Here is a 576716-nt window from a genome sequence, read left to right as displayed (position 1 = left end):
TACGGTTCAACCCAACAACATCTTTGTATATGCCTGCAGAGTTGCCTGGGAGCACCAAGAAGGAATAGGCTGCATCATCCTAAAATATGGGCTGGCTTGCCGACACCATTGCACATTGGGGATGTTGGGTTGGGATTGGGCCATCTTGAAGCCCTTAGAAGGGTGTGTCTCTGCACTCCTCTCCACACAGAGCATTGTGAGGCACAATCCAGCCTATCATAATAGATCAGAGTAGATATCTAACTGATCTGAATGAAGTATTTACATGTCCCCTGTTACCTTACTATCTGAATGCTTTATTCATGCTTTTATCCTTGCAACACTCTGTGAAGTAGAGAAATGCTATTATCCACATTTTCCAGGTGGGGAACTGAGGCACAGAGAGACTAAGGGGCAGGGCCGGCTCCAGGGTTTTTGCCACCCCAAGCGACGGGGGAGAGTGAAAAAATAGCCTGCGCTGGTGCCGGCCCTGCTAAGGGGCTGACCAAATGTCACGTAGGAAATCTGTAGAAGAACAGGGAACTGAACCTAGGTCTGCCAAATACCAGGCTAGCACCCAAACCAGGGAACTTTACTTCCTTTTATGAGTGGGAGCAAATTACTATAGATAGGAATAGATTTAATTTAGCTTGTATGTTAGTACTGCTACCTCTATAGGAAATTCAGATAGTATTTAGCTGGCAGGTATTTCTCCCTGTTGAGCTCTGTGCAAAAAGCAGCAGCCATTCTGCTCAAGAGGGTACTATTTGGGGTCAGGTCAGCATCTGGTGTAAATCAACTTTGTACTATTAAATGCAAGGTGCTGTGCCACTTTAACACCAGCTAAGGGTCAAGCCTGTGGTTTCCAGTGTCAAAGTAGCAAATACCTCATAATTGTGACATTTAGCACTGATACCGCACTATACTTCTTTCTCCATTTTTCACTGACTCCATTGACATCCCACCTCAACCGGGTTTGCTATGAACTCAAAACAGAGAAGTTCCAACAGACTTCTAGTTGAATACTAATGTGATAACTACGGCTCCCAGTGTATCTATTAATTTCTTTTCATGTTCAAAGTTACTAACCTTTTAGATTGTAATAATTCCTCCAGGCCAGAGACTGCATCCTCATCTATGTTTGTACATTATCCAGTACAGCAGGGCCCTAATCCTGCTCTCACCACATGTGGATCTATAGCCCCAAAATTAATTAATTTGATCTCCACACATCTGCCATGCAACAATTTTGCTGGTCGCTCTGTAAGAAGTCAGTGACAAATTATTCCTAGGATTTTCCTTCTGGTTCAGCAGTTTTCAAGCAGTCTTTTAAAACTTGTTTAAAACACACCATTTCCCCACTGGGCTGAGGATAACAAATGGGGCAACATCAATACTTAACATTCACTTATTGAGTAATTCTTCATATTCTACATGCATGAAGCTGAACTCCAGTTTTAGACACTCTTCTTGGATCTTCTATGTGGCTCAAAAGTGTTAACAAGCATATGTTCATTGTAGTGGAAGCAACCTGGGCAGAAGAGGTTTGTTCAGTGTGCCCTTTGCTGAAGTATTCAGCTGGAGTAGCAGTATTCTGAGTCTCTTTCAAAAAGTTCTACTGTGTCAAGAGCCATTTTTCTCTTATAGATTAAAGTAAGGGTGCTAAGGTTACACATCACAGTTGTTTTGTCGTGCATGGACTATTAGATTTTAAGGGTAGAAGGAACCATTAGATCATCTAGTTTGGTCATCCTGTAATAACACAAGCCAAAAGAATTTTACCCAGGTAATCTTACGTTGAGCCCAGTAACTTGAATTGGGCTAATACATATTTTCCAGAAAGACATGGGAGTCATGATCTGACGACATCAAAATATGGAGAATTCACCATTTCCCTGGATAGTTTGCTCCAATGGTTAATCACTCTCATTGTTTAAAAATTGTGCCTTATTTCTATGCATCTGACAAATAAATCTCCAAAATGTTATTTGGAGCAGACAGCTTCCAGATAGTTTTATGAGTAGGGACCCAGAATCCCTGATTGCTGCCTTCTCTAGTAAACAAGATTTGCCTCTAGGTCTTCTTCCATGAATTATGTAACAAGTGATAATTGTCAGGCATAATATTTTTAAAAATTGATTTTATAGTCAAACATTTTAGAGCTTTTCTATTTTAAAACTACTGATTTAAACTGAGAACGTACTAAATTTTGTTTTTATCTTGCAATATGACTAATGTTACTTAGAGGAATGTACCTCAAAGGATGTGTCAGTTGAGGAAACGAAAAACAGATGTGGTTTAAGGGGGAAAAAAACTTATTATTCTTATTGCTTGGTTAATATCCAGCTTCACTCTGCCTCTAAACCTTCATGACCTAAATCTGTAGATGGCAAAATTTGCCAGGTTAAGGGAATATCTTTATAGCCCAAAGACTGGCAATACCTCAACTCTATAGGTGTGAGATACCCAAAGGTTTGCCAAAGAACGCATATAAAAGGTATTTTGTATTCCGTTTCCTTTTTTTCATATTGTATAGCATGCCAGGCCTCTCTGATATTTTTTCCAACGTATGTTGCAATTCTGTATTGAGGAAGCACTTTTTTCTTTTTTGCTTTACATAAATTCACTTAATGCATTTGCTGCTAAACTAAATGAAACTCAATCCTACATATGTATAATGAGTTGGGTGTCAGAATTACCCCGTGCATCCAGTGAAATGTGTCAGGATTTCTCTGACACTGAGTTTGCTAATAAAAAGACTGCTACAAAACACCACAGTTATTTAGCATGACGGCTCAGGAAAGAAGATATTAAAAAAGCCTCATTAAAAACAGCACAAAAGTAGAAGAATACAAATCCTGAGCATAGAAATAAGGAATGTCCCATAATGCCCAAAATGTGTTCTTTCTGGCATACAGCAGACTCATGCTTAGTTTGCTTAGGGCTGTAAAAGGCTGTAGAACTTTGAATCCCATTGCCAGTGGGAAGGAAGAGAGGGATTTGTAATTCAAGTGCCTTTTCCAAGAACACTTACAGCAAATAGCAACCATATGGATTTTTTTAAGCCCTATTCCCTTATACTACACATGGGCACAAATAATGTGTGTGTGCACATGCATGAACACAGCATATATGGAAGGACATATAGTAGGTCAAAATTATATAAAATGGGGGCCTAAAGCTAAGTTCCTAAATGCATATTTAGGCAACTAAATAAGTGCCTGAATTTCAAAAGTGCTGAGCACCTGGGCCTTATTCAAATGCCTAAATACAGGCTAACTTTAGGCCCTCATTTTTTAAAACACTTCAGGCATAGCATGTGTGTGTGTATATATATGTGCAGTGCTTGCCACCAATCTCCCAAAGGAAGGGTTTGTGTAGAAAAGAATTGTCTCTCTTTGCATAAAAAGACTTAACTAGTTGAGAAAGTGAAGAAAAGGGAGGCCATTTTAGGTTGTGATTCAACAAAGAGCTTAGTACCAATAAAGTCAATGTGACTTAATCACATACTTACGTGCATGCCAAACAGAGATGAATTTAAACATGTGCTTCAGTGCTGTGCTGTACAAGGACCTTAAAAATATGGGGTGAGGAAAACTTTTAAAAGAAATATGGGAAGCTTAAAGGCAATCTGTTCTCTTTTCTTTTTGATCTTAAGATTTCAGGATTTGCTGGACTTTTAGTATGGCTTTCTGACAAAGGTGACTGACCGCAGTAATGTGATTCTGTACAATTCCAAAAATGTTGGGAAACATGCTGGCTACAGTACACAAAGTCAGGGGTCATTCCAGCGATTTCTTTCACAGTCCATCCCACCCTTCAAGAGCTATCAATAAAATACCGTTCCCAGTGGTTGGCCTTCTCTTTGTCTCTCTACTGGTAAGTCAGAGGCTGCTAACTAAACAGGTGTTTGAATGTTTCCTTAAATAATCTCAGTGATAACTGATGGCAGAGTGTGTCTGAACACATGCTTTTTCTTTAGGTTGAAGGCTGATTGCCTGGGAAAATGTGTGGCTTAACTGCAAACACATGAATTATTGTGCTTATGAAACTGCTATTTTAATTCATTTGGTTGTCTCATTTTGACTTATGAAAGATATCCATAGAGATACACAACATAAAAAAGTGTCAGCCAATTGTATTGCTCCTTAAATCCAAGTCATCTTATGAACTGCCCTTCAGCCCAGCAGATAAGTGATGAGGGAAGGCAATCTGTCTCTAGCACTGACAATGCAAATTCTTGTGGAAAGTTTATTTACCAGCCTAAAAACTTTTTAAATGCTGTGGAGCAGGTTAAATCTACTTTGGTTCAGACAGATGATCCATTGCAGCTGATTGCTGGAAACAACATTTACTACATCCAGCAAATGTTTGCAACTGCACTGCGATGCGAGTGATAATAATAACATAGGAGCACATTTTAATGGTGATGAAAGAAACTCTTATAAAAGGGCCTTTTTTAGGTCAGCCTTAAGTGAGTCTCCATGTCCGTAGGGCTGATCTTATGACCTGAACTTGGGCCACTTAGACAGCCAAGTTCCAAATTTGTTGTTACTCATGCTTGTCATTTTATCAAAAGTGTCAGAACACTTACGCTCCCAGTTCCTGGTGATAAGTGATTGTATGAAATCTCAGCTTTCATTTTAAAAGAAAGTTTCTAGCCCTATGGTGCAGAGAAAATATGACCTGAGTGCTCTCTAAACGGTCAGAAAATGAAAAGCAAAGAAAAAAAAACTGCACATCTATTATTTTTGTAAAATGTCTTGATTTTTCAGCCAATCTCATGATTTTGGGGGTTGACAATACTGCTGCTTGCACCCACATTGTAAGAAATTTGCCAGCTAAGGGGCTTATACCATAGAGCACAAATAACAATAGACACAAAAGTATGTCCGCAGTTACTTACACTTTCAAAAATGGAGACTGTTGTTTGAAAATCTGGCCCCAACTGATCAGAGGGGCACATTCTCATTAGCAGAAACTGAAAACCATTTGCACATTGCTAGTCTGGAAACAAGAACCCTGAGACGATCTTGTTACTGCTGTTTGTGTTGTGAAAAGCCCCAGTTGTGATCATTGCCCCCATTGAATTAGTTCCTGAGAATATCACACTGGGAGACATAGTTCCTTTAGTAGTGCCTCAAGAGATGAGTTGACAATAATTATTTTTGAGAACCTTTTGGCAGTATTCCAAGTGTATATATCGGCTTGAGTGTCTCTCAGTGCCATGACCTTAGTGGATTGAACATTGGACTAGCAGCCAGGAGCCAGCCTTGTTGGGGGGTCTTGGGCAAGTCATTGAATCCTGTTGTCTATGTTACCCAGTCTGTCATGTGAGGGACAGTAGCATTTACTCACCGAGCTGAGAGGAGTGTTGTGGGGATGAATATTTAATGTTTGTACAGAGGCTGGAGGACATAAAGCAATATGCAAGTGCTATGGCTACATATTATTATAGACCTAATGTAGCTGACATAATGTCAGATCCCTGATTCAGAGGCATTACTTCTACTTTTCTCCCAGTACAGGAGGCAGAGCAGTTCTAACAGCTGACTAGTGAGACAGAACAGAGATGATGGAAAATGTAGGGGAAAATGCAAAAACAAACCTGCAAAACAGCACACAGAGAGGCTGATTCCCAAATCCGCCAGTGTATTCATCACACTGTTCTGGCACTTGCTCCCTACATTTTAATCTGACAACACAGCCCAGTGCCAAAGCAAATCTGTCTGTTTTGTGTCTCAAAAATCCATTGGTTACCTGCAGGAACCAATAACGAATCTCCCACGCAACAAGATTAGCCCCTGCTGCAATGTTTTCATGCATTTAATAATAATATATGCCTATCTCATAGAACTGGAAGGGACCCTGAAAGGTCATTGAGTCCAGCCCCCTGCCTTCACTAGCAGGACCAACTACTCATTTTGCCCCAGATCCCTCTAAGTGGCTCCCTCAAGGATTGAACTCACAACCCAGTTATTACTTGTGTTTCTGTCTTCCGTCCCATAAGGTGGATGATAGGTAGCTAATGTCAGCTGCTTACAGCAAAGCAAGACAGAGACAGAGACTAGCTTTGTTCAGGTGTGCAAGAGCAGGAGCAAGCAGCCTTCACCCAGCCTTGTGCCACAGGAGAGGGCTAGTTACAGTCACACTCCCAGGATGCAAGGACTGCTTGAGGCTGGATTAGCCAGTGGTGCTGGGGCAAGGACAGGAATATTGTCGCACATCCCGTTATACCAGGCAGTGAGGTGAGACCAGTACACAGAAAGCTTTCAACGGCCATAGTGGTGACTACTGTAACCAGTGCTGCCCCAGGATGCCAAGGGCTTTGGGTAAAATCCTGGCCTTACTGAAGTCAGTAGAAGTTTTGCCACTGAATTTTGTGGGGCCAGGATCTGACTTATTGTGTGCAACGTGCATTATTCAGATTTCACCTGGGTTTAACATTTCCTTCAGTGGAGTTAGCCCTGGTTTACACTAACGTTAGATCAGAATCTAGCACAAAGCCTCAAATACCAACCTCTGGTGCAGGGTGCTTCTGTACCCCTATCCTGGAAAGTGGCTGAAAGGACCCAAAGACCATATAAATACTTTGCAGCATAAAATAATCTAATAAATCTACAAGGGAAATTACACCAGGAAAGAAAGCAAGGAACTTTCAAAGAAGTAAGTCAACAGGTTAGCAGCTGTTGAGAACCCCATTATGTAAAGAAAATAGAGTTCTTTTTCAATCCTGCAAATAATGTATCACATTGATATATGCATGTTGTCCTACAAGTTAGATAATTTGTAGATCCTTATAATAAATACAGTGGGCCAAATCCTGGCTCATTGACTTCAACAGAATTTCTTGCCTCAAAAAGGACTTAAGATTTGGTCCTTTATGTCTGAATAAAGAGTGAATAGCTGGAGTGACATTTAATTTGCCCTTTAAGTATTTTTGTGCCAAATCATTCTGAGATGTACATTTTGTAGAGATCTACAAGGAATAATTAGAGTAACCTTTCAGACACATTCATGAATATTGTATTATGCGACTGTATTGTTCTTGATGGGCTATTGTCACTGATGGAAAGACTTATTTATTTACCAGCTATTGTCAAAGCATTAATAAAATTGAACATCTCTCTGTAGATTAAGATTTGGAAGAATGTCTAGGAATTAAATTGCAAATTGTCAAATACAAATCACGTATTCCTCAAAAATATCCAGTTATTCACGAGCATATACAGGATCCATGTAACATGGTGGTTTTCAAGCACTAAAATTCCTTGTTGTTGTTGTTTGGGGCTTTACCCCCCTTTACAGACTTTTAAAGACTAATTTATCATGGAAGATTAGTTGTGAAAATGCGGTTGCTTATTTTAACAAAGCATTTTCCCCCTAAACTGAGAAATGTTTGTATTCAATTTGCTATCTTTTTATACAAAAACCACATAAGCTCCCAAGAGTGAAGGTTTTTCCATAACTGAATTTCATGAAAGAACAGCTTAGAAAGCTGTTTGCAAGAAGTAGTGAAAGGAGGCATGTGAAAAGCCTGCCAGGCAGAACACTAGGCAATACAGTAGTTGGATTGCTTTGATAAAGGAATACAGCATAACGGTGCTAATTTGCACTATTGACTGGGAGACCCATTGTGAATTATTGAATTTCTCAAACTAGCAAGAAAGTGGAAATGGAACTGGGGGGCAGAATGACAAACAAGAAAGTTGCCTTTTACAGAGGGCCCGAGTCAATGGAAATGTGCCTTTGACTCCATTAGGCTTTGGAGCAGTGTCAAAAACAATTATTTTTTTAACCTTGACATGGTTAGTTTGGGTTTAATTACTCAAAAAAACTACTCACTGCCTAGTACATTAGTAAATGTGTTGTAGTCTGTTTGATATTAGAGGGAGATGGTCAGAGACTGCAAATGTTTGTCCATGAATATACATGCAAATCTTTTAATGACTTCAGTTTTGTTGTGTTTGCTGCCATTTTGTGTTTGCTTTCCATGAATATTCATGAGACTTGAGTTTTACTAGCATAGAAGCTTGCAGGAAGCAAATTTTAGCAGCCATACAGCTTTGCACAATTGTCATGGAGAGGTTCTAGGCCAGACACAAGAAATACTTATCCACCCTTTACCATAATGTTCGATGATAGTGGGGAAAAATGCATATATTTTACTTGCTCTACAATAAAAATGACTCCCTCCAGGCAAATCAAATCTTTCAAACATGTATGCAGTCTTGCATAGTGGCAAAAATCAAATTACAACATTAAATATTATATTGGAAAGGAGGTGAATTAGATCAGGCTACAAAAAAAATAAGATAACCGTCTCCTCTGTAGTTTTCAGTGCAGTCTCCTGTCTATCGTCTTTTAGGCCCTAAATATGCAAATACTAACACAGGGCCCTAACTTTAACATGAGTAGTGTCATTTGCTGAAATCCTCCCTCTCCCCCCAAGCAAAACTTCCATTGACTTCAACAGATCCCTGATTTCACTCATTGAATTTAATAGAGCTATTCACATGTGCAAAGTTAAGCACATGCATAGTATATATGGGACTGGGGCCTTAGACTGCAGGTTTTGGGGCAAAGGGCTGTCTTCACAAGCTGTAGCAAGCACATGGTCAGGACTTGGTACTGTAAATGATTGTGCTTACGAGAGTTACTTATCCAAATGGGGAATAGAAATAATATCATGTCCTTATGTGACCAATCACAAATAGCATCCCCACGCATACAGCAGGGAGCCAAAGAGCAAACCAAATTCAGACCATATTTTATTGACTAAATTAGAATGCTTTAAAATGTGAGCGAATCACCTGTGTGCAGGCATGCCACAAGCAGAAAAAAGTGGAAGCGTTTTTTCAGATAAATTGTTCCGTACCAAATTTTCATTCTGCTTTAATATTTAGTAAACGTAATGAAATCCTGGCAATATGAGCTCTAGCTAACACGCTCTGCTGTTAAACCGCTGCCAAAGAAGTGCGGTGAGGCTGTCAGCATTTGAGTGTGAATTATGGAGTGTGTGGATTAGCAAAATGCAGATCAGCAGTGTTCTTCTGTGACCAAGTTTTAGTCTATTCCTGGTAACTTCACCCTTTACAGTTTTTATTTCTGATGAGCCCTTTCATATGGAGATATCTGCTGTAAGGAACAGTCAGTAGGGAAGATCAAACTGGAAAGCAGATTAATACACATTATTGAAATTTCTGTAAGGATTTATTCCAATTACACTGAGAGTTGGGGGAACAGTCAATTTACTCAAAATCTGGATCACTTCATGATTCCCTGTCTGTTCATTCCCTCAGAAGCTCCTGGCATTGGCCACTGTCAGAAGACAGGATACTGGGCTAGATGGCCCATTGGCCTGACCCAGTTTGGCCGTTCTTATGTTCTGAAACAGGTTTGATTCCATTAGGATTGCCAACTTTCTACTTGCATAAAACCAAACACTCTTGCCCCACCCCTTTCCCCACCTCTCCTCTGAGACCTCACCCATTCCCCGAGGCACTACCCCACGCTCACTCCATCCCCCCTCCCTCTGTCGCTTGCTCTCCCCACCCTCACTCACTCGCTCATATTCACCAGGCTGGCTGAGGGGATTGGGGCGCGGACAATGAGGGCTCTAGCTGGGGGTGCAGGTGCTACAGTGGGGCTGGGCACGAAGAATTTGGGGTGCAGGTGGGTGCTCTGAGATGGGACAGGGAGATCAGGGCTGGGGAAGGGCGAAGGGGCATGAGAGGGGGGCAGGCCCCAGGCAGCACTTACCTCAAGCAGCTCCCAGAAGCAGCAGCATGTTCCCACTCTGGATCCTATGTGGAGTCATGGCCAGGTGGCTCTGCACACTGCCCCACCCACAGGTATCACCCCCACAGCTCCCATTGGCTGTGATTCCTGGCTAATGGGACTGTGGACCTGGCGCTTGGGGCAGGGGCAACACATGGAGGCCCTTGGCTGCCCCTATGCCTAGGAGCCGAAAGTGGGGACATGCCACTGTTTCTGGGAGCTGCACAGAGCCATGGCAGGCAAGGATCCTGCCTTAACCCTGCTGCACCGCTGACGAGACTTTTAACGGCCCAGTCAGCAGTGCTGACTGGAGCCTGGCAACCCTAGCTTCCACTGAGAAAATCCAAAACTCGTTTTAAGGATTAGATTAAGTTGCTCACTGAAGCATTATTCTGACCCTGACTTTGCCCAACCCCTGCAAAAGATATAACGTATTTTCTTTTGGCAATAAGCAAGCCTGGTAGTGTATCATTTGCTTTGTTCTGATGATTATTTGCCACATAGGTTTAAAAGTATTTAAGGACAGTCAGGTAGAATAGCACATTCATTCACACATGCACGCTGCTGTTAAAGAAAACTCTGACACACAAGTTGAGCATTCCTCACAGTGCCACATGTTATATCAGTCAGTCAGAGTGGGTGCATCCCACACATCCTTCTCAGTTAAAGGATGTTTCACCAGAACTAATTATTTAGCAACAGTGACAGTTTGTATTTCCAACTATCACCTCAAATCCTTTTTCTCCAAATGATAATACCCTTGCTTCTTGGTCGTACCAGAAAACAGCAGGACAATGCATTGGAATTATGCAGTCTGCAGCTGCTAAGTTCTGGCTAATATAGAAATAGAAAAAAAGAACACTTCATGCTAAGGAACAAAGATTAAAATGTAAAATTCAACATCTACCTGTATGAGCTGCTTTGTAACAGTTTACTTCTCAAACAGACAAAAAAGACCACATTGGCAGGGGCTAGGATTGTCATATCTGCCATCATCATCATCTGGCCTGATACCATTTAATTTTGCTAATGCATCTCCCAGGATTTTGTGCTAACAGGTTGGTGAACATTTCTCTGATGCTTCTGCAAGATGGAAATCTCATGTGACCTTCATTGCTGATGGCTGTAATGTAACTGAAGGGGCTAATCTTTCAAAATTCTTTATTTTCCTCTTTGTCAGGCATAGGAGTAATAGGTCAAGTCCTGCTCTCAGTTTATATCATGTAAATCCAAAGCATTCCATAGTCACTCTAGAGTTACTTTGTATTAGCACTGAGATAATTCAAGCAAACTTTGACCCAGGGTAGCCATATTCTCATTACTTTCCCTTTCAAATTGAAAAGAGAAAGGAAGCATGCCATGAATTAAACTTTCTTTAATAAAAACAATTGGAAAAATATGACTGGGATTGGAACCTCAGTGAGAGTTGGTGCTTAACTCCCTTAGATCCCCTTGATACTTTTAGGTATGTGCTTAAAGAAGTAGCTGTGTGCCTACTTCATATAAGAGCATTAAGCCAGGCTGCGAGTAAGTCACTGGCACTACATGTTATTCAGAAGATAAAGGGGATATGATTTTTCACTATGTGATTCTGCCCTTCTTATTCCTTACCATTTTGTGTTTTACATGTAACTCACCCTCGTTTAGTGTGAAGTTCCAGAGTGCCAGGCAAGAATAACAAGTAGCCGTACAGAAAGTAGATTGGGAAAAGTTATCTTTGTCCATCCCGTGCCAATGCAGGATTGCTTCCTCGATGCAGTTCTTTACCCAGCCCCAACTGTTATTAATTCAGTCTTCCACCACCTCATTTGGGACATTCTTCCATGACCTAATAAATCTCACCCAACGGTTTAAAGTTTCTTTATTCATTTATATCCTAGCTTTCCCCCTGACAAATTCCTCCCTGTATATAGTGCACTCTTGAAATACGTGTAGTGAGCAGATTGGTGGAGAATGATGATAATCTCCTTAGTCATTGCTTGGAGCCAGGATACACATTTCAAAAGTAGTCTAACTGGCCCACATCAATAAGTCATATATTTACAGGACTTTTCCGAATGCCCCTCAGTTCACTGGCATCTTTCTATTACTGAACGGTAGTTTTATCAATGCCTTATATGAAGAAAGTTCCATCTCTCTGATCCGTGATGTAAGGCTTCTACATACATCTTAGGTATCTATATGGCCCCCCCCATTACTATAATATCTCAGCACCTCTCAGACTTTAACATATTTATTCTTATAATGCCCTTCTAAGGTAGGGAAGGGCTGTGATCCTCGTTTTACCAAGGGGGAACTGAGGCACAGAGGCACTAAGGCTTGTCTATACAGTGGGCTAATGCACTCTACGGAACTGCAAGTTCTAAAGCACACTCAGGAGGTGTGCATTAGTTGGCCTACCCCGACTTGGCTGGTGGTCTTTAACATAGTATTGTTACTGAAAAAACACACCAGAGAACCTTTAGTACATGTCAGGGCTGGGCCATGGGTAGCCTATGTTCACTGGTCAGCTGTTAAGTTTGCTGTCATGAGTCGAGTAGCAGGATCGGGAACAAGCTGGATCTGAATGCCAGGAAGTCAGGGTCTGGCACCAAGTTGTGGGTAGCAAGCAGATTGTAGAGTCAGGGTCGAGCTGGGTGGAAGGTCATGGTCAGGCACCAAGTGGCAGGTGGACAGCAGAGTTGGGGTGAGCCAGGTTGGGGTTAGAGAGTCAGGATCAGATGCTGGGTTATAGACAGCAACAAATGCAGAGCAGGACAAATTAGGGTCAGAGCAAGGGTCTAGGGTCTACAGCAAGCAGAATCTGGAGGAGAGCAAGCAGGCAGTCTGCATTGTTGTTCAGGCAGCTCCCCATGCTGGCTTCCTGATTTAAATACTAGTATCATCTGGTGAGTGGGCTATGCAGGGTCACCATTCAGCCTCCCTGGGCAGTAATCCTGCAGAGCCTAGCTCCACAAGGTCCTCAAGTGGAAACCCCAGCCTAAGCTTCCAATGGTGATATGGATGCATCAGCAGCCTAGAATCTCCAAGGTTTGGTCCCACAGGTTCTTACATCATGCACCACCAACTGAACATTAATATGCACTACATTAGCGTGCTTTAGAAATTATTCCCCACACTAAGCCCATACCTTACCATGGTATACAAGCCTGTAATCAGTTAGGCTCCAAAACTCCATTATTAAAAGTGATTTAGGGCACTTATGGGACTTAAGTTCCTAAATCATTTTTGCAAATTGAACATAGGAAGTATATAGTGAGCATGGATTGGACCTTGGCCTCCTAAGTCCCAGGTTAGCACCTTAACCAGAGGGCCATCCTTCCTCCTTCGGCCTAAAATTGCACTGCCTTTCTTTTCATTTCCTTTTCATTGCCAAAATGAACAGTCACGGTCACTCTTAGTGCTGGATTGTCAAACTGTGGCCTTTCTGACCCTTGACACTTTCCCTTTACCAACATATGCTAATATTTTACAATGTACAGTAGAACATAGTTATGCCTGTTCTAATCGCATTGTGCGCCTTTTCATTGGGAGCAAGTCAGCAGTATTATCCCAGTCAGAATGATTTGGCCACAACTTTTGTCATTATGACTAAAATACATGTTTTTTTCAGCAAATAAGCTTCTTAGTCAGTCTGTGGTCCTCATGATATTAATCTCTTTCTTCATATGACTCTCGCATGTTGGAAAGAGAAAATGCCCTCTGTAGGACCTGAAAACACATGGAATACATTCTTATTGTAAAAAAGCCATTTCAATTTGCGTTCACAACTGTGGTCTTCCTAGAGCCTCTGCTCACAGCCATGTAGTATCATTCCCTTTCACTTGCCATGCAGAAAACAAGGAGGCTGACATGTCATTCAGTCAATATTGTGCCACATTGGACAAATCTGATTGCATATAAAGTAATGTTCTCTTCCCCTCCTTTTCCTCTGTACTTCCATTGTGTTTCTTTCCCTTTTGTGTTCCCATTTTGGTTTTTTTTCCTTTTTCTTCTTCCATCTGTTCTTTCTCCCTCCACTTTTCAACCACTCCTCTGTCCTATCATCTGTCCTTGGACTTATCCTGCAAACTTCCCTGTAGTCTCCCAGTGCTGCCGGACAAGAGTCCTGACCAGCAACGAGTTGATTCAGGCTTCTGTATGTCAGCTCTGTAAGGCAGGTTCAGTCAGATTCTGGCTGTTCGGGTGTTACTTAGGGCTAGATCCTCAGCTCATGGATATCAGCATCACTCCATTGACTGCCATGAATCTGGCACTTAATTTATAACTTTGTACTCCGCAGTCTTCAGAGTGAGCCCAGATGAGTAGACCATGGTTGGGATGATAGGTGTTTCATTTTATCAGGCAATACTGCATTGAACACAGTGTCTGTGCTAAATATACAGGCCAAGTTCTTGACAAACCCATGTTGGTTATTACTTATGTCATAAACAGATAGTTAAGGGTTAATGTCTCTTTCACCTGTAAAGGGTTAACAAACAGTGAACCTGGAACACCTGACCAGAGGACCAATCAGGAGACAAGATACTTTCAAATCACGGTGCAGGGAAGTTTTGTTTGTGTGTTTTTCTTTGTTTGTTGTTCTCTCTGGGGTCTGAGAGGGTAACCAGACGTACCTACAGGCTCTCTAATTTTCTATTCAAATAGTAAGTAACAGTAGAAGTCGTTTAGTCTTTTGATTGTTTTTTTTATTTGCAAATGTGTATTTTGCTGGAAATGATTTTAATATGTATTTGTGCTGGGGGAAGGCTTTTCTTTAGTGTCTATAAGTTAAAAGACCCTGTAACAGTTACCATTTAAATTACAGAGACAACTTTACTTTTTTTCTTCTTTTTATTAAAAGTTTTTTCTTTTAAGACCTGATTACTTTTTCCCCTTGTTGAGGCTCAAGGGAATTGATCTGTACTCACCAGGGAATTGATGGGAGACAAGGAGAGAGAAGGGAGGGGGAAAGGTGGAATTTCTTTGTTTTAGATTCCCGGAGCTTGAATCTGTATTACTTCTTGGGGAGCGGAAAGAGGAGGGGGCAAGGTGCACGCCTCTTTGTTTTTAGATTCAGGAGTCTGAATCACAGTGATCTCCCAGGGTAATCCAGGGAGGGAAAGCTTGGGAGAGGCAACGGTGGGGGAAAGGGTTTACTTTCATTGTGTAAGATCCAGGGGTCTGGGTCTTGGGGTCCTCTGAAAAGGTTTGGGGGGACCAGAGCATACCAGGCACTGCAAGTCCTGGTTGGTTGGCAGCACTACAAGATCTAAGCTGGTAATTAAGCTAAGGGGGATTCATGCTGGTACACCATCTTTGGACGCTAAGGTTCAGAGTGGGGATTTACACCATGACAACTTATGAGCTGTTAACCTCTAGGTGCTTACAAAGTGATTGTTTAATAATTTATTCCTGTATCTTAACCAGGTACTGAAGTTAGGCTGACTGAGATGTAATGCCTCCCAACAGTGATGTAGCTTGCCACACCCTAATATGGGGCAGTGCGTAAAGGCGCAATCCTGCATTAACTGATAAATCTCAAGCACGGTCTTATGTTTTGAGTGTATCAGACTCTCTTGTTTTGATTTATTGAGACCCCTCATCTCAGTTCTTCTCTTTCTGGCATTGACCTGTGCTGAACCTCCTGGGAAACTTGTTTCTTTCTTTCCAACCTGAATCACAATATTTTTCAAGGACAATGTTTCTTGGAATTATAGGCATGCATCAGCTGCAGAACTATCCCCTTTTAAAGCACATTCGACAGGCTTGTGATAGATCTTTTTTCTCTAACCATGAAGCAAATAGCTAAGTAATTTCCAAAAATAAGGATTATTCATTCACACGCATAAAACTAACACCACAGTTGCACTAGCTAGCATACATTTTAAAAGCCTATCAAGCTTTGTGCTTCATGGCATGACCAGGTCACCAACTGAGCACAAGAAGAAATTTCCCCCTGTGCTATAGTACTGCACATTATAGGTATTATGGGTTTCTTCTGTGCCTCTAAAGCATCTGGCATTGGCCACTGTATAAGATATATAAGGCAGGATGCTGGAAATAGATGGACTATTAGTCTGTTCCATTAGAACAGTTCTTATTTTCTTATGAGCCTTACATGGACTTTTAATCTTCATGTTTTTATGGTGCAGAACAGACCTGTGCAGTAAAGTCATACATTTCCTGAATTTATCTTCATTGGTTTGCCTTTGCATCTAGGTCCATAAAATTGCCTATCCACTGAATGTATGTCATATGTCTTGAGGTACTGGAGGGTTAATGTAATGTGTAGCCAACATAAGATACATTAATGATTTCTGAAATTGCTTCAGTGAAACAGCCACATAACTGCCACAACTCAGTTTATTACAGATCCTTCAAATAACAAATGTATTACTTTGGGAATCAACATAATATTGGATCAGACTGACTCACATTCCCCCAGTTTTGCTCAGAACTTAATCTAAATCTGAACCAACTGTCGTCTGCAATCACATCCACTTGGTGCATTTTCGTACATGATATCAAACAAGAGTCTCTTGGAAACCATTTCAAAGTCACAAAATGATGATACTAATTTTAACCTACAAGGTGGCATTGGCCTTTTAAGGGGGAAGAACCCAGAGCACCTGGGACTCATCAGTTACCTCCAAATTGGGTTTTAAAGGAAGACACTTGGTCTATATAAAAGGGGAATGAGATCAGATGAGTCAGACATCTGGAGAGCTGCCTGAAAGCACTAACTGAAAGATTCAAGGAGGGGCAGGTGAGAACTGCCAGAGCCAAGAGGGTTCATGGGGGAAGGCTGATGGGCAGGAGAGCATCAAGAAGGGTGTGCTGGCTGACTTCTCTAAGCCATCAAAGCAAGGCCAGAGGGCTGAAGGCCAGAGAGCATCAGAGGAGTTGCCTGCTGATGTATAAGCTGGAGAGCCAAAACCAAAGCTTGAGAGGGCTATAGGCAGGGGAGCAGCAGAGAGGCTTGCCTGTACTCCCCCCTGGACCCAGGAGAACAATGAATGGGCCAGGGGGAGTAAGGGTGTTCCCCTGGTGAGGATACTCCCAGAAGAGAGGTTGTGTGTGTTCCTGCTGGGAAGAGAGGCTTTGCACTCCTGCTGGAAGGGCTGGAGTTCTGTCCTGCAGAGAGTCAGAGAAGGACTGATAAGAAGCCTAGGTGTGGCAGAAGATGCTGAAGTGGGTAGGTAGGGTTCGCATAATGGGATTTTAAAGACTATGTATGCATTAGGATGTGAGAAGGCCTATGTTTCAGAGTTTTTGTGGATTGTTTAAACTATGTTTTGGTCAATAGTGAGGTCTATATTAGCTGTTACCACTCAAGAGAGAGATCTTGGAGTCATTGTGGATAGTTCTCGAAAAACATTGCTCAATGTGCACCAGTAGTCAAAAAAGATAACAGAATGTTAGACTATTAGGAAGGAATAGATTATAAGACAGAAAATATTGTAATATACCCACGCTTTGAATACTGCATGCAGTTCTGGTCAGCCCATCTCAAATAATATAAATTAGAAATAGAAAAGGTGCAAAGAAGGGCAACAAAAATGATTAAGAGTATAGAACAGATTCCATATGAGGAGAAATTAAAAAGACTGGGACTGTTCTACTTAAAAAAAGAGACTACTAAGGGGGATATGACAGAGGCCATAAAATCATGACTGGTATGGAGAAAGTGAATAAGGAAGTGTTATTTACTCCTTCACAAAACACATGAACCAGAGGTCAATGAAATTAATAGGCAATAGGTTTAAAACAAACAAAAGGAAGTACTTCTTCACACAACACACAGTCCACCTAGGGAATTTGTTGCCAGGGGATGCCATGAAGGCCAAAAGTATAATGGGATTCAAAAATAATTAAATAAATTAATGGAGGATAAGTCCATCAATGGCTATTAGCCAATATGATCAGGGATGTAAGCTCATATTCTGGATGTCCCTAGCCACTGGCTGCCAGAAGTTGGGAGTGGATGATAGGGGATAGATCACATGGTATTTGCTTGTTCTGTTCATTCCCTCTGAAGCATCTGGCATTGGCCACTGTCAGAAGACAGGATACTGGGCTAGATGGACCATTGGTCTGACCCAGTATGGCTATTCTTATGTGTTAATGAGCCATGTTGATAGATTAGAGGATAAGTTTTCATATAGTTACTGGGGACTTCGAAGGAGGGAAACAGAGGCAGATGCACAGGTTGTGCTGCAGTCTGCCACGGGATGGCATTCCGGGAGTGCCTTATCACATATGGTGGAGACTGTGAGTGAGTGATCAGCCCCTGGGAAGAGGGGATTTGCAAGTGACTGGAATAGGGAAAATGAGGCTAGTGTCTGCTTTCAGGGCCACCTTGAGACCACAAGGGTACACCCTGGAGGCAGCCACCATTTGACACTCACTACATACCAATGAGATTTAACATTTGCATTATAGTGTTCTGACTTGGGCTGATAATACCGATGTTTTCACATTAGTCTTCAGTAGAACAGTCTACCTCAAACTTCATCCTGATCCAACTTCATCATAAAGTTTTATACCCCATGTTTGAAAGGGCAGTCAGATTAATGATTTTTGCATGGACCAATGCTAGTGTCTCTGACAGCATCTCATTTTGACCTGCACTGCAGTACAATGTGCTACACATATTCTGTAAAAACTTACAAGGTTTTTTCATTGTTTTGACTTCCATTTAATTAAACCTAGGTTTGACTTATGAGCTATCATTCCAGCTGTGGATCATCACAGATTCTCACTTTGAGGCAAGCCAACCTATTCAGCAGAGAGGTCAGCTTGTTACAGAAACTTGTTAAAAATATATTATGCAGCACAAACTTGTGAGAAGTTGCAATCAACTCAGGTGAAGGGGAGGGAAAAGGGGATCTCATCTCTCCCTACTGGTTTCTTCAGTCAGTTTGAAAGATCTTAATGTTTTTCCAGTCAAAAGCTGACGTGCCTCTTCTGGTAACTGTGGATTGGCTCTAGCCACCCATTTCTGAAGGAAAATTATGAAACCACAAAGAATTTCTGACAGCAAAACTTTGGGGAAGGGGTCCACCCATACATGGAGAGCTTGAACAGCAGATGGATATGGGAGGTCTCTACTGGATAATCATAGAATCATAGAATATCAGGGTTGGAAGGGACCTCAGTAGGTCATCTAGTCCAACCCCCTGCTCAAAACAGGATCAGTCCCCAACTAAATCATCCCAGTCAGGGCTTTGTCAAGCCTGACCTTATAAACCTCTAAGGAAGAAGATTCCACCACCTCCTTAGGTAACCCATTCCAGTGCTTCACACACCCTCCTAGTGAAAAAGATTTTCCAAATATCCAACCTAAATCTTCCCCACTGCAACTTGAGATCATTACTCTTTGTTCTGTCATCTGCTACTACTGAGAACAGTCTAGATCCATCCTCTTTGGAACCCCCTTTCAGGTAGTTGAAAGCAGCTATCAAATCCCCTCTCACTCTTCTCTTCTGCAGACTAAAAAATCCCAGTTCCCTCAGACTATCCTCATAAGTCATGTGCTCCAGCCCCGTAATAATTTTTATTGCCCTCTGCTGGACTCTCTCCAATTTTTCCACATCCCTCTTGTAGTGTGGGGCCCAAAACTGGACACAGTACTCCAGATGAGCCTCACTAGTGCTGAATTCAGGGGAATGATCACGTCCCTCGATCTGCTGATAATGCCCTACTTATACATCCCAAAATGCACTACCTTCTTGGCAGCAAGAGCACACTGTTGACTCATATCTAGCTCTCATCCACTGTAACCCCTAGGTTCTTTTCTGCAGAACTGCTGCCTAGCCATTCAGTCCCTAGTCTGTAGCAGTTCCTGGGATTCTTCCATCCTAAGTGCAGGACTCTGCACTTGTCCTTGTTGAACCTCATCAGGTTTCTTTTGGCCCAATTCTCTAATTTGTCTAGGTCCCTCTGTATCCTATCCCTACCCTCCAGCATATCTACCACTCCTCCCAGTTTACTGTCATCTGCAAACTCCCTGAGTGTGCAGTCCACGCCACCCTATAGATCATTAATGAAGATATTGAACAAAGCTGGCCCCAGAACCGACCCTTGGGGCACGCCGCTTGATACCGGTTGCCAACTAGACATGGAGTCATTGATCACTACCCATTGAGCCTGACTATCTAGCCAGCTTCCTATCCACCTTATAGTCCATTCATCCAGCCCATACTTCTTTAACTTGCTGGCAAGAATACTGTGGAGACTTTATCAAAAGCTTTGCTAAAGTCAAGGAATAACACGTCCTCTGCTTTCCCCTCATCCACAGAGTCATTTATCTCATCATAGAAGGCAATTAGGTTAGTAGGCATGACTTGCCCTTGGTGAATCCATGCTGATTGTTCCTGATCACTTTCCTCTCCTCTAAGTGCTTCAGAAATGATTCCTTGAGGACCTGCTCCTTGATTTTTCCAGGTACTGAGGTGAGGCTGACTGGCCTGTAGTTCCCTGGTCCTCCTTCTTCCCTTTTTTAAAGATGGGTACTACATTAGCCTTTTCCCAGGCATCCAGATGAAGATATTTCTCTCCTCAGCAATCTCTCCTTTCACCATGATTTGGTAATAAATCTTCAAATCGGACAGGGTATTTTTCCTGGCTCGACTAGCTTGCAAGTCTCTGAGGTGCTTCTTTTTAAAGGTTATGAAGGAAAAATACATTTTAAATGTTTAGTTAGAGAAAGTGAGGCCTATTCCCCTGCTTGCTGAACTTCCTAATAAATCAGATATGTTTCTAGTACACTTTCAGGTCCTTTAATCTGAACAGCACAAAAACTTCTGCATGATTAATTAATCATTCAACTCACATGAAAACAAATATAGGAAAACATGAGTTGCCTTTTCCAATTACTGCTTTTGAATTAAACAAAAATATTTCTGAAAAAGGCACAATGTGCTTTTGGTAATTAAAAATGAGTTTAAGACTAAAAATATAATCCTAGAATATTTGCTGAAATTTTTGCAGCTGGCATGAAAAACCTATAATCTAGAGATGTTTAGAAAGCATTTAATATTGTAACTCATACTATAGCACAAATAGAGCATCCTATCTGCAAAAGCTGCCCATGTAAAACCTAAACAGAGAGATCTATACACAGAGTGTATAGTTTACTGTTGTCTGAATATGGACTGCATCTTACCTATTAAAGCAGGATTAGATCTTCATATCGACTAGAGTCCTGAATCAGACATAGGAAGAGAGATTTTCTAGTTGTAAGAAGGAGGTTTTTTGTTGATCATATTCACTGATATCCTTTTTTGGCAGATCATTCACCATGTGCAGTATAGTTCAGATCAAAACAAGAAACATACCTTTCATTCAGTCTCACTCCCTAAATAGAGGCCTAAATCCTCTCATGTGGCATGGCAGAAAGGAAGGATCTATACCACGTTTCCAAGCTCTACACATCCCCACTGGGACAGATACATTTCCAAAAGGGGAGAGTGGCTTGGTCCCAAAGAGACATTTACCATAAATTTGGCTTCTAAAGATCTGACTGTTGTGGAAATGATTTGGGAGGCAAAAGTTATTGCAGGAACAGGGCTAAATCTTGAACACAAGTGCTATGGAGCTCCACAGTAGCTGAGAATCATGCAATTTTTGTTTCCCTCCCTGGGGGTTCTCTGCAGCCTCCTTGGTGAAGAAGAAATGGTGCATAAGCAGGTCCACCTACTCTGCCTCTAGTCTTCCCCTACTTTCTGGAGCACAAGCATATAATAGATGTATCCAAATCCACACCTTTCTGAACCACACCGGTCCCCTGGGTCAGTGACCACAGACGATGGGGTTTGATTTGGCCCTAGATAAACAGAATAAGCAATGCACAGTCATTGCCAAGCAGATGAATGGAAACAGGAAATGTTTTGAGATAGTGCAGGAAAGCTCACACAAGAGCTTTCTCTTGTGATTTCCAAGCCAAAGAGATGTGTATAAATTTTGTAAGTTCAGCTATTATTCACTTTTGGATGCTTACTCATAATGAACCTCTGAACTTCTTAAGATTCACCTGGGGCAGAATTCTTTGCTTTTTACATCAGAGACTTGTGGTGACTTCACAAGTGGATTATGGAGCCTTTCATCTCTGACACCAATTCAAATCCTGCCAAGGGTTGACCAAAAGTCATTGTAAACATGGCATGTATGAAATGAATTGGTGGCTTCAGTCCATTTCCTGATGTATAATTCTCTGCTACATAAAACTCCATGAAAACTGTGAAGAAGAATACCAGTTAGTGGCACCTTGAGCAGAGAGACCAAGGAATGACAAGGAATGGAGACTGAGCTATCCTCTCACCCTAATGGTGGTCCCTCCACATCAGGGTTCAGGCACATTTGGAAGGGTAGTATGGGAAAACCAGCACTTCCTCTGCCTGCACTGTACTGGTTCTAAGTGGACCAATATTGAGGAATAAGAAAAAGCTGCAAATCAAATTGAATTCAGCCAGATTTCAGTGGATTTGTCTGTGGACAAACAAAGGACTTGAGTCACTATCCATAGACTTTCATGAGTACTAAATTCACTCTTTTGAAATGAAAGGATGATGTGCCCCCATATTCCTTTTTTCTTTGGTCCCCCTTGCAGCACAGTTCCTCAAAATCTGAAGCTCGGATTGTTTCTCTTTCAGGCTGCATGCCAAAGTCTGCTCTTACAGAAGGATTAGTTTGATCACACTAAGGTAAACTATTTAATATTCTAACCCGAAGAGCTGCTAAGGTAATAACAATACAAAAAATGGATGGTTTGCCATCTCTTTTTCATCATGCGTCATAAATGTCATGAAATTTTTTGCTGGTGCACATATTATTTTGTGCTGACAGGTAAGCCATTATATATGCAACCTCTAGTCCTGAAGCCCTTATTAATGACATCAAAATATTCCAAACGCTATGTTCTCATTATAGAGCTAAAAATGTTATTAGCTTTCCTTTCTGCTCTATAACTAACTTACCAAATATTTGCAAGTGCCTGTAGTCATTACAGCACAGCGTTTCCTTTCATAATATAATTATGATTCCCAAATGTGCTAGCTATTATTTATTCAACAGCTTAAAATAATTTAACCAGATATTAAAAAGCTATCCTATGAAAGATTTGCTGCCTTTACTAGATATCAAAGGCACAGGCTTAGGTGTAATCTACTTCAGCTAAATGCGCTTTTCACAATAATCCAGTAACTATATGTCAAAAAAGTAGTTATCAGTGAAAGCCAAATGCCTGTTTTTCTCCTGTTTATCACCAGATTACATTAACCTAAACCCTAAAAGATTTCAGAGGACCAGAATCTCGTATACCAAAAGATTGGGTCAGGGGTAAAGGGACATCATTTTTATGTCATATTGAGGATTTAAAAGGCAGATCTAATGTCAGATTTCTCAACACAAATAGAAGGATGCAGTGGCATCATAACGTAAAAAGCATTAAGCTGTCAAATGAAGCTCCTGTCTTCAATCATGCAAAGTCCCTTAAGACCATATGTTAAATAATGCATCAAGAAACTTCCTGTGAAACAAAGAAAGAAAGAAAGAAAGAAGAAAGAAAGAAGAAAAAAAAAAGAAAGAAAGAAAAAGAAAAGAAAGAAGAAAGAAGAAAAGTTATCTTTGGAAAAGAGAGAAAATGTAATTGATTATTAACATATGAGCTACTGAAAAAGATGTCAGATGAAATAAATAAGCCTTTCACTTTTGTATACTAGCTGTTTGCAGTTGTTCGTTACAGTATCTACAGAGGTGTCAACCTTTCCATTAACAAAACAATATCACTTTATTTAAAATTTGAACTATTTGGACTCAGATTATTCACAATTGGCACCAAACACACAGGGAATGTAGGTCTCTGGATAAAAGGAGAAAAATAGAAAAAGTCCTGAAATAACTGGAGGAGCAGCTGAAGCAACAGCAAACTCATACTTTTGTCCTACAGCTAAAGCAACTAGTAAAGGCTAATGTCCAACAGCCAGCTGCCCAACCTGCAACCCAGCAGGCCTTGTTACAATTTGTGAGGAAGCACCAGACCTAAGATACAGTGCAACAGAATGGCAGCAAGTTCAGCTTACCATTCCCCAGCCACACCAGTGACAATTCCAGAAATGTGAACAAGTTTGGCTTGCAGCACATCAGAGAGAGACCCAGGAGCAGCAGCTTCAGAGCTTCATTAACCTGGCTGCACCTGCCAGGCTGCTAGTAAGTCCCAGCATTTCCTTGTCCAAAAGGTGACCAAAATCTTTCCCGGTGAGTTTGAGCAGGAAGATGCTGCAGGTCAATTTGAGTAGATATTCTGGGTTTCCTGTTTGGCCCCTTCTCTGACAGGGGAGACAGAGGCTGCATACAAAGTCCTTGGTGAGGACACTGCTACAGGCTAAGAAGTCATGAAAACCACTCTTGGACCAGCTGAGGGTCTTGGAGGAAAAACACTGGCAGCAGTTTTAATTAGAAGCTTTTTTTTTTTTTAATCCTCACTAGGTTTGAGGCCATGCCCTTAGTTTGGTGCAAGACCCAAATAATAGGGAACTAAAGGACTTTACACTATTTGAGCTCTACGTATAAAGCCTATTGGGGAGGTTGCAAACACAAGTATGCTGGTCCCAGATATCCAGGCTGTGTGGCAGCCAGAAGACTACCTGGGCTGTCAGAGCGAGCAATGACCATGGCCAAAGCTAAATCCTAAATTTGAAGGACAATCCATTAAAAAGCAGAGAATGAATATGGAAAATAATGAAAGGAATTGGATACGTCACAAGGGAAGCCATAAAGACACTCTCCTAGACTAGGAGCAGCACCACCACTCCTGTTTTTCATAGGGGGCAATTTGGGCATATGAAGAAATTTTGTTCCTGTATAAAGTGTGACTATGGGAGATTTGTGGGTGAGGACAGTGAGTCCACAGTGCACAAATCATGTACTGTACCCATTGCATTAGGAGGGAAAATAATGTCTGAGCTAAAGCACTAGGGGTCTGTCCACATTTTAGTAGGAGAGAGCTTATTCAGAGCTCTACTACTAGAGACAGCAGAATCTGTTCAGGCTCCCTTTGTCCCTGGAGGCATATCCCTCAGCTATAATCCTCCTGTGAGCAAGGGGTCATGTGAGCTTATTCTGAGGATGAGTCCTACTCATTACCGACGATTGTATGTTATAAGGTGCCACAGATGCCTTGGGAAAAGACTAGTAGCACTTTCCTGTCTTCCTGGGCTCTACAGAATGCCAAGGGGTCATGGACCAGTAAGGAGACATTCTTCTATGCAACTTTTGGAACTGGGCTCCATCTGGACTGCACTGAGGAACAGACAGGTGAGCATGTTTTTCAGTGTTGCTCTGGAGAAGGAAGGAATGTAACATGATGGTGAGGCTCAACCCAACCTGTAATCAAGTGTTTGCATAACTGTAGCATAAAGCTGTTAAACTCATTATTAATGTCAATTGAGATACAAGTGTGGAGGGGGAGTAGAATAAACAAGGGAGCTAAGGGTACGTCTACACTATGGGATAATTCCGATTTTACATAAACTGGTTTTATAAAACAGATTGTATAAAGTCGAGTGCACGCGGCCCCACTAAGCACATTCATTCGGTGGTGTGCGTCCATGGTCCGAGGCTAGCATCGATTTCCGGAGCGTTGCACTGTGGGTAGCTATTCCGTAGCTATCCCATAGTTCCCGTAGTCTCCTCCGCCCCTTAGAATTCTGGGTTGAGAGCCAGTGGCTGATGGGGCAAAAATCATTGTCGCGGGTGGTTCTGGGTAAATGTCATCAGTCATTCCTTCCTCCGGGAAAGCAACAGCAGACAATCATTTTGCAACCTTTTTCCCTGGATTGTCCTGGCAGACGCCATAGCATGGCAACCATGGAGCCCGTTCAGCTTTTTTTTTTTACAGTCACCGTATGTGTACTGGATGCCGCGGACAGAGGCGATACTCCAGCGCTACACAGCAGCATTCATTTGCTTTTGCATGATAGCAGAGATGGTTACCAGTTGTTCTGTACTGTCTGCTGTGAGGGTAATTTGGCAATGAGTTGACGGTTATCTGTCCTTCTGTGCTGTTTGCTACTATCATGGGTGCCCCTGGCTGAGGTCGGCCGGGGGCGCAAAAGCAAAACTGGGAATGACTCCCCAAGTCAATCCCTCCTTTATGGTTTCTAAAAATAGAGTCAGTCCTGCCTAGAATTTGGAGTAAGTGTACTAGAGAAGCAGTGTATCAAAGAGTACAGCTGCTCCATGTCAGATCCCGCAGAAATGATGAGCTACATGCCATTCACTGCAACAACCCCACCCGTTGCTTCCCTCCTCCCCCAACCTTCCTGGGCTACCGTGGCAGTGTCCCCTCCATTTGTGTCATGAAGTTATAAAGAATGCAGGAATAAGAAACAGTGACTTGTTAGTGAGATAAAATGAGGGGGAGGCAGCCTCCCAGTGCTATGACAGTCCGGGCAGGACATTAAGCAGTGCGGAGGAGAGGAGCCCAGCATCCCGCTGCTATGATAGTCCAGGCAGTACAGAATCTTTTCTTTACACAGGAAAGGGAGGGGGCTGATGGAGCTCAGCCCCCAGTTGCTATGATGAGGACGGTTATCAGACGTTCTGTCCCATTTACTGGGAATGACCAGGAATCATTCCTATTTTTACCCAGGCGCCCCCAGCCGACCTCACCTGAGGCAAGCCAGGAGCACTCAAGGGCTGATGGTGACAACAGATATCAGTCATATTGTACCATCTGCCACCAGGGAGGGGAGAGGAGCAGATACTGCTCTTCACTGCTGCAGCATCGTGTCTACCAGCAGCATTCAGTAGACATAGGGTGACATTGAAAAAAGTCAACCAACGATTTCTTTCCCTTTTCTTTCAGATGGGGGGGGGAGGGAGTAAATTGACGAGCTATTCCCTGAACCACGCCGGACAATGTGTTTGACCCTAGAGGCATTGGAGCTCAGCCAAGAATGCAAATACTTTTCGGAGACTGCTGGGGACTGTGAGATAGCTGGAGTCCTCAGTACCCCCCTCCCTCCCTCCATGACCCATCCTTTGAGTCTCTGGCTTCCAGTTACGCTTGTCACGCAGCACTGTGTAGCCTGTAGATTTTTTTTCAAATGCTTTGGCATTTCGTCTTCTTGTAATGGAGCTCTGATAGAATAGATTAGTTCCCCATACAACGATCAGATTCAGTATCTCCCGTACGGTCCATGCTGGAGCGCTTTTTTGGATTTGGGACTGCATTGCCACCCGTGCTGATCAGAGCTCCACACTGGGCAAACAGGAAATGAAATCAACATTTCGTGGGACTTTTCCTGTTTACCTGGCCACTGCATCCGAGCTGAGATTGCTGTCCAGAGTGGTCACAGTGGTGCACTGTGGGATACCACCCGGAGGCCAATACTGTTGATTTGCGGCCACACTAACCCTAATCCGATATGGTAATACCGATTTTAGCGCTACTCCTCTCGTTGGAGAGGAGTACAGAAACCGATATAAAGAGCCCTTTATATCGATATAAAGGCCTCATAGTGTGGACGGGTGCAGGGATAAATCGGTTTAACGCTGCTAAATTCGGTTTAAACGCATAGTGTAGAACAGGCCTAAGACAGAAAGTGCTAGAAGGAAACCCTAGAGACAGCCAAGGTCAGAGGAGGCAGCTTAGGTAAGCTTTATGTTGCATTATTATTTGAATTACCAGTGAAGCCAAACCCCAGAAAAGTGAGAGTCTGGATACTAATGATCTGTGTGTTCTATTGAGGAGAGGCATTTATTTAGCTACAAGATTCCATTCAAGATCAGTGAGAAATATGCAGCTAACTTCACCTGCAACCACTTTCAAAATGTATCTCTCGATAGAGAGGGAGAAAAGGGAAAGGTCTGTCTATTATCGAGAGGTGCTCCAACGAAAAACGTTCCATTCTGCTACTGACAATAGATTTGTATTTGCTGTGTTTGCACTTTTGAATATACAGTTTCTAGTCTAATATTTGTGAGAATAACAGCCTGAAACTCTACAAGTGAATCCAGTTAGATAAAGGGATGAAGGTTTATTTGATGAAACAGCAATTATTATGTTGGTTAGGGTGACCAGACATCCCACTTTTAAAGGGACAGTTCCCTATTTAAGCTCTCCTGCAGGTGTCCTAACTTTTTCTTTAAAATGGGCAAATTGTCCCATTTTTCTGTTTTCCCGCTCTCCACCTCTTCCCTCCCATCAGCACTGGTCAGTCCTGCTGCTGGCCAGATCCCTGCTTGCCAGCTGCCTGCCCACCAGCGGTGAGTGGGAGGGGCAGTTCGGTGGCCAGCAAGAGGGGTGGGTGTGCAAGGCTGATGGTGGGGCAAAGCTTCAGTGTACAGGGCCGGCCGCCTCCGCCGCTGATCTGTCAGTGCAACTCCAGCTGCATGCCGGCTGTCAGCCAGCAGGGCCCCATCCCCAGTCATATTTCTGGCCAGCACTGGCTGCAAGCTACAGTGGCTGGTGAGTGTAGGCAGACACCTAGCAGCAGCTGGTTATATGTCACCTCTGCTGCCCACCCATTGGCCCTTTACATGCTCCTGTCATAAACAGATAGCTAAGGGTTAATGTCTCTTTCACCTGGAACACCTGACCAGAGAACCAATCAGGAAACCGGATTTTTTCAACTTTGGGTGGAGGGAATTGTGTGTCTAAGTCTTTTGTCTGTCTGCCTGCTGTCTCTGAGCTTTGGAAAAGTAGTTCTATTTTCTAATCTTCTGTTTCTAAGTGTAAGGACAAAGAGATCAGATAGTAAGTTATATGGTTTCTTTTCTTTGGTATTTGTATGAATATAAGTGCTGGAGTGCTTTGATTTGTATTCTTTTTGAATAAGGCTGTTTATTCACTATTCTTTTAAGCAATTAGCCCTGTGTTGTATCATCTTATACAGAGAGAACATTTGTATGTATTTTTCTTTCTTTTTTATATAAAGCTTTCTTTTAAGACCTGTTGGAGTTTTCTTTACTTCAGGGAAATTAAGTCTGTACTCACCAGGGAATTGTGGGAGGAAGAAATCAAGGGGAGATCTGTGTGTTGGATTGCTAGCCTGATTTTGCATTTCCTCTGGGTGAAGAGGAAAGTGCTTTTTGTTTCCAGGACTGGGAACGGAGAGGGGGAATCACTCTGTTTGGATTCACAGAGCTTGTGTCTGTGTATCTCTCCAGGAGCACCTGGAGGGGGGAAGGGAAAAAGGATTATTTCCCTTTGTTGTGAGACTCAAGGGATTTGGGTCTTGGGGTCCCCAGGGAAGGTTTTTCAGGGGGACCAGAGTGCCCCAAAACACTCTAATTTTTTGGGTGGTGGCAGCAAGTACCAGATCCAAGCTGGTAACTAAGCTTGGAGGTTTTCATGCTAACCCCCATATTTTGGACGCTAAGGTCCAAATCTGGGACTAAGGTTATGACAGCTCCCTCTCTCACTGTCCTCTCCCTGCTTTGCCCCTTCACCTCCCCAGCTCCACTGCTCCTCCATATCCCCCCGGCAGGGCATGTCCCACTCCCAGTACTATGTGGACAACCAGCCCTTGGTCAGAGCACTCAGCTCACCAACAGCCTGGCCTGGAAGAGCCGAGCCCAGCATGTGCCAAAGCCCTACACAGTGCTGGCATGGAGAAGCCTCTCTGCCCCTCAGCTAAGGTCTGGAGTGGCAGGGAAGGGGCGGGGGAGAAAGTGATTTCCAGCCTGTTCTCACCCCAACAATGCAGGCTCCACAGCAACTGCCGGGCAGGGCCTTAACACCCTCTTCACCACCACCTGCCCAGGGTCCTGCCCCCAGGAAGTGCGAGGCTTTTCCATCCCCTAAGCACCTTCCCCTGCTGAGCCACCTCTCTGGCTGGTTTACGGAAGCCCCTGCAGCCAGGTTCCCTGGGTCTTGATGCACAATGCATCCTTAGGGCTTAACCCCTTCCTGCCCACACTATAGCTGGGGACAGGAGGTGGCTGGGTTATGTCAGTGGCCAGCAGCAGCCTGGAGGTGTTAGCTGCCTTTCAACACTGTGCAGATAGGAAGGGACAAGCTGCTTCCAGACACAGGGGAACGGGACGAGGGGAGGAGATGAGCTCTGCAAAGACACGGGCCCATGGCTGGAAGCATCTCCCATCCCTTCTCTCCTGTACAGTGCCGAAAGGCTGCTGCTCGACATGTCGTGGTGTGAATCCTGATAGAAATCTGCTGGGGGGGTGGGGATGTGACCCTGCGAGCCCTGCCTCGGGAAGATGTGGTGCCAGGTACCAGGAGACGGGGGTGGGGGTCCAATCCTGGAGGCCCAGCCAGGCATGGAAGGCGGAGAGTGCTGGGCAGGGAGGGTCAGGTTGGTCGATCACCCCTGTGTGACAGAGGTGTATGGGAATGTGTATGTGAATCCTAGATCCTTAAAGATAAGAAGATAAATAAAAAGAATCCTACTACACAGTATTTATTTTTAACGGGTTCAGTCAACTTTATGTGAATTTGAATGTTTGTACTGCATAGTTCTGATTGATTGTCTTTGAAACTCGCTTGAATACGAGTAATTTTACCAGGTATCCCATATTCAGCATAGGGAAATATGGTCCCTCTCATGTGATGAAAACAAGGCTCGAATTGTGACTGAGCGTTTTTGTTCTGAACCATAAAACTTCAGCTGAATCGGTTTATCAAAACTTAAGCTTATGAAAATGAATGGTTGGTGCTCTGAATACTTGTTATTTAGAGTCATAAGAATATGTGCCCATTGCCTGAGCACAGTCTGCTTAATCAGTTGTCCATTCAGCCATTTACATAGTCCAGTCTTTACATCTGACTATTCACAGAATCATGTGTAGAAATGTGCACACAGAATGTTGAGGTCTAAATTAGCTGTAACCAATCAAGATAGAGATTCTGGAGTCATTGTGGATACTTCTCTGAAAAATATCTGCTCAGTGGCAGTGGCAGTCTGAAAAGCTAACAGAATGTTAGGAACCATTAGGAAGGGATAGCTAATAAGACGTTAAATATCATAATGCCACTGTATAAATCCATGGTACACCCACACCTTGAATGCTGCATGCAGTTCTGGTTGCCCCATTTAAAAAAAAATTAGAAATGGAAAAGGTGAAGAAAATTAATAAGGCTACAGAGCAGCTTCCATGTGAGGGCAAGATTAAAAAGAGTAGGACTGTTGAGCTTGGAAAAGAAACAAGTAAGGGTGGATATATTAGAGAGCTATAAAATTATGAATGGTGTGGAGGAAGTAAATAAAGAAGTTTTGTTTACCCCTTAATATAAGACAAGAATCAGGGATCACCCAATGAAATTAATAGGCAGCAGGTTTTAAACAAACAATAAAAAGGAAGTGCTTATTCACACAATGTACAGTCAACCTGTGGAACTCATTGCCAGGAGATGCTGCGAAGGCCAGGGACTATACAGAGTTCAAAAATAATTATCAGAGGGGTAGCCGTGTTAGTCTGGATCTGTAAAAGCAGCAAAGAATCCTGTGGCACCTTATAGACTAACAGACGTTTTGGAGCATGAGCTTTTGTGGGTGAATACCCACTTCGTCGAATGCAGAGATTTCAACAAAATACATCTGCGAAGTGGGTATTCACCCACAAAAGCTCATGCTCCAAAACGTCTGTTAGCTATAAGGTGCTAAAAAGACTTTTTGCTGCTTTTACAAAATAATTAGATAAGTTCATGGAGAATAGGCCCATCAATGGCTATTAGCCAAGATGGTCAGGGATGCAACCCATGCTCTGATTGCCAGATGCTGGGACTGGATGACCATGATGGATCACTCATTAAATTGCCCTGTTCTGTTCACTCTCTTTGAAGCATCTGCATTGACAGAATATGCATTAGATGGACCATTGGTCTGACCGAGTATGCCATTCTTGTGTTCTTCTAGGAAACCAATTACTAATTCCACCCTCCAGTATTCAATAGGCCAATCAGTGCAGTATTTTCTTTCTCCTTTCTTTCTAAATGTAATATCTATGAGCAGTGTCAGTTGGTCAGTACCTCCGATCTTAAATTCTCTATTTTTAAGAGATCAGATATAGCACAGCCTGGCCTTGTCAAGCTTCTCCATGCTACTGTGCAATGTTCTTCAACCCTAACCAGAAAGGGTCAACTCTACAGTTCTCTATGCTCATTCAATCCCTAACTTCTTCACCAAAATGTTCAAGCAGACAGCGACACTACTGCTAGGGGGCACAGGAGGCACTGTCCCACTAAGAAAACAAAGAAAATAAACTCAAAGTGAGAATTTATCTTCACCCCAGTGAGCTACGTTGTGTTGCCCATAGGAGAGTCCAAAGCGGAAGCATCAGAACTTCAAAGGGTCACCTACACCCCATTGAACAGCTTCAGCAGCCAACCAAAGGGCCCTTTCAAATGTATCCTGAACTGATGAGTGCACAGGCAATGAAGAAGCAAGTAGTAAGGGAAAGGGCTTGTTTACAGAGCCAGCTCAAAGGGTGCACATATACACAGATTTGACTGTGAGCTGCCACTGCAACAAAAATCTCAATTATTACTAGTCTTGAAAAGATTTTTTCAGTAGACTCCTCTCCATAAAGAACTAGACTGAGCCCCCTGAGCCATTTCATACAAGCCATAGAACACTGGGTGATGATGTCTTCTGGTCTCCTCCATACTGATTTTTTTCTTAAAACTTCAACCAGTGCAAATCCAGTGATTGGAGCAATGGTGGGACAACTTGTGCAGACAGGGCCACACAGATGCCCATTAGCATTTTAACCATGAGCCTTGGACTGAGCAGGATAAAGTGATATAGTGATCATAATGCTGACAGCTGGTCTATAGAAGTGCTCCCACCTTCGCTACCACTGGTGGAGTTGCATTGGCAGTAGCAACACTGGGAATTTAAAGGAAAAATATCTACTGTAGACACTGCCCTAAACAATATCCACCAGGGCTGAGCTCAGGCCACTGAGCTGGGGGCATGAAATGCTCTACATTTCATAACCATCCTCACAGCCCTTTGCCTGTTACACTTTTGAAACACGATGGGAGCGTTTGCTTGGTGGCATAGCAAAGCTGACAAATCTGCAGGGAATGAACCAGCAGGGTTCCAAGCCCATTAATGAAACATTAAACTGTCTATTGCTATAGATTTCCTGGTATGGCTGAAATGATCTCATGATGGTATGCAGTGTAAAGGCAAAAACAGACATAACAGAAATCATTTTAACAGGCAACCATTGCATGCTAAATACATATTAAGCTTGCCAGTTTTCCATATGCACTATAACCTCATTTAGCTTACGGCCCATATCTGAGCTAAAATGATAACGTAGAGGAAAACGATAAATCTTATTTTTTAATCAAATTGAAACTGCATAGCATGAATAACTGAACCATCACTTTTTTTTATTTTACAGCTTCCTTCACAGAAAAAAGCAGTAAGTTCTGCTCAAGAGGCAATTTGAGATTATGTATTTCAAACCTCTATTATCCTCTTAGTAGCTAACTATGAGCTGAAATTAAATTATGCTACTTGGTCAGCTGGACATCATAAAGCCTAAAATCTGTGCATGTATTTCATTTACTTGCTTACCAAATCATATAGCAATATGTGACCACATTAGCATTTTTCTCATATAGTTTTGAATTACATTTATATAAAGTTTGTGGTGAGTGATGAATTACATATTGTCAAAGCAGATCTGATATCCTATAATATACATTGGGGTTCGTTTGTGCCTATAAGGCTCTGGCCTGTGTTGGGAGCAGAGAGAGATTCATTTGCTCAGCAGGTGAATTGGAGGCATTGTTCTGCAGCAAGGCTCAAGACCTCCTAGAGTTACCTAAGGCATAGCAGGAGAACACACACTGTTACACTTCCTAGCTGATCAATGCAAAAATCTATGGTCAATAAGTCCTTCACTCTCCACTATCATATCGCTGATGAGTTGCGTGATCAGTTCTGGGCCACAGAAACCTCACAGTGAGACATCAGATCATTAGCTCTCATCATCACCTGTGAAGGACACAAAGGGAGCCTCCTTATCCTCTGCCACAGAGGATGTGAAGTCATGTCCACATTTTCTTGGCCCACAAATAACTTCATAAACCCAGGATGCTTTCATTCAATCCAAAACATGCAGCTCCCACTGCAAACAAGTATTCTCTTATTTTCCAGAGAAGATCATTCCATGGCTGAAACGGTCTCATAGGACACAAGAAGAGGAGGATCTGAAACCTAACACCCTCCATTCCATTTGGTAGCATTTTACTCCTGCGTGCTACACGTATAAATGACCACATAAGATTTACGGCAGTGGAGAATCAGGCCCACGGAGTCTGGTGATTTGTACACTGAAAATCTCCTGGGTGTCAGAGGGCAATGGTAAGCTCAGCGCTACTGCTCTGGAGAGTACGGCCAGCAGTAGGAAGAGCAAACCTTCAAAGGCTGTTTTAAGGCAAAAGGAGGTGGCCTTAAAATGTTCAGATGAATTTTGGCTAAGAACCTGGACTTCAAGCTTCTGGAGGTTTTTCTGATCTCTGGGATCTACCTGGAAAGAATATAAAGCAACTACTCTTCATACCGGACAAATATGTATGTCACAGCCATATCGATCAGTTTTAACTTGTGTAACATTGAGAGATAATTATCAAGAAATAGAAGCATAGCAGTTTCAGACTTCAGCTTATTTCAAGGTCAGGCTCCTATTGATCAATAATGTTTGTGAATCAAGACAGGTTTTAAAGGGCCAGTGTCAGTTCTGTCAGCAACATTAACTCTTTGTGTAGTTTTTTTCCAAAGAAAATCATTCTTTGTGCCATATTATTTGTCTTTTTGTCAGGTAGTTAACTATACTGGTGCTAGTTAATTATGATCTGAACTTTATACTAACAGATCTGGCAACAGACTGATATTCCGTAAGTCAGATTTGCCTGCCCATTCTGAAAGAAATATGATTTGTCTTGAGTTGACAGCTGTCTTCATCAAGGTGCCAACCACTGACAGGAAAAATAAGGACTTAAAAAAAAAAATACTTGAATATGCTTTCCAGGCAGCAGTAAAGAATTTAGAGTCCCCGTTCCTCAAGGCCACAATTTAATGTGGCAACAAAAGCTGGAAGAAAGACAGATGCATCTTACAAATCCTAACCATCAACCATTTGTTCTTTCTTAATACAATATTTGTATGAACTTATAAACCCATGATTATGGTAACCAGTAGCTATCATGCTGCCGTAGATACTTCACAAAACAAGTAGCACAAAAACACTGTGAAAAGCAATTATAGAAAAATGTCCATGCAGCGGAGATTAGCAATAGAATTTTTGAGCAGTATTACCTGCTTGTCATTGGGGTTATTTTTTTAAATGAAAGCTAGAGCCATATAGATTAGAGAATAATGTCACAGAAGGGGCTGATAAATTGAAAGATCCATCAGATTAATCACAGGGCTTAAAGGACCATGTCCATTTATAAGAAACAAAAGCTTTGAGCCACAAGGTATTGAAACTATGACATCTTGCTTTTTTCATTTTTTACTGTCGACCTTGTAAATGAAATTCATTGGAAATTTCATAAAGCCTAATAGGACTTTGCATCAAAACATTTTTAATGACACCTAATTGAAAAATGGTCAGCCATTCATGCAAGCAACATGATCCAGGCCCAGTGTTCCAACATATTCATTAACATCAATATTCCTCCTCACCCTTTGTAGCATGTGTATCACTTTTTGATTAAAGTACGTGTACAGGAAAAGGCTAGTCCTAGGAGAAAAGTTGCGCTATTTGAAAATACTGCATCAATATTTATTGCAGTTTTTGAAGAAGGATTTTTTAAATCTTAACCCACCTATCTTTGTGAGATAAGATTAAATACATATATAAATAAAAGATTTAAGGGGACTGAACTTTGTGTACTCCCAATTCCCATTTATTCAATGAGAGTGAATGGGAAAGACCTGAGGGATTGGGCCCATAATACCTTAATTCAGCGATATTCAATTAAATGCATTCCCATAACCTTGTGCTGTTCACTGATTACTCAGTTTTTAAGGTGCTTTCAAGAGAACTGCTTTATTCCATACCTGGTTCCAATTGCCTGTATATAACAACAAGAGCTTCAAAGCACAAGGCCCAGACTCTCTGCCTGGGAAGCTCAGCCTTTACAGGCACAATCCTCATACCAATGTCTCTTTGCTTCCAAGAAAACTTATTCATACTGATACAGTTATTAAGGTTGGGATTGTCAAAGCGGCTGAAGTAAGGTAAGTCTCCAATTCTTAATGGTTTTCACTGATATTTGGGTGCCTTTGAAAACCCAAAGACACTTGAGCTGCTAAAGAAGGAAAGGAACTCCTATGTTCTCTACATTTTTGTGCCAGTGGAATTTGGCAATAAATTTGTGCTTAAAAAATTCTAATACTTCTCTTGTGTCTCATAAAGGGTATGACTGTGTAGATTGGGAGGTAGATACGGTGATGCTGCTATCCCAAAATCACCCACACTGAAACTTGCGTTATCAAATGAAATACTATTCTAACAGATTGTGTAGTTATTCACTGGTCATCATGCCTCTCCTTTCTTATGCAAAAGGGTTGTAATGTGCATTATCATCATTAGGCTTCAGAATCAATATCCAATAAATTGAGTGGGGCAATTGACACCACTGTCAGAGCTATTGTTCCAGATTGTCTTCAGACAGCTTTGCATTAGTGCACATTTCAGGTCATACTCTGAAAGGATTCTTTACAACCAGAAGATCTAGACACTTAGGGCTTGTCTACATGAACAATTAGACCATGGCAAGCTGTGTGTGTGACTCTGCCCAGCTCTAGTCTGCTGTGATCCAACTGCCCATGTGGACCCTGCTGATACATGTTAACTGTTCATTTGAGCAAGTCACATTTCAAAGAGGATGAGATCAAAGTGTTCCAGCAAGCTAACACCAGTGAGCAGGTTCACAGGGACAGTTAGACACAGCAGTGCAAGGTAGATTCAGCCTTGGCTTGCTATGATCTAATTGTTCATGCAGACAAGCCCTTAGACCAGAGCTACACTACAGACTTTTGTCAGGAGAGCAATGTCAGTCAGGGGTAAGAGGAGGTGTGATCCCAGAGTGACATACTGTGCCAGCAAAAGCCCCTGGAATAAATGCAATTATACCAGCAGAGCTGCACTCTTTCGGGTATAGCGTATTTCATTCTGGGGTGCTGGATAGATATATGGAAAAGGCAGTTTTGCCAGTACAAGCTGTGGCCATACTAGGAGCACTTTGCTAGTGTAGTATACCAGTGCAACCATACCGTCAAAGCACTCCTTGTACAGATGTGGTCTTAACTTTTTGCCCTAAAACCAGTCTGAGCCCAAAACCTCACACTTCCCCTAACCTAGGGGTACAAGTTGGCCACACTCTTTACCTTAATCAACTATCATTAGCTGGCACCACCCCTGATACTCACTCCAGTGGGAAAAAAAGGTATGGTTCTTTTTCAAATTTCTCCCACAACTGACGCTTTGCTTTCTCTTTTCCCAAGGTCAGACGGCACTCGCAGTAGATTGTGCAGTTTTTATAATGCATATCCCACTGATACATTTCTTCTGTTTGCACACTGATCAGCAGAGAAATAGTTAACAATGTGCCCTCTGTCGGTTGTCATTATTAGGTCTCAGAGTTAACAACTGAGGTGAATGGGAAACAGTTCAGAGCTATTGTTTCAGGCATTCTGCAGATTAATGGATACATCAGTGCACCAAGTTACATTGCATTCTATCTTGAAGGATATTTTCACAACCATAGCAATTAGAGATTTAATTGGTTTAAATTAAGTTTAGGTCCAAGGGCACAAGATGACAGCCACACCAGAAAAGTAGCAGCTCACCAATGCACCACAAATCACATAACCAACCCCTGGTCCCAAATTTCCATCATGCCCACCCCTTGTCTGACCAAGGAGCAAGAGGAAAAAGATTGTGAATCAGTTCAGGCCGGTCTGTTCCCATGCAAGGAACATAACACTTATATTGGAGAACCTCACCACCATTATAATAGTCTGTATATTTCAGTTCATCTGCCATCAGTAACACACTGAATAAAGTGAGCACTTTGAATCTAACACCATTCAGCAATCCAGCAATCAATTTAGGGAAAGTCTAAGACTATGCAAATAAACAGGCAAAATTTTCTGTCCCTGGAAAGAGAAAAACATGGAGACCCCTTCCCCTGAAGGCAAAGAGAAAGGTTATTAACAGCACAGTCCAGTGTGGAAAAGTTCACACTGAATCTAGCAGCTGCAAACATTAACACAAATACTCATAATAACCCTCCAGTGAAAATTACGTGATCTAATGAAGACTGACAGCTTTGACATCTGAGGCTAACTTGAGCTTCTAGGGTACCCTTACAGACAAGCCATAACAAAATTCTTCATTGCAGCAAACCTTAGAAGGAGGTAGTGGAGCATGTCAAGAGGCAGATACTGTGTTATTCAGGCTATGAAAGCCAACTGCATGCACCATCAAGACAGTCTTTTTTTCTAAGGGAAAAACATCTACACTAAAAAGAGTGATAGAAGTGGGCTCACACTATGAGGTCAGAAGAGTGGATGTTTACACAGAGATTATAGCTTCTGTAAGTGCTATTGTTGCTTTAGTCTCATCTTCCATCTCTGCATAATAACTCCAGCCTGCAAACCTGAAATCATATGCCCAATATTCTCTGTGCTGATTATACTGTGCCCAAGATTTCCAAAAATAGGAAGATGACTTTAAAAGTCATGTAGGTGCCTAATATGGATTTAGGCTACAATTTTCTGCCTTGAATTTATCAGTGGGATATGGGCATCTAACTCCTTGAGGTCTTATGAAAATCCTAGCTTTAGGCTCCTAATTTTAGGCTTCTATTTTTGAAAATATTCATCTGTATTTTTAGTATTATTCTGATTCAGTGCCAGTCTCTTTTTTTCAAAGACAATCCTCCAAGCACACATAAGTGATAAAAGGCTTAAGTCACAGTGTAAACATTTTCAGTCATTCCACATTGATTCTCTTTAGCGATATATCAGTTCAAGGTGAGCCTGCCTGTGACAAGTTCCAGTGATTTTGCTAGAGGACATATGCCAGTGATGAGAAACTGAGATGAAAAAATGTGTTTTGTGAATGTTAGAGCCTTGTTCGGATCTCCCCTTGGATCATAGATAAAATGTGAATCCTTTGTGCCTCCACACAATCTGCCTCCCTGGAAAGTGTGGTCATTTAAAGAAAAGATAAAATTCCTTCAGAATAACAAGTGCTTTGAAATAGAGAAAAGGAAACTGGTGTGGTCAAGCATCTGGTTTGGGATTCAATTCAGAAGCAGTTTGCTAGAGAGAAGGTGCACACTGTGTTCCTTCTCACAGAGGCTTCAGTTCTCTCTTGTTTGGGATCCTGTGAATAGAGGTCACAGAATAAATGCATAGCAAAGGGGGTGGAGTGAAGGTGAGAGCGAGGAAGGGAACAAAATGGCGGGAAATGTGGGAAGAAGCAGGCAAAAAGGAAAAAAATACAAAAGCATAGGGAAAGCTGAGGGCGAGTAATGTTTGGGAAATTGGCACTCAACATGCACAGATAATCTGTCTCCATCCCATCTTCCAACTCCATGACTCTTATAGGACCGATGTAGTCTCTGTAAACCCAGACAAGCCAGACTGGGTTTTATTCCGGGGCCAGAGGGATTCTCATAAAATGCATATCCTGGAAATTCCCATAGATTAAGGGGACATGATATTCCCCTCTGACCTCAGAGCCTAATTCCTGTGGTACGGCTGCAAGAAGGTTAGCGTCCCAGAGTTTAGCTGCAGGATTGTGGAGGAGTTGCTGCAAAAATGTCCCACTCCCCTGGTGTCTCAGTAGCATATTCAGGTAGTGTGGGATCTTAAGATACAGCTCCCTTTTAAAGGGATGTGGTCAAGTAAAACATCCATACATACAGAGTAACTGATTTCAATATCTTCATTAATGATCTGGAGGATGGCATGGACTGCACCCTCAGCAAGTTTGCAGATGACACTAACTGGGAGGAGTGGTAGATATACTGGAGGGTAGGGATAGGATACAGAGGGACCTACACAAATTAGAAGACTGGGCCAAAAGAAACTTGATGAGGTTCAACAAGGACAAGTGCAGCGTCCTGCACTTAGGATGGAAGAATCCCAGGAACTGCTACAAACTAGGGACCGAATGGCTAGGCAGCACTTCTGCAGAAAAGGACCTAGGGGTTACAGTGGATGAGAAGCTGGATAGAAGTCAAGAGTGGTGCCCTTGTTGCCAAGAAGGCTAATGGTATTTTGGGCTGTATAAGTAGGGGCATTGCCAGCAGATTGAGGGACGTGATCATTCCCTCTATTCAGCACTGGTGAGGCCTCATCTGGAGTATTATGTCCAGTTTTAGGCCCCACACTACAAGAAGAATGTGGAAAAATTGGAAAGAGTCCAGCGGAGGGCAACAAAAATGATTAGGGGGCTGGAGCCCATGATTTATGAGGAGAGGCTGAAGGAACTGGGATTGTTTAGTTTGCAGAAGAGGTGGGATTTAATAGCTGCTTTCAACTACCTGAAAGGGGGTTCCAACTAGGATGACTCTAGCCTGTTCTCAGTGGTACCTGGTGACAGAACAAGGAATAATGGTCTCAAGTTGCAGTGGGGGAGGTTTAGGTTGGATATTAGGAAAAACTATTTCACTAGGAAGGTGGTGAAGCACTGGAATGGGTTACCTAGGGAGATGGTGGAATCTCCTTCCTTAGAAGTTTTTAAGGTCAGGCTTGACAAAGCCCTGACTGGGATGATTTAGTTGGGAATTGGTCCTGCTTTGAGCAGGGGTTGGACTAGATGACCTCCTGAAATCCCTTCCAACCCAGACATTCTATGATTTTAAGGCTAGGCAGGACAATTATGATATTAAATCTGACCTGCATGTCACAGGCCAGAGAATTTCACCTAGCAATTCCTATGCCATATCAAGCCCATAACTTATGGATGAGCTAAAGCACATCTCTTAAAAAGACATCCAATCTCAATTTATACATATACTTAAACCCACACAATTTTTTCCACTGAATAATACCCAAGATGATTAAAAATTTTTGCCCAGTACAGACATTACTCTGAGATTTTCTGTTCTGGATGAAAATATTTTGTCCTCCTAAATTAATTTAGACAAATGAAGACATGGAGTTGGAAAAGAATTCCAAAAAAAAACAGAAAGTAGATGATCCTTTCTTAACTAATCATTAACATCAAATTTATATTTCATTATTAATGATGATAGTTTCCTTTTTGCATTTCACTCATCTTAGAAAAAATAACTAGTTAGTTTCACCTGCTGGTGAAAAGCTAATAGAATACAAGGCTTGCAAACTTTGCCGGGGACCATTTAAATCCAACCAAGACACTGGTTTATTGGATTTTTCAAAAAATATTCATAGAATAATTTTTATTGCTCTTGGCTCTTTCAGTAACCCTGAGTTTGGAGCTGAAATTGACCAGACAGTGTCCCTTTAGTATAAACTGTATGAGAGATATAAAGAAGGAGATTGATAAAACTATTGAAAAGATGCATTGGCCTGCTCTGCAATAGCAACAATTCACCAGAGTGAATGTGCTTTTTCAGACCCATCCCTGACAATGCAATTTTCTCACAATAATGTCAGCCTGACTATTTAACTCTCTCACTGACATTTAGCCAATCCAGTAAGGATGTTGCCAACAGCTAAATGAACAGGCTTCTCTTGTTCACTGTACATTAATCAGTCAATCAATTAAAGTTTATAGGACAGACTGTTAAACCAGGCAAACTAAGTCCATTTTTATCATTATATGATATCCCTGGCCTTATTACAACACAGTTATTGTTTAAGCAACATTAAGAGAATGTCAGATGATGATTTTTTTTAAATAATTGATTATAAAACAGTGCCAAAATGACCATGGCTGTATGATTTCTTTTTTAATTTTCCGGTAAATCTGATGTTCCCACTCTGCAGTTAAGAAATTGAAAGTGCATCCCATAACCACAAGCATTCCCCAATAATTTAATCACACACAAAAAACCTTTTGTATCTGAATCAAAAACAGACACATACACTTGAAATTCCTGAAACATTACAGCTTTCTCCACTGCATATCCATGTGATCCCTTATTTCTGGCTGTTTGCTTTCCATTAAGCAGGTTCTACAATTGAAACAAAGTTATTTTATTATAAAGAAAATATTTCTTCTTGCAAATAGTAGAAGAAGAGTGAAAAGTATGATTCAGGCCGTTCATGATTTTTTCAGCATGTGTTACCTGCATAAGATTTCACCATAGACCAATTATTGGTTTTATAATTACTTTGGTTTGCATGCCTCAATACATTGATATACAAAACATACTGCAGTAATTGGATTGGAGTGGTGTTTTTCCCACAGTGGTGTTGTAATTTATTATAGTGCTGCTGTTTTGGTTAACACTTTGTTCTTTGTAGAGTGAACATCACCCCCAAGCTGTTATCTATGCTTAGCAACAGCATCATCTGCTATTCTTCTTTGCAGTGTGTTGAGGGCTTCTCACTGCTTTCCAGGATCATAGGAATATGAAATTACACACTATACCTAAATATAAAGTAATAACAGTAAATAACGACATAAAATGATCACTGACGTACCAGACTTACAATGTAACTAACCTGTGACCATGTAGCATCTTCACTGCTGTCATACTGTGGCAATGGCAGGAATAGAATTGACACCTTCCACCTCCAAAAGTACAGGCCCTGTCCCCACTAGAGGTAAAGCAGAAACTCCCTTATTTCTAGTATACCCTAAATAATGCATCTGAGCAATGTGGAGCCCTTCCAGTACTGGGCCATGCTAAAAACACACTAATCAATTCATCACATTGAATTCAGTTAGATTCATGAGTTCTGATGGCAGATAGATACTATTATTAATTTTAAAGAATGCAGTCGAGATAATATTTTCTTAAATATTTCCTTACATGTGTTATTAATACCACCTCAGATTATTAAAATTAAAATATTTTACAAACTAAATTCACTGTTCACTGTTTATTATGTTTATTTCTTTTTGCAGTTAATTTAGTTTGATTAACAAAAAGATTGCTCAGTTTCAGTTCCTGATTCTCATGCATTCAAACAGTGATAGTGTCTCTGGGTCTCCCATACTACAGGGATATGTTTAAATTAACAACTGTATTCACTGACAATTTCTAATATCATGATAACTTTTAGTAGTGGTCCATGGCTTATTTCAAAATGTTGACATCCTCAATGTGGTTAGTGCCATTACAGGGCTACATCTTCAGCTGGTGAAATTCTGCATAGCTCCAGTGAAGAAAATTAAGACAATGGCGTTATGCTGGTTTACATCAGCTGAAGATGTAGCCTTTCAATTGCATTAACCATATAGAGGAACTCAAAATTTAGTAATAATTCCAATTTCTAAAGTGTTATCATGATTTAAAAATCAGCTGAGGATTTGGTTTCCATAAAATAAAATCTGTGTCACTGTGCATGGAAGATAGGGTTTTTCTGTTCAACAGTGATAAATAAAGACTGGCAATCACTGAGTCTACACAGTTCCTGGCACTCAGCTAGAAGACATTTCCCACACCTGAGATTGACTGGAAAATTGCTAGCACCCAATAGATGGCCAATTTTGGATTACTAGTTAGACAAAATAAGGAACAATGTCCTTTAGTCCTATATGAAAGGAAGACACTTTCAAATTTCTGTTGAATAGAGTCCACAATAATTAAAATCTAGGCAATAGAATAACAGGATATGGAAATTAACAAAAAGAATCATCTGTGTCAGTCCATTGTGGAGTTCTCAAAGAGAATTGACATTCAAAGATTTTTTTTTATTTAATATTTATGCATTTTTAGGACTCATAGTCAATTAAATTCTATTTGTCTTAAATCTAGAAATGAATAACTTCATTTAATTAGAAAGGATTGTCTACTTGCAGTTTTTTTGAATTATTTTCCAACTCCATGTCTTCATTTGTCTAAATTAATTTAGGAGGACAAAATATTTTCATCCAGAACAGAAAAACTCAGAATAAATGTCTGTACAGGGCAAACCTTCCCCTAACACCAGGTAAGAAAATAAAAACAAATGTTTAATTTCACCAGAGCAAGAACAATAGGCATTCTGATCTCCTTGTGAAGCTTTGAGGCTGAAGAAAATGTTACTAACAGTAACAAAGGTGTTCCTGACTCTTCCATGAATGTCAAATAATGTCTAATTTGTAGGTAAGAACTAAAGGTTAGATTCCTCCATATTTACTCATATTGAGTAATAACTTACTATGCAAATGCTACCAATGATTGACATAGGACTACTTAAGGAGAAGGGTACTTCTCAGCGTAAGAAAGGATTGCAGAATTGGGACCTAAACAATATGGCAAATTTCAAGAACCTCTGAACTCATCATGGCTCAAAGATTTAACAGAAATAACCAAAGCTCCTATAAGTGAGTCCCCCAGCATTTCAGTACTATGGCCCTGATTCAGCAAGGTATGTGCAAAGATTTAAACACACGAGTAGTTCCATTTGTTGAGTGGGACTAGTCAGATACTTAAAAGTTAGGAACATGCTTAAGTATCTTCCTGAACTGGGACCTAATTTCTATTTTAAAAGTTATTAAACTTGTGTAATTTCAAGATGATCTTCCAAACTTATTTATCTTCCTACCCCTTCCTACACAAACTGGAGATTTACTGAACAAAATTGCACTTACCCTGGAATGGAGCTGTGGAACATCAGCATGATCTCCACAGTGACTCCATTACTTATAGCTGTGGAGTGGCCATTTCATTTTTATTTAATAAAAGTGCTGTATGAATAGGTCAGTTTCCTGCAGAAGATTCTGGAACCTTTTGGTATTTCAAGGGCCGTAAAACCTTATTGATACTTTCAGCTGATCACTAAACTTTTCATATGATACTTCAAGACAAGTTGTGCTTGATTTTTTCCAGCCATCTCATCTGCTTCTGCATGTTCCTCCGAACAGCAACCCACCAGGCCACAAAATACTTTCCATCAACTTAAACTCACTTTTCTTTTTCTGATAATGGGAGACGAATCATCTATTTTATTTATTTATTTATTTATTGTTCTCTTTGCAAAACCATACAGACGTCCACTGTCTAAAAGGCATTATCTCTGGCACACAATCTCAGATACACAGCAAAAGTATTGTATCACTAATGATAAACAACATCAATGTTCTCGAGACTATTCATGTTCTACACTTAAGCAGGTAGTAATCATATTTTACGTTTCCACTAAAGAAGCAAAGCCATGTAATTTGCTAAATTTATACTAAACACAATAGTATCTAAGTATGGAAGTCAGTGTTTTAATATAATTGGCCATTTAGATTAAAAGGCTCTTATAAAAATCTTTTTCTGTGAAAGCTGAAAAACAGTCATAATTACAGAGTAGTAACACATGACAGATAATGTTCCAATTTTAGAAAATTAGCTCTTTCTTGGGTTTCCATTGAAACTCTCTTTGTCTGACTATAGTATCAGACTTAGGGTATTGTTTGTCTATTCAGGACAGAGAGAGGCACTGTGCTCAAGTAGAATTGTTGTATTAGTTAGCATTTGCTATTCAAACTGCAATGCAGACCAACAAAACAGCCTTCTTTGTTCAACTAGGCCGGTCTGCTCCAAGCCGATTGAGCTCCATGGCCGTCTACTGGGCTTTGGATCAGGCCTCTGATGATTCATATTCAGCCTGATACTGTTACAAAAGTCAATAGCAAAGCTTTCACTGAGATAAACAGGAGAAAAATCAGGCTCATTAAGATCATGTCCCACTATCATAAGGCAAAGTGCTGTTTTTGTAGCATAGTTTTACAGACACTTGGACATAATCACCCTAGAGCTAGCATCATACACTGTATTGTTTCAAAGTTATTTCTTCAAATTGCTTACTTTTTGCATTCAACGCAATACCAAAAATTAACATTCATGTGTTTCCCTCACACAAATAATTTCCACTGTAGTCCAAAAAAAAAGTATTATATATTTTGTTTTGCTTAAAGTCTAAGATATACAGGTGTGTTGGTGCTTTTTAATGCATACGGACATACAAATCATATTATATAGCCTTTCAAGAAAAAATCATAGTTGTATACCAGGAACTTAAAAGATTTAATTCCTGGTATCATCAAAAAGTTTCTTTGGTACAATTAGAAAAATCCTTCCTTTGAACACAATCTAGTTCAATGAATAATTAAATGAGCAGTAAGTAATAACGTTACAAAAACAATAACACATATAGCAAAACAGTTTTAAAGTCAAGCAGAGATTTCTTACAAAATTACATCTCAGTGAAAATAGCCACATAATAAGCCAACAATAGCTTTGAGTGCAGCAATATCTATAGAAGGTTTGGTAATTTTTTTTGCAATATTATATGTTACAAGTCATTTCACCTATCTTCTAATTTTATGGATCTATTGCTAATTGAAAATGACAGTTTTGATTGATGGAATGACTGTTCTGATGCTAAGGAGAAAAGACCTAAAGAATAGAAACCTGGATGTCTCAGAGTATTAGTGATAGAATCTGGAGTCTTTCATCTCTTTGTTGCCAGTTCAGATTTGATCCAGTTCAGTAATGAATAGTGACCAGAAGCTGTTACTATCTGTTCAGTAGCCTACTGAAATAAGATGGTGTCCTCAGTTTGGTTCCATAGGACGTGCCTATATCACAATTGCTGACAGTCTTGTTAGGGAAGCTAAGGATGGAGGGGCTCAATTCTGCAAGGTTCTGAGTACTCCTATGAGGTGCCAAGCAGCTTTGTCTCCCACTCAGTGGGAGATGAGGGCCCTTAGCAACTCACAGGAAGACACTCTAGGAGCAAGTCCTCAATGGGCCTGGAACCTAGCTGGCCTCTTGCTCCTCGACGTGTCCCTCCAGTTCAGAGCTGAAGCACGTTGACAGCATAGTGGGGGATGTGACACTGCGCCTGCTCGTGCTGTAGCTGTTCCGTAGCTGGAAAGAGGTTATCATTCTCCAGGGCTCCCACACTGTCCCAATGAAATAAATAAAAGGTTGCACATGGGTCGGGGGTTTTGCTTCTAGGTGGATTATTAATTGTTCTTATTACACTTTTATTCCTAAAATCTTACAAACCAGCAGCCAGACTTATGGTGTCTCATTCCTAAAATCCCTCTGGACTTAATTTTGTAAACATAAATGGGGGCAGGGGAGAATAAATGAATTAAGAAAAATACAGCTTGTCCTCTTGAATCTCACTAATAATTAACTTTAACATGCATCTTCCTTTAAAAATATTGTTTCATTGTTATCCCCGTCACAAGCCAAAAAAGGTGATACTTCTCCAAGGATCTAAGCCTTCTAAACTGCATAAGTAACCATGGAGTGAAGTATATAATCATAAATCAGAGAGCTGGATAGCCAGGGAACAGAGAAAAAGGGTGGGCCAGTGGTTAGGGAACTAATGAGATCTGGATTGAGTTCCCTGCTCCACCAAAGACATTCAGTGTGAGCTTGGGCAAGTCCCGTTATCGTTCTGTGTCTAAGTTCCCCATCTGTAAATTGGGGATAATAACACTTCCCTATCTTGCAGGAACAGTGTGACGATAAATTGAAGATTGTGAGGCACTCAGATACTTCAGTAATGAAGCAAGTATAAGCACCTTAGACTGGTAGTGTATAGGCATGCTGTTTTCACCAGTTTGACTGCTAAGCTGTGACAGCAGCATTCATCAAAAATGCACATTCCCTACATAAGTTCAGATTGTGCCGTGGCAAAACATTATTCTTTTTCCCCTGTAAACTAATATAATTTACATTTCCCAGGCTTAATATCAATCAGAAGTATCTCTTTGTCCCATCTCAGCTCTGGTTTGTCTCAGCCCTTACCTTCATATTTTTCTTGTTATCAAAAATATTGCTGTAAACCAACATGTGCTCCCCTCTGTAGCTGTTTAGAGAGGGGGTACATAATAAAGCTGTCAAGTACACTGGTCTAGTTTAATGTATTTCCCTGGGGTCTTGCTGGGCTAGATAGGTTTCTGACCCAGAAATTCTGCTGTCAGATTCTTAAGTGACATTTCATGATTGGCTACAACTGCACCCCACAATACAGATCTGCTGCCAGAAATGTAGGCAATTGCCTTCCTAGCTGACTCAACAACAGAGTGGAAAGGTACATGAGAGCTAACAGGAAATGCCTGATACAGCTTAGGCTGACAGATGGAGATAGCTGTGACTTATTAGGGAAGCTCTGGTTCCATATTTGCCACAGCAACCTTAGGAGATACATATCTAGCACAAGTACTAACATGCTGACACTGCTATTTTCCACCTTAAAAGAACAGCATGCAGAGACAAGATTCTGCTATTGCCACTGAACGGTTAACTGATACGAGGTTTTGCTTTAGCCAGTTTAAACTGCAACAGATAAAACCAGAGAACATGTTCACTGATGTCTAAACATCCTGTTCTGACAAAAGAAACCCAATTTATGCTATCAGGACCACCGGCTAATACTGATAAGGATCTAATGACATTTAACAACTAATTCAATTTGCTATTTGGCTTTTGACCATTGTTTTAGTTTTTTTAGTTGCTTTTTAAATGACTGCTGAGTGATCAAAACCCTTTTTACATCTCACCAAGAATTCTGCTCTTCTTGTCTAGTTTGCCCATCAGATATGAAAATAAAAAGTTGCTGAAGTTCCAACAATTCCTATAGGCATGACACATAATTTAAACTACAGCACAGGAGCTGGGTGAGATAAAAACTGCAAAGAAGTCCCATTGCCATGCTATTCAAGTGCATGCTGGTGTTCTGGTTTAGTTACCACTGTAATTCCTGACCCGTGAGACACACTGGATAAAATTCTCAGCTGGTGCATTATCAGCAGAATCCAATTAGCTGTAATGGAACTACACTATTTAAACTAGCTAAGGATCTAGCCCAGTATCTACCAGCAACTGGGACGGTGCAGGTCTGTTTGCAAAATGTGCACCATGCCCAAAGAAATTTATTTTGGAATGAAGAACCTTGAATTGTAAAATGACAGAGAATAAGAGATCAAGCATGTCAAAGTTATGTCAGTCATTTCTGAAACATGCAATGTCTGTGCCTTCAGTGTTCATATCTATTCATCTGCATCCTGTCCTAACATCTTCGTGTATGTGCTGTAGGAAACATTTAAGCTGTTATTTTTAATAGGCTTATTCCTAGAGTTAGAACTCTGCAGTGGTTTAACATAGAAGCAATTTATAAAGCACAGAAAGCCATCAATGCTAATAGTTATGAAATTTTCCAAATCAACAGTGGAGAAACAAAGTCAAATACATGTAAATATTATGTCAAACAATGACAGATCCTCACACAGATACCGATTACTTTCAAAATATACCATATCAGGACTAAAATGATCCAAGAAGGATTCAAAAAAAATTGAAAGTGCTTCACTCTATAATATAATCAGATTAAGGTACTAAAGTGTGATTCCTTAAAACTTAGTCCATATTGGACATTTCTTTCATTGCACAGAACCTGCCATAGCAGATCACACTGTAGGTCCATCTGTTCTAATATCCAGCCAGGCCCATATGTGATACTTCTCTGGGATGCTTCTGACATGTCTTTCTTAATGCACATAACCAATTTTACAATGCGATACATTGTGTGAATGGGTACAAATTCCTTCCTGACTCCACTTCAGGCAATAAGCTTATGAAGTATGGAATTTAATTACTGACAGACAATATTATCCCTTCTGATTCAAAGGAACCAAGCCGAAGTATGGGGAATAAGGAGCTCTGGCTTCATGAAACACTTCCCACTGTATTGGGATCTAGCCAGACTGTCTTGCTGGAGCTCCATGGGTTTGAGTCTCTTCTGCTTTTGGAGACCATTGGGACAAAGTAAGGGGACAAGGTAGTGGGAGTCAGTAGATATTTTTGTAGTATGTGCCTCTGCTACAGCTATCGATATCTGACTTGACATCTGATTGGCTGCTTCAATAAACACTACTTTTTTATTTTATTTTACTTGATTGTGGTAGCACCTGGGAGCCCCAGTCATGGACCAGGGCCTTTTCATGCTAGGCACTGCACAAACACAAAACAAAAGTACCTGCCCCCCAAAAGCTTATAATCACTCTCCTCCCTTTTCTTAATCTATTTAAACAATGAACAACACATTTCTCTTCCACTCTGTTTTTCCTTCCCACTTTTTCCAGAATTCTATAGAGAGGAAAGGGAAGTTAAGTCCATCTCGGGGCAGTGTCTCTTTAAGAGCAGGGCATGCTGAGAACCTTTTCCAGGGTATAAATCAGAATGTATGAGTAGGAGCTCAGTCTGGTAGAGGGGAGTGTGTGGAATAGCTGTCAATGTTGTGTTAGGAAATGCATGTGGCTGAAAGTACAGCCTCCATTTTGGAAGGTGTGGATCTGGACTGTAGGGAGCAGAACAGGCTGTAGCTGGTGGAAGCTTACAGCAGGCTCTCACTGCTGTGTTGTGTAATGTTTTACAAACTCTCTGTGCCTTAATAAGAACACAAGAAGAATTGACAAGCCTTAATTAGGGGAACCAATCTCTGTTGATGTACCCTGTAGGCTTGATTTATTTTTCACTTTACAGCATTTTTTTTAATTTCATTGAAGAGCCCTTTCCATGCCGAGGTTCCCCTTCAAAGAAACTGCATAGTGAAAGAGCCAATGCATAGGCACAGGGCTTCCATCAGATGGGCCTTCTGAGTCCTGTGGGGTCTGAACTCCTGCTACTTCCACAGGGGAGAGGAGCAGAAAACTCTGCCACATACCCTCAGAAAAAAGTTGAAGGAAACAGCATGATTATAACGTGGCATGTTTTTCTTTCTCCTTACCCAACTTTCACAAGTTTTCTCTTGGGATGTTATGACTGCACATGAAAGAGGATTTCATGATTTGGCCCCAGGCGCACAGAAAAAGTTTTGTACAGACCCAAAAGCTAGGATGTAGTTCATACCAAAGCCAGACTTATAATTAGTTCTAACAGAAATAAAGTCCAGGGACTTAATAAGTCAATGTAAGTTAAACTGATTTATCTTCTTAAAATATACTAAATGATCATCTGATGATTACTTACCTCCAAAATACAGATGTGCATGTGGCATATTTTTAACTGAGTAGATTCTTTTTTTACTCTGTCCTGAAAATCAATAGTTCTCAATTACCTGGTCTTCTGTGAGATTAAGTAGAACATAAACCTGACCTGGTTGCGCGCTCATTCATTTTTAATATCCTATTTTAATGCATATATTATAAGTGGCAGTAATCACAGCATTCTAATGTTCCCCTGTCTTGGCTTAGGCTTTAAATGCAAATGTCAACTTTTCAAGTGTTTATATCTTAGACACTATAAAAATGAGGCATCTGGAAACAGATTTTCTCAGAAAGCTTGTGTCTGCATCTGGACTGTATAGAATGTCATGAAAATCCACTCCGCTGTTTATATTTAATACATAAAAGTAAGGAAATATGCTTGCTGTCTGGGATTTCTTTTTTATGTTGTCCAAGCAACTCCCTTGGCGATCACTGAATTTAAAACATTGCTTGATAATATAAAGAATGATACATATGGCAAAGCATAATCCTGAATACCTTATGTTTTAAAAAATACAGTATATTTCAAAGAGTGTTAAATAGTACAGTAACACTATTGAAAAGTGTAATGTTTTGTGTCAGTATTGTAGAACACTATAGTGTTTGTAATACATCTGTGTGTTTGCAGTTCTAAGGAGTCATAATGGAGCAGGATAGTTTTTTAGTAAAATTTAAAGTTACTCTGGATGAAGTCAAACTGTGTTGGGAAATCTAGTGTTTATTTAGGTGACATCATTATTATTCTGGTTGTTTGACCGTCAACATTATTTTAAATAGAGATGGGTCCCAAATCAAAACCATGGATGCAAAGAATCTTAAACTCTGGAATAGTGCAGAGCTGAATCTAAATCCAAATTTTCTCTCTAGTTTTAAATAATTAAAGCTTTCTTTAGCCATCTGGATTGCTTAACATAGAATAGGGTGGAGGATGATATTACTGAAAGGTAGATGAATTATCTGTCCAATCTATTGGTAACTATAGTGCTTATACAGTATAATATCTAAGCAAATTATCTTGACAGATACACTTAGTTACCAGTAGACACAAAATAATGGACAAACATAGACCAAATATTTCTGACTTTTTGGACAAAGAAAATGGATAAAGTTTTTACCTTCATAAAGCAAATGGATCTGAAAGTGCTTTGCAATCTTTACAACCTTTGTAAAATATCAGAGAAAAGGTAGCACAATATATTTTCACTGATACAATGGGGAGGGAAAATGAGAAATGAGATGACAGAGGAGAGGATCTTAACACCAGATAAAAGGGAGGTTCGGCACTTAGATACCAAGGTGATAGGCACTGTAGAAAGACTTAAGGTAGATGGGGATACTCTCTTGAATGGGGCAGGAGAGAGGAAGCATGAGATGCAGTTTTAAAGGGTATATATATAAAGATAAAGAAGACTGTTATGCACGTGGTATGAACTAAATTTAAGGTCAAAGGGAAGGTGGCTGGAGATCAGAGTGTCTGAGTGAGGAAACAATTAGATTATGCAAGGAGCACACTGTGTAATCATGCAACTTGTTAAATCCTCACACTCAGGGCAAGTCTTCCCAGAGACAAACTCCTTCCATAAAGATTCAAAATACTTCTCTAGCAAGCACTGTTATCTCATAGCATTGCTGAGGTATATCAATTGGATTCTGTCAGCATTCTCATTACTAAGCCCTATTTTTCCAAAGATGTGTAACTCCAGTGTAAGAACTCCAAGTGCGTTGGTACTTGGCAACTTAGTAGTTCTCAAACTGGGAGGGCATATTTTATGCAGTTATTACCATTATTTAGTTCCCTTGTCAACTCGTAAATGTGAGTTTATTTTTTTTTTAAATGTAGGTTCAAAATCTACACCAGGAACTATTTGGAAACTTGTTTTTTACCAGTCAGTCTAAAACTTTAACCAATTTAACAACCAGCATTTTTATCATTTTGTGTTAGAGACTATGGTTTTGCTTTTAAGGATTTATGGAGCGAATAAGGGAAGAAGGTTTGGAGTCCTGTGGTAACTGCAAACAAGTTAGGTGGCTTGGAGGAACAATATGGAAGGAGTTTCCAAGAACAATTTAGGTATTTTCTGTATAGAAAATAACTACCTTAAAATAAATTATTATTGCAAATGTGAACCCAGAGAAATATGGAAAAAATACAAGTAAGGCACAAATCTCTCATATCTGGGCAAAACTAAGCCCAATTAGATGACATTGAGGGGCTTTTTGAAATGAGGATTTTTAACCTAATGGAAGGTGACAGATCCTGCCATAACTGCAGAATGGGTTTCAAATCATCCTTGCACAGGGCCGGTGCAAGGATGTTTCATGCCCTAGGCGAAACTTCCACTTTCCGCCTCCCCCATGCCCACACCCTGAGGTGTCCCCCCCCATGGCAGCTCCCTACACCCCACCCTCAGGCACCCCCTGCCCCAGCTCACCCCTGCTCCATGCATGAGCACAAGCACCCCAAGCACACCGTGGCTGCTTCACTTCTCCCGCCTCCCAGGCTTGCAGAGCCAATCAGCTTAGGCGCCACGAGCCTGGGAGGTGGGAGAAGTGAAGCAGCCATGGCGTTCTCGGGGAGGAGGCGGGGCAGCGGTGAGCTGGGCTGGGGAGTTCCCCTGCTTGCTGCCCCCCGCTTCCTTGCTGCAAGCGGCCCTCTCTATGCTCCCCTCCCCAGCTCCCTCCACCTAAATGCTGGTGGCATCTGGGGTGGCCAAAGATCCAGCCGCCGCAGTCACTGCCAAAGAAAATGGCGCCCCCCAAATCCCAGCACCCTAGGCGACCGCCTAGGTTGCCTAAATGGTTGCACCAGCCCTGTCCTTGCACCAGTCCATCTCCATGTTACAATGTAATGTTTACAACAAACAATCCCTGTAAGATGCTTTCTGGCCATTATGTATGCATAAGCCGCTTTCTTAGTCTTTTGGTAAGCCAGTCTCCTTTACAACCTATTTTACTGCCTTTTTCCAGAACTGACATAAGAGCGGATGTATAACTCTTCAATTCTGCAGTGCCCAGCATTGGATGTGTTTTAAAGGAAGTCTTATGCCTTTTAGAGGAAGTCTAGGCTCTTATGCCTATGTGTGTCACAGTCTTCAGTCCTTCTTTCTTTTGTCTCATTGCTCAGTCTCCTTCCCATGAGACTCCTATTTCTCTTTCCTCTTTTTTTATTTGAAAAAGAAAATAATTATTGCCATAACTCCTAGCCCCATTATTGCAGCTGCAGAGGGCGTATCCTAAGCAAAGATGTCCAGATGTGACTTCATATGGTTTCCATGTCCCTACAACAGACTCTGGCAATGATTTATGCTTATCAGTCTCTTAATTGTTCTAGAAGGAGGTTACATACAATAACTATACATATGCTAAACAAATAGAAGGTGCCAAATAAAGTCCTTAACAGTCCTGTAAAAACTAATTCATAGTATCTGGGTCCATACGTAACTATGGAAGTATCTTAGAAACCCTGTGTGGTATTTTCACTTAGCATATAATTATATGGAATTTCTATAAAAGAAATCATAGGTCAAATTTTCAGAAGTTCATGCTTCCACATGGCACAACATACAACAGCTTATGCACAGCATATCAGGATATTTGGCTGCCAGCACTGCGCACACACAAATGCATGTGTTAATTTCATATATGCATCTGAAAATGTGACCCTTTTAGCTAGCTTCTTCTACAAGAGACCAGCAGGTATATCTAACCCATTATTCTCTTGCCTGCCTATTCACTGGCCATCTGACACACAAGTATTTTGTTTAAGAATTGAATCTCATTCATTATGCTAGTAAATATACTGTAAAAAGCCTTATAAAATGTTAGAGGGCAAACGTATTCCTAGTTATATTTCCCTTTGTTTTGTCGTATTGCAGTGAAAGAAAAACAAATTGTCTCTGTATAATAGTTCTAATGTCCTGAATGGAGACAAACACATTTGTTAGCACTTAAAGAAAGATCAGGAATAGAAAGCACAAAGGATGACAAAATATCTATATTCTGTTTTTAATTATCTCCATAAAATGTTGCATGCCCTAGTCAAACCATACAAAAACAAACCAGAGACTATGGGCTGAGGAGGTGCTGACATTTTAGTCAGTAATTACTATGCATCTTGAAAGCTCGATACACCAGAGCCATACAGAATAAATCTTATGGATCAATAACTGAGAGTTCAAAATCAGGTTTCTGGTTCTTGGAGGGGAAAAAAACTGGTTTAAAGAAATGTTCACTGCATTTATTCTAAAATTCCTAACTTCTTTGGAGTGCAAATAGCTATGCTTCAAAGAGCATGAAAAAAGCTTGGTATACCTCATGGGAAACCAAATATTGCTAGATCCCATGTAAACAGGAGTTACACTGAAAAGGATATCTTGCCTATGGTAGCTGCTTCATAGCATAAGATGGTTAATGCACCACAGGTAAAGATAACAATCCTTAATGAGCTAGTCAATTTCCACCCAACAGCACTCAGAGAGCCCATCACTCCATGGACAGAAAGAGTCTTGTACAGAGTTGAAGAGTGGCATGGGGTGAACTCTCTCTCTCCCCTATTACATATTCTGAATAAGCTAAAGCCACAGTATCACCATCAAATGAACCACTTCCTTTATTCCAGAATTCCGGTGCTAAGTGTAGAAGTGCTGGGCAAGATGTGTGGTTAATATTATATGGCAGTAGTAATGCATTAAATCAGATCCAGTTATTCAAATGTAAATCTCAGATGCAGAATCTTGTTTTTAGTGCAAACTATACATGCATACAGAGAGGAGAATAGTGCTGGCAAGATGAAGGGCTTGTAGGGTTTCTGCACTCTTCAGACTCATACCCCTAGATCTGTCACCTGACTCCCAACATTAGCTAAAATATGAAGATATTGACTTCCTCTACTCAAGAAAATTAGCTGTGTCAGTTTACAAGACGCAATATTGCAAATGTTTTATGGTATTGGTCAGTGCCAACCAATTTGAATAGGATAATGTTTTTAAAACAGTTTCTGCAAAACATTTTTGAGACCAAGCACAAGAAATGCTCTCTCCATTCATACTCCTGGCACAGACTTGCCAGATCAGTTGTTAAAAACTGTTTCAGAAATAGAGAGATTTCCTTAAAGATTGAGGCCAAGATTTTCAGAAGTAACTATGGCCACATCTACACTAGGAGCACTTTGCCAGTACAGGAATCCCAGTATACCATACTGGCAAAGCATTCCCAGTGTGGAAGTAGCTGTACTGGCTATGCACAGGTATAATAAAACCACCTCTATGAATGAAACAAGCTATCCCGGTGAAAGTGCAGAATTACTGGTATAGGGGGATGCACACTGGGGCCTTTTGCTGGCACAGCTTTGTCAGTCAGGGGTCACACCTCATCACACTCTGACCAACGTAGCTATAACAGCTGAGGTCTGCAGCACATATTTGACCTATGTCTCAATTCTTGCTAGTCTTTCACTTCATTAATACAATCAGGAATGAACATAAGGTTCTCTGAAATAGTAACAATAAAATTCTACTTTTAACATTTCCACAGTCCCTAAATCATTCATTTTAGAGAATTAACACAGTGTGCCTTTATATAGGCCCCAGTGAAATCCTAACCATCTCACAGCAGTTCCTGCTTCATTGTGTGCAGGGGCAGCTCCAGGCACCAGCACGCCAAGTGCGTGCCTAGGGCGGCAAGCGACGGGGAGGTGCTCTACCAGTCGCTGCAAGGGCAGCAGGCAGGTTGCCTTCTGCAGCATGCCTGCGGAGGGTCCGCTGGTCCTGCGGCTTTGGGGGACCTCCCGCAGGCGTGCTGCTGAATCCGCGGGACCGGGGACCTCCCACAGGCAAGCTGCCAAAGGCAGCCTGCCTGCCGTACTTGGGGTGGCAAAATACCTAGAGCCGCCCCTGATTGTGTGAATGTAAATGAATAACAATCTGCCTTCCATAACTGTATATTGGTGTAAGGGCATATAGCACTGTAAGCTACATAAATACATCTATGCCAGATATGCTAAATAAGTGATCCTTTTGAAATGAATCGTAGATGTACGATCTGCAACAATATGACGCCCTTCAAAAATGCTGCTTCTTGTAACTTGTTTTTCATGTTCAAAGACCAGTCAGTCCCTGACCCACAAATTTCAATCCCCATAATTTTAGTTCCAGTGGTGAATGGCACGTTAGCTGTCTGGTAAAGTGTTTGCTCAAAATGGGATTAATTATGAATTGACTCTTCTTTTATTATTGGGTTTCTTACTTATTTTTTCCATTAATCAAATTTAATTTTGACTGGCCAAAGCCTCAGTATCTGCCATTCTTTTTACAACATTACAGTTTAATGGCCAAATGTTCAGACTTCACTGTCTAAAGTAAAGCACCTAAAGCCAAATTTAGCCACCCACATATAAGGGCTAAGTGGGTCTCTTTTTTTTCTTTGACTTGATTTCTTTATATCCACCCAAGCTGCTGTTGCCTCCAGTATTAATTAACGCCATTTATAGTCTAAGTTAATGGAGTTACTTGAAATCAACATAAGGTGCTCTCTACAAAGTAGATGAGTACCTAAATTCTGATCCAGAAGCAGTAGCATTAGACCATAGAGCCTGTCTTCATTACTGCCTCTCTGACAGGGTGTGTTCCTAGAGTCTTTCAAAAGAAATCCTCCACTCTTGACATTTATTCTATCTTACAAGACATTCTTTCACTAGCCCTGGGCAAGCTGTTTGACATTGGTCTGAACTAAGTAAGGGCTGCAAAAGCAATTACAGTGGAATTTGCTTTTAATTATCCTCTCTTTCTCATAGTGATCAGTTAGCTACAGTAAAATGGTTAGTATCTTATTTCCAAACCTGGCATTCGTTGTTCTGCTATTTGGTTATTAGCATCAATGGTTTCATCCATTCCGCCACCAAGAACTTGAGTACTAATTGCCTTGCCATGCAGACTTTCTGGCCAATGTATAAGAATTGGGACCCAGGACTCTCATTAATGTTAACAGATCTCTAAGTAAAATTTTGGCCAATATGTCAAACAATGAAATGCAGATGATCACTTTGCTGTCTAATTGGTCACTTATGTCATAGCAGTTTTATAACTGTAGTCATATCAGCTTCCATCTCCTTTCTCCAGGTTCTGTGAGAGCAGATAAATACACTTCTGGCCATCAAGAGTGGTATTTGCATAAAATTCAAATATGGGTAACCATTTTTTTTTAATCAGTTCCTCTTAGTATATAGATGTAAGTCAGTCCACCATAGGGCAGTTAGATATGCAATTTAATATACAACTATATTCACGCACAATGAACCAAAAGGCTAATATCACTTCATTACAATATCACTTTTGTAGTTAGCAAGAGTATGAATGCATTTTGAATAACCATTTTCCTTCCCTTTCCCTTAACTTCTTTTTATATTGGTTTCGGCATGAAAGGAGGAACTAGTAAATCAGACAATCATTTCAGTCTATGAAAGGTCCAGTAAATCATGCAACTTTTATATCCCTGTATTTTTGAACATATGCTTAAGAGCCTAAAGACTGAGTGCATGTGCTATTAATTTGAAAATAGGCAGTTCACATATCTATTTCAGGCTCTCAAAAGCAGACTCAGACATGCAGACCCAGGTGCACTGCATGAAAGAACTACAGACATTACCGCTATGTTCAAAACACAAGGAGATAACGTGCAAAAACAAAAGTCAAGATTTTGAACTAATGTAGCCTGTTACTAGAATTGTAAGCATTTGGTTTAAATTAAGTCCATTTTAAGGCAAGATTATATATCTAGAGAAGACAAAAACAAAGGCACAGAATTAATGTGCTTATGTTACATTTTACATAATATGAAATGGAAAATCATATTTTAATGTACACTGTAGTTATCAGCATTGCTGGCACCTTGAGTGTGGCTCAAATGTACTCTCTGCATATGGAACATTTTTAAAATAGCTGCCTGCTTGATGGTTGCATTGTAAACTGGAGCTTCGGTGTGGCCTAAAACAGTTTTAACACCGCAGGGCAAAGTCATGTCTGTTGTAAGCCGCGTAATTCCATTGACTTCAATGGAGCTGTGACCAAGTAACTCATTTCTGATTTGGCCTTTTGTCTCATTACTTATTGCTCAGAATAGGAAAGAAAACTTAATAAAGAAAGGACATCAAGAAAAGTGATTTCTATGGTCTCTTATTGATCTGTAATAATAAGGTTCTTATTTCCACAGCTGATTGCTCTGATATGCTGTCCTTTCTGGCTAACAGCCAGTTCCTGGTTATAAGGATCAGCCAGGAACTAGCATGGCAGTTTGTTAAATGCACTGTGAACAAGTTCTTCTATGCAAGGTCCATTTTGTTTGATGATCTTAGTCATTTTAAAGAAGGTTGAGCAGTTTTTGTTCTGTTCTTAATTGGCACAGCAAAGTGGAGATTTTGCAGAGCAAAATGTCATTAACTAGAGATATCTGGCCAGACCTTTAAAAACCACACAGTCAATACTGTCTAGCCTGTTTAAGGAAAGGGATAAAATCCTGAGTTATTGGCACAGCAACCAGAACACGAACAGCAAACATGATGATATCTGTGAGCGAAATGTGCTTATGCATGGGACAAAGCACAGCCTTGCATGTTAGCTCACTGGCTTGCTCCTACTAAAACAAAAAAATAAATAAACCATTTTTGTAAAGGGTTAAGCTGAAATTCAAAGCCCCTTGAAAATCTCCCAAACACATTCTATTCAGGCAACTTCATGGGGAGACAGCTGATGCCCCTAGAAGACATCTTCAGTAAAACCACCAATGAAATGTAATCAAGAGAACATTTACAAATGAGGATGTTTTGGAAAGCAGATGGAAGTGGAATGCTAACATTTGAAAGACATTCCTCTCCTGGAGGGTTTAGGGGACTAAGTGAATGAGTCACAGTGCTGTTTTGTAGCAACACGTCATGCATACATAAGCATGTGCTGTTGTCACTAGAAAATACAAGCTGTCTTGTGCTTTCAGGTTTTCAGTCAAAGATTTCACAAAGCTCCAGCAGCCACATAGTGATCAGAGATGGAAGGCTCCACACTGCATAGAAGAATATCAACTTCCTAAACAATATCAACTTGCTAAAGACAATTTGGATGCTGAAGGATGAGAATGTTAGGACCCAGCTACTGGAATTTCTAGCTAAAGGCTTATGCCCCTCACACTAGGACCTAAAGCTGCAAATGTGTGGTGGGAACAGAAGCTTGGGTAGAATCTCATTGAAATCCTGAAGACATATTATGTTACAAACAATAAAAGGAAGAGATTTTTAAAAATAGAATGACACTGCATATGCTAGCAACTACCAAAGCCCAGAAGGGATGATGGGTTAGAGAAAGAAAACTAGAAATAATTTGGGAACTTGTCCAGAGGGAATGAGGAGGGAGTTGCGTAGAAGCCTGGTCAAAGGTATCAATAAGCATCACATCTAGATGCAGCATGGTTTGGAAATCTTAAGAATCAACCATATGTCATATGTTGTATCAGTGCCATCTGAAGGAGGTAGCCCTGAAGAATTTTTATGATCGTTTTCTACTGGTAAAATTCAGTTCATATGTATAAGGGATATCAAATCTCTTGTTCTACAACACAATGGACTAGATCATTAGCTGCTGTTAATTGGTAGAGCTGTGCTGAAGTCCCTGGAACTATGCCAATTCTCACTGGTGATCTGGCCCACTTTACTTGAGAGACTAACAAATTTTACCCAAATCATAAGGATAAATATTTCTCTCTCTCCATGTCACTGTATGAGTTTTTAATTCCCTGTATGATCCTAATATCTTCCATTGTTGTATGCAGTATTGTTTTATCCATGTTGGTCCCAGTATATTAGACAGAAAAGGTGGGTGAGATAATATCTTCAGGGCCTAAAGAAGAGCTTTGTGAAGCCTGAAAGTTTGTCTCTCTCATCAACAGAAGCTGGTCCAACAAGATACCCCACCCACCTTTTCTCTCAGTTTGAATCTAAGTCAAATGATTGCTTTTTATATTTTGTTCTAAAGACTGTGAGTTCTTTCTGGACATATGTCAACCACTAATTGCCTGAAGTTAGGAAGAAACTTCTTTATATGCATTCTTCTACATTATTGTCCATTTTATGTTTCTTGCATCATCTAGTATTGGCTAGTTTGAGAAACAAGATGCTGAGCTAGATGGACCATTGATCTTATCTAGTATGAAAATGTCTGTTTCTATGTTCTTGTGGAACATATTTTTTAAAGCCACTATCACATCACCTGCTCTAGACCCAATTTAGGGAAACATTTTGCTCTCCATTTCCTTGCTGTAAATCTGGAGTACTGAATTCACTAAAGTTACCTTAGCTTTACAGTTGTAACTGAGATCATAATCTGACCCTAAACTGATACTATAGCTAATGATGTTACTCCAACTTTACAACTTTGTATCTAAGATCAGAATCAAGCAGAAATAAGTGGCAAGTATTTTAAACCAGCTATGAGGCAAGTAATATTTTCAGCAAATATATTTAGAGATATAGGATATGTCTACACAACAACTAGACACCCGCAGCTGGCCCATGCCAGCTGACTTGGGCTTGCAGGGCTCAGGTTGTGGAGCTGTTTCATTGCTGTTTAGACTTCCAGGCTTGGTCTGCAGCCTGAGCTCCGGGACCCTCCCACCTCATAGGGTCCTTAAGCCCAGGCTCCAGCTTGAGCCCAGATGTCTATACAGCAGTGAAACTACCCTGCAGCCTGAGTCAGCTGGGCCAGGCCAGCCACACGGGTCTAGTTGCTGTGGACATACCCTTAGATCTGTATGCTGCTTGAAAAAGAAAAGTTTGGCTAATAAAAATCATAAGATCTTTTCATTTCCAGGAATGTAACCAAAGCTAGATTGTTCTTTCAGGCCTCAATTCAAATAACCACTGGAATAGATGCCTAACTTTAAGCATGTGAGTAGCTCCATTGGCTTTAATGGGACTACTTACGTGCTTACAGTTAAGAATATATTTTAAGAACCCTGGTGAATCTGAGCCTCAGTTATAGTGGCTGGTTTTTTTAATGTGATGTTTGTTTTTTACATTTTCCTGGTTTATTTGTTGTCTTTGAAACTGTTAAAATGGAGGTAAATGGTCCACTATATAGAATCCTCACTTTGGCGTTCATTTCAAAACATCCAAATATATATATCTGACTTTGTTGGACAAGTTAAATACAAGTCTCCAAGCTGAGATTATTGCCAACTTTCAAGGAAAACACATTAGGGAAAACTCACAAGTACAGATCTGTGTGGGAAAGATGTATAGAGATCATCCGGGTAGACAGACATTGGACACCTGGTATTCCAGACACACTGGATATTTGACCTTGTTCACAAACTCTTAACATTTGCTCTTCCTTTTTTGTCTGTTCAGTTTTATTTCTTTAAAGCATAAAAGTTAAATTTATCTAGGAAAGCCCTCTAGGATTTGTTAATGGAAATTTTATTCTTTTTCTATTAAGAGCTAGGTAATATATCAAAGCCTTTCTCTCCTCTTGGCTATGTTATTAAGGATTTTTCCACATTGTTTTCTCTTGTAAACAAAATACTTTCTTGTCAACTGAGAATGTGGTTATAAAAACATAATTAAAAAGATTTTGGGACATTATATTTAGAGAACTTTCACACTGCGCTAAACTTGGAGAAGGAAACAAAAAGAAGTTACTTAGCCAGTAGTTTTCTACACATCCTTTGATTGTATGGGAAATACCTGGGGTTTTGTAATATGGTGTCAGCAGCTGACTCAGCACTCTGTCACTCCAATTCCCACCAGTTTATATTAACTGAGCTCTGACTGAAAGACAGGCAGTTGGCAGGGAAGGCCAATTAACTGAGTAGAGGTTACACCTGAGGGGCTAATGCATGGAAGCATCCCCAGCAGCTAGGACTATACAAGCAAACAGGAAGGAAATGCTGGGGGAGAGTTGGGAGCCGGGAAGAAAGCAGAAGTATGCAGGCCTGGCTGCTACTGGCTATGGTTTCCCTTCCTCTTCCCCAAAAGCAAGTGGGGAAGCTGGCTACTGATTGTGAATATAACATATAATAAAGCACAGTGGTAGTTAAGAAGACCTGGACTGGTTGTGGTCAGTGACTGAGATTGGAGAGGACTCTGAGGGGACCACCACATGACAGGTTTAGACACACATCAGGGTCTTCAGAAGTAAACTCTCAGATTATCTTCTGCTAGCAGCCACAGTGCAATCATGATCCTTTGATTATACAACCTACTCTACTCTTATGAAAATGATAACGTCAGATGCTCAGATTTACCACTTCCCTGCAGGATAGTATAGGAAAGGAAGAGGGGTTTTTGAGGCAGTCTTTCTTCATATCAGCAGAATGTAATTTGAAAATATTCTAAGAAAAAAATCTGAAGTATATACCAAAAGCTACATGGATTTCCATATTTGGACCGATACATTTGAATGTCCTCCCAGAATTAAAGTCTCTTTTTAGGTATGTTATTGTACTGAGCACTTTGATACAAGAACCAAAATCATCAGTGAAAGACTTTGTTATTCATTTTTAAAACAATCTTTGCTTGCATCTTAGGAAGAATATTTGGGGTTCAGATATGTACCAGTCCACAGCTGGGAGCTATTTTTTCACATTTTGCTGACAGGCCTGCTGCGCAACTGTATAAAACTTGAATTACAATCAGACAAGCTAAGGCCTCAGGAGATGTCAGATGAATTCCTACTTGAAAATTGAATTTGGCAGGAGAGCTAAAATTGGAGCAGCTGCAGACATTAAGAACACCTAGCTTTTTGGTAACCAAAGTCAGTCTCATAGTCAGCATAGCAATACAGGACTCTGATGACTAGAAAGTGAAGGGTACAATAAATTACCTCCATCACAACATCTTCTATTGCCAATAAGGGTTAAATTATTGAATGACAGGATAGAATGGAAAGCAAAAAATAGAAACCCAGGAGACTTCATTAGTCTTAGGCAGAGAAGTGTCTATTAGAATCCCAAGGGCATGTACAGTTAGTCCCACTAGTGTCTACGCACTGTCTGGTGGGATGTTATATGAAGTCTACAGGTTATAATTTGCAGCATGGAACATGAAGACTAAGTGAGGGTTGAAAATAACATTTACCAGATAGGAAACTTCACCTTGTTAATCTAAATTACTAGATGAGAGGGGATATCAATACTGTTAGCAGGATACATTCCATTGCAACACCAGTTCCTTATACATTGGAGGTAGCATATACAGAGAGAGTCACTGAGAATCTTATTCAAATTATTTCAGTTTTCCTCCTGATAGGCCCTTTCAGTGGGATGATATGATCAGCTCTTCAGTCCTCACACAGGGAAAACTTCCATGATGATAGAGAGACAAGGTGGGTGAGGTAATATATTTTATTGGACCAACTTCTGCTGGTGACAGAGATAAAGCTTTCAAGCCACTCAGAGTTCTTCTCAGGTCTGGATAGCTTGAAAGCTTGTCTCTCTCTCATTAACAAAATTTGTCCAATAAAAGATATTGCCTCAACCACTTTGTCGCTCTGATATCCTGGACTGACAGGGCTACAACTACACTGCATCCATGACAGATAAGATGAAATTGACCCCATTTTATTTTAGATGTTCTTGGAGCTCTGGATAGAAGTTGGAGGTTAGAATTTGGCCCACACGTTGAGAAAAACCCCAAGAAGAGAAAACTTGATTTATTCTCACTCAGTCATTACCCTGTTACCCGTTACAGGGATCTTGAGATAACACTTTGGCTGCCTTTTTGGGTGCTTGGTATGGGACTCTTGAAAGGGTAGAGACCTATACATAAGTATAGGGCTCTGGCCTAAGGCTAATTCTGTTGAGGCCGGATCTAGTGCCAACAGAAATCAGTGAGGCCTGGATCCACAAGGAGACTTGGACATCGTGATGCTGAGCATGACAAGGTCTAACTCTCAGGAGCCCAAAAAAATCACAAGAACAGCAGTGAGATCCACAAAGCCTGAGTTAGGTGTCTAGCCTCACTATACGACTCCCTATACCAACCACAAAAACCAGCATGTTAGGCAGGGAACTGCCTACACTAGCCAATAGGGAATGCGGAGAATAGAGCTATACCATAAGCACTGCCCCTGTTACAGAGTTAGGCACCTAAGTCCAGGCTGCAGGGCTAATTCTGTATGCCCTCCACATCCAGGAACCTCTCCTGGAATCAGGCAGCTAAGTCATTTTTGTGAGATTAAGTGCCTGCCTCAATCCACACTAACCCACCAGAGGAGGGGGAATGTACCACCTTTTATCTATTATCCCTGTGAGTAGAGCATTTCCCTGGGAGGTGGGCAAGCCAGGTTAAATTCCTTCCCCCGGGAAAGTGAAATAACCACTGAGTTATGGGATAGACACATGTGGGGCTTCCTCAGTCTCACCTGTTGAAGTTGTTCCACTTTGGATAATTAAAGAGTCAGAGGAACAGGGATCCTGGGTCTTCCGCCTCCCAGAGGGATGCCCTAACCACCAGGCTATAGAGTCATTATCTTAAACCAGATCATTATTTAGCCAAAGTGGAACAGCTTTAACAGGCATGAGGGAATCCCATATCAGAATATCCCATAGCTCAGTCTTTAGAGCATTCTCTTAGGAGGTGACATGCTTAGTCCCCATCCCCTGCCCATGTCCCAGCTGACTGTTCTAACCACTTGAGTTCAAAGTTATAAGGTGGGTGGTGACACCTCCACCTCTGACTGGATTTTGAATGGGGCCCAGTCTGGTTGGCAGCTTCTAAGCAAACCCACTGCATTAGGCCCAGCAGGAAAGATAGGTGGGCTACCGTCTACCTTTCCCCAGTTGTGGATTGCTCTGAGGCTTAGGTAGGAGATCAACATCTAGCAGGAAGAGTGAGGCAGCAGGGCACATACCCAGAGGTAGAAACATAGGTGCCTATGGAACTTTTACTCTGAAAACTTAGATGCTGAATTAATTTAGGCACCTACAGGGTTAGGGAGTAGCTGAGTGGAAGTTTTGTGGATAGTAGTGGAGCATAAAACAGGTGGATCTGGACCTAGGTTTCTTGCCATAAACTTCACTAAGCACAGGATCAGGCTCTTGGTGAATGAAGTCAGACACAATAATAAAAATAAACATTGGAGAAGGCTTAGGATGAATCTTGTGTTCTTACTATGCAAAGTATTTTAATAGATTCTCTCCTGTGCTGATCCAATTGTCTGTGTCACTGTATCATTTTTTTGCTAGACATGTTTGGTGGTAGTTTTCCATAATAGCAATACCTCTAACAGATGCACATTTCATGTTCTTTTGTAAAAACAAAAATTTCAAAGACTCCCCCCTTTGGATTCAGTGGGCTTTTGCACCAGCTTCTGAGCAAAGTTTACAAGAGTTTTATACAGTAGTTTACAGAGGTTGCTGCAGCTGCTCTGTGATTTTTTTGCACATTCCTTTCCTAGTGCTTAGACAAAACTGTAGTCTTTGTATTTTTGGTATGTGTTTTTGAAAGATATTTTGTTGTTTGAGCAGCCTTTGTATTATAAATTCAAAAAAAAAAATTATGCTTCATACCCCAAAGTATCCTGTCTTATGGTATTGTACATTGATTTATCGGGTCTGAATACAAAACAGAATTGAATAAAATGTCTAGTTTTAAAACAGTGAAAGATTTGCTATTGATATATTTCCTAGTTTCTTAAAGTCAAACAAATCTTAAAGATTATTATACTTAATGCCCTAAAACCATTAATATAAATATTTTGATTGCTTTCCTAGTTTGTATTTGATCTGAGCCCTGGTAGAAAATACAGAACTTAGGATAAAGAGATAATGGTCTGATTTTATAAAAATTGCAACAGTTTTCATACTTTTCCATAGTTTCCTAGTCAGACCATAAATAGGTTTTCAGATATGTGTACTGGGAGATTTCCTGAAGAGGAAAGAGTAAATTATTTAAACCTAAAGATTTACTACAGCACATTCACAATGTTGCCCTAGTAGAGTTTGGGTCATTAGATAAGTGGCCTAGTCTCTGTGACCCCAAAACAAATTGTAAGACTACAAAGGTATAGGCCTAATTTGTTAGCACACAGCTAAACAGGAAATCCATTTTTTTTCAGCCTGCCACATCAACTTAAAAAAACCAAGCAGGATTAAAAGAAAATAATTGAAGTATTATGAACTAATAACCTATAATAGATTTTACCAAACACACAATGCCATGCAAAAGTTTTCACTGGAACTGTGCCCTGTTTACTGAGTCTCCCCACATGAATTATTGAATTACAGGAGTGTGTTATGTAACAAAGCACATCAGTTAAAAATGTATATCATAGGAACGGCTGGATTTAAGCTCTGTGGCAGAATTTTGGAAAGTTCTCATACAATATAGACTGTGGAACAAAATCTAGTAGTGGGAAATTTGTAGCTTTAGCTCTCCTGAATATTGGATAAATGATACCCTGATAATTAGAATCAGGTGGGATTCTCTTGGTAGCTGCTGTGTCAGATTAATAAAGAAGAGTTTATGTTAAAATATAAGCCAATGAAAAGGGTTTGGGGCTGCATTCAGCAGTTTAATTTCAGCAGCTGGAAGCAGGTTATCTGAGGATTATATCTAATTATGCTGCTGTGACAGGAAGCAGTCATTCATTTCAAAAAGTGTGATTTATAATCTAAGGAACAGATACAGCTTCCAAAACAAGGTGATGGGAGCAAATTCACTACAAAGGCTCAGTTTATGGCTTGATAAGGACTTGTTGGAGATGTTAGATCCTGATATAATCTAGGTAGGGGAGGTGAGAATGTTCAAACACCTGCAGGTTGGTGAGACAATTTGCTTACTTCTCCTGCCTCAGAACCAGTGGGCAGTGTTAATGTGGATGCTACTATACCTGGAAATGTTGCCTCGCCCACCCGCCCCTGCAAAGTATCACATTGAACAATGCCAGTTTAAGTAATTTCCAGGAAGTATCCTGTGGAAAGCCATACTGTGGGAATGATATTAAAAATTAGTTCCTTCTCCCTCCATCCAAAACCAAAACACCTGTTTGCAAGTAGTATATTTAGGAGTAGCCAAAGCTAGCTAGCTGGCTCAAGTGTTTTCAGTTCAAACCACGTTACATCTTAGTTTAGAAAATCAAACTGCCATTCTCATTTTTATACAGTCAAAATTGTTCATTTTGTACAGATTCAAGAAATGGGCTAAGACCAAAAACCTGGATCTAAACTGCTGATGCAGACATATTGGACCTGATTTTCCTCTCTCACTGCTTTTACATCAGCGTAATGCTCTTGACTGATTTACATTGGTGTAAATGAGATAATCAGGCCAATAATTTCCAAGGGTGTCAGAACCAAAATACAGATATCCAAACTTAGAGATTTAAATTCCAGTTGACATCTAAACTTCCCAATTGTGTTCAGGTTGGTGCTCAGCTTCTGACCATTAGGGAGTTTTAAACTGTGATGCAATGTTGTCATTAAAGTCCCACGCTGTTTTCATGCACAAACCCTCAGAGTAAATGTATTCTTGTTCAAAAGAGGTACCAAGTGTAATGTGGAGTAAAATGTTACATGATATCAAACTTCTCCAGTGGCTTTAGTTTGCTCATCTGTAATTTCTTGGCGGATGTCCATAATACTGACAGTAAGTTGGGAATAGCACATGAAAGGGTGTCCATCTTAACTTCTCTTTCAAATCTGCAGAGACTTGCAAAGGAAAAGTATGTGGCCAAAGTATTAACAGAAGCAAGAGGCTGCTCTTCCTTGGAAATAAGGTTTATTACTGAATATACAAACTATATTCAATTGTAAAAATGCTCACCAGATGCTAGTATCTGATATACACGTAAGTTCTTGCACATCATTAACACTAAGATATATCCAGTAAACCAGACTCTGTCCTCAGATACATACACAAAACTGCCACTGATGTCAATGGAAGTTGTGTACTGTAATAACTAGGTTGGTCAAAAAATTCATTTGAAACTTCTTTATATGAAAATGGTTATTGACTACCAGGAAATTTTCATGGAAAAATTTCTGTTTTTATCAAAAAAAAAGAAAACATACAAATCAGTTCTAGTAATAATCCTGTAGGGGGAGCTAGAGGGCAATTGTTACCAGGAGGATTTGTGGTAATAGTTTCTGGACTTTCAGAACAGCTATGCTAGCACTGTGAGCAGCAAATCCTCTGAGGCCACAAATTTCCCACCCCTCACTCATGGACCTAAGTTTTGGCATTATCGCTGTTAATGTTTCTAAGTAGAATAAAGTTATTCCTCTATTTCACCTTAAATCTCTGATTCACTCTGTGCCAGATTCTGCAACCCTCACTTAGTGATTAGTGGTTTCTTATGTGAGTGGTCCCACTGACTCCATGAGTTAGCACCATTCAACAAGTGTAAGGGTCGTTAAATCCTCTTCCACCCACTACCCCCACTCTAAGGCTTATGTGTCAGATCTTCACAGCTTTATCTGAGAGCAGAAACTGGACCACTGTGTATAGTTGTTGTTTTTTATAGTGATACACAAAAAGTGTCATCTTTCAAATCAAGCTTTGCACCAATAGATGTTGGTACTGTTTGGCTAACTACAGCTCAGGCAAGAGGCTTACATTTGTTAGCTGATTGACTGAGGTACATCTACACAGCAAAAGCTGTGTATAGGCAAGCCCTATCTGAGCTATCTGCTCAGCTTTTGCTATGTAGACCTACTATTAGCCTTATAATGATAATATATTCATCTGGAAACACCTTCTAAAAGGCATCAAGAAAACAATGTGTATATTAGATAACTCTATAAATCAGCAAGAGGATATGTTATGCTAATTAAAAATGAAGAGCTAGTTTCTATCACCTTTTTAAATTACCTTAAATTGAATATGAGCAAGGGGAGCAACACAGCTACAACAACACTGCAAACTTTAAATAGAATAGACAATTAAAAATCCATGAGATGAAGAATATCAAAGTTTATTGATGTGTGATATCAACTTGTCAAGAAATTAACAGTTCATCTCCATGATTATTCTGCTGATGGAAAAATGAATTGTCCTGACTCTTGGGCAATGAGAACACTATATATTTTAAAACAACAACAACAAAAACACGTTAAATCAATGCAGGATATTCCAGACTGATTTAGGAAGGTAATTTTACAGAAAATGACTACTAATGACTCCGTTAGTTCTATACTGGAATAGAACTCATTATATTTGTAGGGTGATTTACTTCTTACTACTTGGTAAGCTTAATTGAAGTCAGTCATGTGTCATTGGTTGCAGCAAAATACATTGTCATCCCATAGGCAAGATTTTTCTTTGGAAACTGGAGAACATCAATCTGTCCTCAGACATGATAATGAAGTTTAGATACCTCTTAGAATGCAGAGTGCTTTACCTCTGGTGAAACATATTCATATCATTGTTGGCCACCTCACAGCCTTGTTTTAATAAACTGTATGGAGGTGCATTCTTACCTCACAAAAAAAATGAAACTTCCATTGACTGCAAAGGGAGTTGCATGCATATATGTGATGGCAGAATCTTACCTGTAATTTTAGGCATGTACCTGTTAAAATATCTCTAGAATACTGGTAAATAAAATACTGAAGTATATAGTCAAACAAGTACAGATTCTGTAAATCAATCATGTAAACACTTGACATACTAGCATTGCGCAACTTAAGTAAGCTTTTCTGTTAATGTTTAAATCACTTTTGGCTGCTCCTATAATTATGTTCTTAGCCTTTTTTAACCTAATTTCAATATGGTAGTGAAAATGTAGATATACAGACTATACCAGACAACATAAGAAAAACTCTATACTATGTCCTGTATGAGTTTTTGTACATTTCTAATGTATATTACAGCTCAGGATACCAAAATTAAACCACTGTACCACACAGCAAGTGGGATTTCATATCCCAGAACAGATGAGTTTTCCCTAATGTATTATCTTCACTCAAAGGCAGCTGTGTAATAAATGGTCCAATGCAAAAATCTCCAGGGTGTTCAAAAGCCCTCAGAATTCTTGCTTCTTATCTCTGTTAGGATGCTCTATAATCTAGGTATGGCACTTTCAGATATCCTATAAATAACTGACGTACTATGCTGAAGATCTCTTGTGGGTTGTTTTTTTTTTTAAATATATTGCCTGGACAGTACATTCAGATTTCTTTAAATACAATTTTAACACATTGCACTATAGCAGAGATACCCTCCTGATTTCCCCTAAGAATCCAAAGCTGCAGCCAGAAATACCAGAGTCAAAGCGTGTCTCTAATTCAGATGTGGAAATATATGCTTCTTATTAGGAATGCAAATCCAGTAATTCTACAGTGTGTTCTTGAGAAGAGATGGGAAAATACGCAATGCTTCTAAACCGTTCTCCAGTGCTATGAGACTAATCATATTTTTTCATCAGGAGCTACTAGCGCATTAAGTATCTCCCTCTTGCTACGCCCTCGAAGCACAAACTATGGTTGTGATCCAAAGCTTGCTGAAGTAAAGAAAAGAATTCTCATTAACCTCAGTGGGCTCTGTGTCATATCCCGCATGATTTTTGGCAGCATGAAGCAAAAAGCAGCCACCGCCTTGTTTGGACACTACAGGCCCTAAAGCACACAAAGTTGATCCAAATAGTTTGGTCCATTTTTAGCTGTCCCTTTCATAAAATTTAGATCATGTAAAACGCTCAAAACAAGATAATTTAAGGGCATGAGTCAGACGGATGGATCAGATACAGCAGCTATAGCAACAGGCACATTACGCAAGTGTTTGCATTAGATCCAAGGCCAAACATTTTGTGCTATAATAGACACACTGGGGGGGAAATCCTTTAGAAACCTGTACCTGAACATTCAATAGCAACTGAAATTCTATCTACAAGCACATAAGGCATTATTGAAAAGACTCTATAGCACAATAATTCTATTGCTGCTATTGTGCCGACAGGACATAGTTTACCTCAGTGCAGAGGCAGCAATTCTCATTAAGTTCCACTTAAGCCCTTAGTGCAAAGCTGAAGTGGTGCATGGGGCCTTGTGTGGGCACTAGACACATTTTTTAATTTTACCCAGAGAGAACATGAAGAGGAAGTCACCTTCCATTCACTTTGGTAGATGTCATTTATATAGCTATTCTACAGCACTCTGACACCTCTGGAAACGAAAAATATGCTCATGCAAACACTTGTGAGAGGTTTGAGGAGCATAAAATAGATCAGCTTAGAAACTGAAAATATGTACTTATTTACTTAGATTTAATCAATAGTGTAAAAAAAGAAAGAAAAAAAAGCCCACCTAGATGAAAAGTACTTGGCATTCTGACAGTCAAGGCTGGAAGTTTTAAAGGAACATATGGAGTTCAGTGTCCAAACGCCACTGAAATGCAATGAGATTTTGGGTGCCTAACTCCCTTAGCTTAAATATTCTTACAATAGCATAATAATGACCATTCAACGCCATTTAAAAATTCAGCCCAGCAGCCACTTTTCATGGTCATAAATGGTAACAAATTACCTTAGCCAGACAGTAAATCAAAGCAATAAAAAAACCCTTTTTCACATACATCTCCCCTCTCACCTTTGGGAACATACCCTAAAACTTTCCCCAAAATCATGTCATATACTTATATTGCTTCATATGACACCATAAAATTATACTTATCCATCTAGATTCTTATATTGGTGCCCAATACCATAGTGTCTGAGGCTCCATTCCAGCAAAGCAATGGCACTAAAGGAAATAAAGGAAAGACTTCAATGGGATTATTCACATGCTTAAAATTAAGCATGTTCTTAAATATTTTGCTGGTTAAACCTGAGTGCCTAGGTTTAGAGTAGTTGCATTGTATATGAGTACAAATTATTTCAAATATCCTGAGTACAGTTCTGTTAACAATTATTATGAACATGTTTATGGCAAATTTAGTCCTTTTTCCCTGTTTGCATCAGCATTACTATTATTATTACTATTTACTATTTGTGTTGTGGTACACTCCAAGGCCCTAGTCAGGATCCAGGATCCATTCTTGCAGCCTGGATCCTGCAAGCAGCATAACTATTTACACCTCTTTTATATTGGTGTTATCATTATCCACAAACAACCCAGTTGAGAAATTGGGTACTTCAAACACAACTACCTGACTCTCGCTTGTGACTTGTTTTGTTGTAACTCCCATATCTGAAGTTTCTCTGAATTTCTAAGTTCAAATCCAGGTCTCTCAGAACTCGTCTGCTCCTTAAAGTATGAATTTATAGATCTTGACAGCGTTGGCTTTTCTCACTGCAAAGGAAGGAAGTTACTTTAAACTTATAAAAGCAAAACAATCTGGCAGTGCACAGCTGTGGAAATATTATGCATCTTATTATTTAAAGAGATACCTGTATGGAGAATTATTCTGTGCTCGAGCATTCTAAAAAGAAGCTATATATATATATATATATATATATGCATTCTGCCATTCTTAATTCCCTATGGTGGAGTAAGGGTTTTATTCTTCTCACAGGTGGCGTGGGGAGGGGAATGTGTTTAAATCTCTGGGGTTTTTTGTTTCAATCTGAAGCAGCGGTGAGTTTTATTTTGGCTATTAGTCTATATATTGGGGGCAGGCCTTCAACTAACCTCTAGCATCCCCAAACCATTCCAGTCATACAACCATGACAGCTAAAGCTAGAGGCTAACAGACAGTGGGCCAAAGCCTGTTTCTAGTGAAATCAATAGCAAAACACTATTATGGGGGCTAAGTTTTATCCATGTAGTCCTCAGTATAATAAGATGACTGAAAGGGCAATAGCCCAGCTTTCAGCATGAAAAAAAAAATCACTCTAGATTTTAAGAACAGGTCATTTTATTTACATGTCTGATCTATCTTTTATTGAAATCAAGAGAAAAGCCCCATTGCCTTCAGTGAGATTTGGATTATGCCCTGTCTGAGAGTAATTGTGGTAATATAGCTATTCACCACTGTCTTTTAGAGTTATAAGTTGAGGGCCAAAGGATCCCACATGCCAAAAGTTTGAATTCCCCTATCATTAAATAAATGATGTTAAAGAATTTGTACTAGACTGACATGCAAAACAAATCCCAAGTGCCCTCTAAAACACAATGGACCTGACCCGTGACTGATGTAACTACCATAGTTAACATGATAAAGTAAAATTAAACTTCAAAACCTACATTCAAATTTGAATTGCAAATAGGTCCATGGATAAAAATCTCTGTACCCTACAAGAAAAATAAGTACATCTTATCTTCCTAAGAATCCATCCTAGTGCCACAACTCTCTGACTGTTTGCTCAAGGAAGTAACGATTGCTGGATGCTGACTTACACAATCTTGTTGCTTATGTACATGTTACTGGATAAATCTGAGTGGAATGGTGAAAATTATTAAACATTATCAGAATTTTTCCTACACAAAATTTCAACTTTTCGTTGAAAAAAAATGAAAGCTACATTTTTTGGTTTTCAACAACCAAAAATGAAAATTTTCAGATGAAAACTATCAAAATTTTTAAAACGTTCAGCCAGCAAACAAAAATGTTTAGTTTTCTGATGAAAAATCAAAAAATTGAGGAAAACAAACACTTTCCATAAACATTTTTGTTTGATTGAAACCCAGTTTTCCATCAAAAACAAGTTTTGAAGGAAAAATAGTCTGTGAGTCTTAAGAATGATGCTTTTGAATAATTAGCCTAGACAGTAATTCAAAGTCAATCTGTTTTTATACATAATGAGAGAAAGACGTTATTTTGCTACATTATGGTAGCTAAGATCCTTTCATTTCTGAGCTTAGCATTTGAACATTTTCACTTTGCTGTAGACTCTAAGTTACAGAGATCTTTAATTAAGATTCTATCCCTGGATCAATGGGCTGCAAATAATACTGTGGAGATATTACATCCCCACTCCTTGCTGCTGCAGCTACCCTTTCCTTCTAATTGTTTGTCCCCATATATAAGACACTTTTATTCATGCATTTGCCCTTTGGTACTTAAACCAAGCTCATATTATACTGTATACAACAGGTTTGTATGGAACTGCAGATGTAACAAAGAGGTTATCAGTACCAGCCCATCTAGTTGCAGATCACTCAATATATTTCTGAAGACAGGAGGAAAGTCAGACTCCTGTACCTTACTTGTCTGCTGAAAACACCAAATGGAGTTATAGTTCTTTTTAGATTTTCTCTTCATCCAGTATTAGTTGGTTCTCAAAACAGCCAATTCCAGCACTTTGGCAGAACAATACAACAGTAACAGACATTGTAGTTCACCAGATAAATCAATGATCCTGCAAGAAGAATTGTTAGTGAAGGCTAAATGAGTTAGCATGATATCCCAATAGGAGTTATCTTTGCTTTAAAAGGTTTGGCTAGCATGCCAAATTTCTTTGTAGTATAAAAAATATGAACCAGCATACAAGGAGATTTTTTAACAGTGGTAGTAAATTTACTAATTGATACTTACTGCCCTTATAACCTAATATTAGCAATTTAACTCCTAAAAGAAGTTTCTGAATCAGATTTTGCCATTAAGTGCCTGCCTGTGCCTCTGTTTCCCATTGTAAAATTAAGACAATAATCCTAGTTCTCCACCAGAAAGCATTTTGATACTTGCTGATAAAAAAAAATATTAGTTAGTTAAACATTAGTAGAGGTATTTTATTATTTATTAGTAACTTTGTATTTATTATGAAGTCTTTTTTAAAAGTAGCCTTTGTTAGGCCCAAATAAATTATAGTCTCCTGTACAATAAAGATTCTGGTGTCTCTTAGATCAAATCTGAAAATGCTAACTTCCAATATCCAAGTCTGTAAAAACACATTAATGCAATGAAAACAACAGGTTTTATTTAATTACTTCATCCCAATAAGAACAAAAAATTGCGAATTTCACTGACTTGAAAAAGAGGCACAGTAAGGCTTCTCTCTGCTAGGAAGCTCTCAGCTTAAGTTTTTAATAGCACATATCTGTGAGCATAAGTGGTGGGAATGAAAATTCCTTCATCTAGCTAAAATAAAATTTAAATGATACTTAAAGCAAAGGTGAAGTCATCTGCCAATGAAGATTGTGTCATGTTGCTAAGTATGAGCAAGCAGTCCTGAAATAGAGCCATTCATAGCAAAAACCCAGTGAATTCAAAATGACGTTAGCAAATTGTTTTGGTTTAGCTAAGAACTCAGTTTCTTTCATAACACTGGAGATAGCATTAACTGATATAGAAATGTCCCCTTGCATTAAAATAGCTTGAAAAGGAAAAATGCACTTAGGCTTTTTAGTTTCTTTATGATGTGTAAATTTGGGGCAGGAAGGGGAGGGACCTAAACAACAACCAAGGCTTTCTCCTTGATTTTACATTAGAAATTCAGATCTATCTACCCTGGAAGACTGAAGCAACTGGAGAACTAGTGAAATTATGACATCACAGCTGAGACTGCTAAAAGAGGAAGGGATTTTAGTCAGATGGTTTAAAACTCTGTTTAATTAAACTCCAATGCCTATTAAACACTTGAGAGAAAGAACGTATTAGTAAAAATTTTGTAAAAGCAGCAAAGAATCCTGTGGCACCTTATAGACTAACAGACGTTTTGGAGCATGAGCTTTCGTGGGTGAATACCCACTTCCTCAGATGCATCTGAGGAAGTGGGTATTCACCCACGAAAGCTCATGCTCCAAAACGTCTGTTAGTCTATAAGGTGCCACAGGATTCTTTGCTGCTTTTACAGATCCAGACTAACACGGCTACCCTCTGATAGTAAAAATTTTGACACTCCAGTCCCTTCAGTTAATGTGTTACAGCTGACAATACACATCTGAGAGAACGCCAAGGGATCTTTTAGAGAAAATTGGGCAAGATTAGACATAACATGCTTGATACATTTAGCTTAAAAAACAGGCAGAATAACCCCCCACACCTCCTGGTCTCTTCATACCAAACTTCATGATGCCCACTAAAGCAAAACTTATCTCATTCACAAAGCGGTCCCTTTATTGCTATGCAACTCAGGTCTTTGCACTTTGAGGGCCTGATCCAATTCTCTTTATAGTCAATGGAAATATTGCCTTTGACTCCAGTGGGCAAAGAATGAGACCCTACTCCCATGAAAGTATACAGAAAAATACATTAATTTCATGCCTTGGCTATTGCATCTGTGTTGACATCATTTTACCATGCTAAGTATCATTGTAGCAGCCAGATGGAACTTTCTGCTCTGACGCTACATAATACCTGTCACCAATCCAATAGTTTAAAGGAATTAAATTACTCCATCTGCTCTTCCAGCTTGCAATATGACTGTGCTTTATACAGTAACTTGGAATTGTATCTTTTTTTTTTTAATAAATGAATGAAGTTTCTTGATAACTTTAAATCCAGAGATGACTCAGAATCTCCGCTGACAAATTTCTGTCAATATTTACTGACATATCTAGAGATCTACAGTGTTTAAAGTATCTGCTTTTATGGGGAAGCTGCTTTCAGTGAGCATCTGGAAGAGTGTAACACATTTTATCACAGTCTCCAATACATTTCTACACTATCTACACAATGCATATGCGAGCAACACTGGAAAACTAAAACACTAACATCAGAAATTGGAAAATTATGGAGATTGGTCTGGATTTTAGTTCTGCAAAATCTTGTAAATGGAATATTGACATTTCAGAATAAAAATGGGAATGGTTCATATGAGGTTCATGGGGGCCCATTTTACCCAAACCCTAAAGTTCTGATGAATACTGCTATGACCCATTTCCATTTCAGATGCAGACAGGGCCACCCAGAGGATTCAGGGGGCCTGGGGCAAAGCAATTTCAGGGGCCCCTTCCATAAAAAAAGTAGCAATACTCTAGAATACATATTCTTGTGGGGGCCCCTGCAGGGCCTGGGCAAATTGCCCCCCTTCCCCCCCACCCCGGCAGCCCTGGATGCAGATGAGCTAAAATGGGGGTTGTTTTTTCCTTTTGCAAAAGCTTTTGGGGCAAATTGTAGGAACTGCCTCTATTCACTTTGTGTTTTTCTTGAAAAGCACATAAAAAGGGACATTTTCAGTCAAGCCTCCATCAGTTCATCAGCAAAATTGCACATGCACATAAACTTGCAGTTTGTTAGCAGGTATTTGCATATGCAAAGTGCAATATTACTAATGCCCACATGTGCTCTTTAAATAATCAACCCCTGTGCATGTATTAATGCCCCAAAGTTTTTTGTGGGTGCAAACTCTTTCGCTAACATATGCACAGAGGTTAGATTATTTAAAGTGTGCATGAAGCCACTCTCGTTCAGCCCACCCAGAAATGGTTGTATCTGCAAAGTGAAGTGTTAATAGTGTGCATCTTTTGGTTTATGAGCTCCTCCAAAAATTAAAACTGATGTGGCCACAAGAACAGCGAGCACTCTCTAGTAACCCTCTGAACAGCATCTTATTGGAAAATTTAGGAATTTACACATCTACTCATAGTTATTTATTCTTAAAGTAAAATGACTATGTTTAAGGGGCTCGCTTCCCTTTAAGAATGAAGGGGAGATTTATCAATGAAAGCAAAACCAGGCCCAAGTGTAAAGAATCTGGGAGTTGTTTCTTCCAAGATGTTTGCCCTTACCGTAGTTACCTTTTAAAAAGTTACAGAACGACTAAGTGTTTCACATCCAGCATCCCATTTCAGGTTGCTGGCATTAAATGAGGATTGGTTCATGTAATCCTAGAGGGATGATTTTTTTTATTTTATTTTCTGTTAAGTGCTAGTATCTCATTATGTTAAATTAGTGCTCCCATCAATGAAGGGTTTATAAAAAGGGCATTTACAAATTGACATCTTTCTGAACAGGTGGAAGTCAGTAGCGAAGGAACACAGTTTTTATCTGCCATATGAGCAGTAGCTGTGCAGAATGGCTGTTGCAGGATACAGGGGCATGCGCAAGGGGGGGACAAGCAGAGCATACACCCCCTCCCTCCCCAGTAATCGTTAGGGGATGCAGAACTCCTCCGGCCCAGGGGCCCCAGCAAGGGGTGCAGAATTCCTCCTGCTCCTTGGCTGTGGTGGGGAGAGCAAACTTCTCCAGCCTCGTGGCTGTGGCAGGGACAACTAACTTCTCCAGCCCCGGCCAGCCACAGGGGAGAGAAGAGCTCTCTCTCTCTCTCCCCACCACAGCCCAGAAGCAGGAGGAGTTCTGCGCCCATCGTTGGGCCCCAGGGCTGGAGGAGTGTGCTCTTCCCCACTGGTGCCCTCCCAAAAGTAGTACAATTTAAACTTCTACGCTTGCTTCTGAAGGATCAGAAGATAAAAAAAGCTCTCCCCTATGCAAAATGGGAAAGCTGACATTCATACTGACGCAGAGGGATCAGAGTTACAAATTACTCTACATACTGTCAGAACCAAATTTATGGTCCAGAGTCCGAATAGGATAAAAGAACCCGCCTCTCTTGGAATGCACCACAACAAAGAGGAGGAGGAATAACTTCCGCAACTCAAAGATTTCCAGGTGTTACAGATTTGTGACATAAAAAGACATCAATTTATCTAATAAAACATTCTAATAAGCAGGAAGGAAGCCTGCAGTGAATGTGAAGGACACAAAGGAGAGAGGGGATTAAAAGTGATTTATTTATCTTTGAATCTGGAATGCACTGGCAGTATTGATTTAGGAATTGGATTGACATGGGAAAATCATGACCAAAAAAGGGTTACAGCTAAAGTCTGTCAGTTAGCTAAGCACTACCCAGGGCCCACTAAATTTGGGTACCGTCATTTCTGGAAATCATTAGAAGTGTTTTTTTCATAATATTGTGCTTGAATAAAATCATGGCCTCTTCACACAACGCACAGTCAACCTGTGGAACTCTTTGCCAGAGGATGTTGTAAAGGCCAAAACTATAACAGCATTCAAAAAAGAACTAGATACATTCATAGAGGATAGGTCCATCAATGGCTATTAGCCGGGATGGGTAGGGATAATGTCCCTAGCCTCTGTTTGCCAGAAGCTGGGAATGGGCGACAGGTGATGGATCACCTGATAATTACCTGTTCTGTTCATTCCCTCAGAAGCACCTGGCATTGATCACTGTTGGAAGACAGGAATCTGGGCTAGATGGACCTTAGGTCTGACCCAGTATGAGTGTTCTTATTTTCTCCACATTGTGTAAGAATGAAGTTGGGAGTGATAGGTGCAGGTTGGTGGGGTTGGAAGCATTGTGTTGTCAAAGGAAGCAGCCTCTCTTAAACTAGAAATTCTCACATAAAAAACCTTTTGACTCAGATTTGCAGAAAAGGCTTCCATTTTGCACCCACACATAATTACAGAGCAAACATTAGTCCTAGACAGACATCTGTCTGTCTGTGCTCACATATCAGTCAACTGAACATCTAGGCCTAGGTCTTCAGCCATAAAACAGTGTGTTTAAGTTGCTCCAAATCAGACAACTGGGAATTTCCCAGTCTAGGGAAATCTTCAGGTGGCCAGAAAGCTAGGGTAGCTGTGCCTAACTACTCCAGGCAGCTCCAAGGACTGGAAGGGTGTAAAGGTAGCATATACTCACCTTCCCACCCAGCCAGGCCTTTTACCATTGCAGCTCAGCCAGACGTGAAGATCAGGGCCTTGATTATTAATATTTTGTACCAGTAATTGGTTGTGGGCCTAGAAAAATAGGTGCAGTTATTTATGAATGTAAAAAAGTAGCAGCCAGATTGGCCCTAGTTTAGAATCAAGTCTTTTATATGTCACACAGTCATAATCCCAGATCTGTTTAGCACTGAAAAGATAAGATTTTTATTTATGGATATCCTTAAATGCCTGGGTTTTCTCAGATTCATTTCCATCAACTACATTAGTATTTAACATACATTAATCAAACAGGTTTTAAATTAAAGCAACATTTCTTAATGCATTATTTATAATGCATCAATTATAATAAAAATAACTTTCCCCCTAATAAATTATTATAACTTGTGGTATAATATGCTCTAGCAACATGTACAATATAAATATATTATACATTTCAGTTTACAAGGGCTTTGAAACAGCTACTAAACATTGTCCATTAGGTATTTAAAAATATTATATCCACTTTCAGCATGGGCTGTCAAATCACCATTATAGGTGTTTATTTGGGCAGGGAAGATATTTCTATAAACCATTTAATAACTGTTAATTAATGCTATTTGGTTTGAATGTAATTTAAATTACTTCTGCATTGCTGAGAAGAGGAAATTTGCTCTAAAACCGCATAAAAAATTGTGCTCTTAGTTAGTGTTCTAATTTATACAGAGATAAGAAACATTAAATCTATCTTTGGGTTTTATAATGCCTCCAATCACCATAGTATGTGAGCCTTTTCCTGTAAAGTCTATTGCACTAGTGGATTTCATGGAGTCTCTGGTGCTTCTCCTTTTTGGGTAAAAAATATGCCTGAGGGTGTGGGTAATAGAATTTGCTTTTGGGGGTGGGTAATATAATTTATTTTCTTTATTTTAAAAAAAAAAAGCACAACTATTTATTTAGCTGATTTTAACCATTATAAACAATAGGCCAGATTCTTCTTTCATTTAACTGATGCAACATGTGATCGTTCATCATGTTCAATTATCCTGTGTGGAGAGATGCAGAGCTATTCTGCTCACTCACCCTGGTGTGTGGTGTTAGGAGGAGCCTGCAATAAGGATATATAACTACTCTGGTGACTCAAGCTGGTAGCCAGTAGTTTCAACCCAGGTGTACAGAAGGTTGAAAGTCTCCCTGAGGCAAGAATAGCAGGTTCTTAAAGGGAGAAATCCGAAGATGAAGCAGATCAAGAGGAAGCTCTGGCTGAGGTTTATTGGTCCTTCATTATGAGTCAACTATGAAGGAGAGGGGATACATTTGGACAATACCCAATGTGTGTGTACTGTGTTAGAGCACTGTGAAACCCACTTGCTATACACTCCTGGCAATGCGATAACAAGGCCTGATCTGGCTGTGACTGAAATCAATAGCAAAACACCTAGAGGGAAGATTGGACTCCAGGATAGACATACCGATATAGTCAATGCACACGGTAGAGACTGTGACCTAAATGCACAAATAAACAGCAGATTAGGTTGGCAAGGTTCACAAAATCATGGTAACCTCTCCTCACCTGTAATTACTACATTTAATTAAAATTCTGTTGAATGAAAAGAAAGGTAGGTCTACTAGGAAAGGAAAATCTATGTATAAGAGAACTATCCCAAGTCTCTGTGAATAAGCAAAGATACTCCTTTTTAGATGTGCTTCCACTTCAGATGTAGAGAATGTATTGATTTATTTTTATCAAGTGTACATTTCTGTAATTACTTAAATCCCTCTCCACTTGCCTCTTCTGCAGATTAAACCCTTCATATACACACAAACCAGGGGTCACCCAATTACATTAATAGGCAGCAGATTTAAAACAAACAAAGGAAGTACTTCTTCACACAACACATAGTTAACCTGTGGAACTTGTTGCCAGGAGATGTTGTGAAGACCAAAAGTATAATTCGGTTCAAAATAGAATTAGATATGTTAATGGAGGATAGGTCCATCAATGTCTATTAGCCAAGATAGTCAGGGATGCAACCCCATGCTCTGGGTGTCCCTAAACCTCTGACTGCTAGAAGCTTGGACTGAACGATGGGATAGATCCCTAGGTAAATTGCCTGTTCTGTTCACTGCCTCTGAAGCATCTGTCTCTGGCCACTCTCAGAAGACAAGGTACTGGACTAGAGGGACCATTGGTCTGATCAAGTATGGACGTTCTAAGGTTATGTTCAAACTAAATGTTCATCTCCAGCCTTTCAGCAATCTCTGCTCTTAGCTCTACCCACTTCCAAGAACCCAGTATGCACCTATCTCTCTCAGGTCACCATTGACATATAATCCTACAGAAGAGGCCACTGATACAGAACATGTATGGGTTTTGATCTTTATGTCTGTGGGTCCACCACAACAGTCTTCACTTCCTGCTGGTTGGTAGAGATAGGTAATTACACTCCCTCTTTACCAGCATGGCCCCAAGGGATTCACCACATGGGAGAAAATACTGCTGCCACTGCACACTCTCAAGTTATATGCTTGCTGGGGAGAGGCCAGCATCATTAATTTATAGATGATTCTCTGTAGGAGCCCATTCATGAGACTCTGAGGTGGATGAATGAAACTCTTTTTCTCGAATGTCCAGGTCCACCTTCTTTCCTCTTCAGTGCATCCCAGTTTTTTTAGGCTAAAGCTGTCTTCCTCCAGTCACATCTGCCAGAAGAAAGATGACACCCCCATTTCTGTCACATCAACCTCCTCCTTCTGTGGACGGTCAGTCTGTCTCAGGGATCCTATATGTGGGGAAGCCAGAATATTAATCTGGACTGAATTACACCCACTTTCTCCCTGTCTGAGTAGATTTCAGTCCAATAAGCCACTATCATAAGGTTTAGATTATTGCAGTCAGTCTCTAGCTAAATATTAGCAACTATCTCAGTATTCCATTAAAATTTCCTTTTTTTTCTATGATTTGAAGATTCATGTCAAACAGAATCATTGATTTACTGTCAAGAAATCCCAACAGATCATATTAATGCACCACATAACCCCCCTCTCCAGTCATTCTCTTATACACCTCTCAGCCAAGGCATAGGGCTCTCATACCTGTTTCAGAGGGCAGAGCTCTGCAGGCTGCCAGGTAAATGTGAGAGCCCCATTTTGTCTTTTTTCTTTCTCTGTAGATTCCTGCTGAAGACTGAGCTTTCTCTCAAGGGTCAGTAGCTCAATTATTGCTCCTCTGTTCGTGGTACAGCTGTGTCTGCTGAACTTGATGATCCTCTACGCTGCTGAATTGATAGTTTTTCAACATGGGTGTAATTACCATTCCCATTGTGCTCTCTCCTTTGCAGCTCTTGCCATCTGGAATAGCGTCTTTGTAACTATCTGCCTCACCATCTCCTTTTGTCCCTTGCTTATGACTTTTAATTTCTTTCTCCTCTGTTATTAGCCTACTGACTTAATGCTTTAATTTATTCACCATAAAATGAGCCAGCTCCTGGCCTAAGGCATGTGAGCGTGTGTGTGTCTGTGTATAGTAGAGATGGGTCCTACTTGTGACAATCAATCAGAAATACTCCAGATTCTGGAGTGTTCAAATCTGAAGCTGCCATTCAGTCCATTGTCGAGATGGGCCCAAGTTGTGATGTTAGGATACAAATTTAAATATAAAATTCCAGAAAGGTAGTAACAGTTCAGATCCAGGGTTATGATTCACAACCATCTCAACTGCAGTGATTGAGAGCAGCATTTAGCCCAATGTGTTTGTTAACATATTTATAGAAAACAATGGTGAAATCTTGCCTGTTCTACATTGTTTGGGTACATAGAGAATCTTGGGGTGTGGTTTGCATGACAGATGACTGACACGTATTGTACTTGTTTTGTGTTCTCTTTCTAGGCTCCTTTGCCAGCAGACATTGAACAACATCTTTCTTTCCTTGTTTTGCTTGGGACTATAAAACTATTATTTCTTGCCAAAATCTGGCACTTAGGGGCCAATATTTAGACACTTTAGAGACCCAGGGCCTGATTTTCAGTGGTGGGAGTCTAAAATCTGGCACCTAAAATGGAGGGAACCAAAATTAGAGTTGTATTTTAAAATTTTGTTCTTAAATTCTCTGTGCCTCAGTTTTTCCACCACAAGGTAAGGATAATTACCTACTTAAAAGGGCTTCATAAAGTGAAGTTGTAAAGTGCTTTAATATACCTGGATTGAAAGATAGTGGTTTAGGTCCCGACAACCAAAATTGATCCCAAAATATAAATGGATTATTATGCTGACTAGTGTCTGCTGCGTTCACATTTAGAGCAAAATTCTGCACATGACCCTCTCAGCCACGTATGGGATAGAGGAGCAACAATGCAGCAACCAAGTGCAAGATTCTAGAGCCATTCTGCCAGTTCTCAGGAGTGCATGAGTGCAGCACACTCAGCAGGCACTGGGGATTTGGCAGGGCACAAAAGTTGACAAACACCCTCCACTCCCAGCATGAAATGCTGTAGGGCTATTAACCATTCTACCAGTCAAGTGCTCCACGATGCACTAGGGCCATATCCTTTCCTGTTCCTGTCGTCTCAGTGCATGCGGAATGTGCCTCAGATACATAATTATCAGTGTGGTCTGATGATTGGATCATCAGCTTCCCTGGCTTGGGCTGGGTACTGACGGAGAGAGTGATGTGACCGCTGTCCATGCCCCAATCCTGTTCCTTTGTAGAGGCACTAATAGAAAGAGTTTCCTGTACTCTCTTTCCTCCACCTATCCCCTCATACACATACATAGAGTTCACTAATGCAATACAAGGCAGAATTTGCCCTAAGGGCCCAATCCTTCAAGGTGTTGACCCATGCCAAGAACTGCTGTGCACCAATAGGTCAATAGGAAATAAGGTGCTCAGGACCTCTCAGAAGTATTTGACACCTCACAGTATCAGGCCTGTAGACTATGTAGCATCTTTGCAAAATAGTTCTATAGACGAGCATGCTCATAATACCCTTCAGTCACACATGAACATTTAGTACTTAGAAATTCAATGCCAAGTATTATTTGACCCTAAGTAAGGCTATAAATATGCATCGGTGACATTGTCCAGAATGTGAACTTGCCAGCCATTAAAAGCATTCTAAGAGAATGAAATGAAATATCACTGGTTAACAAGTCACAATAGTACTTCTAAGTAATGATTAGGCACTGTACAAAGATTAAATACATATTAATGGCAATTATTTATGTAGAAAAGCTAGTTTAGGCTGACCTACCTGGGTGCTAATACAAAGCTACAGTAAAGGCAAAAATACTTTGCAAAGTGACATTTGCTGCTATTCATCATCACATTTTCTATTTTCTGTATGATCCCATCTTGAGTCAGCTGTGACACTTACCTTTGCAAACATTGTAAATGACACAAATGTAAACTAAGGGCCAGGTCCTCAGCTGGTGTCCATCAGTGAAGCTGATTTACACAAGCTGAGGATCTAGCCCTAAGGCTTAGAAATCCAAAATGTTTAGCTGTCAGTGTAATCTAAATTCATTTTGTATCATAATATTAATAATTTAAAAAAACATTTTGAGTGATAATCTGCTTCATATTAATATGACTTCCCTTGTTTTTGAGTTATTTTTGTTTGTAATAATGCCATCTGCAGCTGAAATTGCAAGTGACTTTACAGCTTTCAAATGTTCTCTCAAATGAACTCAAGCAAATCTGTGTAATGTTCCTAGCACAATATACATTATATGCTTCTTTGGAGAACTGTAATTACAGAGTCTCTATGACAACACTGCACAAACCTGCAATTGTATAACATTATATTGCTGCCATGCACAATGAAGCCTGCACATCAGGTCACATAGATCATAAGCCTTTGCAATGGGAAGATGCTGATTTTGAAATTAGTTGAGGGAAATATTCTGAGATCTATTATTTTCACAAATATAACAAAATTTGGAGAAAACCTTCATCTTTTATTAGTAATAAGAATTCCATCTCTACTGCAGGTTTGGAAATAAGTTGACTGTTGAAAATCATTTACAGTTGGCATTGTCTGCATTGCTGAAAGCTAACTCTGAAGTTATGTTCTACTGAAAAATTGTATGAACTGAAAAACCCATCTATTGGTTGTTGTTACACAGGTTGTACATACATACTGATTACTGTTGGAGGGACATATTTCAAAGCTATGTTTTACTTGATGAGCTATTTGAATTACATTTTCTCCTAAAGAACTGCCAGCAGTGAATGTCTCCCTCTACATCTGCTTTCCAAGGAAACCATACCAAAATCAAATATCAAACTTAGACAAAGAAACCAAACCAAGTTCAATAAAATAAATGGCTTTGAAAATCAGTGGTCAAAATAGTTGTTCCCAGTAGTGGAAATGATATCTGCTATCTGCCCAGTAAGCCATGGAAACATGGAACCATTTGAGATGGCTATGACCTCTTGTGGTCATTAACTGTCTCATTGAATTGTAATAGGGCTGCTTCACCCTAATAGAGGTATGTCAAATCTTGTTTTGCACCTAGATTTCATCTTTGCTTGACTCCCTGCCTAATACCAAACTATTATTTTACCCTTTCCTGTATTTCTTGCTCTTTCTCACTGCCTAATAAGGACAATTTGTCCTTGTCCTCATTATATCATCCATTTTACCTATTTCTATCAGAGAGGGATTTGAATTCCAAAATTTGGATGTAGATCTGAATAAGGATCTGAGGTGAAATCCTAGTCCCACTGAAGTCAATGTAAGCTTTGTTTTCAGTAGGGCCTGGATTTTATCCTGGAATTCTTCCTAAGGTCAAGGACATTTGGATGCAGGATTTTGGTTCTGCTCATTATAAAAACAGGGATCAGCTATGACGTTTGTATCTGGATCGGAAGCTTACCAAAGTTTGGGAGTGTTCAGATCTAGTGTTTCGATTCAGGCCCAGAAATAATTTGTGACAATAGTATAATCTCTCTTTTCAGCCTTATTTTCAGCAGACTGAACATTCCCATTCAGCAGACTGAACATTCTAAACCTTTCCTCACATGGCTTATCTCCCAAGCTTCTTATCATACCTTATACGCTCTTCTAAACTCTGATATTTTTCTAACTCTTCCATAAATTATAGTTTAAAGAACTGAAAGCATTACTCCAAGTGAGGCCTAACCATTACTGAGAAGAGTAGAACAATTAGCTTATTTGTTTTACAAATTTGCTTGTATGAGCACAACACAATATAGTACCTGTGGGTTTTACAATGCCACACTAACTTCCTATTTAATTTATCACCCCACTCAAATTCAATCCTTCTGTGCAGCCACTATTACCCTGATCTCTACCTGTGGCACTTGATTATTCCTTCTTTTGTACATTTTGCCTTGACTTTACATTTGTCTTTAATGTTACTACTTACCAACACACTGTACTTTTTTTTTAGTACAATAATTTGTGTGCTTTTAGCAAGTTTCGTAGGCAAATTTCAAAATTGGTTGATTTGTCCTTATCTTTCAGCACCTAGAACAGTGGTCCCCAAACTGTGGGGCACACCCCCTAGGGGCATGCAGAGAAACAGGGGGGCACAGGAGGACCCAGGCCAGCCCCCACAGGGGGCAGGGAGGGTGCACCACCCAGCCCCACCCTGCCCCCAGCTCCACTCTGGTCCCATCCCCAGCTGCAGCTCTGGCCCCTACTGCAACCCCCAGCTCCGGCCCCGACTCTGCTCCTGGTCACAGTCCCAGCTGCAGACCCTGGCTCCACTCTGCCCTGGTGCCCAGCTGCAGCTCTGGCCCCAACTCTGGCCCCAGCTTCCAACTTCGGCTCCCAAGTAGGGGGTGAACAGACAGATTCCATTATGAGTAAGAGGAGGGCGTGACATAAAAAGTTTGACTGATAAAGAAGGTTATTAGTGGGCCCTAGTTTCTGAGTCATAAAATGTCTGCTTGGTTCATTGCACTTTCCTTCAATAGAACTTGGCAATTTGTAATCATTTTGAATCTAGTGTCTTGCAGATGTCACTCATGAGATCTGTTAAAAAGGATCTTTGCCCATGACAGCCTTTGAATCATCTGCAAAATGTTAAAGCTGTCCAGTGTAAACACATACAAACTATGTATCTTCACAGGTCACACAACAGCCACAGGGACTGACTTTCAGTCTTTTCTACATAAGAACATAAAAACGGCCATAAAGGGTCAGACCAAAAGTCCATCTAGCCCAGTATCCAAGAGTGGCCAATGCCAGGTGCCCCAGAGGGAATGAACAGAACAGGTAATCATCATGTGATCCAAACCCTGTTGCCCATTCCCAGCTTCTGGCTAACAGAGGCTAGGGACACCATCCCTGCCCATCCTGACTAATAGCCATTGATGGACTTATCCTCCATGAATTTATCTAGTTCTTTTTTGAACCCTGTTATAGTCTCGGCCTACAGAACATCCTCTGGCAAGAAATTCCACAGGTTGACTGTGCGTTGTGTTTGTTTTAAACCTGCTGCCTACTAATTTCATTTGGTGGCCCCTAATTCTTGTGTAATGAGAAGGAGTAAATAACACTTCCTTATTTACTTTCTCCACACCAGTCATGATTTTATAGACTTCTATCATATCCCCCCTTAGCTGTCTCTTTTTCCAAGCTGAAAAGTCCCAGTCTTTTTAATCTCCCCTCATATGGCAGCCATTTCATACCCCTAATCATTTTGGTTGCCCTTTACTGAACCTTTTCCAAGTCAAATATATCTTTTTTGAGATGAGGCGACCACATCTGCACGCAGTATTCAAGATGTGGGCATACTATGGATTTACATAGAGGCAATATGATATTTTCTGTCTTATTATCTGTCCCTTTCTTAATGATTCCCAACATTCTTTTCATTTTTTTGACTTCCGCTGCACATTGAGTGGATGTTTTCAGAGAACTATCCACAATGACTCCAAGATCTCTTTCCTGAGTAGTAACAGCTAATGTAGACCCCATTATTTTACATGTATAGTTGGGATTATGTTTTCCAATGTGCATTACTTGGCATTTAACATTGAATTTCATCTGCCATTTTGTTGCCCAATCACCCAGTTTTGAGAGATCCTTTTGTAGCTCTTTGCAGTCTGCCAACCTATCTTGAGCAGTTTTGTATCATCTGCAAATTTTTCCACCTCACTTTTTAATCCTTTTTCCAGGTCACTTATGAATACTTTAAATAGGACTGAGCCCAGCACAGACGTCTAGGGGACACCACCATTTACCTCTCTCCATTCTGAAAACTGGCTATTCATTCTGTTGTACCAATTATATTGTATATATATATATTCTGTTGTACCAATTATATTGTATATATTGTACCAGTAAAAACCAGCAGGATCTTATTAAAGGGGACAAGGCAAAGATGCCACATTTATTATGATAACAATTTATGACTAATAACTAATATCTTAATTCTTATACACACACATTATACCTATTACCTATACACACACACACACTCACATTATACCTAATACCTATACACACACACATACACACACACATTCATCAGGTGTTCTGCAGCTGCTGCATAGTTACCAGTCCTGAAGATAGCTTAAGTTCATGGCTTGATTTTGCAGCTTGGGTTCGTAGCTTGTGGTGGCTAACTGGCCAGAAAAGCCGGGCACAAGGACAAGCTGGATCTCTGTTGGGCAGGCACCGATGTTCTCCCATGTTGGCAGCAGAATGTTACCCAGAGTCTCTCATCTCACCCTTCTTTTTTATAGGCTTTTAGTTTGGATTCAAACTCTATAGGTCTTGCTGTGTCACGCTGCCTGTGGGTTTAGATTGTTCACCCATCAATTGCAGGCGTGACTTTCAGCCTTGGACCTGGCTTTGATCTTCCTTCTGTTGTTCTGTTGTCCTTTTCTTTTTAGAGTGGATGCTTCTTACTTTGTTTAAGGCTGTTGTCTAGGTCTTCAGCCGTTGGTATTTGAACTTTATCTCATCAGGACAGGCTGGGGCTGGAGGTGGATTCCGTCATTCATACATACCTCATTCACACATCTAAACTAAACTAATAAGATTACAGCAGGGTTTGCAAAAATGAAGGTTGGAGGAAGCTTTTACAAAATGGAGTGAGTGTTTTAAAATGGGGTTTGAATAACAATATGGAACAGAAGTTACAGTGTAGGCAAGTGTAGTGTGGATGGTGAACAGAAGTTACATTAATAAATTAAAAACAATTTCATTTATCAGTTCTACAATTCCTACACTTTGTTTCCTATCTTTTAACCAGTTACTGATCCAGGAAAGGACTTTCCCTCTTATCCCATGATTGTTTACTTTGCTTAAGAGCCTTTGGGGAGGGATCTTGTCAAAGGCTTTCTGAAAATCTAAATACACTATATCCTGTGGATCGCCCTTGTCCACGTGCTTGTTGACTCCCTCAAAGAATTCTAGTAGATTGGTGAGGCGTGATAAGCTTTTACAAAAACCATGTTGATTATTCCCCAACAAATTATGTTTACCTATGTATCTGACAATTTTGTAGTTTCAACCAGCTTGCCCTGTACTGAAATCAGGCTTACTGGCCTGTAATTTCTGGGATCTCCTCTGGAGCCCTTTTTAAAAATTAGCATGACGCTAGCTATCCTCCAATCATTTGGTACAGAAGCTGATTTAAATGATAGGTTACAGACTACAGTTAGTAGTGCTGCAATTTCACATTTGAGTTCCTTCAGAACTCTTGGGTGAATACCATCTGGTCCTGGTGACTTATTACTGTTTAGTTTATCAATTTGTTCCAAAACCTCCTGTAATGACACCTCAACCTGGGACAGTTCCTCAGATTTGTCACCTAAAAAGAATGGCTCAGGTTTGGGAATCTCCCTCACATCCTCAACCGTGAAGACGGAGGCAAAGAATTAATTTTGTTTCTCTGCAATGGCCTTATCATCGTTGAGTGCTCCTTTATCATCTCAGTCATCCAATGGCCCCACTGGTTGTTTAGCAGACTTCCTGCTTCTGGTGTACATAAATATTTTTATGCCATAACAAAAGTTGCCAGGATGACACAAAAAAAAGTCTTTCAGCAAGAAATTTTCTATTTTATTATATCCAGCGAGATTGCTCTGAATTACGTTGTCTATAATTCATCTTAGTCTTTCTTAGTAAACTTCAGATCATGGCAAACTGTTTCAGCTCTTTAACTCTCTATACAACAATAAATAGAACAGGACTGGGGTTTGGTTTGATTTTTTAATTTTACTGAATGTTCATTTTTTATTTCTGACTAAAATTATGTCACGGAGGTCATGGAATCCATGACTTGCAGTGACCTCCATGACATTGGGGGCCCTCCAGCAGCCCAGCCACTGCGGGCAGCAGGGGACTGTCCTGCAGCTGAGGGTGGCAGGACGCTCCGCAACTGACCAGCTGCCACCACCAGCAGCAACCCTGAGATGCCAAGCCACTGCTGCTAGCAGGGGTCCCCCCTGCAGCTGCTCAGCCACTGCAATCAGCCAGGGCCCCACTGCAGCTCCCATTTGTCAGCAGTGGTGGCAGAGGGACCCCGGAGCTGCTGAGTAGACATGTGGGGGGGGGGCCTGCAGCTCCCAGATGCTGGAGCAGTTCTCCAGACACCATGGGCAGCAGGGGACACACACACCCCACAGCTCTCAGCCCTGCAGGGCAGTTAGGGAACCCTCCAGCTCCAGTCCCACAGGGTGGCAGGGGGACCACTTCCAGCCACTGGGCAATCGGGTCCCTGCAGCTCCCAGCCACTGGGGAGGTGCAGAATGCTGAATCTGCCTCTCTCTCAATTTTGTCAGGAATGTTTTCAGTAAAAACCAGGAAGAGGTCATGGCTTCTGTGATTTTTTTTTTTTTTTTTTTTTTTTTTGCCCATGACCTGTCCATTACTTTTACTAAAAATATCCATGACAAAATCGTAGCCTTACCTATGGGACCTTTTCAGTTCTTGCAAAAATCAACTGATTTTACTTGAAATTATCATTTTGAACCAAGTCACTTCTGAGGCTGATCACCAGAAAACGTGTGAGCTAGTATGCATAGATGTCAGCAATTTTTGTTTTCCAACCTACAGAGGTAATGACATTTGTCTCAAAACAATGATGCAGCCTTCAGTCACTTATCTTTTACCTATTCATTATTTTTGGAGCATATGCACATACCTAGGGCACCATCTTCCTGTACATTCTTCCAATTCTTCTGCTATGTGTGACCTTGAAGCACAGTATGCAGTGTGAATTGCTGAACGCAGCATGAATATGAGGTCAGTGACAATTAGAAATCCTGTTCAAGGTACTTACATAAATTCAAAGACGAGCAGGCAGAAGAGCATAAACAATATGACTGCATGTTACTCAGTTTACCTGTAAATCAAAATCCATATGAGGGGAGAAGGGATTTGTGAATAAACATTTTTTAAATAGTCATTGGAGCAGGAGGACTGGATCCTGGGCAAGTGCTCTAAACTCTCGCTATAGAGGTATTCTCTCTCGCTTGCTCTCAAAGTGTCATTTGGTCCAGAGAGAGAGAACACAAGCATGCGAATGACACTGTAGCTGCTGATTAAGGTACTTACCTTAAGAGACCCAGGATTCAGTCCCTCTGTTCCAATGACTCCAATTACTTACCCAGTGAAACAGCTTCAATAGGAGAGACTGGGGGAGACCCACATCAGACTATCCCATAGCTCAGTGATGAGAACATTCACATGTGCATCCTAGTCTCTGTTCCTCAGTCTCCACATCTGTAAAATTGTGACAATGATGCTGACCTCTTTTCTAAAAGCCCATTGAGATCTATGGATAAAAAGCACCATATAAGGTCTGGATACTATTATTATTAAATTATATTGCAGAGACTTCGGTCGACTGGCCGTTATGTGTAACGGATATGGCATTGGCATATAATTCAGTACAGTACAGTCTGTACAGTATTCCTTATGAGCTGTATTGATTTCTAAGTTAAATTAAATATATTGTACACTGCCTATAAATTTAAGTGTGCCATCAACTTTTGAATTGAAATTAGGGGGAAGCTATAAGTTTTAGAGCTGGAAAGAGGACAACTGTAGCTTTTGGCACCCAGTATGACCTGGGAAGAAGTTTTGCATTTTGGCACCCATGTGAAATCTGGGGGGGATAGAGATAATGTAAGCCCCAAGTCAAGGGCACACCACTCATCAGGGCCAGGAGATGGCCTGTTGACCCTTTCTTTTGTGGGGCCATTGAACTACATATATTTTGCTGCACTCTCTTTGCCTGTAAGGGGGTGAACACAATTGGTAACCTGGCTAGAAGGCTGAATCACTACCTACTACAAAGGGGATTGTCACAGCAGCAGTGTGGTTGCTGCCATACAGGGACCAGCGTGATCTAACCACTAGGCAGCATCACCCCATCACAAGCCCATTTTAACAACCATAGGAACAATTTACCGAGGATTGTGGTGGATTCTCCAGCTCTGGAAACTTTTAAATCAAGTTTGGATGTTTTTCTAAGAAACATGCTCTAGTTCAAACAGGAATTAATTCAGAGATATCCTATGGCTTGTGTTTTACAGGTCAGATTAGATTTTGGCCTTATAGTCTATGAATATCCTTTTACCCATCCCACCCTTTGTGCCACCTTGTTCACTTTGAACTCCCCACATCAGTAATGTCCTTCATAAAGAGGCACACAATTTCTCCAATATGTGTAACCTAACAGGCTAATATTTAATTTGTGCTTTCCTAGCTATAATGAGGCGTGCACTGTGACTGCACAAAGCTCTCTCTATTTTACTGTGCTAGAAGAAGAAAACCCAAAGATCAGCAGGCAGAAGTGATTAAACAATGCCACTGCATGTCACCCAGTCTATCAACAGATCCACATCGACACTAGAATTATTTTCTCAGTAAATGTTGAGCATCTTCAAAGGGAAATTCCATCTTTAGCACATAGATGTTTTGGGACAATAACCAGTCAGCAATATTTTAAGGATTGTGGTCAGCACAGCTGTAAAGGGCCTTAATCTTGAACTGACTAGGTATGTGGTATGGCCAAGAACCATGAGCAATGGCTATCATATTTGGTCTGAGTGCTTATTGCTCGCAAGATTTAAAAAAATGAAAGGCTAGAAGAAAACCACATTTAGAGATTTTCAAAAATTAAGAAGCTTGAGCTACCCACATCAGAGACATAAAATCCCTTGAAAATTCTGTGATTTGTGACCATATGCATTTATTTTGACAAAAATCCTGAGAGCTGCACTGATGAAAGTTTAGATTCTGTGAATGTGCTATATTCCTAGTTCATTCTGTTAGGAAACTAAAAATACACAGACCATCCTGTGGATTTATATTACCTTGTCAACATGTTACCTGTAATACACCAAACATTGTCAGACATGCTATGTTTTCCTTTTTAAAGTGGCTAATATGGTTCATTTTACCTGGTCAAATCAGGTTTATAGCTTCAGTTCTTTTGAAGGCAGGATGGTGCAGTGGGTAAAGCGTAGATTAGAACCTGTGAGAACTGGGTTCTCTCTCCTAGTTCTGTCACTGACCTTAGGCAAGTCATTTCACTTTTCTGAGCCGGTTTCCCAGCCTGCCTTTGTCAGTCCAGTCTATTCAGACTATAAACTTAACAGGGCAGGGATAGTCTCTTACTGTGTGGCTATACAGTGCAAAGCACAATAGGGCTTTGATCTCAGTTGGGGCTGCTGCATGCTAATGTAATATAGATAATAAACTCAGATGCCCTATTACGATCCATCTTTATGGAATCAATCCTGCAAAGTGCTGAGCACCATGGAAGATGAGGCAGCTCCCAACTTGCAGGATCAGATCACATGTTTGCCGATATATTCATGAACAAGAAAATGAGCCACATCGCCCATTAATTGAAATAATATCACTAAGGAATCTTAAGGTACTTGGGGAGTTTTTTATATACACCTCTACCCCGATATAACGCTGTCCTCGGGAGCCAAAAAATCTTACCACGCTATAGGTGAAACTGTATTATATCAAACTTGCTTTGATCCACCGGAAACACAGCCCTGTCCTCCTGGAGCTCTGCCTTACCGCGTTATATCCAAATTTGTGTTATATCGGGTCACATTATATCAGGGTATATTATATATATATATATATATATATATATATATATATATATATATATATATATATATAGTTGCTATAGTAAAAAAATAATAATGCTACTAATGTTTTCTACTAATGTGTGTTTCTGAAAGTTCCTGAGACTCGTATGAATTGAAAAGAGAGGCAGTGTAATAAACATGGCACCATTTACATGCATAATACAAAACGTTAGCCAAGCCTCTGCAGTCATCAGAGCAGAAAAAAAAATTCTCACAAAGCTATAAGAAACCTGACAAGCTAAATAATTCTCAGTTATCGGTGCTGTACTGTAGGTGCTGCACATCAATAAACAGCAAAGTTAGGAAACTGGTGTTAAGGCTACCAGGGCATGAAAAGATTAGTCAGATTAGACTGTTGAGGAAAGCTAGAATTTAAAACATAACTTCAGGAAACAAGGGACAGACACAATTTAATAACATGACCTGGTGAAGTATGAGTGTTATCTGCATTTATTAATATTATGCATTAGCCCACTTTCATGAAAAGGATGATTCAGATTTGTGCCAATGCCAACTACTGTCTCTGTTCTGAAGAAAGTGTCTTCTTTGAAATGTGTCCCTTTTTGCCACTGCATTACATGGTATTGAATATTTTGTGTATGTGAGTTCTCCTCTCAGGATGTACTGGAAACACGTCACCCCAGTGCTGCCCTGCAAGAACATGATTTTATCTGCTCGTTTATCCATTAGCTTAAATGTCAGCTGAGTAAGACCCACAGTAAAGAACACAATGCAACAATCCTGAAATCACTGGCAATACAAGAGGTGTAATTTAAAGGCAGAGTTTGGCTGTGAGATAAACTGGGGTGAAGCACAATGGGACAAGAGAAGGGCCAGACAGAGATAATACACTTGGTAAGAGTAAAGCTATCTTACTCCAGAAGTAGATCCACTGAATTCAGTCAGACTGCATATGTAGTAAGCTTTTACAATTCTGGGCAATTATACCTGTATTCCCCCTCTATGAACCAACAAGGTCAGCCCACTCAGGCTTCCAGCTCCCCAGCCGTTGCCTTTCTTGGGTGAAGACCCACATCTCACTCCCTTCTGACTGGGGTATCTCTAGGCTGAATAGTTCCTTGCCTTCGCTGTGTTATCTCCAGCAAAGACAGACTTCCCATGCACACCTGTTTGCTTTCTCTTCAGAGGCAGCTAACTGTGTGACTGCCCACTGTTGCAATTTCCCACCCAGCTCTTTCTAAACAGAACTATTTTATTCTTCAGGTGAAAAGCATTACAGAGAAAACATATTACACACAATAAAAGGAATAAACACACATGCTAATGAGCTTACCAGAAATCACCTCTATCCTAACATTAGCTCTAGCAGGAGCAGTCCTTCCAAATCACACCCAGGGGATTTCCTTGTGAGTTGAGGTTCATCTGAGTTTTAGCTCAGAACAAGTGCAGTCTTATGGGGCCTCAATAAGCCCAGTGCTTCCAACCCTTCCCTAAGGATCCATCTGTGGACCAGGGGTCCTGTCTGTTTGGTGGCTCAGGAAATAGGCTCTGACCCAGTTTAAAACCAGCCTATCCCAAAATCCTGTCTTTATCTGTTGGTCCCCGGAAAATCCAGTTTGATCTAATATATATGAATTTCTCTAGGTTGTGGTTTCAAAGGGCTGAGGAATTACATTATCACCCCCTCCGACTAGAGAAGTTGCATACAACAACACAGACACCATTGCACTTTTAATACAATAGACCTCAAAAGTCTCAAACCTAATTCAATAAAGTATAAATTTTATCTTGATTCCATGAGGTTTGTCCAGGATATTGTCTACCACATCAGGTGTAGTATCTTCCTCCAGGAGTAGTTCCACTGAAATCAGTGAAACTATATATGTAATAAGGTATTATTCAATGTGAGTAAAGGTATCACAATATCACAATCTGGTCCCAAGTCTCTGATATACAAGCACCAAAAGAAAGTAAATGGGAGATATAGGAAGGGGCCATTGATATTTGAACCATACTTTATTTCACATTGCTATATTGATTTCACACAGTTACTTCTAGCATATGATAATAAAGTTATTTCATACCCTGCACCAATGAGCTGTTCTATGATCCCTATGCTTTTATACTATGCAAAGCTATAGTAAAGCAATAGGGAACTCAATGGAGCAAAAATTAAATACAGCTTGTACAACTGGCTCTTGGAAAAGAAGCTGTTCTTAATTTCTAGGGCCTGTAGTCTCTTCTCCTTCAACATGAGGGCAGAGGCGCAAAACCCAGTCGAAAGCAGTCAGTGAGTAAAGGAGAATGTAGCATCAGATCTGCTGCATGCTTCAATCCCACAGAAACTCCTGCACTTCAAAGCTCCATGGGTTGGGAGGGAGTGAGATCAGGGGATGGACCCTGTCAACAATATAGTCCTCCCCGTCCCCCCCCAAAAAGAAATATATAGAAGGGATTTCTGTACACACATTGAAACACTACTTGGGAGAGATGCATCTGCAGACTGCACAGACACATGTAACTATAGCTCCCCATAGAACAGGTGTAGCCTGGGATGTAATAGACAGGCACTGAGCCTTCATGCCATCCATACGTGTGCTTATGTTCTCAAGGTTTTCTTGAAGACATTGGGACATCCATGGGTTAAGTGGGTGTTGGCCCTGCCAGCTCCATGGAAGGAACACAAATCCTCTGCACACATCCCTGGTACAACTCTGTAGGAAAGTCCATGAGTTGACACGTGCAGTTTCCTAGCTCTGGTTTCCCCTCTTGGGAAACGAAATAGTCCTAAATTTTTAGTCACATGGTATATAGGCTGCTAAGTTACATTTTAGAGACATGCTACACAAACATGCTATTCTATGTCTGGAAGTGTTTCCTACATAAATGGATAATTATTTAACACAAACAGAAGGAGCAAGAGCACTCGGAGGTTGTTGGCTCTGCTGTTGAGCAAAAATGTTCTTATAAAATCAACATATGCAGAGCCTGGATCCATGGAAAATAATTTGATTGCAAAAAATAGAAACTATCCCTAATGTATGTATGCTGCTTGCCTTCAAATTACAATGATTCCCACAGTGGGAAAAGAGCAATAAAAAGGAGGGAAAATATTACTTGGTTGTCCTGCTCTGTTGGACTCTGACCTCTGTTTCTATTTCATTAGGTGATGGACTTTGATTTTGATTTGATTTTTTAATTCAATCACTGTAACTGGTAAAAAACTAAGTTTTCTCTTTGATGGACATTCGCACAAGCCTGAGTGAAAGCAAAAAGCACTAGATGACATTATTAGTGTTGGTATGTGTGCGGTGGGAGTTCTGAAATGTATCTTTGCAATATATTTGGAATAAAACAAGCTCACTGAAATATCCAGTGCATTGCTCGCAGTGTGTCTGGTTCAAAATTGAGAGTGTTTTTAAATGCTGCTCCATAAATGGTTTTAGGGATATTTTCCTCATCCCCACGTAATGGTAGAACAAAGTATTATTCCAGCCCTCAAGTTCAGTAACCTTTACCTCAAACATCTGCACAGTTTTTTAAACAGGAACTTCCATACCTGGTGTCATTTCTAACCAATACTCCATCTAGTTGGGAACTTGGTAGTCTGTCTCATGTTCCAGAGGAAAGTGTAAATTCCCTGTAACGAGTAATAACATATCTATAGGGGAAATTTAATCAGTGGTAAAGAATGGCACATGTTATATATATTTTTAATTAGTATAAATGTACATGATACTGTTACTCATATAAATGCCTACGAAGCTCTTTGTCTCAGTAAAGTCATGTGGCATGGTGTTCCGAAGGTTCTATATGCTTTGCTTTAAAGGAAGTATTTTCTCTTCCTCATTTTAAATGTGTTGCCTTTCCAGCTTCATTTTAGGTCCTCATGCTAGACAGGGAAAAGTAGATAGAAGTACAGAGTTTATTTAATTATTTTGATTTATTTAATTACAAAAAATATCTATACCAGACATAGGCCCCCTAACATTTAAAATATCACAACTATATCAAGAAAATACAAAAAGCCAGCCCCATCTGGACAGCCCAAGCCCATATTACAAAGCAACTCAGATAATCAAGGTAACAGATCACAAAATACCTCAAAGTTTGAATCTCACTCTATCTTCACCTGCCTCAAATGTCTGAAAAACTGAAGGGTTTATAGAATACTCTGAAGGTCAAACTGACTTTCTCTATGCCATTCATTATTTTAAATACTTTTCTCGTGTCCATTCTGTTCTGTCTCCTCTCCTTATTTCTTGGCCACTTATTCCCTGCCTGTTGACATCAGCTAAGGAATCTCACATCTGTAGGTCTTGTGTGAAAAATGACTAAGCAAAAAATGATGCCTTTTTTGTGGATAGATCTGCTTGGCACTGTCTATTGCTGACTATAATATGCGATTACATCTTCCTACTCCTGTTAGCACATCAGAGCCAATACAACTATGGGAAAGAGAGTTGCATTCTATTCCTTATGCATCACCTTCGTAATTGTTTACTAAGTTCCAGTTACAGGGCCACCCAGTTACCAGGTGCAAGCCCACTGATGGCAATGTGACTTCGCCATTTGCTCCTTCATTTTTCATGAGCTCTAAACTGAGTTCCCATTGCTGATAGAGATCCATAATCTCTGTAGCTGTTTATATATGGTGGAATTTCTCTATTCTTTCCCAGAGACAAATGAACATGAAGACTGAGATGGGCTACTCTACGGTTCAGTGCTATAAACACATATGACTGAGAAAATATTTCATGTTTTGTTAGCTCCAAAAACAATGTTGGTGATATGAAAAACCTGTATGTTGGGGGAGTTCAACCCATTGGTGCTTTCTTTAAAGTTAGAGGTATTCCTGGAGTGGGAGCTCAAAAGCAAAATATAAATCAGGGGGGAGGGATAGCTCAGTGGTTTGAGCATTGGCCTGTTAAACCCAGGGTTGTAACTTCAATCCTTGAGAAGGCCACTTAGGGATCTGGAGCAAAATCAGTACTTGGTCCTGCTAGTGAAGACAGGGGGCTGGACTTGATGACCTTACAAGGTCCCTTCCAGCTCTATGAGATAGGTGTATATCTCCATATATTATATTATCATTACTATCATGCATAAAACCAGTTAAGCTCTCATTCCACACCATTGGAAGTCAGTGGGAGTGTTGTCATTTATTTGGCTGCCTAAATGCGAGCTGAGCTGTTTTGAAAATCTGGCCCTAGATGTGGATCTCAAGCACTTGGAAATCTGACCCTCTGGGTGAAATCCAGGCTTCACTGAAGTCAGTGTCAGAGCAAGATAATGCCTTGAATAATGGCAGTATGGAATCAATTCTTTGTATTTTTTCATTGTTCCTTTTATTTGTTTCCCTCTTCACATTTTTGGTCTTATTGGCCTTCTTAGTTCTATGCATTCTTTCTGCTTTCCTTTTGTTCCTTCTCTCCTCTCATGAAGGGTCTGATTCAGATCTCATGTTGGTTTCATGCTACCTTCAATGTATTTATTCCTGATTTACACCAGTGTAAAAGATTTTGCCTGATCTCTTCTTGACCGTTTTTAATCCAAAATTTCTTTCCTATGATCACTTGTTTTCTTTTCTGTTTAATTAGCACAACAACCTTCTTTCTTTTATTGTTTCTACAGTAGCTCCCTTTGCTGAGAAAGACCTGTCTCTCCATTTTTTTGCAACAAAATCTAAGATTTCTTATGACTAACAGTCAAATCTGCTGTGTAATTTCTTATCAAAGCACTTTATCTAAACACAAAAGAGCTGGGCCTTCACAGTAACACTCAGAGGACTGAATAAGTCAAAGGATAAGGGGAAAATACTGTACACTAAATGTATAAGGAGCAAAAGTGACTCATTCTCTCACACACTTTTCAAAATCAAGTATATGTAAAATGGAGAGCCCATAATATATACTGTATAGATAAGATTGCACAGGACTTACTTTATCCTGGTTTAAAAAAAACTATAAACCTGTTGCTCATTGAGTAAACCTAATTGCACCAAAAATATAGTCCTTAAACAGGTCTATTCCTTTAGCAAGTATTTGTCTACCGGGATTCTTTTTCTTTCCCTCTCTCTCTTTGGTTTGGATGTAGAAGACCAGATCCTCATGTAAGTCAGCGTAGCTCCATTGCTTTCTTTGAAGTCAATGAAACTATTCATGTGAGTCAGATTATACACATGCTTAAGTGTTTACAGGAGAGGGGCTGAATTATGTTTTAATCAACATGGTGAGAAAAAAAAATTAACAAATGCATATTAACATGTTTGAGATTGGCCCCAAAAAATCAGTGAGTGTCTTTAAGGGGTTTAATAAAAATGAATAACACTTTCTCCAGACAAATTACAGCAATAATTCTAGATTTATTTACCAGTGGGATAAAAGCAGGAAACTGAGGCTGATGAGAACATACAGTCATTAATTACTCGTTCAAATATCCTGAACTTAATATAATCAGATCTATTTAGAGAATAATAAGTCAAGTAAAGGGTGGCATATAAAATTGGTGACTGGAAAATAAATCAATTCCTTATGATAGTGCAAAAATAACTCATGTTTTCCTTGTTTTCTTACACAGTTTGTCTAGATTAGGAAAAATAACCCTAAACTAACCACAACCTTTTCCCAAGTGTAGACATAGATGTAAACCTATTATCTCAATATTTGGCTGGCTGAAGCCAATTCTAGGCTTCCCACTAGGGTCAACCTCGATTGACAAAATTGAAGTGCATCCACACTAGGAAAAAATGTATGGCTATGTCAGATTATCTTGCAAGTGTTAGCAGACCCTGACCAAATCTCAGCTTCTTTTCCTTAGCTATGATGTTTCAATACCATTGTAAAAGCCTGCTGAGTTGGAGTCTTCTTATTTCAGAATCTCACCTCCAGGTCTGGTAGACAACTACCAAAAATTGTTTTAAGTTAGGGGGTAATAACTCCATGTGAGCTTTCCAAGAGTATTTTGAGGGGCTTTTGAGCAAGGATTCATTCTGATTTCTTTGAAATAGGAATCTCATAATTTTGAGTCTTCATTCAGATTACCCGCAAGTGTATATTAATAAGCCTTTTAAAATCAAGGAGCCATTGTTCAGCATTAGATGTTCAACACTCTACAAACTGCATGAACAATTAAGGGTGGCTTTTCATAAAGTCTGCTTTCACAGCAAGGCTTTTTTTGATAATGTTTTTGTTACAGGTAAAGCCACAAATAATGAGATTGACTTATACCGATAATAATAGAGGTGACTGCAAATTTAAAAAGCTGGGAAATTATGCAGATTGTAATTAGGACCTGAACCCTACAAAGCCTTACTCACATCAGTAACCTTTCTCACACTAGCATATTAGTTCTTTAATTCACTCTTGGAAAATGGAGGGAGGAGAAAATGAACCTGAGCAATGGAGCCATCTTCCAGTTAACCTTTGCAAGTACAGAGTACACTGTTGATGGCCTAATGGAGGAGCTTGAGCCTAACACACTGGGCAAACTCACTTTGGGGCCTCATGTCCTAAAGCAGGGGTTCTCAAACTGGGGGTCAGGACCCCTCAGGGGTTCACGAGGGTTATTACATGGGGGGTCACAAGCTGTCAGGCTCCACCCCAAATCCCACTTTGCCTCCACATTTATAATGGCATTAAATATATAAAAAAGTGTTTTTAATGTATAAGGGGGGTCACACTCAGAGGCTTGGTATCAGGGGTGGCTCTAGACATTTCACCAAGCCAAGCATGGCATCATGCCGCTGAGGGCGCTCTGCCACTCACCGGTCCCACAGCTCCAGTGGACCTCCCACAGGTGTGCCTGGGGAGGGTCCACTGGTCCTGCGGCTTCAGTGGAGTCACGGGACCAGAGGACTCTCTGCAGGCAAGCCTGTGGGAGGCCCACCAGAGCTGCGGGACCAGCGGACCCTCCACAGGCATGCCACTGAAGGCACCCTGCCTGCCGCCCTCCCGGCGACCAGCAGAGCACCTCCTGCGGCATGCCACCCCAAGCACGCACTTGGCATGCTGGGGCCTGGAGTTGCCCCTGCTTGGTATGTGAAAGGGGTCACCAGTACAAAAGTCTGAGAACCCCTATCCTAAATGGATGGCAGCTTTTGAAGGTGTAAACATTTCCTTACACTTAGAGGCAAAGTGGCAGAAAAATCCAATCTCTGGGCTTGATTGTGGAGTTACCATAAGTCCTGAGAGAGGGCCAGCGCACAATTGGACTGTCAGAAGCAGGCCAGGGCTCCATTTGTGATTCAGAGTGACAGTTGGGTCCTGGCTTCCAATTTGTTCCAGGAGGGAAGTAAGCTGTACCAGCCCTATGTCTGACAAACTGCTTCCTTCTCTAGGCCAAACTCAGCCATGCTGGCCAGTGCACAAGATACACAAGCTGGGGGAGTAGTGGGCTTGTCATGGCTGCTCTACACCTGCACATAGACTGGTTATGTAGGTGACTTAGGCAGGGGAGGAAAGAGACTATGTATACCCTCTTTACTCCCCTGCATAGGCACATAAGGCAGCTCATAAAATGAGCCCTATATACTTAAAGTGCTGTCATTGAACATATGAATGCCAGATTCACCAGGCCTCAACAATCTCTATTCACATGGTTTGAATGCTTTGATTCTGCACAGTGGCCTGGTAACAGAAAAAACTGGCCTGTTGCAGAGTGTCATTTTGTACACTGCTGTTAGACCACTTGATGTGGGTATGGAGGGAGGAGAAGGGGAATCCTTTACGTCAGTCTAAAATAACATTTCTATGCCATTGACTCCAATACAAATGATAGTGTGCACACATGTCTAGGAAAGCTGTTAACCATCTAGTGGTTAACCATAAAGCTTTAAGCATAAACCATAAGCCTTTCTGCACATAGTGATCTTGGTGGAAATACTGTTCTCATTGTCCTGTAGCATGGCAGCGGCAAAATGTGTGTTTTCCACAATCAGAACAAGCACATGCATCTATATATGCAGCATCATCAAAATCAGGATGGGATGCAAATACAAGCAAATGGCCCAAACGTTTTCTCTCTCTCTCAGAGTGGGGAAATGCAGTTGTGCAGAGAGTCACATTAAGCCCTCAACAGCAGGCAGCATTACAGGAGAACTGGACTAGTTTTTTTCCTGTCATCCAGTCAAGATTTCAAACGAGCTAAACATGACCCATAATGTGAGAGATTTTCACAGACACAAAAGACAGTTAAGAATCCAGGTCCTAAAGAAGATCAGTGGGAATTTGACACCTAACTTCAATTTATGCCTTTGAAAATACCTCCCTTATCCTCTAGGCATTTGAGTAAAACTTCTAATGTGAAATGAATTATGTGGTCTCAATCTCTGATGGGTGGTGGCTGTGGTATTTCATTTGCATTACAGCAACTGAACAAGAATTAAGAATACCAAAACCAAGCAGAATGCAGAGAAATGACCTTCAGAAACATAACAGCTGCAACAAGATTTCATTTTAATTTACCAGTGACAATAAGGTCACAGCTCATGTGGTGAGACAACCAGGTTTGCTTGTCAGACAACTGAATTTGTCTCAGCTGCCAATGAACAAATGATTATGGACCAGATTGTAGAGCCTTTGTTCACAGGGGTGGGCATTTATTCTTGAAACAACCTCCGCAACCTGGTGATTAGTATATGAAAGACACCTATAGGTGTATTGGTTAACAGAGAACAACATGTCTCTCAAAGGAACATGCAGAGGCCCCATCACCAGCAACATTTCAGAGTGGACAAAGTATCATAAAATGTACTGTAAAGAAAAATCATGCACTGACAGCTGGATGGATTATGTGACCAGATCCTGATTTGATTTCTCTTATCCATTCTTTTATGCAATTCTACCTTTTACCATTAATTCTCTACTCTCTCCTTCTGTCTTTATGTACATTTAATTATAATATTAATCAAAGAACACAAGAAAAGTTTTTATTCAAATGAAACTATGAATATGGGATTGGGGGAAATTTAAAAGAGCTTTAATTCTATTTATTTTGAAATATTTTAATGTATTTTAACACTCTGTGCTTGAAAAAATGCATTTCCATCCACATCAATGATATTGAACAAATATTATTTTCCCATGTTTATTTCTTTGCCAAGTACTGTAGTTAAGATAAATCCCTTTCCTATGCTATAGAGAACACTATAAAAATTGCTGCAGACGATGTTTGTTCAGTTAATATATTTTTTTTTCAAGATGACCTGATCACTATTACAAGCCATCTTTCCATGCACCATTCTTCTACTACCCACACATTTGTTTTCATGGGGCCACATTTTGTTCTCGTTGCCCAATCCAGCTCCCATTGAAGTCTTCCCATTTTTACTGTTTTAAACAGTTACACCAGCATACAGCTGACAACTCAACTGAGGAGAGAGCTACTGTTCTTTTGGGTTTTGTTTTTTTAGAAACAAAAAACAGAATCTATATGCTCTGTAGTAACTAATCCACTTCACAGTTAGTTTGAAATGTGTACTATGGCTCCAGCAGGAGCAACACACAGAGTCCAAAGGGGACCACAGAGGTGGTATTAAGCCACTTGTCTTCCGTCAATATTCTGGGCTGCTGCAAAGGCTGAAATGTATAAATTAGACTATATTTAATAAACAAACAGTTAGCCTTCAGCAAGCTGTGATCTATAGGCTGCCATTCAGTCTAGAGCAGACTAGAATCTCCATAGTGCCCCCTACAAACTTCCTCTGACTCCTGGAGCTTGCAGGCCTATGCAGTGTCTGCACCAGCAGAATTCTTCCACAGCCTACCTCTATCCACCCCAACCCCAAGCAGCTGGGAAATGGCATCTGAGGTCTCTGGTAGCTCCCCTAGAGGTTCATAGCAAAGCTCCAGGAGCTGGAAAACTCAAAGTGGGGAGTTACAACTGTGGAAGATGTGATACAGCATGGCCAGAGGGCAGCATGAGAGGGTTAAAAGGGAGCCTTATTCCCTGTAAGAGGAAGAAAGTTTGCTATAGATTAATTAGAGCACCTGAAGCCAGTCACATGATAAAAACCCCTGCTTCAATCAGACAGTGTGGGTGCTGGAGCAGAGGACAGTTTTGAGAAGTGCTGTGGGGGAGCTAAGAAGTTCAAGACCCTAGGTAAAGGGGTACCTGGCTTGTACAGAGGGAGGGCAGGAAGCCCCCCCACAAGCTGAAGGGCAGGAGAGGGAAGTAGCCCAGGGGAAGGAAGTGTCAGTTCAAGTAGTTTACCACTATCCTCAGGGCCCGTGGGCTGGGACCTGGAGTAAAGGGTGGGCCCAGGTCCCTCCCTCTCCACTCTCCTCCTCTAGGACACTAGTGGGGCAGTTAACATTCCACTGCAAGGGCAAGAAATGGTGCCCTGAACCCTCCCCAAAGAAGAGAAAGCATGAGACCCATCAAAATAGTGCAGGCAATTTGCCACAAAGGATAAATACTAATGTTTTGCTTACATGATAACTGTCAAATATTTGCTCAGTTACAAAGAAAGCACCCTGTACTGTTCAGATATACCAGGGTATAAGAACACAACTGGCTGTACTAGGCTCAGATAACATCACTTGGAGACCCTGGGTTCAATAATGACTGGTGCAGTTTATTTACAGGTTGTGCTCCCACCACCTTTTCACCATACAAGCAACTCTTTACCATCTGCAGGTAGGAGGGGGAGCTACCTCCCTGCCTTTTCCGTTTCTTCTTGCTCTCCCCCTGATTCCTTAAGTCTGAGCCCAGGAAGGAAGGACTTTCTCCTTCCCTGCTTACCTCCATCTTTCCTGCCTCCTATACAGCCCTGGACTGGCAGCTGGCTTTCATTCCCCAATTAGGGCAGGTTCTTTCCAGCAAGCTCCACTTTATTCACTTAAATGGGGCTGGTGTGGCAGGGGGCTGATTCTGCAGTCCTCCTGTTCAGCACCCTGCCACATAGGGTAAATACCAAATACTTACAAAGTAGCTATGTGATTATGTGTAACTCACATACAACAGTCCAGTTTATGAGTTGATTATTTTTTACCTAAATATAATTATCAGAAGCATGCAGGAACTTAGCTAAATCAGGTGTTTAAAATGCTTCATATAGATAGATAGATACAGATATTGCTTCAAGGTAATTGCTGACCAATCAAATGAAATATTTGATTAAAAGAACAAATACAGGTGTTTCAGTTAGTTATTTATGGGTGGCCCTGGTCAAGGCAGGTATTTTTGAAGCACCGCAAAAGGAAATCTTAAAAGTACAAGCAAACTTCATCTGTAGGAAGGCCTTACCATTTAGCTTAAGTTAAATCTAGATTGAATTGTATAGTTTAAAATGAGACTGAATGCTATACCCATAGAAACTTATTACTGTTTTATATGGAAAAAGATGTTAATTTGGGTAATACCATAAAGTACATAAAATGCAGTATGAGTGTAAATGGGGCACTTTGTGAGCAAAAGCACTTCTTTCTTTGGTATTGTTCTTATAACAGTCTGGTAGTGCTAGTCTTGAAAGTGCCCCAAGTCTGCTCTGAAAGTACCATGTGTTAGGTTTTTTTAAAAACATATTTAAGTGTCTCTTCCTCACAGGACTTAGAAGCTAAACTAAAGAAACCATGTGCAGTATCATAAATAAGCCTGAAGACTTGTAAATTGGAATGTCTCCCTTTTATTTAGCACAAGCATCAGGCTGGGTCTGGCTATAAACATAAGTGTGAGGGCTAGCATCCTGGCAGGGAGCAGGGACTGAACCGATGGCCTTTGGAGGTGAAAGTAGGAGTTTGTATAGTTGAAATAAAGAGCCAGGATCGCAGAGTGGGAACAGTAAGAGAGTCACTTCCTTTGTCAATCAGGCACAAAAGGGGTCACATAACACACACTGGCTGTGGGTTACATGAACAGAGAGAAGAAACTCATCCTGAGGCTTGCAGCAGCTCAAATCCCAGATGAACCTCACTTATGTGAGGCGACTGTCTTGACCAAATAGACCAGGGGCCTGCAGAGCTAAAAGCAAGAGCTTTTACGTTTGACAGGCCAGATTCTGTAACGGACTCACATCCTCAGTGGATTGGGCGCAGGTTTCCCGGAATTAAAGATTATTCTTTAATTAAAGATTGTCATGTGATGAAACCTCCAAGAATACGTCCAACCAAAACTGGCAGCCCTAGGTGCAGAAAGGAAAATGTAGCACACAGTGGATTATACAAGTAAAGCATGAGACACCCAACTCTTTGCTGAAATTGCACGGGTGTAAAAAAGAGCAGGATTTGGCCGTTACTATGTCACACAGAGGGAATCCCAATATATTGGGAAATCAATGAACTATGTTTGGCAAAGTCTTTCCACAAATCTTCATATTCAATTAGCTTGAAATACAATACAGAACGTGTGTCTTCTAACTCCCTATATAATGTTCACTATCAGGGAAAAAAAGTGCAAGTATGTGCCAAAGTCAAGTACTGTGTGCCTAAGGCAACTCTCTTCCTCAAGAAAGTCAATTGTTATCATAAAGTATTGCAAACAGCTGTAATTCTTCTTGCTAATATAATCTCTTTCCGTATGGAACTCCAGCATGTTCATACACCAGCTACAAAAAGTTTGATATTTCATTTTTTTCCAGAAATGAAAGAACTCCTGCACAAAACGTCATGCATAAACCTACTGAACAGCACATCTGATGAAGTGCATATACATAAGAGAATTATATAATATTATAGGAACAGCCAAAGGTAACATAACTTAACCTTCCATCTAGACCTCAAATGTCTGACTTCCTAACCTCCTCTTAATATGAGAATGAGATAATTCATTTCATATGCGTGTTGACATGACAATATTGAATTCTAACAAATTTCACGATTTCTAGGAAATACACAAATGTGATTAGCCTAGCAAATCAAAGGGTGCTACCTATTTACCATTATCATACATTGCATTTTATTGGAGATAATTCTCCTACTTCCATACACCCCTTTTCAGACAGCTTCTATTGTTTCACTTCACAGGATCATAGCTGAATTCAAACCACATATAGACACTCAGATCTGCATTTAGGCATATAAAATGGTCATTTAGGCAACTAGATTCCAATATGAGTGACCTAGCACACAATTTAGTTGCCTTATTTATTAACCCACATTTGAAATTTTGTTCCCTATATGACTGGATCTGATCTCAACCAGTGTAAATATGGAGTAATTTAATTAAAGTCAGAAGCATTACACTGATGTAAAACAGGCATAAGTGTGGTGGCAATCAACCTTGGTGTTTTTATAAGTTCATCCACAGTGCTATATTTTATTAATAGTGCATTGCTCATGTAATGATACTAACAAAAGATGAGGTCCATCATGACAACTTTTTCTAAGGGGAAAAAAAGAACTGGGTCAAATTTTGCACTAAGTTATATCAGTTTAAATCCATTGTGGTTATAGCGATATTACTGAAGACAGAAACTGGCCCATTATCTCCACTCCACACATGCATCTCACAGAGTGTCATCCCAAGTCCACTTGCTATTCATTTTTAGTACTTCAGGGTGAGGCCCATGCAGTCTCTGTCCCTAACTAGTTGGATGTGTGCCAAGGTGATGGTTAATACCTGAGATGGAACTGAAGCATTTGGAAAGACCAAATGGAGCCTGTAGGACTTTATTGGGGTTCACAATTTTCATTTTTTTGGGACCCCAGTTAGAAGCACTCCATTTTCTTCCTGTTAAGATGGAGATAGTTGCTTCCATTTTCAGAATAGCTGCTGATTTAAGAGGCCAAATCCCCTGCCAGTCCCACAGAGGCAGCAAACATCTTTTCCCTCTACAGAATAATTAAGAGGAAACTCTGTTTCTGGTTAGGGAGTTTCCTGCTCCCTAACCAGATTTTTCCCATTTAAGTTGTGTCTGCAGTGTGTAGACTATATACATACATACATACCACTATGTATATATGCTATGTGCCCCTTTAGCATGAGTATAGACAGCAGCATAAATACTGAGGCACCACTTAGGCAAATAGATTAAGGACATGCCTGAACCTGGTGGGTATGTACCCTACTCCCCCCAGCAATGTGTCCCCACCCTCAACACTGCTGTTTTTGGCAGCATAGTATCCCGCAGCCTCCTGGCTGCTGGCGTCTTTCCCTGCCGCAGGGAAAGTCTCCTGCAGCATGGAAAGACTCGGACAGTGGGGAGTTGCAGGGGCCTTTCTGTGCACCAGGGAAAGACTTGCACTAGAAGGAGCTGCCCAAGCTTTCCTCCACTGTATTGATAGATTCTGGCAAAAAGGCTCTGGCAGCTCCCCATTAATGACCTTTTCCTTGCTGCCTTCCCCCGCCAGAGCTTTTCAGTGACACGGGTAGCTACTGAGGCATGTAGTGTATGCCTCAGTGAAAAACAGTCTGCGTACAGAGGCACGTACATGCTGCCACCTGTGGTGTGCAGTGTGAACCTAGCCTTAGAGAAGACTCTGGTCCATAGTCCATGCCTCTCCCCCTTGCCCAGACATTGAATCCTGCTTTTCAAACTGGTCTCATTCTAATTTTACTGCTGGAAGTTAAGATGAAGAAAATTAAACACATAGCATGCAATGCTGATAGAGTACCAGTTCAACATGGATGCTGGCAGTGATGCTCTAAAGGAATATACAAATAGAAAATGTCCAAGAGACCACAGACCATCCATCCATGAGTTCCATTACCACACACAAGTACTGGAATTTGCAGAATAGGGCCAAGCGCTCTTAGAAAAAATGCCAGAAGTAGTCTTCAGAGCAGCAATAAATTGAACAGTTCACATGCTAGCTTGCAAAGCTATTTTTAAGAATGGCATGTTTATACACAGTAAAACTTGCAAAAGAAACACAATTTCAAAAGACAGGAAATTCCCAGCAAGCCACATATACTGCATTTGTGCAGGATAAGCAATAGAAACATTTATAAGAATGGTACAACATAGAAGGATTTCAGAATTCCAGCCAATCACATCCTAGAAATGTCAAGAGTTAGCCTCTTGCAAGCTGCACTAGAATTCTTCTTAAAACTAGGCTGGATTTTTTAAAGGGCCTCCAGTCTGTGAGTAGAAATGCCTGGTACTTAGATCTGTAGCTGTCTGATTTACTTACACGGTCATTATTCAAGGATAATAAGTGAGAGAGCCAGAAAGTCAAGACAGTGCAACATTCACATTTTATTCCTTCCTCCACGTGTACTTTCCTCTCATCAGGTACCTCCTGAGCACAGAGTTCTCTAAGTTCCTAGACATTAACCTATGCATAAACATATTATCAAATGATAATGCTCCCTGTTGGGATGCAATCTATCGTAACATAACCTGCTTATATATTTAACATTTATTACACGACCTTAAAATCAATATCACCATATAGATAATTTACCAGCTACTTTTTTTTAACTCACTATTACCTTGCTTGGGAACTAAGTTATTCTCCTCTGGATTTGATAGAGCTGTCCTTTCATACCTTAGTATTTACCAAGTTTAGTGTATACCTTGTAGGCAGTTTGATGTTGGAGCAAGTGCAAGTCTTTCTTGTGATGACAAGAGACTGCCTTTCACTTGGTTCTTCTGGTGGTGTGGTGTTTTGAAAGTCTTTTTCCAATATCTATCAATTGTTTGCCAGTTCTTTCCATGTCCTGCTGATCAAGTCTCACTAGAATGTGTTTTTCATCATCCTCCATGTCTATGTTTATGTCTCATGTTTATCATGTACAGGGCCAGCTCCAGGCACCAGCCAAGCAAGCTCATTCTTGGGACGGCAGATTCTAAGGGGCAGCATTCCATCCAATCCTAGGGCGACATGGCCACGCTTTTTTTTTCTTTTTTTTTTTTGGTTCGCCGCTCTGGCTGCCCTGCAAGAGGCGACGGAGCGGAGGAGGGGAGCGCCCTGCTGGGAGCCAGCTGCATGCTCCATCTGCCCCAGCAGGTGCCAGGTCTGCAGCAAGCCTGGCAGCCCGCGTCCTTCCCTCCCCGCTGACCAGACCAGCGCGGAGCCCTCCCAGCAGACGGCGTGGTGGGAGGGGCCAAGTGGTGAGTGCCCTGGCCAAAGGAAGCCCTGGCCGCGCCCCTTCTCTCTCTCCTCCCCCCTGCTAGCCGAGGTGCACACTCCACTGCCCGGGGCACATCTGCAGCAAAAGTTTGCACCCTGGCTTCAGCCGCTCTGCAGGTTGTTGTTTTTTGGGGGTTTTTTTGCTTGAGGCAGCAAAAAAGCCAGATCCGGCCCTGATCATGTATTTGCAGTTTCAGTGAAATATATATCCATCCACCCCTACATTATATGAACATACATTTATCTGTTCAACACATCATTTGTTTTTAAGTGCATGTTTTGTCCTGAGGAAATAATTTGATCAGACGTGGTCTCTGGATGGTAGTTCTCAGAGATCTTTAGCTAGCCAATCATAGTAGGCTTTGGCCTTTAAAGTCTCTCTTCCTTTTTGTCTATTACTCCTTCCACCACTTCCAGCTGTTGTAATGCCGGAGTTATGAGCTCCAAGGAATGCATCATGACGTCAAGTGTTGTACTGGGCTGCTATTAAGGCCTTCTGTGGGAATGTTAGTCCTTTCAAGAATGTCTTGCCATATATTTTCTTTGCTTTTTGCAGATTTCTTTAGTAGCAATTTTAACTGCCAATGCAGCTTTGCCATTTAAATGGCTGTGATATGGTGATGATGTGATGTGACTGAACTTCTATTCCCAGGTAAATTGCACAAACTCACTACTGGTCTGGTGTCTGAAGCTACATGTTTTGGGATATCATAACTGCTGAAATGCTGGATTACCTTGTCTATGATGGTCCGTGCAGTAGTGTCTAACAGTTCATCTAATTCACAGAAGTCTGAATAGTAGTCCAAAGAAATGAGTGGTTTCTGTGGTTTACGGTGAAAAGGTCCATTGCTCCTTTGCTTCAAATTCTGTTGGGGATGCTGTGTAGTTTCAATATCTCTCTTTGGTGTTTGGCCTAGCTTTCCCCATGTGGAACACATCTGCTCATCAGTTCTCAGCTATGCTTGGTTCTGTGATTTTAGCAATGATGCCATTTTCCATTTACTTTATTGCTCCCATTATTGTTTCTCTTATGGCAGTGGGTTCTCTGTGAGATAGGTGCTGTACTGGCAGAGTCATTTTATCTATATCCATGTGTAACGTGCCTGGATTATATTGCAGTCTGTCAAAAATATCATGGTAATCTTTTAACAGCTTTGCTGCAAGGATGTCACAATACACTGTATGCTCTGGATGGTTTTCATTTTGCTTGTGTGTCTATTGTATGAATCTTTTCTGCCAGGTTTAGTGTCACAAAGTTCATGAATTCACTTGTTTTAGCTGAAAGCAGAGGCTTCAATTTTGTCTGTACTACTTGAAATTTCAGCCTGCATACTTTTCCTTGGGATTGTTGTCTTAGCTGCATCATGATCATGCCATTGTACAATTTTTATTTGATTTTCATACAATCATAGATATGTAGGGCTGGAAGGGACCTCAAGAGGTCATCAAGGCAAGCCCCTAGTGTTGAGGCAAGACCAAGTTAAGCTAGACCCTCCATGACAGGTGTTTATCCAACCTGATTTTAAAAATCTCCAATGATGGGGATTCCACAACCTCCCTTGGAAGCCTATTCCAGAATTTAACTACCCTTGTAGTTAGAAAGATTTTCCTAATATCTAACTTAAATCACCCCTGCCACAGATTAAGCACATTCCTTCTTATCCTACGTTCAGTGGACGTGGAGAACAATCAGTCACCATCATCTTCATGGGTGGCATGTGGACCGCTGTGTGGGGGAGGCTATCCTCCCAGGCCCACCCTTTCCACCCCCCTGCCACAGTCCAGAGCCCCCCACTGTGGCCACCAGTCCCTGCCTCCAGCCCCAGAATGGGCCCAGCCTCCCCAGACCCGGAGTGCCAGGAGGGCAGGCAGTGCAGCCCTAACTGAATCACACTGTATTTGCAACTGCATCACATTTTTGACTCATATTTAGTTTGTGATCCACTATCACTCAAAGAACCTTTTCAACATTGCTGCCAGATAGCCAGTTATTCCCCATTTTGTAGTTGTGCATTTGATTTTTGTCTTCCTACTTTTCACTTGACTTTATTGAATTTCATCTTGTTGATTCAGACCAATTCCCTAGTTTGCCAAAGTTGTTTTGAATTCTAATCTTGTTCTCCAAAGTGCTTGCAACGCCTCCCTGCCTGGTGTCATCCATAAATTTTATAAGCATACTCTCCACTCCATTATCCAAGTCATTAATGAAAATATTGAATAATACTGAACACAGGACTGACCCCTGCAGCACTCCATTAGACACACCTTCCCATTTTGACAGCTACTCTTTGATAACTCATTCATAACTACTCTTTGAATATGGTATTTCAACCAGTTACGCATCCATGTTTGCTTATGAGAATATCACACTGGACAGTGTCAGGAAACTTACTAACGTTAAGATAATCAACTCTACTGCTTCTATCTTAGCCACTAGGCCAATAAAGAAGGAAACGAGGCTGGTTTGGCATGATTTGTTCTTGACAAATCCACGCTGGCTATTCCTTATAAACCTATTATCCCCTAGGCACTTTCAAATTGGTGGTTTAATAATTTGTTCCAGTACATGTCCAGATACTGAAGTTAGGCTGACTGGTCTATAATTCCCCAGGTCCAATTTGTTCCCCTTTTTAAAGATAGGTGCTATGTTTGCCCTCTCCAATCCTCTGGGACCTCACCCATCCTCCACAAGTTCTCAAAAATAATTGCTAATGATTCCAAGATTGTTTCAGCTAGTTCCTTAAGTATCCTAGGAAGAATTTCATCAGGCACTGCCAAATTGAATACATCCAACTTATCTAAATATTCTTTAACCTGATCTTTTCTTATTTTGGCTTGCGTTCCTTCACCCTTGTTATAGACTCATAGACTCATAGGTCAGAAGGGACCAATATGATCATCTAGTCTGACCTCCTGCACAAGGCAGGCCACAGAACCCTACCCATCCACTTTTATACAACCCCTAATCCAGGACTGAGTTATTGAAATCCTCAAAACTGGTTTGAAGACCTCAAACTGCAGAGAATCCACCAGCAAGCGACCCATGCCCCATGCTGCAGAGGAAGGCGAAAAACCTCCAGGGCCCCTGCCAATCCACCCTGGAGGAAAATTCCTTCCCGACCCCAAATATGGCAATCAGCTAAACCCTGAGCATGTGGGCAAGACTCACCAGCCAGCACCCAAGAAGGAATTCTCTGCAGTAACTCAGTTCCCATCCCATCCAACATCTCCCCGCAGACAATTGAGCAGACCTATCTGGTGATAATCCAAGATCAATTGCCCAAATTAAACTATCCTATCATAACATCCCCTCCATATATTTATCAAGCTTAGTCTTGAAGCCAGATAAGTCTTTTGCCCCCACTACTTCCCTCGGAAGGCTGTTCCAAAACTTCACTCCCCTAATGGTTAGAAACATTCGTCTAATTTCAAGTCTAAACTTCCTAATATCCAGTTTGTACCCATTCGTCCTCGTGCCTACATTAGAACTAAACTTAAATAATTCCTCTCCCTCCCTAACGTTAACGCCCCTGATATATTTATATAGAACAAGCATATCCCCCCGCAGCCTTCTTTTGGCCAGGCTAAACAAGCCAAGCTCTTTGAGTCTCCTTTGATAAGGCAGGTTTTCCATTCCTCGGATCATCCTAGTAGCCCGTCTCTGGACCTGTTCCAGTTTGAATTCATCCTTCTTGAACATGGGACACCAGAACTGCAACAGCTGCACACAATATTCCAGATGGAGTCTCACCAGCGCCTTATATAACGGTACTAACACCTCCTTATCCCTGCTGGAAATACCTCGCCTAATGCATCCTAAAATTGCATTGTTGTTAATATTATGTTAAATAGTTGGTCACCATTAACCTTTTTAGTGAAGACAGAACAAAAATAGGCATTACATACCTCAGCCTTTTTGATGTTATTAATTATCAGTTCTCCTTCCCTGATAAGTAGAGAACCTACACTTTCCTTCATCTTTCTCTTGCTCCTAATGTATTTAAAGAAACTCTTCTAATACCTTTTATGTCCCTTGCTAGGTGTAACTCATTTTGTGCCTTACCCTTTCTGATTTTGCTCTCAATATTTGGGCTATTATTTTGTACTTATCCTTAGCAATTTTGCCTCCTTCTCTTGCATAATGCTACGGAAATCTTTGTAGTGGAGAATGTTCACTAATGCCTCTCTATTTGGCATTTAATGTTCTATTTGCTTGTGCGCTGCTGCATTGTCTTTGCATCTGTCAGTCAGAGTGTCACAAACAATTTATTTTGCTGTTTTGCATGCTATCATACTATAGTGCCCCATTTTGGAAAGCTATTTATCATTACAGTCAGGTAATATGTAGATCCGCCTCTATCTCTCTTTATCTTTGGGCTTTGTGAAGGTCAAGACTACAATAGGGTTCAAAAAAGAGCTAGATAAGTTCATGGAGGATAGGTCCATCAATGGCTATTAGCCAAGATGGGCAGGAATGGTGTCCCTAGCCTCTGTTTGCCAGAAGCTAGGAATGGGAGACAGGGGATTGATCACTTGATGTTTACCTGTTCTGTTCATTCCCTCTGGGGCACCTGGCATTGGCCACTGTCTGAGGACAGGATACTTGGCTAGATGGACCTTTGGTCTGACCAAGTATGGTCGTCATTATGTTCTTATGTTTCTATAGTGCCCCTCACTGAGTGCTTCCCGATAAATCAGATCTGCGTGGTGAGGTCCCTATTGAATTTCAGATAATGTTTTTCTCTTCTCTCCTAATTCTGCTTATGGAGCAATATTGTTTTAAAATCATCATCATGTCAGTGATAGTGGAAATGCCTTGCCCAAGAGGTGGGTCTTGTAGCATGCTGTGAAAGTGATCAGATTCTGGATTACTCTGATTTCCTCAGGAAATTGATTCCGTGGCTAAATCCCCACCATAGAAAAACTAATATGTGCACCCACAAAACTGCCTGTAAAATTGGTGGCTGAATTGAATCCCCTTTGAAAGTTTGGTTCTTGTGGCTAACGCATTGGATTGTAACTTTGAAGAGCTGGGTTCAGTTTGTGGTTCTAGTTCAGACCTCCTGTGGAACTGTGAATAATTTAATCTATTTGCTTCAGTTCCCCAGCTGTCAAATGAGTGATAGGTAAACTTCCCTCTTCCCTTTGTCTGTCTTATCTATTTAGATTGTAAACTTTCTGGGGCAGGAATTGTCTCTTAGAATATGTTTGTACAGTGCCGCACAAAATGGCCCTCTGGTGATAACATGTCTCTGGTTGAATTACTCCTTTTCCACACTCAAAGTATTTGCTGTTCAATACTGAAAGATGAACATAGACCTAGTCCATTGCTGTGGGCCCCTCTGATATGCAGAAGTAAACATTTAGAGGAGAATCTCAGCTTTCATTATTTACAAAATAAGGGTTTGCCCCTTTTCCTTGTGAAGAGATCCCTGGAAACATAAACTGATGTAAACCAATCGCTGGGATTGAAAGGAAGCATCAAATGCTCTTCATTTATACATCAGGAAGCTGGGAGATGGATTAAGATCCTCACAGCCACATGCTTTTTATTGAAAATTAGTCTGTTAAATTTGGGGTGTATCCCAAAGAATCATCCTTTATAACACTCACTAAAACCATTCATCTTTGCTCTTTCCAATCCTCACTCACCCAAACCCTACCCTGCAAAAGTGACATCAATGCAAAGAGAACTTTCCAAACTGCACACAGATCTTTCAAAGCTACAACAGCAAGAAAGGCATGATTAACATTTTTATACAGTGGCTTGTTTAATCTTTCTTCTTGTTACATAAGTAGAGCCTTTCTTCTCCTCTTAATGTTCACAGAGGGAAATACACTTGCAGTAAATCACTCTTCTAGCAATCAGATGCTACACTTTCACTCTGATGTTTACTCACAAAAAGCCATTTTATGCCTTGCATATTCCTCCCCATGAACTTTGTCCCTGTAATCATTTACAATTAAACTAATACAATGGCATTCAAACTACTTGAGCCAAATTCATCACTCCACAAGAAAATCAAATAATACCAAGGGGGGAAAATGACTTCCTTACCTTTCTAACATGTTCGTGCTTTAGATGGTGCCACTGAATGAACAGGAGACCATCAGAACCTTGTAATATTGCAGCTCTTATTGCTGGGAATAGAAAGTTCAGCTTAGACCCATATTAAAAAAGATAATTCTATAAGGCTAGTAATAGGAAGGTCATGGCATTAAAGTTGTTGCTTTCCCTTCTGGGGCAGTCTCCTTTGACCCACCACCAATAAGAACCACAGGTGAGACTGCACAGTGGTCTGCCCTTGCTCTTTCCCTTTTCTACATATTGTTGTGGGCTTGTGCATGCCTTGTAATACTTGCGCTAGGGCTCATATTTGTCTGTGTTTCCGTAACTGATTCTGTGTCAAAGAGATAACAGATTATTTGCCGAAGTTGCACTATAGGAAAGTGGACTGGTTGCTCAGCAACCACATTTGCAATGTATTAAGCTTAAGGTTTTGACCTACTGTATTCAAATCGCTCTTAGAAAAGGAATAAGATGGGAGTTTGGGAAAGGCTTCTTAGAGAACAGGCTCTGCTGAAAGCAAACAAGGCAAACTCTGGTTTGTTTTAGTTAATTCAAGAATTCATGTAGAGCATTGCAAGTGGAAATAAAGTACCCTGAACCCCATTATGCACAAAGCCCTCTAAGACAAAATGACAGTTCTTTGGCTCTTTTTCTTCTTCATGCTGACTGGCTGTGGAATAAGTTAGGTATAGAAAGAATGTGAGAATTAATATGTCACAAAATATGCAATACCTGGAATGTTGTGGTAAATTGAAATGTCCATCACGTGAGCACGAGGCCTGCATTTAATTCCTGGGGAAGAAAAGCAAATTCTGCATGATATGCTCTTCCTCCCAATAAAGGTGTCATAGCAAGTAGCTCTCCCATTCTCTTCATGTCTTGGAGGTGAGGGCAGCATGGTGCTGTTGCTATGTGCATCCACTGAGAAGATGAAAAGCTCTTTCCTTGCTTCAGAAGCTTGGAAGAATTTTTCATGTTAAATAATCAAACAAACCTTCTGACTTCAGGGTGACCTTGCCCTTTTCTATTCTGTCCCTCCACACAGTCCAGTCACTCATTCTCTTAGTGTACCGGGCCAACAAAACCCTTAGTGACCCTCATGTTTCATCTTTGTAATTCATCATGTAATTAATCTTTGCTAAATATAGTGCTTCCCAGCTTCAGTTTCACATGGTCAACTGACAGATTAATTTTGGCTTAACTTTTCAGTTTACAGAATGCTCCATTTAATTATAAATACCACTTTATCCACTATCCCTTATTTTGGCTCATCTTACAACTTTTTGTTCACCTCTGTGCAGTTGCCTGATATAATTTTTACCTCTAGCTTCATCTGTAGCCAAGGCAATTCCCTCTGAACGCAGAAGCCAATAACAACATTCGATTGTGCCCTAAAACCTTTGCATATATGAATTTTAGAAGCAACACTCCTCTTGCCTAACAAAAGCCACCACATGTTCAGTTCTAAACTTTAGTTGCCTCTTCCCTGCTCTGAGCTTTCCAGTCCAAATCTGGCCATTTTAAAGTTGACATTTATTACAGTCACCATAAAGCTATTTATAGCATTACAGTCATGATGGTTTTACTGAGACTTCAAACTCTTTTGATTTTGTATTTTCTTTGCTGTTAAAATGCACCTTTTTGTAACAATCATAATATTTCAAATCACAATGGTAATATGGGTTTAAATGACTATCAGAGTCTCCTGGAAAATGTAATTTTCCAGTAATTGGTGTTCACCTACAGTGTGTGGTATACACACATTAATTCCTCTCCTAAGCCTCACACACTTCTCATCCTACGCTATGTAAAGTAGTCTGTCAAACTCCTCAATTGCCCTGATTTTTAGCTCCTATTTTCTAATGGCTAACTAACAACTCCTTGCAAAGTAAAGTTCCTCACAATGGCAAAAGGATTCTAATGGTCTATTCTACACTCTGGGTTTAAATTCTATGTCCATAATACAATGTGGAGTTCTGCTACCATTCATAAATCACTAAATCTCCATTCAAAATGGTCAGTAAATCTGCTGAAAACACTTGTTATTTTTAATTCTTCAGGATGATGACAATATTTCTGGCATTATTTACATATTCTAAGAAATGAATTGATTGGTATTTTAAACATTTTATCTTTATAACATATGGGGGGGAAAATCAAAGGGTAATATCATTAGAGCTGACTGGCATTTATATGTGCTTGTGGCTTGGCCACTTGTGAATAATATGTCTATGCCAAACTCACACCAGTGAATATCCTGCTTCTCCACGCTAGTGCAATCAAACTTCCCCTTGGTTTGAGTTGGAGTTTTGATTATGCCAGGAACTAGAGTGACCAGATAGCAAATGTGAAAAATCAGGACAGGGGTAGAGGGTAATAGAAGCCTATATAAGAGAGAGACCCAAAAATCAGGACTGTCCCTATAAAATCGGGACATCTGGTCACCCTATCAGGAATGCAGAGTCAAAGTTTAAATCTTTGTGCCAAATAAATGACAATATTCTCTCCTGTTTCTACATTTTTCAGGGCAAGGGAGCCTCTGGTGGAGAATGGTACAGAGACATGATTGGCCAAATCCTTGATTCCAGCCAAATTATGCTTAACCAGGACTAGAGTCAGATTAAGACAATCCAGGTCCAAGGTGCAGCATAACAAGGAATCCCCATAGCAAAAGCAGGGGCCTTTCTCCCATTTTGGAGAGGTGGGGTGGTGACACTCCTTTGGGATCACTGGCAAAGACCACAATTTGTGACAATTAGCTACACAGAGTCCTCTGTTGTGGTGATATTGGTATGGCCCATGGAAGTGGTGGGTCTTTGAGTTAACACCATATTGAGATACATGAGAACAGTTCACACACACACCCCTCAGAGCTGTTGTTTCACACAAGTGTCTCTGCCATGGTTACATTCAGGACATGTTTTCAAGCTTTTGTCTATGAGAATTAGAAACTGAAAGCTGAGATTTTGGCACAATTACATGACTACAGGACCCTTTGCCTTTATCCAGTTCTGCACAGAATCTGAGGGGAAGAGGGATGAGAAGCTTCCTCAATTCTGGGGCCGGCTGTGGTGTAACTAGGCACCTAGTGTACTTTAAACCAAATTGAGAGCTCTCCTAAGTAACACTGACAGAAAAAGGTGTCTAGGGATCATTCTTTCAGCAGGGGGATGACCCCCTCCAAGCCCCAGCCTGCCATTTATGCCAGGGAGTTGAACAGGGGGTGGTGAGTTTTCTATCAGAGAAAGCATTTGCCATGGTGCTGCCAATGTCAGTCCATCATCACACAAAACTGCTTGTGCTGATGTGACATGTATTATAAGCATAACAGAAGCTTGCAGCTGTGCTTGCCTAGCCAAAATTCTGTACTGCAGATGAGACTTCTGTCTCTCAACATATGCAGAGACTTAGCTTCTAGCTGGCATTTCTCAATCAACTTCAATGGAGCTGTGCTGATTTACACCAGCTCAGGATTTGGCCATCGATAGCCCAAGGTGAGTAAATTTTAATAAGTGCATAAAATATCATTAGTTTTACCTCAGAATTATCAAAATCTATAGGACATTGTATTAATAATTAGTTCAACCTGATCTAGGCTATAATAATTTTTCATGGTATAATAGAACCCAGAGGTGGCAAAGACCTATTATACATCTTTATCCTCCCACTACCAGAGCAGGTTTGTTCCTTACAGTCTATATTTTCCCCTAAAATATATTTAATTTCCCTTTCATAATTCAGTTCAGACCATTTGCATTGTGGGTGTTGGTTCTTTATCCAGAAGCAGTAAAATGCCTGTGGCAAAGAAGATTGTGGAAGCTTCCAGTTTATATTTTTTATGCAGTAAAACAGTGCTGGGTTTCTTCATTTTGCTGGAATATTTTGAAAGTTGGAGCCAAGTCCAAATGTCACTTCTAAATCAAAACAGGGCTTGCAAACATATTTGCCATAAAGATGAGAAGCCTCTCCAAACACAGAGAAAATATGACAAGAATGTAATTATCCTGCTATTTTTGAAGAAAAACAGTGAGACAGGCTGGTGCCAAAATGCTTAAGGAAAGTAATAGATGCTTAGAAGTAATGAGATGTGTCACTAAGCACACACGTTGGGCTCATTATAAGCATTAATTTGGCCTATTGCTGTACTTGACTGTAAAATGTGAGCCTGGAAGGCAGCACCATGAGAAAAGAGTCAAGATTTGAATGTGGCACCATTGGTGAATACTAATGGCCAGATCCTCAGGACCGGTCATTTGCTCTTGCATAGGTTGGGGGTCACCACCAGTTCAGTTGAAAGGTGCAACTCAGAGCTGCTTCAGAGTGGGCCAAAGTTGTGCCAGTTGCATTAGCCCTTAAGGAAGTCTTCTGGTAGCTGGGAATTACCAGAGAGCTGGGGAATTTCAGCCATATCCATTTTCCTCAGCCATTGTCCCTACCCCAAGGACTCTGAAGTGGCTGATGCAGTGCCCCGTGCCAGGGGAAACAGCTGGCCATCTAAGCTGATTTTGTTTGCTTTACACTCCCCAAGTGGTGCAAAGCAGAGACTTCACAGGGCACAGGCTATGGCCCTGAGTGCCATAGAAAGAAAGCTAGACACTAAAACCTTGTAGTGAGAAGTTTGTGGTTGTAAGAGAAAACCAATATATTAAAGTAGGAATTTTCTGGGCACACATCATGTCTAGATGTAGAGAAACAAATGTCAGAAAAATATCTTAAGGCCCCTGGTGCATTTTTCACATATGTGTGATCTATCTGAGTTTTTAAATTGTACTCATCACTATAGTTTCTGAATGAGCACCTACATAGAAGAATTTTGGTTGAGCACATACAATAAAATATCTGTGTTTCCATTCACATTGGCCTGGCATTACAGGAGAGTGCTCTGCTGTAATTAAGGTTCAGTCACTGATTGTTTAAAGATGACTATTCTAACTGCTGTAAAAGCCACATCCAGACTCAAGTTGTCTTGAAATTTGCTATGTCTCAATGAATTGTGGAGTGGGAATTAGTGGATCAAATCTGGGGTCATTTGTGCATGGGGTTCCCAAAATATAGCTTCCCTAAAGAATCACGTTTACAAAATCACCAGATACTTATAATATTATTTTGTGCTCAAACTATGGCTCCAATCTTACCCAAGTGGCTCTCAGGTGCTCAGAATTTTCCTCTTTGGGGAAAAAATTTTGAAAAGAGATTGAGGGCAAAGTTTAAACAAGAGGTCTACTAGAGCCTAACTGATAAACCGAAGAGTGAAATGCACATATGTGGCAAGACTAGGGCTTTGTTGAAGCCAGATGGTTTGCAGGAAGCCTCTGATTGTAGAAGCCAGGTGGCCTGTGATGATCTGCTAGCCACTGAACCTTGTCTATACCCCTACACTGAGAATTTGAGCCCTTCCCTTAACAACTTTCAAATAATATATATTTGTGCCTGTACATGGTCCTCTGCCTGCATTCTGCAAAGCTTCTTTTGGAACTTTTCCCCTGAGACTAAAATTTCTGGTTGAAGAGCAATATTTTAAATTGCTCTATAAACCCACATGCAGACTCTGATTTTACTGTAGAAGTATTGTAAGAGAAATTAGCATTAATTAAATAGAGAGAAGATGAAAGGCTCTACGAAGCAGTTAGCTTAATGTTATCATGACTCTTACTCTTCACAGGTCTTCTGAACAATGGAACAAAGCATGATCAAAGAAAGTCAATGGGTCATTTGGTCAAGGGTTCCTGATACACAGCTCCTCTAATATGAGTTGCTGGTAAAACTTTCAGATGCTTACAACTTTTTTGGTGCAGAAGCAGGGAATATGGGGAAGGGATCAGCGCAGTGACGAGGGAATGTGGGGACTGTGGCAGCAGTGCAAGGGGGGAAGTGGGAGGGCACAGGATGGGGTATCTGCCCCTTTGCCAACCTTCACCCCTCAGGACTGTGCTCTGGCACAATTAATGCAAGGGGCCCTTGCTCTCTAAGAGCTCAGAGGAACTGACATAGAAGAACCATGGAGGGAAGGGGGAGGAGGGGAATGGGGCACATTCCCCTAAGTGATATACTTGGGAGGGCAAGGAAAGTAGAGCTGGTGCTCTCCATCTATCCCTCCCCTACAAATACCCCCATCCCCCAAAATTCCTCCCCATGGCTGCTCCCCCAGGCCAAGAGAGTGATCTATGGTTTCCCTTCCCTGCTCCCCAGTTGGGGGGAAAAAAACAGAACTCTCCAACATCGAATTTTCAGATTCGGTTTAACAGAGGGTTTTTTTGCCCTAGCCTTTTCCCTTTTACTACACATTGTTGTGGGCTTGTGTGTACCTTGTGATTCTTGTGCTAGGGCTCGTATTTGTCTGTGTTTCCATAACTGATTATGTGTCAAAGAGATAACAGATTATTTTCCAAAGTTGCACTATAGGAAATTATTTTTAATTATTTTTATTTTAACTGCCAGTGAACTGAAAATTCAGTTATTCACCCAGTTTTGTCTGTCAGGGACCATATTTTTTTTTTACTCTCGAATTTGCCTGTTTCACACAGTGGTACCTCATTTTTATTGATGAAAATTCAGCTTTTGGAAAGAGTCATTAACATTAAGGGAACAAATCCCACAGCTTTGTATCCTTTCTGTTTTAAATGGTTTTTGAGTCCCTCATTTGGGGTCTTTGGAACATGCAACATCCTTTGGGCTTTGGCAAGCTAAGATAGAATAATAGAACCATAAGGTTAGGAGGGATCACAAGGGTCATATAGTCTAATTCCCTACCAAGATGTAGGATTTGTTGTGTCTAAATCATTCAGCCTCCTTTTGAAAACATCCATTGAAGGAGTTTCTACAACCTCTCAGGCAGTCTGTTCCACTGTCCTACTGTTCTTATAGTTAGGAAGGTTTCCCTGAAATTTAATCTAAATCTGCTGTGCTGTAGTTTGAATACATTGCCTCTTGTCCTGCCCTCTGTGGCAAGAGAGAACAACTTTTCTTCAACTTTTTTATGGCAGCCTTTCAAGTATTTGAAAACTGCTATCATGTCACCCCTCAATCTCCTCTTTTCCAAACTAACCATACCCAGTTCCTTCGCTCCTGTGGCTTGTGTTCCTCTGAATTTTAGCTCTATCCTCCAAAGTATTGGCAACGCCCCTAGCTTTGTGTCATCTGCAAATTTGATCAGTATGTTCTCTGTGTCTACATCCAGGTCATTAATAAAGATATAAACAACACCAAACCCAGAACAGATCCCTGTGGAACCCCACTTGAGATCTCCCTCCAATCTGACACCATTCCATTAATAATTACTCTTTGTTTGTGGTTGTTTAACCAATTATGTATCCACTTAATGGCAGTTCTGCCAAGCCCACAGTTGTCCAGTTTATTTATCAGAATGTCATGTGGGACTGTGTCAAAAGCCTTGCTGAAGTCCAGGCATATTATGTCCAGCGCATTTCCTCCCTAGCCACCCAATCAGTTAACCTGTCAAAGAAGGAAATCAAGCTGGTTTGGCATGATTTATTCTTAGTAAATCCATGCTGGCTGCTAGCGATTATCCCTTTATCCTCCAGGTATTCACAAACTGTATTTTTACACATTGCTCTAGTACAACAAATTTTTGCTGGCCTCAAAGTGTAGCCACCAATTTTAATAGCCCCCGCCATAACATCTCTACTATTCTTTTACCTTTTTATCCTCACCCAGAGACCCTCAGTAACATCTGTCACACACTTCCTCTTGGACCTTGAAGCAAGTACATACATTCTGGATTACCACACAACACCTCTTCCTTTTTTCCCACACCTATCCTTCCAGAACAAGCTATATCCCTCAATCCTGGTACTATAATCATGGGAGTATCCCACTAAGTCTTCATAATGCCAATTAAGTCATAATTTTCTTCACATACCATGACTTCTTGTATATATTTGTATTAAAATTGGCTTGTCATTTGGGCTTTTTCTGCTGGTACCTATAGCATTAACCTCTGGGAGGCCAGGTGGAAACAGTTATACTGAAGCTACATATAAAATAGTAAAGACTAGCAATAACCTTCTATCACAAAGACGGTGGTTTCTTGTTCCTACATCATTAGATTCAATCCAGCAGGATTGCTAGTGAGATCAGAATTGAAATCCTAGTAAGACTTCTTCCCTCCTGCCGCCCCCCCACCCTCACTTTTATTTCAAACTACTAGGAGGGTTGGGATCTATGTGTTGCTTTCTCTCCACGAGATGAGAAAAATGGCAGGTGTTTCAGAGATGCTGTACTTCACACGTTCTATTATTCATAACCTTGATCAGATGTCTGAAATGTTGGTACAAAATCCTGGAATTCTTTTTATTCCTTCCCTATTTTTTTTCAAGTATGAACATTTTCAATTTTCTAGAATCTTATCCCCTGAATATACCATTTGTACCTTTATAGTATTTTTATACAAGAAAGAAGAGTGCTTACATTTTTCTTTTCAATAAAGACAATGGAGCTATTAAGTAATGAAGAATAAATTGAACACCGCTTTGGCCCATTTATGGCTGACATGCAGTCAAAGATCAAACATATGCTTTTCTCATTTTTTCCAAACTGTTTAGATATGGTGCAATAATTACATGCTCCATTAAATATACTTGGGTTAGCAAAAGGTTAGGTGAAAAGTTCATAGGGGAATAAAAGCCATTGTAAGGCTGTAGGTTGTCTGGGAGTAGCTGCTTTAAAACCCTAATCCTGCAAAGTGTTGAGCTAAGAGTGCTGGGTGCCCTCAACTCCAAATTAAGACAATCACCAAAAAAAGGGGCATCAGCACTTCACAGCAGGTGCTCAGGACCACACTGGATCAAGCCCTAACTGAGAAAAGACAGACAAATGGAAACCTTGAGGAATGTGAAGAAACATTTCCTTTGTTATTTTGTAAGTGTAGTGGAAAAAACAGACACAAACTGTAATGCACAGCACACATGGGCCTCGATCCTGCAGCCACTTACGGATTTTACAAACTGCAAAGAGTGCACAAACAGGCAAAGTCTATAGTTCTCATCTTTCCTTCCTACTCGTGCATTCCTTTTTTTAAAGAGACAGAGAAATATAAAAGCTGCTAACACTTGCGTTATGAAAGTAGAATAAAACATTATGAAACTGTATCAGTCTGCTTTATAGTAGTGTGGTAAGTTAACGACAACTCAAGTAAGTAAGAAACAAAGAACCGAATCATTAGTGCTAGTAGGGTTACTCAGGTATTAGTGAGGGCAGGATTTGGTATATAATGCCTCTTTTACTGAAGCTATGCAGCTTCTCTTTGGTGTACACTAGCTTTCAATGTAAATTCATTTAATTAAGTCATGCAGTGGAATATATACTAAAAAGTGTCATCAACATTTCAGGAGAATACAATATGAACCATTTATCTTTGCAATTTGTATCCCTATAGTTCCAAGTGCTAAAATCAAAATAAACTAAGCAACATAAATTCCAGACCTCAGATGTGAAAGGTTATTGCTATCATGTTGTTTACTAGCTAAGAAGTCATAACTGGACAGGCATTAATCAATACATAATATGCCAGTGCATTTATTCTGCTTGTCATCATATTTCTGTTATTTTACTGTTCAGACTGATCAGGATGTTTGCATGTTTTGTTGTACAAATTTCCACGTCCTTTGCTCTGATTTTTGAGAATTGTTATTCTTGGCTGATAGTCATTTCAAGAAAATGCTATTATATCTCTTTGTGCCAAAAGAAGAAAATGGAATGTGGAAATCAATGAAAACCTCCACTTCTTAAAAGCCACTTAGATAGCTCCTATGACTTTAGCAAGGAATTGTGTTCAGGTCAGTTGCAAAAAGTAAAACTGATCAGTAAAATATCTGCATGAAATACTGGTCATAGTAGGTGGCCACCAGTCAAATGGTTTGAAAAACAGAAGACATTTTTGACATCTACAGATCATAAGTTTTTGTTTAGCATAGGACATGTCCTGATCAATTTATCTAAATTTAAAAAAAAATGTTTTTCCATGGAAACCCAGACAGCAAGGTGCACCTTATGTAATTATTATTAAATTCTAGAGGATGTTTTTGTCCATTTGCCTATACTGCGTATATTCCATCATTATTTTGTTTTAATTTAAAACAGCCATGTGTGTTGTGTGCTGTCCATTCACACTTTTGTTTATAATTGTTGTATAGAGGGCGTGTATTGTAGGGAAAAGGAGGCAAGTCAGAAAAATAGAGAAGGGAGAGGCAGAATGGAGCCCTGTTCTCCTATGGTATTCCCAGTTGACATATTATGGGGAGAGGGATAGCTCAGTGGTTAGAGCATTGGCCTGCTAAACCTAGGGTTGTACATTCAATCCTTCATGGGGCCATTTAGGGCTCTGGGGCAAAAATCTGTCTTGGGATTGGTCCTGGTTTGAGCAGCAGGTTGGACTACATGACCTCCTGAGGTCCCTTCCAACCCTGATATTCCATGATTATCCTTTAGGGACCATAGACAGCAGCCCCTAGACTGCTCTAATTTACATCATAAACTGGAGTTAGGGCAAGGGGAGAATCAAGGAGCCTTCTCTAACCCCTCTTCTCTCTAGCACTAAGCATATCTCAACCTAAGGTGGATTCTGTCCCAGTGTCTTATTTAGATCATAAAATCTTCAGGGCCTAGACATTGTGCTTTGTACAAATGTCCAGCCATATCAGAATTCAAATACAACAATATAAAATAGCTCACCTTCTGAAGCCCACCCCACTAATATTGTGTCCATTTTGCTCCATGGTGTAAGCATACTTTGTAAACTAAAATTCTGACTCTGGGTTCAGATAGATTTCAATCCCTGCCTCCCCACTCCTGTTAACTGAGTTATTATTACCTCAAATGGCTTGTTTCCCAAATCTAGTATTTGCCACTTTAGGATCTTAGACCACTTTAATGAAGTCTAATGGACTGATCATGGAATAGAAACCTGAACCTCTGAATTTTAACCACTGATTCACTGTGTGGATTCTCTTGAATAAGCCACATGGAGCCTGATTCAAAGCCCATTCAAGTCAACAGAAGTCTTTCCATTGACTTTGGTGGGTTTTGGATCAGGCCCTTAACCCAACTTCACCTAAATTTTCCTCTCCAAATAATAGGATTATAATTTATTTATTGACCTAGCTGGGGTTTAAGAGGGAAATAATTTAATCAGTGATCTTAATAATTAAGAAGTTTTGTTCCGGACTTTGAAGCTGTAAAGTGCTACTTATTAATATTTTAATGATATGCCTTGTCTCCTTTTCAGTGAGCTTTGAGTCCAGAATTATTAGTCACTCATATAACTCTGACCCCAGTGGATTGATCACTATGCCTTCTGCCACATCTTTCCAATGTCCCTCCTAACTTATACTGCACAGCATTGCACACAATAATCCTAATGAGGTCTCTTGTGTTGTATAAAGTGGTATAACTTCAGCAGACATATTCCAAACCCCAGATATTTCAAGACCTTATCTGTCTTTTTTTACTACTGCCAGTCAGATACTGGGCAGACGTTTGAAGTGTGGTGTTAAACAAGCAAGCTTCTCTTCTGATTTGTGTTCTTTTCTACAGTATTAGCTTCTGGCAGATTTTATTCTCAATGGCTCACACAACTTACATTTTATGTATTGACTTTTATAAAGCTAATCCATGCAGGAAGTTCTGAATGCAAATAGACACTATGTATTGCTTTTGAAATGAGACCCATGTTATGCTAAAAGCAAACAGAATCATCTAAAAATGGAGCAAGCACAAGAAAAATGTGTTAGATGCATCCTGCTCTTTTGCAATTGCTATCTGTTTTCTTGCTGCATGCTATAAGTCAGGAGCAATGGAAAATGGAAAAGATGCAAAGTATGAAAGGACTGCAGTGGAAGATTTACCCTCAAGATTTATGTGAAGTAGCTATATTATAAAATCACCTGGAGAGACAGAGAAATTTTGACCTTAGGTCTGATAAGCATGGAATGGTCTCACATGAACCCAAACTACTTGTCAGTAACTTGAGCATCTGATAGTCTTCATTATGAAAGTCCAAGGGAAGAGCCTATCCATGAAAGAGAAGCCTCCATCCAATTTTTCTGTCCACAGCAAATGTAATTATTTTTACAGTTGTGCTTTATAAACCACACTAAACAAAACTGTATATAGTGTACCTCAGTATGAAAGGAAATTAGGTAGCTAAACAGAGTAGTAATGCGTTGAATCCTGAGCCATCCTACTCGCTGGCATGCTCCATCTAGACATACCTAATCTAGACCCAGATCATATCCTAAAGATCCGGGCTTGGGAGGGGCTCTTTACATGTGGAACTCTTCCTTCCCATGTGGAAGGCATGTCCCTTCAGTGGCTTCATGCTCCCTCCCTGGTCCTCACAGGATGTCCCTCAGGGATGAGAGAATGTGGATCAGAGAAGGCATTGCTCTCCACAGCACCATCCCCTGCTGTGAACCTGGATTTCCAGGCAGGAGATAATATATTTTGGAACTATATTGTGTCCCTCTGGGTCCCCTTAGGAATCACAGAGGTCCCAGACAATGACGATACTGTCAGGGAAAAGGGGCTAGTGGAGCGGACACTTCTCTCCACTGAAAGGCGGAGTCTGTTTGAACAGGAAAAACTCCTTGTAAGCAGAGTCAGGATGAGCGCTACCCTGACATCTGGTAGTGAATTGTAGAGAGTGTGGAAAGAATCTCAAGAATTTGCATTGGCATCCACCCCCCCCCCACTTAGCATAACCCCACAGCAGCTTGGGACGGTGATTTTAACAGCTCTGGGGTCCCCAATTTCTTTGTTATTGGGGCAGGAAAAAAAACTTTGTCACCCTGATTGTGTGAATGGGGAGCTGTGGGACTGCTTTGTGACAGAAATGACTCAACCTCAGTTGGGTGGTACTTGCTAAACATGGGACATGGGTTCCAAAACCCCATGAATTGAGAGAGGTTGAGGACTGGTGTGTGTACCTGATGGTATGGGCCTCAGGGTCTGGAACAGCAATTGCACATCCTCCCCTCTCCAATGTTAAAGAGTAGAGCTAATTTTTTATTCTATTAGGAGTCCATCTAGAGACTGCTGAGCTGAATTCATGGTGCACTACTAAGAGCTGAAAACACTGTAAGAGCTGAATTGAGATTGTGGAGTGCTGTGTTAACTAGTGGGGGAGCCTGAAGACCTATTGTTAAGTGGCTGGCAGAGCAGTTTGCAGTGTGCTGGAGCAGTCCATAGAACAGTGAGTGGAGTAAAGCGGTTTGCAGGGACAGCTGGAGGAGCGGCACAGCTGGTGTGGTGGAGCTGGTCGTGGTGAAAACTGCAGCAGAACTCCATGGAGAGGCAGAACAGTTGGCCATGGCCCACATAAGGTGCCCCTTAACACCCTGTGTGGACTTTCACCCTCTTTCCACCCAGGCTGGGGGGCGTAAAACTCTGCAGATAAAATCTCAAATTCTGGGGTGGCACTGAGCAGAGACTTTCGGGTTGTTGGACTTTGGGGTGATTGGACTTAAGACCCTAAGGGGAAAAGGACATTGCCAAATGTACCCGGGGGTGGTTTTTTTGTTTGTTTATGGTTTGTGTTATAATCCTGTTTGTGGTGTTTCTCCAGTGGGATGCCGCATTGTTTCCTTCCTTTATTAAAAAGATTTTGCTACACTCAGACTCCGTGCTTGTGAGAGGGGAAGTATTGCCTCCTAGAGGTTCCCAGGGGGGTGTGGTATGTAAGTGTCCCAGGTCACTGGGTGGGGGCTCTAGCCGGTTATGCATGGTGTTATTGAAATGGAACCTCTGGATACTGAACCCGGCCCTTGTTGCTGCCAATTCAGAGGGGCAGAAAGGTTACATCCTAAAAACAAATCTAACAGAAGCTTCGCTCACTCACTAGGCCCATGCTGAGGGTTCTTCCATGGGAAGATGCTGATCTGGTCCCCACTGAGAAATTTCACACCATACAGACACACTTGATTGACATGGTATTGGACCAATGTGTGGGACTACTATATAGAATCAAATGGGCTGGACAAGAGATCAGACTTCTTACTGCAAATAATTTGTTGAGTTTAACAAGGTTTACCAAAAAATCCAGAAACTGATGATGAGATGGTGAATATTTATGTTTATCACATAGTTGGATGGTTTACTCCTATAGAAAGGAATGGAGCTACTGAAAGCTAGAGGATTATGTTTACAGCTATTGTTAGAAGCCTGCAGCAGATGAACCTCCAAGGAACTGAGTACTTTTGTACTATTCAAAAGGAAACTCTTTAATTCGAACATTTTCACTGGGGATGTTTCCAGTTGCCTGAAATAGCACCACAGCACCAAGACTGATTTTCTAGTATTAACTTCTATTCTATTTACTTAGATAGGAAAAAATGGACCTTGATATATTGTGCTAACTTTTCTCTGTCCTTCTCTAAAGTGCATGCAGTTCTCAGGCAGTGACAGTATGGGAAGTTGAAGAAGTTCTGTGTTCATCCACAGACTAGGAAGTGGCACTGCAGGCTCCCTTCACCATCCCTCCAGTGTGTTTCAAACCTGATCTGAAAGGAAAACTTTTGTTATCTGTACCCAATCACTTCACAGCTAAGAGGAGGGCCTGTTAAATAGCAGGATTTGTTGAGGTAGAAGTGCAACCATTTATCTTGGCTTTGGGACTGAGACCATCAACACAACTCACATAAGTCACGTTACAGCTATTTGATTGCAACTACTCTGGATTTAAACCAAATCTCCTAAGTCATCCACTTGGTGTTTTATCTTCTTGCACTGTCTGCATTATATTAACTGTATTTACAGTACTGCAAAGCATACTAGCTTTTGTTAAAATTGTGTGATGTTGAATTACAACATATCCATCCTCACTTGGCAGTTTGTGTGCTGGCTGAGCATGGATGAGGTCCATAGGGCACTATTAAATGGGACGCATTGTTCCTCTTCATTTTAGTGTTAGATGGATTTTATTTATTAGCAAAGTTACAGTAAAATATACATTCCAGGCCCAATTCTTGGCTACTCTGTACTGCTCTGCAGGCAGAAAGGATTATAGAATTGGTGGATCTAGCTAGCTGGGAATTTCCTGTACATAAAGGAAATCCCCAGGTGCTATGAAGCTAGCATAACAGCTCTACACTGCCAACTCCACACCTCACCAATGACAATGGGGGCCAGGCCACAGCACCAATAGGCTCTGATTATTCCTGGATATCTCAAGAGCCTTACTGGAGCCAGTGCTACAAACTGAGAGTTTTGTTTTGTTTGATTTAAGTAGAAACAGGATCAATCTCAGTAGCCCTTACATAACTTGCAGCTCTGACTACACTATGGCCACTTGCTGTGGAGTGGAGCCCCTTTCAAACCATCACTGGCTTTATTTTAGTTAGAGCTGCCACATGTTTTTCACCTAAAAGCCTCTCTTTTCAGCCCCACTTATTCTGACTTGTTACTGAGGCCTCTGCAAACTGAGGAAAAGGTTGTGCTTGGCTTTATGCACAATAGCCCGGAGAATACACAGAAAACCTCCTTCTCCCTAGGCATCCCCATGGGGGCCAGGCACAATCAGCAGCGGCTCCAGGCACCAGCTCTCCAAGCGCGTGCCTGGGGCAGCAAGCCACAGGGAGCATCCTGCCAATCCCTGTGAGGGCAGCAGTCAGGGAGCCTTCGGCGGCTTGCCTGCGGGAGGTCCACTGGTCCCACGGATTAGGCGGCAATTCGGCGGTGGGTACGCTGAAGCTGCAGGACTGGCCAAGTCCCTGCAGGCATGCTGCCGAATCCGCGGGACCAGGGACCTCCCGCAGGCAAGCCGCCGAATCCATGGGACTGGGGACCTCCCGCAGGCAAGCCACCAAAGGCTGCCTGACTGCCGTGCTTGGAGCAGCAAAAAAGCTAGAGCTGCCCCTAGGCACAATGGTAACCCTATTGTTGTCTTGAAGACAAGACTGAGTGAGGGTGTACCACTGTCAGCCCTACTGTCTCCAAAGTGGGTGTGGAGGGCCTTTTCCTACAGCCCCTTCCTCCCATACCAGCCAAACATGAAAGAAAGCACGGAGTGTATTATGGGTTGTGCTCCCCAGGTGGCTCCTGGAACACCATAGGGCTCATGTTTGCCTGAGTTGCAATGAATCCCAGAGCTCCTCTTGGGGCTGTTTTCTGGGAGGCACAATGGAGCCCTGAGATGAGAGCTAACAGGTATTTACAGGAAAGGCATTGCTAGCACCCCTGGATATCGTTACTCTTTCTTTGTATCAAATTATAATGGGCAATGCTGTTTATTATAATAGCTTTTTTTCTCCTTTCTTCTCTCCGCCACTAAATTGTAGGCCGGAACCTGGGCTTTTACACTGTAGTTCCCAGCGGTTTATAAACATTTTACATTTGGATTGATTTTTGCTTTAAGCTTTTTCTTCAGGGATCTCATAAAGGGAACAATATAGAGTGGTTGGATAGGAGGTTTCTCAGAGTGTGGGAAATGGCTTACATTTGTATATTTTCACAGCATTTTCTCTCATTTTTAATGTATATTGGGCTAATATTTACAACTATTCAGAAAAGTTATGGGTGTGAAGGTTCCATTTATGTGAAGGCTCATTATGAGTTTGTAACGATGAAGTAAAAAAATAAAATAAAATTATTTCATCTGGGCCATTGATGGTTGGCTCTGACAGCCAATAAAAAAAAGCCCCAACAGTGCACATGGAGTTTTTTCAGCCTCAAGAACATAATGGGCCTGTTATAGAAGAGGAGAGAATTTATAGGTAAGCCCAAGTGAAGTCTGGCTCAGTTGAATATGGATTAGGTATGGGGTCCTGAACACAGATAATTTTTTGTGGGGGAGGGAGAAGAGATCTCCCTCAAGACATTGACTAAGATTGGGGATTTAACATCTGATATATCCATTATTTGACGTTTATGGCTTGGTGTGGCAGAAGGATTGGTTCAATGATATAATAAATTGTATCTTTGTCTACTCTGATCTACCCATTTGAATGCTGCTGAAGAGAAGTTATCCTCCCCTCTATTGACTTTGCAAGGTGGGAGGAGTAAGATGTAGTCTGATTAAAGATGTGGTTATAGAGGTTGTTGAGTTCTCTGACATACTGGAGGTAACACAGGGGTTGCTTATTGTAAAAAAGCTTGCCAGTACCAGTGCTTTGGAAGGAGAGCTTAGAGAGGAATTAGTAAGTGCACAGATGGGTACACTGAATCATGAATAAACACTTAATTGAGTGCAGCACTATGTCTATGTCACAGTTTCGCTAGAAAAGAACTCTGTGGGCCACATCATGCTCTGAACAAGAAACACTCATGTATGCAATAGAAAATGCCATGTATTTCCTGTACATCATTCCATCAGACAACATGCTTTATCATCCCACTGTCAATGCCTGGGCATTGTCAGCCTGGCCTAGGGGTTAGCACTGGATGTGGTCCTAAGGTCCAGGAGACAATTACCAGAAATCAAAGTGGGTTGGAATACCATGAGGTCAGACTCAAGAGGCAAACCAGAGGGCGGGTATCAAGAGTCAATTACCAAAAGTCAAGCCAAGTCAGGATACCAGGTTCAGAAGGCAAGAACAGGGAAATACCAAACCAGCAGTCCAGGTAGGGTGAAGCCCAGTTCTACAGACAACTTCTTGTTTCCTCGTCTATCTTAAATAGGGTCTGTAGCCCAATCAGGAGCTTTGGAGCTCTCCCAATCAGAGTGTAGGGGAGGGGCTTGTGCCCCATTCGGGCTTCACGGATCCTGATCCCACCTCCTCTCTGTGACCTGTGGCGTAGGGGGCTGGAGTGCGATGACTCCCACAAACCCAGCTTTGAGACCTGTGGGGCCTGACACACTCTCAAAATAGGCAGGTGGTTGACTCCACTAACTCTATAGATCTTAGGTGAAGCATGGTAGATCTGCAGAGCACTGGGCATGACCTCTGCAGCTTGACTACTCCCACACCTAATAAGTTTTCATCCAGCAGAGGTGTAAGATCAGCATTATGTAACTATTGCTTTGATATTGTGACTGGAATTAGACAAGCATGCGTGTTATCGCCAGTCCTCTTTGCATTAACAATAGAGTGAGAGAAGAAGCAGGCAATAAAAAGCATTGTGGATTGTATGAAATGGGTTAGTGGAGATGAGCTGCATGACCTTGACTTGCCTACGACATTGCTTTACCATGTGTGACATAGAATGGCCTGAACAGGAAGAAACAAAAATTGGACTGAAAACAAATGCAGAGAATACCAAGATCATGAAGGTAAGAAACTGGACAACAGATGCAAAGGTGCATGTGGATGGAAAAGAAATTGAACAGGTAGAAGAGTCTGGGGAGACTCTGTCTGGGGAATGTGATGGCATTTGAAGGTGACTGTGATAGATATTCATACGATATTAGGAAAAGCAAATGACACTTGCGGAAGGATGAACAACATCTGGTCAAACAGATATCTCCACACCAAACTAAAGGTCAGATCATACCATGCAATTGTAGTAAGCATGCTACTGTACAGAGCACAGACTTGGCCAATGACAACGGCTAACAAAGAGAGACTCGAGCTTGTCCATCACAGATAGTTGAGGAAGATATTACACATTTCATGGAAAGACAAAATAAAAAATGCATGAATAGGGGAGATGACCACACTAGGTGCAGGACAATAAAGACTCAAGCTGATTGGCTGCTACATTCCATATTGAACTTAATAAAATAAATCCTGAGGCTGTGATCAAATGACATAGTTATAAAACAAAGGTTTCATTGGGGGCATTAGTAAACTGAAGTCTTCCTTGCACCATCCCAAAACTTGGCCACTCTAGCCCTTTGTGGGGCATTGTGGGAAACCTTGACTGTCCAGAAGACAAAGAAAGTGGCCTGTGGAATTGTGGGATATTTTCAGTAGATGCCCAGAGCCACAAGTCCTCTGTGGCTGTGTTGACACTGCAAAGCCATAGAGCTTGAACTTTGGGTCCCAGTTTGACTCAGGGTTGGACCCTTCACCGCCAGGGGATCCTGGGAGCATGGGTCCGAGCCCTGGGTTAGCGCAATTTGTGTATAGATAGAAGGGGGGATTTGGCTTGAGCCTGAGTTCAAACTCTGGGTATATATTGCAGTGTAGACATGCCCTCGGTGACAGAAAAGATTTGGCGCAATCCAATAGCAGTGTGCTCTTAAGGCCCCATGTTTGCATCTATTCTTGCTTGAAAAATAGCTTTCAGATTAGTGACATCATTTAGTTTAAAAAGCCAGTACTGGGGCTTTCAAAGACAGTAGGAGGAAGTCCCCCTTCATTCCCCTGCCTCAACAGGAAGAGGAACAAGGCAGAGCCAAGACAATTCTATTAACTGGTTAGCCTGAGGAGGGTGAAGGAATTTTCTAGCAGGGGGAGAGTGAAGGTCTATTGGTATCAGCTCTGTATCAACAGTGGTGAATCCTGGTCCAAGGAAAGAAGGAACACCTCTCTCTCTGGTGGAAGGCTGATTTTGGTGCCTTGGCCCTCCTAGACAATGGGAAGTTTAAACTTTGAAAAGTTCCTTGCCTGATGGTCTCCAAGTGGGCATCTAAAGTTAAGCACCTGAAATAATGATTAGACATATAAATAAAAGTGGCAGTTTTTTCAGAGACGCTGAGCTCCCACAGAAACCATAGGTAGATGAAGGTGCTGAACGCCTAAAAATCAGGCCACTTTTATTTACATACCTAAAGCTTGAATGTAGAGGTTTATCTTTAGACACCCAAAGTGAAAATATTGGCCTGTTAACTATTTTCTCAGCAAAATGTCAGGATTCCCTTCCTCCCACTCCCACCCACACACTTGAAGAAAATTAAATCAGAAATGGCTCCACCTGAGTCTGAGTAAAATTGCATTAAGGAAAATTTCCATTTCTAGGAAAAGGCTTGACAGATGTGCTGAAATTACCTCTAGTAATTTTAACTGAGTGGAAGCTTTTAAATTCTGATTGCACCAAGAATGTAAAGCATGCTACTTATTAAGCTTTTACATCTGACATTCAGTCTGTTACCTGACAACACCCTTCTAGCAATCTGGATATCATTCAGCTAATGTACTCGGAAAAGGTAAAATTAGCTATGGTGGAAAATCATTAAACTTGAAATTAAATGGGCTTGCTTGGCTCTTTAAGGTAATGCCTTAAAAATAGAGAGAAACGCCTCCACGAAAGTCAGCAAACAGTTCCTGTTTTACCTGTTTGCACTTTTTTTCTTCGTCCTTGAATAGTGACAGTTAACAACTATCAGCTCTGTGCTACACTTAAAAGAAACTGAGTAATTTGCATTATGATTAAGGACCTCATCCTGCAAACTCCTGTTGAAATTGATCAGGCCCTTTTGCTACAAAAGTTAGTGTGGGCTCCTGTCCCTGTCTTAGCTTGAGTTCTTTCAGCCTGATCTCAAAGATTAAACAAAATGTCCTGCAATGCAAGTGTTCTGAAGACCGGTAAATTCAAAGCTGTTTTCTACCTACAGCTCTTTAAGAAGGAATATCAAATGATACATCATAAAGCTTGAAGGGATACCTTTTGGGGCAGATGGGGGCAGAGGCAGGGGGTCAATAAAATATTACTGAAAGGTTTTGAAATATAAAAAGTAAGTATCAAAAAATATCTGGCAGAACAATGCCTCTAAAAAGTGTAGGCCAAATTAAATTGCTTACAAATGCTCCGAACACAGAGTTGCCATGGTTTCATATGCTAGCAAAATGCTGTAGAGGCTAAATCTCCTTTTGTGGCAGTGATTCTTAAAAAAAACCACACAATACATGTGCAGACCACACAGAATGAATTGGGTTCCTAAATCATTTGGCCTCTAATAGGGAAAAATGGGTTTGTTTAGCCTGGAAAAGACTAAGAGGGTATATGATAACAGTCTCAAGTACGTAAAGTTTGTTATAAAGAGGAAGGTGATAATTGTTCTCCTTGACCGCTGAGGCCAGGACAAGAAGAAATGGGTTAAAATTGTAGCAAGGGAGATATAGACATTTGGAAAACTTTCCTATCTATAAGGGTAGTTAAGCACACGAACAAATTGCCTAGGAAGGTGCTAGATAAAAGACTGCCATTTTATTTATTCAAACCTTGTATTGAGTGGTGACTGTTCCTAGGGCATATGTGTGGCCTCCTGTCAAAGAAAACTACAAATGTGCACAAGCTCAGCTGACACTCACCATAGACAACGTGTCTGGGATGCAAGAATGTCTTATAGCTAAAAATGAAAGAAAAGGTAGGAGATATCTGGGGCATACAGAGGGTGCAGCCAGACAGAGGGTTCCTGCCTTCCCACCCTGACAAACCCACCTAAGCACCACTCACTTCCTTACTTAGGCTGTAGTGGAGAACAACCCTCCCTAACCAGCAATTTTTATGTTATCAGCTTCCTTTGAAATTGGGCTGTAAGATCCTCAGGGCACGGACCCCAGCAACTTCTGTGGTTGTGGAGCAAGTGAAACAATGAGTCTTTGATCCTGCTTGGAGAGTCTGTGCATTTCTGTAATATAAATAACAATCAATGCCATTTAATACATATAAACTGAAGAAAGGACTTCTTGCCCTGTGATATGTCAGAACACTGAGTTGAACAATGCAGTTCTTTTAAACACAGGTTTTGGGGGGTAACATTATATCACATACTAACAAGGCATTCAGCCAGGCTCAGCCTAGTAATCTGACGGATGATCGCACCATATTATAGACTGAGAAATAATAATAAAAAACCTAATTCACATAACTTGACTTGTCAGCCTAGGTCCTGTTTTCGAGAGATACTTCTGGTATTGTGGAGCTCTCTGGAAAATCCCATTAATAGTTTTATTTATCTAAACATATGTGTTTTGTGGTTCATTATGGAGGTAATAATCTCTGGGTGCAGATTGGTGGACTTTGTGTGAGTTCAAAATGCTACATTGCTGCCAACTATTGGCCTCAGTTAACAGCCTCCAGGGTGAAAGCAAGCACTACAGAAGATAGTCCAAATGTATTATAAAAAAAATCCTCTCAAAATAACAATAAAGTTGAGAGACAATAAAAACAAAGCAATTACATTTCACTCATCCCTTTGATTACATTGCTGCAAGTATGGTGTTTAAGATCAGCCACTGTTCCAGTGCCTGCCATAAAGGGTCATTCCAACATAGGATGGAATAACTCATAGAAAGATTTTTTTTTGTCTTTGTTGCGCCTATCTTGCAACCTTTATCTAATTTTATGTAGAATTTACGAAGTTGACAAGATGTTCAGAAAACTGAACATCTTATTACTTGCACTTAGATACAAAATAACAAACTGACATGTCTGGGGGGAAATAATGGTCAGATCTTTGTATCTGAATCAAATTCCATTCCCCAGTCAAAAAATCTCATGCTTTCATGAACGTGATAGCCAATGCAGTTTACTTATTTCCCTAATGGCAGGAAGGACAGAGAATGGCAACCTTAAAACAGGCTTTTGATCAGCACATTCCTTCTTTAGTGTTCACCCATCTCATGTCACCCTGTGAATATTTTTTCCTCTGATGGCGAAGAGTAGATATAGGCAGAAGCCACAGAGTTCTGAACTGGGTGTTCACCCTCTCAAAAGATATAAAGGTTTGGATCTGAAAGTATGGTTCAAGCCTTTCTCCAGCACTGAAGGCCACTATGCTCTGACTCAGATAACTTATATCACAAGCGAAAACGCAGCAAATAAATCCATTTTAGGATATATATGGCCCCTAATTCTCCACTGCCTAGAACCTTCCATTTTACGCTATGCATGCTACCTGTAGCCCTAATTCTCCAGTGCCTAGCACCTAGTATAGTCATGTACTCATTGAAGAGCACCTAATAACTTGGGAGCAGGTACACACAGGTATCTCACAGTCTGTTTTTGCTGGGGGTATGTAATCAAATGTACCCAGGCTAAGTGTGGGAGACTACCAGGTTTCATGCAGCCTCATAAAACTTGGGGATTTGATCTTTTTAGTTAATGGTTTTTTATCGTTGTAGAGACAAGGACACGTGGATGTAAAAAACAAAAAAAAAGCCCTCAATGTTCTTTATGATAGCTCAGTGAACTAACAGTAGACCCCTACACTAGGATGTAGTGAGTTCCAGGGCCTCTGGAAAGCTAATCTGATTATGGCAGTTTCTGAAATACCCATGGCATGTAGCTTTCTACTCATCCACTCTACAAATTCATATTGCTCAATAGCTGATGAAATGTCCAATGCCCAATAGAAAAGAGAGGGAAAGGGTGAGAGATTAGCAGTTACACATTTAGCAATATACATAATTAAGAGACTAATTTAAAATGGACATTATAGAGCTGCAATGGGGCAGTCCTGCACACTTTGCTATCTCTGTAGACTTTATGGTGCACAGTTTAATATGGCATTTAACCAGATTCTGCATTTGAGGTTCGCAAGTATGCACTTAGGAATCTTAAATAGCAGTCATCTATACACCTAATTGAAAATCTGATTAACTAAATCCATAAAATGGACAGCCTGTTAAGATGCCTCTGTTTGAAAAGTAGGCCCAGAAGGCCCAGTTCAGTCATAGCTGCCTGACCCATTCTCAGGTCACACAGATCATGCACAGAATGGAGGGGGTTTTAACTGCCTCCACAGCTGCACCCATTTTCCTCCAAATTCCTTGGTAGATGTTCCATGGCACTGGGGATCCATATAGAGGGAATGGGTGAGCTACGGGAGGAGTGAGTTGGCTGAGATTAAGACTTAAGAACACACATTTCATCCAATCGTCCCTCTCTCTTCCCTTGAGTCCAGGGAAACTAAGAGGAGAAAGAAAATACAGCCCAAGGCTCTATTTTCTTCCTGCATCCCCTTCTCCATGGTGGCGATCCCACTTAACAAAGGTTCTCTGGTGCAGTTACCAGCTGCAGTTAGCCTGACCTGCATGGCTCCATTAGGCAATGGACCATTGTGAAGGCACTGGGCTTCGTACACATGGCTGTGGCCTCTTGCTGATCCCTTGGGATTCCCCCATGTTTGTGGTCAGAGCCTGAGGAGTCTCTTGTTGTGGGGAGAGGCTCACTCCAATGCAATGACCTGCAAGAACCTTACATTTCCTCAGCCTCCTCCTGCAAGAGAGGGTCACCGAGGCCCAGAGTCTACAGATAGCAAGAGGTGCAATGCTGCCCCATAACAAGAAAGGATAGCCTTGTACTGAGGTGTCCAATGATAATGCAGTGAGAGGTACATATAAGAGCTAAGATAAACTGATTAGACAGAAGTCTTGTGGCATTTTCAGATCCTAGGTTTCAGTTTTGGACCCACATCTGGTAACAGTTACTCTTTCAGTCTCTATTGGGCTGAGATGGCTTTAAATCATTAACCTAGCAGTGAAAAGCCAACCTATTCTATCACCATTTCCCTGCATTATCCAATTCATATTGGGTACCTTTTTACAGGTTAACCAGTCTCTCTGATTCATCCTCTCATATAAATGATTCACATAATAATTTCTCTTATAGTTTCCACAGTGCCTAGGTACTGTAGAAATGCCTATAGTTGGAGAGATAATTTAGATGGTATATGTGTAGAGTGTAGTCGAAGTTATGCAGCAGTGGGTAGATAATATTTATAATTATTCCTGTGCCCATAAGTTTTCACACCTCCATGTTTTATATTTAGTTTCCTGTTTTCTTTTATGATGTTAATTCCCATTTATGTGACTAAGACCGCAATATGGTTTATTACACATAGTAACCTGCAGAGTAAGGCTAATGTGGTATAGCTACAAAATAAGCAATTATGAAAATGAGACACACACTGTGCTGAATAACAGAAAGTTTCCAAAAGGGAGTGTGTCGGGCATCTCAGCAATGTGTTTTTGTCAGAATGCCAATAAAGTTTCATTCACAATGTCACTTTCTCTGCATTAAAAGTGTTATTTCTAAAATGAGGAGAAAAATTTGCTAGCAGCCTGGCAAAAATTTTCAAACTGGCATCATCATTGCAGCTTCACAATGGGAGAACAATTTTGGGTGTCTAGGTTTCTATTCCCAAAAGTTCAGGTTTAATACACCAGAGCTATCTGCAGGAACAAATCTGAGTTTTGAGATGGACAAATGTTGCGGCAAGTCTGAATTTGGATATGTACATTTAGAGGCTTGCGTTTTGAAAATCTGACCCAAATAATCAAAAACAGGCTTTACAAATTTGCCACAACTTTTTGAAACAAAAACCATTATAGCAATAATGATTATGTTAGAGGTTTTCAAAGCCACCAGATTATTTGGTTTACCAATTCCCATTAACTTTAATGGGGACTGGATATCTAAATCCCCCAGGCAGTTTTGAAAATTTAGGCCTAAAACTTTAACATTCCTGTGACAGTGAATCCACAGGGCTGACTATTCATTATGGGGCAAACCAGCTCTCACTTCCACAATGAGGAAGCTTAAGGTGGAGCTGGGTGTGAGCTGACCTCACAAGATGTATTGCGCCCCACCTACGTGTTCCACTGTTCCATATGAGCTTCCACTGTGAATCTGCTTAACACCACTATAGCTATTTGAGCAAGGTGCTGGGATGCCGATTTGGAAGAAACTGATATGAAGAACATTTTGTTGTATTTATTTTAAGTTTACCAACCATTAATTCCCTTGAATGCAGCCTTGTCCTCATATGAAATGGAGGTATTGATCAGTTTTTCAATGTTCACTTTATAACTTTGAATCCCTTATTCTAATTCCATCTGATTATTCTACAGTGCAAACTCTGCACTAAAACATCACCATGCCTGATTTATAAAGTGATATAAACTACTATCTTGCTATTAACAAACTTACACTTGTTAGCGAATTAATCAGAAGTGATCAGTTTGCTACCACAGAGAATTTTCCTCGTGTCGTTAGGAGTAAATTTGCTCACATTTTATCTGTACTATATTACACCAGACTGGGCAACTGATTTTCTGAGGCTAGTGCAGTGCAGTGTGTGAAAGGATGTATGGTGCTGCAAGTGTCACGGGTAGCAACAGAGCAAGAAAATTCAAAAACAGTTGGGCCAGCAATTGAAAACTAATGAAGGCAGTGAATGGGGTATATATAGATATATATATACAAAGAAACTTATTACAGGTCTCCTACAGTGAAGGGAATGGGACTGTCTGTTATCACAAAGGTTGTTTGAGGTTTCAACTATTTAAAGCCCATTTATAAATGAAAACCATGGGCTTAGTTATACAAACCTATATTCATATGAGTATCCTTTATGTATGTTAGTGCACTGTCATTGAAGGCTATAGGGTAGGGGTAGGCAACCTTCGGCACCCGGTCCATCAGAGTAATCTGCTGGTGGGCCGCGAGACATTTTGTTGACATTGACCATGTGAAGACATGGCCCCCTGCAGCTCCCAGTGGCCACGGTTTGCTGTTCCCAGCCAATGGGAGCTGCGGGGAAGCCACAGGGAGTGGGATGTGCTGGCCACTGCTTCCAGCAGCTCCCAGTGGCCGGGAATGGCTAACCACAGCCACTAGGAGCTGTGGGGGGGCCATGCCTGTGGATGGTCAACATAAACAAAATGTCTCATGGCCCACCAGCGAATTACCCTGATAGGCAGTGTGCCAAAGGCTGCCGACCCCTGCTATCGGGGGAGTAAGAACTACTGGCACATGAGTAAGAAATACTGAGGTGAGTCAGAGTTTTCAGGGTCATGACTTGTGTTTGGGTGTTGCAAAGTGATTGAGATGTGTACTAGTATGTGTACATGGCTGGAGGTTCCCCCATTGTTTTGATTGGCTGCCAGAGTGTATTTGGATCCTAAATACTAAGGAGAGTGGAACTGATTCACCATGGTGTTACCTCAGTTTGACTTCAGTAGATTTAAAACTCAGTGTTGCCAATGTAACTAACCCACTGGCCTAATAGAGAGATATCTCTTAAGCAATCTGTTGGGGCAGGTAGGTACAAATTGTGTCTCGGTCATTGTTGCTAGGCAAATGCACAATTAGCTCTCCACAACTCTAAAGTTTCTGGAATTGGGTGTGATAGTTTTGGGTATGCAATATGTTCTCTGTTTGGACTCAGATTCCATGAAGGGAAGCCGTCAGGATGGCTGGTTTACAAGGGCCATGTGGGTTGGGAGAGGCTGAGCCAGGAGCAGAGAAACAAGCAGGCTGCTTTCACTAACTCTGAAGTATTTTGCAGCAAGGTTTTTTTTAAATCCACATACTTAACTGAGTGGTTGGTTAATGGTTAGCTGACTAGCTAACTGAGTGATTTCAGCAAAGGAAAAGGAAGAGTGCATGAATTCCAGCTGAAACTTTATACAAGCAAGTGCTTTTGACTCAGCAGACATTATAGATTTGGTGAGCAAAGACTCAACCTAAGCTTTTGGGAACTCTGAGTTTCTTCTCACTGTGTTTCTGTGGAGACTGACCTGTTTAGATTTAATTTGTTTTCTTTATGTACGTTTATGTATAAATGAAGATAATGTATGTATCTTATAAAGTAGCCATGTTATGTTGTAGAAATTAAGTTGTTATTTATGTTTCTTTATCATAAGATTTTATAAAGTCAATACCTAATTCTTAAGTTCATTCCTTTTGTTCTTTTGGACTTGGTTGTGAGGTTGACCCTGCACAATCCTTGCTGAAAATCCTCATGACTAAATTCTGAGTCTCCAGGTATTTTTCTAAGAGAGTTCAGTGGGTGTTTTTAGGCACTGGAGAAGGGCAATGAAGTAAACTCTAGCTCACCTAAAGGCTACACCAACATCTGAGGTTGTTCTTAAAGCCCCAGCTTCTGGATTAATGTGAATACATAATAACCCTTTTTAAAAAAAAGTTCTGTTCTCATGGTTGCAGAGAAAAGATTGAAAGTGTGCACCTAGAAGGCAATTAAAAGAACTGCAAATTAACTTTTAAAATCTCATGATTTTAAGCCAGTCTGACTCATGAGACCTGACTCATGATTTTTGAATGCTTGGGGCTGAAAGTACAGTGTGTGGCCTCAGGCAAGTACTTAACTTCTTTGCCTCAATTTCCCAGTCTATAAATAAGCATAAATGGGGTTGCTGTGACAATGAATTCATTCTACAAAACATTACATTAATCCTTACAGCAATCATGCCCATATTTATATAAACATGTACTATTGTCTCTTTACTAAAATGCCAGGTTCCCAAGATGTGTGAAGTAACCTCAATTTTATTTTAACAGATTTAACAGCCCATCTCCAAAGGCACATAGAATTGCTGGGAACCTTCTAGACACTACATTGAGATAGACAGGACCAAACTTTGCAGCGCTGGCCATTACCACCTTTTCAATAACCTGATCAAAACATGGTTCAGTTCATCTGGTCAAAGGACACCAAATTATATTATTATCACGTAGGCCCAAATGAACGCACGAATATAGACACTTTTAAGTTTCATCCATTGACAAGTGCCTAAGGATACCACAAATTCATTTAATATATGGACTTATAATGGATAGATTTTTAATTTTTTAAAATGTCGGCTCAATTCAATACATAAGTAATTGTTTTCGTTTACTGAATTCTTGTGAATGCTGCCAGGCTAACGACAAAGGAGACTGAAGTCCTTGTCTAAAGAAAATGTTCTTCTCATTACTGCAGTAGTGCAACCCTCCCCATATCTAGTGCTCTGTCAATGTGCCTCAACGTCTCTCCTTGAAGGGCGACAGTAGGGATGACCAATAAGAATTCCATGAGACCCCTAGGTGGTTGGGCCATGTCTCCAAATGGCCAGCCCCATCCCTATATGGGTCTAAAAGCAGCTGCTGAGGAGTGTGGTGCAACTGGCCTCACTAATCTATCAGGTTCAGTTGCTAGATATAAAAAGAGGAGGAAGGAACAGTCTGATGTGAGTAGACCACACTTGAGGGTGGATGGGATGTTGTACTTCTCTTTGAGTGCCAAAAGGGATGGATTGTTGAATCTATGCTGCTTAGATCCTGATTCTCCCCTCCCTTACACTAGTGTGAATTGTTGTTAACTCCTTTAAAATCAATGGACTTACAGCAGTTTGTGGAAAATTGGCCTTTTAATCTGTTTTGTTTGCATGTAAGCAACTCTGTGGTGGAAGAGTGCATGCTGTGATAGTTGGATTTCAATGTTCACACTCAGTGTTGGCCTTTCTACTGAGACTCACACATAGTGTTAAGTGAAAGTGTAACTGTAGCTTGGATATTTGCTTGATGAAACTCTATTCTCATAGGCCATGACATATGTTACATAGTAATAGCTTTCAGACCCATACTAACCAGAGCTGTATTAGAGCAGGACCTAAAGATGACAGGTTCCATACCTTGCCAGTCTTGTAAACCAACCAGTGTCTCTCCCCTGCATCCTACACATGGATTATTTGTGTTATTTCCACCACCACCACCAAAAAAATGTTTTTGAGTACTGGAAAAAACAAACATTAAAGAGTCTTGGATGGACATCATTAGCTGTGTTCTGAACTATTTGTATATTTGCACACACTTCTCTAAGCTTCAATTAATCAGATGGCTTTATTTGATTTGAACTTGATACACAAATCGTAGAATGACATTAGCTATTCATGTCTAGCCAAATTCTTAATTAAGTAATGTGTTCCACAAACAGTAAAGGAAACAGCTCTTTGTAATAAATGGCTTCAATAAAACTCAATTACAGCTTTCATGGGTCACATTTTAACACATTTTTAGGAAGCAAAGCTCTCAGCAGTGCATGGAAGACACAGCCCTGTGTTACTGGCAGTGTGGGGCCACCCAAGAGGAGAAACCCCGTGAGGCATTCTGCCTCAAGATGCCTGCTGAAGCTCCCAGGCATGCACAGGTAGACATCCCTGGTTCCTTTGAAGTCAATGGCAAAACTCGCATTGACTTCCGTGAGGCCAGGATTTCATACAGTGTGTTCACTGCTGTCTCACTTGATGTAGTGCACCTTGTTGCCTTGCAGGGAGACAGCCAAAACACAGGGAGCATGGAGCTATGGTCTTTCTCTCACCTGCTCAATTTGGGGTGCTATGAGCCCCTCAGGAAGGAGTTGGATAGCAGTTTACCACTCCCATGAGTACAGCAACAGTGGTTGGGACTGCTGAGGCAGCACACCCTACCCATGAAGAGGAGAGATTACTGTGTAACACTGTAACCATTGTAAACAGCAATGACAGGCTCAGTAGAATCACATCCAGCCCACCTTGGCTAGAGGGCAGGTCATGGCAACTTGGAGTAGAGAGAGGAATAAAACTGAATAAATGGCCTATGGAGGCTCCTCAGGATAGTCTTAGTCTAGCCTTGCAAAACACCAGATACTAGGGCAAAGCTGAGTAATTCCCTTGTACAAGTGGCCAACTAGAATTTTACAAAGCTGCTTAACCTAACCTATCTTGAATCAAGTAATATGATTTTTTTTAATTTGCTGCTGTAAACTGGCTCTGAACACAACTATACTCAGATAAAAAGGCAGTGTTTTAGGTTCTAGGCTAGGTCTAGAATATGTTCTTTACTAATGGCATGCATGGACAAGCAAACCATGTTTAAATATGTCAACAGCAGTCATAACAATATAAACATAAGAACGGCCATACAGGATGAGACCAATGGTCTGTTTAGCCCAGTATCCTGTCTTCTGACAATGGCCAATGCCAGAGGGAATGAACACAATAGGCAATCACTGAGTGATCTATCCCCTGCTGTCCGCTTCTGGCAATCAGAGGCTAGGGATACCCAGAGCATGAGGTTGCTGACTATCTTGGCTAATAGCTATCCTCCATGACCCCAAGAGCTATCCTCTCAGCTATCTTCCATGACCTTAGCTAGTTCTTTTTTGAGCCCCATTATAGTTTTGGCCTTCACAATATCTCCTGGCAATGAGTTCCACAGGTTGACTGTGTGTTGGGTGAAGAAGTATTTCCTTTTGTTTGTTTTAAACCTGCTGTCCCTGGCTCTTGTGTTATGTGAAGGAGCAAATAACTCTTCCTTATTCATTTTCTCCACACCAGTCACAATGTTATAGCTGTCTATCATATCACCTCTTAATCATCTCTTTTTCAAGCTGAAAATTCCCAGTTTTTAAATCTCTCCTCACATGGAAGCTGTTCCAGATCCTTAATCATTTTTGTTGCCCTTCTCGGTACCTTTTCCAATTCTAATATATCTTTTTTGAGATGGAGTGACCAGAACTATGCAGTATTCAAGTTATGAGCCTACTATGGATTTATGTAGTGGCATTATGATATTTTCTGTCTTATCATTTTTTCCCTTTCCTAATGGTTCCTAATATTCTGTTAGCATTTTTGACTGCCACTGTATATTGAGCAGATGTTTTCAGAGAACTATCCACAATGACACCAAGATGTTTTTCTTGAGCGGTAGCAGCTAATTTATAACCCATTATTTTGTTTGTATTGGGGGGATTATGTTGTCCAATGTGCATTACTTTTCCTTTATCAACATTAAATTTCATCTGCTATTTTGTTGCTCAGTCACCTAGTTTTATGAGATCCCTTTGTAACTCTTCGCAGTCTGCTTTGGTCTTAACTATCTTGAGTCATTTTGTATTTTCTGCAAACTTTGCCACCTCACTATTTACCCCCTATAATCCTATTATCAATCTGCTAACACAGTTTCAGTGCAGGAGACTATGGTGTTAATTTTACCTACTATTTTTCAGACGTCACCAGAATTTTAGGGACACGATTAAGGGGTGAAAAATACTGAAATGAGACAGTATTAGAGACAGTAAATTATTGGACAAATAAATATTTTTGTTCAAAATTGAATTGTCCAATTAAAGTGGATAGAACTATTTTCTTGCAAACTCTTTTGCCATGTCCAGATCTGTTAAGATAAATTCATCCTGTATAAAAAAAATACTTCTCAGTGAATTAGATGATTTTGAAATTCTTTTTTCCTTGTTGTCTAAATTGGAAATTTACAGAATTATGGGATTTTTCCTGCTTTGATCAAGGTTAATTTACCCTGATTTACCTTCTCCTGACAGAACCAAATCAAAATGCCACTGTAATTCAACTGGATTACAGTGACTGCCCAAGGTAAAGATTTTAAAAAGAAGAATCACACCGCATGAGGAACAATGCTGTAAAGTTGTAGGAAGTATGAAAACGTCTAAGAAACACTAGTAGGGGCTATCAAAGAAACTTTATATTTCATTTGCCAGCAACCACAAGAAGTCAATGCAGTTTGCCTGTCTTGAGACTCATTAGTGGAACACAGCAGCCTTCTCAGGGAAATTGTCAGACTCTTGATATAATATTGACTTGGTGAGGGTAATTTTAGTTGCCATTTGTAAGTAAATGACAAGCATCACAGGGTGTATTAAGCTAACACCTGATGGGGCAAAGGGGGAAAGTGCAGAAGTTTCTAACTCTTTGGTACTAGGAATCAAATTATTTATTTAATTTTGGTGCAAAGTCTGGTGGGAGTACTGGATGTGCACTAGAACTGATTGATGCAGAAAAAAATATACACATCAGCTGATGTCAACCAAAGATCTCTACACTTAAAATGAATGTGACAGACAAGCCAAACACAGCCCACAGAGTTCCACAGTGCAGTTCATGGCACACTCTTCTTTAACATGGTTGTGTAGACAGTGACTCTCTCAGCATGAATTATTCTGTCCTGAGCCAAGCAAAAGACCAGTGGACTTTGCACCAGAAAGATCTAAATTAAAAGTGAGGGCAACTGCAATCCTCAGGTTCCTGATAATCTAGGGAAACTTTAGTCACTTGTGCATCTCTTAAGCACCACAAATACACATTTCACCGGTGTCAAAGGAAATCTGGAAAAATGTTGAGCAAAATGTAGAGGTTTTTATCTTATTTCTTTAAAAGGATTAGAGGGAATTCTAGGGAAACACATTCTCTTTTTGTCAGTCTGGGATCATAGCAAATATACTACTTTAAAAATTATAAATACTGAAATATGTTCCACAGAGTAACATTATTCACATTTTTTAAAAACAAAAGGTAATATGTATTGACTTGCAACACTGATTCTTTAATGCATGTGTCATGACCTAGACATTAAAAAAAGGCCAATGCAGACCATTTGTTGGTGGTCCGTGCAGAGTTAACTGGTCATGTAGCCTTGCTAACCCTCCTCATTGCTTCAGTCTGACAAGGATATGAAACCAAGAAAAAAAAATGGATTGACTTTATTTCATAAAGTACAAAACAGTGAGTGCTCTATCATCTTCTAAAAGTTTTGCAATGACAGGTGGGAGGGAAGGTAGGTTGCACAATAACAGATTGTAGCAGAGGTGATCCACAAAGTAAACACTCTCCTGGATGTGGTCACACCACAGAAAAGTGTGAGAATCCCTCTGTGCTGGGGTATATAAACCCCACCACAGGCAGGAAGGGGTTAAAGAACAACTTTGGGTCAGGCAGCCCCACCCACTGCACCTGTAAGGCATACCAGGTTTGGAAGAGGAGCCTTAAAAGGGAGAGGCCCAGTTCAGAAGAGCATGTGTGGTGGATTGACCTCTCCCATTAGGTCTTAGAAAGTGACACTATGGCCTGGTCTACACTACACATTTAAACCGAATTTAGCAGCGTTAAACTGATTTAGCCCTGCACCCGTCCACACAACGAGGCCCTTTATATCGATATAAAAGGCTCTTTAAACCGATTTCAGTACTCCTCCCCGACGAGAGGAGTAGCACTGAAATCGGTACTGCCATGTCGGATTAGGGTTAGTGTGGCCGCAAATCGACGGTATTGGCCTCCAGGCGGTATACCACAGTGCACCATTGAGACCACTCTGGAAAGCAATCTGAACTTGGATGCACTGGCCAGTAGACAGGAAAAGCCCCACGAACTTTGGAATTTCATTTCCTGTTTGCCCCGCCTGGAGCTCTGCTCAGCATGGGTGGCAATGCAATCCCAAATCCAAAAAGAGCTCCAGCATGGACCATACGGGAGATACTGGATCTGACCGCTGTATGGGGAGACAAATCTGTTCTATCAGAGCTCCGTTACAGAAGACGAAATGACAGAGCATTTGAAAAAATCTCCAGGCTATGATAGACAGAGGCCACAGTACAGTGCTGTGTGACAAGCGTAACGGAAAGCCAAAGAATCAAATGGATGTTCATGGAGGGAGGGAGGGGGTACTGAGGACTCCAGCTATCCCATAGTCCCCACAGTCTCCGAAAAGTACTTGCATTCTTGTCTGAGCTCCCAGTGCCTGAAGGGTCAAAAACATTTTCCCGGGTGTTTCAGGGTATATGTCATCAATTTACACCCTTCCCCCCCAGAAAGAAAAGGGGAAAAAAACGTTTCTCACCTTTTTTCAATGTCACCCTATGTCTACTGCATGCTGCTAGTAGATGGGGTGCTGCAGTGCTGGACACCAGTATCCCCTTCCCAGTGGCAGACGGTACAATATGACTGCTATCCATCATCATCATCAGCCCATGAGTACTCCTGGCTGGCCTTGGTGAGGTCAGCCGGGGGCGCATGGGTAAAAATGGGAATGACTCCCGGTCATCCCCGGTAGATGGTACAGAATGGCTGGTAACTGTCTTCATCATAGCAACTGGAGGCTGAACTCCATCAGCACCCCCCCTTTCATGTCTAAAGAAAAGATTCTGTACTGCCTGGACTATCATAGCAGCAGGAGGCTGGGCTCCTCTTCCCCCTCCCACCCTTTAATGTCCTGCCTGGACAATCATAGCAGCTGGAGGCTGAGCTCCATCAGCCCTCCTCCTTTCATGTCTATAGAAGATTCTGTACTCCCTGGACTATCATAGCAGCTGGAGGCTTCCTCCCCCTCATTTTATCTCACTAAAAAGTCAGTGTTTCTTATTCCTGCATTCTTTATTACTTTATCACACAAGTAGGGGGACACTGCCACGGTAGCCCAGGAGGGTTGGGGGAGGAGGGAAGCAACGGGTGGGGTTGTTGCAGGGGCACCCCCTAGAATGGCATGCAGCTCATCATTTCGCAGGATCTCTGGGGCTCTGACACGGAGCGGCTGTGCTCTCTGGTTCTCTAGTACACTTGCCCCATATTCTAGGCAGGACTGACTCTATTTTTAGACAAAACGTAAAGAAGGGAATGACCCGGAGAGTCATTTCCATTTTTGTCCATGCACCCCCGACCGACCTCAGGAGGCCAGCCAGGAGCACCCATGACAGCAGCAGACGGTACAGAATGACTGATAACAGTCATCTCATCGCCAATTTACAATGGCATAGCAGACGGTGCAATAGGGATGGTAACCGTCTCTGCTACCTTGCAAAGGCAAATGAATGCTGCTGTGTAGCATTGCAGAACCGCGTCTGTCAGCAGCATCCAGTACACATACGGTGACAGTGACAAAGGGCAAAATGGGTTCCATGGTTGCCATGCTATGGCATCTGCCAGGGCAATCCAGGGAAACAGGGTGAGAAATGATTGTCTGCCGTTGCTTTCATGGAGGAAGGATTGAGTGACGACATTTACCCAGTATCACCCGCGACAATGTTTTTGCATTGGGATCTCAATCCAGAATTCCAATGGGCAGGGGAGACTGCGGGAACTATGGGATAGCTACGGGATAGCTACCCACAGTGCAACACTCCGGAAATCGATGCTAGCCTCAGTACATGGACGCACACCACCGAATTAATGTGCTTAGTGTGGCCGCGTGCACTCGACTTCATACAATCGGTTTTACAAAACCGGTTTACGTAAAATAGGAATAATCCCATAGTGTAGACATACCTTATGGAGAGCAAAACTGCCTGGGTTCTAGAGAATGCTGTGCGATAGCCTTGGGACACTAAGCTGGGCTATGGCTTGTCAGGTATCTCCTGAAGGAAAGAAGGCTGAGGATGTATATGGATTATATTTTGTGTTATGCCTTTCCTTTGTTGCCCTTCCTCTGAGGCCTGAAGAGCGTTGGGGAAGAAGTCCTAGAGATAGGCTATGATAGTCAGAAGTCTAGGGAAGAAGCAGGAGGTCTGAAAATAGCAAACCTTAATCACCTGCTACATGGGAGCCCTAGGCTTGGAACCTAGAGAGGAGGAGGAGGAACTGGGTTCCCCTAAAGACATCCAGGAAAGGTCTGCTTAAGGCTCCAAACAAAGGTTTTAAGGAGTAGCGGTCCTAGAGTTGACCTGGCACAAGGCTGCCAGACTGTTTTTGGACTGGACTCTGACTTACCCTGAAAAGGGTGAAACTAAACATGACCTGGCTAGGGGGCTGAGTCACAAAACAAAGGGGACCAACAGCAGACCTCAGTAGTCAGTGTGTGGGGCTGCAGAGAGGAAAAAACCTTACAATGCTGCTCCCAGCCATGAGAGAATGCACTAGCTGATGACTCACTGTCACACCCTGACTTACGCTATATCTACATTACCGTCTTTGTTGGCAAAACTTAGTCGCTCAGAGGTGTGAATATTCCACACACCCCCCAGAGTGATATAAGTTACAGTGACATAAGCACTAATTAGCACAGCGCAAGTGTCAGCAAAAGAGCTGCTCCTGCTGATGTAGCTTATGTCACTCACAGGTAGGGCCACCCAGAGGATTCAGGCGGCCTGGGGAAAAGCGGGTTAGCTGCAGCGCTTGTACTCACACAGCAGCGGTCTGGGTCTTTGGCAGCATTTCGGCGGTGGGGGGCCCTTCAGTCGCTCCATGTCTTTGGCAGCACTGAAGGGCCCCCCGCCACCGAAATGCCGCTGAAGACCCGGAACACCACCAGGCCAGGGCTCGTGGGCCATTTCAGCAGCAGGAGGCCCTTCAGTCACTCCGCTTCTTCGGCAACACTGAAGGGTCCCCCACCGCCGAAGACCCTGACCACCACCAGGCCAGGACTCGTGGGGCCCCTTCGGGTCCTGGGGCATATTGCCCCACTTGCTCCCCCTCTGGACGGCCCTGCTCACAGGGGTGTTTCTTTTATGCCAATGAGAGAGCTCTTTCCTGTTGGCATAGAACATCTTCACCCCTTGTGCTGCACCTGCACAGCTGTAGGTGTAGACATGGCCTTAGCAGAATTAATGGAAACAAGGACTAACTAGATGAAATTTAAAAAGAGAAATGTAGGCTGAATATCAAGGAAAACTTCTTGATCTGACAATGATATCTATGTATTAGGCTGGAGATGGAACAGTCTCCCAAAAAAAAATGATCACAGTTCCATGGCCTCTTTCATTTAAAATTAAACTGGACAAAAACAGTTAAAAATCTATTGTAGAAACAATCCTGCAATGACAATGAGATTGACTAATGACCTAACAGATCTTTCCCATTTATAACTTCCATATTTTTGTGGTGATGTCTGTGCATAAGGACCAGGGGCTATTATTGGAATGCAGCAAAAGTGGAGGATCATTTTACAAGAATAAATAAATAAATAAATAAATAAATAAAACAGGAACTGTAACAGAAAAAGGAAGCAACAAATAAAGAGAAATTAAGTAGATTTTCAGAATCTTCTAGGCCCACATGCAAAAAGTCTTAGCCAATACCATGTAACTCCTATTAGCATGTATATGCTATACCAGATGAGTGGATCTATTATCCATGTTCACAAGTCTTAAGATCTGTGCAAATTTCACTGGATATACAGTACATTTATAAAGAAGTTTTGGGGCTCTCCACATTTTTTCTCACATGGTTCCCCATATAAAATATGACAGGGTAGCAGACAATGAACTGTCTTTATAGCTGTTCGGGTACTAGATGCATATTTTAATCTGGAAACAAGGTTCATTTCATGGTGTAAGATCCATCATTACTGAGTAGTTGTGCAGTATCATTGTAGGTGCCAAACACCTAGAACAGGGGTCAGCAACCTTTCAGAAGTGGTGTGCTGAGTCTTCATTTATTCACTCTAATTTAAGGTTTTGCATGCCAGTAATACATTTTAATGTTTTTAGAACGTTTCTACAGCTATAATATATAACTAAACTATTCTTGTATGTAAAGTAAATAAGGTTTTTAAAATGTTTAAGAAGCTTCATTTAAAATTAAATTAAAATGCAGAGCCCCCCAGACCGGTGGCCAGGACCCAGGCAGCTTGAGTGCCACTGAAAATCAGCTTGCGTGCCGCCTTTGGCGTGCGTGCCATAGGTTGCCTACTCCTGACCTACAATATACCAAAAGTAGATCTGAAGGAAAACATATATTGCAAATATGGGAAAGAAGATATAGCTCAATGTCTTAAACAGTTATTCTGAGTGAAGAAATTACACCTGCTGTTAGCAGCAATAGAATTTACTGTTGGGAGGAGGAGGAGCATCAAAAAGGGAAATGCTCTTGAGAATATAGAAGGAATTGTACGTACATAAGGCCACACCCAGAAGCCCTGTAGTTTTTGCATACAAGTGAGACCACGCCCCTAAAAGGATGTCTCCTCTGTATGTAAATAATACCACTCTCCTTAAGGCCTGTCTATTCTGTATGTAAATAACACCACAACTCTACAGGCCTGTCAACACTATACATAAATGACGCCATAAAATTGTTACTTCTCTCATTTGCTTTGGCAGTGTAGGTGCTTAAATCTCTCAAGTGTACATTATTCAGAAAGTTCTTGGAAACAGGGAGTCTGGGACTGACAGAAATGTAAGTTCCATTAATTGCTGGGCGAGGGAAAGGGACTGCTCGGCTACTTTGGAAAAGTGTTATATGTAAGGGTCAGAAATTGAAACATTGGATGTGTTCACACAATTATCTCCGCTCTATCAAAGAGGAGGATCTATGCCAAACCATAGCTGCAAAAATATGTCTGGACTGTGTAGTATTTAATCTAGTGACACCTCACATGATTTTCAGTAATCATGCATTTCTAGTCATAACAGCACAGACTGTTGTTGCCGTCACAATAGTATCAGGAAGGCTGAAGTATACAGGGGACATCAAAATCCATGTTTCAATAGAAGTGCTGGAAGACAAGCATTTATTTTTTTCCTTAATAAAGAAACCAATAATGAAAAGCACAAAAAGGTAAATGACTCATAGCTTGCATGTGTTTCCAAATACTGCATGCTTTACGGGGTCTCAAATAGAATGATGCAGTTTTACAACTTGTCAAAGCTGCAAGACCAGACAATACAAAACCAGACAATGTTACAAAAACAGAACACATTAGGATGGGGGTTAAAGTAGTAAAATAGAAGTTGTACGTATATGATTAGGGAGAGGGGGGGACCAGGAGGGTGTGGGGAAAAGCGGGGTTAGGTGGAATGGCGGTTTGGCATTCTTTCAGACAGCTCCATGTTTTTTATCCAAATGCATCTCATCTTTTTTTTTCTTTTAAACTGTGTTTTGGACTAAAGGCAGAATTGCAGCTGATGTCAGTGGAATCATGCCAGTTTACTTCACCAGAACTATACCAACTTACACCAGCTGTGGATGTGGCTCTGGCATGTTATACTGCCAGTAGAAACGAAGAATAGTTAAGTTCCTAGACATGTTGCCTGGGATCTTGATTCTGAAAGTCCCTGTGAAGTGATCAGCATAGTGAACAAGGCTGTTGTGCTCCAGAGTAAGTTTGAGTGGAGGATAGTTAAAGGAAGACCAGGGTGTGAATTAGCACAGATAGGTTTAATGCTCAGCATGATCCTGAGCACTGGAGCAGCAGGAAATCTACTGCTCGCTCCCTGACTAACAGGTGTGGAGGTCAAAACTGGGCCGAGATGGCCATGTCTGAGGATATGGGCTGAGCGTAAGCCTCATAATGCTTAGCTATGCATTTCCTTCTTAGGCCTTACTCCTAAGCAGAAGACAGCTGGTGATCATGCAACAGCACTCACCTTCGTGCAGGATTGGGTTCTCTTGCACCCCCCTGCCTTGCCCATCACTTTTTGCCTTGTGCTTACATGTGCAATGCTCTGTACCTGCATTGAGCACTGCATAACACTGGATTAATAACAATAAGCTGTGGAATGTCACCCAGAAGTTCCAGCTACCCTCTTTACAATCCATATTTTAAGAGTTATACCAGTAAGTGTGTTTATTCCTCTTTTTTTTTACCAGTGATTTACAGGCATCTAGTTGTGAAGCGTTTATTTTTTGGCACATTGGCTTGGAGTGGACAGGGCAGGATATGACGAGTCTATGGCCTGACAGAAATTCCTAAAGAGCTTTCCTTGGGGCTCAGTGCTAGATGTGAAAGCCTCTGGATTTGTTCTGTTTTCAGATGGGCAGCTCACACAGCTTAGATGAAGACTGTGAAAGGTTTTTCTTGTGGTGTAAGTCACTGAATGAGAACATCACAGCAGAATAAACATTCACTGGACTAATTCCCAATTTAAGAACTGAATAAGATTTTAGAGGAACTCTATGTTGGACTTTTGTTCAAAACAAGTGTAATCTGAATCAAAAACGTATCCAAGCCTCTTTATACTAGCTATGTAGCAAGGCATGTCTTCATTGCTTACACATATTTATCTCTTCTTCCCCAGCATGCAGAATTCAGTTTGTCATTGCTCACACAGGGATGATTTTCCAAGTATATGGGGGATCCAGATAAGAGATGTGTAAGGCGGCTTATGTGTAATATTTATATTAAGCCAGAAGCTAGAAATTCAGCTGTCTGGTATCTGGCTCCCTCTGGTGCTTCCTACTTTTATGACACTCATGCTCAGTGTTCCCAGAGCTTTCCAGTCTTGCTCTCACTTTGCCTCCCCACATGGTCATATTCCTTCATAATCAGAAGCACTGAAAACAAAACAGGACAAAGTCAGCCCAGTGGTAACCAGCAATGGGGGCTGCATATGAAAACGGATTAGTCCTATCATCATCAAATTACTGTGACATAGTTAATAATATTGGAAGCTATTAGCTAGAACAGAAAGCATAGAGCACCTCCAGATTGGAACATTTAACACCCTTGCAAACTGAAATTGTGAAATGCAGCTGCTCCTGGAACATAACTAGGGAAAAGGCTATGCACCATTGCAAATGGGCTCCCTCGTCCTCTCCAGGAAAACTCTGGCTGGTAAGCCCTCTTGATGAATTGAGCAGCACATTGGTCCGGCAAGGTACCTTTAACACGTGTTTATTGTTTACCACTTTCTTAAACTCCAGGCACAATGCAACCATATAGCAGCAATTATGAAGAGCCCCTTTGCTGCTCCTTGGGTTAGCCTTTTAAACTGCCTGCCTTGCTTCTTGGGTTCTCCAGGTGGTGAGCTAATTATCTCATTAATTCATCAGGCTACCACTAGGTGTAAGTGCTCCCATCTACCTTAACCACAGAGCCCAATCTGAAGCTGTTAACAGCACCCTGTCACAGTTACCTACATCTTCCAGCATCCATACGTTACCTCTGGCTTAGTCAAAGATGAGTACCGGTAATTATTATAAGCAACGGGCTTACACTTTGGAAAAACTAAAATTTATACAATACATTTTGTTATTGCTCTAAATGTCAGTTCAGGATTATGCAGTGTAGTTTATGTCAGCCCCAGGATATTAGAGAACCAGAGATATTAGAGACCAACAAAAGTTAGCCCAATAAGAGATATTACATCACCCATCTTCCCTCTCTAAATTCAGGATTATAACATATCTAGTGATCACTTCCATCAGTCTGTGCTCTTCACTCCAAATGTGCATGTACTCTGCTGTAAGGAACCAAAGGGGCAGAACTAACATTCAAAGCTTTCATGGTGAGCCTGCCAAGATGGTTTCTCTCAATCCATGGCCTTCTTAAATCAGGTTCCTATGTTTCCTCCCTCAAAACTGTCCCCAAATCTCACTCCTCATCATTGGCAAAAAGAGTATGTTTACACTCTGTTTAAAAACAAAACAAAAGACATGAACTACCATGATGCATATATGCCTATACTGATATAGTCCTATATCTGTGGCCATGTCAGAGAGACTGTGACTTTGAAGCACCAGAGCAACTTCAATGTACGCCCAAGAGATTGAACCTTACCAAAGATGCCCTGTCCACCTCCATCAATATATGAATTTATACTATACAATAATTTTAACAGTTCTGCATGCTGGTTTCCAAAAACATCTGAGGGGTGTGTGTGTTTCTTTTCCAATGTAAATGAGTCAGTATCATGCTGGTGGCTGGATCCAGATGACTGGGTGTCATAACCTTAGTCCCAGATTTGGACCTTAGCGTCCAAAATATGGGGGTTAGCATGAAAACCTCCAAGCTTAGTTACCAGCTTGGACCTGGTACTTGCTGCCACCACCCAAAAAATTAGAGTGTTTTGGGGCACTCTGGTCCCCCTGAAAAGCCTTCCCTGGGGACCCCAAGACCCAAATCCCTTGAGTCTCACAACAAAGGGAAATAATCCTTTTCCCTTCCCCGCTCCAGGTGCTCCTGGAGAGATACACAGACACAAGCTCTGTGAATCCAAACAGAGTGACTCCCCCTCTCCGTTCCCAGTCCTGGAAACAAAAGCACTTTCCTCTTTACCCAGAGGAAATGCAAAATCAGGCTAGCAAATTCAACACACAGATCTCCCCTAATTTCTTCCTCCCACCAATTCCCTGGTGAGTACAGACTTAATTTTCCTGAAGTAAAGAAAAACTCCAACAGGTCTTAAAAGAAAGCTTTATATAAAAAAAAAAAAATACATACAAATGGTCTCTCTGTATTAAGGTGACGAATACAGGGTCAATTGCTTAAAAGACTATTGAATAAACAGCCTTATTCAAAAAGAATACAAATCAAAGCACTCCAGCACTTATTTCCTGCAAATACCAAAGAAAAGAAACCATATAACTTACTATCTGATCTCTTTGTCCTACACTTAGAAACAGAAGATTAAAAAGTAGAAACTACTTCTCCAAAGCTCAGAGAAACAGGCAGACAGAAACAAGACTCAGACACAAACTTCCCTCCACCCAAGTTGAAAAATCCGGTTTCCTGATTGGTCTCTGGTCAGGTGTTTCAGGTGAAAGAGACATTAACCCTTAGCTATCTGTTATGACACGCCCCCCCCAAATTGCGACAGTGGGGAAGCTCACTGGCGGCGATTTCCTTCTAGAATTTAAAATAAACAGATTACTACAACACATGCACCTTTACATATACTACTAAATATATAACTAACAGACTTCTGCATTTTAAGAACACTTTTTAACTACTGAATTCTGGGAAACTCTCACGGGGAGAGTGCATCAGCAACTTTGTTAGAAGCTCCTGTGATGTGTTGAATTTCAAAATCAAAATCTTGGAGAGCTAAACTCCAACGAAGAAGTTTCTTGTTGTTCCCCTTGGCAGTATGAAGCCACTTTAGTGCAGTCATGGTCAGTTTGTAGTTGGAACCGCCGCTCCCAAAACATATGGGCGATAGCTTTTCCAGGGCGTACACAATGGCATAGCATTCCTTTTCACTTGACTGACCAGTGACTTTCCCTCTCAGACAGTTTCTTGCTGAGAAACACGACAGGATGGAAGTTGTGATCTGTTGCTTCCTGCATGAGCACTGCTTCTATACCACGCTCAGATGCATCTGTGGTTACTAGGAATGGTTTGTCAAAATCCGAGGTCCCTGAGCACAGGGTCAGACATGAAGCGTTGCCTTAAGTGGGGTAAAGGCTTTTGACACTCATCAGTCCACTTAACTGCATTTGGCTGGGTCTTTTGGTCAGGTCGGTCAATGGGGCAGCGATTTGGCTGTAGTGTGGGTACAAATCGCCTGTAGTATCCGGCCAAGCCTAAGAAGGATTGGACCTGTTTCTTTGATCATTGGGACAGGCCACTTTTGGATAGCATCCACCTTGGCCTGTAGGGGGTTATGGTTCCTCGACCCACCTGGTTGCCCCAGGTAAGTCACTCTGTTTTGGCCTATTTTGACACTTTTTGGCCTTAACAGTTAGTCCGGCCTGCCTGATGCGCTCAAAGACCTTTTCCAGGTGTAGTAGTGGTCGGGCCAGGAGTCTGAAAAAATGGCCACATCATCGAGGTAGGCAACTGCAAATTCTCCCAGTCCAGCTAGTAGACCATCTACCAGCCTCTGGAAGGTGGTGGGTGCATTTCGAAGGCCGAAAGGAAGGACATTGAATTCATAACCCCCGCATGGGTGACGAATGCTGACCTCTCCTTGGGCAGGTTCATCTAGCAGTACTTGCCAGTACCCCTTGGTTAAGTCTATTGTAGAGATGAACTGGGCACGTCCCAACTTTTCAATAGCTCATCGGTGACGTGGCATTGGATAGTTGTCCGGACGAGTTACAGCATTTAGCTTACGGTAGTCCACGCAAAGCGTATTTCCCCATCTGGTTTGGGTACCAGAACCACTGGAGATGCCCATGCACTGGTAGATGAGCGGATTATACCCATCTGTAGCATGTTCTGGATCTCCCGTTCTATAGCAGCTTGGGCATGAGGAGACACCCGGTAGGGTGGGGTTCTGATTGGGTGAGCATTACCTGTATCAATGGAGTGGTCTGCCCGTTCAGTCCGTCCCTGGGGTGGCTGAGAACAATGGGGCGAAGCTAGTGCACAGCTCCTTGATTTGTCGCCGCTGCAGACGTTCAGGGTGGTTGAGAGGTTCACCTCTTCCACGCCACCGTCTTTTTTCCCGTCGTAGTAGACACCGTCAGGCCACTCAGCATCATCTCCCTGGACTGTAAACTGACAAACCGTAAAGTCTCTGGAATAGAAAGGCTTGAGAGAATTAACATGGTACATTTAGGCTTTAGTGAGGAATTGGGAAATGCTATGAGTAGTTTACCAGTTCCCAGGCACTCTTGGACCGTGAATGGCCCTTCCCATGATGCTTCCATCTTATGGGCCTGTTGCGCCTTCAAGACCATAATCTGGTCTCCTACCTTGAAGGAACGTTCTCTGGCATGTCTGTCATACCAGGCCTTTTGCTCTTCCTGAGCATTCTTTAGGTTCTCCTCTAGCAAGGGCTAAAGAGTGCGGAGGGTGCTTTGTAGGTTGCTTACAAAGTCCAGAATGTTAGTTCCTGGAGAAGGCGTAAACCCCTCCCATTGCTGCTTCACACACTGTATGGCCCTTAACCTCGTGACCATACACAAGTTCAAATGGTGAAAACCCTAAACTGGGGATGTGTCAGCCCTGTAGGCAAACAGCAACTGCTGCAACACTAGTCCCAATTATTGGAGAATTCGTTGATGAATTTTCGTATCATGGCCCCCAAAGTTCATTGAACCTTTCCACCAGGCCATTGGTTTGATGGTGGTACGGGGTGGCAAACCAAGTGATTCACCCCATGAGTTTCCCACAGTTTTTCCATGGTTCCCTGCCAGGAAATTAGACCCTGAATCTGTAAGGATGTCGGAGGGCCAACCTACCCTGGCAAAGATGTCTGTTAGGGCCAGGCACACAGTGTTAGCCCTGGTGTTGCCTAGAGCTACTGCTTCCTAGGCCATCGGGTAGCAAAGTCCACTAAAGTCAGTACGTACTGCTTTCCTCTGGCGTCTTTTTGGGAAAGGGACCCAGAATATCCACAGCTACTCGCTGAAATGGGACCTCAATTATGGGGAGTGGCTGGAGAGGGGCCTTTGACCTGGTCTTGAGGCTTTCCCACTCTTTGGCATACCTCACAAGACGGACATACTTGGCAACGTCCTTGCCCATCCCCTCCCAGTGGAAGGACTTCCCCAACCGGTCTTTGGTTCTGTTCACCCCAGCATGGCCACTGGGATGATCATGGGCTAAGCTTAAGAGCTTCCCCCGGTACTTAGTTGGAACCACCAACTGTTTTTGCGGCTGCCATTCTTCCCGGTGTCCACCAGAAAGAATTTCCTTGTATAAAAGTCCTTGGTCTATAACAAACCGGGATCGATTTAGAAGAGCTGAGAGGCGGTGGGTGTTCCGTGCTCGCCGCCCACGCTTTCTGAAGGCTGTCATCTGCTTCCTGCTCAGTCTGGAACTGTTCCCTTGAGGCTGGGGTCACCAGTTCTTCCTCAGACTGTGGACTTGGGCTTGGTCCCTCTGGAAGCGATGTCGGTGATGGGGTTGTTTCCGTTGCTGGTGAACCGCTCTCCGCTGGTGCACCTGAGGGTATTTCAGGCTCTGGCTGAGCCTTTGGGTATGGCGTCTTTTGCTTCTGCAGTTTTGGCTCGCTGGCGCCCTCTGGCGTTGAGTTTGAAGCGTGGGTTTGCAATTGCTGGTGCTGGTTGCTGTTCCAGTTCCGGGCCGGGACTGGAGGTGCTGTGGCTGTTTCAGTGGTAGGCATGGAATCTGGTATCCACTACCTCTGTCGGGTCTCTGGTAACACAGACGGGGCCTCATGTGCACGGCTCAGGAACAGGAATAGGTCTGGAAGCTTGCCTGGTGGTAACGTGTAACCCTTCCCCCTCTCTTGGCCGCCTTCACCTGGTTGGCCAAGTCTTCCCCAGTAGCATGGGGATAGGATAATTGTCATAGACTGCAAAAAGTCCACATTCCTGACCAGCCTTTGTACTGGACAGGCGTTGAGCTGTAGGCAAGTCACCGCTTGTGACATGAAGGGGTAAATTGTAACTTTGGCCTTGGTTGATGAATTTGGGGTCAATGAAGGATTGGTGGATAGCTGACACTTGTGCCCCCCGGTCTCTCCACGCCAGTAACCTTCTTTCCGCCCACTCTCAAATTTTCCCTTCGCTCCAAGGGTATTGAGAGGCATCTGGGCCTGGGGATCTTGGTGTGATGGATGGGGTAATGAATTGCACTCGCATGGTGTTCTTGGGACAGTTGGCCTTGATATGTCCCAGTTCATTACACTTAAAGATATCTTCCATCTGATGGGTCACTGGGCCGATGGTGAGTTACTGGAGACTGGTGAGTGGAAGAGGTAGGGTGGTCTGTGGCTTTACTTGGGGTATGTGGGTCTTTGGCTGTCCTCGGTTGTAAGGTTTATGGTCTGTGTGCCCCCTGGGGTAATCGGTCCCATTGACGTAGCTTTCTTGCTTTCTGCCAGCTTTCCATCCATTTGGCTCCAATCTCCCCCGCCTCAGCGAGATCTTTGGGTTTCCCATCTTGTATGTACCGTGTGATGTCTCAGGAACACCATCCAAGAACTGCTCCATTTGTATGAGGAGGTGCAGTTCTTCCAAGGTTTTAACGATTGTTTCCTGTATATCCAGGCCTCATATTTTTTGCAACTGTAGTAGGCGTGTTTGGAAATGGACACATCTGGTTTCCACTTTTGGGTTCTGAAGCGCCGACGGGCATGATCTGGGGTTATCCCCATTCTGTATCTGGCCTTGGTTTGAAAAAGTTTATAGTCATTCATTTGCTGCTTAGGCATTTCAGCTGCCACTTCTGCTAAAGGTCCTCTGAGCTGTGACCTCAATTCTACCATGTACTGGTCTTTGGGGATGTTGTACCCAAGACAGGCTCTTTCAAAATTTTCCAAGAAGGCCTCAGTGTCATCCCCTGCCTTGTAGGTGGGAAATTTCCTGTGCTGTGGAGCAATAATTGGCGCCGGGTTGTTAGGGTTGGCTGGCACAGGCAGCCCAGCTTTTGCCAACTCCAGTTCATGTTTTCTCTGTTTTTCCTTCTCTTCATTCTCTTTTTGTTGTTTTTCCATTTCTTTTTGTTGTTTTTCCATTTCTCGGCGGTGGGCCGCCTCTTCTTCTGCTTGTTTCCTTCGGTAGGCCACCTCTTCTTCTTCTAGTTTTCTTTGTGTGCTGCCTCTTTGGCTGCCTGTTCTCTTTGGTAGGCTGCCAGTTTGATGCTTTCTTCCTTTTCTTTCAGCTCCAGTTGTCGCCTGTGTTCAGCTTCTTTGAATTGCTTTTTGGCCTCAATTTTTGCCTTAGAAGTCATGATTCCTGTTTTCTTGTGTTGGGGTGCCCTCCGGTGTTTATCTTCTGAACTGCAGGTTCTCTGTTGCCTCCTGAAGTCTGCCTAGCAACAGTGCCTTTAGCTAATCTTCAATGTTAAGTAAACCTGAAAAACCACTTTATTTGCATGTATATAGTGCTGGTATGACTCTCAATGGGAGTGCTATTGTGTGACAAAAGACTCTTAATAGCACCTTAATGGTTTCTTGCTTAAGATGCAAGCTACAAACTGCCAGAGAGAACAGAAAAAAAAAATTCTCTCTGGTTCCCTTTTAAAACCAACTGTTTCTCTCTGCTAAAAAGCCCTTAGCAGAGAAAAGAAAAATATAATATTCCTCCTGGCTTCTGGATTCTGTCTATATCCCAACCGCTGCTACCCATGTCATAACCTTAGTCCCAGATTTGGACCTTAGCGTCCAAAATATGGGGGTTAGCATGAAAACCTCCAAGCTTAGCTACCAGCTTGGACCTGGTACTTGCTGCCACCACCCAAAAATTAGAGTGTTTTGGGGCCTCTGGTCTCCCCCTGAAAAGCCTTCCCTGGGGACCCCAAGACCCAAATCCCTTGGTCTCACAACAAAGGGAATAATCATTTTCCCTTCCCCCCTCCAGGTGCTCCTGAGAGATACACAGACACAAGCTCTGTGAATCCAAACAGAGGACTCCCCCTCTCCGTTCCCAGTCCTGGAAACAAAAAGCACTTTCCTCTTCACCCAGAGGAAATGCAAATCAGGCTAGCAAATTCAACACACACAGATCTCCCCCTGATTTCTTTCCTCACCCAATTCCCTGGTGAGTACAGACTTCATTTCCTGAAGTAAAGAAAAACTCCAACAGGTCTTAAAAGAAAGCTTTATATAAAAAAGAAGAAAAAATACATACAAATGGCTCTTCTGTATTAAGGTGACGAAATACAGGGTCAATTGCTTAAAAGATATTGAATAAACAGCCTTATTCAAAAGAATACAAATCAAAGCACTCCAGCACTTATATTCATGCAATACCAAGAAAAGAAAACCATATAACTTTACTATCTGATCTCTTGTCCTTACACTTAGAAACAGAAGATTAAAAAGTAGAAACTACTTCTCCAAGCTCAGAGAAAGCAGGCAGACAGAAAACAAAGACTCAGACACAAACTTCCCTCCACCCAAGTTGAAAAAATCCGGTTTCCTGATTGGGCCTCTGGTCGGTGCTTCAGGTGAAAGAGACATTAACCTTAGCTATCTGGTTATGACACTGGGGACAACCGAAAGCTCTACCACACAAAAAAAAAAACAAGAAAAAAGAAAAAGTGAGTGGGAATTTTTGACCTTTGCCTCCCAGAAACTCTATGTGGAACCTTCCCATTTCTGTGGTACTCTTCATTGCGGGGAGTACATTTGCCTACGTAACTTTCCAAAGTCATATGAAGAGAAGGTTGACCACACTGGCATTTTTGCAGTTCATCCCAAACTTCAGTTCAGAGATATTTTTACAGTCCCAATCCATATTTAATCAGGATGCTGTTACTCTCCTTCGATGAACTGTTCCATAGAACCACTGTCCTCTCTTCCTTCAAATCGTTCCTCAAGACCCACGTCTGCCATAGAACCTACAATACATTGCCTAATTAATAATAGTTGAGAGGCCGTTGTGCCTACTTGATGTGTATTTATATTTAAACAATTATATCTAAAAATTGTACATATTGATCCACTTTTCCCCATCCTTCATATATTGCTTTTGGTTTGGGAGGGAGAATTGGAACTAACAATGCATGTGCCTGTCCTCATCCCAATGACTAGGCTTCTATATGGATCTCTGGCATTTCTTGGCTTTTTAGATTATAAGATATATGGGGCAAAGATCAGGCCTTCCTGTGTTTTTATACATCCCCTAGCACTATTGGGACCTCCAGGTGCTAATGTAATGCAGATAATAGTAGCAAAAGTCATCAATCAGGAAATCTACAAAATAAGAAAAAATAGCTTATTTGGAGCTTCTCCCAGGGGCCCAACAGCAATGGCTGCTGCGTTTTAGGGCTGGTATTTCTGCCTAACTAGGACACTTTCAGGAGATTTCCTGCTGCCTCTTTAGCTGTGGTATCCTGTCTCTCCTGCCTCCCACCCCAGTCTGCTTGTTTGTCTCATCCACCCGTTATACCGAGTCTTTTAGACTGTAAGCTCTTTGGGGGCAGAGACTGTCTTTTATTCTATATTTGTATAATGCCCAGCACAATGGGCCCAATCTGGTTGTGACCGTTAGGTGCTTTCAAATAAATGTTGATGATAATAATAGAATAGCAACCAACCCATGGCCATGCATGTACAAATAACAAAGTAACCAGGGGGGAATCAACCCTCAGACCCTCAAAATCAAAGCACAGTCCTCTACCACTTCAGCTAAGGGAGTAACTTTGTTAAATAGCTAGCTGTTATAATTATTGGGATCAGCCACTACAGGACAACGTGAGCACATGGAAGGCTATCAACTGAGGTTTCCCAATTAGGCCCATTCTATACTATTATCCCTGGGTTTTTGCTGTCACAGCAAAACAGCAAGGAAAAGGAAAATATGTAATAATCAAAAATAGACAGGACATCTAGGCTAATAGATGACAGATGGTCTGGAATTTAACAGTAAATTATATTTTATAACAAGGGAAGATAGTTAAGAGGAATGTATTCAGAGGAAAATCCAATCTGTCTATATAAAGCCAGGCAAAATGATCTGTGAAATGCTATACTTGAGCCAGGAAGTTAATCATTTGAAAGATGGATATTTAATATCTACCACCTTCTTCCCAACACTAGACAATCACCAGGAGAGTGCGGGGATGCAAACAGCTACCTATCCTTATTGTGTGCATTGTTCTTTGCAAAAACATATTTGGGGAAACTCACTGAGCCGATAATGACCTCCAGTCCCTGTGAGCTTAGCTCGAAGGACTCAGTAAGGCCTTGTCTACAAAGGGAAATGTACTGCTATAGTGTATGTCTACCCGATTATACCTCCCAGCACCTGTGTAGGCATACTGCACTGTGCAAGCCATCAGCATGTGTGGTGGCTTGGGCTAGCCACCCAGGTATTTAAGCAGGGGGTTGGGCAGGATTGGGAGGCTAGCCCAAGACACCACCTGTGCTGCCACTGCTATTTTTAAGTGCATTAGCTTGCACAGAACTAGCTCATGTATGTCTACCCATTGGGAATTTCACCTCCCAGCTGCTGTGTAGACTCAGGTATACTATTATAACCCCACACACCACAAACTGATGTACGGATACTCTTATGGGTGGCTTTTCTCTGGTTTGGCTTAATCCCCCCCTTCCCAAGCAACATAAGCTAAACCAAAAGCGGTCTCATAGGGGCATTTATTGATATAACTATAGCAAATTAATTTCACACTTTTGGTTATGCTGAAAAAATTCTCATGTAGACAAGACCTTAAAAAGAAGAGCTGGGGAGGACAAAGGCAACCCTGCTCTTACATGAGTGGTACAACAGAATGACTAAACGTGTACGTTTATTTATGGAAGCTGACTAACAGCTGTACTGAAGCCAAGTGAGAACACAAACTCAGCCAGACACAATAACAGCTAACTTCAGCTCCCTCTCTCATGTTTGCCAAAGTGCACACCGTAAATATTCAGATGATGCTGCAGGTGTAGAATCACCAGTCATCAGGGGCACAGTTGACTGTCAACTGTTGCATATTTTGGGTGTGTTTTCATTCTGCTGCTTGGTGGTTTTATTCTCCTAAATTTCTCATGTGTCCAGATGAGAATATAAACCTAATTGTTATTGTTTCTTTCCAAAGAATGATTTCTTTCAGATACGCTATCCATATTTTTGCCTATATGAACCAAGTTTTAAAAAGCAAAACACGCAGATGGAGAGAAGTCTGAAGGACTAGCTGAAGTGTGTGTGTGGGGAGAGGGTTTAATTCTGCAATACCATAATCCCATCTAGGTTTTCAGGGGACAGGACAGCAGGTTTTGTTTCTGAATATTGTACGTGTGTTAACCAAGAACAGAGAACGTAGCAATAAAACACCAGCATCCTAGGCCAGCATTGCTGAGGTTGAAAGACAGTTAAACCTGCATTAAGAGAACCTTTTAACATGACTTTCTTCACTCCACAGATCTCTTACTATTAATGATATTGTATAATTATGTAGCAATTTTCATTCAACAGGATCTGAAAAGATTTTATAAATATTGGGTCATAGTCTGTGATCCTGGTAGTGAGGTCAATGGGACCTTTAAGTCAGAATTGGACATTGTCTACATACAGCATGAACTGTAATGTGTCCCCCGCTGGGATGGAGGGCAGCAGGTGACAAGTGCATATACATTAAGGTGAGGGAAAATATATTATTGAAGCAAAACTCTATCCTAATGAAAAAGTTCATTACATTCCAAACCTGTTGCTCAGATCAACTGAGTAATTACCAGCAGTGAAGTGTATAGGAATAACAACTAAAGCACTTTACTGGACATTCTCCAACATCTAAAAATATTAAATATATTCTTCTTGTCAAGTGGAGTTTAATAGTTTGAACAGCACTTTGATTATCAGCATTTGCTGATCAAAAATAACTGTGGAAATGAGACCTGGCAACAGTCACCAGATCTGAACTGATTTGTTTTGTGTTGCATTTATTAAAACATTCTGGATCAAGATAAAAGATTTGGGGGTTGTGGTGGATAACCAGCAGAACATGAGCTCCCAGTGTGATCCTGTGATGTATAAACAGGGGAATCTCAAATAGGAGTAGAGAGGTTATTTTACTTCTATATTTGGCACGCATGAGACCACAGATGGAAACTGTGTCCCGTTCTGGTGCCCACAATTCAAAAGAATGTTGATAAATTGGAGAAGGTTCAGAGAAGAGCCTCAAGAATGATTAAAGGATTAGAAAACAGGCCTTCCAGTGATAGGCCCAAGGAGCTCAGTCTGTTTAGTTTAACAAATAGAAGGTTAAGGGAGTGAAATGATTACAGTCTGTAAGTGTCTACAAGAGGAACAAATATTTAATAATGGGCTCTTCAATCTTGCAGAGGGGGTAACACAACCTAACAGTTGGAAATTGAAGCTAGACAAATCTAGCCTGGAAATAAGATGTAAATGTTTAATGGTGAGAGCAATTAACCATCAGAACAATTTACCAAGGGTCATAGTGGATTCTCCATCACTGACAATTTTTCTAAAAGATCTGCTCTAGGAATTATTTTGGGGCAGCTCTATGGCTTGTGTTATGCAGATGATCACAATGATCTCCTCCGGCCTTGGAATCTATGAAACCTTTTTTCTAAACATTCATTATTGTTTCACATGCATTGAAATGGGACCTGGATGATGAATATGGATAACACCAGACTGAACTGTTGTTTGGTTTCACAGTTGCCTCTCTTAAAAATGCTATCTCCTGTTGGGGTGCTATTTTGTAATCTCGTACAGCAAACAATACTGTAATATACTGAGTCACAACAGAGACAATGCTCTCCATTTTCTACTGCAAGCATAAGGGTCTGTCTGTGTACATCTGTTTGCAGAATCAGGGCCTATAAGGGGTTTGAGTGGGAAGGCAGTCACTCTCTAAGCCATAAGCCTGCTCCATAGCCATTCCACTGTCACTATTCCAGTTCCTGAGCTGAAACAGGAGATGCATGTCCTGCCCTCTACACACCTCCTACATCTGAGTCAGTGTCATATGGTCTGTATAGTCATTAACCTCAAGGCCCTGTCCCTTCATGAACACCCTGTCCCCTTCCCTCATGGCTGTTTTTACAGAGCTGCTATAAAGATGGTGTAAAAAGCTGTAACATACAATAAGAATGTATATTTATTGTTATTAATCAGAGACCAGGGCCTCATTGTGCTAGGCACTTGTACAAACACAGAACTAAAAGATGGTCCTTTCCTCAAAGAGCTTACAATCTAAGTATAAGATGAGACAACAGATTGATACAGTTTGATGGGGGAATACAAGGAAACAATGAGATAATACTGGTTAGTTTAATAAGCAGTGCTCACAGCACAGCAGCTGCTTAACCACTGTCAAGTTTTCTCTAGGAATCAGAGCAAAGGAGAGGTTCAAGAAGAGATTTAAAGGTGAATAATGAGGTAGCTATTACTATTACATAAGGTTTGCAGAATCCATCTACGGATCAAGCAGTCAACTTGTGGAACCAGTTGATGTTGTGAGGTCAAAACTATAGCCAGGTTCAGAAAAGAATAAGGTAAGTTCATGAAGGATAGGTCCATCACTGCTTATTACCCAAGACAGTCAGGGATGCAAGCCAGTGATCTGAGTGTCCCCAAGCCTGTGAGTGCCATGAGCTGGGATCGGACAACAGGGGATAGATCACTCATTAAATTGCCATGTTCTGTTCATTCTCTCTGAGGCATCTGGCACTGACCAGTCAGAAGACAGGATATTGGGCTAGATGGACCATTGGTCTGACACAGTCTGGCCATTCTTATACCAACTCCTCAGCCATTCACCCGTGCAATGGAACTTCCCTCTCCCAACCCCTACACACACTCATCTCAGCTTCACGGGAGGCTCTCTCTGGTCCTTGCTACCTGGGTGAATTTCATTCCTAGTATTCTAGTTCCTTTGTCTCAGCTGATTGCATCCCTTTTACTATCTGTTCAAAAGTTTCAATTACTATTTTCAAATGTACAGAGAGAAAAAGAAAACCCTATTATAGGTAATTGGAATAAACATAAACCATGTAACAGAGACCATAAACACAGGATGGGCTATGCAAATGTTTATAAATCATAGTTCAAATGACATCTGATTTGTAAGTGTGCCAGAATCACTGATATTGTTTAGATTTGACCTACAATTATTTGAAGTAACAATTTTTATTAAACTCTTTATTCTTTTCAAGGAATTTAAATTATTTTATAAGGTAAGTTAAATACAATGAAAACAGAACAATACCTCTACACAATGAACTGAAATAAGAAACAGTAATGCCATAACGATAAAAACCTGAAATTTTAATATAGGTTTTCTATATAAATTATGGTAGAGAAAAAATGAATGTATTAAAAATTATGTACAAAGAGAAAAACTACAGTCTGAATAGTGGAAATGAGCACAAATATGAACGCATTTTATCTTTGCAAAACATTCTAAAATTTCTATCCCTGCTGAGACTGATATAGCAAAGTACTTAAGCTCATTCTTGACTTTTACAGTCAAGGAAGAAGACAATTTCCATGCACCACAATGGCACTGGTTTAATAAAAAATAATAACTGGACCTTCCATTTTCATAATAAGTAAAGCTGTTAGTTTGTCATGGCAAGAAAATCCCAAAAGCACAACGTTGGGGTAGAGGGGTTGTTTGTTTATTTGTTTCTTTTAAAAGGGAAATGCCCACAGGATTTTAAATAATTTTGTTCTCCATTTTAAAGTGTTCAGTTACTGTCTTTAATAATTTGAGTATCTACTGATAGATGCACCCCCAAAATAATATAAAAGAGATATAAAATATAACACACAGGGTAGTTTTGTCTTGTTTTGACAAAGCATTATGTACATTCCTATATTACATAGTATACAACCATTTAAAAACGTAACTCACTCTCCCCTGCTTCTCCACTACAGTGGATATTGAGAGAGCCAAATTTGCAAAAGATCTTTAAATCACATTAAGTGACAAAGTCCATTAATTTTTATGATGCACTAAAAGATGGGTTTAGTAATGGCTCTGACATAATTTTAACCTCAGGCTCATACTTAGCCTCAGATACCAAGGTGACAGGAATCATGGAACAATGTAGATGAAAAGCACTTATACAGTTTTTTTTATATTCCAAGCACTATACAAACATGATTATTATTGTTAATTATATGCATTGACAACTATCAGAATAAGATCCCCATTTGCTAGGAATGTACAAATGCACAGAGAGAGGCAGTTACTGCTCCTATGAGCTTATGATCCAGAAAATATTTAACTAAATGTTAAAATATTAACTAATTTTTTATTAGATCGTGGAGTTATTTCCTTGGCAATGTGGTGGAAACACTACTATTTTAAACATTTAAAACTGGACTGTAAAACACAGCCAGAAACAATCAGGCACTGGGCAAGGGGGATGATGGACAATATGACATAGAGGTCTTTTCCTTCCCTAATTTCTGTAATTAATTATTAGAGTGATTGGTTGCTTTTCAGTACAATTTTGAGGTTGCTTATATTTGTGCAGAAAATGATTACTCCTCTCTTTCTCACAGCATTCACTGATGAATGTGATGACTTGCTGTGGAAATGTGTCCACTTCACTGCATTGTCAATACCTATAGAAATAGAAGCAAAGCCAGGAGTCTTAATGCAGTGACCAACACTTACACTCCAAAACTTAAGAGATATTCAAATAACTGGTCTGATTGTAGGAGATGCTGAGCAGCTGCAGCTGCCTGTCAGTGAGAGTTCAACAGTCCCGTGCAAATAAGGCCAGTTATCACTTATTTGTGTCTAATACGCATTTTGAATGTGGAAGGCTGGGTTAGCAGACTGAAAAAACAGGAAAGGTTTCTACAAAATGGCTATCAATCCCTAAACTACATTTCTGGGGTCAGAGCTCATGCATTTGCACCTTAGTTATTTTCCTAAAGAAAGATTAATTCTTGTTGGTTGGAAACCATTAAAATAGGTTTACTGTCTGCTAATTAGAGCCTTTACATTACATTTTCTACTTCCTTTTGCTAAGTAGGACAATACATTATATCTTTACACTGTTATTTAAGGAATTGTGTGGATTTTTCATCTTCCTCTGAAGAATGGGACACAGGTCACTTACAGGTTTAAACTAATGTAAATGGTGGATTCTCTGTAACTTGAAGACTTTAAATCACAATTTGAGAACTTCAGTAACTCACCCAGAGGTAATGGGTCTATTACAGGAGTTGGTGGGTGAGGTTCCGTGGCCTGCAATGTGCAAGAGGTCAGACTAGATGATCACGATGGTCCCTTCTGGCCTTAATGGCTACAAGTCAATGAGTCTACGCAGCTTAACATACATTTATTCAGATTCCTAATTGGCACAACTTTTTTGTTACAAAATAGTGATTGATGCATATTTTTTATTTACTAGATTATGATTAATTTTTACTCATAATTCCTGTCAAACTGTATTTGGATGGAAATTAGAATTCAATTATAGCACAAAAACAGCATTTACTTTTTTTATTGGTTAAATGAAACTACTTTAAATTTGCTGCATATAGAACGAAAAAAGTTTATCAAAACATGTTTTACATGTAAAACTAAGTGACTTATTAAACAAAAACATGCATAAAAAGAGCGTATGTTAATATAGCCACAAGAGGCACTCGTTTGTTGTGAGTAGAGACCAAAAAACAGGGATGGTCCATTCACTATGAAAACTAACTTCTACGCCCTTTAATTTCACCAGATGCATGAACAGATCATTTGCTACTTGTCTGAAATTTAAGTCAGTATTTGAGACTTTTGTCTTAGTGTCCATGCTTCCTGTACTGTGAGAACTGCTTGTGCACATATTGTAGGACTGCATCAGCAGTGATGTAGAAGGGTCTGCATTTTCTTTTAATGATGGAGAAACCACAACATGTAAAATGATGCTCCTAATACTATTAGGGTGCTGTGTGAAGTCAATGGCAAAACTCTAATGGGAGCAGGATTGGGCCCTAATTAATTGAAGTTTGCAAAGTGCTTTGAAATCCCTCGCTGGAAGTTATAGAAGTGGAAAACCTCCTTTACAAAAAGTCCCCAGCAATAGGGCTCCTACCACTCCCTTGGGAGACTATACTTTGGTGACCAGATGTCGCTCTCAGGAAGTCCTAGCTCGCAGGCATCACCTACAGCACCTAAACAACTCCTACCTCCTGAATCTCTTTTGGAAGTGGCTTTTTACTGTTCTAACCACTTCTTGGGTAAACTCATATGTCTCAGAGGAACTTCCTATCACATCAATGTGAGTATCATAATGAATAACCAGAACTTTGGGGAATCGAGATTTTATGCTCTCAAATGCTCGTTTATATTTCAGCCTTTCAGACCTGGTGTTTGCCATCAAGAGAGAATCTTTCTTTACGTAATCTGCAATGAAGTTTTGCAGACAAATCTCAATTTCCTCTTTGGCTCTTTCTAACTCTCTAGAATCAGAACTTGCGCTGGCATTTTCTAGATATATTGTGGTGATCTCACCATCTGTGACTCCACGACTTACAAACATTGTAATTTTGCCAGACTTTCCTTGTATAAAAAACGTTTCATGTAGCAGTATATATCTGTGTCAAGGACAACCACCTGTTCTTCCCTGTTTACATTATGGACAAAAGTATTATTTGGCTCCACAAATAGTCCACACTTCTCGGTCCTGCTGTTAGGTCTTTGATCCGGCTTTCTCTCTCCCCTCTTGCCCTTCCTGGAAAGGAATTTGCTTTAATAACAAATTGTCTTTAGGTGACTTGATTGCTGGGAATGAACCCTTGAACAGAAATTTGCCCATTGGATGCAAAGGACGGAAGCTCAAGGCTGGATAGTCTTCTGAAGCTCCTGCACCAGATCTGTCCAAAATGTATTTATCTCCAAAAATGGACAAATCAAGAACAGGACGAGACACAGGTGAAAACCTGTATGTGTAAAATAAAAGCAGTTAATAAGTGCACCACCGCCGTGACCACACTAGTAGGATGCTATGATAGAAGCACTTACATGTCACTATAGAGAGATATTTTCAGAGGATAATACCTGCCCAGCCTCTTGTCCTCTAGTCTGTGTTCATCTTTCTGGAGAACATTCTCTGTAACTGAGAAGAAAATTCAGACTCACTTTGGTTTGCAAGAGACAATAATGTTTTATTTCCTGTCTGATGGTTGAATAACTTCATAGGTGTTTTCTCTTGATGGTTGCCCTAGTGATTTCCCCACTGCTCAATATTCTTGCCTGATACTTTAGTATTACTCACAATTGTTCAGAAGAGAGAGAGAGAGAGCAGCCTGACTCTTTAGAACATTAATTGGCAGAGATTTATTCCCCAAGGCTTGACTATAAAAATCTCATCTGCTATGCAAGTTATAGATTTATTCTTTTACTAGTCTTAAAAGACAAACATACTCTGCATTAAGCCTGTTCACATTTGTGTCCTTAACAAACAGGAGGAAATCTTAAAATTTGGGATTAATATGAGGGCATTCATGTATAGTGTTTTAAGTTTAAAGTTCTAAATTACATACTCTTATTTCATGGGTACAATTATGTTATTTGTTAATATAAATACCTTCTTGATCTTCAAAGATTATGTATGCAACTCCTTTTACTGTTGTTGGATAAACTACATCCTTCACGTCTCCACCCCTATTCTTCGGCTTTTGGAAATGAATCATCAATATGTCAGCCATGACATCATCTTTCACAATGCCATCTGGAATACCAGAGACCACAATTGTTTTCTCAGACTTGGCAGCTCGTCCTGTGGCCTGTGGACAGAGACATGACACACTGTAAATACAAGTTATATGTGCAATGACTTATGAGGAGGGAACAGCTAGTGGCATAAGAGATTTCCCAGTACCTCTCTGATATCCACTCTGTCACACCATCCCTCCTGTGCTAAGATCCATAATATACCTCTTTCCACTCCTGCAGCAGGAAGAATGCTGAGTCAACTTTTGATTCTCTCCATAGACCTCACAGAACATTTCACCAAAGAACCCCAGGCTTAATTTTAATTTACATAATGGTTTGTCTACATTACAGAAGCACAGCTACAGTGCTGCAGCTGTGTGTGCACTGTAGCGCTGTAGTGTAGATGCTTCCTACATCAAAGGAAGGGAATTTTCTGACAGTGTACATAATTCACTTCTCAGAGAAATAGTAGGTAGGTCGACAGAAGAATTCTTCCATTGGCCTAGCTGCATTTACAAGAAGGGAGGGTTAGGTCAACCTAACTATGTTGCACAGGGCATGACATTTTTCACAACCCTAAGAAATGTTGCACGGTCAATCTAAGTTTTAAGTGTAGACCAGGCCTAAGGCCTTTTTACACTAGTGGTGTAAATTACATTCACATCCCACTTCAAATGCCAAAGCAGAGCAAGAGAAAAGCAGACTTAGACTTAAATGGCTTCTAAAATGAGCAGTATTTGGTGTGATATTAATAAGACTACTTTTGTTCTATTTTCTGATTCTACCATTCACAATGTGAATAAAGTTGGAAAGCACTACTGTGACCAGAGTCTCGGGGGGGGGGGGGGGGGGGGGGCGGTGCACGCTGAGATTGCCCAATCAGGACAAAGTGCAAAGAATGGGGCAGACGATCCCCAAAACTAGTGGATATTTCTAATACTTAGATTTACCAAACCATTAACAAAATTGCTTCTACAACACTTTAATGGTTACCCAGAAGCCAGAAATACAGTTCTCTTAAACAATCCACCCTTGAGCATCTACCAAGACAGCCAAGTCAAATATGATGATTACTGAAAATCTTGTTCATCATATAAAAGCAGCAAAGAATCCTGTGGCACCTTATAGACTAACAGACGTTTTGGAGCATGAGCTTTCGTGGGTGAATACCCACTTCCTCAGATGCATGTAATGGAATATCCAGGGGCAGGTATATATATGTGTGCTAGCAAGCAAGCTAGAGATAACGAGGTCAGTTCAATCAGGGAGGATGAGGCCCTGTTCTAGCAGTTGAGGTGTGAAAACCAAGAGAGGAGAAACTGGTTCTGTAATTGGCAATTATAATTGGTTTTCACACCTCAACTGCTAGAACAGGGCCTCATCCTCCCTGATTGAACTGACCTCGTTATCTCTAGCTTGCTTGCTAGCACACATATATATACCTGCCCCTGGATATTTCCATTACATGCATCTGAGGAAGTGGGTATTCACCCACGAAAGCTCATGCTCCAAAACGTCTGTTAGTCTATAAGGTGCCACAGGATTCTTTGCTGCTTTCACAGATCCAGACTAACACGGCTACCCTCTGATACTTTTCATCATATAAAAAGTTCTACCAATCCCAGAGGATCAGATACATTACTCACCAGGTCAATGAATATTTCAGATCTTACCCAAATACAGGCTTACAGCCAATTCTTATTAACCAAACAAAAATGCATTAGAAAAGAAGAGAGAGTATTGGTTAAAATCATTATCCATACACACTTGAACAAAATTCTTAGGTCAGTTTCATAGTACAGATGTGAGCTTTAGAGATGCAAATAGTTCTTTCAGAGTAAGTTTCATAGGTTACACTCGAATATCAGGGTGATCTAGATTGGAGCTGGAAACCTCAGTCTTTGCGACTCAAAACTTCCCATGACAAAGTTTAAGCAGATCTGAGATACAGGATCAGGGCCCTAGAGTTCTTTTTATAGTTCTCTGGCAGCCTCTTGATAGCAGGCATTCCTTGGGTGAAGCACTGTGGCTCTGAAGTAAAACCTATTTCCTAAGCACTACTGATAACTAGCTACATGGATTAGCCCATCTCCCACCATTTACAGGTAGTTTACTACAAACTTCAAAAGAGAAATGAAGAAAATGATACTACTATATTCATGGTTCATCTAAATGTTAACATCTCTTTTTAATCTCTGAATTAACAGAATACAGTGACAGACAGGAAACATTTGGTTACACTGTCAAACTCTAACAATATATATGTAAACACACCAAAAAATACAATCATTATATACTAATATCTCTAAAGGTGGAATTTATGTCATCAAGCCTGCAAGTTGCTTAACCCTTTCTGGCACAGTGTCACAACTACTATTTATTGTTCATTAGAGATAGGTCTGACTGCAATTTTAAAGCTCAGATTCAAACTTCTCCAAAGTTCAGGAGAGCTGGGATACAGGATTATAGTGGAAAGACCACAACTACAGTCATCTGAGATGCGCAACATGCAAAATAACTCAACGCATACAAGATTTTCATTAGAACCCAGCCTCCCTTTTTCTTTGATCATGAAACACATCACAAATAGGACTTTCATCAGTGTCCCATTATGAAAAACATATTCTCCTTCCATGCTTATTATAAAGAAATAAACAGTAGTGCTTCACTGGGAATACCATAACAAAATTCCTGTAAGCTGTTAGTACACAGAGTGAGTTTTGTAACCGTTCACTGATTTAAGAAGAAGAAAGTAAATAATTTAGTGTTTCATCATAGAGTCACCTATAGGAATGAAGTGTCAACAATTTCTAAGTGTCTGTAAGCCAGGTCAGTTTTTCATGACATTGTTTACACTATTCTGAGAAGGTCTCTTCTGGATCTACACTCCAGAAGGTACAGTCAGGGCCCGAATAGCAGTTATAAAGCCTGCAAAACATGCCACAGGATAATAATTTTTCACTGACATGGATTCACAGCCATGTGAATCACCAGTCTATTATTTCCAAAGGGAGTCAGAAGACAGATTGAATGACACAGCATAGCAGTGCACTCTAAAAGCTTTTAATATGAGAAGATACGAGCCCTATTTGATCAGGCTTCACATTTAAAGAGCTATACGTTTTACTTATGAAATGGTGATATTTTTCAGTATAAGCCACTTTCAGGTATCACAATGGGAATAGAGACAAGCAACTCCCCAGCTAGAGGGACTTCCCAGAAAGCAAACAGCCACCAGAACTGGCACCTTCTACACAGCCTCTGGCACAGGGAATGGGAAGTGGGGAAGGAAGCACAGCTAGAACACTCAGCTGGCAGACAGTCCCTTAGGCAGCCTTGCCAGCTGGCATGCTGAAGCAGCCCTGAGGCTGCTCTAACCTGTGCCCAGTACTGTGGCAAAAAAAGGGTCAAGGAGCCATAACTGGCTCCTTCTCCCTATAAAGAGTCTGTAAAAGAACTGACTACTCCAGGCTACCCAACAGATATGTGGTCTCACACACAAAAAAATGTGTGGTCTAGTGGTATGACCATAAAAATTAGAAGAAATAACTCCCAAGTTCCAGGTCTGACACTGGCCCCTTCTGTGCCCTTGGGTCCTTAACACCTAAGCCTCCGGTTCTGCTTCTGTACCATGCAGCTAGCAATACTGAATCATCTACCTCACAAGGAAATATGAGGATGAATTAATCCGATAATGTTTTCAAAGTGGTATATAAGAGTTAAATAATAGTGTTATTTTTCTTCCAACAAAGCAACACCATCAATAGATTTTGAATTTGTTCCTCCATAATGGTGTACTGCTGCCAAGTGGAATACTGAGTTGAAGATGTTTAATTTTGATACTGGGGCATGAACATAGAACCCATTAGTTTATATCTCTGTTGTACACAATTTTAAAATGTTACTTTCACTGGAAAAAAAATGTAGACCCCATTGTATCATAAGTTGAAGAAGTGAAATGAGTGAATAATAATGAGATACCATAGAGAATATTAATACTTTGATAGTATACATTTTTTCCAATACAGGAATTCATTTCAAAAAGACAGTATTTAAGAAAGAAGCCATTTCAGCTAGAGATGCTGCATCTTTTAATGCATTTATGTTTTTTGACAACGTATCCAAGACAAGATGCTCTCGTTTTTTGTAATGCATGTTGGAACAGTACATAGAAAGAATGCTGTCTGGTTGCATGAAAAGAAAAGAAAGGAATAATGTCACAGAATTCTAATCTCTTGCTTATACATAAATGCCAAATTATAGAAGAAGAATCAATGGAAAATAAAGGCTAGGTCCACTGCTTATATAAATTAGTGCAGTTCCACTGGAGTTGTGCCAACTTATATTAGCAGAGAATTTGGCCCTGAGTGTCAAGAGAAAGCTGAGACTTGAATTTGCAAGACTGAAACTGTTAATCCTGTGATACTCGTTTATGGCAAATAGCATTGCCTCATCAAACAAACTTGAATTATACAGTGTGATGGGGTAAACTAGACCTAGAGGACCCCTGCTGGAGGTCTCAGGGTCCTGCCGTACCTATCCCAGGAAAAGAGCAATAGAAGTGTCCTCCAAGCAGCCTAGAGTGGCTGCAGTAGAAAAAGCCAATCAGAGAGGCTGCAGGGAGCAGTCACTCAGGGCCCAGGAAGGCCGTATAAAAAGGAGTTGTGGCGCCAGACACAGTCAGTTCCTTACTGGAGCTAGAGGAGCATAGATGGTGTTCCTGGCTGACAAAAACAGAACTGCAACACCATGGACAGCCCAGTTCTGGCAGGGGCCAGGGGAACAAGAGAGCTCCTAGTTGGCTGTGGGGCCTGGACATAGATGAGCCCTGAGATAAGGGTGAAGCTTTTGTGATGGCTGGGGCTGTGGTCCAGGGAATTGAAGGTAGGTAGTTAAAGGGACATGGTTGTGCATGACTGCTATTCTTAGGGACCCTGGGCTGGGACCCAGAGTAGTGGGCAGGTCCCTCTCCACCCTACCAGTGGCCTCTGGGGAACTGACCTACAATTGGGCAGTGGTAAACTCCCCCTGAAGGGGATCTGAGCTACTAAGAAGCCCAACTGGAGAGCTGGGGCTAAAACAGACCAAGAGGGCAAAGCCATTGCCTCCAGAGAAGAAGCGCTGAGGGTATGGCCTGATAGTCCCAACCCTGCTATCTAAAAAACCAGACACACCTGACCAGCAGGAACACTTGTGAGAGGTGGGTTCTACATTGTTACACAGATTTAAGCCTTGATCTTGCAACTGGATCTGCAAGTGCAGACTCCTTATGTCCCATTTAAGTCAACAGGGTTGCACAGATGCATGGATTCCTCCAACTGGATTCCATTGCAGTTATTAGTCCTTAGTCATTTAGCTGATGGAATATTAGCACAGTAAAATGACAATTTATTGAAGCATTAGCTTGTTATACTCTACTCATTGCACCTTACTGCTTGCCTGCTCATGTTGTCAGTGGGTCCTTCTTAACTCCTTCCAGATTTGGCAAGGCCTTTGTGCAACCAATCAGCACTGTTTAGGGTCTTCAAGACAATCCAAGCTGTGATGCAGATCAAACAATGTACATGTTGTTGAGGAGTGCCTGTTAGCCAAATTGACTAGTGGTGCTTCAAGAGCTCTACTTGACCACTAAGAACCCTATTGCTTTGCTATGTGAATGCTACATAAATAAATTGCACTCTGATCATCTTGAGAACAGATTTTCTGTTCTTGTCAGAGAGCAGCTTATGCACAGAAATACATTTTTTAAACTGATAGTGATTGTATGAACAAGCTGCTTTCTGGCTGGCTGAAGTATATGTAGGGTTACCTGGTTTTTGACCAGACTGGTTAGCCAAAGCCATGAAGTTTGTTTCTTCTAGAAGGAGAAACTGATGATGGATTCAGGTATCTCTAATGCAATCCTGTTTACAAAAACATGTACAAATCCTGTGTCCCTGAATAGAGCAGGAATCAAGCAGTGGGAGACAATTTCTTTGCTCACAGACCCAATTCTCTTTCAGCCAGCACTTGGCCCAAAAGCTCACTCTTTCTTAGCACCATCCTGAGGGAAAAAACCTAACAGTTCTGCTGTGGCTGATCCCTTGCTGCCTTCTCTGTTTCTCCTGTTTTTCTCTCATTACAGATTTCCTCCCCCCCACACACACAGTTCCACCAATCAATGTCCTAGCCTCTGTGACAGGTGTTTGCTATACCAGTCTCTAGTAGGGTTACCAACTTTGAAATGCACAAAAAAAAGGCACCTCCACTCCAAGGCAAGCCCGCTGCAACCCCAAACACAAGACACATCCACAACACTGCCCTCCCCCTGTGGCTCAACAGCTACTTACAGTATTTAAAGAGAACACATTTAGATAAGATTGATAACATTACATGTCTCCTCATTCTCAAATGACTCAAGCCCTCTCTCTCATACACATGCATGGTGCACTTCCATGTTGGTGGACATACAGCTGCTGCGTTTTCATCTGTTGTTTAAACTGCCGCTTCTTTAGCTGGACACAAACTTTGAACATTAGCTATCCCAGTGATGTTAATGCAAGTCTTCAGACCCATATTAAAAATAGCTCCTGCATAATTAATTTTTCTAGCAATTTTTTTAACTAGACTGGTCAAATACCGGCCAGGTGGTAACCGTAGCCCCCAGGGAAACCCATTGAGCTATACAGTTCAGCTTTAACTCAAGCTTTGTCGTGTTTGTGTGTTGGGTGGCACTCCTGTTATTCTAGCCACCTAATTACAAAGAGGGCCTTTGTGACAATGCAATTCTGGCAGGACCCAACTGAGAGTGCCAGTTCAGGATCAATTGCTTAAAACAGGGCAGTTATAGCCCTAGGCTGGGGTTTCTCCACCTCTAAGGCAAACCAAACCAGCCAAAGAGGACTTGGGTTACACCCCACTGGCTAACCACAAGTCGCACAAGCAATTTCCTTAGACACTCCAGTCTCTCAGTATCACCACCAGTGCCACTCGTCCTGGGGATGAATGGTTATGAAAACCAACACCCCAATAAAAGAAAACAGTTCTCTCGATCCCAAAGGACCAAGCCCCAGACCCAGGTCAATATACACATCAGATCTTACCCACAAATCACGCTGTTGCCAATCCTCTAAAATCTAAAGGTTTATTTATAAAGGGGGAAAAAGGTAGAGATGAGAGCTAGAATTGGTTAAATGGAATCAATTACATACAGTAATGGCAAAGTTCTTAGTTCAGGCTTGTAGCAGTGATGGAGTAAACTGCAGATTTAACTCAAGTCTCTGGAACATCCCCCCCTGAGATGGGTCATCAGTCCTTTGTGCAGAGTTTCAGTCTGTAGCAAAGTCCCTCCAGAGGTAAGAAGCAGGATTGAAGACAAGATGGAGATGAGGCATCAGCCTTATATAGGCTCTTCCAGGTGTAAGAACACTTCTTTGTTCTTACTATGGAAAATTACAGCAAAATGGAGTCTGCAGTCACATGGGCAAGTTCCTGCACACCCTGCTGAGTTACAAGGCATATCTGCCTCCTCTCAGTGGGTCAGTTGTGTAGCTGATGGTCCTTAATGTGCCATCAAGCAGGCTAGGCAGAGCTAACACCCCCTTGTCTAGGATTTTTCCCAGAAACACAGCACCAATTTGAAATACAGACAATATACAGCCAATACTTATAACTTCAACTACAAAATGATACAGACATACAGACAGCATAATCATAACCAGCAACCCATAACTTGGTCTTAGACACCTTATATGACCACCTTTACATAAGATTTGCTGCCACTACAGGACCTTGGCTGCAAACCATATAGAATATGGTCCCAGTTTATATCAATGTCACAGTCTTAATGGCTTCTTTACATTTAGCCTGAATGAAAGAGGGTTCTTACACCCACTAACTTCGAAAAGGTTTACTACAACCCACGATGACCATTTACTTTGGCTGAGGAATAATAACTAGCCAGCACTTTGGTTAGTACACGTTCCATATGGGAATGTCTGACTGGTTTAATTTTCAGAGTAGCTGGTGTGTTAGTCTGTATACACAAAAAGAACAGGAGTACTTGTGGCACCTTAGAGACTAACAAATTTATTTCAGCATGAGCTTTTGTGAGCTACAGCTCACTTCTTCCATTCTATGCATCCGAACACACAGACAGGAGATATTTATACATACAGAGACCATGAAAAGGTGGAATGGAAGTATGCATACCAACAGGAAGAGTCTAATCAATTGAGATGAGCTATCATCAGCAGGAGAAAATTTTTGAAGTGATAATTAAGATGACCTATAGAAGGTGTGAGGAGAACTTAACACAGAGAAATAGATTTAATTAGTGTAATGACCCAACCATTCCCAGTCTCTGTTTAGGCCTGAGTTAATTGTACATAATTTGCATATTAATCTGAGTTCAGCAGTCTCTCTTTGGAGTCTGTTTTTAAAGTTTTTTGGTTGCAAAATTGCCACCTTCAAGTCTGTCACTGAGGGTATGGCTACACTTGACATTTCAAAGCACTGCCGCGGCAGCGCTGTGGGAGAGCTGCCGCGGCAGCACTTTGAAGTGTGAGTGTGGTCGGAGCGCCAGCGCTGAGGGAGCTCTCCCAGCGCTGCACGTAAACCACATCCCTTACGGGTGTAGCTTGCAGCGCTGGGAGTTGCGCTCCCAGCACTGCAGCACTGATTACACTGAGGCTTTACAGCGCTGTATCTTGCAGAGCTCAGGGGGGTGTTTTTTCACACCCCTGAGCGCGAAAGTTGCAGCGCTGTAAAGTGCCAGTGTAGCCATAGCCTGAGTGGTTAGAGAGATTGAAGTGTTCTCCCGCTGGTTTTTGAATGTTATGATTCGTGATGTCAGACTTGTGTCCATTTATTCTTTCGCATAGAGACTGTCCGGTTTGGCCAATGTACATGGCATTGGCCAAACCGTACAGTCTCTATGCGAAAGAATAAATGGACACAAGTCTGACATCACGAATCATAACATTCAAAAAACCAGTGGGAGAACACTTCAACCTCAGACAATGTTTCACCATATAAACAAATGAATATTATTCCTGCACTGGGTTAGGGAGGTGGGTAGGGATGGAGGGAGGAGAGGAATTAGCCAGAAAAGATAATACAGCCCCTTCCCTTCCAAGGCCCTACTGCAACTGCACTGCCCAACAGCTGGGCGGGGGGGACCAGAGAGTGCGGACTAGGCACAAGGCTTCTGCAGGGATGGCCTTGACCTCCTGCAGCTCCTCCCCAAACAGCAAGATTGTGGAGCAGGCCCATGAGTAGGAAAACGTGCTCCTGCTCCAGCAGGGCGTGAGGGAATCTCCAGGAGTGAATCCCTTTGAGAATTCCCCCCACCCAACACCTTCACGCTGATTTTACGGCAGGCTGGGCTGGTTTTGACCAATGACGTTTTCTGTGCTACAGATATGAACTTCTAACAGAACAGTGATGCTAGAGTTTTTGCAGCCAGCCCCACGGGCTGCCGGGCCAGTCTCCAGGTTCGGCGCATTGCGAACGCGGCGCTGCACACAGTACAAACGCATCACGCAGCCGCCCGCCCGAAGCCCGCTAGCAATGCTCGCAATTAGAGCCCGAAGTCCTGCCAGCAAGCGCCAAGCCCGTCTGCTCCCCGCGATAAACACGCGCGCTCACAGCGCCAGACACTTGCCATGGTTGTACCGCTTGCAGCCTGGCCCCGGAAACGCGGCGACGATGCCGATTTACTTTCACTTCGTAGTTTCGTTTCCCTGACAGCCTGGCCATTCATCAGTCCGTCGCGGCGCAATGCTTGCTGGGAACTGTAGTACCCTGCGTCCCTTATCGCGGGAGAACTGTGCGGTGTAAAAGGGACCGTCAACTACACGTCCCAGTTCTCCCCGGGCAGAGGGCCGCGGGTGATTAAACGCTGAAGAGCTACTGTCGCGCATACCAGTGGTTTTACACAGCTGGAATACATTTGACCCTTAACCCCAAGGGGAAGCTAAGTGGGTTTGATATACAGGGATTAGGTTGTAACTGTGGTGTCTGTGCCCGGGTTTCATTTTGTTTTGTATGGTTTTGTTTAGAACAGGGGTTGGCAACCTTTCAGAAGTGGTGTGGGAGTCTTCATTTATTCACTCTAATTTAAGGTTTTGCGTGTTAGTAGTACAGTTTAATGTTTTTAGAAGGTCTCTTTCTATAAGGCTATAATATATATAACTAAACTATTGTATGTAAAGTAAAAAAGGTTTTTAAAAATGTTTAAGAAGCTTCATTTAAAATTAAATTAAAATGAAAAAAGAGCAAGTTAAAAATCACTTAGAAAAGTTAGATGCCTGCAAGTCACCAGGGCCCAATGAAATGCATCCTAGAATACTCAAGGAGTTAATAGAGGAGGTAGCAGCTTCTAGCTATTATCTTTGGAAAGTCATGGGAGACGGGAGAGATTCCAGAAGACTGGAAAAGGGCAAATATAGTGCCCATCTATAAAAAGGGAAATAAAAACAACCCAGGAAACTACAGACCAGTTAGTTTAACTTCTGTGCCAGGGAAGATAATGGAGCAAGTAATGAAAGAAATCATCTGCAAACACTTGGAAAGTGGTAAGGTGATAGAGAATAGCCAGCATGGATTTGTAAAGAACAAATCATGTCAAACCAATCTGATACCTTTCTTTGCTAGGATAACGAGCCTTGTGGATAAGGGAGAAGTAGCGGATGTGGTATACCTAGACTTACTAAGGCATTTGATACGGTCTCGTATGATATCCTTATCGATAAACTAGGCAAATGCAATTTAGATGAGGCTGCTATAAGGTGGGTGCATAACTGGCTGGATAACCGTACTCAGAGTAGTTATTAATGGCTCCCAATCCTGCTGGAAAGGTATAACAAGTGGGGTTCCCCAGGGGTCTGTTTTGGGACCGGCTCTGTTCAATATCTTCATCAACGACTTAGATGTTGGCATAGAAAGTACGCTTATTAAGTTTTGCGGACGATACCAAACTGGGAGGGATTGCAACTGCTTTGGAGAACAGGGTCAAAATTCAAAATGATCTGGACAAATTGGAGAAATGGTCTGAGATAAACCGGATGAAGTTCAATAAAGACAAAGGCAAAGTGCTCCACTTAGGAAGGAACAATCATTTTCACACATACAGAATGGGAAGAGACTGTCTAGGAAGGAGTGTGGCAGAAAGAGATCTAGGGGTCATAGTGGACCACAAGCTAATATGAGTCAACAGTGTGATACTGTTGCAAAAAAAGCAAACATGATTCTGGGATGCATTTAACAGGTGTGTTGTAAACAAGACACGAGAAGTCATTTTTCCGCTTTACTCTGCACTGGTTAGGCCTCAGCTGGAGTATTGTGTCCAGTTCTTGGCACGGCATTTCAAAAAAGATGAGGAGAAATTGAAGAGGGTCCAGAGAAGAGCAACAAGAATGATTAAAGGTCTTGAACATGACCTATGAAGAAAGGCTGAAAGAATTGGGTTTATTTAGTATGGGAAAAGAGAAGACTGAGAGGGAACATGATAGCAGTTTTCAGGTATGTAAAAGGGTGTCATCAAGAGGAGGGAGAAAACTTGTTCCCCTCTGCCTCTAATGATAGAACAAGAAGCAATGGGCTTAAACTGCAGCAAGGGAGATTTAGGTTGGACATTAGGAAAAAGTTCCTAACTGTCAGGGTGGTTAAACACTGGAATAAATTGCCTACGGAGGTTGTGGAATCTCCATCTCTGGAGATATTTAAGAGTAGGTTAGATAAATGTCTATCGGGGATGGTCTAGACAGTATTTGGTCCTGCCATGAGGGCAGGGGACTGGGCTCAATGACCTCTCGAGGTCCCTTCCAGTCCTAGAGTCTATGAATTTATGCAGAGCCCCCTAGACCGGTGGCCAGAACCCAGGCAGTGTGAGTGCCTCTGAAAATCAGCTCGTGTGCCGCCTTCGGCACTTGTGCCATAGGTTGCCTACCCCTGGTTTAGAACTAAAAAGACGAAGCATATAATCAGGTACTGGTAAGAGCTGTGTGTCTTTCCAGGTACCGATACACGTGCATGGTATAAGTAATACAGCATAGGTCTTGTCTACTGCACATCATGCTGTACCTATTGTGCACTGAGGTGTGAAACTGTCACAGATTGTCCTACATGCATTTTTGCTCATCTAGATGGATCTATCCACAAATAAAGCTATGAAACTAAATTCAAGCTGCTAAGTAGGACGAGGAAGCAATAGGGAGTGAGTGGAGTGAGGATGGGCACAGGGAAGAGACAGGAAGGAGTAATCCAAGATGAATGTGGTGACATGAGGAGGCAAGACAGGCATGTTAAACCAATTGGGCATAAAATAATGTACTAGTCAAATGAGACTGAACTGAATGGCAGAGATACTGACTGTGGGTATCGTTCATCTGTCATATGAAAGTGCAGGAAGCCAGAAGTATTCTGACATCCAATGGATGGCCTTGTAATGGCATTGTGCTGTCCCTTTTATGGGGCAAGAAAAAGTGGTGAATCAGGCTCCTTGAGTCCCCAGTGAGGATTGTCAGTGCCTTGTCTGGGTGCTGTAGAATTATTACTAGACTTAAATTATGCAAGAAGCAAAGACTCTTTTTAAGACTTTATTTTAAATTTGTCCTTTTTCCCCCTAATGTGTGAACTTGAAGAAAATTAAAATGAAGACTCTGCATCCCCACACCTTTCCTTCTTCCTTGGCGTGGTTTTGCTGCAGCTTCTTAGAATGAACTCTTCAGCGCTCAGGGATTGTATACATGGGGAAAATAGCCCAGAATAGCGTTTTCCTCAACAGCTATTCTGCATGAACTCCCTGTGTGGACACTCCTGTTCTACACTATGAATACCTTTTTGCGGTTTAGCTTAATCACTTATTTGGGTTTTAAATTCACATCCTAGCTAATTTTGCAGTAGCTTCCCTGTTTAGACAAGCCCTTAGACACTGTAGTGCTGGTTGCTAGGTAAAGCCTCACAGAAGATATTAAGTGCTTCCAGAGTGGCAAGACCTTTGGCAATCACACATCAGATTTCTTATAGATGATTCCTCCTCCCAGCTCCTTTCTCTTTATCATTCTGTACTGCAATTTTCTAAAGAAATAATTAGAATACTTCATAGCTCGTATATAATGCTTTTCATCCATAGCTCTCAAAGCCCCTTACAATGAAAAGGAGGACTAATTGTCCTCATTTTATAATTTTTTTATTTATATCAGTTATCTAGTACTGCTGTGGTTTTCTTTTCTTAAATTAAAGGAAAACAGTGTATGTATTGGTTCTGTTTTTTATGGCATGGATGACACAGAATCAGGAAGGTTAGGATGCCTCTCCTGTTCAGTTATCTTCTCAGTTTTGCTGCAGTAAAATAAAGAGGGTAACAAGTAATAGTGTTCGTGGGTTTTTTTAACATTAGAGCAACTTTAGTTCCATAACATTGTACTGAGGTTATAAACATGGAATGTCATGTATACAGGGATGCATATAGAACACCCCTGAAAGGCAGCCACCTCAGAACAGACAGCTGGCAATCTACTAGCAAACAGCATTACTGTGAGGAATGTGGCAAATCTGACAAGTGCCATGGGATCCTTAGTGTTCATGTACAGCAGTGGGCTCAAGGTTTGAAGGTATTGTTACATCTCTTGACCAGAGCAGTTAGCCAGTTTGGGGGGTCATGGGTTGTTCTCCTTAGGAGAAACTGATGATGAAGTCAGGTATTTCTGTTTGTTTACAAAAAATCCACAAATTCTTGTTTCCCTGAACACAGCAGGAGGTAGTTTCTTTCCTCACAGTTCAAAGCCCCTTTCTATTCAGCACTTAGCCCCAAGCTTGCTCTCAGCTCTTTCTCGCTGAGCTTTTTCTCAGGCCATGGCTACACTTACAGTTCTGCAGCGCTGGTAGTTACAGCTGTGTTCGTACAGCTGTGTAGGGCCAGCGCTGCAGTGTGGCCACACTGACAGCTACCAGCGCTGCAATGTGGCCACATTTGCAGCACTTGCAGCGCTGTTGGGAGTGGTGCATTGTGGGCAGCTATCCCACAGAGCACCTCGTCCCATTTTGGCGCTGTGGCTTGTGGGAAGGGGACAGAAGGGTGCGGGTCTTTCCGCTTCCTGTTCCAATGCCCCGTGGTACTTTGCTACACATTCCGAGCAGTTTGGCGGCATTGTGAGTCTGCAGCGCGATTTCTGTTACAAATGGAGCCTGAGCTGCTGAGGACCTTGCTGATGAATGTTGCCAGCACATCACGCATGGCAGTGGAGCTATTCCTTCAGCTGCAAAGTGACAGTGAGGAGTCAGACGATGATATTGATTCGCCTGACGCTCAAGACAGTAAATTGCTTGTGGCAATAACAGACGTGCTCAGCACCGTGGAACGGCGCCTTTGGGCTCGGGAAACGAGCACTGAGTGGTGGGATCACATCGTCCTGCAAGCCTGGGATGACGAGCAGTGGCTGCAGAACTTTCGGATGAGAAAAGCCACTTTCATGGGACTGTGTGCTGAGCTCGCCCCTACCCTGTGGCGCAGGGAAACGAGATTGAGAGCTTCCCTGTCAGTGGAGAAGCGGATGGCTATTGCAATCTGGAAGCTGGCAACTCCAGACAGCTACCGATCGGTGGCGAACCAGTTTGGAGTGGGAAAGTCCACCGTTGGAATAGTGCTGATGCAAGTTTGCACAGCCATTAATCGCACCCTGCTAAGAAGAACTGTGACTCTGGGGAATGTGCAGGACATTGTGGATGGCTTTGCATAAATGGGTTTCCCTAACTGTGGAGGGGCAATAGATGGGACGCATATTCCTATTCTGGCACCACCCCACCTGGCATCAGAGTACATTAATTGCAAGAGGTATTTCTCCGTGGTTCTCCAAGCGCTTGTGGATCACCGTGGGCGTTTCACTGACATTTACTCAGGATGGCCTGGAAAGGTGCATGATGCACGCATCTTTCGGAACAGTGCCCTGTTCAGGAAGCTGATGGCCGGGACTTTTTTCCCAGACCGCAAGATCACAGTAGGGGACGTCAAAATGCCCACTGTGATCCTTGGAGACCCCGCTTACCCCTTAATGCCATGGCTCATGAAATTGTATACAGGGAAGCTTGACAGGAGCAAGGACCGGTTCAACTACAGGCTGAGCTGGTGCAGAATGACTGTGGAGTGTGCTTTTGGCCGTTTGAAAGCCCGCTGGCGTTGTCTTTATGGGAAGCTAGATTTGGGGGAAAGCAGCATCTCCGCTGTTATAGCTGTGTGCTGTACCCTCCATAATATTTGTGAAGGGAAGGGTGAAAGATTCAGTGAGGAATGGACCTCTGAGGTTCGATGCCTAGAGGCTGAATTTGCACAGCCAGAGAGCGGGGCTACTAGAGAGGCCCAGGAAAGGGCTTCAAGGATTAGGGATGCCTTAAGGGAGCAATTTGGTGCTGAGAGCCAACAGTAATGTTTGGTGCCTTTGCTGTGCTTGTTTTTCCCTTGGGGTACAGTATTTACCACTTTCTGCAATAATAAAAACTATTGTAAAAGCCATGAAATCCTTTATTCAAAATACAGTACATAAAAGGGCAGGGGGGTAGAGTGGTGGACTGTACATTCAGAGGTTTGAATATGTCCTGTTTGGATTGCTGTTCAATGTCTGCTGCACCTCAGGATTAATATGCTGCAGCGACATGGGGGTGGAGTGCACAGGGTAAGGATTGTAGTTATCAGGGCTGGTAGGTGATCGTACAGGTGTTGGGGGCAGCTGGGGGTAGTAAGAAACAGGCTGCTGGAGAAGGGTGTTTTGTGCAAATACTGGGGAACAAGAAAGAGAGCTTTGGGAGGGGTGTGGGTTACCACGGTACAGATCTGCCTGCATGGCTACGAGAGACTGGAAAGAGTCAGTTTGGCGAGCCAGGAGGCTTATCAACTGCTTCGAGGTTTTTCTGGTAGCCAATTCCTTTCTCCTGCTTTCTGTTTGCCTCCACTCATGCATTTTCTCTCTCCGTTCCTGCGTCTTCCTACTTTCTCTGGCGTACTGATTCATAACTGCTTTGATCAATTCTTCTTTTGATTTTTCGCAGATTTTTCCTCAAGTTCTGCAAGCGACAGGCAGGTGCTGATCCAGCTGCATTATTCAAGGTCACTTAAAAAAACATAGATAGAAACATGTAATACACAGAGGCTACATTGTTTATTATCAAACAGTGAAGGAGTTTGTAGACTTTTTGTAGCATCATTCCCACATACCTAACATAGCACAGAGAGGCCACGGAAGCAAACGCATGGCTAGCAATGGGGTGAGTGTTTCTGCCCCAACTTCACCTGGGAAGGGGAACTGCCTGATGGCTCACTGGGGTTTCTCTGCACTGGGTAGAGGAGGGAGCTGGGGGCCTGCACAGGGGACAGGAGGGAACAGGAAGCTGGCGACCTGCAAGGGGGGGGGGGCGGACCAGGAAGCTGGCGACCTGCAAGGGGGGGGCGGGCCGGGAAGCTGCCGACCTGCAAGGGGGGGGGCGGGCCGGGAAGCTGCCGACCTGCACTGAGCAGTATCCCTACATTCTCAACAGGGTTTCCTACTGCCAGATATATCACTGCTGCGTGTTACCTGGGAAGAGAGGGAGGGTATTCTACAGCAATGTGGATTCTGCCCTGGTCCCTAGGCAGCTTGCCTGTGTGCAGCAATGGTCCCCCCACCCCTCGCGGCACAGTGGCTCGGACGAGTTAGCCTGACCAGGACAAGGACCATGGTGGGTCTCCCCATAAACTTGCGCAAGCACATTGCCCACGCTCTGGCTGCAAGTTTTCAAGAGATTACCGAGGCTGATTACAGAGACGTGATAGAGCAAATCAATGGGCTATTCCACATTTAGGCATGCATGCAGGCAGCCATAACCCCAACCCTCCTCTCCCAAAACATAAAATCTGCTTACCCGGAACACACTCCACAGCTTCTTCCTCACCAACAACTTCCAGCTGCTGCGACTGGCTAGCCTCCTCCTGGCTTGAGAAGAGCTCCTGGCTGCATGCCTCCTGGGACTCCGGAGTGTCTCCCTCCACCCCAGTAGCCTCATTCTCCGCTTCCTCTACACCCTCCCCCACTTCTCCCTGCTCTGAACTCTCCATCGTGCTCCTCGGATTGGCAGTGGGGTCACACCCAAGTATGGCATCCAGCTCCTTGTGAAAACTGCAGGACACGGGGGCAGTTCCTGAGCAGCGATTTCCCTCACGGGCTTTGCAATAGGCACTGTGCAGCTCCTTTATTTTTATCCTGCACTGCAACGCATCCCATTCATGGCCCCTTAGCAGCAAGGTCTTTGATATCTGCCCATAGGTATCATAATTTCTCTGGCTGGAGCGCAGCTGTGATTGCACAGCTTCCTCACCCCAAACACTGATGAGGTCCTGCAGCTCAGAACTGTTCCATGCTGAGGCTCTTTTGGGACGTGGAGGCATGGTCGCTGATTGATTGATTGATTGCACTCCACACCTGGCTCAGCAAACAGGAAGGGGATTTTTAAAATTCCTGGGGCATTTAAAGCGGGGGTCAGCTGAGCCCAGGGCAGTGGAGTGTGAAATGATTACCAGAGTGGCTGAAAAGGTATGCTGGGATACCTCCTTATACCCCGGAGGCCAATAAAAGTGCTGTTGTGTCCACACCTGATGACCAGTGCTGCATCACCAGCGCTGGAATCACTACACCCGAGGCAGAGCAAGTGTACAGCCAGCGCTGCAACCAGGGAGCTGCAGCGCTGGCTGTGCTTTGCAAGTGTGGCCACATCCTGAGTTGCAGCGCTGTAACCCCCTCACCAGCGCTGCAACTCTCCAGTGTAGCCAAGCCCTCAGGCTCAAGGGCACAGTGCTTCTCTGCATCTCGTGCTTCCTTGCTGCCTTCTTGGTGTGCTGTAATGTTTCTACAGGCTGTGTCCTCTCTCTCTCTCTCTCTCTCTCTTTCAAACTGAGCAAGCAATACCCACCCAAACCCCTACTCCCAAGAGGCCATTTTCTCACTTGTCCTGCATGGCACGGCCTGTGTTTTGGAAAGCAACTCTTATTTCAACATTTTATTCCACAAAGGAGCTTGAGTCTATCTTTATTTTTATGATTACATCCACCAGCTTCAACAAGGTTTAATAGCATCACAGTATCAGCCAAAACCACCCACCCAGAGAGAGCATGAGTGCAAACTGAGGGAACGACCCTGTCAAATCTGCATTAATCCTGTTGGAAATTGAGATCTGAACTTCTGATAGTGTAAGGTGTCTTGAAATTTCAAAGCTGAAGTTTAGATCATGGTGTCAGCTGCATCCTAGCAGCATAGCCTATGAAGAAATGTTAGGATTTTTAAACTTCCACTGGAGAATAACAATTTCATGAGATCATAAGTGGATAGGAAGAGTGCACAGCCATTCTCATCTAATTATTATTACAGACATTTATAAGATGTCCATCACTGTATTACTTAGTCCTCATCACATTTAAATTGTCTCCAAAAATTTAAATGTTTCTGACCCCTCTCAGAAATGACACCACCTTTCCTAAATGGATCAGAAAAGGAATCTTCTCAGCAAGAATGCTCCTTGCCAATGGAGTGCAAACATTTGCAGCTAATAAAGCTTGAATTAGCACTACCTCCAACATATTCCTAGATACTACTGTAGGACAGATGGGAAACCCTTTCCATTAAATTGTTCTGTAATTTCTCCCATTGGTTTCAATGGCACAGAAGAAAGCTGTTAATTTATTCCTGCTGCATTAGCTTCCTATGAGCTGAACCATGGCTGGCCCCGGTATCGGTAAGCAAGAAGGTAAAAGTGTTAGGAGCCTCCCCAATCTGACCCATTGGGCCCTAGTGCAGGGCCAGGCCACGTGGTGGTTTTGGACTGCAGGCTTTGCTCCCAACCAAAACCCCCATTGCTGACAGCTGCTTGAAAGGGCTCAAGTTGGAGTGAAGGGTATGCAACACACTCCCCTCAGGTGAGGAACTACCACTCTAGCATGTGTTTCCCGGGAGGAATTTTGTTTGTGTGTCCTATCTAGTGTGCTTCTGACTCTTCTTCTCCATCTTAAATATTCTGACATATAATGAGGACATTTAGGAACAAAGATTTATTACTAAGCTGTTTTCTAAGGCTGTACTTAATTATCTAACCATTATTTAATATTATGGGTGGTAATAGCACCTAACTGAAAGAAATATCAAACATTACTGTTTCTGAAAAAGGTCTTTTTTTTTAACTGATCTCCAGTTATCCTTTATATAAAATCACTACTTTGCACTTTTAAACTGGATAATCAATAGATACTACCTGGTTCTTAAGATGTATTACTTAATCTCTCTTCTTGATTTCACTTTGTTACTTTTATCTGCACCTTTTCACTAGTCCTGCTATGGTTAAACTGTTGTCAGAATTTCCATTTAAACCTTCATTCTTCAGGTTTTACATATCAATGCTTCTCAATGATAAAGTTTATGCTGTTGATCTTCATGCACTTTTTTCCCCCTGTGCAGTTCAGAGCATCTGCTCAAAATATCAAGACATTTTTTAAGCTAATTGCTAAGTACACAATTCTCCGACTCATTCCATAGTTTCACATGCCTTTATTTATTATGCATTTCATGTTTAAGTTTTAATCAATGTAAGCTTTTTTTCCCCACACATCAAACAGTTGGAGGAGCTGTAACCCCATACATTTTCCTTTTTGTTCTAAGCAGAAGGAACAACAAAGTTGTTGAACTTGAACAACAAAATACAAAGTCATTTGTTTAGGCTGTGTAATCTAAATCTGACTTTTGTGTATATAATAGCTACAGTCTTTGTCTGATGTATATTTTTCAATGTCTTCCTACATAAGGTATAATACAAAATCCCTTTTATACAGTAAGGTCTCTTATATAATGAAAATAAATGATATTCACATGAACCTCTCCCTCAGTGTTAAGTGACATTAGAGGTTGTCTGCTGCCACATGACAGACTGCCAAATCATTCCAGCCTCACAAGGGTGGAGAAGGAAAAAGGCAGAGAGGCAAGAAATCCCGCCCTTGGGAAGAGAGACTTCCTCCCTTTGCAAGCCCAATTCAGTTCAAAGAACTTTTAATATAATTTAAGATGTGAATGAAGACAATAAATTCTGCCTTTTGTCCCTAGTTCAAGGGCTATGAATGAAATCTAGGCTGCCTTCCATATGCCCCTTTCCTAATTGGCCATCTCCATCCATTTACTGCTGCCTTCAGAAAGAGAGCTATGGCCACGATCACACAAAATAAAATCCTCAGACAAGGTGTTTGTAACCAGATGGTTGCTTCAGTACAGTTACAAAATAATAATCTGTTTTTACATCATTTTAAGAAACACCTGAGTTCTTAGCTAGTATCTGTATATGTTTAAATTAGACAAAATAACAGGTATAATGGAGGAACAGTGTAACTGTAGATACGAATAGTCAAGAAAAAGACCTCTCATAAAATATACATCCTTCCTAGAGAGAGAGCGCTCATATTAACTTACCAAAGAGTTCAGTAGGTGTTGGATCAGGCCCCAGAAGAGGTACAGATTATACTCCTGGGGGAGTATACATTATTATACATGCCAAAAGCAGTACAGATTATACTCCTGCAGGAATTCTGTGCCAAACAATTAAAAATTCTGCACACAATATTTTAAAATTTGACAAAATTCATCATATTTTATTTGTCAAAATAATACAATATCATGCCAGTTTCAATTATTTTGGTAATTTATTTCAAAATATGTCAGTAAGAATGTCTGTCTGTAACAATACAGACCAAAAAAAAATTACCAGAACTTTTTTTTTTTTTTTTTTTGGACAAATGGATTCCTTACTAGGCATATTAATACAGAACTTTTGAGTACTGTGTATACTCGATCATAAGCTGGTTCGTTTATAAGCCGACACCCCCTCCCCCAAGATGGGTAAGTAAAAATGGAAAATTTTTATAACCTTTCATAAGCTGAACCTATAATTAAGGGGTTGGCAAACTTTGGCTCCCAAGCCATCAAGATAAGTCGCTGGCAGGCTGAGATGGTTTGTTTACCTCAAGCGGCCCAGGCACGGACGTAAACCTAGGTAAACAAAGTGTCCCAGTGTGCCAGCTGGTTACCCTGATGGGCCAGGACAGGTAGTGGGGAAATTTTTGGTGGGGGGAGAAGCTGGGAGTCAGGGGAGTAACCCCTGACCATGACCCCATCCCTAGCCTGGGACGTCCACACTCTCCCCATCCCATCCCTTCCCACCTTATCTTGGGAGGGCCAAGGGAGGATGTCTTTGCCCTGGCTAGAGCTGCTCTGGCAGGCTGGGCAGCGCGGCTGCAGCCTGCTCCGACAGGCCAGACCAAGCGGCGCGGCCACAGCATGTTCCAGCGGGCTAGGCCAGGTGGCACGGCCGCAGCATGTTCCAGCAGGCTGGGCGGTGTGGCCACAGCCTGATCTGGGGGGTGGGGCCAAGCGGTACAGCTGCAGCCTGCCAGCCCCAGAGCTGCAGCTGCTTCAGAGGCTGGGGGGGGAAAGTAGCATGGCCAGAAGTGGAGAGATTCTGGCCCTGCCTCTTCCCTTCTGGCTCTGCTGGCTGTGATTCCCTCCTTGCTCCCTCTGTTGGGGGGGAGGGGCTGTGTCCCACCTCTCCCTCTCTATACCCGTTCATAAGCCGACCCCCTTCTCTGGTGCATCCTTTTTTTTACTAAAAAAATTCAGCTTATGAATGAGTATATACTGTAATTCATTTAAATTACAATACAGAACTGTTTCCTGCACCCATCAGAAGCAGCACAAAAGCTTGGGAGTTTCAGAAGTAACAGAGGAGCTGAGGGAGAGGGAAAGAGCCTGGAGTGAACCTGGAGGGTTGTTGGGTGTGGGTGGGAGAAAGTTTTGTTTTTGTGGGGGAGAAGGGGCAGGATTGTTAGGGAGCCTCCCCTCATACAGACCCTGATTACAAGCCTCTCCCATTCAATCAGGCACATTGGCACCTTCCTTGCATCCCTCCTTCCTGATGGGTCCCTGCAGCACCCATCACCATGTGGCTATGCACCCCTACTCCCATTCAACCGCTGGTTCTGGAGCCCACTAATCTCCCCCTCAGTCTGTCCTCCCTACTAGCCATTCTGAACCCGTCTGTGATCCCCCAGCAGCCCCATGTGTCCCAGTCTGTCCTAATCTGGCTCCACAAGCCAGATGCTGTGATGAGTTTTTACTCCTCGGGGAATTCTGTGCCACTGCATGTGCACAGAATTTTTTTCCCCACAGAAAACACATTCTGCCCCAAAGTGCTGCATTCATGCTGTTGGCTGTTCTGGCACCACAGTGGCCTCTGGTGGGCGAAAGGCAGAACTGCAGCATTTCTGGGGCAGAATGTATTTTCTGTGAGGACAAATAAAATTCTGTGGGACACATGAATTCTGAGCATATACAGTGGCACAGAATTGCCCCAGGAGCAAGATTACCTCCATGCCATTTTTTTACCCATGCTGAGTTGTTCCTTAAAGGCACAATTTAGCTCAGGCCTGCACAACATGCGAGCCTCCCCGGCCCCTATCACACTGCCCCCGACCCCCCAGGCTCCCTGTGGCCTGTGTTTGTGTTTTGTACAGTCACATCAAATCCCTTCACACTGTCCCCCTTTTCCCCTTCCCTTATTTCATGGGGGGGATGACAAGTCGGGCAGGCAGGCAGTGGCGGCGAGGCTTTATACTTGGGGGCAGGGGGTGTTTCCGCGGGGCCAGGCAGCGCTGGGTGGGGGATGTGTTTTGGGGGGGCTGGGCGGCGCTGGGAGTGGGGTTCGGCAGGGGGTTTAGCCCTCAGCTGTTTTCTTTGGAGTAATATGGCCCTCATTGCTTTATGAGTTGTGCAGGCCTGATTTAGCTCATCAGATGTCAATCTGATGAGTAAACTGGTGCCATTTCTGAACATTCTCCTTCTGATCATAAGCACGTTTGGAAAAACTGGATATCACTTCCTTTATTATTGACATTCTGCAGCTAATTTGATGATAAGAAATTATTCTGTAATTTTATAAGAATCAGTTGCTTGTATTGTGGCAGCACCAAAGGATCTGATAGGCCTGAAGTCCTATTGGGCTATACACTGTATGAAAAAGAGCCACTTTAAAAAAGCATATACATTGAAGTCACTTTTGAGCAGTTACGTAAAAGTTTCCTAACACAGCCTCAACTAGGAAAAATCTATCAAGTTTTGGGTTTTGTTATCCATGTGAAACTCAGATCTGATTTGCAGAAAGCAACCTTGATCAAGTTTTAGGTGTTGGTGAGCGATTTAGGGGTTTGGTGGACCCATGTACATTAAGCCAACTCTACGGTTTCAGGTGAGTTTTGCACTGATCTTGGCTTTGCGTAATATTTGTTGAATTTTACAAGGAATCTTTATAAGACAGAACCAGTGGGTTTCACATAGCTGTGTGCTCCAGACCATAAAGGCATGTCTACAAAGCAGTTAAATACATGAGGCTAGGTTGGGTCAGCTGACAGGCTGTGGGGCTTTAAAACTGCAGTGTAGATAGTCAGGCTCTGGGACCCTCCCACCTTGCGGGGTCCCAGAGCCTGGGCTCCAGCCTGAGCCTGAACATCTACATCGCAATTTTATAGCCCTGCAGCCCAAGCCCTCTGAGCTTGAGTCAGTTGATCCAGGCCAGTCGCAGGCATTTAACGGCTGCGTAGACATTCCCTAAGAGTCTTGGCATCATGCAGATGAAAGGAAGGAAAGACAGGCACTTCTTCTTTTCAAAAGTGTAAATTTTGAAGATTAAAAAGCACAGATATTAAAAAAACTAAAAGTCTGCAACATTTTCCATTATACTATGTCACACTGGGCAAAGTGAAAGTCCCAGCTGGAACGCTTCACGACACATTCTCAGTATCTTCCTCAAAATAGGCTAGTTTGGTTCCTGTTGCTACATATTTGATGTTCTCAATTTCCCCACCACCATTGCTAGGCTTCTGAAAATGAATTTCAATCATGTCCTGCATGCTCTCCTCATCCTCCTCAACCTCTTGGATTCCTGAGAGCAGTATGGTCCTCTTGGAAATCCCAGAAAATATCTGGTAAGGAAGAAAACACACATGGTATATTCAGTTTCAGGAATTGGTATCTTAAAAATGTTACTGTGAAGATATCACTACAAGCTTGCCTTTCATTTTAGGATTTCTACTATGATGTTGGTCTAATACTAAAATCAGTGGGAGGTTTGAATTCCAGAGGTCAAACAATCCTGGATATTTGCATCTGGGCCAAAGTGGGCCAATACACACTGGAGTGCATATTGCAAATATGGGCATAGAGAAATCATTTCTAACCTCATAAGTAGATGGATAAAGAGAATCCACTAATATACATGAACTGTGGGGTTTTGCAGAGAGGATTTACTGTTTGTAGAATCTTTTTGGGTGCTTTTAGTTTGATTGAGAATGTTGGTATAATATACCCATTAGCCACAGCACAGGCAATGAGGGATTAAATTAATGCTAGATTCAGTGGTGCTTTTATGGTATGGACACAGATTCATCAATTGTGTGTAACTTAAAGGAGAACAATTAAGCCATAAAACACCTGATGGAACCCTATCTCTGCCCTGACTGTAGCACAGACACTATACTGGTTACTGCTGTGACATATGATCAAAAAAGCATTTGTGTGTGATTTCTGAGTGAATTACAAACCTCATATTGTAGGTCATAAGATCTTCAACAGAGGAACAAGCTATGGGGGACTCTCTGCAAGGAGTGAACACTTTCCACAATCTGTAAAGCACACAGCTCCTGTGTCCCAGAGGAGCCTAGGGCCAAGTTGGTAGATCTACAGCAGAGGTCGGCAAGCTACAGCATGCATGCCAAAGGTGGCACGCGAGCCAACTTTTGATGGCACACAGAGGCAGGCCGAGCAGCTCAGCCCACCGCCACTCTAGGGTTCCAGATGCTGCCCCGTTGCCAGCCGGGAACCAAGCCACCGGCCCCACTCAGCACTCATTGCCGGCCTGGGGACCCCCAGGGAACGCCAGTCTGGCAGCGGGCTGAGCAGGCCAGTGGTTGAGACCCCAGCTGGCAGGAGCCATCTACTAGAACCCCAGAGTGGCAGCAGGCTGAACCACTCAGCCCACTGCCGGCCTGGGGTTCCATTCATTCAACCGGCGGCGGGCTGAGCAGGACTGGCGACGGGCTGAGTGGCTCAGTCCGCTGCCACTCTAGGGTGCCGGCAGCTCTCAGCCTGCTGCAAGTCGGGGGTTCCGGCTGCTGTCCCCGCTCAGCCTCCTGCCGGCCTAGGTGAGCAGAACCCCAGGCTGGTACCGGGTTGAGGAGGGCCTGTGGCCAGGATCCTGGCTGGCTGGAGCTGGCAGACAGAATCCCCAGACCAGCGGTGGACTGAGCAGCTCAGCATGCTGCTGGTCTGGGGTCCCGGCCACTGGCCCCGCTCAGCCCAGATCAGCAGTGGACTGAGCAGGGCTGGGATTCTTATCTGGGGTTCCAGCCACCAGCCCTGCTCAGCCCGCTGCCTGTCTGGGGTCCAGCTGCTGGCCCTGCTCAGCCTGCTGCCGGTCTGGAGTTCCATTCACTCAGATCAGCAACGGGCTGAGCGGGGCTGGTGGCCCCAGACTGGCAGGGGGCTGAGTTGCTCAGCCCGCTGCTGGTCTGGGGTTCCGTCCGCCAGCTCCTGCCAGCCGGATCCCAGGTGCCAGCCCCCCTCAGCCCACTACCAGCCTGGGGTTCTGCTCACCCAGACCAGCAGGAGGCTGAGCAGGGCCAGTGGCCGGGACCCCAACTGGCAAGGGGCCAGCAGCCGGCACCCCAGACTGGCAACAGACTGAGACACTCAGTCACCTGCCGGCCCTGCTCAGCCCTCCACCAGCCCGCTGCTGGCTGAGTGAATGGAACCCCAGACCGGCAGCGGGCTGAATGGGGCTGGTGGCTGGAACCCCAGACAAGGATCACACTAAATTGATAAGATCTGCATTTTAATTTTATTTTAAATGAAGCCTCTTAAATATTTTTAAAACCTTATTTACTTTCAATTCAACAATAGTTTTGTTTATATAATAAAGACACAGAAAGAGATGTTCTACAAACGTTAACAGGTATTACTGACACGCAAAACCTTAAATTACAATGAACTTGGCACACCACTTCTGAAAGATTGCTGACCCCTCATCTACAGCAATGTGAATTCACCAGCAAGCTCTTGTATACACCCACCTAAAATGAGGCAGAAACAGCTGCTCTGAGAATACAGCAGTTTTCCTGCCATTCCATGACCTGAGGGGAAGATTCTGATCACAATCCACCCTCCCAGAGCACAGATTGTTTGCTGTTTTAGGATGTAGCGTCAATAAGATTAATTTACCTGAAATTTTTCCAAATGCTTTTCTATGCTTGGGGAAACAGAAAGCATAAAGCGCTTTTCATTTATGTAGAAAGGGTGCTTTGTACGTCTCACACAGTTGTCAGCAACTAGAACAAAGAATTCAAAAGTGGGAAATAGTATTAATTTTATCTAAGGTGTATTTTGTAAGCACATCAGAAACAAGACCAAACCTTTTAGTATATAGTTAGAAACTAAATATAATTTTTACAAGTTTACTATTTGGAAATTGGAATTGACTTTTATGACAAAACAGATGTTAGTTAATTGTCCACTAAAATTAATGCAGATCCACTGATTTTAGTGGAGTTTCACACATTGACACCAGCTGAGAATCTGGGTAACTTTCAATGGCATGATATGTCAAGTATATTTTCTCACTTTTCTCTTTCCTGTAAAATGAAGTCCAGTAACGCAAAGGCAGAAGAAGTTTTGAATACTGTAATGTGAGGGGGAAAATATCAAAGCTTACAAGCTATGTATGAATTCATATTTGATCCAAAAGGAATGTGATTAAACACAGTTTTGTTTAAAGAACTATGGGCCTGAGTTTCTTCTCATTTACAGTGGAATAAACATGGAATAATTCAGGTGAAGTCCATGCAGGTCCACCAGGGTAAAAACCTACAGATGAGTGCAGAATCAGGCCCTGTAACTTTAGCTAAAACGATGGTACATAAAATACCTCCAGGTTTGAGGAATGTAATCATGGCTGTGCGAGACCTTCTGTCATATCTCACATCCTTTACTTCTCCTCCTCCTCGTTTGGATTTGTAGAAATTCAGTTCTATTTTGTCTCTGATCCACTCATCAGGTATCGGTAGATCTGGTACTTCAGAAACATTAATCTTCTCTCCAGAAATTGTTACATGGAGCTAACAAAAAATATACTTTTATTTTCTTTATGTGCTACAGTACCTATTCGATACAGTTTTTGAAAACAAAAGTACATATTCTTTAAGTATCTCAAAGGTTTTTATATTGACTTGTCAATTACCTCAAATTTGACTCCTGTTTCTAGTGTAACTGGCACTGCTTTCAACTCTATCTTTTCATTATCCAGGCTCACAGTATGCTTACCTCTTCTTATCAGTTTCTGGGCAACTGCAAGGGAAATTAAGAAGATTTTCAGATAGCTTTACACTAATGAAAGGTATTCCCTAGTGCCCTTAGCCAAAAATCTCTTTTGCACCGCCAAAAGTGAAATAAATGGGAGTGAGGTGCCTAGTGAGATTTTCAAAGGCACTTATCTGCTTTGTTAGGTGTTTAAATACCTTTTTAAAATCTCACCACTGTATGCAACGTGCATCACTAGTAAACTATTTTAGGATCCTCAGTATGAAAGATGCTATCCCTATATACAAAATTATGGCTAAATCGCTACCAGTAAGAAACATTTTGATTCCATCTAAGAGTTAATCGAGAAATAAGGCAGGCTCTTGCTTTATGTGAAATTTTATTTACTAGTTTGCAAACAAACTGTTCTGTTTAATTTAAATCTGGATGAATTAAGTTCCAACCTCCAACTCCACTGCAGGCTTGGGTTGCCTGCATTTTAATAAGGCACAGCTGTGTCTCAAGGAAACTGATGTAGGGAAAACTGCCTTATACTAATTGGCAGGGATTTACTAATATTGACTAAGGCCTTGTCTACACTACAAAGTTGCAGCGCTGGTGAGGGGGTTACAGCGCTGCAACTTAGGATGTGTACACACCTGCAGGGCATTACCAGCGCTGCAACTCCCTGTTTGCAGCGCTGGCCGTACACCCGGTCGTGCCTCGGGTGTAGAGGATCCAGCGCATCATCAGGTGCAGACACTCACCAGCGTTTTTGTTGACCTCCGTGGAATAAGCAGGTAACCCAGCATACCTGAGGAAGCCTCTCTGGTAATTAAGCAAACTCCACTGCCCTCCAAGCAGGTCTCCTTCCCCGCGGTGTGCTCTGGCGTTCTCCGACCCCCCCTCCAAGCAGGTCTCCTTCCCCGCGGTGTGCTCTGGCGTTCCCCGACCCCCCCTTCAAACAGGTCTCCTTCCCCGCGGTGTGCAACAGCGCTGCAGCGTGGCCACATCTAACACCACTTGCAGCGCTGGTTGCTGTAAGTGTGGCCACTCTGCAGCGCTGGCCCTATACAGCTGTACTAATACAGCTGTAACAACCAGCACTGCAAAATTGTAGATGTAGACATACCCTAAGTCTGTATATTAATGTGAAGATAACAGTGACTGATCCAAAGCCCACTGAAGTCTACAGAAAGACTTGCATTGATCTCCATGGGCTGCAGATCAGGCCTCATCCCTTTGTGAGGTAGGATCTATGTAACTGAGGGTCAACTGCTGGTATTCTGTGAGCACCTGTCAGCTGAGTTTAATTGGACTAGAGCTGATGCTGACATAGTTGGCAAAATTCTCCTCTCACAAGGTGCAGTAGTCTAACTCTGTGCACCCATCTGAGTGAGTGCAGGATTGGGCTCTGAATGTAGAGAAAGTGGGAGTTATTAACCGATTGTCTCAATATTGTCTTCAACTTTATTTGTGATACCATGAAAATGTTTGTTTGCATTAAGGCTGAGAACCAGATTCTGGTGCTCTTACTCACTGTAAGCAGGTTCCCCTTCCAGCCCTGGCAACCTGGGCTAGTTAGCCCTCCTGGTGATCAAATAAATTGTTGTTTAACCCCATATCCCTTGCTGTTAACATGAAATACATTGCTAGTTATATTTAAAATATGGACCATACCATCCTCCTCTTCAAAAGTGAGAAGAGCTTGTCTTTGCTGCAATCTGAATGGAATTTTTGCAGTTATGTGAAAAAGGCAGCAAGTATTCAAAAATGTGTCGTCACTCTCAGCATTTTCCATCCTAGTAAACTTCATTTTCTTTTTCAGTATCTCTCTTTTAATCTAATATTGTAGAATCAAGACAGGAAATGACAATGTTTAAATAATTTATTAAGCAACTGAAAAAATGTACAGTATGCTTTCTTGCCTCACTCTGCAGTATTTTTTTTTTTTTAAGGCTAATATATAGTAGGGCTGAATTCACCACTGAGGTAACTGGACTGAAGCAGGACCAAGTAAACCTAGACCATCCCTAACAGGTGTGTGTCTATCCTGTTCTTAAAAACTTCCAGTGATGGAGATTCCCCAACCTCTCCTGGATCCTATGTCCCCTAAGGAGTTTAGTCTGTAAGCTTTTACTTTTCCTCCCCAATAAACTTTGAGCCCAAACTTGTCCTTAGGTACTAAAAGTCCAGTTGAAGTAAATAGGGATTCTACCTGCAGGATCAGAGCTTTGATGTGTAGAACTTTTAACACCAAAGGAAGTACAAAACATTGTGCATAAGTCGATATCACAAAGCAGTTTATGGTTACTGTTTGTGCTGCATTGAGTGTAGCTCTTTGGTAATAGGAGGCCTGCTAAAATTGCCTCGCATGTTACTAACTTAGTAAAATAAACATGAATGTTACAGTGCTTCATAACATTTGCAGCAGTGTAGCCAAAAGAGAGTTCTGATTCTGAACTTACCCATATTATATCAATATAACTCCACTGACTTCAAATGATTTCCACGCTATAAGTGAGATCAAAATTAGGCTACATGCAATTTGGGAAAACTAAAGTTACAATCATGGTTTGGGGTTTTGTTTTGGTTTTTTTTTCTGTAATGGACAAGTCCCTATTCTTTTGACTCCTCTTTCCGACAGAGAGATAAAATATGAACTCATGAAAATGTTATGCACTTTTCTTTTTCTTTCAATTTTTTCCATTAAAACATGTCCTGATCTTTCTTGTATCTCCCAGTTTCATATTTCCATTTTTCCCCTCACTGTCAAGTGCATTTATTAACTTTGCCAGATAGAGAATGAGAAGGAAAGCAATAGCTGAATTTCATACTGAAGTCAATGGAGCCTACACAGATTTACAAAACTGATGATCTGGCCCTTAGGGTGTAGAAATTCAGAAGTAAAATGTTGAAAGCTCTATTGTAAATATTTCAAATAGCAATTACCCGAAAATCCTGTGAAAGCTTTGAACTCTTTGCTGCAAGGTCATCTTTGAGCTTCTGAATCTCCTTCTGCAGCTCAATATTTTGTTGCTTTACTACAGCAAGATTTCTCTGCAGATTACAAATATAATGCATAATATGTAAAAGGGTCAAATTCTGGATTTCAGTAAAAAGTGGTAGGCACTAGAAATTGGAAAATAAATTTCCATTTTTAATCTTTTGCTAAAAATAACTAACCACACAACCATCAATGGCATGAACAATTACGAGATAGATTAACTCAATGGTACACATTACTATCCAATAGGTAAGTTTCCTGTCCAAGAAACAGCTCCATTCAATTTAAATAAAAAAAGTAACATTTCAGAAACATTTATAGTGGTACGTGAACTTACACTGCACTTTACACAGTTAGGCCCTGAACTTTCATATACACAAGGGATTAATACATGTGAACAGCCTTGTTTAGTTCAATGAAATTAATTGTGTGCATTAAATTATTAATGGGCAGGATCGGGTCCTGGATAATCTATATTCCCTGTCCTGAAGAGTTTACAGACTGAGGGCCAGTTCCGGGCCCCCTCCCACTCCACTCCCTTTATGCATTCAAGAGGTAAAAGGGAAGCAGAAATCAGTTGCATTTCCACAGCTCTGGATTTCCTAGGGGTAGGGGAATCCTGAGCGGGTATACTGCCAATGTAACTAACTCCCATGCTAGCTGTCTTGCAGTGTCCGGCATAGGGAACACGTCAGGATTAGAAAGGGGACATGGTAGAAGTGATGAGCTCCAGTTATCCTGAACTAGTGGGTGGCTCCTTTAGCACCATTATCAGCTTATGGCATTTACATCAGTTCCCAGACTGCTCTAATATCTACCGGGGATGGTGAAATTAGAAGTTATGGGTTTGATGTAGAAATTACACGGTAAGAGTCTATGTGGTAAGTGTCTTGTGTAGGTCAGACTAGGTGATCATAATGGTTCCTTCAGACTTTAAAAGTTATGAATTCATGATCAGAGAGCCACAGTAGCTCTCTGAGAACATCTCAACGAGCAGAATGAGTACAGCAGAGGATTTGGGCTTTAAAGCCTAAGTCTGCAAATACTTGTGCATCTAAGTGACTTTACCAATGAATAATCCCATTGACTTTGGCTGGGAGTACGTACATATGTAAAGTTACTCACATATATAAAGTGTTTTCAGGATTAGGCTCCAAATAAGATGAGACACAGAATGAGGACAATGCAGAGAGGATATAGATTATTGATAAGAGAAAGAAAAGATTGTTTGAAATAGAGGGTTTTCAAGAGGGATCTGAAAGAGGACAGAGACAGCACCTGTAGGATGAGAACAAGGTATTCCAGGTGTAGCAACAAGTTACAAGCACAAAGCTGAGTAGAAAGAAGAAAAAGGGCACAGTGAAGTAAGAGAACTGGGAGGAACATAATGGGGAAGTAACAACAGAGATGTAGAATGAGGCAAAACCGTGTAGAGCCGTGAGCATGAGGACAAGGAGCTTGAATTTCAGTCTATTTGGCTACTTACATTCTACTATGTCTGAAGTTCTCTGAAATTAATAATGTACCAGCAAAACAAATTGAATCCATCATTTATTGGCTTGAACATCTACATGAAAATCATTATTAAAAATACCTTGGGATACTGAGATAATAGCCTCTAAGCTACAGCTCATAGGGCAAATCTAAAACTGTACTGCAAATCTCTCTCCCAGATAAGCCACAACCATCAGCCCCTGACAGTATAGGAAGAGTTCACTGCCTACCACTCATGTTGCAAATGCCTAGATTACATACCCCAAGGGCAATTACCAATTCATTCTCAAATGAAGCAGAGAATAACTTTGCCATCCTTAGTAAGTAAACTTCTGTGTCTTTATGCAGCTATGTTAGCTACAAGCTTTCTCAGGTTGCAAGCTCTTTACAGTTATGTAGAAGTGACTAACTCTCCTGGATGCTCTAAGCTTTTATGAGGCGTTTTTATTAGGAAGTTTTGTTTTAAAGTGTTCTTTATGTAATTTGATAGAGCAATTGAATGACCCAACTCAACACAATGTGGACTTTCGTGAATTGTAAGACTGCTGTCAATGGGAGCCCTGGACCAGTTGAAGGTATATTCTGTTATCCATCACTTTTTACCTGTGATGTAGAAAGTCTTAGCTTTGCCTGCATTCTTTCAAATTACTGCAAGATTTTTTTTTTATTTTTATCATGTAACTTCTGAATTTTTTATAAAATGATGTGCTAAATATTTTGGCCCTACAAATTGTAGTTCTGATGGAGCTTTTTGGATTGAAAGGGGAAAGTACTCCAACCTACAAGGAACACGTCTACAGCTCTTCTCCAAATGTTGATAGCTATGGGAAAATTCTCTTATTACCTCCTGGTTTTCCTTTTTTATCATGTTCTCCTTATATAGCTCCTCTTCTAAATCCATTAGCTTTTTCAGCTCATCTTGTGCCTGATCTCTCTCTTTATCAGCACTTAGTTTCAAAAGAAGGAGCTCATCTTTTTGTTTTTCAGCTTTTCCAAGCCTTTCCTTGACATTGAAAACAACAAGTACTTCAGTATATTTTCATTAGAACAAACAAAATATTGTAAAGTCGGTTTAAAAGCAATCTTTGGGCAATTTTTTTCTTTTGGAAACATGCATGCTGCTGCTTCTGACTTCAGTGGAAACCTAAGAGCTGTACAGTTCATACGCACCTTCCATTTTTCTAGTTCTTCTTTAAGATTGTCAACGTCATATATCTGTGTGCCAGAATGTTCAATAACTTTCAGGTTCTAGAAAGACAAGAAAATGCACAGTACTATTTTTTCACACTATAATATCACAAGATATGTCATGCTAGAGAGATTATTTACTTGTTAAATTGTTATCTGTACAAATCATACCAGCAGTGTTCAAACTATATTAGTAAACTGAAAAGAGTAACACTTTGCACTAATTTGAAATATTTTGCCACTGTAGTTATTAGTTAATCAGTACACAACAGTCCAGTTCTTGACTGAGAGCCTTTGCTGCTTCTCTGCAACTCTGCCAGTCCTGATGGGTGATGGGGAGAAAGTGCTGATTAGGCAAATCTGATAGAGACATGCTGAATTAGATATTCACAGTATTTTCATGCAGGAGTATAACAGATGCACTATAACAATGAGTTTCTCATTTTTACTCTTTCACTTCAATAAGTCTTGAAAGTTAGACAGAAATCACTGAACTACTGTTGTGGTTGGAAAGGATATAAATATCAGAAAATGGATTTTGGTCATTAAACACGGGGACCTAATTGGAACTATTATCCAACTGCAAACTAGGGCTAATAGTTCTGACACACCGTGGAGGCATGCTGCCCCATGGTCTTCCAAAAAGAACTAAGATCAATGTGGTCAACTGAGGTCAGTGGGTTTACTCACAGTGTATAAAGTTATATAAAGAGCCTTGGCAGAATTTGATTTAAATTATTTAAAAAAAAAATCAATAGATAATATCAATATTTATTTTTAAGCATTTTTATCAATTAAAATGTTCACAGTTGTGCAAAATTATGGGAGAGTAAGATAACTAATGCCAGTATTTGCTGAGATTCAAAAAGTTAAAGCTTTATAATTGTTAAAACACAATTTGTCACCATCACATCAAAATATACAAAGCAAATGTCCTTCAATCAACAAATCATACTTGTTTTTACTATTTATTTCACTAGTCCATTTGTAACAAGCCTAATATAAAAGTTTAAATCCTTACTTGGGCAGCATTTTGCTTACTTTGCCTATCTGTAAATTTCAATTATTATTGATGGAAATTTTTGTCACTTCATGTGTGAACAGTGAAATCGACATTTATCAACAAAATTCTAATCCCTCCAAGCCTACTTATAGGTGTATAAGTCTTTGCAGGAACAGATGATTAGACTGCCAAGAATAATATCGTTAGGGAAAATAGGATCAAAAAGTATTTCAGAATTTAAAAATTAGAAAACTTGTAGCTGGGCTGAGCACCAGAAATGAAGGAAAAGCCCTTCTTGCTCCATTTTACTTCTGGTTGCAATATTCTGAAAGAGAAAAATTCCAGAAAGACCTGCAGAAAAATCCCTCTTGTTTCACTTAGGATTACGTAAAACTGGAATGTGAATCATAAAATTTAGGCACAGAAAAGACCCATTAAGTAATGGAGTGAGTTTCCATGCCAAACTGGATATTCCACAAAATATTTCCTACAACATATTTTCCAGTGCTTTGTCCCGTCCAGATTTTTTTTATTTTTTTTATTTATCTTTTTAATTTTGTAAGAAAGAGAGAGAGAAAGGAGATACAGGCTATAATTGGAAGCTGTTCAGAAAAAGAGTGCCTAATTATTACTGAAAAATATCTTACAGCACCAGCTAAACATCTCCATTTAGAGATCTTTTTCAAATACAGATTCTTATAGCATTGGCACAACAGAAAATACTTACAATAGAGTCATCTTTTAAGGAACATGGTTGACTTGTTAAATCCATTGAACCCTGAGGAAATAGAAACAATACACCACTTTCACAATATGTAGAACATACAGGATAGTATAATAACCTGAGAGCAAGACATGCCAAGATTTCTACAGTGCACAGCTTAAGGCTTTGAAACAAAGATAAAAAGAACATACTTCATTATGAGTTATAAGGCCAGTGTTCTATTATATTTAAAATTACAATAATATGAGGATGTTCATAAACATAGTAATGAACACACTGGAAAATGTTTATCCTGGAGGTAGTGAAGTTCCATATAAGAGCAAGGATCCACTTGCGCACATGTGATGTCAGGGCAGGGCGGGGGCTACAAACGTTTTCAGAGTTGCCCCTTATCTTTAAAATACTGTACACACTTGCTTAATTACATGCAAGTAGTGCATTAGCAGGATCAGGGTGGTGTTTATCTTGTTGTGTCAGGACCACACCTTCCCTTCTGCAGTATTGCCAACCCCAAGTGTTCCAAATAATTATGAGGCAGGTTTAAAATGTATCAGATTTTTTCCCAAAAAAAGTTAGTTTTATGTGATTTCTGGTTTCCAAGCTTTCAAGCATACTTGGGTTACATTTTCAAGCTTTCCTCTGCAATCATGAGGACTAGAAAGTTGCACAGCTTTTTCTGGTTTTATTTTAATGAAATCTGCAATTCTCACACATTTACTTGTCTCTAGGAGGTAGGGCTTACAGTAAAACTTTTGTAAGTCTTGTGATAAAATCACAAGTTATCACCACTGCTTCTGCTTGGAAAGCACCTAGAACACTTTGAGTGCCATCCAAAAGAAATAACAGCAATAATATTATCCACACAAAAATCTGCTATATGTAACATACCAAATAATCATAGGACATAGGAAGGGACCTCAAGAGGTCATCTAGTCCATTCCCCTACAGTCATGGCAGGACTAAGAATTATCTAGACCAGCGGTGGGGAACCCGGTGGCCTTGTCAGAGTAATCTGCTGGTGGGCCGCCAGACAGTCTCTATATTGACTGCCCGCAGGCGTGGCCATGGTTCACCATTCCCGGGCAATGGGAGCTGTGGAAAGCAGCGGCCAGCACGTCCCTGAGGCTCGCGCCGCTTCCTGCAGCTGCCATTGGCCAGGAACAGTGAACCATGGCAACTGGGAGCTGCAGGCAGTCATGTCTGCAGATGGTCAATGTAAATAAATGGTCTTGCGGCCTGCCAGGGTATTACCCCAATTGGCCATGTGCAGCCCACGGGCCACAGATTGCCCACCACTGATCTAGACATTCCTGACAGGTTTGTCTAACCCACTCTTAAAAATCTCCAATGATGGAGATTCCACAACCTCCCTAGGCAATTTATTCCAGTGCTTCACTTCTCCTAATGTCCAACCTAAACCTCCCTGGCTGCAGTTTAAGCCCATTGCTTCTTGTCCTATCCTTAGTGGTTAAGAAGAACAATTTTTCTCTCTACTCCTTGTAACAACCTTTTATGTACTTGAACACTGTTATCATGTCTCCACTCAGTCTTCTCTTCTCCAGCCTAAACAAACCCAGTTTTTTCACTCTTCCCCCATAGGTCATGTTTTCTAGACCTCTAATCATTTTTGTTGCTCTTCTCTGGGCTTTCTCCAATTTGTCCACATCTTTCCTGAAATGTGGTGCCCAAACCTGGCACAATACTCCAGTTGAGGCCTAATTAGCGCAGAGCAGAGTGGAAGAATTACTTCTTGTGTCTTGCTTACAATGGTCCTGCTAATACATCCCAGAATGATGTTTTCTTTTTTTGCAACAGTTTTACACTGTTGAATCATATTTAGTTTGTGATCCACTATGACCCCCAGCTCCCTTTCCACAGTACTCCTTCCTAGGCATTTCCCATTCTGCATGTGTGCAACTGATTGTTACTTCCACGTGGAATACTTTGCATTTGTCCTTATTGAATTTCATGCTATTTACTTCAGACCATTTCTCCAGTTTGTCCAGATCATTTTGAATTTTAATCCCACCCTCCAAAGTACTTGCAACCTCTCCCAACTTGGTATCGTCCGCAAACTTAAGCGTAGTCTGTATGCCATTATCTAAATCATTGCTGAAGATATTGAACAGAACTGGACCCAGAACTGATCCCTGTGGGACCCCCCATTATGCCCTTCCAGCATGACTGTGAACCACTGATAACTACTCTCTCTGAACAGTTTTCCAACCAGTTTGTACTCACATTATAGCAGCTCCATCTAGGTTGTATTTCCCTAGTTTGTTTATGAGACGGTCATGCGAGACAGTATCAAAAGCTTTACTAAAGTCAAGATATACCACATCTACCGCTGCCCCCCTATCCACAAGGCTTGTTACCCTGTCAAAGAAAGCTATCAGGTTGGTTTGACATGATTTGTTCTTGACAAATCCATGCTGACTGTAACTTATCACCTTATTATCTTCTAGATGTTTGCAAATTGATTGCTTAATAATTTGCTTATTATCTTTCTGGGTACAGAAGTCAAGCTGACTGGTCTGTAGTTCCCCGGGTTGTCCTTATTTCCCTTTTTATAGATTTGGCACTATATTTGTCCTTTTCCAGTCTTCTGGAATCTCCCCCATCTTCCATGACTTTTCAAAGATAAACGCTAATGGCTCCAATATATCCTCAGTTGGCTCCTTGAGTATTCTAGGATGCATTTCATCAGACCGTGGTGACTTGAAGACATCTAATTTGTCTAAGTAATTTTTAGCTTGTTTTTTTCCTAATTTACCCTCTGATCATACCTCATTTTCACTGACATTTGTTACGTTAGATGTCCAGTCACCACCAACCTTCTTGGTGAAAACCAAAACAAAGAAATCATTAAGCACCTCTGCCATTTCCACATTTTCTGTTATTGTTTTTTCTCACTCACTGAGTAATGAACCTACCCTGTCCTTGGTCTTCCTCTTGCTTCTAATGTATTTGTAGAATGTTTTCTTGTTACTCTTGTCTCTAGCTAGTTTAATCTTGTTTTGTGTCCTGGACTTTCTAATTCTGTCCCTCCATACTTGTTTGTTTATATTCATCCTTTATAATTTGACCTAGTTTCCACTTTATTTAGGACTCTTTGGATTTTTAGATCATTGAAGATCTCCTGGTTAAGCCAGGGTGATTTCTTGCAATACTTCCTATCTTTCCTATGCGGTGGGATAGTTTGCTCTTGTGCCCTTAATAATGTCTCTTTGAAAAACTGCCAACTGTTTTCAATTGTTTTTCCCCTTAGACTTGCTTCCATAGGCTCTTACTACCAACTCCCTGAGTTTGCTAAACTCTGCCTTCTTGAAATCCATTGTCTTTATTTTGCTGTTCTCCCTCCTACCATTCCTTAGAATCATGAACTCTACCATTTCATGATCACTTTCACCCAAGCTGCCTTGCACTTTCAGATTCTCAACCAGTTCCTCCCTATTTGTCAAAATCAAATCTAGAACTGCCTCTCCCCTAGGAGCTTTCTCCACCTTCTGAAATAAAAAAATTGTCTCTAGGACATTCCAAGAACTTGTTGGATAATCTGTGCCCTGCTGTGTTGTTTTCCCAACAGATGTCTGGGTAGTTGAAGTCCCCCATCACCACCAAGTCTTGTGCTTTGGATGACTTTGTTAGTTGTTTAAAAAAAAAATCCTCATCCACCTTTTCTTCCTGGTTAGGTAGTTGATAGTAGACTCCTACCATGACATTCCCCCTTAGTTTTTACCCATTTTATCCTTGCCCAGAGATTTTCAACAAGTCTGACTCCTATTTCCAGCTCGACCTCAGTCCAAGTGTATACATTTTTAATATACAGGGCAACACCGTCTCCTTTTTTCCCTGCCTGTCCTTCCCGAGCAAGCTGTACTCTTCTATTCCAATATTCCAGTCATGCATATTATCCCACTAAGTCTCTGTAAAGCACATAAACAAGAGTACTTTATAATGAAGAAAGTGTATTATTTTCTTTTTATTTGCACTTTGCAAGCCACCAAAAGCTCTTAATACCTAAACAAAACGCTGCCTAAATGGCCATTGAGCACAAGTAACTTGTGTTACTCTTTAAAACCTTGGTGACTGTGATTATTTACCATCATGCGTTTTCCGTGTACAGTTAATAACCAAGAGGTGTTTTTCAGAGCGACACTATCACACCCAGTCCTCGGTGTGCATGCACCTTTACAGCCCACACTTACGAAGCCAGTTTGGACTTTGCGCTCGCATCCTTCCCTGGCCTCAGCCGCTGGCCCGTGAAGACCCAGCTCTTTAGGGGAACCCGAACCCGAACCAGACGTGGCGCGCACTGCAGGCACCTGCCCAGTCTGCCAGCACCGGCAGAGCTCACCGGCCCTGCTCCCGGCTGCCATCACCCTGCGCGCTCACTTTCAGTTTCGCTTTCGGAGCGGAGGCCAGGGCTAGGGATGGAGAGGGGGCGGCAGCAGCGCGGAGCAGCTTGCCCGGCCGGCGCAGGGCTGCACTTACAGCGGGGCAGGGTGGCGAGACAGCCGCTGCCTTGCGTGGATCGGGTCCCCCGGCGCGCTCCAACCCCGGGCCTGTGCAGTAGCCGGCGGGCAGGCAGCAGCACTAGCCTGCGGAGCTGGTCTCCAGTTCCCGGCAATGACGTGGCGGGGAGGTGTTTGCCGGGGCAGCCTGCCCGCCATGACGCCTCCTCTCCGCCCAGCCCCAGCGCAAGGGGATTGCAGGGGCTGGGCTCTCAGCCGTCAGCGTCCCCACCCCTCGGGCAGTGGCTTCGCTCCCCTGGCGCGCTGGGACGTTACTCTCCGCAGCCCCGGGGAGCCTTGTGCCGCGCTCCGGAAACAGACTCCAGTGGGAAGCAGTCGCTGTGGTGGAGACGCCTCACCCTGTGGGGTCGGCTCCCTTTTCCAGCCATGCTGGCTCTCATCGAGCGCTGGCACTGCAAGGCACCCTGCTCCCATGTTCTGGGCATCAGAGCTCCTGCCAGCCTAGCTCTGCATGTTATCCACTTGGATCCAGCACTCCAGCATACTTCCCGATGCTGCTTCCCTCGGGTAGTCCCTTCTGTAGCACCTCTCCCCCTCTGGATTCCTGTCCTCTTTGCATACTAGCATATTGCAGGACGTAAGAAAAACCAGTGTACACTAGAAGTAGTGGCGAATTAGCCACTGTGCTAACATGGCCCATGCCCAGGGCACCTGGCCAATTTGGAGTGGCGGAAAAATTGGCACCCCTGCGCTCCAACCTGCTCTGCCCACCTGGCACTTCTGTCGGGGAGTGGGGTCAGGGTGCAAGAGCTTGCTTTGACCTGCCTGCTGCTTCTGCCAGAGAGTGGGACAAGCCCCAGTGCCCCAACCCCACTCCCTGGCAGAACTGCCAGGTGGGCAGAGCAGGTTGGGGCACGGGTGCCCCAATTGCCAGGGCCCCTAGTGTGGTCCATGCTGGCCCAGTGGTTAATCTGCCACTGCTTCTAGATGCTCTATGTCAACATGAGAGAGCTTCCCCGTTGGCAGGGCTGGCGCTTCCATGTAGGCGACCTAGGCGGTAGCCTAGGGTGCCAGGATTTGGGGGGGGTGGCATTTTGCCACCCTCGGCGACAATTCGGCAGCGGGGGGTCCTTCTGCGCTCCGGGTCTTCAGCGGCAATTCAGCGGCGCGTCCTTCACTAGCTCCGGGACCCGCTGCTGAAGTGCTCCGAAGACCGGGAGCACGAAAGGACCCTCACGCCACCAAATTGCCACCGACCAGGAGCACAGAAGGACCCCCGTCTAGGGCACCAAAAACCCTGGTGCCGCTCCTGCCCGTTGGCATCATAAAAACACCTCCACCAGAGGTAATAGCATCAGTGGGAGAAGCTCTGCTGACATAGCACTGTCCACAATGGCACTTAGGTCAATGTAACTTACATCACTTATGGGAGGGGGATACTTATTCATATCCCTGAATGATATAAATTATGCTGACAACCTGTAGTATACACAAGCCCTAAGATTGGAAGTAGACTAGGAATGGAGCAATGCGATAGAAGGCCCATAGCTATGCAGGGCTAATTGCCACACAGCAAAGAGTTTAGCCGTGTTGGTCCCAGGATATTAGAGAGTTAAGGTGGGTGATATAATATCTTGTATTGAACAAGCTTCTGCTGGGGAGAGAGACAAGCTTTTGATCCACAGACACAGGTGCTAACTCCATGGGTGCTCCAGGACGCAGCACCCACCAGCCACCCAGCAATCAGCTGCTCGGCAGGCAAAAAGCTGTTTGGTGGTGCCAGCAGGCAGGAGGCACTGGGGGGGAGGGATGGGAAGAGGCAGGAGGAGGGTGGGGCCTCAAGGCAGAACAGGGTGGAACACCCCCCGTGGGGCTGCCTAGAGGATTCAGGAGTTTGGGGTTGCAATACAAAAAAGTTGCAATACTATATTCTCGTGGGGCCACTGCGGGGCCTGGGGCAAATTGCCCCACTTGCCCCCCCGGGCAGCCCTGACCCCCCTGCCCCCGCAAGAAAGAGAGAAAATTGGCACCTATGCACACACAGCTCTTCCTCACGGCTGGGAAAGGTACTCCCAGCATCACAGCAAAATGCAACGTAAAAGAGATTTTTTTTAGCATAAGTAGTTAGCATGTATTGTAAGGAACATTCAAGGGAGAGTGACCTGCTAGGGTTGCAGCAAGTATTCTAGGCCATAGCATGTGGCTGTGGGAGAGGCTGCATGCCCCTACACACCCCATAGGGTGGGAGTAGATTCTTTCCCCCAAGTCCTGTGTAGTTCCCTGCACAAAGAATGTTTACCTGAGCTCTGTACATAGTGAGTGGATTTAAGCCATAGTGCATAGTCAATCCACTCTTTTGAAAATATAACTTGTAAATTGTAAATGGAACTGGTATGTGTGACTCTGGAAAGAACCTTACATAGATAAAGGGAAGAGTGAGGAGGTGATAACATGTTTCAGAGTAGCAGCCGTGTTAGTCTGTATCCGCAAAAAGAACAGGAGTACTTGTGGCACCTTAGAGACTCGTTAGTCCTGTTATTTTTGAGGTGATAACATGTAGCTTAGATTCAAAGACCTAAGAAAATCTGAAAATTTCCCTGGCAAGCCTGGATTGATGGTGAATTGGTTCTTCAGCATGATGAACCCTCTTGATATATCTAAAAATTAGAGGTAGAAAAGACATATTAGGTATTTCAGATGAATGTTGTCCCTTCCTGTTGCTGGACAGCCCCAGGATTAGGGGTGGGAGGGGCTCAAAGGTGCTTATAAGTGTTTAAAAGGACCTTTGCACTCAGCTCCCACCCCCTGCCACTGAGCTGTGCCCAGTACAGCTTGACCACAGCTCAGGATCTGGATCACAGTTGTAACACTGCACTCCATATTTTCACAGGGATATTATTGTGATAGGATTATGGCATAATTATGATCCAATTTGTACAAGATAAGTCATGAGGTGTCATTGAAAAAGTTATGATTTGCTGAATATGATTATCCTATTTGTATGCATGTATCATTTTTGTATCTGAAGTTATGAATATTGCTTAGGGATCTATATTTCAAATGGGCTAACTCTGGAAAACACCCACAACCAGCCTTTCAGGTACAACAATGAAGAAGCCAGATGTGGCTGATGGGCCATCAGCCATAGGACAATGGACTATAGAATAGCTTAACCTTCCTGCGGGCGTTTTGGCCAGTCTGTAAGCAATGGCTGATATAACACTGCAAGGACATGTGACCAGGCCAAATGATTCTGGACTCCATCTTGGGATGTCAGTATTTTTCCATAAACCAGTCTGGGAACCAAGTTTTGAAACAAAGGGTTCATGCCGTATGCTAAAGCTATGTAAGGCAGGGAGTGACATCATCTGTTGTTCTTAATTCCTCACACAAGGAGACTCCTGGAAACACCTGGGGAACAAAGACTGAACTGGGGAAAATGCTGGAACCAGACTAAAGGGATTTCTAGCCTGTGTATAAAAGACCTGGGGATTCTAAGATGTAAAGCAAGTGCACCCTGCCCCTTAGAAATCTGTAGCCCATCAATTAGGGTGAAAATCAGACTGGATATGAATTAGCAATCTAGTATATTAAATTTATCTTGCATTTTTGTTTATTAGGTAATCTGCTTTGATCTGTTTGCTATCACTTATAATCACTTAATCTATCTTTTGTAGTTAATAAACTTGTTTTTCCTTTATCTGAATCAATGTCTTTGGTGTGATGTGTGTGGGAATCTTAGCTCAGAGGGGCTGTTGTATATTCCTCTCCATATTGGGTGGGGGAGCGAACTGGATAATAAATTCATATTGGTTGGGGTTTGGACCAGGGTAGGACGGAACCACTCTCGGGTCCTAGGCTGGAAAGCTGGGAGTGATTTTGGCTGTAGCCTCCCTATTGTTGGTTCACATGTGGTGGCTGGTCAGAGAGCCTGCATGTAACTGCAGCTAGGTGTGTCCCTACCTGTGTGTATGCTGATGGAAGTGTAAGACTGGAAGTGTGTCTGTAGTTTGTCACAGCAGCACAGTGTGAGAGGGAGCCCAGGCTAGTAGGTCAGAGGGCTCAGTGGTATCCCAATCCCAGGTGGCACCCCAGGGGGAACCCATCACAACAGTAATTAAAGATCCCAGGGCAGTTTTGGGGAAGTAAAGTTTTCTGATATTCATTTTCAATTTATCCTTTTTTCACATTAATTCTTGTCAGACCAGAGAAATATATCTGAGTGGGAGAATCTAGCTGTACATAGGTGTCAGATACCTCTCTCCTATAAGAGAAAGCATGATTGGAAGGATCCATTTTCCACCCCAAAATGGTTTTGAATTAAACAGTCAATAGTGATTTGCATTATTTACAAGAAAGCTTCTGAAATATGTCCTAACAGTTTTGGAATGTTTCCGTTCCACTCACACTAAGGCCCTGGAATATTACTGTGTGGAACTATTGTGAGTTAGTCCAGCAGCCCCAGCATGACCACTAGAAAGAAAACAATGAAATAAACAGAATTTAAGAGATGCAATATTACGTTTGAGCCAAATCCTGGTTCTTTGGCTACAAATCAGACAACTTCCTGAGCCACACAAAGAAACATTGTTTCACAGAAAGTTTCCCTAGTCTCTTAATATTAGTTATTTAGTTTCTAGATGGAAGAACAAATTTTAGCAGCAACTCCAAAACACACACTGAGGGCTGCATTAGCAAACTGCAGTGAGCTCAAGAGCTACATCTAATGTGCATATAAATAGCCATTTTTTTTAAATGAGCTCCGACACAGAGATTGCTTGTGCTTTTGTCTTTCTTGCCAAATGGAGAGAATTTGCTTGTTGTTTGAATTCACAAGTTAAAAAAACCTACTGCTGAACTGCGTTGTCCCCAGTCTGCAGCTACAGGGATACAGCAGTCACTGTATGTAATTTAGAACTCTGAAGTGCATGCATTGCCTCTTGGGACTAGTTTAAATCCTGAATTATAGGATTCTAAAGCTATAATTATAAAAATATTTGCTTTTGGTCTCCTGCTCCTGCCAAATTTTCTAGTCAGCAGGATTTCCTTGTACCTCCTCTGACTGCACCCATTGTCGAGGAAGTACTTCTTAGGCTATTGTCTCAACCAAGTGCTCCATGATAGGTTCAGTTTTCTCCAAATTGCCTCCCACAAGAAGTCAGGAAGCTGTTTCTATTCAGAAATGCAGCACAGTCCATTTTACCCCCAAAACCATGTAAAACTCATTTGGTTTCATTAAAAGAAAGTTTAGCAAGGAAAGGGAAAATTAGATTTTAAAAATGGCATGCATATCTTAGCTAGTCTTAAACTCCACATCTGCAGGGCTGGCTCCAGCTTTTTTGCCGCCACAGGTGGCAAAAAAAAAAAAGAAACAAGAAAAACCCAATTGAACTGCTGCTGAAGTGCCGCTGAAGAGGAAGAGAGGGACAGAAGGACCTGCCGCCGAACTGCCGTCACAGACCCCGACGTGCCGCCCCATTCACGGACGGAATGCCGCCCTTTCTTTGGGCCGCCCCAGGCACCTCCTTCCTTCGCTGGTGCCTGGAGCTGGCCCTGCACAACTGTAGACTCCAAAGTCCACAGTATACACAGGTATCCTTTAGGGCCAGTTACAACATAAAAGTGAGAACTTGAATTTCTAGAGAGCACAGCTTTTCTCTCAAGTTTTTTTCTTTTTCTTCTTGACCCTTTTGACAGACCACAAGTCACAGAACCCAGACTCTGGTCTCTAAGCATGTATCACAGGCTGTTCTTTCTCCCTAGCTTCTCTCTTTTCCCCTGACCCATTCATCAAGAAGCCTGTCTACACTGCAGTCAGACTCCGGCGCCTAGCCCAGGCCAGCTGCCTGGGACTTGTGGGGCTATGGCATGCAGGACTGTTAAATTGCAGTGTAGATGTTCAGGCTCACGCTGCACCCTGAGCTCTGGGATCCTCCTACCTTGCAGAGTTCTAGAGCAGGGGTGGGCAAACTTTTTGTCCAAGGGCCATATCAGGATGCGAAACTGTATGGAGGGCCGGGTATGCAAGGCTGTGCCCCCCGAACAGCCTGACCTCCACCCCCTATCTGACCCATCCCACTTTCCACCCTCTGACTGTTCCCCTCAGAACCCCGCACCCATCCAACCTCCCCCCACTCCTTGTCCCCTTACTGCCCCCACCCCCATCCAACACCCCCTGTTCCCTGACTGCTCTTACCCCTATCCACACCCCGGCCCCCTATCCAATCCTCCCTGTTCTCCCCAGCTCTGCCCCATCCAACCACCCCCCTGTCCCCTGACTGACCCCCCAGAATCTTCTGCCCCATGCTCAACCCCCGGCCACTTACCATGCCGCTCAGAGCAGCAAATATGGACCCGCTCCTCCTGGCTAGAGCCAGAGACACCGCCGCACCACCCTGCATGAGTGGCAGCGTGACTGCAGGGGTGGGGGGACAGCAGGGGAGGGGCCAGAGGCTAGCTGCCCGGCCAGGAGCTCAGGGGCAGGGCAGGACAGTTCCACAGGCCACATGTGGCCTTCGGGCCATAGTTTGCCCACCTCTGTTCCAGAGCTTGGGATCCAGCCTGAACCTGAACCTGAGCATCTACACTGCAGTTAAAGAGCCCCTTAGCCCAAGCCCTGTGAGCCTGAGTCAGCTGGCACAGGCCAGCTGCAGGTGTCTAACTGCAGTGTAGAAAGGCTTCCTGAGGCAGAGTCAGAAGCTCAGGGGCCTGTGGAGTCTTCAGTTACTTTTGAACTGTGCCCCCACTCCAGTACCTTCTAAATAAAGATATTTCCCTTTATGGATTTGCCAAGAAGGATAGGGAAGACTTCACTGACTGTTTCTTAAATCCATTCATAATTATATTCACTGCTTTGGATGAACAACTTTGGTTCCTGCTTTCTCCTCTAGTATTTTGGAACATGTTTTTTTTGAAGATGTATACACACTAGATAGTTGGTCCCCGGCTCATTTTTATATCTTATTTCTAAAAAAAAAAAAAAAAAAAAAAAAAAATCCCCAACCCCAAGATTAATCTTTTATATATGTTTTTGCATGTTAAGGGTCATGGCTAAAGGTATTTTTATGAATCCGGCTCACTTTGCCCTTACAGAAATGGCTTGCATTTTCCTATAGTTCTCTCAACTTTACGTCTTGTTTTGTCTTAAATATGAGTGATTGACAAACTTAATGGATCTGTCACAAAACCATATTATAGAAGTGTCACAGCGTTATCTTCAGCCCAAGATTATTTAAGTTTTTTAAAAATTGAATCTGTTTCTACAAAGATTTCCCAGTAATTCTTTTTCCCATTGGGTTGGCAACAACTATCTTGCATCAGTCTGTGGGATTATGTTCAGCATGAAGTAATATTCAATGAGTAAGATTTGCATGAAATTTAGCTTCCAAGAAAGGATGATTCATTCAACACTGTTCACTTCACTAGATTTCTCTGTATCTGTACTTATCTGATGAGCTGCCAAGTGCTCAGAACCCTATTTATTCACTGGCAATTCGGCTAGAAGCATATGTGTACAGTCCCTTAAAATCTGCAGCAGGAAGCCAGGCTGGAGTGATGTCACAGTTCAGAGTAACTGTGTCTGTATTCCCTCCTTGTGGTCCACCAAGGGCACCCAATCTAGGCTCCTCAGCCATTGCCTGTCTTGGGTAGATAATACCATCTCTTTCTCTCTCTCCCTCCTGACTGGGTTTTTTCCAGGCTACACAGTTCCATACATACACTGTGATATTCCCAGCAAGCCAGTCTGCCTAAATGGGCCAGTGTCTGCACTTTGCTTTCTCTCCAGAGGTTAGGAACAGTGTAACTGCCCACAATTATAAGTTATAAGCAAGCACACTTCTTCTTAAGGTGAAAGAATGACGGAGAAAACATATTTGAACAATAGAAGAACTGACCCGCATGCTAAAAAGCTCACCAGAGCTCACCCCATCTCCAGCCTCAGGATCTGGTAGGTGTCAGTCCTTCAAAATCTTTCAAAGCACTTGGTTTTCCCTGTGGCTACCAGTTCATAACTGTCTCAGAACCAGAACAAAAGCTAGGCAGGGCAGCCATTTCTTTATACAGTTCAGGCCTTTGGTAACAAGTAATCACCAGACAAAAACCCTCTCCTCAAAGCATGGCTTCAAAAGGCTGGGTTTTTGTATAAGCAGAGTTGGGTAATTTTTAACTGCTCTGCAGAGAATCCCCAGAAAATCCACTTCACACTTATTGTTCCAAAAGTCCCTTCTTGTCCAGCACATTTTCAGTATTCATGTTAGTCCTTTGCACTCCTAGGCCTTATATAACATTTCTCCCTCCCTTTGTCCCTGCCCTGAGACTTGAGGTTACATGCAATCCCAGCCCACAATAATACATAATTTTTCATTTACTACAATGGACCCAAAAGATACATAAACTTAATTCAGTAAGGTCTCCCAAGGATATGAAGGAAAATTCCTTATCTGTCAGAAGGGGAACTGGGAAAAGTGCCAAGAGAAGCTCTATAGTGAAGCAGGGAGAGCCAGAATTATATGACCCGATCTTTGACTGAATTTGAATCCTTCCCCTGCCATCAGACATTGCTTAGGGCATGTACAAAACTCTGATATCCCTGTCTATGCTGGGACTCTTTGCATGTCCTCTATGTTGTTAAGTAAACTTTCCCTTTCTGAGCCCTTGTCTACACTTCAGAGTTAGGTTGACACAAGGCAGCTTACATTGACCTAACTATGTAAGTGTCTACATTAAAATTTAGCTCCCGTTGATGTAACGTGCCCACTACACCAACTTAATAACTCCACTTCTATGAGAGGCATAGAGTCAATGTCAATGTAGTTAGATCAACACAGCATAAACACTGCATTGCTTATGCCAACTGTTACTGGCTTTCAGAAGCTGTCCCACAACTGTCCCACAGTTCAATCGGAGTTCCTGGTGAGGATGCACAGTACTGGCACAAGGAGCAAAATGTAGACATGCACAAGCGAATAAATTGTGTAGCGTAGATATGCCTTGAGCAGTGTTTGATCGAGGAATTCTTTTGATCAGCACCTTTACTCTGTTCCTCCAGCTGCCCATTGACATGGCAGATTTTCTGGCTTTATTCTTAATATATGTCCCAGATATTTCCATCTTCTTTTCTACATATCTTTAGAGATAAGAGGTTGTTGAACTCTGATGAATGTGGGCATTTGTTATAAATTCATTCAATTTAATACCTAGTATTTTCCTAAGGCATTTGCTTTTGAAGACATTTAGACATCTCTTTTTACCTTTGGTGGACATGCTCAGTATTCTGAACAAACATTTCTTAGAGCTACTCCTTCCACAACTCCCTCTACATTATTATGCTTGTTTTGAAAGAACCCACTGCATGGAGGAAATGGTTTGGGGGTTTTTAAAATCAAAATTGAAGAAACAAAAAGGATGGGCAGTAATAACAACCTCTAGTGTTGCTTAGTGTGCAGTAAGTGGTATTCATGTCATAACTCACTGCTTAGATGTTACAGTGAAAAAACAGTTTTGCTAACCTCATACATCCAAAAATCATGTCAACCCCCCCCCCAAGATCACGAGATTGGCTTAAAAATACTTTTTTAAAAATAATTTGTGGGGGGTGGTACTTGTTTTCCAGCTTTTGAGCCTGTGTTCCTTGTGTATTCAAACTTTTCTCTGCAGCCCTGGGTCTTGGAAACTTAGGTTTTTGTTTCTGTTTCTTAAATAAAAGCTGAAACTCTCACCTAATCATATGAATCTAGGAGATGAGGACTTAAGGAAAACACCAAACGGTGGGATTTATGATAAAATCATGAATGTTGACAACATGGAAGAACACTACATATATATCTAAGACAGACAGATTGATAAAAGATAGTGAGAATGGGGAAGAACATGTTTGAATTTTTTTTTCCTGGATGCCTTCTGGGACTACTAGGTCTCAAAATACTTCTTGATGGACTGAAAACTGATCCTGTCCATGTCACCTCACAACAGAGACTTCATGGAGCATTGCTTAATTCTGCTGACAGAATCCATAATGCAGATGGTTTGTTATAGTTCCATAGCCTTTGGGGTCCATTTTTTCAAAGGGATCATCTCATCTTGATATGTAGAGATTTATCTACCAGTGGGTCATTTTCTTTAGTGATATTTAGAAGGTGTCCTGCACGGAGATAAGAATAACTCGGGTTTCTTTGAGCTCCCCAGGGAGGAGGGACATGGGCAACGCCCCTAGTTCAGGCTAAGCAGAGGGAATTAGTTCCCAGTGCCTACCTCAGTGACCTCTCATCCTTTGCCTGGCTCCAGTGGTTGCTGCGCTTTCCCCACCAGATTTACCTACCGGGTAAGAGCCAATTCCCCTGCCAGATGAGGATAGCCACTCCTGGTTGCTGCCTTTGTGCAGCACAGCAGCTGCCTGCAAGAACCCAACTGGGGAGGCGATGGCAGCTCACCACCTCTATTCCCCACCTGGGCCCAGCTGCTGGGCAGAGGGGTCAAGCGAGATGGAAATGTACTGGAGGGAGGCGCAGCCAGAGCCCTCCTTTCCCCACACCTGGGCCCAGACAGGGAGCGGATGGGGCAGGCCAGTACCACCTCCCCAGCCAGGCTCTTGCAGGAAGCTGCTGTGCTGCACAGAGGCAGTGACCCAGAGCAGCCACCCTCACCCAGAAGGAGAAGTGGCTCCATCCCACCCCTGCTGCTCCCCACCCAGGCTCCGCAGCTGGGGAGAGAGGCTGAACGAGCCTGAAACATGGCAGGGGGAGGCACAGTGTTAGAAAGACAGAGCCCTCTCCCCTCAACAGGCCTTGTGGTCACACCCTGCATGTCTGTGTATAGCCATAGCCCTGGTCCAGCAGCTCTAACCCCAGCAGCCTGTCAGCAAACACCAGCCACAGTCTGGCTTCCAGAAGCCTTGATTACTACTTGAAGGGGATCCCGACACACTCCCAGTCCCAGATTTTTCTGCACTGTCCAGCCCTCTCGTGGACAGCCTAGATAGATGTAAGCAGAGTCAGGATAAGCTCTACCCTGACATCTGGTGGAAAGAATTTCAGAGAGTGTATTTGCATAGGCACGCCTACCCTATCCCAGACTGCCGAGCTGTGGGACTGCTTGGTGACAAATGACTCACCCTCAGTTGGGTGGTACTTGCTAGACAAGGGACATGGGTTCCAAAACCCAGTGAATAGAGACAGGCTGGGGACAGGTATCTGTGCCTGGTGGTGCAGTCTCCTTGTGGAGCCAGAAGCACCAGTTCCATCCCCTCCTCTCTCCACTGTGGAATGTCAGAGTTGGTTTTTTTATTCCCTCAAGAATCTAAATACAGGTTACTGACCTGATGGGCTTTGGGCTAATGGTGCCCTAGCACTGGGGCTCCCCTACTAAGAGCTGAGACCACTAAGAGTTGAAATCACTAAAGAGCTGAAATTACTGAGCTGAGAGCACTGAGTACTGTGCTAACTAGTAGGAGAGCCTGAAGCTATACTGTGGAACAGAGCAGCTGGCGGAGTGGAGCAGTTTGTGGGGACGGCTGGAGCAGATCACGGGACAGCTGGTGGCAGCAGAGCGGCTGGCAGAGTGGAGTAGCTGTGGGACGGGTGGAGCAGCCCACAGAGCGAGCGGAGCCGAGCAGTTTGCAGACAGAACTGGAGCAGCTCATGGAGCAGAGGAGCTGGTGGAGCGGAGCAGTTTCTGAGGACGGCTGGAGGAGCAGAGTGGAGCGGCTGGTAAAGCGGAGCAGTTCGTGGAGAAGGCGGAAGCAGAACCCACGGAGAGGCAGGGCAGTTGGCCCCGGACCACGTAAGGTGCCCCTTTCTACCCAGGCTGGGGGGAGGGACCTCTATAGATAAAATCTCAAATTCTGGGGTGGCATTGACCAGAGACTTTTGGGTTGTTGGACTTTGGGATGATTGGACTTAAAACCCTAAGGGGAAAAAGGACAGTGCCAAACGTACTTGGAGGTGGGTTTTTGTTTATGGTTTGTGTTATAACCCTGTTTGTGGTGTTTCTCCAATGAGATGCCGCATTGATTCCTTCCTTTATTAAAAAGATTTTGCTACACTCGGACTCCGTGCTTGCGAGAGGGGAAGTATTGCCTCCTAGAGGCGCCCAGGGGGGTGTGGTATGTGAGTGTCCCAGGTCACTGGGTGGGGGCTCGAGCCGGTTATGCATTGTGTTACTGAAACGGAACCCCTGGATACTGAACCCGGCCCTTGTTGCTGCCAACTCAGAGGGGCAGAAGGGTTACATATAGAAGGTCCTTTGTCCCTCTAAATGCTTCATTATACAACAGTTTGCCACCTAAAATGGAGTTACCCACACAGTTCACTGGATTAGTTTCAATCAAAGAATAAAAACAAGTTTATTTAACTACAAAAAGAGAGATTTTAAGTGAATACAAGAATGAGGCATTAAAGTCAGAAATGGTTACAAGAAAAATAAAGATAAAAGATTTTCTAACCTTAACTAACTAGACTTGATTCGAAACAAAGTCCTTTGCCACATTTCCAGTAACATTGATGACCAACCTCTCAGGCCACAGTCTGCTCCCAAAGTCTAGCAACTGTGTCTTTTGTCAACTTAGGTGAAAAGAGAGAGATCAATAGGGAGACATAAATTAGTGTTTTTGTCCCTCATTTTTATAGTTCAGTCCCACTTTGGGAGGGATTTTCCTGAAGGTTACCCCTCAAAACAAAATATATTCAAACGGTAAAGAAGGAAACACAGAGTCTAATAGTGAAAGAGGCTCTTTCTTCTCACCTGTTTGTTGAAATACAGATTTTTCTTGTCTCCTGTTTTCCCTCTCACTGTCTGAGGATCTTGTTTACTACTTATACATAAATTGAGGTAAACACACATTCCTTTGTTTAAGACCTGCTTGACCAGTTCTGCCTAATCAGGGCTACATGGATTTGAATATGTACCACCAATGTCATTCGGGGGAATTCATAACTTTACATATAATGTTGCTATCTATATTCTACCATGATATTATTGACCTGCAAATTATTAGTTTTCAAATAATACCTTACAGGGCATATTTTGTACAAAGTTTCTTACAATAGTATGTAGGATGTGAACAGAGGATGTCATCAGACAGTACTGGTGTGGTGCTCTGCTCTGTTCAATGATGATAACAGTCAGCTTTGTGCGTGTGTGTTCTCCCTATGTGCTGTCCTAGGTCTGCTCAGATAGCTGGCACAGCGAACCACCCAATGGCCACAGACTCTAATAAAGTACAAAGGCACCTGGCCAGGTTTATTGTCAAATGAAGCACAGTAATAATTTTCCCGCAGACTCTGCAGGACATACTACGAATATGTGCCCCACTGACAATGGACCGGCTCAGTCAGTGGCGGGATTTGCCACTGCTTCTAGGCCAGACAAAGACGTCCACTCAGGGATGCATTCTTATACATAGGTACAAACAGGTTGTGCATCATTGAACGCATTGAGGTACAGCCCCTCTACGCATTAAGGTGCTGCCTTTCTCCTGGTACAGGTTGGTTCGAACAAATAAGTCTATCCATCAATTTGTCTATCCATCATATTGTCCTTTTGACCTTGTCTTTAGGCTGGGTCTGCCTGTTCCTTGTTATCTCTGTGGGATATGTTCGTACCAGGCTGTTCTGGTGCCATCCTGGCACATGTTCTTTTAGCAGCCTTCCTCTTGCCAACTTCCATGAGCAGGGCCTGCCTCTGGCTCACAGTTTAGCTTTGCTTTATGTTAGCAATGTCTTGACCATTACTTCAGTTCAGGCCTCATACCAGGCCTCTGATACCAAGGGTTTATGTCTCAGGGCCTCATCTTACTACACGGGTGCATTCCATCACAAAGATATAAAGGCAACAGCTGTGATAACATCAGAATCAGTAAGAATGTGTGAATAGAATCACTAAGAATGAAACTCAGTGACATGCACTCTGAGGTTATACGTTCATTGTCCATGCTTTATATAAGATGCTTCTTTTTTTAATTTTATAGAGCACCAAAGATAATCATTGACTGTATGCTTTCTGGACCTTGTAGGCCTTCAGAATCTTTTGGAAGATGATATTTTTGCATGTAGTAATTTTTACTAGGAGGCTGTTGAAGCATAATGGGTTGAATGAAAGAAGGCACAATGCTGGGAGCTGGCAAAGAAAGCACAGAGACCACAGACAGAAGCATGGGAGGAATGTAGGCAGTTTGTTGATGAATACTGTATAAAGCTGGAATTAAAATAGGCAGAGTTGCCTTGAATGGACAAAAGTTACAAATAAGAAATACTGTAAAAATATTATTTGAAAAGACACAGTCTGCCAATGATCTCAACAACACCAAGCAAAATTCCCTTAAAACACACAAAGAGGAGGAGATCCAGTCAGCAATCAAGTCATGAAGGGAAAACAGTGAGAGCTTAATACAGGGCTAGAATATAGCAGTAATATTAACAGCTTTCTCTTTTCCAGTGTTTAATGAGGAAAACTGGAGATAAAATGCCAGGAAATGGAAACAGTGCTTCCATGGCAGGAAAGAAGCAAAACTCGGGCTTTAGCAGTCACACAAAAACATGTCTTGTGTAAACCAAAATAACATAGGAAGGATAAAACTGTAAGACGAGGGAGGCTTGTGCTTTGGAAAGGGACAGCAGAGGACACCTCTAGTCCATAAAAGGAAGTATAGTATTTCTGAAAGACAAGGCAGATGTTCCAAGGAACTGAATATTAGCTAACATAACAACTCTTTAAGAAAGGAAGTAAAGTGGAGACATAAAATTAGCAAGGCAGCAAGCAATAAATCTGACATCAGTGTCTGATACTACATGGAATAAAATCCTAAAGCACACATACACACTCAGAGATTATAACAATATTGAGTTGTTATGGACTTAATAACGTCTGAGAAATCTGATATTCTCTAAGTGGGAGTTCAGACAGACAGAAGGAGGGTGGAGAAGGAAATGAATATGTGGCGGGAAGGGGAAATGAGTGTTACAGGCTAATCAGGAGATCTTAAGCCAAGTGATGACTCCACTGAACATATTATCACTGTATTCATCAGTATGGACTTCAAAAAGGAATTTGGGTTATCACTAGAAGGAAAACTAATGCCTATGATTAATATTTATGGGATGGGAGGCACTGTCCTTAATAAAGTAAGTGGTTGGGAAACCAAAGGCGGATTGTAACAGTACAGTACTGTGAAAGTGTGATTCAAGGCAGGGAAATCAGCAGTTGGTTTACATAGGCTCTTCTCTAGTCCGTAACTGGAAGGTCCTATCCGTGGGATACACAATCTTAGACACAAAACAAAATAAGGTGAATAATATAGTAAGGGAAAGGATCGGTTACAAAGACAGAGAGAAAATGAGAAAAAAAGTGCAGGTAATAGCTCATGATTTTTATAGTTAAGACATGTTTGGGATTATAAAACTGAGGTCAAGAATGCAAAATGTGTTTAGTAAATAGGAATAGTCCACAGGAAGACACAGAATCACAAAAGCAGTAGGATCAGATTTTTAAAGGTATCTAGGAATCTAAAATTGCTGGTGGCACTTTTGAAAATCCCCATAGGTGTCCATCACATCTTTAGGTTGATAAATACATTTAAAAGTTGGCCCTTAGTACCATTTATATCTTTTGTCAGATAGGCAAACAAGATGTTGGAATGGACAAGTAGAAACATGAAATACAAGTTTTTTTAAAAAGTCATTCAGGCATTATATGCTGTTCACTCATTGTATACCTCTGGAGTTCTGGCTTCATGTTAGAGACCTAAGACAGCAAAATGTGAGTTTAGTGGTCTTACCACACTCTCTAAGGAACGTAATTACTTAGGCTCTGATCCAATGTCCGCTGAAATCATTGGGAGTCTATTGACTTCAAGGGGTGTTAGATCAGTTCCTTATACAGCTTCTACTGTCCCTCGAAATATATCCTAGATTTATTATTTATAATTATACGTATTGTCATAGTGCTTAGGAGTCCTAGTTATAGACCAGGACCCTATTGGGCTCAGCACTGTAGGAAGACAGAACAAACAGACAGTCCTTGCCCCAAAGAGCTTACAATATTATGTTAAATCAAATAAATAATGAAATGACAAAAAACATAGAAAATTTAAACAAGCTGTTGTGAAGGCCCAGTTATAACTTTAAAAGCACACTATAATTAAAAAAAAATCAATAGAGACATAGCTACTTACTATTATGGCTTACACTATTCCAGTAGTGTGATAAAATTGTTCAACATTTCAATGAAAATGTATTGTTTTCTTTTCTCCATTTTCTGTTTAAATACTGGGTATGGGAAAGGGGCATTTTTGTTTTAGTTTATTCTGTTTTAACATTTGGTGAAGGTGGTGTCATTCTGGTTTGTGATGCCATAAAAACTGAATAGTCAAATAATTGGTGTTGGGATGTGTGACAGGGTAAACTTGGCCCAGAGGCCCCCCACTGGAAGCCTCAGGGACCTACTACACCCCTTTCCAGAAAGGAGCAATAGAAAAGTCCTCCAAGCTGCCTAGAGTGGCTGCGGGGGAGGGGGGGAAGCATCTGATTGGAGAGAGGCTACAGCAAGCAGCCAATCAGGGCCTAGGAGGGCCACATAAAAGGAGCTGCAGTAGTAGAAACAGGGGGATCAGAGAAGGTGCTCCTGGCTGGCTGTTTGGGGCTGAGGCAAGCAGTTGCTGGCAAGGACTGCAGGCACAAGCGAGAGCTCCTGGCTGGCTGCTGAAACTGAGTACAAGCCTTCAGCTCTATGGTCAGGGTGAAGCATTTGTGAAGGTTTCAGAGGCCATGGAGAAGTGTCCCAGGGAATAGTAGCAGCAGCACAGTTTAAAGGGATGCATCAGGAGGCTTGCTATTAGTAGGGTGAACCTGGGTCCCCCTGTATTTAGCCACTGGGGATGTGGCCTAAATATTGAACTGTGATACACCCTCAGAAGGGGATATGAACTGTTAAGTGGCCTAGCTGGAGAGCTGGGGCCAGAAAGGCCCAGAAAAGGTGAAGAGTCTCCAGGGAGGAAGCCCTGGGGACATGGCCCTATACCAGGGTCAAGGGGCTATTTGAAGCTGTGTCAGAAGGAACTGCAGGACTGATTAAGGCTTTAGCCCTAGGAAGGCTGCAGGAAGCCAGTATTTCCAGGGCGGAAGCCCTGGGGGGTACAGCCCCATACCTGAGCTGGGACTTCTTAAAGACTGAGCCTGGGGAGGGCTACAGAGATAGGCCCTGGTTGGACTGAATGCCCTAGAAGGGGTCTGTTTGTTTCACATACAGACTGCGTGAGAGACTTGGCCAGAGGGCTGAGTCATTGAAAACCTGACAAAATACACTGACAGAGATTACTGCAGAATGAGAGTGCAGGCACATGCATTCAGCCAGCAGGAGGTGCTCATGAGAGGTGCATGCGACCCCATTACAGGATGCAAACAATGGGAAAAGTAAAAGATTCCTACATTTCTGCAGCAGTAATTACTCACTGAGAACTATATGCATGCTCACAAAGGGCAGAATAACTTGCATGACTACTTCATACATCAAAGGAAGCATACATTCTTGACATTTGCATGTTTTTATAAACTTGTATAATCTGGTATGTTTTTTGTAGCACTCTTGCTTTCCCATAATACTGTAATTAAGTGCACTTATATTACAGAGCACTTGTTCCAAAAGTTGAGTATGTATTGCAGAATGATCACTGTAGCCTACCTCTGATATCTTTTACACCAGTTTTGCACTGGTGCAACACCACTGAAGTGGTTTACACTGATATAAGTGACATCAACATCTGACTTGTCAATCTCTGAACTTCTGCAGATATGTAGAAAAATCTTGCCATTGGAGATGTACACGTAGCTCCCATAGATTTCAATAGAATTGTAGGTGTGTTTCTGAGGGTAGGATTTAGCCCTAAAGCAGTGAATGTGCTGTTATTAGGTTTGTTTGGAAATACTTTGGGCCATGTTCTCAGCTATGGCAAAGAAGCACCCAGTACTCCAACAAGAGCTTCAGTGGAAGCTTTGACTGAGTACAGCAAGATTTCACCTCATTATGTATTAAGTTGCTATTTTAACTAAAAATGCATTTAATTTGTGAACTGACACATAAAGATCAAAATCTTTAAGTTAAATCAAACTGTCACTTTCAATGTGTAGCAGATCTTTTGGTCTTTCATGACACAATTTAAGATATAGACTAAATGAACGAGAACTTGGACAAACTTTGAAACAGGATGAATGTTCCTCAGGATCCAGAGAAAACGCTGGGCCAGATCCTCAGCTGGTCTCTGTCAGCACAGCTCCCTTGACTTCAGTAAACTACGTCAATCTTTCCCACATGATAATCTGGCCTTTTATGTCATTAAGTATTCTGTATTCTGCCCTATTCCTACACACTTTCTATATCCAGTAACTCCTGTACAATTTCAAAGAGTTGCATGGAAACTCTTAACCCTATATTTCTCAGTCAAGTCCTTTCTGAGCAATTGATTCTGAGCCTAACTCCAGAATCTTTAAGAGAAAACATCAATTTGGGGGGTTGAAAATTAGAAACTTATCACTGAATTTCATTAAATTTTCTTAGAAACAACAGTGAAAATCCAGTGAGTAACATAGCTCTGCAGATAGGTAGTGAAACTTGGAAAATGTTCTGAATTACTGCTCTTTCTTTTGTAGCATTATACTAAGTTAATAAAAAGCATGTGTACTCCTTTTAATATGACATATGTAAAGGGATATTTTACAAGGCTCTCAAGTGAATAATATAAATCATTGTCTTGTAAGTACCAAGTATTTCATGTAAGTAAGTTTGCCAAGTCATATGCATTTTTTGGACACACTTACTACAAAGCATCACATGGATTCTCCTAACCCACTGAGTAGAGAATTTTAAAATCTTGTTGCGTAAATGTGACAAATGATAATTTGCAGACTTTTGAAACACCACAGGCTGTGTTAATCTGACAAGACTCTGGTTTGGCCCTATGGCTAACACCATTAGAGGTACCTTTAGAGTCTGAAGATTTCTGATTGAGACCAACTACCCTTTTAAATGAGATTGTTGTATAATACCCAACAGACAGTCTATAATTGTCTCATCATGCAGTGAATCAGGCTGACATAGCAGCATTAAAACCAAAGCTATGTTTGTAGCCATTATAGATCTTTTTCTATATACCATGATAGTGAGCACAGTATACAGGACCGGCGCTAGTGTTTTTAGCGCCCTAGGCGCATGGCCATTTCACCACCCCGTGCGCTGGTCCCCGGCTCTGGTGAAGCTGCCGCAGCCGTGCCTGCGGGAGGTCCATCAGAGCCGCTGGAGCAGCAGACCATCTGCAGGAATGCCTGCAGCAGCTCCACTGGAGCCACGGGACCAGGGGACCCTCCGCAGACACGACTGCGGCAGGTCAACTGGAGCCACCTGCTGCCCCCTGCCAGCAAAATGCCGCTCCCCAATAATCCTGGCGCCCTAGACAATTGCCTAAACCACCTAAATGGAAGCGCCGGCCCTGACAGTATAAATGCCTACATGGATGAATGACACTTAGCATTTTTGTTGGCATGATTTGTTCTTGGAGCCAAACATTTTGCCTGTGAAGTAGGACATGGCTTTAGTCTTAGCAGCTGCAGAAATATAATGCAGCTTGGTATAGCTTAGAGCTACATTTTTCCACCCCCTTAAAAACACAGAAGTATTGATAATAGCTAACCACATTACACGTAGGAGGAGTGTGTTTGACACCACTGTTGTGCAATAGTTTGCCTGACATGTCAGAATTCTTACAATTTCTTCAAGTGATGTTTCCAATTAGTGGTTCTCAAGTTCTACCTCCACCCTTTCCAGTCATGACAGCATTGCAAAACTTCCACTCTCCTTTGGATACCAGGCCATCTGATGATATTTCCAAGATAATTGGCTCTCTTTCTTCCTTTTCCGGGTTTGCCTGAGATATTGCTGATAGTGTGAGTACGGGAAGCGAGTAGCTCTGCAATTCGCAAGCTATGTGTCGACAAAAAGATATTTTTATCTAGGGTCTCAAATAACTGCATTCTTTTTAAATCCATCCTTCTCATCACTGCTTGATTTGTAATTTTGGTTATCCAGCTAATTTTTAATGTTCTTCTATATCACATTTAGAATGCTCTACATCTTCTTTAAGTGTCCAGCTCTCATATCCATACAGGAGACTTGACCATATGTTGCACTCTAGCAATTTAGTGCAGATGTCCAGTTTTAACTTTTGATGGCACAGAAGACTTTGATAGATGTTTAATACATTTTTTGTAAGCTGCCTTTTTCTCTTGATTTCTTTGAAGAAATACATTTCCTTCCCCTATGTAAGAATTTATTTCATGCCATTTGAGTGGCTGATTAAAGAGAATTCACCTTGTCTATAAATGGAAATTAGCAATGATTTACTGAGCAGAAAGTGAAGTCCTCAACATTTTGCAAGAGTTGAATAGTTAGCCTTGATGTCCCGCTAACTTCTAGCTCAGGTAATTATACCGTCTCCCTACAGATTCATTTGGCTACACTAATCTTCTCTTCCTAGCTACATTAATTTTTGTATAGTGTTGTGTGCTGTTCCATCCCAAAGATGGTGCATTTCATGATCCATGTGTATAGTTTCAACATCAGATTAAGTTTATAAAGCACTTAGGGAAGCAAGGGACTACATGCAGTAAATAAAAGGTATTGCAATTATTTTAAAGTATGTGTGTGTTTATAAAAAGTGACCACTAAACCAGGATTTTACTTATATATAAGTTCTATACTGAATATATGGGAAAACAAATAAAAAGTCAGATTCTGCTCTAATTTATTTACAATGATGTAAATTCACAGTAACTCCAAAGGAGATAACTGAGCTATTGAAATGAGTAACTGTGGACTTACCCAAATTTAAATATGATCAGAATCTGGCTCAAAATATTTAAGTATATCAGCTCTATTGTATAGGTTAACTTTGCAACTGGATATGCAACTGGACGTACTGATATGTTGCTTACAGTTTACTTTGCCTTGCAGTGGCTCCTCTCAGGTTTTTCACTTTGAGAAATTTCACTTAAGGATTTGCTTACTTTGGAACACACGTTTTCAAGGTTATTACCCATTTTTCTGTATTATAGTGTAAATACTATTTGTATTTTGGACATGTGTTTATTTCACAAAATGTAAATGGAGAAAAATGTCTGAGACATGCTGAATTGTATGCCTGCATTAAAAAGGTCCTACTGGAATAAGTCTATTTTATTCGTAATTACTATATTTTAGAATGGCCTGTTAACAAATATCTTACCTTGGCAAATGTTCAGTTTTTTTAGTAAGTGAATCCATTATCCTCCCCTAACATCTGCTCTTCATAAACCAAATGCTTTTGGTTTATTCTCTTTTTATAAGAAATTAGTTTTAAACTAAAACGCTATTATACATAGAGGAGCTGATTCTAATAAAACTGCTATTGACTTCAGTGGGAGTTGGATGAGGGTCATAGAAAACAAAGGAGGGTAATGTTTAAAATTAAACCTTAAAAGACCAGCTATATACTCTGTGAAGGATACATTAGACCGGGTACCATAAGCAACAGGGAAAAAAACAAATTATAACGTTAATCCTTACTCTTATAAAATTGTTTTTATTGGGAACATAGACAGAACTGAAAAAATTATAAAATCTGTTCAGAACTTAATCCAACTATCTGTTTAAATACATTTAAAAATATGCTATATATTACCAAAACTTGGTATTGGTAAAGTATATTTACCTTCTAGCCTCTAGGGAAATAGGATTAAACTAGCTAAAGTTGCAAGTAAAAAAGAGTAGTTTGGGTTTTTATCCACATCACAAAATTTCCACACAAACTGAGACCTTCCAACACAACCAGTAGGCCCAAGAAAATCCCAAATCTAATATATTGTCAGGCGTATTGGCTGATTGTTTTACTTTCATGTAAGCCTGCCAAGTCCGATTCATTTGAGATGCAGACACCTTCACTTTGGGTAATTCTTAGGCTTCTTGCAAAGAAGGATTTTGCTGTGCGTTTCAGTTAGTTAAAAATTTCACTCAACTATTTTTATTTTTTAAATAAAATCTCACTAATTCAAATTGTCCCAGCTAGACAGCTCCATTGATGAAAAACAAATTTCACTCTTCTACTCTGCTAATGGGTGAATATAGTAATGAAAAAAGGTGTTTTGTTAGTCTGCCTTACTTTTACAAGCTAATACAGACTAAAATAGATTGCTGTCACAACATATAATACAGTTACTTGTTTTAAATTCCTCCCTCTTCTGTTGTTCATCCATTAGTCAGTAGATTTCTTTCCCACTCTGTTTTACAGTAATATAGTTTGACTTACATCAAAAAATTCCTAGTCTGAATTCTTTACCCATTCTTCCTGCTCCTCCCTTACCCAATGTCTGCACCACGTTCTCTTAGGGCATGTCGACACTACAAACTAAAGTTACGTTGACGTACAGCCACTGCTGTAATTAAACGACTGGTGCATGTCTATCCTATGCTCCTGTGTCGACAGAGCATGTCCACATTAGCAGCTCTTGTATCGACATACACAGCAGTGCACGGTAGATAGCTATTCCACTGTGCAACTGGCCACCATCTACTGCAGTGCGTTCTAGGAAGGGTTTAATTGCAATGCCTCCTGGGGGCAGGCTCATGATGCAGCTTTCTCCATCCCTTCATTCCATGGGCTTCCTAATATGTTCTGTGCTGCTTTTCAACAGGCCCTGTAAACTGCCTGCCCACCATCTGCATCAGAAAGCATGGATCCTGCACTATTCTTCAGTATTGTGATGAGTATTATGAACACAATGCACCTCATCCTGCAGTATTTCATGAGCTGCAACTCTGATGATACAGTGATGTCTTCCCTCCTGTGTGCTATGGACAGAAACAAGTCAAGATTGCTGCTGACATTCACAGAAAAGCTGCACACGGTATACTATCAGTTCTGGGCTCAAGAAACAAGCACTGAGTGGTGGGATCGCATTGTTATGCAGTTATGGGATGATGAATAGTGGCTGCAGAACTTTCCAATGAGCAGAGCCAACTTCCTGGAACTGTGTACGCAGGGACACCAAAATGAGAGGCACTAATGGTGGAGAAGCAAGTGGCAATCACTGTGTGGACGCTGCAGGGCTTAATGTAGGTGGGGTAGTGCATCTCTCCCTCCTCTGCTAAAAGAGAAGGGAGAGCTCCCCACTCCTTCCTGCTCCCCTAACACTCCCAATCCTGTTGGCAGGTGTGTGTGTTGAGGGACGGGGAGGGGCAGGGTAACTAGCTTCATGCATATGTGCAGTGGTGCTGGAACAAAGGGTGTGGAAGATGCTGCCACATCCTCTGGCTTGAAATAGTAATAACAAACACCAAATATATGGTTTCCATCCTTAGCACCTACACTATAAAAATTGTTCCAGCACCCCTGCATGTATGTTTGTAATATGATGTGTATTAACCCCTCTGTGCCAGGTGATGGGGATTCAATGGCATTTAAGAATCTTTTCTTCCTTAATATAACAGAGATTTATGTCAAAAACCAGCCTAGGTGTGAAGTTAGTTCTCGACCCTTTTCTTGTCATTGCTGGTTTTCATTAACTTCTGAGGTCATGGCAAATTAACACATCTTTAGCTGTAACTTCTGACTCCAGACTCAAGGGTGTTATCAAAACAATATGCAAAACTCTCTTTTGCTACCAAAGGAGACTGGACTCCACCTTAGGCTCTTCAAGAGTACTGGGCAGGGTAGCAGAAATTTTTCCACACTATCATTTTTTCCCCTTTTTATTACAACATAGTCCTGCTCACAAGGAGCAGCTGCTTATGCAGCACTCCCCCTGCAGCCAGTAGGGAAGACAGGCAGACAGCTATCATGCCATGAATCAGATTCTAAGGTGTGGTTAGGAGAGCTTCATTCCTCGCTGTCTGAATCAAAAGCATCACTTTTTGACACTTCTAGTTTTATACTGACCCGGGGGAAGTCCTGGTTTATCCTCAATTAAACGTATTATGTGGGATTATTTAGTCTAAATATCTAAGGCAAAGCATTAGCTGTAGTACTGCTTTTTACCAGTCAGGTCCCTGAGAAATTCCACCAGACCAGACCTTTAGAATGTTTAAATGACAACGAATAATGTATTCTGTGAGTAGAATCATCGTCCACTGTTAGATTTGCTACTTAGTTTTAGCATAGGCAGGAATATATTTGAAGACAGTGAATGCTAAAGAAACTTTTTTGCACATAAAAGTTTTCACATGTGCTTTAGTAGTTATGGATACATTGAATAGACACATCAGCAAGGGAGCCATAAAGTGAGTCAGACCAACCAACTCAGATATCACATTTAATTCTGTAACAATACTACAGAAAGTTCAATTGGAGCAGGCTTGCTGACCTCACAGGGAAACACACTATTTAAGATCAGGTTACCAGATGTGCCAACAGAATTTAGGCAGCTGCTAGCAGAGGTTACCCTGAGTGTTTTAACAGCGAGTATTTACAATCTAATAGCTCAGACAGAAGAAATGATCGTGTTAATTTTCTTTTTTGTCTTGCTGTGGAACGAGGCTCAAAGTTGGGGATTCAAGAATGGAGTACTGCATAACTCTATTTGGTTAGGTAAGAAAAAAAATCATTAATTCATTTCATTTTCATTCACTCACTTTGCTGCAGAAAGAACCACAGTTCTTTAAAATGATATAAAAACGTACCATACATCAATAAGGGCAAAATCTTGCATTGAAATCAATAGGAATTTTACTTGAGTAATGACTACAGTTTTGCTTAATTTTCTTAATGTTTTCACACTTATTTTCTAACTAAAGGCTGCCCAGGAAAAGAATCCATGAATTATGTAAGCTGAATGTATTATCTGAAAGCATGAGCTGAAATAAAAACTGAGTATTAAGTGACAATTCCTTTAACGAAGGAAAACTATGAAAGTGTAAACGGAAAGAGCTATAAAAGGAGCACACTAGTTTTACATGAACATAACACCAACACATGGTGTCCTACATGTGAAACTAAAGAATGCCAAGCTCTCTCCACAGATATAATACTTCCTAAATTTCCAGTAAAAATTCTTGGAAAGTGTGTATTGGTTTTTTGTTATGGCTTGCAGGCATCATTAAGCAGCTGTGAGGAATAATTATGAAAGAATGAAGCATGTACAAATACTGTGGCAGCAGTCTCTTCTTTCATATGTAGGTGAAAGGGCTTCTTAAAATTATACATTTTCAAATGCAATGGAAAGAACAGTAATACAAAACACATTAACAAAAAAAAAACAACTAAGGAAATGTGTGCCCGAAATGACTGATTTATGGAGTAATTGTTATACCCTATTTTATCTTTTACAGTACATTATGCATCTCTTAAGAGATTTCTAGCTAGTTGAATTCATGTTATTATTAGTGATTGCATAGTGGCCAGATTTAAGATCTGGGCCACTTTATTAGGTGCCAAACAAACACAAGTAAATCTAGTTCCTTCCCTAAAAAATCTTGAAAACTAAATGACAAGTGATATATGAAGTATGGGTGAGGGAAGGGAAACATCATTTGTTCTCTTTCTCTAATCTTTTATATACAAATACATTTAAGAAAGAGCGGCTACTTGCAGGACTGGGGTGGAGGGGAAGTAGATAAAAAAGTATTTGAAATATCACAGAGAAGGAGGGCTATGAAGGAGGAGAGAGTAGTGTCTTTATGGTCATGAAAAGGGGGGTGTACTATGCCTAAGGGGCAACTTAACAGACATTTGTGTGAGAAGCAGTCAAGGCTGGCATTGCTGGCTGATTGGTGGTGGAGAAGTGACATGATATAACACCAAGATAAGTAGGCTCAGATGGCTGTGAAGAGCCTTTCGGGTGAGGACAAAAAGCTTGGACTTGATATGGTCAGAGCAATGGACAAGGAAGCTCTTGAGTCAGGGACTGTCATTTATCATATGTTTGTACAGCACCTAGCACAATGGGGCCCAACTTGGTTGTGACCTTTATGCGCTTCCACAATATAAATGTTAAGTAATTATAACAATAATGATCTCAGCAGCTGCCTTTTGTATGGCATGAGTGGAAATGGAGTGCTTTATTCAGCTCCTAGTTTTACTTCCTCTCTCTTTAAAAGGAAGAAGCAAGGTGTTAATTGGACTGAATTAAGGCAACATGGATTACTATTCTTCCCAGTATTAAACCAAAAATACTGGTGTCAGCACCACTTGCAATAAAAGGATTTATAATGATAGTAAAGATGAAAGAAAAACAATGGATCATTCGGTTACCAAACAGGAGAACCCATGCAGTACCTTAGACCATAACTTTCAAATATGTTACCCAGATGGCCTGATGTCACAGCTCCTGACCACTGCACTAAACGGTGGGTCTCCACCAATGCCCTCTAGCTTAATTATTGCAACAAAAATATTGCTACTGGTGCAACCAAAACATAATTCTGTGAACTGAATTACAAATGAAGAGAAAATTGGCAAAGTTACAACACACACATTTTAATACAATCATCATAAAAATGTTTCAGCTGTAATGTGAACAATAAGTAACCACAGTCCCATCTCATATTGACTATAGGACAAAATACCATGTCCAATAAAACAACCCAGTGATGATTTAATTAGGCCATAACACATACAGGAAAGAAAGGAACCAATCCTACTGAGATAAATTGAAGCATCTGTAAAATAGGGCATAGTCACATTTGAACTTTCCTTTGCTTCCTCTCTTCTGGCAAAGCAATATCCAAAGCAGAATGAGAATTTTTTTTTAGTAAAATAATGCATCATAGCAATGACACAGAACTATCATGTCTTGATATCAGGACAGACTAGAAATATGCATTCCATTCATCTTATCTCTATGCTATCTAATGTATTGTGTTCAAATTCACTAAACACTTAGTGGATACCTAGTGCAGCTGAATATATTAGCTTTATACTAACATCTTATTTATTTGACTGAACATTCTGGCATGTTCCAAAAGCAGTTATTGTAAAACTAATAAAAATATCAGAGTAGCTTTGCACAAACATTTTTATTGTGTTATACAGGGCTGCATTTTGAACATGGGGGAAGGAGGGGAGTAATACTTTGTTCTAATCAGCTTCAGATAATGGGGAGAAGAAAATAAACTAGAGAAGTATATTTATTTCATTTTAAAGTAAGTTCCTCATGAGTAAGGGCTTGGCTACACTCGAAACTTCAAAGCGCTTCCGCGGCAGCGCTTTGAAGTGTGAGTGTGGTCGCAGCACCAGCACTGGGAGAGAGCTCTCCCAGCGCTGCACGTACTCCACCTCCTCGTGGGGATTAGCTTGCAGCACTGGGAGCCGCGCTCCCAGCGCTGGGGCACTGTTTACATTGGTGCTTTACAGCGCTGCATCTTGCAGCGCTCAGGGGGGTGTCTTTTTCATACCCCTGAGCGAGAAAGTTGCAGCGCTGTAAAGCGCCAGAGTAGCCAAGGCCCAAGTTGATTCAACCCAGAGGGAAAAAACAAATAAACACTGAACCGCAGCAAGCACTAAAGTATTTGGTCCTTTTGCTTGTTATGTTTACAAGGAAATGTGTAAATAGAGAACATGCTTTTAGTAATGGGGAGTTGCTCAGCTCAGCAAAAATTGTTTACAAATGAATTAAGGCATGTAAGTAAAATCCATTCCTAGGGCAAGGATCAGTAAGCTGAAACTATGGAGATTAGACATTAGATGAATTTATGAAACTGATTAACCAAACTATCAAGGGCCAGTGAACTGGTAGGTTGTGGCTTTAGGGGGAATACATGGGTAGTGAGTGGTTCTGCAAAACTCAAATGATAAATCTGAAACACCAAGGCCCTGATTCTGAGCTGCTCCAGTCCTGAAGCACATACTGGGACTTCATGCCACCCTTACACCTCAAGGATTGTAGGACTACTGGGGACCAGTTTGGCTAGAGCAACCTTGGGACTGCTTTAACTTCCACACTGAAGGAACAGATTCCAAGAGACTATCAACAACCCAGAATAGTGGAATACAGAGCGCTCCGGTCACGCACACCTAGCAGGCCATCACCAAGGTGCAGCCCAAGGAGGAGGAAGTAAGTGGGTGGGGGGATTAGGATGCTTGATAGCCCCATTTCCCTGTTGGAGTGGCATAAAGGGACCAAAACACAGCTCAGAATAAGGGCCCATGTGTACATATTTCACAGTCTTATCTAGCTGTGATTTTTAGGGGGGGAATAAATCTGTGAAACTAAAAATTCTTTTTATCTGTCACATTTTCTGGCTTCACTAAAAAGCACTGAACTCCTACAGAAAGTTATAATAAGATCTCTGTTCCCTAATATTCTATATTTTATTCTGTCCTTATTCACACACTGAATATCACTGAAATCAAAGTAGAGTGTTGCCTCAGTAAGAACCACTGTATTTGGTCTGAGGAGAGAACAAAACTGGCCATTAAGGTTTGTGGATTAGCAGCAAAAATGCTAGATTCCTGGGCAGAAGAGAAGTGTCTGCTCCTGGCTTCCTTTTTCTTCTTCATACCTAATATAAGGACATAATGTGAAATATTAATGTGCACTAATGTATTACTATATTTCTTTAAACTGATCACTTATAACAAAGTTAAAAAATGACATCTTCTGCTTCCCTTTCAATTTCAACTTACTCCATTTTATCACTCATTTTAGTGGAACGTCCTTCATTAGTTCAAATCTAGCAGTCCTTAACCTTGTGCACAGAGAACTCCTTACATTCAGATCTCACCTGCTGCTATGGAAGTGGGTTTGAAGGAAGGTCAATTGCCTCTGAAGCAGCAGTAGCAGCATCTTCCATCCCTGGACTCAAGGGAGAGCTATAGAGGGCCAGAGGTGGAAGAACTAAACATTGCTAACTCAACAGGCTGTGGTCTGGTCCAAAGGGCAGTGGTGGATAGAGGAATCCCAGCGAGAATGGTCCCAGTATGCAATGTCTCAAATACAGAGGAAAATTATTACATATACTACATACTACAGAGGGTTCTTACGGGGCAGGCTGTTGCCTAGCCAGTAGCAACCCTTTAAGATCTCTCCAGAGGCAAGCATAAAGAGTTCTACACTAAGCAGGTCTCTGGGCTGTTTAGAACCCTTTACTACTGTCGAGGAAGAATCTCAGCTAGGCACCCAGGAAGAATATATTTTTCTCAGCCAGCCCTCTCCCTCTGCAGAGGATAGCCTTTGTGGCTGCTGTAATCAGCTCCAGCTGGAGTGCTTCCTGCTCTCTAGTGCCAGCATTAAACCATTCACTTGGGCAGGGCCGCCCAGAGGGGCGGGGCAAGTGGGGCAATTTGCCCCGGGCCCCGCAGGGGCCCCCATGAGAGTTTTTTGGGGCCCCTGGAGCAGGGTCCTTCACTCGCTCCAGGGCCCTGGAAAACTCTCGCGGGCCGGGGCCGCCGAGTTACCATCGAAGCGGGACCTGCCGCCGAAGTGCCAGGGGCCTCACTGCGGGTCTTCGGAGCACTTCAGCAGCGGGTCCCGGAGCAGAAGGACCCCCCTGCTGCCAAATTACTGCCAAAGCAGGCCCCCCCCCGCCACCGAAGACCCCAGGCCGCCTGAGTTCTCTGGACAGCCCTGCATTTGGGATGTAGAAACTGCATCAGATGTGTGTTTGTATTTACAAGTAGAACCTGATTCAGCCTTAACTATAGAGACATGATGGTGCCTCAATAAGTGTGTGTGTGTACATATGTATATCTATCATGTATCCTCACTCCTTTATACCATCTGAGTCTTTGATCTGTGGAGATCAGCCAGACAATGGTTTTACCTCAAGGTGTAGCTTCAAGAAGGTCTGGTCCAAAGGGAGAAATTTGCTTTCCCAAGGAGGGGAAACACTCCTTCCTAGGAAACTTCTTGAAAAAGCTCAGTCTTGTCTGGCACATTGTTCAAAAGAGTCCTTTGCAGCTCATAACACTTCCCAGGGTTTACATTAGTCATGTCTCCCCTTTAAAAAGTTGCATGTAATAATACATAAATATTTGCCTTTTTCATAGAATGAACTCCTAAAATACTTAAATTTAATTCAATAAAGTTTAACTTAATTCTGTTTGGTTTGTCTAGGACATGGCAGGACATTACCATATCTGTCACAATTATATCCAAAAGTATATTGGGATACCAGTCAGGAAAGATCACCTCTTAGCTTAAGTGGGATATCCCACACTCAGTGTTTCTGACAAGAGTTCACCATTGCTAGAGCTGCTGCTTTCTAAGTAGTAGTTCTGGGAATCATTTCAGAAGTATGCTGACTCAGTGTGGTTCAAAAAGCCCCCCTCCTGCAGGACTCTAAAATACCCGTGTTGGGAGGGACACAAATTTCCTTAAGCTTTCTAAATAACATCAAGTTCAGTTGAATATCTTGTTTATGTTCTCACCTGGGCAATAGCCCAAGCTGCAGTTCCTGATCAACTATTGGCAGCAATAAGGTCTGATATCATCTAGGAAGGGAGGCCAGTTGGGATATATTCTGTATTCCTACGAAATATTAAAACTCTTAATTGCTTTGATGCCACAGAGCGAGCAGCTGGAGTGTACCACAGGGAGGCCCGGTCTGGAAAATATCAGCTCACCTATGCAGAAGCTAAAGCAGTGTGTGAATATGAAGGAGGACAACTAGCCACATACCAGCAGCTGGAGGCAGCAAGAAAAATAGGTATGAAAGAAAATGTGCATTTGAATGTGCAGTCACTTGGCTCTGACATCACACATTCAGTGTTGCCAACACCTGTGTTATTGCAAGTGTCATGAATTTGGAGGTGGCTCTTGCAATCTTGTTAGAAAACACAGGCAGCTCAGGAATTATGCTTGAACTGTATGCAGTTTCCCCCCTTGATTGCTAGAGGCTGCTATGTGACTTGTACTGCAGATAGTTGTAGCAGCTGCTTGCAGTGCTAGAATGACTCTTTGTGCTTTGTGTGGGATGGAGCCCGAGAGTGGGTGCAGCACAATAGAACAGCCTATTCCTTGAGCTTGGGAACAGCAGCCTAACCCTCAATCTCCTCACCACTAACTTTACACGAAGGGGCTGCTATTGTAGATAGAAGCTCTGGACATTCTCCTTCACTGCATTTTCTTTAAAAAATTATCAGTGCCTCAGGAACTTCTAGAATGTCTTCTTCTAAAATTTTCATTTAATCAATCAAAACGCTTGTTTTTTATAGTGTTTTATCCAAGACATCTTGCAAAATTTGCTACATATATTACTGAGAACAAATAGTCCATCAGAAAGAGTGTTCAATGTGATGACAAGTGTTTGGAATGAAGAGCTGAATGATTGCAGACCCCATTGAAGGTGTTATCTTGCTCCGAGTGAATGTTATTGGAAAAAATCCTCCATTGTGAGGAATATGTAAGCATCACTGTTGAATCAAAACCTGGCAGTAGGCACAAGCAAACATTAATAATAGGGTACATTTTGTTGTTTGTGACTATTTCACAACCTAAAAGCCACCACAAAAGAAGTGTTCTGTTTTTTACTTTGATAATTTGGTAAGCTTATGAAAGAACTGTTTTGTACTAAGCAGTGAATAATTTTGAATGTTTTGATTATTGTTTTTAAACACTCAGCCATAACATTGTATTAACAGGTTGTTTTTTTAATTCAATAAGCATTTCTGTTGCCTTAGCTTATGCTATGTATACACCTTTTTATCCACCCAAAGAGCCCAGTCCCGAAAACCCTTATTCACATGAGTAATGACTGAGTGAGGTTGTAGGATTAGGGACTAAAAAGGAAACAAAGCAATCAATGTATTATATTTACATGACTAATCTGACATTGAATTTGAATACAATGGTTGGTAATGTATTTTCTAGGGTGGGGAACTTTACTGTCCATCTGCATTTGATTTTGATTTTTCATTGAGAAAAACATTTATTGTGAAGGAGGAGAAGTGATTTTATACTCTGCATTCAAAATTCTCCATGCAAAAGACAGCAATTACCTCAGTACTATGATATGATTTGCATTAAGCTAATTATACTTAAACTAGATTTTGGCAATGAGAAAAAATATTGTTAGTTTGAATGAGGCAATAATTTTTATAATGTTTCTTGCTTAAAGTGAGTTTTCAAAACAGCCATGATACTTTCCTTCTGTCACAGGTTTCCATGTGTGTGCAGCTGGTTGGATGGCTAAGGGTAGAGTTGGTTATCCCATAGTGAAAGCTGGATCCAGCTGTGGCTTTGGAAAAATTGGCATTGTTGATTATGGGATTCGCCTCAACAGAAGTGAGAGATGGGATGTCTATTGCTACAACCCTCATGGTATGTCTAAAAAAATCTGATGTTGCTTAATTACATGCCTTTTTACTAAGTAAAATAAATGTTTAAGGTTAATAATACACTGACTGCTAGCTAGTGAATCAGTAATGTGGCTAATGTTTCTAATGTAAAATTTTCCAATTTGGGTGTGTACATTTATGTGCCTAAATTTATTATTAGGCCATGGGTGATTAGCAGCTACTTTTATTTAGATGGCTAACATTAGGCCACCTATGTTTGAATATTTTGGTCTGTGTGTTTATAAAGTAATATTAAAGGGAAATTTTAAAATCATATATTATAAACATATTTCACCTCTGTTATTAGGTAACATCATTAAAATTAAAAGAATGTTAACGATCTTAATTATAGTAATTAATAAATTAATTATCCTGTTTTCCTTTTACATTTCTCTCAACTTGTACAAACTAAAATCAATTAAATCAGTTTTATTTTGTGGTTGCACACACTGCAGCAGAGTATTTCTTTGTTTTAAAATGACAGTTTTCATGGGAGTATGAAAAAAAATCCAGAGGAAAATTTCTATTTGTCTTCTATTTGTAAAAGCTTGTTACTGCTACAATTTGGCCCAAGTTTGAGTTGTGATTATCCCTTTAATAAGCATCCCCTTTAATTGTCTGACACCTGAAGGAAGTTTAGCTATACTTAAAAGCAGATTAAAAATAAGGATGGGCACTTTGATTTACCTGTAAGGATTTGAAGAATATGTATGTAACATTAACATGGATGCCCAGCAGTACTATGACAGGGTGCAGGGACAATATCAATTCCCCAGTGATCAGAAGGTTAACATCAGTAGAGTTGATTTACACCAGCTGAGGTTCTGGCCTATGGATTTTAAGGCCAGAAGGGACCACTCTGATCATCTGGCTGACCTCCGACTTAACACAAATCATAGAATTGGGTTTGAAGTCCAAATTAGGGAGTTTCTGACTGTTTGGTGATCTTAGTCTTTTGTTATAAATACACAATCTTTACGGAAAATATGTCTCTGATTGCAATTGCTTTTTTTCCTGCATGTCAGCTCTCAAATACCTCCCCAAATGAACACACACAGAGATGCCATTTAGATGTTTTCCAAATACATTCTTTGGGCGGTGGACAGCATGATTAACCAGAGCTGTTTACACTTAGAGGTTGATTTGGGTCCCTCCCATTGTGAATAAATTTCTTAATACTTGATGGAGAATATTGTTCAGATTTGAGAAGATTTGCCTGTCTTCATCGGGAAAGGGCAGCATCCCGAAGCGAGGACACTAAGTTGTCTCTATTAACAATATTGGCAGTATATTGTACAACAACTTGTGTTTGGGATGCAAGTCCTTCCTGACCAAGTACCTGTGCTGAAGCGTTTACAATCAAAATAGACAATGCACAAACTGAGGGCAAGTCTACATTAGAGGCTACATTGGTGCAGCTGCACCACATCTGAAGACTCGCTATTCTGATGGGAGAGCACTCTCCTGTCAATATAATTACTCCACCTTCGCAAGATGCGGAAAAGCTATATTGGTGGGAGAGCATCTTCCATTGACATTACGCCAGTGTGGACAGCGCTTAAGTCGACATAATTTATGTCACTCCTTGGAGTGTCCTTTTCACACCCCTGAGAAGATGTAAGTTACATCAACTTAAGCAGTAGTGTAGACCAGCCCTGAGTGCTTGGACCTCCAGGCTTGTGAGCTGTTGAGAGTCCTCAACTTTCACTGAAGCTAATGGGAAGAGGTGCTCAACATCTTGAATGGTAAAGCCCAATGGAAGGGGGAATAGGACACAACAACAAAAAAGCAGTCTAACTGAATGGGGATGAGGGCTAGAGTTTATGGACATTTTGGATGGGGAGTATTTTAAGGAAGGACTTGAAGGAAGAGAGACCAGGTGGAAGTGGGGTGATTTATAAGTGCAGTTGTGCGGCCTATAGACGGACTTAGCTTGACATCCCAATTTTCTTTATACAGAGCACCTAGCATCTGATCTGAAGCCTACTGAAGTCAGTGAGAGCACTTCCATTGACTTCAGCAGACTTTGGATTAGGCCCCTAGTTGCCAACATATCAACTCCATATGTACTATATTCTCTATATGTGTGCTACCATGGGTACTAGTTCAGAATGATGGGGTTATAGAATATATGAACAGCACTCAAGAGTCTTGCTCCTCTTATACTGGGTTGCTTCTGTATAAGATTCAGTCAGAAGAGCTAACGGACAAAAAGGCATGACAAATCAAAACACATTTAAAGTCTATTTTTATTTTTCTCTTAGCAAAAGAATGTGGTGGAATCTTCACAGATGCAAAGCACATCTTTAAGTCACCAGGCTACCCAAACGAGTATGAAAATAAACTAATATGCTACTGGCACATTAGGCTACAGTATGGACAACGGATTCATCTACAGTTCCTGGATTTTGATGTTGAAGATGACACTGCTTGCATGGCTGATTTCTTAGAAGTCTATGATAGCTATGATGATATCACTGGCTTTGTGGGCAGGTAAAAATAATTTCCACATCTTTATACATCTATTTCAAGCTATATTATTAAAATGTTCACGGTATAATATTTCATTGACAGTACACTCAGAAAAAGACCATGTTGCATTTACAGAGGTGCTTCCTACATCACTCCTGCATCTAATACGTTCTTTAATATACACGATGATGTTGCCTAAACCATCTCCTCTGGCACTACTAGTAAAGGCAACCTGCAAAGATTTTTTTTAAAATTAGAGTTTTGCCTTTTTTTTTGCTTCTTTATAAAATATAAAGAAAGCCTGCAAGATTTTCTCAACAACTGCTTATTTTTACCTTAAAAATACAAGTATGGTCATCCATCCCTGGCTTTGGTGGAAGAGCTCTTGGAAGTCTCAGATCACAATTAGTGTTTGCTCTAACACCTTAATTGAAGGGATGGGGGGGGTTGAGTTATTAGCAAAAAATAGATTTAACCCAAAATGTTGTTCTTTACTGAAGCAAAATAAATATTAACAAAAACAAAACAAAAATGACCCAGTAACCCAAGGAGTTTTAAACAGATTGTCAATCTGAAACATTGCTTTCCCGCTTACTTGCTCAGTTTTTTTACTCTCTTTGCTCTTGTGATGTTGTCATTTCACTGGTTCCCCCACAATCATAGTTTTCCAGCTTAGAACATCTGAATTTCTAATGTAAAAAAACGGAGGAAAAAAAACACCCTTAAAATTCTCACTGCTTTTCATGCCTCCTTTGTACATCATCAGGAAGCAAAGAAAGTATACAATTCCCTTTTTCTTTTTCCCTTGACAAGTCCCTTTTAATACATTTTCCTGATGTCTAGCGTAAGGTGGTCCTCCCTCAGCTTCAGGTCATTGTTCCTTATGAAAATGAATAGCTGTTTGCCTTCTATTATTTCATTTACTTTCTTCAATTATTGCAAATTTTGCTTCCTGCATCCTCTGCCTTCTCTCCTCCCTCACTTTCATTTGTGAAATAGTTCAGATAAAAGTATTTAAGCCTATGATATAATTGTATGTTAGAATAGACCCCAAAGAACAACTTAGAACTATGGACTATAACAGAAAGGGGGACTCCATCCTTCTCTGTTAAGGTATCATTGTGGCATGTATGTTATTGCATATTTACACATTTAGTCATGAACCATTTACAATCTTTCTTCAGGTACTGTGGAGATGAACTTCCAGATGATATCATCAGCACAGGTAATATTGTATGTACTGCTCATAGACAAAATATCAACCTACTGGGCCAGGGGCTCAGATATTCAAACATTAAATGCCCATTTCATGGCTAATATGTCATAAGCCACCATGCAAACTTCTAGCATATACTGTAGTCAACACTTTTGCTTAAAAATAAGTGTAAAAGAAGAGACATCCTGGAGAAGTCTAGTTAAACAAAGAATTAGGGACCAATCCTGTAGGCTTTACTCAGGCAAAATTCCTTTTACATCAAAGTGACTTCATTGATTTGGGAGTTGACATAGCATGTCTGTATCAACGGCCTAGTCTTACAAGCCCTACCCACATACATAATATCAAGTCAATAGTATTCCCATTACTCAGGAGTCAGGATTGCAAGACTCATATTAGGGAGAATATGTCTAAAAATGTCTCTGGCATTGGGGAATACATTGTATCTTTGGGTTTTTAACATAGACACCAACTTCCTCAGTTCCCAGGGGGTGCTCGACCCCTGCTCTGCTCCAGACTCCACCCCCACTCCACCCCTTCCCCCTACCCCCACCTAGTGCTGCCTCGTCCTAAATAACTTTGAGGATTTGGGCCAATGTGCTTATTTATCATATCTAATTTAAGGGTGTCCCTTGCTTATATTAAACTGGCCCTGCCCATAGTAAGCAATGCTGATCCGACTTATAGACTCATAGACTCTAGGACTGGAAGGGACCTCGAGAGGTCATCGAGTCCATTCCAGTGTTTAACTACCCTGACAGTTAGGAATTTTTTCCTAATGTCCAATCTAAATCTCCCTTGCGGCAGTTTAAGCCCATTGCTTCTTGTTCTATCATTGGAGGGTAAGGTGAACAAGTTTTCTCCCTCCTCCTGATGACACCCTTTTAGATACCTGAAAACTGCTATCATGTCCCCTCTCAGTCTTCTCTTTTCCAAACTAAACAAACCCAATTCCTTCAGCCTTCCTTCATAGGTCATGTTCTCAAGACCCTTAATCATTCTTGTTGCTCTTCTCTGGACCCTCTCCAATTTCTCCACATCTTTCTTGAAATGCAATGCCCAGAACTGGACACAATACTCCAGTTGAGGCCTAACCAGCGCAGAGTAAAGTGGAAGAATGACTTCTCGTGTCTTGTTTACAACACACCTGTTAATGCATCCCAGAATCACGTTTGCTTTTTTTGCAACAGTATCACATTGTTGACTCATATTAAGCTTGTGGTCCACTATGACCCCTAGATCTCTTTCTGCCATACTCCTTCCTAGACAGTCTCTTCCCATTCTGTATGTGTGAAACTGATTGTTCCTTCCTAAATGGAGCACTTTGCATTTATCTTTATTGAACTTCATCCTGTTTACCTCAGACCATTTCTCCGATTTGTTCAGATCATTTTGAATTTTGACCCTGTCCTCCAAAGCAGTTGCAATCCCTCCCAGTTTGGTATCATCCGCAAATTTAATAAGCGTACTTTCTATGCCAACATCTAAATCATTGATGAAGATATTGAACAGAGCCAGTCCCAAAACAGACCCCTGCGGAACCCCACTTGTTATACCTTTCCAGCAGGATTGGGAGCCATTAATAACTACTGTCTGAGTACGATTATCCAGCCAGTTATGCACCCACCTTATAGTAGCCCCATCTAAATTGTACTTTCCTAGTTTATCTATAAGAATATCATGCGAGACCGTATCAAATGCCTTACTAAAGTCTAGTATCACATATCACATCCACCGCTTCTCCCTTATCCACAAGGCTCGTTATCCTATCAAAGAATGCTATCAGATTAGTTTGACATGATTTGTTCTTTACAAATCCATGCTGGCCATTCCCTATCACCTTACCACCTTCCAAGTGTTTGCAGATGATTTCTTTAATTATTTGCTCCATTATCTTCCCTGGTACAGAAGTTAAACTAACAGGTCTGTAGTTTCCTGGGTTGTTTTTATTTCCCTTTTTATAGATGGGCACTATATTTGCCCTTTTCCAGTCTTCTAGAATCTCCCCCGTCTCCCATGATTTCCCAAAGATAATAGCTAGAGGCTCAGATACCTCCTCTATTAACTCCTTGAGTATTCTAGGATGCATTTCATTAGGCCTTGGTGACTTGCAGGCATCTAACTTTTCTAAGTGATTTTTTACTTGCTCTTTTTTTATTTTATCTTCTAAACCTACCCTCTTCCTGTAAGCATTCATTATATTGGACATTCCTTCAGACTTCTCAGTGAAGACCGAAACAAAGAAGTCATTAAGCATCTCTGCCATTTCCAAGTCTCCCGTTACTGTTTCCCCCTCCTTACTGAGCAGTGGGCCTACCCTGTCCTTGGTCTTCCTCTTGCTTCTAATGTATTGATAAAAAGTCTTCTTGTTTCCCTTTATTCCCATAGCTAGTTTGAGCTCATTTTGTGCCTTTGCCTTTCTAATCTTGCCTCTGCATTCCTGTGTTATTTGCCTATATTCATCCTTTGTAATCTTACCTAGTTTCCATTTTTTATATAACGCCTTTTTATTTTGTAGGTCACGCAAGATCTTGTGGTTAAGCCAAGGTGGTCTTTTGCCACATTTTCTATCTTTCCTAACCATTGGAATAGCTTGCTTTTGGGCCCTTAATAGCGTCCCTTTGAAAAACTGCCAACTCTCCTCAGCTGTTTTTCCCCTCAGTCTTGATTCCCATGGGACCTTACCTATCAGCTCTCTGAGCTTACCAAAATCCGCCTTCCTGAAATCCATTGTCAATATTTTGCTGTACTCCCTTCTACCCTTCCTTAGAATTGCAAACTCTATGATTTCATGATCACTTTCACCCAAGCTTCCTTCTACTTTCAAATTCTCAACGAGTTCCTCCCTATTTGTTAAAATCAAGTCTAGAACAGCTTCCCCCCTAGTAGCTTTTTCAACTTTCTGAAATAAAAAGTTGTCTGCAATGCAGTCCAGGAACTTATTGGATAGTCTGTGCCCCGCGGTGTTATTTTCCCAACATATATCTGAATAGTTGAAGTCCCCCATCACCACCAAATCTTGGGCTTTGGATGATTTTGTTAGTTGTTTGAAAAAAGCCTCATCCACCTCTTCCACCTGATTAGGTGGCCTGTAGTAGACTCCTAGCACGACATCATCCATTTTTTTTACCCCTTTTAGCCTAACCCAGAGACTCTCAACACTTCCATCTCCTATGTCCATCTCCATCTCAGTCCAAGTGTGTACATTTTTAATATATAAGGCAACACCTGCTCCCTTTTTCCCCTGTCTATCCTTCCTGAGCAAACTATACCCATCCACACCAACATTCCAGTCGTGTGTATTATCCCACCAAGTTTCAGTAATGCCAACAATGTCATAGTTGTATTTATTTATTAGCACTTCCAGTTCTTGCTTATTACCCATACTTCTTGCATTTGTATATAGGCATCTAAGATACTGGTTTGATCTTGCCTCCCAGCTTTGCCCTGACCCTCCTTTCTCTCTGCCATTATAGCCCATGCTCCTTCCTGTTTCCGACCCATCTCCCAGGTCTTGTTCCCCACTTACCTGTGGGGTTTGCTCACCTGTCCCCGTCGAACCTAGTTTAAAGCCCTCCTTACTAGGTTAGCCAGTCTGTGTGCAAATAAGGCCTTTCCCCTCCTCGAGGACTCCTGAAGGTCTTACTCAGTATTTACTCAAGCAAAACTCTTACTGATATTAGTGGGTGAATCTTGAGCTCCTTGCTTAGTTTTCAACGAGATACACCAATATTGTTTTCAGTGTTGTCTGAATAAGAAGTGAGTAAGAATCATAGGATTTAGATCCAAGATTTGGGGGGAAATACTTCAATAGCTCTTGGGGAGGGAGGAGTGAAGAGAAAAATTCCAAAGCAGCACTTTTTATTCAATAGCAAAGAAGTAACTTTTTTCCCCTCTCTCTTGCCCTAGGAAATCTCATGACCTTAAAGTTTTTGTCAGATGCCTCAGTGACAGCAGGTGGTTTTCAAATTAAATACGTTGCTGTAGACCCACCTTCAAAACCTAATGATGAGAAAAATGCAACTTCCCAAGGAAACACAAACTTCTTGTCTGGAAAATTTGGCATTATGTGAACAGACAGATCAACATCACAGAAAATGCAGTTGGAATATAGAGTTATTAAGTACAAATACCACTTGAGATACCTGTTTTGTCCAATAAGTTATAGCTATCATACTATATTTGGGATAGCCAGCAGCCACAGTCGCTTTTCATCTTATCCTTCTGACTTTTATAATTTCTGCTTTATGTAACTTTTCTTAATTAAGAATATTGGGAAATAAATTAAAAAACTGTACTTAAATGATAGACAATTGTTTTCTAGATCACCAGGAGTCAGTGAAACTAAGAACATAAGAATGGACATACTGAGTGAGACCAATGGTCCATCTAGTACAAAATCCTGTGTTTCAACAGTGTCCAATGCCAGGTGCTTCAGAGGTAATGAACAGAACAGGTAATCATCAAGTGATCCATCCCCTGTCATCCACTCCCAGCTTCTGGCAAACAGATGCTAGGGACACTCAGAGCATGGGGTTGCATCCCTGACCATATTGGCTAATAGCCATTGATGGACCTATCCTCCATGAACTTGTCTGAATTAAACTGAAGGATTCACTGTTACTATAGATTTCCCAACTAATTGTTTTTCTACACTAGCCACTCCTTTTCTCTCACCCCTTGCACCATTTCAGCTGAAGTTTTGGGGGCCTGATATTTCAATCCTTCTCCTCTCATTTTCTTTCATTCCTGTATATTTATTGCTGTCCAAATTCTCCTTTCCCTATTCTTGCTTCCTTTCTTGCTGCTCTCGCTATATATTTTTAAGCTTAACTCACTTCCAATGCCTTTCAAGTAAGTCTTGCCTCATGATAGTTTACTTCAAAGTGCAAATTCATCCTGAGAGTTGGTCTGTGATATATCCCTGACAAACCCATATGTAATGGGCTTCTAGAGCCAGAAGATAATAAAGCTGCATGAAAAGCACTGAATCTGTAATTGTACTGTCCTTGTGATTTTTATCATGTTCTGGATTATAAATTATTTAACAGATTTGTAAGGAGTTTGTCTTTCTTACCCAGTGCAGAGTTATTCAAGCCTTTTCTGTTCTCAAACCACATTTATTAAAGGGCAAAAAGATGAAAGATTCTCTGTTTATGAGAAACTGAGGCACCAAAAGGAATTGTCCATCAACTATCAGCAAACGTTTTTTCAACCTGTCAACAGGCTTCATCTTGTTCACACCAGTTCTAAGACTGCATTATGCTGAATTGATAGACATGTATCCATTCTTGATATCAGTTTATATCTGTCTGTTAACCCCCTGACCCCAAAATATCATTAAATCTACCTCTATTTTAATCATGTCCAGGGTTTCCAATCTGTGCTGTTTATTTTTTCTGATACTTTTAGGTATTTTTATTGACTTTTGTATTAATAATTAGGGACAGCTGGCTTATTTGATAGTAGTGTGTGTGTTTATATATATATATATATATATATATATATATATATATATATATATATATATATATATATATATATATATATATATATATATATATATATATATATATATATATATATATATATATATATATAAAAATTAGAAATTAGTCCAATCCAGTACCCATTGAAGTCACCTATAGTCTTTCCACTGACCTCTTCAGTTGGCGTTAGAGCGGATGACAAAGTACTTTGTTCCTTGGAAAAGTTCCCAGCTAGAATGGGAGACCTGTAGGGCTAATCAGCCCTCTCACCAAACAATTTTCAACCCTCCAGCATTAACAGTTCCTGGGTACTTTTCAGTGTACTTTAGTTTGGGGGATTTGTTGGTTTTAACTTTAAGATGAAACCAAAAACATACTACAAGTAAATAAGAGTAAAGACAGCATCCACCAGAAAGGACTATTTTCATTTCCAGCATGTAACATGAGAGTTACAGAAACAGCTTTGTTTTCAACTGTTCCAAAACCACTGTATGCTGGCAGCCATTACAAAATCCAGTTATCCTCTAGTTTTGTAATCCATAAATGTTCCCTTTCCAGCTGCCAAAATGGCTGTATCGTAAATAGCTCTTTTCCTTTGGGAATCTGGATTCTCCAAAGCTGATATAATATATAGTAGTATTAACTGTGTAAGTAAGGTAAAATAAATTAAAGCCAAGTGGCCTTTTCTCATCACCACCACTCTTCAAAAGTTACGTAATTTTCTGGCTCTTATTTGCTGGGGGTTCCTTCATCTCTACATCATACATCATTCCTTTGTCATTCTCAGACATGCACCTATATGTTTCTAAAACACCTCAAAAAATGGACTAGGATACAATATGGACCCTGTTATCAGAAGAGTTCCTGATACTTCGAACATTTCTGATGCAAATCAGTAGCAGTGGGAATGACTCAGAAATGAAGTAAACCAGAAAATACGACATCTGAAATCCCCTAAAGAGAACAGAACACTACATATAAAATTATAATTTACAAAAAAAAATTCATAACTCTGTTGAACAATAATACAACTATTCCAGCATCTCATTCCAAATTATGTATCAGAGGGTAGCCGTGTTAGTCTGGATCTGTAAAAGCAGCAAAGAATCCTGTGGCACCTTATAGACTAACAGACGTTTTGGAGCATGCTCCAAAACGTCTGTTAGTCTATAAGGTGCCACAAGATTCTTTGCTGCTATTCCAAATTATTTTACTATGAGCATTGAGCATCACATTAGTGCTGCTGGAAAATAAGTTTCATGTAACTATACTTAATTGAATCAAGATGCATTTATTAAGAACTGAATCAAATTTAAATAAATAATATTTCTAAATCCTGCCCTTTGATGGACTGAATGAGGCCACAGACATGTTCCTACAATTACAAGTTCTTTATTTTGCTAAACTCAGCAGTAGTAGTTTGTTGATCACAAACTAAGAGTGTTAAGTGGGTCTATTAACATTTTATTTAGCATAAAATATTAATTGTTTTAACTGATAAGTTTGAAGTCTTAAACTGATGTGGGCCAGAATCAAAATATCTGCTGAAAGTATCCAAGGCTAACAAAATAATCTCCAACGAACAGCTGTGCTGTCACTGCAGTGATGTCATTCTAAAAAGTACTTTCAAGAATTTGTTACTCTTGAGAATTCTATCATAGTACATCAAAGGCTTCTATCTGGCTCTACAGGTGCTTCAGTCATGCAGATGTAAGAGTTACTGTGCTACTGAGACCTATGCTTATCTCTGTAGAACTTACAAACATTGCAGAGACTAAGCCTCAGCTGAACTTGTAAATTCAAAATCTGTTTCTGAAGAGTTTAGATGAATTGCAGAGACTGGGATCCCTAAGGAGCATCTAAACCAGACCTCAGTGGTTCAGTGATCAACATTACCCAAAAGAGCTCCAGTAGTGTGAATTCAATGTTTCATTTATTATAATACTATTCGTATTTAAACAGTATGACAGGGAAATATTCAGTTTATATATATATTATTCTCACATCAAATAAGTTAGTAACTTAGTGGAAGTTGATGACTTAATTGGTTAATATTAACATACTAAAAGCGTCGTGATTAATAATTAAATCACAGTGTTTTAATATCATGTGCTGCAAAGAGCCACAGGAGACACATTAAAGAGCCATTTCCAGTTCACAGGCAGCCATCTAAACCCTACAGACTGTAGGAAAAGCCATGAAGCAACTGTCAAAAGCTCTGCTCCTTGGGTGGTTCTAAAGCAGGGGTCGGCAACCTATGGCATGCGCGTCAAAGATGGCACATGAGCCGATTTTTAATGGCATGCTGCTGCCTGCCAGAGTCCTGACAGGCAGCAATGTGTCATTAAAAATCCTGCCCAGCCCAGCCTAGCCTGGTCCGGCACGCTCTTCCTGCAGTGTGCTGGGTTGTGTGCTGAGCCCTGCACTCCGCACACACACCCAGCCCTCTGCCCTGACCCTACCTCACACACAGCCAGCCCCTGCCCTGAGCCCTGAGCCCCTCACATACACTCAGCCCTCTGTCCTGACCCCACCTCACACACACCCAGCCCTCTGCCCTGAGCCCTGCACCCCGCACACACCCCTAGCCCTCTGCCTGACCCTACCTCACACACACCCAGCCCCTGCCCTGAGCCCTGACCCCCTCACATACACCTAGCCCTCTGTCCTGACCCCACCTCACACATAACCAGCCCTCTGCCCTGAGCCCTGCAGCCCCGCACACATCTCAGGCCCGTGCCCTGAGCCCTGTACCCCGCACACCCCCTAGACCCCTGCCATGAGCCCTGTACCCCTCTTACACACACCCAGCCCTCTGCTTGACTCCTTCACCCCCACACAACCCCAGCCCTGACTCTGGCACTCCCCACACATAACCAGGCCCCCCAGGCCCCATGCCCTGACACCTGTACCCCCTCACATGCCCCCAGCCCTCTGCCCTGACTCTTGCAACCCTCACATACTCAGCCCCCCCACACTCCGTGCACCCCTACATCCTGACTCTTGCACCTCCTACATCCCCACCCCCACCCTGAGCACCAAACGGAAGCTCTTGCACCCCCGCCCCCACATTCCTACCTGCACCCCTTGCACCAAATGGGAGCAGCCCAGGTAAGCACTCCACCCCCAACCTCCTGCCCCAACCCTGAGCCCCCTCCATCATTCTAGCTCCTGGCCAGACCCTACATCCCAACCCCCAGCCTGCTCCTTCACCCCTAGCCCTGTGCTCAGTGCACCCCCACCCTCAGCTCAGTGCAGAGAGAGAGGGGAAGAGAATGGGCCAGAACCAGGGAGAAGATAGGTACCCACTGTATGTGAGCAGGGCCGGGACCCCAGACTGGCAGCCAGGATCCCGGCTGGCAGGAGCCGGCGGATGGACCCCCTGAGCAGCAGCAGGCTCAGCTGCTCAGCCCACTGCCAGCCTGGGGTCCTGGCCACCAGCCCCGCACAGCCCACTGCTGGCATAGGGTTCTGGCTGCTGGACCCTTGTTTATTTTACAATACAACAATAGTTTAGTTATATAATATATAGACTTATAGAGAGAGACCTTCTAAAAACATTAAAATGTATTGCTGGCATGTGAAACCTTAAATAAGTGAATAAATGAAGACTCGGCACACCGCTTCTGAAAGGTGCCAACCTCTGTTCTAAAGTCTTCAATGACAGACACAGAGTTAAGTAAGTCCATAGCTGATAAATGGGAAATCTTTCTGATATTCAGTAGGAAGTTCAACAGCTTTTACACAAAAAATTTACATGACCGCCCTGTAATGGAGTATGCTCACGGGCCAGGAAAGGCTTACTAAATTGCTGTGGCCTCAGTCAGCCCTCTCCTGTTACACCTGCAACTGGTAGGCTTAACAAAGAGGGTGTAAAAGCTTGTTTGGGTACTAGCTGGGAGAGAGAACCAGACCTTTAGCTCTGTCCATCAGAAAAGCCTGGCTAGGGTCAGCAACTGCTTAAGAAACTGCTGCTGGCAGTTTCCCTCCCTGAGGGAATCTGATCCTGATGTGGGACTATTGTTTCAATTTGCTACCAATGCCTTGCTTGTTGCTGGGAGGACTACTGCAGGTGCCCTGCCTGAAGGGGGCAACAGCTAAATAAAAACTTTTGTTCTCTCACTGGGAACTGAGCAGTGGCTGCCAATGAACCCTGAATAACTGTGTTCTGCAGCCCTCCCAAGGCTTGGGGGTCAGGGGTGAATGGCTGTTCTATGGCAATACAGACCTAGAGTGAACATTAAAGTGATGACTGAGAAATGAAAACAACTGACTCAGGAGCAGCATCAACATCTGGCATAAGAAGTTTTGATTCTATTGCAACTACCAAGGTGACTGGGGGTTATCCTGTAAGGCCCACAGGCCCAACCATAGTGATGCCAGCTATGCCAATGACGTTCACCAAGAAGGGCCCAGAGGATGACCTTGAGGCCTTTCTAGAGTCTTTCAAATTGATTGCTATGGTGGCACAGTGGCTGACTGTGCAATAGGTCATCCCCTTAGCTCTTTATGTGACCTCCTCCTCTGCTTTGGATCCTCATATGATTCATGGCAATGTAGGATCACTTATGCCCTCAGTTTGCAGCATGGAGAGGTGTAGTGCACAGGTACAGTCCTGTAAATACTGCTATTGAAGAATTTCTGGTCATGGGCACACAGAGCACATGCACAAACCACAGCAAATACGCAGAGGGACCACACATCTAGAATCACTGCAGTTACTATAAGGTAAGTAACCTTCTTATTTCTTTTTAATGACCAGTGTGACTCAGTGATTTCTTGGTGCCAGCTGGCAGAGAGCATGGGAGGTGCACAGAGTTTTACTGGGATCCCCTGAGTCAGATATATGCATAATAATTCACTAACGGGTGCCATATGAGGTCTCTAATGAGAGCCAGAAGCCAACTGGACCTGGTAATCATAATCATTATGAAAAGTATGCATGGGTAATATTGAAGGAATTATGCATCTATGTTGAAAATTATGTCCCTAAGATATGTAACAGGAGGTGACATGTCTCAAACAGGTTCTTTTTGACATGTCTCAAACAGATTTTGGAATTTCCTCTGAGACCTTTCCACTTGGTTTATCCAGAACACCTTGTCCAGTTCTCTAGTCATCAGTTTGACTTCGGATTTTGTCACTCAGATTCCTTTATTTGGCATACAGAAAAGCTATGCTGAGCTGATCAGACTCAAGTGTAGGGGGTGGATATAGGGCATACCACACATCCATAATTACACAGAAAACCTCTTCTTTTATATACATTTACACAATACATTGCCTTTACTATTCTTTGCATCACACGTTTTGGGACTGGTTCCTGCACAGTAACCAAGCCAATCTCTGTGCAGCATACTCTGTCCGCTCATTGTCCATACTCCATTTACTCTTTACCTAATCTCTATATTCCTAATTTATCTTGTTCATTGTTAGTAAATGGTTCCTTGGGTGTTCTCCTGCTTATCTTAGCAGGCTCAGACACGCTGTCTTTTTAGCCTGATGACCTATTTACGTACCTGATTAGCACAAACATTCTGTTTTCAGCCTAATGATCTGTTTATCTCCTTAATTCTATCCTCCAAGAAATCAAACCTCACTCTATATGCTAATTACTCTGTCAGGCGAGGCCTCAGCTATAGGTGAGATGCTTATATCCCTGTCTGGTCATTATGTGTCTCATGATGTGTGCCTTTTTTCCATGCTCAGCCAAATGCTACTCAAGACATTGTGAAATCGTCAAGAAAGGAAATTTAAAGGAAGAAATAAACAGCAGGAGAGCATCCTATATATGAGCAAAGACAGTGGATTGTTGGGATATATCTGGGAGTGCAGAGGAACACCCTGGGCCTTTCTCCCAGGAGGCAAGCTGACAGCACGACTTGTCTCATAAATGGAAGATCACAGCCAAGCCTGGTTGTAAATCGCTATAAGACATTAAAGTATCGACTTAAGTAACTCTATCTTTCAGAATGCTTGTTATTTTATTTTATATGTAATTATTACTAATACTCCTCGATACGACTTTAATCTCTATACTTTGTTCAATAAACTTTTACTTGTTTTCACTATAAACATATCTAAGTTGTAGGTGTTAAGCAGTGATCTGAGGAGTAATTGGTAAGGTGAAGAGTGAATCTGTGAATACTGCAAGTGTCCAGTGGACCAGGGGCTGGACACTCTAAGGAAATGGTCGGAGGGCTCAGGGGTTGGAGTGTGCCTGTCACCAACCTGTAGCGACAAAGAGCAGGGTGTGCAAAACCTAGAGAGGAATTTTTGTGTTGCTTGTGGCTGATAGTCAGAAAGCTGACCCCTGGCGGGTACAAACAAGTCTTCCTCACACTAAGGGGAAGTGGTAGTGAGGTGCCTCACAACTCTGGCTACCAGAGAAGCACGACAGTTGTATAGTAGACAGGATCTACAATCCGGGCTTGTGCCACCAACCCCTCCCCCATGCCTAACTGTACCCCCTGCCCCCAGCGTCCTCTTTTGGGGAACCTAAATATGGTAACCCAGATGACTCAGGGCCCATTTCCTCTGGCTTGGCTTTAGTTACAGGAACCCCCTAGCGTGTTCAGGGGTGGATTGCAAGCAGCAGCTCACACATCCACCCTGCCCCCACCTGGCGGGCCCTGCAAGAGCTGCAGTCATAGGCCGATCCACCATAGGGGAGAAGGAGGGGTCCCGATCGATGACTCGGCGCTCCACCCCAGGCACGGCTGCGCGGGGAAAAGAGCGCGGTGGGCGGGACGGCTCCGCTCGCTATCTCGGCGTTCGGCCTCAGGCACCGCCTCTTGCGGCGCTGATTGGCTGGGCGAGTCCAGTCCCGGTCTGTCTGGCGGCGAGTCCCGCGCGCCGCCATCTTAGCCCGGGAGAAAGCGAAGCGGCGGGTGAGGGAGGCAGCGGGTGCCTGGCTGGGAGGATTCTCTGCTCCCCTGCGTGTCTCTGTCCCTGCAGCACCATGAGCGCTGCCGCCGCCGGCCCCAGCTTGCTGCCTCTGCTGGAGACCCTGGAGGACCCGGCTGCCCCCCTAGGGGAGCTCACGGACGCGCACCTCACCATCGTTAAGTGAGTGCGGCCGCCGCGCCCCGGGCTGGGGCGATGGGGGGAGCGGGTGCAGCTCCGGTACGGCTGCCTGTCAGGGCCGCGAAGTGACGGTCCCGGGGGGAGGGCTCTGCCCTGGCCTCACTCACGTGCGTCCGCCTGGGAGAGGATGCGGGAGCCGCGCGTGTGCAACAGGTGTGAGAGCGGCTGTGTGCGCGGGTAGTGGGGTGCTCCAGGTGAAGGTTAGCGGATTGTGTGTGTCGGGGAGGTTATGTAACAGGTGTGAGCTTGGCGGGGTTACCTTGTTACAGACAGCGTGTAAAGGGGCATGACTGGAAGCGTGTGTATGCAGCCACACGCTGAGCTAATGGCATGGTGCATCGAGTGTGGGGGATCTCTGTGTGCACCCTGTTGAAGGTAAGGGTGCATATTGGATAAAGCCTCAGTGATACGACTGTCAGCAGATACCAAAGCACACTCATGCACAGACAAATTCAAGCACATTTTTAGTTGGAGATCGGGGGCAGGGAATAGCTGCAAAGTTTAGAAATGTTTGGCCGTTTTGCAGATGGGCTTTTATCTTTATCCTTTAACTAGCTCCAAATTTAAGAAGAAATGAGTGGACAAGTGTCCTGCCTCTTGAAGTCAATGTGCTTTTCTGGTTAGAAAATCTCAGTTTTCGTATTGTTGGATCCTTCATGATTTCTGTAATATCATATTTTATCAAAATATTTATTTGATGAAAGCCTGTTTAAGTTACTGTAGCACCTGGAGAGCCCATTTGAGAATTGGGGACTCATTATGTCTTTGTACTTGTTTGTACAGTACCTACAACATCCCTTCCCTGAAGCTACTTTTGGGGAAAAATCAAATAGGCCGTAATCCTGCAGACACCTATATGTTGGTGTCTTTATACACTTAACTTTAATGAGACTGATTCCATGCTTAAATGTTTGCAGGAGTGGGGCCATAATGGTGAGAGAGAAAAAGGAATGCTGCTAACTTAACTCTTCACAAGAAAAGCTTCCTCAGAGTTGCCTTTGGTGATCCCACTTAAGAAAAAAGCTGATTCTCTTTTAAGAAATTATTCACACGTGGCTCAAATTGTGACTATTAAAATGTACTGGCTCCGTTACAATGTGGGACCTTTACATTTAGGGTTCAATCTTCCATTCAGATAATTGGTGGGGTTCACTAGCTATTGTGTATACATATTCTTTCTAATGCTGTTAGTTTTAAAAAATGAAACACTAATTTTTCCTTAACTCTTTTTGATATATGGTTTGGTAAAGTTTATTTGATTTTTCAGTAGCAATTTCAGTTTCGTAGCTGATTAATCTCTAGTTGTTCAGCAGCAAGAGTAGCAAAATATAAAATACACTAATATCCTGTATTCACAGTACAGCAATGGGCTATATTATTCATTCTGAATGGTCACAGGCTTAAGTATAGACTTGTAATGTTTAAAGGTGTGATTTTTCTCTTTCCTTCTCCAACACTTGCGTGCTATGTTTCAACTGTTTTTTAAGATGTTCTTGAAACTGTAATTTTTAGTTAAAAAATAATTTGACAGTATTTTAATAAAAACCTTATCATAAGAATAAAATGTTTTATATTTGTAAATATGTCTTATATTTTTCTCTCTTCTTCTTGGAGTCGCCTGACTGGAGAGGAAGGAAAAGAATTCACTGCAGATGTTGGAAAACACTTTCCTCGACTTTGTAAAGTATTTAAGGTATGAGTTGTGTTCCCTAAAGTTAATTTTGCTATACAAGACTCAGTAAATAAAAGAACCAAAGCTTAAGTCAAGATCTGGGTTCAGACACTGAGCTCATTTAATTTGCAGTCAAGCTGGGTGCGGAAGTAGCCTAATTTGACCTTGTGAATTAAGGTATCCAGTAAACTGTACTCTCCTGGCTTTTCCTTCACATCATGGAGATTGTATCTTCTTTTACTACAGAAAGATTAGTTTCTCAAGGTTTTCTTCTTGACTATGAAATGGTTTGCAACAAACATTTCTTGGATGCAAATGACTGGTTGGGATGCATGGATGTCTTACAGTACAGTCAGGTCGAGTTGTGTTTTTGCAGCATGGGCTCACTATCTATTATGATTGTTATAACCAATACTTAAAAAAAAAATTAAAACTAAAAAGCAACCCCTACTATCCATGCCACTTCTCTGATGCATCCCACAGTAGGCTGGCACTAGTAATCATAACAAACTAAGAATAATGTAATCTGGGGTGTCAGTGTGTAGTGCATAATGGATGGAGTGATTTCTGAATTTTAAGATATCTGTATTTTTCTATGTGGTGAATACCCCTATAACCTGAGTAGTGGAGATCATCAAGGTACTGCTGATGTAATATAAAGTTATTGGCAGGTCATTTTATTCTGACTTCTTTTCTTGGTAACCAGTTCATCTGTTTTTTAAGCATGTCATGCTTATTTTATTCAAAATACAATAATAAAAAAATGGATGATTGTTCCCCATTTATGTAAAAATTATTTCAGTGCAGATTCTTAGATGTTTTGGAACTTAATTCAATAACAAGTGTCCAGATTTACAGGTGACGGAAGTGTCTTGAAAACCCGAACTAGGTTTTGTAGTTTTAGGTGTGACTTTGTGCTGTGGACGCTAGACATATTTTTCAGTTTGCATTTAGATATAAGATTTCATTAAGCATGGGATTTTTTTTTATTGTTCTGTGTTCCATTTCATGACTTAATCTTAACTTGGCTGAGCAGCCACACAGTACATAATCCTACTTTGTAATTAATGATACAACTTGGAGTTTTAATGTCCTTTTTTGTGCTTTGTTTTTTTGCAGGCACACATTTCTAGTCCGAACTCAGAGCTGAGCAGTGCAGCCCTACAAGCTTTAGGATTTTGTGTCTTTAACTCAAAGATTACCTCTGAATTATCTGGTAAAAAAAATATTACTAGAACTCCTTCTGATACCTTGATTTTGAAATGTGCCCTAATCTGTTTCTTTAATTCTAGATTAAAATTAGGAATTTTCAGGGAGTAAGGCAGAGATTTGTAAGTAAAATGTTGGAATTAATTGGTGAGTTGGTTCCGGGTGATGGGTACAGCTTGCCCTGTGGTATAGGCAGAATGTAATTAATTCATTGCTCCCAAACTCTCTCAAACTTTATATTATGTCATATCATCACATTAATAATGATGAACATTATTTTCCAGAGTGCTGTACAAACAGCCTCTTCACTTTCAGCTTTGCTTCTGTTAATGGCTGAACCATGTAGAGCCTGGGATGGGCATACACTATCAACAAAACAGTGAAATTGACTATGGCTAAAGTGGTACCAATTGCACAGTTGTTTTTTTTTTCTTTTAAAAACCTGGAAAATTAGAGAAAAATTTGTGTAGTCTCTGGTGTTTCTTGTAATAGATACATTTTTCAGACAGAAATTTGACTTTCAAGTTTATACTGTTTCAATTTTCTATAGTGCTAATGTAGATGGCAACATATATATGTACTATTCTACACAATTTTGTCTATTGGTAGTCTATTTTAGTCACTCTTTACTGGAAAGTTTATTTATATTTAATATAGTTAAAATGTTAGTTACATTTTTGTCGGTTTTGGAATTGCGTAGCTGGTCCTGTATTAACGTTGGATATGCCTAAGCCAAAGTTTCTGGTGTGACCTAAAAGCCTGCTAAGAAAATGAATAGAATTTGTGAAAACATAATTTGAATGCCATATGTTCTGTTCTGCTTTTTAGCAACTGACATACAAGAGTTACTTTCAACAGTGAACAGTATTGCTGTAAAAACTTCAGACAAGAATACACGCACTCGAGCCCTTTGGGTAATCTCTAAGCAGACCTTTCCTTCTGAAATTGTTGGGAAGGAGGTGAGCGTCTTAACTTTTTTATTTTTTGGCCTCTAGTTTAAAGAGACAGTTTAGTTAACCTCATCCCATTGTTTCTTCAGGTACCCAGTATAATTACTACACTAGAAACCATACTTACTAAAGGAGATGTATATTCCATGGCTGTTGAATATGAAGCACTAAATGTTGTCATACGGTACGTGAACTGTAAAGCTAAATGTTTAAAACAGTTATTGAGTTTTTGGAAAAGTCCATTTGAAAAAAGAATCTGTTGGAGGTACTATAGTTTAAGGACAATATTTGACTTACTTTAAAATTGTTAAACATGCTAAGTAATGTTCTCAGCGTTGCCAATATATATTTTTTAAAAATCAGTATGATAAAGTCAGGCTTTTTATGAACTGTGTGATAACTACTTATGCTTTTTCTGAAGCCTGCTAGACCATTTTATTCGCAAAATGTCTTTCCAGACCTATAATGTCATCACTGATTTTGATGTGGAAAGTCACAGTCAGATAAAAAATTAATTACTACCATTTTTAACAGCTTAACTTACTAGACTTTTTTTAACTTTTTTAAAAAAAAAAGTCTATTCTACTTTATATAATTGATTCTTTGTTTTTTCCCTGCACCTTTTAGTCACCTTGAAAAATGAAGCTAGATTCAGTGAGATGTTTCCAGCATTGCGTGGGAATGTTTACATCCAAAAACTTGTTTTAAGTTCATTACAGTATTTATTATGATACTGTTTTGTACTAGTTTTTAATTCCAAACCTACATTTTAGGATTAAAACTTATTGAGAGTGTGTTTCTCCCATTGGCATTGTTGGAAATAATAGAAATAGTAGATTTTATCATCAACACTGAGGGCTTGTCTACATCAGAAAGTTGCAGCGCTGGTGAGGGAGTTACAGCGCTGCAACTTTGAAGGTGTACACATCTGCAGGGCATCACCAGCGCTGCAACTCCCTGTTTGCAGCGCTGGCCGTACTCCCGTTTTGTCTCGGGTGTAGAGGATCCAGCGCTGGTGATCCAGCGCTGGTAATCCAATGTAAACACTTACCAGTGCTTTTCTTGACCTCCGTGGAAGGAGGAAGCCTCTGGTAATCAAGCTGGTCTCCTTCCCCAGCTTGCTCTCGCGTTTCCGGAACCCCGAGCAAGCAGGTCTCCTTCCCTGCGGTTTGCAGGGGGGTTTGGGAACGCGAGAGCAAACCGGGAAAGGAGACCAGCTTCGCCGCGGTTTGCTCTCCCGTTCCCCGAGCAAGCAGGTCTCCTTCCCTGCGGTTTGCTGGGTGGCTCCGGGAACGCGAGAGCAAACCGCGGCGAAGCTGGTCTCCTTTCCCGGTTTGCTCTCTCGTTCCCGGAACCCCGAGCAAGCAGGTCTCCTTCCCTGCGGTTTGCTGGGTGGCTCCGGGAACGCGAGAGCAAACCGCGGCGAAGCTGGTCTCCTTTCCCGGTTTGCTCTCTCGTTCCCGGAACCCCGAGCAAGCAGGTCTCCTTCCCTGCGGTTTGCTGGGTGGCTCCGGGAACACGAGAGCAAACCGCGGCGAAGCGGTCTCCTTTCCCGGTTTGCTCTCCCGTTCCCGGAACCCCAAGCAAGCAGGTCTCCTTCCCTGCGGTTTGCAGGGTGGCTCCGGGAACGCGAGAGCAAACCGCGGCGAAGCTGGTCTCCTTTCCCGGTTTGCTCTCCCGTTCCCGGAACCCCCCCTTGAAGCCGCCCAACAGCGCTGCAGTGTGGCCACATCTAACACCACTTGCAGCGCTGGTTGCTGTAAGTGTGGCCACTCTGCAGCGCTGGCCCTATACAGCTGTACTAACACAGCTGTAACTACCAGCGCTGCAAAATTTTAGATGTAGACATGGCCTGAGTGAATTTAGTGTTCCTGAGACTGAAAAATTAAGATCATTTGGCTTGAAGCAGGCATGTTAGGCTCATTGTAAAATACTCCTACCATCTCTACTAATGGACTGCAATCCTGATGTCCCAGTCATGGTCCTTTATTGAGCAGAGGCAAATTACACAGTTGCACCGAACTATGTGTGTGTGCATGCAAGTTCAGTCTCATTGTAATCTTTATTTTACTTGAGACCTAATCAGTTTGATTTAAGTTCTCTAGAGTAGTGTTTCTGAATGACCGGTCCATGGACTGAGCTCTCCCTGTCTCTGAGCTCTCCCTGTCACAATTTAGGAAGGCAGCAAGCTGGTCCCTAGTATCAAAAAGATTGAGAGAAACAGTCTCTAAACCAGGGGTAGGCAACCTATGGCACGGGTGCCGAAGGCGGCACATGAGCTGATTTTCAGTGGCACTCACACTGCCTGGGTGCTGGCCACTGGTCCGAGGGGCTCTGCATTTTATTTAATTTTAAATGAAGCTTCTTAAACATTTTTAAAACCTTATTTACTGTACATACAACAGTAGTTTGGTTATATATTACAGACTTATAGTAAGAGACCTTCTAAGAACATTAAAATGTATTACTGGCACGTGAAACCTTAAATTACAGTGAATGAGTACTTACTGCTGTCCACTTGCTACATTTTCCTGATGTATGATAAGCAAGTCTGGCTTTAGTTGAGATGGGTCAGTATGTACTTGTGAAAGATAAACATTTGACTCAATAATTCTTGAATATTTACCTACTGTTATTACAGGTAATACCTAAGATGACTATAACTGAAAAATTAGATGTTTTTTTCTCTGTGTTTATATTGTATATTTGACAATACTGTGAGCATTGTTAATTTAATTTGCATAATTCAGTTTTCCCCTTGGGTGTATGTGTGTCTTTCACACAGCAATAGAGAGGCTAGCGCTCTACTGGACAAAAGCTCTCACTAGGAAAATGTGATTGTAAAATTGGCAGATATCCTCAGATTGCAGGTGTAGATCCGAAATTAAATGCAACTTAAAAATAATTGACTAGGTTTCAAGTTGAAGGTAATTTTTTAAAAAGGACACCTATTCAGAGGTCTTTCAGACTAGCTTTCTTTCCCTTTTAACTTAATGGAAAATTGCCACTTTGGATTATACCATTAAGAACTGGAATCTTAACTTGAACAAAACAAGTTTGGAAGAAGTTGTTGAGAATAAATTTCTCTTTGGTTTTTGTCACCTTGGTCAGGCTTTTCGAGGGAAGTATCTGAATTGGTACCTCAGTGATATACTGATATGTAGAGTTTCACTGAAATTAGATTTTCAAAGTGTAATTCAGATTTATTAGAAAATGTTTTGAACAGCATTTTGTTAGTGCATACTACATCTGAAATATAAATGCATATTTTAATATCACTAGCTAAGAATATTTTTGTTAAGCCCAGCAGTAAGTATAGTGGTTCTATATGTAGTTAATACATGTGTTTTGTTGAACTCAGTCTAATGGAACAGACTCCAACCCAAATGGGAGAAGAGGTTGTGAGGTGGGCAAAGCTGATCATTCCTATGGTCGTCCATTCAGCTCATAAGGTGCAGTTACGAGGTGCCGCTGCATTGGAGATGGGAATGCCATTGTTACTTCAGAAACAGCAGGAGGTGGCAGTCATAACTGAACATCTTATGACTACTGTAAGTGGAAAGTGCTTTTAAAAACTTCTTTCCCTCAGGATTTTAGAGAAGCTGTAAAACTTCTAGCAATGTTTTCTTTTATGCTCTTAAAATATCATTTAAATTTCTGAATTACCCTGTGTACTTGTCTCTGCAACCTTGACTGGAAGGCGATTTCATACTATGATTTTTTTTCAAAGCATCTGTTAATGTGAATTTGGTTCACGAAAAGTAGCACTGATAGAACTGAAGGCATATTCAGCTTGAACAGTAAATAGAAGTGCAAGCTTTCTTAGTGTCCCAGTATGCTTCCGCACAGTTTTGGAGGGGGCGCTGTCTCAATACCATTCATTCTTTGGTTTGTCTGCTGAGAGTACCAATGAAACCATCAGCTAACTTTTCCTAACTCAGTAGCCAAATGGTGGCAGCCTATTTTGGCTGTTACCAACATATGCTGGGTTTGAACCAGCACCTCACAGATGAATGGCTCTATCGTATTACCAGTCATCCTAGTCAGCCTTGCAAAATTCTATTTGTCCAGTGTGAGTAAAGTATCTTCAGTTTTTTTCTATTATCATTAAGACTAAAGGGAAAGTGAATTAATTTTGTGCCAGATTGTAAACTTTCATGACAGTTTTACAAGACTGCCTAAGCCTTATAGAAATCATTTCAAGCTCTTTGGGGGCAAGGGCTATGTTTTCATCGTGTGTGTTTAGGGCCTATTATGATGGGGTCCTGGTCAATGACTAGTTAAATAATTGCCCACTATTTCTATATTAAGTTATATATTAGAAATGGAAAAGGACTGCATGAGGTCTGCTTGTCTATTCTACTGTATAGTCAAGAGAGAGAGCTAGTTCTTTTAAAAAAGGTGAATAGGCTTGATTGCAGCACTGTGGCCTGGTTGGCAGCTGCGATTTTCATAGACTCATGGACCTGTCTAAGTCACTCCAGGGACTTATTCAGCCCCAGAGCAACTCAGCATCAGGAAGATGCAGAGGTGGCTAAAAGTTACTATATTCCCTCCTACACCTCTGGTGACCTGCAAGTTTTGTGCTGCGCCTCTAAAAGGTTTTGTAGAAGTAGCCCAGTTAAGTCCCACACTGGAGTCATTTCCTTTTAACTCTTGTCAATATAGTGCATCTGTCTTTCAGAAATTGTATTTAACTTAATCTTCAGTACAAAACTTGTAGCTTATTCTATGTATTTCACTGCACAAGAAAATATAACAACCTTTTCTTGTCTTCAGAAAGTAATTTCAGAACTCCAAAAGTTATTTTCTGCAAAAAATGAGACCTATGTGTTGAAATTGTGGCCTTTGTTTGTCAAGCTACTTGGAAAGGTAAGCAGAAGAGCAATAACTTTACTATTTAAGGTTCCATGACAGTAGATAGTGACAGTGTAAATGCTTCATTGTATAAAACAGTATTATTTTACCTTTAGACACTCCATCGTAGTGGCAGTTTTATCAACTCATTGTTGCAACTGGAAGAACTTGGATTCCGTAGTGGATCACCAGTGGTAAAGAAAATAGCCTTCATTGCATGGAAGAGTCTGATAGATAATTTTGCTTTGAATCCAGGTAGATAAAAATATATTAAACAACTTAAGTTTAATATTGAGCTAACCAGGAGAAAGGAAAACACTTATTTTACCCATTGTAATCTGGTAGTGCTCAACTATGTACAGGTTAAATATTATCTCTCTAAAAATGCACATTTCTACTGATTAACGATTCTTTCTTAGCTCAGTCTTGCTGCATGGTAGAATTACTAAAGTTAAACATTTTTTTTCCATAGTAGTTTAATTGGGCCAAGCACAGATAGCAATGAGATAGGACACACAAGGTTACACTGCAGTTCTTCATTTTGTGCTACATGGATTTTTTATTGGGAACTGTGGTTAAGGAATCTGGAGATTGAGAAATTACTTCTGTAATCAGTACTGAGACTTAAACAAGCCTGTTTAAGTTCAGCATGCATCCTGACTACTTTATAAAAGATCCTTTGCAAGATTGGACCTTATTCTTCGGGATACTTATTCCAAAGGAAAACAAGGAAATAAAAATGGAAGTTTCTTAAACTAATAAAATTTCGTTTGAATGCTCACTGAAGTGTTTATTCCCCACCCTCATTGTTAGACTTGGCAGAATTCAGATTTTGTTATAATCTGTATGGATAATATTGATTATTTTTAAGCATTTTTTTAATTAATTTAAATTTTCACAGTTGCATCAGATTATGGGGATCTGACAATTAATTATAGTAGATGCTGAGATTCAAAATGTTAAAGCTTTATAACAGTTAAAAGACAAATTGTCAACATCCCATGTCAAAATAAACAAAGTGCATATCCTTAAATCAGACTCCTAAGTCCTCAAGCACCATTGTCTTACTTTGCCTATCTGTAAGTTTTGATAATCATAAATGGAAGTATTTTTTTGTTGATTTATGTATATATGGTAAAATGAACGTTTACCAGGAAAAAGCTAATCCTTCCAAGGCTATTTAAAATAGATCATTTAGCAGTGCTTTTGTTCTGCTAAAGGAATAACAGATAGGATTATTGGTGGTAACGTGGCTTTATTTTCCAGTACAAATAAGGAATCTAAGTCAAAGTCCTAGCATTCTGTGGTTCTGTAGCACACAGTATTTATCCCTTACTAGTGAAATGACTAAATACATCTTCTCTGTTCTTTTGCATGCTTTTATGTGGAGTCAAGAAAAAACTATCTGGATTTGCTTTGACACTTCTCCAGAGAATAAAGGCTAATTAAACTGGGAAATTAAAGCTGTGTGAGAAATAACTGATAGCCAAGCCATGCAGACACTTCACTGCTACTGTGAACGTTTGTGACCTCAGACACTACACTTGATCTTAGCTCATATCTAATTTAAGATCTGTCAGCTGATGCAGTTGCTAAAATGTACAAGTAGAGTTTATTCATTGTCTTATTTTCCTATTACAATGTCAAATTTGATAAAATGATTTTTTTTTTCCTTTCCACATCCAATATGATTAGATTTTCTCTCTCCATGCATCTACTGGAGTTAAGATAGCTTGGGGAAACATCTGCCATTTCCAGGAGCTCATTAGAAATCTCTATTTGTAGAACAGCCAGCAATGCAGCACTACCCTACTAACCACTCTTCTTCGAATTAACAACCTTTACCTCTTAGCCAGTAATCTATAACGAGTTTCAGTGTATTTTCACTTTAATATTTTGAAATTCTGGAGGTCTCCCTTTGTTTACAGACACTGTATGGAAGGGTCCACACTGTCTTCATCTTAGCTAAGTGGTGGTGGATTGATGCTGAAGCAACCAGGGAAGGCCCACTTCAAATATAGTGAGGTGCTCTTGGCACCGCACTCTTCTTGTAGTGTTACTAATACTGTATTTGGCAGGTTCTGTCTTTCTGAGCCTGGTCAACCCTGAACCCTGATGCTGTTTTACCTTCGCTGGCAAGTCTTTTTGTCCAAGGTCAACATACTGAACATGATATTCAAGCTAAGGAGTGAATCCTGGTTCTTTACTGAATGCTAGAGTTGAAGGGACCTGGCTATTTCTAAAACAATTCCTCTAAAAACCAGTTGCAAACACGTGCTAGTAATACTACAACTTGAATCTGTCTCCAAATTTGAGCTAGTAAAAATATTTCAGAAAGGTGGAGGACAGTAGCCTGACAAATGTGATTATAAAATAGTGAAGAGTTTTCCAGTGTAAGGGTTTATAAATCTTTACCATCAGATAATAAATCCAACATTTTGAGGGTAGCATGGTTTGTTTTTTCAAAACAGATGTTGCAGTAGGCTCCTTGGCAAAATCGCAGCTGATTTTTCCTAGAAGAGGCACCCTTAGGGAAAACTTGGGCTCTGACTTTTCAATCCTTATATTGGACACAACATTGTCTTGTGAGCAAGATCAAAGTTACCTTCTCAAGTGATAAGCACGGCAAGAGAACAAATATCACTTCTACTCAAAACACAGATGACTAATGCCATTCCTTTAGGTTGGGGAACACGTAATGACTCTCACGTTGTCTGTGGCACTTAGACACGGACACAAGGCTATGAATTCAGGCTTCAAATTTTCCAACTTTCCCTCGAGTACATCCTGTTGATGTTAGATAACAATCACTATTTCTTTTTATGGCACCCAAAGTGTATTGGGTTTAGAAATTCTTGCTCTGACTCTCTTGGTTTTAGAGTTTAATCCCGAATAGAGAGAGGATGATGGGATTGGGAGACAGCCATAAGGAATTGAGCAGTAGAGTTAGAATAAGGTTAGCAGTAATTCTAATTTCTTTGGTTAACGAGCTCTATAATATGGGTCTAGCTCCTTTTGGAAATTGCCTCCCTTTCTCAAGAATTGCTCCAACAGTTTAATTGTTTCAGCAGAATGTAGCTGTGATCAGATCTCCCAAGTACAGAGAGAGAGATTCTCAGGTTGCTAGGGCTATTTCAGTAGAAGGCTTTAAATAACAGGACAGAGATCTTGAACTGGATGCTGCATTCAGGAATGAGTTGTGCACAACGTGGAGCATTGATATGCTATATGATCATCAGAGCCTTACTTCCAAAGTTTCAACACCATCTCTCTCAAATTCTGCTGCCCACAAATGGACCTTTCAGAGCATAGATTAGCTGTACCAGAGCTCTTCAGGCTGTGCTCTTTCATCCAAATTACAAAGGTCAAATAGCTTCAATTCAGAATATCCATATGAATTTGATGATACATCAAGAAAACATATACCAGTATTGGCAACCCAGCTCAATATTGATCTTTGAGTGAGCTGAGTGCTTTGTTTCTAGCAGAAGAAATATGTGACGTTGTAACTTAAGTCCTGATTCATACCTTCGCTAGGCATAATTTAGATTTTGTTTTTCTCCTATTCCTTCAGGAGACAACTCCCCTAAGCATTTATTGTATAAATTATCCCTATTAGTTAAATCCTAATTTTTCAGGGTTTTTTTTTTTTGATACCATAGTTTTCCTTTTCCACTTTCCTTGATTTGTCATTGCTGTATCAAAGTCTTGCCAAATCTGTGATTCAGATAAGAAGGAGATTCCTTTTTAGATAATTTCTTTTCTACCATTTAACATCTGCTAAATTGGATCATTTATTAAAACTAGCTTTTCTAGGCTTGGATTCTTTTCTTCCAGGATTTATATGGAAAAGTTATTTTTTTCTTCCTTTTTTTATTCCTCTGAGTATTTTTTAACAAAATTACTTTTTCAGTGTTAACTGCTAAACAGTTTCAGAAGTACTTGTTCTGGCAGGCTCCTGGTGGAAAATGGAAATGAGTTTTTTTGATAGGACTGAGTACCTAGAAAATCTTCTGATGGAGAAGACTGACTCTTGCTGAATTAGTGAATGTGTTAATTGAAAGAAAAGAACCTAACAGTTTAGAAATTTCCCTTTTTATTGTGTTGCAAAACAGTTTAGACTTTTTATTGCATCTTTTAAAATGTGTTCTTTGTTCCTCAAGATATATTGTGCAGTGCAAAAAGGCTGAAATTGCTAATGCAGCCATTGAGCTCTATCCATGTAAGAACAGAGGCTTTGGCACTAACGAAACTGGAGGTCTGGTGGTATTTACTGGTGAGACTTGGACCTCAGCTGCCTGCCAACTTTGAACAGGTAACAAATGCAAATAGTTTTAGCACAGTAGTTGAGCCTATGTTTTGTTCATGTAAAACTTAAGCTTGCTTTATGATTATCTTCTTTTGGTAGCTGTTTATCTGTACTCTCTGTAATCTTTAGCCATAAAACAATTATTAAAAGGATGCTGTCACTCTTGTATGCTCCAAGCCTGACATGCTTCCAATAATTTAAGCTGGTAGGTCAATATAAAAGAACAATTTGTACTAGTGGTACACATAGAGCTCTAAATTAACTATCAAGAGGAATTACCTGAAGTAACTGTGGACTGCTCAGATAAATCCTCTGCTCAATACACACCAATAGTCAGACAAAATACGCTTTCTATAAGGAATAAAATGGAAAATATTGATGTAACATTTTCACTATATAAATCAGCTCTCCTACAACACTGTTTGGTTCTCATCATCCTGCCTCTACATAGAAAATTTTCCAGATGGAAAGAGACTGGAAAGATCAGGATTTGTTAGCTTGGAAAATGTAAGAGGGGATATAAAAAAAATTAACGGTATAGCAAAGGTAGATTAGGCACTTCTGTTGTCCTTGCTCAGAATACACAGAGGCATTCAGTGGACAAATAGAAAACACATCTAGTATTTGGCAGCCTGTTTATAAAGTAGTACTCTTAGCAAGGAGCAGCAGTTACCCTGATCTTTGTGATATGCATTTATTCTCAGTTAACTTCTGTGTGAAATAAGAGCTGCCATACTTCATCAGTGATGGTTTGACTTGCTCAGTATCTTGTCTCCAACAGTGGCCTGTACCAGAGCTTTGGGGGAGCATACAGAACAGGGCAGTTATGAAGCAATCCACCTCTGTCTTCCAGTCCCAGCTTCTGGTAGTCAGGCGTTAAGGATTGCCCTGAGCATGGTTACATCCTTGACCATCTTGCCATTAATGGACCTATACTCCATGAACTTATTCATTTCTTTTTCAAAGTTTAAAGGGACACTCTCTTTTTAAAATTCAAATAGATTTCAAGTAAATAATAGTTTTTATGTATTATATCTGCTCTTGAGTCTTCCTGCTAGTTTTTATGGGTTTATAATCACAGCTGCCTACTTTTTCTATAAACTCATGCAAACAAGCAGGACTGACTGGTGTGTCACAGTCACAACAAAAAAGACCATATTTAAAAAAAGATCTTTCAGTTATAGTAATGCAGGTGTTTGTAACAGTAGGTAAAGAATTTTATGTTCAAGAACAGTGAAGTTGGTGTTTTAATGTCTTCGTTTTCACCTATAAAGCCCTAAATGATTTGGGCTTTAGCTACATGGAGAGTGACAGTCTCTCCACTGATACTGCAGCAGTTGTGATAGAGTGGAGTGAAGTTTACAGCCCCCTAGTCAAAAAGGGATTGGACTGATGTATTATTTTTTGAGGGCTCACTCTCTATATCCAGTTGTGCATGGACTTGGTGGACCTGCAAGACCTACAGGTTGATTTAGTGGTAGTGATGGGGTGAGCTTGTTCTGAAATTAGTCAGGCTTTTCAGTTAGGTTAATTTTAACACCTTTTTGACATGTTTTAACTCACTCTAGTAATGAACCTAGAGACTTTGGTAGACATAACTGGAAAACTACAAGGAGTAGTAAAATTGGACTGAGCACATGAAACAAACTGCTAGCACTGGGTTTCATAATTCCATCAAATTATATTCCAGGATGTGATTAACTGAAAATCTTACTTATTGAGCTATGCTTTTGATCTATCTTTTTAATATAGATAAGATTAGATAATCATATGAAACAATTGCAAACTGTACTGTCTCAGTAACATCTCATTTGAAATTATTTAACTTTCATTTGATAACATTGAAAATTTTACTGATTTGGTTAGTCATTAAAATGAAGCTGCTATATATCAAAAATAACTTTAAAACAAGAAGTTTACAGAGCAGTTTAGCGTTTGTATTATTCCACTTTCTCCTCAGAGAAGGTATGATGCAGATTTGAGACTAATTGTACTCTTATTCCTCTTTACGTGCGTCATACACGCTATTATTGAGGTTTGGTGTCTTTGCAGGTTTGTGTTCCATTAATCCAAAGCACTTTAAGTGTAGATTCTTCTGTTGTACCTCAAGGAACTCCCTCTCGTGCAGCAGCCAATCAGAGTTTAGCCACAGCAACATCTGCACAGAAATCAGGTACAAAATAAGCCCTGCTTCCAAATAGAATTCAAATGCTGGAACTAAGTTTAAAATAAACTTATGTGTTAACTGAGGAGCAATAGCAAACAATTTATTGATACTGCACATTCATATCAGTCTACTGGTCTAGAATAATTTAGTAGCTAGTAAAATCAAGAAAACTTTGTATCTGTTTTAAGCCTACAAAACTATTCAAATCTGAGAACGCGGGAAAGAATTCCTTGGTGCACTGCATTGTTCCTAGGGATTGCAGGTATTCTTTGTCCTGTGTCTGTAAACATTATTTTATATTTTATATTTATATATAGTTAAGTTACACTGGTTCATTTGCATACTGTGTGGTATTCTTGTCAGCCATAAGCAGATTCATCAGGGACCTCATTAGATCTCTTATGCGTATACCATGATGCAATTTGGATGGATGGCTGCCAGTGATGGAATAAACAATTCTCAGTTCTAAATTACTTTCACGTTTTTGTCTAGTTAAACCATTCATTTAACCTTAACATGCAGTTCTTTTTAGTAGCTCTAAGTGTTGTATAAATCTCTATCTCAGTTGAGGCTTTTTTTAAAAACAAGTAGACTTAAACTTTAAGTTTATGTAAAATAGTTTTAGTTGCAATAGAATGGAGGGTAAAACATGTGACCTTCTAAAAATTGTTCTAAGATATATAGTTAAGTGATATGCAGAATTAAACTTGCATACTTAAATATTAGGTGATGAATGCTTCAGATTACAGCATCAAAGCACCAATCTATTTTTTTCTCTTTTCCAAATCCCCTAAGAGCAGAACCTTTTTCCCTCCCATATCTCTCTTCCGCCCCAGTCACCAGCTTCTTTGCATGGGAAACTTCTCCTTTCCCCAGTACGCGTTTGGTTGGTATATCACAACTATTAATATTAGACTGGAGTCTGCCTATTAGTGGTAAGGCAAGTCTAACTTGAAATGTAGAGGTCTGATCACTGACGGTCTTAAGTCTTATAAAACAGTAAATATATTTTCCTGTCCACTATAGGCAGACGTCACCCTTAAACAATGATAAATGGTGTATCTGATTTTTAGAAGCAGACTTTGTGCTGGTCAGTAGGGAGGGTTCATACGGAAGGGAAGTGAAAGCCAAGTATGAGGCATAGGAAGAGAATAGATTTTCTTCAAACCTGGAAAACAAGACAACAAAAATGCATGTTAACAGTGACAAATCTGTCAAAAAGGCAGATTTTTGTTTAACCGGCTAAAATAAGTTTTTGAAAAAGTGTTCAAAAATGAATCTTGAGCAAAAACCTCAAGGTAAGCAGTCCTGAAGTACAGGTGAGTCTCATCTTACATGGGGGTTCCGTTCCGCGGTTAGCGCGTAAAGCGAAAACCGTGTATAGTCAAAATTACATTGAGTTGAATGGCGAGCAGAATCGTCCGCACTACAGTTACAGTATTAAAATAGTTGTTTTTTGCCGACCACGTAAAACTGAGATTGCGCATGTTAAATGCGCGTAAGATGCAACAGACCTGTAAACTTCTATAGTTAGGGCCCTATCAAATTCACGGCCATGAAAAATGCATCATGGACCCTGAAATCTGGTCTCTTTTGTGCTTTTACCCTTTAATATACAGATTTCACGGGCGAGACCAGCATTTCTCAAATTGGAGGTCCTGACCTAAAAGGGAGCTGCAAGGGGGTCACGGTATTGCCACTCTTGCTTCTGTTCTGCCTTCAGAGTTGGGCGGCCAGAGAGTGGCAGCTGCTGACTGAGGGCCCAGCTCTACAGGCAGGAGCCTAGAAGTAAGGGTGGTAATTCCATACCCTGCCATCCTTACTTCTGCTCTGCTGCTGGTGGTGGCTCTACCTTCAGAGCTGGACTCCTGGCCAGCAGTCACCGCTCTCCAGCTACCCAGTTCTGAAGGTAGTGCTGCTACCCAGGAGCAGCACTGAAGTAAGGGTAGCAGTACCATGAGTCCCACACAAGTCCTTTTTAGATCAGGATCCCTACAATTACAACGCCTGAAATTTCAGATTTAAATAGCTGAAGTCATGAAATTATGATTTTAAAAATCTTATTACTGTGAAATTGACCAAAATGGACTGTGAATTTGGTAGGGACTATATATAGTATAAACTCCTTAAAATAAAGGATTCTGATGGAAACTCTGATAGTTTCTTAAATAAAGCATTGCTAGTAGGTACTTACTATAATGGAAATTTTTGGTGAGCAAGACATTGCTTTGCGGCTAAAAACACTAAGCTGAGAGTCTGGAGATTTGGGTTGTATTCCTGGCTTTACCACAGTGGTTAGGCTGAAAATGTTCTCTTTGCCCATTTGTAAACTTGTCAGACTTAATTTTTATATATTGTTTGGATCTGTTTTCTTTTTGCTTAAAAGTGGTTCATTTGAATGTAGTTATGATGTAGTCACAAGAATTGTGTTATTCTTTTCCTTAGGTTCTTATCCATTTGGAAGTCCGGTCACTCCAAGGATAAACCTGAATTCTAGTGTATCAGGAATCATAGTGATCCCCTCAATTCAACTTTTGGGAATTGAAATGCTGCTTCACTTCCTGATGGGGCCAGAAGTTTTGGCTTTTTCTAAGCAAAACAAACTTGTACTTAGTCTAGGTATTTGCACTATATTTTTCAAAGCACTCTTGATCCCAAGGGTAGTTTGAAATGATTACTTTTTTTTTCTATAATATTTTATTAAACTTAAAGATGTACATAATAGATAAGATACTTAAAATAATTAATTGTAGATCTTAATCTTAATGTTAGGAGCTATTTTTATCACATGTTAATAAAGAACACTTAAAGAACCCACTGTATTTGATTTTTCTTTTGGGCTATCTCTTAAACTCTTGACTGTAAAAAAAACAAAAACAAAAACAAAAAAAACCACATGCAGTATGTCAGATTTATGTTTTCTGTTTTCTCCTAGAGCCTCTTCAATATCCATTGATCAGTAGCTCTTCTTTTTTTTGTAAGCATGCCAGCACACTCATAAATGCAGTTCAGGAAGGCTTCATTGCAATTGGAAAAGAGGTTCCAGGTAAAAATTTCATGGTGAAATAACCTTTTTATTTTGAGATGAAGGGAAATAAATTTAAAAAATAGGGAAAAGAGGATTTTTAATAGAGTAATAATGAAAGTATTAAAATAGCATTTTTCTTATCGACATATCCAGTTTTGTGTTTGTGACTTTTTCATGTATGGGTTGTAGCATTACATTTTAAATGTAAAGTCCATAATTAAACACCTGTTTTCTATGTGCATTGCTATTTCTTTTGCTTGGTATTGTTCACGGACTTCTGTGAATGGAAATTTCACTTTTTGTTTGCAGATGCCATGCTAAATATTATATGGAAGCATATGATTGGTTTTGTGAAATCAGCTATTGAATCAGGTAACATTTATTTCATATCTATTGTGACCAAAATATGAGGTGTGGTTTGTTTGTTTTTTTGTGGAGAGGGGGGTATGCTCCTGGAAGTATTTGACTATTCAGTAAAATTCTTCATAAAAACCCACTATTTCTAGGACACTTTTATAAGATACAGTCTAATTTTGTACAATATATGCATGTATAATACGTATGCAAAAGGAACTAAACTGTGCCACTTTTGTAATGAAGTCCTCCTCATGAGTAAGGGTTATGCAGCCTAGCCCCATAATATAAGGGTATGCATCATAAGGATTACATATCATATATTAAAAATTTAAAACATCAGAATGTGAGGATACCAAAATCATCTCCATGTGGTCTTACTGCTGTATGTCTTGTCCATTTTCCACATTATTTTTTTATATCATGTCTTATATTACATTTTTCTTAAACAGGGTTGAGTGATTTAAATCAAGGTGAATTTAAATTACTTAAATTTGATTTGAAAAAAAATAATTTATTTGAGTCAGGTGGGACTTTTTAAAACTTGGACTATTGCAGCTTTAGATTAAAATTTGTAATGAACTAAATTGTAAATGCTGTCTTTTTTAGAATTCCATTACTGGTGTAGGGTATCTTATCTGAATTTTACAAAACTCTGCTGCTATAGGCAAAAACAATGAAAATATTAAGTCCCCGATGCTGCAAACATTTAAGCAGGTATGTAACTTTACTTACACAAATAACTTCATTGAAGTCAACAGGGCTACTCATGGTTAAAGTACTTGTGATTAAAGTTAAGCATTTGTCTAAATGTTTGCAGCGTTAGGAGCTAAAATTTCATTTTTTATATATACTTTTCTTAGTGGCATGAAATCTGTCATTTCAAAACAAAATTGCTTCAGTGTTAACAGTGAGAAGTTTAGTCTTCAGTACATTAACAATGTTATGAACTTTTAAAACGTTTTTTACTTTTTAAAAAAGGAGCCGAAACTTAGCCTCACAAACCCATATTTATGCAATTTCTGATGGGATTTTTCAAAAGTACCTAAGCAGTTTAAGAGCATAAATTGCATTGACTTCACACTGCAAATGCTAATGGAAGAGTTGTAGCCTGGTCAAAGCATTTCCGCTTTCTTGACTTGTAAAGGTTCAATATGTCAGAAAGTGATGGTTGCAAATATAACACAAGCTATTATTTGCTTATCAGGTTTTTTTTACTTTCTGATTTGCTCACAGTAAATATAAGATCTTGGCTATGTCTTTTTCAGCATAGATGAACATTTAAGTGCGAATTTTTAAGTAGAGAGAATCCTTCTGTAAAATCTGAAATTCTAAAAGGAAACTGAAAGACAAGTACAAAACATCCACACTAGTAATTTAAGACTACAAAATGGGAAGAAAGTAAAAAAAGTTTTGAATCCACTCTGCTCTGCAGAAACATTCTCTCTCAATTATTTAGTAAAGTATCTAGCACACTTACAAAATATTTTATTTATAATCTTTCTCTGGGCAGTTCATTGCATATCTTCGAAATGGCAGGAGAATGGAACCGAAAATTGACATAAGGTGCTACGGTCCACGTTATGTATTGATTTTTTTCAGAAAATGTTCTTGCCTTAAGATTCATTTTGTTGCAGTAAAAATAATTTTTAAATGATGATCTCATTAATCAGTGCTTTGTTCTGCCACTATTGTACCTTTATCTCTGGCTTGATCATGCTTTTTACTTTTATTTTTTTAGGCAATAAGAAAGAGAGGCAAGGTTCAGAAATGTTAACAGTATTATTACAGGCCTTAAAAAACATAGTTACTTCAAGCGTACTTCCTGTTCAGAAAACACTGGTAAGTTGTTTTTGTTATTAAACCGATAATTTCTTATGTACTGTTAAGTAGATACCGTTGTGACTGGTTGGGTCACAGAAACCTCCTTGGGAATGGCCACCTGATTTGCCTAGACTATCTCTTAGCCAGTTTTTCCTTGCAGCTTGGGACTTCAGTACCTTGCCTTGTTTGAGCCAGACACGCTTGCCTGCTGCAATCATAGATTCAAGTCTGAACCACATCCCCCCACAAGCTGCAGGCTTAATTGAAATGGCTTAAGAAGTGCTCCTGTCTTGAGCACTTAGATACCCAGCTCCCAATGGGGTCCAACCCCCAAATAAATCATTTTTACTCCGTATAAAACTCATACAGGGTAAATGCATGAATTGTTCGCCCTCTATAACAGCAGTAGAGAGAGATGCACAACTGTTTGTGACCTCGCCCCCAGGTATTAATACTTACTCTGGGTTAATTGATAAGTAAAAAGTGATTTTTATTAAATACAAAAAGTAGGATTTAAGTGGTTTCAGGTAACGACAGACAGAACAAAGTAAATTGCCAAACAAAATAAAACACGCAAGTCTAAGCCTAATACAGTAGGAAGCTAAATGCAGGTAAATCTCACCCTCAGAGATTTTCCAGTAACCTGCTTTGACAGACTAGCCTCCTTCTAGGCCTCGTCCAGACTAGGGGAGGAAAATCGATCTTAGATACGCAACTTCAGCTACGTGAATAACATAGCTGAAGTCGAATATCTAAGATCGAATTACTCACCCGTCCAGACGGCGCGGGATCAATGTCCGCGGTTCTCCGTGTCGATTCCGGAACTCCGTTCGGGTTGATGGAGTTCCGGAATCGATGTAAGCACGCTCGGGGATCGATTTTAACCCACCGATACGGCGGGGTAGTCTGGACGTGGGCCTAGTCTGGGTCCAGCAATCACTCACACCCCTGTAGTTACTGTCCTTTGTTCCAGTTTCTTTCAGGCATCTCCGTGGGGTAGAGAGGCTATCTCTTAAGCCAGCTGAAGACCAAATGAAGGGGTTTCCCAGGGGCTTAAATAGACTCTCTCTTGTGGATGCAAACCCCTCCTACTCTCCTATGCAATATCCAGATCCAAGATGGAGTTTTGGAGTCACATGGGCAAGTCTCATGTCCATGCATGACTCAGTTGTTTAGAGGAGTTCCCAGGAAAGCTCAGATGTGGATTGGCATTTGTCAAGGTCCATTGTTAGCCAAGTACTCCCAATTACTTGAATAACCCCTTTACACTATTTTGACCAAATCTGCCCTAGTTGCTTTCTACAGCAAACAGTTTAAATACAAACAGAGCCAGTGCTTGTAACTTCAGAAATAAAAATGATACATGTATACGAATAGGGTGAATGCATGCAGAAGAACATAACCTTTGCAAAGATATATTACATGATATATCTAGCATAACACATATTCCAATTATGTCATATTTACACTCAAGCATATTTCTATAAAGCATTATGGGGTACATCATCACATTAAACCTATAATTTCTTATGTGCTGTTAAGTAGATACTGTATAATTGAAGCCTTGATTTTGATACCAGTTTCTTGCAATGGCTGCACCAAAACTTCAGATTCTAAAGAGCTGATAATTTTTTAAAAATTATTTTATAAAAATTACTAAGTTCTCTTGGCAAACTACATTGCTTTTATAGGAACCATTAAGGAGTATATATCAAATGTCAGCATGAATCCCATGGTGTGAGTCATTTGTAGCCCTTTTCTTCCTAAGTTATCATTAATTCAGAGAGCAATTGTTTGTAAGGCTGCTTTCTTTATGCCTACAGAAGACTTCAAACCAGTTGTTAACATCTGGTTTCTCATTTACTTGTTAGTATTTGGCTCTTGCATAGACATTTATACATAGTCTGTTCTGAAGAATTCTCATTTTTTTTTTAATACTTGCCTGTTTTCTTGTTTGCTTCCCTCCCTCAGTCCCTAATAGAAATTACAATTAAAGAATTACCTTCAAAAGTATTGGGGTCACCAGCATATCAGGTTGCTGACATGGATCTTTTAAATGTAAGTAAAATCTTAGTTATATTTTTTTAAAAATGTGTTAGTGTTTATACTTTGAGAGAGGAGTTGGAGTACACTGAATATTCATAGTACCCTATGTAAGCCGAAAGAGTCGTATCTTGGTGAAATTATACAGTTCTCACTGGTATTTTTATTTTAGAATGTCTGGAACAAGTTTAGCCTTTCCTTGTCATAGACAATTTAACTGCATCAATAATTGAGATTTAAAATGAGTTGAAACAGGATTAACAATTCCTTATGTCTGAAAAATATTCTGAAGAGACATATTCATGAAAGTGACCTCCTTGTATTGTTGAGCACACTGTTTATTGCAGGGATCGTAGACAACATGATCTATTTATATAACTTTTTGTTATTGATGGAGCAGTATGTTGATTAATAATCTAGCTAATTGATTGACTATAAGTGTGATATGTCACAAAAAATGTTCGAGACACAGAATCAAACTTAGCTAGCTTATTGCTAAAAGTCAATAACCATACACCGCAGGAAGGAAAGAGTTAATAGGATACCAGTCCTTCTGGGAAACAGTTTCTTGCAGCGCTGTTCAGTTCACCTTATACACAGTTTGCTCCCAAAACAGGCCCTAAACCATTTGTATTTATAGGACAGTTGTTTACTAGTTAGCACTTCATAGTCAGGTAAGATTCAGCCCACCAGTTCCTTAACGTATTCTGTACCTTCCTTATTTTTGTTTTGGATACTAGCATCCCTAGTACTAGTCTGCAAAGATACCTCACCTGCTTGTACCAGGGCAGAACATTAATGTATTTAGCCTTTGACAGTTTACTAGCCACTTATACCAAATGTTGAGTTGTCGTGTTGCAGGGTTTTGTGGGATGTATCAGTGAACAAGTGTGATTTAGTATTTTGAGCAAAACAGTATAGCTCAGTTGGCATAACTGCCTAACATGCATGCACACAATATTCATACAGCGTGCTTCAGACATATTAATGTGGTGTAAGTAATACATTTTTAATGTATGTTGGCTAACATGGCATTCGCTAAATCTTGGCTGGGGCCAAATTCCATCATGAATGTGCTGCTGAAGGCCATGTTAGTAATTGGCAATTTGACATGTGATACACAATGCACTGCCCTCTTGGGTTTTTTTTCTGACATTGCGTGTCGTTTAGTATTATAGGATGTATTTCAAAGAAGAAAACATTTAGACTTCTAAATTACTTTATGAGCCAAGGATTAGTCATCACTGAGATGGTTAAGCAGTATCCAGAGAAGACAAACTTTAGTAGAGGCAAGGAAATGCACTTCATTTTGAATAAACAAGTTGTATACAAGTACAATCCCTTTGTTCACTCATGTCCAACCCGTGCTGCGTTCTCTTTAGTCTCTCACTGGTCAGTATGGGTCTCCAAGAATAAATTTCCCCTCAAGCCTCAAAATGATTGCATGAAGCAGCGAGGTATTTCTGCCTAACATCCTGTAGCTTGACAGGGGAAGCATGGGGACATCCTCTTTCTTGAGTCTTTGAGATCCCCAAGTAACTTTGTGATTACCTGCAAGGACAGGTTAACAGTCAGTAATGGGACCCCAAACATCTTCAAAGTAAGTCCTCCATCTGTCAATGCAGTTCTCCTCCGTCCATCAGGTCATCGCTAGAGTTGTAGCTTTTTAGTTGTCTTCCAGTCCCCACAAAGACAAGGGAACTGCAAAGAATGAAGATCTTTCTTCCAGAGCCAGAAGGTGAGAAATCTCACTGGGTAACAGTCCTTGCATCTTAAGATCTCTCAGAAGTCAATATTAGGCTGGCTACTGGGAGGATTTGCGCTCTTATGTACTAGTGCTGCTTTGGATAAGTGTCCTCAGTGCATTAGTCATACTATTGATACCTATGGTTTCAATGCTCTGGTTAATGTAGACTTGTAGAAAACGTCATGAGCCTCAGGTGAGGCATGAGTTACAGTAGACTCAAGTTATTATCGGTCATTATCTGGTTAGATACCTCAGTAGCAATGGCTACTGACAAACCTCTTTAACCTGTACGGAAGCACTCGAGAGCATGTTTCTCAAAAAGAATCAAAGAAAAGTGCATTTAGGTGAAGGAGAGGGACTCTGTCCCCATGTCTGTGTAATTTTTCTATCAAGTTAATTTTAAAAAGATTTAATCTGATTTTGAGGTTTAGTTGCTGCTGTAGGGGTTGATTAATCTTTTTAATATTTGGCAAATACTAAATACGTTTTGGCAATAATTTGGCAAATGCAAAATCTGCCATATAGGACTCTGGCAGTTTATGGTGGTTTTCTGCACTAGGTAAGGGTGTTTGAATAATTTTGATTCAGATTTCTCCTCTTTCCACCTCCAAATTTCTGTTTCTGGATGTTATAATTGTAACCACATTTTTTTGTTCAGAATTCAAGTTCAGAATTTTAGTTGACTCTGAATAAATTACTGGCCCATGGAGTTACATTTATATAGCTCCTATATATTGCATTTCTGAATCATTAACTGGAAGAAAAATCCACCCTATACACTATTCTGACTGTGTAATAAAAACTCCAATAATGAAAATACAGTTCAAAAGGCTGATTGATTTTCTTTTTTTTCTTGCAAGGGAACACCAGCTTTGTTCTTAATTCAACTATCTTTCCGTAATAATCTGTTGGAATGGTGTGTAACAGATGAGAGGTAAGTGATCCTATTCTGGAACTATTTGAGAATGTTTGTTTGTTTTTGTTACCAAACTTGCCCTGTTCTTATGTACCTCAGTATGCTGATTTTTTTTTTTAGAGGCCTTTCCTGTGAATTTTAAGTATTACTTCCTCCCATAATTGCCTTTCTAACCTTTAAACTTTTGTTTTTAGGTTCTTCCTGAACTTGGAAGTCCTTGTGGGTTGTGTTTTATCTGGCCCCACATCTCCGTTGGCTTTCAGTGAATCTGTGTTCTGCATTATTAATCAGTGTGCAAAACAGGTGGAAAATAAGGAACATCTTTGGAGAATGTGGAGTATTGTAGTTAACCCATTGACTGAATGGATTAACCAGGTATAGTAGTGTACCAAATACTCATAAGCATTTTAGTGTGTGATTGCCTTATCATATTCTCATTGCTGATAACATAAAGGCAAGAAATAGCAAATTTTTACATTTTGGTAAATTCATGCCTCTTAAAAACAAACAAACAAAAAAGCACAGCCATGAAAAATACAGTTATCAGTCACCTGCCCAAAGAGTTTACATCCTTAGATAGACAGAGACAGTGCAAGTATTACTTCATCTTTTTACAAGAGAGAGTAAATAATTGTAGTTTGTAGTTGATCAATAGTGGAAGGCTGTCCAAAAGTAGATTTTAAAGTATAGCTCTGTTCTGAAAAATGATGTCAATATGACATTGCTGAAATTTCATATTTCTCAGCTATCAAATGTGAATACATCACAAGTGCTTTTATTAGCTTCAGTGGAGTTTCACAGGTGTTATGAAGAACATAACTTGCCCTGCAGAATTTTTATGGCTAGTGATGATTGAAAAGAAGAGTCTAGGTTGATGCTTTGTTATATAAACCAACCTTTTGTAAACTGAATGTTTTTATGTAGGGTCACTGAAATAAAGTGTCATAATTTAGTCACTTTTCAAAGTAAAATTGCACATCACGTAGATGGAATAATAAATAACTTTCCATAATTGATTTGTTGTAGTATTTTCTACTCTTCAAAATTAAAGAGACCAATTATGTTAATCATAAAAATCATTGCTGGTAGTTTATAGATGATGCAAGTTGGAAGGGTAGTAAATGACAGGCCAGTTCTACAAAATGATCTGAATTGCTTGGTAAACTGGGTTCCTTTTGAGTAACACATTTGAATCCTGCCAAATGCAAGGTCATATATCTGCACCAAGAAAGTAGGTCATACTTATATGACTACATAACAGTGACTTGAAAATAATTTGGGGTGGGTCTTTATGTCTAACTCATTGAAAATGATCACCCATGCGAGGGTCTGGCTAAGACAGCTTCTCTATACTTGTAGGTATAAGTGGGGGGAGTTTCAATCAGAAGTGGAGACATAGTATTTCCTCTAGTTGATGTTACTGAGACTGTTACTGAAATGCAGTATCCAGTCCTAGTTTCCACATTTCAAAAAGGGTGCTGACAAAGTGGAAAGGGTTTTGAAAAGAGCTGCAAAAAATGATTTGAGGTCCTGAAAACATGCCTTATAGTGAGACACTGTTTACTTATTTTCAGTCAAAAGAAGGTAAAAAGGTGAGTTGATCGGTTTATAAGTACCTGCATAAAGAGAAACTTATATTAGTGCTCTTTTACCGGACAAGGGTTATAACAAGATTCAACAGCTGGTATCTGAAGCTAAATACATTCATACTAGACAGAAGGTGCAAATTCTTAACAATGAGAGTAATTAACCATTGAAACAGCTTACCCAGGAATGAGATGGCTATTAGCCAGGATGGGCAGGAATGCTGTCTCTAGCCTCTGTTTGCCAGATGCTGGGAATGGGCAACAGGTGATGGATCACTTGATGGTTACCTGTTCTATTCATTCCCTCTAAAGCACCTGGCATTGACCACTGTCAGCAGACAGGATACTGGACCAGATGGACCATTGGTCTTACCCAGTAGGGCCGTTCTTATGAGATGGAGAATCTATCGTGAAGAATTTAAATGAAAACTGAATGTCTTTCTCAAATATATACTCTGTTTTAACCAGAAGTTATAGGCTTAATGCAGGAATCAGTGGCTGAAATTCTCTGGCCTGTCTTATGCAGGAAGTACAGCAGGATCATCATAATGGTCCCCTGGCCTTAAAACTATGGATAGTTTTTAAAGTATTTAAAGTCACCTGAATTACCAGTAAAATCTCTAGTTATTACTAATAATTCTATTCTTTTAGATTTCATTTTTTCACTAATGTTGATTTTCACTAGTAGCTAAAAGCCCATGCTATCACGAGTGTAATTTATAATTTTTTTTAAAAAATCAAAAATAGCTGCAAATTTAAAAATTGGACGGTAACAGACAGCTGATCTCAGTTATGATTCAGCCTGGTGATACTGTAAACAAAAATAGCTCTCAGCCTTGCTTGTACTGGTTTATATTGCTTCAAAATGATTCCTGGAATCCTGTTTTACAGGTTGTTTACTCTCTCTTGCATTTTTCTTTTGACAGTGAAAACTAAATGGTCATGGTTGTTTTTTGTTTAACTAGTTGATAGTCTATTTTTAGATTCTCAAGCAAACACTGTGAAATTAAAAAATGGAATTACTTTAGTCTTAACTTGTAAAAGCTTTATTTAAAAAATTAGAAACCAAATTTAATCTAGATGTCCTTTACTCCTTGTAGGTTGCTTATCTAATAAGTTACTGTTTTGTGGTTTATTTAGACTAGTGAAGTAAATCAGGGAGATGCATTGGAACACAACTTTAATGCTGTTTATAGTGCACTGCTGTTACCCATAAGCCACATTTTCCCTATTCAAGAATTTCCACAGGTAAGAAATGAAAACAAATCTTAGATTCTGTAAAAATACAGTGTTTCTAGTAAACATTAAACATTGGCAAGCTAATCTTCCTTTGAGTCTAAGATACTGAATTTTATGTAAGCTGGCTCCATATCAGCACTCCCCTGGCTATTCTTAAATCTTTCTCTTTTTGTCTTCTAGAAACTTTTAAACTCCGTGTAAGTTATTAATTTTTTAGTTTTTCTACTTACCTGGAAATTTTTGAAATGAGCACCATGCTGTATATACAGCTTAAACAGAGCTAAGGGGGCATATGATTGAGGTTGCTAGACTCATGAATGGTATGGAGAAAATCAACAAGAAAGTGTTATTTACCCTTTCACATAGCTCACAAACCAGAGATCACCCAATGAAATTAATAGGCAGCAGATTTAAAACAAACATATGCAAGTACTTCACACAACACAATCAACCTGTGGAACGTGTTGCCAGGGGATGTTGTGAAGGCCAAAACTATAACTGGGTTCACAGAAGAATTAAATTCATAGAGGATAGGCCCATTAGTGGCTATTAACCAAGATGGTCAGGGATGCAGCCCCATGCCCTGGGTATCACTAATCCTCTGACTGCTAGAAGCTGGGACTATAAGGTGGGATAGATCACTTGATAATTGCCCTGTTCTGTTTGTTCTGTTCAAAGCATCTGGCACTGGCCACTGTCGGAAGACAGGATACTGGGCTAGGTGGACCATTGATCTGACTTAGTATGGGTATTTTTATGTTGCGTTCTTAAAAATAAACTTGTGTTCTATATTGTTGTGTACTCCTCAGGTTAATGTCTTGTCATTTTGTAGTTTTCTGATGATAAAAGCAAAACTTTGTAACCACAGGGTTTCTTATCTATATCATATCTATATTTAGATCTTAAAGCAGTGCAGTTCTGTTAATTGAAATATGAAAAAGCTTTTCCTATTAGAACAGGGGTAGGCAACCTATGGCACGGGTGCCGAAGCCAGCACACGAGCTGATTTTCAGTGGCACTCACACTGCCCGGATCCTGGCCACTAGTCTGGGGGGCTCTGCATTTTAATTTAATTTTAAATGAAGCTTCTTAAACATTTTTAAAGTCTTATTTACTTTACATACAACAATAGTTTAGTTATATATTATAGACTTGTAGAAAGAGACCTTCTAAAACCGTTAAAATGTATTACCGGCACACAAAACCTTAAATTAGAGTGAATAAATAAAGACTCGGCACACCACTTCTGAAAGGTTGCCGACCCCTGTATTAGAAAAATTTAGACGAGGTTTCAGTTACTTGATATAGTTCTATTGACAAATAGAGAAAGGAATATAAAAACACAAAATCAAGATTAGATTTGGTGGATCTCTCCCAAGGCTCAGGAAGAAAATTAAATAGCTTGCCCACTTTGACTTCTGACATACAGAAAGAAGGAAAAATTGTGCAAACTCCTGTTTTGATTTTTATATGTATAACTTTTGTTTTGGTCGTTAAAGTCCACTATGAAGTCCTTGTTGCGCACCTGGTCAGAGCTGTATAGAACATTTGCCCGCTGTGCTGAATTAGTGGCAACGGCAGAAGAAAATTTGTGCTGTGAAGAACTTTGTGCCAAAATATCTGGGCTAGAAGATGAAGCCTTAGTTGTAAGTATAAATCACAATATTAAATTATATAAAACTCCTGCTGGTGCAGTCTGCACACAGAAAAACACTCCCACTTTAACTTTCGTTTTGCATTTACTCAGTTAAATTTAAATTTAACCATCAATCTTTGTTATAAGCCTAGTCAAACCTAAACATAAGGAGTTGGATTATAAAAGTATGTCTGCACCAGTGTTCCCTCTAATTTTTTAAATTACATGTGTGAAGTGAATTATGTGCACCAAAATGGAGGTGATGTGTGACACATCATCTCCATATTGGTGCACATAACAAAATTCATATGGTGGGGGTGGGGCCGAGGGGTTCAGAGTGTGGGAGGGGGCTCGGGGCTGGGTAGAGGGTTATGGCTCTGACTTGGGATGCGGGCTCTGGGGTGGAGCCAGGGATGGGGGATTTGGGGTGCAGAATGGGGCTTAGGGCTAGGGCAAAGAGTTGGGCGGTGGCTCTGGGGCCAGAGATGAGGATTTGCGGTGTAGGCTGCCTCAGGGCTATGTTGGGGAGAGAGGACTACCCCCAGCCCTCTCTAGCCGCAGCAGCTTAGGGCTGGGTGAGAGGCACCTCTCCCCATGCTGCGCCAAGTCCAGGGCATGTCTGTGCTGGGGCCATCAGGGAGGGACGCCTCTCCCTGCCACTGCAGGTCCATGCCTTGGCCAGCGGGGAGAGGCACCTGTCCCTGCCGCAGCCCTGACCCTGCATGGGGTTTAATAGCTGTGTGGCCATGCAGCTTAAAGGGAATTTAGGTCTACATTGTAAGTGAAAGTGTGATTGTAGTACAGATAGGCATATGTGTGCTAATTCTAATGAAGCTAGCACATGTAGCAATAGTATTGTAAATGTGGCACCTTGCCCTTCAGCCTAGGTTAGCTGCTGCTTTAACAATGTAGAACTGATTATAAACTACAGCAAATAATACACTACAGTCAGAATTATTTACACAAACCAAGTGAAAAATACATACTCCTAATTTCTGTAGGAAAAGGAGTTGATTTGGAAACTGTTTGAAGTAATGTGTACACGAATAGATTATAAAATTTTTTATAAAGCGTTTATCAAACTATTAAGTCGTTAGCAAATTTCTAGATTTTAACATAATCCAGCAACTTTAGTTGTACAGTTAACAAGCATTTTGTTTTAACCCATTTACAGATCATGAATGGAATTTACATTGTCTAATAGAAGATGGCTTCTTCATGAAGTGAAAGTTCTGCTGCCTAATATGGCTGTTAAATACACAATTCAGTAAATTTGAAATCATAAAACGAATGCTGTTCCAGCTGAACAGAAATATAATTTTATAATCAATACGGGAAGTCCTCAGAGCTTGTCTACATGAACATTTAATTTGTAGCAAACTGGGGTATGAATCTACCTTACACTAGCCTGCTGCAGACTAACTGTCCATGTGGAACCTGCTGATGTGTGTTAGTGGTTCATGTATATGCTTTGATCTAGTCCTTTCTGAAATGTGGATAAAGCCCTAAAGTAGCAAAGTATTGTCTGTGATTCATCCGTAGGCCTCCCATCCCGCTGAACATATGCATAAAACTTTATACAAACTGTAAGCCGTACAGGAGGTTTTGAGGCAATTTCAGTTGACTAAACCTGGACACTTAATTATACAAATACAAATATTATGTGATTATGCTCTATCTGTAAAACTGCATTTTACAGGATTCTTTCGATTTGGGCTTTAAGTACTGAAGTATAGTAAGGCGTTGAACTTGCCACAAGTCTATTAGAGAAAAATGTTATGTGATCAGCTTTATTCAGTAGTCTAAATCCACTGCGACTGACATTCCACATATTTAAATGGTAACTCACACTGAGGTTGGCAACCTTAAACCTGAACTACCCAACTAATAATTTGTCAACTTGTAAAATAAGATCAGGAAGATCAGTCAATTACCAGTTTTATCAGGTGGGTAGCCTGACCAACAAACAAGGCTTACAGCATTTGTTTTTGTTTGCAATCATGCTGGCTCTTCCTAGTGTGTTTCAACTGATTTCTCCTATTTATAAGAACATCAAACAAGAAAAACGGGTGGCCAGCAATTTGTGTACATGTAAATATATACTAAGTTGTCATAAAATTTTAGACTTTGTAAATTTAACTGTAATTTGTTAACCACATTTTGTTCCTTAAAAACGCAACAAAGGTCAAGCCTGAAAAATTGAGCTACACAATTGCAATGCTACAAGTTTGTCACTTGTTGAACTCCCTCTTGATACTACCATATCTCTTCATTCTAATATAGGAAATTTGCGTCTGACTCTTATATTTTCAGTAATAGCTGTTGCACTCAGACTTACTTTAAATTGAAGAACTTCAAAGTACAGATTCTATGAAAGTTGAACAGTTTTAGCACAACCATTGAAACAAAATCTAGTTCTTTTTAAGCAAACAAGATGGGATGAGGGAAATGCTCTCTTAAACTTAGTGTTCCTGTTAGCAATTGACTAATCATATGCCCCTTGAAATTACTTTATGGTATTCCTTGTTGTGCAGCACTTATTGCTAGGTTTACAAAATTTGAACCAAAAATGTATGGCCTTGGTGTGACAGGCCTTCAGCTAGCCACACATTGCAATATGATAAAATGTTTCATTAGGGGTCAATACGTCTAGACTTTTAATCATTTTTGGTGTTGCTCTCTAAACTCCTTCCGTTTGCAGGTATTTCTGGTAATGTGGTGTCAGAGCTGAATGCAGTAGTACATGGGATAAAGCTAGAAAGCTGGATTTTCAGCTTGTGTAAATCTGCTTGTTTGAATTCACTGGAGTGATGCTGAGTTAGACTAGGTGGTAACCTAGCCCTGATTATTTCCTCCTTGCAGCTTAAAATTGCATTGGTCTCCGTGCTGAACATGTATCCAGATTGTTACCCACAGTCACTACTAGGTTTCTTTCAAACACTGTTTCACATTGTTCTCCACCCCTATGGCTTTGCTAATGATTTTTGCTTTTCTTCCCCCTCAGAGCCTGTCAGTGGTGGACGGTCTCACCCATATTGTGTCAGTTATGGTTGACTGCATCAACTTTGCACCATATGGGACTAAATATCAGCCAAAAAATAGATGTAAGAAAAATTTCCAACGATTAGATTTGTTCTGTGATTTCAAAGAGTAAATGGTTGAAAACTAGAATTATTGCAAGTGATAAATTAGGTATTGTACATTCTTAACAGTCCATCTCTGAGGTATTTTTCTTTCTTAATTAAGAGTTGAGTCCAAGATTTTCAAAAATAGGAAACTAAAATTAAGGTCCTGAATCCATGCTTAGGCACATAAGTCTGATTTTTCAGAACTATTCAGCGTTTAGCAGCTCCCATGTAAGCTTGGTAAAAGCTCCTTGGGGCTCAGCACATGTGAAAATCAGGATATAGGTTGGTATATGACAGTAGCCAATTTTTTACCTGTTTAGTGGATTATTGAAAACATAAACGTTCTTTTAAATTTGGAAAATTTAGTTGTGGGTTCAATTATAATTTCATTTTTTTAAAGTCTTAAGTCTACTAAGGCATTTTGTTTTAGTAGCAGTCCAAAAACTCCTGCATTTCACATACTACTTTGTTGAAACATAGCCTAAAAAAGCAACACTTGATTATTACTCTACAGTTTCCAGTTTTAGTTTAACATATAATGTGCCTTGAAGAATTTATACATTAAGCAATTAACTTTAAAACATAAAAGTTTTTGCACATGTGGTTAATTTCATAACACTTATCAGTGCTGCAATTGAAATGGGCATTACTTCATTTTAGTAGCTTTGTGTCCCATATCACTGACGCAAAGTCCTATGTTAGGGAAATTGTTTTCCACCTTTCATTTGCGCTATTGATATATAAATACAGAAGGTGTTGGGCACACGTTACTGGTTTTCCTGTTCCCCTGTTCATAGCCATTAAAATGGAAGTAAACACTAGAACATTATTTTAAAGATGGAACTACAAATGGAAATTGATTTAATTTTTTACTGTAGCATCTGCCATCTGTGCACATATTGAGTAGTATCTTACATGCAGCTATCTGGGAGGACTACTCAAGGAGTGGAGGTACTAGTTCAGGGATGGGCAAACTTTTTGGCTTGAGGGCCACATCCGGGTTCCAAAATTGTAGGGAGGGCTGGTTAGGGGAGACTGCGCATTCCCAAACAGCCAGGTGCGGCTCCCTATCCAACCCCTATCTGACCGCCACCCACCCACCCCCCCCCCGCCGCGCGCTTCTCGCTCCCTGATGGATGGGGCAGGAGTCCTGGGGTGGCCAATTTCCCCCTGTCCCCTGATGGGCCCCGCGGGATCCTTGCCCCATACACCCCTCCCTGTCTCCTGACTGACCCAGGGCCCCCTGCCCCTGACTGTCACCCACTGCCCCAGCCAACCCCTCCTCTCATTCCTGACTGCCCCCCTTGAACACCTCTCCCCATCCAACCCCTCTTCCTCTCATTCTTGACTGACCCCTTACCGCGCTGCCTGGAGCACCGGTGGCTGGTGACACTACAGCCATGCCTCCCAGAGCACCAGGACAGGCAGCTGCGCTGCCCAACTGGAACTAGCCATGCCACCTCTCAGCACAGAGCACTGGCTCAGGCCACGGCTCTGCCGCCCGGAGCATTGCACCAGTGACGCAGTGAGCTAAGGCTGTGGAGGAGGGGAAACAGCAGGGGAGGGACTGAGGGCTAGCCTCCTGGGCCAAGAGCTCAGGGGCTGGGCAGGAGGGTCCCGGGGGCAGGATGTGTCCCGCTGGCCATAGTTTGCCCACCTCTGTACTAGTTAGAGCTGAAGAGAAATGATTTTCCCTTTGAAATAATGTGATGTAAACTTTTAATTGAAACGTTTTCAGTTTTATCCAACTTTGAGTACTAGTCCACATGACTAAGCGTATCAGAATCTGGCCCTTCTATTTTTTACACGTAGAATTTAAGAGTATGTAAGATTACTCAGTATCAAAGCTCCTGCATCAGTTCCAGGCCATAAGGGTGGGTGAATGGCAAATTGGAATCAAATCCACAGCAACTGCACTAAATTAGAATGTTTGTTTGGTTATAGTGTATTTATACCGATGAGCTATTTTAGGAGTCCAAATATGCTGTTTACTATTGCCCTGAACTATTTCATTCTAATCCTGAGCTATTTCATTCTAATGTATGTCAGACAATATTGAGTTGAATTTTGTATAAAGCAGAAGGGAAAGTTTAAGGTCACTATCTTTAATGGATTTATTTTTTGCTTTAGCCCCTCAGACACCTACAGATTGGTCTAAGAAGAAAAAGGAACCTCTTGGAAAGCTGGCCTCCCTCTTTAAACTTCTAGTGAAGTTGATGAACTCTTTCCATATGCTCAGTTCCAAAGATACCCAGTCAGAAACATTGATCTCGGTTGGCACTTCAGTTATTGCTATTCTTCACGACATCATCAGCCACGTTTCTTTGCCTTCAATGATCAGAACTATGTTTGCAAATCTGTCAAAACCACTTGCAGTGTTTTATGAAAAAACAAAGTGAGTATTTCAGAAATTATGGGATGACTTCTAGATAAATGTACATTGTAATATTGCTGCATATTGGTGAAACTGTGGCATCTGCAGCATGCTATATTAAAATATAGCCCATAAATCAGGCTACCCAAAGCTGCTGTCTTGTGAGGTACTAAGGCTACGTCTTCACTACTGGCCGTATCGGTGGGTAGCAGTTGATTTCTCGGGGATCGATATATCACGTCTCATTTAGACGTGATATATTGATCCCCGAACGAGCTCCTATCGACTCCAGAACTCCTCCAACGCGAACGGCGGTAGCGGAGTTGACAGGGCGGACATCGATCCCGCACCGCGAGGACAGTAGGTAACTCGATCTAAGATACTTCGACTTCAGCTACGCAATTCACGTAGCTGAAGTTGCGTATCTTAGATTGATTTCCCCCCCAGTGTAGACCAGCCCTAAGTGTCCACAACTCCTGCTGAATTTAGTGGTTTTTGAGGGTGCCCTGTGCCTTATAGAATTCAGCGTGAATTTCAGATATCAAGTTTGAATTTGTAAAAGTTGGATACTCAACTACTACTAGTATATTGGTAACCGATTTTCTGAAGACTCCATTCTTCAAAACTGCTGCATACTTGCTCTGTAGTTACATTGAACATGAACTTATGGATAGTGAGGTCTCCCTGGGATTCTAAATAAGGACTTGCTAGTAATAGCTTTAATTTGAAGGTTGTCTTTAACAGTGTTGTTCCTCCAGAATGAACGTAGTGTCAACCTCAGAATCCCTGTCCTGTTTTGCCACTTAACCATCACATTGAAAACTTCACTCTTTAAAAATGTTCTGTGTTTTTCATGACTATCTTTCACATTAATATATTTATCCAAAATATAAACTTCTGTATAAAATAGCATTTATAAACCCCAGTCTTCTTTAATGTGCAAATTAACACACGCTTGCAGTTATCTAGTCTTACTAACTGAAGAGCTATTTGCAATTTGTTTTTCCTGAAACAGATTCCAATAGGAATATATGATATCTTAAGTAATTCACTTTAAAACTGTATAGCATAACGTATAAAGAAAAACACAATGATGTCTTGCTTTTAATTTATTCAGTATACAGTTATATGGGTTAAGTACTATTAAGATGTACTCAGAACAGTCTTCCTAGATTGGCAGAAAATGGATGAGTTTTATCACAAGAATAAGGAAACCAAGTTTGTGGTTGCATGTTTTCAACTTAAGTAAAAGCCTAAAATGTTTAAGCTGTGGGAAATTTTATATAAAGGTTTTGAAATATTTTTGCAGTGCTTTGCGTTCTATTGTATTTTCCAAAGACTTCCTTTTAAAAATTGTTCATTTTTGGAGGTCAAAACTATTAATCTGTTTAATTTTCACCGTGCAAGGTGGTTACAGTTAAGCCTATTGGATACCGTATTAAACTCTCTCCATGTGCTGCTGCAGCTATGTATGCAAAAATCTCTCTGAAGTTAGTTAGGGAAGTTTGCTTGCAGAATCGGTGTAGCTCAGACCAAGCGGAACAGAAGGAAGTTAGAAGAAATTAACTCTATTAGAAAACAATTAGTTATGGATTGGTAAACTATGTGGGGATTATTAGAACTGATTTTTAATTGTCATGCTCATTAGCTTAAAAAGTTTGTTTATGGCCATTATGGGGAAATCAAGAAGGGTTGTAAATTATAAAATGTAGCTATTAAAATAATATGCAACTTCATATGTTGGTGTGAGACCTTGAAGATGGACTATTGCATCTTTTCTAGTGTCATATATCAATATCGTTGGAAGTGTTGTTGAGAACAAATAGGATTAAGAAATATTTCATTAATACTTCATCCATACTATGTTCTTTCTTTCATAGGCTTGCTGATGTATCTAGAGTATACAGTAGTCTCAGCAACAAGGTAAATTGTCTAGGAAAGAACTAATACTGTATGACCTTTAAATCTGAGAATTTTGTGCTCTAAAAACAAAATGGTATTTGTATTAGAGCAAGCTAGTAAGCATTTCGCTTAAAGGTGTACTATAAACTTGAACTGAAAACTGGCTAGGGTGAAGTTCAAACCTGTGTTGAATTAAATATTATGGGCTCCTTCATATATAGAAGTTTAGTATTTCTGTGGAACTGAGTCCAGACCTATTCTTAGGCCATATTCTTGTCGTGTCTACATAAACTGCCACTATATAAATCTTGTTTATTTCACTATTTTAATTTTTAGAATATATACATGATTCAAAAATTATTTACACCTTTCTCTTTTTTTACAGTTAGAAAAACTTTTGGGAGAGATAATTGTATGTTTACAATCCCACTATACTGGATTTTATGATAGTGACCTATTAGAGCAGCTCTCTCCATTGCTGTGCGTAATATTTCTGCATAAGAGTAAACAGATACGCAACCAAAGTGCTCAGTTCTGGAATGCAACATTTGCTAAAGCTACTGTGTTAACATACCCTGAAGAATTAAAGTAAGATGCTCTCTTGTATATTTGTTGTGTTTGATTTTGCTGCATAATCACAGAGTATTTATAAATCAAGCCAAGATAACATAAGCTTTTAAATTTGTTATTGGCCCTAAACATCAAAAAATCAAACTTCTTATAAATAGGATGTTAAGTAGGGAAAACTGTTCCTAAATTCAGGATTTAACCTTGGTCAAGTACATAGAGATAAAAAATAATCAAACCACTAATTGTGATTGTCATGAACGTATCCCTAATATAGGAGTGAATTTGTATGGAATGAGAATTTAAATGTGAAGTTTTATTTTAGGAATTTTGGAAGGGAAGGAAAAGGTGTTCATGGGTTATCAGGTTAGTTTGGAAGTCCTCACAAATGAGTTCTTTGCTTGTAGAAAGCTTCAGATCTAAAAAATACCTTTTCTTGAACAAGTATATCTATAGATGTATAGAATCCGTGACCTTCATTCTGCTTCACTGTATGTGAGCTGCTTATTATAAGTAGTAATGAACTTAACGATCTTGTGCACTTTTTCCGTAATTCTTCATTTTTTTTCCTTAAACAGATCCATATTAAGCCAAGCCAAAAAGAAAATTCTGCTTTTAGTACCTGGTTTTGAAAGTGTTGAGATAGTGGAAGAGTCCAGTGGTCCATTTTCTGATGCTGTAAGTACCTGTTACGTTACTACTTATGAGTAATTTATACAATTCTGGAATTGTGTTGGAGATAGTAACAGTGTCCTATGGAGTTACAGTAATCGAGATTTTACTATAATTTGAGGTTGATTAGTGTTTGAGGTAATAACCATATCCTAAATTAGAATAACCAGAGGCTGAAGGGCCTAGGCTGAGATGGCATTTGGTAAATAATAACTAGGATTTTACCTTAACTATTGGCCTGTTCTTATGCAGTATATCTGCAAAAATCTTTACATTTTAGAGGAATATACTGTGGAAGGTAAGCAAACATATTTTTCAAAGTCATGAGTGTAATTGAATCTTATGCAAAGTTTCATTAAATTATCTACTTTGTCTATTTACACTAAACAAAATTTTTATTTCTCTTTAAATAGACAGAAAATTCCCAGTGGGATGCAAAGATAAGTGGAATAGAAGTAAAATCGGGTGGAAAAAGGGATTCCTTGCTGGCACAGGCCAATGGTCTGAAAGACAAGACTACCACTGCTCATGTAACAACAGCGAAGGTAAGATGCATACAAATGGATGTATTAAAATTAAACATTACTTTGTGCTGACTTTTTCTTCCACAAGAAACTATCAGGTACGCTGTTTTTGTATCTCAGGTCCACCAGTCTGAAGCAAGCCAACCTAATGGCAGTTGGCTGTTTTTCCCTATTCAGATTGTCTAGTATTTTTGGAGATTTCTTTTTTGTTATTGCTATGGAAACTTGAGGCAAGGTAGGTTTTATAAGAAGTGGAAGTTTAATCAGCAGAGGCTCCATATGGGAGAGCAGCCAGCAGGATGCTGAACATTAAGATCTGATTAGTTATTTTTGGCTGTGTATCATGGCAAAGTATTTGTGTGCGTGTGTGTGTGTATCCTGTTGTTGGTGCACATGCACCTCCTGCATCTGAGATTGGATTGCTTTGACTAGCACTGTCCATGAGGGCCATGCATGTACCCTGTGCCACCAGCCAGGACCTTCCCCAACTCCCTGTTACTGCCTGGGTAGCAGGATGGAACCTGGTAAGTGTCCAACCCACTACTTCGACCTTCAGGCTCATCTTTTAGACTAGTTTTGTGAAGAAAATCCTGTTTGCCCTCCTCATCTTCATTAATACTTTAATGTGGACATTCCTAAAAAACTATCCCAGAAAGACACCCCTGTCTAGCTGGCTGAGGGTGAGGTGCCTTATGCCAACCCTTAATAGCAGACTCTAAACCTTCAGGGTATAAGCACTAACTGACTTTCAGTGGACTTATTCTCTTGGTTAATGGGCAGAGTGGATGCCTTTTCTGTTGGGGGGAGAGGCACCTCCTCTTAAGTATTCAGTGTCCAAATCCTTCTCATCGATGATTTGCAAGGTGAGGACAATATGGCTGAAGCTACACACATACACGCAATTAATACGCATTATCTCAGACCTGAAAGAGATCTCCAAAAAAATCTTAACAAGTCATCCTCAGCAAGTGCCCCTCTGAGCAGACACCCCATCCGAGGATCCAGCAGCAAAAGAAGGCAGGGAAGAAAACATCTTCGAAATAGAAACTAGTTACATTGGTGCTCATCGCCCCAACACCAAAGCCTTCAGTGTTAGCCGATGCTTCTCCCAACACCTGTGCCGTCAGCTGCTTTGACACCATTACTGGCAGACGTGGCACTTGCTTCTCTGGTACTGACGACATCATCATTGGCATCAGCACCACAATACAATAGTTAGGGCAAGTGGAGACCAGACAGATACCCTTCCCCATAGAAGAGAGACACATCAGACCTCCAAGAATAGGGGCCTAGTCCTCCTCCAAGGAAGTGTGACCCTAAGTAACTGGGACTGCTAGCATCTACACTGACAAAGGCATATATGCCAACCGCTGCACCTATTATAGGATCAAGGTACACCTTAAAGAGCTGTTGAGATTCCCTCCAGGGAACATCATCGGTACTGGTGCAGTAGCAGGTGCCAGAATGGGGAAATGACGCTATACTGCAGCACTGCAATTCAAACTACATCTTTGTTGCCAGATTATCATTTCATCTCAGCAACAAACAGTGATGCTCTGTTACCTTCTGAGAGTGACCCTAGAGGTGGTACTGTTTCTGAGCACTGCCTCAAAAAAGACATGAGTGGCATTGGGCCAACCTGCGGCAACTAGGTCAGTACCCATATGCCATGCCAACCTATCCATACTGGGGATATTGTGACAAGGGCACATGGGAGCTAGCAAAGTGCTCTGGCGCACTCTGGCTACCTTCCAACCTGTGTCTAAACAGGTGGAGAAACTCTGTCAGGTGCCTTCGGAAAATTTGGAAGGCTTTTAATCCCAGCAGATCCAGGGTCACTAGTAGTTGCTGAAGTGCAGGACAAATTGCAGTTGACAAAAGGCATGTCCAAGGATAACCCCCAAAAAATCTAGCTGTGTTTGGGCTCAAAGCCTACTCATCCACCTCACTGCAGTTCTGTGTGGCAAGCTACCAGGCATCGTTCATCAAGTGTAATATCCTGATATGGGAGAGAATGACTCCTGTCCTGGCAAAAGTGCCACAGGACACTAGGGAGGAATTATAATCCCCTTTAAGGGAAGACCAAACAGCCTTGCAGGTAGTCATGGACTCCTCCAACATGCCCGCGGTTGTCCTGGCAGTTAGCATCCAGAGTACTGAGGGAGATTCAGGGTCATGAGACACCTCCCATTCAAGAGATTAGAGCTCTTCACCAAAAGAACAGTAAAGCACACCTTGAAGGACTCGAGGGCCACTGTGTGAGGTCACTGAGGATTTGTACACCAATCCCCTATAGGAAGTTCTGCAAATACCAGTCTCAGAAGAAAGAACTGGTTCACCCGTGCTTTCAGAGTAGACAGCCAGTTTACCCATCATGGAAACAATCGTAATACTCAAGTCGACATGCACAGAATCAAAGTTTCTCAAGAGGCTTTTACACTCTGACCTGCTGGTCAGAGAACCTACTTCAACCTGGCAGTTCAGTATAATCTTCCTGAGGCTCATGGATCCTCTGTTTTGAGCCTCTCTCAGAATGCTCCTTTCACCACCTCATTCTGAAGTAAATCTTCTTAGTGGTTATGTCATGGAGTGTGGTGGGAGATTAGGCCCGGCGCCCCCGGGTTTCCGCGATTCACCATGACTCTCAGCCAGCCAGTAAAACAGGTTTATTTAAACGAGAGAAACACAGTCCAAAACAGATCTTGCCGGTACAGACAGAAGTACTCCCTTTAGTTAGGTCCATCTAGGGGCCCCAGGGAGGCCACAGCCCCACTGGGAGGCCCAAGCCCCGTTGGGGCACCCCTCTCCATTTCCCAGCCAGCTCCAAACTGAAACTTCCTCCAGCCTCTCACTCAGCCTCCCCCCGGCTCCTCCCCCAGCCTTCGTGTCCTTTGTCCATTTTTCCCAGGCAGAGGTGTTACCTGGCCTCCAACCTCCTTCCTGGGTTCTCAGGTTACATGCTCAGGTTTGCTCCCTTCCCCAATACAGGCAGCCCAACTCCCCTGCAACCTTCCCAGGTTAATATTCGCCACTCAGCATTCACATAACACATCAAGAACATTCCTACTTCGTCATAGGTTATCACTTCAACCAGGAGGAGTGAGCGAGCTTCAGGCATTTATGGCTGAATCCTACTTAATGACATTTGATAGGGCCGAGACAGTTCTAAGGCTTCACCCGAAGATAATTCATAAAGTGGTCTCAGATTTTCTTTTAAACTAGTCAATCAGCCTCAAAAACTCATTCTGTGTAAAAGAAACGAAACCACACACCCTAGACATATCCAGGGCTCTGCTTTATGAAAAGGAATAAACCATTCATACTAAAATCCCATCTGTTTATTGCTGTAGCCAGATGTTCTAAAGGTCAGGCCATTCCTTCACAGGGTATCAAAATGGATAACAAAATGTATTTCACTGTGTTACTACCTGGTTGATGTACGTCTCCCACTGAACATCCAGGCTCACTCCAACATGTCACAAGCTGCATCCTCTGCCTGCTTTAATATGTCAGTATTAAATCTGTAAGGCAGCAACATGGAGTAACTCACTAACCTTTTGTCAAACACTATGCCGTGCAAATAACTGACAAGTCAGATGCAAAGTTGGAGAGAACAATATTACAGTCTCTGTTTGATGCTTCTGGAGCTCCCAGTTCCCACCATTCTGAGTGCATATTGCATGCCAGCCATCTGCACTATAATCCATACCGACACATGCTCCAAAAAAGAATGGTTACCTATCTTACAGTAACTGTGCTGCTTTAGGATGCCATGCATGTAGATCCCATGTCCTACTCTCCATCCCCTCCTCTTAGAGTAGTTAGCTAACATGGGCTTTTAATTGTAAGGGACCTGAAGGAGGCTCATGGCCAGTCCATTTTTTTTTTTTTTGTACCCTCACATGGTATCATGAGGCATATGGGGACATACATGTCCCTCACATAGCTTTTAAAAAAAATTAATAATCTCTTATGCATTAGGTGCATTGATCCTATAGTAGGATCAATACTGAATGCAACATCTCTAAGAACCATAGTTACTGTAGGTTAGTATTTGTTCTGTTTTGGGATGGTATACCCGGGGTACAGAAGTATCATTAATAGTATTTCCTTTATCTTGGTTTTTAAACCATTTTTTTCCTTTCCATAGCTGAAACTAGAATTTTCATCTTCAAAGACAAAATCAAGCGAGATACTTTTGGAAGAGGAGAAATCTGTTGATTTTGTGGTTATTCCTTTGGAAACAAAAGAGAGAATATTGACAGAACACCAAAAAGAAGTTCTTAGGACAAAGAGGTTTGTAATCCATAGCACTGACGAGTGGTCGTATTATGAATTGATCAGGACAAATTTTAAATTTAATTTGTTTAATGTCCTCAGACTTGAATAGGATATTAATTATGCAGCTTGTGCTATTACATGCAAGCTCCAGAGCTTGAAGCTAACATAAAAAGATCTTTTGGCTAAAGACATCAGAGTTATTTGGAGAAACAGTATCTTAAAGGGACAGGACCAATCTCTGATTTATACTTTATTCAGAGATTGTGCTTGAGGTCCAGAACTGACCATAATTGTCTAGTTCAGGGGTTCTTAAACGGGGGGTTGGGACCCCTCAGGGGATCACAAGGTTATTACATGGGGGGGTTGGGGTCGCAAGCTGTCAGCCTCCACCTCGGATCCCGCTTTGCATCCAGCATTTATAGTGATGTTAAATATATAAAAACATGTTTTTAATGTATAAGGGGCGGTCGCACTCAGAGGCTAGCTATGTGAAAGGAGTCACCAGTACAAAAGTTTGAGAACCACTGGTCTAATTTTACCTGCATGACACAGGCCGTAGAACATCACCCAATGATTCATGTTCGCTTTTAGGCTAAAACTAGTAAAATGGCATTTTTCAGTAATTGAAATAAGGAAAGTCTTTAGCTGGCAGTATGATCTGAAGACAGGCATCAAAAGATCAAAAAAGCATTTTATACCTGTATGTAAACAGCAGTTCCTCCATAGCAAGCACTGATTGCTGGAATTGCACTTTCACTGCAAGAGTTCTCTCATTCCATGTCACAGAATGATTTAGAAGGGTAAATAATCTTGTGAGGACTTGGCAGTTCAGTCTATGTAGGGTTTCCTTGATGAGAATTTTCAGCATTGAAACTGTTTTTAAATTACGTGTCTCTCACTAGCAGTTCTAAGATAAAGCTACACCTACTTGAAATTATATTTTTGGTTCCAGAATCGATATTCCTGCTATGTACAATAATCTGGATGCATCCCAAGATACTGGCTTATTTTCTCAATATACTCAGGGCCAGGAAGATTCTTTGTAAGTATGATATACCAACTGGCCTTGTGGTAATAAGATATTTTCTAAGTTCTGTTGCGACAGCTCTAATTTGGGTGGTCTTGTTTTTAGATTGAAAACATCTTTAATAGAAGAGCAGAAGGAAGATCTTGAAAAGAAACCTCAGGTATTTTCACCATGTTTAATAGTTTTGGAGATGCTAGAATTACAACTACCTTTATGATGCTTTATAATAGGCTTGGAAGGATTAGATTTTTATCAGTAATTTGTTGGTAAAAATTGATTTCAGTATACACACACTAGCTAACAAAAATATTTCCATCGATAATCAAAAGATAGACAAGGTAGAAAGATGCTGCTTGAGAACTTAAATCAATTCTAATGAGGATATTTACTTCATATATTTTGGCATGTGATGTCAGTTTGCTTTTTAACAGTTATAAAGCTCTTAATTTTTTGAATGTGTCTGCTTTCATTAAATAGTTGTCTGATTTCCCCCCCCATAATTTTCCCCAACTGTAAAATTTAAATCAATAAAAATAAAAAAAGTTAAGAATAAACATTGATATGCATTATAATCATTAAAAAAATAAATTCTGTCATGCTTATTTATAATCTGTTTGTTTGAGGAACAATTCTAATGTGATGACAGTGAACTTCTCTGATCACAGACCAAAGTTGATATGTGGTGGGGAGGGTAAGCTTGATAAGTCTAAAACAAAGAGCACCTCTAAATTTCTTATAGGACTTGAGTTTCCATTTTATAGAATATCTTGTAAGGCTGTGCTGGGTCCAGGAATAAAAACTAAAAGAGGAAGACGTGTTAGTAAGTTCAGAGTTTTGAGAACATTTGCTAATTTTGTTCTTGCAACGTAATTTAATTTAGATTTTTTTTATTCAGTTTCCTTGGTGTCTTAGATTAACTTCAACCACAGAAATCATATGATTGTGTAAAGCATTCTGATAGTCTTGTGCCTAGTGTTTTTTTTTTAATTGCCTTTATTGGCTCAAATTAATTTGAGATGAATTCCAAATACAACAGAGAACCATAACATGTTTGCTTGTGATTTACAGTAAAGTCCTCAGCATTTGGGGTGGTAGGAGAAGAACATATGCAAGATTGTATACACTGTGGCTATTTGAACTCAATCGTACTAAATTTGTGAGTCTGCCTGATTGAGTTTAGTTAATCATATAATTACATGATTCATCAGTTAGCTGTTCAAGTAACTATAAGTAGTGCTTTTATCCCTGTAACTGCCAGGTACAGCAAGAAGAGCCTCTAAAACAGCCCACCTTGTAGACAGGTCAGAAAATTGATACAAGATGTCTTCAGTAACTTACCGTATATACTCGTTCAAAAGCCGAATATTTTTGGTAAAAAAAAGTGATGCATCAAAGAGCAGGGGGTCGGCTTACAAATGGGTTTACACCAAAGTTTGGCTGGGAACGGCGAACTGCAGCCACAGGGGGCCGAGGGGCTCCATGCCTGCAGATGCTCCAAGTAAACAAAATGTCCCAACCTGCCCAAGGCTTACCCTGACAGGCCGGGAGCCAGAGTTTTCCAACCCCTGAAATATAGGGACAGCTTATGAAAGGGTCATACAGTTTTTGCTATTTTTACCTATCTGTTTTGGGGGGTCGGCTTATAAGTGAACGGGCTAATGAACGAGTATATATGATACTAAAAATATTACAGAATTGTTTTGAGAAATTCTTCAGTGCTTGAATTTCAGTTAGTCCCACAGTTGAAACATGAACTTATTTCACATGCCCATCTTATTTTTTCCAAGAATTTATTTTTTATGACTTCCACATCACATTCTCCTTCTTCACTGGTTATTTTAAAATGTAAATGTTTTTTATTGTCTGCTTGTGAGTTTGGACCTGAAACTTCATTAGGATACAAAAAATCTTGGAGTTTCCATCTAACCTTTTAGACATCATTTAGTCTGCATAGTTTTTCAAAGTAGTTTTTAGCTAGTAAGGTAATTCCTGAGGCTAACCTATTTACTCTTATGACAGTAGCTTTTTTAGTAAATTATGTAATCTGTAAGAAAGATCCTCTTAGGCTTTTTTAGCAATATAAACTTTGACTCTGGATGAAGTTGTACAGGCTGAACAGGGCACACAGTTAACACTGAACATTTAAATGGATGTAGAATTCAGGACACAGGAAAATTGGTGTAATATAGCATGTGTACAGATTATGCACACCTGTTACACTTCCTTTTCCTGCTCCTTACTTAACTCCTTATGGCCAGTGTTCTGTCTCTTTAGGACTCTTCTGAAAGCATTACTTGTCAGACTCCATGGCCATTGTATTGTATCTAGAATCCTAAATTTAGATGTTAGTAACAACTCCTAATTGTCTTCAGAAAGTACTGTACCGTATGCTTAGAAAATCTTTACATTAATGTAAACAGTATATGAAGTACTATTTAATAACTGAAACAGAACCTGGTAAATAGTAAGTTGACTGCTGTTCTTTGTCTACAGACTTTCACAAGGTCTTTCTGCTCCCCTTTCTTTGGACTAAACAAATAAAATAAATATTGCCGTATAAAGCATGTCAGTTACACTGGAAAGGTTACACAGTTAAACTGTGGCTAAGAGAGGAAAATCTGTAGTGTTTTGAGTGGGTGGATGGATTAAAAATCATTGTCATTATTTAGGCAGAGCAGTATATTTTTTACTTTATTTCAAATCCAAATGGGATTGCATGTTTTGTGGGTTTATGGTGAAAGTAGCAAAAGTATTATAATGCCACTTAATTTGTCCTTGCAGGATGAGAGAACAAAGAGCAGTGTGCACAATAGTACACATGAAATCACTGGGGACTGCAAGTCAAGTGAACCTCTTGAGAATTCTGTGAATATTGAAGACAAATCCATCACTCATGTTCCAGAAAGATCAGATTTAAATTGTGAGGAGGATTTTAAAAAAAGTATAACTGAAATGGTTGCAAAGGAGTTTTTAGTAGGAGAGGATTCAAAAAAACATGCAACTGAAACAGTTGCAAAGGAGCCTTCAGTTGGAAATGAAAACATTTCAAACATCAGCAGCAGTTCATCTTCTAGTGATGTTATTTCTGGAACACCGCAACCTGCAAGCCGAAGACAGTCCTTTATTACTTTGGAAAAGTTTGATAGTTCAGAGAACAGACCCTTTAGCCCTTCTGCACTGAATAGACTATCGGGAGCATCTGGGACTGCTGCTGTTCTAAAACAGGAAAGTATAGATGCACCAAAGACTCCCTCCAAAATAGAAAAACCTAAAGAGGAGAAGAAAAGTTCTTCAAAATCTGAATTTGAAGGAACAGTTACTGGGATAAAAAGGTTGAGTCACAGGCAAAATAAAACACAGCATGGAGAAAATTTTCAGTCCAAGTTGTTAACAGAATTAGAACAGGAGAAAAGTATACAGGAGTCTGTTGTTGCCTCCCATTTGGAAAATAAATCTGGAACATCTTGTCAAAAGGAAGAGACAAAATGCATTCTGGATACTCAAACACAGACTCCCAATTCTGCAGTGATAGAGAGTACAACAGTAGAGCAAAAACAAATTGTAGATGGTGTAGAAGAGGAGGAAAAATGTATAGGACCCAATCTAGATTCTAAAGAAAATACACCTCCAGTGGGTGCTGTATCATGTGATCAGATATCTAATGATGACAATCAAGTTCCGCAAATGTCTCCTAATCAGAAAGCACTAAGACGTTCTTCAAGACGACGGACAGAAATTCCAGAAAATTCAACCAACAGTCAAGATAAAGAAAACAGTCACCAGAAAAAGGACAAACGTAAAGATGATGATAAGTATTTCCAGAAGAGGGTGCCACAAATTAAAGAGGATGAATCCCAAAAGCAGATATCTGTTCCTGAAAAAGCTGTAGATGCAAAAGAAAATGCAAATAAAAAAGAGTGCAGCTTTCATGAGAAGACTGCTGCAGAAGATATTGGCCCAAAGGAGTCTCGCAGTTCAAGGGGTCTTGAAGAGGAAATGAACAAAAATGCCAAGAAATCTGAAAGTGGTAACTTGAAATCTGAAATAGATGTTCAAGATTCTGGTTCGGATATAACAGGTCAGAAAAAGACAAGGGGGCGCACCCGGTATCAAACAAGAAGAGCTTCACAAGGATTGCTTTCTAGTATAGAAAATTCTGAGTCTGATAGCTCTGAGACAAGAGAAGAAAGTACCAAGAGGAAAAGATCTGGAAAATGGAAAAATAAAAGCGATCCTCTTCAAAGCAAAGTGAAAGAAGGAAAAGAGAGCCAAAATCAGGAGCTCTCTTCACAAGGAATAGTAACTGAAATTAGGAATCTGTCTGAAGTAAAAAATAAAGGTGAAACAAGTTCTGAAGTGGGCAAAGATACTGTTTTGATATCTCAGGCATCTGAAGTGAATAACAGAAAAAGCTATACAGCTATTAATGAATCTACAGGAATTATAGACCTGGCAAAGACCTCAGTTGGTGGGCAGAACACAAATGTAGAACAAAATAAAACCAACATATTGGGAGAACCCTTCATGAACCCATGCATATCTGAACCAGTTTTGAAAACAAGACAGGCAAATAAATCACTTGATAAGCAAAGAAGTGTAGAAGACTGTAGTGCAATCATTCTGTCTGAATTTGCAGCAGTAACTACCACTTCAGATGATGTTCTTTCCTCTGAAAAACCTTTGCAGATACTTGAGCGCCAGCACAAAAGAAGCAAGAGGATGAGAAGATCGAAGAGCTACAATTGCTGTGGTGAAAACTCTCAACAGCAAGAAAAGTCATTCACTGAATTAAAAAATACAGATAACCTTGCACAAAGTGAGCATAAAAGCACATGTATTCAGATAACTATGACTGCATTAGAAACTTCTTCTAATGATTCTCATTTTGAAGAAAGGTTGTCTGTGGAACCTTGTGCAATGAGTACACCATTGCTCCCCATTAAGAAATCTAGTTTTATTAAGGATTCAGAAAGAGGAATAAAATCTGAGAATGATTTGGAAGGAAATGCTATTCCAGTGGAGGAAGATCTTGAGAAACTCTCATATATCAAAAGTAAAACTTGTGACCCTGTCATTCAGGAGCCAGAGGCCACCAATCTAGTTGACAGTATTGAACAGTGTTTGACTGACTGTGTTTCAAAAGAGCCCACAGAAAGTTGTCTTCCTTTGGAGAATGGCACAGAGCCAGAAGCTACAGAAGAGGAGGAAATGAGTCAAAATGGACAAATGGAGGAGATATCTGATACAGAAACTGTTAACAAACCTGACCAAACAAAGATAAATGAGCCAAAACATGATCAGAATGATGCAGAAAAGACTGAGAACACTCCTATAGAAGCACACAGCCCTCAAGATAGTGAAATGAAGGAGGAAGGTTTAATATTCACTGAAACTGCAGTGGCAGCTACAGTGCCTGAAAATGTAGCCTCAGACCAGGAGGGTGCAGAAGAAAGTGACCCTGTGGATTCTCCTCAGAAATTGAAGGAGCTTGATTCTGTAGGTTTGGTTAAAGTTAATGAAAGCCCCAATGGAGTGCAGACACGCTGCATTTGGTCTCCTTCTGCTTCTCCATCCACCAGTATTTTAAAGAGGGGAATAAAAAGACATCAAGAGGATGATTCCCCATCACCTGCTAACAAGGTATTGTGATGTAGTTCAGTCTTAGGTACTACTGAGCACTTGTAAGTGTACATAGAGAGTGTATTGAGTACATTGGATATCATATATGCCATTACCACATGATCTTGGAGAAGTGCTAATGATGACCTGCAAAGATTTTATTTTTTTTTATTAGGCTTGTTTCTCATGTGTAAGTCCTGACAGGTTTTATCATAAAAATGATTTTTCTGTATGTTTTTACCTTGGAAATATATATATTGTCCACTCCTTACCTTCTTTGGTTTTGCTGGAGGATTTGTTTGGTGGGGCAGGATGATCAGGATGCACACTTAACTTCATCCTTAATTGAAGGTGGGCGCCATGAATCTTTAATAAAAGCTTCTATCTCCAAATTAGTGGTCACTGATATTAAATAAAACTTTACTTTTTATTGTCTAACTAAAAATCTCTTTCCTTGTCAATTGTTCAACTTTCACTCTTGGCTCTTGTGATATCATGTCCTCCTCCTCATGTCCTCATAGTCTTCTGAACTAGACAGGACCAAAATTTCCATTTAAAAAATAAGCAGTCATTTCAGGCCTTATGAAATCATAAACAAGCAGAATGGAAGAGGGAGACAAGCCCAGCTTTTCCCTTTGCAGGTAACTTTAACACTGTGAAATATAAGTGCTCTGGGCCAAGAGACTCTGATATTTTCTGTACAGAACTCCAACAATGGGGCCCTGACCTGGTTGGCAGTTACCTGCTACATGCAATATAGATGTTTAATTTCTTAAAAACTGTTGAATGCTCTCCTGTTTACTGGAAAGATAGTGTCTACAGTGGTTACAGCTGATGCTTCCTTGTGTTATAAGTTCAATTTTTAACACCCCTGGAAACATGCCCCTTATGATCCGATTCTATGGTGGAATTTTTGTGGAACATGAGGCAAATTGGACACGATTTGAAGTTTATATTTAGTGTTGCATGTCCAGGGTTTAAATAACTTTCATGTTTTCCCCACAATAATCAGCTATTTCAGTATTTTACAATAATTCTAATGGTATGACTCCTATACCCAGCATGTGAATATGAAATTCAGTGATCCAGTATGTTCTCAGTCAGTGTTTCTTCCAGGGTATTGGAAAGGATTAGGATAAATGTCTATTTGCCAAAGATGCAAGGAAATATATAGTGTATATATTTATATTGTTTGTCTCCCTCCCTCCTCCCTACCCCCCATCCCTCCACCTCCTGTCTCATCAAGAATCTGTCTAAACTAACCAGTAAGGTTAGTAAATGCACTGGATGATGAAAATGTGGATTACCAAATAAAATACACACTCTGTTGTCCCATTGATTCAACCCTGCATCTTCCTTCTCTTGTCATCTTACTGCTGCTCTTTCACTTCCACTCTGTCCTTGCAGGCACACATGTTATGCACTTTTCCCTTTATTTTTTGGTTCTCTTGTTTGCACTTTTTTATGCCACTCTCCTAATTAGTCTTTGCATGGTAGCAACTCTCAAGTTGTAATGCAGCAAGGCTTTGGCACTATTAAAGAAAATAGCTATTAGTGCAAAATCATTGTACAGTCAACACCTCACTATTCCTTGGGAAATTCTTTATAAAGTTTGTAACCTTTCCTGTAGTAGTAACCCTAATTCTAACCTCCCCCCCTACCCCCGAATCCTATTATGGTTTTTAATATTCTTTAGTAAAACACAGCTGTATGAATCAGGAGATCTGATGAATGCAACAGTTTGAAGCCTCAGACTTTAGATCTATCTGGTATGAAATGAATTTGACAGTATAGTTGTAACAATACAAATTCTGTTAGTTTGGTTATAAAAATCACTTAATCTCTAAAAACAGATTCGTCGAGTCTCTTTTGCAAATCCAATTTACCAAGAAGGATTGGCAGATGACATTGATAGGAGAAGTCCTATTGTTAGGTCTCATTCTTCTTCGAATAGCTCACCATCTTTGCGAAGTTTTAAAACTTCATCTAATACCCAAGCCAAGGTAAACTGTGATTGTTTTAAGTTTTCTTCAGAATAGTTCTTTCTAGATATTAATACAACTGTATAGCATAACCTTTAACTATGCCTTTCTTATCAGAGCTAGTCTTACTCCAGTGTAAACTTGTGTTTAAGGGTAAACAGTTCCAAGAATGGCCAATATAGACAACAGGCTTTAGAATTAGTAAATGAAAGAAATACTTTTGTAATCTGGTTGATTCTAGTTTCACTTGTTAAATGAACTAAAATCCTATGACTATTTTTAAATATCTACGATCCTGAGAGATCTTTTTTCCTCTTTTCTATCCAGCATATTACCACTCCAACCAAAGGACTTCTGTCCCCAGGATCTCGTAACGCTAAATTTAAGAGCTCAAAGAAGTGTTTAGTAAGAAGTGCTTCAGTTCATGTATCTCTTCTCTATTTTCTCCTGTATTCAGTTGTGTGATACTTAATAATTTTTCTATACTATTCAAGATCACTGAAATGGCCAAGGAGTCTCTGCCGTGTCCTACAGAGAGTGTGTACCCTGCATTGGTGGGTTGTAAAGCTCCAGTTGACATAATTTTACCTCAGATTACATCAAACATTTGGTAAGTGGTTATTCCTTTCAAGACTTAAACTCTTAATACACTTTCATGAATTTTATAAACTTTTCTGTTAGGATGTATTGGTCTCTAATTCTAGCATCCATTGGAGACACTTTCTGCAACAACAACAAAAAAAAAAAAGTAAAAGGAAGTTGTACTGTCAAACTTAGTCTCCTTTTAGCATCTAGCAGAAGTACTTAAGTCTTTTATTCTTGTCCTAAGAATACAAAAAGGCCTTGGCAAATTCTTTCAAGAATGCACAAGGGCATCCCCAGTTGTAAAAGCAGCAATGAGGGCGCTATTGTGGTTAATCTGCTAGTGTTTTTACCATTGCATTATCTGCCTGTTCTCAGATACGGAAGATGCATGAACTTGGGTTTTTTTCCAGCCTATTATTATAATATATTTATTTCATATATTTTTAGTGTTCTAGAACAAGAGTGTGTTCCATGGTTTCTGTTAAACAAGATTTTATTACAATGCTTATGATTCTACAGTATTTGTAACCTTTTTTACCTTTTGCGCACTCGCATGTGCTCTCTCTCTCTCGATAGAGTATTCTTAATGTCAGCCCTTTCAACAGAGCCGATTATAATATGCTTGATAATGCCCACCTGACCTATCTGTATATTTTATTAAAAATTGTCAAATGCTTTGTACAGAGAGCATTATTTCAGATTTACGAAAACTTGGATGAGTGTTCCCAGCGCTTTACTAGGCTCAACTAACTTGGCTTTTTTTTGTGTTTTGAATCTGAAAACATACACCAAAAGACAAGTTTTCTGGAGTTACCTCTGTTCAGAATGACCTGGTTTTACTCCTTTTTTCCATTCATGTTACTTAATTAGATTCATTTTATGGATCATTCAATAAACTGCGGAGAATAAAATTTTTCTTTTCTGCAGAAAGACGTCATCTGCTTTGACTATTTTCTCCTTCTTTTATATGAATAGAGTGTGCATTCCAGCAAATTTCTTGCCTCTCTTCCTCCTCATCTCAGCTGCTGAAGGAAACATGATCCTACCAACACCTTTTTCATGTCTTAGTAAGAATAAATATACAGAATTCCTTTTTTCCCTAGGGCAAGAGGTTTGGGGCAGCTCATTCGAGCAAAGAATATTAAGACAGTGGGTGATCTGAGTACTCTGACAGCAGCTGAAATCAAAACTCTTCCTATCCGTTCTCCTAAAGTTTCCAATGTTAAAAAGGCTCTTAGAGGATATCATGAGCAACAGGTAAAGCTATTTTAAGTACTATAATGAAATAGTATCATAAAGTCCTGCATTGCTAACTTTCTTCACAGGAGATTTGCACTTTTTTAAAAATATAAGCCTTTTTCTGAAAAAAGGCTAAAATACAATATTAAAGCCAATGTGAAACTTAATTTTAAATTTTCAAGCTTAGTAACAGTGCAACAACATTGCTAGTCTACAATTGTCAAGCCTTGCATCTCACTCATTTTTTTGTTTGGTGGTGGTAATATTTCATTATGACAAAAGTATACTTTTTTCCTTCACCAAGAAGCCTGAAAGTTCACATGGTGAGAAGGATTTCTGAATGTCGATAAAATGAGGTGTCTTAAAATTTGAAACACAACTAGTTTCTGAGCACAGTGTTGGCAGTGACGGGTTGGATTAAAAAAGTAACTTGTGATGCCAATAATCTGGGAGTTCCCAATCTTATGCTTTAATATTGACTTAAAGTACAATTTTAACACTTGTCTATCGAAGCAATATTCAAGTATGGTGGAAACCAACTTAGTATAGAGTTTGCATGCTGCCAATATTACACAGGTAATGACTACAGTAATATGTGGTTAAACAGCAGTTGTTTAAAAATTGTGAAATTAAAATTACATTTTTAAAATTTATGGTAAGTGCTTTCTACCATGTAATTTCAGACTACCTCCTTTTTGGGGAAAAATCTTTTCTTTTTTCTGATCTTTTTCCTAATAAAATCTGTAGGTCAAGGCTCGTGGATTTGATGAAATTGCAGTCCTTGAAGACAGAGAGAAGACAGAAAATCTCATATACGAGAAACCTTTTTCCACAGATGAAGAAAGACTTGCAACTGGTAAACATTGCATTATCTTGTTTGATTTCACATTTGTGTTTTGTCACTTGCTTTCCTTTCCTTGTCATAATATAAGTGTAACTTGTAGCTTGCTTAGTTTGAGTAGGGTGACAATTTCAGTTAATACTCTTTTGTGATGGTAGCTTCCTAAAACTGCTGTGTAATTGAATTGCACTGGTTTTGGAAGGTGATCTCCTTTATCAGTACTTTGCTGCATGTCATTGATACTAGTTGGAACACGACTAGAAAACTTCTATAATAAACGTGCGAACGAATTCATATCAAAGTGGAATGTTCTTAAATTTTCCGTATTCAGCAGCTGAGTTATATTGGGGCCATAAATACGATGTAGACAACTTAAACACATTTTTTTCATAGCAGAAGCTCAGAACATTTCCATACTGATAAATTTCACTCAAGTTAAAAGTAAGATACATTTACAACACTGTATATTAATCATGGTTGTTTCTATTTTAGATTTGAGTGAAACAGTTGCCTTGAGCACAGATGGACAGCCCACAACAGATCTCTTGAGCCAAGTCAGTGCCCTTGCTGCTCAGCTAACCTCTGAAGATCTCCACAGTTATTCAGGGAGCCAACTTTTTGAAATGCAAGAGAAACTTGGTAGCATGACAAACTGTATTATGAGAAATCTGCAGTCCCGTTGGAAGTCACCACCCCATGAAAGCTTTGTTTAGTCATTTGTACTTGAAACGTTTTTCAAGCAGGAGGTTTTGATTTACAGCAGTTTTTGAAAGCCAGTTTATTTTTGACTGATAATATGAATTATTCCATAAAAAACTGAACGTTCATGCAATGGCAAACTTTTTAACACAGAGGGAGACAGTGTATCATGGTGTATTGCTTAATTTTTTTTAATTTGTGGGATCATTTCCATGCTAAAAGTATTTCTTTTATAGCTGTTCATAATCTTGCAAGTAATTTAAAAGTAAACTTGTTAAGATATGCAGTAACAAAGACTGTGAAACCTAAATACTATCTTAAATATTTTTCAAATGTAAAGTGTTTTTATTCCTATGAAGCCTTATTAAATGTAAAAGGTTATATATCTCAAATTAATTGAAACCAGAAAGTGTTGCTCAGTTTTACCTAATGCTCCTGTGATTTTTCTTTTAAATTGCTGATATTTTGAGAGGGATTCCTTCTCGTTTAGACCCTATTACATATAGAGATGTGCTATGCTTGACTAATTCCTTATAGTAGTATCTTTCACATCTCAGTTATCAAGCACCTGAGTTAGTCTGTTTTTGCATGCATTTTTATAGACCTCAAAAGGCAAAGCTGATGATAGAATTGGCTTATGAGGTCATAAGGGTTTGCTGCAGAATTTCTCAGGCTCCTTCCATGTGCCCTTACAATTTTATGTGCAGCAGTGTTATGTCCCACTGGGAAAATCTTAACACAGAAGTAGATTTGATATGCAAAATTTTGTATATTCTGTATAGACTTATGGTTGCAGATGTTGGTTATAATTTATGATTTTGAATTTTGAATGCATGGAATGCACTGCTGCTTCTCAAAGACTTTGTTTACTGAGAGTTCTTGGATTTTACTTTGGAAATATAATTTGTATATAATGTACTGTAGCTTCTGGAATGGACAGTCACATAATGTGATTACTGCAGCTGTTTTTAGGACTTCTGTATGTAAAAATAAAACACTGAATAGTTCTCTAACAGTTAATGCAGTCTTCCTTGTGAATAGAAATTCATATTTCATGTTTTTAGGGTATGCTGAACAAGAAGTATTATGCACGTGAAACTTGTCTGAAGATATGTTTCAGGCAGTGGTCAGAACTCTCCTGGCAAATGGTGTCTGAAGGGTCTCCTCAGCCTTTTTTTAATAGTGCTTATTATGATAGTGATTTTTACAGCTCCTGCCTTTGCATCTGCCTAAGCAGTGGTTCCCAAACGGAAGTTTGCAAAATGTTACAGGGGTTCTCAGGGAAAAAATTCCCTAATGGCAGACAGAGCTGTCCCTAGGGACCCTGGGCAGCACAGGGCCAGCAGTACAGAGCCCCTGGACTTCCAAGAGCTAAGCAGATCAAAGCAAGCATATCTGTCACTGAGATTAAAACTTCAAGACTCCTTATAAGTAATGGAAAGGGAGGTGGATATTTGTTGCTGTTTTTAAAATTAAATAGGCAGCTAGTATTGTGTTTTAAAATTATTATGAAGAACAAGTTTGGTTTTAACATGCATTGTTTGCCTGGACTGCTGAAGACCTGAAAGCTTGTGTAGGAGGAACTCTTTTGAGTTGTCTTCTTAAATACCTTCATGCTATTTCACATCTAATACTCCTTGAGGAACTATAGGAGCCTTGTCTTATAACAGGCTTATTCAAAGTGATGCAAGGTACGAAAGTGAGATCTTGGAAGAGTGTTGCCATTTTCATAATGTAATAAAAATACTGTAATGATAAATTTTATATTTCTGAGATCACTGTTTTTATAATTTATACTCAGATAAAGGAGAAAATCCCTGGAAATATTCATTTTTAGGAGGGGGTTTGTGAGACTTGACATTTTACTGAATGGTTCACAAACTTTAACAAGCTGTGAACCCCTCTGTGCCTAAGGGACTTCTTTGTCAAACGTTGGGCTAGTAGTGAGCATTGATCTCCCTCACAGCCCCTCCTCCTTCACCGGGGGCCCGTTTTTTATCTATTGGAACCTCTCAGAGCCTCAGCTGTGTAGTGCCTCTATGCTGGCTCCTCATAAATAGAAAAATGGAGGCTACTCTCAAAAAAATCTTTAAGGCCTCCTTAGCAGCTATGTGCTTTGTGAGGGCATCTCCTGGCTAGAAGATCAGAGCCCTCAAAGGTTAGAGACCACCCTGACTTCGGCTCTATGTTAAAGAAAGTTCCCCTGGCAACTGTTTAGTTGCTGAGGTCTTAGAGGGTGAGATGAGTTGCTCTGCTAAAACCATGGCCTCCAGCTCAGTGACCTATGGCTCCACCCATGGAAAGTGGATAACCACTCAAAGCAGGTGCCATGTTCTGCCAAATTCACGGGAGACCTGCGTTTCAGAGCAAAGCTAGACAAGGTACTGGCGGACAGTGCCACAAAATCTAACAGTCACTTCCAACACCCCACCATACCTTACAAGAGAATAAGAGAACAAGAGACCAGCCTTCCGACAAATGTGTTCCTTTCAGCCTTCATCGTTGCAAGAATATCAGCAGGTTCTCCGAAGGGAAGCTGTGGAACCGTAGCCTGGGAGGAAATCCCCAAGGAAACATTGTAGCTCCCAAAGCCTTTTCATGACAGGCTGCATAAGTCTCTGCCCAGAGCTGGAGCTTGGGGGCAGAATTTCCCATTTCCTGTAAGAATGGATTGCTTTGTCCACGGCATAGGCATCGACTCTATGGGTGATACAGTGCTCAAGCAACCACGGTGTGGGGGGCAATAGTGGGTGCTCAGCACCTGTGAGCCAGCGCTTGAGGGTATGGCTACACTTGACATTTCAAAGCGCTGCGCGGCAGCGCTGCGAAGTGTGGTCGCAGCACCAGCGCTGGGGGAGAGCTCTCCCAGCGCTGCACATAAACCACATCCCTTACGGGTGTAGCTTGCAGCGCTGGGAGCCGCGCTCCCAGCGCTGCAGCACTGATTACACTGAGGCTTTACAGCGCTGTAGCTTGTAGCGCTCGGGGGAGGGGTGTTTTTACACACCCCTGAGCGCGAAAGTTGCAGCGCTGTAAAGCGCCAGTATAGCCATGGCTTTAGTGTAGAATGTGATGAGTTCTATGTTGCTAACAGCTTCTGCTCTTGGGGCAGGGGGTTTGTTTATAAACAGAAGGAGGGTGATTAAGATAACAAGTCTTGTCATTAAATTAAGGCTCTATAGATGATCCTGAAAGCATTCCCAGGTACTGCAGTTAAAAGGAAACGAAGGATAGGAATAAATGGTCCATTTTCAGAATGGTGAGAAGTAAATAGTGGTGTCCCCCAAGGGACTTGTACTGGTCTGGGATCAGTGCTGATCAACATTAATAAATGATCTGCAAAAAGGAGTAAATAGCGAGGTGGCAAAGTTTTGCAGATGATACAAAATTACAGTTAAGTAAGTCCAAAACAGACTACAAAGAATTACAAAGGGATCTTGCGAAACTGGGTCACTTGACAACAAAATGGCAATTAAATTCAGTGTTAAATGCAAAGTAATACACATGACAAAATATAATCCCAATTATACATACAAAACAATGGTGCCTAAATTAGCTGTTACCCCTCAAGAAAGATACCTTGGAGTCGTTTGCAGTACTCTGGAAGCACTATGTTTCTAGAGTACTGCACATTCATAAGAATCCTTTCACTGTGCCTGTACCATCCTGAACTCATTCTCCAGCTTCAGAAGACTTAAAAATGATCTCCAGTCATCAATGGGACAAACGTAACTGAATAATGTAACTGTCCTTAATGTGCATCAAAACAATATTAGGGAACCTAGATGTAGATAAGATTGCTGACAGTTTCATCCAGAAAGCTACAGAGAGACATAATGTCTTGAAACTGGGATGTTAGTGAAGACAGCTTGTGATTGCAATGATTTTAATATACTGTAATTCATGATAATGTAATTATGTAGTTCATAACTGAATCATTATTAAAATAGTAAAGTTACCAATGATAGACACCTTCAATAACTAGAATATGAAAAGTGTATAAGTATTCTGAAAATAGCCTCTCCCCAAAACTGGCAGAGTGGCACACCCCTCTTCAAAAGCACCCACTGGCAAAAACAAAAGTCAGCGCCTCTGGTCCACAGACCAGGGGGTCAGTGAGATAATGAACTAGGGATCCTCCATCAAGTTAGACACCAGTCTATCATTTTTCATCTAGTTCCCTGCCTTGAACAACCCCATAAAATATGCTCTAATACAAAATGAGATTTTCACCCCTTGGATAGAGGAGTAAGAGATCATTCACTTGGAGTAGACCCAGAACTCTGAGAATCTTTCATCTATCTTCTTCATTCAAGTGGAATCTAAGCCATTCTAGCTTTCAGGTGGCTTAACAAGTGGATGAAGAAAACAAAGTTCTGGATGAAGTCCTAATTTCTATGGTGTCATCCCTGTTCCAGGGTGATTTTTTTTTTTTTTTTAACTTCAGTGGATCTGGCAGAGGCACACCTCCATGTCCCAATCACACTGCAGGATCCTGTGGTTTTGCCTGTGGCAGGCAGCATTAGTAGTATCAGATGCTCCCATTCAGCTTGCCATTGGCTCTCCTTAGGTCTTTAAAAAGATGGTGGTGGAAATCATAGTCAGACTCAGGTCACAGGGAAACCATCTGCACCACTTCCTGGATGACATCTCAATGAGCTTGAATTTCCTTCAGACCCATGGCTTGGTCATCAGTATCGAGAAAAGCTCCTTGGTTCCATCCACCCAACTAACTCACATCAGAGTGCCCACAGACAGCTAAATAGCAAGGACAAATCCATCTCTAGAGAGGCTCCAGAAGATTCAAGACCTCGCATTGTTTTGGAACTGCAAGACACTATTGCTCTGAGCCTTCAACTGCTAGACCTTCTCATATCAAGCATAGGAATTACTCAGTGGGTGCAGTCACACATCAAGGACCTTCCAGGCTTCATCTTAAAGGTATGAGACCATTTCCTGGAGTGCGTGAAAGGTCAAGTGAGAGTTCCAGTGCAGGTCAACTCCTTAAAATGGTGGTTTGCTCAGGGCAATTGTCTGCAAGGGTGAATCCATGTGCCTTCCACATCCCTTGAGCCTCACAACTGATATTAGCCTGAAGCATTGGGGAGCACACCTGGGGTCTCAAACAGCTCAAGGCATCTGGAACATGGAGGAAAGGACTCATAGCATAAACCTTGTAGAGTGGTCAAGCTAGCACTATGAAGGTTCTAGGCCAGCCTAGAAGGGAACCACATCCTGATCAGACAACAGGACCATGGTTGCATATGTGAACAACCAGGAGAGAACAAGAAGCCCAGCATTATGTGCCAAAGCAATGGAAATCATGCAGTGCAGTGAGCATTCTTTCCTGTCCCATAGGAAAGTTCACATAAAGGGAAACCTGAACCAGAAGGCAGACTGGCTTAGCATGTGCAAGGTGAACATCTCTAAGTTGTGTTTGAATCAGAAAGTTATCAAGTTAATTGTCAAGTTGTTTGGCCTGCCCTCAAATGACCTATTTGCAGAGCACATAAACACAGAGATGAAAGTACTTAACCGCAGATGCATTCAGATAGATATCTTATCTCACAGATGGACGCAGGACCTCCCGTACGCAGTTCCACCCCCATCATTATTAGGGAAGGTGGTTCAGAAAATAAAATAACACCTGACAGTAATATTGGTAATCCTGCAGTAGTCGAGGAGACCCTGGTTTTGGACCTAGTAGAGCTGAAATTAGGACCCCCAACTAGCAGCTCCCAAAGAAGAAGGATATCTCACCAGGTCCTCTGCTTCAGGTAGACCCAAACAGGCATCATCTAACAGCTTGGCTACTGAAAGAGAAACACTAGTATCATTAGGTCTGTCCTTCAAAGTCATGAGAATATTTTTTTCTTTTAAGAGTATCAGCCTTGAAAGCATATTCGTGTCTGGACAAAATTTTGTGACCTTGTGCCAGAAACACATAGCTAGAATTCCTGGGTTTCTAGGATTTGCTATCTTAATTTTCTGCCGTAAGTCTGACAAAGGGCCCAACCCAGTGCCATTGCACGGCAGGTGTCTGCCCTGAGCAGTGTGACATTTGCAGGATTCTGATGCTGTCTGGTAGAGAACCCCCCCCCAGGTAGATTCCTTAGGGCAGTTCAGTTAGCCAAGTGAGCAACTAGACCTCTTTATCCCAAGTGGGACTTGCCATTTGTACTGAGAGCCCTGATAACACCCCTGTGAACCACTGGTGTCTGTGTCACCATTTTATTTGTCAATGAAAACTTGCTTTCTGATAGCCATCATGTCTGCCAGGCAAATGTCAGAGCTCATGGTGCTTTTTATGCAGAAACTTTACTGCATGGTATGTGAGGTCAGGGTGGAGCTCAGAACTCTGGGATCATTTATCCTACAGGTGAACTCTTCTTTCCATGCTTCCCAAAAGGGGGTTCTACCTTCATTCTATCTAAGGACACAGTACCCCACCAAGAAGTGGCACACAGTAAATGTCAGAAGTACTCTGAAAATGTACCTCAAAATTAGAGTCCATGAGGAGAGCAGGGATTCTGTTGTATCCTTCCATTCAAAATGGCACGGACTCATTGCTTCCAAGTCCTCTGTTGCAAGTAATTTAGATCATACATTGTGGAAGTGTTGAAGGTTTCTGAAGATTCCAGTTCCAGAAGGGATCAGGGCACACACTCTGGAGACTTCGTGAACAGAAGCAGCAAATACATCCACAGCAGACACTTGTTTGTGAAGCACTACAAGGTGGACTTCCCATCCTCTGCAGAGGCATCCTTTGGCTGGAAAATGCTGCAGGTGGTGGCTGTAAATGATTTGTGCCCTCCGAGCAGATAATACAGATGGGGAAGGATACCATTTTTCCTTGGACTTTTTCTAAACCCTCCCTACATCTGTTCAGTGCTCGCTACTTCACAGACTTCAAGAACTGTGGAAGACACAGAGCTGCAGAATGGAAAATTTCTTGCCAATAATTGTCTTTCTGCTAGCAGCATCTCCCACAATTCTGCCCAGATATTAAGTGGAAACATTACCATACGACTGTTGATCCAATGTACATAGTAATTTTGTTATTGCTGGAATATTTGTTAGTTATGCAAGTTTTACAGCTTGAAAATAACTCATCTTGGAGTGAGTGGAGGGAGCGATGGCCAGACCATGCAGCTCCAAAACTCTAATCTGCCTCTGTGAGCTGCAGCAAGAGAACAGTTCAGACATCAATAACTGTGAGACAATTAACAAAGGAAATTATTGGTAAGAAAGCTCTGTTCTCCAGGACCATGATGACCTAGTGTGGCAACGGCAAACCACTGGTCCCCAGAACATGAGTAAGTTTGTGCTGAAAATACACAGGTAACATCATAGCCAAAGGAGAGGCTTCAGTCTTCTAGAGATATTAGTCAGGCTGCTAGGACCACTTTGCTGTATAATTTAACCTGCTGATAAATTTCTATGGTGTCATAGACGTTTTCATATTGGATCATTAGACCACTGGTACCTGTACTACAGTATTCTGTCTGATGGGCCAGGACTAGATCGGGGGAAGTTAATTTAATTTGCCCATAATTTCTTCCCAAACCCATCAGTTAGAGCTTAGCTAATGCCCTGAAGCATTTTGTGTGTTTCATATGCCTTTATATAAACTTGTTGGTTTAAAAAAAATCGTACTAATGTAACTGAAGTTCTCGTTATCCACATGAATGCGTCCATTTCTTTTCTGAATTCTGTTTAAAATAACTATATCTTGTAACAGTGGAATAAAGATCTCTGAATATGTATAACAAGGATTTTCAGACAAGATTGTTGTGTAGCAAGATTGTTTAATATGCAGATTGTTTCACTGCTCTTGACCCAAAGTTAATACATCAATCATACTGCAGAGATGTGAACTTAGAAAGCTGTTTCCCTGTAAATTAGTGACTACTGACACCACCACAATCGGATGAAAAAAACATGCATCAGCGCTCAGCAAGCAGAAGAGAGGAGAGGCTTTTACCAGGTTTTACGTTTGGCTGGTTTGAGATTTTAGGTTTACATGGTGCTTATTGAGAACAAATATATTCAAAACATTTTTAGAACATCATATTAAAATCTTAGGGTGAATGATAGGAAAACCAATAAAACCAAAGTTGCATACTTTTTAAAAATTATATTTGAATACTGTGAAATTCAACTAGATTCCAAACCAAAAGGTACTCAGAACCCTTGGTGTCAAAATGTTGCTTGCATAAAAATAACTCGGGGAACATGGCATTGTAATAGGTTTTGATGAGCAAGTCCAGTTCTAAAATGATAGTTTGGAAGAACACACTGCTCTAGGGACTACTAGTGTGTTAGCAGACCATTCTCCTCAGAAATGAATTGTAAGTGGTGGTTTTTTAAAAACATCTTGTTCTATTTTTTTTTTCAGAATGACAATTCATGAGACACCATCACTTGGGGAAAACAATAAGCACTTTAGAAAGGGGTTTAATTTATAGGGGCCAGTCTGATTGGGGTTTAAAAGTGCCTATGTGTTTTGACCACGTCAATATGCTTCATGGAAGACCTAACTTTCATTTAGACAGCTTCTACATAGTTGGCTGGAAGCATGCCAGTCTTGCCGGTCCTCTGTACAGTCCCATACATCCAGCCTTCATCAATAGCTTGGACATTTACAATTGCATCTCCATCTTTGAAGGAAACTTCATCAGCATCAGCTGCCATGTAGTCATACATGGCACGGTAGGTCTTCTATTAAAAAAAAAAGTCATACTACAAGGTTAAAAAAAGCCATAAGTTGCCACACTTTGTTCAACAGGTTATAAGGCAGCAGTGTACCACCCAAGGATGTAACTTCATACGCTGTTTGTACATATTTAGCCTGATTCCCTGCTCCCCCCATAAATAAACTCTAGTTTACAGAGTAAGTTCAGCTCCAGTTCCCAGCCATGTATTCCATGCCTGCACAACGTGGGGTGGGAGAAGAGGTTAGTTGGAGGTCACACAGCACAGTCTGTAATGTCTACTTTAGGAAGGAGGCTGGGACCTAAAAAAGAGATGAACTTCTTAGTGTATCATTTGGGCAACTCTGAATGGCAGACTTGTATGGAGCTCTAGCCACCAATTTTAAGCCACACTCCCCTTGCGGAACTCTTGCTGAGAGCAGCCCTGTACACAGCTTGCATCCCCCTGGAATGGTCCCCTGAGGTAGAGCTAGAACTTGTAATTTAACTTGCACAGCCTCAGCTAATGGTAATAAATGTGGTCCCTGGCTTTAGGTTTAAAAAGCAGCCCCTAGAGAGTGAGAAGACTACGATGTAATTTTCAGGTCTGGGCTGGGGCTCATGCCATTCTTGCTAATGTAAGATGCATCATTTTGCCCAGACCTTCCATCAGTGTGGCATGGTGGCACATCTGCTACTGAATCAGTTTCTGCATATGGTGTGCCTTAGTGCTCATCAATGGTTGAGGGACCTTCAGTGTTGTGATATCTGACCAAGCTATTAAACTTGGAGAAGCCAAGCCTGTTATCTAAATCACAGGAGATTTCAGATGCTGCCGTCAATAGAAGGCCTCAGGTGCATAAATGGCACTAGCTCTAAACTGAGCCCGTTTATGACCACCATGGGGAAAAGGTGAAAGTGACTAAAGAAAATCACATAACCATTCATTTTACTGTAGCTAGTAAAACAACTTGGGACTGACAGTCCACAAACAATGTAATCAATTTTACTTACACCCGTGGTAGATGGGTGAGAGGGAACGGAAGACACTGTTGTCAGCTGGGTGGCAACAGAAGATGATCTTTGTTGTGGCAGTTCTATAGTTTTAGCTTGTTTGTAAGCCACTGGAAAATAAAAGGTTGTTTAAATGGTAAATGAGTTGGAGGATTATTTTTCTCTTTCTTCCTCCCCCATTCTCAAGGTTTTTCCAGAGCTGAGAACTTCGCATACAAATAGTATTTTTAACATGAATAAAGATACTTTGTCAAATCATCAGTTTAGTTTCATTTAAACCAATGCCAGTGTACATCAGCTGATGGCTCAGCCACTGTCTCAAGATTGTGTAGCTATGTTTTTGTCATGGCTAAAATGTATTGTTAGGGTTTTTTTCAATCAAACCTTTCATCTGAGTATCCTGAATGGCGTTCAGAGGGCCATAATATCTAGCCCCTCCCCCCAGCTTATGATGTTCAAAGATTGGACAAGTTGTTTCATGTGTCTGGGCCATATGTCACACAGTCTGTTGTATAGCTGGGACTAGAACCCAGGAGTCCTGACTTTAGTACAATTGCTTTAACCACCTTTGAAGTACTGCAGTGACACACTATAATACCTGAGGTTTCAAAGCTGAGGGATGTGAGCCAAAAGTTCCCCAGTAGGAGTTCAATGTCTCTTCTCACTCATACAATCCCACCCCTTTTCCCCAGCCATCCCCTTCCTACAAAATTCTGGAAGAGAACCCCTAAGCCCAAAATTGGAGTGAGAGAGACTTTCTCCATCATTGACCCCCATAGTGTAAGCTGTGTGTCAGCTTCTCCCTCCCACAGTCCATTCAGCCAACGTGTGCCACCTCCTCCCCTGCTGCTTCCTGGACAGCAAGAGAGTGAGACATGACATGTGAAAAGTACAGGCTTAGGGAGAAAGGGTTCCTGGTATAGGTGAGTTAGTCATCAGGACGCGCATCCCAGTATAGTCCAACTACGTCTTCCTTTCTCCAGGCAAGGCCCCTGTCATCCTACTTTGGTGCTTCTTTAGCCATTAAGAACTGGCCTGTCCCTATGTTGTTAAATACATCAGAATTAGGTAATGTCCTAATGGTTAACACCATCCATAGCTTTATTGACATTTACTTGCAGGTTAGATGAAGCACTAATGAGAATGAGGTAGGGAGCTGTCTTATCAAATGCAAAGGAGACGTGCGCCTGGGCTACCCAAGTCTTTTTTTTTTATCCTGAGATCTTCCAAAATTTTGTTCCCTTCCTACCTGTTGTAGTTGTGGTAAAGAGGCCTCCATTGCTGTAATAAGACAGGTGGTGATCAGCGCCTTCTGAATGCTCAGATTTCTCATCCCCGGCACTGAGGCTTAATGCACTGGCAGAGCGAGATTGCTCCCGGCTGCGGCGCTGGGCTTGGACTGGAGGAGAACAAGCAGAAACCAGATTGAGTGCCTGGACCTATTTACCTCCGTGGTGCTCTGTTACTAAAGGCCCTATTTTACTCTACCAGTGCATTGCTATTGACATCCGTGCAGTTATACTGGTGTACAGTAAGCTGGAGAGAATCTGGCATGATAGATATAAGCAGCTAAGCAAAAGTTACTTACATTGTAAATATTACTGCTGCTTAGAAAGCTAATGAAGAAACCACAGACGTAGGAACTCCCACCTACACATAAAGCTGCAGTGCTACTGAAGGGGCACTGAGGACTTCATGATAGAATTGTAACCTAATACGCACAATTGTGAAGTTCCTATTTTTTTTATTTTAATACAAAGAGCAATATTTTTATTCTGTTTATTTTCCAACATTCTCTCCTGCTGCACCTATTTCTCCCTCTAGTTATAGGGCAGCTGCTCTACTTTTCTTCATGTTCCCTTTTCTGTATCTGGTTGGATTGTACCTACCTTGCCAATACTTAACTATCACTTTCTTTGGATAAGCAAAATGTGATATTTTAAAAGCACTTGGTCTCAGTTAAGTTATTAACATGATAAGTAAAAATTAGCAGAGCCATTTATAAACATGAATGAAATCTGAAGCTGAACACAACTCCCCTTTTGGTTGTCATTCTTACTAAAATGGAATTTTCCAAAACATGGAGGATGCAATATGTATTCATAAATCAATCTCCACCCCCCCATCCAAGTAACACAAAGCTGGTTCAAGGTTGCTGAACATGTTTCTTATTGGTGCTTGCCATACAGAGCTTTTCTCTAAAAATGAAAGAGAGTAAGAAAAAGAAGTCTGGCAGCTCTGCATCCATTTCATTTTAGATAAATAATGAAAGAAGCACATTTGATAAGCAAACTATAATACAGCGATGTAAGCCAGCAGTAGACAATCCAATGCAGCTGTGTTAAAAGCATATATATATATATATATATATATACACACACACTTGAGGTTGAATAATGTGTGTTTTTTGAAGATTAGCAATATCAAATATCCAGTTAACTATGCGTGCAACTAGATAAGTTTAAACTTATAGCCATGTGGGCTGGGATTTTCAAAGGCAAGTCCTGTTGTCTTTCAGTGGGCAGTTAGTCCCTAGGTGGGTTTGAAAATCCCAGCCATATTTAATAAAGTGCTTCCAGAAGTCCACATGAAAACCCATTCAGTTGTATTCCTTAACTTGCTGATGGAAATCAGTCTTCATTGGATAGTAGGTAGAGAGTTGACCTGTCTCTAAAAACATACATTTCAAGTATCTACACATTTGACCACACACTGTTGAATAGAACATCTGGTCAATGGCAGCTATTGTGGGACACACCAGAAATCATGTGTAAGCTTCTAGACTGAATGTTGTCTTCTGCTGGGTCATAGTCAAAGACTGATCCAGGATTAGTGCGCCACACTCGAAGACCTGAAAGAGAAATGTACTGTTTTTATCAACTAGCCAAAAGTCCACTTACATCTTGAATAGCAAAAGGAACAGGAACAGACGAGGTTCCAATACGCAGTAATTTTGTGTCTCAGAGCTGAATATGTTTGAAGGCCATAAGAGAAGTTTGAAGAGAACTTAAAACCATACTTCTCAAATTATCCGACCAGATAATTGTGCAAGGCCCATTTCCTTATTCCTCTGTCAAGTGATGCCATTGTACAGTAACAAATTTGCCAACTGTGTCACAGGGATATGGCCATCTGTCCTCAGAAATAAATTAAAACTATTTTAAATCAATATGAATTATTATCTTTCTGTGTTAAATTTAGAAAGATCTGGCTGAAACAGTAGGTTTCTAGATTGCACAATGTGTAGCTAATACTGCTCATTGAAGAGAGCTTCGCAACATTTAATTTGCTGAAGGGTGACTAAAATAGCTCAAAGTAATAGAGACTGAATGAATCAAACTGATCTAACGTGATCCAACAGCTGGAAGTTAAAGCTAGACAAATTAAGACAAGACATAAGTAGTGTTCCCTCTAATTTTTTCTATCTATGTGCAGAATGAATTTATGTTCACCAATAATGTGTGGATGTATGCCACCAACATAAACAAAAAAAATTATTTTTTTTTGTAAAGTCACCATAGGAATAAATACTCCAGTCAGGCCAGGTTAGGCATTTTAGAATTCACTACTCAAAGAATTAAATTTAAGCATAAAAGAGAAATAAAATTATGAAATGCATAGACCAGTCAAAAAACTAAAGCAACAGCACTTTGTAAGAACAAAATTACAGTGCATATATGTGCATTGCAGGAAACACCAAGTAGTAACACTACCACGACAAGAACGTGTTGGGATGTGAGTGTGAGAGGACAGTGTGTGTGAGAGAGAGACACACACACAGACAGATTGTGAGAGTCTAGTGGCTGCTTGGGAAGTCTATGAGAGACCGTGTGCTATCTCTTTAAGGCGCTCACACCAGAAGGCTCAGACTGTGGCAGCTGAGTTCTCCTGCTCCTGAGCCCCCTTCCTGGCTCTGAGGAGAAGGGGTACATGGGCAAGGAGGAGGAGGACACCCTGACATAAGACTCCCCTCCCCCACAGAGGGTCCCAGGAGCAGCTGGCCAGGTAAATTGTATGTTTTTCCTCAAAGACTGTTCTACTAATTATTTTGGGGATGGCCCATGGCCTGTGTTATACAGGAGATCAGTCTAGATGATCACAACGATCCCTTTGGGTCTTGGAATCTGTGAAAAGTGCTTGGGATGGTAAATTTTCATGACCATTTTGCAAGGCTTGTTTGAGTTTTACATGGGGCAGAAGAAATGCTCTCAGTACTGCTATTCAGTTTGAGCACTGAATACCTGTGATTGTCTCTTGATCCTGGTCCACTCGTTTTCGCTCCATTTCTACAACCTTTCTTTGAATGCCCCTATAGTGAATATCACTGAAGTCCTGCATGTTCTTTTTCACACGCTCTGTAATGGGGTCAGTAACCACAGGCGTGAAGCTACCTTTGTGTTTTTCAAAATCTTCATGGTATTTCACCTACAATTAAAAAAAAAAAAAGACGTCCATTTCTCTGTAGAGTAGCTACTATTGGTATTTCTGCTTGCCCTGAATTAATAGCTAGTAAAGATGTGCATTGACATGTCTGACTTCTGAAAGCCAAGAGACAGGGAAATCCCAAATATGTATCCCTTGTGGATTCTATAAGGGATAAACTCATTTCGGCTTTTGCTATTTAAATATAGCAACCATAATCCCATAGACATTATCCATGATGTGACAACTCTGATTGCTCAAGAACTGAGTTAAATTTTGATTACGTCACTTGCCAACCTTCTAAAAAAAAGGAAGCCTTACTGTAGAGATGTGTCGCTGGGTTTCTCTCACACGCCTCATTTCGGGGGTATCCAATACATAGGCTGCTTTGCCTTGCACTTGTTTCCGGAAACTATCTGAATAGAGGATCTACCAAATGAGAAACAGGACGTGAATGTGGATCACTACATCTGCCTCTGAATTCTCAGAGACACTTTGCACAGGCGTGACGAGATCAGACAAAATGAATGAGAACATGCTGGCGAGAGCCTCTAGGCCACCACACTAGTTTAGTTATTGAGACACAGCTAGCACTGGCTTTTGAGAGGCATAGTATAAGAACATGCCTCAAACTTTCTTTTCACTAAGTACAAGATTTTTTATGCTGATCTCTAAAGTCTTGTAAAGGCAAAATAGTGGTGAAAGCCTGATTAATTCTGTTAGATGAGTATGTAAAAAATTGCTGCCTTGGTAAACAAAGGCCAGAGCCAAACTGTAGACAGTATTTTGGGCCATATTTTGTTCTCATTTATTGACATGCAACTCATTGACTTCATGGAGTTATCAGTGAGTAGTGGAGAAAATAATTAGGCCCAACTTATCCTTCTAATATTCAGTTACATTGTGGGGAGGGAGGGACATTAGGATCTCAACTACTGTGTTGATGAGGGCCATATAGGTTCAGTGAAACTATTTGCATGCATAAGCATTTGCCAGGAGAGGATATGACAAGTCTCTGCTGTCTTGAGAAACAGCTTATGGGGGCTGGGGGGTACTGCCTGTAGGAATGAATACATTTTATGTAGAATACAAGCTATCAAAAAATAGAAAATACCCATAATGCTGAAGAATGGCCATTATGCAGCTCATACCATATACACTCTTTAAATACAGAAGATATTACCAGGAATTTAGGTGGTTAAATTTGTTATTTGAAGTCAAATCGTTATTTAAAACAAGGAATCCGATGAAAATAGAGAGCCAGTTAAAACAAGGAATGCTCAGTTCCAGGAATTAGAGTTATATTTTAGTATCATAACTTCAAAACTAGGTAAGGGAGTTAATATTTATATGTTTTTAAGTTGAATGAGTAAAGGACTAAATGATTTATAATGTTAAAATGTTATTTTGTAGCTTATTTATTCGTCCTAGCAAATACCGAGCTAATGTTTTCTTGATTTCGTTTAGCTCTCTCCATCTCTGGAGTGATAGGTGTCGGAGTTCCTTTTCCCATGTGCTCTTTATACAATACCTATAGCACACAAAAAAAAGTGTCCAAAAGTCAAAGACTAGACAATTGTTGATGAATCATGGTGTAAATGGTGTTATTGTTTAATCATACTCATCACTGCAGGGATATCAGGAAGTAAAGCAGTTAAAAAGTTATCTGATTATGCAAAAAGTAAAACAATTATTTCAAAAGGAAAAAAAGGCAAGTTGAGAAAATTGGGGTAAAATTAGAAGCAGAAAAAGTTTTTGAAGCTTGTTATTTTTTTTAATATAAGGATGTTCCTTTCAATACCAAGCTAATGTTTTCTTGATTCCGTTTGACTCTCTCCATCTCTGGAGTTACAGGTGTCGGCGTTGCTTTCCCTACGTTTTCTTTGTACGCAACCTACAGGTTACAAAGAAGTATCCAAAAATCACAAAAAATGTACAAGTAACTTTTTTTAAACTATTACTTTTGTAATAGTAAAGTTTATTGTGTTAATAGGAAAAAAATCCCTCTGGAAAAAATATTTTAAAAGTTAATAAAATCAATGCTTGTCATTTTAAAAAGCCAATTCAAATTACATTTAAAAATATGGGGAGAAAAAAAACTAGTCAGATTAAAGGTATTTTTAAAAATGCACTGTCACATCACATTTTATTTTCTCAAGACAATACCGAGCTAATGTTTTCTTGATTGCGTTTGACTCTCTCCATCTCTGGAGTAACAGGTGTTGGGGTTGCTCGCCCCAAGTTTTCTTTGTATAATACCTACGGGATACAAAAGACGTATCCAGAAAAAACAAGTTACTTATCAAATTTAAAAAATCATGCCTTGTTATGGTACACAGCACTACATGAATGCCAAACATCTAAAGGGAAAAGGATGTGTAAGAGCAAGAAAAAAAAACTGGAAAAAAAGATTAAAAATGAAGTTTTCATATTAAAATAGAAGGGCTCTATCCAGCTGCAAATATTTATGGTACTGCAGGATGCACAAGCTCTGGGAAGTTGTCTGTGCTCTGGGCAGACCTAGTCAAGAAAGGGGTTGCTCCAGAAGACCTGAAAAATGAGTCCCTAACTCCCATGCACCACATCACTGCCTTTATGTACTATGCAAACCTTAAGATTAGGGTTGGAGTAGGAATTGCTGTAGGAGGGGCAGTTGGTAAAATGGTATTCAGTTCTCAGTCACCTGAACTGGTTGTAATCTGAATCCCAACCCAAATGAGACTCCATTGACTGAACCTTCCCACTGCCAGGGTATGATCACTGGGTATGGTTAGGGATTTCCCCAGTGAAGACATCCCTTCTTACTACTTTCTCCACTAAATCACCATTTGGAAAGGATTCTTCTCTCTCTGTCTCTGTCTTGACGCTGTCAGCCAGAGATGTTTATTTCTCTGGCTGATTGACACCAGTCAGCCAAATTAAAAACCAACTCCAGGGGCAGATGTTCTATAAATATCACTGCATCACTCCCAGGGCCCTGACTGCTGTATATGGCAATCTGAGACTTCATCCCTTAAAAGGGGCAGGTTGTTCAGTTGTGCAATTCCAGTTAAGGCAATGGAAACACTCCCACTGATTCTAATGGGAGATGGATCGTGGCCTAATGTTTAAGCCCATGTGGTTCTCAATGTTTCCTAGATACTGTCAACTACTTCCAACTCCCACAGAGGTCTAGAGTATGTCATCAGGTCAGTTCCTAACTGGATTCAATGGAATAATAGGGAGGAAGTGCTGCTGAGCTCGTATAGGCCAGCAGCCACAGAGACTGTTAATGTCTGGATAGAGCCCGACAGTCACAGAGCTGGGTTATAAAACAATCTTAAAATTCCAGGAGCAGACTGTTAACACTAAAGCTAGATTTATTTTTAGAAGCAAAAGAAATAATTATGCAAACAGAGCCACATCTAATGTTTTAAGCTAAAAAAGCCTTTCTGAAATACGTTAGTATTATTTTATTAAAAACTAGGAGCAAAGGGGAAAAAACTGTTTATTTTATAGGTACCGAGCTAATGTGTTCTTGATTGCGTTTGACTCTCTCCATCTCTGGAGTGACTGGTGTTGGGGTCGCTTTCCCCACGTGTTCTTTGTACAAAACCTATATGATACAAAGAAGTATCCAAAAATCACAAAAAGATAATGACAATAAAAACAAGAGCTTCTGAATTATCACATTTAGAAGGGTTACTTTTGGGGCCCATTCCTGTTTCCAGTAAGATCAATAAGTGCTTTGTGATTGATCTAACTGGCTGCAGGAATGGCTCCATTAAGGAATCAGCACTGCATGGAAGCAAAATAGCTTAGTAGAATAAGGAGTCTGGAAGGGTTAAACAAAACCAAAACCAAAACAACACTGTTTATTGAAAAAAGAAAGTCAAGTAAATTGTTGCTCTAATAAAATCCTAGTACCAAAGGATTAAAGATGAGAGTCTGTAGTTTATTTATAAGTGTAAAAGGTAGGAATTTTATGCCAAGAGGTGAATTCACATCCATTTTAAAGTTAGAAAGCATGGATTGTTAAAACCTCTAGTGTTAGGTTAAACAGGTCAGATCTTAAAATGAGTGTTTTTCCTGCTAAAAATACCGAGCTAATGGTTTCTTGATTGCGTTTGACTCTCTCCATCTCTGGAGTGACTGGTGTTGGGGTAGCTTTCCCTACATTTTCTTTGTACAACACCTGTGAGACATAAGAAAGCAGCCATAGAAAGCACCAATAAATAAAACTGTTGGTTTACAAGTTGGAACCCTAGGGCATGTTCTATCTTGTTGTAAGACTTCAGTGTTACATTTTTAAAAGAATGCATCTGGGGAAATACAGATCTAACATTGCTTTTTAACCACAAAACAATTCTTTGAACAAATATTGTGTTTTAACAAGACCACAAAAAAGCAGTAGTTGAGGCTGTTACGAAAATGGGTGATGGTAAAAAAAAAATTAACACAGAAGTTCAGAGAAAAGAAAGATTGAAAAGTGAAAAAGGGCACATGGTTAAAAGTTCTCAAGATTAGAAATGTGGCATTAAAAATGTTTTAAAAAGCAACAACATCAAAACAAAAATAGGTTAAAATAGTGGGAGGTCAGTGTCATTTGTTAAAAAAGTTCATTTTGAAACAGAGTTAAAGGGAACTTTTCGTTCATCAGAAATACCGAGCTAAAGTTTTCTTGATTGCGTTTGACCCTCTCAGTCTCTGGAGTGACAGGGATGGGGGTTCCAGTCCCCAAGTTCTCTTTATACAACACCTGTGTGGTAACGAAGCATCCAAAAAAAAAATCAGAAAAGCAACAATTAATAAAGAGCCACATTATGTCAGGTATTAAGTCTGGTTGGTCTGATTCTACTTTTCCATACTGGCTGAATGCCATGAAAGTTTTAGCTGTGCAAGGAGTATGGGTTCAAGACCAGATAATTCTAATGTCTTATTATGGATATGTATTGAATCCATCAGAGAATGGTTTTCTTGGCAAACATGGATCAAAAACTTAATCTAATTACATGAGAAAGTTTTATGACTACCTCTCACTCTATCCTATTGAAGAGTCGGACCCATGTTCCTTCATGGCAAGTGACAGATACAATAGAGATTTTTTAAAATATCCAACAAGAGAAAAGACAAAAAAGAGGTTCGAACAAGGAGTAAAGTTGGTTAACATTATTGAGGATCATACAAGTTAGGAAGGAGATTAAGTAACAGTCACTGAAAAATTGCAGTAAAATGATGGAAAGAGGATGGTCTTGTATAAGTTAATTACATGAAAAGGATAGGATGTGTGGGTTTTGTTTTCTTTATAAAGATTAAAAATGTGCATTTTAAATGGAGTTAAAGGAAACTTTTGTTTTTTCAAAAATACCGAGCTAAAGTTTTCTTGATTGCGTTTGACCCTCTCCATCTCTGGAGTGACTGGTGTTGGGGTTCCTGTCCCCAAGTTCTCTTTGTACAACACCTGTAGGGTAACATGGAAATAGCCACACAATCAAAAAAAAAGAAAAAGAAAAAGAAAAAAAAAAGCAAGCGTCAGTAATATCCCGTGTGCTGGCAGAAAGGGATAAGTGTGAGGGATACAATTTTTTCACAGCAACCTTGAACTAAAAGCAAGACAAATTAATGAAAACAAAGCTGTAGAGTCAGTGTAATATACAACACATTGTGATCAATTTTGATGGAAAGAGGGTTTTTTATATGTGGGGCACGTGAAATATCTAGGTTTGAAGGCTATTTTAGAGGTTACAAATGTTGCTTAAAAAGGAATGAAGGGATTTTTCCTAAATAATGAAATAACATTTTCTTGATTGTATTTGACCCTGTGTTTCTGGAGAGAGAGACATTGATGTTCCTTCCCTAAATTCTCTTTGTATAACATGTGCAATGAGGAGGAGCCCTCAAAAAACAAAAAAATCAACAAAATGGTGCCAGAGTTAAGATTAAGGAATCTTGCTGTCTTCATCTGAAAAGGGCACAGGGATTAGATTATAAAGAGTGCATCTGGGAATGGTACTTGAGAAATACTTATTTAACATTGCAGCCTGACTGCATGTGAAATCTCTCCCTCTCTCTCCAAGAAATGCACTTATGCTGACAATTTTGACCCATAGGACCAGAGCTTCAAATGAAGGTCTACTTGTTTACACAGATAAGGATTCAACTGAGAGGCTTTGCATCATGAGAAATAGGTAAGGATGGGGCACAAAAGGCATCTGACATGACAGAAAAGAAGCAGTCCGCTCTAAATACTAACTAAATGCTTCTTTAGCCCTTGCAGAAATATTGAGACAGACTCTCAGCACTCTAAATTGGTGTAGTTACATTGAAATTATACAGATTTATATCAGCTAAGGTTTTGACCAAACATGTCTTAATTGATATGTGCATTAAATCAGAAAAAAAAAAATCAAGGATTGAGGCAATTAAAAAAAAAAGCCCCTTATTAAAAGAAAAAAAATAGATAGCAACATTCAGGATTATCTAAACCATAAAACATGAAGAGGACTAAGATATCAATCACTGGAAACTGCAGAAAAAGATGGGGGAAAGGATGGTTTTATCAGTATAAGTTGATTACAGGGAAAGGATAGCAGTATAGTTATTTTGATAAGGTTAAAACATTTAAAAATGAGTTAAAGGAAACTTTTTTTCATTTGGTAAAATACCGAGCTAAAGTTTTCTTGATTGCGTTTGACTCTCTCAATCTCTGGTGTGACAGGTGTTGGAATTCCTGTCCCCAGGTTCTCTTTGTATAACACCTGTTGAGTAACAAGGACGTGTTAAAAATTTTTTTTTAAAAGGTCAGTAATATTCCACTTGATGAGGGTAAGTGTTGATCATAAGGAATACAATTTTTATGTCTACCAAATCCACTCTGCACAAAAAAAGCAGAAAGTGTTAATGAATAAGCCAGCTAAGATCCGTGTTATACAGGAATTGCGATCAATTCGGATAGAATTCTTTAGACTTGCAGAAATACCATGTCTTATTTTTTAAGTGCACTACAGTGGGGGAAAAAAGGGACTGAGGCTAATCAAAAACCTAGTGCTATATTAAAAATTTTAAATAGTTCTAGTTTTTTAAAAGTTAAACAGGGATTTGGAAAATAGAGGGGTGGAAATGGTGGTTAGGAATGCCTCAGAATTACATAACTCATGAAAAGTACAAAAAAGGAATAAGTAGTAATTACTGAAAATTAGAAAGAGAATGGTCTTATTTTTATAAGCTGATTAGACGAAAGGAAAAGGGTGGAACTTTTATAAATGTTTAAAAGTTCATCTGAAATGGTGTTAAAGGTAGCTATTTTCTTTTTTTTAAATACCAAGCTAAAATTTTCTTGATTGCGTTTGACTCTCTCCATCTCTGGAGTGACAGCTGTTGGGGTCCCAGTCCCCAACCCCTCCTTGTACAACACCTGTGTGGCAACAAGGAAGTGTCAAAGAAAAAGAAGAAGCAAGTCAACAAATCTCCATTTAACATCATATACATGTTAACCATCAAGAATCCAATTTTTCTATATCAGTCCTGACCCCCAAACTAGGAAAAGTTAAAGAGAAAATTAACTAATATTGATGATTATGCAGTATTTGTGACCTCAGGTATTGACCCACAATTCCCATTAATAAGAAATATGTGGCAAAATATGAAGGCACAAGTGGGCCAGATTCTGATTTAATTTGCTTCATTGTAAATCTGGAGTGATTAAATTGATTTTAATGGATATCTCCAGACTTGTACCACTTCAAATGAGATCAGAGTAGCTTGTGGTAAGTACATGTATCAAAAAGCGTAACTATATTGTATTCTCCTAAGCAGCACAAGAATCTGAAGTCAGGACAAAATTTCAAAACTATGGTGTTTGAGTAGGTGTAAAATGAATTCAAACCTCCCCCCATATAAACAGGGACACAAAAAAGTTAATAAAAAAGCATCATGACATAAAATTCATTAATTGTATATGGCAATTCAAATGTAATGTATTAGGACCAGAAGAGTTTATCCTAGGGGATTGTGAGTACTATAATAAATCTTCATTATGTATGTAATTCTCTTCCTCTCTGGAACGACAGCAATGCTGCCCCAAGTCTGTTTACAAAGACCTGCAGGATACAAGAAAAGCATCCAACATGGCAACAATGAAAGACATGTCTTGCTCTAATTACATTCTATTGCTTTAAAGAAAGGTTAGGTTTTATTTTACATTTGCACTGCATTAACATGGTGATGCCAAAGGCTGTTAGAAACATCTACTATGTTATTGAGGAAGAGGATGGGAATCCACTCTGAACATCACATGTTTTTCAGTGAGGGAAATGTGGTAGGGTAAATATGATTAAAATTTCACAGAAGGAGCTATTTATAACTAAGTTAGACTGGGATGGAAAATTAAAATACTGTACTAGGATAGTGACAGGTTTAGTGGTTGAGTTAAAAAAAAAGGGCTGTGATTCAAAGCCCTGTGCAGGGTTAAAGGAAGAAATTTAATATGGAGGAGTTAACAGAGGAGTTAACGGGATTGTTGTTTTCTTTTGGAAATACCGAGCTAACGATCTCTTGATTGCGTTTGACTCTCTCCATCTCTGGAGTGACAGGTGTTGGGATCCCAGTCCCCAAGTCCTCCTTGTACAACACCTGTGAGGTACAAGAAAGTATCCAAAAAAGTACTCAAACCAGGCGAGGTTATTAAGTCTGGCTATGTGATGAACAGGGTTTAGTAATAGTATTGACTATTCCACACTCTAGAGGTGAATACTAAAGGCAGATGCATGGTGGTTGATTATTCCATAAATACTCACAAGCTGCTAAAATTAAAAAAGACATGCAGAGGAAAAATGCCATGGTAATTTCACTGCTGACCTCAGGGTGGGTGTTTGTTTGTTTGTTTTTATGCATATAAAATTGTAAATCACTCAAAAGGTTAAAAACACAATGGAAATGGCAGGAGATGAGTTAAATATTTCATGTTAGTAGCTTTCTTCTAAATAATTGAAGAAACAAAGAATGGTTGTTAGGATGTTATTGTGAAAGGATGAGTTGTTCTATTTCTTTGAGAAATACCGTGCTAATGTGTTCTTGATTGCGTCTGACTCTTTCTATCTCTGGAGTCATAGGTGTTGGGATTCCTGTCCCGAGGTCCTCTTTGTACAACACCTGCAGAAAGAACATAAGCACCCACAGAAGCGATGAGAACACTGCTCACTTTTCACAGAAACCTAACTGAAGCTGGATATGTAGTTTGTTTGGATTACATGTAAATATGTGCACATTTTATTTTGGCTGCAGGTCTGTGTTTTTAAGGCCCTGGTTCAACAAGGTAGTTGGCCAGGCATCTAATTTTAAGTACATGCACTTACATGAAGTAAATGGGATTGTCCACTTAAAGTTACACACATGCTTAAATACATAGCTGATTTGAGGTCTAAAACTGTTGCAGTACTTTAAAAAAACCACATTAATTTGGTTTTGAAAATTCCCGTGAGCTACTTTTCCTGTAATTAACATTTTCAGAGAGAGAGATTTTATGTTATAGTGTCAACATATGGCTAAAATTCTTAGAGGTCTGTGTAGTACATTTTGAAAGCACTGTATAGAGATTTAGCAATGTGGCTCCACTTCACATGAAGTCCCCTTTCAAGATTTACCCTATCACTGTGTCTTAACTATTAATAATACTCAAGTGCCTCTATTTTGCTTTAGTTTTCTGATGAGAAAGCACGTCTGAATTTCAGCTCTCATACAGTTAGATTCATCTTCATTTGTAATTATTTGATCAAATAATTGCTTGCATTTTCATGAAAGAAAATTGCATACAAAATGCTTCAGTCTGAAGTCTGATCATAAGAACCAGAACTACAATTATGTTAGAGATGTAACTTGTAAATCACTAAAATGGATGTACATACTACATTATATGCCTTCAGTATGCCACCAGAACCAGAAAATGGTTAGAATATATGGTAAATAAGGCATTCAAAGCATGAGATGAGGTAAATCCAAGGTTAGCGAACACCAGTGTAGTTTGAAAATATAACCAGATTATGCAAAACTGAACTGTAAAAACCAATTAGTATCAGAAGGAGCTCAGAGTGAAAAGGTGGGACAGAGGACAGGAAAGGGAAATTTATTACTTAAAGGTTACTTACACTCACTTATAAGGACTTTGCCACCACTCAAGAGAATTCTTTTATAGTGAATAACTGCGGTACCAAGGACCACATCTGCTCATGAGTCTACGTGCAACACTCTCACTGAAGTTAAGAGGAATGTCACCTAAAAATCAGTGACTCTTTAACAACAGAGTAACAAAGAAGGCCAAGATGCTGTTTATACTCAGAACTGTAACTGGATTTTGTGACAATTAATATGGCTCCAGATACTTTTAGTGAGATTTCCTCCAACCATTCACAACACTGCAGAATTGTTTAAGAAACTACCTGACCATTTTTTTGTTCTTAACCACATATGTAGCATTAAATCAGCTAAGTGGCTGATTTTATCAAGCTCCAAGCTTGAGTAGTGAAGAAAATTGAATTCTAGTGCCCTGCTGGTGCTCATCATAAAGATTGAGAGGTTCAGTCTCCTTTCAACAGGCAACAGCCATTAATGCTAATGGAGGCTAAAGCTTGAGCTCTGCAAAGGGCATACACCTCCCTGAGAGTCCTAGTTGGAAACGACAGTATTTATTAGAAAGGAAAGGAGGGCTATTTAGCAATGCAAGCATAGTGTTATGACTGTGCAAGTCACACAGATGAGTGCAGAAAATATCAGCCACTACCGAGCTGATGTGCTTCTGTGTCTCCTTCACACGTTTCACTTCGGGAAGATCAGAAATTGGAATTCCTTTTCCAATACTTTCTTTATATTTAATCTGCAAAGTTACATACAGTTAAAAAACAAAAATACTTAAAGCTTGTTAAACATATGCATATGGTACCCAATTACATGATAGAACAAAGAAACAGATCATTTAAAACTTATTGAAACTTAAAGCATTACATACACCCATGTGGAAGGACAGTCTTCAATGAAGATTCTGCCCAAACTGATCTGCATTATCAGGCTACTTTAAGCCATCTCAGTGTGTCCAGAGGCGTGCTTGGGGCGGCAAGCCGCGGGGGTCGCTCTGCCGGCACCGCGGAAGGCAGCCTGCCTGCCGTGCTTGGGGCTTGGGGCGGCAAAATTCCTAGAGCCGCCCCTGAGCGTGTCTAAAGGTAAACAGGTTGCATACAATGCAATGGGAATTGAAGCCTATGCCCTGAATGTCTCCCGTTCATTGTGATTAAAAATAACTATGACCAGCATGCATCCACCCTGTATGGCAGCAGATACATTTTCAAAATGTATTTGAATAGTCTGATCTTTTCAAGATGAACAAGATATTATGTATGATATTAACCACTTACAGCTTCACTGATGATAATCAAGAGACTTCATACTGAAAATAATTGTTATACCCGTTATACTATAAATTAGAGAAAAGGCTAGGACATGCAGTGGGTTCAGATATGGATCCTTCACCTCTGGAGACCTGTTTTTGCCATAAGTAAGGTGACCTTGGTCATCTTTAAACAAGTGTATTCAATAAAGTTCAGTTATCCATAAAGAAATCTTATCTTCCCTTCATAGGGAGACATCTCCTTCTGAGACCCAGATTTCAATAAATTCTAATGTAATAGACAGGAGCAGAGGTTTTCTCTAGGGCACAGATGATGAATCTTTTGGCTCTCAAGTCTTTAAAAAAGCCAGAGGTGTCATGGCATCAAAAACCAATCAACCAATAATTGAACCCAGAGTAAAGAGGCAGACAATCTTAGCTTCTTAAAGTAAAATGTTCAAGATTTGGGCATCCAACTTGAGACACCTCAGGAGGGCATGGTATTTTGAAAGTGCTGATCACATGACTGCTAAAATTTGGGTCTAAATTGAGGTGCATCACTTAGGCACCAAAAAAATGAATTGTCAAAATTGCTAGTCACTTGAAAATCTTAGCCTAAGTGCCTAAAGTTAGGCACCTAAATCCATATTTAGCTTCCCAAACAGATTTAGCCTGATTTCCAAAGATTTTGAGAACCTGCAGATCCCATTCATTTCAATAGGACCAGGGACGTCTCTGCACTTTTGACCAATACAGCCATCCAGTTTAAAAGCAGGTATCTACTTTTAAAGCATTCCAGTCCTTTACACAGTAAAGCTGTAAGCAGAGGCAATCTCAGCTATAGTTTAAGCTTCCATTAATAGCTCAGTTTTATAATACTGTGGACTGAAATTGATTTTTAACATAAATCTAAATACACTGAACAGATCTGTAACCTTGCTACTTGCTTTCTATATGAATGTAGGTGTTCAAGTTTTGGATTTATGAAACATATACTATCCAACATGGGTGAGGCTGCATACAAGAGCCTATTTTTAAAATAAATCAGTTTTGTCTCCTTTTTTTTACAAGGTGAAAAACAACTTACTCCTAACAAATTTCTCCCACCATCATCAAGCAAACATTTGAATAGAGGCAAGCTTTAGTATCCCTTGCCCTAATATGACATCAGCATTCAAAGCATAAACTATATGGAGGCTAAAAACTTAAAATTGCATTTGCCAACGTGCATAAATAAATCCTTGTTCATACTTTAGAATAGTAAAACTTTTATGTCAGGTAAACTTGATTTAAAAATGTGTTAAATTACATGTTTGGGGAGAGACTATAATTAGAATGAGAGCTTCCATGTTTTCGAAAAGGATTATAATTAGCATATTGTTAATCATTAGAAAGATTTTCCTAGTAAGAGCTACCACAGATATTGAAGAAAATAAAACTTTTAAAAGCTTGTTAGGAAATTATTTTTTGACAAATAGTAATAGGCAAAGGCTCTAAGATAGCCCTTAGTTTCATAAGTAATTCCAAAACTGCTGTTAGCACTGGATAAGGAAATGAGTGAGGAAGGGGAAATTATTTGAGTTGTATTAGGTAGAGTGTTAGAAATCCATTGTTCTGTACCGTGCTAATTGCGTCCTGGGTTCGTTTAATTCTCTGCATCTCAGGTGTCTTTTCAATAGCTGTTCCTGTTCCAATATCTTCTTTATATAAAATCTTAAAATTCAGAACCAAGACAACAAAGTTAAGCACAGAAAACACAATATTGTCCCTCCTAGAGAGTGATTACAAAACATCTGAAAGTGGGTGGACCAAACTAATATACAAAGGTACAGGCTCAGAGCCAATTCTGAGCTCTCTCTGTAACGGGTGCAAAATAAGGTCAGTAAAGTTTATTCTGCCTACCTTGAAGATCCCTCCTACTACAAGCAGTGACCCTTGTGGAAACAAAGGGTTTGGATCATTATTATTTGCAGTAGCACATTTTATGGATAGTAGTATTCCATTTTGCAGCATTTAGTTTTAGACTGAAATGTATCACTCTTCAGAGTTTGGAAAGACTTCTGTTGTTAAATGTGCAATGTGAACATGACACAAGGGAAATACTTAACTCCTTAAGATAAATCATGTGAGATGTGGAACAAATCAGGACAGACATAGTTCATTTACTGTTAAAAGATGACATCTGCATCACATCAGGATTGTTATACTACAAGCTCACAGCACTAGATGGCCACATAACAAAAGAAGGGTGAACACTAATAATACTGCACATAGGATGGCTTAACTGTCAAAACAGAAAGTGACTGAGAAGTTTGGGCAAGCAGCAACAGATTTGAGAGGTAGTAAAAGTCAGCTAACTATAATAAGTGTAAAATTAGTATGAAACACTAAAGACCTGATGCTGCAAATTCTCATGCACATGCTTAATTTAAAACTAATGGAGATATCCTGTCTCCTAGAACTGGAAGGGACCTTGAAAGGTCATCAAGCCCAGCCCAGCCCAGCCCCCTGCCTTCACTAGCAGGACCAAGTACTGATTTTGCCCAAGATCCCTAAGTGGCCCCCCTCAAGGATTGAACTCACAGCTCTGGGCTTAATAAGCCAATGCTCAAACCACTGAGCTATCCCTCCCCCCACTCCACTGAAGTCAGTAAGGCTACACATGGATATAAGCGCATACAAGAAAAGGTCTAAAAAGTGTTTTTAAAATATTAAAATAGATTATTTGAGTTAGCATTGCAAATGTGTGCAATAAATATACCGAGCTGAAATTCTTTTGGTTTTCTTTAACACGCAGTATATCTGGTGTATCTTGTACCACTGTAACTTTTCCTTTACTGTTCATTACATCCAACTGGTACTGAAGCTATTAAAAAAAAAGAAAAGAAAAATGTGATTGGTATATCAACTCTAGTCCATAAGAGTTTAATCTTGTCTTTTTAAAGGCTCTCTTTTTTAAAGATAGAAAAGAAAAGATTTGTCAAGGATATATTCTGAGGAGACATTTGAACGTCATCACATGTGGTGGGATTTTTTACAATCCATGAATGTAAAAGATACTCTCCCGGGTTGCAGCTAATCAGAATAAAATTAGTTATAGAGACTTAAAATAAAATAAAGAAATTCTAGAAAGGTGACTACTGAGAACTAGGGAAAAAATCACACCATTGAAAAATAACAAAGCCCGCTAGGCTCAGCGGGTGGGAAACTTAATAATACCAGCAGTGAGGGGGACAGCCCCAGGAAACAGGAGGGTGTGAATGCTAAAAGAACGCAGGGGTGATCTGTCTTCCTCGGGAGAGGGGTTCTCTTCCTTCTATTGGCCAGCCAGAGGCAGCTGGGAGTTGATTGCTTTGCTCCTCACCTCTGTTTTAAATTTAAATTTTTGCCCACGTCTTTAGGGGTATGGCCGTGGTTCTTGGCCCAATCAGCACACAGCTGTGGCCCATGTGACAGCCTCAGGGACATATGGGTAGTATAGCTATATTGTGTGGATGCAGTCCACATAACACATGGAGAGCCGCATATGTGGCCACAGTGGTAAACAAGTTGAGAACCACTGAGGTATGGCTACACTGTAGCTCAGAGTGAATACCCCAGCCCAGGTAGAGAGACTCAGGCTAGCAGGACTCAAGCTAGTGTGCTAAAAACAGCAGTGTGATCATTATGGCTCTCGGAGAGACTTGGGCTAGCCATCAGAGTTCAGACCCAGGGTGTTGGATGGGCTTAAGAGCCCAAGCTGCTGCCCAAACAGCATCCATACTGCTTTTTTAGCACACTAGATCAAGCCTGCTAGCACAAGTCTGCCTCCCTGGGCTGAGAGGCTTGCTTCCAGCTGCAGTGCAGACATACCCTAGGACCCTCTTGCTCTATTTATGCAGCCACACCTTCCTTCCTTGTATTTTGCAGTACAGGAACTGTGGGTTTTAGGATGCTGTGGGAAGGGCCGTTCTTAGGATTTATGGAGCCCTATGCAGTATTATTAAACTGGTGCCCCTATGCCCAATGGCAGCCCAGGCCTGTATGTGTATTTTAGATAAGGGTGGTCTTTTGAAGGATTTATTCAAAAAACTATACATCTGAAGATCCAAGCATTTAAGGCTAAAGATGAATACACTGATTGTGCATCTAAAAATCTGTGCAAGGATTTTTTAGAGATGTGATTTTATAATCTTCAGCAACACACTAATGAAATATTTTAAAGCAAATTTTAAACTAAGATCTTATAGACTAACATGTTCTGAGTAAATATTACAGTAATGCACAACTGCTTTTATCAGTAAATTCAGAAATGGAGGCCTTGTCTACACTGCCACTTTACAGCACTGAAACTTTCTCGCTCAGGGGTGTGAAAATCACTCCTCTGAGTGATGTAAGTTTCAGCGCTATAAAGTGGAAGTGTAGACAGTGCACCAGCACTGGGAGCTAGCTACTCCCCTTGTGGGGGTGGTTTTACAGTGCTGGGCTCTCTCCCAGCGCTAGTGCCGCAACTACACAGCAAGGTTATTTTAGGGTGGGTCACAGTATTGCCACCCTTACTTCTGCACTGACTTCAGAGCTGGGTGGCCAGAGCCTGGCAGCTGTTGACCAGCCGCCCAACTCTGAAAGCAGCGCCCCGCCAGCACCAGCACAGAAGTAAGGGTAACAGTCCCGTGACGCCCCCTACAATAACCTTGCAACCTCCCCTCCCCTACAACTCCTTTTTGGGTCAGGACTCCTACAATTACAATACTGTGAAATTTCAGATTTAAATAGCTGAAATCAAGAAATTTACAATTTTTAAAATCCTATAAGCATGAAATTGACCAAAATGGACTGTGAATTTGGTTGGGCCATAAGGATAAGGGGTCTTAAAACAGGAACAGGCTAATTAGATGGGAAATGTTCTCTGTTCTCTGACAACAAACAATGGCTTGGTACGTATACGTACAGTGCTAAAGTTCTTTTGGTTCTCACGGACTCTCAGTATTTCAGGTGTGTCTACAACAGCCAGGTAGTGTGACATGGTCCTTCCTGCATCTTCCTTATATTTTTTCTGTTAAATCAATTTTTTAAAAAAATAGTTTTCTGTTAAAGATAATTAAAATATAGTATAGCATTATTTATTGCTGATTAATGCAAGTTTAAACAGCAGCAAGCAATTCAATGGATGATACAAACACATAAAATAATCTTTATGCAGGATTTTTTTTTTAAATGTTAACTGATGTTAATGTTGGTCAGAGATGCTAGTCTGACAGCTCTTTGGTAGCATATATCCAGCATTCTCTCCTGAATTTTGTTACAGCCAGTTAGTTTAAATAACTTAAAACAAAATCTGCTCTGAATTAGTATCTGTTAACGATCAAGGGAGAGACTCACTGAGAATGAACAACAACCATGACTCTTTAAATCTCATTACCTGGCTTGAAAGGTTCTTGACCTGCTGGGCATGAATGATCTCTGGAGTATCGATAACAGAGGTGTAATTGGCTTTATCCATTTCTGCCAAATGCTTATATTTAATCTGTTGGGAAACATTTCGGTTAGGGACCCTCAGTCGTATCTATGACCACTGTCTTCTCTCATCTACTCAGAAAATACTCTTCATAAGGTTTATTTTTATAAAGTCATCAGGTTTTATGTCTGCACTATTCACACTCACCTGACTGGCAATGTCAGTGGCATTCTTTGCCCTCATATAGTCTGGTGTTTCCAAAGCCAGGTCTGTCAGACCTCTTCCTTTGATTTCAAGCTCCAGAGCTTTCTTGTACTCTTTCTACGGGAGAAGATAATAATTTGAAAAAAATATATATGTAGAATGGGATGGCTCTGGCAACTATAACTAGAGTCTCATTACAAAATAGCTCCATCATCTAGAAATGGCATATGACAATCATACACACAAAACTACAAAATTAAATTCAAATATATTAACTCATGACAGTTTATTTTCCATAAAAACTATGTAAATGCTCAGAACAGACAACACAATACAGCAGTAAATGGACAAATGTCATGAGCCAGGTTTATTTCAAGGTTGTGCTGACGCTGGCATCATAAATCTTGGAACAAGGTCTCAAGCAGAAATTCCCTAGGAGACCCGTTTGTGGAAAGTAGGGACCAGCCACTTTTGCTGGGAGGTGGGCAATTAGATGTTAGTGCTGTCTGAAAAATGTAAGATAGCGGCTTCAGAACCTCTGGAATTAATGTTGCCTCCCAATGGTAACTATGTGAAGCACAATACCAGAAACACTAGGGTGAATCTTCCCTGGGGTTCAAAGGATTTATTTGGTGCAAGTCAGTGTAACTTACACCAGAAACTTTGCTACATTTAGCTCATTATCAGTTGTAATATAAATTATGGTAATAAAATAAACTTTAACTGCACAAATTTGCTGCAGCATCAATACAGATATACTACAAATTCAAATATCCCCTTTGCCAGTTATCAAGTAGATTTAATTTGTAGTATTGCATTGACATACCATAATAATTATAACAATAAATAATAATAATAATAATTTGTATTTGGAAGTCTCCTTTTATCCAGTGGTGGTGAAGCCTTTAGAAACATGAGTAAACTTAGCTACTCCTGTGAAAGCAATTACTTGAAATACCTTACAGATATGCAGTGTACTTAACGTGATTTGCACAATGTCACACAGAAAGTCAGTTGCAGAGTCATGAACAGTGCCCAACAAGTGCTGGCTCCCATTCTCCAGCTCACTGGAACACTCTTCCCTTCCAAAGGCTATGTCTAGCAACATTTATCATTCTTTGTTAAAGTCACCTTGTGCATTAATGATGTGGAATGGTTCTAGTTCCAGTCAGGCCTTATTCCAGCTAGCTATTTGACTTACCTCATTTAGGATATGAGTTGCATTCTTTGCTCTTAACATGTCTGGAGTCTCCTCCAAGAGTGTCATACCTTTACCTCTGACACCTTCCTCTAGATCCCTCCTGTATTCTTTCTATAGGAAGAAAAAAAGAAGGGGAAACTGCAAACATCGTTCCACTACGCTTTTGTAAAGAAAAAATGAGGCTGAACAGGTTTTTTGTTTGTTTGTTTTGTTTTAAGTAACAAAGAGTATTGTTTGGAGTTATACACTCTCTAAAGACAGAGATCAGAACTCAGTCTAAACTCTTATGGATGCACACACACAGGAACAATTATGCTGATGTAAAGAGACACAATAAATGTGAATACAGTTAACAATTAGTGGAATTAACATATGCAACAAATTACATCATGGTACAAAGACATCTGAAAATATACTTAACATACATGAGTAAGCAGTGAGGGAATATACTAGTGAGGTTAATTAGTGGAATTATTTGGCTTAATAGAGGAAGTAAATGCAGAGTAGCTGCTACCTCGCTTGCTATTTTGGTTGCATATTTGACATGTAAGAAAGATGGTGTAATCTCCAGGCCAGCAAGGTTCCTGCCTTTAATGGACTCTTCATAGTCCTTCTTATATTCTTTCTAATATGAGTAGGAAGAAGGAGAAAAAAGCAAATATTTATTACTTTTTTTCATATTGCTTCAAAATAAATGGACCAGGACAAAAGAGCAACTTCTAATTATCTCCATTGATTTCAGTGTCACCATCTCCAGGAAGATGCTCAAATAAATTTGTTAGTCTCTAAGGTGCCAAAAGTACTCCCGTTCTATCTCCAGGAGGGTAACTGTGGGCATAACCCTGCTCCCACTGAAGTCTATGAAACAGCTCTCATTGGCTTCAATGGAAGCTGGAGCTGACTCTATATCAGAAGTGTTTCTTATTGTCTGTGTATGGCAAGAAGTTCAAACAATCCATGGAAGCACCCAAACAGCATGACTGACCACCTTATGCAAGTGTGTTTCAACATGTGTAAGTTTCTCAATGTGACAAAACAATATCAAAACTTAAAGCTGATAAGAAATAACTGCTTGAAAGGATAGAATGACAGGGCAATGAAAAATACTGTGACATCAGAGACAAACAGCAATTAAACAGAGCTGCTGAAAAATATAGGTCTCCAATAAGAATGATATCCTGAGCATTTACATTTACAGTTTGAAAAGTCTTCCCATAGACTGTGATAACTCACGTAATACATTCTGCTGCAAGACCTTCAGTGAAATGGTGATCTCACACTGTATTTCTCCCATAGACTCAAAGCTATTGGTCAAGTATGGCCTACTTTATTACAGTTTGTTGATGTAGGTAGAGTGTCAGAGGTACATCCTTTATAGTTACACACTGCAATCCCTTGAATTAATGAAGTATGATTCCATTGGTAATGCAGGTATAATGGAACTTACATTATAATGTAATTATAGTTTACAGGGCACAACACCATTCAAGGTTTACCCCCAACCATTTTCAGTTCACTGTGAAAATATAACAATGAAACAGCTGTATACAGAGGTGTCCTAAATCTTACTCTACTGAGTTCACTGATGAAGCATCTTACCTCACTCTGCATGTGCTGAGATTCCTTAGCAGTAATATATGTTGGAGTTTCAAAGTCCAGCATGGCTTTTCCTTTTTCCTTTTCATACTTCTCCTTGTATTTTACCTGACAACAGGAGACCCAAGTTAGGCTCTGAATTACCAGCTCATGGACCTATAGGTGTCTATTTCGTTCAGTCAATGGACTTCCATTAGAAAATGAACTGCAGTCTCTGACTCTCTCACTGAAATGCACAGGGCTCCTATCCACTGCCATCACACGTTAAAGACATGGAAGGGACAGACTTGCTATTGTGTCAAAAACATGCATACATATAGTGAGCGTTCAATAGGAATAGATGTGTAAATGTTTTTACCTGACTTCTGTGTTCCTGCTTGTACAGTTTGCATAAAGCAGGTTGGCACAGGGCTCATTCTGTATCAGAGAGCCCTCTAGGGGTAATTGAAATGGATGAATGAGAAACACTTGACCAACTTACTTGACTCTGTAGTTCTGTAGCCTCCTTTAGATGAAGCTGTTCAAGGTTATCTGGCACCACATGGTAGTGACCCTTACTCTTCTCATATTGCTTCTTGTACTGGTACTGAAGGGAAGGCATCAAGTACCACCTCAGTAAAAACCTGATCAGGTCTACTTCCTAGGCCCAACTAATGCAAACACTTCAATGGCACATCAAATAGCAATTAGAAATCTAACAACACGAGGGAGGTGGGGCGAAAGCAACCCCCAAATAGATTTATTTCTAAAGATTTGGGATGGACAGTTGTCCATTCTGATAATCTCAAAATGGATCAAGATTTTATTTTACACCAGGAAAAGAAAAGAAATGGGGTTATGTCATGTAATAATGACTGATCTTTTATATCATTCTGAAGTGCTACATTAGACATAGCCATCATTATGTGATACTACAGCAGGGTGATATTAAACACAAAAATCCCACTAAAACAGTAAAGAAGAAAGTCACAAATAATAATAAATAGAAAAGAATTGCAAAGAAAAAAAAGAGGAGAAAATGGAAAAGAAACCTGGTATTTGTTAGTGAGATATGATCAGTCGAAAATGTAAAAAATGACTACAGTTAAAAAATGGTTAGAGGTTTTAAAATGGTAGCTGTTCGACATGTATAGATTTCAGTGTCCAAAGGCTGGCTGTATTAATGTTGCTAGTTGGCTAGGTAATAATCATTAGGTAGGAGAGGAAGAGATCATTACCAGGTGATGTCCTCAGAACAGCAAAGGAGGGAACTGTTATAGAAATTGTTAGTAGAGGTCAATACAGAATGGGAATAGAAATCAAATAGATTTCAGGTTAGTTAATGAGCTTACAGCACTGGAGAGTTGACTTGTACTCAGGACATGGTTCATTATCAGCGATTCTGACATGTCTGTCACAGGCTTGTGAAGTTTCTTTAGATCTGCCTTATATTTAACCTACAGGAATGAAATATCAAACATCATCAGGAAAGAAGACTGAAAATAAAGCTTTTAACATATAATGTATTAGTAACACAAAGTAAGACTCTGCTAGTCAAAGTCAAAATTTTTAAAAACCCATGGAAAATGCAAAAGATTGTAATGAGTAGGCATACCTCACTAGCAATGTTGTTAGCATCTTTCAAGGTCTTGTAGATCTTGGCCTCCTTCAAGTCATACTTCGGCCTCTTACCCTTCTCCTTGTCAAAATTCGCTTTATACTTCAACTAATGGAAAACAACAAAGCATTTCAATTATTCCTGAACGTTAGCCTGTCCTGTGCCAGAGACTGAAGAAGTCCACATTCACAAAGAGTCTGATGGCAAACAGAGGATCAAAAAATGCAATAAATTTAATACATCCATTGGAATAAAATATCTTCTAGAGATCACCTGATATGGGAAAGAAAATGCACATTCTGTTTTTACAAGACACCATTCATCACTTTCATTCAATGCACAGGTTTTAGCTCCTCACATGCAGATAAGGGTGGTACCTTGAAGAAGTTATTTTTTTTTAAAAAGTTGACAAAACAATAGCTAAATAAGATAGGCCAATGTTCATATCAATGAGAGTTGTGCAGGCATGTATGACTGCAGAATCCGACCCAAACGGACCAACTGGCAATTGTATAAAGAGTGGTTAGAGAAGCTTAATATGGGTATCTGAGGCTATGTCTAGACTACCTGCTGTATCGGCGGGTTAAAATCAATTGCTCGGGGATCGATATATCGCATCTCATCTAGACGTGATATATCGATCCCCGAGCGCGCTTATATCGATTCCGGAACTCCACCAACCCCAATGGAGTTGCGGAATCAACAGGGGGAGCCACAGACATCGATCCCACGCAGTGAGGATGGGTGAGTAATCCCACCTTAGATATTCGACTTCAGCTACGTTATTCACGTAGCTGAAGTTGCGTATCTAAGATCGATTTCCCCCCGTAGTGTAGACCAGCCCTTAGAAAAGAGGGAGATACGAAAACTACCTAAATACTCAAGAGGTAGTAGCATAAATGAGGCAGCAGAAATATTTTCAGGTGCATGACGAAGATACAACAATTTATCTTAACCAAAAAGAGGTGATACGTAAAAAAAAGGGAGAGTGGTCACATCTTCAGAAAGGGTAAATTTAAACTAATCATTAGGAACTGGAGTGCACAACAGGCTAGGCAAGATCCCTAGAACACCCTGAATTAAGGTGGAGGCTCAGGTTAAACCATAACCATGAACATCAGTGAAAGCTCATGAAAGTTCAGCAGACATAAGGTGAAATCCTGGCCCCGTTGAAATCAATGGGAATTTTGCCACTGACTTTAATGGGACCAAAATTTCACACATGGTGATCTGCTCTCTCTCACTGGCTCTAGGTTTAGAGGCAAATGACTATTTCCTGTGGACCTACAGGGGATGATCGCTGTTCCCAATGTCTACAAATATGCAGGACAGGAACCCTTGCACACCGGTTAGGGACACGTTTTGAACAGGAAAGTCATTTTGCCATTGTGGGTTGCTGAGATACTTTCAGCAGAGTTCTTACAGTGTACATGAGCTCTTGCAATTAGGACCAAATTCTGATCCATTGAAGTCGAAACTCTGACTAGTTGGCTCTCAAGAGTTTAGGGTTACATTCTGACTTTTACAATCAGAGCCAACATTGTAGGTGTGGGTAGGTGTGTGGCTATTCTAACTAAGCAGCAGCCAGCAGAGATATTCTATGTGCTGCCCCTTGCTGATCCACAGGTGGGTGTGGAAAGGGGGTGAGGCAATGACACCTCCTTTCCCTAACCCACAGACACATCCTGCGCGAGGGTAAGAGACTGTGGCAAGTGAGGCAGGGACAGGAGGCCCTTTCCAGCACTAGCCATCAATAATTCTCCAGTAGAAATAAATCCACAAGTGCTATTTATACAAATAACCAAATGAAACAAGTCATCTACAGAAGAGATGATGGACACAACTGATGGAAGGAATGGATCATGCTGGGAATGATACTTATGCTTCAAACACGTTTACAGAAATAGTAGCATACAGTTCCATATTAGTAAACGCAAAAGGTGCTTCAATGCATAGATAAATCACATTCCACTTATTCTTGGCTTTTAAATTCTTTAGCATATTTTATCCATACAGTCTCATGCTCTACACCAGCTCTATACTTGCTGTAAGAAAACAAAGAACATCAATATTTGTTGCCATTCAAGAGCAACACTTAGTGTCTGATTCTGATATCGCAATGGTGTAAATGCACTAAAGTCCATGGAGACACACTGGTGTAATAATCAGAATCAGGCCCATATGTCAAAGTAGAGTAGTTCACTTTTGCTGAACTCATAAGAAAAGAAATGATCACAGAGGGGGGAAACTAACCATAGCTCCAAATTAAAAATAATTACAACAGACACACAGAGAAAACAAAAGAGAGTGAATGATTAGAGAACAAAATGGATACATGTCTTGTAAAAGTAGGATAACAAGATGGGTGAAATGCTGCTTCTCTAATAGGAAATGCCCAGAAAAGTAAACACGACAAAGAAGACAACAATGGAGACATGCCACATCAGTTTCAAGACTCAAAGAACTTGGTTTCTTTCAAGATGAAAATCAAGCCAGCTAAAAAAGTTACTCAAAGACTAAGGGAAGGTCTGGTCTTAACTTAAAAACAGAATTGAAGCTGAAACACATAAAAAGGAGTGCTGTTCGTTATTCATGAGTTATGCTGCTTTTCTTCTTTCCCTTGTAAAGTCTGCTTTTATGGAGCAAACGTGGGCTTAATAGGCACCCAACTCCAAGGAAAGATTCTTATTACCTGACAAATACAGTAGGTGATGTTTAGACATGCTGCAGTTGCATGCATTAATCACATGTAGACATGAAAAACAGTAAAACCTCTTTTTTCCTTTGGAAATATTTGAGTAAAATAAGATCTGTGCACTGTCATTTCACACCCTGTCACAAAGCCATAATACCCATGATTTCTGAGGTGGGAAGGCATATTAGAAAATATGTGCCCTGAAATAATTGCAATTAGAATTTATTTTGCCAGAGGTTTGGGGCCAAATTTACAGAAACACATTGGCCGCATTGTACCACTCTGACACCATGAAGCTAAGTGAATGGGTGAACCTCATCCACAGTGTATTATGTGTGTTGAAAATGACACACATCATCACCGCATTCCTGACAATGGGACAATACTTTGGCTGGTGTAAACTGGCACAATTCCATTGACTTCCTATGATCCTGATCCTCAGTTGGGGCCAACAACAGGTCTCGGGTACAGATCCTGGGGCCAGCAACTGAATAATCTCTCTTGGTTTCCAATGAAATAACAGGAGCACATTACAGGGATTCACATAAACCCTCTTCTGACCAGATCAGTGCAGAAGGAAACAATCTGACCTCAATGAATGATCTGTACCATGGCAGAGCATCTCATTGACTAAGTTAGAGCACATGGGAGCAGGTATCAGGGTTTCCTATTGTTTTTCTGATTACTGTAAAAACAGTAAAGGAATGTCTTTTTTAAAATCCCCATTAAGGCAATGGACTCCACACTGTTTTCTTGACCATTATGCTTAGGTAGAAGAGTATGTACAAACTGCTGAGTGACCTAAAATAACACAAAAACGTGCTGCAAAATCTAAATGCACGAGGGATTAAGACTTCTTTGCTTTTGCAGTTCAGTATCAGATCCTTAACTCCATCTCAGTGTGAGTTTGTATCTTTCAGTTTAAGCACTGTCATCTAAAGGCACATATTTTCCCATTTCCTATGTTGTCTTCAAGAGAGCAAGACCCCACCAAATTCAGCTTACATAGCTGTATTTTTTCAATTTAAATCTTAAGAGCAGAATTCCAGTCTCGGTTGTGTGTGTTGGAGACATCCATTAAAATCACTGGAAGCTGCACAAAAGGCAAGGGTAGAATTTGGCTTCAAGTTCTACACACTGTAAATTGATTTAGTCAAATTCCCCACCCACAGAGTCCCCATGCACAATCTTTGCATTGGAAAAAAAGAGGTGTTAGCCAAATGGTCAGCTTCACAAATTTTTGGTGCATTCCACACTTTTGACACAAAGACTGTAGAAAAAACAGTGCAACTGGTGCATTATAAACTCATTTACAATTCAGGCTGATTATCTTGTGCTAGGAATGACACAGATCATATACAACATAGAGGAAGATACAGAGAAGTGACATGCCCTTTAGTGTCACTTAAATCCATCTTACATGACTACTTAGGACATTAGCTTTCTTAACGTGTCTCATCATTGGTGTATCATAAGATGCTGCTCCATGCCCTCTCATGTGTCCTTTGAGGTATTCCACCTACAATGCGTAGCAAGATAGCAAGATCAGAACAGCAGACCATCGCAGGGATCAAGTATAAAGTTGTGTGAGAGAACCAAGTGGTGGTGAGGTCCTGGTTGAAAAATTCCCACAGGAAACAGCAAGAGTAAAATCCACACTAACTGATGTTCCAGATTAGTTTACAGAGAAAGGAAGTTTATACTAACATGATGTATTTATTCAAAAATAAAAGGTAATGAATTATTGAAAGACATATGTTAAAATAAATGCTCATCTTGAATAGTCAAATGGAAAGAACAGTAGAAATCTCTAATGTAAAATAATAACTTGCACTTGTATATATAGTGATTATTACGACCCGTCCATTACAAAGTACTTCACAAAGGTGGGTAAGCAGTATTATCCTCCCCATTTTACAGACAGGATGAAGTGAAGCACAAAGAGTGAGTTTTCAAAAATGGGCTCTAATTTTGGGTGCCCAATTTTAGCCTTGTCCTCAGCATTCAATAATTATTTTCCAAATTCTAATACCAACAGAGCAACTCAGATGTTTGTCGTTGATTTCTACATGTAGGTTTCCCTGAAGATACACTTCCTCTTGTGTAAAGTTCTTTATGCTGAACATTTCTGAGGGACTACAAGTGACATATTCTTCACAAGATGGAAACAGAAGAAGTTTATGTCAAGAAAAGTGAAGAATGGAGAAAAGAGGACAGACAAAGAAACCACAAGAGAAGCAAAGCCCAACCTCCCTGCTCCAAAAAACCATCTCTCCAGGGCTCAGTTCTGCTCCCATTGAAGTCAACTGAGCTTTAGCCATTGGGTATGATTCTCCGCCATCTTGCAAAAATCTTGTATGCTCACTTTGCACAGATGTGAATGACTAAAATGCAAGGGAATGGTGACTTAAGACCCACTTACATCACTGAAAGCTATGTCAGTCCCATTATACACAGAATACCCCTTAGACAAACATTTGCTGCTTCTTTAATAAAGCACACAAACTCTGCCCAACGAGTTACCTTTTTCAAATTAAGTTATCATACTCCCCTTAAAATTATCTAGAATTATTTCCATCTTCAGTTCTGAAGTGGTTGAAAAAGTCTACTGACTTCTGTTCCAGAAGAATCTGAACTCATGCCATTATTCACACCGCTCCAAAATTTGCAAACATTAATTATTACCTGGCTAGTAAGCTTGGACACCTCCTTAGCAAGTTCCATATCTGGACGTCCCAGCATGCTTACACCAAGGCAAGCCTCTCCTCGAGTCTTGGCTTTGTATTGAATCTATTGAAGAAAAAACAATCAGTACATAAAAATGTACTTTTACTTTTAACGATAAAATGCAAACATCTCCATGTTGTTCTAATAATTTATATTGATACAGTTTGCTAGAGGAAAAATACTGCTAAGGAGGTACATAGGAGATTTACAAAATACTCACATCACTGATTAACTTGGCAGCTTGGGTTGCTTTCTTAATATCTGGTCGATCTGCTATAGATGTGTAATGGAGCTGTGACTTAGCATCTTTTTTGTACTGAACCTAATCAATGAAAACAAACATAGAGGAAAGTGGATTACTCTAGTGTTTACGGATAGAATCATAGAAACATAGACTATCAGGGTTGGAAGGGACCTCAGGAGGTCATCTAGTCCAACCCCCTACTCAAAGCAGGACCAATCCCCAACTAAATCATCCCAGCCAGGGCTTTGTCAAGCCTGACCTTAAAAACCTCTTAGGAAGGAGATTCCACCACCTCCCTAGGTAACCTATTCCAGTGCTTCAGCACCCTCCTAGTGAAAACGTTTTTCCTAATATCCAACCTAAACCTCCCCCACTGCAACTTGAGACCATTGCTCCTTGTTCTGTTATCTGGTACCACTGAGAACAGTATAGATCCATTCTCTTTGGAACCCCCTTTCAGGTAGTTGAAATCAACTATCAAATCCCCACCTCATTCTTCTCTTCTGCAGACTAAACAATCCCAGTTCCCTCAGCCTCTCCTTATAAGTCATGTGCTCCAGCCCCCTAATCATTTTTATTGCCCTCCGCTGGACTCTTTCCAATTTTTCCACATCCTTCTTGTAGTGTGGGGCCCAAAAATGGACACAGTACTCCAGATGAGGCTTCACCAATGTCAAATAGAGGGGAATGATCACATCCCTCCATCTGCTGGCAATAACCCTACTTATACACCCCAAAATGCCTTTAGCCTTCTTGGCAACAAGGGCACACTGTTGACTCATATTCAGCTTCTCATCCACTGTAACCCTTAGGTCCTTTTCTTCAGAATTGCTGCCTAGCCACTTGGTCCCTAGTCTGTAGCAGCACATGGGATTCTTTCATCCTAAGCGCAGGACTCTGCACTTGTCCTTGTTGAACCCCATCAGATTTCTTTTGGCCCAATCCTTTAATTTGTCTAGGTCCCTCTATATCCTATCCCTACCCTCCAGCGTATCTACCACTCCTCCCAGTTTAGTGTCATCTAGCCACTGAGAACCCAGTATTGCTGCTGTGAAAGTCAGCTGGAGTTTTTCCACTGATTTCACTGGGAATAGATCTTTGGGACCAGCTTTTGTAAGTCGTTTTCAAATGAAGTAATAAATATAATGCAATTTTAACAGCATATGGGAAAAAATGAAAGAAAACATTATTGTGGAGTCACTGTTATTTCCGAGCAAACTATTTTAATTCTCAATCACATTGTCCAGAGATGGCCTTTATTTCTCTAGGTGAAATTCTCTGCCTACACATAATTTCATGCATATTTCCCTTGCAAAATGCAGGCTGGGGAGACATCCAGCTGAAAAATCAGACCAATTTGATTTTTCTGATTTGAGAATGACTCTAATTGAAAATGGTCATATGGGCTGTTTGCTTGATGTAAATGCAGAACAAACTTACAATACTCTGTTTCTTAGCAACTTCCATGGCATGTTTCACCTCAGGAGGCTCCAGCATGACGGAATAGTTGGACTTGCCTTTCTCCTTCACAAACTTCTTTTTATAGTTTGTCTACGTGGAGAAAAAAGGGTTTGTATTATACGTCACTCATTATTCCCACAAGGAGCTGTGTTCTTCTGACACTCACAATAACGCCTCACAGAAGCCAACTGAGCTAGCCAGAGATATCACTTACTTCTTCTAAACATGCATCAGCAGAGATAAGGAAACCTGGTTCCCTGCAGCGTTTAGAAGATATCCAAACACATCCCGCTGAACCCCTCTGCAGCATTTGATACCTCCAATCACCAAATATCCCTATCCCACCTCTGGGAAACTGAAGGGTTGACTGGAAATGCCCTGAAATGGTTCCAGTCTTTCCTGTCTAATCAAAGACTTCTGTGGTAGCATCTTCCAACACTCCATCCTTTCATGGGAATGGTAGGAGGTTAACAGGTGCCAGTGAATGTGCCCCCGTAACAGACCATAACCAGCCCACTACAGTTTACAGTCTCAACAGCAGTTCTCCAATCCAGCCTGAAGACAATGTGTTGGAGCTGGAAATGGAAATAAGACTGACAGCAGAAAGAGGTCTCTTGAAATATTTTAAAAGATATTACCCCAGCCAAAGGGACATTGTTTATCGCCACCAACAAAATCTTAAACCACTTAGAGAAAGTGAGGATCCAGAGTGCCTGCTAATGCATAATACATTAGAAGCAACTTACAGCATGAAAAGTTACCTGAAGCATGTCTGAGTAGGGATCCCTCATAGTTAAGAGCTATGAGATGTGATGTTTTGGGCCTTGATGCAGCAAAGCATTTAAGCATATGCTTAACTTTAAGGTCATGAGCAGTTCTATTGCTTTTAAATGTCTCACTAGACAGAAATTAGAAAATGCATATGGAGGGATCTACAAAAAATGCTTCATATGATCAAATAAATACTGTGAATGTAGCAACAGCAAAATTCTACATGAGCAACAAATGTTGCACTATACTTGTCACGCACCTCACTGACATTCTTGGTCACCTCTTTGACACGAACAGTGTCCTGTGTCTCAGGCAGGGTTGTATAAGAACCATGCGGAAGCTGCCTCTTACTTTGCTCTTTGTATTTGTTCTGAATGCATAGAGAAAAAATAGTTGAAAGAAATATAGGATATAAGAAGGAACTATTTATGAAGACACAAAATATTACATGTGGTACCTCAGATACAAGAGAGCTGACACACTTAGAGAGGAGGATCTGAGGTGTGTCTGGGACAGCAAGGCATGTTCCTCTAGCTTTGTTATGCTTCTCTTTGTATTTTACCTGGAGGAGAGAAAAGATGTTATCTTATGCAATTTATTTGTCTTATACTGACTTTAAAAATAGGCTTCAAATATACTAATCTTACTATATATGGCAGAGCCTTGCAAACCCACTGATGTGAGTAAGGGTTTTCAAGATTAGGTCCATAATTTGATTTGCCTGTCAACTTTAATATGCTCCAGACTATATATTCCTACACATCTCACTAGAGCTTAAACTCAGATCTTGTTACTGTATTGCCAACGTTTATTCTACAGTCATGGTGCTAAGCCCAAATGAAAGCAGCAGCTTTGGATTTAAGTATGTACACATAATGCATGCATTTCAATGTTTGGAGTTTAAACCTGTGTCAAAACCAGAATAATTTATTTACCATAAAAGTTGGGTATTTGGATAAAAAGGGCCACAAATCTGAACTGCCTCTAGTTTATGTTTGCAAATCAACCAACCAGACCAATGAGGTTTGCAAGATCAAAATCATCCCAGATTTTGTAAATTTGTTAATAAAATGAACAAACAAGCCCAATTAATGAAATAAGCCCAATTAATGAAATATGAAATTCTGAGCAAAATTTCCAAACCTAGATTCCCTAAGTCCTTATTTAGATGCCTAAATAGAAGTGCATGTTTTTTAGAGATATTGAACAACCCCTACTCCCATTTAGGAACTGAGGTTCGGAAACTATGCCTAGACAAAATTATCTGCAACAAATTTCTACCAAATGACATTCACAAACTCCAGAGTTTCCATTTTGATGGTATTATATTTACAAAAACAACTGGACACACAACATAGGTTTTAGGTTCCTTAAATAGCATGTAAGCTGTTAGCAAAGGAATAAACGAAGTAGAAGTTCAAATACTTACATCACTTGCCAGGATGGCATTCTTCAAAGCCAAAACTGTATTTTTGTCATCTGTGACAGACAGTTTGCATCCCCTAAGGAACTCTCGGTCTAGCTTGTAGTCATACTGTCAGACAAGAAAAGAAAAGCTGACAAAAAGTCCCCCAAACCTTTGCTGTGAAAGAGTGATGGAGTGTGGGAGGGAAGGAGCATAAGCTAATACAATATTTTCTAGTTTCCTCACATCACTCTGTTGCAGAGATGCCTTAGCTGCTTGGAGAAAGTCAGGTCTATCAACAGTCCATTGCCAATGAGCCTTAGTTGCTTCATATTTCTTCTTGTAATCCAGCTGTTTAAAAAGACACATTAATGAAAATCATATCATTCATAAACTCAATATAGACAGAACCTATTTCTCCCCTTGCCTGAACAACTGCACGAGAATTGGGGGAAAGGGCAGGAAGTCATGCTTGGAAAAGTACACATCCATGAAAGCAACACTTTTGGGATATGCTTCTCTTCTGAGTCATGGACAATGCAGAGGAAGTCTATTTGTGCTGATCTTTTTCCCTGTCAGGTTGAAGGAGCATTTGCAGGATTGAAAAGTGGGTGTGGCCTCGAAGAAATTTGATATGTTATCTCACTAGCCATCTCAGTGCATCCTGGACCCACACAATGGTGTGAAGGCCTTCAGCCCTTCCTACATAGAACTTATGCTAGCTACAAGATTAAATAAATTAGCATGGAAAATACTAGGACCACCTACACCTCCATGCCTGAGGAATTAGGAAGTGCCTGAGGATAATTGGTGTTTGTGCTACATGTTGGAAATTTTGTATGCATGGATAATGCTTTGTAAGCTCAGCATTTCATTTCAACCCGTGATAAAACACCACATTCTTCAAAGATCATCAAAATTATCTGATAAGCAAAAGAACACAAAAGACCATGTTGGAGGTTTCAGCAAAATCCAGACTAAATGGAGATGTTCCGAATAACATTTTCTATACACTGGCTGTGATTTTCAAAAAAGAACATAAAGGGACCCACAGTCCCAATGAATTTCAATGGAAGGTGAGTCCTTAATTCCCATAGAGTCCTTTGAAATACCAGCCATTGACAATAACAATGAAAAGCAGTAATAGCACTGAACTCACATTGCTGTTTACTTTGTAGGCAGCTTTGGCAGCTTTAATATGAACAGCATCTGGTACAATGTTGCAGTGAGACTTATTCTTCTCATAAACTTCTTTGTATTTCAGCTGGTGAAAGAAACATATTCTGAGTATTTATGCATGTGCTACAACTCAATGAAAGTAAAACAACAGCAGCACCATGTTGAATTCTACTTTTAGGCAAATCACCTAATTGTTTAATTAAAAATTATAACAGAAAAGGAAGAAGCACCCATAGATTTTGTTTTCAGGCATTCCACACACAAAAGATACACCGTCTTCAGCTGGAGTTCCATTTGCATGGAAACATAAAGATGTATCAATTTAATTCAACATGAAATACACAGTCCACACTAACTTATGTTTAAAGCTTTTGACCAAGATTTTCAAGTGACTAATTATTCTGGGAGCCTACTACAAGATACTTTAAAGAGACCTGATCCTCAGAGAGTGAGTGCTCAGCACTTTCTGAAAATCAGGCTTCTTAAGGGGGCTCAAGTTGAGCTTTCAAAAATGTAAAAGCAGCAAAGAATCCTGTGGCACCTTATAGACTAACAGACGTTTTGGAGCATGAGCTCTCGTGGGTGAATACCCACTTCATCAGAAATACCCACGAAAGCTCATGCTCCAAAACGTCTGTTTGTCTATAAGGTGCCATAGGATTCTTTGCTGCTTTTACAGATCCAGACTAACACGGCTACCCCTCTGATACTTCAAAAATGTAGATACTCCAAATCACTGGCCACTTTTGAAAATTTTTGTCCTTCAGAATTGTGCATGGGCAACTAGACTATACTAATACTTTCTACTTCTCATCTATATGGCCCTCATTACTGTTATATCCATGTACCTCACAATCTTTTAATGTATTTATGAGGATGGGAAATCCCATTATTCTGATTTTACAGATAAGGATCTGAAGCACAAAACAACTGAGTAACTTGCCTAAGGTCACACAAGAAGTCTGTAGCAAAGCAGGACTTGTACCCAGAGCTCTCAGTTCCTTAGAGTAGTGCTATAACCATTGGACCAGCCTTGCACTCCTGTACTTTCATCCTTTCTTTTTAATAGCACCATTCATCTGAGAATTTCAAAAGTCTTTTACATACATTAATTAATTTAGCCACACTGCTCTGGGCTATTTATTATCCCCACAGTATGGACGGGAAAATGGCGTGACAGTGATTAATCCAAGGCAACACAAAAGCTACTGGCCAACCCAGAGAGAGAAACCAAGAAACCAGATGCCCAGACCTGTGATCTAAAAAGAGAATAGCTCAACCTGCAGCTTTCATTACAGGTAAGAACTGTTCTAGTCCACCCATCATTATCCCATGAACTACGCTGAAAAGCTACATGAATGAGCATAGCTTTTCAAAACATTGCTATATTGCCTGTCAATGTGTCAGATGCGGCAGGAGGAAATTTAGAATATATCAATATTATTTTAATTCAATAAGAGGCTAGTTGTTATGGCAGCATTATCTACAAGGTAGAAATAAACAGTATTGTGTAGTAAAATAAAGGTTAATTGTGCATCGTACTGATATCACATGCCAGGCATAGTTTACTTACATCACTTATTCTGTCTTTGACCTTGCGCATAAGTAGTAAGAGAGGGGTGTCATGGATTGTGGTGTACCCTTTAGACTTGGCCTTCTCAAATTCCATCTTGTAAATAATCTGAGGGTAAAAGTTGTTAAATCATATTTATTCTGGCTAACAATTCTGGTACAATTTAAGTGTTTTTAAAAAAATCAAGTTGAAAAATATTTTATTGTGGCTGAGGAGGACTCAATTTTTTAATTAGCATACTTCAAAGGTCACAGTTCAGAGTAGGAAGATGTACTTAAGATATATTTAGCATTATGATATTATGGTAATTATACTTACCTCACTGATTTGCTTGTTGACTTTTGCAGTCCTCAGATGTTCTGGGGTATCCACGATTGAAGTAAACTTGTCCTTCTGCATTTCATACTGCCTCTTGTATTTAAACTAATGGGGGCAAAGAAGAGGACATTAACTATATGAAACAAGAAAACGTCTTCAAGAAGAGACACAATCATGTTAAATTTGCATACTGCAATGTATGGGCCCATATCCCACTGAAGTCAGTGGAAGCTGGGCATGTGTGCATAGACAGAATGTGGCCCTATGAGCCAGACTGCATGAAGCCCTTATTCATATTGGAGCATCTGGGCCTGTTTGTGTGAGTTACTCCCGCATGTGGTCTCATGCTGATTCCAACGTGAATAAGAGCTCCACAGTCTGGCACTGCAAGTACATTGGCCTGAAGGTGTAAAATAGAACTCTGAGATTAAAAAGGATTCTAAGCAGTTCTGTAAGGTCAGTGAAAGTGCTGCTTTTGTTTTTAATCACACTGGACAAGATTCCCTTTTAGAATCAGTACCAGGCTGAAAGACTTTAATTAAGGCTTGGGAAAATATAAACATGGCAGACTGGACCAAGCAACCCCTCTAAATATTTCATTGCGTGCCAAACAATATTGGGGCACTGATGCCACAACAATGCTTGAAATATATGTGTACAGTTTCTTTGATGGCCATTTTGTCCAGCTCTGGGCCTAATCCTGTTCTCATGAAATACAGTGAGAGGAGGACTGGGCACTAAGAATGACAATTTACTACAGATGGGCTAGGGACAGGTGGAGGAAATCCAGAGTTTGTTAAAAAAACTAACTTGCACTTTATTCCCTGAATCATCCAAATTGAGAATATTTTGGTTACAAATGAGAAAATAATGCATGCATTAGAGATCAGAACAGCAAGGGGCATAAAATAAAGATAACAGCATACAAACAACACTCAGAACAGACTCGTCTCATGTGAACATGCAGGTCAGGCTGAGTGCTTATTTTCCATACTTCAAATATGCCAGAGTTTACTTGGCAACATTTTAAATAGAATTCCATTGCTGAATTCAACAGAAATTGTCTAACATATGCCTTTGCCATCTTAGTGCTGTGCTGTGGGATTTTATTAATGTTAATATAGTCTGAGTCTATTAGCTCCCATGTAATTGCTTTGCAATATTACATTTTCCATGTGTAGCTGAAAAGGAACAGCATTAGCTGGCCTATTAGGAAAGGGTGTTGTGGGTGGGTTTTTGTGGTGGTGTTGCTTTGTTTGCTTTTTTGCCAATGACATGGTTAACAAGTATGTAAGGAATGAGGATACAGAATGGAATTTTACAAAATTTAAACACTAACAAATGCTGTTGACTCAAGTACAGGTATAAATATGTAACAGCTCTGGAATGAGTTGCATTAACATCCACCTGGTACATCCAGAAACTATGTAGGAGTCCAGATTTGATGAGTCTGGAAAACTAAATTTAAACACTAAATATTAGAATCATTTCCATGTTGATGAATTTACCTTTCTTCATAATCAAAATTTTAAAAGCGTTTGTTTTTCCTTTGTTCTGTAAGAATGAAATAACTAAATTGTGCTCCCCTCTGCCCAATATGAACATAAAGGAATAAAGAGCTTCTCCCTGTTGCATGCCTGCAGAAGGACTGCCTGGAAACTAAACTGGATAAAAAGAAAAGCTGGGGCATGGAGTAGGTGGAGCCACAATTCCCTCACTTCCCCCCCCACCTCTCTCACACACACACACACACACAGCGGCAAGAGTACACTGCACTCCTCCTTGCGCTACTGTAGAGCTCTGAAAAGTATGGGTCTTCTGGAGACACTATGACTCCCAATGCTCCACCTGGGATGGTGAGGCTCCATACTATTTTCAGTACAGAGCTGCAGATAAATGCATAAAATAAATGCTTCCTTGGGTTTAAATTACATTCATTAGCCAATTCTGTCAAGGGGAATGTGCATAGGGCAAGGTAACACTCAGTATGAGAAAGGATGGCATAACTGGGTCCTGGGTGATATGAGTGATGGATGGGATACAATGCCACTTTCACAGTTTCATCCTGCAAACACTTATGAACATGAGTAAAGTTACTCACATATGTAAGAATCTGCAGGATTTGGCCGATGAACTACATTAGGAAATATTCATGATTAGCATTTTTTATTGAGGGTTATAATATGGCCCACTAGGTGAATGGAAAACCAGTTCAGGCTCTGATGGGAGCTGGATCAGGCCCAGGGAATTTTGAGGTATAATTTCAGATGCTCCATTACCAAGTAAAGAGTAGCAAATGCCCGGGGAAACATTAGAGCTCAAGATCAGTAGAAATTCAGATAATTCATAAATATTAAAATGTTAAACATTCAAGCAGCTAAACTGTGTGGATAATGCTTTCCTGCAACAGAAGCCATTCACATTACCTGGCTCCACAAGTTTGTGTTGTAAAGTGCTGTCAGCATATCTGGTCTCAGAATTTCATTACATCCATGTTGCAGGAACAACTTGGCACTAGACTTGTATTTTTTCTGTCCATGAAAAGAGCAATGAAGCACAAAAGATACTTGTGAAGTCAATGAACAGTACAGTTTTAGATCACAATCACATTCACAGTGATGAGATTTAGGCAAGCATAGTATGTGTACTCACATCATTGCATGCCTGGACAATATGCATCCATACAATTTTAAACATGCATTTTTAATTAATGGTGCCAATTTGTAAGGCTTGCAATGATTTACCAACTCCTTAAAACAATCAGAACATTGAAACACCTTTTGGAAAAAAAGAATAAATCTTAGACCAAAAGGGCATTTAATCAATCGAACAAGTCCACAGTTGCCTTATATTTGCAATTAGATGGAAAAAATAAGTGTAAAAATCATTTAAAAAAAAGAAACATAGTCAAGAATAAGTGCATGATACAACATCCACTGAAGTCAATCAGACTCTTTGCACTGATTTCAGTGGACACTGGATCAGACTGTAGGTGAGAAAGATGTATGCAGGATTGTTGTAGCTCTGTCGGTCCCAGGATATTAGAGAGACAAGGTGGGGGAGGTAATGTCTTTTATTGGACCAATTTCCTCTGTGTAAGCTTGAAAGCTTGTCTCTCTCACCAACAGAAGATGGTCCAATAGAAGATATTACCTCCCCCGCCTTGTCTCTCTGAGAAATATGTCATGCAAATATCAATTGATGCACAATATATGAGAATACATAGAGAAACGACAAACTCGTTAACTCAAAAAGCAGCTGTGGTCTTCGGGTGGCAAAACAGATACTGTGTGATAACACTGAACTAGAACACTGTAATATTGTAGGTGAGACTATGACATCATTGGCTATACACATTTCAGGCAGATAAAGATGTGTTGTGTGCGATCCAGCCACATTTTGCTTGCACTGGTCAGCACTGCTAGAGTAACAGACTGCTCAGTTTCTCTCTCCCTTTGGCCAGTAAGATTCTAGGCTCATCCACAACAAAACTGTAATTATCTTTCCTCTTCTCATACTCAGATTTGTATGTTAAATTGTAGCAAAGTAAAAAGGTGAGGGCACAAAGAAACACTGAGATAACAGCTTCAAAACTGACAACTTACTGTGCATAATATTTAAAAGGATATTGTTCAGGACCTCACCCAAGTTAGAAAAATAAAGAAAAAGCAGAGGAAATGTGGATAATTTATAAATAAGGCTAAGATTTTGTCATGAATATTTTTAGTAAAAGTCATGGACAGCTCCCAGACCCCAGTGATTAATCCAAGGCAACACAAAAGCTACTGGCCAACCCAGAAAGAGAAACCAAGAAACCAGATGCCCAGACTTGTGCTCTAAAAAGCAATAAACAAGAATTCACGGAAGCCTGTGACCTGTCTCCGACTAAAAATATCACTGACAAAATGGGACTCCAAGGTCTCTGCTGCCATGGTGAGTAAGAGTTCTGGGGTCCTGCTGCATGACAGCTGAACAGCTCTGGGCCCCGCACCACCCATGGTGGCTGGGAGCTCCAGGGTCCCTTGCCATGGGGACTGGGCTGCTGCAGGGTCCTCTTGCCTGCCACAGCAGCTGGGAGCTCTGTGGGAGTTCCCCTGCTGCCTGCTGTGGCTGGGAGCCGCAGGATCCACCCACTGCAGCTGGGAGCTGCAGGGTCCCCCGACCAGGGCAGGAGCTGGGAACTGCAGGGTGCCCCCCACCAGAGCTGGGTCTGGGAGCTGTGGAGGGGCCAGCTGGGAACTCCAGCCTGGAGCAGAAAATGTCACAGAGGTCTCTGGAAGTCACAGATTTCTTGAGTTCTGTGACCTCCATGACATAATCATAGTCTTATTTATAAAACAAATTCCCAAATTTATATTTAAGGATACAAGGTAAAACTTAAAAAAAAAGACTACAGCCCCTTTCTGCAACTCTCTCCTAAGCTGCCTTGTAATACCCATTCTGCATTCAAAAGAACTTCAGAATCATCCCTAGATGGTCAATATATTGAAATCTGCAGCAGGAGCTGGGGAATTCTAGCCTGAAGCTCTGTGTTGAAACACAGAGCTGGATAGAATAGATTTGTGGGTAGTATTGTTTTCCTAATGCTAATGAAATTCTTTATTCAGTGTGATTCTTTACCATTTTCACATGACAATCACAAGTTAAGTTTTACTGATTTAAAATCCTGTTTCTAAAAAGGAAACTGATACCTTTCAGAGTTACTGACTTTTTACTGGTCAGCAACTGAGAGAGCTCTTTGCATTTTCACTGCTGAAATGTGGGTCAAAAGGTTAGTCTGTTTTAGTTATTATACACCTGCTTTATTCATTGCTATAGATATCAAGAACATCCTTGCCCTTCTTCATTTTTGTCTAACTTTAAGACACATTTGTTTTCAGTAGCTTTTCATTTATTTCAATGTATTTTCCACTAGCAGGACATATGAACTTTTAATTTAATGAAGGGCCTTGATATGCCACTTCATCATGATATGCTATACAGGTCTGTTATCGTACTTACCTCATTCATTAGCTGAGTTGCATGTTTAAAATGCCTATTAATTGGACAGTCTGCTACATACTCAAACTGAGACTTCGTCTTTTCAAATGACTCCTTGTACTTACACTGGAGAAAACAAAGAAACTAGTCATTCCAGAGTAAAATTAAAAGAAAGACCATGAAAAAATATGAATTGAAAATATGTCTACACCAAAGGAATAGTGGAATTATTGCATATATAAATACATTTAAAAATGAAAAATATTATTTGGGTAATGTAGCTGTAGATATAGAAGTCTACTGTTTGTAATGGTCTTCCAAGGAAAGCAATGGAAACATCAAACCTTCAGACATTAGAAATTAGACTTGGAAACACTAAAAAACGTTCAGTAGAGAACAATTGCATTGGCAGTGGATAGAAAGGATTAACTAAAAGGTCCCTTTACTCTGATCTGTATGATACTGTAACTTCGATTATTTAAAATGTGTTGCACCAGATTCTGCCCTGAAATATTCATATCCATATCGGAGGGCAGAATTTGGTCCTTGAGCTAAAAGATAATCATCACACAACCAAACTTTAAAACAATTCTTCCAAAAGTCATAAAGCGATTTATGTACCCCACTGTAGAGGACTTTGTTCTTTTCTGCCAGAGCAAGATCAGGAGTATCCCAGGCATAACAACCAAAGCCTCTAAGCAATGATAAGTCTTCTTTGTATTTAAACTGTAGAAAGAAAGAAAGAAGAGAAGTTAAAAAACTTGGAATAATTTCAGTTGGTAAAAAAATATATTATCCTATTAATGCTGAAATACCATCCGGATCTAAGTCTAACACATGACAGTTATAGTTATGTGAGTTCCTGCATGTCATAAACAGATGGTTAAGGGTTAATGTCTCTTTTATCTGTAAAGGGTTAAGAAGCTCAGTAAACCTGGCTGACACCTGACCAGAGGACCAATAGGGAGACAAGATACTTTCAAATCTTGGTGGAGGGAAGTCTTTGTTTGTGCTTTGTGTTTGGTTCATTGTTCGCTCTCGGGACTGAGAAGGACATGACATACACCCAGGCTTCCCAATCTTTCTGAATCAGTCTTTCATGTTTCAAAATAGTCAGTAATAGCCAGGCAAAGCGGATTAGTCTTATGTTTGTTTTCTTAACTTGTAAATGTGTCTTTTTGCTGGAAGGATTTTTACCTCTGTTTGCTGTAACTTTGTATTTCAGGCTAGGGAGAGGGGGGGGTCCCTCTAGTCTATATGAATCTGAGTACCCTGGTAAAGCATTTTCCATCCTGATTTTACAGAGATAATTTTTACCTTTTCTTTCTTTAATTAAAAGCTTTCTTTTTAAGAACCTGATTGATTTTTCCTTGTTTTAGAATCCAAGGGATTGAGTCTAAATTCACCAGGGATTGGTGGGGGAAAGATGGGGGGATGGTTAATTCCTCTTTGTTTTAAGATCCAAGGAGTTTGGATCAGTGTAAGCCTCTCAAGGCAACCCAGGGAGGGGAGAGTCTAGGGAGAAAAAGGTGAGGGATGGTTAAATTCTCCTTGTTTTAAGACCCAAGGGATTTGGGTCTTGGGTTCCCCAGGGAAGGTTTTGGGGGAACAAAAGTGTGCCAGACACAGACTTCTGGCTGGTGGCAGTGTACCAAATTTAAGCTAGTAATTAAGCTTAAAAGTGATCATGCAGGTCCCCACTTCTTGAACCCTAAAGTTCAAAGTGGGGAAAAAAATATTATCCTATTAATGCTGAAATACCATCCAGATCTAAGTCTAAAACACGACAGTTATAGTTATGTGAGTTCCTGCATCAATTACCTTGCTAACTGCATTTGTTTTTATACAATTAAGGGGCCAGCTTGTAACCTCAGTTAAATCATTGGGGTTGCACAGTTGTAATTGAGAGCACAGCCCAGAAGAGTCATTGGGTTAAATCCTGACTCCAGTGGGAGTGATGCCACAGGATTTCACATATTAAATATAAGCCATGAAAAAAAATGAACATTGTTTTTATGTCTCAATAACATGCTCACAAAAAATCACCACTGAGATAGTTAAAAGTACCAGCGTCTTTCACATGTTGTAATAAGCCAGAAAGACTGCTAAACTGTTGCTAGGAGCTAGTCATGTGACAAACAAGTTCAAGCAACAGAAATAGGGCCCAATTCAACTTCCACTGAAGTCCATGGGAGTTTTGTCACTGCTTTCAATAGGAAGTGGCCTTGTTCACTTGATTTGCTCTGTTGATTCTGAAAACATGCCAAGCAACTGTGAAACTGATCACTCTTTCATTTCAGCAGACGATACCTGAGAGGAGTTAAGTGACACTCCATTTTGGACACCTGTTTTAAAAATGCAATGTCTAATATACAATAACCATTCAAACTCACATCGCTGATAGCATCTGTGACTGCACGATGATGAAAGTGCTCCGGACGGTCTGGGATAGATCTCCAGATTCCCAACTGGCTCACATAGTTTTCCTTATATTTCACCTACAAAAGGAGTTGAAAAGAAAGTTGCAAATGATGTAAAACAGTTCGAAAACATAATATATTAGTCACCCAATTTTATGACATTCCTACTTCTCACTACTGACTCTTCCCAAAAATGTACTTAAATGTGGGCCCGATTCTCATTTACACTAACCTTTTACACCACACTAGCAATGCAAAGTGGCCGTAGTGTAAATGAGCATTAGGCCCAGGATCTTTCACTGGGAGGGAATTAAATATAAAAGCTCTAGTGTCATACAGTTAATGACAAACATTAATCAGGACTAGAAATGCTGTATACGTACACTGCTGATGTCATCAGTGACCTTGCGATGATAGACAATATCCAAGGCATCTTTCACTGTGTGATATTTACCCTTTGCCTGCTCAAAGGTCTCTTTGTAGCGCAGCTGATAAGAAGAAAAATATGAACAAATTAGTTATATAGTCTGCCAGCAATTATTAAAGCTAAATGTATAGGCCTCTCTTAAGTCTAGAATTGCCTCCATAGTTGCTCACCCACAGAAACTTGGTTTTGACCTTCTGTGGTCTCTCAACAAAAACACTTCCTTTCTAGAAGTGTGGTCACACATTGCCATAGGTAAAGTCTCACCCAGTTTCATTATGGAAATTGGGCTCATGAGAATGACACAGGGGGATGCAATATCTCCCATCATGTTAATGTGGAGCCTAAGAAAATTTAATAAGTTTTGTTGCCCAAAATTAACTGCCTGACTGAGATCCAAACTGGAACTCAGTCGGAGAGGAAAGATTAGGCCCATCAAAGCAGGGATTTTCCCTGCTCACCCTTAGGCTATGTCTACAGTACAGCCTCTGTCAGCAAAACTTATGTTGTACAGGGTTGTGAATATTCTACCCCCCTGAGCAACATAAGTTACAGCAACTTAAGCGTTCATGTGCACAGCGCTATGATGGTGGGAGAGCTTCTCTCGCCGACACAGCTTCTGCCACTCGCAGGGTTGTTTTTTTATGCTGACAGGACAGCCCTCTCCTATCGGCATAGAGCGTCTTCACCACACGCACTGCAGCGGTGGCGATGCAGCTATATCGGTACTGCAATGCTGCTGCAGTGCTGTACATGTCGACATGCCCTAAGAGTGAAGATGAAGAAGAAAGGCACCATACATCACAGAAGTACCCTGTACAACAGCAATGAGTGCTGAATTTAGTATAAAAACATCCATCCTTGTCCCCAGGCATGCTTTGAATGGCGGAAAGCAAGAAGGTCATTCCAGTTCTAAGTTTACTGGAAACTCTCCAACCTCCACAGTGCAGAAACCCTGACCCACACAGAAGTTCTGTTGTATGAGAGCTGGGAGGCTCATTCACAGCACGAAAGCTCGCAATCACCAGTGCAAAGCTGAGGTCTTTTGCCTTTCTATTTTGGACATGTGTAACTGAACAAGTTGACCTGATGGGCAGCCCAATACATAAGCCCAATACCTTTCTTTCAGACTTTTAATGGCCTAGGTGCCAATTTGCAATCAGAAATGTACACCACAGATCTCATTATATAGCAGAACACATCTACAAGTAACTTTAAATTAATATTCCACACTTGAAACAAAAACCCATTTCATCCTCAGATCCTTACCCAGGTCAGCTCAGACAGAAATTGATTTTTTCCAAATCTGCATTCTAAGTAAAAGGGAATGAACTCTCAGTGAGGATTGAGATTTATTCCTCAAACAGCACTGAGATGAAGAAGTGGGATAAAAGCATTTCTGTGCTTGCTTCCAGCATCAGTACTTTCACTCTAATCTATATTATTTGTAAATGTCACATGGGGAGGCAATTCATTTTGTCCTGATTTATTTCTCTCATCCTCTTTTTTTTTTTTTAATTTTTTTTTTGACTAGCACATTTGAACACAAGATTGGCTGGAGAAAGACAAACATAAAAAGTGCCTTCAGTCCAAACATAGGAATCTCATTGACATCATTTTATGATCAGCATGGAGATAGAGTGACAGATACAGCATGCACCATAGTGGGATTTGGATGCACGGGCAGGCTATTTTATATATTGCCATATGTTCATTTTCCCTAGTTCCTTTTCTGCTCTATCGAAAGATGAGAGAAAATGTCAGTGATGCTGTCTGCAGGATACATACATCACTAGCATTCCAGTAAGCCTTCTTAGCCCTGATGAGGATAGGAGTGTCAGAGACAGTTGTGTACTTGTGCTTCATCTTCTCATATTGGGCTCTGTACTTTTTCTGAGATCAGATGGCAGGAGGGAAAAGAACAAAAATATAATTAGTTACAAAGATATTTGCCCAGCTGATGCTGTGTTAAGACCCAGGGAAGCTAAATTTAGTACACTTCGTTGAGCGTCATTACTGCAAGATACTAAGTGCATTCAAATTCCACTGAAGTCAATGGGAGTTGAAGTTGCTCAGAAGCTCCCGAAAGGTGCTCAGCACCGTGTAGAACCAGGTCCTAACCAATCTGCTCTGCATGATGGCTTACAGAGGAATGGACACATTTTTTATTTTGGGGGTTGGGACTAGAGCTAAAAATAATAGTTGTTGAACATCACTTTAATGAGTAGTTTTGTACCATGACAACATTTGTCCACTTTTAATAAACACATAAACCAGCTTCTGTTCCAAATTCAGTGTTTATTTTATTTATTAATGTAGCCCTGAAAGGATTTATTTTATTTTATTTTAGTGGGGGCAAGGGGGCAGATGCTAAAGCTACCTCCATGGCTTCATAAGTCTGAATATTACAGATACGCATTTAGAAGCAGATGATTTTTCTCTTTCATAAAACATTTCTCTGTGTTAGAATTATATATTAAACGAAAAAATACCCAGGGATCATACAAGGAAATGTAATACTTAAGAATCAGAAGATTTACAATAAATAAAACTGTGTTCTGTTACTCCTACACTCCCCACCCCTATTAATGTTAGAATTGGAACTTTCACATAGTATAACTGTGCTGAAGATGGGAGCAGGTATCTTACCTCACTGACCATGTCCTTCACATGTTTTGCAAGCGTCAAGGCTGGGGTCTGATCACCAACATGGTGATGGGGTCTCTCTTTGGTGGCTAGCTCTACATACAAGTACTGTGACAAGAAAAGAAAAACAGAAAGTTCAAAAAATATGTTTCTAATTAACTTTATCTTGGGAACCCTACAAAATGAGTTTGCTGAAAATGCATACGTACACACAGACATCATGAAAATGTAATCCAGTCATTCATCTTCCAGGCCCTCCCTCACCTCATCCTTCTTCTATCTCAATACTCTGGCTACTCCATAAATGCCAGCAAAATATTTACGAATCAAAATCCCAAAAGAGCATAATAGCAATGGCCTTCACACAGCCCTTATTAAGAGCTTTTATTCTGGGCCATCTTTAAAACACATTACTGATTATCTACAAGACCAGGATTTCACCTTTTGTAACTGGAAAAACTACAGGGAACGTACCCAGGTGTAACACGTATGGTGGATGCACCAATTAAAAGCAAGTTTCTGGCTTTCACAACCACATGCAGCAGTGGAGACAGCAGGAGATACAGCATCCAGGTGTAGCACACACATTCTACATGTGGAGGGCAAAGGCAAGCACAGCACCTCAAGGGGCTCTGAGGGGAGACTACTCATATGTATGAATTATACCTTTAAAGAAGTACAGAGGGGAGGCCACCTTTTGCTAGCCTCTGAGTGGTAGCAGTTGCAGGAGGGGTTCTGGTTCTGGCCTATTTTGAGCCACTGAGTGCTACAGCCACTCTAGGTAACTTTTACACACTGTGAATGCAAGAAACCCTATTGTGCTGGCCCCTGTGCACAAGGGAGAAGAACTCTTTGCAACTTCTGCCTTTGTTCACCCACACACATGCACCTGCACACGCTAGACCTACTTATTTGTCTAAATTGTACATGCAGGTTTTTCACATCACTTGGCAGACTGCACATCAATTAAAAAATGTCATCTTTTTACCTGGCTAATGAGCCCATTAATAAAGACAGATTTATTTGGCTACCTGGGTTGGGATTTTAGAGAATCTGAATGCAGTTGTATGGGAGTTTAATAAAGATTTCTGCCACTTCAGATGAACGGAACTGGACATGTTTGTTAAAGAAACATCATGAGCTTGAGAATCATATTGTCATTTGAAAATGTGTATTAATCATTATTACAAGTCATCTCTAAGATTTCTAAGTTGACTTCAGAAGGGTTGTGGGGAGCGCTGTAGTACGATGGATTCAACAATCAACACAGATTCCCAGCCCCTTTTCTATTAAGGAAGAATTTTACCTGACTCTGTATTTTCTGTCCTTTCTTGGCTCGTAAGAAATCTGGTGTATCAAGGATTGACGTGAATTTCGTCTTTTGCTTCTTGCCTGCAGCTCTGTAAACCACCTAGAAGGAGACAAAGCCTGGCAGTTATTTCCTTTGTTACAAATGTTCAATTAGCATTTAGTTATTCAAAGCTGGGAAAGGATAAGGACTAAAATACATCAGGAAAGCCAGGGAGATGATCTGAGCTTCTTTTGATCATTGCCAACCAGAACAGATAAAATAATGCAATACTTACTTCACTCAAATGTGCCTTCAGCTCCTGAACTTTCCTGTATTCGGGAGTGTCCAGAACCACACTGTATTTATCCCGCATCTTCTTTGCTGTATTGGTGTATACGTAATTAGACTGAAAACAAATAAACATGACACATATTGAAGCTGCAGTATTCTCAGCAGTGTATAGAAAATGTACAGGGGAGCCTAACATGGGTAACAGCTGATACAGCAGCATCACACTCCCTGGCTAGTACTTCGAATCAGCTGTTTCGAAGCAGCATAGCACGAAACACTCTGAGTTCCTTAATCATTCTGATGTAGCACTTACCACAGATCATCTTGACAACTGTGCATCAGTAAATAATGAATCAATATTAAATTACGTGTCAGAAAAAAGAACATACCCAAAGCTCCCGCAAGTGACGAGCACGGACCATATCAGGAGTATCATATAGGAAGCAACCCAGGCCCCTCAACCAGTGTAGATCCTCTTTGTATTTATTCTGTGAAGCAATCATAAAAACAGAAAATTAAAAGTTGATCCTTTTGGAAAAACGTGAATAATCAAACAAACAATCATATTATTTTAGCTTGTATACAATTTAAATGTCAAGCCAAATTCTTCTCCCATTGACATCTGCATATGTGTGACTAGGAAAAGAGTTTGGCCCATCACATTCAAAGGCAAGGTATCTTTGCTTACATCACTTGTGATATCTCCAACATGACGGCAATGGATCACTTGAGGGGTGTATGGCAAGGAAATCAAGTGTCCCTGCATCTTAAAGAAATCTGCCTTGTAGATCAGCTGAAAGACAAAGGGAAAATATTACATATATTTATTCATGCTGAATATATCAAGCATCTCCTTTTTATAAAACTGAAAAATGAGACATACATCACTGATAGCTTCCTGTGTGGCTTTGACTTGGCGAATTTCTGGTGTGTCAGGGGTGGTATGAATCTTGTCCTTATTTTTGTGGTATATCTCCCTATACAGCCTCTGCAGCAAAGGAGAGAGTATTCCATGTGTTAAAAACAGAACTCATGAAAGAAAGCCAAACTGCATCCAGGTTAGCAGAAAATAAATAGCTATTGCTTTATTAACCGCAGACTTCCTTCTACTTCCATGCACTAGATAGTACAGAAGGACAGGAGAAAATGGAACCATTTTTCTAGAAAGATTTGGTTCTTACACAGTAAAGACATTTCACAACAACTATTTTATTAACATCTTGGAAACATGTTACAGAGAATCTAAGGCCCAGATCATGCAAACACTTCTGTATATGCTTAATTTAAGCACATTTAAAACTCAATGGTTAAGAAAGTGTGTGGGGTTTTTTTGCAAGTTTTGGGCCAAAAAAATATTGAAAATATGGATCTCACTAGCAAAGAGACTTATCAGTTTCTCAACAGCTTTTATTAAATAGCAGCTAAATTGTTTTATGAAATTATGTTGTAATGTATTTTAGTATACACCAGAAATATCAAATAATGATGTGTTAATACAAACATATATACTGGTAATTAACATTTACAGTACCTCATTAAGAACTTTATTCACTTCCCTTATATGCTCAAAGCCAACAGCTTTGGGTCCAAGAGTGTAGCCTTTAGCCTTGATGTGCTCATAGGCTTCTTTGTATTTAAGCTGTAAAATTAAAAAAAACGTTTAAAATAAAAGGGAGTAAGAAAAATCTTATATGATGTTGGCTGTGACTGCGTCTGTAATAAATGCCTGTTTATCTACTATTATTTACAGCCAATATAAAGAAACGACTATATTCAGGTTTGGCAGCTTCTATACAACACAAAGAGCCAGACTTTGAAAGGTATTCAGATGAGAGTGGGTGCCTAGGCACGTCTGAAAATCATACTAGGCATCTATATACATTTGTAAGCACCTAAACCTTTAAAAATCTGTATGGGTAGGTGGTGTATTGAGGGCTCCAAAGGATGTTCAGATTCAGCTAGCTCTGTGAGAGCTTCTGCCAGAAGAGCATCCCAGCACAAATCAAAGCCTTGCTCTCCTACTAGATTATCCTGATTATCCTGCCCTTCCTCAAGGGTTAATTTTGCCTGGGGCAAGGTGGCTCCACTGACACAGGATTAAATCAAGCCCAAAATGTGACCCTTATGAATCCTGAACTATGGAAAATAAGCCACACATCTTTAATAGATACGTATCATGCTAACTTTGAGAGATTTCATGACACATTTGGATTCTATGGTTCAAAATGATGTAGTAGAAACTAACCTTTGGGGGGCGATTGCTATTGAGATTAGTGTTTTTGTTTCACTTCTCATGCATTTGATAAGGAATAAATATCAGAGGGAAATTTATGTCATGATAGGAAAATATTCAGGTCTTTGTACAGTTCATCAGCTTTTACAGATATTCAGGGCAAACATAATCAGCTGCATAGCTGAATAGCAACTTCCTTATAGCAATATTGTACATTCCCATAGGTTGCCTAGAGATCACCAACTTAGTATATTACTTACATCGCTGCCTATGTATTGGACATGTTTAGCAAGCTTAAATCCTGGAGTATCTGGTGGGAGTTTGTATCCAGTGGGGAGGGCATGCAAGCCAGCCCCCCGGTACAGATTCTGCAGGAAAAGTAAAAAAGTTACAATTACATAAAATATGTGAGGGAGTTTGCTGGTATTGCATAGCAAGTATCTTTTTCGCAATGGACCAAATCCTTCCCTTTTTAACTCCACTGATATCATCTTAGGCACGCAGATAATAAGCTACATCAGGTATCTTTGTTCACGAAGATTTTTTAGTTTAATTTCAGAGCAATAAAGACTAGCCATGATGGGCCAGAGGAAAAGCTGAAATCATCACACAAGCTGGGTTTGGGGTACAAGGAAGAGGCTTGGAGAAAATGAACTCTGTCGCTAAACCTAGAATGCAATGAAGAAATGCTGGCTGGGTCTTGGATAGATGGCTTTCAAAAAGCCAGATGGTTTAGAACAGACTGTATTCTGGATCTCCAGTCTTGGAATGCAGCAAGGAGAATGACGTCCTGACAGATTGGATTGCTGGCTCTGAAAGGTTTGCATTCTGAGCTGGCATCTTCACCGAGAACAATCACAGAGAACATAACCAGTTCTAATGGGGAGAATTCCCCGGAGTTTTGTAAACTGGAAATATACACTCCCAACATTGTTGAACAAGCGTATGTGACACCCAAGAGCAGAAGTTGGCCATTATTCTTTAGTATCCTCTTAGAAATGAAAACTTGCTACTTACTTCACTCTGTATCTTATGAGCATGCTTTGCCCGCACCAAGTCCACTGTTTTATCGGTGGGGGTCATAGTGCCTCTAATATTATGCACATATGCATGGCGATAGACAGCCTAGGAAATAAGAAAAAAACAGTTAGCTTATTGATACCATTTCGTGATATGTGTTTGTCTCAGTGATTCTCAAACTGTGGGTCAGGACCCCAAAGTGGGTCACGATCCTGCTTTAATGGGGTTGCCAAGCCCCACCACCCGAGGGCTTCAGGTTATAGGCTCCCTCCTGGGGTCATGTAGTAGTATTTGTTGTCAGAGGAGAAGCACAGTACAATGAAGTTTAGGAACTCCTGGTCTAACTTATTGTGGGTCATTTAGTGTTTGCTGGCTTATCAGGACCATCTTTTGAAATATGTAGAGGGAAAAAGCTTCACATTCAGGGCATGTTGTGTAGAACATGCTTGCCGTGCTGCTGAAAGCAGCTGTTGCCTAATATTCTATTGATGGTATAGCAAAGGATGGTACTGGACTAGCATGAAGTGATTCCAATATGTCATTAAATGTTACATTATTGGAATTATTGAGACATGATACATATCATTCAGGGATGAAATGTGGTATAAAGACTTACATCACTCAGATTCTTGCCACTAATGACATTCTGGACATAATAAGGGGTGTCAGTGATCATGGTGTAGTCATTCTTCATTTTCTCTGCCTTAGATTTGTACTTAATCTGCAGAGAGAAAGAAAACAATTTGATTATTGCAAGTCTGGTTGTTTAATTAAACAACTTGCTTAGGCACAATATTAGTAATTCAGTAAAGTCAATTATATTTAAGCAAAAAGAAAAGAAAAAAGCACTCAGGTGAGACATCTGACTAGATAAAAACAGTCATAGCACTACACTTGGGGAACATTAGAATACTTCAATAACACATCATTAGAATACTTCAATAACGTAACTATTCTGTCATTAAATATTTGTATGTACCATAAAAAACCATGAGCCCCCAACATTCTAAAGAAAAGCTCCTGAGGAGATGTCTTCTTTGTAATCAAAACCATTATCTACAACTACTTCAACTGCTTAATCCTCAACTAATAATGGGTAAGAAAACTTTGCCTGCAAAAAAAATTGACTCATCAAAATCAATGACATTACTTCTAGAATGTATGAATTTTCATTCAGTGCTGCTGTACAGTATACACAGCACAGCAGCCCTGTCGCAGCTTCTGGGGAGCCCCCTGAGATAAGTGCCACCTAGAGCCTGCACCCCTCACCCCCTCCTGCACCCCAGCCCTGCCCTGAGCCCCCTCCCACACCCAAATTCCCTCCCAGAGCCCATACCCTAACTCTCTGCTCCAGTCCTGTGCCCTCTCCCACATCCAATCAGTGGCCCTGATTCAGTAAAGCATTCCCATTCCAGGAGAGCATCTCAGCATGTATATCCCTCTAACGTCAGTCAGACTTAAGCCCATTCTTATGCACTTTTCTGAATATGCATGTTCTTAAACAAATATTTAAGTACTTTCCTGTGGGGGAGGAGGGGCCTATATGACAACACCTAATTACTGCAGATCAATAAAATTTAAAGAACTCAATCTGAACATTTCAATGCAAGGAGGAAATGAAATGCCCATCCAGGCTTCGTCAGCATGGTATTTTAAAGAGTAAGACTAGACGTGAAGGAAACTGAAAAGCAGAACCGAACTAGAGACAATTCAGACTTACATCACTGCGAAGATCATATGCATGTTTGGCATGCAGAATTTCAGGAGTATCCCAAACAAAGCAGCCAATGCCTTTCAGCCAGTTAAGGTCATCCTTGTACACAATCTAGAGTATTATAAAAAACAAGGAAGTGTTTGAGAATTTCACTATAGCTTCATCACTTAGCTATACATTAACCCTAGATGGCAGCTTTCAATAGTAAATATCTTTTCCAGTATTCTGAAACTAATTTGCCTGGACCCTGATACAACAAGCACCATTGGTTCTTTTAGCTTTTAACTGAACTGAGGGTGCAGGGTGAGGGAGCTTATACAATTAGAAGTAGTTTGACAGGAAGGTTTTCAACTAACCTGTATTTTGCATAATGATGTATTGCTGCTGAAATAAGTTATACACCGGGCATTTCAAAATCCAGGGAATTTTGCCAAATACTAATGATTTTTCTCTCTTTCAGATTCTGGGCATTTTTTTTCAAAATCTGAGTGTGTTTTCTTCAAAGCAAATACAACCAAAACATACTTTAAAAAAATCTAAGCAACTGTGTGAAAATTTGTATTTTCTGAAACTAAGCAGAAGATACAAATCTTCAGAGAGATCATAAACCTGTGCTAATGCAAGGAATTCTCACAGTCCCTGTTACCAGCAGCTATACTTATTGGTATGAAAGACGTAATAAAGAGAAAGAAGTACTGAAAAAAGGTTGCAATTCTGAACTTTTTTGGTATGCATATCTATTCTGTGGATGAAATTCACTTTACCTGCATATAGATAGAGTAACTGACTGCACCCAAATAGCTGATAGAACAGCAGCTACTGCCTTGCATGTTCTACTGGGGCCACTGGATTTGCAGAAACACAGAAGCTATGGCCCTTCCTCTGGCTTGCCCCCATATTGGATCAATCCTGGAGAACCTTTTACCACATGGGTCAACCCACCCAGGGCATCAAAATTTCCAGAGTACCTTGCACTATTGATTAATTACTTTGGGTAATTTATAAACACAACATGGGAAAGACTTTGGAGAACTGTCTGATCACTAGACTTGCAGTGCTGTGGTCTAATGTTCATACCGGGAAGAAACCAGACTGTGCCTGTTCAGTTTGATCTAAGCTAAACACCTGTGGTATAAGCAATGTTTGTAAATAGTTTTGGACAGCTGTTATGTGCGGACATAAAACAATGCACAAATATTGTAATCTCGGGATGTTCCAACATTTTTTCTGCAACACATTTTCACCTGTTACAGACAGAATCTAACAATAGAAATCTCTTTGAAAGTTGAACAGTGACATAATATAATTTGTAGGCTTACTTCACTGAGCTGGTCAGTGACTTTTCGAACATGAGCGTTGATCTGAAGGTCTGGTAGGCAGGTCCACTCATGGAGATGGAGGCGATAATCAATTTCACTGACTTTTTTCTGTGTGGCCCTAGCAGCTACAATGTCTACCATGTCTGGAAGAATGTGGATTTTGGTCTTGTTCTTTTCGTAGACTTCTTTGTACAGGCGCTGTGAAATTAAAATATTATGTTAATAATGGGAGAAAAAAGAGTCTGACATCATTTTAAATTGTTGATTTTCTTATGCAATAGAAGTTAGAACAAACATTTTCATGTTATAAGTAGGTTCCTTAACATGGTAGTTTTTGTAGGGTAGACTTTGTTCTACAGATACACTACCAAAGGCTTAGCCACAAAAGAAAATGTAGCAAAACAAACACAAACATATTTCTATACATATTGGAGAAAGTTTAGTAAATATCAATAGTTGCCAAACATATTTAAATATGAAATCTTGATTAATGTATGTGGATGCTTTGACTATCAGGAGAACTTAAATTTTAAAAAAGATACTTACATCAATGTTAAACTTGCCAACTCTAAGGCATCTTGCTGTGTTGGGATCATCTTCAACACTTCTGGGTAGAGTGTAAAGTGCTTTAAACTTATCATATTCCTCCCGATACTTGACCTAAGCAGAGACAAGGAGATAAAATGATATCCTCCAGTAACACAACTACATTTTTAGAGCCAAATTCACTGGTGACTGAACTGGGCACAACTCCTTTGAGGTCAGTGGAGACTGAAAGCAGTTCAGGGCAAGATCTTGTCTTCTGTCTTGTTAAGTGTATCTATGATGCCATATAGATAATTATAGCTTCCAGATAAATTTTGTAAAATAGCAGGAATAAACGAATTTATTAATTTATTATAGGAAAATAACTCCAGTTCTATATTTCCAGAGGTCAATATAAAAATGTTCAGGAAGGGAACTATCTTTTATGGGTCTCAGTTCAGCAAAGCATGTGCATGAATCCATCCATATTCAGCAAAGCACTTAAGCACATGTGTAACTTCAAGCACATGTTTAAGTACTTTGTTGCATAGATTGCTGACTGAGGACCATCTAGCACATTTCTTGTATAGTGATCGTCAGGAAGAGTTTTCCAACAGTACTGCATATCATTAATTTTGCTCATCAAAAGATGAATCATAGAAATATGTCTTTAGTTGAACCTGTATGGTTAAATCTACCACATGTAACAGTATCTCAAATTCAAATCTAGCCAGAGGTTTAAATCCTATTGTCTTATATCTAAAAATTGGAAGTATAAAAAGCAAAGAAGTTGCTGAAAGCAAACTTTGGCTAGGGATATAAGAAGACAATCTTTTATTGAAGTATTTGGTAGAAAGTTTGAGCAGGCTCTTGTTTCGAGCAAGAACCAAGTTGTGGTCAATAGATAATAGGCTACCAGGGAAGAAGGAATTACCTTCATGAATCACTGCATACCTATTCATAGACACACATTTGAAATAAAAATAAATAGTAATTTAAAATTTTTGTACAGCTCTACTATGTAAATGCAAAGCAGAAAAGGGCTTTATTGCTAGCATTAATGAGCTGCAAAGATAGAGAAGCTTAAAACATTATGTTCACTTACAATACTAGCATTATGCTTCAGTTCTTTGGCACGAGACAGAGAGACGGAATCAGAGGACATTTTGTAACCAGTGGCTTTCACTTTATCCCAGGCTTCCTTGTACAGGTTCTGAGTGGGAATACAAAGATCTCTGAATATGCTTTTCAAAACTCTTACGTAACACACAGTATAGGAAGACAAACAAAATAATTTGTATCTTAACTTAAACCCCTGCAGACCTCTGAACTCTTACTCAAGCCCAATAGACTGAAGGTTGGTTCAGAATAATCACCCACCAGGCACAAAAGCTCACTCCATAAGTGACAAAAGCCAGCTGTTCATCCACTGGGGCCCAGTCTCCTGCAAGAATTGGTCCCCAATTGTGCTTTGATGCATGGAATCAGCTTATCAATACACTGTATTTTGCCTAGCATATGGAACTAAGGAGTTTGAAAAAACAAAATCAAATCCAGCTCCTTGAAAGAAACAAACCCGTTTAAACCACTCACATTGCTAAAAAGATGTTTCAGATTTTGGGTTCTTTCGTGATCCACTGTTTCCACCACAGTTGTATATTTGTCCTTAATTTTGTGATAATTTTCTTTATATTTCACCTTTAAGAAAGATACAGTGATTAATTCACTGTGTTTTAACTATCTGTGGGAATGAGGGAAAGTTTCTGGATGGAAAAAGGGGAATGACTCACCTCACTAGCATGGATGCCGCTCTGGACCGCAGTAACATAAAGCGGTGTATCGGTAACAGCACTGTAGTTCTGCAAATTCTCTTTTCCTGCAGCTGTGTATTTCAGCTAAGAAAACACAGACAAAAAGTGTCCTAAGAATAACTAGACCTGCTTCCCTATCAACTTCATCATGTTTTCCAGGTCCATCAGCCATCTATTCCCTTTGTTAAAAAAGGCCTCTATACTGTATATTATAATATTTATTCAAAAATGTTAACAGCAAGAAGTCTTGGGAGCTGACCACTCCACATGAAGAAATTTCAGCAGTGGAAAGTCCACATCTAAGCAGACCAATCTCGTAATCTTCAGACTAAAATAAACTTGCTTGTTCAAACTCTGTTAAACTGCTATACTTTCCAGTTCCCTTTGGTTCTCTGCTTTTCTCAATAACAAGAGGAAATAATGATGTCTCTATCAGATAAGCCTGGAAGACTACATTGCATTTTTTTAATTTGGCTGATCTAAAGCATATTGTACAGCATCAAGCCCTGCTCTCAGCTATGGTGGTCTAAACCCCAAGTAATGTAAATGAAATAAAAATGTGGCCCACTATCTCTTCTTATTTGAGGAAGATTTGCTTACTTGGCTTTGGAGATCATATGATTTCTTAGCATGCAGGATTTGTGGGGTGTCCCAGACATAGCATCCAAGTCCTTTCAGCCAATTTAAGTCATCTTTATACACAACCTGTAAAGAAGAAAAACTGAATCAGTTCCCAGAAAATGTGCATCCTACCTGAAAGGTGGTAATTGCATCTTCCCTATACCAACTCAATGTCTCCTACATAGCAAGGCAGAGTGCTACTCAAGGCTGTGACGCAGTCTTATTCACTGATCAAAATCAGTTTTGAAAGTTTATAGCTGAGAATGAAGAAAAGTGTTCAAATATCACAGCTCGTCTTTGTTATTTTCAGCTTTTTCTCCAGGAATTTATATGAGAAGTAAAAGCAGAACAAAGTGGCAACCCACAGCATGTAGAGTCAGATTATTCAGATGTAATCAGACCTTCTTGGGTAAAAAGGACCATTTTATATTGATTTAATAGTACAATTGTATGGTCAGCTAAGCCAGTGCATTCCAACCTGTTTGGTCAGTTGTACCAGTGTACTAGACTTTGATCTCTGTCTTTGGTGCAGCACCAAAAGGTGGCAGGGCACAGGTAAACCACTTTTGCACTCTTTTATTCCAGGAGCTTCTGGGAGCTGTTTTGGCCCCGTTGTAAGTGAGAGCATTCCAAAGGGAGCGTTATAATGCCTGAGGATCACTGCAGTGCTGCAGTGCTTTGACCACATCTTGTAATCCCAACATGCCTCCTACACCAACCCTAGTCGTTAGAAGCTACTGGCATGCTTGGGCAAGTCAGATTTGTATGTCTCTGTACGACCTTACCCAAAGCTCACTGAAGGCAATAGGAAAAAAAAACAAATGTGGACTCCAGTGGACTTGGATTAGGCCTGTAAATTTTAACCTTTTTTCCAATTTTCAAACCAAATAATAAATAACAAGCTCAGAAAAATCCTTTGAGAAATTGTTTAAAGCCCCCCTGAACATTATGGCTGATTCAATTAAATGATGTTATTAAGCAATTTGGAAGCAATTATTAATTTCACAAATATAACTACTTTTTTTTTTAAAGGTAATTTAGCCAGAAGGCTATGAAGCTACCCGAACTTGGAATGACTAAACAGGGTACATACATCACTCAAAATCTCCTGGGCTTTCTTGGCCAGAACAACATCATTTTCTTCAGGTGAACAATTCCACTGGTGGAGGTAGGTTCGGTACTCAAGATCACTGAGGATATATTGACACTTTTTAGCCAACAGGTGATTCAACATGTCACTTGGAATATGGACGTTTGCCTTGGTGTCCTCATAATTCTTTCTGTAGGCCAACTGGAAAGGAAGTATGGGGGACAGGGGAGAGAGTAAAAATGTGTATTTTTCAGGCACAGTTCTGACTAGAAACAGAGCTATATCACAGGGTCTAATCCAGCACCTTTTCAACTCAATTACAAACTCCCATTGACTGCAGTGGGATCAGGACTGAGCCTATAATGCTGAAGAAATATTTATTAAATTAAAATGTTTAAAATTAATTCTACTGGAGTGCTATAAGAGAAGGAGTGGCCCTTGTCCTGTTAGATTCACACAGCTGGTTAAAAAATGCATGAGACTTTGAGGTACAGTAACTCCTCATTTAATGTTGTAGCTATGTTCCTGAAAAACGCAACTTTAAGTGGAACGATGTTAAGCGAATCCAATTTCCCCATAGGAATTAATGTAAAGGGCGGGGGGTTAGGTTCCAGGGAATTTTTTTTCGCCAGACAAAAGACTCCCTCTCTCTCTATATATAATATGTGTGTGTGTGTGTGTGTATACATATACATAGATACACACACAGCATAAGTTTTAAACAAACACTTTAATACTGTACACAACAAGGGTGATTGTGAAGCTTGGTTGAGGTGGTGAAGTCAGAGGGTGGAAGAGGGAGGAATTTCCCAGGGAATGCCTTACTGCTAAATGAGGAACTAGCACTTGGCTGAGCCCTCAAGGATTAACATGCTGTTGTTAATCTAGCCTCATGCTCTACAAGGCAGCACGAATAGAGAGAGGGGAGACAGGGACATACACCATGTGTGAGAGAGACACATGCATTGCCTCTTTCAGTATGCTGACCCTACTCTTAAGTACATTGCCTTTTAAAGTAGATCAGCAAGTTGAGATAGCAAGTGCTACCAGCAAGCTCCCTCTGTCCTAGGCTTTATCATGTCCCCCTTCCCTTCTCTGTGGAGATAAGGTACAGGAGTGGGGGAAGAGGACACCCTGACATTAGGCCCTCCTTCTCCCCATCTCCTCTGCACAGCAAGCAGAAAGTTCCCAGGAGCAACTCCAAGGCAGAGGGCAGGAGCAGCACACGGCAATGGGGCAGGGACAGCTGAACTGCCAGGCAATTGCTAGCACAGGGAACTTACAGGAGTGGAGAGCTGATGGGGGGCTGCTGGTTCACCCTGGTTCCAAGCAGGGCCAGTTCCAGCTTTTCTGCTGCCTGAAGCAGTGAACCGGTGTGTGTGGGGGAGAAGACGATCAGCAGCTTTTTGGCGGCAGTTCAGTCATGCCGCTCCATTCTTCGGCAGCAAGTCCTTCGCTCTCTCTCTTTCTCTTTGGCGGCACTTCGGCGGCAGCTCAAAGAGGAAGAGAGGGACTGAGGGACCTGCTGCCGAATTGCTGCAGAAGACCCAGATGTGCCACCCCTTTCCATTGGCCGCCCCAAGCACCTGCTTTCTTCGCTGGTGCCTGGAGCTGGCCCGGGTTCCCAGCTCCCACCAGCTAGCTCAAACAGGCTGCTCTTCCTGCATGCAGTGAACAAAGCAGGCAGCTGCCAAACAATGTTATAAGGGAGCTTTGAGCAACTTTAAACGAGCATGTTCCCTAATTGGACTCATAGACTCATAGACTTTAAGGTCAGAAGGGACCAATGTGATCATCTAGTCTGACCTCCTGCACAAAGCAGGCCACAGAACCCTACCCATTGTTCAGCAACGTAACAATGAAACAACGTTAACTGGGACGACTAAGTAATGAGTTACTGTAAAAGCAGTCCTAAACTCCAGCTACCACTTTTAATCTACGAAGCTGGAAAACAACATTTCTTGTGAGTAAGAGCACTGTTTTCTGGGGATGGGTCCGACACAGCCCCAGCCACTCCTTGCAGGGTAAGAGGAAGTCCCATCCTCTTCTGCCTCCAGCCCAGCCGGGACTACCAGCTGATCCTGGCTCAGGGTAGGAGCCACTGGCTGGGGTGTCCCCAGCCCCGTGGTGATTTACCTCTCCGCCAGCTGCTCTGGGTGCCTAAAACATTGTACATTCGCTTCTAGGAAGTGATGTGTGACTTCTTTTGCAGCTTCCCTTTGCTTTGCTGTCAGAAACTCATTTTCTGCAGGGAAGCAAAGAAATCTGAGCGGGACTTTAACTCTGCGCATTCTCCTAGGAGTAGATGGGAAACAGTAAAAGCTTATGTTTTTTCTATTCTAATGTATCTAATCTTTCATTACCTCTCCTTTTAGTTTCCTAGTTTCATATATAATTGTTTATCCCCAGCTAAACACCTATGGCTCAGAAAAAGATATGCCAATATAAAATAATGTTTTGATTTCATCAATACAGTAGTATTAGCTAAATGTTAAATCTTAAATGCCTTTTATGTGCAAATCCCTCATGGGAGGGTTGTAGGATCAGAGTTAGGCACACACTAAATATGGAAAAGAGAAAAAACCCTCACCGCACTCCTTAGTTTTTGGAAAGCTAGAGAATGAACAACACTGGGGAATTCGGAGATATGCTTCCCAGCCAGGTAATGGCCCTTCTGCTTCTCATAGAACTCTTTGTATTTAAGCTGCAAAACATTCACATGGAAATTGTTGAGATCATTAAAATAAGCAATGCCCATACAAAAAAAAGATGTGTGGGATATAATTAAAAGAAGATTCATACTAACCTCACTGTTAATATAATCAGCATGCTTAGCTCCAACGATAGGGATGTACTCTGGAGGCAAAGTATAGCCTATGGCCTTACCAGTTTCCCATGAATGCTTATATCGTTTCTAGTCAAAGAAAACATATGTAAGTTTTGATTAAACGTACAGCATATTTTTCAGTAAACATACCACACTGGCAAAATATGTAGCATCAGCTTCTTCCCTTCTTACTGAGTAGTACCTTACTCCAAAAACAGCCCCACTGAAGTCAGAGGGATCACTCACCAAGAAAGGTGTTTTTCAGTGTGAATAATGGATCAGAATCTCAGTCCCAATACAACAAAGCACTTGAGCACAAGCTTAATTTTGTTTTCATACTTGAATAACACTGCTTTCCTCATTTGGGGCTCTGGCCTCTAATATTGATATCCCCCTTTCATAATTTAAATAGGAAGCCTGGTATTAAAGCACTACCTGGAACTGGAAAAGATTTATATCCAGACGTATGCCTCACAAACATGCAAACCTGCCAAGTCCTATTATTAGTATTTATTTATGATAGCCTCACTACGTGGCAAGTGTTTTCCAGACAGATGTTTAACATATCTTAAATACTATAAATATAATTTAGGGCTTTACTCATATCAATGAGCAGTTACTGACCCCAGCAGGTATAGCTACTCACCCATTAAAGTTAATGGGACTACTCACATGGGTAACTGCTCAACTATGTGAATAAAGGGTTCACAATTTGGCCTTTAAGCAGTAAATAAAACTAAGTTTAATCAGTAATATATCCAGATATTTCACAAAATCTAAAACATTTTTCGACATGCAAAATATTTAGAATAATAATACATATAGCCAGTGTAGAACACTTTTCATCAGTAGATCTCAAAGCACTCTACAAAGGAAGGTAAGTACCATTATCCCTACTTTATAGATGGGACACAGAAGGGAAGTTACTCGCACAAGATAACTCAGAAGGCCAGTAGGAGAGCCTGTAACGGAACTCAGGTCTCCTTAGTCCTAGTCCAGTGTGCTATCCACTGGGAAATTACAGTTAACATTAATATATAATATAAGTTTAGTCAATTAGACATGCCGTTTACCAAATCTTACATCACTATAGAGCTTAGACATCTCTCTGGTGTGGTTCAATGCTGGAGTGTCATCAGAACCAATGAAATGGCCTCTATCAAGGTTAAATGTTTCTTTGTATTTCAGCTAAAGAAGAAAACAAAGACTGTGTTAATGACTTACAGGAAATGAATTTGTTGATTGGTCCGCTTATGAGAAACAGGCATTTACACCCATTTGCACTACCTTATCTGAATTATGTTATCTAGTGCATATCAGTCATTCTGGGACCTAGGCAAGTATCATCATAATGGTTCATCAAAAATTTCATACATTACTCTAACGATATGAAAACTCTTGATCTGCAGAAATATTTTAGTAGGTGTTCTATAAATTAAGCCAGTGTACTATACTGGCTTCACCCAGAACAGGACTAATTTTTTTTTAATAATTTAAGCAAAATGTATAGAGACTATGATTATTGGAGATCTTAAATTTTCTTTAAAAATGCAAAATGTAATGATACAGTAATATTGTGTTGCTCACTTATTTAACACTTTTACCAAACAAAACTGCAGCATTCATATATTAACTATAAACCCCATCCTAGCAGTAATAATCAAACCATCTAATAATTTTGCTAATACATTATTACAGTTTCCAAAAAAAAAATGCTTACATCACTCTGATTGACAGAGTTGATCTTTGCCAAAACAATGTCTGGAGTATCAACCACACTTGTGAAATGGGAATAGTTATCCAGGGCTTCTTTCGTATAGGCTCTCTGCAAAAAGAGATGACAAAATCTTCTTAAATACCATGCACTGGAAATAGGAGGGAAATCTGTATTTGTGAAAACTTTCACTGACCTTATCTATTAACTCTTGGGCTTTCTTAACTTTCCTATGTTCCACTGAATCCAAAGGCATCCACCCACAACCCCGGATCCATTCCAGATCAGATTTATAGATATTCTGAAAACATGAAAACAAATGCAAAGAAATATACATATTATATAGACAAATGCATGAATTAAACTAAAGAGAAATCTTTCGTTTTTTTAAGCTTACGTGGTACAGGCCATGTACATAAACTCGCAAAGAATCAAAATCATGTAATATAAATAAGGGAAATCACTTACATCACTCTGTAGATCATAGGCCTTCCTTGCCTGGATGCAATCATTCTGGTCAGGGTGACACGTCCATTCGTGTAGGTATTGCCGATAATCAATATCACTGACCAATGTCTGGCATTCCTTGGCCGCCAAGACTGATATCATATCCGCAGGAATGTTAATATTGGACTTTGATTTGTGATAAGCTGATTTGTACAATCTGTCATTCTGGATCTTGCCTGCATGCTCAAACCACACCAGCTTGGGATCATCTCTCATACTGGGAACACCAACATAGTGACCTCTGTGATTAACATACTCAGCTTTATATTGCAGCTGGCAAGGGGGGAGAAAAAATATTTAAATATCAGCACTGAATACTGAACTGAACACAACTAAACCTGTCTCTTCTCTTTCTACCCTGTAAAATCTATGTTTTCTTCAACATCAGGAATAAATGGAACTCTATTATATAGGCAATGTGCTGCTAACTACATTTCAATTTTCAGGGCATTCCAGTATACATATACTATAGGATGAGGTGAGGGATAATGTTAGGATATATATTCCTTCCTCTTTAATGGCAATGCTACTATCCAGCTTAATTTTCTGCCATGTTTTAAACGGGGGATACAGCAACTTCTTCAGCACAACTAGAACACTTTGCAATTACTTTGCTCACATTTGCATATAACCATAGCTTTGCAAATAGTTTGAAAAAAAGAATTTGAAAATTGCATCAATAGTTTGCCAAGATGTATTTAAAATTCTACTCTAAGCAATGTTACTTCTTTTATTTAGAAATGTGCATATTCAGCTATCGACAAGCAATCACATAATATATTCAGTATGTATTTTATGCCAAAATACTTGTGGTGTATTTGATCTTACACATTGTTCATGACAAAGTCTCTTATACTCCTAAAGATGGTCAACAGAATTCCACCTACTGCACTACAGGAAAGGGTGTATGGGGAAAAGGACAGCATCTCTTTAAGGGACAGCTTGGAATCTACAACCTGGAGATCATCACGGAGGCTCTTCCCTGAGGGGTTCAATTATATAAAGAAGAACAAGAAGAAGAGCAGGAGGGAGAGAGGAGAAGCCAGACAGACTGTAGTTGGTGGCAGTTGCTCTCTCAGATACTAGGAGACAAGCCTAACCTGACTCGGAGAATTGGGTGAGGATTGTAAGTTTGGAGAACCTAAATCCAGGGCCTGACGAACTGTTTACTAGATGCGACCATTGTGTCTGATTAATGTGTGTCAGCTTCTCCTTGCCCTGGACTGAATCTCCTGCTGCTCTACTTGGAGAAATTAAGGTGGGGGAACACCTGAAGGCCCTCACCTTTACACACTATCAGAGCTTTTGCTATTCTCTCGGGCCAGATTCTGTAAATGTATCAGAACCTGGACCTTAGCCAGCAATACCCCTATATTAAATAAAACAAGGTTGATACCAGAGACAGCTAGAGGGCAGTGGCCTGGAGAAGATCACTGAAACAAAGCTAGGGTTTGGCTCCCACTGAAGCCTTTTGAATATAAATTGTTGAGGTTGCGGGTTTGCAGGTTTGCCGGGCCCCAAGTAGTCTCCTGCTGAAGTCATGCGATTACTTAAAAAAACATCCTTACCTCACTTTGGACATCACCAGAGTGCTTAGCATGACGAAGCTGCACAGCATCAGGAGGTAAAAGATAACCAGTAGATTTAACTTTTTCCCAGCTTTCCTTGTATAGGTTCTGTAGGAAATAAAACATGAAAGAAAGTTAAAACCAAGAATAAAACCACTATAACCATCACTCCTTCTGTGGGTATGTGACCATATACAATATTAGAAGCTGAGATTCTGACTCCAGGACATTCTTAGAAAGTCAATCGGTTCAAATATTATACATTCTCCCTAGTAAGTTATTAATGTGACTACAAATTGTCAGATGATCAAGTATTTCCTGGTGGTGAACACATACCTGGTTAAGAATTCTGGCTGCCTCTCGGGCCATTTCTTGCTGTGGCGTGTCTGTTAGAGTATAATTTGACTTGATGGCATTCCAGTCTTGGTGGTATTTAATCTGCAAAAAAAGATTTATGGAATAAATGCATTGTAAGGTCATCACAACATTTAGAAAATGTAACATCAAGACCACAATTATATATATGAAATGATTTATAAGGATTATTATTGTCGACATTTTCAGGGCCAAATTCACACAAGACACCCAACTACACAGAGAGACATTAAAGAATGGAGGAAGTTATGTATTAAAGGCAACTCCAGGATCATGGTACAAAGCCATGTACCTTTGGAGGCCTGTTCCAATTTGTACTGGTGCAGGAAATAAAAAGCTGATATTGGCCTGTTCTCTTCCAGTGGGAGACACATTGAATAAAAGGTGCATGCTCTCATGGATAGAAGGGCGGGTCATGTCATGCCCACCGGCCAACTCCTCATATGCTGGCCTTCTGTCCTGGCTGGTGAAGGGACTGTTGAGTGCCTCATATTGGAAAGTTCACAATGGTTGGGAGGGATCACTCTTCCTTAGAAACCAGTCCCTTTCAGCACAAAGTAGGTGGATGAGTTCAGCAATACTCATATCAGTCCCACAAATTCAAGGAATCCACAGGCATTGGGCCAGAATGAGGTCTAGATTAGTTTTTTCCTTTTAAAGACAAAGTTTTACAGATACATTTAATAGCCCAAAAATAAACCAATATACTTACATCACTCCGAATTTCACCACTTTGTTTTGCCGTGATATAATCAACCCTGTCAGCCACTGGAGTAAACTTGAGAGTTTCAGCTTTTGTGCGGTACTTTCTCTGTAAAAGGGCAAAACAATGGAATTATAATTGTATTACAGTACCTTCTACCCAAACAAAACAATTCCATCTAAAAAGTGAAAAAGAAAAGCTACATGGAAGACCAGAATTAATTTACAAGCCAATGCAAGACAAATATAGTGGAAAGATCCAGCTTTTTATTGCAAAAATTACAATAAAAGTAAAATGTTGATGCATTTGCAAATTACAAATACCTGCAGTTATAAACACACATGAATATTTAACACTTATACTTGATAATTACCTCATTCAGGAGATCTTGGACATGCTTGACATGATTGATTCCAACAGAGTCATTTGGCATCCACCCAATTCCACGTAGCCATTCCAAATCAGATTTGTAAACAGCCTGCGGAGACAAAACAGAATCAATGTCTTTAGTTTGAGTTTTCTGCCCAACACGGTTAGTTTCATAAATAACAGGTCTGATCCTGCTCATCTTTCACGTCCACTGATTTTCAGGTGAACATTATTGGGCTTAATATCAATGTGATCTCTAAGTTCACCATATTTTAAACATGGCATTAAATCTGGTAAGTACCCTATATACTCGTTCATAAGGTGAATATTTTTGGTAAAAAAGTGACACAAAGAGTGGGGGTCATCTTATAAAAGGGTCTACACCAAAGTTTGTTGATTTTAAACTCTATGGAATCATTGAATTGAATATCTAATACATTGTCGTTTTGTTTACCTGGAGCATCGGCAGGCATGGAGCCCCTCAGTTCCTAGTGGCCACGGTTTACTATTCCCAGCCAATGGGAGCTGCGGGAAGCAGCGCCATTGGCTGGGAATGGTGAACCGCTGCCACAGGGAGCTGAGGGGCTCCATGTGTGTGAACACTCCAGGTAAACAAAACTTCCAGGCTCACTAACGGCTTACCCTAACAGGCCAGGAGCCAAAGTCTGCCAATCCCTGAAATATATGGTAGGCTTATGAAAGGGTCATACAGTTTCTGCTATTTTTACCTATCCATCTTAGAGGGTCGGCTTATAAACGAACAGACTAATGAACAAGTACATATGGTAATTAAGTTATACCAAGTTCAATAATCTATTTCACCAACTACTTATATGTAGTGTTCTTTAATAGTGTTCTGTCTTTTACCATTCAAACCAGAGAAACTAAATATTGACCATCTGTACCCTAAACATGTTTTTATTGTAAAAACTTAATTCATATGAGATCAGTAGAGTTTGTTATTAGATGGCTTTAAATGTCTAGACACTGGATGTCTATGGCACCAAAGGAATGCATGTAATGACCAATAAATGCACAAGATTAAGTGTATTCCCTTAGTTTATACATTCCAATTTGTAACAGTAATATGGCACCCTAGGTAGAAATAAAGACAATTTCAAAGCAACTCTTGTATTTCTCAAATGGTAAACATCTTTCTGCCTTTGCATTTATACACTATAAGGCCATCTGATACATGCTATTGCTATGCTTGCCCAGCAATGATTTAGTTTTTTGTCTTACTGCTTAATTATTGTATGTAGTGTAGTTGTAGCCATGTTGGTCCCAAGATATTGGAGAAGTGGCTCGAAAAGCTTGTTTCTCTCACCAACAGAAGTTGGCCCAATAAAAGATATTACCTTGCCCTTTCATTTTAAAATTAATGCATTTATATTTACAGAATTACAACCTGTGACCCAATGTTTATCTCATGTATTGTGCTTGTCTGAACTTGAATGTAAGATCTTTTATGGACCCCGTCTTTTAGTTTGTTTGATAGAGAGCTATATATACTGTATTTATGTGCTACAGTAGTAACAATAATGGCTTAAAGTTATATATCTACTAATAAAAGGCCCAATCTAACTCCAACTCAGTTCAGTAGAAAAATTTCTGTTGCCTTCAGTTAGAGCTGGAGTAGACCTATACAGAGAAGGCAATATTATAGAAGATAAAACATGAATATTTGTTAACTCACATCACTCTGCAGTTGATAGGCTTTCTTAGCCTGTATGACATCATTCTGATCTGGCAAACATGTCCACCGATGCAAGTAATTACGGTAATCAATATCACTGACCAAAGTCTGACATTTTTTGGCAGCCACAATGGGAAGCATATCCACTGGTATACTGCACTTTGTCTTCCACTTCTGAAAGTGTTTCCTGTATTCTAGGTCACTATGAAGCTTGGCTGCATGCAGGGCCCATCGTATTTTGTTATCTTCTCTTGCAGTTGGAGTCCCAACATAGTGTCCTCTCTGCGTCTCGTGATCTAATTTGTATTTATACTGGATACAGAGCAAAGACCACCGTGTAAATTACTAATATTTCTGAGGCTTTAGAAATGGATGTGAAGATCTAGAAGTGCTCTCTTTCTATACTTACATCACTGGCAATTTCTCTGGAGGCTTTGGCTGATTTAATTGGGATGGCATCTGCCCTAAAATCACAGCTCATCTTCACTTCATTCCAAGCTTCTTTATATAGTTTCTGTGAAGACAAAAAATTGGCCCATCATTTTTCTAGTACTCTTACATTTGCAATCAGCGAAACAATTGTGCATTTAAAGTAGTCACATTAAAAAAAAATCACTGTCACTTATTCTTGTGCATTGTTCAGCCAAGTTCTGATGTAAATGAAGTCTCCTGTTCCTTTACTGCAAATACAATGCGGTGCTTCCAGTACTCTGAAGGTATAGCTTAAGGAACTGCAATCAGAACTGAACTAAAGTGAGTTTGTAAAGATTTAGGAGAAGTTTGTAAGTCCTAGCAATTTTCCTATTTCAATAAAATGTCTGGCTTCAATAATGCATTATATTGCCAGTATTTAATGTGATAGCAGGAAATTATCATGGGTAGCATTGTTAGTAGCTATTACTTAAACATTCAAAAAATTGTTTAAATACTATAAAAATTATATTCATAATGGGGGGATGTTCAAAGCATCACATAAGGACTGAACCTGTGACTCTCCCACTGACTTCAGTGGGTATTCACACGGCTAAATTATGTGTTTTGAAAATACTTTAGAATCTTAAAATTCAAAAGATACAGAAATCCTATAGATATACTTACGTTGCTAACATGAATAGCATTTGCCCTGGCTAGGTTGATTTCTGGTGTGTCTGGCATCACATGGATCGTAGTCTTGGCCTTGTCCCAAGCTTCTCTGTATTTGGACTATGAAAATAAAAAATTGTGAGATTATATATATTGTAAATATGCCAGTCCTTTTCTATAACGTCACAGCACAGTGGGCCAAAAGTCCACCCAGAATTATGAACACTAAAAGTCTAAATTTTTGGAATGCTTCTAAGGTTAACTTAAAATATAAATAACTAGTTTAACATTTTAGCAGCGAGGTTTTCTTTAATTATATATTGCACTGAAATAATTTTATATTATAAGCATGAAGTAACATACGAGGCTGATTTGCACAGCATTAGTCTTAGCAAGGAGAACGTCTGGAGTGTCAACAATATTGGTGTATTTCAAACTTTCTACGGGTGTGCGGTACATCTTTTCACTCAGGATGTCCTGGGCATTCTTCACTCTCTTCACTTCCACAGAGCCACTTGGCATCCATCCAATGCCACGCAGCCATTCCAGGTCAGATTTATATAAGGCCTATGACAGATAAGGTCAGAGAGGAACATAACTGTCATAAGTAATACCTTCATTATTTTAATCCATACTAAATAATGTAGATAGGAAAATACTAAACACTCTAGAGCTGGAGACAGAACTCCCTTTTATTGACTTTTATTTAAAGTTAATTTATACTATTGACAGGGTTGATTGGTTTAAACCAAAGTGATTTAAATCATTGATTTTAAATCACCAAGTGGAAAACCTCAATTTAAATAATCGATTTGAATCAACTTTTCCATTTGTCTTTCAACTATTTTCTAAAGAAAGGTACATTCTCATTAACTGATAGAACCATTCAAACATGTTGATTTACAACTAAATAGAGCCTTTACACTAGATTTGGAACTTCTTTTAGCTACCTACAAGGGTACACTATAACTAGATACATTTATTTAAGCAGTTGTATATTAATATTTTCAGATTCTTATACATTTTACATTTTTAGTATGTTAGAAAATGATGAATGAAATGTTGCTTGATTACTAGATAATTAACTTTTTGCTCATGATTTGTGTCGAGCTGCATTAGAATGGTAACTGGAATTTAATTAAACATAAAAAAACATATAAAATGTATTTTTACTCAACAAAACCTTAAATGTCATATAAATAACATTTTCTTATCAAAATATGTTTCATATTTATAACTAAATGATTTATTAAACAGAGGAATCAGTTTAATTCACTGACTGCAGTTGATTACTTCAGGTCAGCCTGGGAAAATATTCAAATATGTCTGGGTGCCCTACAGGATCAAGTCTTTAATACACTACATGACCTCTTGTGCCATATTTATAAAGCTTGACCTCAAAATTTAGATACGTTCCCCCTGATTATTTCTTTATACAAAAAAGTAGCCTTTAGCTCACAGGTTTTGATAGCGTTTCATGGATTCAGCATATTCATTATTTATATAAATGTTTTAAGAGATTACAAGACGTTTAGGCCTTAATATATTTTGTATCAAATTCAGATTTAATTTTAAACAGGTTTATTTTTAAAATAATAAATCTACTATAATTTAAACAAAAAAATCCAATTTAAATTTTAAAAAAATCATTTAAAAAAAAATCATTGATTTTTATTGACCCTTTTCAGTGCAATATACCAAATGCAAGAATCAGAATTTGTGTAGTTTGCTTCCCAGGTAAACATGTAGTTAGAATCCTGGGCAGAAACTGCCTCTGAGAAGAGGGGTTTTGTCATGTCTCTCTCAAGTGACCATATGCTGTATGACTGATGAGCTTATCTAGAGGGAAAGCCATCAAAATGGAAGGTCTATGAAGGTGGTCACTGAAGTAAAAAGATACTCAAAGAATCCTCCCCTCAATATGTTCATAACTTAGCTTTGAACAATCACCATAATAATTTACCAGCCCAGCTGCAAAAACTACTTTCCCACCTATTAGCCTACTATTGGATGAAAAGGAATAAACTAATGATGTTTGCAGAATAGAGGGCCTGGAGCCAGCCAACATAACCTTAAAAGTGGCTGAGGAGTGAGTGGAGCCAGATAGGAGATGTATTGATCCAGATTCCAGAATATGCTGATTTGAAATGTAAACCTCACCTGGGGTAAAATATTCCCTTTGGTGCAGCTACTCACACATACATTGAGGGTATACCCTGCACTCCCCATGCTCATAAAGAGAATCAGTCACATTATTTCCATGATTTTGTGGATGGCAAATTCAAGCAAGAGAGATAAATTGATTTGTGGACTTATCACACAGCAGGGCCAGACCTGGAACCCAGCAACAATGACTCCTAATTTCTTATGCACACTCCTTGCTTTCTTAAAATGGACATTCTGAAAGTAGATATTATCTGGACTGATAACAGATGCTGCATTGGCATCATGATCCCTCTGTAATAAAGAGTTCATTGATGATACATAATTGCTAAGGCACAAAAGAAATGCTTCAAAGAAAGCATACAAATCCTTCTCAGTTTTCACACCACATTCCCCTACATATAGGCACAAACTCAGTAGAAATTTACTAATGAGTAAAAAGCACAACAGTGTTACCAAGGCAACTGTTCAAGTATGTTCAAAGTCACCACAAATAAGCACTGTGGGAATTCACAGCTAGGACCCACATTTGGGGGGAAAAAAATGAATACAACCACTGAAGAGCTGGTGAAGGAAGGAGAAACTGCAGAAAGCGTTGGGGTGATTATCATCATGTCACCGTGATGTGCCTACAGAGCCTTATATCTCAACAGTTACTAACGGAGCATCCCCAACTTGTACATACTGTACACTCCTACTTACATCACTTTGTAGATCATAGGCCTTCCTTGCCTGGATCACATCATTCTGATCTGGCAGACATGTCCACTGGTGCAAATACTGACGGTAGTCAACATCACTCGCTAATAATTGGCCTTCCTTGGCTGCATAGACAGACACCATATCAACTGGTATGTTGATCTTAGCCTTTGAACTGTGATAAGCCTTCTTGTACTCTCTGTCATTCTGCATCCTCATTACATGTGCAGCCCATGACAATTTGGGATCTTCCTTTGCAGTTCGGCATCCAATATAGTGGCCTTTCTGTTTCTCATGGGTTTCCTTGTATTTGTACTAATAAACATAGAAAGTAAAACATTAGCAGAAACAGTCGTAAATTGCAAGTCTACATGTTCTAAAGCAACTAGTGTTTATGTTTGTCCAGCTTGGGAAGGGATTTTAAAGGGTACTAGATCAGCACTTCTGAAATTCAGGTCCACTGTCCAGTGTCTCATGCTGGGCCCCCCAAAAACTGATTCTCCAAATCACCAACAACTCTGGGAAATGTGGTCCATCTATCTTAACAGTTTAAAACCATGATAAAAGAAAAATACTTCAGAAGTCCCTCACTAGTTACAATACACAGATATTCCAATTGCTTGGTAAGGTTTATAAGCAATGCTACATTTTAGATTTGAACAGATAACATGAAAGCAGTAATGACAAAAATAACATCCTTGAATTCTGTATTGGAAGCAGCAGAAATAGAGTCTGTGCTTCAATTACTGAAAATGTTTGGTGGCTAAATGTTACAGTGTATTGCAAAATAGCTCTCTGAACCTACTTTGATACCACATATACAAAATACAATGTTCAGTTATCATTAATATTTTACCAGTAGCAAACTTTAAGTTCCATTAGAAAGAGAGGGTCAAGACAGGATTTAAAATAATGCAAATATACAAGATAGCGTGCTGTTCAGATATGAGTACACAACAGCTTTGAACTGAGCTTAGCTAGCTACACAGCTGTCTGCTGTGTTTGATACGAGGATGAATGTCCATGGCCTTTCATAGAAATGAAAGGGAGGGAACAGAGATTGTACCTCACTCGCAATATCTCTGGAAGCTCTGGCATGTTTGATAGAAATGGCATCAGCTTTTAAGTCATAATCTTTCATCTTGGCATCTTCCCAAGCTTGCTGATAATGTTTCTGTCATCAAAATCAGAGATACAATTTTAGAATTCATTTTTCTCATAAATCATATTTTCCCTAGATTTATAGCATGGATGTTTTCATTTGATCCTTAACAGTTATGTGGGTTACAAAAATTATTCCTCTCTCTTTAACTGATAATTCATGCATACGTGTCACGATTAATTATATAGATTCCACACCTGTACTCTGATCCACAGAGTCATGTGCCCATTTGCAGTCCCACTGACTTCAGTGAGACTCTATAGGTAGAAGGATACCCCCACACATAGCATATTGCAGGAATGTGGTCATAGATGCAGCATATCAGATACATTCACACTGTGAGTCTGGTTCAAAACCTACTGAAGTAATGAAAGATTCTCATTTTCTTCAATGGTTTTTGGATTATGCGTTGTATTAGTCTCACAGAGAAGTCACTGATCAATAACCTCTTTAGAAGTTTTGCTGTATTTATAGACTCACAGACTTTAAGGCCAAAAGGAGGCATCATGATCATCTAGTCTGACCTCCTGCACATGGCAGGCGACAGTATGTCACCCACTCACTCCTGCAATAGGCCCACAACTGCTGGCACTTCTGCTGAAAACTTAACATTTAATATGATCTTATAAAGTAATGCAAGCAATATTAAAAGATTTAAAATATCACTTTGAAACAATAATCAAGGAAGTTGAAAATAAAAACCATGTAAGAATAATGTCAGGTGTCCAAATGAGGCTGCAAGAAGCAACAATATTCAAAGGAACTTAATTAGTATATAACATGGAAACAAAAGCTTGAAGTGTTCTCCCATTCTTCCATAGATAGACAATTTTCTGGGCCTCCAAGCCCAAGAATGTCATTGATTTTTTCTTCATGGTAGGTTGGCCTAAAATATCTTGGTCAAACCCATAAGTTCCCCTTTGGAAGTTGTCATAAAGAGGACAATTTATGCAAGACCAATGTGCTTATCTTTATGGATACTATTTTGTTTTCCTTATCTACACATGGTGTATTAAACCAGACAAAGATTATTATGCCTCTAGGCTCTATATGAAAATAATAGATAGACAGGCAACAAGTACATGTTTTAGCTCTTGGACCAGAATCCTTGCCAGAGTAAGCTGGTGAACCTCCATTGGCTTAAAAAAAATGGTGAGAGAGGACAGAACACGCGGACTCCAGATTAATGAATCTGGCCCATTGTGCTCATTAACCATGTATTATGACTAAACAAATCATAATTCTTTATCTACATTGTAAAATAAAAAACAATTCAAAAAATAAAATTAGTATATCTATACTTATGTCAGAACCAGGCAGTTCATAATAAGAGTTCTAAAATAGGGCAGGCTAAAAACTACAGCTGCATATGACAATGTTCATTTCAATAACACTACGTATTTTTTACTTAAACATCTTACATTGCTAACGTTCAGAGCATTGATTTTAGACTGCAGCATGACAGGCGTGTCAGCAGGAAGGGTGAACTGTGTCTTCTCTTTATCCCAGATTTTACGATAGAGAGGCTAATGAGACAGTAAAGACAGCATTATTCAATTACAGTGTGAAAGATGCTGTATTATATTATTTTCAAATTAATTGATCTCATGGTATAAGATAGAATATATGTTATTGTTCTCTTTTGAAGTGTTTTTAACACAACAGAAAGATCCACAAAAATATCAGTGTGAATATAGAAAATATACGGTTATATAAGGGCCATCTTACCTCACTGATCTGCAGAGCATTGATTTTAGCCAAGACAACTGGTGGGGGGTCAACTACGCTGGTAAATTTCAATTCGTCTGGCCGCAGCCGATACAATCTGTCATTCACAAGCTCCTGAGCTTTCTTCACTCTAGTCACATCCACACAGCCTTGGGTCAACCAGCCAGTGCCACGCAGCCATTCCAGGTCTGACTTGTACACATTCTACAAACAAAATTGTTCTGTTAGTTATATAGGGCAAGAATGGGAGTTTATTGTCAGTGCCTAGCAAGGTAGTGTACTGCACTGCTCCAGGAGCAGATCAAACAGAGTTGTAACTCTCATTGTCACAATTTCCTCTTGGATTTCCCTTTACTTTAGGGAAGACCTAATCTGCTACCTGTATAAGTTGACACAGATGCTCTGGCCAGTGAATCTGGAGGAAGAATGGAATTAAGGCTCCACCTAGTCCTTGTCCCTGCCTGCCCACTAAATTAGAAAAGAGGAAGTGACCCGAAGCAGGCTGCTTTCTCCCTCTCTCCCTCCCTCTATCATTCTGTGACCAGTGATGGAGATTGTCCTCACAGGGAAATAAGAGCATAGAACAAGCCACATTCTTGCCCAAAATAAACAATTTCTCTTGTACAGCCATACAAGAGAAAGTCAGACAAGTAGAAAAATAAATTGTATTTGTACTCTCTTAGTTTAAACTAAATGAATTATATCACCAGCTTTTATTTCTGCTACATAATTTCCCTGCAGTGCAGAGAACAGCGCAATAAAAACAGTTGTTTTGGTCTTAAATCCACCATACAATGTTCAGTAATACTTTTTTTGTGGCACCTTCCTTTAAAGGCTCCTTGCCCTAAATGAATGCCTCTGGCACATCCTGTTTTGCAAAAGATAAAAAGCATCCAGGTGTGAACCAGAAAGTGCCAGAAAATGTCAGACAGAAGGGGAAACATTTTTTAAAATATAAGTAAAAATATTCCAATGGTAAATGCCTGGTAAATCATTCATCACATATTTCTGGTTAAAATCTAGTGTGAGTTTGGGTATCCTCTTTCTAGACAAAATGTAGTTCTTGGGAATTATTATGTACTATACAGATATACTCACATCACTCTGTAACTCATAGGCTTTCTTAGCTTGGATCACATCATTCTGGTCTGGCAGACATGTCCACTGATGCAGGTAATTGCGGTAATCCACATCACTGACCAATGTCTGACATTTCTTGGCCTGCACGATTCCCAGCATATCCACTGGGCTGGTGTATTTGGTCTTCGATTTCTCAAAATATTTCTTGTACTCTCTGTCACTCTGGATCTTGGCCGCATGAATGGACCACACCAACTTGGGATCATCCTGAAGGCTTTGGAATCCGACATAGTGGCCTAATTGCTGGCGGTAACCTGTTTTGTATTTGTACTAATAATACATTTGTAAAAAACAGAAATCAAAGAAATAAAAACAAATGAGCATTTTCATCAGGCATCTAAATATATATAAATATATGTATAAATGCTTCTGCAACTGCAGTTTAAGGTGTCTATGTTCTGTTTCAGTTGTTAAAATGTAAGTAAACTAAAAAGATTGTCTCTTTACAAGACCTCTTCTTAAAGGCCAGATCCTGCTTCCATTGAAGTAAATGAGAATCTTTCAGCTGACTTCAGCAGAAGTTAGATCAGGTCATAATTCCTGTAAGCTAGCTCTATATGTGTTTTATAGAAAGAAGCACATATTAAAAACATTTTTCCACCATTTTTCTGATTCAAAAGTTTCAGAGGGTTGGAGAAATACCCAAGACTTCTGATGCATTTCAGGACCTTACCTGAGCCTCTGCAAAACAGAGGAGAAATATTTAGTTACCTGAACTATTTCCAAAATAATTCAATCAACTCTCACTTTACATAATCACTGGTCGTTTATGATCTACTTTAATTAATCGTACTTAGTGTGAAACTGCTATGATTTGACATTTTAAAAATCATTATAAGACACAACTAAGATTATAAATAATATAAAATATACTACTCATTGTTAAAAACCTATGCATAGTTCTAAAACAAATTTTTTTGAATTGGCTATTGATATAAATACATTTCTAGTGTTTTTAATAAGAAAACTACATTAGCTTTACCCAAAATAAATAAATAAGATGTAAGACTGTACCTCACTAGCAATGTCTCTAGAAGCCTTGGCATGTGTTATTTCAATGGCATCAGCTCTTAAATCATAACCTTTTTCCTTGGCTTCTTCCCAGCTTAGTTGATACAATTTCTGTGGATGAAGTGAATATGTTAACATGCACATATACAAATAGTGTAAATATTTTTCATAGACAGTAATCAATACAAAATTAGTTCAAATTACTCATAATGGAATATAAAATTTGTATATATATTTTTTAAATTTAAAAAATCCCCTTTAAAATCCAGTATGTTCCTCTCTGTGGATCACTCTCACAGCTGTCTGTGAGGGAGCATAAGTTATGGTTACCAAAGGTTTACTTGTGCTAAAATACATTTACTAAGACACATCTGGCCCTAAGTGAAAAGAAAGAATCTATCCAAAGACTATAAACTATTGAGACTAAGGCTTACAGATCAAGCCGAACACTGTTAGAGTTCTTTAATCACTGATGTGTTCCTTTTATATGGTAGAAAGTTACCTTCCTCCCAAAAGTTCATTTGGGTACAATGGTCCCAGTTTATTCTGTGACGTTGCACTCTACATGATTTTATAAAAATATGCTAATGAGTGAATATAATGTAACTGGAATATGCTTCATGCAAAAGGTCTCTTGTAAAGTATCATTACAAAGCTTATAATCTACTGAGTGTGGTCATCCTATTTGTATAAATGTATCACTCTTGTATCTGAAACTAGAAATATAAAATATAACTCTGAAGGCCTATTGTAATTATGCAAAGTGTGGGCCATTAATGGCTGTTTGGAATCTTGATGGCTCCCATCAACCAGAACAATTGACTGTGGATGGCTCTGTTTGCACGCAAGCCTTTCTGTGAGTCAGGCTGGGAGACATGAAGGCTTGAGGTCTTACAGTGACAGGCAATCATGTCACTTGAACTGGAATCCATCTTTAACCTGGTGCTTTTCCATTGAGAAGGCAGAGTGGGGGGGGGGAGGGTGGAAACCCAGAGGGACAAAGAATTCCTGCCTTATGCAAAAGATATATAAATGGGTGGAACAGAACAAAGTAAAGAGCCATCATGAAGAATCCCCTAGCTACCACCTGAGCTGGAACAAGAGCAGTACCAGGGGAAAGAATTGTGCCCAGGCCTGGAAGGTGTCCAGTCTGAAGAAAAAATGTACTGAAGGGTAAGATTATCTGTATTCAGTTTGATTAGACATAAATTTGTGTGTTTTATTTTATTTGGTGACTTACTTTGTTAGAATCATAGAATAGCAAGGTTGGAAGGGACCTCAAGAGGTCATCTAGTCCAACCCCCTGCTTAAAGCAGCACCAATCCCCAGACAGATTTTTGCTCCTAATCCCTAAATGGTCCCAGCAAGTACTAAACTTACAACCCTGGGTTTAGCAGACCAATGCTCAAACCACTGAACTATCCCTCTCCCCTAGTTCTGGCTGTCACTATTTGAAACCATTTAAATCCTACTTTTTGTATTTAATATCACTTTTTACTTATTAATTAACTCAGCGTATGTATTAATACCTGGGTAGGCAAACAGCTGTGCATATCTCTCTGTCAGTGTTATAGAGGACAAACAATTGATGAGTTTACCCTGCATACAGGGTAAAATAGATTTATTTGGGTTTAGAACCCACTGGGAGTTGGGTATCTGAGTGTTAAAGACAAGAGCACTTCTGTAATCTGCTTTCAGGTAAGCCTACAGCTATCAGGGGATGTGATTCAGATCTGGGTCTGGCTAGTGAGTCTGGTTCAAACCAGGCAGGGCACTAAAGTCCTAAGCTGACAGGGCAGGAAGGCAGGGGCAGAAGTGGCATCACATCACTTGGCAGCTCCCAGGAGTGCTTCTACGATCCAACCTGTCACATAATTCGTGTTATGTTGATGAATATCTCTCACAAGTTAATTCATTTGGAATTTAGATATTTACTTTAGCTACTTCTATGGTTTATAATGGAGCAGGTTTTGAGCTTTGAATAGGATAGAGAATTACATTAGAACATACATGTCAGACCCTGGCTTGAGTTATGACTGAGTGGACATTATCTCGCTTTGCAATGTGGAATTTGATATGTATTTTTGGAGAAATGCATTTATGATTTTTACTTTAATATCTTACCTTACTGATGTTCAGAGCATTGATTCTGGACTGCAACATCTCAGAGGTATCAGAAGGAAGGGTAAACTGGGTCTTCTCTTTATCCCAAACCTCCCGATATAAAGCCTAAGGACAAAGCAGTCACAGAGATATTTAGTACAATGTTGAGAAACTTATTTTCACCCTTTCTGATATATATCTGATCTCATCTTGGACAGTTGGTCCAGCTCCCATTGAATCCAATGGCGAAACTCCCACTGAGGCAACATAAACAGGACTAGGCTACTTTTTACTGAAATTGAACAAAGACATAGGGTCTAAATTAAGCCCTTTTGGATTCTGAATAATCTCCTTTTGGTTAATTCATTTTTCCCCAAAAATGTTCCTCTCTAAAGTTTTCCCTCATTCTCCAATTCACACTAGATTGGGAAGTAAATTCATCCATTCTTTGGCATAGCTGTACTGTGAAGGACAAGACTAGCTATTCAGTTTTAAACTATATGTATTAGCTCTATGAGCTAAGATCAAGTGTTTTATTGGGTTTGATAGGTTACTTTTGGCAGGATCCTCTTCTAGTTGAGGTGACTGCTTTATTTAATGTGTTTAAATACATAAACTTAGTCATTTTGTTGCACTGTTCACAAGGGGAAGCACTGAAGTTATTTTGAAAATTAATTTTATACATATATATACTATTTTATATTACTTATAAATATAACACTTTAAAGCGGAGAGACAGTTTTATGCAATAGAGAAACCATAAACTGTTCAATCTTCCTTTTTGAAGGTTTATTCCAATTTACTTCCCTGTTAATAGGTAGACTCTCATTGACTTCAGTGAGAGAGATATTTGCCTCCAAATGCCGGGGGAGATAGTCAGAACTATGGTCTGGAACTGGTAAATTGTTTTAATAATTGTTTGATTATTTGTTTGAAATAAATACTGTGCAATAATTTGAATTCCTTTCAGTGATAGGGTTTCACATTACCCTGTTTATTCCTTCATTAATAGTTACTAGGGAACGCCTACTTTTAAAACCCTGGCAGTCTCTGGCAGCTCAAATTCTATATAAAACATACTGTTTCCTCTTTTTATTTTAAATAATAAAATACAATATGCACAGGGACACTCAAGCACAAATGTAACACTTTTCTTACGCCACTTTGATTCAAAGAATTAGTCTTCGCCAGCACAATCTCTGGTGTGTCAACAATACTGGTGAATTTCAGTTCATCTGGTCGCGTTCGATACAATCTGTTATTCAGGAGCTCTTGAGCTTTCTTCACTCTATCCACATCTACTGAGCCATCTGGCATCCAGCCAATGCCACGCAGCCATTCCAGGTCGGACTTGTACACATTCTACAAACAAACATAATTGCATTATTAATTATATATGGCTAGCGTGTGAGTTTATTCTCAGCGCATCGCCAGGGGCTACTTTGCACTGCCCAAAGAGCAAACCACAAAGGGAACTGACTGTCACACAGCAGGACTGTAATCAAATAACCCTGACTCTTAGTCTCTTGAAAACACTCCCTGCTTTCTTACAAATTGATTTCATGAACATTCCAAAACTGGGAATAGATAAACTGGAGTCATAACGGATGCCTGCATCAGCATCATGATCCCTCTGTAGTAAAGAGTTCATTGATGATACATAATTGCTAAGGCACAAACGAAATGCTTCAAAGAAAGCAAACAAATCCTTGTCAGTCTTCACACCACATTCCCCCACATATAGGCACAAACTCAGTAGAAATTTACTAATGCATAAAAAGTACAACAGTGTTACCAAGGCAACTGTTCAAGTATGTTCAAAGTCACCACAAATAAGCACTGTGGGAATTCACAGCTAGGACCGACATTTGGGAAAAAAAAAATGAATACAACCACTGAAGAGCTGGTGAAGGAAGGAGAAACTGCAGAAAGCGTTGGGGTGATTATCATCATGTCACTGTGATGTGCCTACAGAGCCTTATATCTCAACAGTTACTAATGTGGCATCCCCCAACTTGTATATACTGTACAATCCTACTTACATCACTTTGTAGATCATAGGCCTTCCTTGCCTGGATCACATCATTCTGATCTGGCAGACATGTCCACTGGTGCAAATACTGACGGTAGTCAACTTCACTCACAAATGATTGGCATTGCTTGGCTGCTTGGACAGATACCATATCAACTGGTATAGTGACCCTGGCCTTTGAACTGTGATATGCCTTCCTGTACTCTCTGTCATTCTGCATCCTCATTACATGTGCAGCCCATGACAATTTGGGATCTTCCTTTGCAGTTCGGCATCCAATATAGTGGCCTTTCTGTTTCTCATGGGTTTCCTTGTATTTGTACTAATAAACATAGAAAGTAAAACATTAGCAGAAACAGTCGTAAATTGCAAGTCTACATGTTCTAAAGCAACTAGTGTTTATGTTTGTCCAGCTTGGGAAGGGATTTTAAAGGGTACTAGATCAGCACTTCTGAAATTCAGGTCCACTGTCCAGTGTCTCACGTTGGGCCCCCAAAAACTGATTCTCCAAATCACCAACAACTCTGGAAAATGTGGTCCATCTATCTTAACAGTTTAAAACCATGATAAAAGAAAAATACTTCAGAAGTCCCTCACTAGTTACAATACACAGATATTCCAATTGCTTGATAAGGTTTATAAGCAATGCTATATTTTAGATTTGAACAGATAACATGAAAGCAGTAATGACAAAAATAACATCCTTGAATTCTGTATTGGAAGCAGCAGAAATAGAGTCTGTGCTTCAATTACTGAAAATGTTTGGTGGCTAAAAGTTACAGTGTATTGCAAAATAGCTCTCTGAACCTACTTTGATACCACAAATACAAAATACAATGTTCAGTTATCATTAATATTTTACCAGTAGCAAACTTTAAGTTCTATTAGAAAGAGAGGGTCAAGACAGGATTTAAAATAATGCAAATATACAAGATAGCGTGCTGTTCAGATATGAGTACACAACAGCTTTGAACTGAGCTTAGCTAGCTACACAGCTGTCTGCTGTGTTTGATACGAGGATGAATGTCCATGGCCTTTCATAGAAATGAAAGGGAGGGAACAGAGATTGTACCTCACTCGCAATATCTCTGGAAGCTCTGGCATGTTTGATAGAAATGGCATCGGCTCTTAAGTCATAATCTTTCATCTTGGCATCTTCCCAGGCTTGCTGATAATGTTTCTGTCATCAAAATCAAAGATACAATTTTAGAATTCATTTTTCTCATAAATCATATTTTCCCTAGATTTATAGCATGGATGTTTTCATTTGATACTTACAGTTTTGTGGGTTACAAAAATTATTCCTATCTCTTGAACTGATAATTAATGCATACGTGTCATGATTTATTATATAGATTCCAAATCTGTACTCTGATCCACAGAGTCATGTGCCCACCTGCAGTCCCACTGACTTCAGTGAAACTCTATATGTCGAAGGATGCCCCCACATATAGCATATTGCAGGAATGTGGCCTTAGATGCAGCATATCAGATCCATTCACACTGTGGGCATCACTGATATTTGCTGCATGGTATTCTGGCCTATAATATCTTTTTCAAACCCCAAACTTCCCAAAGGAAGTTGTCATAAAGAGGACAATTCAGGCAAGGGTATATATTATACTTTCAAATCCCACTTTTCTTTCTTTTCTTATCAACACATTACATGTTTAACTAGACAGTCAATATGGTGATCTAGATGTTATGGTGATACACTCTATTTATGAATAACAAATAGGCAACAAGTCCGTGTTTTAGATCTTGGGTCAGAATCACTGCTGGCATAAGTGGGTGAACAAAAGGAGACAGAGAGAGAGGAATGTCACTGATCCCCGATTAATTAATCTGGTCCATTGTGCTTCATGAACATTGTGCTCATTAAACCATATTATGCTGCTTAAATGAATCACAATAGTTCTTCATCTACATTCTAAAATACAAAACAGTACAAAAAACAAAGATAGTAAATCTGTGCTTATGTCAGAACCCGGAAGTTCTTAATAAGAGTTCTGAAACAGGGCATGCTAAAAATGATGCATGTGGCAATGTTCATTTCAATAAACATTACATATTTTAATTGAAGATCTTACATTGCTGATGTTCAGAGCATTGACTTTGGATTGCATCATCTGAGGGGTGTCAGCAGGTAGCGTGAACTGTATCTTCTCTTTATTCCAGGCTTCACGATAGAGAGGCTAATGAGAAAGTAAAGACGACATTATTCAATTACAGTGTGAAAGATGCTGTACTATGTTACTTTCTAATTAACTGATCTCATGGTATGAACTATTATGTACATTAGGAATTCTCATTTTATGATTTTTTAAGGCAAGTGAAGGATAAACAAAAATGACAGCATGAATGCAGAAAACTTATGGTAACATAAAAGCCAGCTAACCTCACTGATCTGCTTAGAATTGATTTTAGCCAGGACAACTGGCAGTGGGTCAACAATGCTAGTGAATTTCAATGTGTCTGGCCGCTGACGGTATAATCTCTCATTCAGGAGTTCCTGGGCTTTCTTCACTCTATCCACATCCACAGAGCCATCTGGCATCCAGCCAATGCCTCGCAGCCATTCCAGGTCTGACTTGTACACATTCTACAAACAAATAAAAAATATAATTACAGAAAAAATTTCAGATACAAAACCTAATCTGTCCCCTATGCATCCAACAAATAGAGCAGAATTAGGATGGCATCCCCATTATCATAATTTTTCAGGCAACTGGTAAGTTTGAATAAAGTTCTGCAATTCCAATTACCACCTCAACATTCAAATATGAGTATTTTACCCACAATTGAACTTGGCCTCCCCAAGAGAGGCTGGAATTTGGAGAAGCCCAGATTCTAATATTCTAGAGTGCTCTCAACTGAAGAGAAGCATCCATAGCTTTACAAGCATTCACCATTAATCTATTTGCACATGTGATTACTAATTGGCAAGTGTAATCATGGGAAATGCATTCACAAATTAAACTGGAAATTACAAAAGCACATTGGCCTTAATCCTGCTAGTCCTAACATTGTGTGCAACAACAGGGAGCCTAAGCTTGTTGTGTTCCAGTGCAAGTGGGAGCAAAGTCTGTGAGTTAGAGAAAGCAAAGTTAAGCATTAGACATAGTCCTCTGCACTAAGTGGAACTCTCAAGCTACTTGTGCACCTTCCACCCCACTCTCAAAAGCACAAGGAAAAAATGGATCAGAATATGGTTAGAGAATGAGTGTGTCAAAGGAGACATCCATTATACAATTCATACTCAGGTCTTACTCTTTCTAATAGTCAGGATTAATTTGGCAGCTCCATGCCAGTACATTTTTAATACAGAATAGGGTTTCTCCAGAGTTCTCACTCCTACAGTTACACATAAAACGCTCTGCGGGTGCAGTGTTTGAAAGTAAGCCTTTTGCATACACATTTTCACTCCTAACTTGCCTGGAAATCAAGTGGAGCAGGTCAGGAATTTTCAATCAGAATGATTTTCTGATGGAAAATGCTCTTTTCACATACTCAAAAATTTCTGGGGGAAACTTTAAATTTTGCTGGAAAAGGACAGCTCATTGGGTGCCAGCCTCGAAGGCTCTGGACAATTTCACTTTCTGCCTGGGGAGAAAAAGTGAAATTGACAAGAACCCAATAGGCAAGGCCAGCAAGCAGAAAAAAAATCTGTCTTGATTCTCTCCAGATGGTATTTTTCTTGAAATTCCTTCCTGTGAAAAATTTCACCTTTGACTTTTCATCCTCATTTGGAGCAAAAAATGTTGTTTGCAAGATCAGGTATATAATGGACAAATTCTACTCTAAAATGTTTGAATAGATATTTGCACGCGCACACACACACACACACACACACCCCCCAAAAGACTTATTTTGCATTTATTTTTTTACTCACATCACTCTGCAACTCATAGGCCTTCTTAGCTTGGATCACATCATTCTGGTCTGGCAGACATGTCCACTGGTGCAGGTAATGGCGGTAATCAACATCACTGACCAGTTCCTGACATTTCTTGGCCTGCACAATTCCCAGCATGTCCACTGGGCTAGTGTATCTGGTCTTTGATTTCTCAAAATATTTCTTATACTCTCTGTCACTCTGGATCTTTGCTGCATGCATAGACCACATCATCTTTGGATCATCCCGTATGGTGCGGGCTCCAATATGGTGACCTCTCTGTTTCTCATATGCTTCTTTATATTTATACTATTGAAAACAGAAACAGTTCAGTTACGTTTTACATATTCATGGAAAAGTGAATAATGGACCAGATCCTCAGATGCATAATTCAGTTTTGTTCTATTAACGTCAAAGCAGCTAGGCCAATTTATATCAGCTGAGGACACGGCCTACTTAACATGAGGCAAATCTGATACAAAATGAATACAAATTAGCACATAGTTGTAAAGATAGCAAAATAATCATCAGTGATCAGTACTGTCTCAGTTTAATAGTAATATAAGAACAAAAATAATTTATCGCAGACAAATATCCTTGATTCAGAGGTTGAAAACCCTAATATCCCCTCACTCCCTGTATATCAGTAATATCATGTGATATGTTAATATTTATAATATATATTTCTAGGTTGGTTTGTTTAATGTCAATGATTTTAATGTTACACTCTCTTCAGTGTGAAGTTGGATATTTTTCTGCACTTATCTGTTTCCATGGTGTTCATTTTTTAAACCAGAATTTGATACACTTGTATTTTTAAATTATTTATTATTTTATTCCTATGTTTTGTCATTTGAAAGAATGCATATTTTAATTATTTCACAAGTTTACTAAAAATGAGAAAAACCCTTAATATACAGTTAAAATGATAGATTGGCAGAAGCAGCACATACTTCACTAGCAATATCTCTTGATGCCTTTGCACTCCGAATTGGAATTGCATCAGCTCTTATATCATAATCTCTCATCTTGGATTCTTCCCAACCTTGTGTGTAAAGTTTCTATAGAGAGGAAGACAAAATATGCGAGATGAAAATATAGTACTATACAAATTATTATAGAGAAAATGAAACCACACATTAAAAGAGATTCTTTAAAAGTGAAATGAATGCTTACCTATTTCTGATTTTGTATTTGATATATTTTTTAAAACATTCTTACCTGGCTGACGTTAGCTGAATTGGCTTTTGCCAACAAAATCTCCGGAGTGTCTGGCATGACATGAATTGTGGATTTGTCAGCATTCCAGGCTTCTGTGTATAAACGCTGTGGAAGGGGGGAGAACAGTTTTTAAAAAGATTTTAATGAAACATTTAAATAAACACAGTTTTTGCAAGTGGAAGGAATTCATACTTTAAATCTACAGTGTTTTCAAACAAAAAGTAAATTAGGCTTATAGGTGAATTTACTCCCATGTGTCTTAATATCAAATAATTTTATCAGCCAGCTTTCATAGCCAAAATATGGCTATACAATACATTTAGCACAATTAGCCTACATCTCATCTAATGTCCATTGCAGCCAATGGGGAGACTCCGACTGATTATGGTGAGCTCTGGTTCAGGTCCCTGATAAATACAACTGTGAAGCTTGGGCTGAGACTCAAAGAAAGCTAAAGGTACATACTAGAATTGCATTGCCTGCTTGTGCCCAAAGAATTCTGCACACCTGGAGAAAATACAGTAAAACTGAAAGCAACAATTAGCAAAAGTCTACAAAACCAAAGCCTTGAACCAGAACATGGCATATATATAGCCAACTTCTGAACACATACCTACAAAACTAAGACCCACCCACTGAAAATACCCTAATAAATCAACAGGGACAGTTTGAGCAAATCTTTAATCCTCTGATACATTGTGATCTCCAACTGCAAAACCCAACTGGGTGACTTTCTCCTCCTTATTATGCCCCAATCTGCTCTGCAACGTTAATTGGCTGATTCAGCATTGCTGGCAGGCTGTATTGGGAGAAGGATTGTATCCGGGACTCTCTGGAATATATTTTTAGGGAGAAGGAGGAAGAGACAATTTGTGATGTTAATTACTCTACCCAGGCTACTATAAATGGGAGGCAGCCTTATTCCCTAGGGGACACAAGCTCTTGCCTCTGAGCTCTCAGCTGGCATACAGGAGGTGGTCCTCCAGTCTACACCATACAACACAATAGCGTACATAACAGATGTCTCACTATTCTATATAGGTTCGTATACCATGCTCATCACTGCAATATCTGAGTGCCTTCCAGTAATCATTCAGCAACGTGTTGCTTAGCATTGCACCTTGTCCCAGATGGGTGTGCCTCTTATTTGGGTACACTATATTTGCATGTTTTGCAGCATTGTCTGAAATGGTTCTGCAATCTGCAAACAACCTCAGCCTTGCTTAGTAGGTCACTTTCCATAAAGGAGTTCTGGCATATATTGAGTTGAGAGTTTTTAAAAATAAAAAACCCTATACAGTACAGCCAATCTGAAACTGGTGGGGAGAAGGAGGAATAGAAATTCACAAACAATTTTATTTCTGTTTTTAATCAACGATTGATTTTGATCCAATTTTCTGACCAGCTGTATTAGGCAGCCAGTGCAGATAACAGAGCACTGGGGTAAAATGCTCTAATACCAGTTAGAGGCCTTGTACATAGCCTTAGGCACCACTTAACCCCCAGATTAAGACCATAGCACATGAAGCATAAGGTATGTAGAGTGTCACATGTGGAACCTGGGCTCTGGAGTGAACATCCTCCTCTGTGGGAAACAACACTTCATCAGCAGGCCTCTGTGTCCTGTATTAAGTCATTTGGAAATTGCAATTAAAGTATAGCTGCACAGAGACTGCATTAAAGAAATTCAGTCTGGAGGAGGAAAAACATAGATACCCTACATCTGAAAGAAAACGGGCCAACCTTCTTACCACGTGCAAAGGATCTAAAGGACTCTTGGTAACCACAGCTACCTAGCAGCAGATGCTGTCTGACATTTTGCTTCTTTGGGAACACTTACCTCTTTCAACCAAAGTGCATTGCCCATTCCGTGAACCAACACTCAGAGTCAGTAACACCTGAGGATTTTTCTGGGAGACTCACCTTGTTCATTGTCTCAGCATTTTGCTTTGCCAAAACCAACTCCAGGGAATCGGTCACACTCGTAAATTTGATTTGGTCTGGCGGCTGGCGGTACTGCTTTTCACTCAGGATTTCTCCAGCTCTCTTAACCTTTTCAACATCTATGGAACCAATGGGGACCCAGCCTGTACCCTTCAGCCATTCCAGGTCTGATTTGTAAACAGCCTAAAATTTAATTAATGGTTAATCAGTCATTTGTAGGAACAATCAAATGAATATATGAATAAATGCAACTGATTTATACACTACTCACTTCATGTAACATTATTACTACAAAATGGTCATTTGATTCTGACACTCATTCTTCCAAGATAGATAAAATAATTATTACACAGCACAACGAATGGGAAAATGAAAGGACTCCACAGATGCATTATTAGGGCACCTTTGACAGATCAAAGATCAAGAAAACAGCAAGGATTTGGTGATTAAGGATCGGTAACAGTATATGGAAAATTTCACAAGCCAGTAGGGGTAGAAGCAGCCAAAGCAGAGACTACTGCATGGTGGAAGAAGTGGAGAAATTGGGGCCCAGCTAAGGCCACCCTTCCCCTGGATGCAGAACTGCACAGGGGAGACACCCCTGCATCCTGAGGGCACTAGGACCCAGACGGTGCCTATCTCAACTCCCCCTTCACTCCACACATCAGTGAGCTGCAGAGAGGAGACAGCCAGAGATTCCAGCTGGTAGGGGCTGAAGCAGCCCAAGAAGGGATCTTTGGACTTCTGGACATTCGGAAGTTTTGACTAGACTTTCTCTGGCCTGTGCTGATTGGCTGTTTGCTCCAACCCTCTCCTTCCACCTCCCAGTCTCTTCACCTGAGCTTCATTCCACACTACCCTCTCTTACCATCTTCTCACCTGCCCTATCTTCCTGACCATGTCCCCTTCTCTTTTCTTTTGATTAAGCTGATCCCTTCCTAAGTAACCCCCATCCCCACAAAAATCCATGGAATTAACATGACATTTATTGCCATCTCATTGTTTACTCTGCTTGTTTGTTCTACCCCTTCCCCTACCCTGTGTCTTTCTCACCTTCAGGTCAGGGATATCTGCTACTCTCTGTTGGTACAGCACCTAGAACAATGGGGCTCCACTCTTCGCATGTAAAACACACATCTGTGTGCAGGCATGTCAGGGTAAAATTGGGCCTATTGCATGTATTACATATATTGTGCACTCACATCACTCTGTAGCTCATAGGCCTTCTTAGCTTGGATCACATCATTCTGGTCTGGCAGGCATGTCCACTGATGCAGGTAATGGCGGTAATCAACATCACTGACCAGTGTCTGACATGTCTTGGCCTGCACGATTCCCAGCATGTCCACTGGGCTAGTGTAGTTGGTCTTCGATTTCTCAAAATCTTTCTTGTACTCCCTGTCGCTCTGGATCTTGGCTACATGCATTGACCACATCATCTTAGGATCATCCTGGATGTTGCGGGCTCCCACATGGTGGCCAAGTTGCTTGCGATACCCTTCTTTGTATTTGTACTAAAATAAAATATATTTATATTCACTGTGACAGTTTTCAATTCAGAAATGATGTACCCAACTTAACTAGAACATGCATACCCTCATGCTGGAAAACAGCATGTTACACTTTCTTTAATATGCTATTTTATTTATTTCGTTCAGAAGAAGAGAAAAATATTTTAAGATATTCTATCTTGCTATCTCCATAAACATATTACTACTAAATTTACCTACCTTATCCCTTACAACTATCTACTTACTATCTTGTTTGTGGTCTCACGTTCCTTTTAATTTTTTAGGATGCGCTCTTTCCTTAAGAATTTTATCATACAACATCTGCTGACAAATTAACATCAACTGGCACCTTTATCTTCCATTTAGTTAGGGATGCCAAGGACAAAACCAGCCTGGAGAGTGAACTGCCTTCTAACCCTTAACTGGTGTTGCCCTAGGTGAGGCATACTAGCAGAGTAGTGAAAGGGAGACTTTATTGTCAATGCTTATGGCATATCTGTTCCATGGATGACTTCAGTCACATGGGCTTTCAACACAACTTTTCAGCAGCATTAAAATCTTCTCATGGCAGAAAAAGGGGATTGTTTAGGACTGTTAATATTTTTTTTTTCTGGGGGACCTTTGAAGCATTTTATTCTAATCTTAAAAAGTAATAAATAGGTACTTTATAGAATCTCACAATGGGCCTGATCCAACACCCTTGTACTCAATGGAAACACTTCAATGGGCATAGGACTAGGCTTTATATTATTTATTTTATAACTGCAGTGTATATGTCTAAGGCATCCATCACTGTAGATCTTGATATGGTCCTTTCTCTTCAGACACAAGAAGCATGCATTATAATTATTGGACTGCAATAGAATATATTGTACAATTTAAAAGCATTTACATGGAAAAAATATAGAGCACAAATTCTGAACTCTTTCCCATAAGAAACATGTCCCTGTAGATATAACAAAAAGGTTACTTACTTCACTGGCAATATTTCTGGATGCCTTGGCAGCCTGGATTGGAATGGCATCAACACGCAAGTCACAACCTCTCTTTTTCAATTCCTCCAAGGCTAATTTGTACAATTTCTATGAGAAAGGAAACGATTTATAGTTTTATCTCATTAACCATGCACTTTATGCACCTCCCCTGTAGGTAAGCATGTTACACATTTATATAACAAAACCCATTAAATCACTAGAAAACGTGATTAATGTTCACCATGGGTAAACCTGATTTAAATATGACCCATAGCTACCTGCCCTAGGTAGTAGGAAAATGCACATTTCGAACATTTTATTGTATAAACCTGGCAAGAGTAAAGGAGTGGAAAGCAGGGGTGGTGGGAATCTAGAAGAATGAAGACCAAGAAATGGGGTGAAAGGTTTTCCCAGATGCAAACTTTTGCACTGTTGCAAATTCACATTATTTCATGAAAAACTTTTTTTCCACAAGGACACTGGCAAAATGAAAAAGGGGAATTTCCAGGTGTGTTATTGATATATGTCAAGGGTTTACTACAGGATAAGCTTCTAGTTTAATGCTGATAGTACTTTTGAAAATCAGAAGTCAGATACCAAGAAGATAACGTAAATTATAGCAAAAATCTGTCTTAACTAACATTGCTGGTCACACGTGGGACTATACAGATGAGCAGCATTATTCATATTCATTGAAAAGCCAGAGATAACAAAACGGTACTGTCCAGAGCTCATTATTTCATCTCCTCAGCTTTTTATTGTTACCCACCTCACTGCAGTTTATTTGGTTGAGTTTTGCTAGCATGATTTCTGGAGTGTCAGGCATGACATGAATTGTAGTTTTGTCTTTGTCCCATGCTTCGGTGTATAAGCGCTAAGAAGGAATGGAAATGAAAGGTAATTCAGTAATAATCTACAGTAACTATCTATCAAATCTTGTCATTGTTACTCTAGCAAAACTCCTATTTATATACCTGAGAAGAGAGGCGCATATTTGGCTCCAAATTTAGACCCTGATTACATCAGTTTACAATAATAAAAAGACTGAGGCAAACCTAAGACGTCTGGTGAGCTATTGCAGCTGACTACACACATATGCCCAAGAAACAGCGCATTGTGATATCCCGAAGAATCTCAGTAACTTGATTCTTGCTTTACATGTCCCCATTTGTACTTAGTAAGATAGGTCCTACGTACTGCTTTGCAAACATCCTGTTTTATCTCAGGACATCAACATTACTTTGAATCACGTAGGAGTTGGCAACATGTCCGTACATGGATACAAGTGTCCGTGGTAAAAATGTTGAGGTTGGTGGTAACTTTTCAAGAAACGTTGAATGGCTGAGTGACATAACTCCCCAATGTCTGTCAGTATGTACAGTAATTTTGTCAAGTGTCCACCATGTAACATAGTGGTGCTGACCCCTAGGTATTCCTAATTTTCTGTCTTTAATCATGAGTAGCACAGCACTGATGTGTTACTTATCAAATCATTACTCACCTTATTCATTGTCTCTGCATTATTCTTGGCCAAGACCATTTCTAGAGAATCTGTCACACTAGTAAATTTGAAAGTGTCAGGAGGCTGACGGTATATTTTATCACTTAAGATCTCTCCAGCTTTCTTGGCTTTTTCAACATCCAGGGAACCAATTGGAACCCAACCAATGCCTCTTAGCCATTGGAGATCTGACTTGTAGTAATTCTGTTAACAAAGTAAATACAAAATACAGTCCTTAGTTCACTTTTCCAGATTATCATCCCAGTACATTTTATCTAAATTTTATGACTACTGAACAACTAGTTAGCTGTGAGTAAAACATACAGCATATGAAAAGGGAAAACAAAATAAAAGCTATAATATAGTAAAACCTGGATTTGGGCTAGAATTCAGGGGTGAAATACTGGTCCATTGAAGTAAATGGCAAAACTACCATTTCATTCACAGACTGCACCATTGAAAAGCAATACCATGTTTAGCCATGTCTAGAACTCATCTCAAGTCTTTCTTTCTCAGGTTGACCTCTGAGACCCAAACAATGCTATCCAGCTACTCTACTTATGTTTTGATTTTTATCAATATCCTTTTTGGACATCTCTGCTTTCATCTTTTTACATACACCGCTCCTGGTCCCTACTCCCCACTCCAGCTATATTCCAGAATACTCTTTGTCTCCAGACTTTGTACCTTCCTCAATGCCACCCTTGCACAACCTGCCATTTACTAAGTGTCATGCATATTTTTTTGACTCAGGCTCCTCTCCAGTTACAACATGGTTATTCTGACATAGCTTATTGTGGGTCAGAATTTTAGCCCTAGTGATAGTACTGAAATGCATGAAGCTTGGCAATTTTGCATTGCAAGAATCTGTATGAACATTTCCTTTGATATATTGATCCATATAGGTGCATTCTTTACCCGTTCCTCATTTCACTTCAAGGTCCAGGTTTGAATAAAACCAAAATCTCAAAGTAGTGAATCTTAGTTAAAAATCACTGCATTTCCTCTGGATTAAAACCATGAGTAATTAAGAATTTCTCATAATTTCAATAATAAATCATAAATGGGAACAAATCTGCTTAAACTGGACTTAAATTTGAACTAATTAAGGAGTCTTTTAATGGATTTAATCTGAGTTTCCATTTGTAACAAGACCTGTTACAATACTAGAATTGGTGTTTTATTGAGAACATTTGGCTCTGCTGTTATCAGTATGTGAAATCATTTCTCATCTCAGGTACAGTATCAAATACAGTCATCTTCTGGAACTGAAACAGAAATGGTACTTACGTCACTCTGTAGATCATAGGCCTTTCTAGCATGGATGACATCATTCTGATCTGGCAGACATGTCCACTGGTGAAGAGGATGTCTATAATCAATGTCACTGACTAGTTCCTGACATTTCTTTGCCATCACAATCCCCAGCATATCCACTGGACTATTATACTTGGTCTTCCATTTCTCAAAATCTTTCTTATACTCCCTGTCACTCTGGATTTTGGCAACATGCATAGACCATACCATCTTGGGATCGTCCTGTATGTTGCGGGCGCCTATGTGGTGGCCAAGTTGTTTGCGATACCCTTCTTTGTATTTGTACTGAAGGAAAAAGCAAAATATAATGTTCCATTTATTAATAATGTTGTGACTATTAATTTTAAATAGTTCTAACACAAAACTCTCTACAAATTATTTATAAGCTATAGCTATGATTCTTTCAAGGTATTTTATCAAAGTGGTGTCATGGGCTTGCATTCTAGGCAACTGGATTGTGAATTAGAACTTTTAAATGGGATAGACATTCTGGGATATAAAGAATTATTAAACTTACTTTTTGTAATGTTAAAGAGAAATAATTGTGATATGCATGAACTATGGGTTTTTTTTAACAATTAAAGATGTAATTAATGAAATAGGTCTTTTTTGGCCTAAAATTATGTACAACAACAGACTTTTATCTATGCTATGCATGTGAAGATGAATCTCTTACTATTTTAATTTGTAATTATTTTATTTTACAATTTAAATGTTTAAATATATGCACTACAACTTTACAACATGTAAACCACATCTTCATTGTTTAATCAAACCTCTTATTGCAGAATTTACATATGGAATTTACAGAATGCAAAGGTCCCATGTAACTATGTAGAGAAATAAAGAGCAGTTTCTTACATCACTGGCAATATCTCTGGATGCTCTGGCAGTTTTGATGGGAATAGCATCAATTCGCAAGTCACAGCCTCTCTTCTTTGCCTCTTCCATGGCTAGTTTATATAGACTCTATGAAAAGAACTAAACAGAGTTAAAATTCTCATAGCTAGACTATGCATGTTGCCTTCTCTGCAAAACAGTTAGCTCAGAAAGACAACAACGAGAAGAATTATCATACGATCTATTCGGATCAAACTGTTTAATTTTCTTAACTGAAAGAGCCAGATCATCATCGGGTGTAAATTTAGATCAGCTGAGGATCTGGGTGAAAGAGTCTAGCTAATGGTTGTACTATTTGTCTATCTTCTTCTTTAACTGATGTAGAATAAAATACCATTTTACAGACCACACTTATAGTGACAACTTCTCCACTGTAAATGGATTATATCTTACTTTCCAAAGCAACCATCTATTGATGCTTATATATTTTCCCCTTACTTACCCTGATCAGAAGGACTTTAGCTCTTAAGAATCAAATTAGACATTATTTGTTTGATATTTTCAAATACAAGATGAATTTCACAAGTTTTTAGCATTAGTAACTTTAAAAGAAGGAAACTCAGCAATTCACTGGAGAACCATTTTTGGACCCTTAGCTCATACTGATGATCACTTACAAGAGATTTATCTGTTTGAAGTGAGTGGGACTCTTCTCAAAAAAGTGTTCACCAACATGAATAAAGGTTCCACAATCAAACCTGAAGACTACTATATTGGAATATGGAAAACATTTTGATGTTGACTTTTTGGCAGGCCAATGTTATGGGATAAGTCAGGAAACTTAGTGTAAATATTTATCTCAAGTTTGTTAAAATATATTTTGGCGAAGCCAATCACACAGCATGATTCCACTTAGATTGTTATTACTCTCATGACACAAACTGTGCTTTTGCTCACCTGACTGTAGTTGACCTTGTTCTGTCTTGCCAACATAATCTCTGGTGTGTCAGGCATCATGTGGATTTCAGTCTTGTCTTTATCCCAGGCTTCAGTGTATAAACGCTGCAAATGAAATAACAAACCAACAGCAGTAAACAATACAGTGATCAACATACGAAGACCTCATAAAACATAATAAAGTATTTTAATAACATTACTTCAAGTAAGGCCTAAAAATCATATAATATCTATATTCACACTAACCTCTTTCCAGGTCAAGATTCTGAAAAGGCTTCAATTTCAAAAACGTGCTTAAGTTGCAAGATTTCCATTAGAAAATACTCCTGTTCTTGCTTATTTTGCACTCACTCTGTGCATAGGGACTAATAAAAACCTCAGCAAAGTCAATTGAAAGACTCACATTGACATTAATTGGCTTTGAATCAGGTCCACAAAGTGTAGGCAAGCACTGAGGCACTGAATACTACGACAAATTATTTTAATGTATGGACATTTTCAGAGACAACTAGTTCCCAGCTATTTTACAAATCGCTACAATATGTGTCTCAAACTATACATAATTGATCATTATAGCCCGGGTCTAATACACATTTGGTAATGTAATTTGGGTCTAATACATATAATAACAAATTACATTTGTAATTATATGTATCTTTAACGGTTTGCAGCACTAGTATCTTTCTCAGAAAGCTAGGACTCACCTTATTCATTGCTTCTGCATTATGCTTGGCCAAGACCATTTCTAAAGAATCCGTTACACTAGTAAATTTAAATTTGTCTGGTGGCTGACGATATATATTGTCACTAAGGATCTCTCCAGCCTTCTTGGCTTTTTCAACATCCAGGGAACCAATTGGGACCCAACCGATGCCTCTCAACCATTGAAGATCTGACTTGTAGCAATTCTATTAACAGTGAATACAAAGGTAACTATTTAGTTAACATACCCAGTTAAACATTCCATTACTTCTCATGCAGGGACTGCGCAAGCCCTGTGCACTGAAACAAACCCCTCCTCCCTCTCTGCACTGGCTTTTAGCCAGCCAGCTACAATCTTTCCCCTCAGTTTAGACATATATTGCCTCCCCATCTTCCTCAGGTATCCTCCATCCTACCACCTGTCAGGAAAAGCCTGAGAGAAAATATGGGATTTTCATTATGTACTGAAGGTCAACAGTCTTGGATCAATCAGGCCATGAATTTCATAGTTGAGGGACTTCCACTAAGGACACCCTCACTCAGACATCCAAATTTACAGCGGTGAGCTTGGGAGCCTGACCTGAGCTTGAAGGATGAAACCTTCCGACAAGTTTCACCAAGAAGCCACTCCATAGACACTACTGTGGGCATGGATCACTTTGATTCCCCCCTCAAGTGCGTTTAAGATCTAATCAATCCGCATAATTCATACACCCACTGATCGTGACCTTGACTTTATACAGCCACAATGAAAATAATCATGGAACAGCACTTTGTGATGGGGACCAGGTGTGATGTTCCCTTTCAGAGCTTTTTTTTAGCCTGTCTCACTGCACAACAGAACTATTGAACCACCATTCCAGAGGTTTCAGATCCTCTGCACCCACCAAAAGGGCAAGATATTACGCTGAAAGCATAATTTACTATGCATCTGTGATCACTGATACATAAGGCTCCGTGTTTGTCACGGAGGTCATGGATTCCATGACTTTCTGTGACCTCCATGACTTCTGCAGCAGCCCTGTGTGGCTGGCCCAGGAGCTGTCTGAGCTTCGGCAGTTCCCCGGTCAGTTGCACTGGCTGCTGCAGGGGCAGTCTCAGGGCCCCCTCCCCCCAGCAGCAGGAGTTTGGGTGTGGGAGAGCTCAGGGCTTGGGGCCACTGCTTACTTTGGGTGAGGTCCTCTCCCTCATCTCCCCTAGCTCCACATGCTGCCTCTGCCAGCAGTCAGGCACAGCCCTGGCAGCTCCCTTTGGCCGTGGTTCTGAGCCAATGGGAGCTGCAGAATCGGGGCTGGGGTGCAGTGGAAGCAGCATGTGGCGCTCTAAGGAGCTGGGGCTGCTGCTTCCCAGGAGCTGGGTAAGAAGCCTGCCCCAGCCCCAGCCCCTCCCCCCCACAGCACCCGCATCTCCCCTGGGCTGCAACTCCCCACCCTGCGCCCCCTCCCCATCACCTGTGGTGCTTCCCCAGATTGTGGCCCCCTTCCCTAAAACCCAACTCACTCCCAAACACCTGTGCTCCCCTCCCCAGCACCCACAGCACCCTCCCGGGTCATGCCCCCCACCCTCCCCAGCATCCACAGCACTTCCCCGGGCTGCACCCCACTCACCATGAGCCTCCCGCCCACAGTTTTAGTCAGGAGTATTTTTAGTAAAAGTCACAGACAGGTCACCGGCAGTAAACAAAAATTTATGGTCTGTGACCTGACCATGACTTTTACTAAAAATACCCCTGACTAAAACGTAGCCTTACTGATACAACTGGGAGCTCTCTCATTCAGTACTTACATCACTCTGAAGCTCATAGGCCTTTCTAGCATGGATGACATCATTCTGGTCTGGCAGACATGTCCACTGGTGCAGAGGATGTCTATAATCAACTTCACTAACCAGTTCCTGACATTTCTTGGCCAGCACGATTCCCAGCATATCCACTGGACTATTATACTTGGTCTTCCATTTCTCAAAATCTTTCTTGTACTCCCTGTCACTCTGGATCCTGGCTACATGCATAGACCACATCATCTTGGGATCATCTTGGATGTTGCGGGCTCCCACATGGTGGCCTAGCTGCTTGCGATACCCTTCTTTGTATTTGTACTGTAGGTAAAAAAATAAAGTTCAACAAATTTCGGGCTTCTTGTTAAGAAAATATCCCATAGCAATTCTCTGGAGTCTTCATGGTTAGTGGAGAGTTTGGACACTTTTATGTGAATATATGTCATTTCATATAGTATTATTTCTGAGTGCTAAAGCACGCATATGACACCTAGAACTTAGGAAAAGGCTTAGACACAAGAGTCCCTTAAATATGTAAATACAGTAACTCCTCACTTAACGTTGTAGTTATGTTCCTGAAAAATGCTACTTTAAGCGAAATGATGTTAAGCGAATCCAATTTCCCCATAAGAATTAATGTAAATGAGGGGGTTAGGTTCCAGGGAAATTTTTTTCATCAGACAAAAGACTATATATATATATATATATATATATATATATATATATATATATATATATATATATATATATATATATATATATATATATATATATATATATATATATATATATATATATATATATATATATATATATATATACATATACACACACACACACACACACACAGAGTATAAGTTTTAAACAAACAATTTAATACTCGTACACAGTGATGATGATTATGAAGCTTGGCTGAGGTGGAGAGTCAGAGGGTGGGATCTTTCCCTTACTGCTAAATGATGAACTAGCAATTGGCTGAGTCCTCAAGGGTTAACTCTCTCACTCTACAAAGCAGCAGGAATGGAGGGAGATATGTGCATTTCCCCTTTAAGTACACTGCCTTGTTAATTAGATCAGCTTGATTAGACGGCAGCAGCTGCAAGCTCCCTCCATTCTGAGCCCAGGTATGTCCCCCCTGCTCTACGGAAGATAGGGTAAGCAGGGTGCAGGGGGACACCACTGACATTAGATAACACCTCAACAGAAAGATTAATTCATCTAAAAATACTGACTAGCAGTTATTATTAAATAAGAGAAATTAGTTAGAACTAAAACTAGGCAGGATAACTTCATTTGTCACACCCCTCAAGCCATCAAACAGAGATCCTCAAATAGACAACAGACACCGGGAATGTAATCTTGCCACAGATAAAGTAAGAACAGGCCTACAGGAACAATACAAAAGATTTTATTCCAGGTGTACTCCTATTGATTGTTCAGAAAGAGTTTTGCTTGATACACGATTGTGTTGATGGAGCATGCCTCTAACTGCTCACTGTGAACTTGAGACCTCTGAAAGTGTGAGGAGAAGGGTCTGAGTTTACTTACCTCACTTGCAATATCTCGGGAGGCTTTAGCTGTCCTGATTGGAATGGCATCTACCCGTAGGTCATAGCCTTTCTTCTTGTCCTCTTCCATTGCAAGTCTGTACAGTTTCTTAAATCATAACAAATATTCATTACATTTCAGAAATAATGCACTTCATTTTCATCTAAATAGTCTCACATGCTGCCTTTCAATTTTTAAGCAAGGCATCACCTACCTCACTGTAATTCAATTTGTTCTGCTGCGCCAATACAATATCAGGGGTATCTGGCATCACATGGATACTAGTTTTATCTTTATTCCAAGCTGCTGTATATGAGCGCTGAAAAGCAAACAGTAAATATATAAGATGTTCCAAATCATGAAAACCTAAGTCATTAATAGGGTAAGATATAATTCTGACTCAATCAAGATCATAAATCCTAAAAACTTCATGCAGTCCAGAACAACTGTAACTAAAACTAAAATAACAACAGAAATTCTCTTCTTTGCACTGACCTGGAGACCCACTGCAAATTACAGAATTTTACTAATTAATTAATAAAGGTCAGCTACTGATACTCTCATTCACATTGAATAGTACCTTGCTACACCAGACCGCACAATGATTTCAGTAGGATTTTTGAATGACGTATCATTCCACAGGTGAAATTCTGGCTCTATTCTAGTCAATTGGAATTTTTCTTCAAAGGGACAAAGATATCACCCCACATGGTTAATCAAGTTTGAATTACAGCAAATACAGCAAGTGTTGCACATCACCGAATGCAATTTTTCCATTATCTTTGTCAATGATGGTTCAGCTTCAACTATTTAATACTTCATAATTTTCTGGCAAATAATGGATTAGATATTTTGGGAGTATAATTAAGTCTTACTAATACGGCAATTCACTATAACCTCTGCCACTAGATCAGAGGGATTAGAGGTAAGGGTATGGATACTATGTTTTGTGAAGATCAAAAAATGCAAATGAGCAAAGAGCTATACAATAATGAGATGTTTTGGGGAAACAATTCACATGAGATATAGATGAATATCTTTCTTAGGTATAACTGGCCAGTTTTCTTCACAATCATGATAAATACTTGAAAAAGAAATAAACAGCCTAGCTCTTTACACTGAGAAATTATTTTATAACAAAAAAAATCTCAAAACATACAATCAAACTCTTGGTAAAATATTTTTCATGTTTCTAACTATAAACATAAGCAATTATTAAATATATATTTTTAAAATATACTTTTGCTATGTGCTAGACACTCAAAATACAAAACAAAACTACTCCAGTATAATGGAAATTAATCCTTGACATTCAATGAAAAGGCTCTAGTATTGTAATGCAAATGTCTTTATTATGCATAAAAACCAAAAAACAAAACATTAGCATCAGGAAAAACTATATTATTTTAATAGTAGTTGCAAATAAATAGAAAACTCACTTGGTTCATAATTTCAGAATTGTGCTTTGCCAGGACCATTGGTAAAGAATCAAGCAGGCTATTGAATTTGATTGTGTCTGGGTGTTGCCGGTAGATATGGTCACTCAGGATGTGGGCTGCTCTCTTATTCTTCTCATCATCCAGAGAGCCAACTGGGGACCAGCCAATGCCTCTCATCCACTGAAGATCTGACTTATATACAACCTGGAATTAAAGAGGAAGGCAAGGAAGTTTACTATTTTAGCTAGACAACATGAACATCTTTTTTCTCCAATGTAAAGCAGCACCAATTAAGGAGATTCTCACTGTTTAATCAATATCATATAATGACAGAGGTCATTACCTCACAGCCCTCTGACAGGGTTAGTTCAATACTGACAGATTCTGAATTCTGTCTACACCGCTACCCAACAAAAATCTTGCTCCACCTACTAAAAGTTCTGTTTCAGTCAGGGTGGAGATTAACCTAAAACTGGCATGGAGATAACCCAGACACTCAAGGTGCATTTTGGTAATTACAGACATTTCTTTTCCTCTCTCAGATATCAGAGATAAGAAGGACCTCAAGCTCTGGACATGTCACTTTTACAAACAAAACAGTATATATTTACAAACATGAAACTCAGATGCTTTTACCCCCTCCCTGACCTACTGAGAGTTCAAATCCACTGCAGAAAATCTAACTCCAAAGTGCACAAGAGGAGATCAGTACTTAGGATGCAAAAGGAAGGCTACATGCCGCAAACTGTGAACTAATTAACCTGTGGAATGGTACTGGCAGCATTCTGAAAATACCCACCTATCCCGTATGTTGCAGCAAAGGTCCTTGCAGGAAAAAGAGCTCAGAAATGGAGGCCTTTAAATACATTTTTTACATAGGATGAAAAAACTTAATTAATAAAACACTTGTGTTTTCACAGAGCTAGTAAAAGTTGGACTTACATCACTCTGAAGATCATAGGTTTTCCTGGCATGTACAACATCGTTCTGGTCTGGCAGACATGTCCACTGGTGCAGAGGATGTCTATAATCAACTTCACTAACCAGTTCCTGGCACTTCTTGGCAAGTACAATTCCCAGCATATCCACGGGAGTATTATGCTTGGTCTTCCATTTCTCAAAATCTTTCTTGTATTCCCTGTCACTCTGGATCTTGGCTACATGCATAGACCACACCATCTTAGGATCATCCTGGATGTTGCGGGCTCCCACATGGTGGCCTAGCTGTTTGCGATACCCTTCTTTGTATTTGTACTGTAGGTTTAAAAAAAAGTTCAATTAGTTTCAGGGGGATTTGTTAAGAAAACAACCTATAATCCTAGAAAAGCAGCAAAGAATCCTGTGGCACCTTATAGACTAACAGACGTTTTGGAGCATGAGCTTTCGTGGGTGAATACCCACTTCCTCAGATGCATCTCATGCTCCAAAACGTCTGTTAGTCTATAAGGTGCCACAGGATTCTTTGCTGCTTTTACAGATCCAGACTAACACGGCTACCCTCTGATACTATAATCCTAGAGCAACTCCCTGGAGGACTTCTTCATAAACGGAGACTGTAGAGGCTTTTCTGTGAAATGTTCTGTTCACAGAGTGTGGAATCTGAGTGCTAAAGCAATCATACGGCTCTCTGCATAAAAAGAGGTTTGGACACAAGAGTTCCTTAAACATGTAAATAAGAAGATGTCTTTGTGGCTAGGTCTGGTTGCCTATATGCCATTGGAATGTATGGAGAGGAAAACTACAGCTTCCTCTGCCTGAGACATTGTAGCCAAGCTATTTCTTATTCCTTGGTCTGGCTCCCCAGAGGTCAGAATTCAGTTTCTCTCTATGAAGTGCCCATCAGTTGTTTACTCAGCTGACAGTGTCTACCTGGTTATAATGGTCTTAAACACAGAGCACTTGCAGAAACAGCAAGAAAATCATAAAATATAACAGATAAAATAAAATATGCCTAGCAAATGTAGTAGAACACATTGTTAAACTGATACTGAATTTGGTTGCTAAGAATCAAAATAGAAAATAGACCTTCAACATTACAATATTAATTTAGCTTGACAGTCTCCAAGAAAAAAAGTTTTCCCTTTTGCTGCAGATAAGCCACTGGATTATGATCATAAACATTTGATATTTTCTATTAGCATTTGGCCTATATTCCAGTCCAACAGGGTAATGCCTTTCCATGAAGTCTAATCATTAAAAGGCCAAACACATTTGTTTTCAAATATCAATTTCAATTAAGTGGGTATGTTACTGGGAAAGGTCTGACTGGCATCAACGGTAGGTTACACTGCAAGAAAAAGATTAATTTAGCTAAAACCATTGAGTAGCAATTATAAAATAAGAGACATTAGTTAGAATTAAAACTGGACAAGATGACCATTTGTCACACCCCTCAAACCATCAGGCAGAGATCCTCAAATTGACAACAGATATTGGGAGTGGATCATTGCCACAGATAAAGTAAGAACAGGCCTATACAGAAGATTTGATTCCAGTTGCACTTCTATTTATTGTTTGGAAAGTGTGTTGCTGGATACGATTGTGTTGATGAAACATGCCCTTAACTTCTCACTACAATGTTGAGACCTCTGAAACTGAGAGGAGAAGGGTCCAAGTTTACTCACCTCACTTGCAATATCTCGGGAGGCTTTAGCTGTCCTGATTGGAATGGCATCTACCCGTAGGTCATAACCTTTCTTCTTGTCCTCTTCCATTGCAAGTCTGTACAGTTTCTTAAATCATAACAAATATTCATTACATTTCAGAAATAATGCACTATATTTTCATCTATATATTATCACATGCCGTCTTTTAATTTTTAAGCAAGGCATCCCCTACCTCACTGTAATTCAATTTGTTCTGCTGCGCCAATACAATATCAGGGGTATCTGGCATCACGTGGATACTAGTTTTGTCTTTATTCCAAGCTGCTGTATATGAGCGCTGAAAAGCAAACAGCAAATATACTAAGATGTTGGAATCATGAAAACCTCAATTATTAAAATGATAAAATATAATTCTGACTGAATGTGTGTGATCTAGATGAGTAATCCTAAGAGTTTCATGTAGTCCAGAACAACTGTAACTAAAACTAAAACAACAATAAAAGTTCTCTTGTTTGCACTGACCTGGAGACCCATTGCAAATTTCAGTATTTTACTTATTAATGAATAAATGTCAGATACTGAGACCCTCACTCATGTTAAGAACACAAGAACGGCCATACCAGGTCAGACCAAATGTTCATCAAGCCCAGTATCCTGTCTATCGACAGTGGCCAATGCCAGGTTCCCCAGAGGTAGTGGACCTAACAGGCAATGATCAAGTGATATTTTTCCTGCCATCCATCTCATACAGAGGCTAGGGACACCATTCTTTACCTATCCTGGCTAATAGCCACTAATGGACTTAACCACCATGAATTTATCCAGTTCTCTTTTAAACACTGTTATAGTCTGTTGCATAGTATCTTGCTTGTGAAGTCCACTCAGTGATTTTGGTGATATTTCTGAAGAACATACTACTAGACAGGTGAAATCCTGGCTCTCTTGAAGTCAAAGGGAATCTTGCAATTGACTTTGATGGGCCAAAATTTCACCCAGAATGACTAATGTAGTTTAAATCACAGTAAATTAAGCAAGTTCTAGACATCACCAAATGCAATTTTTCAGTTATCTTTGACAATCAAGATGAACTATGAATGATTTAATATTTCATAATTTGCTGACAAATAATCTAAGTACCGGTAATTTTGGATGTGTATTTAAGTTTTACTAATATGGCAATTTACTACGTCTGCCATTAGATCAGAGAGATTGGAGGTGACATTATGGAGATTATGTTTTGTGAAGAAAAAGAAATACAAATTAGCAAAGATATATTAAATCATGATATGGTTTTTGGGTAACAATTCACCTGAGATGCGTATGAATATCTTTCTTAGATATAACTGGCCAGTTGCTTGCAGAATAATTGAAAAGGAAATACATCGTTTAGCTCTTTACATTGAGGAATTATTTTATAACACCATAAATAACATGTAAAAACATACTACCAAATCTTGGTAAATTACTTTCAGATGCTTGTGATTTTATACATATACAGCTACAAAATATACCTTTAAAATATACTTTAGCTATGTGCTAGAAACTTAAAATACAAAAGTACTCAGTTATAATGGAAATAAACCCTTGACATTTAATTAAAAAAGACTGTAATATTGTAATGCAAATGTCTTTATTTTCCTTAGAAACCAAAAAGCAAATCATTAGAATCCAGAAAAATTATATCATTTTAATTCTAATTGCAAATAAGTAGAAAACTACCTGGTTCATAATCTCAGAATTCTGCTTTGCCAGAACCATTGGTAGAGAATCAAGCAGACTAGTAAATTTGATCGTGTCTGGGTGTTGCCGGTAGATATGGTCACTCAGGATGTGAGATGCTCTTTTATTCTTCTCATCATCCAGAGAGCCAACTGGGGACCAGCCAATGCCTCTCATCCACTGAAGATCTGACTTATATAAAAGCTGAAACAACAGATGAAGGTAAGACAGTTCACTATTTAGAGAACATGAATATTTTTTCTTCAAAGAAAAGCAGCACCACTTAAAGAGTCTCAATGTTTAATCAATATCAGATGATGACAGAGGTATTCATCTTGCAGCCCTGTCACAGGCTAGTTCAACACTGACACTCTGAAATCCAAGGTGGATTCTACATACTTCAGTTACTACACAAAAATCTTAATGCACCCCCTGCAAATTCTGTCTCAGGGTGGAGATACATCTATTTTGCATTTTGGGAATTAACAGCCATTTCTTTTCTTCCACGAAATGTCACCAGTGAATAGGCACTTCCTACCCCCTCAAGCTCTGGACATGTCACTTAAACAGACAAAATAGTAAATATTAAAAATATTAAATAGTAAAATATAGTAAATATTCATTTTAATATTTAATAGTAAATATTAAAAATAAAGACAATATTTACTATTAAAAATAGTAAAGATTGTCTTCCCTCACTCTGCTCTGTGGAGAGTTGAAATCCACTGCAGAAAATGTAACTTAACTCCAAAGTGCACAAGAGAAGATCCATACTTAGTAAGGCTGCAAACAGAAAGCTGCCTGTTGCTAATTGTGAGCTAATTAAGGCATCACTTCTATTGTCACTGTTCTGAAAATACCTACAATGTGTCAATTTCCTACAATCACCTTGGAAGACCTTTTGGATTTAATGTATGTGTTAGTGTGGGTCAGGATTGTATGTAACCTCTCCATAGGGGAGATGTGAGGAATGTCAGATCTGGGAATACAAAGGACTGTATTGAAAATGTGCCAGATGTGCAGCGACTTTGGGGACAATAGATGTTAAGTGGATTTCCTGTGGAGAGGTTAAGGTAAATTTTCCAACTTTAGTTATGCAACCTGAAGCTGCACCCTGAGGACTGGTGTGGGGGAATGGCGGTTGGTCTGTTGATTACCTGTTCTGGAGACTAGAGATCAAAGATCCAAGTTGCACAAAGAAACAGCTGAACTGCCCAGCATGAGTTCCAATTATGGATATAATGTGGAGATTAATTTGTAACCCTGGAGAAAACCCAGTTGTGGGTTTTGAAGGACTGGCATCTACCAGACCCCTGAGCTGGCTTTAGGGGTTCACTATGGTAAGTGTTTAGCATACATAGATGTTCTTTTATTATTTTAATTTTGTTTTCTTTGTAATGCTCTTACTTCATGAGCAAATGTGCTTGCTTGGAAGGAGCTGTGTGGTAGCTTATAACTGTAGGCAATACACAGGTCAGAGCCCTTGGAGAGAAAACAGAGCAGGAGCTGGCCTTTTTAAGCAATCTGTCTTGTTGGGTATATAGGCATGTGGTAATGGTCCTCCTACACACACCCACATGGTATATCATTTGAACGTATACTGGGAGCTGTGGGCGGCCGTGCAAATATAAACAAACGATCTGGTGGCCCGTCAGCAGATTACTCTGATGGGCTGCTTGTGGCCCGCGGGCTGCAGGTTACCCACCACTGCTATAGAGTCTTTTGGGGAAGTCCAAGACCAATATTACCATGGAGGGTAATGTATGGACTAAGCCATCTATGATGAGGGACCCCAAGCTGGAATTTTCCTGCCTGGGAACCAGTCTTGATCCTTTGATCTGGCAGTGAAAAGATCTATAAAAAGATTTGAAGGATCTCAGAGGAGAGACAACTTCTTCCTCTTCAGAGCCTGAAGAAGGCAACACAGGGTAGGGGGGAGCTGTTCCCACAGATGTTCTCAGTGGTCTAGATATGGAAGACACACAAGGGTCAGTAGAAGATACAGGTTAGAGTGGCCGAAAAGCAGATGCTGGCGTAAATATTGTGTGTGTCATTGGTTCCAAATGCATCAGCAGAGCTGACTGCAACATCAGTTCTGGTTGCATTGTCAGTGCTGGTTGCATCATCGATTCCAAGCGAGTTGTCAATGCCAGGTGCATCAGCGAGGTCAACTGTGTAATCGGTGTCGGATGTGTAGTCATTATCAGTTGAGGAGATACTGAAACTAGCTGAAATAGAGGAGAGTCAGGCAGCAAAAAACAAAGAAGGTCCCTTGCTGCTAGGAAAGCCTGAAGAGTAGAAGGTACCTCAGCTGATTATATCAATGCAGATGGTGCCAGAGGATCCAGTGGAGCTGAAGAACACTGAGAAGGACCCAGCATGGGTGAATTCGTTGGTCTCCACAGCACCATTGAGCTGAAGGCAAGAGTGCTACCTCTGACATGACCAGTAAGCACTTTGAACTGTGAGGCTTTGAAGCAGTACCACAGGACCTACCAGATGATTGTCTGGGAGAAGACCAAGACTTAGAGGACTTGTCAAAGTATGAATGTTTAGAATGCTTCAATCCACACAGAGAAGGGGAAGCAAGATGTTTGCTCCCAGACTTACGTCTGCAGTCAGAAGAAGCTGAAGGAGCACTCCAAGTTGATCCAGGGTCCCCTTGGTCACCATTGGGACTCTGCTCATGCAAAGGTTGCATCATTAAGACAACAGTTTCTCTGCTCCTTAGTGCAGATAGGAAAGGAGGTACAAATAGGACATTTGTCCCTCACACATCACTCACCCACACAAATCAAACAACTCTTGTACCTATCCGTGACAGGGATAACAGTGCTGCATGTGGCACATTTGTTTAAAATCTGGGCTTTTTTTCTTCATAGTAAATCCTACGGGTACTAATAAAATTGTAGCTAAAATAACTACACTATTTTATACTATACTGCACTGTATTCTATAATTATAAAAGCTATATATAGAAAAGTATAAGAAAGATGACTGACCAAAGCTAAAGCTACAGGGAGATCCAATTTCTGCCACAGGTGGTGAGAAGGAATTGAGAAGGAGGCAGTGAACACACCCCTTGTATGCCCTCACCTGAAAGCACAAGGAGAACAGGGGCGCATGCAATGCCTAGAGATACTGCTGGCAAAAATCTCCAACTCAAGTGCACTACAGTGAAATATATAAATGTACTGTCACCTGAAGGAGAATGAGATGACTGGTGGACACCCTGTGCCTCCATGAAATTTTTTTCTAAACAAAGCATCTGACAAGCTATCACTTATAAAATTCCTCTGTGGAATACACTTGAGAGTCTAGAAGCACATCCAACACAAACACTCCTTCTTGCTAGAGGCTTTTCCAATAGTGAAGTAAACAGTCTATCATCAGCAGAGGTGTTGAGGAAACCCAAGGCTAGTATAGTTCTCAAGAGGAAGCAGACACAAGGATGCTTCTGCATGTTGTATGTGCAAATATGGCTTTTGGGTACCTTGCTGTTCAATACATTCCAAAAATGGAACAAGTACATAACATGTGGCTTGAAAGAGGCAGCATTACCAGCACAACTGACAAGTGTCGCTTCATATCCATTCATGCAATCTGTGACACACTCATTCCTGACTTCTGCAACGTACTACCTGCTATACATGCATTAAGAGGCTTGGACTCTCTGTCACTGCTATTTGGTATTTGGAAATATCCATGTTCAGTGTTGTCAAAACAAAGGGACCTTACTGTTTCAGACTGAGACAGATTCTTGCCAGATTGAGACAGAACGATGGACAAGCCACAATTTCTGCAGCAAGGAAGCTGGTAGCAGTGTGATATGACCAGAGAAAGAAAGACAGAAAAGGACACCCACAGAGACTTGATCTGTTTGCACCTCAGTCTAGCCACTATGGGAGGAAAGTTTTGAAGAGCATGTCAAACTAAGATTTGGATGCCTTTGCATATAGGTAAACCAGATATTGGATCACCATTGCAACATGGATGGAAAAATGAGAATGATCAACTACTTCCTATATTGTTCAAGAATCCAGTGGCATCTGAGCTTCTACAAGACCTTATCTGTGCACATGCCAGTTGTGGTCACTGAACAATCAACTGTGTCTGTAATCAGAATAAACTTCCCTGCACAGAACTGTGTCCATGCCAAGGCAGTGAAACTATGGTAACCCACACACTCTCAACAGAGATCATACTAATGAACAAGAGGATAATAATGATGTTGAGTGGAAATGTCTCTAGCACTACTACATTTCAATTACACCTGTAAAAAATTATTGTTAAATTTTGTTTTACTGTTTAGGTTGTTCTTGTGAAGAAATCCAATTTTGTCTTGAAACAATGCATAGAGTCATAAAATAACAGAAAAAATGCAACTATTTCAAAACATTTCATTTTAACATGTTGATGGTGTCACTGTTTATTCTATGGTAACAACACCACTTAACAGCTCCACATCATTCCTCACCTTAAAGTAAACATAAAAGTATTTCAAATGATGTATGATGTGTATGGGGTAGAGATGATAACTTAAGTCGACCAAGTTGGTGGTGTCTGCCACATGCCTAATATCACAGTGTAGGCAGAGAGGCCCAGTCAGGAAAGACTGAGATGCAGATTTCTGGCCAAGAGAGGTGATGGTTGGGAGCCAGAAGCCAAAAGTGGCAGCCCCCTTGCTGGACCATGGAGGGGGAATACACATGCAATTGACCTGAAACTGTGACAACCCACCAATCTAGTATGCAGCAGTACAGGTCCTTGGAGGATAAAAGAATTCAGAAATGCAGCCCTTAAATATGTTTTGTGACAAGGCAGCAAAGACATATTTAATAAAACACCTCAGTTTTCACAAAGCTAGTAAAAGTCGGACTTACATCACTTTGAAGATCATAAGTTTTCCTGGCATGTACAACATCGTTCTGGTCTGGCAGACATGTCCACTGGTGCAGAGGATGTCTATAATCAACTTCACTAACCAGTTCCTGACATTTCTTGGCAAGTACAATTCCCAGCATATCCGCAGGAGTATTATGCTTGGTCTTCCATTTCTCAAAATCTTTCTTGTATTCCCTGTCACTCTGGATCTTGGCTACGTGCATAGACCACACCATCTTAGGATCATCCTGGATGTTGCGGGCTCCCACATGGTGGCCAAGCTGTTTGCGATACCCTTCTTTGTATTTGTACTGTAGGTTAAAAAAAAGTTCAATTAGTTTCAGGGGGATTTTTAAAGAAAATAATCTATAATCCCACAGCAGTTCCCTGAAGGACTTCATCATCATCCATGAAAGAGCCGCCAATCAATATCCCTGGCAGGCTGTGGCACCAGGATGGACTACAGACTGGCCCATTGGGCTCCTCGGCCTCCACAGGTGGTAGGAGGTCCTGCCACTGTGTCAAGGTGGGACTCGATGGTCAGGAAATGAAGGGAGTAGAGCATGAGCGGATATAGCTGTTTCTTAGGTGCATTTTGGAAACAGACCGTTGGCAGGTTTTGCAGCCAGCTTAGGTGGTGTGGAGGGGGCAGCCAGAGGGCTTGCAGCGCAGGGGCCCTATGGTGAAGTCCAGAGGGTGAGGTGTGGGCAGGGAGTACCCTACCATGGGACCCACTTGAGGAAACCTGAGAGGTAAGTCTGCCCTCACCTCTCGGAGAATGCACCAGGGGACACGCAGGGTGGACAGCCCCATGCACCGGCCGAGTGCCAGGGCATCCATCCCATCCCCCAGTCCTGGTGGAACCTGCCAGAACCAACCTCCAGTATACTAAGGGGGACTCTGCCACATGCACACTGAGCTGGGGGTTGTCTATCAGGGGTTCCATGAGGAGATCTTTTCCCTCAGAGGCCAAGAGGGAACTGGTCACAGAGATCAGCTTCCAGGTCTGCAGGAGGTCCTGGTAGAAAACCAGCAGCTCAGAGAGGTCTCATGGAAGATTCACTGGATGTAGGTAAAAAAGCAGCTTGTTGTAATGGAGCTCTTGGAGCCAACAGGAAAAGACGTGTGCCAGTGCACTTCACGCCAAACTACTTGCACCATAAAGGAGTTTCTGCAGAGTCTGAAGGTGGAGTACATAGATCTGACTGAAGAGGCAGAGCAGATCCTGTCTGCCCTCCTCCAGGGGAAGACTCAGAACCGCCCAGTGCGGCCCCAGCCAGAAGAACTCCAGAATTAGCTTCTGGAGGCAGATCAGGATACCTGGGGGTGAGCTCAGGCTGCTGAGCCAGTGCCAGTGCATGAACATGACCAGCTGGTTAGCCACCACTGTCCTCCCCCAGAGGGAAAGGCATCAGAGCAGCCCCATCCAGCTCCACATCCGCTCAGCCACCCAGCCCTCCAAATCATGCCAGATTACACAGCAACAAAGAGATTAATTCACTTAAAACACTGAGTAGAAATTATCATCAAATAAGAAATAGTAGTTAGACTCAAAAGTGGAAAAGATGACTTCATTTGCCATTCCCTTCAAGCCATCAAACAGAGATCCTCAAATAGACAACAGACACCGGGAATGTAATCTTGCCACAGATAAAAGTAAAAACAGGCCTACAGGAACAATACAAAAGATTTTATTCCAGGTGTACTCCTATTGATTGTTCAGAAAGAGTTTTGCTTGATACACGATTGTGTTGATGGAGCATGCCTCTAACTGCTCACTGTGAACTTGAGACCTCTGAAAGTGTGAGGAGAAGGGTCTGAGTTTACTTACCTCACTTGCAATATCTCGGGAGGCTTTAGCTGTCCTGATTGGAATGGCATCTACCCGTAGGTCATAGCCTTTCTTCTTGTCTTCTTCCATTGCAAGTCTGTACAGTTTCTTAAATCATAACAAATATTCATTACATTTCAGAAATAATGCACTTTGTTTTCATCTAAATAGCCTCACATGCTGCCTTTCAATTTTTAAGCAAGGCATCACCTACCTCACTGTAATTCAATTTGTTCTGCTGCGCCAATACAATATCAGGGGTATCTGGCATCACATGGATACTAGTTTTATCTTTATTCCAAGCTGCTGTATATGAGCGCTGAAAAGCAAACAGCAAATATAATAAGATGTTCTAAACCATGAAGACCTAAGTCATTAACAGAGTAAGATATAATTCTGACTGAATAAGTGTAATCAAGATCATAAATCCTAAAAATTTCATGCAGTTCAGAACTATAACTAAAACTAAAATAACAACAGAAGTTTTCTCTGCACTGACCTCAAGACCCACTGCAAATTACTGAATTTTACTAATTAACAAATAAAGGTCACTGAGACCTTCACTTATGGTTAGTATCCTGTTCCACAAGTCCACTCTGTGATTTCAGTGAGAGTTTTGAGTGATATTCTACTTGACATTGTTGAAATCAATGAGAACTTTGCCATTGACTTCAATGAGACAAGATTCTCAGGATGATTAATCTAGTTTAAATCACAGTAAATAAAGCAAGCATTATACATTACCAAATGCATTTTTCCATTTAACAATGATAGTTCAGCTTTGATTATTTAATACTTCATAATTTACTGACTAATAACCTGTTAGGGATTTTGGAAATATAAGTAAGTCTTTTTAATATGCCAATTCACTATAAACTTTCATTAGATCAGAGAGACAGGAGGTACTTTTCTGATGATAAAGAAACGCAAATTAGCAAAGTTCTATTGAATTTTGAAACTTACTGGGTAACAATTCACCTGACATTTTTATAAATATGTTTGCTAGGTATAACTGGCCAGTTGTCTGCACAATCATGACAAATATGTATATAGTTGCACCCCCACTTAAAAACAAAATATATAGTTTAGCTCTTTACATTATTTTATGTTGTTGCAAAATAATTAACATGTAAATACATAAAGCTAATCTCTTATTAAACCATTTTTCAATGTTTCTGAACTTAAACGTAAGCAACTATTAAATATATTTTTAAAAAATTCTTTACTATGTGCTAGAAACTCAAACTACAAAGCAAAAGTACTCAGTTATAATGAAAATAAATCCCTGACATTCTATGAATAGACTGTAGTATTGTAATGTAAACTTCCTTGTTTTCCTTTAAAAACGAACACTTGAGCATCCAGAAGAACAATACTGTTTTAATTTTAATTGCAAATAAATAGAAAACTCACCTGGTTCATAATTTCAGAATTGTGTTTTGCCAGAACCATTGGTAGAGAATCAAGCAGGCTATTAAATTTGATCGTGTCTGGGTGTTGCCGGTAGGTATGGTCACTCAGGATGTGGGTTGCTCTCTTATTCTTCTCGTCATCCAGAGAACCAATTGGGGACCAGCCAATGCCCCTCATCCACTGAAGATCTGATTTATATAAAAGCTGAAATAACAGAGGAAGACAAGACAGTTTGTTATTTTATTTAGACAACATGAATATTTTTTCTTCAAAGAAAAGCAGCACCACTTAAAGAGAGCTTCAGTGTTTAATCAATATCTAATGACGACACAGGTATTCACTTTGTAGTCCTCTGATATGGCTAATTCTACAGTGATGGACTCTCTGAAACCCAAGGTAGATTCTGCCTACTTCAGTTAGTCCACAAAAATCTTACTTCAGCCCCTGGAAGTTCTGTCTCAGTCAGGGTGGAGATTCATCTTCAACTGGCATGGAGATAACCTACACACTCAGCATGCATTTTGAGAATTAACAGGCATTTCTTTTCTTCTGACAAATGTCACAGATGAAGAGGCACTTCCTCCTACCTCCTCAAGCTCTGGACATGTCACTTATACAGCCAAAAGAGTAAATATTCACAGACATGAAACTCAGATTGTCTTGCCCTCACTCTGCTCTATGGAGAGTTGAAATCCACTGCAGAAAATGTAATTAAACTCCAAAGTGCACAAGAGAAGATCCATACTTAGTAAGGATGCAAACAGTAGGCTGCCTCTTGTTAATTCTGAGCTAATTAAGGCATCACTTCTATTGTCACTGTTCTGAAAATACCCACGATGTGGCAATTTCCTACAACCACTTTGGAAGACCTTTTTGTATTTAATGTATATATTAGTGTGGGTTGGGACTGTATGTAACCTCTCTAAGGGGGAGATGTGAGGAATGTCAGACCTGGGAATTGAAAGGACTCTACTGGAAGTGTGCCAGACATGCAGTGACTTTTGGGACAATAGGTGTTAAGTGGATTTCCTGTGGAGAGATTAATGCAAATTTTCCAATTCTGGTTATGCAAAAACCCAGTCTTTGAAGCCACACCCTCAGGAGAGAGTCTTGGTCTGTTGATTACCTGTTCCAGAGACTGGAGACCAAAGGTCCAAGATGTACAAAGAAACAGCTGAACTGTCCAGGTGTAGATTAATTTGCAACCTCTGGGGAAAATCCAATGGGATTTGAAGGACTGGCACCTTCCTGAGCCAGGGGATGCTGTTAGTGGGCAACCTGCACTAAATTATTTAGCATGCACATACATTCTTTATTGTTTTAATGTGTTTTCTTTGTATTTGTCAGAGCCTACAGGTCTCAGACTTGGGTCTGTAAGGTTTATAAGAACAGTCATGCGCCAGCCCTCGATCTGGCAGCCTGCTGATGCTTGCTTACCTACCTGGGAACCATGAAACCCAGCCTAGTTTGAGGATCCACCCCCGCAATCCAATTGGCAGAGTCCTGGATCAGCTGACTCGCCCGCTCATCTATTTAAACTAGTAGCATGAACAGGAAACTGTCTGAACTGGGCTCCACCCTGGTTTGGACAGGGTGCCTTGTGCTTCCTGCATCCCACATTTGATATCCTGACATCTGAACCAGCCGTGATTTCTGGCATCTGATTCATGTTCTGACCTCCTGCTACTGATCTCCTGGTATCCTGACACAGCTGACTCCTGTCTTGTGGAGTCTGGCTCTGACTACAAGGTCTAACCACCCACAACCCAGTGGTGACAGTAATGCTGTTTCTTTATGAAAAAAATATTCTTGCTTAGATGGAGCTGTATGGTAATTTATAGCTGCAGGCAAAACACTGATCATAGAACTTGGAGAGAAAAGAAAGCACAGGAGCTGGCCTTTGCAAGCAATCTGTCTTGCTGGGCATGTGGCAATGGTCCACCCTACACACACCCACATCGTATATCATTTGAAAGTATATTTTAAGTATGTTCGGATGATGTGGAGCTGTCAAGTGGTGTCATAAGCCTGTAGCCAAGGTGAAACAACAATAACCAAAATCAGTAAGTATCACATTTTGCACAGTTCTAGAAACACTACAGCCTGACTAGGACCACATTTTTATGGATTGATTTAAAAACTTTAATGTGGTGCTTGTTGGTCAAAGCTACCAAATGATAATGTATTAAAACATTTTTGTATTGGTTTTGCACAGACAAGTAATTTTTAAAGAAATGGTGAAGATGTGTAATGTGTGACCAAAAATGGCAAATATCAATATTTTGCAACACACTAACATGAAATGTTTTCACACTGCATATACTTAATTGTCAAAGCATCTCATAAGTGATTATAATAGTTTCATACATTTTCAAATTAAATTGGCTGACCAGATCATTTGCACACAGAAGGCTGTGCATCAGTAGCAGAAGATTTTATGCCCATAGTTTCTACTGGATAAAGAATAGATATAAATGTACATGAATTCCCAATTCCTTCTCCATTTGTAAGCTTTTGTACATACAGTGTAGCATCTAGTCTGCCTGGTAGAAGCTTTTCATGTGTAACTGTCTATGTATGTAGTACTAGCCTTTGAAATAGCCTAGAAAATAACTTTTTAATTCAGTGACACTTACACACAGGTTAGTATTAGTGTTAGAGATGACAATATACACATTCATATTAGGAATGTGGAAAAGCTATTACAGAAAGAAGTGTTCTAGCAAGAAGTAGTGAAGACAAAGTCCACTTACAAATCCTTGCCTTTGCACTGAAGAGGGATGAAGGGCATGTTACAGCTCTTACCAAACATCTTCAACAATATGACAAATCCATTTGACCATGAATCACATCCAGATGTGCTTATCAACATATCTAATGAATTGCTTGTAACATCAAATGTACAAGAGTCTCTGCTGAAAAGAGCACATGTTGGCAAAGAACAAATGGAGAGATCTGGGGAAAATGCTCTTGATTCTGTAGGCACATATAGCTTTTGCAGCCCAGTCAGGAAATCTGGCATCAAAAAATTTGCTGACATGGTGTAGATGACCAAATTTAAGCCTGGCAAGGGAGGGACAACTGCAGCAGCTGTTTTCCAGAATCTTGTTTTCCAGAATCTTGTCCTCAGCAAGATACAGAGAAGACATTTCCAAAAATTTTCCAAAAATTGTTTTCCAGAATCTTGTCCTCAGCAAGATACAGAGAAGACATTTCAAGGGCAACTGATCTTAGTCACCCAACAGGATCTGTGCCTATGTCCTTCTACCATGTTGATGGAACAATGAGAAGAACAGACAAAGCTAAATCGGGGCCACAGCTGGAAACTCAAGCTACAAGAACCATGAGTTAAGACTGTGCAACAAGGAAACCGCAGCATACATCAGAGATGCCATGGCTGCCATACAAATGATAGCTAGAGACAAATGCCACATAGCTGATATATTGGCTTCTAAGAATATGAGCAGGTCCTAAATGGATTTGACAGAGCTAATTCTGTAACTGAAGTCTTTGCAGATATGATAACAGTAACGTGTCAAAACTGCAAAAAGACTGTGTTGGACAGGATCTAAGGCTGGATGCAAGGGAAAAAATTGGTAAGTCACCTTGCAGTAACTGTTATTCGAGATGTGTTGTGCACATATACGCTCCACAGTAGGTATATATGCTCCCAGTGCACTCGAGTCAAAGACTTTTACCAGCAGTACCACAAAGCCATGTGTGTGACCATGTTCTCGTGTGCACTGCCTCCCTCTCTGTTCCTTCACACTCCTATAAGCAATGACCCAAGTAGCAGGGAAGGCAGGAGGGCTATGCAATATCTATGTGCACAACACATCTCAAAAAACAACAGTTACCGCAAGGTGAATAAATGCTTCTTCTCCTTCGAGTGATTGGACACATATACATTCCAGGTAGGTGACCTACAGGTAAAGGGACTTCTGATCATCTGAACAGAAACAGTAGCAGCAACTTAACAAATTAGCATCATCATGAGAGCCTTGCATGATAGCATAATGAGTAGAAAAGGTATGTACAGATGACCATGTTGCTGCTGTGTACCAGAACTGACACAGGAGGGTAAGTGTTGGTTAGGCCTTTTAAAAAATCAAGAAACAAGAGGATGAGAGAAAATGGAAAACCTATCTATTGGCAGGTATACTGCCAAAGTAAAAAGCAGGTGAACTCCCACAGAACTACTTGAGGGGCCTGATAATTTCAGATGCAGGAGATATCCATCACGTGCATAACCTCAGTCTGAGGGTACTGCAGGATTGTGCCCAAATAGAAAAATCTCTTCTACTTTGATGTGTATGTGGCTCTAGTGAATTCTTTTCTGCAGCTCACCAAAATGGCCCACATCTCTCAGAAGCAGGTTTTCTTATGAGTATTCAACTAGAGATGATCCACACAATAAGGTGGAGAGATTTGAGATTTGGATGAAGAGATCTGCCCTGCTTCTGTGACAGAAGTTCAGGACTTGGTGGTAGAATTGTCGATAAACTGATCAACAGGTGATGCAGATCCATGAACCAAAACTGTCCTGGCCATGTCTGTGCAACGTGGATTAATAATATTTGTTCTACTTCAGCTTTGTGCAGAAAAACCTCATGCACTTGTTGTTGAGGTTGGTCATGAACAAGTCCATTACTGGATACCCTAGCAGTGAAAAACCTAGAGGAGAAGGTCTTTCCTGATTGACAGCATGTGACTGCATGGGTATTTCTCACTCCTGCAAGGTGAAAAGCCTTCCGGGAAACATTGTGATGAATACCCAGATTACAAAGCAGGAAGCCTCCTGGCACAGTTCAGACAAACTTGCACCTCTCTGTAGTGTTGTCTCTGAGAACTTCCACCAGCTAGTTTTTGATGGAGGGAATAAATATCACATAGGTCCAACCAATAGCTTAGAGTTCTAATAAATTTATATTGAGGGAAACCTCCTGAGTTGACAGGGTTTTTCTCCAGGGCTGACCACAGATCATGTTTCACTGCAGATACTTTTCTTCTTCCCTGGTGCGGTCAGTTCCTATATGCATTCTCTCTCTCTCTTCTCCTTCTGAGAGTGCTCATGAAGCTGAAGCAGAACAAAGATCTTGTGTCTGAGGTTGACTGAGATATGGACAAATTAGAGAAAGTCCAGAGAAGAGCAACAAAAGTGATTAAAGGTCAAGAAAACACGACCTATGAGGGAAGATTGAAAAAAAAGGCATTTGTTTAGTCTGGAGAAGAGAAGACTGAGATGGCAACAGATTTCAAGTACATAAAAGGAGGAGAGAGAAAAAATGTTCTCCTTAAACTCTGAGGACAGGACAAGAAGCAATGGGCTTACATTGCAGCAAGGGCATTTTAAGTCGGACATTAGGAAAAACTAGGGTCAGAGTGGCTAAGCACTAGAATAAATTGCCCAGGGAGGTTGTAGAATCTCCATAATTGGAGGTTTTTAAGAGCAGGTTAAACAAACACCTGTCAGGTCTGGCCTAGATAATACTAGTCCTGCCATGAATGCAGAGGACTGGACTAGATGACCTGTCGAGGTCCCTTCAAGTCCTATAATTCTATGGTTCTTTGTCTCCCTCATCCTTTGGTGGAGGCTTGTTATAAAAGTCATGGTCTGTTCAAAGAGAAAAAACAGAAACCTTTTGCACATGTACCTCAGGACCACCCACCCACTCGTAAAGTAAAGCACTCGACTATGTATGCAAATCTGCATGTTCGGATGGTGCGTGGAAGGATGAGATACTGAATGAAGCCAAGCTTGCAGATAGCAAAAGTGAAGTTTGGCATGCAGAATTATGTACATTTATGAGGCTCAGGAACAGAAGGCAGCTATGCACTGTTGTTATTGTGCTGAAGCGGAGGGCATTGGTAAGGGTGATTATAGACTGATGCTTCTCACTTGACAGATAAGCTATGGTTGTTCCAGCATTGAGCTCTGCTCCTATAAAAGTTATGCAATTCCTGGGTTGTAACTGAGATTTCTCCAAGTTCATTTCAGATCTAGATGAGAGAATACTTGTCTGATGACTAAGACCCAGATACTTGATGCTGCCTGGATCAGTTAATCATCCAGGTAAGGAAATATTTGAATGCCCAAATGATAGAGATGGCTGTTACTGCTGACATGCATTTGGTGAAGAACCTCAGGGCTGATGACAAACTGAAAGGGGTCACTGTGTACAAGTAGTGGTTGGCGCCTCCCACAAATCAAAGGTATTTGCTGTGGGAGAGATGTATTGCCACATGGACTTATGCATCTTGTCAGGCACCATACCAGTCTCCAGGGAAGGGATAATAGAAGTAACGAGGACCATGCTGAGCTTGATCTTTTTGATTAAATAGTTCAGCTTTCTTCAGTCTAGAATGAGATGGAGGACCTCCATTTTTTTGGGACTAGGAAGTACTGGAAATAGGAGCTTTTTCCTCTGGTAGTAAGGTACTTTCTCTGTGGCTCCCAATTCTAGAAAAGACCACGACACTTGAAGTAACACGGTGTCATAAGAGGAGTCCCTGAAAAGGGACAGGGAAGGTGGTTAGGGAAAAGGAATGGAAAGCAACGGAACAGGATAACATATCCCTTCTTTACCATGCTGAGTAGCAACTTGTCTGACATAATGTTTTCCCCAAGCACAGTAAAAAAGGGATAGGTGTGACCCAAAGGTAGGAGATATCATCAGTATGCTGACCTTGATCAAAAAGTCAAAGCAACTGTTTTGAGGTCACAGACGTCTTGTAAGAATGGCCCACCACAGTAGAATATGGCTAGTGATGTCTAGGAAGTTTGATCTCTTCTTAGTGGGATGTTGAGATCTCTGTTGGAAAAAGGGTCTAGAATAATGCTGTGGCCTAAATTGCTTCCTTGTTGTAGCTGGAGTGTAAAGATTTGACAAGATAGCTTATTAGCAGCTACTATCACCAAACAATCAGGAACTGAATGAGTAAAGAAATGCTTAAACCCTTCCTGATGAACCTGGTACCATCTGTCCACTCACTTGGCCTTGGGAGTAAAGAAATTGGAGTCTGCCAGAGTCTTTGCTGATTCTCTTGTTAATAAGAAAGGCAACACTTCCTGAAGTAGGAACCAATATGGCTTTTGAGTCTCTTAATGTCAAAGGAACCATAGTAATTAGGTCACTGATAGAGATGTTTATGCTTCAGAGATCTTGCCAAATTGGGAGAAAATGATGGACAAGTCATAATTTCTGCAGCCAGGAAGTTGGGAGCGGTGCTGTTATGACCAAAGTGAGTAAGAAAAGGAGACCCACAGAGACCTGAATTGTTTTGCGCCTCAATCTATCCATCGAAAAGGACAAGTTACTGACCAAACTCCCACATTAGAAGGACAGTTTTGAAGAGCATGTTAAAGACTTAGATAACTTTGTACATAGATAGACCAGATATTGGATCACCATTGCATCATGGATGGAAAAATATGGATGATCAACTACTTCATGTATACTTCAAGGGCCCAATGGCATCTGAGCTTGTACAAGACCTTCTCTGTACATATGCCCATAGAAGTCCCTGCACAATCAGCTGTGTCTGTAATCAGAATAATCTTCCCTGCACAGAACGGTGTACATGTCAAGGCAATGAAGACCATGATAACCCACGCACTCTCAACAGAGGCCATAATTATGAACAAGATGATGATAATGATTTTGATTAGAAATGTCACCAACACAACTATATTATACCTGTACAAATTATTTATAGATGTTTATCCTTTAGGTTGTTGTTGTGACGCTTTGAAGTCACAGAGAAATTCAATTTTGTCCTTAAATAATGCATAGAGTTAAAATAACAAACAAAAGCAAATATTTCAGAGTAGCTATTTTAACATGTTGATGGTGTCACTGTTTATCCCAGTTTCTATAGTAATGGCACCACTTGACAGTTCCACATCATTCCTCATCTTAAAGTACACATAATACACTTTCAAATGACGTATAATGTGCATAGATGTACAAAGGATAGCTTAAGTAGACCAAATTACTGGAGTCCAACACTGAAGCTTGTAGGCAGGGAGGCCCAGTCAGTGGGGATTAAGATGCAGATTTCCATCCAAGAGAGGTGATGGCTGGGAGTCAGAAGCCTAAAGTGGCTGCCCCCTTGCTGGACCGTGGAGGGGGACTACACATGCAACTGACCTGAAACTGTGACAACCCACCAATCTAGTATGCAGCAGAAAACATCCTTGCAGGATAAGAGTCCAGAACTGCCCCCCTTAAATAAGTTCTTTGACATTGCAGGAAAGCCATGTTTAATAAAACACTTCAGTTTTCACAAAGCTAGTAAAAGTCGGACTTACATCACTCTGAAGATCATAAGTTTTCCTGGCATGTACAACATCATTCTGGTCTGGCAGACATGTCCACTGGTGCAGAGGATGTCTATAATCAACTTCACTAACCAGTTCCTGGCACTTCTTGGCAAGTACAATTCCCAGCATATCCACGGGAGTATTATATTTGGTCTTCCATTTCTCAAAATCTTTCTTGTATTCCCTGTCACTCTGGATCTTGGCTACATGCATAGACCACACCATCTTAGGATCATCCTGGATGTTGCGGGCTCCCACATGGTGGCCAAGCTGTTTGCGGTACCCTTCTTTGTATTTGTACTGTAGGCAAAAAAAAAGTGTAATAAGTAAGATTCAGGGGTGGGGGCTAAGAAAACATCCTATAGCAACTTCCTGGAGGACTTCATCATGAGCTCAGAGTACGGAGGGTTTTATGTGAAGAAGTGTTCTGTTCATAGAGTGTGGTATCTGACTGCTAAAGCACTCGTAGGGCTCCCTGCACTTAAAAAGATGTTTAGACACAAGAGCTCCTTAAACATGTAAGTAATAAGATGTCTTTGTGATTAGGTCCTTGGAGTGTTTGGAGAGGAAAACTACAGCTTCCTCTGCCTGAGACATTGTATCAAAGTTATTTCTAATTCCTTGGTCAGGCTCCCCTGAGGTCAGAATTCAAATTCTCTCTCTGAGATGCCCATCAGTTACTTCCTCAGATAACAGCCTCACCCTTGTAAAGATGTTATTAAAAATATTGGTAAATGGGTACTAAATTTGGTTACTAAGTATCAAAATATTACACAGACCTTCAACATGCTACAACAATAGTTTAGCTTGACAGTCTCTGAGCGGAAAAACTTCTCCCTGTGACTGGATAAGCCACTGTACGTGGTCATGGCCATGTCAATTTCTCAACTAGCATTTAGCCTAAAATCCAGTCCAATTTGTTTAATGCTTTTGCATATAGTCTATTAGTTAACAAGGTGAAACACATTTTTTTCCAAATGCCAGTTTCAATTAAGTGGGTTTGTTACTGAGAAAGGTCTGATAGGCAGTATTGGAAGGTTTCACTACAACAAAAAAATTATTTCTGCTAAAAATATTGACAAGCCATTATTAAATAGAAGGGATTAGTCAGAATCAGAACTGGACAAGATGACTTCATTTGTCACACCCCTCAAGCCATCAAACAGAGATCCTCAAATACACAACAGATGCTGAGAGTGAAACCTAGCCACAGATAAAGTAAGGACAGCCCTACAGTTCCTGTAGGGAAGATTTTATTCCAGTTGCACTCTATTTATTGTTTGGAAAGTGTGTTGCTGGATACATGATTGTGTTGATGAAGCATGCCCTTAACTGCTCACTACAATGTTGAGACCTCTGAAACTGAGAGGTGAAGGGTCCAAATTTACTTACCTCACTTGCAATATCTCGGGAGGCTTTAGCTGTCCTGATTGGAATGGCATCTACCCGTAGGTCATAGCCTTTCTTCTTGTCCTCTTCCATTGCAAGTCTGTACAGTTTCTAAAATCATAACAAATATTCATTACATTTCAGAAATAATGCACTTCATTTTCATCTAAATAGTCTCGCATGCTGCCTTTCAATTTTTAAGCAAGGCATCACCTACCTCACTGTAATTCAATTTGTTCTGCTGTGCCAATACAATATCAGGGGTATCTGGCATCACATGGATACTAGTTTTATCTTTATTCCAAGCTGCTGTATATGAGCGCTGAAAAGCAAACAGTAAATATAATAAGATGTTCTAAATCATGAAGACCTAAGTCATTAATAGGATACGAAACTTCTGGGTTACAATTCACCTGACATTTATATGAATATCTTTGCTAGGTATAACAGGCCAATTGTCTGTACAATCATGATAAATAATTGCACCCCTCCTTGAAAAGGAAATGTACAGCTCTTTACATTAATTATTTTGTAACAACATAAAATAACATGTAAAAACATAAAGCTAATCTCCTATTAAACCACTTTTTCATGTTTCTGATCTTAAACATAAGCAACTATTAAATTTATTTTTTTAAATATACCTTAACTATGTGCTAGAAACTCAAAATACAAAACAAAAGTACTCAGTTATAATGAAAATAAATCCCTGACATTCTATGAATAGACTGTAGTATTGTAATGTAAACTTCCTTGTTTTCCTTTAAAAACGAACACTTGAGCATCCAGAAGAACTATACTGTTTTAATTTTAATTGCAAATAAATAGAAAACTCACCTGGTTCATAATTTCAGAATTGTGTTTTGCCAGAACCATTGGTAGAGAATCAAGCAGGCTATTAAATTTGATCGTGTCTGGGTGTTGCCGGTAGGTATGGTCACTCAGGATGTGGGTTGCTCTCTTATTCTTCTCGTCATCCAGAGAACCAACTGGGGACCAACCAATGCCCCTCATCCACTGAAGATCTGATTTATATAAAAGCTGAAATAACAGAGGAAGACAAGATAGTTTGTTATTTTATTTAGACAACATGAATATATTTTTCTTCAAAGAAAAGCAGCACCACTTAAAGAGAGCCTCAATGTTTAATGAATATCTAATGATGACAGAGGTATTCACCTTGTAGTCCTCTGATATGGCTAATCCTATAGTGATGGACTCTGAAACCCAAGGTGGATTCTGCCTACTTCAGTTATAATTTATAGAGGAAGACAAGAAAATTCATTATTTTATTTAGACAACATGAACATTTTTCTTCAATGCAAAGCAGCACCAGTTAGAGAGATTCTCACTGTTTAATCAATATCATATGATAACAGAGGTTATCACCTCACAGCCCTCTGACAGGGCTAGTTCAGCACTGAAGGTATATCTGTGTTTCAGTGTAAGCCCAGGGTTCAAACTCACGCTCAATTCCCCCCACCCTCGCTCACTGTCTGGTCTACATATAAATTGCACTAAACCAGGACTCAGACCCAGGTCCCAGGACCCTAAGGGAGTGGAGGTTCCAAGCCTGAGTCAAGCCTGGACCCACAGTTCAATCCCTATTGTTTTGCAATGTAGACCTGTGCTCTGGGAGTCCACCAAAAGTATCCCACAATCCCATGGGCCAACTTTCTTTGTTCCCAGGACAGTCATCTTTGGTGGACAGTCAAGTTTTCCCACAGTGCACCACAAACAAAGGGTTGGACAGCATATTTTTGGAGGGCATTAGGAATTCTTGGATATGAGTTGCTGGACTGGGGCCTCCACACCACAACATAGACACTAGAACACCAGGTTGGCACCCAGGGTTCAAAAATTCCTAATCTGGGGATACAAATGATTGTAAATTCTCAAGCCCTAAATCAAGAAACCCAGGGTCTGCTAACTCAAGCTGTACAACTCCAGGCTTACATTACAATGTAGACATGCCCTAACAGTCTCTGAAACCAAGGGTGATTATGCCTATACTAGTTACTACACAGAAATCTTACTCCACCTGCTGGAAATTCTGTTTCTGTCAGGATGAAGATTCATCTACAACTATAATGGAGATTCCTGAAATGCACATTGAATGTCTAGGTAATTACAGCCATCTCTTCCTCTGCCAAATGTCACAGATGAGGATGCACTTCCCAAACGCTTGAGCTCTTGACATGTCACTTATACACCCCAAATAGTAATTATTTGAAGACATGAAATTCAGATTGTCTTGCCCTTACTCTGCTCCAATCCACTGTTCAAATCCACAGCAACAAATTTAACTCCAAATTGCTCAAGAGGAGATCAGTACTTAGTAAGGATACAAAAAGTAGGCTGCCTGCTGCTAATTGTGAGCTTACTAACCTGCAGAAGAGCTCACTTCTATTGTCACTGGTCTGAAAATACCCACCAATCCAGTATGTAAAGGTCTTTGCAGGACAAAAGAGAGTCCAGAAATATAGCCCTTAAATATGTTTTTTGACATTGGAGCAAAAATATACTTAATAAAACACTTCAGTTTTCACAAAGCTGGTAAAATTAGGACTTACATCACTCTGAAGATCATAAGTTTTCCTGGCATGTACAACATTGTTCTGGTCTGGCAGACATGTCCATTTGTGCAGAGGATGTCTATAATCAATGTCACTGACTAATTCCTGACATTTCTTGGCCAGCACGACTCCCAGCATGTCCACTGGGCTATTATACTTGGTCTTCCATTTCTCAAAATCTTTCTTATACTCCCTGTCACTTTGGATCTTGGCTACATGCATAGACCACACCATTTTGGGATCATCCTGTATGTTGCGGGCTCCCACATGGTGGCCAAGCTGCTTGCGATACCCTTCTTTGTATTTGTACTGTTGGAAAGAAAGAAAAAAACAACTGATGCTTTTTCAGATTCAACCTAGAAACGCTACCTTTGTAAAAACTGTTGGTGAAACTCCTTAGTTATTATAACATACTAAGAACCTAATCCTATGAATTGATGATTGATTCCTATAAATAGCTGAGCATCCTTAATCCCACTGTAGTAGAAGATATAGCCCTTATAATTTCATAGGATGGGGTTCACAGCTTTTGCAAACCCTTCCTCATCTATGTAGTCCCAATTTAGTTAGCGAATTCCACTGGACTTAGTGTGCTTCATTGGGACTATTCACATACAGGTTTGTGGGATCCAGGTTATATCTAGCAAATAATTGTCCATGTAATGGTTAATTCCAGGTTTGATATGAAATATTAAATCTGAATTCAAACTCTATTTCAGTGAGTCACATATTCATCTTCAAACAATTACATGCAACTCCATAGCACAGTCTAAGTCACTGATGGACTATGCTAATTTTCAAATGAAATAAAATGTCAATGTCATCCACAAAATTTCAGTAATAAACTGGGTTTAAGTGATATATATAGTAGCAGACTGAAAAAAACAAACACAATGTATTGTTGGGTGACTAGCCTTGCACTGAAGCATCCAGTGTATGCCTTCTTTTTCTTTTTTGAAAGACAGAAAGACCTTATCCCACTGACGCCAGTAGAAAGACTCCCACTGATTTCAATCAGCATTGATTCAGCCTCATAGTGCTTAACCACACTGTCTGTTATTTTAGTTTAATAAGACACTTACTTCACTTGCAATGTCTCTGGATGCCTTTGCTGACTTGAGTGATATGGCATCATGAGGAAGTTCATAGCCTTTCTTCTTCAGTTCTTCATATCCTAACTTGTAGAGTTTCTGTTAAGATAAGTTTGCAGTAATGATTGCAAGCACACTTTGCAGAAAAGTATTCCAATGTTGATGTTTGGAGAGAAAGGAAATGCTATGTATTTTACACCATAGTTCAAGAACTGAATTCCTATTTTTTACATTGTGCAGAAAACAAGGGTAGATTTATCAAATGGAGTTGGTTACTACTAATTTTCAATTGCCAATGCATGCTTGCCAAGCTATCATGTTTTTAAATTAAAAAGCACATTTTTAGGACTCTGAGATGGCTTTCTTGGTGCTAGAAATTAGTCAAAAGTCTTGCATGCTCTTCTTGCTACAGAACATTTTCCACCACCAAACTAAGGGTGGAAATTATTGCGTAACTGCAATAGATTGACTAGGGAGAGGTAAATAAAAGTTTTTGGTTGCAACTCATTTGCAACCAATACTGTCATTTACTTTACTTACGTAATCTGATTAATAAACATTGCTCCAGACCACAATTACATGGACTTCTAAGAGAATCAACAATGCATATTTTCTGACTCCCTGTGTGTCTGTTTTCAACCTATCATGACCTCTCCTCTTGAATACTATTGATAAATCTTTTTGGCATTTCTTTCTGATGTTCCATAACAAAGGAGAATTTGACAAAAATGATACTCTATAATTCTAAAATTCAACTCACTACAATTAAACATTTTCCCACAACAGGTTGCTAGACTAATTACATTTTATTGGAGAGGTATTTAAGGTGTTGATTTGAGCAATAGGGATGAAATGGACATAACTAAAGATAGCAACCTCATACTGTATGCTTTGTTGGTATTTTTCTTGTAATCTAATAACTGCCATATTGGCTCCCTCCACATAACAAGTTTACCAGAAAAAGACCATGGGTATGTTAAAGGCTGCAAGAATTCAAGAGTTCTAGAATAAATTCTGAAGGACTTTACTGCAATTTAGACTGAATTCACGCAGTGAATTTTCAAGTCATAAGCTCGAACATCCAGTGTAGTATGGAGTTAAACTTACATCACTTGTATTGATTAAGTTTGCTTTAGCCAAAAGGATTTCAGGAGTGTCAGGCATGATGTGAATGTGAGTCTTGTCCTTGTCCCATGCTTCTCTGTAAAGTCTCTAGAAGGAGAAACAAACAAGAACACTGTGTCTAATATTCAGCTTCACCTTATGTCTGTAACAGCAATACAAGAACATGTCACGCAAGCATCGAGTGTGGGAGATATAAATGGTACTGGATGGATAGTTGAAGAAAATAATGCATTAATCACTTAGAGTTCTATTTAAATACAATTTTTTGCATCCCTTTTGTATGTGGAAGGCCAAAAAGGGTCATCATTATAACAGTTCCATATACAGCGTAACTAAGGTTAAATATGGGTAAAGATATTATTTATGCTTAACATTGAATACATTTTGTAGATCAGCCATGATAATCTCCTGAATCACATTTGGGACTTCTTGACAGCTGAACTCAAGATGTCAAATGGGCCAAAAATCACAGAAATCTGACATTTTACTAAACACAGAGCTATGACCAACAATTGGAAAATTCCTTTTTTAAAGACATATTAGTCACTGTTAACTCAAATTATATTAATTTTAGCATTATATGAGAAGTTGAAATAAATTACAAGTTAATTTATCTGTTCAATTAAATGTTCAGCCTTCAGAAACTTACATCACTCCTATTTTTGGCATTAGACTTTGCCAAAACTATGTCCATGGCATCAGGAATACTTGTGAATTTAACAGTGTCTGGTGGCTGGCGGTATTTCTTTTCACTCAGGATTTCTGAAGCTTTCTTGTTCTTTTCTGCCTCCAAAGAGCCAGAGGGGATCCATCCCAGGCCTTTAAGCCATTGAAGATCTGACTTATATACATTCTGTTGAGGAACCAAACAAATCAGGGACAGTCATTCTCTTGTCTACATCAATGAACTACGTTAAAAGACTAACTGACAATTAACAGAGCTTGTTTAGCTATGATCCGTATTGCTGGAACTACAAGAGGAAATGTCATTTCTGCTCTATAGGGACACCAGATTCCCTTCAATAATGAACATATCTTCCATAAATATAAAAGAAATATATCAAGTAAAAAGGAAACTTACATCACTCTGTAGTTCATATACTTTCTTAGCTTGGATGATGCTAGTCTGGTCTGGCAAACTAGTCCACTGGTGTAGGATCCGTCTGTAATCTACATCACTAACCAATGACTGGCATTTCTTAGCCAGTAGGAAGCCCAACATATCCACAGGCATGTTAAACTTGGTCTTCCACTTCTCAAAATCTTTCTTGTACTCCCTCTCACTCTGCATCTTGGCTACATTCATAGACAACACAAGTTTGGGATCATCCTGTAGGCTGCGGAATCCAATGTGATGTCCCAGCTGCTTGCGGTAACCTTCTTTATACTTGTACTAAAATCATAAAGATTGTGGTACTCAAATTAAGGTAAGAATGAGAAAATGGGGAAATAACAACTTATTAGATACATTCACCAGCATGCCATGTATGCTGGCAGTTAGACTCACAAGCAAACTTGAATTTCTTGCTCTCTTGGATGCTAGAAGCTGAGCAGATCATTATGGTTTCACACTTAGGGGTCTAATATTCCCTTGATGTATGTGCATAACTTTGCTTGATGTTAGTGTTCTAGGAATGCCTCTGCTGCCGAAGGAATTGAGCCTTTGGACTGCGTAGAAAGAGCAGGCTGCACATCTCTCAGAATGGCTCCTCCACTGCACAAATTACCAACCAACTACAATCTGGAGAGTCCACTTGCTTGGTACTCCCAGGTGGAGACATAATCCCAGTGTCTCAAAGGATAAAAGTCAGCACTGGAAAATATAGGGTCCTGACTATCCAGAACAATTCCCTAAAAATTAGCAAACACCTGTTCTTATACACAAGCACTGCACTGAGGCTGGGATGTGGAGCAGTGCTGGGCATGTGTTTGCCCTGAGACCTGTTCTACAGCTGCATGGTAGATTGACTCAGCGCAGTGGGAGGAGTTAGTTGGGTCAAAATCTGCTGCTGCTCTAAAAACATAGACCAGGTAGCTCTAGGTAGTACAGGCTGCTCCCATGCCACACAAAAGGCAAATGGCAAGCTTGAGGTCATGGTGCAATGATGTGAGAGCAATCTCTCTCCTACTGTCTCATCAATGCTAAGAGAGTCTGTCCCACTGATTATACAGGGAGGAAAACCTCTCTTGTCTCTCTATCCCTTCCAGCACACCTTCGTAGCACAGGGATGGACCTGGCCCAATGAGGATTCTTAGACTGTGTCTGAGTGCATAAAATTCATCACAGATCGAATTGAAAATGTCACTTACATCACTTGCAATGTCCCTCGAAGCTTTGGCTGCTTTCACTGAAATGGCTTCAGGTGTGAGGTCATAGCCTTTCTTTAACATTTCTTCCCATCCATGTTTGTACAGTTTCTAAAATTGAAAACAGAGAGTGTTTTCCAAAACTTCCCTTGCATCTTTGTAAAAACAATACAAACAGAACCCATGGCATAAACATTGAATCCAAATCCTGAGTACTACACTCCATCTTAACTCAGCACTTACTCAGGCAAAAGTTTTGCCTGAGAAAAGTGTGTGTGAAAATTGAGGGCCGGGTTGTGGCTGAGCCCTGCCTGGATGCAAAAAGTGAGAGAGCACAAAGCACCCCATTCAGGGAGCAGGCTGCTTTTTGTTCATTACCCTTTCCCTACAGCAGAGCGGGTCAGATATGCAGGACAGCATAAACTGCACCTCTGCAGGCTGTCCCTCTGTGTGCTGGGGACCATTTGGAAATATGGCTTTACTATAGTTACTGATACTTTCACTGGGACAATGTGATCTGCACTGTCTAATGCAGCGCTGTGGCTAAACCTACAATAGACCCTCCAATAAGGACTTCAAGATTTGACACTTTAGGGGGCAGTATTAGGGATTGTGTCTTTAATACATTATAGGTTTTTTTCACAAGTGCTTACTAGATTAAAAATAATCTGTTTGCAATGCTTGTTCTCACATAAAGAATAATTAATATTTAAGGATGAATTAATTCCCTTTGTCACTCCACCAAAGTAAATGGCATTACAGCAGGAAAGAATTTGATCCCCATCTATCATACCAGGTTAAAAATCAGAGTTCAATTAGTTCTTTCTTTGTGAGGCTAGCAGCACTGGATGTACCCCGAGAATGAAACAGGATGAGACACCCCAAATATACTTTGTTCATTTTAGTTTTGATTATTTATGCTAATGCTTCATAACACACGAGTATGTTCTATATTGTTGGATAATTTGTAAAAACTAACAGGCCAACGTTCTCAGCTGATGTCCACTGTAGTGTGGAGCTCCATCTCAGGGAACACATGATGATTTGCACCAGCTGAGGATCAGGTCCAAGAAGCCTTAGTAATGTGAGACTTTGTTCTCTATTTTGCATACTTCTATAGTCCCCAGTACCATAATACCTCAAAATCTTTAATGAATTTATCTTCACAACACCGCTATAAGGTAGGAAAGTGTTATTATCCCCATTTCACATAGAGGGAAATGAGGCAGACAGGGTAATTCACATGTCCAAAACCACACAGAAAGTCCGTGGTGGGGCAGAGGTTTGACCCCAGGCTTCCCAACTTCTAGTCTAATGCCCTGAACACCAGATCAACCTTCCTCACTCACTAATACTTTGCTGGGAAATTTGGCCACTAGAGTGGAAGTAACTACTAATATTGGGTATGGACTTGCAAATTTCCTATTAATAAGGATGTACTGTAGCTCTAAAAAAAATGCAATCCAGTTGAACTATGCACATGTAACTTAAAACACTTGGCACTTGGAATTATAAGACCTGCCTCTAACCATCCACAGAAAGCAAAAACTAAGTAGTTTACAGAAAATCTCTAGCACAGACTGTCACTCTCCTATATTTAGAAGGAAAATTAAGAAATATATAAAGAAAGGTGGAAACAACTGTATATGCTTCATATTCTATGTGCCTGTTATATTTGGACCAACAGAGAAGGAGACAGACAGACACAAAGGGAGCTGATAGAAACACAGCTGTCTGCCATGGAGACTTTATAGTTCTGGCAGTAAAACTGAAACCAACACTAAGGTGAGGCTTTGCACTGGGAATGCTAAACATTAAAAGAGGCAGAACATCTCATTCTCCACCCTACTTTTAAAAACTTCCCAAATTTATATACATCATCATTTGCATGGCTAACATGGAACACTACATAACTTAAATAGTGCGGGTGGACTACCACAGACTCTCAAACTGCAAGGGATTATTCTGCCCTGGAATAACAACTCACTAACTAAACAATATATAAGTTCAGGCATACAACTGGTTTTCACAGTCTCTGGGATAATATGGTGACAATGGTGTGGCAGTGCACTTCACAACAGGAACAGTTTGGGGTAAGGAATCAACTGTATCTGGTACCAAAGTATCTTCCACCAAACTGTTGACATTAGGAATTGTAATGGAAGGAGGTTTGAAAGGAGGAACAGAAAGTCCTACTGGAACATCTCCCAACTCCAGTAGTTGTCAAGACTGCAACTGATCCATATGTCATTTCCATAAAATACCACCAGTTCTACCACACACAAAACAATTCCTGTGCATTTTACAAGTTCTTCAGGTACCCATTTCACCCCACAACTGTAGTTGCGAGTCCACACTGAGTCTCCAAGTTGAAAAAAAGATGATGAGTCTTACATCATTAATCAATTTGCATAGATTGGGATTTGGCTACAGAGGAGGCAACATCAAGATGTAGCAGGTCACAACAGGTACACAAAGATCACTTCAAGAGAAGAGTTGCTGATGACTCCTGGGTAGGAACACATGTCTACAGGAACACAAGCAAAAAATTATCCAGTTTCTGCTGATGACTCAGAATAGACCTGTTAGCTCTTAAGCAGACCTTACATGACTGCAAAAGCATTCTGCAAGTCCATTTGTAGCAGGATGGAATGGAGCAGAACATATGTGCTGAATTCCATTCGAAGCTAAGAATCTCTGAAATTCTTCAGAGCAAAATTGAAGTCTGCTGTCACTCACCAACTGTTCTAGTAAGACAAATTGGCTAAACATGCAGAGATGTCCAATGGGTTTGGTAGCTGTAGTAGAAATCATTCTAAAATCTCTGGCCCCTTTGAATACGCACTGACTACGACTAAAGGTCTGGCAACGTCCATGTGAATATGTGTCCAATGAGTCTGAGGCCCCAACCAAAGGTATAAAGGAGCTGGGTCAGGATTATGCTCAATTTACTGACACATACTATAGTACTTCTCTTTCCTCTCAATATCTTTGTCATCAAACATGACTCCAGCCTATGGCCTTCACTCATACAATGCCAAAATGACCATCACAAAAACCAGAGAGTGAAGTGATTCCGGAATGATCACTCTTATTCTGCATAAGATGCAATTGTGATTCAGATATAAAACACGCTGATGGGCAGTAAACGGGGGATTCTTATGATCCAACACTGTACCTTGTAATACCATTCCCTTCACAAGAGAAAGCACATCATCCTTAGTGGTTTTTGAGTTGATGTCTGTGCTAGTGATGGGTAACCTCTCCGTCAAATTAAGATAAAACATTTCATCTGACATTTCTTTGGGCTAATGGGAGCTTGGGCATGGCAGCCCATCAGCATTGCTGGGCTGAGTCCCTTTACAGAACTGAATAGTATAGGAATGAGCTGAAAGTAGCAACAACCACCATCATATCCGAGTAGCAACTAATGTTGGAATTCCATGTTTAGGTGGAAAAATTGAAAATGACAAGAGATGATCCATCAGCAAGGTAAAATATCTACCATACAGAGAGATATAGAACTTCTGAATTCTGAAGATAATGCTTAGAGCTTCTTGCTCTACTTCTACATAGTTCTTCTCAAGCATAGTAAGCGTTTGTGAAGCAAAGGCAATTGGTTTCTCCATGCCATCAGGAAAAATATGGGGAAAGAACTTGTGCACTCAGATGGTGAAGCATTACAAGCCAATTGCAATAGTAGTGAGGCATCAAAGTGAGTAAGAACTTCGGCTGATGTCAAATTTCTTAACTTCCTTAAACACACACACACACACACACACACACACACACACACACACACACACACACACACACACACACACAGAGTCTACTTCCATTTTTTCTTTGCTTATAACACTTCATGTAAAGGTGCCAATACTGTCACAAGATTAGATAGATTAGTAGTTAAGCAGCCCTAAGAATAAATGTAACTCTGACACATTCTCTGGAGTGGTGCATGAAGAACCACCTTCTCTTTCTCTGGTGATTCCTTAATCCTGTGGTATCAATTGCATGTCCAACTGAAGATTTGAAAACTCACATTTGTCTTGACATACTCTCAGTCCATGGCCTTCCAAACTCTGCAAGACAACATCCAAATTTTGAAGATGATCCTCTGGATCCTTTCATGTAACAGGGATGTCATCCACATAGCACTGAACTTTGTTCAGTCCCTTCAGAATCTCATCCATAGCTTTCTGGGACAGCACAAGTGCCTATGTGATACTGAAAGGCAACCTGATACAACAAAATTAAGCCTTTTTGCATGTTGATTGTGAGATATTTGTGAGATGTGGAATCGATCTCTATTTGTAGGTATGCATTGAGCAAATCCAATTTACTGAAACACAATCCTTCACTAAGAGTAGCAAACAAACCTTCAGTACGAGTTAGTGGACTGGTCTGAACATGAAACTGGATTCAGCATCACAAACGCCACAAATCTGGAAATGAGTCATCCTTCTTGATTACTTGTATGATGAGTGTAGTCAACTCACCACATGAAATCTGTGTTAAGATTCCAGTGTTCACTAAATGGTCCATATCAGCTTCTACTAGAGGCTTCAGAGCATAAGACACAACTCTGGGCTTGCAATATTTTGACTGTCTATACTGAGCTTCACTGACACATTGCTCATCTGTCCAAGTTCTTGTTCAAAGACTTTGGAGTGTCTGTCAAGTATTTCTTGAAGACTTTGAGGTGCTTTCATGGTCACCATGATCTCAGTCCAATTCTTCTTAAGCGTCTCAAGCCAAGATCTGCCAAATAATGGTGATAACTTTCCTTTGATTGCATACAAGAGTAAAATAACTGATTGTCCATCTAGTTGAACTGGCACCCGGAATATCCCTTCTGTTACTAACTTTTCTCCAGCATAATGCTTCAAAACCATGGAGGTTTCTTCCAGAGGCACTTGTGACAATATCTAGTGATAGACAGATGCAGAAATCAGTGAGATGGCAGCTCCAGTATCAAGTTCCAGCCAATCAAGGGAGTAACCAAGATGCCATTTACTCCAACTTCTGATAACATGTGTAGGGCTAGGTCTTGATCAGTGTCCTAGAACTCTTGTCTTTATCCACATTATGAATTTATGACTTCACATTAAAGTTCAGAGAATCCTTCTCTGCAGTTTCCAAGCCATTAGCTACTTCAACAGCCAGCTTGAAAGTAAGAACTGACACAGACACTAACTTTCTCTGGATCTCATCATTACATAATCCAAAGACAAACTGGTCACACAGGGCATCATACTGACAATACTCTAACTTCCTTAGAGCAGCAACAAACTGTGCTCCGAATTCTCCATTTCCCTGATGTCACTGATGGAACTGGTATTATTCTGCTATCATCAATGGGATAGGAGAAAAGTGTTCTTGTATTGCAGCAGTAATTGTAGCATATGTAGAAGTTCCAGGCACAGTTGGACACAACAGGTCATGCAGCAATCTATATGCCTTTGGACCCATCGCTGTCAGCAAGTTTGAAACCATTTGTCTGTCTGGAATGGTGCTGCAAGCAATAAATTGCTCAAAACATTCAAGGTACATTCATGAGTTGTGGTTTTCATCAGACTCATCAACACTGCCCAGAAAAGTTGCCATTTTACTCTGCTCTGCTGTTGCACTTCACGCCTCCTGGACGTCATCTCTGCCACAGTGATTTTCCCCTTTTTTAAACTGTGCACTATCTGCACTTGATTTCCCTTTGCAGGCTGTGTGCTTATACTGTAGGATGCAGAATTCAGCTCCCTCTGCTGGCTGAAGACCCTCAGTGCAGGCTAAAGCTATCTCACATGCTGCCTTCTTGCACATAGTCAGCCAAGATGGCTGCATGCATTCTCCTCACTTCTCTGTTTGGACAGCTCCAGCAGTAATTGCAGTACCCTTTTCCTTTGTTCTATCTTTATTTGCCGACTTCCCCCTCTCTAGCTAGCTGGCTCACACTGTCCCAGCAACAAAAAGCAGCCGTCTGTCATCTGCTGTCTAGGGGTGAACTTTGTCCTCTTTTATACATATTATTATCTATTTCTTCCTCTTCAGGCAGTGGGAACAGAGGCTATTCATGACACAAATTCCTCCTTGCCAGTATGTTATATTTGAACCCAGCAGAGAGAGAGACAGACAGACGGACAAACAGACACAAAGGGAGGTGATGGAAACACAGTTGTTTGCTGTGGAGACTTCATTGTCCTGGCAGCAAAACTGAAATCAACATGAAGGTGAGGTTTTACACAGAGGAGTGCTCAAACATTTAAAGGGACAGGACATCACAGTGTCAAGTGGGTCCATGATGATAGGTTGAGAAACCTGCACATAGTGGGTTTGGAATTTTATAACAAGGAATTTATAACCTATTCTGACTGAGGCCATGAAGGACCCTGTACATGTCTGTGGAAGGTATAAAGAATACACTAAGCCTTTTTCTGAGTTCACCTTGCTGAGCAGGGCTAATATTTATGTTTAGCAAGAGTTTAGGATTAAATTTTCAGAAGCTCCTAAGTGACACAGGAGTCTAAGTCCCATCTATTTTTCATTTTCCTCTAGTTCATAACAAATATTTACTCTTAAATAACAGGACACCTTTCACTGAGGAAAACAGAACTAATGTATTCAAAAATGAACTACAATATAAAGTATTTTACAACTCTTTACCTGACTGTAATTTGCCATGTTCTGTCTGGCCTGTAGAATATCAGGTGTATCTGGCATCACATGAAGCTGAAGTTTATCCTTCTCCCAAGCTTGAGTGTACATATGCTAAGGGAAAAAAAGAGTACCAGATATGCTAATATAAATGATAGATATATCTCTCTGTGTGTACTTCGTTTATGGAAAAAGAGAGAGAGAGACAGAGAGAGAGAGAGAGAGAGAGAGAGAGAGTTGCTGATTGTATTTATTTTTACTGACTTAATCCATGATTCAAGTGAATTAGGATCCAATCTTGCTCCCACTGAGGTCAATTCATCAGGCCCTTAGTGAGCATTTCTAGTAATGTCTATCAGCCCGTTCCACAGTTGTTTGTTTAAAGCCAGAGTTTCTCCTTAGTAAAGAGGGCAGGATGAGACCTGTACTGATTAGACTTCTGAATGCTGTTATGGAAGCTTATAGTTCCCCTCCCGCACCCCAGAATTAGAAATTAACATTTATATCATGCCAGTGAGAATAACTGAGACTGTACAAGTAATGACATGATCTAACCATGAGAAAAATGGGAGAAGGAACTATTTAGCCAGTAATTGGGTGCTTGGATCTGGTAAAAGAAATCTGTAAATGGCTTGTTCTCTCATACCTTAAAAAGAAATTATTTTGGCAAAGCAAGTTTGCCAGGGAAGCATGTGTTTTAAGCAATGTTGGAGAAAGGCAGTGATACTGAATTACACAGTGATCATTTACATACACAATTTTCACTGTATCCTCTCACCTGATTCATCACATCTGCATTGTGTTTTGCTAGCACCATGTCCATGGAGTCACTCTGTTTTGTGAAGGGGAAAAGGCTTGGGTGCTGGCGGTAATTCCTGTCACTTGCAATTTCTGTGGCTTTCTTAGATTTCTCCACGTCCAGAGAACCAGCAGGGCTCCAACCAAGTCCTTTGTACCACTCATTGTAGTCCTCTTTGTACTTATTCTGTAAAACAGAAGACAGAAAGGAAAAAACACATTTTACAAACTTCAGCAACTGAAAAATTCTCTTGTTTAAAAAAAAATTCTTCATACGCAACTGAAAAAGTAGTACTATATAGGAAGTGGCCAAATCAGAACAAAAAAACCCAGTAACTTACATTACTTTGAATCCGATTCATGTTTCTGGTCAGTTCCACATTAACTGCATCTGGTAGGAGGATATATTTGTGGATCAGGTGTTTGTAGTTAGTGTTGGTTATATTACCTTGTGCCTCCTTCGCTGCCCTGATACTTAACGTATCAGCAGGTGTATGGTAACTGGTCTTGCTGGTCTCATAGGCTTTCTTGTACTCACGATCAGACTGCATCTTAGCCACTTGCATAAAATGGACTAGTTTGGGATCATCCTGGAGGCTGCGGAAGCCTACAAGTTTCCCCTTATCCATTTCATAAGCTAATTTGTATTTGTACTGTGAAGAAAACAGAACAAAAGGCCTTAAAACTACCTTGCCTATAACAAATTAAACTGAGAAAATAATTAAGCAACCTTTCCTCTGAGAAAAAGCCACACCCATTAGAAATACGCTATTTAAAAATCACTGGGGGAAACAAAGCACCGGTAGATTTTTCTACTTAATCTGATGCTAACCCTTGAAAAAACTCAGAGGTCCTACCTCTTTGATCTTTATGAGGGACATTTTTAAAAGAATTCTCCTAAAAATCTTTTTCATGAAAAGGAAACTTTCTTCATAATGCCATGCTCCCTGCAGTGCCTCATGTAGCCTCTGATGGCAGCTGTTACTGAATCTCACTGTCATGGCATCACATAATTTAAGATTGAGAGACTGATAAACTAAGGAAGTCCCAATTTGCAGGAGGCATCCCTTTGAAAAATGTTTGGATTTTATTTTACTAACACTTTGAGATCAGGTCTGGAGTTTGGCTCAAGTTTGAAGATCAAATGACCTCTGTGGTTATGTTTAGTTCTAAGACTGAACAATTGTTTTTAAACTTAGAAGCTGCTTCCCAGTATTTCCGAGTTTTGTTTTCTTAATAACGTTGTAATGGATTAAAACCTTAAACCCGAACTAAGTCCATACTCAAGCAACACTCTCATTGTCCTAAATCCTGGTCAGCAGAGTGCACAGATCCAGTACCAGGCTCTGATCTGCACTGCTGAATTCCTTGGAGAGGGTTTCGGAGGGAGGAAACCTCCTCTCAGACTATGAAGCAGCTGCAGATCCACTCTGCAGTGTCTATTGCAACTCTGAGGCTGCTGTGCGGAAGAACTTAATGATCAACATAGCATCAGCTTTTTCAGCCTTCTCCTTTCCCCCTTCCAAAGGCTAGTTTTGTCCTTGCTACACCCAAAGCCTGAACACTGATATTCAGGGAACCTCGGTGCAGACCCTGACTTCTGTGCTCCCACCCCACCTTTGCACAGTGAAACTCTGTACTGGTTTTCTCTGCAGAATTCAGTGCATTCAGTGCAAATGTCACCTAAACAGAGACTGAGTACAAGCTGAGTAATCAGGTCCTACCATTGTAGTATTAGCAGCAAACATAATTTATTACAAAGCACCCTTTGTTCCATTCAAATATTGATGAGGCTAACATCTGAACTCCATAATGCAGCAATTAAGGAGTAACATGTGTATATCTAAACTAAAGCATGCAGCTACAATATACAAAGTCACCTTTAAAAAGTGCTCCAGCAAAGTCACTTTGACAAACGACTCGTACTATAAGGTAAAATTGGTTTTCTAAATGAGATCCATGCTAAAATGACTCCTTATGTATCTCTCTAGCTTCCTAATGAAGCAATTGCTCTTTAATCACTGTGAGCCAATTTAATGTCAGAAAAGCTATACTTATTAAACACATTTATAAACAATATAGAAAATAAAGAGAATTCATAAATCAGCATCCAAAATGGAATCAAGTCAATAAATGAATGCTTCATAATATTTGACAACAGACAGTTTCCTCCTTTAAAAACTCACATCACTAGCAATGTCTCTGGAAGCTTTGGCAGCTTTAATGGAGATAGCATCAGCTCTGAGGTCATACCCTTTCCTTCTAGACTCTTCCAAGGAATGCTTGTAAATTTTCTGTGAATTGGAAAAAAAGAAAAGAGAATATTCCTTTTTTAAAATGCACTAATGCATATAAAAACAGGATAAACTATGCCATATATGTGATCATTTGAAACAAGAACTTTTCGGTAGCACTGCTCTGTCCTCATATATTTAACACTCTTACAACAATTATGTCTTAAGACATTCAGGCATACAACGGGGCAATATTTCAAAATTAAGCACAGAGTATTTGCATCTCGAACTATCTGCTTTGCACCTGCAGCTAGGTAACTAGAAGGGCAACAGACCCTGATTTGTTTCTTCAAGTACAAAAATATTGGTGAAAATTTAGAAGATGCAAATTGTATCTATAAGGAAGAGGCCACCATTTCAAAAATGCAATAAAAAATATCCACTTTTGTGCACATTATTTATTTACTTATATTACCATACTGCCTAGGAGCTCCAATAATGAATCAAGATCCCATTGTGCCAGATGCTATACAAACAGAACAAAAAGATGGTCCTTGCCCAAAGAGCTTACAATCTAAGTATAAAGCAAGAGACAACAGATGGATACAGTGTTGCAAGATGTATCTATATTTGCCATTCCTCATTTTACATGTGCAGATTTTAGCAGTGAAATTTTGATATCAGAGGTTGAAACTGGCCCATAATGTTGTCTGTTACATACAGCAGACACTAATTTCCATGAAAAATGGAGACTGTTGTGGCTTATGAACTAAATTGTATAAATTAGGGAGGAAAAACAACAATAAAAAATCAAGGATACCCAAACTATTACTTTAACAATTACAAATCCCGTTTTAATTGTTTATGTTAATATTTCATAATAGATCCATAAATATTCTGCAGTATATTTTGGTTTTTTACTGTGGCAACTCATTACAGCTTCTGCTATGAAATCTTTGCCGAGTGCAAATTGTTATGGATTAGTGAAGGGTGAATTCATGATGTTCTACTATACTGTCATTTTAATTCCTCCTAATACTAGATAACTGCAAGATAGTGCCAACTAATCAGTCTGAGTAATAGTACTTACATCACTTATGTTATATGCGTTTACTTTTGCCAAAGCAATCTCTGGAATATCTGGCATGATGTGAATTTTTGTCTTGTCTGCTTCCCAGGCTTGTGTGTACAGGTGCTGGAAGGGCGAATAAAAAGATGTCAACAAAGAAATCAAATATAGCACATTATCATCACAGTTATTTTTTATAAGGGCCAAATAGGTCCCCAGAATGCATGCAAATCACAGTGTGCAAGGACAGAATTTGGCCTTTAATTTAAAATGTTACTTCTTTTTAATTATTTTGAAAATGCACCGGTCTAGTTACTTTCTCTCTGCAGGATAAAGCAAAACATGGGAAATTTGAGTATGAGGTTTCCTAACACTACAGGATTATAATCTCTCTCTGTGATGGAACCTGACAAAGTTTGCTGACATGCTAAAAAAATATGCCCCAAACACACCTGATCCTCTTCTCACTTACAACATTGTGAATCAAGAATAATTCCATTGGAGTCAATGGAGTTATACTGGCATATAAGTGAAGAGAAGAATCAGTCCCATAGGACATACCTGCTTGACGGTTACTAACCATACCTGGTGCATCTAGGAAGGATTAACCTCCTAAATGTGTTCAAACATATCTAGTGACAGAATCCAGCAAAACCTCAGGTTCTGTACCCAGATAAAGAACTATTTGGTGTCAAAATATTATGCAATAGCTCTGCACGCAGCTCATTGCTGTCAGCTGTCTGCCTTCAAGAGGCAGGCTGACTTGGCTGTTTAACTTAAGAGTAATGGCAAGATCCCAGTGGTAGGTAGGTACGAGCTCATCTTAGGGAATTGGGTCTGAGAGCCTGTGTGATGGCCTAAAACACTGAAGGATTCAGGATCCATTTAATGTTGTCCCACCCCTGTAACAGTGCATTCCAGTACTGAGCCAATTTCTATTAAATGGATGATGGCAGCTCAGCAGGCGAATCAGCAGTGAAAAGTTAAGTGTAACTACAAAGTACGTTCATATTACACGGTGGCTTCTGATCACAGTAACATAATTCAGGTAAAATATTCAGAACCTCCAAAGTGACTCAGGAGCCTAAGTCCTATTTTCAAAACTGATGTAGGTACTTTTGGAACTGGGACTTGGGCTTTGGCGTTTTTGGCACTTTTGAAAATTTTGGCGCTTTTGAAAATTTGACCTGTCATCTTGCAGTGAGCATGGTTTGTGAACAAAAAGGAACCCTCAGATCTGCTCCCTTCTGAATTTCTTAGCATATTTTGGCCAGCTTTTTCTTTGGTTGTGTCAAGGCCTATGGGGATAAAGTTAATGAGAATCCAGCATATTCATCTGTGGCCAGAACTGATCATTTAAAAAAGAAATGCTCACACGATTCTCTAATTTATCTTTTATCACTGCATGCATAACTGAATTGTGACAAATATTTTCATACTTTGTCCATGATTTTAGCATTATTTGTAGCTAGAACCATATTCATAGAGTCCATTAGACTGGAATACTTCAGTTTGTCTGGGTGCTGGCGATATTTCTTCTCACTTATAATTTCCATAGCTTTCTTATTCTTCTCAGCTTCCAGAGAGCCTACTGGCATCCATCCCACACCCTTCATGAATTCATCATAGTCAGCTTTGTATTGATTCTGTAAGAAGAAGGAAATAAATCAGTCTGATGCATGAAAAATTCTGGGTCCCCTTCTACTTGTTTAGTAAGTTTAGTGTTTTTTTGAGTGTTTGAACATAATAATTGGAGATATACCAATCTCCTAGAACTGGAAGGGACCTTCAAAGGTCATTGAGTCAAGCCCCCTGCCTTCACTAGCAGGACCAATTTTTGCCCAAGATCCCTAAGTGGCCCCCTCAAGGATTGAACTCACAACCCTGGGTTTAGCAGGCCAATGCTCAAACCACAGAGCTATCCATCCCCCCATGTGCATGTTTTATAGCAGGGCTGTGTGTTTTATTACAGCTCATTCTTGCATTCTGTTGGAATTATTATTATTTATGAAGGGTATTGCCACAACACTAATTTAACCATAAATTCCTTTATTAAATCCAAATGCCAAATGGTATTTATACAATTGCCCTAAACTTGCCTAAAAGCCTAACTAATAAGCAATTTACTACATCCAAACAGTAACAAAACATTTATAAGCATTTGATCAAGATACTTACAAATAGGCTAAAGCCAAGGATGTTCAGATTCATATCGGTCAACTTCAGCTTGGACAGGCAGGTATTAGCAATGTACTCTTTAAGAGTTTACTTTTTTATACCCTTTTAACAAGCAAGTGATGTCATTGCCAAGTATCAGACCTTAGCTAAGGTCAGATGAAGGCATTTTTCATACAGCCAATTGTTTATTGCACATTCTTTTTTATTCCATGCTTTGGGCCTCTTGTTCACATTAATATCCCAACTCAAATTAAAACCGTAGTTCACCCAGATCTAATGTGGGCCTATATTCCTACACATTCCATATAAAATTCCAATCCCAAATTCCTCTGTGAAGCTATAGCATACACGAATGGGGCTGCAGGATCAGTCCCTCCCAATGAAAGGAACTAGATTGTGTCTTTAGGCAAAGCCTTGAGAAACAGTGTGTAAGTTCCATCACCTCAGGAGTATCCCCAAGTAACACTATACATTGGAGACATCCCTCTGAGGCACAATAGAGTCCAGCTTTGGTTCCCCTAATTATGAAAGGATAATTTATTGGAAAATGTATGATGATTCTGTTAGTGAAGCTTTCCTTGGCTTGGGCTGCACACAAGTATTACTCCTTGAGTCAAATGGGACATGTAAGCTATAAACACATGTGACAAGCATATAAACAAAGTGGGCAAACTTGCCATCTGATCCCATCTAAATTCTTTATAAACTAGTTTAGTTTATATTTCAGATTATTCTAAGAAATACAATGTGCATATTACTAATGTACTGCTCTTTTATACTTGCTACATGTTAACATACAATTGCACTAGTTTATCTATAAAACTCTAGGATTTAACCTATGGTATTTATTCATAAACTAAATATCACTTAATTGGTAACACAAAGGTTGTAGTCTTTCACTTACGTCGCTCCGTATCTGCATCATGTTTTTGGCTAATTCAAGATTCATAGCATCAGGCAAAACATTGTAATGGTGGAGCAAGTGCTTGTAGTTTGTATTGGTAGCCACTTCCTGTGCTTTCTTGGCTGCCACTACACTGAACATATCAGCTGGGGTGTGGAATCTCGTCTTTGACTTCTCATAGTCCTTTTTGTATTCACGGTCAGACTGCATCTTAGCCACCTTCATGAAATGCACCAGCTTGGGATCATCTTCAAGGCTACGGAACCCAATATGCTTTCCTCTTGCCTGTTCATAGGCTAGTTTGTATTTGTACTGCAGGCAGAAAATAAACATATCCAGGTAAACTCAGTACAGAAGAATGCATTATGAAGCATGCATTTATTTTTAAAAAGCTATAAAACATTCGTTTTGACCTATCACAGAGGGCTCAACCCTGCAAAGTTTTGAACACCACAGTCCAGATCCACCAAAGCACTTAAGCATATGTTTAAGCATATAAGTAATCCATTGAATTCATGGGGCTATGGTGCTCAGCACTTTGAAGGATCAAGCCAAGAATGATCAAGGGGTACAGAGTATGCAGAGGATCCACTGGAGGCTTGTGAAATAAATATTCAGAACAAGAACTGTTCCAAGATTTACCACACCAAGCATGTAATTCAAACCTAGATTGTCCAGGAGGCTTCAAAAGCCAGTTGTGAAGTAGATATCCTCTAGGGTTGGAATCAGCCCAAATTGGACTTGTTTTATACATGAAATAGCCTGAATTCCTCTTAGTTTACACCCCTTCCATAATGTTACCTGAGTGCAATCTAAAAATAGAACTTACATCACTTGCAATGTCTCTGGAGGCCTTGGCTGCCCTTATTGGGATAGCATCTGACTGCATGTCATAACCCTTCTTCTTCTCTTCCTCCCAGCCAGCTCTGTATAATTTCTAATCCAAAACATAAAAGGGAACAAAGTTTTTGTTATGAAGGTGGAAATGTTACTAGCCCTGCACTGGCATTTAAATCTTTTAAAATTAGAACTATAAAGGGCACCACTTTAGGAGTGTATTTTTAACTGACACTGAATGTCCTGCTTGATTATGTCAGCTTACATCACTCATGGTGATCTGGTTCACCCTCGACTGCAGAATTTCTGGAGTGTCCGGCATAACATGAATGCTTGTCTTCTCTTTGTTCCATTTATCAGTGTAAAGCCTCTGCAATTCCAAAGTGATATTTAATATCAGAAAGACATTGCAATTCATTATAAAATAAGAGATTCTTTTCATTTTACTCATGTGTGCTAAATAAGACTCTGCTGCACAAAACTTCATAAGTATTACAAATAACCTGTACAAAAAACTAACTATAGCGCAGTGACAATTTCCCTCATTTTTCTTTTGTACTTCCTATGATAAACTATGCAAATAATATTATCATAAGCAACAGACTGTAACTGCAGATTTTCAATGTACATATTGTTTTTCCCTATTCTGTGTGCTCAGGTGCACAACCCTGACCCACTTGCGATGGTGTCCTAGTTGTGCCCCAAATGCTTTGGATGTGCTTCAGAGAAGAATCTTCATTTCAGGGAGTGCTTATCCAAACTGAATCAGAATTCCAAAGCTATTGCAGTTCACTCACTACTAATATTATTTCCCACACACACAAAGAATGACAATTCTGTACATATGGGGAGGATACACGATATAATCCAAACAGAACGTAGAGCTATAATCTTGCTCTGAATGCAAATTGCAGCACACTTTTAACTATGGTGCACTTCCATAATGTCTTAGGCTCCTGTCCTACAAAGCAATGCATCCAGACAGACCGATGCACCTATATGGAACCCCAGTGACTTCAGTGCGCTTTACGTTGCAGGACTGAGGCACTAAACTAGAAACACAGGTTCCTCGGAGCAAATTCTCACCTTATTCATGGTCTGTGCATTCTGTTTAGCTAGCACCTGCTCCAGTGCATCAGTTGTAATGGAATATTTTAGCTTGTCTGGGTGCTGGCGATATTTCTGTTCACTGAGAATCTCTGTAGCCTTCTTGACCTTCTCCAAATCCAAAGACTGAATTGGCATCCAACCAACTCCTCTTAGCCAGTTATTGAAGTCTGTTTTGTAAAGACTCTTTTTACAAAATAAACAGAGACATTAAAAGGGGTGAGAGAAATCAGAATTTCCACATACAAAAAGAAATGAAGCCTTTGAATTTTTCCTGGTCATTGTTGAAAGAAAAATATGAGCAAAATTGATCAGTGCTCACTTGTGTTTTTCAAAGATACAGGATGCAATTAAAGATCATTCAAAATATAGGGCTAAATTCTTCTCTATGATTCATGTGCAGAACTCCCATTGGAAGCTAAATGCACACCTTTGAGGGCAAAATTTGATGGATAAAGTAGGAAAACTGAGAGGGAGCATAATCATTTTTTTTAGAATAAATGTCTTATTGATGCTTTTAGTTAATTTACTCCCAGCAATTCTCTCTCTTCAGCAATTTCTTCTTTAGGGCCTGATAGTACAAATCTCTGCTCAGACAAAATTTTCATCAGCTTTAATGGACTTCAGGACCTGCCCTAAAACAGTATGAGAATGCGAAGACTAAAGCTATTGTATGTATTTTATGGGGAAGAAATGGAGATGAGGCACAAAATGTAAAGGATCCTTCAACAAAATAGATCCTTCCCATGATTTATTTATGAAATCCCTAGAAGATACTGGGGAGTGAGGGGGAAGGGAGGAAACAAAAAATAGGACTCTAAGCTACAAAGAGATATTATATATAGGTATATATAGATAAAACTTAGGTGCTACCACAATACAAATAATGAACAATAATATCACAATACAATTAGAAAGTAATAACACCAACCACAGAAATGTACTTATGATCAGAAAATATGGTCCTTGGCTGGGAAGTAATTTAATGTTTGGAGCTAGGGTTTGTTTGCTCGGAAAGTATCCTGGAATCCACTATATTTAATCACTATAAATCTTTGGAAAACTTAGGGCCCCCAAACGAACACCTGTTTCTTCCATCCTGCCTTAATCTGCCACTGGCCATTAATTAGCCTCAACTCTTTTGGCAAAATAGTATAATCAAGTAAAGTTAAATTACATACATCACTCTGAATCTGCATCATGTGTTTTGGTAGTTGCACATTCATCGCATCAGGCAAGAGTGTATAGTTGTGTAGTAGCTGTTTGTAGTTGGTATTTGTAACCACTTCCTGGGCTTTCTTAGCAGCTGTCACACTGAACATATCTAGGGGAGTGTGATACTTGGTCTTGCTGCTCTCATAACCCTTCTTGTACTCGCGTTCTGACTGCATTTTGGCCACATTCATGTAGTGAACCAGTTTAGGATCATCCTGCAGGCTACGGAATCCAACGTGTTTGCCTTTTTCTTTCTCATATGATTCTTTATACTTGTACTAGAGAAAAAGGAAAACAAAACCTCATCACCTTTGGAAAAGGTAGACATGTTTATGATTGGTTTAACATTTTGAAATTCAATACTGTTATAATTACAGCTCATGACATATATCTTGCAATCATTTTGCAGACATTAACTGATTAATTAGGTTTGGAGAAGAGAGTTGGTGGCTTTCAGTCCTCAGCCTTTCCAAGCTGTACCTGTGACATAGATATAGACAGCAGAGCTGGGAGAAAATTTTCTGCCAAAGCTAAAGCAGATTCAGTGACATTGAAACATTAGCAAAACCTACATGAATTTGCAAAAACTGTTTGTGTCAAACCTCCCCCCTTAAAAAAATTCAGAAAAATATCAGAATGAAACATATCAATGTTTCACTTCAAAATTTCCTTCAATTTTATTTTTAAAAAAATCAAACAGTTAAATCAGAACTTTTTTTACTTCTTTGTTTGCTGAAAGTTTTGAAAATTTTTTGTTTTCAGTTCAAACTGAAGTCATATTTTTTCCATTTTTCAGAATTGCTAGCAAATGGAAAAATCCAGTATTCACACAGCTCTGATATACAGTCTATAATCTCTTCCCCCTCACTGTCTCTACACCTTTTGTCTGTCATATCTTATGGCTCTACTCCACTCCCTCTCACAGCCCCATTGCCATTTTTTTTCTTACAGCACTACCCAAACCACCAAACGCTCCAAAACATCTAGGTAAGGATTCAGGTATTTGAGGGAGTAGGATTTAAGTGGGACATCAGTGGTTCATAGGTCTTGTGCTCATGCTGGACAGGAGTGAATTTCAATCTGGGTTCCCCGTCTCTGCAGACTTCAAAGCCAGCTCAGTTGGCACCACTGATTTAAAAGTTGCTGGGCTTCCCTGATACCAGTTGATACTGCAGTTACATCCTGTTGTAATAAGTGGACTTCCAAATTTACCCTAATTGTGAGCTTGAGAGTAAAAAGTGAGTGAAAATTGGTGTCAGAAATTAGGTTTATTGGTGGATAAAATATTGAGAGGATGGACTACTCCACCCCACACTTGATCTTGAGGTTCTTAAAAAGAGAAGTGTTTGGGGGAAATTTAGCAGAAGAAATAGCATTCTGCCAATAGCTGCTGGAGCAAGCTTCACCATCATAGGTGTCATCCCCACTGTCTCCTGGGATCCCAGGCCTTCCTCCTAATCCTAAGAGATGTCCTGACCAGAGCAGGCCAGAGAAGGGACCCAGAAGACATTGGCATCTCCACCAGCTCTGGCTGAATCCCAGCCATCACCTGGGACATGAGATTGTGTCACACATGGGCACATATCCTCCCATGTGCTCATTTTCTTCCCCACTTTAGGCTCTTCCATACAGCCCGCAGCAGCAAGTCTCAGAGCCTGGGTTGACAGACTTGCTCTCACAGGGCTCACTCTATAGCACTGAAAATAGCTGTGTAGACATCATGACTCAGGCAGGAGCTTGGGCTCTGAAGCCTTAGGAGGAGGGTAAGATTCAAAGCCCAAGCTCCAGCCTAAGCCACAACATCTGCTCACCTATTTTTAGTGTTGTAGCTTGAGCCCTCTTAGTATATAGGCCTGTTGGTTACCCTGGGATAGAATTTTGGGTTTGATTTTTGCAACTTTTACATTCTTACTAATAGGTGTGAACAAAGAACAAAGCCACTCTGTATCGCATCTGCCCACAAGCAGATGGGGTGAAGAGAGAGAAGAAACGGAGCTAACCTGTTGCTGGGTAGACTAGGAGTTTAATATATGAGCGCACACTTGAAGGACAGGCCTGATTGAACTTCAAGCAACCGTTGAGAGGGGCAAGGGGAACAGGTGGGGAAGGAGGCATAAGAAACACTAAAAGCCAAAGAAAAGCCTGGCCTTACCCCTCTCATGGGGTAAAAAAATAGAGAATTCTGAAGCCCCCAGACTCACGGTGCTCCAGAATGGAACACAACCATAAATTGTAAGGGGTGGGACCAGGGGCGTGCACTACAGGTATAAAGCCTGCTAAGGAGGAGGAGGTGGGAAAAACGGGGACAAGGGGGAAAGGTGCTACTGGCATGCAAAGCTACGGATATACTTGCTTGATTAACCCCAATAAATATTGTATTGCCTACACTTCAGACTTTTGGTCGTCTGCTTTCTGTCTTTGTGACAAGAACCAGGGGAGGGGCAAAGGGAAAGCCCCTAACAAGTCCCATGAGCCCAAATCTGTCAGCCTGGACTCTGAGACTACCTGCTGCCTGCTGCCACTCACTGTATAAACATACCCTTTACCGCTTCTCATTCTCATCCCTCTGCTTTTGCCTTCTGTCTAATAAAAGTCTGGCTTAGCCAGCCAAAACTGCATATTCTGCAATACTTCTGGAACCCTGTGACCAGAAAGAGGCAGCTAAACACAATTCCCTAAACAACCCGATGCTGACACAAGTTTGCCAGGACTCAGAATGGTCGATAAGACCACATGTTGTGCCTGTGTTTTTCAGCAGTGAGATTAAAAGTGAAAGTCAGAGACAGAAGCTGTATTTTCTATCTTTGCCATTCTCTTCTTATCCCTTTTTTGTGTGTTTGTTGTGTTTTGTTTTCAAGAAAATGGGATCGGACTTTAACAACAACTGCTCCCGTCCATCTTAACTAAACTTTTCTCTTTTCCCCAGAAAGGGCAGTTATTGTTGTCTTTATTATCATTGTCAAACAAGGGAGGGTTTCCTTCTAAAAGCTATCTACAGCCAAAAGGGAACAAGGAATATGGTTAAAACGAAAGCCTTACTCAGTACTTTACATTTCAAATGCTGTAACTGTTCTTCATTCTTTCTGTATCTTTAATAAAAGGTTAACAGGATTTTTAATGTTGTCCTTGCCATGATACTAAGCAAGCTGAGGTCTCTGTCCACCAAGCCTTGTTTAAAAGTGTTTAATGTTGGACAGTTCAAGGTCATGTTTGACGACTCTCTGGGCCCATATACACCATCTAAATTAAAACAACAATTCCTGAGGAGTTAAGGCGTGCCATAAAACTAGAACTATAGCACTTCAGAACTCTGCACAAATAAGCTGCACAAGAGGAACTTGAAAGAACTTGGCAGGACCAGAACTTCATTCAGACCTTAGGGCGGGCATACTATATAAACAAGACTTCCAGGTAACCAGGGTTCATATAGTCAAGATATGATTGTATGCAGCTTGTTTCTGAAGTCCAGATGGAAATCCATATCAGCTGATAATTGCATAACATCACAAAATAATCAGTGCTCAGAATATAGTATTATATGCTGCAGAAAGTTACAATAAAGTAGATCCTCCAGTTTCTATCCAAATTATACTTACATCACTGGCAATCTTTTGGGAAGCTTTAGCAGCAATTACAGAGATGGCGTCTGGTTTCAGATCATACCCTTTGGCAATTCTTTTTTTCCAGTCTGCTTTGTAATAAGCCTTAAAGAAAAGAAAAAAAGAACCAACACATTTTCTTATTATGAGTAGTTAATAATCTTAACAGACTACTGTAAACCTGTGTTTCTGTATTACAAATATTACATTCAATAACATTCATCTTAGGTCTGCTCAAGTTTACTACAAGGATAATATAGTGTTTTCAGGTAGTCACTTCAAATCAGTGTAGTTAAACCGTCTCATTTTCTCAGTTAGCATTTTTGGCGATTTTTAGAGGAAATGGCCTTAACAATGATAGTAAATGAGGTCTAGAACTATGTAATTTTTTTTTCTTCAAATAATAAATTTGCGCCAACATGAATTTGGGGGGCATCAATACTATTCACAAATTAAGGTTAAATTTCGTGAATAGTTTCCGCTGAAAAAAATGATTATTTTTTGCAAATGTTGAAATATATCTTTCTAACATTTTTAAAAAACACCATTTCAACATTTCATTTCAAAGTGACATTTTCAATAGGAAATGTCAATTCAAAATGACATTTGAAACATTTCATTCATCCTGAAAGTTTTTTGGGGGGAGTTGGTTTGAAACACACACATTTTTCCCCCCAGATTTTTGGGTTTAGCCACCGAACCAAAAAATAAGTCTAAGGAAGGCCCTTGCTCAAAAGCCCTTTGGACTTCACTGAGTCAATGGGAAATTTACCTAAGTAAAGGCTTCAGGATTAGGTCCTATGATCTTAAGTAAACTGAAGGAAGCAGAGTGGTTAGTTCAGATATCGGTAACAGAATATCTCTCAGTTGTTGGTGTGACCCTGACACCAGATTGGAAGTGGTTCAAAATGACAATATTATCTAGTAGACTATATAAAAGGAGTTGGTGATCTCTGGTCAGTTCCTAGAGGACAAATGTCCTCATCACCAAATTCATTATTATAATTGCTATGAAAGGGCTCCATCATTCCCTTGCTGGCAGTCTCAGCAGAGAACCTTACAGTGATAGACTAGAAACACAGATAGATACATAGATACCAAAGCTAAGGATTGACTAGTCATAGAGATTGAACTATTGTCTCTCCCCTAAGTGAAGTAAAGAAAGAATTTCAATCTCCACACTGAACTGAATCTGGAAATTAAATGATATTCTGAGTTTCTTATTAATTCTAACTAGTCATTTTGGCCTCAGTGCAGCAAAGCACTAAAGCATATATTACATCCACCTGTATTCAGCAAGGCACTTAAAGCACACATTTAGCTTTAAGTACATGCATGCAGGCAAGAGCTTTGCTGAGCTGGGGCATTACACATTTTCAATATTGAAATTTTACACCACAAATATACTCAAAACTCCATAAATAGAATATTAATACACTATAATAGTTGAATAATTTACTGTCAAATACTCACATCGCTCATGTTTAATGCATTGACCTTGGCTTGAATAAATTGAGGAACGTCAGGGTCCAAAGTGTATTTATGTTTCAGTTTCTCACCCTCCTGCTTATAATTTATCTAAGAAGGAAAATAATACACAATATCTCTTTTACAAGATACAAGGCAGGTCACAACTTAATCATATACAAGTAGCAATGTTTAACTTCAGTTTTACTACATGTATAGCCCTTAAAACGCAAAAGGTCTATTAGATTACATTTGAGTCTTTATATTTCAATACATGAATATCACAACAATGGTATAAGACAATGAACCAGAAACATGTCCAACTGACAAATTCTGTCCTGTCCATAGTAGTGTGTGGAAAACCTGTTTACCTCACTCAGTTGCTTGGTATTGTGCTGAGCCAAAACCATTGGCATTGAGTCTGGTAGACTTGTGAACCTGAAAGTGTCTGGGTTTTGGCGATATTTCTTTTCATTTAATGCCTCTCCAGCTTTTTTAACCTTTTCAACATCCAGAGAACCCAGAGGACTCCATCCAATACCTTTGAACCAGCTGTTGTAATCTTGTTTATACAAGTTCTGAAAAAAGACAAATCCTAAACTGGTCAAAGATTGCGAAGAATTTCCCATTGAATAGCATTCCTTCTATTCAAAGTGATAAGCACGTGACCTAGGCAGTGTGATCTGCATTTCACAGAAAATATTTATAGTTTCTTATTGGAGAAACAGAATGCTTTCTTTTATCTTTTTTATACTTCTCTATAATTTCCTGGGATTTTGTCCTGGGTGCCCTACATGCCTTGTTTCATACATTTGGTAGATTCTCTCAATTAATATTTACCAAGTTCCTTCTCTCTTCCCCTTCTATGGTCCCACCTATTCTTAAAACATTCCTGCTACAACATAGTGACCCTGAGCATTCTTTGTTTGTTCTGCATTGCATAGGACTAGACTGTACTTTCTTTTACAATAATAAACTCTTTAGGGCAATGACTTGATTTTTGTTTACCATATTTCACCTGTTGTGTAAGATGTGAAATTTATAGCACTGTGGGTGAAATTTATTCCACCTGTATAAAACCCAGCAGGGCCGGCTTTAGGCCAATTCCACCAATTTCCCCAAATAGGGCACCGTGCCTAAGAGGGCCCCATGCCCAGTGGCAGAGCCGCTGGGGGGTGGGGCAAGTGGTCGAGAATCCCTTCCCTGACTAGAGGCTCCTTTTTAATTTTTCCTCACCCAGCAGCGCTCTGGGTCTTCACCGGCGGGTCCTTCACTTGCTCCAGTCTTCAGCAGCATTTCGGTGGCAGGTTCTTCAGTGCCACGGAAAACTCGGAGCGAATGAAGGACCTGCCGACGAAGACTAGGAGCGCCGCCCAGTGAGTACAAGCCCCACATGTTTTTTTATGTGTTTTTTTTTTTTTTTAGTCATCCCTGCTGGGACCCCATAGAAACTGTTCAAATCGGGTCCCGCACTTCCTAAAGCCGGCCCTGAAATCCAGGGTATCTTTGCAAGAGAAGTGCTGGGAGGTTGGGACCACTCAATCCACAGCTCCTCCCTTGACCTGCCCCCAACCTACTCTCAAACTGACCTTCCATCCTGACCTTGCAGAGGCTGGTTCAGAAACCAGTTCTGCAGCGCAGACTGCACTGTCCACTCAGTCAACTGAAACCCCACTCCTGCACAATCCATGAAGGGTCTAAGTGGAATGTAGTGTCCTAGGTTGGTTCCCTGTATTGGATTGACTTTCTAATAATAATAATAGTTATATTTTTGCCCACTCTTGCTGATAAGGAGCCACCTTGTTATTATGTGGTCTCAGTCTGAGATGAGGACAAGATCAAGGGGCTTTCAAAATATCTCCTCAGTTAACCAAACAAAAATGGGGTGCATTGCAAAACAAAGAATCAGTTTTGTGCTCAAGTGTGATAAAAGGCATTTTAAAAAGTCCTATAAATTCAGTATTCCAAAAGTACAATCTCTACTAGTATGCACATGCCAAAAATCCCATTGAGTAGGACTCTAGCCAGGAATGTAACACCTCCAAACTATCAGCTGCCAAAGTAAAATTGTATAGTTTCCCCCCAAATAGATAATAAAGTCTGCTTAAATTTTTTTACAGGGATATGCTGAGTCCTAACACAGCAATGGGACCTTCCAGATAATAATAATAATAAAGCTTTTATTCTACTTTTCTTGGGATGCATTGTATTGTTTTTAAGCAACTATGGAATTGGGAAAGTTGAAACACTTACATTACTTTGAATTTGCATCATGTTCTTTGTAAGTTCAACATTCATGGCATCTGGCAGATACGTGTAATGGTGGATCAGATGTTTGTAGTGGGTATTGGAGGCTATGTCTTGAGACTGTTTAGCAGCCTGGATACTGATCATATCAGCGGGTGTATGATAGTTGGTCTTGGTCTTCTCATAGTCCTTCTTGTACTCCCGCTCAGACTGCAACTTTGCCACATTCATGTAATGAACAAGTTTGGGATCATCATGCACACTTCTGAAACCAACATGTTTTCCTTTTGCTTTTTCATAAGCTTCTTTGTATTTATACTGAAGGGAGATGGAGAGGAGGGTAAATGTACTTTGCATATCTATTGAATATGTATATTGATATCTAGATTTATTGTTTAGACAATAGAAAGGTGTCCTTTCTTGTAATGCTCTTTGGGGAAGGTACTGGAGAAGGTGCAGGTAGTTCAGATGGGTCAGCCATCCCAAATGGAATCCCCAGTGTCTGTATGTATACTAGACTTTCTTGAAAATCTCCCAATATTGCCCTACTACCAATGTAGCAATGGGGGTAGTAGAGGTGTGAGCTTTAGTGTAAATAGGGCACGAGCCCCTACCCCTGTACAGAACAGACTTCACACAACACTATGGTGAAGGCAGGAGCTCTGCCAACGCTAGCACTTCCACTACTGCACCAGTGAGAGAGCAGTGAAGAGAAACTTACAAAGGAAGTCCTGGGTTAACAAGGCCCATAAGTTGTATTAGAACAATTTCCCAGCAACTGGTCAATCAATGGCAAATAAACTGAACACAACTGGCCAGCTCCCCTCTAGTGATTTCAAATAACTGGATCAGCCTCCAGTTTGTGCAATTAGCACAATAAAGCCTGCTGAGTCATAGGTAGGTTCCCCCTCCACTATATGGCAAAATATGTCCCAGGATGAAGTGTATCATGCCACTGTAATGTGCATGCAATAGATTATCTGGCAATTTACCATAGCCAGATTATGCTGTTTGATAGCTTTGCCATATAGCCATCTATGACAAATGGATTAAAAGAGACACTACAGCAGTTTCTGTTTATATAAAGCAATGAGATCAGAATAAAATAGTCTTCCCATTTTGCTACTAGAACAATCTGTTTTATCGGGAACCTTCTCAAATCCTTTCCATAGAGTAATGCTGGCAAACAACCATAGCTAAAGGGAAAGAGGATCCTGTTGGAAGTCAGTCTCTCACTGCCCACACAGGGAAGGTGGAAACAGAATGACACAAAACTGTGGGGGAAACTATGACCAAACAATGAAGCTGGATATATAGCATCTCTCCCTGAGCAGGCTAGCAACTTCTGAGAGAGGGTAAGGCAAAAGTGTCACATAAAGGTGCAGGATCAGAGCCAACTTACAAAGCTAATAAAAATCACACTTAAATAACTCAAACCAGAGCAAGTAAAGGGTAACCTGCCTACCCTATGGAGACCTCATTAGTGATTATGTTAAGAAAATTGAAGTAGAATAATTTCTATAAGCGTTTTCAACAAGCTTTACATTTTAAAGGCCAGATCCTCAGCTAGCGTAAGTGGACATAGCTCTACTGACTTCAGCAGACCTATGTCTAATTACTCCAGCTGAGGATCTGGCCCTATTCTATTAGAGAATTTATTACTTAAACTAACATTTTGAGCCAGACTGAGAATCTGTTACTCACACTTGTGACTCCAAAGAGACTTCTTGTGTGAGTAACTGCTCGCTAATGGGAGTAAGGGGTTCACAATCTGGCCCATAATGTAAGATTTTTGTTGAGAAATGACACAAAATTTACCTGAAATTGATACTTACGTCACTAGCAATGTTTCTTGAGGCCTTAGCTAGAGTAAATGGAATAGCATCACCTAACACATTGTTCCCCTTGGCTATCAAATCATGGTAATCTTGTTTATAATATGCCTAAAAAAAGAAAATTCAAATATTATTCAGGAGGGTTAATAGCACCATGTGAACTGCATGCAATTCAAATAGTTACTTCTGAGCTACTGTAAGTATTGCAGGATCTGGATGATGTCATGGTACCATGCACCTCATTCACCATTTATTAAACTACATTCACATTAGATAAGCTAGATTGGTTTGCAAATTCAAATTATAAAATAACAATGACAGCAACTAGTTTGTTATAATTTGATTATGTAGAACTGCATCTGCATATCAACCAAAAGCCAGGTGAATTGCTTACATGGTATCATTATTGGACATACACTACTCATCACTACTTAGTTCATTAACAGCATGTGACTTAGTCATATACTTCAAGAAACCACTCACATCACTGATGTTAGCTGCATTGTATCTGGCCTGGATAAACTGTGGGACATCTGGTGTCATGGTGTATTTATGTTTGACTTCCTCTCCTGAAGATTTGTATAACCTCTGCAAAACACATGACATAGTTAATCATTTCTTTCCAAGCATAATGAGCTTCAGATCACTGTGTATTAACTGAGGGCTCAAGTTTGGTCTCACAGACATATATTGCCACCTACCTCATAAAATCAGTGACTGCCCTTTCATGTACAGGCTCTGATTTTACAGGCTATGTACTAGCCTATATGATATAAACATCATGCCATAAGTTGTTCCACCAGAAGAAAAGCACATATAGAAAAATTAAACATTAGTATGACACAAATGCACATAGAAACATACCCACCTGTGAAAGAGAGACAGCACAAGACAATGATAAAGAATTGTAATACAGAGCAGAACCTGGCTGCCTTGCAATGACTAAAAGACATATTGTGAGTTATTGAATTTTATGAATTAGTGAAGATGAGAACACCACAAGGCAGGAAAATGTAGTGTGTCCATTACATTTTACAGTTCTGGTTGGATTTTAGAATTTATGCTAATACTATACTTAAAATGGCAGTAAATATACTGTAAGTATATTCTAAAAAAGACTTAGTAAAATGGCACCTCACCATAGTGTTTTACTATTAAACCTTTTCCAGGACTGGAAGGTTTTTGTGAAGATGGCAAAACGTATGGATTAATGAAAGGAAGATCAGGGAGATTCTCCTGTCCTTTTCAGTTTCATAAGTGCACAATGACTATTCTGATCTGGGAGCGTGAACGAAAACCTGAATCTGTTTTGTATGGTCACCCTTTATCCAGTGAAGCTAAAAGTGCTTTATTTTACAAATTTAATTGTGTTATCATAGAGGGAGGCCCCGATTTTTAAAGGTATTTAGCTATTGCTGCACTCCAGCATTGCAATGCCTAACTGGTTTAGGAGCCTAAGTCTCATTTTCAAAAAGAGAGTTTAGGCACTTAGGAAACAAAATCCCACCGACAGTCAATGGGATTTAAGCTCCTAGTGCATAAATCCCTTTTGACAATGAGACTGAGGCATTGCAATGCTAAGTGCAGCAATGCCTAAATACTTTACAAATCTGGACTGGACTCCCTGAGAGTCAATAAGTCTGATGGTGCAAACTTTTTATGATACCTTTAGTTGCACATACAGTTGTAAAAATATTTTTAATTCATTTCAGTGTTCCAATTTAAAATATGGGCCAGATCCTCAGCTGATACAAATCAGAATAGCATAGCTCTTTTGGATAAAATGCTGGCCCTATTGAAGTCAATGGCAATTTTACCATTGACTTCAACAGGACTGGGATTTCACCCTTTGAGCTACAGTGATTTACACTAGCTGAAGATCTAGCCAATACTGCTCTCAGTAACCACAATGTAAAATGCTGGGTGAGGTTTTATGGCCTCTGTTGTGCAGTAGATCGGACTAGATGATCATAACAGTCATTTCTGGCCTTAAAATCTATAAATCATTGGAATTAGGCATAAATCCATTGAAGTCAGCAGCGATACTCAGTACAAAACCCATTGTACATATTCATTGGGATTTTGTCTGTATATGTTCATATCAGACTATATTAAAATCACAACTATAAAAACTGCAGAAAACCCCCACTGTTTTTCCCTTTGGTATGGAAATATCTTTCCACAGATGTAATAACCACTTACAGGGAAATAGTGTGATTGTTTATTTCTCTTAAACTGGTATGTAGATATAGATATTTCTGTAGACACGTCCTTATTTTGTTATGTTTCCTTTCTCCCAGGCTTACTCACATCATTGAGTTGAAGTGTATTCTGCTTAGCTTGGACCATAACTGGGGAGTCCACCACACTGGTAAATTTGATGGTGTCTGGGTGCTGACGATATTTCTTCTCATTCAGGGCTTCTCCCGCTTTTCTAGCTTTCTCTACATCCAATGAACCAGTGGGGATCCAGCCAATGCCTTTCATCCAGCTATCATAGTCTTCTTTGTAGGCATGCTACAAAAAGAAGTGATCACACAGATCAGATAGTTATGTTTGCCTTTGCCTGATCCCTCTGGGTACATTCTATACAAAGAAGCATGTTACTTACATTACTCTGTATCTGCATCATGTTTTTGGAGAGTTCCAAGTTCATCGCATCAGGTAAGTAAGTGTAATTGTGGATCAGCTGCTTGTAATTAACATTGCTGGCAATGTCCTGAGCCTGCTTGGCAGCCACAACATTGACCATATCTAATGGGATGTTGTATTTGGTTTTTGTTTTCTCATAATCTTTCTTGTACTCCCGCTCGGACTGCATCTTGGCTATATTCATATAGTGAACCAGTTTGGGGTCATCCTGGAGGCTTTGGAAGCCAACAAGTTTACCCTTGGCAAGTTCATAGTCTTTTTTATAGTGGACCTGTCAAAGCACAATCAGACATAAAATACACTTTCTTTAGTGAGCAATTTAAACCCCCATTTATAAAGGAAGCAATTTGTAAGAAACATGCATTGTTATACCTTAATAGCCCCCTTTTTTGCAGGGTACAAAAAGCCAAAAAAAAACAAAAGAACCCCCATTTGTAAAGAAGCAATTCTAGGGAAATTATAGCTATTAAATTGCAACAAATATAATTGTTTATCACTAAATAATCATAATAAAACTTAATACTTATATCTCTTTACATTTTCATTGCTGTACAGATATTAACTAATTAATACTCACAACTCTGAGGTAGGTATTATTATCCCAATACTGCACATGGAGGAGGAGGGAAGTTGGAGGCATATTAAGCGACTTCCCCAAGGTTACACACCAAGAATCTGTTCCAAAGCCCACTGAAGTAATTGGGAGTCTTTCCATGACTTTAAGACCAGGCTCCAATTACCAACAGAGTCATGATAATAACTCCGGCATTTATTGGACATAGGACTATGACTAGAACAGGAGAGCTCATTGCCTCTCTTCATAACTGTAGAGTTGGTGATGTTTTATGTATTCAATGCGTGTTATAAATGAGTGTCAGATTTTTCTTGACACTTACGTCTCATTAAAATACATTAGTTAAGTAACAAAACAATAATTTTAAAACGGACTCTATTAAAGCGTTCAGAAAAATAACCCAGCAAAGAATTCAATAAAATCCCGCCTCAATAAACAATCCCTCAGATGCAACAGAAATGCAACCAATTTGAAAATAAATCATCACTACATGTAACTAATAGTTAAAATGGGATGAAATGGGATGTACGTACATCACTGGCAGCCTGCCTAGCAGCCTTGGCAACTTGGATAGAAATAGCATCATTTCTTAGGTCATATCCTTTTGATTTTAAATCTTCCAAGTCCATTTTGTAGTAGTTCTGGAAGAAAATATCACTTTTGAAATAAAAATCTAAGCCTCCATTACTTTATGTTAAATCAAGCGCTCTTACTCCAACGTAAACTTACATCACTAATATTGTAGGCATTAACTTTAGCCTGAATAAACTGGGGCATGTCTGGAGGTAGGTGATAATTGTGAATTATAGCCTCGCCTTTGGCTTTATATAATATCTGCAATAGAAAATAAAAAATAAATTTGTCAGTCAAATGCTTATAAATTATAAATGCTTAAAACATGCTGAGTCATATAGCTTGAATTAAGCATCTTACACAATATTAATACTTTTATGTGTACAATACTGTTATTTAAAAGGTGAAATCCTAGGCCCATTGAAGTGAATGGCAAAACGCTCATTAACTTCAACAGAGCCATAATGTCATTCAGAGAGTATAATACCTACATGTACAAACACATACTCAAACCATTTGAGTGACTGACAAAATCTGGTTCCCCAACAGAGGTGACTTTTTGGTAACAATGAATTGTACTCAGTACATTTGAGAATAATTTCATGAGTGCCCTTAAAATAAAAGGCACTCAGTAAGGGGAGGGTCTTGTGTATAGGTATCACAGAGGAAACTCAGATTACTTGAATTAAGTTTCACCTGCCTGAACTCAGGCTGAATTTGCCTGTTGTGCAGTGGAACCACATTGACTGAACTTAATGTGGAGATATCCACACCAATGAAAGGGGGGACAGGATTTGTCTGATAGCACTTTGAGAAGAGGTGAACTGGCGCATCTGACTTCAGAATTAAATTCGTTAATGTATGTAAGTCCATTAGAAATATCAACACTTACATCACTCCTCTGGGCCTGGTTGATTTTAGCCTGTACTACAACAGGCTCATCTTCAATCTGGGTATACTTAATAGTGTCCGGATGCTGGCGATATTTTTTCTATTTAGAAAATAAAAAGTCAATGTTACATTTTCTTGATGGCTAAAAGCGCCTTTTAATCTATTTCCATTGCACCTCTTTGTAAAAGTGAATGTAATTTTTCATCAGACGTGTATTTATATACAAAGAAAATTTTAATCATAGTGACATTAGGTATTTTCATAACCAAACAATTACTGTGTTGCATTTGCAACATTTGTATGAACGTGCCACTGTACTTTCAAAATGGAAAAGCATATGGAGAGATATAACTTTGCACATTTTTGTTACCAGTTCATGCTCTCATGTGCATATTTTGCACAAGCAACGTAAGTGCACACATTTAAAATGTTGACCTTGGTGCCTATCTTCCATTGGCACTAATGGAAGCTCTTGACCTTATTCTGCTTTCTTTACTCCTTTATAACCTCATAGCATTCACTGGGTTGCACAGGCATGAGAAAAAATAGAATTTGGTCAGTATCTTCCATTTCCTATGCATCACACTGCAGTCTATAATGATAGTGATCATACTATGATCATTATTTTCAGCTTAGTCATTTATCCATCATCCCACTGAAGTCAAAAAGTAATCCCAAACAGACAAGTGTAGATGAAAAAGACAACTGGAGAGAAAACATCTATATGCATAAATTGCAAACCTGGACCAAACCATCAAATTTGCCGTTAGGTAAAGTTTCATTGCAGGCCTCAGAAAATTATATAAGCACTTGCCATTGGATGTGTGGTGTGCCTAATTTACTCCTAAAAGAAGACATCAAACCATATCCTGCAGAGTTAGTAGAAGTCAAGATGAATTTCAATGCAGATTGGTGGCAGGATATCCACCAATCATTATGTTTATTCTTGTTTACTACAACTCATCCTGTCTAACTCCAGCCTATCATATGTGAAATATGAAATAATGGCAGCTCTCTGATTATCTACTTATGGTTGTGATCTAAAAACTGAACAAATTTTGCTGAGATGCCTTTTCAACCTCAGGAAGATCACAAGGAAATCTTCTTGTCTTGCCTATTTTTTTTTCTTCTTGGTTCAAAACAATTGTGAAAAGTGGGCCCGGCACTCTTTGTGTCAGTGATACTCAGAACTAGCAGGAACGATGTTCGGCCTCCTGGAATTCTTGGCTCTTTATAGTCCCAAACACTGCTCAGTAACAAGAACATTTAAACATTGTGTAGGAGGAAACCAGTATATGAAAGAACATGTGTTTTTAATATTGGTGAATATCAGTAGTCGTATCAAATACTCTTTACCCATTGGACTGATCTTGCAAGGAATTCCCATTAAAGTCATGGATTAGTTGAGAGGGTATTTCACATGTAAATGAACAGCATGATATACAGTGTGAAGAGTAGTGCCTTGTTGCCTTAATATTGCCCTGGTGTGCACTGAGTTGGAATAGTAACTAATTTAACTACATTATATTTCTTTACCTCATTGAGAATGTCTGTAGCTCTCTTAGCCTTCTCTGCTTCTATGGACCCAAATGGCACCCAGCCACAACCTTTCATCCAGCTATTGTAGTCAGATTTATATTCATTCTGGAACAAAGACAAATGAGGAGTTCAATGAAAAGAGAATGCTTCTATTGGTCTGAATTACCCATGTTTCAAACAGTCATAGCTGTAAGGAAGCTTGAAATGTTAATTTTTATATCAACAAAACTGGAATTGCCTAAGAGGCAAAGGGGAAAGAAGGGAATGTCCTTACAAAATATAGAGAGGCCTCTATATCTTTACTACACCATCAGCATGATAGACTGCTTCCTTCATGATAAAAGTTTAGGTATCTGTGCTCCCTTGAATGCATTCATGAAGCTCCTGTTAAGTTAACTTCATTAAGCTCCTGGCACTGTATTCTATTCACAAAAGAAGACCTTTGCAAAGGTATAATTAAAGTTGGGAATATCTGTACCTTAAACAAAGAGTTATCTTTTTTTATACTGTTCAGGTACTGAATTGCTATGGTAATAAGAGCCATAATAATGCTTATTAACTAACAGCTCATCGTGCTACTTTGGTGGGGCCGCTAGCAGTGGAGACACATTTTGGGGTAGGGGGAGAGATCCCAACTGAGAGCAGCTGAGGCAGTGTTACATGAGCACCTCTCCTTCCTCACCTCCAGCCCCCACTTTGCCTTTAGTATGTTGAGGCTGCTTCTTCTTTTCTCTCCTCCTGCTCCAGGGAGGGTGAGCCTGGGCCAATGGATGGTACACATGGTGCTGGGCTAGTGATTGGCTCCTTTTTGGTGGTGGTGGTGGAGGACGGGACAGGGATTGATATAGTTTCCTGTCTGGGTAGAGTAGCCATTGTGGGCTTCCTGTTTCCCTTCGCACCCTTAAACTAGTATGCTGGATTTCTGGAGATGCCAGTAGCAGGGTTGATCACCAGTTCCAGGGTCTGGAGGGGATTTTTCCCTTGTGGCAAAACTGCAAGATGAGGGGTTTTGCCTCTATGTCTCACATGGCTTATGGCTCCCCTCATCTCATTTTTTCTATATCTGGCACTAAAAGAGGAGTGAATCAGGATTCCTCCCATTTCCAGTAAGGGTCCCTTGGCAGGCCTGAGGGCACAGAGGGGGCATGGCCTTCACCCTCATCCTCAGGTTTATAGTACAGTGGGGTCTGGAGACCTAGTCTAAGAGTGGGAGAATTGTGAAATTCCACCACAATGCAGGTGAAGGCTTTAGGCCTAAGACCTAGAGGGGGCCAACTCAGAGAGATGAAGGAAGGGGTCAGAGGTGAAGCTTGCCCTGAACCATGGCAACCAATCATAAACATTTCAGATGAAGAAGACTTTTGATTGTTTTTTTAAGAAAGTTAGCAGCTGTATATTCTGCCTTAGAGGTCACTCCTAATTTCTGTCTGGTGCTTAGTGAAACACTCTTGCATATCATTTTTCAGTGCATATTTAAGACAATCCTTTTGACATACAATATTTGTAGCCTCAAGCATCTCCACGTTAGTTACAATGACAGAACTGGTCAGTAATAGCACACATACTGTTAGTCAATATCATATCTTTCTAGAAGGCTTTGTATTTTCAGCACTTACGCTAACTACCAGCATGCTTTGCACTCACACTTCACTTACAGTGAATTGTAAGTAACCTGTTTGAATCAGCAGAACCTTCATAGAACTGGTCCATAATACCACACTTATCAAAGCATGACCACTTACATCACTCTGCATAGAATAGGCCTTCTTTGCAAGTTCCACATTAATACTGTCAGGAGGATAAGAGTAATTATGTAGGAGATGCTTGTAGTCTGTGCCGCTCGCGATAGCCTGAGATATCTTAGCCTGAGTGATTGGAATCATGTCCAGAGGTGCTGTATATCTGCTCTTTGACAATTCATAGCCCTTCTTGTATTCATGCTGTGGAAAGGAATTCAATACATATGTTTTGGATTAACACAGAAAACAGTTTTTTAAAAACAGATATTATTTTCAGAAGAAAGCTACCTCCTGGCAACATCGAATGTTTTAAATAAGAGCAATATCTGCTAACTCCATGAGATGTATTAGAAACAGATAAAATAATAAGGCACAGATTATTATTTTTAAAGAAGTTCCTCAGATAGGAAATGGTAAATAATTTGCTGCCATTAATCTATATTTTGAAACTACTGTTATGAGATATCAGCAAATGTGATGACCTCCACCATTAGCTGTCAGAAAGATTTAAGCCAAGAGTGTCCAACACCAGAGTACAGACCTTTAGCACTTGAGCTAAGTTAGCAATTTCATTAGCTGGCAGCTAATGAAATTAGCTAGTAGCCTATTATCTTTCATATTATCCAGTAGAGAGGGATATACCTTATTAATCTGTTACACAAACAAGCCACATTCTGGATAGAATTTCACCCATAGTTAATTTGGACTGCACACTGAGGACTCTCAGAGATGCTATATGGTGGGGAGGGACCAGACACCATCAGCTGTGCCAGAGTGTAGGTGGTATCACAGCTCTGCATGCAGGATAAGGGTTCTGCGTGAGACACAAACAGTTGGTGCATGGGGAGGGTTGGAGAAGAGCCATTTCCCCACCTACCTTTACATTTTCTAATTAGGCTGTAAGTGCCTCAGAGCCGAGCTTTTGTCTCTGATGTCTATAAAAGACCTAGCACACAGTATATAAATGAATAAACAACAACGACAAAAGAAAGACACTTACATCACTCTGCTGTTTAGCCACCTTTGCAGAATGTAACATCTTGGGATCATCATGAATGCTCAGGGCTCCAATCATTTTCCCTTTACTTAGTTCATAGTCTTTCTTATACGCCACCTGCACAGTGAGAACATATATGTGAAACCACACTTTACATTCACAGCTAAACTACTGTGGCTACATTCATATTCCATACTTACATCGCTTGCAATTTTACTATTAGCTTTAGCTGCAAGAAGTGGAATTGCATCAACTTTGATTTCAAATTTCTTAGCTTTAGATCTCTCCCAGTCATACTTGTACCAGTTCTGCAGACATGAAAATAAATGAAGTAAGATATGACATCTAATACTAATCCATCAATTAGAGGATAAAATAACAATTACTCTCAATATTTTGGGCTTCTAATTAACATATTGATTGTTTAGAACATTAATTTAAACCCAGTTTATCACATCAAACTTTTCAAGCTTAATTCTCTTTTACACAAAGACTATTTTTGCACCATTGTTGAAGTGGGCGTAAAGATAACTGATTTCCACTTTAAGGCCATTCATTTTATACTGACAATGGTTCAGGCTGCTGGTGAGCTGTGACCACTGCCCATCATTTTTCACCTATGTTCCTCCCTCTGTCTGTATCTATCTGTTGCCTCTTGTCTTATATTTAAATTGTAAGCTCCTTGGGGCAGGGACCACCTTTTTGTTCTGATTTTGTACAGCTCAGTGGGGACCTGATCCATGAGTGGTTTTACTAGGTGCTATGGAACACATATCATTTTTTAGTTATCTGGAGTTTTTTCACATCTCCTAATATTTATTCTTGTCATCAGTATTATTGAGAGTTCTTACTCCAGGTACAAGTATAAGTGCTTTGTTATGAATGTTTCATGTCATCTACAGGAAGGTGTTACATTAATACTTACATCACTCAGATTATATGCATTGACTCTGGCCTGGAGGAATAATGGAGCATCTGGTGGCAGGTGGCATTTGAATTTCTCATTTTCGTGTTTAGCTTTATAATTCAACTAAAAACAATAAAAAATATTCATATAAGAAAGGTACAGCCCATAGGACAATAGATAGGTCACAGTGATTGGTTAATATAAGAAGTAAGCAAGTGGGTACATTTTTGTTTCAGATCAAATTTCAGTTTTACAATATTCTGTTTTTCCTGTTTTTTGCTTATCTGAATTTGAGATATATCCTCACCCTATAAGCCAAAACCTCAGCTGCTGTAAATCAGCATAGTCCCACTGATTTCAGTGGAACTACGCCAGTTTACACCAGCTGACACTCTAATTCTCTGTCTTTAGTGCACTCCCTAATGCAAGTTAAACAGCTAGGCCAGAATTTTTTATTTTAAGAATAAGAATCCTTATCCAGGTCTGAAACAGTTACATTTGTTATCAGTAATTCAGCTCAGTTCTAGTTAAGTAACATTTTTGAAACAGATGTTTATTTTTGCATATCAAGTAGAAAGGCAAGAAAGTAGAAAACATAGTGTGTAAATGCACTAGCCTTTCCCCTGTGAAGAAATAGATTCCCATCTTAATTAAATCACAAGTGAAAATGAGATTGATGATCTCATTCTAGTTCCTGTCTGTGCACTAAATCCACTCAGTTGAGAGTGTTAGTTTACTCAAGATCCAGGACTAGAATAGCACAGGTGTTACATTTCAGGATTGGGATGCGTTGGCAGAAATACATATATACAGAAGCTTGCACAATGTTTGACCTTGAAGTGTCTGGATCTAACCAGTTCTTTGCTCTTACAAGCACTAAATTCACTCACATTTTTAAAGCAAAAAGTTAATCAGTCTAATATGTTTAATATGTCATTTTATGAGTATTCTGTTACATTTATGTCATTATTTTAAGTGTCCACAATTCTCTGCTGTAAAAATAAACACAACAGAATCATGGACCTTTTCCATTGACTTCAATGGGCTTTCCATCGGAACCTAGCAGTATAAATCAATTGTTTGTGATCATTGTTAAAAACGAATAAATAATATGGGACCAATCCCACATGAACTGTCCTTTTTTTCCTGAACAGAAGAATTTCATTGTTTTTTCTTGAAGTAATTATGACAAAATATAAAAGAAACACATTCAACATATACCACCACCAATCTCTAATACAGTACTTTTCATCTACACATCTCAAAGCACTTTACAAAAGAGGTAGGATGATTATTCCCATTATCCAGATGGGGAAACTGAGGCACAGAGAGGGAAAGTGACCTGTCCAAGGTCACCCAGCAGACCAGGGGCAGAGCCAGGAATATAACCCAGATCTCCTGAGTCCCAGCCCAGTACTCTATCCACCAGAACACATTGCCACTCTACAGAACACATGTTAAAGAGTACCAGCGTCTTTTTGACATGACCAATAAGCAATCTTGTTAATCCACCTTGGTTTATTCTGTCTGAGGGCCATACAGCTGGCACATGATGAAGAGTGATGTCTGAGCTAAAACTGATGAGCAAGTGCCTGGTACCGTGTTCATCCATACAGACGTCCATTGTGAAGGTTCTAGTTGGAAGTTCAAGTTATTTTCCCAGATCCTTTCAATACCACAAGAAGTAGCTGACTAGTCTGTCAAAAGATTTTTAACCATCCTTTCTATGCATTGGAGCTTCTATGCAGAGGCAGCCCTCATTTAGCCATCAGTTAGGTTTTGTTGAAGGACAATTGGACCAGATTAATTGTCCACTGCTCCAAGTGGGTTTTATGAATATGTGCTTTCTTATTGGATCACATAATGTCAATATCGGTAACAGACTCGGTATGAAAGGGCGGGGGGGAGACTGTGTTTAACTATTCTGGAATAAGAGACCTCAAAGTATTGAGTACCCTCAGCTTCCATGGAAGATAATATTAACTGTGGGCACTCGATATCTTTCAAGAAGTGCTCAGCGCTTTGCAGTACCAGGCCAGAAGGGCCCAATTATGCCCTCACTTTCACAAATGTAAATCCCATGGACTTCAGCGGGAGGTAAATGAGGGTAGAATTGGTCCTAAAACAGTTCACCAATAAAGTACTTTGTCTCATCATATTGGCCCGATGTTATTTCTGAATATAACTGGAGCTGACCCTTCCATTTTGATATCCACTAAGTATCAAATAAATTACTGTAGATACTTTGAGATTTTCATTTTTGCCCCTCTGCCTTCCCTCTTAATCCTCTTAGCAGAATTTATTATTAAACAACATTTGAAGCCAACCAGACACCTAGGTAGAACTGTAAATAATTTTTAGTACATTCTGTTTGACAACGATCAGTTGCTTATAGCTGTAAGACAAATACAGCGGTGACAGAATACAGGGTAAATATGTGCCAGATCCAAAACTCCAGATCAGACAACACAACTTTGAAGAGGATTTGAAATCTGAATCTTGATCTGAATTTGAGACTCAGGCCATTATCTATATTTTATTACTGTAACCTCATTGACCTGCACTGGATCTATTACAGCATAGCTGTCACAAGAGGAAGTCACAGAAAAGTTGTTGAAATCTTTTACATAAATCAGCATAAAAATGTGATTTGTTATGTTTTGCTTAACTTGTCAGACTACTTACTTCACTCAGCTGCTTGGTATTGATCAGTGCTTGAACTTGTACTGGAGAATCAGTCACTTGTGTAAATTTGATTTGATCAGGATGTTTTTTGTAAGTATTCTGGAGGAATAATAATAAAATATGTTTCAAATACACACATATAAATAAAGTTTGCTATCAAATAAGATACTGTAATATTGCAATACTAAATACTAACTATACCCCCAATAATGATACATATTGTAATAGAATATTAAACTGTATGATAATAATTAGCCACTAGGTGGCGCCATGAGTAACATAAGTTACCAGAGCCGGTAACAGCCAAAGCTTGGGTTTGTATTAAAGGATCTTATTGTGAACACATCTTGTGTATCTCCCTGGAAAGGAAGCTCTGTAACCTGTCCATATCTGGAACAGAAACCTGACCTGCAAGTAGCAGCCCTGCAATCTACCATGTACCAGGTGTACATGGCACTTATAGTCTGATCCAGTGGGTCTCATGATGATTTATTCTATAAATATTAGAAAACGGGGGGCAAAGTTGTGTTTAGAACATTTGATTTGAAAAACGCTACACAAAGCAGAGCAGCAGCCTTCTGTGGTTACACCTCTCCGAAAAAATAAATAAGCTAAGCAGATCCTGACCACTAGGTGTCACAAGAAACTCCTGAAAACAATACATATGACTGTGGTCTTTAAAAATCACACCTTCAAATAATCCAAAACACATGGAAGTCAATCGTAATCTTTCAGTTGACTTTCATGGACTTTGGGTGAGTCCCTTCTGCAACTAACTGGTTTCCTTTCAACAATTATTGCCACATACTTACATCTTTGCACTGGTCTAATTTCTTTATAACTTCATACTCTTGAGTTATGGTTTGAGGGAAGTAGCATTTTGTCTTCTCCTCCTCATAATCTGCTCTGTAATTTTTCTAGGGAATAAAAATGACATTAGATAGTAAACAGAGTGATCTTGCCTTGCAATGAGAGTATGGTGAAATGAACACAAACACTGTCATACTTACATCACTCTTCATAGCTGCAACATTCATGTAATGTGTATGATATGGGTTCTCATAGCTTCCTACATAATGTCCCAAAATTTTTTTTTGATATTCATCTTTATATTTAACCTGCAGGGGAAAAATCACATATTTATAAATATATATAACTGAGAAAGTCATGTCTGAAATACAGGAACAATTACAACAATACTTACATCACTGAAGTTTTTCAGAACATTATCAATTTGAAACTTTGGAGTGTCACAATAATTAATGCTTGTTGCTTTTGACTTTTCATAGGCTTCCTTGTATAATTTCTGCAAAAGAAAATAAAATCAGGTAATACAGATGATTTAGTGGAAATTCATTAATTTCCACCAGCAGAAATGATACTCTGACTAAAGCCTTTAGTGATAACATTTTGAAATCACACTAAGAAACAAAAGCAAGCCATCATCTTGACAAGGCAATAATCTGCTAATGTAAAAACCAGAGATGAGATTGAGCTGCAAAGTTTGGATCTGTATCTATGTTTTGCTGAAATGTCCGTGTGATAGGTTCTAGGGTGTCAGTCCATTATATATAAAGGGCATATGCAAAGTTCAGATCTAATTCCAGAGCCAAACTTTTCCAAAGGTCATGGTGTTCAGATCCCGGGTTTTGATACATCCTGTCTCTGGTGAAAATTCTGAGGATATAAAGCAACAGTGGGAAGAGCAGGGAAAAACCTATAGTTAAGGCGATTTTATTTTCAGATTTACTTTTCAGGTTGTTAAGCACAAGTCAATTTATGCAGCAGTTCTGCTTCTGAAGAATAATTTTTATGAAACATGTTAAATTAGAACATGTCTAGATAGAATCTACCTAGAATCCCTTTCAAAAATTAGGAGACAGGGGCAGACTATAGTATTACCGAATCTCGTACAATTTTATCACAAGTGCCATGGCAATTGGTGCTTTTCAGAAAGCCCCAGGCATGTGATTAGGTGAGAATCTTTTTTAAAAAAAAAAAGTAAATTTCAGCTCCTCATGGTTGGAGAGAAAAGCTTGAAAACATGACTTAAGAGTTCCCTGAAGGCTCAAAAACCAGAAAGCAAATAAAAAAGCACCCAAAATACACTTCTTCCTCGATATCACGCCACCCGATATAACATGAATTCAGATTAACATGGAAAAGCAGTGCTCGGGGCGGGAAGTGCCGCTTTGGTGGATCAATTCAAGTTCGATATAACGCGGTTTCACCTATAACGCGGTAAGATTTTTTGGCTCCCGCGGACAGCGTTATATCGAGGTAGAGATGTAACATATCTCTTGATTTTTAAGCCTGTCTTTTGATTTTTAGGGGGGCTGACTCATAATTTTTGAACCATTGGCAGGGCCGAAACTAGGGCAGGCTCCTTTGGGGCAGAGGCAACAGTGTGTCTGGCGAGCCTTGCCTTGCCTGGGGAGCACCTGGCTGTCATTACATCACTGAAAGGAACTATGTATGTGAGTATGTGAGAAATCAACTTCTTTTAGCTTCATCAGACACCCAATGAAAGTTCCGTCTTTGGAGAATGGATATGACTCTCTGATCTATAACACCATCACAAATACTGCTGTAACAGCTGACAATGACACGGAGACACTAGAGAACAGTCAACTACTCCCTCAACTTGCCAAATCCTCCGTCTTTAACTTTTAAGCGGTTAGTATAGTTGGACTGGGTGGGTGTATCTCACAGTAAACAAAGGTTCATGCGGCAACCTGCAAATACTAAGAGGCTTCAGTGAAGATTATTTATTGTTATTATTTATTTGTATTACCATATGTCCTAGGAGACCTAGTCATGGACCAGGACCCCACTGCGCTAAGCACTGTGCTAACAGATAACAAAAAGACATTCCCTGCCCCAAGAACCCCTACTGTAAAGAACTGATGGGCTTGGTTTATATCATGTAGCTGAAATATTCAAACTGAACTTTTATGGTACTTACATCACTCAACTGCTTTCCTGAAACTTTTAGCTGTTTCAGCAACGGATTCTCTGTAGCAGGAAGTACATTATAATCTGCAGTAGCTTTGCTCTTTTCATAGTCTTCTTTATATTTCACCTATAGAAATTAAATAAAAGTATATTTGGACTGTCTTCTTGGTTAGCCCTTTTCAGAAGGGCTGCTCTTGGAAATGAAGTGAATATCAGAGAAAGAGCATAATTTCTAAGCAATTAAGTCAGAGGTGGGCAAACTACGGCCCACGGGCCACATCCGGCCTGTGGGACCATCCTGCCCAGCCCTTGAGCTCTCCGGTGGGGAGGCTAGCCCCCAGCTCATCTCCTGCTGTCACCTTTCCCCCTCAGCCTCAGCTTGCCGTGCTGCCAGCTCTCTGGGCGGTGGGGCTGCAAGTTCCTGCGGGGCAGTGTGGTTACATGGCTGGCTCTGGCATGGTAAGGGGGTGTGGAGCAGGGGAGTTGAATAAGAGGCAGGGGGCCTGGGAGGGGCAGTCAGGGGACAGGGAGCAGGGGGCGGTTGGATGGGGCAGAGGTTTGAGGAGGCAGTCAAGGGATGGGGAACAGGGTGGGTTGGATAGGTGTGGGAGTTCTGGGAGGCCTGTCAGAGGGCAGGGGTGTGGCTAGGGTTCAGGGCAGTCAGGGGACAGGGAGAAGCGGGGGTTGGCTAGGGGGTGGGGTCCCAGGGGGGCAGCTAGGGGACAAAGAGCGGAAGGGGGTGGAGGGGTCAGGAGTTCAGAAGTCAGGAGGTGGGACGTGGGAGGGGGCAGATAGGGGGTGGGGGCCAGGCTGTTTGGGGAGGCACAGCCTTCCCTTCCCGGCCCTCCATACAGTTTCACAACCCTGATGTGGCCCTCGGGCCAAAAAGTTTACCCACCCCTGAACTAAGCTGTTGATTTATAATGAATATAGCATTCAACAGAATGTCAATTGTTCTTATGTGGCGGCTTTCATTCACTGTGTCCCAAGAAGCTTTGCACCCTCTAACAGACAATCTCCAAAGTAAAATCCTTATTGCCCTGGATAATCCATAAACAGAGAGAGAGAGAGAGAGAAATAGATATATAGATATATCTATAGATATATATACACACACAGATCCAAGGCTCTGTTTCTAAACGAGTGGGTCATATTTCCAGCGCTACAAAAGACAATCAGGGAAGATTGTCAAGCACTGAAAAATTTATTACAATCTAAAGCAAAAAAATCTCATTCCCTCACTCTCTCCTCTCATTCCCCCCTTTACCTTTCAAAGTCAAGTATTCTCCAGCAATCTCTTGAAATACATGTACAAATAAATTATATAGATGTATCATTGTTATCACTGATACTATAAAAATAAGACAACAAGTGTAACTGTAAGGAGATCACAAAAATTTTGGACATTGAAAAAGGGATTGTCAACCAGAAAAGGTTGAGAATCACTGATCTAGGAAATGTCTTAAATAGGGAAATATTGGGCCAGATCCTCAGCTGGTGCAATTGCATAGCTCCGTTGAAGTCAATGAAATTATATTGATTTACATCAGTGGAGGATCTGGCCCATAATAGAAGTCTCAGACAGAAAAGAAAGAAAGTTGAGTATCAAAGGGGCTTCGCAGCTGAAGTTCTTGAATATAATTTGGAGTCATCAGAAGTTTGGCAGAAGTGGAACCAAACTAAGTAAATGGGGGAATTCTTAACTTACTTTACTGGCAGCAATTCCGACTCGCTTATTAGCCTGGTACTCTGGAGTGTCAGTTTGCATAAAGTAGATTTGGTCTTTCATGAGCTCATAGTCTTCCTGGTATTTTCTCTGCAAGCAACGGAAAAAGAGAACAAACTGTATCAAATACACTACCATTGCAAAATAGTCATCCATAATATAGCTTAAATAGAAAAAGAGAAGTACTATAAACAAAGCAGAAAAAATATATCAGGCATTACAGGGTTGATAAAAATACAGGATACAAACATATATTTGGCCCAGTGTCTAAATAACTCTCTTACCATACTTAAATTATCAGCATTCATCCTTGCAACTGCAACTTCATAGCAAGGAGTTTGACTCCACTTGCCTTTAATCTTATTTTCATAGTCTTCATGGTACTTAAACTATAACAAAATGAAATAATGTATATTAATCATCAGAACATAAGAATGGTCAGACCAAAGGTCCACCTAGCCCAGTATCTGTCTTCTGACAGTGGCCAGTGCCAGGTGCCCCAGAGGGAATGAACAGAACAGGTAATCATCAAGTGATCCATCCCCTTCATCCATTCCCAGCTTCTGGCAAACAGAGGCTAGGGACACCATCCCTGACATTCTGGCTAATAGCCATTGATGGACCTATCTTCCATGAATTTATCTAGTTCTTTTCTTAACCCTGTTATAATCTTGACCTTCACAGCATCTTCTGGCAAAGAGTTCCAGAGGTTGACTCTGCTTTATGTAAAGAAATACTTCCTTTTGTTTGTTTGAAACCTGCTGCCTATTAATTTCATTTGGTGACCCCTAGTTCTTGTTTTATAAGGAGGAGTAAATAACACTGCCTTATTTACTTTCTCCACACCAGTCATGATTTTATAGACCTCTGTCATACCTCCACCCTAGCTGTCTCTTTTCCAAGCTGAAAAGACCCAGTTTTATTAATCTCTCCTCATACAGAAGCTGTTCCATACCCTTAATCATTTTTCTTGCCCTTTTCTGAACCTTTTCTAATTCCAATATATCTTTTTTGAGATGGGGCGACCACATCTGCATGTGGGTGTACCATAGATTGGGTGTGAGATATGGGTGTACCATAGATTTATATAGAAGCAATATGATATTGTCTGTCTTATTCTGTCCCTTCCTTAATAATTCCCAACATTCTGTTCACTTTTTTGACTGCTGCTGCACATTGAGTGGATGTTTTCAGATAACTCTTCACAATGACTCCAAGATCTCTTTCTTGAATGGTAACAGCTAATGTAGACACCATCATTTTATATATATAGTTGGGATTATGTGTTCCAGTGTGCATACTTTGCATTTATCCACATTGAATTTCATCTGCCATTTTGTTGCCCAGTCACCCCGTTTTGTGAGATCCCTTTGTAACTCTGCAGTCTTTTTTGGACTTAACTATCTTGAGTAGTCTTGTATTGTCTGCACATTTTGCCACCTCACTGTTTACCCCTTTTTCCAGATCATTTATGAATATGTTAAATAGTACTGGTCCCAGTACAAACCCCTGGAGAACACCACTATTTATCTCTCTCCATTCTGAAAACTGACCAATAATTCCTACCCTTTGTTTCCTCTCTTTTAACCAGTTATTGATCCATGAGAGGACCATCCCTCTTATTCCATGAGAGCTTACTTTGCTTAAGAGCCTTTGGTGAGGGACCTTGTCAAAGGCTTTCTGAAAATCTAAGTATACAATAGCCACTGGATCACCCTTGTCCACATGCTTGTTGACCCCCTCAAAGAATTCTAGTAGATTGGTGAGGCATGATTTCCCTTTACAAAAACCATGTTGATTCTTTCCTGACAAATTATATTCATCTATGTGTCTGACAGTTCTGTTCTTTACTATAGTTTCTATTAGTTTGCCTGGTCATGAAGTCAGGCTTACTGGCCTGTAATTGCTGGGATCACCTCAGGAGCCCTTTTTAAAAATTGGTGTCACATTAGCTATCCTCCAATCATGTGGTACAGAAGCTGATTTAAATGATAGGTTACAGACTACAGTCAGTAGTTCTGCAATTTCACATTTGAGTTCCTTCAGAACATTTGGTCTTGGTGACTTATTACTGTTTAATTTATCAATTTGTTCCAAAACCTCCTCTAATGACACCTCAACCTGGGAGAGTTCTTCAGATTTGTCACCTAAACAGAATGGCTCAGGTTTGGGAAGAATGGCTCAGGTTTGGCTATAATCCTGCTATAATGAACTGAATTAAAATAAAATAAAATAAAATAATAGTCCTTTATTTTTGCCTTACATCTTTGTTTTCAAAACTGTTTGCTATTTTTAAAAATTGCATCAAGTTTTTCAAGTGCCTCAAATCCATTTTATCTGCTATTGTCATGGATGTTTTGGCTTAATTATTTCATTGCTTGGTTAATGCCCAGTTCCTTCTTGATAAGTCCTTTTGAGTTGATCCATGAGCTGGAATAAGTCTTAGATTCAACAATATTCTCACCAATATGGAGATTGCTTGCTGTTGGTTTTCTCCTCTATGGGAGAATAGTGACACAGATCCTTTTGGTTTAATCTGACTTAGATTCTAGGATACACAAGCTGAAATTTTCAAAAGTGCCCAAAGAAATCTACCTTAGGCTACTTTGAAAATCCTAGACATAGAATATATGGATCTTTCCCTCTCTCACCCAAAATCATATACCGTTCACTAGACAGTGAGCACCATGCTTGGAAAATGTATAGCTGTTTATAATTTAGACCAGCATTTTGGCAATATAAATTAGATTGTTCGATCATTGCCAAATCCTGCTCCCCTCCCCCAGCAATTGTTACCATTTTTCTCTTTTACACAATTGACCATAAGAGGAAAGGCAATGTCCTTTTAAGTGCACTTCCAATTTATCCATCTCCAATGTATAAGTGTGTCTTGGTTTCTCTTGAACAGTGTTTTAGGTGATGCAGATATACTGCTCATATACATTAGATTTAATAGTCTAATTTACCTATTTCTAAAACAATGTGTTTTCCTATTAGGAAAACTAATTTCACAAGCCAAAATTCCACCTCTGCTTGTTCCAAAGCTTACTCGGTAAATCAAATGGTCTCTTTTAATAACAAGCTCTCTCATTTTCTGCAGCTTGTACATGCTCTGCATTGAGACAGCTTCAGTTGTGAACTACTATCCATGACTTCTCACTAACACACATATTTTCCCCTACTGACTCAACTAGAATTTCCTGCTACTGCAAACACAACGTGTCACAGAACCAAAGTGGACCACTCAGATTTATGCAGGTTTTGCACACCCTTTACATGGTGCATATGATTACTATCAGCTTGTACTCAAGCTCATCAGAAATAAACTATTGTCTGCTCCAGTCTAGTTCCTATCTGTTTCCTAATGGATGCCGTGCAAAGGTTTTGACTTGGTGCCATCAGGCTGCATTTTGATACTCCAGTTTATTTGCAGAAAATCTGAGCACTTCCATGCTGCTTCAGTTCTTATGCCACTCATAGAGACTGGCTGTGGAAAACAATGCTAACAAAATGCCCTTGTTTTCACTGGCATGAACTACATATAGCCTGTTGACTGCTACTCATATTTCATTAACTTTATATAGTGATCAGTTAGTTCCTGCTGGTTCCATGATAAGGTCTTTTTGACATGCATTTATCTTTTGAGCTACATTTGAGTAAGGTTGCGAAGTAAGGTCCTTCGTCTATCTGAGAAATTTTCTCCAAATAAAATATTTTCTCTCTGTTCATAGCTAAGCTCATCACTATGTTCATCAATGGTTTTTCAACCTCCAGGGTCAATTATTGTGATTACTTAACACTGTGCTGTAGTTAATTACTAGTACAAAGCAATATGATTATATATCACTCTTTAGTCACAGTTACATTCTGAACTGAGTTAAAATCCTACTTCTAACTTAGGAGTCTACGACCTGGTCCACACTACAGCGTTAAATCAATTTAAACAGCGTTAAATCGATTTAACGCTGTACCCATCCACACTACAAGGCACTTTAAATCGATTTTAAGGGCTCTTAAAATCGATTTCTGTACTCCTCCCCAATGAGAGGAGTAACCCTAAAATCGATATTACTAGTGTTACTATAGTTAGTGTGGACGGAAATCGAAGTTATTGATCTCATTCTTTTACTGAGCTACTCAGAGTGCACCGCTCCGGAAATCGATGGTAGCCTAGGACCATGGACGCACACCACCGAATGTGCCCTAGTGTGGACACGTAAAATTGATTTTATAAAACCAGTTTTATAAAACCGGTTTTAATAATTTTGATTTTATGCTGTAGTGTAGACGTGGCCTACATGACTTAGTCCCATTTATTTAGCTGAACTTTTATCTCTCTATATTCCATCCCATCTCCTGCATTCTTTGGTACTGATTTACTCTAACTATAACAAAACAGACTGGAGATGACTGGTGCCAGGGCCTCTGTTAATCATGCCCTAAGGATTCACTGCTTGATGCCATTAGCTAATTCAGTGTGCAAAATCACGCTGAAGACATCTTGTTTGACAAACTTTTCCTCTAACTGAGATCTGTGAACATGAGGATGTTAGGAATGAAGGACTCTCTATAATGTGTATAATAATTTTGCATTGAATTTCATATTTAAATATATTCTACAACATGAGTACAGCTTGTTCACTTTTAAGATCCGACAGGTGCATTTCATAATCAAATATCAATTATCCAGTCCTACTAGAAAAATAAATGTGTTCCTTGAGCACAAATTATGGACTCCTTAGAAAATATTATATAATCAAAAATGCACCCATACAGACACACACTTTGCTATTTGAACTTAAACAAGCAACATAGTGGCCATTTTGATCATTACAACTTTCTAAAGCATACCCTTGAAGGGTGGAGAGAACAGAAAAAGAAGGAGAATGAGAGGACTGAGGAAGGGGAGAAGAGAGTAGGAGAGAAGAAAGAAGTAGGGGGTGAATATGAGAATTGAAAAAGATGAGGAAGAAAAAAAACCCTGACAGTCATCATGGAAGACTAGATGACAAACACAGAGCCCCTTGTGAGGACTGATCTATTTGTTTGTTTATTTATTTATTTATTCCATGCTTGAACCCAGCCTGTATATAATGTATATGCACTTATGTAAGCAGAGTCAGGATAAGCTCTACGCTGACATCTGGTGGAAAGAATTTCAGAGAGTGTATTTGCATAGGCACGCCTACCCTATCCCAGACTCCCAAGCTGTGGGACTGCTTGGTGACAAATTGCTCACCCTCAGTTGGGCGGTACTGGCTAGACATGGGACATGGGTTCCAAAACCCAGAGAATTGAGAGAGGCTGGGGACAGGTATTTGTGTGTGGTGGGGCAGTCTCCTTGTGGAGCCAGAAGCACCAGTTGCACCCCCTCCTCTCTCCACTGTGGAATGTCAGAGTTGACTTTTTTATTCCCTCAAGAATTTAAATACAGGTTATTGAGCTGAACTCACTTTGGGCTAATGGTGCACTAGCACTGGGGCTCCCCTACTATGAGCTGGAATCACTAAGAGCTGAAAATCACTAAAAAGCTAAAATCACTAAGCTGAGAGCACTGAGTACGGTGCTAACTAGTGGGGAGCCCAAAGCTATACTGTGGAACAGAGCTGCTGGTGGAGTGGAGCAGTTTGTGGGGATGGCTGGAGCGGATCACGGGACAGCTGGTGGCAGCAGAGTGGCTGACAGAGCGGAGTAGCTGTGGGATGGGTGGAGCGGCCCACAGAGCGAGCGGAGCTGAGCATTTTGCAGAGAGAACCGGAGCAGCTCATGGAGCAGAGCAGCTGGTGGAGTGGAGCAGTTTCTGAGGACGGCTGGAGGAGCAGCGTGCAGCAGCTGGTAAAGCGGAGCAGTTCGTGGAGAAGGCGGAAGCAGAACCCACGGAGAGGCAGGGCAGTTGGCCCAGGACCACGTAAGGTGCCCCTTTCTATCCAGGCTGGGGGGAGGGACCTCTACAGATAAACTCTCGAACTCTGGGGTGGCATTGACCAGAGACTTTTGGGTTGTTGGACTTTGGGGTGATTGGACTTAAAACCCTAAGGGGAAAAAGGACAGTGCCAAAAGTACTTGGAGGTGGGTTTTTGTTTATGGTTTGTGTTATAACCCTGTTTGTGGTGTTTCTCCAATGGGATGCTGCATTAATTCCTTCCTTTATTAAAAAGATTTTGCTACACTCAGACTCCGTGCTTGCGAGAGGGGAAGTATTGCCTCCTAGAGGCGCCCAGGGGTGTGTGGTATGTGAGTGTCCCAGGTCACTGGGTGGGGGCTCGAGCCGGTTATGCATTGTGTTACTAAAACGAAACCCCTGGATACTGAACGCGGCCCTTGTTGCTGCCAACTCAGAGGGGCAGAAGGGTTACACTTAAATGAGTTTGCCTCTCCAAATCCTTCAGCAAGCTGTCTAGCTGGGAGAAAGCGGAGCAGTATACTCACATCACTGCGCTGCTTAGTCACTTTCTTGGCGAGCTCCACATCAGGTGGATCTGGCAGAGAAGTGTATTTAGATTTCCGTTCATCATGTCCCTTTTTGTAAACAATCTGAAATAATGCAAGGAGTAAACATTTACAGGAACTGCCTGATTAAATAAACAACAGACCATTTACTCCTGACCCTCTCTAATGCTTCCATTAACAGAAGCAGTCATTTCCACTGCTGCAAAATAATCGTTCTCAAGCAGTGTAACTCCTACAGTGTTCTTTAAGAAAGAGAGAAATTACTAACCTGCTAGGGGACCTTTGAAATACATTAATAGTTTGGATTTCAGAGCCCTGATCCTGTGAGGTGCTGAATGCCCTCAAAATTCACTGACATCTCTTATATAGTTCCTTAACCAAGGAGGTATTCAGTTCTCCAAGTGCTTCTATAAATGTTAATGAATTAAACCATTCCTGTGAAGTAGGGAAGTATTGTTATCCCTGTTTTACACATGGGAGAACTGGGTGTATAAGCCCAATCCTGAAAAGTTCTCATTGTCTCCTGAGAGATGTTAAACACTCTCATATCCCATTGAAAACAGCACCCTAGAAGATTGGGCCAATAATAGTTTGATTACAATAATGCTTCTGAACACAGCTCAGAATCCCCAGTCTCTTCAGACTATAAACATTCAACGCATTCAGTGCTTTTCAACAGACATATCACTACCATTTTCATAAATATCCACACTGCATCTTGGGACTGATTCTCTACTCCTTTATAGTGGTTTTATGCCAATGCAAATCCACTGAGAAGTCTATAGAGGTAAATCAATGTGACACCACTCTATTGAGATGGGCAATCAGGCTTTGCTACTTACATCACTAAGAACCTTTTGGGCCTTTGCTACTCTCCTCAACTCTGGACTGTCATTGTATGGGTAGAATAATGTTTTGTCTTGCTCCCAATCTTCTGTGTACAGTTTCTTAAAGAGAGAAAAAAGTGTCAGGAAGTAATTACTTGGAATGAAATAACCACTCACTAGCAATGATACATGCACTACATTGCCTCAGAGCAGAAGCTGCTCTTACCTTACTGAACATTGCCGTATTTTTTACTGCCTGCACAAGCTCTGGAGCATCGGGGGGAAGAAGGTACTTATCCTTATTCTCCTCCCAGTTCTGTTTGTATAAAACCTGGACAGAAAGACCAGCATGTTGGTTAACTGTGCTTGTAGGAAAGCACTAAAATGTGTTAGTACATAGCCAGCTTTTTCAAAATGTTAAGGGAGAAAAAGTCTCTAACAAAGAAAACCCATTGGCTACCTCAGTGAGGAGCATTTCAGATTATAACACTTTTCTCTCTTGCTCAGTTGTTTCTCTGCTAATTATCTTCCTGTGTTACTTTGAAATTTTGATACAATCATTCTTAGGGCCCTGACCTACACGGCTTGCTGCCATTGATGTCCACAACCCTCTCACAGAGTCACTCACACTCTTACCTTGCTCACTTGCTGTGACACCTTCTTTGCATGTTCTATGTCCTTTGCTTTTTCATCAACATGGCAAATAGTCTTTGCAACATCACCAGCCATACGATATTTAACCTAGATCAAGACATGCCAAACACAATTAATTGGGAGAAGTATTTATCAAGAAAACATCTGAGCTCTAGGACCCTCCTTCCTTGCAGGTCCCAGGCCAAACATCTACATCTCAATTAAACAATCCCTTAACATGAGCCCTGCAAGCCCGAGTCAGCTGGCACAGACCAGCTAGGGTGACCAGACAGCAAATGTGAAAAATTGGGACAGGGTGAGGGGTAATAGGAGCCTATATAAGAAAAAGACCCAAAAATTGGGACTGTCCCTATAAAATCAGGACATCTGGTCACCCTAAGATCAGCCATGGGTTTTTAACTGCAGTGCAGACATTCCCTAAAAGGTATCTAGTTTGTGTTAACAGAGAGCTACTTGAAATGGGACTACAACACCACAAATAAGTACCTTTTAGAGCACATCAGCAGAGTCTATTAAGGGCAGCTGTTTGATATGCGGTTATATGAAAAGAGAAGTGTTTAGGCACATTTTGAAAGGTCTGATTTTGCAATATTCAGTCAATTTTTCCATTGACTTCAACAGGAATTCCACATACAGAAAAATGACAGGATGTAGCCAGCAGTGTCATTTAATTTAGTGCTTTATACTTTATCAACATTTTCCCAGCATCCTGTCTTTAACTTCAGATGAAAAAAATTCAAATCTCTTTTGGCCACAGCCACCTGGAATTATTATCCAGCTGATCAAGGACCATTATCTCTCCTTCCTTGTTGCCAAGGCCTAAATCCCAAACTGAATTCTAGACTTTTAAGCTTGTCATTGAGTCTGCATTTCCGGCACCAGAGACCTTGGCAATGTTTCTGCTAAGCTTCCAGACTGGATTGCATAACATTATCTATTTGGTTACTGCCAAAAGTTAAAATATGTAACCCAGGAGATGCAGCCCCTTACCAATTTATATCTCATTTGATTTATTAGGCCTAGCACATACCTCACTGAGCTGATCTTGCACTTTCTTAATTCTCCGAAGTTCTGGGGTATCAACTGTGCTAGCATATGGCTTTCCTTTTTCTTTTTCAAACTGCTGTTTGTATTTGTTCTGTAAGAAAACAAGACTGAACATTACTCAGACAAACTCCCAAAGTTCTGGAGAAGCTTAAGCTAGAGCAGTCATCAATGTTTATCTTCACTGGGTTAGCAACACTGAGCCAGATCATTAGAGCTCAAATCAGCATAGCTTCATTGAAGTCAATTGAGTCCCATTGGAGCCGAAGGAGGTGTCCTGATTTACACCAGCTGGGGATCTGGTACACTGTAACAAATATAATAGTCTGTTTCTCCTCTTGAGCTCACTTCAGATCACCCAGATATGACACAGGTTGGGCCTGTAGGGAGTTTGGTTTTCTATCATAACAATTATTCTATAAAAATCATGTAGCTAAAAAAATTGTATTCAGATACCTGAAAACACAATGCTTAAGCTGTGCTCTTATTTCTAGCTGTGCAACCCCATTGAAGTCAATGGGGCTATACGGGTGGAAATAAGAGGAGAATTTGTCCCAGTGTTTCTATGGCTTTACAATATTAATATGACACACATTTTTTAAATAATATAACGAATGTAGCTGCTTAGATATGCTGAAAATCTATGTGACCTGATCCTATTCCCATTGGTGTCAATGACAAAGCTCCCAATGACTTCAGTGAGATCAGGATCAGGCACATTTAATTTAATAAATTAAAACTGGGCTTTACAAAGAGGCCTATGGCACCCAACTCCCATTGATTTTCCCTTTGAGTTGGGCAGTCTCCCCACTTAAATGGTTTGCTATAGTCAAGTTGCTGATTTTATTTGCATGAGGTGCACTACTACTACTACAATTTTAAAATACTCCCTGCGTGTTATGGGCTCAACCCTACAGCCCTTATTCAAGTGAGTGCCCTTGTTCACAGGATTAGGAATGCTGAATAAGGAGTATTCATGTGTAATGTTTGCAGGATTGGGCCCTGGATTATGATCTGTCATGCCCTTCCTCTCCCTCTCCCCCCCCCCGGCCAATTCAAACAATAAAATAAGTTATCACTTTCATCACCTTACCATTAATTTTTTCTACCCTTTTTTCCATCTTAGAATGTAAAAACACTTCATAAGCATTAATTGTGCCTCACAACACTTATGTATTTAGAGCTGGGCTTGAAGTGGCACCCCAGATTGGAACCCTTTCTTCAAATTTTTGGGAAAGTTTGGATCCAGATCTGGACTTTGCAATTTTGTCCTTTGTCTACAGTTGGCCAAAAATGAAAAATAAACAAACCAATCATGCTTGAGGTTTGGTTAATTTCACAACTCAGGTCTATCTTTAATTATTATTCCAACCCAGGTGTGTAAACTGAGGCAGAGAGAGGTTAAATAAAATTTCCAGCGGAACACAAAGAGTCAGTGAGAGAGCTAGGAATGGACATCAGGAACATAACTGATAGAACTCATGCTCCTCCCTCAAGCCACTTTTTGTGACATCATGATTCACTACCATAACAATGAATGAATCAGGCAATGACAAACTCCTCTTTCACTGTAAATATCAGTAATCAACAAGGATGAGAAAGGAAGTACAGAAGAGGACATTACAGTGATATTAGGGTTTGCTATGATGTGTATATTTGATTTAAATAAACAAACAGGAAGACACAAAGTGTAAGAGTTTACCTGACTGAACAGATCCTGCATTTTATGACTGTGTTGCAGGTAAGGGGTCATAAACTTGGAAGAATCCACTTTTATCTTTTTCATCCTCTTTCTGACTGGAGGTGCAGCTTGCTCAATGGTTCCTGAGGTGCCTCTGGGGCCAGTAGCTCCTCTGGTGGTGGTGGTGGTGGTGGTGGTAGTGGTCTCCATGATAATCTGGGAATGTGGGCAATATGTATTTATTGGATTTTTAATGATAAGCCATAATTTTGCAGCAAGAACTTTTTAACTCTCCTATCTGATGAAATGGCATTTAATTCCTACTCAGGAACCCCCCACAGTGGGAACATTGTAGTGGGCCACTTTTCCTACTGGGATTGCCCAATGTGTCTAGTACACATCATCCAAGCAAGCAGTGTGAAGACTCTGCAGATTAGCCGATTTCTAAATCAAGCTTCTCTGGTTTTTATCCAACAGCTCTGGAGTCTGGAGGGCATTCTGCTGCCATCATTCCACATGTGTATCTCCCATTGACGTCAGAGGGAACCTTGAGGGTAAATTGATGACAGATAGGCCCAAAGTGTAGAAATGATCTGAGTACTAAGGGCTATATTGGGAATATTGGAGGGAACACATATCCACACATTCACAGCTCCTGTTGATGTCACTGGGAGATGTGAATATAGATGAAAGGCATTTATCAGCCTTCAAAAGGAATAGCCTTCCCCGAAAAGAGAAAAGAAATTGAAATAGCAAGATAAACATAACTAAACCCTTCAGATCTTCACAATAACTATAAGATTCACTAGATGACTGAATGTATGTTCAGAATCCAGTTTTTCTACTAACCTGCATGTCCTGATGTGGATAGTCAGATCATAATCACAGAAGAGACTATCTGATATATGTATATAAGCAGTGGGTATAGCTCAGTTGGAAAGAGACTCAATTTCCTTTTAACAATCTATATATTTGTTCATGCTGCAGGCAATGGTTTTAATACAAGTAAGATTTGAATTAAAAACACTAAAAGAAATGGTTATTATAACTTACAAAATAAAATTGTTTCAAAAGTGCATGGATAAGGAAGCATCAAGTCTTGGTGCATAATAGATTTGCTAAAAAAAGGAAAGCCTTCAAAAGGGAATGAATGAAGCTCAGATTTCTTGACAGTTATTTGCATTAATATGATGTAGAATAGCAAATATATTGGGCATTAGCTAAAGAAGAAAATGTTGGCAATACTTATCTTTCAAAATGCTTTATTCTGTGGGCACTAGTTGTGTTTCACTAATAATGTTCCAATAAGTTGTTATTCACTTTAATGTGTTGCAACAGGTTAGTCCATATCCATTCATTTCTAATCAGTGAGAAAAGTAATGACACCTTTTCTGTCATTAAATGGCACTGGAGAATCCTAAATGCACGCACATGGTGATAAAACCATGAAAAAAATTACATGCTGTTTCTTGTTACCTATTACACTAGGGCTAAATAATGGTTCAACAGAAGTTGACTCCTATTAACTTTTTTTTTTTTGGTTTATTACACCATAAATGTACATAGCACTTTGCAGATAGCTATAAGGTATGGTACTTGCCCTGAAGAGTTTACAAAGTTTGACCCTTAGACAGTAAAACCTTCACACTAGAAAAAAGTTACATGTACCAGTGAATAGACTTAACTAGTGCCTAAATCATGACCTCTTCAAAGAAAATGAGCAGAAAAAAAATGCTTGATTCTGAAAGCACAGTGACTTTTCCTCTTTCATATTAAAACCCAAGGGGTAACAGGGTATTAATACACCACAGTCTACAGAAGAAAATCTAATCACATTAATTAGAAAGTCTATAGTGCCTACAGTGACTAATTTTCTATTTAAATTTAAAAAACTACCATTATTAATGTAATGCAAAATCCGGTAAGTCAGATACAGAACTATCTGTTGCACCATGGCTTACTTTGAATAATTTCTGGCCATTGATTTCACTGGGTAGTTCATCTTAAAAAACAAATGACATGACATGGCCTTTTTTTGGCAGGGGTAGTCCTCAATTAGTTACTCAGTAAAAGTTCCTATTTTGTCAATGGGCATTTTACTGGAACAAGGATTCAAGACAGATTTTGTGACAGGACTCTCTGTTCAAAAGGAAACACTTTACCCACAGAATAAAACTGTAAGACTGTGCATCTTGATAGCTGCAAACTATGAGGAGTATTTCACCTGGAAAAAGCCTGGAGTTGGAATATCCATATGAATGGCCTAACTGCAATTTCAAATTACTTTTATAACTTCCTGAGGGCACTACATCGCAATAACTGAAACAGGAAAAACATGGAAACAATCACTTTGCTTGTGACTAAGGTCAAACAAAACAAATAAGAATAGAACTGACGTGTAAATAAAATAGATTTCAGAAGGAATCTTTCTGTACTTGTCTTCAGAATAGCTGAAATACATCAGGTATATTAGAGTATACACTAGCCCATGTTTCCTGTCATGTAATCCATGGCCCAACTTTGAGAGACACTGAATGCACTTATCTGAAGATGCTTATCCCCTCCCCAGATCAGGACCTTGTAAATTAAATAGAAGTCCCTTGAGCAGTAATCTTCACCTATTTCAGCTCATATTTATGCAGTCAGAATGGTGAAATAATCCTCAAAACACAGAATGGTTTATTATGCATTTGGTGCTTTCCATTAACAACAACACATACAATTTGCTCCACATGCAATCTCATACAATCTTTTACCTCCATTGGTTCACCTTCCTCAATGACAGTCTCTTCAGTGTAATACTATAAACAGAGGACAAACCTCATCATTTCTCAAGGTCATGCAGCACAGCAAAATGCCTTCCTTATCTCTTTGAAGCAATAACAAACACAGCTTTTAACCCAATTTTGGGGGAATGTAGCTGTGGTTCAGACATGCTGGAGCGTCTTTTCCATCCGTGGCAGAGTTCTGAGGATCCGCTCATTTTTAATAATAATAATTATTGGCAGTTTGCAAACAAATTAAAATTCTTGTCAGGTAAAGATTATTCATAATCATGGCCATTTTACAGAGACAGTGAGATTAAATGACTTGCACAAAGCAACAGAGAGAGTCAGTATCAAAGAAACCAGGGTTTCCCAAAAGCCTGGAGGACGGTCACTATAATCAAACTTCACAACAGCCCTCTCCATTTTACTGTACCCATTTATACAGATGGGAAAACTGAGATAGACTGGGCCAGAGCCTGAACTGCTCTGAACCTCTAACATTTCATTGAAGTCAATGGAGAAGAAAAGATGAAGATGGAAATTTTCAAAAAAAATCACCTAACAATCATTGACTTCCAGTATTAGTTAAGTGACCATCTGCCATTTTTGCCTCTGAAAATCTCATGCACAGTGATTTTCCCCAAGGTCACACAGCACATCAGTATGCACCTGATCCAAAGGCCTTTTCAGGCCCTAAAAGATCAGGCCCTAAAAGAACTCTGATTAAAATTCAGCCTTTCTAGGGCCTCAGTACTTTGCTCAAATAACTAGAACAAAGTACCTCTCATGCGGCCTAATATCTGGTTATGTTTTCGAGTAGTTCCCTTCAGTGCCAGTGTAGTGTATCTGACTCACTTTTCCCAAAGTTTCTAGATACTTATCAGTGAAATACTATTTGGTTTGTGATCAACTGCATTCTTTGCAAATCACAAATGGCTACAATATCCAATGTAGACTAGTACATCCAGAAGTAGGAGAAATATCCCTTAAATGAAATATCCAGTATACTCTGAGACCTCTGTGTGAGTAAAAGAATATTCACTTATTCCAGCAATAATTTTCCTCTCTCTTTAAACACAAATATCTGGCACAAGTTGATTACACAGATTTCAATCATGTGATTTATATAAAACTAGGGTTATAGATTTAATGATTTTGGAAAGGGCTGAGCTGCTTCAAAATGATACCAAATGCCATTTGTTGCTGTTTTATTTATAACTTCTCCCCTGTGACTATCTCAGGAGGAAGCTAATAAAGCAGAACCATCTGAGGCTGTCCTAGAGATGTGGTTATAGATAGGCATACATTTTTTAAAAAACAAAGAAGGAAATGGAGCTGTCTGGGAAAACATTGTCACATCACGCAAATTTTTAAAAAAAGGAAATTGACACCTTATCAAAAATAAAATAAATAATTATCAGCCTAGAAAAGAAGATAATTATGGAAGTGGGAATGACTACAGTATAACTGGTGGTACAATTAACACTGATATTATTAGTCACTGCATACAAGGTGAATCACAGATAATATAGGAAATCATAACAATTTGGAGAAATAGTTCCTTTTAGAGCTAGATTCCAAAATACATCTATAGGGACTGTACTAACAGTGACATATATTTCCTCAGACATATGATGTAGATATGTAACTAACTGAATTAGCACATCTGCGTCTGACGATCAGAAACATACAGTGTTCAGCACTGAAGGCTCAACCTTTCCATCCTGGCTCAGATGAGAAATCCATAGGATTTCTTGTGCAGATCAGAGTTGTAAAATTGGTCACTAAAATAAACACTATGGTTTTTCCCCCTCAGAGGACACTATGGAAGCCATTCTAATTGCCCTTATGTATTTTAACAGAATAAACATTGTTTAATAACTAAGAGCAGGTTTATTAATACAGTGTAACCATCTTATAGCAAAGTCATTTTTTCACTGACATTCACCCATGATAGTAGGCTGTTGTGCCCCTAGTTACTGGGGACTCCTCAAATCATGGCACTACAATGAGGTACAAAGCAATGAGCTTCAATGAGATCAAATTCAACCCTGCTGTAGCTCCATAGATTTTGGTGCTCTTACACCAGGGTTTAATTTGGCCTCAGATCTACACTGAATATTCATACTGTATTGACCATATAAGGCTCACAAAAGGCCCCCAATATGGAACTTTCATATTCCTTCCTTGCAATGGGTGGGAAAGTTCACAATCCATATTCAAATAGATACTGGAACAGCAGCCACAGAGGTTCTGTGGTATTGATGGCACTGTTCCCTCTAATGTACCTGCACACACACAAACTTGGGGAACAGTTTGCTTATGTATAGAGATGGACACAAGCTATGCATTTTCAAAACATTAATTTGTTACAAGTTCACAAACAAGTAACTCCATTGTTAAAATATTTTTCTCTTACCTCTATGACCTCCTCATACTCCTCATCGTCTGCCATTTTCACAGAGTATTCCTCTGCCTATTACCTATGCACTGGACATTTAACAGATGAAAATATAATATTAGCCCAAAGTATTCAAATATTATGAAACTATTAGTCAAGTCTATTATGTGTGTGTGTCACGGTGTAATAATTGCTAATACCAATACATTATTTTACTGGCAAGTCAGGAGCAGACCTTTAGCATGTGACTCACAAAAATTAAAGCCATCATGATCTAACTTTATTTCACTTTATTTCAGACTGCAGTGTTACTGGATTAAGTAACATGCTAATATCAGTTACAATTCAAGTTAAATATATGGAATTCAATGCTGACGTCCAACACATATTGAAGAACAAATCAGAGATGTGGTTATTTGTTAAAATATGTGCTTTTAATTTTCCCACTACAAAATTATCTGGAGAACTCTCCTTATCTATAATTTTTATATAGTCCATTATTTTATTTCATCTCTTGTTTGGATGGAGTTTTCCTTGGTAAGTTATAATATAACAAGCAAAAAAAATGAAGAAAAATCTAGCATAATTATTTTTAAATGACCTTAAATTAATGAGGTTAAATTTCTCTCTTCCCACCATCAGCCTGTATGTATTCTCCGTTTCTTAGCTTTTGTAGCTTTTTTCTATTTTTTTCCTTCAAACCCAGAAAATACAGAAAACCATATCGTTTGGGTCAATATTTGAAATAAAGGTTATTGCTGCAAAATTTGGATGGATTAATTAATGGAATGTTTAAGTTATAGGCCTGTCAAAATTATAGCTTGCTACTAGACAATACATCCCTATTTCTAACGCTGGTGGTAGATGAAGGTTTGGAACAGCTGCTTTAGTCCAAAGATATCTGCCATGTAAGCTAATACTATGGAGTGGTTGGCTGGTTTCATTTAGCTAGCTAAACTGCAATTCCTTCTGAGGCAAGTGAAGACCAGTACTGCAGGTTAAATATAGGAACATACATTATTGTCCCTTTTTAATGCCAATACGTTGGGAAAAAAATTAGAATAAACCTATTTTGTTAAACCAAAGGGCTAACTCATAACAACAATTCACAAGTGGTATGTCTTGTGAACAACGCAGGCTAAAGCTCAGTCTAAGCACAAACATCAGTGGTACATATATGTACTTAAATATAGGGAACATCTATCCAAACCCCATGTTTTATATCCTCCAGTCATAGGTCCAAGGATTTCTCTTCACTTACTGTGTTTGCAGCCACTCAGGGTCCTTTTCATGACTTCTTGCTTAGGCAAAATACCTATTGACTTGCATGGGTAAATAATGAACAGAGCCCTCAAAAAGCTACAGAATAAGAAACTGCCCGATTGGCTCTAAAGAAAAAATTAAAACCGCTTACCAGCAATATTTTACAAACTTTCCTTAGCAGCAAAGCCTCTCCAACTCTTCCCTCCTGAGAAACACTGGGCAAAAGCAAGCCTGATGCATCAGATCCTAAATTATCATGTGGCCAGGCCAGCCAATGAGATTTAGACTTGCTCAAATTTCAGATGCTAAATATACCTAATGATCCTTTAGAAGAGCACCTGTTCAGCAAATCCACAAAGAAAAAGGGAGTTAATCACTTCTTTGGCTTTCAACTAAAACCAAAACATATCAGGGTTTTGACTAAACTGCTTTAGGATTTCTTCTGAAATGGATCTTGATTAAAAAAAAGATACATAAATTATTGTTGAATGCTGCAGATAAATATCGGTTAGTACTCAGATGGAAAATTCTTTTGTCTGAATGTGTAATGATAATGAATTTGCATTTATACAGCATATTTTACTCTGAGATGGGCCTGAACCAAAACCTCAGAATCCATATGACCCCTAACACTTTGAAGAAAGGTTAGATGTGGATTTGGACTTAGAGCTTAACTTCACAGCTCAGGGCCATCTCTATTTTCATCCATAACAATCCTAAAATGCCTAACAAACTTTACTCACAGCGCAAACAATATCTGTTAGTATTATTAAAGCTTATGGAATATCATACATAGGCACACACTGCTTTAGAAACAACCAATACGTGTTCATTGCAATGAGAAGCTTGCAATTTAATTCAGAAATATACAATGCTTATGGAAACAATACAGACATAAGATGATAATGGGGCATGCTTCTGTGCAGAAATTTTGGATGGTTAAGAAATAAAGTGTATTATGCATGGATTAAAATAATAGAAATGATAATGGAAAATTATCTAGTTCACTATCAGTGCAGGATTGTTTCCTATGTGAGATTTCTCGTGTTTTAACCAGTCTATTTTTAAAAGACCTAAAATGCCAGCGCTTCTATCACTTCACTTTAGATATTGTTTCACAATCAACAGATCTCACTGTCAGGAAGGTTTTCATGAAAGTCATTCTGAACTTCCTCTTCCTTATTTTCATCTAGAAATTCATATTTATAACCCCTTTTGCCATCCTTATTAACCCCCTACCTCCAAGGTATTTTTAGTCTTAAGTTGCTTGTATATAGTTATCATATGTGACCCATATATTTACTTCATCAGTCACTCCCTCCATCCCCTTCATCATATTTTTTCACTTCTTTGAACTCTTTCCACTTGGTTAATATCTTTCTGAGGTGCTCAGAAATGAATTCAATATTCCAGGTGGAGTCTCACTAGAGCTATATAAACCAGAATTATCACTTTCCTGCTCTATATTCTGATTCTTCTGTGCATACATCCCAAAATTATATCAGCCTTTTTTTCTCTGAAGTATTGATTTTAACTGATCTGCTACCTACCATCACTTCTAGGTCTTTTTCAGCATGACTGCTTTCTAGGTTTCTTTTTCATACTAAATGTTTCAGTTTTAGATTACTTTTCCCTAGATGCATTTGTAATAAGGGTGTGACACCCAGAGGTTCTGATAAGGGACTGTACTTTATTTCCTGGACCCAATCACCTGACTTGGGTCAGGGTTACAAAGGTTAAGAGCTCTGTCACATTACAGAAGTCTGTATTCACTGACTCCACTGGCTACTCTGACAGTAAATTTTCCAGACAGAATCTCATTTATTGTCGATGTTTGCACCCTATGTAAGTCTCTTTATGTCATTTCCCTCTCACCTCTACTCCTGCTAGTTTAGTAGCATATCATCTGCAAATTTCTTTATGCTACTGTTTAGCACAGCACATTAAGGTAGTTACTAAATAAGAGCAAAATGACACACATGCTGCAAGAATCACTTTGCCTGCCACTGAAATGCAACTATTTTGAGTGTGAAACAGGACATCTCTTTAACAGCACACAGAGTCTAGGACTGGAAGTGGACCATTCCATGGCCAGTTAAAATTTCAGGGGGAATTTAAGGAGCATAAAAATGTGATTACTTAAACTGGAATTTGGCCATATATTTACCATAAAGACCATAATTTCTAAGGGTGAAAAAACTTAGCACTTCCAGTTCACAGGGGACTGACAGCAAATCTTTTCCCAGTTTTAATTATCATGGTTTGCATACTATGGCCCCAAATTTCAAAAGCAAAGCTCTGCAAGAACCATCAGGATTAGTCTTATTTCTGGTCAAAACAATGAAAAACCATTGAATTTTGACTGATTTCCACTCATGTCCAAAATGGATCCCTTTTGCTCAAAACTCAACACACCTTTGCTTAGGTTTTGTGACGTCTCAGGCTGCATTGCAGAAGTTTACCACTGAGCTAATCTTGATGTTTCATTCGGATTTCTCTGGAATGTCAGAAGAGCAGTGATCAACATTATGTTCCAAACTGGAACATGAACAGTTGGGTGCAGTTTTTGGTTTGTTTGTTTGTTTGTTTTTTAAACAAGCACTTCACTGAGTTTCATCTTATTGGTAGAGCTGGCTGTGAATTTTCCATCACAATGTTTTTTCATCAAAAAATATGTTTTTCTCAAAATTAAAATTTTTCACAAGAAAATGTCAGTTTTGCTCCCATCAGGAAAATCTGAACAAAATATTTCATATCAGCCACTTCAACATTAAAGTGTGTCTGCCTGAGTTGTTGTGGTATTTTAGGTGTCTTGTGCCCTTCTGCCCCACCCCACTAGACTACATCTTCTACAATGCCCTGCAGCCTCCCATGTGGATGAACTTTTATAGTGCATCATGGAAGTTCCATGACTGCAGTGCATAAAGGGAGATATAGTCCAACCACGGGGCCTACCTCATAGAAGAGAATTGAGGGCATAAGGGAAACAACTGTAATATTGCTCCTAATAGACAATTTTTAATCAACTTTAGTTATTATTTGAGCTGATCTAGTTATACGAGTGTAGCAGCCTGTGTGGACTTTCTTATTCCCCTATAAGAGGTGCCTTTTGAGAGTTAAAGCAGCAAAGAATCCTGTGGCACCTTATAGACTAACAGACGTTTTGGAGCATGAGCTTTCGTGGGTGAATACCCACTTCCTCAGATGCATGTCATGCATCTGAGGAAGTGGGTATTCACCCACGAAAGCTCATGCTCCAAAACGTCTGTTAGTCTATAAGGTGCCACAGGATTCTTTGCTGCTTTTACAGATCCAGACTAACACGGCTACCCTCTGATTTTTGAGAGTTAGTTTATGTTATTTTAGAAAGGGTTTAAGCTGGAGTGAAAGGGCTCTCTTTGTCCAGTGTGGGAGTGTTCACATGAGGAGCTGAACCAGTGAGACTATATAGATTTAACTATACCAGTATAACTATACTGGTAAAACATTTTTACATAGAAAAACCGTTAATGGGACCAAGGGGGAAAAGCCATACTGTCATCTTCTGGGGATCTGGAACCCTGGAGTAGTGGAGGGGGTTTAATGCCTTCAATCCTTTAATGCCTTTTCAATCCTTGTGTAAGTAAGTGGTTGGAGTGAGATGAAGCAGGAATACACCTTACATGGGGCATACACCTGTACTGAGATGTTTAGTCTCTGTCCCATTGGTCTGGCCTTTCTCGGAGGCCTGGGTGTCAGTGGACAATGACCCTTTGCTTTAGTTTGCATTGATCAATACAAGGATCTGCCTGCCTAGGTTGTTATATTGCTGCCCATCCCATAGAATCTGAGCACATACCTAGATAAAAAATTACAACTGTGACATCTTTTCCCTACCTCTTGGTGAGGGATAGGCTTAGGGGACCATGTGTCTCTATGTGGGAAAGGTTGAGGTGTTTAATGCCTCTTTTGCTTCAGTATTCACTAAAACAGTTAATGGTGGCCAATTATTTAACACAATTAGTATTAATAAGGGGGAAGGAATGCAAGCCAAAACAGGGAAAGAACATGTTAAAAATATTTAAGTAAGTTAGATGTATAAGATAATAGGATCATAAGGAATAGCTAGCTTGGATTTGACAAGCACAAATCATGCCAAACCAACCTAATTTCCTTTTTAGACAGACTTACTGGCCTAGTGGATAGTGGAGGGCAGTAGACATGATATATCTTGATTTTAGTAAGGCTTTTGACATAGTCCCACGTGACGTTCTCATAAGCAAACTAGTGAAATTGGTCTAAATGATATTATAATAAATTGGGTGCACAACTGGTTGAAAGACAATACTCACCGAATAGTTACCAATGGTTCACTGTTAAACTGGGAGGCTATATCTAGTGAGGTGCCGCCAGAGCCAATCTTGGGTCTGGTTCTAGTTAACATTTTCATTAATGATTCGGATAATGGAGTAGAGGGTGAGTTTATAACATTTCTAGACAATACTCAACTGGGAGGGTTTGTGAGCACTTTGGCAGGCAGGATTAGGTTCAAAACAACCTTGACAAATTAAAGAATTGGTCTAAAATCAACAAGATGAAATTCAGTAAAGACAACAGCAAAGTATTACACTTAGGAAAGAAAAAATCAAATGTTCAGTTATAAAATGGGGGCTAGCTAGCTTGACGGTAGTACTTCTGAAAAGGATTTCGGGACTATAGTGGATCATAAATTAAATATGAATCAACAAAGTGATTCAGTGGCAAAAAAGCCATCATTCTGGGGTGTATTAACAGGAGTGTTGTATGTAAAGCATGGGAGGTAATTGTTCCACTCTACTTGGCGGGAAGGCCTCAGCTGGAGTACTTTGTCCATTTCTAGGCACCATATTTTAGGAAAGATGTGGACAAATTGGAAGAAGCCCAGAGGAGAATAACAAAAATTATAAAAAGGTTTAGAAAACCCTAACTATGAGAAAAGACAAAAAAAAACCTGGGTATGTTTAGTCTTGAGAGAGGAATATTGAGGGGGGACCCAATAACAGCTTTCAAATATGCTAAGGACTGTTATAAAGTAGAGAGTGATCAGTTGTTCTCCATGTCCGTTGGAGGTAGAACAAGAAGTAATGGGTTTAATATGCAGCCAGAGTGATTTAGGTCAGATATTAGAAAAAACTTTCTAAGTAAAAGGGTAGTTAAGCTCTGGAACAGGCTTCCAAGAGAGGCTGTGAAATCCCAATCACTGGAGATTTTTAAGAATAAGATGGACGTACACTGGTCATGTTCAGGCATATTTGGTCCTGCCTCAGCACAGGGGTCTGGGCTTGATGACCTCCTGAGGTCCCTTCCAGCACCACATTTTTATGATTCTTTGATCACTAGTTGCATTTTAAACTTGCTGCACATTAGCCTAATTCTCCATTCCCTTATGCTTCTTTTTATTCTGTTATAATTCCATTGATTTCAAGTTATATATTGGTAGAACTATAAGGAGTCAATGAGTAAGGCCAGATCCCATGACCTCGAACACAGGCTGCCCTCAGAGAGCAAGCAACATTGAACTGTGAGACTGCAATAGGGCACAAGATCTAGAAAAGAGGCTATTAAAGCTGAGGCCTTACTCCATCTATCCTTGCATCTGTATCTTTATCTGTGTGTTTAAAGGTTATCCAGGGAATCTGATGTAGCACGGATGTCTTCAATTTTCCTGGCCCTGGATCTTTGCAGGAGGAGCTGAGAGAGTCAGGTCTGCACATTGACTTCAGTGGGAGCTGTGCACAAGCAACTGACAAGATAATGGGCTTCCTAAATTTAGTCTCCTCCTGGACTTGAACACAGAGCCATGTCATTAAAGGGATATCTTTATTGGTGAAGGTCTGCAAACATCAATTTAACGCACACACACAAACCAACAAAAATATTTCCATCGATAATAATCAGAATTTACAGACAGGCAAAGAAAGAAAAATGTTGCTTTGGAACTTATTAGCATTTGAGTGAACGTTATTTACTTTGGATATTTTGACATGTGACATTGACAATTTGTGTTTTAAAGGTTATAAAGCTTTAACTTTTTGAATCTCAGCATCTATTGTCATTAAATAATTATTGTCTGACCCGCTACATTTTCCCTCAACTCTGAAAATTTAAATAGAAAAAAAATGTTTTAAACTCAGAATTTGGCACAACTATGGACATTTAAATCGATAAAAGAAAATGCTTAAAAATAAACAAAATTGTAAAAATAAAAATTAAATATTACCGTGCTTATTTTTATTATATTCAACTTTTATTTTACTCCACTTTTGATTCATTAAATTGTCTTGTTTATTTTATTTACCAAAGTCCAGATCTCTTTTTACTCTTCTCTCTCTGTTCTCTGCCAGCTGCACATGGAAGTTAAATCAGCAATCATTTTACAGTGGAAATTTTTGAAGGCAGGAACCCCACTTTTTTAACACTTATCCATTGTAAGGTGTCATGTACACTTACCACACTATTGGTCTGATTTCCAAGGAAGTGCTGATCACCTGCAAATCTCATTGAAGGCAGTGGAACTGCAGGTGAACATCAGCTTTGAAAAATCAGTTCACATAACTAAAATACATCTATTCCAGTACACACTCTGTGTAAATAGCCTACTTGTGTTGAGCTACTCCAGCTCATTTTCAAAGGATGTTTTAGCTGATGGGTATGTTTAGCCAAAGTCTCTCCTGGACTGTCCCAGCCCTCATGTCCCACCCCTTACAATCCTCTCTTGTACTATGGTCCAGGAATCCTGGAGAGAATTCTTCACATCCTATCCCTTACCTGCACAGTTGAGTCCTACTGAATTGTGGACTTTCACAGCCTTCACCTGGTTTGCAGGATTTAACCCTTAAAGAATTGAGGACCCTTGAGATTATTAATTAAAAACATTTTGTTTATCAAACAGTAACTAGTAGTAAAGCTGTCCTTGAACTGATGACATAACAGCATTACAATACTCCAGGTTTCAGAGTTATTATTGTACTTCTCCATTGGTTACAGGCACTTAATGTTTGGCTTGTGACTTATCATTTTTAGCCTTGTGCAATAATCACCTAGAAATGCACTGCTGGTCGTGTCTTATTGCTTAGATATGAACTATGACAAAATGCATTACAGAGTAAGCCATTCTGAGTCAGAGAGGCTACTGTTACCATGGATTGTTGCTTTAATGCCAAGAATTCTTCAGTAAAACAAGAATAAACTTTTTCATACAAATTTCTTGAAGTATTATTTGGAAATGTTTGTTGTGTTTATTATTGATCAAGGAATTTCTATCATGTTTTCTCATGGATAATGTGAGTAAATAAATGAGCAATGTCAATGAGTCAAACTCCAAAAACATTTCTGAGGACCTTGGATGCTGTTGAAGTAGTGCACAAGGGTTTCTCCTTCCATTCCTTAATTTCCATTCCCTAATATTAGCTTAGATCAGTCTAATCTGTCTGTCCATCCCCAAGCAGACATCCCCAGATATTGAGCAAGGTCACAGTCATTAAGAAACTAAGGATACTATTTAAATTAATTGCTAGATACGCAACTTTCCACATTTCTTTAACCTCTCTGTTACCAACAACTTGTGGATCCTTTGTCAAATCATTTTATTTTAAATAAAAAATTAGTCAAAGATGAGTCCTCTTCTCCCCCCTCAATCTTGCTGGTGCTGGTAGATCTCATCATCTCTGAAAATTGAGCCAACCATTTTGGCACCTAAATTCAGGCAACAAAGTTTGCAAACATTGGCTGAAATGACTTGATCAAGGCCTCAGAAGGACTAGGTATCAGACTCTGGGTCACAGCTCAAGAGTTCCCAGCACCAGACATGCACTCAAATTATTTGACCAGGCCCCATGTGAAATGACAACTAGCTGAAAAACCTACGCAATTTAGCCCATTTATAATTATACTATTGGGTAGTCAATATTCACTTGGGAACAACATACAGCAGCTTTACACCCAAAAGAGTGTTTTAACAGCATCCTGCAAAACAGTCAATTAAAATCATACTGCTACCTACATAGAACATCAGCTCTTGCTTAGTTCACTTGCTTCTGTTGCATGTCAATCTCACTCATCTTTGGCCCTGGTCCTGCCACTGACGCCACACAAGTAAACCCTTGAGTGTACATGGAACTCACTGACTTCAGTGGGAGTTTGTGTGGGTGCTAGGATCTACCCGAATGTCTACCTTGCACGGTCAAGGTCTTCGATTGCAAGCTCCTCTGGGCACAGATCTTCTCCTGTTATTTGCTAGCACATTTCAGATGCTATTAATAGGAAAATAATAATAATTAGGATTATTAGAACAGACATGAGTAGTAAATAACATTATAACCACAAAGCAATGTGACTTGAACGTAGAAATGAGGCTTTTTTGAAGACTTTCTATCATCTACACTGAGATAGCAACAAAAGCAGGACTAGATGGAAATCATTACGAAAGCAATATGGTTCTTCTGTCAGCTACATATATTGTAGCTACTCAGACAATTGGGTAGGAAAAGTATTCATACATTTGCAATCAGTTTCAGCCTCTGTTCATTTTCAAAAGAAAGGGGACCAAATCTTTAGTTAATCTCAGTCTTCAATTTAGGCCATTGGCTGTTGACGTCAGTAAGAATTTAGCCTAGCTGATAATGACTACAGGATTTACCCCAGGGGCTTGTGTTGGGAGGGGTGTTTCGGCCGGATGGTGCAGCGCTCACAGGGGGGTGTTGCGGTGGGATGGCGCTTTTTTTTTTTGCTTGGGGTGGCAAAAAAGTTAGAGCCGGCCCTGCCAGAGAGTGCAAATCTTTTTTTATTACCACAAAGCCAAGATGTATCCTCTTTCATTTTGCAAACTCCCTATGGAACTAATGTAGTTGTCAAGCACCAAACTGACTCTCAAAAAGACGTTTATGCTGAAATCAAACACAAGATAATAAGGTAAGAATATACCTACATTGCAGAAGTAATAAACTGATGGAAAAAGGACAGATCATATATGTTAATATCAATTGTGTCTATACAGTATCTTGAAGTCAAAGACAAAGGAGACAGGAAACCAAAAGACATAGGTAATATAATGCACACAATACAGGGTGACATAGATTAATACTGAATATGTATTGAGAAGTTATTCATTTTGCCTGTTGATAATAGAAACACATCAAAAGATCATTTACAAAGTTTTTCATGAGCACATGTCCTGGAGGATCAGTTTACTTCCCCACTGTGAAGATCTTTCTTACTGAATCAGACTTCAATTTAAAATACTCAGTACAATTTTATCCCCCCAAAAATGAGGAGTCCTTGTGACACCTTAGAGACTAAAATTTATTGGGGCATGCTCAGGTTTTCCAAACTGCCAGTCAACCAAGCTAAGGAGGAGATTTTTGGGGAGTTATTATTTTATTATATGTTAAGCTAGAGAGAGTACAAACACAAATGGACAGCATGTAATTCACCACATCAGAGAAAGATGGGGATGGCTTTTGGTTGAAAATTTAGAAACCGAAGTCTGTGTAAGTAATAAAATCACCCTGCTGCTTTCCATTACAGTAGGGTGTTTATCCTGCTTTTGTTGACCAATATTTCCCCCCGCGCTCCGCAATTGTTGTGCTTTGTCATAATCAATTGCTACTTCAGCTCCAGAGCTGTCTGCATTTATACACCCACATACTCACCCATAAAAGATTAAAAATATATCCAGGTATATTAACACATGTACCTGTGCATATAGGGAGGAATACATTATAGTCACAGATCCTCCTCACCAGCATCTCTCACCTGCTCTTCTAGTGTACACACATGCCCATGCCAAAATACACCTCATTATGGGCTCAATCCCGCAAGGGGCTGAGCACTCTGGCCCCAAATCAGCCATGCACTAAGCACGTGATTAAGCATCCAAATAGCCCCAGTGAAGCCAATGGACCCGCACAGGTGCTTAAAATGAAGCACATGCATAAGTACTTTAAAGTTAAGTTTAAGTGTATTTAACTGGATCTCCCAATCATCAAATGTTCGTGTTGCTGTAATTTCTGTGTTCAACATGTAAGCGTTGGCAGGGAAATACTTTTGAGCCTGCAACTTAATGGACGTAAACTTAGTTACACCATAGCAACCTGTGCAGCTTACATATGGACAGCCTGTTTTATTTCTAAATAAAAGTTGCCCATTTCTAAAAATGTGATTCTTTTCATAAATGAAAATCCAAAAAATCCTTTAACAAACAGAGGACCAAATCATAAGTTCCATTCACTGACTAAATTCCTATTGACTTGAACAGGATCAGGATTTGGCCCATTGTATATAAGCAAAACTGGACTGGGATTGTCAAAGGCAAATAAGTTGTCCAACTCCCATATATAAGCAGGTACACCAGAAGAGCAGGTGAGTTATGACAGTGAGGTATATCTCAGCCAATAATGTATTCCTCCCAGTTCATTGTGAGTGGGGCACCTAACAATCTTGGACTCTTCACTTTTAACTTTACCAGGTAGTGTCTCAAACAATATTCTTATGGAAGGATAGATCTGACATTGCTGACTTTTCCTTTTGCATGTTGTTGACTTTTCCTATTGCATCACAAGCAAAGAAACATCTGCACTAAATGACTGATTGTACATAATATACTGGTACAATGTTCAGTAATCCCTCATTACCTTGTATTTCTTCTCCATTCCAGGCTAGTAATTGCACATAGGTTTCCCATATAAAACAGGAATAGCAGGCACACTGTTCTGAGACCTCTTGAAGGACTTGCATTACAGTACCCTGCACCGCTACTTTATATCTCAATAGCCACATTTTCTTTGTGCGTTTATATATAGACTATCCACTGACTGCCAGAATAAGTTTTATAAAAGCTACTCACACCTTTTTAGGAGTGCATGTAAGCCACAAAAAAGATATCCCCAACCATCCTCAAGAAAATAAGAGCTTACAAGCTAATAAAGATGGAGCACAAAACAAGGCTGATTGAGACTGTGAATCTCTCCCTCTTCAAATCTCTGCCTTAGCAAGCTGTAGGTACAGACACAAGACTAGATAGATAGATAGAAATGTGACATGTGGAACAGACCAACAGTGTTTTTCCCTGTACCACTCATCCTACTCACGTGCATCTGGAACACCAGTACTATATAGATATATGTATATCTTTACCACTTGTTCTGCAAATATTGAAGGTGTTGATCACTTTTAAATAAGTTTATGAAAGGGAAAAATTCAGAAACTGTTGTGTGTCTCAGCATAGGTAGTGAGGAGCGTTCAGTGAGGGCTGGATTCTTTTGGTTTGTCCATCAGCCATGAAAGGTCTCCAAACTCAGCAGAACTCCTATGGTTCTGATGCATGGAAGGGAAGGGTTGCCCAAGAAACAGTGAAGCTGCAAAATGGGGACTCCATAGCTCCCTGGATACTGAAGAGTCAAACTCCACAATAGCAATGTCCTCAAGAGTGTGGGTGCTGAAGTGCCAGAATAACTGGGTCATGGGCAGGGCCAGTTTTAGGCCGATTCCCCCAATTCCCATGAACCAGGCCCCGCGCCTAAGAGGGCCCCGCAGCTTCGGAAGAGGGGCCCTGCAGGTAAGGCTCTGGAAGACAACTGCTGCTGAGGAAGGACCCTCCGCCGAAGTGCCGCCGGAAACAGCGGCAACAGATTGAGCTGCCGCTAAATTGCCACTGCTATCTTCGGCGGCATTTCAGCAGCAGCTCTTTCGAATCGTGCCCCGCACATCCTAAAGCCAGCCCTGGTCATGGGCAGTAGAATCACTGGACTGCCAGAGTCCAATGGCCAGAAACCATACACAAGAGACTTCAGGGGACTAGAGTTGCTAAAACACACCCTGTAGTCTGCTATGTATGGTTTGTGGATAGTGGAGGCAAGAATTTTGTTGACAGTATGAGTCAAAGCGGTGAGCATTGCGGGAGACATATCTGTTGAGTGGAACCCATTTTTTAGAAATCAAAGTAAATGTAATACTCATAATAGGTTCTGGATTGACAGCCCTGGAAACTGACATCTTCAATCCACAGAAGAGATACAGCACTGATAAAAGATGCACAAGTTCTTTGTGATGTGGACATTTACCCACTAGGAACTGGACTGATACTACTAACTCATTTCATCCATCCACCAACCTCTTGACTGTAATGATCAAAGATGGGCCTGAACTCAGATCTCAAACAGTCCCAAGCTTCAAGGTGTTTGAATAGAGGATCAGCACATTACATCCTGGGGTCAATCATTTGTGGTGACTTTTTACCAAGGCAAGATACATACCAGTGACCTAAAGGTAAGCGGCTTGATAGCTTTCCCTTCCAAGTTATTGCAATTGGAGATGCCTGTAGGAGAAGGAGCACTTAGAGTCAAAGGTACTTTTACCCATGCCCAACTTTTGCAGAAGCCATTTGGCCATTTCTATCGGCAGTTAACTTACTTATCCTCTTGGTGTCTCATCTTGTAACTTATGACAAATACTTGCCCAGTACTTTAAAAATACCATTTACACGTTCTTAGGAAAAGAGATGGGTCTTGTGTAACAATATGCACTGCACTTTTCACTCCTATGCTGCTGCTCATTTTTTCAAGGTATTAATAGACAATATTAGATCATGGCAGATAAAACACTGAGAGGTAATGCAGTCAAAACTCAGAGATCAGATCACCTACCGTCTCTTATTTTTTGATCGTGACAGATTATGACCGCATCATAACCTACTAGAATTCTGATATTTAAACCAAGTGCTTAACATACTGCAATGATTCAACAAGACTCTGTATGTCAGGGGAAGGACAGGGCAGAGGTGGTGCTATGGATGGTGAAACACACACTTCAAGGACAGAACAACACTTCCTGATGTTTCTAGGCAAAAAGAGACCTGTCACCTACTGAGTAAATTAAGAGGTTAGGAAATTATTTGCATTCTAAAGCTGTGTTTTGACCAACATACACTTTTTGTGAATTCATCTGGTTTCTTTTGCATGACAGGGCCAAAATGCAAACTGCATGACTGAATACAAACTACCCCAATGATTGACGGTATTTGGATGCAGGGCTTTGGTTCCAGATCTATCTCTAACAGAAAACATGAGAATAAAGCAACCCATGCTGTTCTCTTCCATATCTTGGATCTAGTGGAAAGCCAGTGCCACAACAGTTCAGCTATGAAACTGAGTTACTTGGAATCAAGGAAAAGTATGCATTTCATAGAAATGTGTAGCTCATCTGCTTCATGTATGTGAACACAGCAAACACATGCTAGGTGTTATTCCACCCTCGATCAGCATGTGTTTTCTTAAGATGGTCTGTGACAGGGTTAATCTAAAATGCTAAACTCTAAGTTGCCTCCACTGGGGAATATTTCAAGCACCATTTAGAATGGACTCAAAGAAAAAACTGTGAAAAGAATATAAGTGGTTCCCAAACATCTGACAGTCTCTACAGAGAAGACTGCATAAGAACTAGAGAAATCAGATGAATGAATGAGTCTCTGCCCTTCCACCCAACTCTCTAACTCATTATGAAGAGCCCAAATTGGGATTCTTTTAAATGCAAAAAATCAGTGCTGCATTTATGGGACCACATCATAATGTATGCAGTAGATCACAGACCAGACATTTATACATGGCTAAAGCTAAAAGTCTTTTTTACAGCTGGAACTGATCTCTTGCCATTTGGGGTGGTTTTCCACAGTTCACTAAGAACACCACAACCTGCACCACAGTTTTTACTTTAATATTTCCCTTTAAGACTCACTTTAAGGTTTATCAGAGAGATGATCTCAAGCATAGCCCTCCTGCTAATGCTGAGAGAAATCCTAACATACAACCACAAGGAGCAGTTGGCTTCCCCTACCCAGGCACTGAGGGAAAAAACAACAAGAAAGGTCTATTTTGGAAAAGCAGCTCTCTCAGAAAGCAGTAAGGAAGAAACAGCTCTGATAGCAATGGATGGGTTTTCCTGATAATACATTTAGGGTTAGTTTTGGATTTATTTCATACAACCCCTACACTTTAGCAGATAAATTCTAACTTTAGTATATTTACATAATATAAGAGGTAAGGAAACAAAACACCAGGAGGTGAAATCCTGGACCCATTGAAGTCAACTCCCATTGACTTCAAAGGAGACAAGATTTTACTCAGGATACCTAGTTTTTACAAAAACATATTGCCTGTCAACCTGCTGTTAAAAAGTCTGTAATGTTTCCTTTGCAATTGTAACATAGGGAATTATTTACAGGGTTTTATATACTACGGAATTATTTGAATCTAGGTTTTCACACAAACCTTTTCTCACATTTGTAAGTTATGGGGCGAAAAGATACTCAACAAACTATATGGAATTGAAATGAGTCTTTCAAATGCTGGTGAATAATTTTTAATGGTAGCTGTGACTTCTAACTGATATACATTTCCATTAACTCCAAGGTGAACTAGTTTTCTAAGAACATTCCTACTGAACTATGTTCAGATACATAATACAATAAAACAATATGGAAAATATTTGTTGTGCATGTTTAGCATCTTTATTTTTGTCATCAGATAGCAGAGGAAAGAGGAAGTCCTGGAACTCTGTGTAGTTTCATATTCTCCAGTTTCCTCCTCCTCACCATGCCTTAGTTTGCATTCATATCTAGCTTACCAGTGAACAGAGCAATTTCCTCTGAAATTTTAGAAATAATTACAGCCTATTATGAGAGTTGGCTTTGTCAGATTCAACCCAGAGGAATTTTTAATTCAAGGATAAAATACTGGTTTATAATGGCACTACGCAGGGCCGCCCAGAGGATTCCGGGGCCTGGGGTCTTCGGCGGTGGGGGGCCCCCGCTTTCGCGGTAATTCGGTTATTCCTTCCGCTCCGGGACCCGCCGCCGAAGTGCCCCGAAGACCCGCGGCGGGCAGCCCCGCCGCCGAATTACCGCCGAAGCGGGACCCGCCGCCGAGGCGCAGCCGGGTCTTCGGGACACTTCGGCGGCGGGTCCCGGAACGGAAGGACCCCCCGCCTCCGAATTGCCGCAGAAGACCCGGCTGCGCTTCGGCGGCGGGTCCCGCTTCGGCGGTAATTCGCCAGCGGGGGGGTCCCTCCGCCCTGGAGTAGAAGGACCCCCCGCCGGCGACAACCGAGAAAGGAAGAAGCTCTGGGGGCTGGGCCCCGTGAGAGTTTTCCAGGACCCCGCTCCAGGGGCCCCGAAAAACTCTCGTGGGGACCCCTGCGGGGCCCGGGACAAATTGCCTCACTCCCCCCACCCCCGGCGGCCCTGGCACTACTAACCCTAAAGAGCTACTCTCAGATGAAATGCTGAAATTAGGAGCCGTGGCAGAGGCTTAAGAGCCAAGTAATAGAAAAAGAGCATTGGTATCACTATATTGGAGGACTGAAAGTAAGACACAGTCCCAACCCCCTTGAAGTCAATGGTAGTTGCTGGGGAGGGTTTCAGTGACTTCAAGGGATTTAGAATAAGTCCTTTAATAGGGAATTGGGAATACTGGCCTGACCATTTCAACCACTGGAGCTTTATTCTTTTTGAGCAGAAAGAGCTTGATTGTGACTTTGCCACTTGTCCTGAACAAGAGGTAGCAAATAGCAGCACTGCCGCAGGGACAGACCAGAAGTGAGAACTCCCGCCTTGCTGCAGGAGTGGATGGAGGCATTGACCTGCGGCATCCTTATTATACCTGTCCCAGCTTTCTTCCATTTGTGTACTAGCTCAGCTGTGCTGATTGATGTATGGGGATGGGGTGGGGCAGGAGGGCAACAGGGCAAAGCCATGGTTCTGTTCATTCCTTGCATACATGTACAGGAAAGGGAGTCAGTCTTGTAAAGGCTGTATGACTATGTGCATGTGTACATGCACACACACACTCACAAAATCACAATGAAGGTCACCTGTGCAAGGGACACTGTGCTGCTGTGATGGCCAGCATTCTGACTGGCAGCAATGACTGAAGTGGGGACCTGTGGAGAGAAAGTGTTAATCTCTACAGTTTGCACTACAGCCAAGTTCTTTAGCTGAACCTGTAACAGATTCTTATCCTCTGTAAATTGGGCATGAAGGGGAAAACAAACTCACCAGTGGTTTACACCACTTCATAAGGTGGCTCACAACTTTGAGACCAAAATTATTTGTTACAATAAATGCTCTATGTGAAGAAACATATGGCCAAATGTAGAAGAAAATATTCTACTTTGATATCTCCTCTTTCTTTTGGTTAAACAAGTAAAATACAGTAAATTAAAAGTGATTTAGGTGGGAAAAAATTTAACTTACTATGAACTCAAGAGAAAAGCTTTTGCTTTTAAAAGTCTCTTTTTCTTCGTGCTAAGTAGGTTTCTATTGTATTTTTGGGACAATTTATTAAAAAACTGGCCAGGAAAGGTGTATCCAGGTGGCTTCCAGCCATGCCTGGGACCCAATGCTGGCTCTATCATGTGGCCTTCAGCAAGTCACTTAACCACACTGCCTCAGTGACCAGGAGTGCTTGAACAATTTGTACAGTGGGGGTGCTGAGAGCCATTGAACCAAACTGTAAACCCTGTATATATGATGAAAACCACTTCAAGCCAAGGGGTGCAGCAGCACTCCCAGCACTCCTAGTTCCAGCACCTATGTTAGTGATCCTATTTGTGCAGTAAGGAGAATACTGACCTTTTGCCCTATCCAACACAATTATTTTTATTGTTCCAAATCATTTACTTGTGACACACAGAGATAGCCCAAAGCAGCGCAAAGGCGCAAACAACCTTATGTAGCTATGGAGAGCTAAATGCTGGACCACTATATAAGAGTGGACTCCCCTGGCTCTTCCCATGTCTCCTCTTGCCTGACATAGCAGACCATGCTCAGAAAGCAGGAACCTCCCACTTCCTCTCTCCTCAGTCTTCCTTTAATTGAGCTTTCTCTGTCCTTCTAAGGAAACTTGACTCCTTTCCAGAGAGACCTGCTAATTGAGCACCTCCATATGCCAGCACGTGAGCTCCCAGGCTCCTCTTAACCCTCTGAATAGCCGTGTGAGGTTTATACCCCATCTCAGCCACCCTTGAAGAGGATGTAGCTCCTGCATTTCTCTGTGCTTGGCATGCTTTACTGAAGAGTATCAAGCAGAATGTGGCGCTGGCTCAGCCCCCTTTTCACTCACTTCACAGATGCTAGTGCTGACAGAATCCTTGCACTCTCTGAGCTGAACACCACCATTGTGCCTGACCCCTTATACACCCACATAACAGCCAGGCACAATTTGGACCTCTCCATTTTGCAAAATAATGTAAACATATTTAACACTGTGTCAGATGATTACTTAATATTTCTCAAGTGTATAGAAGGTAACTAGCAAAAGACTCAAAATCTAACAGCAAAAAAACTCTATGGGATAATAGGGCAGGTCCTCTCCTGGATCAGTAACTGGTTAAAAGACAGGAAACAAAGCGTAGGAATAAATGGCCAGTTTTCAGAATAGAGAGGTAAACAGTTACGTCCCGCGGGGATCTGTACTGGGACCAGTGCTGTTCAACATACTCACACATGATCTGGGAAAAGGAGTAGACAATGAGATGGCAAAATTTGCAGATGATACAAAATTATTCAAGATAGTTAAATCCAAAGCAGACTGCAAAAGGTTACAAAGGGATTTCACAAAACTGAGTGACTGGGCAAGAAAATGGCAGATGAAATTCAATGTTGATAAATGCAAAGTAATGCACATTGGAAGACATAATCCCAACTATACATATAAATGATGGAGTCTAAATTGGCTGCTATCACTCAAGAAAGAGATCTTGGGTCATTGTGGATAGTTCTCTGAAAACATCTTTTCAATGTGCAGCAGCAGTCAATAAAGCTAACAGAATGTTAGCAACCATTGGGAAAGGGATAGATAATAAGACAGAAAATATCATCATGCTACTATATAAATCCATGGTATGCCCACTTGAATACTGTGCGGTTCTGATCACTCCATCTTAAAAAAGATATATTAGAATTGGAAAAAGTACAGTGAAGGGCAACAAAAATGATTAAGAGTATGGAACAGCTTCCATACAAGGAGGGATTAAAAAGATTGAGACTGTTCATCTTGGGAAAGAGACGACTAAGGGGGGATATGACAGAGTTCTATAAAATCATAAATGCTGTTGAGAAAGTGAATAAAATCTGTATTTAATCCTTCATATCACACAAGAACCAGGGGTCACCCAATGAAATTAACAGGCAGCAGGTTTAAAAACAAACAAAAGGAAGTATTTCTTCACACAATGCACGGTCAACATGTGGAACTTGTTGCCAGGGGATGTTGTGTAGACAAAACTATAACGGGGTCCAAAACTAATTAGATAAGTTCCTGGAGGATAGGTCCATCAATGCCTATTAGCCAAGATAGTCAGAGATGCAACCGTATGCTCTGGGTGTCCCTAGTGAGCCTAGCCTCTGAGTGCCAGAAGCTGGGAATGGATGACAGGGGATCAATCACTTGATGATTGTCTGTTCTCTTCATTCCCTCTGAAGCACCTGGCATTGGTTACTACTGGAAAATGGGATACTGGGCTACATGGGCATTTGATTATGTTCTTATATGTTTATGTAACAGTTATATAAGTAGACACTGGCAGATCTAAAAAGAAAGGATCATGTCAGTCCATCTCCAGGAACACACACAACAGTGCTTAAAATAATCAGTGATTGTACCAAGCAAGGATTAATGTTTTTTTTTTTAAGAAGAAAATAAGATCTGGTCTGAAGTAGGATTTTGAAATTCTCCTTTCTTCTTTACTATGATATTAGCACTACAGTTTTCTTATAAAATATTAGTCTTACCCACAGTCTGTATCTCACATTTTGTTCTCCATGTGAAATGCATGCAGATCAAACACTGGGGAGCCAATTTGTGAATAAGAGATGCATAGGTCAGATGGGAGAGGAAAATTTTGCCCTAATTTTCATTGCTGGTAACACTTTCTCAAAATTTTATATTGTGCATGAATATATATCAATATTGTGGCTTTCAAAACCACATGCACAGGTTGTAACACAGCTACAGAAGTGCACAGCCCCAGAGTCAGATCCCAAACATATTCTGGCTGCAGTGGCAGGAGACCTTCAGGCTCATATTGGGAATGGCCTATCGGCAGGTAATTACTACAGCCTTTAAATTAAGTGGGTATGGACAAGGCTGGGACTGGGGCTCGGACTATGCCATATCATGTTCCCTTTAGGGTGCCTTGTGCTGTTGGAAGCTATAACATGCCTCCAACCTTGACCTCAGGAATCAATAAGCACCAGATTGTGGTTATCTCCTGTATGGGTGTGCAGCAGAAGGACTCCTGAGCTGTTTCTCCCCTTCATTCCACCCCACACAAGAAGCCAAAATGTAACCAGCAGCAGAGACCAACCTGAACTGTGTCAGACTTGTTGATTTCATTTTGCAAGGTTCCAGCAACCCTGTCCTTTGGTAACAGCACTTGTGGATCCATGCCCCAAACTTTCACTGTGAATTCAACACAAACCATAATCATGAGTTCTGCATGGCATCATGAGAAATCACAAACCAACCGGCTTAATTCAAAACCCAGCCCAGGTTCAGAGTGTTCAGCAATTCTCAGGATCAGATGTAGTGTATGTATGTAAAAAACACTTGGCTGTAGACAAGTTTTAAATGACTTTGGATAGCTTTGCAAAAACATGCCACACTGCCCTACTAGATCAATAGAGGGATAAATACAAGTAGGCTCTTAAGTCATTCCCCACCGTAAATTACTAGGGAGAAATATGCTTTTGCCTTCAGCAGAGATTACCCTAATTAGTCATGTTTTTGCAGTCATTTGAGGCATCTCTTCTGTCTTCCAAGTGAACATGTAACTCTCATTGACATTACTGAGAGTTATATATGTCCATCAAAGTGGGCATGAGGAAATAAACCAATCTTTGTAAGTCAACTTTAGACCTTGTGCTCCCAACCCTTTCACAGAAGGCTAGTTGTTTCCTTCACAAACTTTAAATGGACTAGAAATGAAGATGCTGAGTTTGAATTAGAGAATTATCGCCACTATATAGTTCAACTGTGGAGGAAGGAAGTGCTACTTGTCTTCTCTATAACATCCAGTTTTCCCATGTTTCCTATATATTCATGTATGGCTCCTTCAAAAAGATCTCACTAGGCAGCACAGTGCCACTTGTCCATTCGCCTTCTTAGCTGCTTTGCTTCTGCTAGGTGCAAGACTAGTTCCAGTAGCAACAAGGTGGCTGAAAAGATGATAAGGTGGCTGAAAAGGGGTAGGAGGGAAACATACTTAAGAAGCACGCCCTGACAGAATCATCTGGGAGAAACATGAGAATTTGCAGGAACATGAGATAAATATTTGAGACAAGGCTCAATGCTAGTTGGCCATGACCACAGTTGTCTGACTGAGACCTCCTGTCAGCTGCTCACGATCCAATTCCCTCGTCTCTAATCTTTTAGTCCTACGGGTGACAGCCAACCAATTGGTATTAAAGGACACCCCTTTATTAATGATAACCATTAAATGCAACATCCTCCAACAATAATAATTTAACAGTAGATGACTGAACTTAGTTGGATTTCTCTCTACAGTTAGCCAAGATTTGTAGCTAGCATGTTATCAGCACACAGATTATTTTCAAGGCACCTGGCTGAATGCCTTTACAACCTGCATAGCCCAACCAAACACTGCAATGCACAATTGGATGAAAACGCAGATCCTTCTGGAATTGCCCACTGGCAATTGATAGAGAAATTGCTTTCCTTAAAAACTACTATATACAAGTCTTGTCTATATTTCCACTCATTCCAAACCCATTTTTAGACATTTACAGAACTCTGCTCTTTAAATTATATTGATTGTACATGGTACACTAAACTAGTTGCCAACTTAAAAGCCAGCATGGGGAAAACACTGTAACATGCTTGGTACTTCTCAGATATTTTAATGTAGTTCTGGAAATAGGATATTATTTCTAGGTGCAGTAGTCTTAAGATTGAGACTACTAGCTAGTTATTAAGATGTCAATAAAGTGTAGAAATAGCTCCCAATGACAGAGTGCTCTATGAGAGGCCATCGGCAACAATAGCTACCCAGAGTTATTATTCTGTAGTATCTGAGTAGCAGCATTAGTCAACCATGAATGATCTCTGATGGCTCTAACTGCTAAACTCTTTGGTGGCTCTGGATACTTAACAATAGATCCACTCCATTGCTAAAATTAATAAGATCAGGTTTCATTCTAATAGGGAATGTAGCATTCACAAGAGAATTACATCTCCCAGCATGCATCATAAATTTTATTTGTTAGCTCTGATACTCTAGATAAACAGTAAGGGCCAATCCATACCTGCTGTAAATCAGTATAGACTAAGGGCAAACTTCTCTGCTAAGCTTCTGACATTCACACCAAAGAGACATTGATTTAAATGGGAGTTTTGTCTGAATGGTTTAATCTAAAGAATCTGACAAACCAACATAAGTAAGAGGTAGAGTAGAGACTCGTCTCTAATGCACACTGTTAGACTTAATATATTTTCACTCTTTTCTTGCTGCACACTGTATTTCACAAAACTGCAAATGTAATCCCTTAACTTGAGTCTCAAGTACAAGTAAATTATTCTGCTTCCTCTTGCTTCCAGGACAATACAGATCAGGCTGCCCTCTAATTGCCCCCATGTCCTTCCTTTCTCACACACATAAAGATGAGACTGCAAATCTTTCTGTCTCACACTATACAAAGTAAATTACTGATCTTTCTTAGTGTCTCTTCTTTTATCTGTCAAAAGTATCTCCAGTTAGTTCATGTATTATATATATGAAAAGCATGCAAGGCTTTTGCAGGGGGAATTGCAACTATGCTCACTGGATTGCTTTCATTTGAATGAATCCAGCAACCTTTCAGTTCATTTCCTTGAAAATTATTACTTGGGAGGCTAAACTGCAGATTCCTCAGGGCTGGTGCAACCATTTAGGCAACCTAGGTGGTCGCCTAGGGCGCTGGGATTTGGGGGGCACAATTTTTTTCGGCAGTGACCGCGGCGGCTAGATCTTCGGCTGCCCCGGTCACTGCCAGCATTTAGTTAAGCAGCTACAGCGTGCTCGGGGAGGAGGCAGGGCAGGGGTGAGCTGTTTCACTTCTCCCACCTCCCAGGCTTGCAGTGCCAATCAGCTTAGGCACCGCAAGCCTGGGAGGCAGGAGAAATGAAGCAGCGACGGCGTGCTCAAGGTGCTCGTGCTCATGTGCGGAGCAGGGGTGAGCTGGGGAGGGGGGGGGTACTTCAGGGCGGAGGGTGGGGTGGGGAGCTGCCGCAGGGGGGGTGCCTCAGGTCGGAGGGTGGGGGTGGGGAGCTGCCGAGGGGGGGTGCCTCAAGGCGGAGCTGCCGTGGGGGGGCACCTCAGGGTGGGGGCGCGGTGGGGCGCAAGGTGGAAGTTTCGCCTAGGGCGCAAAACATCCTTGCACCGGCCCTGAGATTACTTCATGGTCTTTTTTTAAAACAAGATTATGATAGTGGATAGATAGAGACAGCTGCAGAATTGCCCTGCCTCTGGAAAAGATAGCATCAGCACTCTGTCCCTTCAGTAAGCCAATCTCCGTCATGCTTGGCTGTCTGCTGTTTTATACATAGCAGCAACGAAATGCACATTTGGATACTGGTGTAGCATGCAGAAAGGAAGCACTGTCACCACGTAGCAAATGGTTACCTTCAATTAAGAAGAAAACTTATCTTAGAAACTGGGAATCTTTTCATTAGTGATGAGTGATAAATCTCATTGTTTCCTACTGCTCTTCAGTCCACAATCAGCATGTTTAAATGTTTAGTAGGAAATGATCTGATTTAACACAATTGATTATTTTGGAATTTTAATAGAAAATTAAACTTAACCTAATGATGTGATGCTGACATAAGTTTCACAGAGTTAAACAACAGTGCTATATTACATCATGTTTTGTTTTAGTAATTTGTCTCCAGGTCAGCAAACACAATGAGTGAAAGTCTGATCGTAGACCAGTGCAAATCTGGAGTAACTCCAACGACATCAATCAGTTATTCCAGTTACAACAGTTCTGAAATCAGAATTTGGCCAAAGTTATTGGAATCAGTTAACTTCATGTAAATATATGTAGGGAGCATGAGTAGAGTGCTTTTAGATCCTGGGATCAAATACATTACAGGCCAGATCATAGGGCCTAGCCATACTCTGACGAGGTCCTCAGGGCATGGGTTTCATCCCTCTCATCTGGAAGGGAGTTAGGGAGGTCAGCCACCTCTGAGATAATATTTCCTCCCTACCTCCTTTCCTTGGGCCCCCGAGCAAGTCCGCAGTGGGGTCAGGATCTGTGCCAGAAATAGTGGGCAGGTCAATGTTGGATGGGGGCATGCTAGGCAGGGATATTCATATAATGAATCCCCTGTAAAAGTCACACAGTACAAATACTACAGTAATAGTTATCTACGGATTAAACACACTATATCAAAGCTCTCAAAGCACATGACAAAGGAAGGCAAATATTACTATCTTCATGTTACAGCTGGGAAGCTGAGGCACAGACTGAGACTCAGTGGCAGTACCAGGAACAGAACAAAAGGTTTCCTGACTCCAGGCCAAAAGCAAATTTCTTGACTGTTCATAAAGGGACAATTGTCAACTGAAAAAATCATGTATCAGAGGGGTAGCCGTGTTAGTCTGGATCTGTAAAAGCAGCAAAGAATCCTGTGGCACCTTATAGACTAACAGACGTTTTGGAGCATGAGCTTTCGTGGGTGAATACCCACTTCTTCAGATGCATGTGGTGGAAATTTCCAGGGGCAGGTATATATATGCTAGCAAGCAAGCTAGAGATAACGAGGTCAGTTCAATCAGGGAGGATGAGGCCCTGTTCTAGCAGTTGAGGTGTGAAAACCAAGAGAGGAGAAACTGGTTCTGTAGTTGGCAAGCCATTCACAGTCTTTGTTCAATCCTGATCTGATGGTGTCAAATTTGCAGATGAACTGAAGCTCAGCAGTTTCTCTTTGAAGTCTGGGGCCACCTTAAGGTCTGCAATAGTGTGGCCAGGGAGATTGAAGTGCTCTCCTACAGGTTTTTGTATATTGCCATTCCTAATGTCTGATTTGTGTCCATTTATCCTTTTCCGTAGAGACTGTCCAGCTCTCATCCATTCACGCCCCTTCTCTACCTATGCTACATTGATGACATCTTTATCATCTGGACCCATGGGAAGGAGACTCTGGAAAAATTCCACCACGATTTCAACAGCTTCCACCCCACCATCAACCTCAGCCTGGACCAATCTACACGGGAGGTCCACTTTCTTGACACCACGGTGCAAATAAGTGATGGTCACATTAACACCACCCTATATCGAAAACCTACCGACCGCTATGCCTACCTTCATGCCTCCAGCTTCCATCCCGGACACATCACACGATCCATTGTCTACAACCAAGCACTGAGGTACAACCGCATCTGCTCTAACCCCTCAGACAGAGACCAACACCTACAAAATCTCCACCAAGCATTCTCAAAACTACAATACCAGCACGAGGAAATAAGGAAACAGATCAACAGAGCCAGACGTGTACCCAGAAGCCTCCTACTGCAAGACAAACCCAAGAAAGAAACCAACAGGACTCCACTGGCCATCACATACAGCCCCCAGCTAAAACCCCTCCAACGCATCATCAAGGATCTACAACCCATCCTGGACAATGATTCCACACTTTCACAGGCCTTGGGTGGCAGGCCAGTCCTTGCCCACAGACAACCTGCCAACCTGAAACATATTCTCACCAGTAACTGCACACCGCACCATAATAACTCTAGCTCAGGAACCAATCCATGCAACAAACCTCGATGCCAACTCTGCCCACATATCTACACCAGCGACACCATCACAGGACCTAACCAGATCAGCCACACCAGCACTAGTTCATTCACCTGCACATCCACCAATGTAATATACGCCATCATATGCCAGCAATGCCCCTCTGCTATGTACATCGGCCAAACTGGACAGTCTCTACGAAAAGGATAAATGGACACAAATCAGACATTAGGAATGGCAATATACAAAAACCTGTAGGAGAGCACTTCAACCTCCCTGGCCACACTATTGCAGACCTTAAGGTGGCCATCCTGCAGCAAAAAAGCTTCAGGACCAGACTTCAAAGAGAAACTGCTAAGCTTCAGTTCATCTGCAAATTTGACACCATCAGATCAGGATTGAACAAAGACCAGTAGTTTTCAAACTTTTTTAATGTGCATACTCCTAAAGAATTTCAAATGAAGGTGTGGACCCCTTTGTAAATCTTAGACCTAGTCTGTGAACTCCCAGGGGTCCACAGACCACAGGTTGAAAACCACTGCCTTAGACCTGTGGTCTCCAAACTTCTTGATCGCACACCCCTATCAGTAAAAAATTTGAGCATGCACTCTCTGCTGCGCCGGCTTTACCGTCACTGGTGGTCATTGTCAAAGTGCTAACTCAAAGCCTCCCTGATTCGAATAGCTCCCCTCTGGGCTCCTCTGACAGCCCTGGCATCTAGTTCAAAATCAGCAGCCAAGCAGTCTGCCTCAGCACCCCACCCCTGAGCAAACTCTTCACCCTTAGCCTCACAGAAATTATGCAACATACAGCACGTGGCTATGACCATAGGAATATCCTCAGTGAGGTCCAATCTGCCATAAATGCATTGCCAGTGTGCCTTTAAGCTGCCAAAGGCACATTCAATTATCATCCAGCACTTACTGAGCCTGTTGTTGAACCACTCCTTACCTCAGTCCAGGTGTCCCGTGTAAGGTTTCATGAGCCACAGTTGTAAGGGGTATGCAGATTCCCCCAGGATCACTATGGGCATTTCAACATCCCCCACTGTAATCTTCTGGTTAGGAATGTAGCTTTCTGTACAGGCCAGTGTTCCTGAAGATGTGTGCATCATGCACCGTCCCAGACAGCCCTGTGCTGATGTCAGTGAAACTCCTACAGTGATCCACAAGCACCTGCAATATCATGAAGAAGTACCCCTTCCTATTGATGTACTCCATCGCAAGGTGGTCTGGTGCCAAAATTGGAATGTATGTGTCATTTATCACCCCTCCACAGTTAGGGAAACTCATTTCTGCAAAGCCATCCACTATTTCACACACATTTCCCAGAGTCACGGTCTTTTGTAGCAGGATGCGATTTATTACCTGGCACACTTGCATTAACGCAGCCCCAACGGTCAACCTCCCCACTCCAAATTGATTCGCAACCAGTAGCAGTCTGGAGTCGCCAGCTTCCACACACCGATTGCCACACACTTCTCTACCAAGAAGGCAGCTCTCATTCTGGTGTCCTTGCACTGCTGGTGTGGGGCGAGCTCCGCACACAGGCCCAGGGAAGTGGCTTTCCACATCCAAAAGTTCGGTAGGCACTGCTCGTTATCCCACACCTAAATGACGATACAATCCCACCATTCAATGCTTGTTTCACGAGCACAAAAACAACAGTCTACCCTATGCACCTGTTCTGTGAATGCCAAAAGCAATCTAAAATTGCTCCTATCCAAATCATGCAGAATGTCGGGCACCTGCAAGTCTTCAGTTAGGAACTTCATGATTAACTGCACTGCTATCCGCGAGGTCTTCATGATAGTTAACAGAACATAGGAGAGCAGTGTGGGATCCATTCCTTCTCACAAAGATGCCAGGGTGCACAGCAAAGAAGGCCGTTGAAAAAATGCAGCAAAAGAAAGCCAGAAACCGATGGAGTGCTGTGACAGAAAGCAATGCATCACGAAACATTTAGCCAGGTCCCAAGGTGCGCCGCGATTCGCTCTGTCATCCCACAACACCTAGCAACAGAAGCATTGTTCACAGTGAATGATGGTGCCCCCACTGTGGACATGATCTGCCAACAGAGGGAGCAAGTGTGAACCCAATATTGCGATTTTTAACATGTCAGCTTTTGGGCGTCAACATCACTTTTGTAGACACAAATTTGTAGTGTAGACATGGCCTGAGTGAGCAATAACCATTAAACTGCTGCAACACAAGTGATTTAAATACACCAGACAGTGAAGCACAGGCTGTATAAGAAAGATGTGCTGATCCAGTGCTTTTTCATATTGCTTATGGAATGTTTAGTGGAATTTTTAAAAAGAACATTTTTAATATCCGATGGAATCACTGGAAACCAGAGAGGGAACTGTGCTAATAAAAGATTGTTACATTATAGTTGTTGAGAGTTGCTTTGTATGCTTACAAATTAGTGTCACAACAGTGGTTATTTTTGCTAGGGCTTAGGGGGAGAGGAGGGAAGGCATGCTACAACTCTACAAAACTTACTTACTTACCCCTTCTGTACATGGAGTGTACATTTGGGAGACACATTAAATTCAATCTTCTGAAAGCAGACTGATCATTACAAATACTGTCTCCCTTTTGCAATATAGAACAATCAATTTAACTTCTGTTTCAAGTTGTATCTCACAAATCATATGAGAACAGGCCTTCTGAAATCAATTCCTTCTGTTGCTTGGGCCTTTGGCATGCTGACATTCTGACTGTTCTTCCTAATTCCTATGCTTCATTCTATACCCCTGGATCCTGCTTATTGATGCAAAGTCCTGACATCTTACTCCCACTTATATCAGCTATACATAAATAAATAAATAAAGGAAGGAAGGAAAAAGATGATGTGCTTCAAGTGGGGCTTTTTGTACTTTTATAGTGAGTGAGGAAAGCCCGAGGAGCTCTAATTGACCTTTTCAATGTAGACACCCAAAGTACACAATGAGAATTCCTACAATTTACTTGAACAATGTCCACGGAATCCTAAGGTACATACAAACTACAGTAACTCCTCACTTAAAGTCATCCAGCTTAACGTTGTTATGCTGCTGATCAATTAGGGAACATACTCATTTAAGTTGTGCAATGCTCCATTCTTACGTTGTTTGGCTGCCTGCTTTCTCCACAGCTGGCAGCCTCCCTATGCCCCCAGTGCCTCCCGCCCACCAGCAGACCCCAGAGATCAGCGTCTTCCCCCTCCTCCCCCCACCCCCTGCCCATAGCAGTCAGCTGGCTTGCAGCATTTTGGAGAGGGGGGAGGAGCAAGAACTTGGTGCACAGGCTCCCCCTCCTTCCCCTTCCTCCCAAACACCACAAGCCAGCTGATTGCCCCAGGCAGGAGATAGGGAGGGAAGAGGGAGAGCCTGCACCAAGTCCTCACTGCTCCCTCCTTTCTCCTGCCTCCTAAATGCCGCAAGCAAGCTGACTGCCCTGGGCAGGAGGGAGGGAGGAGGCATGCCAAGTCCTCACTCCTCCTCCCTCCCTCCCCTGCCTCCCGAATGCGGCAATCAACTGGCTTGCAGCGTTTAGAAGAGAGGGAGGAGGAGCCAGGATGCAGTGTGCGAAGAAAAGGGGGAGGAGGTGGGGGCGGAGAAGAGGCGGGTTAAGGGTGGAGGCTTGGGGGAAGGGGTGGAGTGGGCAGGCTAAGGGTTGAGCCCCCCACCACTGGTGCTTGCAGAGTAGGGGAAGCAGCCCTGGAACATAAACCCCCCATTTACATTAATTCTTATGGGGAAACTGATTTGCTTAACATCGTTTCACTTAAAGTTACATTTTTCAGCAACATAACTACAACGTTAAGTGAGGAGTTGCTGTATATGTAAATCTCTTTTCCCTACCGTGGAAACTGGAGCAGTGTTATGTAAACTTGGGACAGAAAGTGAAAACTGAACTATAGCCACTTAATGATAGGGAAATTTAGGGAGGCAGAATTTTATTACCTGTATTGGAATTTAGCCAGGACACTGGCCTTAAGGACACTATTCGTGTTAAAAATGCCAAAAAAAAAAATCCTTAATGTCTACACTGGGTTAGGACTTTGATTTAATGAAAGACAACTCTAACAGGAAGTATTCCCTAGCACCAGCATTAGGCATTTTTTTCAGAGCTGACTTAGAAGGTAAAGCTTCACTTATTTAATTTGCAACAGCCTTAATTCACCTTATTTTATAGCTCATGGCAACATAGTGCATAGATCCTGGATTCTTGTGGTCTGTGGGGGACTTGAACCTCCTTGAATGTTGTTGTCAGAAATCCTGCATTGTTATAGCATTTGGCTTGATTTCTATCTCAAGGAGGTATCTGTAGCCCTTTAAGTGTATGCTTGCTTTTATAGAACCATAGAAATGTAGAACTGGAAAAAGCTTCTAAAAGAAGAAGTTCAGCTCCCTGTGCTAAGGCAGGACCAAGTAAACCTAGTGCATCCCTGAAAAGTTTTTATCCAACCGGTTCTTAAAATACCTTCAGTGATGGGGATTCCAAAACCTCCCTTTGGAAGCCTATTCCAGAGCTTAACTATCTTTACAGTTGGAAAGATTTTCTTAATAGCTAACCTAAATTTCCCTTGCTACAGATAAAGCCCATTACTTCTTGTCCTACCTTCCGTGGACATGGAGAACAATTGATCACTGTCCTCTTTATAACCAGGGGCGGCTCCAGGCATCAGCGCAGCGGGGGTGCGGGCTGCCGGTCGCTGTGAAGGTGGTAGTCAGGCAGCCTTTGTTGGCGCTCCTGCAGAAGTTCTGCCGGTTCCATGGTTTCGGCGGTGGGTCCGCCAAAGGCCAGGACCGGCAGACCTCCCGCAGAACAGCCGCCGAATCCGCGTGACTGGGGCGGACCTCCTGCAGAAACACCACCAAAGGCCACCTGACTGCTATGCTTGGGGCGGCAAAAAACATAGAGCCGCCCCTGTTTATAACAACCCTTGGCATATTTGAAGACTGTTACTGGGTCCCACATCAATGGTCTTTTCTCAAGACTAAACATGTCCAGTTTTTTTAACCTTTAAAATATATCCCAGAATAATAATAGCCTTTTTTTTTGCCACTGCATCACATTGTTGAGTCACATTCAATTTGATCCACTATAGCCACAAAATTCTTCTTGGCAGTACTACTGCTTAGCCAATTATTCTGTTGGTCAGAATCAAGTCTCAAATGGCTATCCCCCAGGTACTTCCTTAACTTTCTGAAACAAAAAGTTGACCACAGTACATTCCAAAAACTTATTGGAAATTTTGTGTTTTGACATATTATTTTTCTAAAAGATATCTGGGTGGACAAAGTCCTCCACTAGTATCAGGTCTTGTGGTTTGGAGATTTCTGTTAATTGTTCTAGAACTGCCTCATCCACTTCCTCTTCCTCATTTGGTGGTTTACAGAAGATCTCTACCACGATCTTACTGCTATTTTTCCTCCTATTATCTTTACCCAGAGGCTTTCAACTGGTCTGCCTCTCACCTTCTTCTGGACCGCAGAATAAGTCTATATATTACTGATGTATGATATAACACCTTCTCCCTTTTTTCTTGCCTGTCCTTCCTGAACAAGCTGTACCCACTATACCAATATTTTAGTCATGAGATTTAATTCACCAAGTCTCTGTGATACCAATTAAGTCTTAATTTAGCTTATGTTCTAATACTTACAGTTCATTCCTCGTACTCCTTCCATTTGTGTACAGACATCTAAGATGCTGAGTAGAGTCCTCCAATGATTTCCCTCCAATGATTTCACTCTGTTGTAATTTTCCATGTCCTCCCCAAAATCTATCCCTCTGTTAAAGTCACCTTTTTATGATTATCTGTGGCGTTTTGTCACCTGCCTCCTTTGAGCCCAGTTTAAAGTCCTCCTCAATAGGCAAGCTGGTGTGCAAAGATGCTCTTCCCATTCTTGCTCAGCTTGACCCCTTCTCTTCCCAGCAGTCCTCCTTCCCAGAACAGCATCCCACAGTCGACAAAGCCAAAGCCCTCGTGTTGACACCATCTGCGCAGCCATGCATTCATATCTCCTCCTGGGCCCTTACCTCAATTGGGAGGATAGACAAGGACTTCTTCACCCTTGTTCCCAGAGCCCTGCGGTCACTGATGATCTGTTCATGGTCACACCTGGCAGTATCGTTAGTGTCCACGTAGATGAGCAGCATAGGGAACAGATGAGCCTCAGCAACCTTTCCTTTTACAGAGTTTAAAAAAAAGACGGGGACAGGCAGCGAATTATAGTACAAATCCTAACATGTCAAGGAAGAGAAGTGACTTTTCAGAGAACACCATTTTCAAAATAATGAACTAGCAGTAGCTGCAAATTTCATATCGCTCTCAAGCCACTGAGAGCCACTTTCTTGGACAGAACTTTGAACTGAGGACCGGCGCATGGATTAGTTATTTGGGTTGCAAATATATTGACAGAATGGTTTCCCCAGAAAGGGGAGAGTGAGCGCTCTCTTCAAGCCCTGCTGCCACATATTACAGCAAGGAACATTATCTGTTTAGACCAGCCTTTGTGTAGGTATGTCTTAGTATTTACCTGACATAGAACTGGAGTTTTTCCACACAGTAGTATCAGGCTCTATGAGACAACCACAGTATGTCCAGTCTAGTAAGATACAAAATGAGAATAAAGCCTGCATTACTAAGGGCTTGTCTTCTTGAATAAATAAACCAGAACAGCTGTGGAGGAATAGCTCCCCATGTGGACACTCTTAGTTTAGAATAAAAGTGCCTTTTTCAGTTTAGCTTAATCCACTTCCGAAATTCACACTCTGCTTTAATCTGAACTAATGTTCAAGTGTAGACAAGCTCTTGCATGATACTATACAACACTAACTATACTTGATATAGTGACAGCTACATAGTAGGACTTCAGTTGGGAAATACCATAGGGTGGCATAGAATGCAACTATTATGCAAAGACCCAGTCCTTACAAACACTTCAAACCTGCTGGGATCAGGATCTGAAGCATAGCCCCCCACTGCCCAGATGGTTATGCAGAACTAGCTACTAGGAAGGGATAAGAACTGGAACTCTATCCCTACATAGCAATACAAGAGTCTAGCCATTAGGCCATCAGCCAGTCCCCATTGCTCTTCCGTCCAGGTGAGTGTAATGTGATGGAAATGAAATGAAACCCTTGGCATCTTACAGCTTACAATATCCAGAGCCCCTGGGGCTAGTCTCTCATTCATGATTGCGATGCTATAGAAAAATTTCTAACTTACATTGGAATTAATGGAAGCTCCTTGTGTAAGCCTTCCCACACCCTGATAGGAAAACTAGGCATCTAACTCAGGATATGATTAATTCTTACATTTTATCCTGTACATTAAGAAGAATATCTGGTAACACTGGAATTCTGGGTTGACTATGAAATACATTTTTGTAAACACAGATACATCTTTAACCTGTCAGTTTTCAATATTTTTAAACACACAAATGATTTATTTCCTGAGTTACAGTCACTTTTAATCTACTAAGGATTCAGTTGCCACAATATTAAATTCCAAGAGACAATCTAGAAAACACCACAGAAACTTCCTATGATACCATTCTAGACTTTGTCAGAATAAACATACTGAACCATAGAAATTAGAGATGAAAAAGTCCTATGAGATTATCTAGACTAATGCATGATACTTCCCCAAAATTCATTCTCTGGTGCATTGCACAGTTCAGTTTTAAAGGACACAATAATGAGTTTGCCTTATCTCCTGTGGGACGGGGCTGGAATTCAGAAGTCCTCAGTTCACTTTCTGACCCTGTCATAGACTTCCTGTGTGACATTGGGCTAGTCCCATAACCCCTCTGTACCTCAGTTATACCATCCATAAAAAGAAACTCGTTCTTTAAAAAGTACTTCGAAATCTATGAATGACAAATGTTAAACTATTCATTAAAAATTAAATATTATTGTTAGTCCCCTCAGACTGAATCTCTGTATTTCCTACTGGTTTTCTTCAAAGGTAACAGCATGCTCCCCCATTCCAGGAGAAAAGCCTTTCAGCTCTTTCTTGCCAATACAGTTCCTCTGGTCTCTCTCTGTTCTTTTGTACTATATCTGTCCTCACTGGTATTTGCAACACCTTCTGATTTGATAACAACTATGGATTTGATTAATAGTCTAGTATATCCCCTCTTCATTTATTGAATAAGACCTAGCACTGATCTCTGGAGTGTCCCTCTAGGCACACTGTTTACAGATCACCTCTTGTTTTTCAATCCATGTGAGGAGGCTTAAAATCCATTCAAATTAGCCTGGATACAGGTAAGATTTTCAGAGAGATATCTTGTATTCTCCTAAAGTATCACTTGAGTTTTTCTTTTGCATTATGCTGCCAATTATACAATCAAAATAAATTATTTATGGTGCAAGAGTCATTCAGAACATAAGACAACAGATGCAGCAATCTATCACAAAAGGTTTCCATGTTCACAGCAAGAAGGCAGCTGCTGTATTATCCATTACACAGCATACATGTTTTATCGCATGAGCTCATCTCACATTTAACAGAGAATGTAACCCCTGAGTCCAGTCCTGAAGCTAACAGCTTGTATAAATACTTCGAATAAAAAATTTCATATTACAACATAGTAAAACCAGAAATTATTCTTGTTCCATTTGCTGTCATCTTTCTATCTAGCATTTAGCAGTAGTCTGAGTAGTCCAGAGGTAACTAGAAAGTAAATCCCCTGAACAAGATTTCTACCACAGTAGTGCAAGACAGTAGCCACTGTGTAGCAAAGACTGGATGCCGTTAACCCTTAGGATACTAGCTCAACCTTGGGAACTAGCCAGTTCCTAAGGGTTTTGCAGAATCACAAGGAAGATTGAAAGAAGGTGGTTTCTGGCATCTGAGTACTGACTGACCTGGGTTTCTCTCTGCTAGGAACACCCCCATTTCCCTGGCCTCTCCCAATGCAGTTCAGTTCCTCCTACTGCTAGGAGGAACCATCCTCTCATAGATGGAATTAGTAGCGGGGAAGCAGCATGTATGCAAAACACACACCAGATGCTGAGTGCAGCTTGGAGATATTCTGTGCAGGGATGCAGTTGGCCAGGAGGCACACTGGGGAGGGAGGGGGTCGCTAGAGAGTACTTTGTGGCAGGCTAGGGAAGTTGGAAGTAAACCCAAGAGAATGGCAGTGGAGCTCCTGCTGGTGTGTAGTGTGGAAGTGAAGACAGAGAGAGAGAGAGAGAGAGAGAGACTTGGCTTAGGTCAAATGTTTTATTCAGATTGCCATCTTTTAAAGGTTCTGAGTCCTCATGATGGGTGACTGAATCACACTTTTGGTAGAACATCTGTAGCGTGCATTTTAACTGAAGAACAGGTGATGATGGACCAGGTTACCTTAGGCATTCCCTCTGACGTACTATGGCACTTGCAATTAGCGGAGGTGCTTGAGCTGTTGGGCCTTTGGTGTAGATGGAGGGGGCTGGCAGCAGGGAGAAGGAACCTCAGTCTCAGTGCCCTGATCTTTGGTTCTGACAAAGTCTGGATTGCTGCCCTGCTCTGAAGCAGGGCCTCTCATTTCTCATGCTACTGCCAAGCTGGGCTGGTTGGGGTAGCAGAGGACTTAAAAAGAGTCTGTATTTAGGTCAGTTTGCAAATACAGTAATTATTGCAATGACACTAACCCATTCAGAATTAACTCCTGCCTGAAGATCCTCCTCCAAACACCTACAGAGAACAGCCATCAGGGATGGATCAAGGCATTCCAGAGACCCTAGACAATCCATGCCATGCCTCTGCTCCCCCATGGCTCCAGCTAACAATCCCACCAGGAGAGACAGGGGCAGCAGGATAGAGGCCCTCTTCTCCCTTCTACCAGTGGTAGCAGGTCCCCCTCCTAGGGTTTACTTTAGCATCTGGGGACATATCTGCTTGAGTTGGTGGGCTGGGCCCACTGATTCCTCTCTTTCTGCCACATGGAGCAGAGGTCTCAGGCGCAGCAGTCTGTGCAGTTACCAACAGCACCACTAAGATGCATGGGGCAATTCCCTGCAGCAATAACTCTGAAAGGTGTGTTTTTGCCAACTCATTCATCAATGCACAGGTTACAGTTGGGTCAGGTTTGCAAGCTTTTCCTCACAACCATGAGGGCTGCAGACTTTTATTTAAAAAAAAAAATAATGAAACTGAGAAGATGCCAGTGAATCCATGTGATTCCAGGAACTGGGACCTTAGCTGTGGGCCTATGCTGCCTACATCTTAATCCAATTCTGTATGGCACTTCTAATAATAAGGGTGAAGGGCTTTTAGAGCTATTATATTATTTAATAAAAGCAGGTGGGAGGGAAGAAATTATTTACTGAGACAGCCAATCACCTTCATAGATTATCTAGGTTAGAAAGGACCTCAGAAGGTCATCTAGTCTAACCCCATGCTCAAAGCAGGACCAATCCCCAACTAAATCCCCAAACAGTCTCCTCAAGGATTTGAACTCACAACCCTGGGTTTAGCAGGCCAATGTTCAAACCACTGAGCTATCCCTATCCCTGCCCCCTTCCTGAGCCCACTTCTGGTATTTCATACCCCTTTGTGCTACCCTTTTTGTTTATCAGTCTGTTCTAGATTGCAAATTGTTTGAGACAGGGGACTAAGGGCTTTCCCACACGGAACAGCAATGCACACTAGAAGGGTTTAATTTCTAACATGCAACAAACAGTACTACATTAACGTGCACTAGAGAACTTTTACTTCATGCCAGCCATGACTACACAGGCCATTAGCATGCAACCCAGTGGTGCACTTTAGAAATCATACCCTTCTAGTGTGCATTGCTGCACCGTGTAGACAAGTCTTTATATTTGCACAGCATCAACCACCAGAAACACATAATAATGTATAACACACACACCCCTGCATTTTTGGCCAGACTCAACCCTGGTGTAACTGCAACAGGAGTGATATCTATAGACCTATACAGAGTAAGTCTGAATTTGATACATCACATACAGTGAATTCACTATTTTCCCTATTTAGTGTGTGTCTGATTTTTTTCCCCCCTTTGAAGTTACCAAGGAAACAATAGTATTTGGCTGAACAAGGCTTAGTAACATAAGTGCAGAAAAAAAAATTTATATATACTACTCTTTGCTTTATTTCTCAATCTGTGTGATGCTTCTCCTCCTGCCCATGCAGATGGTACAACTAAAATATGCATTTTTCTTTTGAACTGATCCCCTTTTTCCATTCTCTGCTGGGTGACAGAAAAAGATGAAACAGTGGAAGCTGCTCAGAGACTGTGGATACAAGGAAACAGATTGAAAATCCTAACAATGTGCAAAGTTCAGTTCTGGTGATATGTCCAGTGAAAGTGTTCGGGATGAAAATAATTATTTCACTATGGCTCAACCAGCAGCAGATCAATCACAGTTAATCTACATGACAGGATCAGGATCCATACCACCTATGGACTGTGGAGCGGGGCTTTATATGAGCTCCCTCTGACATAGCACACTAATGGTTTTGTCAGATAAAAGCAGTGGTTCTTTTGGCCCACTAACAGGGGGATGTGATCGCTGCAAGGTGAACTCCTGGAGCCTTCAGAGGTTGTAGTAGCCACGGAGCAGCACTGCTGCCCGTCAGTAGCTTTGGGGAGGATTGTGTCCCTATTGTCAAGCCCATTTAGTCAGCCTTTGACCAAAGCAGAGGATTTGATCCTTGCAGAAGATTTTGCTGTAAGATGCACCCCCAAAGTAACATTTTTGTAACTGCCTATCATAAGAAATCAAAAGACTGAAGACACAGCTGCTTTAGATGAAGGGATTCCAATTTAAACTCCACCTTATTGTTGCTCTCCAGTTGCAATCTTTTTTCCTAACACCGAAACATCACTGGAGAGCAGATTAAGAAGGACAACTCAGATACTTAGGAGAATTTTAGCATTTTAAAGCAAAAACAAAAAATCACAAACAAACAAGACCGTCGTCATATGATAATGCAAAAGGATTTCTAACTACTGACACATGTATCATCATGGCTTGTCGTGGAACAAGATTCTGCCCCCGTTTAACATCAATGGCCCAATAATTCCCATCAGCTTCAGTGGGGCCATGATTTCACTCCAGGGCCTTTTAACTGGTACCAGAGGCTTATCCTCCCTACATTAATGATAAACTCTGCTAGTCCCCAGTTCAGCAGAGCAACCTCTTCAACTGTTCACACTTCAACTCACACTGGAGTGGAGCTACTCTGAGTGTGTGCTGGGGTTTAGAGCAGGGCACGATGTAGGACTAGGCAAGGTTTAAGTCACCTGAACTGGGACAGTTACCTAAGAAAGTTGGGCTCCATTGTTCTAAGGAGAGCCTGGGGAATGGTATTTACCTTTTGCTTTAAAGGAGTTCAAGATATATGCATGAAAAACCCTATTTTAAGTTTGAAGTATTCAAAAAAAAAGGGGGGGGGAATAAGTGCTACGCCTCCCCTCACAGAAATTAACACGGATGTCACCCTTCATGATAAACTAGAAGCATCATAATCTATTAACACAGCATACAAATGGAGCACATCCTCATACACCCTTCTCTCCTACTCCCCCCACACCCTTTCCCATGTGATGCTGGCAGTGTGGTATTAAGGTTTTACAGGCATGAATTGAGACTGTCACATTCCTGAAGAGTAGAAAAGCTACATTAGTTATGCAGGCAAAGCCAATAACACTTTATACTACATTGAGTACTTTGATTTTTATTTTCCTTTAAAATCTTTTAAAATGACATTTATACTTTTCCCCTATCCCTCCTCCTGTAAAGCTAGGCACTCATTGTTTCATTGAGTCCAGCTATACAAGTGGAACAATTGGAATCTTATGAAATGTCTAAAAAAGCTTATATGTAAAATTAATGTTGCAATTTCAAAGTCTGATATCTCATGATTTGCCAGATCTAGTCTATTTCCTGTTACATGGGCTGGGACAGGTGATGAGAAGTGAAACCCCAGTTTTCCAATGGTATAAATAACCATTTTTATCCCAAATGCATTAAAGTCAGCAGGGACTGATGAGCATTTACAGTGGGGTACTTAAGGAACCAGCTAAAGCAATCTTGAAACCATTTGTGATTATATTTGAGAACTCATGGAGGAAGGGTCAGGTCCCAGAGAAGGGCAAACAGTACCTATCCTGGTCATTCCTCAGCACTGGGGGGCGGGGGGATTAGATAACCTCTCCAGCTCCTTTCCATGAGTCTGTCATGTTATACCTATACAATAGCAAACAAATTCATAACAGCACTCACCTTCTGGTGTTCCTAGTCCTCTACTATTATGCACTATTACAAAATGTAAAAGCAGCAAAGAGTCCTGTGGCACCTTATAGACTAACAGATGTATTGGAGCATGAGCTTTCATGGGTGAATACCCACTTCAATTGCTCCAATACATCTGTTAGTCTATAAGGTGCTACAGGACTCTTTGCTGATTTTACAGATCCAGACAAACACAGCTACCCCTCTGATATATTACAAAATGATTTTTCTAACTCAAAACCATAGAGACTACAAAAATCTATACAATATGTCTCCCCACTTCATACAAGGATGGCTCATCCGTGGTGAGACTAAGAGGTGCAAGTCATTAATTATCCCATAGATAAGGCCCTACTTGAATTGTGGGATGATTTGTCACATAATTGAAGCTGAAAGACAAGGAAAATCGTGGAAAAAGTAATAATGGATCTTTATTAATTGCAGTAATTTGGAAAAGCCACAGAAGACCTATTTATTAAATTTTGCTGAAACAATATAAACATTCAAGTATTATGTTGTGCCTGGTAAATTTTTGATAACCAGACATTTTGCTGCACCTATATTACTGTCATTAAATGCGCAGGGCTGACAGCCCAAGCCCCAGCTGCTATCAGCTCTGATAAATGGGGTTCTACTATACTAATGAGTAAAAAAGTGTGTTGCAAATCCCAAAACCATGAGCTGCACAAAGTAAGCTAATTAAAATAAAAATTGCAGTGGAAGCCTAATATTGAGGAATCTACAATTTCTGCAATATTGCAAATTAAGTAGGGCCTTACTCATAGATAAGTAATTTTGGGTGGTATCCTGGCCTCATTAAACTCCATGAGGAAACTCCCTTTAACTTCAATGGGGCCAGAATGTCAGGATTTGAGTTTATTACTCTTCCCAAGTGGATTTCTGTCCATGGATTGTTTTAACCGTCCCCACCTTTTATACAAAAGAGTAGATATTAGAACCTAACCATATCCTCTGGTCCTGGTCTGAATATTGCTCATCGTGTCCTCAGACCAATGCAATTTTAATGGGGGAAAGGGACAGGAAACACACCCAGGGGACATTTTTGTGAAATCATTCCTAAGAAAACTAAAAGGTAGCTGTCTGAAGCTACTCAGGGCTTTGGAATGCTGTCAATAGCTCTCACGTGCGATGGATTAGTGGGCAGAGTGCAGGTGAGACAGCAAAAGGAGCAATATAAATGCATGTTATCATGTGGATTTCCATCATCAACATTCACCATACTCTCCTAATGGGAAGATGAAAGAAGATACGTGGATCTGCACAGCAATTATGAGTAGTACCTGAAATCAGTGTGCCCCATTTTGACACTATTGTGACAGCACTTACACTTCTTTTAAAAGTTATTCTTTTTGCTACAGCAGTAGCTATCTTGCAGATTCACAGTTTAAGGCCAGAAGGAACCAGTAGATCTAGTCTGACCTCCTGTATAGCACAGGCCATTAAATTACACCCAATATCTTTATACGGAGCTCAATAACTTGAGTTAGACTCAAGCATTTCAGTCCTCAGGAGACTAAACTGTTCTCTGCCCGTGGCACACAACAGAAGAGACCAAGATGCTGCTCATGCCTGATGCCTCTGCAGTCGCAGGGAACTGATTAATACGTGAGACACGCCCAGATGATAACAGGTGACCCGCACCCTATACTGCAGAAGGTGCCAATCCGATTTGAGAAAAATGCAGTTATTATCCCCAGTTTGGTGAGCATATGACTCCTGAGCATGGAAGCAAGACATACCAGCCAAACATCTTGAAAGAGGATTCTCTGTACTACCCCAGAGCACTGGTTCACCCCATTTAGTGACCCATCTCCAGCTGTGGCCAATCTCTGAAGCACAAGAGGAAGGTGACAAACAGAATAACCTAGCCAATTGTGCACCAAGGGAAAACAGCTCCTAGAGGTGACTGGCTGAAGCCCTGAAGCTTTTGATTTCATTACAGACATTACCTTAATGCTGAGCTGCAAGTGCTATGAACATGTTGAGGGCAATGCAGGCAATCCTGTTCTCTACATATCCCATGAATGAAGGGAATGAACAGAGGGACTCACAAATTCCAAGGCCAGAAAGGAGCATCACAACCATTCAGCCGGACCCTTCCTCCCTTCCCAGGCATTCCCCCCACCCCCAGGCTGTAGAATTTCTTCCAGAAGCTGGAGTTTCATTAGTACATGAAAAATCCTGTGCTATGGTATTTGTAACATCACTTATTTTCTGTTACGTGGAGGAAAAATCCCCTTTTAAAGTAACACATATTTGGAGTGCTATAGTGTATGAAATAGTATTCCCAACACCAGTCCTCCTTACAAAATGGTGATAGTAAGTTGCAGGTCATTTTAACATGGTTTAATTTTTTTCATTGAGCCACATAAAAATGCCACATGAAAAGCCACCACATAATGTAGGATAACACAAAGTCATAGCTATTGGGGCAGTTATAAATAAGCCCTTATGGCTCATTTTTCCAGTTATGTTACCCAAAACAATAGGATTGAAAAATGTTAAAAGTTTTTAAATTGAACATTTTCATTAAAGCATAATGAAATGCTGAAAATCTATTCCAAATAATGTATAAATGGAACTTGTATCCACCCAAAATTGTCTTCAGTCCACTACCTCACCTATCAAAACTTCTATTCTGAGCTTATATGACAGAAGAAAGCGTAGAGCAGTATACTTAAAGGGAACTGTGAAGAAAAAAAACAGCAGGTTGTGCTTTTTTCTTGTGTGTAAACATGGGCCTGGCAAATTTTCATTGATTCCTCTTTCTACCTCTCCCCCTGCTGGTTGTTTTAGATTAGTAATACAACTACTGTCTAAGACTATGGATTATTTGAAACAGTGGATTTTACTTCCTCATTCAGCTTTAGTTAGACTGTTCAAAACTCTCTTTTAGCTAACACAATTGTGGAAAAAACGTTGTGTGTTAAGGACGCAGTTCATTTCAGTTATGGGCTAAGAAAGTTACCAATCTCCATTCTGAATCATCCAATGATTCCGCCAACAAAAATGGAGACAATAAGAATTAATTTCCTAAAATGCATGAAAAAATACATTAAGAACTTTTCAGACCTCCTTTATACATCATGAAGTAGCAGAAGAGGGCTCATATCCATGTTTTCCCGTTTACTGGTCACCTTTAAAAAAGTAGTTCACATCATTTGTTTAAGTAGTGTTTGGTAACTACAACACTTTATCAGCAGACAGTAGGTTCTTCTCATGGGATGTTTACAGAGCTATTTGCATTATGATTCACCATCCACAATTGGATTTTGTTTAACTCTGCCAAAAAGTTTAAAAATAGTCCTCATAAATAGCTTAAATTTACATATCAGAACACAACTAATAATTATGGAGATAGAACTGGAAGAGGCCCCAAAAGGTCATTAAGTCCAGCCCCCAATAGCAGGACAAAGTACTGATTTTTTGCCCCAGATCCCTAAAGTGGCCTCTACAAGCACTGAACTCACAATCCTGGGTTTAGCAAGCCAACGCACAAACCACTAAGCTATCTGCAGCATCTTCATAGGATATGTATTTTAGAAGCTCTTCAACTTGAGAGTATCCTTCTGTATAAATTTGGCACTTCTAAATTGGCCCCTACATTTATTATAAATGAAAACTTACAGAACATTTTCACACAGCCAATCTCCTGAGGTATTTTTTTTTAAAACCATTGGCCACTTGCACTAGCAGCATACCTTTAGTCTTATGCTCAGATTTCACAGTAATAGGTACAGTATAAGCACCTGAATGGAAGTGATAGGAGTTCACACACAAGTTCTTCCCCAAACCCTGCTAATAGGTGCTAACTGGTAACAGCAGCAGGAAATCTGAAGCTGAAAAGGCAGCCGAGTACCAGGGAGGAGACATTAGCACAAGCATGTTTGTTGCTGCTAAGATCCTTATAAACATCAATATGATGCACAAAGACCTGTAATTTTTTTTAAAGGAATTAAAAAAAAAGGCAAGACTTACTTTGGGAGAACTGGGACATTTAGTCAGTTTCAGAAAGTTCAAATTGACAGTTTCTTTTAATTAATACTCATGGTACGCCTGTGAGGTATCATCATACTTTACAGCTGTGGACACTAAGGCCAGCTTAGATATTTTAGATAATTAAAAAAAAAAAACAGTTCAAAAAAGTCATTTCCTGGCTCTGTCCTCTTATCAAACACCTTTACTGCACTGTTATAAAATGCCTTCATTTCTTTAAAACCAAAAATGATTTATGGATTTTGTTATCTATGCTGTAGCTCAGCATTTCTCAACCTTTATAGGTTGGTGACCCCTTATTCAAAGTCAAAACTTTTCATGATCCCACCTTGTTTACTATAAGAGTTAGTGTCTGAGTGATAATTATAAGCCTATATAATGTATTTGTTTCAGAAGTTGATGGAGAATCCTTGACTTTGATGGGTAAAGGTGTAGGGGGGACTTGGGGAGTGATATTTTCTTTGCTTTAGGTAATAAAATGTTCAGTGCCTTGTGAGCTTCTTGATCGCCTTTCATGACTCCCCACCCCACCATCCAGGTGTTGCAGTCTATTGGCTGAGAACACTACTCTAGCTAATAAGGTAGGAATTGCTATACCATATCAAATTTCAGACTACTAGTTTCAGTTTCCTATCTCAAACAGTAGCAAGTACTTGATGCATCTGAGCAAGGTACCTCACGGGGCCGGCTTTAGGCCTATTCCACCAATTCCCCCGAATTGGGCCCCACACCTAAGAGGGCCCCGCCCCCAGTGAGAATCCCTTACCTGGCTATGTTATAACCTTATTCCCAGATTTGGACCTTAGCGTCCAAATATGGGGGTTAGCATGAAAAATCTCCAAGCTTAGTTACCAGCTTGGACTGGTACCTGCTGCCACCACCCAAAAAATTAGAGGTTTTGGGGCACTCTGGTCCCACTGGAAAACCTTCCCTGGGGACCCCAAAACCCAAATCCCTTGAGTCTCACAACAAAGGGAAATAATCCTGTTTCCCTTCCCCCCTCCAGGTGCTCCTGGAGAGATACACAGACACAAGCTCTGTGAAACTGCACAGAGACTCCCCCTCTCTGTTCCCAATCCTGGAAACAAAAAGTACTTTCCTATTCCCCCCAGAGGGGATGTAAAATCAGGCTAGCAATCCAACACACAGCTCTCCCCTTGATTTCTTCCTCCCACCAATTCCCTGGTGAGTACAGACTTAATTTCCCTGAAGTAAAGAAAAACTCCAACAGGTCTTAAAGAAAACTTTATATAAAAAAGAAAGAAAAAAATACAAATGTTCTCTCTGTATTAAGATGATACAACACAGGGTCAATTGCTTAAAAGAATATTGAATAAACAGCCTTATTCAAAAAGAATACAAATCAAAGCATTCCAGCACTTATATTCATGCAAATACCAAAGAAAAGAAACCATAGAACTTACTATCTGATCTCTTTGTCCTTACACTTAGAAACAGAAGACTAGAAAATAGAACTACTTCTCCAAAGCTCCGAGGAAACAGGCAGACAGACAAAAGACTTAGACACCCACTTCCCTCCACCCAAAGTGAAAAAAATCCGGTTTCCTGATTGGTTCTCTGGTCAGGTGTTCAGGTGAAAGAGACATTAAACCCTTAGCTATCTGTTTATGACACGCCCCCCAAATTGCAGACAGTGGGGAAGCTCACTGGCGGCAATTTCCTTCTAGAACTTGAAAATAAACAGATTAATACAACACATGCACCTTTACATATACTACTAAGTATGTAACTAACAGACTTTTACATTTTAAGAACACTTTTTAACTACTGGATTCTGGGAAACTCTCACGGGAGAGTGCATCAGCAACTTTGTTAGAAGCTCCTGTGATGTGTTGAATTTCAAAATCAAAATCTTGGAGAGCTAAACTCCAACGAAGAAGTTTCTTGTTGTTCCCCTTGGCAGTATGAAGCCACTTTAGTGCAGCATGGTCAGTTTGTAGTTGGAACCGCCGTCCCCAAACATATGGGCGTAGCTTTTCCAGGGCGTACACAATGGCATAGCATTCCTTTTCACTGACTGACCAGTGACTTTCCCTCTCAGACAGTTTCTTGCTGAGAAACACGACAGGATGGAAGTTGTGATCTGTTGCTTCCTGCATGAGCACTGCTCCTATACCACGCTCAGATGCATCTGTGGTTACTAGGAATGGTTTGTCAAAATCCGGGGCCCTGAGTACAGGGTCAGACATGAGCGTTGCCTTAAGCTGGGTAAAGGCTTTTTGACACTCATTAGTCCACTTAACGGCATTTGGCTGGGTCTTTTGGTTAGGTCGGTCAATGGGGCAGCGATTTGGCTGTAGTGTGGTACAAATCGCCTGTAGTATCCGGCCAAGCCTAAGAAGGATTGGACCTGTTTCTTTGACCTTGGGACAGGCCACTTTTGGATAGCATCCACCTTGGCCTGTAGGGGGTTTATGGTTCCTCGACCCACCTGGTGCCCCAGGTAAGTCACTCTGTTTTGGCCTATTTGACACTTTTTGGCCTTAACAGTTAGTCCTGCCTGCCTGATGCGCTCAAAGACCTTTTCCAGGTGGAGTAGGTGTTCGGGCCAGGAGTCTGAAAAAATGGCCACATCATCGAGGTAGGCAACTGCAAATTCTCCCAGTCCAGCTAGTAGACCGTCTACCAGCCTCTGGAAGGTGGCGGGTGCATTTCGAAGGCCGAAAGGAAGGACATTGAATTCATACACCCCCGTATGGGTGACGAATGCTGACCTCTCCTTGGCAGGTTCATCTAGCGGTACTTGCCAGTACCCCTTGGTTAAGTCTATGGTAGAGATGAACTGGGCACGTCCCAACTTTTCCAATAGCTCATCAGTACGTGGCATTGGATAGTTGTCCGGACGAGTTACAGCATTTAGCTTACGGTAGTCCACGCAAAAGCGTATTTCCCCATCTGGTTTGGGTACCAGAACCACTGGAGATGCCCATGCACTGGTAGATGGGCGGATTATACCCACCTGTAGCATGTTCTGGATCTCCCGTTCTATAGCAGCTTGGGCATGAGGAGACACCCGGTAGGGTGGGGTTCTGATTGGGTGAGCATTACCTGTATCAATGGAGTGTATGCCCGTTCAGTCCGTCCTGGGGTGGCTGAGAACAATGGGGCGAAGCTAGTGCACAGCTCCTTGATTTGTTGCCGCTGCAGACGTTCCAGGGTGGTTGAGAGGTTTACCTCTTCCACGCCACCGTCTTTTTTTCCGTCGTAGTAGACACCGTCAGGCCACTCAGCATCATCTCCCTGGACTGTAAACTGACAAACCTGTAAGTCTCTGGAATAGAAAGGCTTGAGAGAATAACATGGTACACTTTAGGCTTTAGTGAGGAATTGGGAAATGCTATGAGGGTAGTTTACAGCTCCCAGGCGCTCTTGGACCGTGAATGGCCCTTCCCATGATGCTTCCATCTTATGGGCCTGTTGCGCCTTCAAGACCATAACCTGGTCTCCTACCTTGAAGGAACGTTCTCTGGCATGTCTGTCATACAGGCCTTTTGCTCTTCTTGAGCATCCTTTAGGTTCTCTCTAGCAAGGGCTAAAGAGTGTCGGAGGGTGCTTTGTAGGTTGCTTACAAAGTCCAGAATGTTAGTTTCTGGAGAAGGCGTAAACCCCTCCCATTGCTGCTTCACCAACTGTAATGGCCCTTAACCTCGTGACCATACACAAGTTCAATGGTGAAACCCTAAACTGGGATGTGGTACAGCCCTGTAGGCAAACAGCAACTGCTGCAACACTAGGTCCCAATTATTGGAGAATTCATTGATGAATTTTCGTATCATGGCCCCCAAAGTTCCATTGAACCTTTCACCAGGCCATTGGTTTGATGGTGGTACGGGGTGGCAACCAAGTGATTCACTCCATGAGTTTCCCACAGTTTTTCCATGGTCCCTGCCAGGAAATTAGACCCTGAATCTGTAAGGATGTCGGAGGGCCAACCTACCCTGGCAAGATGTCTGTTTAGGGCCAGGCACACAGTGTTAGCCCTGGTGTTGCCTAGAGCTACTGCTTCTGGCCATCGGGTAGCAAAGTCCACTAAAGTCAGTACGTTACTGCTTTCCTCTGGGCGTCTTTTTGGGAAAGGGCCCAGAATATCCACAGCTACTCGCTGAAATGGGACCTCAATTATGGGGAGTGGCTGGAGAGGGGCCTTGACCTGGTCTTGAGGCTTACCTACTCTTTGGCATACCTCACAAGACTGGACATACTTGGCAACATCCTTGCCCATCCCCTCCCAGTGGAAGGACTTCCCCAACCGGTCCTTGGTTCTGTTCACCCCAGCATGGCCACTGGGATGATCATGGGCTAAGCTTAAGAGCTTCCCCCGGTACTTAGTGGGAACCACCAACTGTTTTTGCGGCTGCCATTCTTCCCGGTGTCCACCAGAAAGAATTTCCTTGTATAAAAGTCCTTGGTCTATAACAAACCGGGATCGATTAGAAGAGCTGAGAGGCGGTGGGGTGCTCCGTGCCGCCGCCCAAGCTTTCTGAAGGCTGTCATCTGCTTCCTGCTCAGTCTGGAACTGTTCCCTTGAGGCTGGGGTCACCAGTTCTTTCTCAGACTGTGGACTTGGGCTTGGTCCCTCTGGAAGCGATGTAGGTGATGGGGTTGTTTCCATTGCTGGTGAACCACTCTCCGCTGGTGCACCTGAGGGTATTTCAGGCTCGGCTGAGCCTTTGGGTATGGCTGTCTGTTGTTTCTGCCAGTTCTGGCTCGCTGGCGCCCACTGGCGTTGAGTTTGAAGATGTGGTTGCACTTGCTGGTGCTGGTTGCTGTTCCAGTTCCGGGCCTGGGACTGGAGATGCTGTGGCTGTTTCAGTGGTAGGCATGGAATCCGGGTCCACTACCTCTGTCTGGGTCTCTGGTAACACAGACGGGGCCTCTGTGGACGGCTCAGGAACAGGAATGGGTCTGGAAGCTTGCTGGTTTGGCTACGGGTAACCATTCCCACTCTCTTGGCCCGCCTCACCTGGTTGGCCAAGTCTTCCCTAGTAGCATGGGGATAGGATAATTGTCATAGACTGCAAAAGTCCACATTCCTGACCAGCCTTTGTACTGGACAGGCAGTTGAGCTGTAGGCAAGTCTACAGCTTGTGACATGAAGGGGTAAATTGTAACTTTGGCCTTTGGGTTGATGAATTTGGGGTCAACGAAGGATTGGTGGATAGCTGACACTTGTGCCCCCGTGTCTCTCCACGCAGTAACCTTCTTTCCACCCACTCTCAAATTTTCCCTTCGCTCCAAGGGTATTTGAGAGGCATCTGGGCCTGGGGATCTTTGGGGTGATGGTGGTGTAATGAATTGCACTCGCATGGTGTTCTTGGGACAGTTGGCCTTGATATGTCCCAGTTCATTACACTTAAAGCATCTTCCATCTGATGGGTCACTGGGCTGAGGTGAGTTACTGGAGACTGGTGAGGTTGAAGAGTAGGGTATCTGTGGCTTTACTTGGGTGGTATGGAGGGTCTTTGGCTGTCCTCGGTTGTAGGGTTTATGGTCTGTGTGCCCCCTGGGGTAATCGTTCCCCTTGACAGTAGCTTTTTTGCTTTCTGCCAGTTCCATCCATTTGGCTCCAATCTCCCCCGCCTCAGCGATAGTTTTGGGATTTCTATCTTGTATGTACCGTGTGATGTCTTCAGGAACACCATCCAAGAACTGCTCCATTTGTATGAGGAGGTTCACTTCTTCCAAGGTTTGAATGTTGTTTCCTGTAACCAGGCCTCATAGTTTTTTGCAATGTAGTAGGCGTGTTTGGGAAATGACACCTCTGGTTTCCATTTTTGGGTTCTGAAGCGCCGACGGGCATGATCTGGGGTTATCCCCATCCTGTATCTGGCCTTGGTTTGAAAAAGTTATAGTCATTCATTTGCGGCTTGGGCATTTCAGCTGCCACCTCTGCTAAAGGTCCACTGAGGTGTGGCCTTAATTCTACCATGTACTGGTCTTCGGGGATGCTGTACCCAAGACAGGCTCTTTCAAAATTTTCCAAGAAGGCCTCGGTGTCATCACCTGCCTTGTAGGTGGGAAATTTCCTGTGCTGTGGAGCAAGACTTGCGCCGGGTTGTTAGGGTTGGCTGGCACATGCAGCCCAGCTTTTGCCAAGTCCAGTTCATGTTTTCTCTGTTTTCCTTCTCTTCATTTTCTTTTTGTTGTTTTTCCATTTCTCGGCGGTGGGCCACCTCTTCTTCTTCTTGCTTCCTTCTGTGGCCCAACTCTTCTTCTGCTTGTTTCCTTCGGTAGGCCACCTCTTCTTCTTCTAGTTTTCTTTTGTGTGCTGCCTCTTGGGCTGCCTGTTCTCTTGGAAGGCTGCCAGTTTGAGGCTTTCTTCCTTTCTTTCATCTCCATCTGTCGCCTGTGTTCAGCGTCTTTGATTTGTTCTTCGGCGTCAATCTTTGCCTTAGAAGTCATGGTTCCTGTTTTCTTGTGTTGGGGTGCCCTCCGGTGTTTATTTTCTGAACTGCAGGCTCTCTGTTGCCTCCTGAAGTCTGCCTAGCAACAGTGCTTTTTTCCTTTTCTCTCTCTAGCTAATGTTCAATTAAGGGAAACCAGAAAAACCACTTTATTTGCATGCATATAAGTGCTGGTACTTGCCTGCTAATGGGAGGGCTATTGCATGACAAAAGACCCTTAACAGTCTTCTCGCTTAATATGCAAACCACAAACTGCTAGAGAGCAGAAAAAAAAATTCTCTCTGGTTCCCTTTTAAAACCAAACTGTTTCTCTCTGCTAAAAAGCCCTTAGCAGAGAAAAGAAAAATATAATATTCCTACTGGCTTCTGGATTCTGTCTATATCCCGCCGCTGCTACACCATGTTATAACCTTATTCCCAGATTTGGACCTTAGCGTCCAAAATATGGGGGTTAGCATGAAAATCTCCAAGCTTAGTGTACAGCTTGGACCTGGTACCTGCTGCCACCACCCAAAAAATTAGAGTGTTTTGGGCACTCTGGTCCCACTGGAAACCTTCCTGGGGACCCCCAAAACCCAAATCCCTTGAGTCTCACAACAAAGGGAAATAATCCTGTTTCCCTTCCCCCCTCCAGGTGCTCCTGGAGAGATACACAGAACAAGCTCTGTGAAACTGCACAGAGACTTCCCCCCTCTTCTGTTCCCAATCCTGGAAACAAAAGTACTTTCCTATTCCCCCCAGAGGGGATGTCAAAATCAGGCTAGCAATCCAACACAAGCTCTCCCCTTGATTTCTCTTCCTCCCACCAATTCCCTGGTGAGTACAGACTTAATTTCCCTGAAGTAAAGAAAAACTCCAACAGGTCTTAAAAGAAACTTTATATAAAAAAGAAAGAAAAAATACAAATGTTCTCTCTGTATTAAGATGATACAACACAGGGTCAATTGCTTAAAAGATATTGAATAAACAGCCTTATTCAAAAAGAATACAAATCAAAGCATTCCAGCACTTATATTCATGCAAATACCAAAGAAAAGAAACCATAGAACTTACTATCTGATCTCTTTGTCCTTACACTTAGAAACAGAAGACTAGAAAATAGAACTACTTCTCCAAAGCTCCGAGGAAACAGGCAGACAGACAAAAGACTTAGACACCCACTTCCCTCCACCCAAAGTTGAAAAAATCCGGTTTCCTGATTGGTTCTCTGGTCAGGTGTTTCAGGTGAAAGAGACATTAACCCTTAGCTATCTGTTTATGACACGCCCCCCAAATTGCAGACAGTGGGGAAGCTCACTGGCGGCAATTTCCTTCTAGAACTTGAAAACTAACCGATTAATACAAACACATGACCCTTTACATATACTACTAAGTATGTAACTAACAGACTTTTACATTTTAAGAACACTTTTTAACTACTGGATTCTGGGAAACTCTCACGGGAGAGTGCATCAGCAACTTTGTTAGAAGCTCCTGTGATGTGTTGAATTTCAAAATCAAAATCTTGGAGAGCTAAACTCCAACGAAGAAGTTTCTTGTTGTTCCCCTTGGCAGTATGAAGCCACTTTAGTGCAGCATGGTCAGTTTGTAGTTGGAACCGCCGTCCCCAAACATATGGGCGTAGCTTTTCCAGGGCGTACACAATGGCATAGCATTCCTTTTCACTGACTGACCAGTGACTGGCTAGAGGCACCTTTTTAATTTTTGCTCATCTGACGGCACTTCAGGTCTTCGGTGGCACTTCAGTGGCAGGTCCTTCAGTGCCGCTGAAGACCTGGAGCGAGTGTGAAGACCCCACCACCGAAGACTTGGAGCACCACCCGTGAATCAAGCCCCACGTGTTTTTTACTTTTTTTTTTTTAAGTTATCCTTGCCGGGCCCCATCTTAAACTGTTCAAATTGGGCCCCGCACTTCCTAAGGCCGGCACTGGTACCTCAATCCCCTATTGGACAACTATAGAATAATCTGCCCCTGCAGGAATTTTCTTCCTTACCCTATCAATTAGTGGTTTCTTTATGCACTGAAGCATGAGGGCTTTTTAAAAGTTCTTTCTACTGTAGCTATTGATGTTATCTATATATTTAATCCTAGCTGAAGTCTAAGCTGTTTGCCTCAATTACATCATGTGGCTATGAGTCCAAAGGGTTAATACACTGCACAAGAATAGATTCCTTTTGATCTATTTTAAAGCTACTACCTTCAGGCAATTGCTGTGTCTGTCACATATACCATTTGTTATCCTCTATCTGTCCTTTCTATTTACCTACTCTCTAAGTTAAACAGCCCTAATTTTACAACTCTCCCCTCTCACTGTAGAAGTCTTTCCAGGCCACTAATCATTTTTTATCAAACATCTTGTATTTTTACTTTTTCTTTTTAAAATGGAGGTTGCCAAATTCAGATGCAGAGTTGAGGGAATAGCATTTATTTAAGAGATGGTAAATATATTTCCACTCTGCTTTTCTCTCCCATTCTTTCTGCATCTAACATTTATTTTATTTTATTCTTTTGGACCATCGCTATGAACAGTGGATTTTGTTGAGTATCTACAGTAATACACAGGTGTTTTTCCTGAGGGTTCTAACTTAATGTGTATGACTAGTTCAGATTGTTACTTGTATTGTTCATTACCTTGTGCTTGTCAACTCTGAATTTCATCAGCACTGAGGGCTTATAACAAGTAACTCTTCTAAAACAGCAGAGTCATGTAAATACAATATAAACCAGTGGGAAAGTAAATGTTATAGATAAAATCCCCACCCTGGACTCTTTATGTCAGGTTAAAGAGTTCTAAAAGCCTCACGTCCAGCACAGGAGGCAGCTATGTCTGTCCTCCAAGGACTCTCTCACAAGTCCTGGGCTAGGGAGCATCCCACAGGTGAGGCTGAGGGGTGTGTGTCAAGGACAGGGCCACAGCACTGTGAAGATATTGCAGAATGCTGAGGTGCCTAATGCAGCCCAGGGAGGCTGCAGTAACTCTCAGGGCTTGTCCACATGGTGGGGTAACGTGCCCTATCGGGCTGTGATTTCTAAAGCACACCAACACACTGCACATTAATTGGTCTGTGGAGACAATGCTGATAAAGCACATTAGGGAACTTTTTGTGCTTAGTTGGGTACTGTTTCAAACATCACTATGTTAAAGTGAACAACACATTTGTGTAGTTCAGAAATCACACCCCCAGAGCATGCATTTACCCCACTGTACAAGAGGCCTTAAACAGGCCTCCAGGGATCAAAGGTGGCCTAAAGCCATCTTAACCACCCCCATGCCTGCAAGTTATGTGCTGTTCCTCTGAACAGCACAGCCCTGTAGAACCTGGGAAGTTCACAGTAACGGAGCATATTTTCATATAAATTAGATAAAATACTTACAATAAATACTGTTTAATTTTGAGTTTTTCCACATATTTAAAACAGACTGATATGGAAATGTAACTTTAAAAAAAAAAGACAACACAACCAAATGGGGTGCAGAGAAAATTACATTATGAAATCTGTGGTCAAAAGCAGAGGATGTCACCCTATAAGCCAATGATGGAACAAACAGGTTCTTCTATTCGAACAGAAAACAGAAAATAATGGGCCCAAGTCCTGCATTTCTTGAACACCTCTGAGATTAAAAAGTTTTAGAGCAGAGTTCCCCAAACTGTGGGGACAGCCCAGTATGAGGGCATGGAGGAACATTCAGAGGGGGTTGCAGCTGGGACCCAGGCCAGCCCCCACAGGGGTCAGGGAAGGAGCACCACTCAGCTCTGCTCCGGCCCCAGCTGCTGGCCCCCCATTCAGGGCTCCATGCCCAGCTGCCAGCCTCAGGCCCCTGGCCAAGGCTCTGCTGCCAGCCCCATCCCCAGTTGTGGCCCCAGCCTCCTTACCCCTGTCTGCATTCCCCCTACTCCTGGAGCCGTGATCCCCCTCTCAGCCCTGACTCCAGGGTCAGCGGCACGAACAAGCGTAATGGGGGGTATGAAGTGGAAAGTTTGGGGAGGGGGGGTCACTGCTTTAGAGATTATAGCTGTAGAAGAGTGAACTCACTGCTACTTCTTGTGGCTGGTCATGGCATAGCAGGTTTTCCCTCATCGGTTGCCCTCTCCCAACAGCCACTCTATGCTCTGGTGGTCTGCCTCTCTTCATGACTCAGGCCTCTGGCCAGATTATGCTCAGTCCAGGGCCAGCTCTAGGTTTTTTCCACCCCAAGCAAAAGAGATTTTGGCTACCCCCCACCCCAGCCCTGGGCTCTCCAACCCCCTGCCCCACACACACACCCTGCCACCCCAGCACTGATATCCCCCCCCACCAGTGCTGACTCCACCTGCTTCCCCCTCACCTCCAGCCCGTCTGGCACTGGCAGGGTCAGGGTCAGCAGCAGGGCTCCCAGGCCACACCTCAGCCCAGGGTCCCTCCAGCCAGGGATCCCGCCTTGACCCAAGAGGGCAGAGCCAGGGGACCGCTCTGGTAGGGGGCTGAGGAGCCAGGGGAGGGTAGCCCCAAAGGGAGCTGAGCCCCAAAGAGCAGGACACAGGCCCCGCGCAGCAGTGCCATGCCCCACCCTCTATGGCCCTGCTCCTGCTGCTTCTGGCCACCCTACCACAGTCCCTGGGCAGCTCAGGCCACTTTGCCCATCCCCAGCTGTGGTGCAGGGGGGCAGCTGCCCTGCAGCATCTGCAGGTGGCTCCATGTGCCCTGTGGGGAAGCCCCTAGCCAAGTATCCCCTGCTAGGAGCCTGCCCTGCCCTGCCCAGCCACATATTGCAGCATTGCTCCCCCGCAGCACGAACCACAACAGCCTCAGAGCACCCCCCTATACGCTGCTGCCAGGGCTGGCTCTAGGCTTCTGCCACCGGAAGCAAAAAAAGATGGCCAGAATACTACCCTCAAAATTGTGCCACCCCAAGCATGTGCTTCATTTGCTGGTGCCTAGAGCTGGCCCTGGTTCAATCCCACCCCTTCCAGCATAAACAAAGATCCCATCTCACCCCCCTACCTAGGCTCACTCCTCCCTCAGACATCACCCCTTCCCAGACTCTACAGGATTGTCCTGCTTCTGTGTGGAGCAACACCTCCTAGGGCCAGTTCCAAACTCAATAGCTCCTCCCCCGGCCTTGTGTCAAGGTGTTTCCACATCTCCACTTCTAGTGGGACCCAAGCCCTCCCTCTCCTCTGGGTTCTAGTCCAGAACCCATTCAGTGGGCAGCTAAAGTCTGCTCCAAGACTCCTCGTGGCCTCCCATGTTTTCTCCCTACCTTGGCCTTCCTCAGACACTTTCTTACAGGCCCTCCCTGGGCTTACTTGACATCTGCTTCTCTCAGGGACTTC

At 40.5% G+C, this 576716-nt stretch overlaps 5 protein-coding genes across 41 annotated transcripts; 2 read left to right on the top strand and 3 right to left on the bottom strand.

Moving 5' to 3' along the window:
- Nucleotides 1-175433: 175433 nt before the first annotated feature.
- On the bottom strand, nucleotides 175434-187347 carry RBM43 (RNA binding motif protein 43). Its single transcript, XM_030579449.1, is given in 8 exon segments — nucleotides 175434-176266; nucleotides 176268-176314; nucleotides 176317-176422; nucleotides 176425-176632; nucleotides 176634-176825; nucleotides 176908-177001; nucleotides 177473-177671; nucleotides 187244-187347. Coding segments are annotated over 8 exon segments (1143 nt in total). The 5' UTR covers nucleotides 187343-187347; the 3' UTR covers nucleotides 175434-176068.
- Nucleotides 187348-200493: 13146 nt separating this feature from the next.
- On the bottom strand, nucleotides 200494-217198 carry NMI (N-myc and STAT interactor). Of its 7 annotated transcripts, none has more exons than XM_030579445.1 (10): nucleotides 216888-217198; nucleotides 212397-212447; nucleotides 210649-210726; nucleotides 210323-210481; nucleotides 207930-208037; nucleotides 206658-206820; nucleotides 204919-205025; nucleotides 204607-204796; nucleotides 203904-204010; nucleotides 200494-201610 (listed from the first exon to the last, which is right to left on the bottom strand). In XM_030579445.1, the coding sequence occupies exons 2-10, from the start codon at nucleotides 212439-212441 to the stop codon at nucleotides 201410-201412; spliced, it is 1158 nt and encodes a 385-aa protein (XP_030435305.1). In that variant the 5' UTR covers nucleotides 212442-212447; nucleotides 216888-217198; the 3' UTR covers nucleotides 200494-201409. The 7 variants fall into 7 exon arrangements, with proteins under 7 accessions (XP_030435305.1, XP_030435307.1, XP_030435301.1 ...); XM_030579447.1 differs by lacking the exon at nucleotides 216888-217198 and adding an exon at nucleotides 216789-216854; XM_030579441.1 differs by lacking the exon at nucleotides 216888-217198 and adding an exon at nucleotides 216602-216782.
- Nucleotides 217199-240217: 23019 nt separating this feature from the next.
- TNFAIP6 (TNF alpha induced protein 6) lies at nucleotides 240218-257249 on the top strand. Its single transcript, XM_030580307.1, has 6 exons — nucleotides 240218-241466; nucleotides 247385-247522; nucleotides 248974-249135; nucleotides 251417-251645; nucleotides 252809-252849; nucleotides 256750-257249. Exons 1-6 carry the CDS (start codon nucleotides 241373-241375, stop codon nucleotides 256911-256913), a joined length of 828 nt encoding a protein of 275 aa, XP_030436167.1. The 5' UTR covers nucleotides 240218-241372; the 3' UTR covers nucleotides 256914-257249.
- Nucleotides 257250-265167: 7918 nt separating this feature from the next.
- RIF1 (replication timing regulatory factor 1) lies at nucleotides 265168-321407 on the top strand. Of its 6 annotated transcripts, none has more exons than XM_030579497.1 (35): nucleotides 265168-265397; nucleotides 267030-267108; nucleotides 268207-268303; nucleotides 269125-269255; nucleotides 269336-269430; nucleotides 272608-272797; nucleotides 274026-274118; nucleotides 274220-274358; nucleotides 278267-278418; nucleotides 280465-280585; nucleotides 283025-283198; nucleotides 283515-283625; nucleotides 283917-283979; nucleotides 285703-285803; nucleotides 287757-287843; nucleotides 290436-290509; nucleotides 290686-290866; nucleotides 293218-293325; nucleotides 294816-294962; nucleotides 297957-298056; nucleotides 300211-300475; nucleotides 302335-302377; nucleotides 302742-302944; nucleotides 303502-303601; nucleotides 304009-304140; nucleotides 308270-308415; nucleotides 309353-309442; nucleotides 309533-309587; nucleotides 312209-315067; nucleotides 316900-317049; nucleotides 317356-317433; nucleotides 317523-317638; nucleotides 318717-318870; nucleotides 319600-319708; nucleotides 320186-321407. In XM_030579497.1, the coding sequence occupies exons 1-35, from the start codon at nucleotides 265291-265293 to the stop codon at nucleotides 320404-320406; spliced, it is 7071 nt and encodes a 2356-aa protein (XP_030435357.1). In that variant the 5' UTR covers nucleotides 265168-265290; the 3' UTR covers nucleotides 320407-321407. The 6 variants fall into 6 exon arrangements, with proteins under 6 accessions (XP_030435357.1, XP_030435356.1, XP_030435362.1 ...); XM_030579496.1 differs by having other exon boundaries at nucleotides 267027-267108; XM_030579502.1 differs by lacking the exon at nucleotides 317356-317433.
- Nucleotides 321408-328180: 6773 nt separating this feature from the next.
- NEB (nebulin) lies at nucleotides 328181-523116 on the bottom strand. Of its 26 annotated transcripts, none has more exons than XM_030579866.1 (166): nucleotides 523052-523116; nucleotides 521656-521726; nucleotides 519225-519269; nucleotides 516490-516684; nucleotides 514774-514881; nucleotides 513726-513830; nucleotides 513316-513420; nucleotides 513105-513209; nucleotides 512242-512346; nucleotides 506097-506201; nucleotides 505795-505902; nucleotides 504097-504213; nucleotides 502336-502437; nucleotides 502142-502249; nucleotides 501944-502048; nucleotides 501132-501230; nucleotides 498465-498569; nucleotides 497740-497847; nucleotides 497543-497656; nucleotides 496546-496743; nucleotides 494801-494908; nucleotides 493266-493364; nucleotides 492530-492634; nucleotides 492334-492441; nucleotides 491186-491497; nucleotides 490885-491091; nucleotides 489058-489162; nucleotides 488575-488682; nucleotides 486746-487057; nucleotides 484864-485070; nucleotides 484499-484603; nucleotides 483023-483130; nucleotides 479393-479704; nucleotides 478191-478397; nucleotides 477370-477474; nucleotides 477097-477204; nucleotides 476268-476579; nucleotides 474625-474831; nucleotides 473207-473311; nucleotides 472069-472176; nucleotides 470224-470535; nucleotides 469863-470069; nucleotides 469094-469198; nucleotides 462440-462547; nucleotides 461211-461522; nucleotides 460779-460982; nucleotides 460112-460216; nucleotides 458996-459103; nucleotides 457911-458222; nucleotides 456175-456378; nucleotides 455555-455659; nucleotides 455341-455448; nucleotides 453937-454248; nucleotides 445626-445829; nucleotides 444427-444531; nucleotides 444213-444320; nucleotides 442381-442692; nucleotides 437498-437701; nucleotides 436011-436115; nucleotides 435797-435904; nucleotides 434115-434426; nucleotides 433173-433376; nucleotides 431948-432052; nucleotides 431734-431841; nucleotides 430195-430506; nucleotides 428412-428615; nucleotides 427708-427812; nucleotides 426772-426879; nucleotides 425884-426195; nucleotides 424594-424797; nucleotides 423862-423966; nucleotides 423093-423200; nucleotides 421810-422121; nucleotides 420587-420790; nucleotides 418664-418768; nucleotides 418396-418503; nucleotides 417440-417751; nucleotides 415946-416149; nucleotides 415638-415742; nucleotides 414620-414727; nucleotides 413558-413869; nucleotides 412674-412877; nucleotides 411537-411641; nucleotides 409416-409523; nucleotides 408360-408671; nucleotides 407262-407465; nucleotides 406955-407059; nucleotides 405438-405545; nucleotides 404375-404686; nucleotides 401873-402076; nucleotides 401525-401629; nucleotides 400836-400940; nucleotides 400427-400738; nucleotides 398735-398839; nucleotides 398371-398469; nucleotides 397620-397721; nucleotides 397284-397391; nucleotides 395677-395988; nucleotides 395405-395509; nucleotides 395215-395319; nucleotides 394578-394682; nucleotides 393474-393581; nucleotides 393258-393371; nucleotides 390671-390868; nucleotides 389557-389661; nucleotides 388936-389040; nucleotides 388739-388843; nucleotides 388251-388358; nucleotides 387167-387280; nucleotides 386621-386818; nucleotides 385308-385412; nucleotides 384204-384308; nucleotides 383585-383692; nucleotides 382828-382935; nucleotides 381866-381973; nucleotides 381218-381322; nucleotides 381023-381127; nucleotides 380724-380822; nucleotides 380339-380449; nucleotides 380059-380163; nucleotides 378756-378860; nucleotides 377895-377999; nucleotides 376066-376170; nucleotides 375656-375760; nucleotides 373884-373988; nucleotides 373284-373388; nucleotides 370709-370813; nucleotides 368283-368387; nucleotides 367965-368072; nucleotides 366372-366476; nucleotides 365459-365563; nucleotides 365237-365341; nucleotides 364265-364369; nucleotides 364067-364177; nucleotides 363016-363126; nucleotides 361552-361653; nucleotides 361290-361394; nucleotides 355907-356017; nucleotides 355644-355748; nucleotides 354794-354898; nucleotides 354316-354420; nucleotides 353231-353341; nucleotides 352717-352827; nucleotides 351519-351632; nucleotides 351276-351380; nucleotides 350805-350909; nucleotides 348636-348740; nucleotides 347495-347587; nucleotides 345275-345367; nucleotides 343558-343650; nucleotides 343039-343131; nucleotides 341822-341914; nucleotides 341166-341258; nucleotides 339869-339961; nucleotides 339167-339259; nucleotides 338603-338695; nucleotides 338024-338116; nucleotides 336688-336780; nucleotides 336323-336415; nucleotides 335960-336052; nucleotides 334843-334950; nucleotides 334341-334524; nucleotides 332858-332950; nucleotides 331349-331498; nucleotides 330100-330209; nucleotides 328181-329113 (listed from the first exon to the last, which is right to left on the bottom strand). In XM_030579866.1, the coding sequence occupies exons 2-166, from the start codon at nucleotides 521689-521691 to the stop codon at nucleotides 328940-328942; spliced, it is 23367 nt and encodes a 7788-aa protein (XP_030435726.1). In that variant the 5' UTR covers nucleotides 521692-521726; nucleotides 523052-523116; the 3' UTR covers nucleotides 328181-328939. The 26 variants fall into 26 exon arrangements, with proteins under 26 accessions (XP_030435726.1, XP_030435727.1, XP_030435734.1 ...); XM_030579867.1 differs by lacking the exon at nucleotides 523052-523116 and adding an exon at nucleotides 522899-522917; XM_030579874.1 differs by lacking the exon at nucleotides 336688-336780.
- Nucleotides 523117-576716: the final 53600 nt, after the last annotated feature.

The sequence above is a fragment of the Gopherus evgoodei genome, chromosome 11, assembly GCF_007399415.2.
Source record: "Gopherus evgoodei ecotype Sinaloan lineage chromosome 11, rGopEvg1_v1.p, whole genome shotgun sequence".
In the NCBI taxonomy this organism is placed as follows: Eukaryota; Metazoa; Chordata; order Testudines; family Testudinidae; genus Gopherus; species Gopherus evgoodei.
The sequence above is the reverse complement of the archived record's forward strand: the minus strand, read 5'-3'. Positions and strand labels throughout refer to the sequence as shown.

Coding starts and splice junctions, on each gene's coding strand:
- NMI (XM_030579441.1), bottom strand. CDS start 216,772: ATGGCAGCCGGGAGCAGGGCCGGTGAGCTCTGCCGGTGCTGGCAGACT. Junction 212,448..216,601: donor GCAAAGTCCAAACTGGCTTC/GTAAGTGTGGGC, acceptor CTATTTCCTCAG/GGTTCAATGGATTTAACAAG. Junction 204,011..204,606: donor TACATTCCTCAAACCTGGAG/GTATTTTATGTA, acceptor TCTTTGTTCTAG/TTGCTGACAACTGTGTGAGA.
- TNFAIP6 (XM_030580307.1), top strand. CDS start 241,373: ATGATCGTGTTAATTTTCTTTTTTGTCTTGCTGTGGAACGAGGCTCAA. Junction 241,467..247,384: donor GCATAACTCTATTTGGTTAG/GTAAGAAAAAAA, acceptor TTGATGCCACAG/AGCGAGCAGCTGGAGTGTAC. Junction 249,136..251,416: donor CTATTGCTACAACCCTCATG/GTATGTCTAAAA, acceptor TTTTTCTCTTAG/CAAAAGAATGTGGTGGAATC.
- RIF1 (XM_030579496.1), top strand. CDS start 265,291: ATGAGCGCTGCCGCCGCCGGCCCCAGCTTGCTGCCTCTGCTGGAGACC. Junction 272,798..274,025: donor CTGAACATCTTATGACTACT/GTAAGTGGAAAG, acceptor TCTTGTCTTCAG/AAAGTAATTTCAGAACTCCA. Junction 290,510..290,685: donor TGGTGTGTAACAGATGAGAG/GTAAGTGATCCT, acceptor TTTTGTTTTTAG/GTTCTTCCTGAACTTGGAAG.
- NEB (XM_030579866.1), bottom strand. CDS start 521,691: ATGGCAGACGATGAGGAGTATGAGGAGGTCATAGAG. Junction 487,058..488,574: donor CAAGAAACATTGCTAGTGAC/GTAAGTATCAAT, acceptor ATCTCCCTTCAG/TATAAATACAAAGAAGCTTA. Junction 430,507..431,733: donor CCCGAGATATTGCAAGTGAG/GTAAGTAAACTC, acceptor TTTTACCTACAG/TACAAATACAAAGAAGGGTA.